General features: G+C 41.0%; 5 protein-coding genes and 2 long non-coding RNA genes across 20 annotated transcripts; 3 read left to right on the top strand and 4 right to left on the bottom strand.

The window, feature by feature from the left end:
* Positions 1 to 36,127: 36,127 nt before the first annotated feature.
* LOC137167627 (uncharacterized) lies at positions 36,128 to 44,486 on the bottom strand. 2 transcript variants are annotated; one of them, XR_010924147.1, is made up of 3 exons: positions 44,436 to 44,486; positions 37,865 to 37,949; positions 36,128 to 37,107 (listed from the first exon to the last, which is right to left on the bottom strand). It is a non-coding gene; the product is annotated as an uncharacterized lncRNA (long non-coding RNA). The 2 variants fall into 2 exon arrangements; XR_010924146.1 differs by lacking the exon at positions 44,436 to 44,486 and adding an exon at positions 44,257 to 44,384.
* A 279-nt stretch (positions 44,487 to 44,765) lies between these two features.
* On the top strand, positions 44,766 to 84,581 carry GLIPR2 (GLI pathogenesis related 2). Of its 3 annotated transcripts, none has more exons than XM_067569813.1 (6): positions 44,766 to 45,133; positions 45,659 to 45,717; positions 66,121 to 66,229; positions 70,564 to 70,667; positions 81,529 to 81,606; positions 82,796 to 84,581. In XM_067569813.1, the coding sequence occupies exons 2-6, from the start codon at positions 45,705 to 45,707 to the stop codon at positions 82,954 to 82,956; spliced, it is 465 nt and encodes a 154-aa protein (XP_067425914.1). In that variant the 5' UTR covers positions 44,766 to 45,133; positions 45,659 to 45,704; the 3' UTR covers positions 82,957 to 84,581. The 3 variants fall into 3 exon arrangements, with proteins under 3 accessions (XP_067425914.1, XP_067425913.1, XP_067425912.1); XM_067569812.1 differs by having other exon boundaries at positions 45,582 to 45,717; XM_067569811.1 differs by lacking the exon at positions 44,766 to 45,133 and having other exon boundaries at positions 45,192 to 45,717.
* A 9,065-nt stretch (positions 84,582 to 93,646) lies between these two features.
* On the top strand, positions 93,647 to 193,422 carry TEX10 (testis expressed 10). 4 transcript variants are annotated; one of them, XM_067569820.1, is made up of 15 exons: positions 93,647 to 93,779; positions 97,030 to 97,216; positions 98,941 to 99,650; positions 108,038 to 108,284; positions 117,645 to 117,757; positions 120,341 to 120,579; positions 122,238 to 122,373; positions 129,642 to 129,817; positions 131,770 to 131,947; positions 144,610 to 144,698; positions 156,190 to 156,323; positions 181,845 to 181,925; positions 185,638 to 185,819; positions 188,927 to 189,137; positions 193,179 to 193,422. In XM_067569820.1, the coding sequence occupies exons 2-15, from the start codon at positions 97,037 to 97,039 to the stop codon at positions 193,290 to 193,292; spliced, it is 2,790 nt and encodes a 929-aa protein (XP_067425921.1). In that variant the 5' UTR covers positions 93,647 to 93,779; positions 97,030 to 97,036; the 3' UTR covers positions 193,293 to 193,422. The 4 variants fall into 4 exon arrangements, with proteins under 4 accessions (XP_067425921.1, XP_067425922.1, XP_067425923.1 ...); XM_067569821.1 differs by lacking the exons at positions 181,845 to 181,925; positions 185,638 to 185,819; positions 188,927 to 189,137; positions 193,179 to 193,422 and adding exons at positions 167,426 to 167,464; positions 167,565 to 167,768; XM_067569822.1 differs by lacking the exons at positions 181,845 to 181,925; positions 185,638 to 185,819; positions 188,927 to 189,137; positions 193,179 to 193,422 and adding an exon at positions 167,565 to 167,768.
* A 1,267-nt stretch (positions 193,423 to 194,689) lies between these two features.
* On the bottom strand, positions 194,690 to 365,530 carry INVS (inversin). 2 transcript variants are annotated; one of them, XM_067569819.1, is made up of 17 exons: positions 365,446 to 365,530; positions 358,417 to 358,556; positions 344,211 to 344,377; positions 292,086 to 292,259; positions 288,596 to 288,763; positions 283,612 to 283,792; positions 268,551 to 268,660; positions 261,370 to 261,541; positions 253,513 to 253,668; positions 252,009 to 252,238; positions 250,390 to 250,496; positions 245,968 to 246,180; positions 220,888 to 221,198; positions 214,108 to 214,912; positions 201,870 to 202,102; positions 200,712 to 200,792; positions 194,690 to 195,436 (listed from the first exon to the last, which is right to left on the bottom strand). In XM_067569819.1, exons 2-17 carry the CDS (start codon positions 358,520 to 358,522, stop codon positions 195,321 to 195,323), a joined length of 3,330 nt encoding a protein of 1,109 aa, XP_067425920.1. In that variant the 5' UTR covers positions 358,523 to 358,556; positions 365,446 to 365,530; the 3' UTR covers positions 194,690 to 195,320. The 2 variants fall into 2 exon arrangements, with proteins under 2 accessions (XP_067425920.1, XP_067425919.1); XM_067569818.1 differs by lacking the exon at positions 365,446 to 365,530 and adding an exon at positions 365,282 to 365,403.
* Positions 365,531 to 365,534: 4 nt separating this feature from the next.
* On the top strand, positions 365,535 to 483,317 carry ERP44 (endoplasmic reticulum protein 44). Of its 2 annotated transcripts, none has more exons than XM_067569824.1 (12): positions 365,535 to 365,775; positions 407,878 to 407,950; positions 412,409 to 412,448; positions 417,294 to 417,409; positions 448,263 to 448,447; positions 448,985 to 449,100; positions 456,729 to 456,786; positions 458,132 to 458,248; positions 461,366 to 461,477; positions 461,968 to 462,109; positions 468,119 to 468,221; positions 482,739 to 483,317. In XM_067569824.1, the coding sequence occupies exons 1-12, from the start codon at positions 365,719 to 365,721 to the stop codon at positions 482,838 to 482,840; spliced, it is 1,221 nt and encodes a 406-aa protein (XP_067425925.1). In that variant the 5' UTR covers positions 365,535 to 365,718; the 3' UTR covers positions 482,841 to 483,317. The 2 variants fall into 2 exon arrangements, with proteins under 2 accessions (XP_067425925.1, XP_067425926.1); XM_067569825.1 differs by lacking the exon at positions 365,535 to 365,775 and adding an exon at positions 406,860 to 406,875.
* On the bottom strand, positions 466,412 to 542,840 carry STX17 (syntaxin 17). 6 transcript variants are annotated; one of them, XR_010924142.1, is made up of 10 exons: positions 542,671 to 542,840; positions 539,410 to 539,516; positions 530,910 to 531,090; positions 523,135 to 523,200; positions 510,790 to 511,021; positions 492,751 to 492,869; positions 492,622 to 492,672; positions 489,154 to 489,240; positions 488,041 to 488,417; positions 466,412 to 466,786 (listed from the first exon to the last, which is right to left on the bottom strand). XR_010924142.1 is itself a non-coding variant. In XM_067569827.1 (9 exons), the coding sequence occupies exons 5-9, from the start codon at positions 510,995 to 510,997 to the stop codon at positions 488,178 to 488,180; spliced, it is 705 nt and encodes a 234-aa protein (XP_067425928.1). In that variant the 5' UTR covers positions 510,998 to 511,021; positions 523,135 to 523,200; positions 530,910 to 531,090; positions 539,410 to 539,516; positions 542,470 to 542,840; the 3' UTR covers positions 486,014 to 488,177. The 6 variants fall into 6 exon arrangements, 4 of the variants coding, with proteins under 4 accessions (XP_067425928.1, XP_067425927.1, XP_067425929.1 ...); XR_010924141.1 differs by lacking the exon at positions 466,412 to 466,786 and adding an exon at positions 485,033 to 485,920; XM_067569827.1 differs by lacking the exon at positions 466,412 to 466,786 and having other exon boundaries at positions 486,014 to 488,417; positions 542,470 to 542,840.
* Positions 542,841 to 543,796: 956 nt separating this feature from the next.
* On the bottom strand, positions 543,797 to 545,357 carry LOC137167646 (uncharacterized). The gene is made up of 2 exons (XR_010924153.1): positions 545,279 to 545,357; positions 543,797 to 545,093 (listed from the first exon to the last, which is right to left on the bottom strand). It is a non-coding gene; the product is annotated as an uncharacterized lncRNA (long non-coding RNA).
* Between the last annotated feature and the right edge of the window lie 31,359 nt (positions 545,358 to 576,716).

The raw sequence follows: 576,716 nt of genomic DNA, 5'->3' as shown, positions 1-576,716 counted from the left end.
CCTGAGAGGGCTCTCTTGGGTTCATGACTCCACTCTCCCTAAACTGCTGCAATATTTTTAACACAGTTGGAAATGTTACACTACCTATATATGCATCTTCCAACTACAGAAGGTTCTGTAGTTTTCCTGTGCAGATGAGGCTGTTAGCACGCCACACTGCAGTCCACATGAATGTCTTGTTAGCATTCTCTGCTCCCCAAAATGGAGAAATTGTGTTCCACTTTACAGAGTCCCCTCTTTTCTGTCTCAAGACCATCTAGGGATTGTCTTCACTGAAGAGTTAACATGGACTTTTAACTTGGGTGTTACCCCTTACCTGATTCCCGTCCACACAGCACAAACCCTCATTCACTTTACATCTGGGCTAGCTAAAGCCTGAGTGCTGCTTATACTTGGGCTCATAACCTGCCCACTTTGCAATGTGGACCCAGGATAAACACTTGAGTGCCGACAGTCCTTCAGTGCCTTTGCACAATTCCCCGTGTGGCCAAGAAGACAGACAAGTTCTCCCACAATTTGCTTGGAAAGAACCAGAGTTGCCCAGCTTACTGCATGCTAAGACCCATGGAATATGACCCCAGAAATCATAGCACCTCACAAAATGAGTACAGCACCAGTCAAGTGGATGCACTCGAATATGGCTTTGCAGTGTGACTGCCCCACAGGCAAGCTAGGACAACCCAGGTGCTCACACATGTGTGCCAACCACTAAGTTAACTCAAAAGTTAGAGGCACTTCAAAATATGTCCCATTAAAGGTTTCTTTCTAGTTTTGAGCATATGGAGCCTGCTCTGTGTCCTGGTAAGCCTGCCTTAGAATCAAACGTAAATTGTCTCCTTTTTAGTTTTTTAAATGAATTTGATGCCAGATTTATAGTCCCAGGGCTTATTCACATGAGGATAAAAAGTGTATTTTTAAAACGCGTTAGTTAACATATTTTAAAACCTCAGTGTAGAGATAGCAATCTGTGTTTTAACAAGTTAGCTGATTCTGTTGTAAACTAGGCTTTCTATAGGGCTCACGAGGCCCAACTAACATGAGTTACAATACAACTTTCCCTGTCTATGTTAGGGTTTTAAAACATGTTAAAATATGTTAGTTATGCATTTGCAACATACCTTTTATCCCAGGGTGGACAAGGCACAGAGACTAAAGATCTCTGTTTATGCCATGGCCTTGAACCCTAGTACATGTAAACATACTGTAATTGCTAAGATGTCTTCTATTTGCAGGATGGGAACAACAACATCGTATTTTTCTTGAGACAAGTAATTAGATATTTTTTCCAAACAAGCCTTGGTCACTCACCACAACATCCTGGACACATCGTACTGTTGTTTATATTTTTACCAAATCCTGGTTTGCAGTGATCCACCTTCTTACCAGTAAGGGAGCCAGAAATATAATGTATCTGGTGGAAGTGAGCTGATTCAGTATTTTGGACTTCAAAGAATTGTTTAATCTTGGTGTACGCCTAGAAGTAAAAACAACAAACCAACAAAAATAAATAAATTATTCAGATTCAAATTGTGAGGCATCTAATGTGGCAGCACAGGAACATAAGCGAGAACAAAATGTCTCCTTACACCTGCACTGGATACCAGCATCCTGGATATCAGCATGGGAGGAGAAGCAGGCTATGCAGAAATGCTGAGTCCTCCCCCCCTTTGCACAGGTGGGTGAGTATGGGCAGAATGCGACAGGGACTGGGCAGAGCCATGGCTCCATACACCTCCACCCACAATGCACAGCCAACATATCTCCAGCAGCTCAATGGGGAACATATGCTGTATCAGGTACAGACCAGCACAATTTTTTTCCTTCCTTGGAGCAGAAGGGGAACCAGGAGGGAAGCTACTTTGGATCAGCACAACACCACATTGCCTCTTATTCTGGGCTCACAGTAAAGCCATAATTGAGCCCAACATTATTGTCACATGGCACTGTAGCAAGGCAGAGTGGCCTCCCTCTGGACTTCAGAGCAAGGAACCACTACACTCCCCCCCGGTGGGCGGTGCCAGACACTCACGCCTGCCCTTCTCGAAGCAGAAGGGTGGGACAGGAAGAAGAAATATAAAAGGCGGGCTCTCCAGCTCAGCTGGGCTGGAGCCGCTGGAGAAGGATGTCACTCCCTCTTCACCGCTGGAGCTCGATCTCAACTGCTACCATGCCAAGGACATGTAGGAGCTACCAGCTGCCTGGGACACTGAGGAGCTGCTGGGGTTGCCACTAGTTATCTACCCTGGGAAGATGGACAATAACCCCAAAATCCAGTTATGCCAGGAAGAGAGTGTAGGAAACAACCCAGGGACACCAGACTTTAATCCAGTTTGGTTGCCAGAGCACAAGTCAGCATGTTTTGGCTGGATCTTGGCCAACCCAGTGGTGAAACCCTCTGCCACAGGTAAGGCCCTGGGCTGGGACCCAGTGGAGTAGAGTGGACCTGGGTCCTCCTACTTCCCCCCCTGATGCCGACCCCACCTCTGGGGTGGCAGTTACCTCACCCTAAGTCAGGAGGCCTGATTACTAGCTCTGCCCTGCTACCTGCTACAGAGCTCCTGAACTGCTTGCTGGCTCTGACCCACTCAGAGGGCCAGAGCCCTAGACTGTTAGCTGACTGTTTGTTGTCTGATGCAGTGACACAGAGTGGCCTCCCCGCCCCCTGAGAGTAAGGGACCACTACAGGCACAAACACAAAAGTTTGCACAGAATCTTTTTAAAAGTATAAGAGTGTCTTAAAGACTATTACAGGAGTAATATCAGATAGCCAGGGGGCAAGGCTTCTGAGACATACGAGGAAATAAGTCATTTCTGAACTAGCTGTCAGACTCCGCAAAAAAGGCTCTTGGAATAAGCAGAAGAAAAGTTCCTTGAGCTATAGACAGGCTATTGTCTGTCTTTTCTGCTTGACATCATTTCCATTCTTCCCAGACTATGGCCCTAGCATTCCTAGTATTCTCATTTGTTGTTTGTGTGTGAACTCAGAACAGGTATGTGGACCAACTGTCAGACTCCTGACTGCATGTAAGCACCCCCTTAAGGGGAAGCATAGGCAGGGAGGAGGGGGTCCTTATTAGTAACAGCAGCATACTGCACATCGCATCACTCATACAGTTTTGAAAAATCTGTTCAATCAGCTGAGAAAGAGAAAAGATGAATGGCTGGTCATATACCCTGAATGCATACTTCATGAATGTAATTGTGTGCCTGTTCCTAGAGGGAAAAAAAATTAATGGGTACACACAGAATGCTGATTACAGCATGCAAAATCAAGCTGACTCTAACTTTGGTTAGACAGCATGTCTCATTCTGAAGGAGCTATAGCTGTACATGACAGTGAATTTCTGCTAGGACCAGTGCACAGCTATCCAAAGATTCAACACACAGTTCCAGATGTATATGGACATGGTCCTGCACCTGTCACACTTGGGAAAGGTGCCAAAATGATAACTCTGATGACTGAAGGCCTCAGGTTATCCAAAAAAATGGGCATCAGCAGTGCTTCAAGTTTTGTTTCTGAGGAACCAGTTCTAGGGTGAGAAGGCAGTTTGATCTCCGTGTCTAACTGATTCTTGGTTTCCCTGTTGATTTTAAACAGGGATGCCAATTAATGCTAATTGTGATTATGGGTGCCACCAAGAATTTTGGTTTGCTAACAAAAAAGTGAGAACAATTTCCCTGCATGTGGGCTGTGTATTTCTCCAGAACTGAGGCACCTAGCAAAGTGTTTGGGGGGGAGGGTTAGGTATGTGATGTTAGAATGAGTAAGTCTATAAAAAAGCACCAAACTATAAAGTGCCATTGTTTCAAACTCTCATGATTACCTAGTAATCTCCAGATTACCTAATAAATGTAATACTGATGCAGCAAGAGTCCTTTTCTAATTATCATAACTTTTCTCATAACTTGAGAAAAAATGTGATCAAGAATCAATGCTTCAAAATATTGTATTTTTATTATTTTCTTATTAAAATAGTTGTACCTTTTTGATATAATTTGTGGAGTTTTCACATTCTGAACTTTTACAGGGCTCTGCAAATGCCAGTGCAAAAGGAAAAACTGCAAATTAACAGAGAAAGAGAATGCAATTTAATATTTTAATTTGAATGTTTTAAATTAATATGTGGGGAAGGCTTAAGTCTAAAAAGGTGACTACAGCAGTGCCCCTCATTTGGTGGAAGGGACTTCGGAGTCAATGTGTTGAATAGATGACAGTACTGTTAAGCCTACTGATGTGTCCGTTCTGGATACCTGATCAATGGCATAATGTTTTGTAAATGTATGCACCAAGGCCCAAGTTGCTGCTCTGCATATATCTACAATTGGTACATTATTGAGGAATGCTGTAGATGTGGACATTGCTCTGGTAGAGTGTGTTTTGACCCTGGGGGGAACTTGTATGTTTTTCTGTTTGTAGCATGAATGGATGCAACTTTATATCCACTTCGATAATCTCTGAGTGGAGAAGGCAGTACCATTAGATCATTCTGTGATGGACACAAAGAGTTTAGAGGATTTCCTGAAGGATTTTGTCCTATCTAGGTAGAAAGCTATTGTGCATCTGATGTCCAATGCATGCAAATCGTATCTTGTGCATTATCATGGGATTTTGGGCAGAACGTGGCTAACTGAATTGGTTGATTTATGTGAAAAGCCGAATTAACATTTTGTAGAAACTTTGGGTGGGGTCTGAGAGTGACTTTGTCCTTGTGGAAAACTGTGTAGAGTGGATCAGCCATGAGCGCCCCACTTTCTCCCACACAACAGGCCAATGTGATGGCCACTAGGAATGATACCTTCATAGACATGTGCGTAAGGGAGCATGTTGCTAAGGGCTCGAATGGGGGCTTGGTGATGATTTGCAGGACTAGGTTTGGATCCCGTAGTATTGTTAGATTGTGTGTCTCAGGTTATACATTTTGGATGCCCGTGATGAAACATTTCACTGTTGGATGTGTGAACAATGTCTCATTGCTGATCTTCTGGTGGAAGGTGGTAATGGCTGCTAGATGGATTTTGACTGAGCTAATCAATAAACCTGGTTTTTTAAAATTCTAGGATGTAGTCCAGTACCACTGAGATCAGTGCGGATACAGTGGTGATGTGTTTATCTTTGCACTACAAGCTGAATCTACACCGTTTCTGAAGGCAAGTTGTCCACATTGTAGGTTTCCTGCTATTTAATAATATGTGCTTAACTTGTTCCGAGTTGAACTTGTTGTCTAGTTCTTCTTGACGGAACCAGTTAGGAACCAGGCTGTTAGGTGAAGTTTCTGTAGATCTGGATGGAGAATCCGCCCATTGTCCGGGGATAGGAGGTCGTTGCAAAGTGGGAGAATGATCGGTATACGTATTGACATCTGGAGTAGGTAAAAGTACTGGGTTTGTCTGGGCCATGTGAGTGCTATTGCTACTACATTTGCCCTGTCTGTGAGTATTTTGTGGATGACTCTGGGTATCATCAGAATGGGTGGGAGTGCATAAAGAAGGTCTACGCTCCAATCGAGGAGAAAAGCATCCCTCATCGATCCCATTCCCAGAAGAAGTGGGGGCATTTGTGATTCTGTACTGTGGTGAAGAGGTCTACGATTGTAGATTTCCCCAGTGTCAAAAAATGTTTTGCAAGGTTGTGTTGTCCAATTTCCACTTGTGGTTTTGACCAAACTGCCTGCTGAGGGTATCTGGTGTGGTATTCTGACTTCCTGGTAGGTAGGCTTATGATATATTGTTGTTGTGAAGGATGCACCAATTCCACAGTTTCAGAGCTTCAGTACATAAGGAGTAGGATCTTGCTCCTCCCTGCCGATTTATATAAAACATGCACACGACATTGTCTGTCATTATTTTTGTCTTGTTTTGTATAAATGGGAGAAAGTGGGAACATGCATTGCTGACTGCTCAAAGCTCTAATAGGTCTATTTGTAACCCTGTTTCAGTTTTTGACTACCGGCCCTAGATCGTATGGTTCTGTGACTGTGCTCCCCAGCCCAGGAGGGACGCATCTGTGATAATCAGAACCAAAGGTGGTTCCTGTGAAAATGGGATCCCTGTCATCATGTTGGTGGGTTGAGAAGTAGGGATTTTTTTACCCTGTTTGGCATCATTAGTATTTTGTTTAGTCCAGGCCTGTGTGGCCTGTAGTTGGTTGATATCCTCTCATGTAGGCAGCGCATGTGTAGGTATGTGTGTTGCACCATGAAGGTAGTGGCTGCTATGTATCCTAGTTATTGTAGGCATGTGTGTGCCGTTAACATTGGGCTGTTTCTTCTGAATGATGTTAGGTTTATTATGATACAAAACCTGGTTTCCAGTAGTGATGCCCTGGCTGTTATTGAGTCGAGGTGTGCTCTGAGGAATTCCAGTTGTTGTACTGGAATCAAAATGGACTTTTGTTTGTTTATCAAGAGTCCTAAGTTTTGAAACAATTATCTTGTTTGTTGCTTAATTTGTAGGGAGAGCACTTGACTGTGTGCCTTTATTAAGCAGTCGCCTAGGTAGGGATATATTATGATCCCTTTCCTGAGTAGGTGTGCTGCCACTACGGCGAGCAACTTTGAAGAAACCCTTGGTGATACAGAAAGGCCAAAGGGTAAGACCTTGTATTGGTAATGGTTGTCTTCCAGTGTGAATCTGAGAAAGTGTCTGTGCACTGGGTAGATAGTCACATGAAAGTAAGCATCTTGGAGGTTGAGGGCTGAAAACCAGTCCTCCTGTTCCAGTGCTGGTATTATAGTAGACAGCATAACTATTCTGAATCTTTGTAGTTTTACGAACTTGTTCAGTCTTCTGAGATCCAAGATGGGACTCCATCCTCCATTTTATTTTTGGGTCAAAAAGTAGTGGGAGTAGAAGCCCCTCCCTCTATGTTGTTAGGAAATGTGTTTTATTGCACCTAGAAGTAACAGATGGTTCACTTCTTGTTGCAGTCAGTGCTCATGAGATGGGTCCCTGAAGAGGGATGGGGAGGGGGGTTGGATAGGTTGGACAAAGATAAAGGGGATGGTATATCCCGATTGTACGATCTCTAAGACCCATTTGTCTGCTGTAATGGCTGACCAATTATGATGGAAGGGTCATAGTCGATGTTCAAATTGGATGGTTCCTGTTGTTGGCACTGGATGGCGAGGAAGGTTATCCAGATCCTCAATCAACACTTCAAAACCTCTGTTTGGAAGATGATGATTACGATGTTGATGGTTGTTGATCGGTCTGTCATCATCTTTGTGGTCTCTGCTTGTTTCTTTGTGAGTCATAGTGTTTTTATGTGAATATTGTTGGTACCTGTATTGTTTTCTCCTCATTGCAGGTATATTGATGCACAGGGTGGCTCTTGAGTCCTTCACAGTATGGAGTACTTGGTTGGTTTTTTCTGCAAAGAATTTAACCTTGTAGAAGGGAAGATCTTCTAGTTTGGACTGTACCTCTTTAGGTAGACCCACAGAGTGAAGCCATGATGCCCAACGCATGACCATTGCCATGGCTGTTGTCCTTGCAGCAGTATCGGCAACATCAAGAGAGGCTTGTACGGCAGTTCTCGTGATCAGTTGACCTTCATTTATTAGAGATCTAAATTGCTCTCTTTTGCTGTCTGGAATGTCATTAATAAATTCCAGAATATTGGTGCAATTGTTTATCATCATAATTTGATAACAATGCCACAGAGTAGGCTACCTGTAGTTGTAACATGGCAGATCAGTATACTTTTCTGCTGAATACATCTAGTCATTTCCATTCCTTGTCCCGAGGCATAGACTTAAATGTGGGCTGCTTGCCCCATTGGTTTGCCACCTCTATAACAAGAGAGTTTGGAGGGGGATGTGTGAAAAAAAACTCCATCCCTTTGGCAGGAATGTAATATTTTTGGTGGGATGGTGGTTGGTGTTTGCCAGATGTTGCTGGCAGGCTCCATTAGTGCTTCATTGATTAGTAGGGCAATTTTTTATGAGGTTATCGTTTGTAGGATCCACAACAACTTGTGGTGGGTTTCAGTAACTTCCTCCAGTGGGACCTCTAAGTTATCAGCCACTCTTTGAGCAGTTCCTGAAACTGCCTGAAGTCATCAGCAGTAGGCGGAGGAGGAATTATGACTTCATCAGGAGAAGAAGAAGAATCATGCACAGGAGATGATGTGTCTTGTTTGACGCTTTCCGCCGTTTCTTCTACGGTTTCTGGGGTTGGTTTAGAAACTGATGGGACAGATCATGTAGAGGATCTGGGTCTGTCCTTGTAGGGGCTGGAAGGTTTACTGTATCCCAATTTGGCCATTGCATGAGATAAGGCATGGGTGGTCCAAACCATCATGGTCCATATCATGGGTGCATGTGCTGTCTGGTGTATGACCTCTGTCTAGATGTTTTAGGGATTGGTTTGGTAGGGGAGGAAGGTTGGGAAGAGAATACCTCTTCCTCTCCCTCTTCACCACTTGAGAACAGAACTGGTGAGAGGGCTTCGTCATGTACAAACTGCACTGGAGAGGTATCTGTGCCAAACTGTGGGGACTGGGTTGAGTATGTTATCATCATATCACCCTGTTGGAAGTGGCATCATTTTCCAGTGTATTTGTGAATCGGTGCTGATGTTGGTGCCGTAAGTGGGATCGGAGCGAGTTCCGCCATCAGTGTTGGTGCTATTGTCGGAAACGGTGCCGTAACCTCCATCGATGCAGTAATTGCCATCGGTGGTGTAACCAAGGTTGGTGTCATTGTCAGCATCAGTGCCATAACTGCCATCAGTGCCATATTCAGTTCGGTAACCACCATTGGTGCCATAACGGAGGTCGGTGTCGTAACAGTGATTGGTGCCAAAGTTACCGTTAAGTAGATTGACGGCAGTTTGAGTTGGGAAATAGGTCACTATGATGTTTGCTTTGGCAGTGCCTTAGTGGTGGAAGCTGTTTTGCTTTTGCCTCTCAACTCAGAACCAGGATGTTGAGCGCCCTTCAGTGCCTTGGCACGAATGGTACCAGAGGAGCCTGATACATCGTAGGTACTTAACCTTGGCACCAATGATGCCATTAGAATAGTGTTTGCTGTTGGGCTCTACGTAGGCAATGTTGAGGCTCTTTTACAAGAAGCCTTTTCAGTATTTTTTTCTGAAGAGTTGTCTTTGCCAGGCTCAGAAGAGGGTCTCAATGACTTTTCCATGAGAATGAGTTTTAAGTCGGAGATCCCTGTCTCTCCTGGGTCTGCCTTTGAGATTTTTGCCGTTGACACATTTTTGGAGTGCATGCCCCTCACCCAGACATCGGATACATTGGGAGTGTCCATCTGATGCTGGGATGGCTCCTCTACAAGTTGTGCAGCTTTTGAATCCTGGTGACTCATGCATGATATGGGGTTCCCTGGAGGGAATGGAAACCTATTATGCACTATAAGAAAAGGAAGAAGAAAATCTTTTTTTTTAAGTAGATGGGGGAGGTAAATAAAATTACTTATTAAAATAAACTATTTCTAAAGGGTATCTAATCAGTTGGACGAGCTAATGTATGAACTGCTGAGGACTCCATCTTGGACTGTGGACAGTTGAGAAGGAATTAAGGGGGTAGGGTCGCGTGCGTACCAAAAGAGGCGCCAGTGGTGCCATGAGACGGGAACCACATGTGTGCAACCTGGACAAGCACTGCTTTCAGAAATCTCTGATCGATGATGCTAGGACACACCAACACCTAGAGTGGAGCACCCACAGGGACATCACTCAAAGAAGAATTCCTCCTTACCACCTCCCCACCTCAGCTACCTGCATGATGAAGCTTTCAATAAATGACTCACTACAAGTACAAATATTTAGAGTCCTGAAAATCTGTGAATATCTTCTTAATATCTGTGAATATCTGCATTCACAGATTCGGATATAGAGTTTTTACTTGGGAACACAGATACAAAAACTTATTTTACAATAAATAGCATATATCATTTGTTTTCTTCTTTGCCATCTATACATAATGCAACATTTCCTCATGTATGTCATTTGAAAGGAACAGAATATTTAATTAATAGAAAAATATATATCTTACCCACAAACTGAAATGTAAGTTTGTGTGTTAGCATTGCCATTGTATCGGTAGATGCATGGCACTGTGTATTCCATTGCCGGATCTCACATTGAAGATCATGGATTAAGTTCTCCAGATTTTCTAATAGTTGTTTTTCAAATGTAGCAACTGCATTGGTTTCACAGGTTCCTGTTTTGAATCCAGATGACAGATGTATACTTTTCCCTGGCTTATGATATACTATAAAAATGAAAATGCTCTCTCAATTTATATAAACTTTCTGTTTTATCTAATCTATTTAATCTCCATCTAATTAGCTATGGATCCATGTAATAAGATCCAGGACTGTCATTCTGTGTGTCACTCTGAAGCCCAGAATGTCTGTTGAGTCACTGTCAGATGATGGAAACAGCTACAAATATGGCTTAGAGCTCTTTTTATTCAAAATATCACACGGTTCAATCATCATGGGAATTTGTGCTCTGTTACTATCCAGGTGTGGCTATATGAAAGAGACTGTGTAGCTAGTGAATTGCTTGGCCCAATTGCCACACTCAGGTAATAGCTTAGGCTTTCAGCTACTAGTTATATATATAGTGCTTGACACCATAGTAGCTGCTTTCGAATATATTTTCTTGTTATATATAATTCATGATAGCTTGTTTTAGTCACAAAGTATTCAATGGGGAAAACGCCCTAGCATTAATGCAATGAAATGTTACTGCTGCAAAAACCAAACACTAAAAAGTCAGTAAATCTTAGAAACTAAAGTTACTCTGGTAATGTACATCCAATCACATTGTATCTATTTTATGATCTACAATGAAAAGAAAGTAATAAATTAAAGTTTTACATTCAGCAAGTGAAACAGGAATAGAAAATATCCACATGAGTAATACAACTGTGTTAACATTGCCTGAGCAAGAGCAACCTTAACTTTTGGAATGTCCTAACTTTTGAGTGCTTGATCCCACAGCGTTAATGCTCAGTATTCACTCTAGGTGGTGAACAATTGGCTTGGAACTTCCTACAATATTGCGGACTGCAGATATAGACTGTCCCAGATGAGATGGAGCAAGGCAATAACAGCATGTGTGTAGCAACTGGGATTTTACAACAAATTATGTTATTTAATTTTATGCAGTAGTTAAGATGGAATGTGATGTGAATCAGTCTAAACCAGACTCTAACAGAAACAGCTTTGCTAGCTCACACATTTGCAGCTGTTCTTTAATTAGAAGTATTAATGTCCCGTTTCATCTTAATAGTAATATTAGTATTTCTTTCATCTTAGAAATTTTGGGGTTTTTTATCCTAGTTTCTCCAAAGACACATCAATAAAAATAAAACTGCAATCTAAATGTACAAATGAGTCATGGACCAAGGCTTTATACATTGTACTATTCTCTTCATATGTCCACCAGGTGGCAATGCAGCATTATTTTAGTTTCCACTTGAGCTGCTTAGAATTTGGAAGCAAAGAGGTTTTATATTCCAACTTTTTTATTCTGTAGATGCATACCAGGAAACACTCAACATCAGCATAATTTAGGATGTAGTTATTTACTATTCTTGCATATCATTTAAAATACCAATCAATATTATGTACCTCCCTTTCAGTTTTGTTATCTTGAACATGAAATTTTTCAGATTCAGCCTAGAAGCTCCACTAGCTCATTACCTCCCTTAACAGATATTTTCCATAGTAACAATGAAACAAACAGTCAGGTCAAGAGATCAAACTTGGAGGGGATGGGGGAGAACTGAGCTTTTACGGAAGCTGATCTGAGACTATGGAATGCCCTTCCAGAGGAAGTCTGAACCATCACAGACCTCCCTGACCTTGGAATAAAAGCATAAAACGCACTTCTTTAGCCTAGCTTTCTTACAACAGCTAAGAAAAGACAGAAGGTGGAAGAGAAGCTCACATACTTCTTAAAAAATTCTAGAAACCTCCTGTAAGTAGGGAGAAATCTAGTCCATCGGTTAGACTCTAAGGACCTCTTTTATTCTTTTTCTAACCAGTTCAGTTTAACCATAACAAGTTCAGATATTTTAGTCAAGCAAATTTTCAAAACATATAAAATAACTGAAATTCCCATCTCCAACTCTCTCTGAAGTTCCCCTCAGATTCTTTTGCTCTCCATAGCACCACTCCAATTTCTGCCCTGTGAATAACCACTCCTCTGTAACTCCCATGCATGTAGGCCTGCTCTACGCTTGCAGCAAAATCCAGTGGCAGTCAACAGGAGATATGCAAGCTACTCTATGTTGCTTGCGTATCTCCCGTCATCTTCCCAAATTCTAATTAGTGCAGTGTTCCACTGTAGAGATATGCTTGTAGAAGATTGTGATTTAGAGATACTCCCTAGCATGGGACAGTGTTGTGTGAATTGGAAGATGTGCCCTAAATCAGATCTAACATGGCTGCTCCCAGCTGCACACCTGGGAATCATTCCTGCCTGTGTTATTAAAGTTCTATTCCTTACTCATTCAATATTATGTTCTTTAATGAACCCTCAAGATCATTACACCCACTACGCTGCGTCAATGGGAAATGCCCTCCTGTCAACGCAGAGTTAATCTTTTTGTGGGGGTGGATTTATTGAGTCAACTTCCAGATCATCTGAGTGGGTCTCCACTTCCACTCAATCAATCCCGAAGAATTGATCCTGTGGCACTGAATGTGCCGCCGTGAGTGAAGACGTAACCTGAGTCAAGTTTCTGAGTCACTAACCACCTTCAGAGGCACCTGGCACCAGTGGCGTACCTAGGCGTACAAAGGGAGCCAGGCTTCTGGGTGCCGGCCTGCAGGGGGGCGTTGGGCCAGCCCTTCATGATGTGTAGGGGGCGGGGGACCAGCCGCCACTCCTCAGAGCCTCCTTCCCCCCACACACATCATAACGCCTGTATCCCCCCACCAGGCTGGATGGTGAGACCACCCTGTCTGAGCCAGCGCTGGGCTGCAGGACTGGAGCGGGAGAGGCGGACGTCTCATGGCAGGTAAGTAGGAGAGAGGAAGCAGCAGAGACAAGCCTGCATTTGCACCCCCCCAGGCCTCATGCCCCCTCCCTCACAGATAAGCAGCCCCTCCGGGCACTGGGGGACGATGCCAGGACCCCTCCTGTCCTGCACGTGGCGGGAGGGCGCGAGACATGAGGGGAGGGTGCAAATGCAGGCTTGGCCCCCAGGCACCAGAGACCCATGATATGCCACTGCCTGGCTCAGGGGATTTCAGGAGCCATGGCAGTTTTTCTGTACCTCACTAGCACTACAGTCAAATCTCACCCTGGTATAGATCTTTTATACTCCAGAGTGTATGATGTACTTCTGTAGCTCCAAAGTGCACAAGATTTGAATGGCTCTGGAACTTCACAGTCAGAAAAGAATTATGCATTGTGAGGTTCATGTAACCAAGAGGGAGTTTCCAGTGATGGATTTATTTGTGACAGGTTTACCTTGCCACTGTTGTAATGTCACTTCACAATTCCTCTTTGTAATCATTTCCTTTTTAAGGTGTACTAGAAAGAATTAACCACATGTATACTGTGTAAGCAGAGGAATAACTATCTCTAGACAAAATTGTATGTTCTTTCTCTAAGCTTTTCATTAAAGGGTACTTGCATACAGTTTAAATGTTAGGTGCTTTCATGGCATTATGCCTTCAGGTTGCTTAAATATTCATGTATTTTAATACCAAACCTGAAACGAATGCTATGGAAAAAACAGTGTTTGAGTAAAAGCATTTCAGAAACAAAAACAATAAAGCTTCTCTTACCATAGACCATGAAACGGATTTCGGTTGTCACGTGTTTATGGTTATGTACATAGATAACATTGCAGATGTAACTTCCAGAGTCGCTTCTATGAATATTATAAATCTCCAGGCTGCCCTCGTCAGTTAAAACAAATCTTTGTGATTCTGGAAATAAAGATTTGCAATAAAATATTTTAAAATAAATAATGATATAAAGTAATGTATGGTTGGATTCTTCATAAATCCTTACTACCATTCTTTTCATCAGCCACCTCACCACACATAGGAAAATAAAACATCTATGCTTGCTCTGTTTTCCAGTGCATCACACAGCCTATGTGTGAAAGTGGTCCAATCCATTTTGCTCAAAACACAAGTGATACTAATAAATAGCTAAGGAGGAAAGGATAAGCAGATGGTGGGATATGTGAAAAAAATTATCTGGAGAACTCTAAATATGATAGCATTTTCTTTACGTTAGGGTCTACTACAGAGAGTCCACTATTTAGTGAATACTAACCAATATAATTAAATGAAATTAGGCCATTATGTTAGATACAAAATAATGATGATAATATTCAACTCTTAGTCTCGGGGTATGTCTATTCTGCAATTATGGGATGCGATCACAGTGTAAGTAGACATACCCAAGTTAGCTTCAGTATAGCTAGCTTGGGTACTGGAACAGTGAAGGTGTGACAGCACATGCTTCAATACAGGTGATCCCCCTGAGTAACTAATCAGGGTTTCAGGCGAGCTTGTGCAGCCCTCACTGAAATGCATGCTGATTGTCAGATTAAAGATAACTCAGGTCTACTAGAGTCTACTAGAGCTGCAATCGATCCCTGTGATTGCAGTATTGACATATCCTTAGAGAAACTTCCATTGACTTCAATGGGTTTTAGATCAGGCCCATATTGCACCTATCATCTGTAGATTTCAAAGTGCTTTACACAGAGGGTGATATTACTGCCATTTTAGCATTAATAGAAACTGAGGCATTTAGAGGGGAAGTGACTTGTCCAAAGTCACACAGTAGGTCAGTGTTAGAGTGGAGCATATAACCCAGGTCTCCTGACTCTCAGTCCACTGCTCCATCCACTGGACTTCAGATGGGATGGAAGAACTCATCTGATAAGTAAGCTCTTAACAGATGAACTCTGAAGTCTCACAAGTCAAGTATAGCTTCAAGTATTGCAGTTTGTTTAAAACATTAAGACATTTAGACAGCAGAGGTAAAAAAGAAAATGAAAAAGCACCTTTTGAAAAAAAAATTCAGACTTTTCCTCCACACAGCAATTTTCCATGGGGAAATGATAAGGACTTGCAGCCTTATTATACCTGAGGAATACATTGAATTTTTTTTTAAACTCCCATTTATCCAAACTACTCTTGTTTGCGTTATAGTTCAGCTCAGTATAACAGTCAAATTAGAAGGTATAAATTAGCTGCAAATATTAAAAGTATAATTACCTTTGGTTATCAATCCTATGGGACCAATCCACTGATATTTTGGATCAATGATTCTCTGCTTTAACAGCTTTTGAGTCAAACACTTAAGAATTAAGTCTTTGGAATTAATGAGAACATACACTGAAACTGAAACAGAAAAAAAGTTAGAATATAATTAGATACAAGAATAGACAGACTGACATCCAAATGAATATAGACAAGGATTGGCCCTGTGGCCCAGTAGTAAAGGAATCACTACTTGATAGGGGCTCTGAGTGTGAAATACTGGTTTTGGTATTGAAGACAACACCAAACCTCCCATTCTTGTTTTGTGTAGGTACAAAACGAGCTTTGGTTTCTAATGCTGTCAGTTTGGCCTGTTTACTTTTTTGATAGAGGTGAATTTCACTTTTAAGAAGACAAAAGACTAGAATTATCACCAAGTCTTAGAGAATAAGCAATGTGAGCGGAAGAGATCAAAACAAAACATCTTAGATTAACAATATCTCTGAAATGTTGGAACTCTGATTAGTATAAAAGAATAATGAGATTTCTCAGAGTTTTTATTGGTTTACCAGTTGATCCTTCTATTCCAAGTATTTGATGAGACATTTGTGAAGCATCTGGAATAGATGTGACTCCACCAGTTTCAGAAAAGGCCTCTGAGTCATGCATTCTCTCTATATTTTCTCGCTTCAAGCGTGCAGCTACTTTCTTTATAAGGCGAGTCTTTCCCAAAAAGCCAGGACTTCCAGCTAGATCAACAGGAAGAAAAAGATGAAGTGCCTATATTTTAAAAAACAGTATTACAAAATGTAAATAAAAATGTAAACAATTACAAATCAAGTATAGGCCATTATGCTCTAAAATACTCATGGATCTGTAACACTGAAACAGCAGAATTTTATATTTGTACTGTATGTTACATTAGATCAAGTTTCATGTTTTCACATTTGTAATTGCTTTCTAGTACTCAAACAAAAATTCAGTCCACTTTAGAGCTTGACGCCAGGAGGTAAGCAAGTAGCATTAGAAATGGATATGTCACTTATTTTTATAGAGCTATAATAGGAAATGACAAACCACAGGAGTAAATGTTTTTCGGTTATATGTAAATATTTGGAAAGTTTCCCATCTCTTATCAGAACATGCATATGAATGAAGTTTGGAGTATGTGGTAACTTTGGTTCTTTAGGTTTTAAGGCTTGAGATTGTGTTCAGCTAACAAGTTGTAAATCGAATCTCGTGTAAATGGCTAATGAGCATACCTGATCCTCAAGGACAATGGCTAGTGTAAACATCCAATGGCTCAGAAAGCCAGATGTCCTCTTAGTGATTCTAATTCCAATGAGAACAGCACATTTGCTTTTAGAATTTCTGTCCGTCTGCCACCTATCTGTAAGGATCCCCCCCTTCTTCCTCCACCCTACCCCTTACCAAGTGTAATCCTAGCAACCTTGATGTAAGTAAAGTGACTAAAAGTGTCTCTGCATGTATGTAACGACCATTTTCACTGTTATTCTCTCCGGATGGAACAATGTCTGTATTTTTAAGTGAATAGATAAAGAATTTAAAACATACTATGTAATCGATAAGAAAGGGTATATAATTGACCACTGTAACACCATGAAGTTGAAATTGATTTATCAGACTTCCCAGTATTGTGAATAAATCCCTTCAGTATTATCTATGCTGCCTGATTCTTGGAAAAAGAATCCTTCGTGCTTTACAAAGTACAGGAGATTGAAAAAAAGGGCGTCTCAGGGCCAAATTTCAAAAAGGAGCATTTTAAAATGTTTCCTCTGCTAAAGTTAAAATTTTAGAAAAATAATTATAGAAAATGAAATATTACAGAAAAATACAACTAGAAAGAGTTAGAATGTAAAATATGAAGATTAAATCCAATGATTTATGTGTGCAATCCAGAGATTCCTATCCTACATGAAGTGCAAAGCTCAACACAACCTCAGCTATGAAGTCACTGCTAACTGAACTGAATTGTTTACTAGAGAGCAATATATACCCTGCTTAGATTTTATACCCTCTAGTGGAATTATAGTTCAACTCTGCCAATGAACAACACTGTTTTTATTCAGCTGGTGCTAATGCTTGCTAACCACAGCAGAGCTATTATATGGTCTCAGTAAAAATCAATTCAGCATAGCTTCTTATTTGTATTAATAGCTCAATCTACTATAGTACAATCGAGAAATCCATTAGTATAAATTAATTCTTCTACAGTACTTTGTATATGTAGTATGGTGGCCCTGTAAAGTTTGCCAGTTGTCTTAGATTATTAAAAAAATGTTCAGTATTCAAGATGTTTCTTAGAATAAGTATTGAGAAATACAAGGAAATACTGCAGACCCTGAGATAACCTAGATAAATAATGAAGGTTACACTAGTGTTTAAGGACCAGCATTGTAAGCTCAGGCCTCTGCAAAGACAAAGCCATGTTGGGAAGGAGGAGGAGGCACTCTCCCCAAGAAACAATGCCTGGAGGCATTATACCTGTGCAAACTATAGTTATTTCTCAACTGTGTCACATGCATTCTTGGTGTGGTTGGACCAGGACATGGGGAGACAAAGATGGCTCTACGCTACTTTTCTACCTCCCCTAATCCTCATGTTTGCAATTCCCTTATATTTAGTACTTTCTGTAAATTTCATTAATATGCTATTTCTCCTAAATCTTACATTGACTTCAGTGGGAGTAGTCTCAGGCCCCTAAAGAAGCCTTAGAGATTTTTCCCCTATTTCAGTATGTTGCTGTTTATCATTAATCTTAATTTATAGTCCTTCAGTCAATTTTTAATCCATATAACATTGATCATATGCTCATTGGTTTGAATTAATATTGAATGTAAGATTTCTTAAGACTCTCTGACACTAACAATGTCATGGGATGGTTCTTAGAAAACCAAAGCCATTCTAAAATTGTTGAATCCTTATGCGCTAGCAGTAATGTATTCTGCTTTTTTTGCTGCCCCTTTCTTATCCCCTCCATATTCATGTTTAGTTATCTTTCTTCTTTTCTAATTACAGCACAAGTGATTTTTTTAACCTCAAATCTTTGAGTACCCTCAAAGTCACATTGGCTGCTTCTTATTTGTCGTATAATTTTTCAGTTATAGTTATTTTTTTTATGTTATTTTTTCCTAATATCATTACAAATTGCCCACCCTTCTTCCACTCTGTTGGATTTTCATACTTCATCTTATCAGACCTAAAAGGAAACCAAATCATTCAGGCTGGGCCAGGAATTTGTCAACTGTGCTCTCTTCTACTCCAAGTAACAGATGCTCGTAATTTTTCCTTCATTTTTCATTTTTTTGTATTTCTTTAGCCAATGTATTTCACTATCAGTTTCTTCATTGTCTAACTGTAGTTTGTTGTACTGTACTGTACAGTGCCGTAAGCATATTTAATATATTCAAATTTCAGGGAAAAATAGAATGCATTAGCTGGACAATGTGAAATGGTTCTGCCTCCAAGAAAAGGCAGGAAGTTGAACTATGAGTTGAACATACTAAAGAATATAGCATTGAAAACCAAATTGTCTTTTGTCTCTCAGTACCCCCTGGCACTGTGGTTGTAAACAGTATAGCTGAGCCAACATCTGGCAAGAAAAAGAAAAGGAAAAAGGAAAAGTAAAGTTATCATGATCCATCTTAGTATGACAAAGAATGTGTAGAATGCTGAGTCTAGAATTAACATCCTCCTAAAATATAGTTATAATTATAAAGTAAATTTTTATACCACTTTTCAGGAGGTGGCCAGAAAATAGAATTCCATCCAAAAACACATTACAAATCTGGAACAAAGGAATAGATCATCTAGGCTGACTAAAAATTAGCCACATAATGTTGTGTAAATCAGATCTAGTACTTAATGCAATTAAATATTTACAGTTACTTAAGGGAACAAATAAATTCCAACATCTCAGCTCCTCTTGATTTCACCAGGTCAATATTTCAGCACTTAAAAGTTCAAGTCTATCAACAGCACCATGTTAATAAAATACACCATCTTCTAGTTTGTGCATAAGGAATCGTTGAAGTTTATATTGGATCATTCTGAATTAAATGAGACTGATGACTTAGTAATGCAATAGTCTAGTACATTTAAACACACTAACATTCACAATACTGAACAAGTAAAATACATAACCTAAATTAAATGTAGTTTTAAAATAGCTTTCTGGTTACAAGAATGTATTCCTGACAGAGCAATTTCCCATGCAAACAGATATTTTCAGTTCCTTACAATAGAGGACAGTGTGCATTCATGATTAAAAAGATAACTCAATTTAACATCTAAAATATTAAGATATTAAGGAACATTTGGCTTATGCTTTCAAACGTCCTGACAATTCCAGTTACAAAAATGCTGTGTGTATCAATGACGGGGAATCCTTGCATTGCTAGATACAACTATTTATATATTTAAAAATACCTAATTTTGATCTTCAAAGTGCTGTACAAACTCCAACAAATACAGTAATTTAATCATCAGCACAGGGGCAACCTGGAGTTCTATGTCGTATGTAAAATGTTCTGTGTAAAATGGTGCAAACAATACAGATTAAAAATAGAGGGGTTTAATAAGAATATGCTATAAGAAAAAAGACAGAATAAATAAAGAATCCTCAGAAATTATGTATTAAAGACAGATCCTTGGAGATTTACAGCCCCTTAGTCTAAGAGGCTATAAAAATTAAGCTTTCTCATATATACTAACAAGGACCCTAGATTCAATCTAATGGTGAATACAGTCATGATATGTATGTCCACCTTTTCCTCATGGTACACCCAAAAGTGAGTCATTCTTGGTTGGTCTCAATAAGCAGGAATACAACCAAAATCAGAGAGCGAGCTCAAACCAATGAAGAAGCTCTAGTTCTCCAATACCATTACTCTTTTTTTTTTTGGCCAATGTAATTTACATCAGTGTAAAAACAGTACAAGTGGTTGGAGACTTGGGCCCTATATTTCCTATTTTTACCAGCCAGAAATCAGAAAACTCCAAATCTTAAAAGCCACCTATCTCTAGATTTGTAAATGTTCAAAGTTTCATGTTCTACCAACATCTATATCATGTGTTCTTTCCCTAAGTATTACTGCCCACTCAGCCCCCTTAAATAGAGTTTTAACTGAATTGTGGACTCCTAGTCGCTATGTTAATTCAAATAACTATAATGGGAACATTTACAGTGTTCCACTGTAGATGATTCTGATTCCACTTGCACCAATATAGATTAAGAGTAACTCTACCGTAGTCAATAGCAGTACTTCATTATAAGTAGGACTTCTGTTTTTGGAGACTTATTCGTTTAATTTTTCAGTGTTTATGTTTTGCAATTTTGAGGATTTTTTTTTTTAAGATGTCAAAAAATCAGGGCGTTTCAGGGCTTTTTCTTTGTATACACTGTAATGAGTAGTCTCTTTGTACTCTGCGGAGTACATTTTGTCCCGATGCAAATTTTAAAATTTTATGACTTCTTTTATAAAAAAGCTAAGTAAAAGATGTAAGCTTTAAGTGATGACGTTTGTGATTTTGCTTAGGTCTTGCAAGAGTGAATTCTACAGTCTGTGGCCAGCTGTCAAGAAATCCCCATTTCCTGAACACAGAAATCTCACCCTTGAGATACAGAGTTTCATTCTTACTGCAAGAAAAAAAAGCTATCAAGGGAAATGACGGCTCTAGGTAGAAAGTGTCCTATAGGTATCTTGTGGCCAGCAAGATATGTTGTTCAAGAATGTTGAAAATAAAGACCAAAGATGAAACCCTGGGTATTTGGCCATTTACTTCAGTGAGTCCTGGATTTTCCCCTAGTCTGTTAAACTAGACCTGATGTTCACTAAGGAGCCAGTGGAATGAGCAATGTAGAGATAAAACACTTCTATTAGCCTACATTGCTGAGGAGGCTGTGACATATATGGCAAGTTCCTGCAATATCCTGGACAAAGCTCACTGAATTAAGTTAAACTTTACTGAATGAAGTTTAAATATTTTAGGTGCTCAGATGCATTAAAAATGTCAATGTTTATGTGTTATTGTGGGTCTGTATGTAACTTCTCGAGGAAACATGATTAATATAAATCTGGAGAAGTGTTATGAGCTTCAGAGAACTCTTTGAAAGAATGTGCTAGATGTGGAATCAGAAAAATATCACTGACAAAATACCTTAGTCTGAAACTCACTGACAGACTGCCTTAGTCTGAAACTGTGATAAAAATGCTAAGTTCAAGTGGAATGTCTTAGCCCTACCATCCACATGCAAATTCGTTAGTCTATGTTGCAGAACTTATCCACCTTTGAAGTCCGAACACAGACATCTCCTGTCAGATAAGTTAGTAAGTGTCTGTGCGTGATCCAAGACTTCCTGGTACCAGAAGACCCATTTAGACAGGCTAGCACCTGGAGCACCCCATGGTGTTCTGTAATCACCTTACTTGTGGGCAATAACCTGTTAATCAAACTCCACTATATGATGTATATGTAAATGAATTTAAATCAAATCTATATAAGTCCTTTGTATCTGGTAGCAAGGCGAAGTGCCAGTGATCAGCACAGAGACGTGCTGCCTGGCTTTCCCTATAGCTATAGCTGTTTGTGTGTGTGACACAAATAAAGCTCTACTCGATCTAACCCTAAAAGAGAAGCTGCGTGATCTTTCTTCCACAACACTGGGCTTCCCTATAGCTGTTTGTGTGTGTGACACAAATAAAGCTCTACTCGATCTAACCCTAAAAGAGAAGCTGCATGATCTTTCTTCCACGACATAGACAAACAATGTCCAGTGGGATTCCTAGGAAAAAACTTGGGAGGTGGGGAAGGCTTCAGACTCATCCTTTTAAAGCAGTGTCCTGAGGAGAAAACCATTGTCTGAGGATCATCATTACATGAGGACCAGATAAGAGGCCCAAACTGGATCAAAGAGTGACTCACAGATTTATGGGAGTGCTGTTATGAACTTGTAACCACAGAAAAACCCTTTGGTGAGGTTTGAAGGACTGTTCGTTCACCAGAGTTCTAGTTGGAGCCGGGTGTGATCTCTGGTAAGCTTATTAGCATGCATGTAGCTTATTTTATTGTTTTCTCTGTAAAGTTTTCACCTTAAGAATAAATGTGCTTGCTTAGAAATTGCTGTGTGGTAACAATGTGTGTAATTACACTGTTTATAGCATCTGAAGAGAAGGCAAAACATGCCTACTATGGAACTCTGTATTGCTGGGGGATTACAGTGTAGTCAGGGAGCTGTGGAGCCTGGAAACATCCTGATCAGCCGTGAGATGTGTGTCTCCATCTACAGGAAGTGGTGGCTGGGAAGCTGGAAGCCTAAAAAGGGTGCCCTTGCTGGACCTCAGAAGGGGAATACAGGTGCAGTTGCCCTGAACTGTGACATAGGCAAGATGTCACATTTTAATTGCAGATTTTTCCAAGGCCAATGCTTTCAAGACAAATACTGCACTGCAATAATCAAGTTTGGAGGTCATCTTCTGAATTAACTGTAGATGTCAGATTTTTTTTTTAATGAATCTGCTGTTGGAAAAGCCAATGTCAGTGAAGTCTGAAGATGTTTCCAGTTTTAAAACTACAGCAGTCTCCTAATTTCTAACTTAAAATTCCAGCTGTCTTTCAAGATTTATAGTCCTTTCCCTATCTGCTTGCTTGAGGATACATGCTTGCAAAGTCTTTAATGCTAATCTTTGCTGTGACTTTAAAATGAAAACCAAATAATTTTAAAGTATTCAAATTATGCTTTAACCAGATTGACAAACTGAAGGTCAATACCAAGCATAGAGGAAAACATTAGAAGCAGCAGCTAATGTTAGTGGAGAATGCAGACAATATATTATGCAATCATCTCTCCATCTGTTTACTTGTGAATGACAGGGATAAATGCATGGACGGTGGGTATAATATGCCAGGGAAAGCCAAACCTCCCCTGCCACAGCTGCCGCCAACCCATCCCTGAACACCTGGGTTGTGGTGACCCCGCATCTTCCCATTCCTGCTCTGCCTCTTCCTCGAGACCCTCATTGCCTGCCACTGCCTAGTTGTTTCTCTCCTCCACTCCACCCTCCCTCATCCACACCACTTGCATCCCTCCTCTCCTCCACTCCCTCCCCCTGCCACATCCCTCCTCACACGATTCCCCCGCCTGCCACATCCCTCACCCAACTTCCATGCAAGACCTCCCCTGCCTGCACTTCCCTCCTCTCATCCACGCTCCACCCTCTCCTGTGAGACCCATTACTTGCCACTTCCCTTCTCACCCGCCGCCTTTGTGAGACCTGCCGCTCGCAGCATCCTCTGGCCGTGAGAGGGCCAAGACAGGGAGAGGTGGAGTCTGGGGCAGAGCAGGGATGGAGTGTGGGCAGGGCCACTGGCAGAAGAGGTGGGACAGGGAGCTAGCCTCCTCCAAGAGAAGCTTCACCCACTAGCCATGGATAAATGATTCCCACATCTTGGTCACTAAGCAAGGATGAAAAGATAAAACAGGAAAACTGGAGAATCACACCTAAAACCCACATCATGTCCCACTCACTATAACTGAAGCACTGTTCACTTTAACCATATTTTTAGTTTGGGGGATTACTAATTTTGTTTAATTGACAGAAAGGGGATAGTTTCAAATATATAACCATGAAATTCTCTAAGCACACTGTAACGGAAAGCATGCTTCTGTAATGTTTTCAGTCAAATAGGTTATCTATATGGTATCATAAAGTATACAATTTTTCACACTATATTTTATTATAAATGTAAATAGCACAATATATGTACATTTCACTGTATGACAAGTAAAATGGGTTGAACATTAATTGCTTTCCTGCCAAACCAAGTTCTGAGTCACAAGATGTGTTGACAGAATACAGAATTACACAAACACTTGACAAAACACAGCAAAGAGAAATGCACATTTCCAAATCAAACGCTTCTCACAGCAGGTGATCTGCTTCCCCATTGTACAAAAATAATGAGATAGGAAGAACCCAAAATATATACTATTTGCCACCTCGTTTTTGAACCATTATTGTACATTTTGAACACACTTCCAAGCTTCTCTCAAGAACCAGGAGGGATAAAAATGTACCTTGAAAAAAAGAAAGCACACTTGCTGAGGGTTTCATACAATAACAACTCAAGGAGCTGAGACTTGAGGACATAAATATCGAGAGACTTGTGATAAAACTGAGAGCTGGCAGCATTGTAGATGGGTCTACAGTAGTTTAACATGTGCAAAAAATTAGCCTGGCAGAAAAGTTTAATGGCTGTTCCATGCAGGAAGGGAGGTTTAATCAAAAATGGATCAGAGCCGAAGAGAAGAACGATGAGTGAAGTCTGGACAAAGTCAGGGTCAGGGGAGCAGAAACAACGGAATGGTGTGGGTGCTGGAAGCGGAAACCATGTATTTGGTTGTTATTACTACTTCAAGCCAGGCGCCTGCTGCATCCCTGACTGGGGTGTAGCAAAGGAGGGAAGCCACACACGTGGTGACAAGAGTTTTGTATGAACCACAAACGAGGGCCAGTGGCCTGGGCACGACGCAGGAGACCGAAGGGCGATGAGCCTGTCTCGGGTGGCCCGCTGGACCCGCATTTGGTGGGCGCCTGACGGAAAACTCCGCCACCCTCCCCGGCCGGCCGGCCGGCAGCCAGGGCACCTGCAGCACCGCGCCTCCCGCCAACCGACTTCAGAACGCAGCGGGCGCAGAGCCGCGGCTCCTGCGCCCAGAGACCAGAGGCGCCGCAGAGGCCGCTGAGGCGAAGGCGCGAGCGGGCGCCGCCGGGCACGAAGGGCGCTTTTGGCGGTTGCTGAGGCTGGGGCCGTTGGAGCGAGAGAGGCGCGCGCGGCCGGCCCCTCGTTGAGGCAATCGTCGGTGACGTATGCGGGGCGCTGGGCGCAGGCGCCGCACAGAGTCTCCTCCCCCTTCCCCTTCCTCTCCCGCGGGCTCCGGAAGCGACGAGGCTGAGCTGGGGCGGGGCGGCCGCAGGACGGGGAGTCCGTCCGTCCGCTCTGGAATTGTGTCTCCGTCCCTTGGCGGCGCCTGGCCCGACCGAGCGAGGCGCGGCTCGAGGCAGCGGCCGGGTTCTCCCGACTGAGGGGGCGCGCTCGCGTGCACTGTGGAGAGGCCCCGCCCCGGCCCCACCTCGCTCACCTGCTCTTCGGGAGGGGCGAAGCGGGGACTCGCCGCCGCCGCCCCCCTCTCCCTCCCGGGCCGTTACTCACCCGCCGCCCCCGGGAGCAGCAGCGCCGCGGCCGCCAGCCAGAGGAAGGCCCAGGGCCGCGGAGGCGCCGTTAGCTCCATGGCGACGCCCGCTCCCTGCCTCGCCGCCAGGTTCAGCCTCGCGCCTCTCCCCGCGCTGTGATAGAATCCCCGGACCCCGGCGGGGGCGGGGGCGGGGCGAGCGGCGGCGGGTTAAGGGGTGCTGAGGAGAAGCAAGACAGGGGCCTTCGCCCGTCTCACAAGAGGTCGTGGCCAAGGCCCTCGTCTCCATAAATAGAGGAAGTAGCAGCCACCTTACCTCAGGGTCTGCCTGCACTGGGGCTATTTGTAGGGCTCTTGTGGCATCCCCCCATCCCAGTGTGATGTGTAATAAAGGGCTTGGGCTAGGTGGCCTTTGCTCCAGCTTGGGGGAAGCTGCACCAGTGTAAGCCCCAACTTATGTTGGTGCAGCACATAGACTTAGGCCTTTACACTAGAAAGGTTTGTTGATGGTAGTTACATTGGTGATCAAAAAGTGCTGTAATTACAACGCTTGAGCCTATCCACGCAGCGTGCTGCCAAAGCACATCCACATTTGGTGCTGTAGCATCGACAGTGAGAGCAGTGACCTGTTGGCAGCTAGCTTACTGTGCAACTCGCCACCTTCTGCTGCTAGGAACTGTAGGAAAGGGGAGAGGAGCGCGATGCAGCATAACTGCTGGTTCAACATCCCATGACACATTGATTTTTGTCTCGTCGTTCATTGTGTTCCTGGCTGCATTTCATGCCCTTTTCAACGCCCCCTGCCCATTTCCTATGTGCCCGCCGTCTCTATCTGAAATGATGGATCCTGCATTGCTCTCCACTGTTGTTGTCAGTGTTCTGAACACATCACGGCTGGTCACAGAGTATATCATGAGCTCCCAATCAGAACAGGAATCTGAGGCGCGTGACCTGCTGTGTGCCATGCAAACAAATTGCACCAGATTACTATTTGCATTCACAGAGCATCTGCACACAGTGCATCGCCGCTTCTGGGCATGTGAGACAAGCACTGAATGGTGGGATCGCATCGTTATGCAGGTCTGGGATGACGAGCAGTGGCTGCAGAACTTTCGAATGCGCAAAGCCACCTTCATGGAACTCTGTGCAGAGCTTGCCCCTGCCCTGCGGCGCAAGGACACCAGAATGAGAGCTGCCCTCTCGGTGGAGAAGCGTGTGGCGATCGCTGTGTGGAAGCTGGCAACTCCAGACTGCTACCGGTTGGTCGCTAATCAGTTTGGAGTTGGGAAGTCCACCGTTGGAGCTGTATTATCACAAGTGTGCAGGGCCATTAATCGCATTCTGTTGCGAAAGACTGTGACTCTGGGCAACATTTGTGAAATAGTGGATGGCTTTGCGACCATGGGATTCCCTAACTGTGGCGGGGCGATAGATGGCACACACATTCCAATTTTGGCCCCAGACCATCTTGCGACGGAGTACATCAATAGCAAAGGGTACTTCTCTATGGTACTGCAAGCGCTTGTGGATCACCGTGGGCGTTTCACTGACATCAACGCAGGTTGGTCAGGGAAGGTGCATGATGCTCGTATCTTCAGGAACACTGGCCTGTACAGGAAGCTACAAGCAGGGACTTTCTTTCCAGACCAAAAGATTCCAATAGGGGATGTTGAGATGCCCATAGTGATCCTGGGAGACCCAGCCTACCCACTAATGCCATGGCTCATGAAGCCTTACACAGGCAACTTGGATAGCAGCAAGGAGCACTTCAATAACAGGCTGAGCAGGTGCCGAATGACTGTTGAATGCGCGTTTGGCAGATTAAAAGCACGCTGGAGGTGCCTTTATGGCAGGCTGGACCTAAATGAGGACAATATTCCCATGGTTATTGCTGCCTGCTGTGTGCTTCATAATTTATGTGAAGCTAAGGGTGAAAAGTTTGCCCCTGGGTGGACTGCAGAAGCGGATCACCTTGCATCTGCATATGAGCAGCCAGATTCTCGGGGTATTAGAGGGGCACAACGGGGGGCCATACGGATCAGGGAGGCATTGAGGGCCTATTTTGAGAATGAGAGCCCATAGGGTGTTTTTGTGAACAATGCTGTGCCATTTTATGACTACTATCCAGCTTGAGCTGTGTATCAGTGGCAGGTGAAAGTACCATGTGCAACACAGAAATAAAGAATGCTTATTTTTCTCAGATCTTGCCTTTATTAAATGTAAAATAGTTCACAACACAAAACAAATAGGGCTGAAGGGGAGGGAGCAGTGTGAGCCAAGACAGTTGGATGTAAGTCCAGCTGTGATTCTCATAGCTGTCTAAAGGAGTGGAGTGTAAGGGGTAGCGAGATGGCGGGGATTTTGGTAGGATTGTGTTTGGGGAATGCAGGAAAAGCACTTCTGTAGTGACTGCCAGGGGGGTGAACACGCATGAACTCTGTTTGTAATTACACGGTTGTCTTTAGCAGCCACATCAGCTCTTCCATGGCCTTGATCATGCACTCATGATCTGCTGTGACCCGCTCCTGGTTGTCTTTCCTTTCCTGTCTCTCCATCTTCTGTCTTTTGGACACTGATTGTCTCCATGCCCCTTTTTCTCTTTTGGCCGCCTCAGGGGACTGAAGAAGTTCCTGGAACATCTCCTTGCTTTTTCAGGGTTGCATCCTTATCAGCTGGAGGCGGTCTGCTGGTGTAGGGGTTTTAGCTGCGAAGGTCACATCTGTGGAAGCACCAGAAACAATAAACAGATGCATTATTATGGGTTCCCTAACACTGTAGATACATTACTGTTAAACACACCTCTTTCTCACTGTCCCCTGGGCAGAATACAGCTCCGTAATCAGCCTGGGAATGGTGAGGTTTGCTGGGGGCGGGGGAAGAGTGGATCATCCAACTGGGTCAGGGTTCTGGGTGGGTGGTTGCTTGGGGCATAAATGCAGGTACATAGGGAAAACATTTCAAATTGTGCCACCGTTCTCCACAGGCGGGAGCCATAGAAGCCAATATCTCGCTCCTGAGAATTAATAGGGATGCTAAGATGCATCTCCTCCATGAGAGCAGCTTCAGACCTGGTCCCTATGCTGCCCACTTGTGTGCCGCTTTGGTCACCACACAAGTGATTGCCAATTGGTGCAGGAAAGCATCTTACAATTGGGGAAGGAACAGAGTCACTCTGCCTTGTAATCTGAGACAGAGAATTGGAGTGTACCTACAGGAAAGTTTCCTAGAGATCTCCCCGGAGGATACCCGTGAAATCTCAGCGTGCGTTAACATGCTTCTTAGCTGCATTGCCTAGCTATGCAAGGGAATAGGAAAGCACATGGAAGTACAGCTACTCTTGTGCATTTCTATCCGTTCAACTACCTCTATGTTTTAGCAAAGCTAAGGACCCTGTACCTCCTGTACACAAGCAGCATCAGCTTACAAACACTTACCAGAGCTCCCCTCTCCTGCATCCTGAATACCACAGCTATAGGCTTGGGCTGGCTGCAACCTTCCGGGGTTGAGAACAGTTCCTGACTCCCAACTGCACTAAACAAACCAGTCCCCGGCTCTGGGTTGTCCTCCAACTCCACCTTCCTGTTGACAATTTCTTCATTGGGGTTCATTCCGGTGGCCCTAGGGTCGCAGAGGTATTCACGCGTGTCTTGGGATGAATGTGGAGTCGCCACTGAAGATGGCTTCCACTGAGGATGGCTTCTTTGTAGAAGCAGCAGCTCTTTGGCGCTGCACCAGAGTGACGATTTGCCTCCCTGGCCTTCTGGTAACTTTGCCACAGCTCCTTGATTTTCACTCAGCACTGCAATGTGTCCCACTCATAGTCCTTCTCTGCCATGACACAAGAAATCTGGCTGAAGGTATCAAAGTTCCTTCAGCTGGAGTGGAGTGGGGACTGCAGGTCGTCTCTCCCCAAAGGCCGATCAGATCCAACAGCTCCAGTGCTCTCCAAATGGGAGAGCGTTTGGTGCGTGGAGCCGCCATGGTCAGCTGGGAAGATGAGATGTGAGCTGTCCACTGACCAAGCAGGAAATGGAATTTCAAAAATTCCTGGGACTTTAAAGGGGGAGGAACAGGTGGCTGCAGAGCAGCAGAATTCAAACTCATGGCCAGAGCGGTCAGGATGGGCATTGTGCGACACTTCTGAAGGCCATTTACTGCAACATAACCAAGCAGCGGTGTCTATGACAGTTTTTCAGTTGAAGTTGGGCAAAAAAAGCTCTGCGCCCCTCATCGAGGTGGTTTTATTTTGTCAAAAAAACAGGGCAGTTTTGTCAGCTGGGTAGTGATTGCAGTGTGTACACCAGCACTGTTTTGTCAAAAAAAGCTGACTTTTTTCAACAAAACAGTCTAGTGTAAACCAGGCTTTAGAGAAATATAGGTCTGGAATGGAAGGGACCTCAAGAAGTCATGGAAGTCCAGCTCCCTGTGCTATGGCAGGACCAATTAAAGCATGCTAAACTATGCTTGATGGATTTGTCTAACCAGAGATCTTCAAGCCGTGGGCGTACCTCCCTGGGGGAGGGAGGGAGGGGAGTGGAGGAACATTCTAGGAGGTATAGTCAGGCCCAGGCCCGCTCCCATGGGAGATGGGAAGGGAGCATCACCCAGCCCTGCTCTGCCCCGAGCTGTGCTTCGGCCACAGCCTCAGTGCTCAGCCCCACCTTGGTACCTGGCTTCAGTGCTTGACCGCAGCCTCGGCTCTGGGCCACGGTGTGGGGCCTTGGGCCCCCCTCTCCCCAGCCACAGAGCCCAGCCTGGCGTCTGGCCTTGATGCTCCCCTTCCCCCCCAGCAACAATAGCGCCTGGCCTTCGGGCCCTGGGACGTGACTTTGGTCTCCCCCTCCCACGGTGCCTGCCATGCCCACCCCCTACCAACCATCAGACCCAGTCTTGGCTCCCAGTCTCGGCGCCCAGTCCCCACCTTGGCTCCCAGCCACTGCGGTCCCGGGGGCTCCCAGAGTCCGTGGGGACAGCCTCGGCCCCAACCACAGCCCCCCAACTATGGCCTGGCTTCCAGCCGCAGCTCCAGCCTGACCGTGGCCCTGCTCCCAGCCCCAGGAAGGCCCAGGAGTCAAAAGTTAGAGGTCCACTGGTCTAACCTGTTCTTAAAAACCTCAAATGATGGGATTCCACAACTTCTTGCAAGCCTATTCCAGAACTTAACTACCCTTATATTTAGAAAGATTTTCCTAATATCTAATCTAAATCACCTTTGCTGCAAATTAAGCCTGTTACTTCTTGTTTTGCCTTCAGTGCACATTGAGAGCAATTGAATATGATCCTTTTTATAATAGCCCTTAACATATTTGATGACTGTGTCAGGTCCCCCTCAATCTTCTTTCCTCAAAACTAAGCAGCCCAGTGTTGTTAACCTTTTCTCATAGGTCAGGTTTTCTAAATCTTTTATCATTTTAGTTGCTCTCCTCTGGATGCTTTCTAATTTGTCCACATCTTTCCTAAAGTGTGATGCCCAGAATTAGACACAGAACTATAGCTGAAGCCTCACCAATAGATTATAATAGGAAATTAGTTCCCGTGTTTTACATACCACACTCCTGTTAATATGCCCCAGAATGATATTAGCCCTTTTTTTTTTTTGCAACTGCATGCATCACCATTGTTGACTCATTCAATTTGTGATGCACTAGAACTACCAGATCCTTTTCAGCAGTACTACCACCTAGCTGATCTGTAGTTATGCATTTGATTTTTCCTTCCTAAGTAAGCAATTTGCACTTATTTTTATTGAATGTCATCTTGTTGAATTCAGACCAATTCTCCAGTTTGTCAAGGTTATTTTGAATTCTAATCCTGTCCTGCAAAGTGTTTGCAACTGCTCTCAGCTTGGTTTCATCTGCAAATTTTATAAGCATACTCTTTACTCTAGTATCCAAGTCATTAATGAAAATTTTGAATAGTACTGGGTCAGGACTAATCCCTGTGAGATCCCATTAGATACACCCTCCCAGTTTAACGGCATAGGTAATCCACCTCGCAGAGATGCAGTAGCTAGGTCGACGGAAGAATTCTTCTGTCAACCTAGCACTGTCTACACCAGGAGTCAGGATGGGATAGCTACATCTCTCAGGGGTGTGGATTTTTCACACCCCAGAGAGATGTAGCTATACCAGTGTAAATTCTTAGTGTAGACCAGGCCTTAGCCTGCTCAGAGGAAGTCTATTCAACACTGGTTAAAACTGACTGCTGATGCCTTGTCTATGGGCTGGTTCACACTGACAGCGCGATTCGGCAGGAGTTACGCAAACTACACAGAATAGTTTGCGTAACTGACGTCGACTGCTCAGCTTCCCTTCTGGGCACTGTTCACGCTGCGCTGAGCCGACGGGAACAGCGTTCCTGTCGATTCAGTGCTACGCTACTTGAGGGGGTGGACTTACTCAGTCGACTTCCTGATCGATTGAGCAGGTTCTCACTGACTGCTCAATCGATCCTGAAAGATCGATCTGGCAGCGGCGATTTTGCCGCCATCAGTGTAAACATAGCCTATATTACTGTTGTTACTACCTATGAGGCTGCTTTGGTGTTAACAATTGCTGAAAGATTTTTCAGGAAAAAAAAGCAACTTTAAACTTTTGTGGGACTCATAGCAACAAAGCAAAAAAAATTTAAATGAATCTTAGGCTGAACCTGGTTTTTAAAATGGGATAAGCAAGGACAACTTTTTTTAGTATTAACTGGGACAAAATGTAGTGATTCATGCTTTATAATGATGATTAGAAAGAGGGATTAAACAGCATATTGAATAAATTGGCAGTCTGCACTAAAATGAGAAATATTTCACTGAGGAAAGAGAAATAATACTAAAGGAAATAAAGAGCATGATCAGGAAATTACACAAATGGGATTACACATAGAAAATGCAAACTAATGCAGCTGGGAGAATGTATGAAACATAGGTATTCAGTGGGCGGAAGACAATAGGAAATTAGCAATGTCAAAAGAGACCTGGGTGAGGTTGTAGAAGATTGCAAACTGGTTTATGGTTTACAGTGCAATAGGGCAGAAAAGAGTCCAGTGCAATTATGGACTTTCTGCATAGACCAGGAAAGTGAGAGTCATGAATCTGGTGAGACTGCACCTGGAATTCTGCATGCTTTGTTCTGGGCATCTGAATAAATAGATCATTTGGAATTCAGGAAAGAGCAAAAAATGTTACCAATATGGAGGGACTGATTTATGAAGAAATATCAACCACAGTTTAAGATTCTCTGATAAAAGTAATAGATTCTAAGGTCAGAAGGGGTTATTGTGATCATCTAGTTAGACCTCCTGCATAACGCAGGCCACAGAATTTCCCCAAAATAATTCCTAGACCATATTTTTAGAAAAACATCCAATCTTGATTTAAAAATTGTCAGTGATGACCTCTGGTAAATTGTTCCAGTGGTTAATTACTCTCATTGTTAAAAATTTATGCTTCCAGTCCGATTTTTTTCTGGCTTCAACTTCCAGCCATTGGATTATGTTATGCCTTTCTCTGATAGATTGAAGAGCCTATTATCAAATATTTGTTTCCCGTATAGGTACTGACAAACTAATCAAGTTACCCCTTATCCTTTTCTTTGTTAAGATAAACAGATTGAAGTTCTAGAGTCTATAACACGTTTTGAATGCTTTATTCATTTTTATGACTCTTCTCTGAACCCTCTCGCAATTAATCAACATCCTTCTTGAATGGACTCCGGAATTGAACACTGTATTCCAGCAGCAGTTGCACCAGAGGTAAAATAACATCTCTAGTGCTACTTGAGATTCCCCTGTTTACGCATACTAGGACCGCATTAACCGTTTTGGTCACATCACACTCTGGGAGCTCATGTTCAGCTGATTATTCACCTCGCCCCCCCAAATCTTTTTCAGAGTCACTGCTTCCTATCCTCTTAAGTATGACCTACATTCTTTGTCCTAGATGATCTAGATTATCCGTTAAATGTGCAAAACAGACATTAATGCCTGACAACATCCATGTGGCAATAAGTAAAGTATTTTTCTCCATTTTACTCATGAGGAAACTATGGGTGTGCCTACACTGCCAAAAAAAACCCTGCATTAGTGAGTCTCAGACCCCAGGCCAACTGACTCAGGCTCTCGGCTCTCATGCTATGGGGCTACAAATAATAGTGTAGATGTTCCCACTCGGGTGGGAGCCCATGGTCTGAAACCCTCCTGGTCACCAGGTTTCTAGTCCAAGCAGGAAAGTATACTGCTATTTTTAGCCCTGTAGCGTAAGCCCAATGAGCGCAGATCAATTGATCCAGGCTCCGAGACTTGCTGCGCAGATCTTTTTTTGCAGTGTCAACATATCCTATAGCACATAGAGGTTAAATGGCTTGTCCAGTAACACAGCAGTTAAATAGAACCTAATTTCCTGGTTCCCAGTTGTGTGTTCTAAATTCTAAACTATGCTTGTCTCATACAACTATGTATAGTTTGACTAAGCAAAGACAAATCCGAGAATATAAATCCAACAATTGAAGGGTGTAAAAACCAAGAACGGAGAGGAATTTATGGTGGGTAGAGGTTGGCTGAAATAGGAATAATTGAATGATAGGGAAAAAGTAGCATGAATAACAGAAAAAATAGCTTCTTGATGATGAGATTGCAGTATAGTAGATAGCGTAATAGTCTTGCTAGAGAAATGGCAAAAAGTCATTACAGACCTTAAATTGTATGGGTTAAAACCCTAACAAAGACACTAGGTTGCCGCTGGGTGTGAGGTGGGGAGTGGGGAAGAGCTAGATGACCTCATAGTTGTTTTCATTGCTAATTTTCATAAATCTGTGACTGTATTTCAAGACAAAAGAAAATGTGTTTGTTTTTGTTCAAGATGATGTCCCTTTCCAACATCAAAGGAGTTGATAATTATCAGTATACTGCACAGTATAAAGGCAAACTCTTGTTGGATCTGTAAAGGTAGATACACTATTTAGAAAATGCCAGCGATGTGTAGTATGCTTTACAAACATAGAAGACAAGGTCCTTAGTGCTAACCGTTCATAACTGAATGCCTATGTATCAAAAAGAAACTGGTTGTTTGAAGGATAGTATAATAAGCCAGTGGGAGACATGAAAACTTTAATATGAGGAATGTGATATGACTCTCCAGTTCAAAATCAGTTTGTACATTGACTTGGCAATTTTTCTAGATTTATTTATATATTCTATGTTCTATATTTATATTCTTATTTTATTACTCAGTATAAATTTCTAGGTTCTTAAAATGGCTCAGCTGCCTTCCAGGGACCCATACCTTCCCTATTCTCTGACCATTTCACTTCCTTTAGCCTAAACTTGAGAGGATCTACCCACTTCCTTCAGTTGCATGCATCTAGAAACTCCACTTTCTCGCTCCTTGACACTGATAGATCACTGGTCTGATCCAGTGCGGCAGTTTCTTTATTCCCTCTTTCTATGCTTTGCCAGTACTGGATCTCCCGTCACCTCTGATTAATCAGTGCACTCCCTTTACCTCAGGGACCTGCACCTGCTGCCTGGAGCTCCATCCTTGATAGTGGTTATCAGAATCCAAGATTTAAATTTGGTATCTGAGCGGGGCCATGGTTGGGGCCGGAGGCTGAGGCTGGGGGCATGGCCAGGAGTGGAGCTGTGGCTGGGGGTGGAACTGGAGCAGAGCTGAGGGCAGAGCTGGACTTGGTGGTGCTCCTTCCCCACCCCATGGGGGCTGGCCTGGGCCCCACCACACCCCTTGAACGTTCCTCCTCGCCTCCCTAAGGGAGTGTGCCCCAAAGTTTGGAGACCTCTGGCTTAACCAGTGTGACTGACCCATCCTGACATTATAAAAGATCAAAAGGAAAGTAACAGTCACCTATAAGCAAGGCCCTTCATTTTCAGTTTTTATTTTGTTTAAAATTTCTTGGGAATTTATCAGTGTCTATTACAAACATTTAAAAAATTGGTGAAAATCAATGCAAAAAATTAACTACACAGTTTTCTGGGTAAATATCAGGATTAAACTGGGGGATGGAAGGACAGAAAAAAAGTAACAAATAGAGAAAAGAAAGAGTATTGAAATTAAAAGCATTTTAATGCTGTGGTTTATTTCATGAACTGTACATTAACAGTGTACACATGTGCATGTGTTTGAGCATATGTGAGTGTTCCAAAATTCAGGTAAAAATCAGTAGAAACCAAATAGAATTCAGAAATTTTTCAGTAAAAACAGAAAACAAACTGCCTTATTACAGATGACAAAATTGGTTCTTCTTTGAGTAGCGTCCCTGTGGTGTTCCACTTCAGGTATGCTCATACCCCTTGCACATTTAATCAGATAGATTTTGTGGTAGTGCTCATTTGGTCCATATATATGTCCTAAACATTCTTGTACCCTACTTTGATGCTCTATTGGGCTGCCTAGGAGAACCACCTTCACTTCCTTCTTGACTGCCTCAGCCTCAGACAGAGTGTTAATGTGCCTTGCTCTTTGAAACTGACAGCTTATTCTAATTATCTTTCTTTATTATATTATTTAGTCACTGGAAGCGGAAGTGGGTACTGTTCCTCCATGGTCTTGAATCCTTTTCGGAGTCCAAGAAGGACTCCTTCGCCCTGCTGAAGACATAATGGTGCCCGCCCTATGCACTGACTTAGGTACCCAATGCAGTGACAGTATTGGAATCCCTGGAGGGTTTCCCCTGATACCAGTGCTTCATTCACATCGATCATAGTCAGCGGTGTCCAAAAGGTGAGCCACTATTTCATCCTGCTTGGCACCAACCCTAACTCTGGTACCGACCCCGGTAACAAGGTCCCAGAATTGGGCCCAACAGAAGAAGTACAGGTGGAGGAAGAAGAGGCAGTCCCTCCCCCACTGCTGGCCTCTTCCTCATCCATCAAGAGCTCTTGAAATGGGTCGCTGCAAGTTTGGTGCTGGAAGTTGAGAGAGTCTACACACAGACTAATTGATATCCTGACTGCAGCAGCTCCGTGGTCTTGCCAGTTAATGAGGCTATAATGGGACCTGTCAAAGCACTATGGCAGACTCTTTTGTGTCTGCTCCCTACCTTAAAAAGGGCAGAGAAAAAGTACTATGTACCAACAATTGGGGTTGTGTACATGTACTCGCCTCCCCCCGGGTTCCTGATGGTGTCAGCTACAGATGAGCAGGATAGGCAGGGTCAGTTAAGCACTACTTCCAAAAATAAAGAGTCTAAGATACTGGACCTGTTAGGATGCAGGTTTATTCGACAGGCAGCCTCCAGTTATGTATCTCTAACCAGCAGGCTTTGCTGGGGAGGTACAATTTTAACCTGGGGGACTCCGTGGCCAAATTTAAGGATTTCCTGCCACAGGAGTTGAAGTAGGAGTTCTTGGCTATCCTGGAGGAAGGCAAAACAATGGCCAGTACCTCCCTCCAGGCCGCTTTGGATGTGGCCAACTCAGCAGCCAGAACGATAGTGTCAGTGGTCAGTATGAGATGTTGTTCATGGCTCCAGTCATTGGGCCTTTCCCCTGAAGTACAGCAGTCTGTCCAGGATCTTCCCTTCAAGGGTACTTCCCTGTTCTCCGAACAGACAGACTTCAAGCTTCTCGACCTCAAAGACTAAAGAGCCATACTTCACTCCCTGGACCTTTACGTGCTCCAGCCACCAGCAAGCATTTTAGGCTGCAACAGCCTTCCAGATTTCCAGTGCCTCCCATGCAGGAGCCCTACAAAAGAAAGGGAAAGGGCTATAAGTGTCAGCCTCTATTTTCTGCCTCAGCTTCCCCGTTGGGCTCACGTAGATACCACATATAGATACCCCAGATACCTCAAGCAGACCTTTTGAAAGTATGCCTGAGGATGCCATACAAGTCTTGACTCTGGATTCATCTTCCCTTTTGTTTTTGGACCGCCAGTCACCCTTCAGCCCAGTGTGGTCTTACATAACATCGGACTGTTGAGTATCCAGCAGCATAACAGATCGTTACACCCTTCAGTTTTCATCCACTCCACTCTCCCGCCCCCCCCGTCCCTCTTCAGGGATCCTTCTCACAAGCAGCTTCTCATCCAGGAGGTACAAGCCCTCTGTATGGATGCTATAGAGGAGGTTCCTCAAGACTTGAGAGGGAAAGGGTTTTACTTCCAATATTCCCTAATCCCAAAGGTCAGAAGGGGTGTACAGCCCATCCTGGACCTGTGTTACCTCAACAAATCTCTCAAGGAACTGAAGTTCCGCATGGTTTCCCTTTGATTCCCTCCCTGGATTCAGGAGACTGGTACGCTGCCCTCGATTTGAAGGACACTTATTTCCATATCTCCATCTTTTGTGGACTCAGGAGATTCCTCAAATTTGTGGAAAGTCAACACCACTACTAATTCCCCACACTTCCCTTCAGTCTGTCAGCAGCCCCACAGGTTTTCATAAAGTGTATGGTGGTGGTAGTAGTCTTCCTCAGACATAGAGGCGTACAAGTCTACCCATACCTCGACGACTGCCTCATCAAAGACCGCTCTCGCTCAAGTCCAGCACAGTATTGGCATAGTACAGGTTACCTTTCAGGTGCTGGGTCTGTTAATAAATGAGCAAAAGTCAACTTTTTTGACTTGACCCGATTCAGAGAATAGAGTTTACCATCACCCAGGCCAAAGTCTACAACTGCCTGTGTTTGCCTCAGACTGTTGGATCACATGATGGCATGTACCTACATAGTGCAGTACACACAGCTATGCCTCAGACCCCTACTGATGTGGCTGAGGTCAGTCTATTCCCCAGGCAAACATCACTTGGATTTAGTACTCACGATTTCGACGACTGTCCTAGCTTCACTGACTTGATGGAAAGACCCAGGTTCCATAATGAAAGGGTACCCTTTGCTGCCCTGTGTCCATCGGTAACCTTGGTTTCGGATGCATTAGACCTGGGGAGCCCATCCCAACAGGCTCAGGGTCTCTGGTCCCAGGAAGAACTCTCCCAGCATATAAATGTCAGGGAACTCAAGGCGATTCACTTGGCTTGACAGGTGTTTCTCCCCCAGATCTCAGGCAAAGTAAAGGCTTGATGGACAACACGGCCTCGATGTTTTACATCAGCGAGCAGGATTTCTATCTTCAGCACTGTGCAAAGAGGCCCTCCAGTTGTGGGACTTCCATGTGAAACATGCCATTGACCTTGAGGTATCATCTCTTGGGAGCCTGGAACACACTGGAGGATTGCCTCAGCAGATATTTTTCCTCTCGCTACAAGTGGTTTTTTTTCCACCCAGGGGTCATCATTGTCATCTTCCAGAAGTGAGGGCCTCCCCAGTTAGACATGCTTGCCACCAGACAAAACAGGAAATGCCATCAGTTCTGTTCACTGCGTGGGCTTAGCAGAGGTTCCCTCTCAGATGCCTCCCTGTTCTCATGCGCAGACTGCCTACTATATGCCTTCCACCAATCCCCTTGTTTCTCAAGGTCCTCCTAGAGATCAAGCGGGACAAGGCAAAGATTATCCTGAAAGGTCCGGCATGGCTATGCCAGTGATTGGTTTGGCATGCTTCTGGCTCTCTTAGTGACAGCTCCACTATCGGTCCTACCCTTTTTGGACTTTATTTCACAAGACCACAGCCAGTTGCTTCACCCGATCCTCGCTTACCTGCACCTGACGGCATGGTTGCTACGTGGCTGAACCCTGAAGAGCAAGCCTGCTCGGAACAGGTTCAACAAATCTTGCTAGGTAGCAGAAAGTCTTCCTCCAGAGCTACCTACTTGGCTAAGTGGAAAAATTTCACTTATTGAGGCTCTGAACAGAATCTCTCTCCATCTTGGTCTACTCTGCAGTCTATCTTGGACTGTCTGTTCACCTAAAGCTTTCAGGTCTGGCTTTCTCATCTATTAAGTTTACTTGACAGCCATCTCGGCCTTCCATCCTCTAGTGCAGGGCAGATCAGTGTTCTCTCACGAGATGACAGTCAGGTTTCTTAAGAGCCTGAAAAGACTATACCCTCAGGTTTGTGACCCAATTCCTCAATGGGTCTTAAACCTGGTCCTATTGAAGCTCATGGGGCTTCCCTTCGAGCCATTAGCATCTTGTTCCATACTGTTTCTCTCTTGGAAGGTCATCTGCCTGGTGGTGATCACTTCAGCCAGAAGGGTCTCCAAGATTAAAGCCCTGACATCAGAACCCCCTTATATGGTGTTCAAGGGCAAGGTCCAGCTGCACCCCCATCCAGCCTTCCTACCAAAGGAATTGCAACACCACCACAACAACCAGGACATTTTTCTTCTGGTTTTCTTCCTGAAACCTCATAAGACCACCGAGGAACATCAGCTCCAAACATTAGATATTAGGCAGTGTGCACACACCTAGCATGGAATGGACCTGAGCAACACATTTTGAAGAACAATGGTTATGAAAAGTTAGTAACTGTTTTCTCCTTTGTTAGGGTTCCAAAAGATTATCAGGACCATGACAGACACAGTTTCTGAGGTGGGACCTTTTCCTCAGTACTGCTTGACTCTCCAACATCTTCAGAGAGTTCTGAGGCTCCCATCTCAATGAAGAATTCTCTACTGATTCAAATGTCACAGTCTAAGGTTCCCCTACTCTTCAGGGGACTCTTCCTGACACTTTTGAGAAGAGGGAGAAGTTACACCAAAGACAAGCCTGTGCCCCTGACCTGGTTTGAGTACCAGTGGATGCCACCCCCAATGGCTTTGGACATCCCCACCAGTGGCCATATTGGGATCCTTGGGCTGTATATCCATAGTAGCTGTCTCATGCCCCTAGTCTTTCTCATGGGGACTATAGGAGGAAACACTCCCCTATTCCAACCATCCTTCCTCCACAACCTCAGACAAAAGAATCTGAGGAGCAGATGGCCAGAGCGGATAAAGAGGCTATTTCTCAAACAAATATTTCTTCATCTTCCCCAAATGAGACAGTTATGCCTCCTCCACTGTTTATGGCTGATGATTTCAGACACTTCCAGAAGTTAATGAAATTCATCATGGATTCCCTACAAATCCCTTTGGAAGAGGTCAGGGAGTCATAGCATAAGCTCCTGGATATTCTTCACTGGACTCCCTCTGCCCAAGTTGCCCTGTCTATTAATGAGGCCCTATTGGATCATGTCAAATCCATCTGGCAGACCCTTGCAATGATACCACCAATGTGTAAATGGGTTGATAAGAAATATTACATCCCAGATAAACATTGAATTTTTGTTTACCCACTGAGCAGTGAATTCTCTGGTTGTGGAGACAATGAACAAGCACAGCAGACAACACCATGCAAAGGCCACATCATATGATAAAAAATCAAAAATGTCTTGATCTGTTTGGCAGAAAGACCTGTTCATCTGTGATTTTTCAATTTAGGATCATGAGCTTTCAAACTCTCATGGCAAAATACAATCATGCAAATTATGCCAAAGTCAGCACCTTTATTGAGCATCTGCTGGCTGATCAGCAGGAGCAGCTTCAGGCTATTAACAAGGGTCAGCTGTTAGCTAGACCATTGTTACCAACCCGGTTGGATGCAGCCAACACTGCTGCTCAATCCATTTCTACAGAGGTGGTCATGTGGAGGGCATTCTGGTGTCAGCTGTCTGGATTCTCAAGGAATGTTCAAAAATATAGTTGAGGACCTTCCCTTTGATGGTCTCAAACTGTTCACTGAATCCACAGATGAATCCAAGTGTACCTTTAAGGATTCCAGAGCCTTACTGAGATCTCTTGAGATTTACACTCCTACAAACAAATGAAAGTTTGGGAGATCCCAAATGAGAGAAAAAATCCTGCACCCGTTTCATTCTCAGGATTCCAGAGACCTTATGAACAGCCCGGGAAGAAATCAAGGTTCCAGAGGAAGAGACTACTGCTTCCTGTGTGTCCACTTCTGAACCCCCATCACAATCTAAGCCTAAATTGACAGGGTGGTCAAGACCTCGGAACAAACCCAGGAAACAAAGCTACATCTACAGCATTCTACCCACCTTCTGCCATTTGGAGACCATCTCTCCCGCCTTCTAGCTGCATGGGAGAGAATCATATCAGACAAATGGATGCTGGGAGTTAAGATCAGGTTATACTATCCATTTTGCCTCCATCTCCTATAATACCCCACTCCAATCCCTCTTCTAGAACCCCTCTCATGAAGACCTCTTGAAGCAAGAAATAGGCTCCCTTATAGGAGCTGTAGAACCAGTTTCAGTTCAGCATCAAGGGAGGGGATTTTACTCCAGCTACTTTCTGGTCTTGAAGAAGTGCAGAGGATGGAGACAGATTGTAGATCTAAGACTCAAACAACTTTGTGAAATCACAAAAATTCAGGGTGGTTTCTTTCATAGCTATAATTTTGTCATTAGAACCAGGGGATTGATTTTCAGTCCTCGACCTTCAGAATGCTTATTTTTCTGTTGTAATTCACCCATCTCACAAAGGGCATTTTTTGGTAATTCATGATAGTTCTCAATATTGAGTACTTTTGTTTGGCCTTTCATCTGCCCCAAGAATGTTCTCAAAAGTATTGACGGTGATCACAGCTTACCTTGGACATCTGGGGGTAATTTTTTTTCCATATCTTGATGACTGGCTGTCCAAGGGCCGATCTTACAATGAGGTTTACTCCCCCATAAAGGCAATGAGATCCCTTTTCTACAAGAGAGGTTTGCAGCTCAAAATTGAGAAATCCACTTTGAGCCTGGTACAAACAATGGAGTTTATAGGAGCTTCCTTAAACAAAATATCAGCCAGGGCTTATTTTTTCTCCAACAGATTCTAGACATTAGCAAATCTCATCTCAAAGTTTCAAATCAGCCCACAGACATCAATAAAAAATTGTCTTCAGTAACTTGGACAGATGACAGCTTGCACCTTTGTGATGCTATATACCAGGCTCCACCTTCGATGTTTCCAGGGCTGGCTCATAACTACTTATATTTCAAACAAACACAGCCTGAACAAGCTGGGTGTCAGTCCCTCGTGAAGTATGAGACTCTAAATTGGTGAAAAGACCCAGACAATGTCTGCATGGGGATTCCATTTGTTCAACCTCCTCCTTCTATCACGATAATGACAGATGCATCCCTAATAGGATGGGGGTGCATTTGGGGACCCACACCACTCATGTTAAATGATCTGCCCAAAAGGCATGACTACACATCAACTTCCTTGAGCTGAGGGCAGTCATGCCTGTATCCATTTTCTGCCTTTAATCAGAAACAGGTCCATAAAGATCCTGATAGACAACATAGCCTGCATGTTTTGTAGCATCCAAAAAGTAGGGATCATATCTCCTTCCCTTTGTGCCAAAGCAGTAAAGCTCAAGAACCGGTGCATAGCTAAATGCATCCTTATTTTGGCAGCTTAATTCCCGGGGATACAAAACAGGATAGCCAACGACTTCAGCAGGCACTTCTCCCAGGACTACCAATGGATGTTAGATTCTCAATCAAATCTTTCTTGCTTGAGGAGTTCCAGAAATAGACCTCTTTGCCACTGTGACCAACAGGAAATGCCAACACTTTTGCTCAAGGGGAGGATTGGGTCCTCTCTCTTTGGGAGATGTCTTCCTTGTTCTATGGCCAAGAAGCCTTCTATATGTATTTTTTCCAATGCATGATTCTGAAAAATGATAAACAAGATCAGGCATGACAAAGCCAGGATCATATAAATAGTTCCAACCCGGCTCAGACATATATGGTATCCTTATCTAATTCACCTAGCCGTTTATTTGACAATCTTCCTTCCCAAGATGCCACTCGGACTCTTCGCCCCAGCCTGAAGATTCTTCGTCTCAAAGCTTGGCTCCTTGATGGTTCTTGAGAATAAAGTCTACTTGTTCTAAGAAGGTACAGTAGGTATTATTGAACAGTAGAAAAGTTTCCACAAGATACACAACTCCACAAGTGGAAAAGGTTCAGCCTTTGGAGTGTCCAGAGAAGTGTTCCACCTGCTCACTCTTTTCTCTCTATCATTTTTGATGATCTCTTAGAGCTAAAAAAAGACAGTATTATTTATGACCTCTCTCAGGGTTCGCCTGATGGCTATAACAGCCTTTCATTCTCCAGTTGAGGGATTCTCAGTTTTCGCTTATCCTAGAACTGTAAAGTTTCTCAGATGATTGGGGAACCTTTTTCCCCCCCAAGATAAGGAACCCACTCCTATCTGGGATTTGAATTTAATACTTATATGCCTTATGGGCCCTCCTTTTGAGCCAATGGCTACTTCTTCCCTCCTTAATTTATCTTGGAAGACTGCCTTAGTGGCTATCACCTGTGCTTGAAAGGTTAGCAAATAGCAGCTCTAACAGCAAACTCTCCATTTACAGTTTTTCTCAAGGACAAAGTTGCATTACATCCACACTCTAATTTTTTGCCTGAGTTTCACATCAGTCAAGTTATCCATCTTCCATTTTTTCCTTCTCAAAGTCATATTAGGCCAGAGAGGAGTCCATTTTATATACTTTGGATGTTAGGAGGGAGTTAACTTTTTATTTGGACAGAACTAAGTCATTTAAAAAAAATCACCCAGATTGTTCATGGTTATTGGGGATAGGTTTAAAAAGATGGCTGTCAACCTATTTACCATTGTGGGCCACATATGCAGCTCTCTGAGTTATGTGGGCCACCTCCACACAATATATATACTACTTGTATGGCCCTGAGGATGTCACATGGGCTGCAGCTGTATGCTGTTTGGGCCACAAGTGAGAACCACTGCTCTAAAAGATTTGGAGATTTTCACCCAGAGATTCTCCAGGTGGATTTCTGATTGATTTTTCAGAGTGTGGGTGCTGTGGCAAACAGCCAGCTTCCCCCTAGCAGGTCTCACCCTTCTGCCCCTTGTAGTGGGCCAGGGAGTTGCCAATTACCCCCATCTCCCCAGGGAGGTACCTTGCTGTGGCTCCCTCCTGCTGGCTGGGGCCAAGGGTTCTCCCCTTCTCTGTTCCTCTGGCTGTAGAGAAGCACCTTCTCCTAACAGGGGGGGGGGGGGGTCTCCACCAGCTGCCCCAAACTTTCTGGCCTCTGCTTCTCTCCACCCTCCCTTAGGGAAGGCAGGGGTTTAAGTATACCTGGAGTCCTTTGGGTCCAGGTGTCTCTAACTGCCCTGCATTACTCTCTCCTCTGCTTGCAGGAGAAGGGGCTTTTAGCATTCTTGGGCTCACACCCTGGCCCTGATATACCCTTTTGTGGCCATCTGGCCTGACTTTACCACAGTGCTCAGCACCATGCCCACTGTTTTTTGCATGAAACTTGGTTTAGACACCTAACTCTAGGACAGGATTCACAGCTGAGAATCACAAACCGAGATAGGTCCCTCCCTCTGACCTAGATTTAGGTGTCTAATTCCTTATCAGGGGAGGAGCTTAGGCCCCTCCTCTTCTCAGCATTTCCTACTTGCTAGTTTAGGAGGCTCCATGCTCAGTTTGCTGGTTTTTATGAATCCTATTCTTAGGTGCTTAATTCTCCCCATGCATTATAAAGGGAGCTTGGATGCCTAACTTGATTCCACTGGGTGGCAGGGCACCTAAAGTTAGGCATTGCAAATCTAAGCCTAAATTCCCTTTGTAGATCTAACCCTTAGTTATTCATCCCTCCTGTGTGTTAATGCATGCACCTCTTCTTATGTTATCATGGTGTAAAAAGGAAAATTTGTGTACACTTAAATATTGATGGCAGAGATTCAAACTGAGTTGAAGAGGGAATCTGAGCCCTGATCCTGAAAAGACTTATGCACATGAGTAGTCTCCATTGAAGTCACCTATATAAGGTAAATAAGGGATATAGATATATAAAAATAAGGTCCTACTTAATTCACAGTATTGTGGACATTCCGGATTCTGCAGTAATAGGCTTCCACTGCAATTTTATTTTAAATTAGCTTACTTTGCACAGTCCAGAATTTTGCATACATTTTGAGATTTGCAACACATTTTTCCTCATTAGTATATTAAATGATCTTGGAGAGTTTTGGGCAGGGCTGTAACTAGGACGGGGTGAGTGGGGCAGCAGCCCAGAACACAAAGCCAGAGGGGGGTGGAAGAATGATGGAGAAAAAAAATGGTGTTTTTTGAGCTTCTTGGTTTCTGTGGAGGATAAATGACCCCCAACCCTAAGCAGGAATCTTGTTAAGAAAAAACGTTGCCTTATGCCTTATAAGGCATGGGCAGGATCTTGATCGGGTTGCACTTTCATTGTGCTGTGACTGCTCACTGCAGCTCTGCAGGCAGTGACTGCAGGCTTGAAGCTCTACAAGGAAATTACAGTCAGCTCAAATTCATCTTATTCTTATAAGAGAAACTCAACAGAAGCAGCTTCAAGTAACAAACAAGAACGTGGTCATGGGAAAGTCAGGTTAGTGATATTTATATGGAGCTTGTTGTGTATACTTTATTTGTGGATTACGTAAACAAACCTCGTATGCTAAAATCCTTTCTTGTGCTTTAAGAAATGCAAAAATGTTAGTGGCTTTATCTTGTATCAGCTGATTGCTTTTATGCTTACAGAAACCCAGGAGACATTTCTTTGTTTTGTGGCAAAGGAATGTTTTCATTAGATTTAAAAAAGTTGCACAGAATTTATAAGATAAAACCAGTTACCATATTACATATGGTGACTTTAATACTTAAGATAGCTTTGCTTTGATGTATGAAGTTAGACTAATATGCAATACTTGAAGAAGGATCTTTATAATTATAAGCACTTGAGTTTTAAAACTGCAGTTGGTGCGTGGCTCTCTAAGTACAACTGAGGTAAATTATGTACAGTCATAAATATGCTTATTGAATAAAGTTAAGTCTTTCTTGTCTAGATGACAGTATTCAGGAAGCTGCTAGGATCAGACTTTGACTACAGTTAAGTAAAATATAGTCTCTGGCTGTGCTGGGTTCGTAGGTTCCACAGCTATGTTTCCTCCTCCCTGTTTTGAGGATGAAATCTCTTTCCCCCTCCTGCTGGCCATAGATTGCTGCATTAGACATTCCACAGCTGGTCTCCTTTGCATGGCTGAAGTCTGTGGATCTGATTCTGATATCTCTTATGCTGCTGTAGTTCAGAACAAATTCCACTGAAGCCCCTGGAAATACACTAGTTTTACACCAATGTATGTGAGATCAGAACTGGGCATAGGCCCATCATGGTGCTTTGTATTAGTTATCAGATTTATGGAGCTGATGGGGAATTGCTTATTATGATAGCTGAGTCTGTTAATGTGGGGAGATGAGTTTTACCTTGTTAATTTTACATCTGTTAGGCAGAAGAATTTGAAAGGGCTCATGCCCCAAAGATATTAAACTATTTCACTGAAACTATGTCAGAGAAGGGGAAGAAGGGCATTATGCAACCTCAAGATTAACACTGTCTACACACACAGTTGACAGGAGCTTGGAACCACACATGGCAGAAGAGGCAGTAAAATACCTTTTAGAAGTGGAACAGAAGTTCCCTCTAATACAGGTGATAACTTGAAAAAAAAATTAGTCCGCCTGAGCATATGCCAGACTTGACCTCAATCATTCTGTTCCCTGGGGGAGGGGACACAGGGAAAGTTACTCCAGCACTAGAACACTTGTAAATCTCTTGTTCACATGGGGATATTGACTGTTCAGAGGAAAAGGGCTAGTGATGCATGAAAAATGGGGGAACTCATTTGCACATCCCCACAACTCACTGTGGTGAAGCTAAATCATTTATTTTTATTCCCATGGCAGGGTAGTAATTCTAGCAGCAGAGAATGGACACCAATAACTGGCATATATAGGGCACAGAAACTAGAACAGAGAACTTTCAGTTCTTAAAAGTGCAGGCCTCTCCCAGTTAAGCTCAAGAAACAGGTTCATTAGCTGTCAGTTGTGGTAGGGCTTTTTGACCTTATCTAAGGCTTGGTACACGCTTACCAGGAAATTCGGCGGCAGTGAACGGGAGTTACGCAGAGTAGTTTGCGTAACTCCCGTTGACTTCCTAACTTCTCTTTAGTGTGCTGTCTCCACTGCGCTGTGCCAACAGGAAATGCATTCCCATCGACGCAGCGCTATGCCTTTAGAGATGGTTTAATTTAATCGACTTCTGGATCAATTGAGCAGATCTTCACTGCCGCTCAATCGATCCGGATAGATCGATCAAATTTGCCACCGTCAGTGTGTACATACCCTAACTGTTTATTGGGAGTTGAATTGGGCCCTTAATCCTTGGAAGGCCATACATCAGGTGCCATATTGTCAAAACTGCTCAGCACCCATAATGGTGGTCAGATTTTCAAGCATCTTATCATGTTGAGTGCTGAAGTCTTTTGAAAATCTGGTCATCGTATAGGGTGAGACAGTTACGAAAACCTGAGCAGGCCTTAATCCATCTAGTAGAGTTCTGCGTCAGATGTTACACAGTTGGCATGTGAGCCTCTTTGGTTCAGCTGTTCCAAGTTTAACTAATCAATTTTTAGGTTGGAGCAACATTTTAATGCTAGTAGAATAAAAAGAACAATCATCAGATAATTCTAACATCGCAGTGTTACACCACTAAAGATTATTTTTAATTGGGCAAAAGTGGTGAAAATCAAAATAGGTGCAATCCAATTATAATTTGATTAAAATCTGTTTTTCTTAGCATAGAAATGGTCCATGTTTGAATACTGGTAATTCTGCGGATGATGAGATTAATCTCTGTAATAAATAATTGATTATGTTTTCCTGACACTTATTATTGAGCATCAGTTATGGTTTTTATTCTGAAATTAAAAACCAGTAAGAGACTAGAAGTTTCAATTTGCCAACCTTGAAAGTTCTCATATGTGTAGTTTTAAATAATCATTATACAATTACATTCCAGAAGTGGATTTTCTTTGGTTATTTAATAGGTAGTACCTCTCCTTTTGAATCAACATTGAGTAAGTGACTGAGCATGCTATCAGCGGTCAGTATGTGTTGCTGGGGGTACTTTCAGATATGATATATATAACTGAGATCTTGACCATCTATCACAAAAGATCTTCCAGACATACAGTAAGAGTAGATATGTTAACCTTGATGCCTTGGTCCTGTTCCCTCTTAGATAGTTACATTCAGTGACTAATTTCTCCATGCAATTTCAATTTAATGTGGTAGTATTCACTTCCTGTCCTATACCAGTCTGTCATCTTTGTTCTTTTAATAATTGTGTGTTCCATACAGAGGTGGCTGCATTTCAGTGATAGGGGAATTGATTTCTAGTATATGTCCTTTATTCACCTTGTAGGGATGTTGTGCAGTTTAGTTAATATTTGTAAAGCTCTTTGAGATCTTTTGGTAAAGATCTTGTACAAATGTAATGTGGTCCACAAATCACACTCCTCATCCCAAACACCAAATCATTCAATTAATGCTGCCTCCTTACCAGGTACAAACTAAATCAATTTATGGGTTCCCTGTAACAAGTCAATGCTAAATAGCCCCTACTTCCTCAACAAATCCATTTGTGCTGTCCCTACACGCACAACCTTCTTGTGAGGAAGGGGCAAGAGTTTTCCACCTGTTCCTCTCCTCAGCCCTTCAGGGGACAGTATTGGCAGGAGGCCCCCATGCAAGCAGAGCTTTCTGTTCCAGGAGCTGAGTAGAGCTGGACAATTTTTTTTTGATGAAATAAATTCACTGAAAAACACATTTTTGAAGGTACCAAAACTGTTTACGAATTCAGTTCAGATTTGGCATATAGTTTGACCTGGCCAAAAAAAAAAAAATGCCCAAAAACAAAAATGTTGAAATGTTTTGAATTGAAATTTCAGAAACAAAATGAAGATTGGACTTGACAGTTTGTTTTGGAAATGTTGATTCAAATTTACATTCGAAATACTCCATTTAAACTCAAATGACTTTTTTTGCTTTTTGTTTTGAGAAAACCAAAATAATTCAGTTTCTGTTAGAAATGAACTGACTTCCCTTCCCCTCTCTCCCCCCCAATTTGGCTATGGAACCAAAAAATCAAGGATTTACTCAGTTTAGTAACAGCCTGGCCAAAGAACCTTACTCCTAACAGCAGTCGCTATGCCACCTCTGCCAAGCACCCTATCTGCAATGCCAGCCAGGTTCCCCCCTACAGAGACAGTTGTGCTCCTCGTGCTCCCTAACAGGGTTGCGGGCACTGGAGCTATCTGTCAGCAGGCTCAAACAGACATCACTGCATCATGTTTGGAAGGTGTTGTTTGAAACTGTAAACACATTTAAAAAATGAAAGCTGAGGTTCTGAAGAAACTGATGCAAAGATTGCTACTTGCTGTAGTTTAGTGGATTTTTCAAGCCCTAGAGTGATATTTCTAAATTCCTGGCCCAGCAGTCAGACTGCCTACTCTCTTGGTAATTTTAGAACATTAAACATGATATCAATACTGCTCTGTCAGGATTAGAACATCCTCGCCCATGAAAATAATCCACGGAGAAACTCCCCAAACTTTTCCTAGGTGTTTCCAAGAAATCATTCCTTTTGGGAGAACAAGTGGGGCAGCCTTTCAAATTCATGAATCTTGAGGATCTGAAAAGAAAAGAATCCCTCGATATTTCTTGGCAGGAAATTACCACATAAGGGACAGGCAATTCTATGCTGTTCCATGGCTGCAGACCCCATCTCAGCAAGATTCCTAATGGCTGAATCGCCTGCAGTTGTGTGGTTGCAGCCAGGCAGGGGCTCTGTAGCATTAACTTCCAATAAGACAGTTCACTTGAATGTCTGTAGGGCCAGCTGGTAATGATGTTTCAGAGAGCAGCTGGTTGCCAGCCCCACCCCTAGGCTCTGAGGAGCTTGATCCTTGCTAAGAATCCATGAATAAACTTCTAAAGGATTCTGGGGAAAGGGTGGAAGAATGTTGCAAAACTGGCACTTCCCTTCTCTTCCTCCCCCTCCCCACTTTCCATGCCCCAAGGGGGGCTTTTTTAATTTGAGTGTTCTCCACACCTGAGCATAGGGGATGGCCTGGGTTCACTAACTGCTCTTTGAAGTAATCTTGTTAATGTGGTATAAAATAACATCACATTAGAAGAGGTTCAATAAGGAGTGACTTGATAGATATTGTATATCATATTACATATATTACATATCCATTTGTAAATATGAAGCGGAATTCAAAATAAAGGAACTGTAACCATGACTATGCACTAAGGAGTATCCTGGGTTGCACGTCCAGTTGAGCCAGTACAAAAAGTAAATAATGAATAAGATCTAGAAAGACTACAAATGATTACAAAAGAAAAACGAATACATTATTTAAATTTGTTTTAAACACAGACACAGCTTTAGAAGCAAATGCCATTTTTCTCTTTCATAAATGTGGGATAAATACAACTTCTGGAAATATAAAAATGCTTTTTATTTCCTTATGTAGAGTGAGCTATATCTTAAAATGAGCTAAAATTCATGTCACTGTTCTGTGAAGCTGTTCTACAAAATATATTTTGAAACTTGTTACAACTGCCTTGTTCTAGTTCTTAAGGAAAGTTTCACAAGTTCACTAGAGACCCCATCTGTTCATTTGCTGAGAAACCTGATGCAGACCAGCTACCAAAATAATAATTCCTTTTCTGTGTTTGTAAGTTTTACAGGGCTAGAGGGGATAGACAGGAGATGATGAATTAGTCTTTGTTGTTAGCAACAAAATGTTCATGTTCAGTAACATTAGGGCAGTTGCAGATCTTAGAAATGTTAAGGCATCTTATTGTCTAAGGCTGTTTCTATACAAGGGATAGACTAGAAAAAAAGTGCTTTTTTTAAAATCAAGCTACTTAACCCAGTTAAAAACACACCTTCTTCTAGTCTATTCCTTGTGTAGAAAGACTAAAATCAAACAAAGGATTATTGATGCTATATTTTAAAAAATCGAATGCAATATTCCTGACTGGCAAACAATGCTTTAGGCCAAAATCTGTCTAGCTGTACATGTAACCCTGTGAAGTCAAAGGAGCTGCATGGTATGTAAGAGAGTGCAGAATCTGGCTCTGCACTCTCTTACACAGTTTTGCACAGCTCTTGCCCTTTAAATATGAGACCCACCAATATTGCAGTAGATTGGGGCATAACTCCAATTCTTCTTGTTTATTGAAGATTAACTGCAGCCCACGCCTGCTCAAAACTGATAAATACTAAGAGCAAACATATCCAAGTAATTTAAAAGAGCAAGACAGACTATACTTATCTGCAGTTCTATCTCAAGGTTCTTCATAAAGTAAAACTGCAAAACATACCCTCTTTGTTGCTTTCTCCTAATCCAAAGGGAAACTGTTGTTTTGTTTTGTTTTTTTTTTTCAACAAGCTAATAAGGCACCATGAAAAAATTTCCTTTATTAGAATTAGGTGAAAGTTATTCATCCAAGAAATTAGTCTTCTGGCAGTGTTGCCACATGGACAGAGCACTGGACTAGGATTTAGACCTGTGTTCTGTTCCTACCTTTGCCACTGGTTTGCTGGGTGACCTTGTGCAGGTCACTTCAACTCTGTGCTTTAGTTTCCCCATCTGTAAAATGGAGGTAATGATATTAATCTCCTTTGTAAATTGTTTTGAGATCTACTGATGAAAAATGCTATATGAAAGTGAGATATTATTATTATTTATTATTATTATTAATACAGTGAGGTAGTTTTTTGCCTTTCCTCATATGGGTTTGACTTGGACATAATCACTATTTCATATACATTGGAGAGTCAGAAGTTGCGGGGGGGGAGGGGATTGTGCTATTTTGTATTTGTGAACATGCAGTTCTAAGAGTGTGCCCACATTCAGGAAGGTCATATTAGTAGAGAGAGCATTAGGTGCAAAAATTGCTGATGGGCTCTTATGCATACAAATACCATCCTGTTGCAGAGATTCAGCCTTTAGGGCTCTATTGTGTTTCTGCTGTGCATGTGTAACTTGTTTCCAAATGTTCTGTGTTATCTGATCCCAGAGTGAGGTAAGTCACATAAGTGCTAGCAGTGGGACTGGAGGAGTATTTCATAGTTCCAATTTCATAGTGCTGCAGAACTCCAGTGATGTGAATGGGCAAGGTAGACTAACCACTCCTTTGAAGATTCATCCCATGGATTTAGAGGATGGCAGTATGGTTCCTTCCCCCTTGAGTTCCCTTTCTCCAGCCTCCTCCCCCAAGGGACGGGCCAGATGTCAGCTAACTGCTCCCCTAGAGAAATATGGAGGTGAGGGAGTGGGCCAAAGGCTACTATTCTCCCCCAAGCTCCCAGAAGATCAAAGGCAAGAAAGGAGCAGGCTGGGTCATTTGTAGGAAGACATTTTGGGCCTGCCTGAGGCCAACACAAAAGTTCTCTAAGGTTCACTGACAATGAACCAGAGTGAGTTTTAGATTTGCATAGAAATCATGTGAGTTTCATCTGGTCTCAGTTTTCAGTGTGAACGGTTCACATAGTTGTGTGTACTGGGCAGATAAATTGTGGTATGATAAGGTACTTTGGCAGATAACCTGTGTCATCACAGCTGTTATGTACTGTGATGGAAGGGTTCATAAACCATTTTATCATTAGAAAAAGTTCTTCAAATTAGGGACTGCTTCTGAATGTGTTTGCACAGTGCTTAGCCCAAATGGGGCCCCAGTCCTGGTTGGAGCCTCTAGGTCCTACTGTCATACAAATAATGAAATAAAGTGGGCCACATCTTAAAAGTGTTGTATAGACATTTTCCCTCCATGTGGCAACTACAACAATTGTCTGTGTTAAAGAAAAGTTAGGAAAGTATTTAGTGCATTTTTAGCTTATTTTAATGTAGTCTAGAAACTGGAAACAAGGAGCAATAACTGTCCATGAGCAAGCAGTAAGACTGTGGTCTAGCTGGTGGCCCACAGGCCAGATCCAGGCCAGGGGACAGTTCCCTCCATCCCTCAAATGTGTCTGCCCCCAACTGCAGACTTGCTGTACAAAATGGCGTCCTCCATGCAGCATGACCTTGCACATACCATATGTTTGAGGTCATGCTGCATGAAAGACTGCATTTTCTATATCAGAACAGCATCCTCCACACAGTGTGACCTTTCATGTACTTTACGTGAGCAGTCATTTTGCATGAAGGATGCCATTTTGTAGAGCAAATATTTCTATATGTGGCCCACAGCAGTGCCCTGTACAACTGCATCCTACACATGACAGTGTAAAGGTTGGATCTCCAAATAACTAAGGTGTATACATGGCATTTCACCTTGGTAATAAGAAACATATATCTTTTCTGTCCTTTAAAAAAGAAACATATGATTTCTATGCTCTGTTAAGTTATAGAAGGTAGGATATGTCCCACATATGACAGAAGCCAGGAGAGATCTTCACCTACTGGAATGGTCATAATCCAAAATATGAACTGACCACCACAGACAACTCTTATATTTAAAATGCCCAAAAGTATATTGGGTGCTTTATAGAACAAATGAAAAGATCATAGTATAACACTGAGGTGTATCATTCTAATAGCCAGTAGTAAAAATATTTTCACAAATTGTATGTCTATTTCTTCGAGTACTATCCTTATCAGTGCTGCGCTATAGGTGTGTCTGCGTCCCTAGGTAGCAGCATTCATTGGGCCCACACGTGCTGTTTCTCCTCATGCTGCAGCACGAGGCTAGTCAGCATGCATGGGCTAATCGTCCTCAGTTCCTTCTCAACCGTCCCTGGCTAGAGACGAAGCTTTAGCTATCCGTTCGTGGAACATTAATCCTTTTATAATTGCTAATTTTTAGCTTCTTTTGAAGCCTCTTTAGTTTCTTTTCTTTGTTCTATTGTTTATTTGGCCATTGCCTTAAAAAAAAAAAGAAGAAGAAAAAGAAAAGAGGAAGAAAAGACTTTGTTCTTTGGTCAACCCTATGGGGTGACCTCCCTGGAAAAGGGTATGCCTGGCTCTCTGGGCTTCAAGAAGTGCCGCACTTGCAGTGAGACAATCCTAGTTATGGACAAGCACTCCCAGTGCATATGCTGCCTCGGCAAGGGCCACACCCACCAAAAGTGTTCCCTCTGCCAGCAGCTCTGGCCAAGATCCTGTAGGACAGAGAACTTTGAAAAAAATTCATCTTCAGGGAGGCGGCTTTCTGACCCCAACCTTCTGGTGGGTGTGAATCTTCCCCTAACCCTTCAACTTCAAAGGATAGAGGATCAAAGAAACGGACCAGGGATTCCTCTTACAAGTCAAAAAAGAAAGCGGGAAGTCCCTTCAGCGAGCCTACAAACAGTCATCATATATCCTCCACTCTTCGTCCTCCTTGAAGATTGCCCTCCCAATCAATGAAGTCATGTTAGATCCCACTAAAATGGCGTGGCAAACCTTGGTGTTGGTAGCCCCAACATGCAAGCATGTGGACAAAAAATATTATGGTCCCCGCAAATGAATCTGAGTTCGTTTTCTCCTACCCGCCACATAGTTCCATCCTGGAGAAGGCCATAAACTCTTGTGGCCAACAATATAATTCCAGGGCAACATCACTTCTAGTCTCCTATGACAGAGACTGGAAGCACATTGACCTCTTTGGTAGGAAGGCGTATTCCTTGGCCAACTTACAATTTCATATTGCCAGTTACCAGGCACTTGCAGCAAAATAAAATTACACAAACTATAATAGACTGAATGACTTTATTGACAAGCTGCAAGAGATCCTTCAAGGCCATCATTTGGGAGGGACAACTGGTGGCAAACATATGGTTGCAGTCAGACGTCAACGCTGCAGACATGGCAGCCAGATCCAACTCCAACGCTGTGGTGATGAGGTGGGTATCAGACCACAATGGAGGATCTCCCCTTTGAGTGTGAAGCTCTTTGCTGAGAAGATAACCAACTTTTCCCTCCATACCTTGAAGTATTCCAGGACAACCGTCAGGTCACTGGGGATCTACACACCAGAGCAAAAGAGATGTTTTAGCCCCTAGTTCCAACACAGACCTTATTTATCTCAATTCCCATCACAGTGCCATTATGAGCCACAAAAGCAAAGGGGAAAATTCCCAAAACATAAGTCATCCAGGCTACAATCTTTGACCCACCCACTGGCCTCCAAGCATCACTTTTGATGGTCAGGATGAGGCACCACAAAACAGCTCCTTACTACTGTGTGCGACCATGCACCCATTTGGCCACCATTTGGCAGCATTCTGCAGTGCTTGGGAATGCATAACATTGAACAGATGGGTCCTAGAGATTCTGTCTGATCTGGGTACTCCATCCACTTCATCTCTCTACCCCCTCCACAACACTCTTCCCCATCCCTCTTCAGGGACCCCTCCCATGAGAGTCTACTATGATAGGAGATGGATCAACTCCTTTAGCTAAGAGCTATAGAACCAGTTTCTCAACATCTATGAAGCAAGGGGTTCTACTTTTGTTACTTCCTAATACCGAAAAAGGAAGGGAGGTTGATGACCCATACTGGACCTCAGAGTTCTCAACAAGTTTGTCAAAGTTCAGTAGTTCAGGATGGTCACTTTATTGATAGTCATGTCATCGCTGGAACAGGGAGACTGGTTTTCAGCCCTCAGCCTACAGGATGCCTACTTTCATATTTCCATATTACCAGCTCACAGATGATTTCTCAGATTTACTCTTGGACGCGACCATTACTAGTACAGAGTGCTCCCATTTGGATTCTTATCAGCCCTGAGAGTATTCTCCAAAGTTCTCTCAGTGGTAGCCACCCATCTACACTTTCAAGGGATGATGATCTATCCTTACCTGGACGATTGTCTCCTCAGAGCCTGATCACTCCCGGAGCTCGTTGAGCCATCGACACCATGATACAGTTGTTTACAGGACTGGACTTTCAGATCAACACCCAGAAGTCGACCCTCACACCAGTACAATGCCTTGGATTCATTAGGGCCGACCTGGACACTCTACAGGCCAAAGCCTTTCTGCCTCAACACAGGATACTCAATACTTACCTGCAGTAGTGATCCATATTTCAGATTTGGTGCACGTCCCAACTAATCTCTCCAACATCAGGAATTCTTCCACATATTCTGGAGTATGCTCTGACCCTTAAAAAATCAGGGCTATCCCTGAACTTTCTCAGGGTCCATCTAGCAGCTATCATAGCCTTTCACCAACCTATAGAGGGGTACTCAGTACTATCACTCTCAACTAGTAAAAGGTTCCTTAAGGGTATAATGAACTTCTTCCCTCAACCTCAACTCCTTACCGGCTCATGAGATCTAAACCTGATACTGAAAGAGCTGAGTAGGCACCCCTTTGAACTCATGACCACCTGTTTGCTAAGGTACCTATCAATGAAAATGGCCTTTCTGATGGCAATCACTTCGGCTAAAAGAATAGGGGAGATAGCAGCTTTGATGAGGCATCCCCCAGACACAGTATTCTTTCCAGACAAGGTTACACTCAAGCCGCATCCAAAATTTATCCCTAAGGTAATCTCCCCCTTTCACATGAATCAGTCAATGCATCTTCCTGTCTTTTACCCCACGCCTCACCAAGACAATAGGGAGGCTATACTACATATCTTAGATGTTAGGAGAGCCCCAGCTTTCTATGTTGGTAGGACAAAGGCCTTCAGAAAGTCGCTAGACTTTTCCTCTCTGTGACGGGAAGATCCCAGGGCTCAGCAGTCTCAATCTAAAGACTTTCTAAGTGGGTCTCGAATTGCATCAGACAGTGCTACCAAATTTGCAATATGACCCCTTGATGACTCAATCTGTACACATTCCACAAGATCCATTTCTGCATCTGTCACCTATTTCCGAGATCTGCAGAGCAGTGACATGGGCGTCAAGCCACACTTCCGCAGAGCACTGTGCAGTCACTGGGGACTCAATCTCTGATGCCATCTTTGGCTCCACAGTGCTCATTTGTAACTGCCCCGACACTGAAGTCCCAGCCCTCCAACAGGGATACTGCTCAGGAGTCACCTATAGGGACTCCTCCCTATAGTGGAGCACCTATAGGGACACTAATCGAAGAAAAAGTAACTCACCTATGGGTGCTCCACAACCCGCCCTCCTCCCCTCTACTTTGGAGTTCTTGTTTATAACTGCAGTAGAGAAGGAGCTGAGGACAGTTAGTCTGCGTGGGTCCAACAGACACTGCAACTGAAGTTCTCCGGTCAGCAGCACAAGGACGCAGACACACCTATAGTGGAGCACCCACAGGGACACGCAGACATCTTGAAGAAACATTGTTACTGCACAAAGTGAGTAACTTCTTCATCATAATCTAGTGATTAAGTCACAGGACTGAGAGTAAGGGACCTGGGTTCTATTTCTGGATCTACCACAGGCTGGCCATGTGATATTGACCAAGCCGTTTCATTTCTCCATCTGTAAAATGAAGTAAATACTTATCTAGCTGACAAGGGTGCTGGAGACCTAGTTAGTGTCTATAAGTGGCTTTGAAATTATTGAATGGAATGTGTAATAGCAACAAAAAGCACTTCAGCAAAAATTACTATAGGCAGAGATCACAATAATTAGGGTTCTCTAGCTCTTTCCATTATAAGACCTGGTTTTCAGGTGCTTATAACTTTAGCCATTTGGGCTGAAACTTTCTGTGATGAATGTTTGCCACAGGTTCAATTTACTGGGAAAGTTTCAACAAAAACAGTTGAGCCATTTCTCAAAATGAGGGTGGGGGAAATATGCTGTTTTGCTAAGGTTAAATTCTGACCATGGAGAAGCTCTAGTGCCTTCATGCTTTGGAGCACTCTGCCATCACCTTGGGGTCAGAGACATGAACTTCGCTTTCCCTGTAAATTCAGCCAAGTTATAAGTTTATGAAAATAGTGTTACATATGCTTAGTAGTGTCTCGTTAGAGATTGGTGGCAAAATTCTCCAATGAGTCAGTAATACCAAATACATGGATTCCATCATCAGCACCAACAATTATTCCAGCACCTCTGTTTGTTTATCTATTTATGGCATGATTTCATAAACTGCTTCCTCATATTCCTTCTAAGCATATGTAACCAATACAAATTATTGAAATCTGTACTCAAAATAAGGTTTAGGTAGCTAGATTATGTAGTGGTCTAGAAAACAATGTTAACACAGAATACAGTGAATGCCTTATGCAATTTATTACTTTTTAATAATATAAATGTTATAGATGTATAATTTATATTCATTCCTTAGGTATAAATATGTATAAAATATTTAATATTTATCATATTAGGGTGCACAGCTATTTAAGAGAAATCTATCTTAAAACTGAAATTTGCTAATGAAGCAATATGCAATTTGTCCATACAAAAATTGTGTTTTAAATCCACATTAATGTGCAATTGCATCCACAAATATTATTATAAATTTATGAAAATGTTTCATGCTAGAGCAACTGGAAATAGGAAAGTCTCCCATTCTGCTGCTCCAGAAAACATAATTGGATCAGTGGCCCTACAAGAAAGTGAAATCAGAAGAGCTAAAAATTATGATTGCTTCATTCTGCCTATATAGGAGATTCACTGGCTCACTCTGCTCTAACAAACAGATGAAATCCAGTGCTAGCTAGTTACAATTTTTCAAGGAAGTTTTTGCTGTGTGGTTGGGCCCTGGAGAGTTTTTGGCATGATAACTCTCAAGGAATTTTGGGGATTCTTAATCAGGCAACAGCTTCCTCTTTTGAGTTAATGGCCTGACCATGTTTTCCACCATCTTAGACTGGCTAAGAAGTTCAGCGATTCCCACTCCTGTTTTCTAAAAGCAGAATGTCTCTGCGTGTGGCCTGTTTGCAATAATTAATAATTCTACACAGCAGTAAACAAAGGGCTTTTGGCAGCCTGTCAATGGCATGGCAAGCATTGTCTTCTACAAATGCAGCAGGTGGTCAGGCCCAGCATAAGCATGACAGCTCATCTATGAAGGAGGCTGGTGAGTGGTTCAGTAGCTATTTTCTTCATTGATACACAAAGGAAATCATATCTCCTTATGCCATGAAAGTCAGAAACTTGGTGTTGTTACTTCTCAGTCTGGGGAGTCTATGCTGATTAGCCTGACTTCTGTTTTTGTTTGTTTGGCAGAAAGCTTTAAATCCTCTCAAGGAGTAGCAAACAAAGCTTCCTGATTCCTTCCACCAAGTGTATCTGAGCTCCCCACACCCCTTGACAGAAGTAGATGATCTTGGGAAGGGCTGTTCTTCCCAAGATCCAGGTTAACAAGTGTTATTTTTTCAGATGTTGTATGCCAAGAGTCTTCAGTGGTTTAGTTAGTAAAAAGCCTTAAATGAGAAAATATATAAACATTGCTATTGATTTAGACAAAAATGGAATTTGCAATTAATATATTTTAAAATGTTTTTAATGCATGCATAAAAATGTAAGAAACACTGTATACAAACAATAACACTTCAAGGGGGTAATTATTATGCATACTCATACCGCATACTTTAAGTGGGGGAAGCCTGCCAAAATGCAGTTATCTGGTAGTGTGACTGCTCACCTTGTTATGTGATATGGCACATATGCAAGACTCTTGCATAGCCAGTGTAATGTGTAGAGAGAGAGAGTGTGATGAGAAGAAATTCTGTCTTAACATCAGTTAACTTTATTAAGAGTTTGAGAGACTTGAGCCTTACTGAAAATGTAGCTCCATGGTCAGAAATCTGGTTTTTTGTTTTTTGTTTGTTTGTTTGTTTGTTTGTTTTAAAAAGGCAAGACTGGAGAAAAAAACAAATGCAAAAATACAGCAAAGAAAATCCTCACCAAAAGGGATCTTCTAGATTGAAATGAGCAGGTCTAACACGGACAAGGAAGTCCAGCATCAAAAAAATGAAAGTGTTCCTGGAAACTGCTTCCCTTCCAGTTTATGTCTAACTATAACCCCAAAATCTCTAGTGTCTTTTGGCAATACTTTCTGTGCTAAACTGAGATACCGTAATAGCAGGTATGTTTTCTTAACTCTTGCCATGTACAGGAAGTTAAGAGGATGTTCCTCCTACTGTATGGGAAGATAAGTTTCTTCTTTGCTCTCCTAATACAGCAGTCTTCCCCCACTCCATACATGACTTTCTGTTTCTTCTGTGTTTCCCATATGTATTGCAATCATTTTTATTTGGAAGGGGAGAGCCTTAACCATGGGAAAACTCAGAGTTCTGAAATGAGGGGAAGGAGGAATTCTATGAGATTAAAATGGAGCAAGAAATATGAAATTTTAACTCCTTTTTGGCATTCAAAAAGGCTTCATAATTAAAATCCATCCTGAGACTTTCATGGCCATGGGCATAGGATAGGTATGGCTATGGATTTTTAACTTCTCTCCCAAATCATAAATCTCCATTATTTCTCCACAGAAGGGCCATTACTCTAGGAGAATAAAATGGTTAAATAAAGATTTACTGTTGTTGGATTTACTTCAGAGTAGGACATTGGCCCCAGTACATTTAATTATATCTGTACTATGTATTATAATATTCCCACTTCTATTTCAGAGTCATAGCTTTACTATGGTAATTTTAAAATGGTAATTTTAAAAATAAAGGTAACTTATAAAATACTTACCATAGGTGAACACAATGTGACAGGTACAAACCAGCGTGGCTTCTATTGAGGCTCTGAAGCACATTTCTAATCCCCTGATTCTGGGTCAGCCACGGACTAAGACAGCTCCTGGCATAATTTAGCAAAACGTAGGGGCTGCTCCTAAATTATGCTCATTGCAGTGACTCCCACAGGGAGCACTGTGTTGGACAGAGTTCAGGTGGACCACCATGCACTCTCCTCCAAGGCACCCCTTCACTGCCCTTTCCCCACGCCCAACTCATCCCATTATTATTTATTATTATCATAGTGCCTTGGAGACTCCATGATGGACCAGTACCCCCATTTTGCTAGGTGCTATACAAACACAGAACAAAAATACAGTCTCTGCCCCAAGGAGCTTACAACTTAAGTATGGCAGCTCTGCACTGCCTGAGTATTAGGACTGCTTTATGGCTGCTGAAATGACACAAAGCAGCCAGAGCTCGGGCAATCAAGAGCCTGGACTGCTGTATTCAGTCCTGATGACCATAGTGTTACCCATACACTAGGGCACCCCATCTTTTCCCAGTCCGTAGGGTTCCAGGCGCAACCCCACCCTTTCCCAGTCCATAAGGCTCCAGGGGAAAGGCATTTACCTTTACCCAATTCACACTCTCGGGCTTAGGGTCACCCATACTCAATTCATAGGGCTCAGGGTGAAGCTAACCCAATTGAATAAAAGTACACACACCCTTTCCCAGTTCATAGGGCTCTGGGTATGTACTGCTATGGATTTGCAGGATCTCTTACCAGTGAGAGAGTCTTACACAGTAATAACCTTAACCTCTATTTATTAACAATTACCAAACATAGTAACATGCTAAGCATACCATGCTATGCTCACCAATCCTGATCAGGCAGGCAGACTTTCCCTGTTGGCCAGAGAAGCTCAGTCTCATCTGGGCTCTGATTGCTGCATGTCATGGTCATGCAGAGGATTCTAACAGCTCTGATCTTGGGCTGTGTCTTGAAGGTAGATTATTCTTCTTCCTTCAGGTGTTTCCTCATTCTTCTTGTTCCCCTTTCCTTCCTGCTGGTATCCCTCTTGGACCTCAGCTTTTATAGTGAAACTTAAGTCTTGCTTAGCTAAACTTTAACTAATCATATTACAAAATCATTCTTTAACTAATCCTAACATATTGCAAAATCATTCTTTAGCCAATCGTGCCCAACCAACTTAATTGATTTAAATATTTCACACCTAGTTATGAAACAATCAAAGAACCAGACAAATTATTCAGATAAACAATTGAGAATTGGGTATCAGAAAGACAAAACAATAAGAAATGTAGATTTTACAACTACAATTATTGAAAAGTGATTCCTTGCCAGACAGAATGCTATTAAACAAGGTTTTCTTTACACCTTTTAAGATGTGTTTTTTTTATCGGGTGGTGATAGGTACTATTAGGATAGTAGCACCTTCTTAACAGGCCAATATTACATTGTATAGATGTAATTTCAGGAATGTGAAGATGTGACTACATACTACTTAGCTTATGGCTGCTGTCTCTCCTAATATGGCTGCCCAAGAACAAGGCCTAAGCTTAGCCAAAAAATCAAGGTCTCAGACCTTACAATATCTCAGGAAGAATAGAGCAGAAATAGAGGGCTTTCAGAGATGTAAATGAAGAGACTTTCATATTAGGAGAGACTGAATAAATTGGCACTGTTTAGTTTAGAGAGAAGGCTAATGGGGCAAAATGGAAGTATTGAAAATAGTAAATTGTATGGAGGAGGTAAATTAGATTGCTCCTATTTACCTTTTCTAATAATCTGAGACTGAGGAGACAGTCAATGAAGTTGAAAGACAGCAGAACTTAATTCTGACAAACGGAAATACTGTTTTACACAACACATCATTAACCTATGGAACTCATTGTTATAAGATAATGCTGAGGCCAAGACCTCAGGATTCAAAAAAGGATTAGATACTTACAGTTACTTTTGATAGGATTATATTTTTTTAATTAGAGGGTATAAAACTTCATGGCATAAAACAATCTTAATTTACTGGGATTAGGGAGTAACTTTATCTATGGGCGTAAGCAACCCTGCTGCACAAAACAGCAAGGCACAAAAGCTGTTTCCAGCTGATAATGAGCCTGGAAATTCCCACTCACTCTCACTTTCCATGTCTGGCTTCTCAGTTAATGGCATATCACTGAAATGGAAAAACTAAAATTCCTTCCAAAGCAAACGAAAAGATTTTTGGCAGCATGGAGTCTCTACTTGCACATCAGAGTGCACAGATCCTGCAAAAAAAAAAAAAGAGAGAGAGAGCAGAAATAGCACATGGCCTTGAGATCATGGTGGATAATTGCTCATTCATACAATTGTTCTATCATAGCTATTTTTGTGGTGGTGGGAAAAGGACAAAGAAAGAGAAACTCTAGAAAAAATTAAGTGATGTTTGCTATGCCTTGAAGAAATTGTTGGTATTGTCAATTGCATCTGATATTTTTTTGAGTGCTTGCTCATGTCGATTCCATTGTAGGTCTGTGCACGTCTCCGTGCACGGTTACCAGAACATTTTTCCCATCAGCAGTACCCATAGGGTCGGCTCCAGCGCCCCCTGGAGTCCCGCGCACATGCCGTGGTATATGAGGCACTGCCAGCCCTACACCCCCTCAGTTCCTTCTTTCTGCCCTTGATGGTTGCTGGAATTGCTCTGCTTGCATCGTAAGTGCTTTACAAACCCTTCAGTAATCTGTTAATGGTTCGTTGTTTTGGTTCTTAGTTATTATTTAGTAGGAAGTATTTAGTAGGAAGTTAGTAGGGATAGTCCCAGCTGGGACTTTGCCCGGGAGCGGGGCATGCCCCAGTTGCCAGGCTTCAAGCCCTATTTCTCCTGTGGGAAACCATTCCTTCTTAGCAACCTCCATGACAGTTGTCTAAAGTGCCTGGGGGAAGCTCATCACAAGGACAAGTGTAAGATCAGTAAGGCTTTCAGGTCACAGACTCAGAAGGAGAGGGAAATCCACCTGAAGGCCTTGCTGATGGAGGCAGCGCTCAGACTGGCCTCAAAAACGACATGTTCTGCCTCGGTGCTGAGTATGGCATCGGCACAAGCGCCCAGTCAGCGCTGGCTCTGCTGTGGCACCAGACTTCTTCCTCACCCTCAAGGAAAAAGCAAAAGAAACAGCATGCAGAGCGGGGCTGCTCTGCCACACCGAAGCCTGAGGAAGCAGGGTCGAGCACAGGACCACGCCAGGAGAAGCTGATGGTGGGTCAACAGGACAAGGGCTCGCTGCCTGAAAGTTCGACCCCATCAAGAGAGCCACCCCCGACTCTGGGGAGTGGGAGGGAACCTCTTCAGTTACCGGCACCATCGACGCCGGAGGCGTTCCAGGTGACAAGGAGTCTGATGGCCCTGGCTTCTCCACCCTCTCCTTAGCCTCCGGCTCTGTCAAAAGAGATTAGATTCCTAAGTACCTTTGTGGATCTGGGACTTAGCTCTTAGGCCTGATAATGGAGAGCAAAGTACACCTGTGTCTACAATACAATATTGGTAGAAACAAAACACCCACTCCACCCCAACAATTTAGAGCTGCATCCAGAGGCTTTACATCATTAGCAGTGAGATAATAATCCCTTTCTACATGCACCTGGAATGTTGAATTTATTTCTGAGTACTACATTACCAGAAAGATATTGATAAACTGAATGGAATTCTGAAAACAGTGTAAAACATTAGTAGGGGGTTGGATGGATTGCATTACAAGGATGGATTAGAAGATCTAAATATGTAAACTGACAGCGACTTTGGGGGCAGAGGAAAAATGCACTGTTATAAACATCTGAAGAGTGTAAACACTAACGAGGGAGAGATGATTTAGGATAGTAGAAGTGGTTATAAGTAAGATTTATTGAGAGGAAATTTAGGAAAACATGAGGTTAATAACCGGAAAAACTTCCCAACCAGGAGGTGAATTAGGCTAGAAATAATCTTACAGGGGAAGTATTGGAAGTCCTGTTGTTTAGGATATTTATATATAGACTTGATGAAATGTAATTAAATGTCCGATAGCGACTAGTCCTGAATCACTGGGGAGATGGAGTTAACATTCTAATAGGACTTGTCCTCTTGTGGAGTAGCAGTAGCATAGCTAAAGTTGAAACTAGCTTCTCAATTAAGGTTTTTATATTTACTGAAACTTCACCTGCCATATATCTTATCCCAAAGTATAATTTTTCTGTGAAGTTTGGAAAAATTCAGCAAAGACATTCTAAATCTATGCTGTCTCAAAATTTCCCTTGTTCATTTTTTGAAAGCTTTCCTGATGGCTTTTTGACTTATCACATCTTTGAAACTCAAATCTCTTCAGACTTCTGTCAGCAAAATGAGTTGGTCGAGTGACACCATATATCACTATCTATTCATCCCTTGTGTGCTGTCTTACAGCCAAAGATTATCAGGGTATAAAAATAAACTTCTTAAAGATTTCGAGAAATAAAATTAAATTTTTACAAGAAACAACAATCCATTCCTATCACGCCTCTCAATATTTGTGGTGAATGTTTCAGTCTTTAACATTAACCATTGAGTTGCATTTTCAATTCTTCATACACTTTTTTTTCCTAGTACTGAGTTATGGGGAGTGGTGGAGGATGGGAGGGAAGTGACCGTATGTATTGTATGCTTCAAAATATTTGCATATTTCTTCACTGTGAAGTACATTCATGTAGCCTTTTGACTATCTGTACAGGGGTTCTTGACATATGTGAAAATGTCTTGTATAAAAAAACTATTTTTATTTATCTTTATATTATAATGCTACTTATGTAGTGTCTTTTCAACAAATTATCTCATTCCAACAAAGTATCTCCAAGGACCTGATTCTCAATTAAAGTAATGCCACTTCACACTGACCTAGCAGTGTAAAAGGACCTTAAAATGGGCATAAATTACACTTACTTTAAGGCCTCTTTACACTGCTAGCATGCTGTAAAAGGACATTATTGTAGATGAGAATAAGGTCTAAAGTATTCTGCAGCCATTAATCAATTAACCCACATAACACACCCTTGAGGTCGTAGGTGCATATTTAAATAAATATAACATACCTTTAAAAATTCTTAGATTGAAAACACTTGCTATACTTCTGACTTCATTTCATCCTGCTTGTAGTTAATTAGGGTGGTCCAGTTCTGTTCTTATTTCACTGAAGAGCACACACAGTGTTCTTTAGATTCATACAGAGTGCTGTATCAGCTTCCCAATATGATATTTTATGTTTTCTTTTCCTGTCTTTAATGAAGGCTATATTTGATAGAACTTTCCAATATTTTGCATTATTTCAGCTTCCAAACAATTTGCTGAAGAGGTCTTAAAAGCCCACAATGACTACAGGAAGAAGCATGATGTCCCCCCACTAAAGCTTTGCAAGAAGTTAAACAGTGGAGCGCAACAGTGAGTTCAACCCTTCCTTCCTTGTAATGAGACTTTTATCATATCTATGGGTTACGTGTACGGCATTCTATTCTATTACCCAGCATCTGGATCTGTCTATGCACACCCCAGAAATATGTGCACTTTGGCATGCAGTGTCCTTTTGTTGAGGTGTTGCCTCCAATGTATGATGCTTCCATAAATGATGCTTTAGTACTAGTGAATCTCTCTTGGTGCTGGCGGTATTCATAGCTTCTAAGGGACCATTATGATCATCTAGTCCAGTGGTTCTTAACCTTTCCAAACTACTGTACCCCTGAAGCCTGAGTCCCACCCCCACGGGGCTGAGGCATGTAACTTAGTTTCATGGCGCCCCTGTGGCTCCAGGCAATTGCCTTTCTTGCCACCCCCAATACCAGCTCTGCACTTGCGACCCCTCTAAACCCCCAGGTTAAGAAACACTGATTAGTCTGACCTCCTGTATAACACAGGCCATAGAGCTTCTCCAAAATAATTCCTAGAGCATATCTTTTAGAAAAATATCCAATCTTGATTTATAAATTGCCAGTAATGAAGAATCCACCATGACCCTTGGTAAAATTATTCCAATGGTCTAACTGTTAAAAATGTTAAAAATAAGGCCTTATTTCCAGTCTGAATTTGTCTAGCTTCAACTTCCAGTCATTGGATTATGTTATACCTTTCTCTGCTAGATTGAAAAGTTCATTATTAAATATTTGTTCCTCATGTAGGTACTAATAGACTGCAATCAAGTTACCCCTTAATCTTCTCTTCTCTTAAGATAAATAGATTTTACTCCATGAGTCTATCACTGTAAGGCATATTTTCTAACCCTTAAATCATTCTTGTAGCTCTTCTCTATATCCTCTCCAGTTTATCAACAGTCTTCTTAAATTGTGGACATCAGAATTGGACACAGTATTCCACCAGTGGTTGCACCAGTGTCAAATACAGAGATATCTCTCTACTTCTATTCTATCTGCAAAAAGTATCTTCCTCTGGAGACGGAATAGTGAAGAGATGCAAATACTTGTATTTGTCTTCTCTCTAAAATGAATAGTCCTGCTCTTTTCAACCTGTCCTACAGGAGCCTCACCATTTATATCATCCTTTTAATTGCCACTTTTGGATTCCTACTTCTATCATATTCTTTTGAGATGCAGTGACCAGGATTTAACCCAATATTTCTGGTGATGGCACACCACTGATGTATATAAATGACCTTAAAATATTCTTACTGTTTTGTAACCCATTCTTTATGCATCCTAAAATTTTGGTATTTTAACTGATGCCTTACATTGTGCAGAATACTTCACTGAGCTGTCCACAACCACCCCATGTCTTCTTTCTGCATGATTACAGTTAATATAGACCCCAGCAATGTTTATGAATAGTTCAAATTATTTTTTCAAATGTGTATTGCTTCGTATTTGTCTCTGTTGAATGTCATCTGTTGGGCTGCCCAGTTGCCTAGTATTATTAAATCTCTCTGGAATTCCTCACAATCTTCTCTGTTCTTGACTATCTTACCACTTAACTTTTCCCAGTATGGTGTGAAATGGAACGAAACCTTTGCTTGACTGATGTTAGTTGCCTGGGTTTACTTGTTTGTTTATTTTAACTTTGAAAGGCACTCAGATACCAATGTAAACAGGAACTCCAAGAACCTAATAACTTTTGTGTCATTGCAGATGTAGGCCCCCTATTCCAGATCATTAATGTATTACACACTAGTCCTACTAGAGCACTTGGGCAACTTTGCTGTGCACCTTCAATCAAACAATTCCCTGACATTAACTGATGCCTCACACTGTGCAGAAGACTTCTCAGACAACTTGGGCATTGGTGGCACCTTGGTCTCTCCTGGTCTCTGCTTGTAGCACACAACAATTTAGTCTCCTGAGGACTGAAATGCTTTGGTTTAAGTAAAAAGTCACTGGGCTCCGTATAGAGGTTGCTGGGTGAAATGCCCTGTGATATATGTGAGGTCAGAGTAGATCAGTGGTTCGCAAACTCGATTGTTTCACATACTATCTTCCTAAAAAATTGATGTTTGAGGTACCACATATAAGTTTCTCCTTTTTGTGCATATTTATGTTAGGCCTTAATAGGCTTACCTTATGTATTTCCAGATTCTATAGAAAAATAAATGTATAAAGAAGTCTAAAATATTTGATTATAATATCTTTTTAAAACATCTCAGGTTTTTACATAGTGCAACAAGAAGAAGCACATTGAAGCAGACATTTATTATTACTGGCCTTTTGTAGTACTCAAATTACAAGAAACAAATATCTCATCCATGATGTATTGATCTGTATTGGTATGTGGCTCTGCCAAATGCAGTGGCTTGACTTTTTAAATTTTTTAATTTAAGTTTAAAGTTCCTGCTAATTCTTATCTAGATTGTCACTGAACACAAGCCAAAGCTCATGTTGCTTTCCTTTTACAAGATGTAAATCAAAAAAACCACAAAATATTTTGAGTAGCTCTCGGAGAAAAAGAAGATTGCCATTAATGAGAAGGGGGCGTGTGTGAAAGGGCAGAGGGGCTCAGGGAGCAGGTTAGAGAGGTGGGGGCAGTGCTTAAAGTGGTCTGAAAAAGGGGAGAGGGGTTCTATCATAACCTGGGAGCAGCAGCTTTGGTGAAACAGTGCTTACAGTGCACCCCTCAGCAACCCAGCTTGATTTTAAATTTCTTTTACTGGGACTTCGATCTTTTGCACCCTCCTTCCTGCCTCCTCCACTCTAAGCACTGGGTGGGAGAGTCTTGGCTGGAAGATGCGGCCTTTAACTGGGCATCAGGCAGGTTCAGCTCCAGGAGGGCTTTTGCTCCTCAGTGACTCTAGCCTCCTCTCCCAAACAGGGCCCCTGGATGTCTGCAGTGCTGGGCAAACTGCACAGCGGTTCTCCATCCTAGGATGAGGTTCCAATTGCAGCCAGCTGGAAGTGCAGTGTGACTCTGCTTAGTCCTTTAGCCCGGCTTTTATTCACTGGACTTGACTGACCCCTATCCCAACCTCCCTGCAGAGACAGGAGGGAATTCCCCATGCATCTCCTGCCTCCCAGCCCTGCAGGGGCTAGGAATCAGCCTTTGTGGGGCACAGAGGGCAGAGGAAGCGCTTGCTCTGCGGCGGTTGCTTATGTGTGTAGTGGGGGCTTCAATCTCATGGCCCCCGGTGACTGTAAGCTTTGTAGCTGCTCTGAACCAGAATGTGTCTTTTCGGATAAGAGGAGCTTTGGTGGCACAATAGGGAACTTTGCGAGTTTGCCACAATAACTTGAGCTGTGCAGCTCAATACAAGTTGAAGACTAGGCCTTCTGATCTGTTTGTATGCAGCGTCGAGCACAGTTGGGGCTTTATCTGCGACTAGGCACTACAATAACATAAATAATAGTAATATAGCAGAAAGCCATCCAGCTATGTGCCTGGTGAGAACAGAGTGCTCCTCTAGACAGCCACAGCACTCAACACACCACCCAATAAAAGTACTGTGCCAGCACAGTTGGCAAGTATTATTCACTTTTATGGCTGAAAGCGGCACGTTTCTTGTTGGGTATTTTTTGGCATCTGCGGTGCCTGAAATGACTGCTCCTTTGAAACTCAAAGGTTTTTTGAGAGTTTTGGGTGTGCCCCTTCCAACAAGCTCCTGCACCATATTCATGTACTACAATGTGGGAACCCCTGGGCTAGATGGTCTAATGGTCCTTCAGTCTTAAACTCTTTGAAATCACCTCTGTCCACATTGAAAATTGACTGTTTTTCCTGCTCATTGTTTTTGGTCTCTTAAACAGTCTCTAATCCATGACTATTACCTCTCATCCCATGATTACTTTGTTCCCTTAATAGCATCTTGTCTGGGTCTTGGGAAAACCCAGAGGAAAAAAAATATTCTAATTTATAACCCATAATGTCACTATTCTGATTTTTGCTATGCAAGTGACTATAAACTATAAGAATTGACACTTCCAGCAGTTTCTGTAGGTTTGTCTTCTCCCTGCACAGAAGTGGTAGTGGCTCCAGACCCTGGATTCTGCAGGATCTATACAGATCTTGATGACATGAGGCTTTGCACCTTATTGCCTCCAAACCCTCTGTGGTAGTGAGTCATGCTGTAATAGAAGTGGGGAGGCCCTAGAGGCAATAAGAAGGCACAAGGCTTCTGGGGTCCCCTCCTCATGCTGCTGAGATCTGTGTTGATTTCAGAGCATCCACTACTTTAGGTGACTGGAAATTCAGTAACAGGATTATAAACCCCCAGTTCAGTGCGATTGCTCTGTGCATGCGACATTAGCTAGTACTGCTCTGTCATTGGTGTATGTTTCCTTTGCTAGGTATGCAGAAGCACTGGCTAGCACAAGGGTCCTCAAACACAGCCCTGAGTCTGCAAATGGAAAATGTGGCGAAAATCTAGCGTGGGCTTCTTATGATCAGCCAGGTAAGCTTTTGGTCTTTGCTCCTGTGTCATAGATATTAAGTAAACAAGTCTTCTTAGGGTATGTACACACTGATGGTGATCTATCCGGATCGATTGAGCAGAAGTGAAGACCTGCTCAATCAATCCACAAGTTGATTTAATAAAAGCACCTCCCCAAAAAGCGTAGCACTACATTGATAGGCATTTGATAGGCTACATTGATAGGCTACATTGATGCGCATTTCTCGTTGGCGCAGCACAGTGGAAACAGTGCACAAAACAGAAGTTACGAAGTTGATGGGAGTTACACAAGCTACTCTGCGTAGTTTGTGTAACTCTTGTTGACTGCTGCCGAATTTCCTGGTAAATGTAGACCAGGCCTTAGTTACTTTGAGCTAGGAATGTAAATACTTTAATCCAAAAGGCCAAATCCTGTCCTGGTTGGTCAGATGGCTCAGAGCAAGGACACTGGTAGACATTTCCTCTGCTCCAGGAGTCCTGCCAGCCTGGGCCTGATTCCATGGGACTGGCTTGGAGACTGTGTAGTGGTGGACACTTAAACTGCTGTGCTGAAAAGAAGATGCACATGCAGCAGCTAGCATGGCCTGCTAATGGTGCATGGGCTGACTTAGTAGCCAAGCCCCAGTCCTAAAGCTCTCCTGAGTGCTAGAGGGGGATTCTGCCTGCTGCTTGCATGGGAAGAGAGAGAAAGAAGCCTCCTACACCTTCTCTATACCCTTTCCCAATTTTGCACCAGCACAACATAGGATAGTCGTTGGCCCAACATTGTCAAGAAGCCTAAGGGTTTGTCTACACTTGAAACGCTACAGTGGCACAGCTGCAGTACAGTGTTATGCTGATGTAGGTTTTCAGTGTAGACCAGTCCTAAGTCAATGCTAATTGCTCCTGCATTCTCCTGTCCAAGTATGGGAACCGCTATATGTAATCACTTCTAGAGACCTTTGTGTGAACACCTTTGTGTTCACTCTTGAATCACCAGTACAAATGCTTTTCTGACCCAGGTGAGTGATGAATTTTATGTAGTTTAGTTTATACATTTGCGAGGAACTGAGCTCTTAGTAAAACCATCTCATATAGGCAGCATGTGATGAGTGTTCAGTAAGAACAATTTTCACTGAGTTCCCATTCATCCCTTCTTGAGTCCCTTATTTTAGTGACTTTAAGGCTTGCTTTCCCCCTGCAGAAAACAGGCAATGCAGTGGGTTAGAACTCTATCCTTCCCAGAGAGCATTTGACTTAGAACAAAAGTGAACGTTAGTTTCATACTGTTACCTTAGACCAGGATTTTCAAAAGAGCCCATGGGAAGTAGAAACCCAAATCCCATGTGACTGGGCCTCTAACTCCCCTAAGCACCTTTGAAAATCCCAGACCCGTCCCTTAATGGATATTCTTTCACAGTGAAAAATCATTACACATTTTGGCTCACTTCGGAACTATTAGCAGGATGTCCTTTGGAACAGCATGAAAGATGCCTTTGGGAAGCATAGTTGTAGGGAGAAGTTTGCACAGTGCCTCTCCCTTGCTAGCTGTACTTTAATTTCTCCTTTTTATTGTTCCACAAATACTTTTAAAAAGTTTTATTATGATGACTTTGTTAAATGACATAGCCAGGGGAAAAAAAAACCTCTCTACGTTATATAATTCTTACTCCTTCATGGAGCAGCATTTTCTTCTACATGCTGTTTCCACAGCTGTTTTGTCTAATCTGTACCAAGAGCATTTTATATAGCTCTATCTAATGTTTTATTTACAGTGTTGCACGACCTGATGAGCAATCTGAGCCATGTCCTCTGCATGTTTCCCAAAATGATTACTTTTGATACAATTCTTTTGAGTCAACTACATTGTCTATAGAGCAGGGCCTTTTTAAGTACTTGTGAGTGAAAGCTAGTTGTATGCAGAAAATTGTTCTCAGCTGTTGGCTTAGGCTATACCCCTGGGGAATTGGTTCTCTTTCCATTTTTTTTCCTTGTATAGTTAGTTCCATCCAGATAATTAATTTGTGTCATACTGAATGAGGCTGGAAACTGGTTGTATTATGGATTCTATTCAAGTAGTTAACAAAGGGAGTCAAAGTCTTCCAATTTCCTTTCCCGATGAAGGAAACATCAATAAACCTCCAGCTTAGCATATAGTCGCTCTAAAAAGAGTTGTTATATTGCTGGATTCTTGGTGTTCAAAAGGAATGCTCGCATATTTGGGTTTCATATATCAGAAAAAAATTTAGGGTTTGAAAATGTAGTGCCCTAATTGTGAGTTGTTAGAATTTCTTCAAATTTCATTATAAAATTTCCAGAGTAAAACAGTCTATGGTTGTTATTTGAAATTTATTTAGCCCTGTGTTCTAACAAATATGAGTCACTCATTTTCTCCCTCTGATCCTGAGGAAGTTGCATGCAGACTTCGTTTTTCTATGTTCAGATGAGTGGTGATATATAATCTCCAGTTACCTAGTGTGTTCTACCCTCTCTTTGGGCTTCTCTGGTACACCACACTCCCTTGGATACCTGCTGGCATGCCAGGTGTCTCATGAACTTGAAGGCAGATCCTAGAGACCCTTAGGACTAAATTCTGACTGCCCCTTATGTGGTGGGAAGTAAGAGAGAGCATCCTGTGGTTCATGAAAGTGCCATAGAGGACTGCAGCCTGTGCACTCTGGGGAGAAAGGGGACTTACTTCACTGTTCTACTCCCCAGGGGGTACCTGGTGTCCTAAAGGGTTGAAAGGAGGCAAGGCCCAGCCTATGAAGCTGGATTAGCGTGCAGAGGGGAGCAAGCTGTGCTCCAATAAAGGAGGGTAGAAGCAGGCATGCCTTGAGACTTCCCAATATGCCTCATGGCATGGATGGCTCCATACCATTCTCAGTGCAGAGTTATACTTTATGGGCTTGATCAATATAAATGGTCTATTTAGGCTGTAGCATCTGATGCATTGCAGCAGCAATCACCATGTGTCTACTAGAAAGAGACCTGTACGAGGGCTGGCAGAAAGGAAAGGTTCAATATTATAAATAAATATTAGTTACAGTAAGCAAATACATGTTTTATTTTTGAGGGGAAACAACTCTACATTTCCTAATTTTCTATGTTTTGTGGAAACCGGTAAATTTTTTTTTTAAGACTTTTTTAAGTGAAATTAGAAAAATATTAAAAGACATTCTAAAATTAGCAGCTTTTTCTCACATCTAGGAGATGTTGAAAACCATCCTAGACTGTTCAGCTCACACTTCAGAGAGGCATGTCAAAATTAGTGTCTAGTAGGAGCCATCAGTCAGATATTGTCAGAAGAGTGGGAACAGATGTGTTTCCTTAGAAAAGTGTACCAGTTTCATATGTGATCCATAGCAGTAAAATCAAGAAGAGTATTTTTAAAAAAGAAAATCTTAGCACTTTGCTCTGCAAATAAGCACAGCAGAAAGGAAGCTCTGGAAGTGATTTTAAAAGAGATCACATCTGTTTGTGCACTGCTTACACCCACCACTTCCGATATGATCTTGGTTGTAACTGTCACCTAGCTAGGCTACATGTGGTTTGTTTGTTTGGCTTCTTCCTTTAAACTAAAACGTACTTCTTAAGAGTATCAGCTCAGACAAATGTTTCCTATTTGTTTTTTTTATTTTTGATTTGTTCTTGGTTTTCTGGTGTTTTTGTTTTGTTTTTTTGGTTGTTTTTTTGTTTTGTTTTTAACAAAAGGTTCATTCAAATGTAAGGTAAAACTGTGGCATTTAATATAAAATTACTTTGCTTAATACAAAATCAGTTCAGGTGGATTAATTAGAAAGGTGGTGGCCAGTTCTCTGTATCAAACTTGGGAAAATTTGTTCTGTTACAATTACCGACTAACTGGAGTTCTGACTCTTCCATTGACAGCCCCTCTCTCAGATCTCTAGCCATCACCTGGCTTGAAGTGGAATTACACAATTCTCCGACTCTCAGGATGGGCTCTGGCTGTAGTCTTCTGTGAATAAACTGTGATTACCTCAGCAGATCTGAACTTATGTCCAGCACCTGCAAATCTGTTCCCTCCGGGAGCTATGATAGTGGTACTCAGTGACCGGACAGGCTTTTTAAAGGAAAGTGTGATATATTAGCACACAAGCATTTAAGAGAAAAATATATCTTAAAAGAACAGTATTGCCAACCTCACAAGATCAAAAATCATAAGTCAGACCCTCTCGAGATCCAAAATCATGAATCATGCCCTCAAACCATGAGATTGGCCCCAAAAATGATTTTTAAAAAAAATCAAATCATCGTTTTTATTCTGTCTTTTGATTTAAGTCCCTTTTATTCCTCTGCCAATGTCTGCAGGATAATTTCAGGTAGAAAAGTCAACCTTTAGTGCAAACAAAAATTCATACCTCTCCAGGCTGCTCAGATGGAAATGCCACTTGCCCTTTCCTCACCCTTAAGACAGAGGAACTGTCATCCATCTCCTATTTTGAATAAGAGAAAATTCCCAAGTTGGCAGCTTTTAATCATGTTGTTATGAAACAGGTAAACAACACCCCAAAATTGCTAGAGTGATGAAAAAATCATGAATAATAATAGATTGCACTTATGTCTAATTTACCAGATATCTAACTATATTCTGTATGGGGATTCTGAGAGGACTAAGCTTCCTATAAACCCCACAAGACCTCTGAGGTCTGACTGGCATAGTTAGTTCCCTTAACTAAAACCATTTCTTTCTCCCAACTCAGAGGGAGAGTTCTTTTAAAAGCTATTTAGTCCTTCTGATCGCCTACCCTTTCTCCAAGACTATCACTTATTAACTGTTTATAGCCCTATGATCTGTTAGTTCTAAGTCTTGGCAAAAGAAGGCTTGCAACTTGTTGGAGACAAGGATGTAAGATCTTTGAAGCTGATAGCTTTGCTCATTGTCTTTCAAGTGTGAGCTGGGGTGTCCTTCTCGGGGGCAATAATCTTCTTCCTGAGGACAGTTCTCCTTTAATTCAAACATTATAGGCACATAACAAATGCCCCATTGCCCCAGTATAAATTAGATTAAGGCATTCATGCAAGAAATTCAAATAACTCGGTATACAGGAACTGTATCTCACTGACCAGGTCACACAGAGGGTTCATAAAATTCTTACCTAGCAGAATTTGTAAAATATTACATGCCTTCAGTTTTTTCTGTCCTGCCTTACTCATTACAGATGAATCAACTAGGAAACCAGATACACAACAGCATAAACTAGGGCAGGGTTATTTATTTGATAAACTTTTCCTTGTATGCAGAGCTGTATCTGTGGCGCCACATAAATTATCATAATTATAACAGTCCTTCTGTAATCAAGAGCCAGTGAAAGTCTCTGGTGAGATGAGCACTTGATCTTTGTACTCATCCTTGCTTTAGTGCCCCAGGAACCCCTATTTTTAGATGATGTACGATACTTTGGGGTGTGGAAAAGCAGTTCAAAATTCAGTTGGTATCCATGAAAGCCACCCAAAATACAGCTAGACACCCGAGGCCTAAGTTTTGCAAATCCCCCAGGACACTCTCAGTTTATTGATCCTGCAAGTTCTTGATTGCTTCTTGAGAGATACAAAGCACCCTCAACTCCCATTTTGAATTCAATCAGTTAGCACCTGTCCGGAAGTAATGATGAACTTGCAGGATTGGCCCCTCATGGAGGAGAGGCAAAATGAAATGGCTGTTGGCCTCCTCAAAGATGCAGAAACAAAAGAACCTGACAGAGACAGAATAGTAAATAAACCTTCCCTTCTCAACAGCTTTTCTCTTCCTCCCCATAATCAACCAAAGAAAATAGGGCCAAATTCATCACTTACTTAAACTCCAAGTCAGCCTTAGAGGCAGGCAAGCAGGGTGGTTGCCCTGGATGCCAACTTTTTTCTCAGCTGGTCTGCTTGTGTGTGCGCGCGTGTCAAAAACATTTTCTGCTCTGGGTGGCAAAACCCCTAGGGCCAGCCTTCCTCCATACACTCCCACAGAGTTCAATGGAACTACATGGAATATAAATCAATGACCAATTTGCTCCATTAAAGACAATCTGCTTTATAGAAAACCACTGAATTCCAACAAACTGAGAGCCTTGTTCTGCTAAGGCTGGGAGTAAACAGATCACAGGACTGTAAACATTAACGAAGCCACTATGCAGTGTTATTAACAAATGATAAAACTCTTAAGACAGAGCTTGCCTGGGTTATCTCTTTTGTTCTAAGGATTTATGTAGTATAGTCAAAGTTTCTTAATTTCATTGTAGAACAAAAAAGGGATTAAAATAGCAGAAGACGATAAGCAGTAAAAACAGCTATTGAAATGTAGCCGTGTTAGTCTGTATACAGAAAAAACAAGAGTTCTGTAGCACTTTAAAGACTAACAAATGTAATTTTTGTAGGCATAAGCTTTCGTGAGACTCAGCTCACTTCGTCAGATGCAGAGGTAGAATGATACAGTAAATAGGAAACATAGATATACAAGTGCATAGAGGACAATGGGGGAGGTGGATGAAAACCGGGTACTTGAGGGCTAATGACAGTCCTTGAGTAGGAGGTGAGAATGGGTGAGCAAAGCAATTACCTCTTGTAATGAGAGAGCCATTCCAAATCTCTGTTTAAACCCAGTTTGAATGTGTCAAGTTTGCAGATCATTTCTAACTCAGCAGTTTCTCTTTGAAGTCTGTTTTTGGAGTTTTTTTGGAGAAGTACAAGCCATCAAAAACACTTTCTCCAATGATCATACGTCACACCTCACAGCTGAACTTTGTGACTTTGTCCTGACCTGCAACTACTTCAGATTTGGAGCCAATCTATACCTCCAAGTCAGTGGCACAGCTATGGGCACCCGCATGGCCCCACAGTATGCCAACATTTTTATGGCTAATCTAGAACAACATTTCCTCAAAACTCGTCCCCTAACACTTCTTCTTTACCTATGCTACATTGATGACATTTTCATCATCTGGACCCACAGGAAAGAGTCCCTCAAAGATTTTCACTAGGATTTTAATCATTTCTATCCCACTATCAACCTCAGCCTGGACCAGTCCACACAAGAAATCCACTTCCTGGACACTACAATAAAAATAAAGGACGGTCACATTAATACCACCCTATACCGAAAACCAACTGACCACAATATGTATCTTCATGCCTCCAGCTTTCACTCTGGACACATTACATGATCCATTGTCTACAGCCAAGCCTTAAGATACAACCGGATTTGCGCCGATCCCTCAGACAGAGACAAACACCTACAGGATCTCTATGAAACATTCCTAAAACTACAATACCCACCTGGAGAAGTAAAGAAACAAATTGACAGAGCCAGATGGGTACCCAGAAGTCACCTACTACAGGACAGACCCAACAAAGAAAACAACAGAACCCCATTGGTCATCACCTATAGTCCCCAACTAAAATCTCTCCAACACATCATTTAAGATCTACAACCTATCCTAGCAGATGATCCGTTTCTCGCTCAGGCAGTGGGCGACAGACCCATCCTAGCTTACAGACAGCCCCCCAACCTGAAGCAAATACTCACCAGCAACTATACACTCTACAAAAAGTCCAACCCAGGAACCTATCCCTGCAACAAACCCCGTTGTCAGCTCTGCCCACACATCAACTCTAGTGACATCATCACACCATAAGGGGCTCATTCACCTGTACATCCACTAATGTTATATGTGCCAGCAGTGCCCCTCTGCAATGTACATTGGCCAAACTGGACTATCACTATGCAAAAGGATAAATGGACACAAATCAGACATAAAAAATAATAACATCCATAAACCAGTGGGAGAACACTTTAACTTCCCAGGGCACACTGTCACTGACCTGAAAGTTGCCATACTTCTCCACAAAAACTCCAAAAACAAGACTTCAAAGAGAAACTGCTGAGTTAGAAATGATCTGCAAACTTGACACATTCAAAGTGGGTTTAAACAGAGATTTGGAATGGCTCTCTCATTACAAAAGGTAATTGCTTTGCTCACCCATTCTCACCTCCTACTCGATGACTGTCATTAGCCCTCAAGTACCCAGCTTTCATCCACCTCCCCCAGTGTCCTCTGTGCACTTGTATATCTATGTTTCCTATTTACTGTATTATTCTACCTCTGCATCTGACGAAGTGAGCTGAGTCTCACGAAAGCTTATGCCTACAAAAATTACATTTGTTAGTCTTTAAAGTGCCACAGAACTCTCGTTGTTTTAGCTATTGAAATGTGGTTCCAGTCAGATAGATCCTAGGATGGAGGTGAAGAGCACAGGTCAAGTGTGTATGCAAAAGTAGCTTAAAGCTCACATTTGCACCTCCCTGATCATGGTCCTGGCTTTGTGGAGGGCCAGTCCTGAAGGCTACTCTAATTTAGGCTATAAGTGGCCTCCGGGAATTTAACTGCAGCCAGAGATTGGTGTATCAGAGGGGTGTCCTTGCCATATCCCCTTTTCCCTAAGCTACTTGCAGTAGGGAAAGGTGCAGGAATCTCTACATCAGCTCTGTCCCACCAGAGGATTACCCTCAAACTGACGTGATCTTTCCTGGTTCGCTTCCATTGGTTTAGATTGAAATGATGTTTTCCATGCGCCTCCAAGCACCTGCACTGCATTGGAGAATCTGATCTAGTGTCTTTAATAATTTATTCAAAAGGTTTAGAAGAACAGCTTTAGTAATTGACTGTATCAGGTAGTTAACAAGAAAATTGGACCACGCAGATATTCTCCAAATGGAGCAAGAGCTGTACAGAAGTAAAACACTGGGCAGGGGAGGAGTTTGACTGCAAAATAGTAAATGTTGAAAAACACACACACAACACAAACTCTACAGCACAGGCACCTTTCTACCACCTTAGCATGAGGAAGTCTTATCTGTGTCTGCTGTGGATCAGCTCCATGACTCCATCAGCCTCTGGCAACAGATATCCCCAGGCCTCACTCTCTTTGTACAGGTTAGCAATAGGGACATACCAACATCAGAGTGCTCCGTGCATCCATCCCTCTGCAGTGCCCAGCCCCTCTTCCACTGAACACTCACAGAGGTCTCAAGTTCCCAAAGGAATATTACACACCAGCTTACTAGTTTCACAGAATCACTGCTTCACTTAACACACAAGCACTTAGCTACATTTATAGTGAGAGCAAGTTTGTTATCAAGGAACAGAGATTCAAATGATAGTAAGAAAGAATACTGGAAACAAATGGTTACATGTAAAACAAAATCACAATATGCTTGCGAGAGCCTATAGCACACAAGACGAATGGCCCTGTCCTTGTACAGGATAGTTTCACTCAAGTCCTTTCCCCAGCCTTTACAACCGGAATGGCTGAGACACTCTTTCATAAGATCAAGCCTGCTGGCAGCTTGTCTTCACAGATTGAAGGATGCCTGTTGTACCTCCATATCCCCAATTTTGCCCAGTTCATTGTCTTTAATTATAAACAGGATAACCCTGGCTGTTTTTTGTTTTTTCCTGCAGCACTCAATCTGTTCGTTAGCATCTGACTCAATATGCAAATAGATTTCCTTTGTAAGATTCACAATGGTCAGCTAAGGAGATAAATGTCTCCCATCTTCTGTCTGGAGCAGTTTGTCCCAGTGTATGCTATCTCTGTGTGAGCTGCCTCTAACCACAAGGCCTTACGAGTATAATTTTCAGTATGCATTCCTAACTGCTTACACATAATCTGCACATACATTTCACAATGATTTGATGACCACTGTGACATAGGCTTTCAGCAAAGACTTTACCTGACCTGTTTTGGTGAACCCAAGGGATCCTTCTAACTCTGTGAACCCCTGTGCCCTCTGTCAGTGGATACCAGCCATCCAGAGAGAGCCCAATAATTTGAACTGCAAACCTTTTCATATTCTTCTTTAGCCAAAGTTCATTGAGACGGGGTAAAATGCCTCACGTTTATCAGGGAAATAGTCTTCCTAGTGAATGCATTATCCTAAAGCTGCTGGTAACTGCTTTATATTGTGACCAACTATGAACAATGTTTTTGATTTATTGCTTTTCTATTTTTTCCAGTTTTCCAATTTTTGGGGGGGTTGGGGGTGGGTAAGTATCAATCTGCCAAGCTTGGATTTTTTTTTTTTTTGGTGGGAATGCGGTAGGGGGGTATCTGCTTTATTTGGTGAATAAATTGGCCAGGTGTAATAAAAATCATACTCCCCTCTGCTATTTGGACCATAGGGAACAAAATAAGACTAGAAATCATCCAGATGTGGAAATGGGGGAGGTGGGGTGTGGGAGCAGTGCCTTTATGGCATCCAGTCCACAAATCCAAGAGCAGAAACCCTTCTATAAAAGACGAGCATTTCATCCTTAGCTTATCCTGTTGTGCATAAATAATACAGGCAGTGGATAATCTTACTGTACATGCCATCAGCCAACAGTATGAGTTAATCTTTCTGAAACCTCGCTTTAGCACTCACCAGTTTTGGTAGGTTTGTGGTTTTTAACTTTTAATTCTTTCTGAAAGTACATCATCCTGTTTAGTGTGTGGCCTTTCACTTCTCTTTCTGCTGCTATTACTCAGAAAGAGTCTAGGGTTTCCTTCTGTTCTCGAAGGCATCTATTAGCACACTATTTCAATCTATTTTATTGCTCTAGCTCCTTTTCTAATGGAATGCTGTATTTGAGTATGTTGGTAAAGGGGGGCAGGGCGAAAAAGCCACTTGTAACAAAGAACGTCCCTTGGTTCAAGAAGTAGCTTAAATTTGTTATTCATTCCATGTTTATATGACTCCATTTAAGTATCAACAGTTCTTGCTGATCTAGTAACGGAAGAATCTTGTGGGCAGGGATGGAGATAAGTCAGTTGCATTTTCCTGAGTTCACTCTATCTGTTGCAATTCCACGACATCATTTCCTTTGTCTTGCAGGAAAGGAAGTAGCTGAAAGATGGTACAGTGAAATAAAAAGTTACAACTTTCAAAACCCAGGGTTTTCTTCTGGAACAGGTGAGTTCAGGCTGGGCACTGTTCCTTCATAGATGCAGCTGTTACTTTAAAAGGTTGTTAGTCTGCTTTTCTTACTATTTTTTAAAAATCAGCATTTTTTTTTTTTTAATTAAAGTAAGTGTGTAAAAGACCAATGTTAGAATTGCTCACAGGAAAATGATAACAACTGGAAGGATAAAAGAAAACTTTTATACCAGTGACTTCCAGGGGAATGAGAAAGTAAACAAAATTTGTGTTAGGAACAAAGTAGATATATTTTTTAAAAATTCTCAGTCTTTCTTCCAACCTTCAGCGTTAAAAGGTGTTGATTTTGAGGACAAATGCACTTTATTTTCCACAAAATATCAAAATTGTGATAATAGAAACCATACAGCTTTTTATTTAAAGATACTGTACTGATGTCTGCCTTGCATTACCACTCCTATCATCTAATCCCATTGAAGTCAATAAGATGTTACCTAGAGTGTAAACTGGGGCCAAACTGGCTCATTAGCTGCTCATTGGCAATTTAGTATCAGATGAACATACCATTGTTCTTGGAATTGGCAGGAAACAATGAGAGAGATTTCAAAACTGTTTTTCATAGGAAAGTTTCACTTATTTCCATCTGTAACTGTGCATACAGTCAGGGAACATCTATCTGGTGGAGTAAGAGCTGAGAGATAGCTACTCTACAACTGTCATAAGAGGCTAGAAAAAAGCCAAGGAAGTCAATGCTAATGCTATTAACTTATGCTGTGCACCATGGAAACATAATCAAAGGGGTCTGAATCTCAATGTAGGTGGGGAACAGTCAGTGGTAGGATAGTTACTTTGTCAGCAATAATGCTGGGAGAGATGGGGCTGGGATCATAGTTGGGCATGTATGGTATGTACTTAAGGCTTTGGATCTGTGGACTTTGTACTTGATGTTAATCAAGGCATGGTTCTTTTCACATATCTTTTTCCACGTGTTTTGGAAGAGAGCAAGGAGAGCAATGAGTGCAATGGAGAACCATATTGGCCGTCTTTCTAAAGACAAAATATTAGATCAGCTGCATTTTCTTTTTCATCTTCTATGCTTGTTATCCTGTCAGAGAAAGAAACTAAGTTAGTTTGGCGTGACTGTTTTTTTTGCTCAATCACTAGAAAGAATTGTTCAGATTTATTGTCCAAAGTTAATGTGTTTATTTGACCTTTTTCCTCTTAGGTCACTTTACAGCAATGGTTTGGAAGAACACAAAGAAGATGGGAGTTGGAAAAGCCTCAGCAAACGATGGCTCTACATTTGTGGTGGCCAGGTACGATCCACCTGGAAATGTAGTAAATCCAGGTTACTATGAAGAAAATGTTCTTCCTCCAAAGAAATAAATTTTAAGATGACAGGTTTTTTGGTTAATGAAAAGTGTAGCTGTGGATCAAAAACATCTTTAAAATTAAATAAAATCAAATGATATTCCATGCTTGATACTAACATTCACGTGTCACTATGGAGGCAGCAGCAACTATGCTGCTTGAGTGAGTCTGTACAGTAAGTCTGTACAGCTTCTGACAGATGTTCTTGTTCTGAACTAATTCATACCAGAAGTACTAAAGCATGGGTATATGCAAACTCCAAGACTTTGATTATGCCAAATATGTAAAGGGCAAGAATTTGTGGATTTTTAATAGTTTGTATGAACCTTGCTTTTTTTAAAGCAAACAAGTTTGTAACTTTATAACCTTTCAACTAAAAATATCACCTTGTAATTATCTATCACTGTATTCCAGTTTTCCTCTACTTTTAAAAGAGACTCTATCTGTACATGTTATTGTTTTAGAACCACCCTAAGACTTATGGGTAAGGGCAGTGGGACCAGACCCATAAATACTTATCAAGAGAAAAATCTTATCGAATGCTATCTAAAGCACAGCAGATGAAATCATACAAATCAATCAACTCTGTAATTAATGTCTGGTATAAAAGTTATCAAATATGTTTGTATTCAATTGGCAGATTTTAAATATTAGTAGCTAAAACAGTTTTCAAATGGAATATATCTCCAATTTGAATCATCCCTTAGATTTTACAGTACTTACGTTGCCATATCATAATGTACATCAAATTGGAGATAGATATTAAGTGAACGTGCCCTGTTTTTCATTACAGAAAAACAAACTGTCCCCCTTTCTTTAGCTTCTTGCACTCTCTGACTCATGTTTGTTGCCAGCGATTTGCCCTTTCAGACCTAATCTAAGGAACTACTAGTTTACTTATCATCAAAATTTGCTAAACTCTCTCTTAAACATCTGTTGCCTGACATATGCCAAGAGATTATACAGGAAGATGCCTGGTGACCTCGTGCTTCCATGCAGCAGGAATAATACTTAGTACTGGGTCCCTGGAAGAAGAACTTCAGTGGAGCATCTTGGATTTTGCATTTTTATTCAATGAACTAATTTTTGCTTCCAAATGAATATCAGATACAGACATCATACCAGAAGATCAATAATGTTCCAGAATCCTATTCTGTTATATCCTAGCAAACTCCTATGGGGTTGCATTGGGTATAAATGAGGAAATACTTTGGTCAAAAAAGAGTTTACTTTGAGTTTGGACTATGCAGTAATAATAAAATAACATTTTCCTATGCAGGATGAATGCGTTGAAACAACGCAAGTCTAATTAATCTCTAAAAACTGGCTGCATGCATTTTTCTCCCCTGTCAAATATAAAAAGGGGATCAAGGTTACCCCAGAGCTATAGGGCTGGGCACTGATCCCCAGACTTATGTTGGGCATGACTATGCTTCATAAGTATTCCTTTTGACTTTAGTGGGATTCTGTAGGTCAGAATCTGGCCACGGAGAGTACCAGTCTGGAAAGGCTTTTCGTTTACAGAGTTTTGATATATTGCAATGTTACAGCTTAGTTACATGTCACTGAGGCACTGTATGTTAGATTTTGTCTGCTGTAACCCAAGAATTTAACACAGAAAATGAAAATCTGAAAATTAAAATAAATATTTTTCATATAAATTACTTCTAGGTAATTGTAGACTAGAGTCGATTACCTCAGTCTGTATTTACTAATCCAGAAGTTTTATTTTCAGTGTGTGTCAGAAGGAAAAATATTGTCATAACTTTTACAATGCAGAGCACAGGAGAAGTAATTTCTTTGATCCAGAAAGGAAGGGGGGGGGGACACCCAACAAGTTGTAAATGGTATAGCAAATAATAAAGATCACTTTGGATCTGATCCTGCAAACTCTTACACATGTGCTTAAGTGTTTGCAAGTTCAGGGACTTTGTTTCCAAGAATTCAGTCTATGAAATGCTGGAACCAAGCAACCCCAAACAGGTTAATACCAACTGTGCAACATGTTGTCATCTCCAGAGGTGAAAATGGAATGTGCCCATGTGTCCTTTTTCTGAGGACTGGTCTAAAAAAGAGCTCCCTCCTGCTACCACCGGAGTGATTTGTTGGGTGGAGATCAGCTGGGAGAAGGATGCCATAGGGATAGAATCGGAGACTTCCCGCTCCTAAAGTGACCTCTTCCATTTATAGAACTGCCCTTTAATCATACACAGTTATTTACAAGTTCAGTTTGATAGTAGAGAGACCCATTTTCAACCCTTCACACACAAAAGAAAAAGCCCGCCATATTCATTGCATATTTATTTCTAGTCTCCTAGCTCCCAAACTGCTTTTCCTCACTACTGCCGCCAGCCACCTTCGAGTTGTCTGTCTTTTTTCCCTGGGCTATGGTCACTTGATTGCAGCAGCTCAGCAGATGGTCCAGCTTTGCTCTTTCAATTAGATTCTTCACTTCTTTGGAGGGCTGCATTTGCCATTGATCAGACTCATGTATATATCTGAGTTCTCTGTCTACCGTAGGCACTCAGTCCCAGCAGCTAAAGCCAAAGCCCCATTGAGAGCAGTGGGAGGTTAGCCTGGTGTGTCAGGAATGGAGGGTTGACCCACGGGGACTCCAGGCACTGTAGCTGCTGCCACTGACGTGGTGATTCCATCACCAGATGGCTCGTCCACGTTCTGCAACGTGGCTGCACGGGCTGACTATCTGGGAGAAGAGAAACCCTTTGGTAGAGAAGGAGAGTTTCTCCCATGCAGCACTCTTTACATGGCTCCCAGAGGGTCACAATGAAACATGAATGGGCAGCCCCAGAAGTCTCTCAAGGAGTTCCCTGCTCAGTCACTTGGCACCCACTAGCAATGGTCTCTGACAGTAGTATTGCAGAGGGGAGTGCAGCATGCCCTCCCTTTTATGACTTCCTGAATGGGAGGGAGCTTGGTCTTGTCCTTTGAGGCCTAGCTGGGAGAGTCAGGGCTCCTGGGTTCTCTGGAAGTGTGTGTGGTCTAGTGTTCGGAGCTGGACTGGTCTCAGTACTGTGCTTCATTCCTGCCTCTGGAAGGGACATTGTGTGTGACATTGCAGCCAGTTACTTTCCATCCCTATACCCCAGCTAACGGGTAATACTGACCCACCTCAGAAGGACTGGCAGGGGTCATTATCGTAATTACTCAAGCTGGAATGAGTTGTGCTCTTGGTAGAGGAGGACCTAGATTCAGCCCCCACAGAATCTGTACGTAGCCATGGTTTTACTCCCCTATCGTTACAGGCAGTTTAGCCCATTCCTGGCCATGCATGGTGCATCTGCTCCTGGCCCTTTCCGACACACTGCTCCATCACGCACAAGGACATGGCTACCCACCAAGGACAATCTCTCAGTTCCATGGGGTGTTCAGCTCTGGGATGGATGGTCAGCACTAGTCAGACCGTAGAAAGACAGGGTGGGGTGTTCTCCGGTGGAAACTTCAATCTCTGCCCCCACCTACACCCACATGCAAAGGGCTTCAAAAGAGGTCCCTGCTCCCAGGGACACAAAGTCTCTCAGCTGAGGCCAGGGTGGGGGGAATTACTGATGGGACTGGATCTAAGAGAACAGGAGATGTTGCCTCTGCTCTAGGGAGATTCCCACTAGAAAAGCAGCTGTTAGTGGGGGTGGGGGCAATACAAGCACTACCCCTCAGCCCTGCAATAGCAGGAATCCAGAATTCTGGGAGCCAAGGGATTGGTGTGTCTTGCTGGAGGGAGCAGATCTGGAGAGCAGAAAAGGGCACTGGAAAAATTGTACAAAAGTCAGTGCCACGTCCAGGTCACAGGCAGCCAGACACACTGGTCTGAGCCAGAGTCCACACTCACAAGACAGAAGTCGAGAGTCAGTTGGGTCGGGATACTGGCAGATCAGAAACAGAAATCAGATGCCACAAGTCGCACCGAGTTAGGATACCAGGAAATCAAGCTGAGGGTGCAGAAGCAGGACCAAGAAGCACATGGTTCAGAACAGGGAGGAGCCAGCTGTGCAGACAGCTGCCTGTTCCAGCTGCTGATTTAAGGAGGGCCAGGTGGCCAATCAGCTGCTCTGGGACTCCACCAATAGAACCTCAGAGGCAGAGCTTCCAGGTGGAGAGCTGGAATGTGGCTGCTCACAGGAACTCTGCAGATCCTGGTTGAAGACCCAGGTGTCATGACAGTGAGTGATCTCTCCCCGCTCTGACTTCCTGCAGGAAACAGTAGCCAAGATGCTGACCACATCCTCTGAGAATAAAATAAGGATGTCATGATGAAAAATAGGTCTCTGTACCAGGGCTGGGAAAAGCTCCCAGCCAGGCTGTGTAGCAGGAGCCCCCTCTTTGTCACACAAGCCCAAGTATCCAGGAGTCAACAGTTCTTACCTCCAGAAGAGGCGTGGGATCTTCCAGCTAAGCCTCAATGAGACCCATGTAGCTTGGTTTGACAAGATGAGATCACCTGTCCCCACTGCATCCTGAACTGGACTGGTGGCAGGATACATCTGTGAGAGGCTGGGACACAGCCTGGAAGACAGATGTGACAGTCAGGCTCCAGGCACCCTGGGGGAACAAGTGAAGGTCTGAAACCCAAAGAATAAGCAATTGAATCAATTTATTCTGTACAGAATTATTGTACTATACAGGTATCTCAAATAAGATCTGTTAGGAAAGCTGACAACACGCTGGTCAAGAATATCATTGTGTGATGTAGGTCGGGGTGGGGTATGATGACTTGTGTCTGTGTGCTGGAAACATACTCCTAAAATACATTTGGGGTTTGACTTGATAAACAAGATGGGCTTAGAGAAAGGAATATGGATTCATCTGTCTGGGTCAATCTTTGTCAGCCATAGACAATGAAAGCATATGGACATATAAGGTAAACAAAGCAACCAAGCTAACAAACAGCAGCTTGGGGAACACAGCGGGGTCAAAGTCTGCACCCTGGGACGCTTTCCTGCTCTGGAAGCACAGCCAATGGACTTTGGGTAATAGAAGGGGAGCAAAAGACATTTGAGTTCTCCATCACATAGGGAATACAAGAAACAGCACCCTTTGATTGTATGACTGTTGGGTCCCCAGGGCTGGAGATGCTGGTAACACGGTGTGAGTAGGAAAACTGCTTAGGCAAAGACTGACTTGCTAAGATTAAGTTTTAGTCACTACAAAGTTTTGTAACCACACCTATCTCTTCCTTAGTATCACTTAAATTTCTGTTCTTTGTTAATATGCTTATTCTTGTTTTATACCCATCTCAGTGCTGTGTGTTCAAGTGAAATGTGAGGCTCTAGCTAACCTAACAGGCTGATATGTGCTCTGTCTCTTTGGAGGCAGCAAACTAATAATTTCATAGAATCCTAGGACTGGAAGGAACCTCAAAACATGATCTAGTCCAGTCCCCTGCACTTATGGCAGGACTAAGCATTATCTAGAACATCCCTGACAGATGTTTCTCTAATCTGTTCTTTAAAATCTCCACTGCCAGAGATTCCACAACCTCCCTAAGGCAAATTATTGTAGTTCTTAACAATCCCTCCCAGTTTGAGTAAGATGGACTGAACACTCCAGGGAGACGTCTCTGCGGAACTGAGGTTCACTGATTGTTTATCTGCAAGGCATGTTTTAGACTGGCAGAGTCTTGAAGAGTTTGCTGGCAAGGAGGAGAGGCTGGCATGTCTGGCAGCTGACACAGCTTGGCAGCAGCAAACCGCTCACCTGCTGAGGCAGTGGGATAACAGTGGCTTATGGCTCTGGGTGTCCTGAGCAGAACCTCACAGAGGGAGGAGTCATTCCTGTTGGCTTCATGCTCATAGTCCCCATAGAAAAATGGCCAAGGGGAGACAGAGTTCAGTTCCCAGCTCTCTCCCAGCTTTGTGGATGAGACCTTGACCGGTCTCAGTTGGAGAAAGGACAACCTCCTGCCCCTTACAATAATCTGTGTCCATGGCAGAGAAGGACTGATTCCCTGAGTTACTTATGAATCTCAGCAGCTTTCTAGAAAGGAGCCAGTGCTCTTCTTTGTGGACTTTCTCCTGGACCTCCCAGGGCTCTGACAGTCTCACTCCCCAACTTGGCCTGGGCTTCTATAGTTAGTTTTCAACAGAATCAGATAGAGCCCTGGCTTAGAATCCCAGCTCTTTCCCTCAGTACCTGAAGGAGGAAGGGCTCCAACATTGCACTGCACTGACTGCCCTAAGCAAGGGAGGCCCAATGGGGTCCCAAGTAGTAGGACACAATGGAAACGTGGTGTGACCCTTCCATGCCTAGGGTAGCCACCTGAAAATGCCAAGGTCAGGGCAGGCTGCAAAAGGAGAGCAGATTCTCCCAGCACTGGTGGGTGACACTGAAGTCAGACTTCCCAACCAGCCACAAACAGTGCTTCTGATTCCCCACACTGGTTATCAAGAAGCCAGTATACAAATACACACAGCCCCCTTTACTGCATTCCAGTCTCCGGCCCCCAATCAGCCCCTAGGTCCAGTAAAGAAACCAGTTATTTAAAACTCTATGCTCTTTACCAAAAAGGTTCCCTCTGACCCCAAAGGGTCAGCCACATTACCAGATCAGTATAAGTTTGGATCTTGCCCAAAATACCATGCTGCCAGCCAATCTTTTAGTAACTAAAACTAAAGGTTTATTATACAAAGAAAGAAACAAACTATAAGAGAAATGTTAAAGGATTAAAGCAATCAGATATATACAACTGATTTGAAAGTCCATATATATCAGGTTTCCAGTAGAATTGTGGAGTTTGCAGGCTTGTATAGTCCCTCTGGTGTACATCCAGTACCTGGATGGGTCTCAGTCCTTTGTTTCACAGCTTCGGTTGCAGATGACTTGATCCAGAGGTAGATAGGTGGCTGAAGGATGAACCCGACTGAAGACAAAATGGATCCAGGGCACTTGCCTTTTATGTCCTCTGGCCTTTGCCATGTTGCTTGTGGAATTTCACAGGAACCAAAATGGAGTCCAGAGTCACATGAGCAAGTCCTGGTGACTCATCCAGTATATCCCTGGCTTCTCGCCCTGGACCCCTTGTACCTGTGAATTTCTTAATAGGCCATCAAGCAGGCTTTTGTTCTGCAGCCATCCTGTCTGGGGTGTGATCCAGACACAGCACAATTTGAAATATAGATATATCGTAGAATCATAGAATATTAGAGTTGGAAGGGACCTCAGAGGTCATCTAGTCCAACCCCCTGCTCAAAGCAGGACTAACCTCAGCTATATCATCCCTGCCAGGGCTTTGTCAAGCCTCAACTTAAAAGCCTCTAAAGATGGAGATTCCACCACCTCCCTAGGTAACCCATTCCAGTGCTTCACCACCCTCCTAGTGAAAAACTTTTTCCTAATGTCCAACCTAGACTTCCCCAACTGCAACTTGAGACCGTTGCTCCTCACTGAACCAGGGAAAGAAGAACTTGACTCAAGCCTATCTCATTCCCTGCTCTGACTCCACCTTCCCAAGGGGAACACGCCTAACCCGCAGCCCCTGCAGCAGCAGATCCTACAGACTGTCAGAGCCAGCCCGCCTGCGCCTGGAGTCTGGTAGCTGGGCTCAGAAGTCACTTATGTCAAATTCAGGGAGGGGGATGGTGAGTCAGAGCAGAGCTGCGCTGCTCCTAATGGCCCTTGCTCTCTCCTGGGACACTCGGGACCCCATCCAGAAGCTGACATGCTGTGAGAGCCCCTCCCCATCCCCAGGGGGTGAGACATTGTGCTCATCCAGGGTGGAATATCTGGTCCATTGATTGCAAAGCTTGAGAAGGGGATTTGCAGCTAGGACCATGCTTATATCTGGTCATTGTCTCTCTAGTGTCGGGGCTGGTCCCATCCTCTCTGAACACCTGATTCATGAACAGCTCACCAGGATGGAGACAGACCCCTCGCCCCTCCATGGCTCTAAAGTCCTTGGTAGGATGAAGGGAGTGACTGCGAGGACAAACCCCCCCAGGAATCTCAGGGCCCGGAGGAGAGAAGGGCTGATTGTCTGGGGTCAATCGTTTTCTCTAGGAAGGAGCCTATGACTCTTCTCTGAGGACCATCACCTGGCTCTCATCAGAGGGGGAGAGAGGGAGGTTCAGACTCTCACTCCCCAGCCAGCCTGGGGCCCTGCAGTTAGTGCTCAACAGAAGAGGAGGGGCCCAAGTAACATTGCATTGCACTGACTGCCCTGACCCAGTGGGATCCTGCTAGGACGACAACTGGAAAATGGATCTTCCAGTCTCTCCTTTCCAGTCCTCCCAGAGTTAAGGTAAAACTGCCCCCGTCTATCCTCATAGGGCTCACCTCCATGATGTAGTGAAGCCAGTCTGTGTCTGAGGACTCTGCCAGCAGGTTCCCCAGCATGGCATCCAAGAAGTCTGCAATGACCTTGTGCAGAGCCTGCAAAGGAAGGGAGAGCCATGGGTCAGAGTTAGGAAACGGGGGCTATACCTGCCACAGCAGGTAAGAGGGGTCTCTGTGAAGCACTGGTGAGACCCCAAACACGTATCCTCGCCTCTCTCATTCACATGCCACTGCAGGTGATTAGCAAGGATTGATGGCAAGATGACAGCTGGCTCTTCAATGCCCTGAGCAGGTCTCTGCGGAGGGCCCCATAGGCAGCAGAGTATGGAAGAGCCCAGCTGCTATGGAAGGAAGGAAGGAAGGAATCCCTGCTGGAGGGGTAACGTAATCACCCCTGGAGGGAAGGATCCAACCCTGCAGCCTGTTCCATCTCTGCCCACCCCTCCCCTATCTCTGTAGCTCCAGCCAATCAAGGGAGAAGGGACCAGAGGCCGCTCCTGCTCCTGGCATGGAGGAGTAGGAGGATGATCTACTTGGAGGTGGTGGGGTGTCCTTCCCCGTGTTTAGGGTGAAGACACCATGCAAGGCAGCTTGCAGGAGGTGCGTCTCCAGCTCTGGCTCCAGGGCAGGTTTCATTGTGCTGGCAAGAGAGAGGAGTCGCTATTAGTCTGTGCAGGGCGGGGGTGAGACTGGCATCAACACGGGTGTGAACGTGCAGGAAAATAGACACAGGCTGGCAAGAATGGAAACTGAGGCACTGAGCCAGAGAATGACAAGGCCAAGGCCTCACACACAGTCAGTGGCAGAGCTGCAATAGGGCCTGTTCCCTGGATCCTGCTGTCCCTCCTGTATTTGACCCCAGGAGCGATTCTCTCGCCAAGGCCATTGTAACCTTAATGGAGTGAACTAACAGCCCAGCCAGGAGGGAGTGAACGTCCGCCAAGTCTGCCAGAGGAGCCCCCTTTGGGAGGTGACCTGGGAGTGGGAGGTGCAGTGACTCCCAGCCCTGGGCCTGAGCAGCACTGGGGTTTGATGGAAAGAAAGGGACAGAATGACTACTGCTGCCACTTGGGGGAAAAATAGGGGCGTGGTGGGGAGAGCAGGGTTAACGTCCCCCCTTCCCATGTAAGGGACCCAGGACAAAGCAGGCCCCACAATACCCCTCGCAGGGACACCTTTGGCCCCCAACAGCTTACAGAGGTACAGGGTAAAACATCAGAGTCTCCTCACCGTGCTACATTCACTTTTTCATAGATTTGTAGACTTTATGGCCAGAAGAGACCATTAGAGCATCTAATCTGACCCGCTGCATCTAACAGGCCTCCGGTATAGAACAATAGCTAGTTTTTGACGAAAGCACATTCCAGGAAATCGTGTAATCTGCATTAGATGACATCAAAAGATGTCAAATCCATCACTTCCCTTGGTACTTTGTTCCTGTGGAGGATCAGCTTCATTGTTAAATATTTGTGCCTTATTCCTAATATGAATTTGTCTGTTTTCACCTTCCAGCCAGTGGGTGTTGTTATGCCTTTCTCTGCTAGATTAAAGAATCCGTTATTGCCCAATGTTTTCTCTCCATGAAAGCACTTAAACACTTCAATAACGCCACCTCTCGGTCTTCTTTTTTATAAACTAATCAGATTAAGCTCTTTCAATAGCTCACTAGAAGGCATTTTTCTCCAGCCCTCAAAACAATTAGCGGCGCTTTGCTGCCTCAGCTCCAATTTTTCAACATCTCTTAAAAACGTGGACATCAAAACTTTAGGCACTATTCCAATGTCTGTCTCACCGATGTTGTATCTGCTACCTACCCTATTGACTACTCTGTTCATAAGTCTAATGATGGCTTTAGCTCTGCTCACGACAGCACTGCACTCGGAGCTCCTGTTGAGCGGCTCTCCCCGTGTAGCCCCTAAATCCTTTTCAGAGTCACTGCTTTCCTCATTACCACTCCCCATTCTGTAGGTGTGGCCTGCTGCATAACTTGGTGGCTAGGTACATGGCCTTGCATTTGGTCACCCTTTGTTAAAACTTGTTTTGTTTGAATGGGTCCACGGGTCCCAGTGATCCAGATCGCTCTGTATGACTGTCCTGTCCTCATCTACATTTACCCCTCTGCCAGTATTTTGTCACCCACCAATGTTATCTGCAGTGATTTCATGTTTCCTTCCAGTTCACTGTTAAAAATTATTTTAGAAATTAGCTCTGGAGAGCCTCTTCAGACCCTGGTACCAAGCATCCGCTCCCCAGCACAGCCAGAAAAGGCCGATGGCATAGGGGCTGTAAACCCAGCAGCAGCAGCAGCACGTCTTTTGCTTAGGGGCTGTGCTGGTATCTATAGACCCGCCCAGACCTAAGGGGGCGGCCGCTCTTTTCTCCCAGCTCCTCTCTATGGTCCTCGCAGGCCCCGCCCCCATCCCGGCCAGCCGCCTACACGCGCCCTTCGGTCACGTCACGTGGGGTGGCAGTTTCCGGGCTGGGTGCGTTATCGTAGCGCTGGAGAGGGAAGAGGTCGCCGCGTGGGTTCGTAAGGTCCTCGTGCCGAAAGGGTGAGCGCGCGTGGCCCCCGCCCCGCCCCGCCGGTCGTTTTCTGAGAACACGGCGGTTTGCCGGAGCCCCGCCCCCTCCCGCCGCGCGCCGCCGGGGTGGTGACACGGCCCCGAGCGCCCTTTGTCTAGCCCCTAAGCTTAGCGCGAGCCCCTGCGCTTCCGGCCGGGGGTCCCGCTCCCACGTCCCGCCCCCCAAGGCAAGGCGAGGCAGGGCGGGGCGGGGCGGGCAGGAAACCCGGGAGCGCTGCGCTGCTCGGAGCCGGGGAGGATTCGGTGCCTCGCTCTGAGGCGGCGCGAATCTGGAGTCGCGTCCCCCTGTTGAGTCGGGCTAGGGACCTACCCCTCCCCCCCCCGCGGGGGCTGGTTTGAATCCCTGCCTCCTCCTGACAGCGACACCCCCCGCCCCCCTCCGGGCGCGTTGCGAGCAGCGGCGTCTCCGCTGGGGCTGCCTGGACCTGACTGAGGCGCCGAGCTTGGAAGCTGCCCTGGGCAGAGACCGCTGCTCTCCGCCCCCGGAGGGCTGGCAAGGTGGGCGCTCAGCCGTGGAGCATCTCTCCCCAGCGCTGGGCAGCACCTGGCTGGCAAAGCGACCAGCAACTTGAGCGTTTAAAAGAGTACCAGTAAAAGCTGCGTGGCGGTAGGACCAGCTGTGTGCCAGTTCCTGAGCTGGGAAGCAGCAGCAGTAGTATCGTCTCTCTCTCTCTCTCTCTAAAACACACACATACACACACACACACTGCAGCGCGCAGGAGATTCCGTTGGATAAACTTCGTCAGATAAGTGGCATATACTTTTCTCAGATTATCTATATAATGCAAAAACCTTTTAACACCCAGTTAAAGGTTGCAATTGGGCAAGTTACAGATTGCTGTGGAAGCTTTTCTTCAGTGCTTTTTAACTTGCAACCTTAATGTTGCATTCAATTGTCTAATTTTCTTTTAAAAGAAGCTGTGGTGGGGATGACCCCTACAAATATGCACTTCCTTGTGGCATAGATACACTTCAGGTAAACTGTGTGTCTATCAACTGGACATGCTTTTAATTACATCCCTTACATGTGCATTTCAAAGAGCACACAGTTTATTGGGGATTCTTTCATGGTGTTCACAAGAACTGCACTCCAGTAGGGTGAGGAGATCCCAAGATGTACTTGAGGACCTGCTCTCCACACACAAATTTAAGGTTTCCCTCCTGCTGGTGAATTCAGTGTACTGCTTCGTCTTGAAATCTGGCTCTTTTAATCTCTCTCCACTCTAAAAAACAAACAAACAAAAAAAAAAAATCCCAAACCTAAAACTTGAGCTTTTTTTAAATTACTATCACATTTGCTATAGTGTGTTTTTGTTTACCAATCTTGTTTATAATTTTGTTGAGGTTGGAGTGTTCTTTTTATTAGTTAATGAGAATTTTTATGTCAGTTTTCACAATCTTGAACACTTTTGTAAGAGAGCAGTACGGGAAGGGGGGAAGTGCTTTGTGAATAAAATTATTTTTAATTTAGGGTTGCAAAGTCTGAATCGTGTGTGTGATCAAACATTCCAAAATCATCTGAGGAGTTGAGGGGGAGTAGAAAGGGTTTGGGTGCCTGGCCATTTGAAAGGAGGGTTCAGGTTAGGAAGCAGCAGAAGGTAAAACAGTTGTTGTCTCCACATTTTGGAAAAACTGCTCATTTAAATAGTTCCTTATGCATGTGAACCTTGTGATACAGTTTAACCTTTTCTTTTCTTTTTTTTGCTGTGTATGTTTAATCTTGCATTTTTATAACTTTATTTTGGAGCATTTTTTTGTCTTTTAATAAAGCACATATTCATTGAAAACTGCCAAGTTCACAGTTTCAAAATTAATCTGTTTCTGAGTTATATTCTTTGTGGGTGTGAGGGAAGATAGCATTTTTCTTCAGTGTAAAATGTATATTTTAACCCCATCCTCCACTCTCCTTCAGAAGTAACTTAATGGATTTTCCTCAAATGTAATCACCTCTGGTATGGAGAGCAAGCATTAATATATTTTATCCTAAAGGATTACTTTTAAAAAATTGTTGGTGATTAAAAACAAGCTGTTTCTAATGAGAAAAAAATTGTATCATAACAGCAATTGCACACAGTGTCTGCTGTATGGTTTGTGATCATATAATGGAAATTATATTGGAATGCATTTATGCATGCCCGGAGACAGGTAAAGATGAGCTGAAAATTAAAAGTTTATAATATCTTAGAAGCAATAGGATACAGATGTTGCCTGTTTAGTTTGGGACCAAAATGTAAAGCCTTTTAACATGAATAGATTATTTTTTATTTAACACAGGATTTTCATTTAAATATTCTATATATTGCTGTGAAACCCATACACAGTATTGAGCTAGTTATTGAAAGTGACAAACAAAAATGTAGCTTCTAGGCCTAGTTACTTCACTGTCCAAAAGAAGTGAAATCTGTCAAGTGAGTTGGATTTAAAATTTTAATTTTTAATTGTTCTATGTGAGTGTGCTATTAACAACACAGGCAAAGGGGATTTAAGAAAGATTTTTCCTAACACTGTGTTTCAACAAAATTTGAAGTACTCATTATTCTTAAAGTTGTAGGCTTTACTTTTTCTTCTGGAATGAAGACATATCATCTGTAAACAGAGTTACAAGTGAAGAATTTTATTATAAGTTTCTATATTTGGTCAGCAATACTTCAGCTTTCTTTAATTAAAAAAAATCCCTTGGACCATGGTTTTTGTTAGTTTAATGGTGAATTTTGTTTGTGTCAAGTTTTCAGATTTTTTACATTTTTTTCCCCCTAGTTACCATTGCTGCAAACTCAACCTGGGGACTGAGAATCCAGCAGCTGTTTTCTTTCCTTTTCACTCATTAAATCAGTAATGAAAATTTGGTAGATTAGATTAGGTCCTCAGTTACACCTATGCAATCTGATTGGCTTCTTTGGGTTAGTAGAAGGGTAGCTGGTTGTGATTTTGTGACTGATGCACAAATGGAATTAGAACTCTGTTGGCTCTGCAGTGCTAACATGAGTAAAAAGTAGTAAGAAATGTGTTTTGTCGGTAAAGTAAAGCAGATATTACTCTGAGGAGCAGTTATATTGCTTAACAAAATGCCCTTCTTTGTAAGTCATTTTTCAGAACTGAGCCATGCTTTAAGAAGCAATAAATTACTCCAGAAGCTGGTTCTTGAGAAGAATAGACATCTTGCCTTAAGTTATTTGATTGCCTGGTGTTTAATTAACATTTTGAACATCTCTCTACACAGTTTCAGAATGACTAAAAAGAGGAAACACCAAGACGATTTCCAAAAGGTGAAGTTAAAAGTTGGAAAAAAGAAGCCTAGACTAGAAAATGCAACTGATACAAACTTCAAAACAAAAGCCATACATCTTCCTGAACAGCTTAAAGAAGATGGAATACTTCCAACAAATAATAGAAAACTTAACATAAAGGTATGGTAAGGTAAAAGTTTCAGCAGTAATAGTAATATATATGGCTCATTTGACAATTTATTATGTTTAAAACAAAAGTTGTGTTTGAACACTGTCCCACTGACCTTGACCAAATGCTGGGCTGTGGAGACTTGTGCAGCTTAGGTAGTGGCTTGAGTCTTAGGATGAACTATTAACCTAAGGCAGAGATTATCAAAAATAGGAGCCTGAAGTTAAATATTGTTTGAGACGCTTAAGTCAAGGCACCTGTTTTTGAAAATATTGGCCTTACGTCATTAGTTTTTCCAGATGCAAAAGTTTTCAGAGAGACTCCTAAAGCCATATTTAACTTTAGGTTCCTGTTTTTGAAAATTTTATTTTCTTAATTTTTCATCTGCTTGCTAAACCCCTCTCTAAGTCTATCTGTCACAGTTTTGAGGCAACTATGCCTATATTCCCCTTCCATGATCTACCAAGGGCATCTGCATTTGGCTCCTGACTCCTCAGCTGTCACCTCTCTTAGGTAGAGAAATCTCTCTCCTTCTTGACAGGGTTTTTTCCAGGCTGCAGTGTTCCCTGCCTACACTGCAATATCCCTAGTAAGCCAGATCACCTAAGCAGGCCAGACTCTGGATGTTGCTGTTTCTTCAAAGGCTACAAACAGCTGTAATTTAAGCAAGTACATTTATTCTTAAGATGAAAGCATTACTGAGAAAACATTAAAAACAATGAAAAAACCTACACACCTGCTAAAAAGCTTACCAGAGGTCATCCCAAGCCTAACCTTGAGTTCTGGTAGGTGTCCTTCGACATCCATAACTAGGTTTTCCCCATGGTTACAAGTTCATAATTGTCTCAGATTCAGAATTAGAACTACTATGAATAGTAGTATAGTCCTTTATATAGTTTAGGCCTGTGGTCTTGGTCTCATGTAACAGGTGATCAACAGACAATGGCCACTCTTTAGGGCATAGCTTCAAAAGATTGGGTTTTTGCATAACTAGAGATTGCTTTGACCATCCCCTAGATAGTCCCCAGGAAAACCAGTTAACACTTTTTGTTCCAAAAATCCATTCTTGTCTGACATCTTGTTCAATATAGTCCTTTGAAGGCATATAGTCCAGCTCTTACAGTTGTCACCTTTCCCCCTTATAGAGGTTGCATACAAGCTGGGCCAGAATAATTAATAAATGATTCATTTAATATATTGGACTCCAAAGATACTTAAACTTTATTCACTAAGTTCTATATATTGCAGGAAATTGTCTTATTTGTCACATCCTCCTCCTTCCCTTAACTCTGTCCCTCCCAATGGAGGAGATGAGGGGGCCACCTTCAAGGAAGTAAGTCTGCTGGGGGTACCTGAAAAGCAGCTGTGCAGTCATAACTGGCATACTCCGGCTCTACTCTTGCAAGTGGATATGAGAGAGTCTTGTTTGCCATTATTAATTCAGGAGACACTCAGATGTTGTTATTATGAAGGTCAGGTAAATACCTAAATGGCAAACCACTGAAATTATTGCATACTTCCTTTAATTAGGAGGGTAGGTGACTTGTTTGCTGTTACGCTCTAAAACAAAACATTTCTGGCTCTGACATTATTAAACTCTTGTTAGAGATGAGACAGTGCATTAAAACAGTTTCTCTACCCATTGAGCATTTTAAGAACAGATTAATACTAGAAAATGGGGTAGTTTAAAGCTTTTGAAGGAATAACTAGGGAATATGTATCTCTCTTCTTGTAGGATCTGCTTTCACAGATGCATCACTATAGTGCCGTGGTTAAGCAAAGTGCACTTCTTGGCCTCAAAGAACTGCTGTCCCAGTATCCATTTATAATTGATGCACACCTTTCAACTATACTAAGTGAGGTGGCGGCTGTGTTTACAGACAAGGACTCTGGTGTCAGAGTAGCAGCAATCCGGCTCCTTCAATTCTTGGCTTCAAAAATACGAGCTGAACAGATTGCTCCATTTTTTCCTTTGGTAAGTGCCCACCTATCCAGTGCCATGACTCACATTAGTGAAGGAATTCAGGAGGATTCTTTGAGAATTTTGGACATCTTGTTGGAAGAGTACCCAGTTCTTCTTACTAATCGCTGTAGTATATTGCTGAAGAATTTTGTAGAGCTTATTTCTCACCAGCAGTTGTCAAAAAACCTGAAAAGTAGAGAGAAAATATCCTGGATGCTGTCTGTTAACCCTAACCGCAGAGTAACTTCACAGCAGTGGAGACTGAATGTACTGGTCAGGTTCAAGAAGTTTCTCCAAGCGTTGGTAGATGGCTCCAGTGGATTAGAAGAAGATGAAGGGATCCAGGAGCAAAAGGAGAACTCCCAGTCCATGAGGAACTCAGTATGTATAAGCTGGAAGGAGCATGCTAGTAATCAGCAACACATCCAGCTATATGAAAATGGTGGGTCCCAACCAAGAATCAATTCATCATTCAGACTGAGGTGAGAGAAATGTTCCTTGTCTGAGAGTTTCATTGAGTCAATTATATGTTTACAACTAAGCTAATATGAAACTGTTGTATGTTGTTGCTACTGAGCCACAGGTGTTCATTTTTGTCCTAGGATTCTAGCAAGATTTATATTAGATTATTTAGTTAGATGGGTTATTTTATCACAACAAATTGATCATGTTATGGAATATGAAAATAATAGAAATACTGAGCAACTGATAACCATAACTATAACCATTATGACTATCTCAGTGCTATTTCCCATTAACTACGAATAAAAGTCATTTACACCACGTGTGACAAATTTTCAGTACAGGCCATCCTTCTAGTACATCTTCCATGCAGACGGAACACCACAGCCTCATTTTTTTTATGATGGAATACTGCATATAAATGGAGAGTGGGAAGGCAAATCCCTTAGTAGTAGTAGAAGTTAAATGTGCTTACTCTCCTGTGTCTGGCATAGAAAGCATCTCATGCTTTAATGATATGTATATTCTAATGTGATGTAGACATTGTAACTTCAGGCCATATGGTCAGCACTTTTTTTAACTGAGGAATTTTGAAGGCTCCAAAAATTAACCTGTCTTGGCTGTAACTTTGAGCTCTTTCCTTGAAAAGTACATTGTATTCTTCTCTCCACCTATAATTTCTTTGGCTAAACCTAATGTCTTTCATACTGTCCATTTTATACATTCTATCTGGCTGCCTCAAGTGTACAACTGTGTAGCTATTTGGTATAATCACAAAAATCACTTATTGTGAAGTCACACACAGAATTGTCAATATGCAAATGCTTTTCATCAATTTACCAATTTTCTAAATAGGTTCACTATTTAAATGTGACTTCTTCAAATATGATTCCTATAACTGACAAAATTTAATGATTAAAGTTGTTAGAAATAATTAAACAGGTTGTTCCGTGGGTGGATGGAGGGGACAGAACCCTTTATTGCCTGCTTGTTTTACCTTGATGCTGTGAGTGAGCAACGAGGATTTTTTTTACAATTTTTTTATTTATAATAGTATGTAATTGTATACGTTTTTAGTAATTTTTTATAGATGTTTATTTGGTTACATTGACATTTATAAAATGAATATTAATAACTACATAATGAATACAATTATACCCGCCCCAGTTTGTTATTTACAGGATTATTGCAAAGCCTAGGCACCTTACTTTGAAATTTACTAATATTTTTAAAAATATACTACATGCAAGAGAGGGAAAGAAAATGCCCTGTTCTTACCAAAGGTCTTGAGGGAGAATAGTTATTTGTTAGTTTTACTTTTTGCGCAAATGACTAGGAAGGGAGGGAAAGAAGAGAGATAAGACTTCAGCTAGAATTCACACTAAGTAACAGAAACAAGGTTTGCTTTTGTCATGACCCCACTTTTTGTAGCTTAGGCCTGATTACTTGTTTAGCTTTTAATTTTTTACTTTTTTTTAAAGAAAGGCCTTAGGCACCCATTCTTCCCGCACATTGGCCGGTGGGGCACTGGTCTAGGAGGCCCTGGCTTTAAACCGCCCAATGCCTTGATCCGCTGGTTATGCTACGGGGAGATGAGGGAGGCGGGTTACTGATTGGACAGTTATGCCTAAAATTACAGGTATGGCTTTTGGATGTAGGTTAGGATGGTGCAAAGTTTTAAACATTCCATAAACATAATTTAAAAAAACAACTAATATGATTAATATTTCTATAACATGAGTAATACGGCCAAGAAGCGAATGAGAGTCTGTTAAGCCTCTTCGAAGTGCACAGGCTACATTAGTTCAAGCACAGTAAGCAGGCAGTTCAGTGGCTAGTTGGAAGGCATTGGTTCCTTGAAGGGCCTGGGCTTCCAAAAGCTGTGTTTTGCATTGCTTAGCCTGGTGTTGTTTTAACAGCAGTGTTAGGTGGTTCCAATTTATTTAAGAAGGTTCAGGTACAGTCTTAGTCCAGTTCATTGGAATTGTTGGGTGTCTTGTTATATTAAGCTATTTTATGGCCGGTATGCGGATATGATAGGTGGAGTTTTTTAGTTGCAGGGAAAAGGTTTCTGGTCCAAACCCCACCCGTTCCACACACCTTTTATTTTTTAGCCTCTGACTATTGAGCACGGCTGATTCCTCCCAGCAGATTTTATTTTCCTGTTGTACCCAGTGCTGAGGGGTTATCGGTTCTATACATTGTAATGGTGGTGGTTTTTGTGACTATTTATTTTATGTGTTGTTTTGTTTTGCCCATATTAGTCTCATTTGTGGATAGTATACCTTTGGCCCAACCAGCAACTGTGTGTTGTTTGCTTTAACTTGCACTTGCCACACCGGCTCGTGGGACCATTCCCATTTGCACCCACCCTTAAAACCTGCTTGCAATATGATGGCAGAGGTCCAATTTTTTTTGTTACTTGAGGGTTGTTTGCCAGGTAGCTTTGAAAGGACAATAGCTTTTTAATTGTTTTGCTGCATTGGTACTCTCTAATTTAGAAGGCCATACCCCCAAACAGGCATTCTGTAAGAGATGTACAAAATGATTTGTTAAAGTTTGCTGAACCTGGTTACAAGCCTTTCCCCATAAAATAGTTTTGACACTTTTTATTAAATTCATTATAAGGCTTTAGGTGAGGTTTTTAAGGGTTAAAATAACTTTTTAGCAGGTGGTTAGTGGAGTTTAGTGCAGATCCCTGCAATATTTCCCCTCTGTGCCCATCTTCAAAAAAGGGAGGAAAGAGGATCCAGGGAACTACAGACCGGTCAGCCTCACTTCAATCCCTGGAAAAATCATGGAGCAGGTCCTTAAGAAATCCATTTTAAGGCACTTGGAAGAGAGGAAGGTGATCAGGAACAGTCAACACGGATTCACCAAGGGAAAGTCATGCCTGACCAACCTGATTGCTTTCTATGATGAGGTGACTGGCTCTGTGGATGTAGGGAAGGCGGTGGATGCGATATACCTTGACTTTAGCAAAGCTTTTGATACTGTCTCTCACAGTATTCTTATCAGCAAGTTAAAGAAGTATGGGTTGGATGAATGGACTACAAAATGGATAGAGAACTGGCTAGAGCATAGGGCTCAAAGAGTAGTGATCAATGGCTCCATGTTTACCTGGCAACCGGTCACAAGCGGAGTGCCCCCCAGGGGTCGGTCCTGGGACCGGTTTTGTTCAACATCTTCATTAATGATCTGGAAGATGGGGTAGATTGCACCCTCAGCAAGTTTGCAGATGACACTAAGCTGTGGGGAGTGGTAGATACCCTGGAAGGTAGGGATAGGATACAGAAGGACCTAAACAAACTGGAGGATTGGGCCAAAAGAAATCTAATGAGGTTCAACAAAGAAAAGTGCAGAGTCCTCCACTTAGGAAGGAAGAATCCCATGCACAGCTATAGACTGGGGACAGACGAGCTAGGCAGTAGTTCTGCAGAAAAGGACCTGGGGGTAACAGTGGATAAAAAGCTGGATATGAGTCAGCAGTGTGCCCTGGTTGCCAAGAAGGCTAATAGCATATTGGGCTGCATTAGGAGGGGCATTGCCAGCAGGACGCGGGAAGTGATTATTCCTCTCTATTTGGCATTGGTGAGGCCGCATTTAGAGTATTGTGTCCAGTTTTGGGCCCCCCACTACAAAAAGGATGTAGACAAGTTGGAGAGAGTCCAGCAGAGGGCAACAAAAATGATTAGGGGGCTGGAGCACAGGACTTATGAGGAGACTAAGGGACCTGGGCTTGTTTAGTCTGCAAAAGAGAAGAATGAGGGGGGATTTGATAGCAGCCTTTAACTACCTGAAAGGGGGTTGCAGGGAGGATGGGGCTAGGCTGTTCTCAGTGGTGGCAGATGACAGAACAAGGAGCAATGGTCTCAAGTTGCAGTGGGGGAGGTCTAGGTTGGACATTAGGAAAATGTTTTTCACTAGGAGGGTGGTGAAGCACTGGAATGGGTTACCTAGGGAGGTGGTGGAATCTCCATCTTTAGAGGTTTTTAAGCTGTGGCTTGACAAAGCCCTCGCTGTGATGATATGGCTGAGGTTCGTCCTGCTTTGAGCAGAGGGTTGGATTAGATGACCTCCTGAGGTCCCTTCCAACTCTAATATTCTATGATTCTGTGTTCTAAGCATTGGACTTGAGCTGTTGAGTTATTTCCTGTAAAGAGTTTCGCACTTCCCACAAATAGTTAACAACATTTTGTAGTTTTTGGAGATTAATCCCTGCTGAGTTATGGGGTATATATGGTACTCAGTTTGGAGGCTTATGAGGTTTTATTTTTATTTCTTTTAAATATAAATAGACTGTACTAGACACAGCAATAATTAACACAGTAATTTTGTCTCGTGTAGGAAAGGTCTCTAGAGAGCAGGAATAGAAATACACGAGCAATTTATTTTTTTTCATAAATGTAAAATCAAATCCATTTCTCATTGTCTAGTCTGTTAATTATGTCAATTTCTTGTTAGTAAGCATACATTTAAAAAAAATTCTTCACTTTTGTAGGAGAGTAAAGAGTTAAAAGCTGGACACGTGATCCGGCCTAAGCTATAGGGAATGGGGTCATGACACAAGCAAACCTTCCCTTATGCCATTTATAATCTGCAGATGGCTTTTCTTTTGTCCTGTGTCTACACTACATTCCCTTTACCCTCTCTCTGCTAGGCTTTCATCATCCTCTTACTGCTCTGATGCCACAGATCAATATTATGTGTATCTTTAGAATCTTTCCTTCTTGAGCCTCATCTAAATATTTTGTTTTGTAAGTATCTGTCTTATTTACTGATTAAACAGTCTACATCCTATTATAATCCTATTATTTGAATGCCTAATAGTGACATAGTACAAAAATGCTTGGTAAATAGTGCTTTTGCAGCTTTTCCATCACTCAGTCCCTTTGTATCCAAGTGTGATGTAATAACTACTTTCTACAAGGTAAACAAGCTGAATAGTTATAGTTACAGTTTTTCCAGGCCACCTTAGCATTAAAATATGTTACAAGCACTACACATAGCAAAGTGGTTAATGATTTCATTGACACAAAACACTCATAGCTCCCATGTTTCTTATAGCTAATCATATCATAGTAGTTAAATGTCAACTTTACCGACTACACTGATCTTTGCACACTGTAGCTTCTGTTGGCAGTGGAAGTTTGTTTACTCCCCTTTTGCCACTGAAATTGCACATATTGGTAGAGCATATTCTGGATCTTACTAGTTTTTCTTTAAATGACATTTATGTTGGACTCCTGCCCAGGAGTTTTCAGCAGCTGAGTACAATATCCCTTTGTGCTTTCATAGTTCACTCCCTCTTACTTTCACAAATGTTGTGCAAAACTCAGGCTATTGAAATAAGTGGATGTATTCAGTTAGTGTTTAGTGGGAAGCTTGAGGAGGTTTCAGGTTTTTCAAGGGTGCATTGATCCATTCAGTGCTTGGTGATGTAGTAATTAAAGCAATTTTCGTCTCCGTAATATAAATAAAATTGTCTGTTGAATTTTTATACAACTATTGCAGGCTAGCCTTTGTAGAGAGTTTGTAAAGCGTTACTTCTCACGAGAAATATCCCAGCCAATTATTGTCATTCTAGCGCAACATAGTTGCACTACTGCACAGTATCCATACCACAACCTTTTCCTACTGTTTGAATAAGGCTCAGGTCCAGAAAATACACAACATGGACCTTAATGTGAAGTTCCTTGCCCTGGGACTTCTGTTGGAGTTCCTCTTGGTTCTGTGTGCTAGGTACTGTCATACTTACCTTGCTTATTGATTAAAGGTGGAATATTGAATTCCACCCACCACTGTTTGACCCTCTTCCTCAGTGTGTCCTTCCCATGGCAGCCAAACATAAGACATTGATTCCGGTGTTGTTAGATGGCACAACTCCTCCATGGAGAAATTCATGCGGTTAATAGTGATGATAAAAGAGGAATTACTGTCTACATTTAAACCACTGCAGCTGCACTGCTGTAGTGCTTCAGTATAGACACTCACTACAGTGAGTTGTTGCTGAAGTTAATGGGTCAATGGAAGATTAATCCAATGGAAGATTAATGGGTCAGTGGAAGATTCCGTTGACCCAGTGCTGTCTACACCAGGAGTTAGGTTGGTATAGAGGTCTCTCAGGGTGTGAATTATTCACACCCCTGAGACATGTAGTTATGCCAATGTAAATTTCTAGCGTAAACCAGCTCTGAGATGCTTACAAAAGATTCATGTATTCTGTGTTGTTATATGGACCCCATTACTAAGTTCTTTAAGATCCCACAACCATTTTGGAAGTGTTCTGGGAATGATAGGTGCTTTTGTAGTTTCGAATGCTCTAGGAAACAAATGCAACATTTTAAGCAACATTCTATAGACATGATTAAATTGTGCAAATGAAAGTGAAGTAACCAGATTTTTCATGTAATCACTGTCACCGCAGTGGTTCACTCTCCTAGTTTACATGCACCCTATGTTTCCCTGTTGCAAAGAAAGGTCCTCTGGTGGTGCCTCTAATGCTTTTGCATATAACATCCCTTAGAAATAAAAGGAAACTGATGTAAATTGTTAATTTGACTATTGTTGATGTAAGCTCTGTGGGAAGTGGCACTTGAAAGTCTGGGTGGGAGATTCCCTCTACGGAAAAGAAATTGGAAAAACCTAAAAAATTATTTTCCTCCTCTATCCTAGGTGGAAAAAATTGTACGCAGGACATTTTGCCTGGAAAAATACAGCATCTATTATGTAACTGGTTGAGGAAAAAAATTTAGACTTGGATTGTATGCCTCTAAACAGGCCACAGTAATGTAATTGCAAGCCCTATTGGATGTTGTATATCTGTACAGGGGTTCTAAAGATTTGACACATGCTAAATTTCCTCCACTTGTCCTCTTTCTTGGCTTCTTTCTCTGTCCGCCTCTCTCTTTGCGTGGGTACTTTTAATTGTTCTTTCTCTTCCGTCACCTTGCCCTTGCTGCTGAGAGGGAGCGTGCACTACTTGTAACCCATTCTCTTCTTTGGTATGGGTTTTGTGTGTCTCACTGCCTCCTCCCCTTCCAAGGGATCATTCCTGGTAATATACATAATGATTTTGGAGCTGTAATGTTATAAATATTTTCAGTTTGCTGTTCCTGTTTGGTGTATGCTATGGGTTGTAGCATAGGCAACCCTTCTAATTAATGTACATGAGATCAGATTTATAATGAGTTGCTTGTCAAGTAGGTTGAAAACCAGACTGATGATGGGATATGGTGTTCTAAATCATAGGCTGTGGGGGCATCATTGCCTTCCAGAGAGTACTCTTTCAGGGGGCAATATTTTTGTTATAGATGAAATATGTTTCTTGTAACATGTTATTGTTAACTGTTTTGAAAATATTTTACTATCCTGGTTCTTGTGAGGTTGCTCTGTTTTAGGAGCTTTGTATTTTAAAATATTTATTGGCCCTCTTTTATGGATATATAACTCTCACTGAATTTTACAGAAGTTGCATGCGTCTGAGGGGAGAATCTGGCCCCTTGTGTAGTGCATATAGATCCTGTAGAATAGAGATGGCAGGTGTTGAGGGCAAAATGCCTTCAAAATTTTCTAGCTCACCTCAGAGGAGATACCGTATTTCCCCATGTATAAGATGCACCTTTTTTCGAAAAATTTGGGGTCTAAAAACTGGGTGCGTCTTATACAATGGTACTTACCGGTGATGTACCGTAATACATTTATTTTCAAATTTCGGGCCCCAAAATTAAGGTGCGTCTTATACATGGGAGCGTCTTATACATGGGGAAATACGGTATGTGGGACATTGTTTTCCTTTTTGAATCTGATATGCTAAAATTATACCATTTCACTTGATAGTTTTATTCTAATGACTTTATTTTCACATTGAGCTGTAGTGGTCAACTGCCCCATATTATTCTCTACAAGAACAAAGTATGTAAAACTGGCTGAAGCAATAAGGGATTCTGAAAGCTTGTTCACACTTCTGTCTGAATTTTTTTTATCTGCTATTCTTGTAAGAAATCCCTAATATTATTATAATTGAAACATTAGATTTTTTCTCTTTTTCAGTTTGTAAACTTTGTGTATTTACAGCACTTTGTTTACAGTCAATTTTATTATTTTCTTTGTGAAAATGAATGTAAATAGGGGGGAACTTCTATTTTATTTTTTACTAAGTGTGATTGTAAAGGCACAAAAATTGGCAGTGGGATTTGAGTGTAGGTGTAGAACTTTAACTTCTAGTTAAAACCGGCAACATCTCATCAAAATGAATTCAGTTTTTAAAGCAAATAGCTTTTAATATAGTAAGTTAAAAAGTAACTATCATTATGTGCTCTTCGGTATTATAAATGCAGTGCAGTGAAGGTGCTTTATTCCCTTTTTAATGTGATGCTCTCTCTGATGTTTTGCTTCTGTGGTTTAGGTCCCTCGTAAACGTGACAGACAGTGTGGAGAAAGGCCTATCCTCTGCTGAAAATTTAAAAGGGTTTATTGAGATAATAATTCCATTACTGATTGAGTGTTGGATAGAAGCGTCTCCTGCACAACTTGTTGCTCCCCTTCTTGGAAATCTTTTGGAACCTGAATCTCAACAGCTTATGCAACAAGTGCTTAGTATCATATACTTGTTGTGGAAACTCACAAAGCAACATGATGAAACACACAAAATGGTAAGAGAAAGGAGTAACATGATCTACTGCTTAAGCACATACGTTAAATTTACTTTGCCTATAAATTGGTGACTGATATAAGTGAGGAAAACAGTTTTTAAAATAATGGAAATAAAAAGTTAGTCCCAAGACTTGAACTTGAATTTATGGAAGTATGACTTTGAACTTTCTCAAATCTTTTAATCTAGAAAAGTAGCTATCAAACTGCAATCTTTGGACCACCATTGATTTTTTTCCTGGCATTCTGCAGGACAAAATTTTTTTAGATCAATTGGATTGTTGGGAAGGTATGTGGTTGTGTGAGAGCATCTTTGGTTCTCCAACTTTTCATTCTGCAGATTACTCTGTAGGATAATGAATCATTTTTCTGAGCTGTGAAAATCTTGAGAAGCTGGAGAGGCTTCATTATAGAAACCAAAGTCTCAGAGAGCCACAAAATAATTTATGGTGTGAGGTCTTTGTTTCTTTCCAGTATTGGCATGGTGATGTCATGACTTTGTGTATGAAAACAATCAAAACTACAACAAAATATTGCAAAGGAATGTTGAAATGTCTTGCCCTCATTATTTGTGCCTCTGTGACTGTTCACCAAAATAACTCCTTTTTTACTTCAGCATGGGATAGGGATGTCACTTTTCCCATTCCCTCTTCCCCTTCCGGCTGCTGGGAGGGATGGAGAAGGATACTTCGGCAATTCCTTTTCTATCATCTCTGTAAGAGAGTACAGATTGATTTGCTGAGCACTCTTTATGCTGCTGTATATTCCAAGCAGCTTGGGGAGGTGTGTATCTTTGATTAGTCCTTTTGCTTCTGAGATCAGGTGGCGTTGAAGTTGCTCTTTTTGAAACCAGGGACTTCAAGAGATGCACAAAATGAGTAATAATGCTATAAAAAGTGTGTGTGTGTAGTATGTGTGTGTGTGTTACCCTCTTCTGTACTTGTCACAGTTCAGGGCAACTGCACCTGTATTCTCCCTCTATGGTCCAGCAAGGGCACCTATTCTCAGGCTACTGGGTCCCCGGCTGTCACCTCTTGGGCAGAGGTACACGTCTCCCATTCCTGTCCTGGGTATTTTCAGGCTTCACAGTTCCCTGCCTAAACTGAATTCCTTAAGCAGGCCTGCTCTGCTTTTCTCCTTGTAAAAGGTGTAATTGCCACAGTGATAAGCTACCACACAGCTCTTTCTAAACAAGTAAGTATTTTCTTAAGAAAAAGCATTGTAGAGAAAACGTATTAGTTTTATTGTTTTTATCTGCACGCATGCAGATAAGCTTGCCAGACATCACCTCAACTCCAGCAAGGGCTCTGGCTTGTGATCAGCCCTTCAAATCCCATCCAGGTGGTGGTGGTTGTTTGTGGTCACAAGTTCGAACTTGTCATTAGCTCAGAACAAGCACACCCATGAATCTGAGAGTCACTGGCTTACCCAGTTTGGGCCTCTGGTATTGTTTTCATGTAGAAGGGATCACCAAACTATTAGTTTCTCCTCAGGGGGCAGCTTTGAAAGGATGGGTCCAAAGGAGAAAATTTGTCTCTTCCCAAATATATCCTAAGAATCCCATTTAATTTTGTCTAGCATGTTATTTCAAAGAGACCTTTGAAGCTCTTATTACTTCCCAAGGCTTACATTAGCCATGTCTCTTTAGAGATGTTACGTACAATCCTACAATAATACATGCTGATTTGTATTTTGAATGCAATGAACTCCTAAAATACTGAAACTGAATTCAGTAAGCAGGATATTGCGGGGAATTCCCATATCTGTCTCAGTACTTAATGTTTTCTTATGTTACATCGTGAGATTTCCCACGCTATGAAAGAAATTGGAGATAAAACCATTATCTTAAGTCACACTTGGCAGTATTGTTGCATATTGCATTATAAGACTCCTTTTAGGGGTTAACTTGTGTTAAATTACATAGGGTTGAAACTAGGCAAAAAAACCTGTTAATTTGAATTAATTTTCTCCTTCTGTAAAATATCATTAATCAGTGTTTTTATTCAGATCATTTTCTGTCTGAACAACTCTCTGAATTGACACAACAATGTTCATGGGATTGATTTTCATTCTTAACTAATACTGTATCTTAGTTAATAAGTGAAGGCTCTAAAAATAAAAGAGCTATGCTGCATTTCTATTTCAGGCACTCAGTCATACTAACTTTCTTATGGTTGCAGGTCCATGGTATTGGCAATTGTATAAAACACTGTTAATGTTATGACCCTTTGTTTTCAAATGTTCAAAACTTTCTTGAAAACTTGCCTTTGGGACAGAAATATTTCAGAATTTGAAGATTACACTTTGTATATTTTAAATCCTTTTAACTCATAGAATCAGAATGGGAAATACCCTTTTTTCTTTACATATTGAACCTATGCAAATGACTAAATTTTGGAAGCTGAAACTTTGCAAGTAAATAGTTCTTGAAAAGTGGTGCTTTTGAGAAATGACATTTTAAAAGGGTGAGAGAAGAATTAGAGCTGTGCTGGAAGATTATTTCTGAACATGCTCATTTGTTATCTGCTAACATTTGTAATGGCAGTGTAATATCTTCCACTTATCCTCTAAAAAGTAACACCTGTATGTCCTGATGGGCAGGTGGGCTCCTCTCAGGCAGCTGCTGCTGGAACAGTTTTCCTGGGCAAAACTGGAGGTGTCTTACCCTACAAAGCAAAATCCTTGAAATAAGTTTTAAAAACCAGGGCACAGAAAAAATCAGAACATGATTTTTGGGTCTTTGTGCCACATTCAGTTCTACATCTGCTGGGTAGGGTCTCTTGTGCTGGGCCTTTCCCAGAGGAGGAGCCCTTTATGAGTCTTTTGTGGCCATCTTGCGCTGGTGCCACCTTTTGTGAAGTGTCTGCAGCACTATCTTATATTTCTTTCAGAGATTAGTCTCAGTGAGTCAACAGTGGAGATAAATAGAATCTTTCCTCATTCACCTCAAAGCTTAATTTGTGCTCTGGATGTCACAAACTGATGCCTGAGAGTGATCCTCACTCTTGTTGTGTGAACTGCTGGGGCGAGGGTCATGTCAAGGACAGGTGTCTGATTTGCTGGGGCTTCAAGATGAGAACTAAGAAGCAGAAGACCATCTCGGATACATCCTCATGGTGGCTCTTCTTCTCCCAGCATTGGCTAGAAGGAGTTTCTCGATCACTCCTTCCAGAAGTGCCCCCCTCCCGTCTTACCTGTGCACATGGTCAGGAGGAGATCCCCCTCACTGGGGCAGTCCTCAAAGAGGCATAAGTGCTTGGAGTGCACTCAACCTCCGCAGCCTAAGAGAAGAATGGCTTTGGCATCATCAGTGCTCGATGTGGGATTCCTCTGCCACAGAAGTTTAGTCATCCTGGTACTGAGGGTAGGTATGCCCATTAGCCCAGCACTACTTGGTACAGCAGCTTAGTGGCTCTTTCTGAGCAGAAACCTTGACTCAGATACCTGTTCCACAATTGTCTAAACAGTTTATTTCCTCAGTGCAGTTGGTGGAGCTGTCACCTCTGCTTATAGCGGGCCAGAGGCTACCTTCAGTACCAACCATTCCAAAGGGCTATGTAGTTGCAAAGGACCTACTGATCCTCTTCTTACCATTCTCACTGATCATGCAGACTGCAAGTGCCCTGCTGGTGCTGTTACACATGGTGCACACGTTGACATCCACTTTGGGATCTATTATGGGGCTGGTGACTTCAGGTCTGGTATTGATCCATTGGTCCCCCTCAATGCCAGCTCTGAGACCAGTAACTGGTAATCCCATCTCCTCAGCACACAGTACTTATAGCGAGGAAGGCTCTGATGTTGCTGCCAGTACTGTAGTCTCATCGTATATCATGGTCCTAACCCCCACCACCTCATACTGCTCCACTCTGGTCTTTGGGGTACTCCTGTTTCTCCTCAGAGTCTGAAGTGGGTTTCTTTAGGAACTGTTCCTGCTCTCATAGGAATTGTGCTGACGAGCAGGTCAAAGGACTGGAGTGCCTGGTCTAGACACAGCCTGCCTCTGGTATTGTACCAGCCTTGTCATTGGCCTGACTGGGTACCTTGGGGATGCCTCCAGTGTCCAGATCCTCATCTCCACTGCATTACAGAAATAGAGCAGAGAAGGGAAGTTGCCCTGCTGGTACCAACAGACCATTTAAAGTCAGTACTGAGCAACTACTGTACTATAGAAACATATTCCTGGGGGGAACGTTTCATCACCTAGTACAGATATGATGCTTGATGTCAACACTGAAGCCCGGGATTGCATGTTGCCCACGTTAGATAGGCCATCTACCTTGGCAGTTGAAGCCCAGCCTCAAGAAGGTCCTACCCTGTCTCCTCTGAACACCTAATCCTGGTCACCAGATGAGGCTCTGGTACCAGAAATGTCTTTTCCAGTGCTGGATGATTTTAAGTCCTACCAAGAGCTCCTGAAAAAGGTGGCTACATCCTTTGGTATACAGATAAAGCTTGTGGAGGAGAATACTCTCAAACTCAGACATTTTATACTCTGGTATGGCAGGGAAGCTGCCTTCTGTAAACCTACCCTTTGGGATGCTGTATTGGGGTTCATAAGTAAACTGCCTGAAGACTCTAGAGGCAAGTTCCAGTCCCTCCTGGTGAAAGGACAGATGGTCTGGTCTGCAGACTTCCCTGGATCAGTTGAAGAAGGAAGAATAGTTACTCAGCTCTCAATTGTTGTTTGAAAAGTATTGCATATGTCCCTTACATGACCCACCCTCCTTCCTCAGTGCATCAGTCTATCAGCTAAGATTCTGGTACAAAGGAACTGAAGGATGATTGAAGTGGCTCTGCCTTTTATGCCCTCAGCTTGGACCGGGATGCCAGCGTGCAGGCACGGTTGCCCCCATCAGTACCACTAAGGAAAACTCTCTGGCACTGGTGCATGAGGCATACTTATACCTAGTGTAATGGGCACACATAACACATCTAGAGAAACAACAGTTAGGAGAAGTGAGTAACTGTATCTTAGTCAGAAATTGCTAGGCAATGAGAAAATTAAGGTTCCAGCAGTAATATTAACTTGGCCCTGGCTGCACATGCCATGGCTTCAATTTGATTATTTTGAAGCATAGAATTCTATCTCTTCCAAAAAATGTTTTTGGATGAGGGGGAATTCCAGAGATTTTTTGATGGATAGTTCTGGTGTCCACATATTTAAAGGGATGCTGAAAAATTGGTGAAGGTGCAGAGAAGATCTACAAAAATAATTCGAGGGCTGGGAAAATTGCCTTCCAGTGAGATGAAAGGAGCTCTAGCTATGTAGTTTATCAAAAAGGAAATTGATGAGATTTTGATTTAGTGTGCAAACACCTTCATGGGGAGAAAATACCAATACAGGGCTCCTTAGGATGGTGGGAAAAGGCATAACAAGAACCAATTGCTGGAAGTTAAAACCAGACGAATTATAAGTAGGTCTGCTGGCACCATCTATTACTAAGGTTGCCCGTCACTTACTCTTAATGCCCTGTTTTCAATTGCTTACAACTTTGCCTCAGTTCTCCTTCTGTAAAAAAGGGATAATACTCTCTCACCTCACAAGGATATTCTGACAATTTCTTTAGTGTTGGTAGAGACTCTGCTATTATTGTGATAAGTACCATAGAAAAGCACATGAAGAAATTAATAATTCTGTTTTCAGAGTAGTGTTTTTACAGTGTGCAATAAATCATGCATAGGACCACACATTGAACAAAAAGAAAATAACATATTAATGGCTGCTCATTAATTGAGTACCATTCATCGTGTGCACTGAAGGAAGCAGAGGCCCTGTGGAAGAGGGTAAATGATCATGTAATTAAAGACTGAATCATAATACATATGCACAAGAGGGTCAAATTAAGGTTGCATAGGTAATATTAATTCCGTTTTTCCTAACTTGAGTGTTTGACTCTGCAATTTAAATATTCTTTTAATGGAATTTTTTGTGTGTAATTTCCAAGGTTTTTTAAAAAAGCAAACTGAAAAAAAAAATCATGTCGGCATCACATTCACACCTCCATGGTTCATCAGCCAGGTTGGAACTTTTTGATCCACCACACAGAACTCTGCCACTGTAGCTAATGGAGAAACTGATAGCAATAGTAGGTTGTTATTCTCAATGTGGACAGGTACTAGATGGGAATGGGGACACCTTGCCAGTGGGTTTCAGATATTTGCTCACAGCAGAGGGATGAGGTGGCACAGTGATCTTGGATTCCATTCCAAGCTCTGGAGGGGAGTGTTCTCTAGTGGGCACAGACTTTTCTGCCCCCTCCCCCTCCCACAACCTGTCCCTCTCACAGTACTGTTATTTCTATTTCCAGTCCCAGGCTCTTTGCTTAGTAAGTCTCTCACTCCTCCAGACTCCACATCTCCTGGCCCAGTCATTTCTAGTCCCCAAAGCCCTGGGCCAGCTAGTCATAATTCCCTCCCCCACTCCCTGATCTGCCTCTTCCCCCCACAACCTCCAGTTGCCACCAGCTCCCAGTCACTATTCCAGGACTTTCCATCCAATCTGTGTCCTCACCTCCTGCAGCATCTTTTCTCTGTCTCTTTGGCCAGCCAGTCCCAGCTCCCTTCCCATAACCTGGCTCCTTGTCAGATCTCTCTTCTCTTCATCACCTCTTTCCATCCCCCATTCGTCCCACTTCCAGTCTCCTGTCCATGAGTTCCAGTCTCCACCATCTCTCCCCCAGGCTCTTTGTCCCCACTGCATTTGAACCAGAGGTATTCCTCCTGTACTTGCTTGGATATCAGCATGGGGTTACTGAGAGTACACAGGAGACAGGCTCCCTGCTCTCATTTCTAATGCCTGGCCCCACCCCAGCCTGGAAAAGTTGTGATCAATAATTACAGGGAAAGTCTGACATTAGTCCCAAAGCCCTGGGCTAGAGGGTGCGTGCTCAGTCATGTGCAGTCTGGTCAGCACTCGGAGGTGTGGAAATGGAATCTTTGGAGATTTAACTGTTGAATTCTATTAAGTCTCTACTGAGCAAGTATGAACTAATGAACTGCAATTTTTCAAAGGTTTATAACAGCCAGATTTGGATTTTCCAGATTTCCACAAAGACAGCAAAAGACACATTCCTGACACACACACCCATCCTCCTCCTCCACGCACCAGATTTTAAGTCCCTCCTCCAAAGCGTGGAGGCACTAAAGCTTTCCAGTTAAAACATTACTAGAAAATTTTAACATTGAAAAACCATGGTATTTGTTCCAGCCTCAGTCTCAGAAATGGCTGAACCATTTCAGCCAAAAATTTTCAAAAAATATTCAGCCTAAAGGGGACACCCAGAATAGAAAATTAAAGGCCAAAATTCTTAAAGTTGGGAAATAAGATTTTATTTGGCAAATAAATAAAATAAGATACTAATTTTTAACTGTGAAAGTGATTAACCACTGAAACAAACTACCAAAGAAAGCGATGGATGCTCCATCTCTTGAAGTCTTCAGATCAAGACTGGATGCAGATGCAAGCTGTTGGGCTCAGTGCAGAGGTTACTGGGAAATTCTGTGACCTGTATTATACCAAAGGTTCCTTCTGACCTTAAAATCTATGAATCTGTGCAAATACTTAAGCCCTATTTCTTCTCCCTATGTTCAAATAAACCCATTTCCTTTCCCTTTCAGTTCACATCTATCTTCCTGCTATATTTTATATCTTCCCAACATTTCTTATATCCCTAGTTATCTGCTTTATGGTAAACGTGGAGGGACTCTGCAGAGGGCAAGCTACGTTCCCTGCAAGGCTGCCCTCTGCTTTCATGCTGGCAACTGTTCCATGTAGCCTGGGTGGACTATGAACTACACAAACAAATAATGGGAAATGTTATGGCAAAGTAAGGGCATGTCTTTATGCGGAAATGCAGTAAAACTAAGATGAATTAACTAAAAATGTGAAACACAATTCACTTTAACTGTACCTTCTGTTCATACCTTTAATTAATTCATCGTGCATGTCATTTGTGTAGCCATGGACTAAGAAAATGTATGGGATCTACTCTGGGTGAAACACTGATACTCATTGTTATTGTCTCATAAGTGATACTCGTTGTCTAGTGAAACATTTGGTTGAGGCAAAAGTCACCATCAGTATTGTGACCCTTCCGCGCTTAGGGCAGCCACCTGAGAATGCCAAGGTCAGGGCAGGCTGTGAAAGAAGAGCAGATTCTCCCAGCACTGGTGGGTGGCACTGAAGCCAGTCTTCTCAACCAGCCACAAACTGTGCTTCTGAATCCCCACACTGGTTGTCAAGAAGCCAATATACAAATACACACAGCCCCCTTTACTGCATTCCAGTCTCCGGCCCCCAATCAGCCCCTAGGTCGAGTAAAGAAACCAGTTATTTAAAACTCTATGCACTTTACCAAAAAGGTTCCCTCTGACCCCAAAGGGTCAGCCACATTACCAGATCAGTATAAGTTTGGATCTTGCCCAAAATACCATGCTGCCAGCCAATCCTTTAGTAACTAAAACTAAAGGTTTATTATACAAAGAAAGAAACCATAAGAGAAATATTAAAGGCTTAAAGCAATCAGATACATACAAATGATTAAAAGTCCATATACATCAGGTTTCTAGAAGAATTGTGGAGTTTGCAGGCTTGTAAAGTTCCTCTGGTATACATCCAGTAATTGGATGGGTCTCAGTCCTTTGTTTCACAGCTTCAGTTCAGTTGTAGATGAGCTGATCCAGAGGTAAGTTGGTGGCTGAAGCTGAATCCTGACTGAAAAGAGAAAATGAATTCCCAGGCCTCCGTCTTATATACCCTCTGGCCCTTGCCGTGCTGTTAGTGGATTTTTACAGGAAACAAAATGGAGTTCAGAGTCACATGAGCGAGTCCCAGTGACTCCTCAGACATACCTTTGGCTCTTCCCTTGCCTCTTGCATCTGTGAATGTCTTAATGGGCCATTAAGCAGGCTATTGTCCTGCTGCCATCAAGTCTGGGGTGTTGCCCAGGCAGCACAATTTGAAATACAGATATCTTAAATATGTCCGTAACTTCCATTACACATCACACATGATCAGAAGTATTATCGTCTTACCTAACGCATTATAACCTTTCTAACAGTACCTGACATGGCATATCTCACATGAATTATTATGATTTTGACATACTGATGTTAAACCATATACTAAATGTCGTGTGTCGTGTCGTGTCGTCCCGTCCCCGTCCTCCCCCCCCCCCCCGAATCCAGCCAGCATGACAAGTATATGTGAAAAATCTTTAAATCAGAAGCTAAAATGTTTTTTTCTCCTTCCTTTGTCACATCCTGTCTTAAGCATTTGTTTTTTGTAAACCATTAAATAATTACATTTCACTTCATTTACAAGCATTGTTTTCTAATGTATTACCTGCTTTCCTTTATAGGAGGCATGGCTTCGAATGAATTACCTGGTTGATTTCAAGCATCACTTCATGCGTCATTTTCCTTATTCTTTACAAGAAACAATCAAGTACAAAAAGAGAGATCCATACAAAAGGTATGAGTAAAACAAGTGTCACTTTACATGTTTTTCTTTCATGAATAAGTGAGAATACATGTATGAATGACACACACAGCCTATTAATCTTTCAGCATAGCAAAAAAAAAAGGGGGGGGGGAACAAATGCTTTGGATGGGTTTTTTTTCTTTACCTTCTTATGGAGAGGTATTTAGATGGTGGTTATGTTGCTCTTAATTGAGACCTTTAAAGAGTCTAGGATAAAATTTCTCATATGTGAAACGGTCTGGATGTTTTTATTATTTCAGAGAAACTAAAATGCAGAATCTTAGAATTAAAAGTATTGCTTTGTATTTATTGGTTCTCAACTTGTGGTCCTCAGGCCATTTGTAGATGGGCTGTGTAGGGGTGTTCTACTGGTGCTAGGCATCCTGTTGCCTGCTATTAAATTGCATTAAAACACAGCTAAAATACATTTCTTTTCTGTGTAGTTGCTATAGGGTGTTGGATGAATGTGAAGGGAAGGGGGAGCTCATCCAAAATCGCTCTATTAATATATGGTCCATGCTACAAGGAAGTTTGAGAATCCCACATTATACAGTGGATCAATACATACATTATATCTTAGTAGTAGTACACACCAGTCCATAGATTTTTGTTTATCTTGGCCCTAAGTGGCTGAGTAATTATATAAGGGAAAGTAAGACACTTTGTCCAGGGCAGGGTGGAGCAGCAGCTATGTCCCTAGCTGTCCCTTGACAGCACAGCTGAGCCAATTTGGTGGAAGAAATAATCTGCTGGGAAGAGCCAATAGCAGATTGCTTCTCCTCCCCACCTCTAGGCAAATACTGAAGGATCTGTGACTTTCTTTGAGGCCATGTGTAATAGCATGCCGTCATCTCAAGAGCGTCCGCTTATACCTGGATGTGGTGTTGCAAGGTGTCCTCATCTCTGATGCCTCCTGTCAGCTACTACTTCTGCTCTGTAATGGACCATATCTGTCAGTGTCTTCTCCTGATTATCTCTGTCTAGGTGTTCTGTGGCCAAGTCACAAAAAAGTGCAATCCTCTTCTAGGGTAAAAAAGATCAATCTACAAGTCTAGATGTCTTCCAACTAATAATTATTCTGTCCCTCTTGGACTGCACTTATTGTAAGTCCCTGCACTCTGGTGCCTCACATTTAAGGAAATACAGAATTAGACCTAAACATTTCAAGCTAATTTGGTCTCAACGTGTGTTAGCATATACCAGAGCTCCATACATATTCTGCTGGTGTAATACGTTGATGGAGTATTAAGATGTCTTTATGAATTACAAGAGAAATGCTATGTCTTTCGGTTGTAGAATGTGTTAAATATATAGTGTGTTACATATACTTTCATGTATGTAGACTTCACTCATTGGTAGACTTACCTTTACATTTAGCAATTTATAGATTTACCAACTAACATTTTAGTAGTGCAATACACTTTTAGTTATAGCACACTGGAAATGGGATTTTTACAATCTCATTATATGTTCCTCTTAACTTTACATGTAGTTATGCAAATTATAAGATACTGTAAGGGGGCATAATTTAGGTATAGTGGAGAGATGCAACTTTCATGAAGTGATAAAGGAATATATGGCATGAGTGATACTGCTGTATCCCTTAACTGTTCATTTCCAGACTTTCACATTTTTAGGTGGTTCTGAGTGAGAGAAATTATTCTGTGGAAATTACAATACATGTTTTGGGTGTTAAATAGATGCCTTTAATATACATGTTCAATCTGAATTATTTCCTATCAAAGACTGGTGTTTACTAATTTCCATTTATTTTAGCTATTTTACTATTAATGTATCACTTTCTAGTTTTATAATGAATATTTAAAGGTTATGTGGCATGGAAAGGATTGTAACATAAAACAAATATTTTAAGATGAACTATTACTAATAAAGATATACAAAAAAGAAGATAGAAGCTATCTCTGATTTAAAAAAAAACCAAACAAACAAACCCGTAGTGAACCTGTATTAAGTTATGTTGATTAACTAATATTAACATTTTCAGGATTTGTTTGGGTCAGATCCTGATTGTCCCTGCCCCATTTCTTTTACATAATTCTCTACCAAAAAAACCAGAAAGTTGGTTTAAACAGCCAACTGGGGATTTTCCTAGTGTAGAGTATTTGCTAGGTAGCATAGAGCTGTTCCCTCCCCCAACAACCTGTATTCCAATGACCTCTGGCATTCAAAAACCCCTAGGAGATTTTACTAGTAGGCATAAATTAAAGCAGCCTTGAAACCTCTAAATTATGTTAGGCCAATAGCCTTGGGAGTCAGGGGATGAACATGGAAAGGTGTTATAACTATACTCCTGCCCTTCCTGGGACTTTTGTATAATCTTGTGGGCAGGGTGGAAGAGTTGGGTGCTTATCACATTTAAAAATCAGTCTTCTTTATTTATGTATCTAACCATAGATTGAGGAGCCTTAGTGAGGCTCTTAGTTTTAAAATTTTTGCTTCATACCTTTAGTGCTTAGAAGAAAGTTTTTCTACATTATAACTTTGATAGTGAAACATTAATACATTAAAAACACATTCATTTTTCATAAGTATCCTTATATATCTTTTACTTAGCACCAAGTACTGTGTGACATCTTCAAACAGCATAGACCATCTTTTATTGAATTTAACCCTGTGTGACATTATGGTTTCACTGGCAAGTGCTTCAACACTTCAAATGGATTCTGACTGGCTGGATATGATAAGAAAGTTTGTGACCGAAACCCTTCAGGATGGTTGCAGGTTGAACTACAAGCAGTTGAACAGATTGCTTGGAGTGACATGGAGACTAATGCAGATACAAGGAAACAAAGGTAAGAGTAGTTAGCATGTAGTTGTCTTCAACAACCAAATATATCCTATGGGCAGGCAATGTTCTGTGTCTCGGATTAACTTTTTCAGTTTAAGGTGGATAGGATACAAAGTTAAGAATTTCTTAAAATGTTTTGTAGTGTGTTCTGCCTACAAAGTAGTTGTATTTCACTGTATTTATCCCCTACTTCACAGGACATTGAGAACTGCTGATTAAATAGTTTTGTAAAATACTTTTAAGTTCTTGGATGAAACGTTCTATAGAAGTGCAAAGTGTTAGGAGAAGTATATTTGTACCCATTTTCTCTTACCTTTAAATAAGAGATAAGGAGGAGGAGGAAGATGAGATCACTTTAATGAATAAGGAAAGTTATTTACAATTATTTCCATGGTTTGTAGATGTGCCTTTGTAATGGTCAGAAGGCTGTTATCCTGCTATAATGACATGGAATGACAAGCTCGCACTGATGAAAGTCTTTGTTAAGTAACACTTTATTTACCAGTGTTACATTAATTTTCTTTCCAAGAGAGGGCACTTCTCTTGCTATCACTTCTAGGTCCAGTGCAGAACTCCTCTCTTTCAGCTGCCTTTTCAGGCTGTTCTGTCTTGAATGTGATACAGGTGAAACATTGCTGGACCCTTATGCTGCTCAGTTTTTTTGGTGGCGAACTTACTCAGGATATGTCAACGCTTAAAAGCTGTGCCGCTGTAGCACTTCTATGTAGACGCTATCCATCTTGACTGGAGGGGTTCTCCCATCGGTATAGGTAATCCACCGCTCTGAGAGGAGGTAGTTAGGTTGATGGAAGAAATCTTTCATCGATTTAGTGCTGTCTACATGGGAGTTAGGTCAGCTTAACTGTGTCTCTGAGTGGTCTGAATTTTTCACCTGCCGAAATAATGTAGTTAAATTGACCTAATTTTCTAGCGTAGACCAGGCCTTAAAGAGTGAAATTAAAAGTGGCAGTTGACAGGCCTTGTCTAGATGGAGCATGTTGTAACAATGTCTGGATTTGATGAACACATGGCTAGGTCTTCTGCATTTGAATGGAAAGGGTGTAATCTGTTGGTCCTGGATAAGGAAGGAAGGAATTAATGGCCAATGCAACTTTTTGAGTGTCTGTTAACAGTAAAGCGACCAATAGTATCCAGAGACTGGCGCCGACTTCACAACTACAGGGCTGATGCCTTGATTAGAGAGTGAGGTGGGAGCTCCTACCGGTTTTTCAAATGCTTTCCCATTCCTAACAGTGTTACTTTCTTATTATTCAAATAGATTGTCTATGGTTTTCAGTATTCATTCATTTTCATTCTTGGGGGTTTTTTTTTTTTGTTTTTTTTTTCATTTTGAAATTCTTGAATACCATACAAGCTTGTATATTATGTGGGTTTCTGGTTGTTTTTTATCTAGCTTTGTAACTTTAATTGTCTAAAGAATTTCACACTGCAAACATTATTTCAAGATTTGTTTATGAAGGCTCATTATTGTACATCCTGCATAAATTGATACCAAAATGGTTTACTCCCAGGATTTGGGTTTTACAGAGAAATGGGTATTTTAAAATATTTTAGTAGCTTCTCAATAGCTATTCTTAATCTAATGAGAAGATAAAAAGCACTTCTAAATTTCACATTTTTAACGGTGTGTTTTCTTTCTAGTGGCAACAGAGACTTTGATAAAAGCGGTATATATACTGTACCAGCAGAGGAATCTCCTCTTTCCTGTTCGTATGTTGCTTTTGAAATTTTTTAGCAGGGTTTATGAAAAAGAAGAGCTGAGCACTCAAAGAATCAGGTAAAGTTTTTTTTTAATTTTTTAATTTCAACATTGCAGATTTAATCCAAAGTGTTGGCTGTCAGCTTCCACAGTGGTATAAATCTTGTGATACAGAACGAAAGCTGATTTGGGGAAAGGTCAGAAGATGTGTCCATGTGTCCCATTCATCACTGTTTCTTCACCACTGCTCAGAATAGTTTTGAAAAATTGGGCTAGCCTGGGTTCCAATATAATTTATTACCTAATTTCTATTTCCAGTAAACTTAAACGTGTATGATTTTAAATGGTTAATTATCCCAATTCACTCCCGAATCAGAGGTTTCTTAGTTACTTTTCCTTTTTAGGCCTTGAAATTCAACAAATGACTACTTTTAAAAGATATTAATGTGTGGCAAAGATGGGCATTTGCAGAAATAGATACACTAGAAAATTAGGTAATTTACATTTAGTTTTGTAAAGAAATTAAATTGAACTATGTATATTGTTGCTGATGTTGCATCTAGGATTTCAGTTCTTTTCCTCTCTTTTTTAGTAGGGGTAAACTATGAGTTCTATGACAATTATCTCTATGTACATCCCATGCTTGGAAATGTGGACACCCATATTGCTTTTGCTTTAGTACCTTCACAGAGGTCTCTGTTATCTCTGAATGTTTGGCCCTGAGTATATAAAAGACAACATCCAGTTTCTTTCCTGAATCTGTGGTTCAGAAATCTTTTTTTTTTAAAAACACGCACATATACATTACACTAGCTGCTAGCAGTGTTGATTAGTATACTTTCGATATCCTACTCCCCAAAAGAATTATTTTTAATGTTCAGCCTTTTATATTATCAGCACTGAGTGGTTCCACCATGCCACTTTAACCATTTCTAACCTGCAGAGTTTTCCAGAGCTGTATTTGGTCTTGTTTAGAAAGTAATGGAACTTTGTACAGATTGTGGGCACTTTGGGGAACGGACTGTCTCTCTTCTTCTTCTTCTTTTTTTGGTAATGAAATGTGTGCATGTAAACTTGCACAGTCAGGCCCTGATCGAGTTCTCCAAGCACTACTGTAATAGAAATAATATATCAATAATAAAAGTTGTAGTGATAACTTGCTCTAGCTCAAGAGTTGCTGAGCACCATGTCTTTAGGGATTCAATCTGTGGGTACTGAAATGGTTGAGTATGGCAGAACATGGGAATTTATAGTCTGTGCCTCATGTAAAGCAAAGATATCAGAAACATGAATGTGCCCTGCTGTTTTTGATGCTTAAGGAAAGGTCACTCCCTGAGAATATGCTGTGTCCCCAATTTACTTACCGTATCCTTCAAGACAAGAATAAATGATCTTGCTTTTACAGAAGGCACTTACACTGATTTTCCAGGTTTTGTCCCTCTAGTTCTGGTTCCTGGCTGATTCCAAAGACACCATCTAAATCCAGGAGGCTCTTTGATCCAAAGTACTTGGAGCCTAAGTCCTCAGGTTTGCAGAGTTCCTCATATTTTGAGACTTTAGGCACCTTATCCAGTGCCTTGAAGATGAGAGAGTAAGGGTGTCAAAAGACTAGTCTGTTGTGTGTTCTAGGAAAGAGACTGCTGCCTCAGTTCCTGAGACCTACAGGCACTGCACTCTTAGTAGCAGAATGCTCCTCAGCTATGGAGAGCAAGGAGAACAAGATTGTTCCTGATGATGCATTTACAATTTCACTTGTTGGTTCAATCCAGCCTCTGATCCTCCATTCAGATAGGAACATGATGCCTCTTCTGCATGAACTTCATCATGATCCTCTCTAAGCAAAGCCATGTGTTTGTAGTAATCCTGACATGCTTTCTCTGGCAAGTATTCTGGTAGCAACAGACTAGAAATTCTGGGGCATCTTCAGGCAAATTGAAAAATGATGTATTATAGAATTAAATATGAAAATATACAATACAGTCAATATGGTATTCTGTGTTATTAAATTAAATTTTATTTATGCTTGCATTTTCAAAATGTTGCAGATTATAATATTGATGATGTATAATTACATTGTTATACTGGTATTTCTATTGGGGACAGTTGAGGATTTAGGCTTTCAAAGAGATGGTTTGAGATTATGGGATTTTCACTTTAGTTGGATGCCTTTGCTCTATATAATGAGATGGATTAGCTAAATGTCTCTGCTATTCCAGGAAATAATTGACAGTTTAAATAGCAAAAGTTTTGTGTCACAGTAAACTGTCCATTGCTATGAGTCGGAGCTTCTTCAAATGATCTCTGCATGTTTCTACTACTGGGATGTGCAGGTAATGCAGCTCTGCTGTCATAGCAGTGTCTGGTGTAGTGCTCTGACTTCCCCTCCTGGCCCTCCTCTTACTGTTACTGAATATTCTGAAGATGAGGCTATGAGAGGGGTTGTGATGCTTCAGCCACCTCGGTTCTTTCCATTGTTGGTTGCAGACAGACTAGAAACCTCCTAGCTTCCTCCAACCAGGAATCTTTGAATCAAGACTCTCACATTGTTAGCTAGCTTTCACTTAGTGTAGGACTAGTCTTTTAAATTTTGTCTTTTAAAAAGTTCTTTATTTAGTTCATTATAGTCTGTTCCCAGGCCCTAGCACTGTCTGCACATCTTAAAGGAAAAAGGCCAGAATTTAAGAGGTGTACATCTTCTCCTACTATGTTCCCAGTTTCAAATGTCCGTGTTCGGTGTTTGTCTTGTGAAAAGTCATTCTTTATTTCACTGAACCATATGCAGCATCTTGACCCAAAGAGCTTGTAAGGAGCATCAAAACTGGCTACGGGCCTGTCTTCTCCAAGAAGCCTTTGCAGCCAAGCACTCTGATTCAGAATCCTTAGGATCCGTGAGTACGGATAGGTCTCCTTCAGGGAGTAAAACGCAGACCCATCCCAAGATTCTGACCCCTGCTACCAGAGTAAAATCCAATATCCTGGTATTAAAGGATTTGCAACCATCAGAGTTGACTGTCTAACAAGATGAGCCCCCCTCAGATTTTGACCTCCATTAGCAGAGCCAGTCTTCAAGAATATAATCCTTTGGATCATACACCTCCAGTTCTGACCAAAGAAATGGCACCAAGTATTGGCCTCTCTGTTAGCAGAACCAGTCTGTGCACTGGGACTCCTCAGATCCTTTAGCCTCTGTTCCAAGACCACCTTCAGAACCCAAACCAAAGACTAAGGGCAATGATGATCTCACCCCCTGCTTCCCTCTCCTCCCCCCCAAAAAAAAATCAGACCCCAAGGTAACAAGTATATAATTTCCAAAAATTGCCAGAAAAAGGTACTGGAAACAGCTTCAGATTCTTTGGCACCATCTGCTTCCAGTTTTCTGGTAGTGGCCCAGGTACATAAACCATATCCTCAATTTGGGATCCATACTTTGATCCAAAATCACTCCTGTTCAGGGATCCTCAGGGCAAAGATATGGGAATTAATAGAAAAATTGATGGGTTGGGTATCCCCTCTGCCCTTTTCCTCACTGAGAGACAGAAAAGGAATAAATCCTCCTGTTACAGGTTTTTTCCCTGAGGTTCTGCTTCCTCCTTCCAGGACATCTACAGGTTTCCCAGGAAGTTTGCTTTACCATTTTCTAGACTACACTTACCAAGGCCAGTACTGTCTCCAATCCAAACTACTTTGGATCTGCATTTGGATCTGGAATCAGATCATGTCTGAGATATACCACCCTGAGTTAGATGGCTCTACTGGCCTTCACCTAACTATTATGATAATGGTGACTAGTCCCATTGTTGTCCCCCCAGAGATGACAGGTAGTTATATTCCTCCATATCATAGGCCTCATGGCTTCAGGCACCTGCCATAACCCCTTATGCTTGCCACAAGATGAGAATGCTTTAGCTGTTGAACTGTCTGCTAATCTTGGACAGCATGTTTTCCAAGATGACAACTCCCAGAGGGATACTCTTATCCCTCAACTGGTTAACTTAATGTCACAGTGTTTTGAAAGGAGTAGCATTCAACACATCAGCTCTATAAACTGCAGTCATCTCAGACACTTCAAACTTGGGATAGGAAGCTCACTTCAACAACCCAACAGTCCATGGTCATTGTAACCCCTTGATTACATCAGTGTGCTAGAATTAAAGAACAATCTGTTGGGCTTATTCCTTTTTCCCTCATGTGAAAGGGAAAGTCATCCAAGTAGTAACAGACAACATGGCAGCAGTATTCTGTGTGAACAAACAGGGAGGAGCCCTTTCCAGTCAACTGCAAAGCAGCAATGGCATTGTGGAAGTGGTGCATCCAGCATCGTATTTATCCCATAGCTGATATTGCGGGCAAAGATCGCAGCCTAGCAGACCAATTGAGGGAGACAGACAAGAATAGCACATACAGTAACTGGAGATTTCAGTAGCAGATGAGAGATTCTCTCGGGGTATCCAGACATACACTTGTTTGCAACCAGACACAATTCAAAATGCCTGAGATTTTGTTTGAGTAGGAGCAGACAACCAGTCATATCAGATGTATTTCTGTTCAGCTGGATAATAGGTCTCCTTTATGCCATTCCTCCATTTCTTTCAGTTCAGAGTCCAGAAAAAATAGACAGGATAAAGCATCAATAACCTTGATTTGCAACAGAATAGGTGAGACATCAGCGGCTTCAAGAGTTTCTTCATCTATCAAAGGGACCACTTGGTTTGTTCCAGTAAAACTTACTCCACTGAATGGTCTGATTTATCACTTGAACATACACTGTCTGCACTTGACAACATGGGCCATCAGACTTTGACAGACTTCAAAAAGTCTTGTTCTCTTGAAATTCAATATATCCTGGTAACTTCCAGAAAACAGTCAAATCACAGTCTTTCTGTGACTTCAAATGGGAAAGATTTTTAATCTAGGACAATAATAACATAGTCCCAGATTCACTCCATACTTGGATATCTACTTCAGATAAAGCTATTGGGACTCTATCTTGTCTGTGAAAGTCCACTTAGCCATTTTGGTGCACTATGCATTAATTGAAAAGACGCTATTCACACATGATACAGTCAAGAGATTCATGAAGGGGTTAGTAAATGTTTATCCTCCAGTTGAAGAGCCAACTCTGACATGGTATATCAACTTAGTACTTACACAGATAGATAGTGAACCCTCACACGTTTTGAATTTATGAGGGAAAGTTCCTTATTTCACCTTTCAGTCAAAACAGCCTTCATTATAACAATCACATCTTCTAGAACAGGCCCCATGGCTGACCTACTGTTTACTGTCACCCACAAGGACAAAGCAGTCTTCCATCTCATCCTAAATTCCTTTCCAAAGTGGTAAGAGTTCCGCCTCAGTCCATTAATTTACTGATATTCTGTAATAAACATTCTAACAAACTTGCATACATCATTTAAAAAAAACATGCATTCATTCTTTCTCTCTTTAGAACCTATGGGGTAGATCTGGAAATGGTGACAGTGTGTCAGATTTGTAGGGTGGATCGGGGTAGATTTTGAAGCACAGTTCTGTGGCCTGGATGTGGTTTTACAGCAAATTCAGAAACTGTAGAATGATCATATACATGTGACTCACCAAATGACTGAATGGGATGGATAGGATCCAGAAGCAGAGGTTTGAGATGCTTCTCATAGATCAGGGGACCTGCTGAGTGAACCTCATGCTTCTACAAAGATGGCGTTGAGTTTGGGCCTGAAATATACATGAGTGATTCAAATAATTCTTTCTAGTGTACATCACCTTATATTTGTTTATAAATCATTTCACCTGCCATTGTGCTGCCCTTTCACGATTTTAGTCCCTCATTCTTTTCCTTTCTTGACTAATCTCAATAATTTTGCCCCTTCACTCCATCATCCCTCTCCTTTTCTCTTCTTATCCACTTGTTCTAACATCTCTTTTGACACATTGCTCTTTGGCAATGATGCCTCACTCTTTGACAGTGTTTTTTATTACCTGAAGAGAGTAGATTTGCAGTAGGTATCTTAACACCTGTAGCTTCCTGGTAGTCCAGCAGACTGTTCCAGTCTGTCCGAATCTTCAGTCTTTTGCATCTGATGTACATAAATATAATTTGTTTTTCCTATTTCTCTTCAAAGTTTTCTTAGCTCTTCTCATTTCCATCTTACTTCTTATATGCCATACTTTGTTCCTTGGGCTGCATTTCAGTTTTCCAGAAGATAATCTGTTTTGCTCAAATAATCTCCTGAATCTTACCATTAAACCATATGTATTGCCTTTTTTCTTTCTGTGATTCACTTGTGGTATACTTAAGTGGCTTCCATCCTGAGTCCTATATTAATTTCCTCTGATTTTAGAGCCTCCCTTAACTAATTTCCCCAATTTATTTTTAAGAATCCCCCTTTTTAAAGTTTGGAATACTACTTGAAACTTTGTTTTTAGATATAGAAAAAAGGAGCTGAGTGCTTTGAGTACCATACTCCCTGTTATACCCTTAGGTCTAAACTTTTGAAGCCAGTCAGAGGCACTCATGCAGCCTCAAACTTCCTTCCACTCTCCAGAAGCATGCTCAGTCTTTGGGAGTGAATCTGTAGAAGCAATATACTTTAAGAACTGTGCTTACTGTTCAGTAACCTGTAATGAACTTTTTATTTTCCTTGGACAGGGAGATACAGGAGATATATATGTAACTGTTTAAATACATTGTTGGAAACATGGATGGACTATGTATTTAGTGGTAATAAAAAATAACAATGCAAGATTAAAACCTTCATGATAAAGTGAAGTGAAGGAAATACATTATTTTATGCAAGTAGCAGATACCACCTCCTCACCCACCCGGGAACCTGCCTGGTGCATAATAAATAAGCTCTGCTCAGGGAAGGGGTGGAGAGCAGTAGTGGGAGCCTCGGGAAGGGAGTGTGTGGAGGAGAGGAGGATATGTATCTATTCTCCCATTTCCCCGGGCCCTTTTAAATTGTCAGGCCCTGGGCAATTGCCTGCCTCCTCCTTCCACCCCCCCCACCCCCCCCGGGTCAGTGGGCTAAAGGATATTGATAGATGGTACATTTAGAACAAACAAAAGGAAATGCTTCTTCACCACCATATAATCATTTTGTGAAATTGACTTCTGAAGGAGGTTGTCAAGTTACATTCTGCAGAAACTGTTTGGGCCATGAGAAAAGTGGCTTGTATGATGATTCACCGTGTACCACCACAATCAAACTCCTAGTTGAAAAATTATAAATAGATACTAAATTACAGTATTATAAGTATTCTGTATTTATTGTAAATATAAATTAGGTTTAAGAATATATGTATTGAAGAGAACATTTTTCCAATGATCTTTTTTCCTCCTCTTTTAGAAGCCGAAGTAAAGTTTTAACTCGTTGGCTGGCTGGCCTTCCTCAGCAGCTTGCTCTGCTTGGCTCAAGAAACCCTGAGCTTTCAAACCAGTTGATTGAGACCATTCATTCTGCTGCATCTCGTTCAAACAAGGAATTGTTACAAAGTTTGCAAGCCACTGCTTCTCGAATTTATGGTAAGACTTATGTTCTAAACACACTTAATTTTGTCTGTCACTTGACAAGAGAGGGATGGTACAGGGAGTGAAAAATCCTGCTGTCTCCTGACTAATGCCAGAGTACACAGACAAAATGATTATTCATACCCTTAAAATAGAAATTTGTGAAGAAAAACATGGCTGCAGCAGTTTTACTTTCCACAACACTGAAAGTTTGATTTGAAGTTATCTTTTTTTAGGCTGGACCTAGCCTGATAGATGAGAACACTTGATTTCTGAATAAACCTGGACTTGGTGATATTCCTTTATTTTATGTTTCTGTGTACTTAGCAGTTGTTTAATGCTTTCAATAAGCATTGTTTCTTCAGGTTCTTAACTGAACCATCAGGGTTGTAAGGGTCACTGCGCGTTCTTAGAAGTGTTGTCTTTTGGATCAGACTCTTATAGAATGGTATTTCTTGCAGGAATGGGGAAGTTAGCCCTTCTGTATTGGCCAAAATCCAGTTTTGATAATTATATTCTGCCTGCCCAGATTTTCCCTGAAATTTCAAGAAATTACATTCTTCCCTGCATCAATTGGATGCAGTAATTTTCTTCTAGCTCCAAAATGTTGTGTACTAAGATTATTAGATCTTTGGGTCAGGGGCCATCTTTTTATTACATTTGTATAGTACATAGCATTATGAGGTCTCCTGATAAGGCTACAAGTTGCTATTACAGTATGGATAAGTAAGTGTTGCTATATTCTGTTAAACAGCTCCTCTGTTCTATCCTAGGCTACATTTTGCTTGTGGATGAAAGGGATTCCTGTGTTTTATATAAAAGTTGGTAAACCGTTTTGAGTTCCACCAGGATGAAAAACCCTGGATAAAGTATTTTTGTTACTGTTGTTTTAATAATAATTTCCCTGTGTATTCCAATATTCTGCAGCATTGGAATTTCCTGCAGAAAGTATTTCTTCTGCAGAACTGCAGTGTTGCCAACTCACGGGTTTTTATCATGAGTCTTGCAATATTTACTGTTTTTTCTTAAAGCCCTAGCTCCTAGAGTCAAGTGATATTGTAAGAATCTGTTTTCATTTTAAAATCAAGTTTGTCCTTCACTGTTGCAGAGAAAAATCTGAAAATGTAACCTAAGTGTATACTACAGAGTCAGAAACCACAAGACATCTAAAAAGAACTCCAAATCTATTATTTTAAAAAATAATCTCAAGATTTTAAAGACAATTTGGGGCTTGACTTGTGATCTTTGAATGCTTGGGGTTTAGTATTACTAGAACTGTGCAGAAGTAACTAAGCTTTCACTTTCTAGAATAATGGTATCCTTATAGTTGGGAAGAAAACCTTCCAAATGTGAATAGTGTTTAAACCACCAGTGCGTTGTTGTTTCCCTGAGTCTGCAGAGAGTCTGGCTCCTTTGTTTATCACTTTTTCTATACGTGTGCTTGAATGGGAACTTTGTATAGTGGATTACACTTATCTGAACAGGGACAGTCTAAAAGGAAGTGGTTACCAAAACCCAAATAGTTTCTGTATGGTTCTTTCTGGCATTTAAGCAACAAAGAAAATTCATATGTATATTTTCTTTAACTGGTGTTTGTAAAGTGCTTTGAAGGTTAAAAGTGTATTTTAAATGTTTGGTATTGTTATTATTAACTTATTACTATTAACTTATTACTGTTAACTTATTATACTTACTACCCCTCAAGTGCCCCAGTGACCCTCTTCATTTTCTTTTCCCTTCCTTGCTTTCTCTGCACTTTTGTCCTTACAGACAAACGTCTTGATTGGTTTGCTCTCACATTTGTTAGGATAATCCCCAGTGACCATCCATTTACCATGAGTCCTAGAATTGAAGGGACAAGTTGGTTTTTGCTAGATTAATCAGTATTCAGTGTCTTACACAACATCGGGGGAAAATCTTTTCATGCAGGATAGTGTTTGATTCATTTTTTATGTATCTTTTTTTAGATCCACTAGATGGCACTCTGGTTCTTCTTCCAGCAGAGTCACAGCAACGTTTACTGCAGCTTGTATACTTTCTACCATGTCTACCAACCACCTTACTTTCTTCTCTAAGTCGCTGCTGCATTATGGGAAGAATGTCTTCAGATCTAGCTGCCACCCTCATTGGGATACTACATGTGAGGTAAAACATCCATCTAATTAATTATGCTTTTGTTTTTTTAATTTAATATGATTTTTTTTAAATATCAAGTTATTTTATGCAGTGAGTAATAATTACATGACTAATTTGTAATTGTTTAAAAACATTGCAGTAATTCAGCGCATAAGATCAGATATCACGTGACCTGCAGAGCCAGAAATGGGAACTTAATGCCCTTGTCAAAATCATGTTCTCAGTTCTTCACTTTGATCAAGTCCCTTCACTGGTTCTCCCTTCTCTCCAGCATCAGTAACAAAATTCTATTCCTTATCTTTGAGGCCATTCCTAATTAAGCTCTCCCTACTTTTCCAGTCTTTTATCTCACTTTGTTGTGATCTGCCCCCTTTGCTCTGCCAGCAATGGTAGCTTCCATTTTCATTTTGTTGCTTTTCCTCTCTGGCACATTAACATGCTGTCTCTTACAGTGAAACTCTCTGTAATCAATCTGTGTAGGCATATCCTACCTATCTTCAAAATCCTTCTTAAGATGCATGGCTACCATGATTGCTGTGGTAAATAGCCTAATAATAATGACTAGATAGCCTATTAATAATTAATCTCTTGTTAATAATTGCTCCTTGCCTTGGAAGATCCTCATAGATCCAGCTTGAAAGTCATTGGATGAAATCATGGGCCCACTAAAGTCGATGGGAATATTAATGGGGCAAGGATTTCGCCCATGATATTTTAAAGTGCATCTTTTTATAAGAAAAGTTATTTATAGGTGTGACAAAGTGGGAATCTTAGGTGTGCCTCAGTTTCCCCTGTATGCTGCATTGTTACCTGGGGTGGAAAAAGACTGTTTGCTTTTAGGGCAGATTAAGAGATATAGGTATGAATGTCGCCTAGCTGTCTGAGCTTTAATGGGTTATTGGAAAAGGACTGGCTGACCCCATATCAGTGGCAAATCTGAGAAGACAATGGCAAACCCAATCACCAGGACATTGACACCTAGCAACCAAGGACTCAGAGAGATGGATTTCCACATCTCTCGGCAGGAAGCTGAGCAAACATTATCTCTCCAGCTGGAGAACAAAGGACTAGGTGTGAGGGAGGGATAAGAGTTGGCTGCTGGAAGGAGCTGGGACTCTCACCTGAGATCCAATGGAGAGACAGACAGACAGCTTGAACCAGGGGGTTCACTACAGCTTGGCTGGGCTCTGGGCTAACTAGAATGATCTATGCTTTAACCTTCAGTTCTCTGTGCTAACCTAAGGACTTTCTATGCTGTGTTCCAGCTGACTAATAAACCCTACAGTTTACCTACACTGTTTGAGAGTCACTGCAAATGCTTGGTGAGGTGTATTAATCCCTGAAGAGTGTACAAGTCTCTACCGACAGTCCCTCTCAGTTGGACTCACTGAACAGAGCTTGCAGTGTGAAGCTGGAGTTCTGGAGCCCCAGATGTTCCGTCACAGGAAGTGGTGAGGCTGTGTGGCCTACCCTAAAGGAAGAGCGGGACCCTTAGGGTCTGGCATACCGAAAGGTTTCTCCAGGAGACTATTCCGAAGTTAGAGATGTAGCACAATCTTTTGGATCTGTAATAGAAGGTATCTTTACATTTTAATTTTTCTCCCTCTACAGTTGGACTCCAGATAAATAAGGTATAGATAGAGGATTGAAAAAGTCATACCATTTTTTAAAACTCTCTAAAACTTAAGAAATAGTTTTCCAGTAAATTGTGTGGTACATAACCCAATGTATAATGGTGGGGTCTGGTATAAAGATTTTATTGGTACTAGTTTGGAATAACCTGCATAACTTGCTCATAGATTCACCCACTAGTGAATAATGCAACCAATGCACAAAATTATACCAATAAAATTTGTGACACACCATGTTATCATGTATTATTACTATAAAATCAAGGTCCTGAGTAGATTGTGGCAAGTTAGAAATAAAATTCTGTGGCAAAGCCCATGGCCATATATTGGAAATTCAGTGGCAGCCTCAATTTCAATATATTCCTTCAAATTTTGAAATAAATGCAAAAACGAATAACTCAATAAGGACAATATTTCTTGTGGTGTTTATTTTGATATTAAATAAAACTTACTTTATGCTGTCTCAGTTTTTCAATGTGCGGCAGATTTTTGTACTAAACGCATAACTGCATTCTGGAAGTTGTCAGGAAGCTGGAGATTTTGGCAGCTGGGTAGGGGACAGTTGGTTCTTTTGGCACCTCAGAAGGCGTGGGAGGTAGTTAAGATTTTTGGCACTCAGGAGACAGTTGAGACTTTTGGCAGTGGGGAAGTAATGCATCTAATATACCCTTCTTCTTTGGAGGCAAGGCAAAAAGTAATTTTGAATTTGTGGGGTTGAGGGCCATAAGGAGCTTTGAACTCCAAGTCTTCCACCCTAGTGATCCTTGACAGTAACCAACTGTCTCACTGCTCTCCACTCTAGTATTTCCCACTTCAAACAGCAATGATGAATAAGAACATTAAATAGGATATTTCTGCTTAAAGGACTAGCAGTGAGCAAATTAACAAAATTGACATTTAAATTGTCGTTACTACATTGGAATCAACATCCCACTGAGGTGACTATGGCTGTGCACATCTTGTTTTTTCAGTCTGTCTGTGGACTCAGGGCCTTGTCTATAACTAGATTTTTTTTTAATTAAAATTTCTGATTGTTGCTATTACCAGTGCAGCTCCATGGGTGGTAGCAGCAGTGAGAAATCTGCTGTAGACATTTTAACCACTATGTTGCATAGAACTACTCAGAATAGACAAGATGGTGGTTAAAACATCAGCATCCAGACTACACCTGCAATCGCACCCATGCTACTCCCAATGGGTAATTTTAAGGAAAAAATTGAATGCTTACTGGCAGAGGCAGCCAGAAAGAAGTTGTTGCATTGGTTTACAGGCAGGCTCCATTAAGATCAGTAGCTTACCAGGAATTGAAAATAATCACACTTATTCATAATGAGAACATGCAAAGTTACAGTAATAGAGATTTAAAACATTTTTTTAGAAGGTATATGAACTCATGTTTTAGAACATAAATCACCCTAAATGGGGGACCTGTGTACATACGAAGTTTAAAGTCATACTTTACCCTTTTACCAGTGTAACTCCCTGGGGGGGACAATGTTTTATTCCAGAATAAGAATGCCTTTTCTCGGTTTAATTTATCACTTTGGAAGCAGTTTAAGCTAAACTTGAAAAAGACACTAATTGCAGAATGAGTGTCCACATGGAGAGTTATACCAGTGTGACAATGGTGATTTAAGTATACCAGTATGATTATATCTGTGTAACTTCTTGCGCAGACTAGCCCTAAGAAACTTGTCCTGTGGGCAGTTTACTCTATAATTGTCTGTTGCAGCGTTTCTGGCACTTTCTTTTGAAGCATCTGGTGTTGTCCGTTCTTGGAAACAGGATGCTATTCTAGGCAAACCATTGCTTTGATCTAGTAGGGCAATTCTTACATTCCCATCTACATTAGGAAAAAATCACTGCTGAAAACTGATATCTGCAACAGTTCTTTCTGAAACCATTTTTTAAAATCATGCAACAGCTAGTGTAGATCGAAACAAGCCATTTTCAACCTTGCTATAGAAAATGTGGCTGATTAAAATGTTCTCGTCCCCACGTATGTTAGCAGTTAAACTTTTTTCAGTACCGGTTCTGAAGAGCCCATTGTTGACTTCTGTTTTCATCAGTGAATCGGTTTCCTAATATGTAGATGGGCCTTTGTATTTGAAAAGTTTTCTTTACAATCAAAAGGGCTAAAAATGTAAGTTTAAAAGAACCAAAACATTAAAACTCAGATTGCTGCACAGTTTGGTAGCAAGAGCTTGGTTCTGCTGCATGTTCTGTAGCCATGAAATTATGGAATACGTGTGTTTTGCCTATTTGAGTTTATATAAATCAATCCCTCCAGATCCTTCAGTACTCTATAAAGGTTGGATTGTCACTAGGTGGCACTGTTTTACTTCCATTTAAATTCTGTTTTGTGGGGGGGGGATACGTTTTTCATGTACAAGTTTCTCTTAGAACAAACCACCTGCTTATCTGACGGACACTTTAAATAGATCCTATTCAGCAGCACCGTTGACTCGTTGGTATATTTGATAATTATTTTTCCTGTCTTAAAAAAGGTCTTCCTTTTAGTTATCCCTACCCAGCAAGCCATGTACCTGTATGTGTGAATATATTTGTCTGTATAGTCCCAGAAACACGCAAGTGTATATTCTCAGACAAACCCTGTATTAAACGGGACTTAATATTGAAAGTAAATATTTTGGATACTTTTTTAGACAGTACAAATTTAAGGTAAGTATCCCCAAAACAAGCATTATAAACCCAGGAAGTTTAGGGTTGTATATATTAGATTTAAAAGAAAATCAAATGTTCTGGTATGCAAATGCACAATTAAAGCACCCAAACAACCTTATCTCAGTTCCACAGTGACACTAGGCAATACATATAAAATTATAATTAATGCACATGATTGTTTGTGATCCACTGTTAATTGGAACTGATTTTTAAAGACATTAGAAAGTTTGTTTTTTTCACTAATGGAGTCACTACAGGAAGTCACCTTGCCTTTCTGGAGTATAGTGGCTGCTAGGTGGCAGAAAGGAAAGCATGAGGAGCAAATGGATAGAGATAGTGGCCACTTTTGCTAAAGGCAGCTTGTGGCCTCAGTCCCATTAAGAACAATGAAAGATGATAGAAAGTTTCTCTATTTCTCTGAAGGAGAACATTATTTGACCTCTGAAGGAAAAACTTTTATTTAAGAAAATTAATCAATAAAATTCCCATTGTTCCTAAAAAATTATTTTCTGAATCTACTGATTGCACCAAATCTACAAGATCCAGTTCTCTGCTAATTTTTGCGTAAATGGACAATGCCAGGACTGAGATCATTTGAGACAAAAAATTGACTGTGTGCTTAAATTCTTACAATTAATTTTGAATAGATTCTTTAACTCCCAAATTAATGGGTTTACTTGTAAATTCTCAGAAAATTAATTTAGTACTCATCAAAGAGCAAGTGCTGTAATTTTGGGGAGAGTATGCTATATCCTTTGGGCATAACAAAGTGCTTGAATACCTGCTCTAAGTTCAAATCTCAACTGAACCTTAACTATGGAGCTGTAACTGGCACCTCCAGCATATGGGTGGGGAGAAATGCTCTCCAGGGATGAAAGAAATGTATTAGGTGAAGCTCTAGTAGTAAAATAAGGCCTAAAGCCATCAACAGTAGAAACTGCTATAGTTAGAGTTGGAATATATTATCCATTGTAACCTCTCTGCCTCCGTTTCATCATCTTTAAAATAGTAATCTTTAAAAAGACAATACTTTTTCTATTTCACATAGGTGCTTTAAGTCTTAATTAGTTAAAATGTTTGAAAAATACTTTGACTCTGTAACACACCTAACTTTCTTAAGGCCTTTTTTGGCAGTCATTGTCCATGGATGACATAGCAGGCAAGTCAGTTTGTATGCAGTCAGATGTTGGAGGAATTTTTTTAAAGTCATTAGTGATTGACAAATCACTTCCGATTATGATTTTCTATTCGTGTTTTTCTGATTAAATGTAGTTCGTAATGTGTTAAGGTTTATATGGCAAAAGGTGTATAACTGGATGTGTATGGAACATAGTAGAATTAACATTGCTGTTGGAACCTTAATGTTTCATTTCTTGACTCTGGGATTTTAACTTTTCAGATTTAGTAAGAGGCAAACTTGCAATCCTGTTTCTTTGCCTGTTTTACTGCGTTTTTTTAAATGCAGTATGTTTAAACAGGTGAATAAGTAATAGAATATCACTGAATATTTTTTTTAAAATAGTTTGAATAATTTTAAACTATGCAACAATGATCCTTCAGTTGTGATCTCCCAAGCTAGTGCCTTTTTTTTACACTTGGGCAGTACTGCTGTGTCATTATGTTATTGCATTTGTTCAGCTGGAGTGAGCAACTCTACATGCTCTGATCAGTTATGTAAACCATTTAAAATGATGCATCTTTAAACCTGAGGAGCTTCTTTCCCCCTTCTTACCATATCCAGAGATACAAATAAGAAAAAGAATAGTTAGCTTAATTATTTAAATAGTACTTTTTATTTTTAAGTTTTTAAACTTTTAAGCATTGGAAACATATATATGCCTGGAGATTAAAGTAAAATAATAATGTTATCTTTTGCTTCAACTTAGCACCATTTGTTTCTCTATTATTTCATTTCAAAATGATCCTAAGGATTTGTAATACAGTTCAGATAAAAACTTGTATTAGAGGAAAATATATCTGCTTTACAATAACTTTACAAGTGGTCTTTGTTAATGATATGACTTGAAAAATTTCTAAAATTGTAAAAGAAACTTTCACTGTACAAATAATGAACTGTGGGAATTAGTGTCATTGTCCTTTAGAGGTGGGAAACACACAACGTCTCTGATGTCCTTAAGCAGTGCCATCTTATTCTTGGTCTCCTTCCTCCCTGCTGGGCTGCACAGTGAGCTGGTGTGACTGTGGCTCCCAAGGAATGAGAAGGATCTCTGTCTGGGCATAAAAATAAAAGCCATCTATAGCTGTCCTTCCTGCCTTCTCTCCACATGGGGCAAAGGTTGAGTTGGCAGTTCCCGAGGCAGTGGAGGCTCCCACAGCTTTTGAGAGCTCTCTTCTCCTTCTTGCTTGTTATCACAGTGCATGGACCTCCTACATATGGTCCATTTTAGTGTCTTTGTAGTCTTTTGGACAGTTAGGGAGGAACTCAACCACTAGCTGGAACATCATGCAGGCACTGGGCATGCTCATTGCTCCATGATATCACTGGGAAACTGGAGTTTTAGAATATAGCCTTTGTGAGGGACATCTTAACAGTTGCTTGCAATAGCAAGCAGACTGTATGACCATAGAGACATAAAGGATCACTGAATATCTGTTGGCTCCACAATCAGAGGTATTTTGGGAATGTACAGAGCCTTAAGTGTCTTGCAAATACCTTCTCTCAGAATAAATTTTACTTGCACTTCTTATTAGATCTTGAGTCTTTGATGCTATAGTCTGAGTTATGCACTTTGAGAGAGTGAAAGCATAGGTAACTAAACAGAGGCTGGACAATGTTTGATTGACAAACAAAATAAATTGTGAGAGAGAGGAGATCTTAACATACTATATTTAAATCCCAAAAGAGAGTAATTCCAATTTGAAGGAAAAGCATGGCTATTTAAAACAAACAAAAAAAAAAAAAAAAAGGACCATTGTTGCTAAAAGTAGCTTTGGTAAAGCAAATTCAAAAACATAAAGGATTTTTATAAAAATTAAGCAGGGAAAGATTTCAAAAGTAGAATTCATAAACCAAGAATTATAGCAAAATTAAGTGAATTTAAAAAACACATTTGACCCCTCTGGCTAACATGACTAATACGAAACAGTTCTCCAGAAAATTATCTTAATTTTCCAGCTCCTGATGTTGTCTGGGTTTCAGCATTAACATCGCTTAGCCCAGAGGCAGTGTGCAGTTCTGTGCACTCGTCACAGTACAAGGACACACAGGATTTTAAAAATAATAAGTTTCATGGTTTCAGATATTTAAATTTGAAATTTCACTATGTTGTAAGTGCGGGGTTCTAACCAAAAGGGGATGGTGGGGGTGTGGTCGCAAGGCTATTGTAGGGTGCTTGCGGTATTGCCACCCTTACTTCTGCGCTGCTGCTTTCAGAGCTGGGTGGCTGGAGGGTAGCTGCTGGCCAGGTGCTCAGCTCTAAAGGCAGCGCTGCCTCCAGCAGCAGTGCAGAAGTAACGGTGGTAATACCATACCATGCCATGCACACTTCTGTGCTGTTGCTAGTAACAGCACTGCCTTCAGAGCTATTTTCTCTCTAATTTGTAGGTTATTTTGAAAGAAATAGGGTAGTTTTTGTATTTTTTAGTTTTTGGAGAGTAAAAGTTTGTCACTAAAAGTAAGATGATGGTGGGAGAGGTGAGGGATTTCAAAGTGCAAATGAAAATTTTGAACTGCTGTATTTCCTGTCAATAAATCTGAGTTGTGGCTGCTTGGAAGAGGGGAAAAAAGTGTGTTCCAGAGTTGAGAACCCCAACCTCCTCCCATTTAAGCAAAGTAATTGTTATCTCAAGCACCTTTTATGTTGCAGCTGTATCACATGGAAAGAGTTGTTTCAGAAATAGCTAAGACCCCAGTAGGGCTCTCTTGGTATGTTAAGGCCAACACCTTAAACTTCACTCAGAAATCACTTGGTAGCTAGTAGAGATCATGGAGCATGAATATAATGGACTCCTTTTGGGATATAGCCACATTCTGCACTAACAGTAGCTTCCCAGTGGTTTTGAGGTGCAGCCTTATGGAGTATATTCCAGTAATCCAATCTGGAGGTTACAAAGGCATGGATAAAAGTAGCAAGATCTGCATCTGAAAGGAAAGGTCACAACCTTTATGCCAAATACAAGTGAGAAAAGATGCTTTTTGACAACTGTTGCCTTGGAAAATCTGTGTGCATGAATAGCAAGAGAATCAGGGAGCTTAAGTTAATAAGATTCAACTCTGATTTTTAATAACAATTGGTCTGTAGAAAAGGTTGCTTAATGATGGCATTACAACATGCTCAATAGAGAGTTCTTATGGAGTTTAGATAAATTTATGGAAATTATAGTGTATGGTTTATCATAGTTAATTTAGGGTTTGGGCTATATGATCGAAGAGGTCCCTCTCATCAACCGTTCTGTAACAGCTAGATTCCTGTCTTTGATAAAACTAATTTATTCAAAAGAGGGAAACTAAAACTTACATTTAAATGTATCTCCTCCCACATCTATTGGAGAGTACAAAAGACATGTTTTAAGAGTTGTTATTCCTAACTTTTAAATTATGACCAGTGTTTAAATATATTTTTAGACGTGCACATGTAGTTTTCAGTTATCTCTGAAAGTATTAATATATTTAACTACAATTTGTGTGTAAGATAGTTTGCTATTTTCACCTGTTTGTGCTATATCTACATTTATTCATTGAAATTGAGGTTTCTCTTTGTACTGAACATTTTAATTCCATTTCCTACTCACCTCCATGAACCTCGAAAAGTAATAGTTTTAACTAGATACTTGGTTCCTATGGAAAGGGAGATCATATTAGTACATAGTTGGTCTTCTATTTCATTTATAGATTCGCTTCATATGGTAGATACTAGTTTAACATAATATTTTGCTATACTAATACTTTGGAATTCTATAGAACCTTTCATCTGAGGCTCTCAAACACTTCCCATACAATTAATTAAACTTCACCTACCTCTGACAAATAGGTCATCTGTTTTACAGATGAGGAAACTGAGGCACAGAGCACTTAAGTGACTTACTTGAAGTCTCTCACTAACTGGAAGACCCAGGGATAGAACCTAAAACTCCTGGCTCCCAGACCATGTTCTAGGCATTTGATAATTACATACAAAAACCTGTTAAAATAACATTATTAATGTTTTAAAGTTTAGCCCTCAAAAGTTAGGAAATGTCAGAACTAAGGTTGTTTGTGCAACTTTAATATGGCCTTGTACATATTCATTATGATAGTCTTTAATTAGATGGTCACATATTATTTTTTCCACAGAAGGCTTGTATTAATTTAGATGGAATAAAGGGGCCCAAAGAGTCAAAAGTATTCGCATAACCCTGTCACTGTCCAATATTAAACAGTTTTAAACAAGATTTAGGATTTGGAGTACAGAGACTTCAGCCTGCTTAGTTCCATGGCAACCACATCATTAAAAATCCCTTTAACCTTTTATTAAGGCTACAGGAAAAGAAAGAAGAAACAGTTAAAGCATTTGAAATGTAAAATATTAAGTAAGACTTTCATATTAACAACATCCCTTTTTCTGAAGAGAGATTTTTAGAAAAAAGCGGCACCCTACCCCTTTATTTGACAGTCTTGCGGATGGTATTAAAGATGGTAATAACTGTCCTTTTTGGGAAAAAGAAGGGCTAGAGCTGTTGTTATAGGTGGTGGTGTTGAAGTCCAATCGTATTTCCTAAGAGAAAAGAATAGCAAAGATAGAACACGCAGCTTCTGTCTCTGGTGTTGACTCTCACTTGCAACCTCACTGTTGGAAAAACACTGGCACAGCACGTTGTCTTATCAGCCACTTTGAGACTGGGAACTGGTGCCAGCATCAGGCTATTTAGGGTATTGCTTTGAGCTGCTTCTTTCTTGTGACAGGCTCACAACAATGTTGCAAAATATACAGCCTTGGCTGGCTAAGCCAGATACTTATTAGACTGAAGGAAAAAAGGAGAGGGAAAGAAAGAAATAGTGATGGGAGGAATTAAGGTAGGGAAGGAAAAGGACACAATGGAGGAGGGTGGGGAGAGAGTCTCAGATCTGAGGTGGTGGTTGGGATTCAGTCAAAGATGGTAGAGATTGTGATGTCATTTGGGTCCCTCTCTGGCCTGGTCGGGTTAGAAAGTCTCTCAGGATCAAGATGACGAACCTGGGGTTCCAGGGTGTGGAATCCATGGTTAATGAAGCTCACTTCGGTAGTCAGTTTTTTCTCTCAAAGGTCTCTTTGTTTAAGGACCCCAAAGGAACTGATGCATGGAATGGTTCAATCCCATATTATTTTATCTATTGATGGCACCCCAAATTTGGTTCACTCATTCCTGGTTTTATAGTGTTCTTGTTTACCAGGCATAATCTTAACACAGTCCTTGTTATAGTAATAGGTCTTTTTGTCTGGACTAATTCAGTCTTTCTCACTTGCTTTTGCACCTCTTTCCATCAGCATTGGTTATAAGTTTTTGTGATGTTTTAGAAACTTGCACTCACTTTTTACAGTCGAGCTCACAACTGAAGTAAAGTTGTAAGGCCATTGATTACAACAGGCCTCCTCCCTCATTCATTGTGTTGGATGGACCTGGTCTTATGACAACTGAGGATTACGTTGTGAAAGAAAAGAAACTGTTGTTTGTAGGACTTCTTCCTCATTTGTTGCTGAAGTAGGAAGTTAGGTAGTGAATATAGCCTTACACAGCATCATGGGCTGGAGAGAAGGAGCAGCCTGAAACTCTGGACTCCATCAGCGCTGATTCTGGCTCCATCGTCGCTCCTCTCAGCATTGATCCTGGCCTTAGTGGTTCAGAGTAGGACAGAACCACATTGGCACTGCCTCTAGAGGTCTATCCTAACTGTCACTGAATACAGTCCTCCCTGTCATTGAATAGATAACTGTCCTCCCTGAAGTCTGCCATTGTCTTCACCAGGAAACACATGAGCTTCCTGTATAGGAAAGGCTACTGATTTTTGGTTTTAACCAGTTAACACCAATAAAACACCTCCACGGGATAAAAAGGGAATTGGTGTTTGTCCAATAAATCTTTCTCCCCTGGACCATCCAGTCACAATTTTCTCTGACTCCTAGTTCCAGACTCTTTGCCTAGCTAGTACTGGCGCTCAGGCCTCCCATACCCCAGGCTCCTTATCCCTGTCTGTGACCCGCAGGTACACTCCTGTCTCCTGTGCATGCGATTTAGGCAATTTCCCTCTCCATGCTACTTGGGCATCAGTAAGGTTTGCATTGAGGCTAAAGGAGAAACCAGCTCCTTGCTCACAGTTTTGGTGCCTGGACCAGCATGGGTTAGAACAGTCCAGAGCTGCAATTATACAGAAATCTTGCTCAGGCCGCTGAAACCCTGGGATGAAGTAAGCTCAGGACAGGCAGAATTATGGGAGAATTAAGCTGCAAAACTTCTAGCAACTCTCTGCTGAATATGTGTGTACTATAATTTTCTCAGAGGCTTATAACTTGGCCAAATTTGGGTGGATTTTCATAGTGGCAGGAAAAATCACATCTCTGACACACAGGCCATGGCTTGTCAAATTTCAAGTCCCTGCTCCAAATCTTGGGGCTGGTAGAGCTTCTCAAAGAAAAGGTCACCAGAAATTAATGTGGGCAGAACAATGTATATTCCCCCAGCCTCATTCTTGGAGATAGCTGAACCATTTTGGCTGAGGCAGACATGCAGCATGGGAAATTTCAACCCAAATAATTGATAGAGTTATAAGCAAGTGAAAACAAGGTCTTATAATAGGAAGTGTTGGGAACCTTAATAGGTGCTGCTATTAGCTCTGCCATTAAAAATGTAACACTTGAGAAACTTCAAAGCAGGTCTGTTTCCCTGTATGTTTATTACTTTATTATATCTGTGTTTAAGATCCTGATCCTGGTCCATGCTAACACTACTATTTAATGGACTCCATTGTTACATAAAAAGAGACATTTTAAAGTTACTGACTATAATGAAAAATATAACTTGGACTTATAAAATAGTGACTTTTTATTTAAAAAAAAAAAAAATTAGTTTTACTTTAAGTGGTATAACAGCAAATGTAAAATAAAGTTCCAGGTAAAATATAATTGGTCCAAGTTATTGTTTCTGGCTACTTTTGTTTTTTCCATAAGTGTTGTATCAATAGTTACGAATATTTACCAACTCAGTAACACAATCCACAGGCCAACATTTTTGTTTTAGTAACAACAGTTGGGAATGAGTATGCTAAAAGTAACGCTTACTAATTTGATTTTTAAATTGATTATATTAATGACCAATTGCCAGAAGTGTATTTTTAATTACAGTGTTTTATAATAGCCCTCCTATTATTTTTGTTTTAAATAGATCTTCCTTTGCCGGATGGAAATGCCAAGTGCAGGACAGTTCAGTGAACGATGTGGACTACTTCAGCTTCTTGTTCTCAACACTTACAGGTAATCCATTTGAATTTTATAAATTGAAATTAAGAAAATGAAATTGGTTATGATAAAGTGCTATTGGATCTCATTTAGAATATCTACTGTATAAAGTAGATTAATGATAAATATTAAGTATGGGTTAAAAATATTTGTACACAGTGGAAAAAAGATCAGAAATTCAGCATTCTGTTGTTATGGGTGAGAAAGCACTTTCATTCTTATTTTCTATCTTTAATGGCTTAGACTTTCACCCTCAGTTACCATTTGGACTGAATATTTTTCATACTTCGTTTCAGGACATAGATGTTTTCTTTTTGAAAACTGGAAGAAAATCTATTCAGCAATGTTTGACTTTTTTGAGCAAGAAAAAAGTTTTATTCCTGCTTTAAGTGAATTGCATAGCTGCTTAATTTTGTTATTAATCAAAATAAATAAGAGCACCAATCTGATTGTGATGATGCCTAGAGCAATATTAAAAACATAAAATCCAAATATAAAGTCAAACACAATATAGTGAGCTGCTGGTGCTCTTTAGACAAACAGAATTATTACCCACCACTAAATACTGATGCAAATAAAAGTCATGTCCCAAGACTTCCCAAACAGAGGAGATGTGCTCTATAGTGTCTGGAAGGTTAAATCTAAGATCTGGCAGACAGAGAAGGGGAGAGGGTTTTTGTGCATGAGTAACGAAGCAGTTTGGATTTCATATTTAGCATGTACGTAGTCCTCAGCAAGAGAAATTATTACTGTGAAATTAGTATACTGTGCATCCTTAATGTCACAAATTATATTTTACACATTTGAAACTGGATGTTGCAATTTCCCTTTTTTTAAATTGCTTCTGCAGATCCCAGGTTCTTTTTTTTCTCCACTTCTGGAGCTGAGCATTATGCCACATGGATTTCAGAACTGTGAAAAGCAGTTAGTCTGGTTTGGGCTTTGAGCCTTGTTGCATGCACTGAAAACAGTACCTATAAAAAGAGGCACAAGCAGCACCTCCCACTTCAATGCCTTCTTTTTTTTCCTGGCCTTATGGAGTCTCTGGTCATGACTCTGCAGATAATGATGAGCTGCATTTTACATTAAAAGCAGGGTTTCAACCTCTTTATATATGAAGAATACAGTGTATCTCTGATAAAATTTTTGCATTTGAGTTACAGATCATGTTTTCTGAAAATTTGGGTTAAAATTAATTTAAAATGGGTTTTCTAAGAAACTTAGCATTCTTCAACACTTTTAAAATCTTGACTAATCTTAATGGAAAACCATGCTTCAGTTTTCTCCTCCTATTCCTGCATTCCTATCCCCATCCTATCTTGCTCATCTCCAGGGCTTCCCATGGCTCCCCACAGTACTGCTTTCTGGTGTCGGGAGCTGAGGGAGACAGTGAGGGGTTGGGGGTAGAGTGGTGTTATGGAGAGGAGCAGAGGGAAATGTGTGTGTGGGTCTGGGAGGGATGAAGGATTGTATTGAGGAGAGATTGGTGCTATCCAAAGAGGGGGACCTAACAGTTGGAGAAGCAGGAAGGAGACTAGTCTGTGAGCGATGATGTCTGCAATTTATTGCTTCCCAAGTGATGTTGCCTGAGTGCACAATGGAGCTGAGGCAGTAGTGGTGTTGTGGGTGGCCTTTCAAGCCCTGATACATTGGCACACAGGGACTGGGCTTCCCATTCCAGCCCCCATCCAGTGCACAGTCCTGGTCTCTCCAACACAGGATTCGCCTGCACATGAGCCTCTTCCGACCCTCCTAACCCCATGTACATCCCTGGCTTCCCTCAACTTACAGTCAGCATTGCTACCGAAGCCTCCATTTTTCCTCAATTGCCCACTTTGATCCCTTTGCAGACTCCTCTTCCCCTTTTCCTCCTGTTCTCCCCATACTCCCTCCACAGCCTCCTCTCACTTGCTACATGCCCTCTACTGCCCAATTTACCTCCAGACTCTGAGGTGACTAATTTTAATATTCATATGTTTTCTTTTAACTCTGACAGTCAAATTCCACAATTTAATATTTATAAATTTACTTGTATCCCCATTTAAAAAAAAAAGTTAAAATTAAAAAAAAATCACCCTAATCCTGTATCCCCCATAACCAACTGCTGCCACACTATCCCTCTCAGCTCTCCGACACCAGAAAGCAGCACCACAGGAACCCATGGGAAAGAGTGGTGGTTCTTTGAGTTCTTGCACATGTCCATTCCACTGTAGGTGTGTGCGTGCCCCAAGCACAGTTGCTCTGGTGCCCCCTGGTGCTGCGTGCTCGTATTGCCAGTATAAAGGGCCCAGCTGACCCCACACCCCCTCAGTTCCTTTTTACAGCCTGTGACAGTCTCTGCAACTGCTCTCCTTGCTAGCAAGTTATTCTCAGTGGTCTTTGTTTTTCTTAATTTCTTCACATTGTGTATAGTTAGTTTAGTTGGTGCGTCTCTGTCAGCAGAGTTTCACCTGCTCTCAGTGCCGAGGCATGCTTAGGTCACCGGATTTAAAGTCCTGTGCCTCCTGCAACAAGGCTGTGCCTTTGAACAACCCGCAGTCGAGTTGCCTAAAGTGCTTGTGTGAGGCTCACATCGGGGCTCGCTGTCAGATCTGCTGAGAGTTTAAACCTCGTATAAAGAAGGATGGGGAAGCCAGATTAAAGTTCCTATTAATGGAAGCGGTACTCAGACATTCCCCTGAGCCAAGCTTTGGTACAGAGTGCTGCTCCTGTTGTGAGGGAGTCCCGGCCCTGTTGGACATCCCCGGTGCTGAGAAAGATTCATAAGAAGCAGCTGGCCGAGAGGGGACGTTCCCCAATTCCAAAGAAGGCCAGGCTTGGGTAGCAGAGTGGAGTGTGATCTAAGTTAGGCCAGTCCTCTGCTTTGGCCCATACGCAGGCACCTTTGAGTCCAGTCCTTGATGAGCCGTTGGCACTGAAGGAACAGCACAGCATCAGCACCATCGCAGTGCTGTCCACTTCAGAGGCATTTGCTGTGGCCAGAGACCTGCTGGCACTTTCAGTACCACCGTTGCTGGCAGTGCAAGAGTCGGTGCTATTGGTGTCGGTGGGCAGGAAGAAACATGTAGCCTCCAGCTGCCATCTGGTTCTATGTACTGTCTAGAGGGGATCCATCCTTGCTGGCCCCAGTGCAAGCCTCTCTCCCCCTGCACCGATCTCCAGCACCAGTAGGAACCGCACCACCATGATTCCTGGAGGAAAGCTTGTCGTCCGATTCGGAAGGTGGGTCGAACTCCTCTCGTCTGAGGAGTTGCCCTCGTTATTCCTCCAGTCATCTCTGCCCTGCTTTGGACCCTGGCACTTGTGCCCCCAAGTGCTTGGTATAGCACCTGGACCTATGCTAATGTGGCCATTTTGGATCCCATGGGGGTTCCCCCTGACGGTAGGGCCCAATTCACAATGCTCTTACTCGATGGCCTCTGAGAGAAGGGTGCCTCTGTCCCATCGAGCAGCACCTGACCCAGACTCCGGTACTGGGCCTGGTACCGACCTGCAGGATCCAGATCTGTGGGATCCCATCGTTGCAGAAGAAGAGGACGAGGGCCCCCGGCTGGTGCAGGCTGCCTCCTCCCTGTATGAGTCAATATCAGGGGGCGCGTCTGCTACTCAAGAGGGTGGCCTCAAACTTTAGGCTTGCAAGTGGAGGTAGTGAAAGAATCTTCCCATAGCCTGGTTGATATCTTGGCCACCGTGAGCCTGTCAAAAATGGCCCTACCTCTCAATGAGGACATTTTGGACCCAGTAAAAGCCCTTTTGCAAATGACTGCCTTCCCTCCACATCGAAAAGAGCCAAGAGGAGGTGCTTTATGCTGGTCCAAGGTTAAGAGTTCCTATACTCACATTCGCCCACCGGAATCCCTGGTGGTATCAGTGGCCAATGAAAGGGAGAGGCAGGACCTACAAGGAGTGACTCCTAATGCAAAAGACACAAGGAACTGGGTCTTTTCAATAGAAAGGTTTATTATACTGGGGGACTACAGCTTAGGATTGCCAACCAGCAGGCATTGCTGAGCAGATACAACTTCAGTGTGTGGGACTCCATGTTGAAGTTCAAAGCCTTGCTTCTCCAAGAGTCCAGGCAGGAGTTCTCCTCGCTGGTGGAGAGGGGAAAGCAATAGTCAGGGCCACTTTGCAGGCAGCCCGGGAAGTGGTGGACTCGGTGGTCAGGTCCATGGCCTCCACAGAGGCGATGCGTAGGAGCTCATACCTATAGTCCTCCGGTTTCCTGACTGAGGTCCAGCAATCCCTTCAGGACATCCCCTTCGAAGGGGTTTGATCTTTTCAGAGCAGACAGATGAGACGCTTCATATGCTGAAGGACTCCAGACCTACCCTCAAGTCCCTGGGACTGTATACCCCAGCTATTTCGAGGAATCATTGCAGACCTCAGTAGCCTGCCTGGTTCTCTGCCCAGCTGTCCCGTCAAGACCTGCAGAGGAAACGGAGCAGGGGTTTTAGGTGCGGCAAGCCACCCCTGTTGATCTCAGTGTCAGCATCTGCCCCGCCCAGATAGCCAGGGGGCACAAAACAGATCTTTTGATGGGACGCCCAAGAACATTATACCAGATCCGGTGTCCCTTATATTTTCAGCCGCACTTCAGCATGGCATGGTCTCATATCACCACAGACCATTGGGTGCTGAACACCATGGAAGTGGTTATATGCTCCAATTTATTTTTATCTTCCTCTCTCCTTCCCGGTCCGTTTTCAGGGACCCCTCTCATGAGCAATTTCTAGTCCAGGAAGTACAAGCCCTCCTCTGAGTGGGAGCTGTGAAAGAGATTCCACAGGATTTAAGAGGGTAGGGGCTTCACTCCCGCTCTTTCTTAATTCTGAAAGCCAAAGGTGGTCTTGGACCTATACTAGACCTGCGCTGATTCAATGGCTACCTCCAGAAACTGAAGTTCCATACAATCTCTCTGGCTTCCATTATCTCCTCTCTGGATCCTGAGACTGATACACTGTCCTCAGTTTAAGAGACTCCTATTTCCCCATTTCAATCTTCAAAGACCACAGAAGGTTCTTCAGGTTTGTTGTGAACCAGACCAACTACCAATTTGTGGTTCTCCCATTTGGTCTGTCGGCAGCCCCATGGGTTTTTACAAAGTGCATGGCGATAGTGGCGGCCTTCCTGAGAAGACAGAGTGGAAGTCTCCTTGTATCTGGACGACTGGCTAGTCAGAGGCTAGTCCAAGGCTCAGGTAGAGTTCAGCATCCATCTCATATAGTCAACTTTCCAGGCCTTGGGCCTGCGAATAAACAAGTAGAAGTCTATCCTCACTCCAGTGCAGAGGATAGAGTTTATCAGAGAAGTGCTCAACTTCATCTAGGCTAAGCCCTGCCCTTCCTCCCAGAAAGCTTGTTTTCACATGATCATGTCACAAATCGTGCACATGAAGGACCACCCTATTATGACAGCCTGTTTTTGTCTGAGACTTTTAGGTCACATGGTGCAGCACTCAAGACTATGCCTCAGGCTCCTTCAGGTTTTGCTGGCCTTAGTCTACTCATGGAACCACCATCATCTAGACTCAGTTCTCAGTCTCTTCCCCGGTTCTAGCCTCCTTCGATTGGTGGCTGGACCATTTGGCAGTTTACTCAGGCATTCCCTTTGCCCTGCTCCAACCTTTGATTTCCATGGCCTCAGACATGTCAGAGCTGGCCTGGGGAGCTCACTTGGGGCCTCTCGGGAATCAAGGCCTGTGGTCCCTGGAAGACCTCTCACTACACATCAATGTCAGAGAGCTCAGGCAGTTTGCCTGGCCTGTCAGGCATTCCTGCCTCACATTACGTGCAGAAGCATGTTCATGCTCACGGACAGCACTGCAGCCATGTTCTACCTCAACAGGCAGGAAGGGTCTCGCTCTTCCCCCCTATGTCAGAAAGCAATTCACTTGTAGGAGTTTTGCAAAGCCCACTCAGTCCACCTTGAGGCTTCTCACTTTCTGGGAGCACAAAAAGAACTGGCAGATCACCTCAGCAAGTCTTTCTCAAATCACCACGACTGGTCCTTCGCTTGGATGTTGGGAGGGATGTTTTCCAGTGATGGAGGACTTCCCAAATAGACCTGTTTGCGACTGGACACAAGTGAAAGTGTCACCAGTTTTGCTCCCTACAAGGCCACAGCCAGGGATTGCTCATGGATGCCTTCCTGTTCCTATGGACAGTGCACCTCCTCTGTGCTTTCCCCATATCCTTCTCGTGCACAAGGTTCTGCTGAAAATGAAGCGAGAGAGGACACTGGTCTCATAGTCCCACCCTCAACCTGTCAGCACTGGTTTGCCACAGTGGTAGACCTTTCTGTAACAACTCCAATGCCGCTCCCTCTACTCATGGACCTGATCTCCCAGAATCACAGTTGGCTGCTCCACCCAAACCTCAGTGCCCCCTCCACCTGATGGCCTGAAAACTCCATGGCTGAATACTACAGAGTTGATCTGCTCAGAGCAGGTCCACTGGGTCCTATAAGATAGCAGGAAGCCCTGTACCAGTGCTACACACCACTCCAAATGGAAGCATTTGGGCTTCCCAGTGTGGAGTCTTGCCCATGCAGTTGTCACTGCAAGCTGTTCTTGAGTATCCATTGCACCTGAAACAGCAAGGTTTAGTGATTTCATTGATTAAGGTTCACCTTGAAGCGATTTCAGCATTCCACCCCCTGGTGAATAACCTATCCATTTTTTCACATAAAATGCCCATTCATTTCCTTGAGGGCCTAGAGAGACTATACCCTCAAATACTAGAACCTATCCCTCCCTGGGACCTAAACCTGGTCTTATCAAAACTTATAGGCCCCTTGTTTGAGCTGCTAGCAATGTGCCCCTTGTGATACATTTCCTGGAAGGTGGCCTCTCTGGTAGCTATTACTTTGGTCAGGAGGGTCTCGGAGGTCTGTGCCCTTACATCAGAACCCTCCTACATGATTTTCTTTAAGGATAAGGTGCAGCTGTGCTGTCACCCTGCCTTCCTGAAGGTCGTTTTGCAGTTTCACAGCAATCAGGCTATCTTCCTGCCAGTTTTCTACCCAAAACCACACACAAACAAGGAGGAGCAATGTCTCCACACTCTGGATGTCAGATGTGCCCTAATGTTCTACAGCGAGAGGACCAAACTGTTCTGGAAATCCACCCAACTCTTCATAGCAATTGCTGAAAGGTCTCCCTATCTCGGCTCAGAGACTTACATCATGAATTACATCGTGCATTCACCCATGTTATGCACAGGCGGGTATTCCACCACCAGCTACCCTAACTCCACAAGAGCACAAGCATCATCAACAACATTCCTGGCTCAGGTCCTTCAGCTACTTGGTCGTCTACTCATTAGTCCATTACTCAACAGGCTAGGGATGATACCAGTTTTGGTCAAGCTTTTTTACAGTCAGTATGTCCATGAATTCCAATCACACCATCCTATGCTATTGCTTGGGAGTCACCTACAGTAGAATGGTCATGTGCAAACACTTGAAGAATAAAAAAAGGTTACAAGCTTTTCAGTTAGTTGTTTTTCGAGATTTGTTGCACATGTCCTTCTGTAACCTTCCCTCCTACCCCTCTTTCACAGTTGGCTGGAAACAAGCAACTGAGGGGCGTGAGGTCGGCCAGGCCCATTAGACTGGTGCTATGAGCATGGGCACCAGGGAGCACCAGAGCTGACCTGACAGGTACCACTGAGGGAAAAATTTCCGATGACTGAGGCACACCCACACCTATGGTAGAATGAACATGTGCATACATCTCAAAGAACAGCAGTTAAGGAAAGATTAGTAACCATTTTTTATGTGTGCTGAGTGGATGGGGATAAGTCACTTCCAAATTTATTATCAGATTTACAAATATACTCCAGCTGCTCTGGTGAAGCAGACAAGTTTTAAAGCCCAGCTTAATTGATTATTATATAGCTTGCATGGACCAGTGAATCTGAACCTAAAAGTTAGTTAAATTATATAAAATTAAGATTGATACTACAGATCTTCAAATCATTTTTATGGTAGTATTTTCTTTAGGTTTCTTGTTTATTATTATTGTATGAAATGTTTAATAATTAAAAAAAAAACTACATTAAGATGGAATTTATATTGAATGTACATATAACTAATTTAAGGAGAAAAAACATTTTAGCTATGTGTTTATACAGACACTGTGACAAGGGAAAATATGGTGGTGGGGGGAATGAATGCCTTTAAAAATAATCTCTTCTGGGACACAAAAACAGTAATACTTGAATCATAATTGCAGGGTGATGGCATGATATCACTATTGAGCAGTGGTAAGTTTGTTTGTCTCAGTTGTACATTTAGATACTTCAGTGTGTTTGGAATTTTCTTAAGGCTACTTTTAACTCTTGATCCTTGTGTCTAATAATTACAACATCCATGTAGTGCTTTTATCATTAATTATTGGTATGTACTCAGAACTTTAATTCTGTATTTATGTAGTTTTTTGTCTGGGAATGTATGTAGTCTTGTAAATGTGCTAGGTGCTTTACAATTGGTAAAACACACAGTAGAAACAAAGAATGAAATGGAATTCCTCCTCTAATGAGCTTTAATGTAAATTCACTAATATATTTAGTACTGGTGATGGACAAGGAGTGGTATATGGAAATTAGGGCTGATAGACAACACTGAACCAATGGGCTTTCTGACTGAGGCAAGGTTAGGACACCTGAGCAAGATTAATTGATGTGATTGCAGAGCCATTGGCCATTATCTTTGAAAACTTGTAGCAAATGGGCGAGGTCCCGGACGATTGGAAAAAGACAAATATAGTGTCCATCTTCTCTTCCCCCCCCCCCCCCCCCCAAAAAAAAAAAAAAAAAAACGAAACATGGGAGGGGGGAAGGAGGAGGATCTGGGACATTACAGACCAGTCAGCCTCACCTCAGTCCCTGGAAGAATCATAGAGCAGGTCCTCAATGGATCCATTTTGAGGCACTTGGAAGAGAGGAACGTGATCAGGAACAGTCATCATGGATTTACCAAGGGCAAGTCATGCATGACCAACCTGATTGCCTTCTACGATGAGATGATGACTAGCTCTGTGGATGTGGCGAAAGCGGTGGACATGATATATCTTGACTTTAGCAAAGCTTTTCACATTGTCTCCCACAGTATTCTTGCCAGCAAGTTAAAGATGGGTTGGATGAATGGACTATAAGGTGGATAGAAAGCTGACTAGATCATAGGACTCAATGGGCACTGATCAATAGATCAGTGTCTGGTTGGCAGCCGGTAACAAGCAGAGTGCCCCAGGGGTCAGTCCTGGGGCCAAGTTTTGTTCAATGTCTTCATTAACGATCTGGAGGATGGAGTGGATTGCACACTCAGCAATTTTGCAGATGAGACTAAACTGGGGAAGTGGTAGATATGATAGAGGGTAGGAATAGATTACAGAGTGACCTAAATAAATTGAAGTATTGGGCCAAAAGAAATCTGATGAGATTCACAAAGGATAAGTGTAGAGTCCTGCGCTTAGGATGGAAGAATCCCTTGCACTGCTAGAGACTGGGGACTAACTGGCTAGGCAGCAGTTCTGCAGAAAAGGACCTGGGGGTTATATAGACGATGTTGGATATGAGTCAACAGTGTGCCAAAAAGTCTAACAGCATGTTGGGCTGCATTAGTAGGAGCATTGCCAGCAGATCGAGGAAGTGATTATTCCCTTCTGTTCGGCTCTGGTGAGGCCACATTTGAAGTATTGTGTCCAGTTTTGGGCCCCCCACTACAGAAAGGATGTGTACAAATTGGAGAGAGTCTAGCTGAGGACAATGAAAATGTTAGGGGACTGGAGCACAAGACTTACGAGGAGAGGCTGAGGGAACTGAGCTTGTTTAGTCTGCCGAAAGGAAGAGTGGGGGGTTTTGATATAGTGGCCTTCAACTACTTGAAGAGGGGTTCCAGGGAGGATGGAGCTAGGCTGTTCTCTGTGGTGGCAGATGACAGAATGAGGAGCAATGATCTCAAGTTGCAGTTGGGGAGGTCTAGGTTAGATATTAGGAAAAGCTTTTTCACTATAGGAGAGTGATGAAGCACAGGAATGGGTTACCTAGGGAGGTTGTAGAATCTCCATCCTTAGAGGTTTTTAAGGTTGGCTTGACAAAGCCCTGGCTGTTATGATTTAGATGGGGTTGGTCCTGCTTTGAGCAGGGGGTTGAGTTAGATGACCTCTGGAGGTCTATTCCAACCATAATATTCTATGATTAATTAGGTAGTTACTCCAAGTGTAGAGGGCAGCCTGCAAGAAGATTTGAAGTTTGTAGTGAGAGAATGAGATACAGATTAGTAAGGAAAGATCCTCAGACTCAACATTGAAGAAAATGAGCTCAGAGATTTACGCAAGATGGAGCTGTGATCCATCTTTAAGACATGAAGAAGCTTGAACTGAGTGCCAAAAGAAGGCAAGCTTTTGCAAAGTTTTAGGAAAGGGGCAGGTCATTGTTGGCACAATGAGAGAGATTATTTTGGTAACAGTATTTAGGAGGAACTGAAGAGAGTTTAAAGCAGTAGTCAGAGAAAAGCAGAAGTGAGAAATAACATGTTAATAGTTTTAATGGATGTGTAAAGAAAAGTAGTTACTTGCAAGCTCTGTCTTCACTGCTAAAATAGGTGTATATCTGGGTAACTAACATGTTTAGCTATCCTGAAGTAAAAACACAGTGAAGGCAAGGAAGACAGGGCCATAAGATACTGTAGAAGGAAAAGTGTCAAAAACTGTTTTGGGCAGATACCTTGTTCTCATACCTCTCTATAAATCATCTAGCAAATAGCATATAAATAATAATGGATGAAAAGATCTTGCTAAATCAAATTAAAATAATAATCAAATTTTAAACATTTTACATATAGATCATGTTACAAAGTTACAGACTATGCTGAGCATTTAATGGAATTTCTCTTGCACTCCTCCTTGATCAATTTTTTTTTTTTTTTTTGTTTCAACACAAACTTATTTGCTGGCTTTTCTTTCCTTTCTCTGCATAAATACTTGAAGTTTGTTTTACACACATACAGAAATTGCCTCTAAAATTTAAAGTAGGGATTCGGCAATATTTAATTTTGCAGTGTTAACAGCCAGTGGCTGCTAGGAGTCTCCAAACTTGGTATCCAGAGAAATATGGTTTCTTTGATTGGAAATTTTGTCCAAAGCACAAAATGGCATAGTATTAATATTATATAAATCTGTACATTGTGAAAAATAGAGGGGTTCCTCAGACATTTTGCTTTTTTACCAGTTACACTCAAAGATTTGAATGGATGTTTCTTAGCTTTTTCCCCTAACTTAAATTTTTAAATTACATTTTAGTTTTTGGACATTTTCCTTTTTGAACTCAGAACTAGTATTTTGTATACTTCTTTCAAAATATCAAGGGAGACCTATTGGAATTGTGGAACAACAACACGTTCTGTGGGCACAATTAAAGGAAATTTTTTCAATGGTGATAATAAAGTAGAACAGCACTTGACTTGCTCTGTGATCCTAACTGTTTCATTCCTCCACTGTCTCTAGGATTCTCAAGAGAGGAGTTGACTAGCCTTCAGAGCATTAGAGGAAAACCTCACATTAGTGAGACGCAGCTTTCACCTGTCCATCTCTACCTGACTGATCTGGACCAATTTTTACACCACTGGGCTGTGACAGAGGTAATACATCAACACTAATTCTAAGTGACAGCCAACAAACTCAGAATTCTGTCTGTCCCTTTTCCTTATCCCTTGATGTCTAAAGTCCTGTCATGAGTTGAAAAGAGCTCAGAATATTACTGTTGTTAAATTGCGAAGACCCTTCTGTAGCTCTCAGGCAGTATTTTGGGAAAGCAACTTTAAAAGGTAAGTATGCAGTAAGAAAACATGTAAAAACATTACTTTTGGGAAGAGGGGATAACAGATTTGGTGGAAAATTCTAAAACACAAATGATAAGTGTTGCTTGTCAAAAGAGAAGACAGTAGTTGTAGAGCAGTAAGTTTGAAAGATATTTTTTGTGAACACATTCAACTGTTAGTTAAATAGCACCCTTATTAAAGTTGAGATTTCACTTGGAAGTAATATTAAGCTGACACTGAGAGTATTTCAGAATAATTTCTTATGCTTATTCACTCAAAGTTTACTGGAATTAGTAGCTTTCCTGTGGCACTGTGAATTCAGTGCATGTCTATAGGATTATATGAATTTGAAATTTGGCTTTATTGCTGGTCCTAGAAGGATCTGAGGCCACCAAATTTTATTTTAAGCTAGTGACCTGTGAACTATGTGTTGTGATTTAACTGTCTCTTATTACATGGCCACCACATAACACAACTTCTTTGTATGATAAGATGTAACTGAAGTCATGTGAGGAAAGGAGAATGGAAACTGAATGTATTTAGCACAACTTAGTGACATGGACACTGCAGTTTTGATCTACCCACACTGAAAAATGAGGCTGGAGTCCTATGACAACAGAAATGCTTCTTGGATAGCTGCTGTAATTCGGAATTTAGAATGGTTTATGTAGTCTTTCAAATAATTGTTTTTAAAGAAAGCAGACATATTAAGACTGTTCTGTTTGCTGTAATCAGACCTACAACATAATTAAACCTACAGTGTAATTCATAAAGTCTTATTGGTGACAGTACTTATAATGGTAAAACACTCACAGTCTAGATCTGTGTTTACGAGTGTTTATATAGAAGTCTGTTCAAGCATGCACATTATTTACATACACACACAAATTTACTAGACTAGAAATATTAATTAGTGGTACTATCTGAAGTTAAGATTTCATAAGTGTTTTGATTAATTTTCCTTTTCTGGGTGCTGACTTCTCCCCTGGTCAGAGAAATGTTTGGATTGCGCCTCTCCCTTAGTATGTATTAGAGTTAGCTGAAACTTGTCCACAAGGGATCTGGAAAATTGATGACATCCCAGATGTACCCTCTTCCCCAGGTATTCTGTCTCCGGTCAGCTAAATAGAGCAGCAGCTCAGCTCTTTTGCCATAATTTTTAATTTCCTGTCTTTAATGGGTATTAGTGAGGAGTCTTCCTCCTTCATTGAAAAATGTAAGGAAAAAAATAGACATAAAGCACAGGAGGCTTGTTCCTGGAATTGGATACTTTTCTGAATGAACTTTAAGGATGACCTTAAAAAGTGCCTGAAAAAGTGATAGGACATACCTCAGTGAAAATCAGCGGAACTAATTCTTCTAACTTTCTTAGGCACTTTTGAACCCCACCCCCACCTGACTTGCCAACTTCCTTTTGCTTTCCCTCCAGAAGCCTGGCAGAGTTGTCAAAGAAAGTGCTCCATCTTCTTTGCAAATGCAAAGTAATGCACATTGGAAAACATAATCCCAACTATACATATAAAATGATGGGGTCTAAATTAGCTGTTACCATTCAAGAAAGAGACATTGGAGTCATTGTGGATAGTTCTCCGAAAACATCCACTCAGTGTGCAGCAGCAGTCAAAAAAGTTAACAGAATGTTGGGAATCATTAGAAAAGGGATAGATAATAAGACAGAATATATCATATTGCTTCTTTATAAATCCATGATATGTCTACATTTTTAATACTGAGTGCAGATCTGGTTGTCCCATCTCAAAAAAAAATGTATTGGAATTGTAAGAAGTATGGGAAAGGGCAACAAAAATTATTAGGGGTATGGAAAAGCTTCCATATGAGGAGAGATTAATAAGACTGGGACTTTTCAGCTGGGAAAAGAGATGACTAAGGGGGAATATGATAGCTGTCTATAAAATCATAATTGGTGTGGAGAAAATGAATAAGGAAGTGTTATTTAGTCCTTATAACACAAGAACTAGAGGTCACCAAATAAAATTAATAGGCAACAGGTTTAAAACAAACAAAAGAGAGTATTTCTTCACATAATGCACAGTTAGCTTCTGGAACACCTTGCCAGAGAATGTTATGAAGGCCAAGACTATAACAGGGTTCAAAAAAGAACTAGATAAGCTCATGGAGGATAGGTCCCTCAATGTCTATTAGCCAAGATGGGCAGAGATTGCTGTTTGCCAGAACCTGGAATGATTGACAGGATGGATGATGATTACCTGTTCAGTTCATCCTTCTGAAGCACTTGGCATTGGCCAGTGACAGGAGACAGGATACTGAGCTAGTTGGATCACTGGTCTGACACAGTATGGCCGTTTTTATGTTCTTATGTTCCAAGAAGTCGACAATCTCAGAAGGCACAGAATAGGAATGCTATCACAGTTGCTTCCAGCCCATGCCCTCACTCAGCAAGGTTGAGATGCTTTTATTGCCGATCGCTTGTTGTGGCCTTTGTATCCCTCATGCTAGTTGAGACATCTCAGCTAGGTCAGGTCAGTTTTCCTCCAGGCCTGGGACCCAGCCAATAGGGCTATCATATTTGGGGGAAGACTGAAATTCTCCCAGGTTCCTGGGCCCAGTCCACCTGTTGACTGAAAGCTCCAAAGTGTTTTTTTCAGGTTCTTAAATAGATAATAGTCCTTTAGGAAGGAGTTGTGTATCCTATCCAACTTACTTCTCCTACAAAGAGGATTTGGACTCAGGAGTGCCCCTCTGCATTTCTTTTCCAATTGCATGTCTGACAAAGACTTGAGGTCCCTTCCAAGGGCTGGTAAACCGTGAAAGGGAGCATTGTCTAGGAAGTGTAAATTATTCCCTGACAGGCACAGAAATCCCCAAATGCCATAAACTCCAAGAAAGGGTGAAAAGACATCCCAGAGTCTCATCCTCTTCCGTCCCCTTCCCCAAAGAAGGGGAACTCTGTATTTCAGGTTATAATTCTGAGTTGGAGAAATGAGAGGTTTTTCTCTACAGACATGTTTGAGAGCTTGTGGGAGAAAGGTAGTGGTCACCATTTGAGTCCAGGCAGATACAAAGGAGAAGCAGGTTAAAGGGCAGCAGAAGATACTTTTCCTCCAAAACCAGGACTGAATTTTCACTCCTCCATCAGGAGAGAATAAGAGAATCCTGATAAGGGAAAATCTTTGAATTGGCATCCATGAAATATTGTATACGGTTTTGGATCCTAAATATTCCTTCTTTATGCTTTCCAAGCTTAGTACAACAATAGTATTTACTGTGGCATTGGATTTCTTTCCCAAAGACTCTGCAGATAGAAAAATTGAGGCATCCTCAAATGGGCATTCAAAACTTCATCTTCAGTCCTCATAGCCTCACTAACAATCATGTTTCACTAGAGCCACAATGTCTTGATTCAGTGACCTGCAAAGCAGCTCATCACAGTTCTGTCTACTGCAGAAGTCAAAGTGAAAGAAAATCTCTCTGGTTCATGAGTCTGTAGTAGATAGATTCATGCATTCTGTATGTTTGGCAGAAAATTTTATAGCAGGAGACCAAGTATAGCTTTTCATCCCAGACAGCAGATAATTAATCCAAACAAGATTAGATAAGAGGATAGAATTCACTCTCTACTACAGCAAAGCTTAAGATAGTCTACAAGAGCAGGCATTTTTTCCATTTGTACACCCCACATAGGTACCAGAGAAGGACTTCTCTTTTTCCAAGGGTAAAGTCTCAGCCTGGAGCACCAGAAGGATTAAGACCAATGATCACAGGGAAATAGACACTCTGTGTTGCAGATGGCTCTCAGCTTTTCTGTGTACTTCCTCCTCCACTTGCACTACTTCCAGAGATGAAAAAGAAGGAAGTGACTATTATATCCTATGGCTAAAATTACCAATGAAATTCTTGGCACGTGTACCTAGTAAAACTGTCACAGAGGTCTCTGCTCTATCTTTCCAGCAGGCAGGATTTCCTATCCCTGGGTCCCCTCCTGGTACAGAATTATGCGAGTCTGAGTTTTGAGCCACGAGCCCTAATTAAGATGGTAGATCCCCATGATGATAGCATGGTTCCTGAGAACAGCATCTAGATGTGAACCAGCAGTTTGACCTTTCTTCCCTACTTGAGATCTCACAATTCCTCCATTGGATGGCATCTGATCTGGCTGTAGTAGTAGTAATCTCAAGAAGTCTCTGAAATATCTCTACTGTTGGCACAAGTCTTATTACCTCCATGAGGACAAGATCATTTTGTGTGCTCCAGTGCCATTCATTACAAAGGTAAACTGTTCATTTCATACATCACAGGAGATCAATCTTCCATCATTCTGCCCAATGTTGCAACAACCAAATGGTATGGTTTGTGATAGATGTCAGAGGAGATAAGATTTATCTCAGGGTTACCAATCAGATTGTTTTTTTCATCTTTGTTTTTGTTTCCATTTGCTCCAAATAGTCTGGGAGCATAATGTATTAAAATCTCGTTCTGTGGGCAAGTTAGTGATAGAAAGGTAAGGGAAAAGTTAATTTGATTTGTAAAAATCTGCAGAATCATAATTTCAATGGTGTCACCCTCTGTGGCGTGGTAGGAGAACTTGCTCCTCCTTCTCCCTCCATCTCCAGGACCTCCAGTTGGAGGAAATTTTGATAATACAATGCTGTTGGAAATGGGTTGAGTTGAGCATCATTGGAAAGCCCACTGTCCCACAAACAGAATAGTACCAACAGGACAAACCTAGAACAATTATGTAGATATATACTCAAGAAAATGATTAAAAAACAACTTTAACACAGGAATGCATTGCTTACATAAAAAATACGTTTGGTAATCCTTGAGATGTTCTATTGGACATGTAGGACTGAAAACATGTTAATCAAAGTCATCATCAGTGTCATCTCCATCTAGGGCACCACTACTACACATGTTGTCACACTGATCCTTGTCCACTTCACACTCGCACATCTCTGTACAAGGCAGGCTGCCTACGAAACGTTTGCAGGGTGGTGAACATCTGGTCTTCACACATGAACATTTGATTAGTTGAAGGATTGATTTGTGAGTGAATGGTATTTCACACATAATTGTGTGACCTCCAAGACCCATCCTTGCCTGATAGGGGAAGGTAGTTTTGGATGTGCTCAATCACTCCCATTCCATTGCTCGATAATTTGCCTTCTTGTTAGCAGATATATATGCACCCCTTGTTGCTAGCAGTTTTTCTGTGTTTGTCTGCTTCTTGGAAAAAAACCACCAAACATATCTCTGCAAGTGTCATAATGTTGGTCTTCAAATGGTAAACTTGGCGTATGAAAACTTCCAGTGTATTTATGACCTCATCAGTAACTGTCTCAGCCATCTGAGCATCTTCAGAGTGAGGAGACAGTCTTTGGAGGCTGAATTAAACACCTTCCAGTAAGATAATTTGGTCTTTCTAGCCAGCCTACTGGTATTGTCACATCCTGAAAAGGCATGGAAACCAGGGGCAATGTGGTGGCTTTCAATGGTCTGAGTGATAGGAACACATCTCTGAGGGATATACAATGATCGTTCCCCAGCAGCAGGCACAAAAACAGAATCTTGCGGTTGCATCTCAGAGAGAGCACTAGAACATCTGTATCTTTTGCACAAAGTCACAGTTTAGTAGCACCTCTCTCTGTGGCATTGATTGCATGCAAGGTAATTTTAGTGTCAGCCTCTTCATGGGAACTATGAAACTCCACTGAACAGCATGAGGTGGCAGCTTCATTACGCCATGTGACAACTAAATTCTTCAAGCAGTCCTTCACAAGCTGGAGCATTTATGCTGCAGGGTATGCAGTTAACTTGTCTTTCGTGCGAGTGTGAGACGGTAGTTTTGTCATTGTGACACTGGAGATATATTCATGGAATCAATTATTTTGAATTGGACAGGTGCAATACCATGGAATCTCCTGTTTCTGGTAATATTTTTAATTAATTTCTCTGCGTACGTCTCAGACATGAGGTGGATAGGTCCAGTATTTTCTCATGAAGTGTTCAGCTGAACCATGGCAGGAGTTAACTGTTTCTGGTTTGCCAAGAGCTTGTACCTCAACTGTGCTATCCATGATTGCTGTGCTGAAAGGCCTCTGCTGACATAAAGTACTGGTCATGTTGTCAGTAGGTTCTAGCGTAGGAAGACCATGCAAGATGTGCATTTGCTTGCTTCTCTTCTTGCATGTATGCATTATTTTAGTGCATTCAAACATTGATCATGGTACCATAGAGTATTTGTATTTTCCCAGAGTCTCACATAGATCAACATCATGCTGAGATCTGGACACAATCAGATGAGCCAAGAATGACCTGTCTGCAGTTGGCTCAGTAATAGTCCCTTTCACCTTCACTCTGACTTTCTTCTTTGAATTTGAGCACAGTTTTAGACTTTTCTTTTTTGTTGGAAACCATAGATTGACAAAGCTTTGGATAATTCTTTGGGTTTTGAAGCCTTCATACAAGTCATGACCTAAAGTATCCATTTGACTGGCATCTAAGAGTGACTGATTCATACAGTTTCTCACCTGTCTAATGTATTGAAACTATGCTTAATGGATGCCTTCACATATTTGGCTTACTGCAGAAGAAGCAGGGGTTCTTCTTAAAATGCATACCATGGAACCTCGCATAAGGTGAGTCTCACCCACAGCTGGAACTTGTCCTGACACCTTCAACTTTTTCCTGATGCTTGACGTACTTCCTCCATAGCCTTGCTAAATTCAGTTTGCAGGTGCACTTCTTAAAGTCTGTAACACCGAGCATTGTGTTTAACCAAGTTCTCTGCAGTGGTATTCTCCAATAATTCAGCTTCTAGTTGGTGCTCTTCATTTCCCCACTGATGCCTAAAAATGATCAAGACCAAAGTGAAAACAGGGATTTTGCAATAAATTAATTGGAATTGTAATGTATATTATGTAACTATGTGCATACCATTTGCAGATGGAATCCAGTAATTTCTGGCTGGATGCTGACATCTTAACTAGTGCCTCATTACAACTCTTTTGGCATAATAAACAAAGCTGCTAATCAATACCACTGAACCACTTCTTTTTTGCCAATGATGGCATATCAATTTGAAGTATTCCTTCTATTTTAAGTAATCTGTAACATTAAAAAAAATAATCAGGTATCATGTTCTGAGCATTAACTGATATCACAGCACTGTCAGTCGAGGGGCACAATTTAGCTTTGTGGTGGCTGCATGTTTGATATGCCTGTGTTAAGGTATAATTTAAAAAATAGATGTGTAAACATTTTCTCAAATATTTACATAATTGTTCTAGATTTGTCATGTTAGGTACCATTGTGTTTCTAGGAGAAAGGACTTTTGAATTATACCCAACTCGACCCATTTCTGACAACATTGTATTATCAACATTTCTACCAAATGGAGAACCTGGGGGTGGGGTGAGGCGAGGCAATGAGTCTCTCCTGCCATTCCATAGAGGGTGAATGATTCTGTAGATTTTTATGCATCAGATGACACCTCCCTTACCTGTCTGTCATTAACTTGCCCATGGATTATATATGTTCCCAGACTGACACTTTTTATCCTCCTTACCTGTTTGGACGTCTTGCTCATACAGTAAAAAGGGGTCTTGTCTTTCTGGTACTAGCTTACAGTGTTGTTCATCCATTTAATACGATCAGAGATACAGACTGTTCATTAGAAATAAACTGAAAAAGAGAAGCTAATGTTTAAATATATACATACCAGAGATTCAGGAGGAGAAACATAGCACATCTAAACAAGGCTCACTTGTATAAAGAAAAAAGATAATTTGGGAGTTGGGTAGTTCAGTTGGAACTGCATTAAGTTGTAACCATTAGCTTTGATTGCATGTGGTCATGAATAATAAGTGGAAGACTGAATAGATGCACTTTCCAAAAGGTAGTTCTTCTAAATGCTTTATAACAAACACATTTTGGGAATTTGTTTTGGTCCCCCTGATTTTTTTAATGTTTCTACATAGAAGGATTAGTAAATACTCCTGGGATGCTAGAACTACAAAGTCATATAAACTTTTTTTTAACGATGTAGTTTTTAATTTAAGAAACAACATACAGAAGTCAATGGTTTTTTAAAAAAAGATGCCATTTTGTATAAATGTTTAGATCTCTCGTACTTGGTCCTGAGAGATTAAATATATATGCTAGAATGTTGGCTCATTTTATTGAGCAACTTGCACTTACTATCACTGCTGCCATTTATTAAAGCCAATTATTTAAGATTGTTCCCTTGCAGCTGAAACAGATGAGACTCCTGAATAAACTGTTGCATCTTAAAGGAAGAACCTCAATTTTCATTTATTTTAACTGGTCATATATAGCGCATGTCAGTAATACTGTTCCACTCCCCTGTAAGTGAATTGACCAGTCAGTGTCAAATGAAATAGCAATAACAGAAATGAGCAGTTTATCACATACACATTGTTGCATTTGTTAATTGTTATTGCTATGAATTTAATGTCTGTGTGGCCTCTGAAAATTTTAAGCAATGCAGTCTGCAACTTTTTAATTCTGCTTAAAATTTGAATTCTAGAGTAGTAGTCTTGTTTGTCCTGTACACAGCACATTCATGACCTGGGGGAAGAAATATACAACAAAGGGTGTAAATTTAGAGGACATAAGTTTGGGGAACCCATCTACTGTCAAAGGTGTGAAGAGAGTGAATTTAGAAAGTGTTGAAGAAAATGGATACACTTATGCAAAAGTATCTTATGCAATGTAATTTAATAGTGGCCTCATCACTTCAGTTTTTTATAAGATGTAATCAGACTAGTCCTTATACTGATCAAGAAAAGTATCCAGGAGATGAAGCTGATAAACTTTTAAAAAGTAATATCCGATAGCTGTTCAGAAACTAAACGTATTGAGGGAGCAAAAAGCAGAAAAAAATGATCATATTATCATAAAAAGGGCTATTGAAACTATAGTGGGACTGTTCACTGTATGAGGCCTAAGATAGTGAGGGCATTGAAGAATCACATACAGTCTAGAAAAGAGTAGCAAGGGTGATAAAAGATGAGGAAATAACATTATTATTTTAAGGAGTGTACCTTTTAGATTTAGATCCTGATTTCTGTGCTTTACCTCATTCCAAATCCTGATTTCAAAATTAAAGTTAAACTTTGGAAAGTGTTCTCACATGGCAGAACACCATCTGACCTGGGTTGTTAGTTGCTGTACCGCAGGCTAATCAGGTGGTCAGTGGCTGAAATTTCCAATGCTGGCTGCTAATCAGCTTGCGAAAAAAAAGGCCCTCATCTGACCAATGGCCATTCAGTGCTATCACAACAGAGTTTGCTTATGTGCCTGCCATAGCCTTGTCAGTATAGTTTTTTTTTAAAAAAAAAAACTTAGTATAAGCTTTCAATTAAGGAATGTGATGAAACGTGAATTGAAAATGTCACTGATGCATGTCAGCTGTTTTGAATTAGAAATAAAAATATATTTTTATTTTAGCCCCTTTAAGAAACAACTTTAACATAAACCTCTCAGTTTTGTGTAAGATACTCAAATTTTAAGTTTACAAATAAAATTAATACTTATACCATAAAAAATTGCAGTGGCTGTGAAAGTGTAAGAAATGAGGAGGAAAATTTGAAATAAGTAGGAGAAGGAGCCTCAAAGAACATGCAACACTCACTCAAAAAATGTACTTAAATATTTTGTATTTGCCCTACTGTTCCCTTTTTGCGGAAAATATAAATGCTTTTTATTTTATTTTATTTTATTTATTTTAAGAACTGTAACGGTTTGGAGCTTATTCATATGTCCCAGGGCATCTGTTATCCTTGAGTCCTTTTAAAATTGGGAGCCTTAGTTGTAAGTCATATTCGTGCTCCTATCATGTGCCCTACTTGAAATTGTATATGTCTTCATGCCTATTAGGCAAGGAGGCAGACAGGAGAGATCCGGGGTCAGGACAGGACCTGGGAGGAAGGTGGGCTGTCTGCATCTGTCATGTGTAAGGCTTGAAACAGTCACCTACAGGGAGCATGAGCCAGCTGTGGGGAAGCCTTGATTATGCAGGGAGGGGAGCCCTAGAAAGAAGAGCTTTAGGGACTGTTAACCCAATGAGTGAAAGGCAAACAGAAGATCCTGAGGGACACTGAGACTCGTTTGGGTTATTTTGGTTTTGAATTTTGTTAATAGGGAGAGCGCTGAGAAAAGAACTAGAACGGTATCATTTGGGGGTGTGATTTCACCTTCTTCCAGGTGGCACATCAGCCATCGAGCGTAAAACACTCTACCTTTACCACCAGAGAGAGTAATTTTAGCCATGCTTGCTAAATATAATGCTTGCTGGATGTAAGCAGCTTTGGATAAAAACTTTTCAGCACCAAAAAGAAAGTAGGTTTATTTTTCTTTTTAGTTTAGTCACATATTTACAACAGACGTTCTCTAACATAGGCCTCGTCTATCGTACAATCAGGCCAGGAGATCTTTCTACGTTTGTCTCCTAACCTATGGTTGGTTACTTAGTTCTAATTTTTAGTATAATGTTTCAGAACCATTCTGAATCCTTAGAAGTACATTGCAATATAGTGTGTAGTGTGTATTTTTTTCCCAGTCATTTGTAACTCTAATCACATCACTGTTTTTCTGGTCTAATATATTGGACTATAAATTCAGCCCCACCATTTTTCCTTCTTATTGCCATTTTAAGTAATATGCTCTTGCAGGCTGTATTCATCCTGTGCCCACTTTTTAATCTTTCAAAAACAACAACAAAAAACATTAAAAAAAAAACAAAAAAAAACCCACCTCTGCTCTGTGGATGCTTTTTCTGGAGGCATTGAATCAGGAATGTTTTTCATATCGGGCCCTATCAGCTTAGCCAAGCCATAAAAATAAAGATCTCTTGATGTAAGCAGCTTCTCCAACAACTCAGAGCGCTTTTAATATTGCCCTGTCAAATCTATTTACTTCAGAGAGAGGAAGCAGCACCTGACAAGAGAGTACACTGTCTGGTAAGCTTTGGCGCTCCGGGGGATGCTGGCTTAGTTTTAGAAGGCAAGCTTCATTGCCTGCCCCATCACCTGAAAATTTCTCATTTTCTTCACTCTGCAGAAACATGATACTGGATAGAGTCCTACTCGGTACACAGTCAACTCACATGGTATATTGGGAATTAAGAGGACTTTAACCTGTCTCCATTTATTTACCAATATCAGATAAGGATGTTACCATAAATTGAAAATAATATGGGTTTAGTGTCTGGAATCTGTGTTACTTATCCTGTTTCATAATAAAATAATTTCTCTCCCTCCCTTATGCTATCCCATGTTCAACTTTAGTGGCCTAAATTCTCTTCTGATGTGACTCCACTTAGTGGACAGTGAAGAATTTGGTGCCCTGTTTTCTCTTCATATTTGTGTAGTCTCTGCATGCTCACATGTGTGTGTCATGGTGGGGAAAGATGTGCATATCTTTATTTCTCCGAAGAGAGAAAACTCTGCAATATAATTAAGATTGAAATAATATGCTGACTTCCAAAAAGGAGTTATGGATACATAATTTTCTTTGAGGGAAGGGAGTGGAGTAAAAGAAAAGGTGAGGGAACTTTTCTTGGATGTTTTGAATAGGTCAAAGGAATTGGAATAACGATGAGCTGCCACAGTTCAAAGGTCTAATGCAGTGGTCCCCAAACTATGGGGCATACCTCCTTAGGGGGGTGCAGAGGAATGTTCAGGGGGTCGCACAGTTGGGCCTCGGGCCAGCCCCCAAAGGGGGTGAGGAGGGAGTGCTACCCAGCCCTGCTCTGGCCCCAGCCCCACCTCCACTCCGGCCCCAGCCCAGCTCTGCCCTCATTCCCTTTCCTTTGCCAGACTAGCTCCACCTCTAGCCCCAGTTCCTCCCTCATCTCCAGTTCTGCCTTCAACCCAAGCTCCTTTGCTGAGCCACTGTGCAAAAATAGAGGTGGGCACGGATAGATTCCATTACTGGTAAAGGGGGGTGTGACAGAAAAAATTGGGGCATCACTGGTCCAATGGGTCACTTGTAAATGGGGAAGGAAATGTTTGGGTTGTGGGGCCTGGGAATGGAGTGAAGAAAAGGAAGGGACAAGAAGAAAATGGGAGGATTCTAAATGATAGGAAATTAATAAAATAGTAATTAGTATAACTCTTTCCTAATTTTAAGTCTTTCACTTATATGTAATAGTTAAAAACTGTGGAAATGTTGAACAAAAGTACACGGTATAATGAGTAAAAATAATGAATAAAATAAAACAAATGTTGATAAATGCAAAAAACATAATCCCAACTATACATATAAAATGATGGGGTCCAAATTAGCTGTTACTAGCTGTTACCAAGGAAGAGATCTTGGAGTCATTGTGAATAGTTCTCTGAAAACATCCACTCAATGTGCAGGGGCAGTCAAAAAAGCTAACAATGTTGGGAATCATTAGGAAAGGGATAGATAATCAGACCAAAAATATTGTATTGCCTGTTTATAAATCCATGGTACGCCCACATCTTGAATGCTGTGAGTTGATCTGATCGCCCTATCTCAAAAAGGATATATTGGAACTGAAAAAGATATTGAAAAGGGTAACAAAAATGATTAGGGATATGGAAAAACTTCCATATAAAGAGAGATTAATAAGACTGGGACTTTTCAGATGGAAATGAGATAATAGGGGGGATATGATAGTGGTCTATAAAATCATGACTAGTGTGAAGAAAGTAAATAAGGAAGTGTTGTTTACTCTTCATAACACAAGAAATAGGGTTCACCAAATGAAATTAATAAGCAGCAGGTTTAAAACAAACAAAAGGAAGTATTTCTTCACACAATTCAGTCAGCCTGTGAAACTCCTTGCCAGAGGATGTTGTAAAGACCAAGACTATAATGGGGTTCAAAAAAGAACTAGATTAGTTAATGAAGGATAGGTCCATCCCATCAATGGCTATTCGCCAGGATAGGCAGGGATTGCTGATGGCTCACTTGATGATAACCTATTCTATTCATTCCCTCTGACATTGGCCACTGTTGGAAGACTGGATACTGGACTAGATGGACCATTGGTCTGACCCAGCATGGACTTTCTTATGTTCTTAAAAAAATGCAACAAACTTGTACTTCCCCATCCCCTTATTTTTTTGAGTATACTGCCTGATCCTACAAACATGCACTTGAGTAACTTTACTTACACAAGTAGTCCCTTTGAAGCCAGTAGGACTAATTCATGAGTAAGTTTGCTCACAGGCAAAAGTGTTTGCAGAATAGGACCCTTAGATTGTATGCTTTTTGAATCAGGAACCAGCATGGCCAGTACTTAGTAATTTTTACCTGCTAAATAAATAAATAAATACAAATGATAAAAGTTAAAAATTCTCCTCCCAGCTTGTCTTTTCATTGTGTCCCTTCTTGCCAGAAGGGCTCAGGAATGAAACTGAGCTCACTTCAGTCTGACCTCTCTCTCTCTCTCTCCTATCTTTGTCTTTGGAGGGTCAGCTTCTCGCCGATGAATTATACAGGATGATAAGATCTGCCAGCATGCCCGTGCTTTGGATAGCAGTTGTGGCAGACAGGTCTTTCACAGGGGAGTAGGGGGAACTTAGGCTGAAAAGCAGTTCATGCAACAGCTTGTCGATAACAAAAGTGCACTTAATCAGCTAGAGCATATTGGCATGCTATTTGTCCCTTTATCCAAGGTCTGAAGGGCAAAATTGGGATAATCGAATTGTACACAGCCAGAATTCTGGGATACAGAATATCAGTACTCAATGGCCAACAGTCTCAATATTGTCAGGATCACCCTGAATTTCTGCCCTCAGTTCTTGGGTCCAGCAACCTACCTGTCTTCTAATGCAGTGTTTCTCAACCTTTTAAGTAGCAAGTACCCCCTAACTTCTGAAAATTTTATTAAGTACCCCAACACTCAATTTTCCATGGGATTTTATATTTACAGACTAATGTGAGCCATCTGTTGGAAGAAGGGCTGAGTATATAAGACTGTGATATGACAGATGTCAGATCTAGTGTGGGTAGGGTTACCACCTTTATACCAGGGGTGCACAACTCAAGTGTGTGCCTGGGTTAGAGATGATGTTGGCCAAAGCTAGGAGGCTTTGAGCAGCATGCCATTGCTGAGGAATATAAAGTGCCACGCCAAATTTTTTGCCATAGATTTGAGAGGAGGAAGGGGTGAGAGAGAGAGAAACAGGAAAAGAGGGTAACTGGTGAAATCTGGGGCTGTCATGGCTGTCAATTTCACTGTTCAGTTAAAGCTGTGAAATTGACAAGTTTTCTGGGCACTGGGCTTTGAGCCAAGGAGAGGGCAGCCACCTGGGCAAGTTGTAGGCGGCTGCCTCCTGGCTGTCAGCCTGGGAGGTGGGTAACTGCCATTCAATCCGAGCTGGGACAGAGGAGGCTTCTGTGCCAGCTGGGACCCAGGGATGTGGGCAGGCAGCTGCTGCCTGTCTTCAACCTGGGGTGCTGGAGGCTGTCCCTTGGCTCAAGCTGGGGTGCGGGTGGCTGTCACCCAGCTGCGAGCCCAGCTCACAAGACGCAGGAGGCTGCCGCCCGCCTCCCCCCAGAAGCTGGGAGCTGCGACTGGGCGGGAAGCAGGCAGCTGCTGCATGCCTTCCCCAGAAGACGGTGGATGTCACCTGCCTCCCAGCTGGGACCAGGCGGAAAGCGGGTGGCTGCAGCCCGGCTTCCCGGGACTGTAGTGGCTGCCGCCTGCCTCCCAGCTGGGAGCTGTGACCGGGTGGGAAGCAGGGGGGCTGCCGCCTGCCTTCTCCAGAAGTCGGCAGCTACCACCTGCCTCCCCTTAACTCTGTTTTTCCCTGGGTATCCCTTGCCTGTGTCTCATGTACCCCCACAGGTTGAGAAACTATGTTCTAGTAGAGAGGTTTCTCCTGTGGTTCTGACCTGCAGGGACCGCTCTTGGAGCTACCTTTCCTGCTCTTCCTTTGTTTTTACTTCCCAGTGTTGGCTTCCTTGCTTTGTGGTAGTGTAGCAAACTAGAAGTGGAAGATAGTTCACCAAGGGGGTGGAGGTATTCGCCAGCTTGCAGCAGCAGTAGAAATTTGAAGTTCGTGAAATTTTAATTATGTGGCTCTCATTAGTAGAGGTAGTCAAACTGCTAGAACGTTGAGCATTGGTTTGAAAATATGCCATTGAATGGCTTTTGTATCCTGCATTGTACTAGTAGTTATTTTCAATATGTAAAAGCATCCTTCTGTATAGTTTCTGCCTAATTTTTTCAAGTGGGCATTTTATCAAAATAAAAAGTAAACTTGCAACAAAATGCTTTTCTTGAATCTTAATTTGGGGCCATTTTAAAATGTATGGATTTTCTTCTGTCCATTCACTTTTATAATATTCTGAAACAGAATTGTTCTGGCTTTGGTCCAAGGACAATCTGTTATGAGTGTGCCAAAAATGTGATAAATGCTAATTAAATGTAAAATAATGATTCAACTGTGACATTTTAGCATAGAAATTAAACACTATGCAAACCCTTGCCTAAGGAAAATAAATTGTAAGAAACTATACTAATTTTTAGTGATGATTAAGTTTTCTTTGATTTTCATTTCCATGTCTAACCAAATTTGAGTTTCACTTTTATAACAGACATTTATTATTGGACAGACATTTCAAACAAGATTTAATTTATATTAATGAAAATAATTGCCATTATTGCTTTAGAAATGTGAAAATAGAGTTCGACATACAGAATGTTTGTTTTTGGTTGAACGTAAAGAGGATTCAAAGAGAATTGGGGAAATAATAATTTGGCCCCACAATCTAGATACCAGTATAGCACTGGTAATTACACATCCTACTATTTAGGACTATGTGATGCTTTTAACTTGCAACTTTGGGTTTTTCCATCATTTGACTGGGAAGAAGTAAATCTGTGGTGGGAGGTGTTTTGCCAATTTGTTGTTCAATGAAGATACCATTCTGAGAGCCCTCTGTCCCTAAGATGGCCCCGGGAGAGAAGATTTGAGATCTCTTATTTTCACCAACTGATTCATTTGGGACCTGCTGGGGTTTGTTTGACAGGTTGACCTTGTTAACTTGCTTGTTAGATCTTTAATAATATGTTGATAGGTTTGGCAGAATTCAGTGGGGTTTTTTTGTTTTGTTTTTTGTTTAAGTAATTTTGACAAATACTATTGTTTACTTTTAAGCATTTTTTTCTATTTTTACAAATTAAATTTTTACAGTGGGGAAAAAGTATAGGGGGCAGACAATATGGGAGATTAGACCATAATTGTTTAATAGTAATAGCTGATGAGATTAAAAAAGTTAAAGCTTTATAACTATTAAAACACAAATTGTCAACATCACATATCAAAATATACAAAGTAAATATCCTGAAATGAAACTGAGTTCCCAAGCAGCATTTTTTCTTTCTTTGCATATCTGTACATTTCAGGTTTTATTGATGGAAATATTTTTCATTGGTTTGTGCATGTATGGTGAAATCAACGTTTACCAACAATAAAAATCTCATCCTTGCAAGCCTAGCTGTTTGACCTTGCATGGGTGTAGCTGGAACAGAAGCTGAGTGATCAGCCAGGCAGCTTCCAAGTAAGAACTTTAACAGAGAATGCTGGGAAAAGAATTGGCCTTTGGTATTTTGGATTACATGTTTCTGCTTCGCGTAAAGGTTGGCTATTAAAACTAGGAAGAGACAGACCTTAGAGACAAGTCACAGACCTTAGAGACATGGGCTCATTATGAGTCTTGTTTATTTTTGTTTGGCTAAAATAAACATGTTCAGAAGGAAGATCTTAAAGATCATGTTGAGAACTTTTATGGGCCAACATAATGAGCAGGTCAAATATCTCTTTATGCCTGTGTGCTTTTCAGTGGATAGTGGTGGCAAAGTGTATAAGGCTACTCTGAACCCACTATAACTATGGCAGGTTCCACAAAGTAGTTTTTAGGGCAAGAAGTAACTAGGTGGCTTTGATTCAATGAGATTAATGTTTTTATTGAATAGGTCCATCACGTGTATATGCTTTATTTGATTAATCTGAGTTGAGCTCTGATTTGGGGGACTTCTTGATACCTCTCTATGCAGTAACAAGAAATTGAGAATCATGATGTAAGTGGGTTCTCAATGGGGAGGTCGGAGAGAACTTCAATAGTATTGTTTAAATAATGGTGGTCTCTTATTGCTTACAATCTTTTGTTCTTAATTGGTGCCCTCTTTCGACCATGAGTGCTTGTAGTGTTTTAATATATCAATTTGTGTTCTAAAAGGACTTTGTTTCTGTTGCAAGGTAATCAGTAGGTTCAGTTGGTTACGCTCCACTCTCTCACGGGCTGGTATCTGAATTTATATTGTGCCTTTCATCTTGAAAGATCCCAAAGCATTTCACCAATTTTTCATTGATTTACAAACTACATATATTGCGATCATGAAATGCAATTATATCTGGCATAAAGTGCAATAATAGTTTAATAGTACACAACCACATTGCAAGATTGGAAATGAAGAATACAATCTCTATTTGATGCTGTGGGGGCAATTTAGATAGGCAGAAGTATCTGAAAAATCAGCTGAGCGAGAATTTAGCCATGATACCAGGATTAACAGCATGTATACATTTGAAAATGCCATGCAATTATATATCACCACAAGTGATAGACCTCAGCACTGTATCCTCCAAAAGACAATGCTTCTAGTAGTATGTAGCCCCAGCAGCATAATAGGGCACTGGTTTATTTTTGATATTGTGCGAGAAATGTTCCCTATTGTATTAACACTGCTTCCTGAAACACTTAGGTGTTCCTTGGATATCTCTCATTCAAGTACTGACCTTATCTAGTCTGATACTGTTCAACTTGCAAGATCTGATGGGATCAGAGTTCTGTAGCAGTAAGTTGAGATAATTTCTGCAGCCCAGCGTCTCCCACAATTCTGATACATATTGGCTATTTCCCTCTTGTCTGCAGTTTCTGGGGGCAATTTAAAGCTGTAGTGCAGCCTGTGCTAGCCATGTCCCCTTCTCTAGCTCACTGCCAGATCTTCTGGCTCCATGGCAGCAGTTCACTGGTAGTGTGCTTTGTTCCCAACTATTTCTTTGCAGCTTTAATCATTTGTTGGGTAGTAGTGAGCCATTTATACTCTGTTTTCCTCCTCCCAAGGATTGGGTAAAAAGCAGTGTGGTGGTCTCAGCCACCTGGATCCAGCACTGCAGCACCTCTTGGCTGGATTCCTTTGTCCCCATTCAAGTATGGCAGAGCTGTCTCACAAACACAGGGCTAAATCACAGTGGTGTTCCCTATATGAGGCAGCTTTCACAGGCTCTTGTCTTCAGAGAACAAATTATGCCCTGCCTATTCTCAGCCAGCTTTAGCCTCACATTGTCAGGGCTGGGGGTTAGGGTCAGATGGGTAGTTTGGTTTCCCCCTAGTTCTCTGAGGAGCCGTGACTCCAGTGCAGAAAAACCCAATTGGGAGACACATTTGGCTACATCTTGGATGGTGGTTTACTCCAAATAAATCCTTTGCTCTTTTAAATTCATAGGCTGTCTCTTGTTTGAGGGAAGATTGGATAAGATCATGACAGACATTGCTTCCAAACCGGAACTGTCCCTTTCCTGTCCACATGGTGCCTCGAGAAGGGACAACAGGCAAAAATACTCCTGTCAATCCTCACAAAAGCGCAAGCGGAAAGAAAGCAGGGTCACTGGGGAAAAGCCTGGAGCCGCAATTGGGTAGCAAAACCAGGGATGATAGCACCACCTGTAAGAGCTCACTATGACAATGAATGAATGTGCCTCAGTACTGATCTGAATCTGAGGCAGAATTTTTCAGTTCTGAAAGGCATGGTCTCTGTCAACCACAGACAAGTGGGTGGCAGAGGTAATGAGTTGTGGCTACTCCCTTGAACCCAGGACCCTACCCCATTCCTTCTTTATCCAGTTCCCCATCTCAAGCAACCTCATCAAACATGAGTTGATACTAAATGAAATTGTGCGTCTCTTTGGAATAGGAGCAATGGAAAGGAAACAGCCAGAAGAAATGTTCTTAGGGCTGTAGGTCGTATTCTTTGTTGTCCAGATGGGTATGTGGGGTGAGGGTCAAGAACTGTCCCTGGACCCTTAATGGCTCAACAAATGGATGAAGAACATAAAATTCCTAATGGAAACCCTAGCCTCAACAGCAGCATTTGTGCCCCACGGGGATTTCCTTGCTTCAGTGGACCTAGCAGATGGGTATCTACACATCTTCAGATGTCCATGCCAGCACTGCCTACTGAGATTTATGTATGGCATGGCCTGCTACCACTACAATATTCTGCCATTTAGTCTTTTGTCAGCCCCCATGGTCTTTATCAAGATGCGGTGGTAGTCATAGCCAACTCTGATATACCTTCATGGATGACAGTTTGTTCAAAATCTATAACCAGCATAGCACCCTGCAGTGCCACAATTTGGACACTGGAATTTTTTCAAGCGCATAGTTGTGTGATATTAACAGCATGTCTACATTAAAAACTGAAGTTGACCTATGTTAAGTTGACTTACAGCCACCGCATTAATTACTGGTGTGTTTCATTCCACACTGTCCTCCTTCTGTCAGTGTTGTGCATCCTCACCAGGAGCGCTTCCACCGACTTAAGAAAGGCAGTGTGAGGAGCTGAGAGCCTGGGCTCTTAGCTTTGCACGCAGCTCCCCACCAGGAGTTGGGTTCCCTGCTCCCCGCCAAGAGCCCGGGTGCTGCCTGCATGGCTCCCTGCTCCTAGCCAGGCTGTCCCGCCACCCTCCAGGTCCCCGTTCCCCACTGGATGCCCAGCCACCCTGAGGCTCCCGGCTTCCCACTCCCCACTGCACTGAAGCTCCTGGCTCCTTGCTGGGAGTACGGCTGTCCCTTTCTCCCTGCTCTCTGTTCCCTGCAGGGAGCCAAGGGCTCAGGGGGCAGCCCAGCTGGGAGACAGGAGTCAGGACCCCAGGGGACTGCCCGGCTTGGAGCAGGGAGCCAGGACCCTGGAGGGCAACTAAGCTCTACCTGGAGCCAGCCACCTGGCTAGAGCCATGAAATTGACAAGAATGACAGCCAACAGCCAATGTAAGTAACCTGCAGTGTGCACATTGCCCTAACTACACCAGCAGACGCTCTATACCTCTTGTGGAGGTGGAGTTGTGATGTCGGTATAGAGGACACTTACATTGGTAGGAGCAAGGCTGTAGTGTGTACATTGACATAGTTAGGTTGACGTAAGCTGCTTTATTATTGTAGTGTAGACTAAGCCTTTTTCCTGGTGCCTTCCACAAGAACAGCTCACTTGAGTGGACATATGCACATATGTGGCAAAAATCTACTCATCACTGGACAGATTCCAAAAAATCTGGAACCTGATATTTTTGTTGGTAAGGAACACAAGGTGTTCAGCTTCTGGGTCCTCTGGTTTCATGTATAGGAATTACTCTTGGGACAAGATGTGTACAGAAGATTCTCCTGAATTTCTGGAACCATTTACTGGAATGTGTATGTGATCAGGTGCTGATACCAAGCCAGGTACTGGTCTCCCTCAGATCATGGGCAGTAGAATGTCTTTTGATGTTCCTTTGGGATCCACAGATGCTCACAACAGATACCCTGAGTCCTAGGTGTACTTTCCATTAAGGTGGTATTTGAGGTTTCATGGAAAGGAACCAGTACATCAACCTCCCAGTGCTCCGACTTGTCAGTCTACGAGGTTCCAGAGCCATCTTAAGGATAACCATATTTTGGTTCACTTGGGCAATGCTACCACTGTGGCATATTTCAGTAACCAAGGGGCAACTTGGAGCTCAACTCTACATGTAGAAGCAGTGGAGATGATAGAATGGGCAGAGAAGAACTTCACTTGCATAAGTGCAGTGAACACAAAGGGAGAACTGAACGAGAAGACAGACTGTCTTAGCAGACATGCAGTCAGGAACTCAGAATGGTGCTTGAATTGGGAAGTCTTCAGCCCGATTTAACAGAAATACTTCCTCCCAGTAGTTGACCTGTTTGCCATCTGCTAGAACAGAAAGCTGCCAAAGTACTTCACTAGGGAAGCAGATCCCAGGTCCCTAGAGATGGATACTCTTTCACAAAGATAGCCACAGGGCTTACTATATACAGTTTCACTTCTTCCATTTCTAGGAAAGGTGATAGGAAAGATGAGGAGAGAGGAAATAAAGATTTCCACACTGGCCAAGGAAACTCTTAATCGCTGGCCTGTGGTTGACTTGCCATTAGAACCTTCATTGTATCTACAAGTGAGGCCAGACCTATTCACCAAGATCACATCCTCCATCTAGACCCACACTGTCTACAATTGACAGCATGGCTATGGAGAGGAAAGCACTTAATCATGCTCTGGCTATCCCCCAGAGTGATTGGGATTGTAATGTTGATGTCTGTCTGAGGTAGAGTAAAAGCCTACTCTGCCATCTGGACAAAGGTTAGCTTGTGATGTCAAGTAAACAAACACCAAGGACCTCGGAAATCCAGATATTCTGGACTTTCTTCAGGATAGTGTGGACAAAGGACTTTGGTCCAGATTTGTAGTGTTGGCCATAAGTCACACCTCATATGCAGGATCCTCAGGTTTCTTGGCAGACAATCTTCAAATACTCAGATTTCCCAGACCAGTTAGACTGGCTAGACTTATGGTCAGACCAGTCTTTCTTTCTTAAATGAAGCTTAGTTCTGGTGCTAAAACTCCTAACCTCACACCTGAACCATTTACATCGGTCACACCCTTCTATCTACCCATAAAAGCCTGTTTCTTGGTTGCTATCACATCTGCTAAATAAGTGTTGGAGTTAGAAGTTTTATCCATGCAGGAACTTTGTGTGCTCCATGATGATAAGGTAGTATTAAGGATCTCAGAATCTTTTTTGTTAAAGATAAACTCCTCTTTCCATGCCTCACAGGAGATCATCCTTCCTTCATTCTGTCCAGAGCCACAGCATCCTACAGAAATGCTGTGATGTAATCTGGATGTTCATAGAACACTAAAGATCTCTATCCAGCCTACCAAATCGATGAGAAGATTGGGCTTCATGTTCATATCCTTTCATCTGAAGAGCCCAGGGCTCTGGTTCTCCAAACTGTCTCTAGTCAGATGAATCATATTATGTGCTGTAGAGGCATTTAAGGTGTCAGGAACAAGTGCACCTGACAGAATCAAAGTATACCCCACAGGGTCTTTGACAACTTGTTAGGGAGAAAGAGCCTGCACTTCCACTGCAGGGATCTGCAGAGCAGCAACATGGTCCTCTATTAATTCCTTCATTAGATGCTACAAAGGGGACTTCCTATCCTCTACAGAGGAATCCTTCAGCAGGAAGGTGCTGCACACACTGATCCAAAAATAGCTTGCCATTTTGGTAGTTAATTCTGATGTGGGGGAGGATTTTCCTTATCTCGTTCTGCTTTTTTAGCCCTTCCTACTTCTGGTTCATTGCTTGCTACTTCCTATGAATATCAGAATTGTGGGAGACGTGGGGCTGCAGAATGGGAATTTTTTTACTCAATAACTTCTTTTTTGCTAGCATCATCTCCCACAATTCTACCATCCCTCTTAGCAAAGGGATAATTTAATGTCTATAGCTACTGATAATGGGTTAGTTAGCCTGTTGTACCTAGTTTAGTGGTTGTCATTAACATTATTAATTGTTGTTATTATTACTTTATTACTAATCATATTCCACAAGTTTTTGCACAGTTTTGGAATGAATCATCTTGGCAGCAAGCTGGAGAAGGGAGTGTGATCAAAAGAATCTCCCCTGCTTTATTAGTTGACATGGTATTGATCTTAATATCTGATATCTGGTTTCATCAAGGACAGATGGAGAAGTCATTTCACTTTCTCATTAATGTTGCATGTTATAGTTAACGAAAGTTGTTTGTTATTTATAGTGCAGAACCACCTAAAACCCCAATTAAAATTTGGACCCCATTGTGCTAGGCCCTGTACAAACACATAGTGAGGGTGGTGTTAAGATAAGGTGGGCCTACAAATTTACCCTAATTGTGAGCTCAATTGTAAAAAGTATGTGAAAGGTTGTAAGATGTCACAATAACCTATAAAAACAAATGTTTGTGGAAAAATGTGTGAAATGGAGACAGACTGAACTAGTCCAAACAGAAAGGTCTACTGATATAATTCAAGGACTGTTTTATGATTGTGCTTGGTAAAAAGAAAAGTGTGGAACCAGAAATTGATTGAACCAAAATGGGTGTGTTGGAAACTAGGCCGAATTGCTGTAAAAATAATGAGGGGAATGGGCTTTTTTGTCCATCATTGTCTTTTGTGGATCCTTAAAGGGAATTTGGGAGAAAAATTGGCTACTAGAGCAAGTTTCACCATCATGGCTGCCACTCCCATCATCAAGGCTCGAGGCCTTAATCCTGATCCTGAGAGATGTCCTGACTAGACTGGGCCAGAATGAGGGACCCCGATGACATTGCCACCTCTGCTGACTCTAGCTGAATCCCAGACACCACCTGGGATTAAACGGGTTTGGACTTTAACATCAGCAACAGTGGTTCCAGCTCATCTCAGCTAACTTCTTCTCTTTTCCCCAAAAGGATAGTTATTACCATCTTTGATACTGCCTAAAACAGTGGCTCTCATCCTTTTCAGACTACTTGTACCCCTTTCAGAAGTCTCATTTGTCTTGCCTACCCCATGTTTCACCTCACTTAAAAACTGCATGCTTACAAAATCATTCATAAAAATATAAAAATGTCACAGCGCATTGTTACTGAAAAATTGCTTACTTTCTCATTTTTACCACATTATTATAAAATAAATAATTGGAACATAAATATTAAACTTACATTTCAGCATATAGTATAAAAAGCAGTATAAACAAATCATGGTCTGTATGAAATTTTAGTTTGTACTGACTTCGTTAGTGCTTTTTAAGTAGCCTGTTGTAAAACTAGGCAAATATGTAGATGAGTTGACGTATCCCCTGAAAGACCTCTCTGTGTCTTCGTACCCCCAGTTGAGAATCTCTAGCCTGAGAAGATTGTCAAACAAGGGTTTTTTCCTTCTAAAAACTCTCCAGGGAAAGGGAATAAGGGATGTTGTTAAAATGAAAGCCTTATTCAGTACTTTATATTTCAAAAGGTTTAACTGTTTTTCCTCCTTTTCTTTATCTTTAATAGAAGATTAAAATGATTTTTAATAATGCATTTGCCATGGTCCTAAGCTGGCTGAGGTCTCTGTATACCAAACCCCGAACCTTGTTTGACACTGATTAATGTTGTACAGTGACTGGGTTAACATGGTTGGCCCATTTATTTAATCTAAATTAGTACAACAGTGGTCCCTCCAAAGAGTTTACTATCTAAATACACAAGACAAAGCATGGGAGAGGAGACAGGCACAGAACGGTAAAGAGACTTGCCCAAGGTCACACAATAGATTGTTGGTAGAGATGGAAATAGAACCCTAGTCTCCTGACTCCCAGTCCAGTCTGCTGTCTATTATACTATATTTCTTGCATTCCAAGAAATTTTTATTTGTACTTGGTGATTTCTGACCTGGGCAGTTTCCTTTATAACATTAGAAGTTCTTTTTCTGAATAAGTAAGAATCCACTCTGCTTTTCTAGGTCTGTGTTTGGTACTTTTGCTAGGCGTTCTTCTAAGGCGTATACAGTAGTACAACTGTGAAGACCGAGTCATCAGATTGACTCTCTTTTTGTTACCTTTGTGTCATTTCTTTAGGCAGCTAATACTGCTCGCTTCTGCCCGGCTGTGTCAGCAGCCAGGTGTTTCAGACAGTTTATAAAGCAAGGTGCCTCTTTCTTGTCACTGCTTTTTTTATGTCCCCTGAGTGTGATATTCTTTTGTAGGGTGGGGAGAGGCAAGATGGGATGTAGCTTTCTGCAATATCCTACTTTTCCCTTGTTGTCCTTCTCCCTTATTTCTTCTTGGTGTGTGTTTCTGTTCTGTTACTGGCTTGTTTAGATTCTTTGGAGAATTGCTTGGAAAGTTTCCCTACTAATGGGGAAAAAGGGGTAGGGCCTGCATGTGCCTTTATAGTCAGATAGATTTTTATTCTTTTTTTGACCTTTTTAATTGAAGTTCTAAAAAGTGAGTGTAAGGAACTTTTTGATAGGATAGGAAAAAGGAGGAAAACAACAGCAAACACATTTGCTGCTGTGTGACTTTGTTTTTAACATTGGCAATGTTCAGTGCTACTTCTATGATTTTTAAAAAGGATCAGCACTTTAAGAGAGATAGCTATTGTGTATCCACATATGCCCATCTATTCATATATTTACACACAGATGTATGTACAATAAATATAGTATTTGCCTGTCAGATATCTGTATTAGAGTTCATAAATATAACTGTTTGTTTTCTTTCATTAAAACAGGTGGTATGTCACAGCTTGTCCACTGTACCTTCACGAAGTCAGTGTTTTGACATCCTCCAGAATGGCATCTGTAAATATCTGGTAAATAACATTTTGTTGTATTTTTTTAAATTTCTGTCCAAAATACAGAATGCACTTTCAAACAGCTTTGTGATATTCTGATTAACTCTTGTACCCAGCTCACCAGTATAGCAGCAGAACTCCAAGGGGTATTTTAAATGAGATTTGAGGCCAACATTTTGAAAGCAACTAGTAGGTTTTGGTTGCCCAACTTAAAGATTTTCAGATGACATGCACTCAGCACTTTCTGAAAATCGGCCCCGTTTTCAAATTGGGCAACCAAAAATGAAATCCTCCAAAATCACCAGTGCCACAAATGGACCCGGTAGAATTCTTTCTGTTCATTGGGACTTTTTGAGGAGGGTGGCTGCAGCTTTAGATATCAAACCAGCAGAGGTACAGGTGAAGTCGTACAGGCTGGTGGATGTTTTGGCCTCAGCGGGACCCTCTAAGGTAGCTCTCCCTATTGATGAGGCTATCTTGGAACCTTTCAGGGTACCATAGCACAGTGGTTCTCAATCAGGGCTATGTGTACCCCTGGAGATATGCAGAGGTCTTCCAGGAGGTACATTGACTCCTCTAGATATTTGCCTAGTTTTACAACATGGAAGACTACATGAAAAGCACTAGCGAAGTCATTACAAACTAAAATTTCATACAGACTGAGTGGTTTATACTGCTCTATATATTATATCAGTGTTTTCTCAATCTGAGCGGTTGCAATTTATTTTATAATTATATAGTAAAAATGAGAAAGTAAGCAATTTTTCAGTAATAGCGTGCTGTGACACTTTTTTGTATTTTTATGTCTGATTTTGTAAGCAAGTAGTTTTTAAGTGAGGTGAAACTTGAGGTACGCAAGACAAATCAGACTCCTGAAAGGAGTACAGTAGCCTGGAAATGTTGAGAACCACTGCTTAGATAGCAGTAAACAAGCTTTTCCCTTTCCAGAGTGCTCATGCCATAATGCACTTGTTAAACCATTATTGACCTCCTTAATTTTCCTATGTACTAAAGCTATATGCTTCTAGTTACTTGAATATTTCCTTACAAATGTCATTCCAGATCCTTGATCAGGTTTGTTGCTCTTTACTGAATCTTCTCCATCATTTTGACAGTTGTACTGGAGTGACCAACACCTGTGCTTTTTGCTCTAGGTGCCTCTACTAAATGTGCTCAATGCTTTATTCTTCTTTGAGTGCTAGTTCTTATCTGTATTCCACTGTGGGTACACATGTGCTTCATGCTCTTGAGGCCAGTGAATTCTTTCAAGTCTGTGAGTCTCCACTTCTGGTCTCCTTGGGCTCCATACTGAGAGTAAAAGGGGTGGACCTGATCTACCACCTCTCCACTTCCTTCTTACCACAACATGGCCTGTAAATATTTAAAGTTATATATTCTTACTTTTTTGTTGCTAGTGTTTTGCTAGTTCCCTGGTTAGTGTTAGTCCAAAATACCAGGGTGGGGGTTCTATCTTCTTTCAAGACAACAGGCCCTTCCCTTAGCTCACTGTGGGTTGATCTGATAGCAATTAGTACATATCACCCACCAACAGATGGTTATTCAGTCTCTTCTCCCTTGCACCCATTTTGGCCCAGCCACCCCTTTGAATGAATGGTATTGTGATCTGCTGCACATGGTTGCAACACCACTAAAATTTGGCTTGGCCACCCCTCCATTCAGCATGATAGAGGGGCAGCTGGGCCAAATTTGAGTTGGACTCCATGCCACAACACTATTATTAGAAGACTTGCCGCTCCTTCCTAGAAAGTTTGATGGGGTGCACACCACCCAGTTGAGAACCTCTGCTCTAGCGCAAGAAGTAGTGATGGGCTTGATGCAGAAATAGGGTGAAATTCTCTGGCTTATGTTACACAGGGGGTCATAAAGGACCCTCTGGCCTTAGAATCTATGAATAACTGTGTTCTATACACATTGTGAGCTAGTTAGAAAGTTAAATTATCCATCAAATGTATTGAACGTAGATATTCAGGTGTATGCAATAAAATAATCTTGGAATCTTCCAAATGCCAAAGACTCAGTCAAGGAATTACATGATCACTCTCCAGATGTAGAAGTGCATGACTGGCTAAAACTGATATATATCTACTGATCTGAAGGAGAATATTTATTTCAGCATAAAGCATTTTTGTACAGAAGTTCCTCAAGCATTATCTATGCAGATCCCCACTCTCGGTAAATGCCTCAATGCACATGAAATTTTCTAGCTAGCAGTGTCTGTGTCCAGACATGCTCTTCCTAACTCCTTATGCCTCTAAACAAGGGTATAAAAAAGGGATGGCCTACCAAGCGTCATTTCCTTTTAACTACAGCACACAGCAAGCAGAAACATACCCCAGTCTGTTGCTCTTCCTTTGACATTTTTTAAAGGAAAATAACTTTATTATGAACTCACCAGGTGTCTTTGTTCTCATTCTTATGATGATTTCAGCAGTTAGTCTATTTAGCAGATTTCCTCTCCTGTCATTTGAGACACTCTACTACTGAAGTTAGCTATATTAAAATTACCCAGAAGTCCTGTTAATGTATCTGGACCGTATCACTTTCTGTTTGGTATAGTGACTACTGTTTTTATCCTAATTGTTGACTTTAACACTATTCTTGGAGGTTAACTCTGTGCTCCATTGTGTTGCAGGACTGGATGCTTTGTGTGATACACTAGAACCTCAAAGATAGGAACACCTCAGGAATGGAGGTTGTTCGTAACTCTGAACAAAGCATGGTACAGTACCCTGCAGTCAGTGTTTTCCAGCTGAGACTGGGAGAGATCTCTGCAAAGGTGGCACTTGGCAGCACTGCCTGGTTTGCAAACAGCTCCCTGCCCTATTCCTATTTCTTGCCTTTGGGCTAAACTGGGGGGAGGGAGGGCTGCCCTGCACCGTTGGCACTACAAGCCCCAGCACTCAGCCGCCTCTCTCCCAAGCTCGCTCTGCTCTGTGCATTGCTCGCCACGCTCCAGAGGCAGCACGTGGCAGGGGGTTGGTGCCAGCCCACTGCCAGCGCCCTTCTCTTCCCTCACCTGCCCCTTGCATTCCCAGAGGTGCTGGCAGGATCCAGGAGTGCAGCCACAGGCAAAGCTTGGGCCTCATCGGCGCACAGGCTGTGGCCATTTAAAACTCCTCCAGAGCGCAGCTTCTCCATTCCAGCTCCAGGCCAGATTTTGGCTGCAATAGCAGTAGCTCCCTATGGCAGCTTCTTTCTCAGCTCTATGTCACCCTCCTGATGGGGTGATGGTGAAAACAGCTTCCCCATCCTGGTGCGGTGGCACGGGGGGGTGAAACAGCACTCTTGGTTTACAGGAAACAGTGCAGACCCCGAACTGTTTCTGCTCTGCATGCCGACCTTTAAGATGCAATACAGACACAGTATAGTCTTTGCTTTTTTTTTTCTTCTTTCCTTCGCTGCTGCCTGATTGCTTACTTCCAGTTTCACAGGGCGTTTGGTTGACCGGTCAGTTCCTAACTCTGGTATTCCTATCTTTGAGGTTCTACTGTATTTAGATTTAAATTAATTCTTTATCTTCAGTTTAACATGGGAGTCACTTCCCAAGGGAAAATGAGGGCAATTTTAAAAAGTTGTTGAATGTATTAATTTGAATGGGAGGATGTGATTTTTGTGATATTATAGAAGAGAAACATTCTACTCTAGCCATGTTTGTGTATCAATAAAAGACTGTTTGTGTAAGATATAATGAACTTGTTTTGTCTCATAGGTTGGACTGGCTGTAATACCTGATAGTACAGCTGGATCTGTTTTGTGTGCCATGAGTAAGCTCCTGGATCAAGCTTGCATCCTTAGTGAAAATCTACACAAGTTTCTAGCCTCTTGCTGTTATAGTCTTCTTTACTTCCTGTTAACTTTAGACAAAGAGGATGCAGAACATGTGCGGAAGAGGTAATGCTTATTTTATAATTAAAGAAATTCTCTGTCATTTACATCTGTTTGAATACTTGTGACTTTTTTCACTTTTTGCTTGGCCCCTTTTCATGCTTATTCTGAAATAATTCTTGGATTTAGGAAAAACCCTCCATATGTAGGGTTAACTGGTATTATAAAAAGTTTCTTCAAAGCTGTTTCTTATTACAGTTGTTGTAGGTTATGTCAGGAAAACAATGTTGTACCTTGGCTCTAGAAAGGCAGGTATTCATACCTTAATCTTTGGATTTAGCTTTTGGCTTCATTAGGAACAGTGAAAGTGACACTTAAAATTCTTGGATTTAGAAAGTCATTGTTCTAAGACACCAGTGCTTTTAATTAGTCTATACTCTTAGCTAACTAGAATATTGAGCTTTAGCAAAGCTTCTCAGACATAGTTTTATGGAATTTGGAAATGAGTCTGACTAAAAAAGGCTAGATATATTTAAACCATGCAAGTATGTTTACCGCTCTAGATGGAATGTATATTTTAAAGAAACAAGGTAGATGAGGTAATATCTTTTATTGGACCAACTTCTTTGGTGAAAGACAAGATTTCAACCTTATACAGAGCTGTTCTTCAAGTCTGGGAAAGGTACTCAGAATGTCACAGCTAAATACAAGGGGGAACAGATTGTTTAGCATAAGTAGTTAATACACATTCAGGGTAAAATGGCCCATTAACACTTCTGCAGTCATAGGACAAAAAAGTGAGGTTAGCAGTTTACAGGTTGTTGTAATAAGCCATAAATCCAGTGTCTTTATAAAATCCATGTTTTTTAGTGTCTAGCAGAGTAATGAATTTAAGCTCCCAGGCTTGTCTTTTGAATGTGTTGTGCAGGTTTCCTCTTAGGATGAGGACTGAGAGGTCAGATAGAGAGTAGTCACTTTGTGAAAAGTGTTCACCCATAGCTGATATGGTGTTTTTGTTTTATCATTTGTGTGAGTTCAGTCAAGAGCATAGCAATTGTCTGGTTTTGGTCACATAGTTGTTAGGGCATTCAGTGCACTGGATGAGGAACACCACATGTCGTGATAGGCATGTGTAGTACCTATAGATCTTGAATGGTGTGCTGTGAGGGCATTGATCATTGTAGCAGTGGAGATATGTCTGTACATTTTGTATCTGTTGTTATAACAGGATTTAGTCCTGCTTTGAGTTTGTATGCCCTGCTTCTCTGGGGAGCTTGCTTCTGATGATGAGGTTGGAGGATTGTTTGAAGCCCAGAATGGGGTTCAGGAAAGATTTCTTTCAGGACGTGCCCCCTATTGAACATGGGTTGTAATTGTTTAATGATACCCTGCATGGGTTCCAGTATAGGATGATAGGGATGTGCGGTCTGAGGGTTTTTTCTCCCTATACTGAAGCAAATTCCCTTGGCATGTTTGGGTGTCCTGTTCCAAGATATGATCTACTTCTCTGGCTGAGTGTCCTTGTTTGGTGAAGGTGGTTTTGAGTATGTTAAGGTGTGTATCCTGGATTCGTTTCCTCATAAGTGATATATGAGTGTCTGGCTGTAAATAACAGATTTCTTGGTGAGTTTGGGGTGGTTACAGGATCTATGAATGTAAGTGTGGTGATCGATGGGTGTCTTGTGTATAGTTGTCTTTAGGGATCTATTGTTGGAGCTGAGTGTGGTGTCCAAGTAGTTGATATGCTGGTGTGGGAGTGTTCTAGGGGGAGTTTAATGGGGATGGGTGGTGGTTGTTGAAGATATAGTAGAATTCCATGAGGGAGTTCAGATTGTCAGTCCAGAGGATGAAAATATTAGGATGTATCTCAGGCATATCACTGGTTTTGTTATGCATTTGTCCAGAAATTCATCCTCAAGGTGGCCCATGAAGAGGTTGGCACATGGGGGAGCAGTCTTCGTACCCATGGGTGTTCTGATGGGTTGGACAAAGTGTTTGTTGTTGAATGTAAAATTGTTATGGGTGAGGTCAAGATGAAATGGATGAAGTTGACTGTTTTTGGGGTGGATATCTAAGGGCTGTCCATTGTCTTGTAGATATTTGAGGCAGGCAGTGATGCTGTCATTGTGAGGGTTGTTGGTGTATTGGGAGGTGACATCCTTGATGGCCAGCATGGTGTTCTGAGAAAGGTTATTAGTATTGCAGATTTTTGGAAGGAAATCAGTTGGAGGAAGCTGGCCCTATGTATGGTGAGTGGTTTTGAGCATCGTTTCTATGAGTTCTGATATTCCTTCAGTAAGAGGGGCATGGCCCAGGTATGCCTGGTTCTGCCTAGGTTCCCTTGTTTGTGTATCTTGGTAAGCATATAAAAGGTCCCTAGTATGGTTTAGTGGGGGATGAGGTTTATCTTGGAGTTGTCTGGGGAAGGATTTGACAATATCTTTAAATTCCTGGGTGAATTGTGGTGTGGGATCATATTTGAATTCTTTGTTGTAAGTGGTGTCAGAGATTTAATGGTTGGCCTCGTTAATGTAGTCTTCACAGTTGTGGATTATTATAGCACCCCATTTGTCTGCTTGTTTGATCCCTATCTGTGTGTGGTTGGGTTTCAGGGACTGTATAGCTGTCCTGTCAGTGATGGAGAGATTGTGGTGGATGTGATGTTAACCACTGTACTATAAAGAGAACAATTGTTCAACTCTTAAATTCTCAAACTAAAACTATTTATATTAATAACTAGGTGCTTCATACAGTTTTTATTTTATGACTGAATCTCCCCTCCCCCAGTTCTTGTGCCTTTTAAACACACACAGTAAAAGTCACTGGGTCTTTATCTCTGTGTAGTTGCGGGGAGGGGTCCAGTTACCACCATAAGTTAACACAAAGGCTAACTTAAATCAGTAAGGTCCAGGACTGGATGTACATTTGTATTCTCCTTTACTTGTTGTGTAACCCTTGTGGAACATTATCATATTTCTCTTAATACTCACTGTTCCCCATGAATTGCCATTTGTGTATAGTTGAAAACAGCCTATCAAATTTATTCATCTTAACTGTGTGGACACCTTTACTTGTGCAGATAAGGATAAGGCATAGGAGCAAACTTTGAATGCACTTCTGTTCTGTGATTGAGATCGTCCCAACTCTGTTAATTGATTATTTCCTCTCCCCAGGGACATGTTATGGGGATCGTGTATTTCAGTGCTAGCTCTCGTACCACGAGTGTTGAGGTTGATGCTGCAAAGTCTTCAAGTGAGCAGGGCCTGTCGGGAAGAACTGCCTGTCATTGGCCAGCTGCTTCGTTTGTTAATGCAACATGGACAGCTCAGGAATCACATGGTGACGAGTGAACTTCTGGTGCAACAGATTGTCAAGGATATTATGGTATGAAACTATTTTTCCCCCAGAAGATTTCAAGAATATCTTATTAAACCTCAGCCAATGTTTGTACACAACACTAATTCAAATCATGTACAAAAAAGGCACCCGCCCATGGAATCCAGATTTTGGTCCATAGCTGCCTTCTTTATGCCTTGGCCGTGCAGACTCTGCTTGGGCATGTAGAGAGCCGTGTAGGGTATATATACAGGCATGTAGGGCATACAGAACAGGGAGGCTATCTGTGTGAACATGCGCTTATCAGTGATGACCCTCACTGGCTGCTGTTGTCATGAGGCATTCTGTGGGACTGCCAGAAACATGCAGTATGCCACTACCAATCAACGTCAGGAAGGCCGCTCCACTGCTGCCGTGCAGCTTTCTCTGGTTAGTCTCTGACCCTCACACCGACGAGGAAGATCAACTTCTAAACTTGTAGCCATAGGGAACAATAGCCATGTAAAGGGGCCCTGGCCACTGGAATCTATTAGTGGCAAAATGCATCTGAGATGATGGGTTATTTTTATCACAGACAACAGCTTGACATAGAAGGGACACACACCAGGGACAATCAATGAGCTCACAATAAAATTATAAAACTTTTGAGATTTGCCAAAGTCCAAAAATAAGGCACCTGATAGTTTGTCACTGAGTTATAGAACAGCATCAGACTGGAACAAACTTTCCTCAAATATGTATAGAAACACCTCGCTAACTGGGAGCGGGTGAGAGAACCCAGCACAAATCAGTGAGGCAACTTGTTACCAGAACAATTTAGGGAAGCCCATTTGATATTACCGAGAGAACTTTATAGTGTATAGGATTACCCCCTAAAAACTACTGGTGTGGTAGTTCACGCTATTGGAATTTCCAAGGAGACAATCCTCCCTTGAAACATACAGCCCTCTGATCAAGATAAAAAACGTAAGCTGTGATACTTCAAAAACAGATACCAAATGTATATAGAAGTGAATGGTTACATCAAGTAGAAAGAGAGAGAAATCAAACATGGCTTGTAACCATATAACATTATATAGAAATAAACATTTAACAGGATATGACTATTAGAAGTTATACAGTACAGAAAATAATACTTAGACTACTAGAACATATATGGTAAAAGAATGTTCTGAAGAATACTATTACTTTAATAAAACAGTATAATACTTGCCTTAATGTTTTATATAAACCATAAACATTTATACTTAAACATCTATCATCCAGCAAGCGGTAGGCCAGGCAGTTGCTGGATGGGTAGAGAGGGAGAATCTCACTCAGACCACAAGCATCCAACTTTATTGACATCACACTCAGGTAACCTTTACTTACACAACCTTTAAATATTCCTCTGTTCGTCAGCGAAGGTCCTTTTGTTCTGTCCAGGGATTGCTAAGAGAGCTACCTCAGGCTCAGACACAGAGCGGGGACTCAGGTAGCCTGGTTGCCTGTATTTCCAGAAGCACCTGTGCAAGATTATTTTAGGCTCAGACACAGAGTGGGGACTCAGCCCGGTTGTCTGTAGGCCCAGAGGCTCCTGTAGCTTCCTAATGGAAGGATTACCCTGGCTTAGACACAGAGCGGGGACTTAGTTAACCCGTTTGTCTAAATCCTAAGGTGCATCTTTGCTTCAGTGATGCTCACCGCTGTTCAGATGTTTTCCAGGATGTCTCGAATCTCCTTTTCTGCTGAGGTCCGTTCTCTTGATCTCCTCAGGTGTTCAGCTCCTCTTCTTCCAAGTGATCTCAGCTCTCTACAAACTGCATGCTGACAGTTGGCTATATATGTAGCTATGTTTCAGTAGGGGAGGGGTGACGTTAGGAGTGAGAACGTCAATGGATAGGGGACAGGCTAGAAGTGAGGAGGGAGTTAGGAGTGAATAGAGAGGGGAGCTGTTTTCTAATTCTAATTCAATGCCAGATTCATGTGCTAATTTTTATCCTAAAGATCCTTTTTCCTAAAACTTATCAGTATTTTAAATACCACACAATGTCCAGACACTGATACCACTTTAATTGTTTAATTAATGACCGCTACTGTTGTAATTTTAAACCCTTCCAAAGCTTTTCTGCAGTCCTTTTCACCTGATTATTCTATCTAGCAGATTAAATAGCTTGAGACAAAAATCTCCAGCTAGTCTGATTTAGCAAATCTTGAAAGAAGGGCATTTTGTGTGGTGTCAGGCTTTCTGCTGGGTTACTGAGGAACTTCGTGTAACCCCAAAGCATAACAACAGTTATAACAGGTGCAGCACCTCCTGCCTCTGCTTTGCTGAGTGGGCTGCAGCCAAGATTTCTCAGCAGTGTTACTGTAGCTTTTTTGGGACAGATGATCTGAAAAACGGGTGTCGTAAATAGGTTACTTCTTTTGATTGGAGTGGGTTGGGAAGTCTTTTAACTTTAAAGCAGCACAGCAAGTGTGGCTTTTTTAGATTTCAGTGGGTGGCTCTTTGAAAAGCCACAGCCTGTGCATTCTCACAGGCCTAGCATGTCCACAGGAGCCAGAAAGGCTCCAGGAGCAGGAAAAGACTCTGACAGCTCCAGGGAGCTGCTGGAACCTTTGTCTGCTACATTCCCACTGTTAGAGCCTTCCCTTAGACATGGGAGACTCTGCTTGGGCATGTAGAGAGCCGTGCAGGGTATATATACAGGCATGTAGGGCATTCTGCTCAGTAACACTTAGGCCATGTCTCACCATTGACAATGCTGTGTACCTATGCTAATTGGGAATGCAGTGTTACTTTACACACTGCCATATATGTAGATGTACCCTAAAAGAGTCTCTGCTATATTCTGTAAAGAGAAAATGACATACTTGGCTCCTGGCATTTAACACTTACTTAAACCTGCTTGGCCAGTGGCTGTGGTGTTACACTTCGTGTAGGCATAACTAAAGCTATGTCTACACTACCACTTGTGTTGGTATAACTTATGTCATTCACAGGTGTGAAAAAAAAACAACCCTAAGTTACACTGACAGAATCACTGGTGTGGACAGCAGCTATGTCAGCGGGAGAACTTCTCCCCCAATATAGCTCTCACCCTTCATTGGGAGTGGCTTAATTAAATCCAAGGGAGAGCACTTTTCTGTTGGCATAAAGAAGCTCCATGAGAGATCTTACAGCGGTACAGCTCCATTGGTACAGCTGAGCTGCTGTGAGCTCTCGAGTTGTAGACATGTCCTAAAATGCTGGAGTATTGTCTACCCTAGAGCTCCCACTGGTTCGGCTGGTGGTAGCCTTGGTGAGACTGTTTTTATAAAACTCCTTACAGTGGACATAGCCACTACTATAGTAGAGTCTTGATCATTTCCACTAATGATTTGGAAATGCATTGTAAATTGCTGAACTGGAAGAAAGCAAACAAACATGATTAATTCAAGAGGGGTAGCCGTGTTAGTCTGTATACAGCAAAAACAACAAGAGTCCCGTAGCACTTTAAAGACTAACAAATTTAGTTTCTGCAGGCATAAGCTTGCGCAACCCACTTGGTCAGATGCAAGAAATAGAAATCAGATAGGGGGTATAGGTATACATCCAAGGGTAAGGCACAACAAGGGGGAGTGTAGGTGTTAGCAATGTCAATTCACACTTATCAGATAAATTCTCACACCCTTCATAGTATCCTAGAAATATTCTGTGGCTTATTTTGTAAAAAGTAATTTAGTCTTAGTGCTCGAATGAAATGATAATACTGTGTCTCTGCTAATGTTTACTGAGAAAAGGGGAAGCCATCATCTGGAGTTAAGGAATTATGGGTTGTATAAATGAACAAGGTTCTTCTATATTTGATTTCTTGTTAGTAATAGAGTTTATGGTTAACTGAAAATATCAGACCAACAAACTGAAGCTTCATGATTAGTACTGTCAGTTTAGTGGGTCACAGTGGGGGGTTTTCAACGTGTTCTAGGGTGACCAGATAGCAAGTGAGAAAAATTGAGACGGGGTGAAAGATAACAGGCTCTTATATAAGAAAAAGTCCTGAATATCAGGATTGTCCCTATAAAATTGGGACATCTGGTCACCCTAACCTGTTCCCTTTTTGCCTCCAGACATTGAAGAGTGGTGAAGTCCAAGAGCAGTGGCTAACAGACCTCCATTACTGTTTCAACATATATCTTGCCACACATCCACAGGGACCTGGTGCCATTAGCACAGTATATTGAAGACATTAAAATTGTACATCTGCTTTAAAGTGTTTACTTCCATTTAATTGTGAATGGAAAATGTTGGAATATGGTTTGTTATAAAAAATTTTTAAGTGGAATTTAAATAAAATCTGTTTTTACAACATTACTTTGGTCTTGAAGCAAGAAAGTAACACGTCAGTGAAAGTGGTTTTAGTAAGACCGTTGACTGCAGGAGAGGATAAATTGAGGACAATCCCAGCTGTTGAAGTGAAAATATTAAATGCTTTGTTTATTGGACTCTTGTATTGACTGCAGTCATTTTCCATTATTTATAATATTACACAATAAAGTCATTTAAATATTTGTTAATATTCCACCTTAAAAAGCATGAGTTGTATTTTTGCATTGTATAACCGTATTTTGGATATTGAATATAAAAATAGAACTGTAGTAAAGAATAAAGTTAAAGTAATAAAATACAATATGCTTAGGACAAAAATAAGAAAAGAACATGTTACATAATTATTTTCTCTTAAGGGCATCACTTCAATGGACATGTTTTTGTCTGCCTTCAGTTTCACTTCAGCAGTCAATGGCAAACCTCCAGCTGACTTCAGTGGGCGAAGATATAAAAATATTTTACAACTATTTCACTAACACACAAATTTACTTTCTTTTGAGGAGCGGGTGAGATGGTGAATATATGCAATACGTGGTGAAATCCTGGTCCCACTGACTTCACCCTAGAAACTTAGCAATTAACACACTCCTCTCTCAATCAGGATTTCCACCAATCCATTAGTATCGAACACTGAGCTTAAACACAATGTTCCTCTTTAGTAAGAATGAGAGTGCACAGGTTGAGCAGATGCATTCATGCCTAGTGAAGGCTATGCTTTCTGCTCTATGTAGATTTTGTGGTACAATTAATGATCCATCTTACTACATTATTTCAAAGCTTTTGGTACTCTGAATTTAGAGTGAAGTGAGTGAGACACAATGACAAAGATTTTTTAAAATAGTTAACCCATTAATATAACTGGCTCAGCACATCTAGCTGCTCACTACAGCAATTTGGAAAAAGTGATTTCAGTCCCACAGACATTCCAATACTTTGGCAATTGCTTTCATCCCAAAAAGACATAAAACTTTGACTTTGATACGTTAAAACAAAAACTTCCAACTTTTTTAAAACTAAAATGAAAAAACTGCCTCTTTCAGCCAAAATGAAGTTGACATTTTCCCATAAAAATTTGTTTTGCTTAATAGCAGCCTCTAAGTATTTACTGAAGGATGTAAACACAAAAGATGGTGAGAAAGTGAGTAGGATATGTTATGGTATATGGGGATGGAAATGAACAACAAATTTTGATATTAAGCGAAAATTCTTAATATTGCTATCTTTTAGATTGTGGAATAATCTCTCAAAGGAAAGGGTGGAAGCCATATTAGTTTAGCACCTTAAATTTTAGAATAAATATCAGGTGGATTGCATCCACAAACTATTTCCTAGATGTGGGCTTTGACTAGGGAATAGTTGGGTTTCTAATCTAGAGGGAGTTTCAAATCTCAAGATTTTTAATCTGGGTGTAGAATTATCCCTTGTTTTGGGCTTTTCACCTAGAGAAAACCACTTACTATATTGTTTTTGTTTTAGCTTTTATAACTCAGAAATGCTTTGGTATGGTTCAACTGCACATATTAAGTATTTTTCAAACTCCATATGTGGCTCAGCATAGGGCTATAATTAACACTTAAAACATATTTACAGATAACACTGATAACTTCAGTAAGAGCCCAACTGCTAATTCTAGCCTACTTAACTTTATACAATTTCCAAATTTCATTGTCTGTAAATTTACTTTTTAATTCTACATTTCATTTGTACATGAAATTAGTTCAACTCCCTGGAAGTTGTCTTTGGCAAACAGCACTGAGATAAACTAGCAAAGGTATTTTCAATTATTGTATTAATATTTTGTATACTTTTTTAAATTACAAGAAGGATTTCATACAACCAAGGAGTGTTCTTTAAGTTGTCCTCAGGTTCCCTATAAACTTTGCTCACTGCTTGGGTCTTTTGTTTTTTGACTTTGCAGCAGTGGTTGGTCTCATGTTATATGAAAAATGTTTCAATTTTCTTTCATTCTCCAGCAGATGAACATACTGCAGGTTGCTTACTGTAAAAACAAAAAATATGAATTAGGTCTATGGGGGTAGTAATAATTTTTTTAAAGAAAAGATGCAGTTAGCCTTCATGTCTGCATAAACCAAATTAATACTTATGTAAATAAGGCTATTTAACAGAATTGTCCAAAGTTTCATCAGCATGCCAGGAAAAAAAGAAAACCCTTCTTGACAACGTAGCCTGAGTGCAGGGTTCTGTTTCTCGCTATCACAGATGCTGGGGAGGTAGGTATGTACATTACTGCACTTTACATAGGTAGCATTTTCAAAAATACTTAAATGACTTAGAACCTACATCTCTTTGACTTACTTTGCTCTAGCTAATTAGTGAAAGGTTTATGGGGCAACAATTGTATCACTGACACCTAAACAGCTGGTATGTTGAATATGCCAAAGAAAGAGCAAGATGTTTTGTTTTGTATGGTTTGTGGGAGCTCAACAATTTACAAATCTTTCCTTTGAAAACAAAACGAACTTCTCCCAATGTGCACGACTTGTAGACGTGCTCAGGTTTGAACTCCCAGAGAGGAATCCAGCTTGACCCCTGCAGAACCTGATTCCAAAGTAGAGAATTCCAAACTCTCCAGACCCTATTGTTTTTCTATCTTATGTACAAATTATCAGTGGCATTTTGTTCTTTGTACTGTCTTGTAGCAGGGAAGTTGTTTACATGTTGCATCATGCAAAGGGTAAAAAAAAAGTGCACAGGTGATAAAAAGACATATCTACAGTCAGTAATTTTAAACAAATACTTCCTGGTTGCAGTTATTTTTCAAACATGGTCTGGGGTGGCAGAGGGAACATTGCTTTTCACTCCCCTTCCCTGTGGACTAAACATACAGCAAGTTCAGTTTTTACATTTTGACATGTTTCCCCCCGCAACACACACACTTCTTGCTGAGCAGCAGCTGTGCTTTGCTGCTGCAGCACACCTGGGCTGGAACCAGCTGCCCCATCTCAATACCTTTTTGTGTCCCCCTCCCAACGTTTTCAGCCAGCGTATGCCACTGAGTACATTCAATTAGTTTCATGCCAATCTCCAGTTGGCAGATATGTCACTATACACTTTTTCACAAGGCACAAGAATGTTAATCCTGGTATTCTTCACCTTCCCAGCTGTACTCTTCTCAGAGAGATGAATCAAACATGAGTCTATTTTGACCTGCTCTAGAAACCTACGTCAAAAATACTGTTTCTGGCATTAGCCACTGACAGCTCTGAACTTTTCCAACAAACAATGTTGTCATGCACAAAAGGAGTCAGATGGAAAACACATCATTGTCTTTAAGACAGGACTAAAGTTCCCTGAGCTCCTATTAGGTGAATGAAAGTAGGTACTGTTCTACATGAACTGGGCAAAGTTCCTATCACTATCCTACTCGTCACCAAGTTATGAAAGGTAAGGTCTACTCAAAGCTGCAAAATAAAGCCTTTCTATTTCATAAAAGATAAGAGCAGGGCGATTTGTTGTTCCTAAATACAAAGAACTAAGCAAAACACAAGTTTTAAAATCTACTGTTGACTCTCTATGCAAACAAAACCTTTCTGACTGATAGCTTTCTAGGCTAGATTCAAAATGGACAGAGGTGTTATAGTGCAAGAAAGAGCCTGCTTGTCTTTTTAGTGAGAGAAACTTATCTACACTTACAATGTAAATCCCAGGACAGTGCTGCTGTAAGGCTCCCTGTGACTTGCGAAAGTTCTGTAAACTAGTTGGAGAACACCAAGAAAAGACAGCATGGGAATGTTTTTAGTTTTCTTTAATCAGTGTCCTAACACCAAATATTTTAAATCAAGGAAACAGCTTTTTAGCAATACATGGTGTAATTTTTGAATCACAGATGGTCTGACTAGAAAGGACCACTTTGGCCATTCAAACTGAGCCCTCCAAGTTTGCAAAACTAATGATTACATCAACTCTGCTACCTTTGTCTTAAGCAGTCTCTGAATACATGCATGATATTGCTTTACCTCTAATTACAAACTGTGCTCATTGTCTCCCTCTTCTCTGGACTATATAGGTTAGCTCCTTTTCTGTCTTCATGTCTTACCCTCCAGTCATGGTGGTATTCTGATTGCAGTTTTATGCATTTAGCACTAATTCATCTAAATCCTTTCTCAACCCTGGAAACCGGAACTGCACACAGGGTTTCATGCATAGAACAGAGATAAGACTTTATTAGTGACACCTAGAAGTATCAGCATGGCTTTCAGTTGGAGATCTATAGCTGTTACCTAATAACACCTAGCTCTTATATAGTATTTTCATCAGTAGTTCTCAAAGTGCTTTACAAAGACAAAGGAGGTTCATATCCCCATTTTACAGATGGGGAAATTGAGGCATGCACAGCTGAAGTGACTTGTCCAAAGGCACCCAGAAGGCCTGAGGCAGTGCCAGGAATAGAATGGAGATTGCTTGATCTTAGTTCAATTTATGTGGCCACATGAATGTCCACCTCCAATGGGCATCCTGTGAGCAGTCTTAGCAGGAAGGCCAAGGACTGAATGAATAGGAATCTGAATTACCTTCTCCCACAGATGCAGGCCTAGCTCTGTGTAAACTACTGTAGAGAACAATTCTATGCTGCCAGGGGGCCTGACCTAATCTAATCTAGTTTTAAAACAGCTGATCTAATACAGCATTAAGATAGACACTGGTGTACATAGGATCTGGTGCCTGTCTTCTGCTACCTAAGTGCAGAACAGCAATCAACTGCCCATCTTAGATTAGTATAGTGCTAGTGGAACAGGGCTGCATCATCTTAAGTTTCATTACAACAAATTGTTGGAACACAGTTTTTCAGGAGTCTCTAACTCCTGAAATCAGGAAAATGGCAAAGGTTATTGGCATTTTTTCTGTTTCTCATATATTTAGTGTTACAGTGTTGGGGGTATAATTCTTCCTTTAATGAGCAGGGTCCCTTAACACTCCTGTTATTCTCTCTGAGTCCCAGATGCCTTTCAGCAGCAGATCTGGTCTAATGGCCACTTATGAGAACTCAGCTGGAAATGCTGAATAGTCCCAATGTAATGTTTGTAGTGGAAAGTGATGAGAGGGCACTAGTCCTTTCTAAAGGACATACCAGTACATAGGGAAAGGGACAGGGGCACTGCCATTTTCCCTCTATCCCTCACCCTGCCCTGCTGCCTTTGAGTGCTGTAGCAAGGCTATTCCCAAATGCAGAAGGCCAAAATAAAAATGAGTTTTAGGGCTCACATTTCAGCCTTTTAAGTACAGTAGAACCTCAGGCTTACGAACAGCTCGGGAACGGAGGTTGTTCATAATTCTGAAATGTTCGTAACTCTGAACATTTTTAAAAAGTTTACAACTGAACATTGACTACAGCTTTGAAACTTTACTATGCAGAAGAAAAATGCTGCTTTTAATCATCAATTTAAATGAAACAGTTTCCTTACCTTGACAAAAAAAATATAAACTTCCCCTTTATTTTTTAGTAGTTTATGTTTAACACAGTACCGTACTGTATTTGCTTTTTTTGGGTCTCTGTGCAGCTCCTGTGCCCTCCATTACCTATCTGGAATAACTCTTGCCCTGCCTGTCTCTGCACAAGTGTAACTGATTAGAACTTAATAAACAATTCTGTAGCTAACTCAAGGAGGAACAGAATCCAGCTCACCCTGTGAGTTTTACTGGCTCTGCAGAAGATGATAGAAGAAAAACTTGTTTTTATCACTGCAATCTGCAGCCAGGAGTGTGAATGCACTCAGCACACAGAGCTAGGAAAGAAGATGATTCAATTTTTACATAGCACAGAACAATGGTGGGAAAGAGTGTGGGAAACGGGTTTTGCATCCCTGCCCATCCTGGCTAATAGCCATTGATGGACCTATCCTCCATGAGCTTATCTAGTTCTTTTTTAAACCCCATTATAGTCTTGGTCTTCACAACATCCTCTTAGAAAGAGTTCCACAGGCTGACTGTGCGTCGTGTGAAGAAAACTTCCTTTTGTTTGTTGTAAACCTGCTGCTTATTAATTTCATTTGGTGACCACTAGTTCTTGAGTTAATCCATCAATTACTCCCCAGCATTGTTGGGAAACAACATCTAAACATAACGTGAGTGTGTTGAGTGTATGGCTTCCTAGCTGGAGACGATTAAGAGCTGGTGCACAAATGTGACAATCAAAAAAGGCCAAGCAGCCAGCACGCACTGCAGTGTCTCTCAAAATGGGCATCCTGACCCAAAAGGGGGTCACAAGACTATTGTAGGGGGGTTGTGAGAGCAGCAGTTGCTGACTGGGCACTCAGCTCTGAAGGCAGCACCGCCACCAGCAGCAGCGCAGAAGTAAGGGTGGTATGGTATTGGGGATTGTCACAGCCTGAAATATTTTCAAATGGGGTCCCAGCAAAAAAAGTTTGAGAACCGCTGAGCCACAGCGAGGGTGTGTAGTAATCAGCTCTTAGTAGCACCGTAGTTGTGCTGTGAGGTAGGATGCTGAAGGCACAGGGCTGCCTTTCAGAGTGCCAGAGAAGTTCACCAATAACTTAGTTACTACTGGAGTGTGACTCAGTAGTCAAAAGAAAGCTTTTTCTTCCTCCTGATTCTTTTCACCCTCATCCCCTGCTACTGTAACTGTCTCCCCACACACTAACACCTCCCCTCAACTATATAACATCAGGAGAATAGGGATTTTAAAATATTCTTCTGTGGCAAGAAGCCAGCCTGGGAGTTGGTTCACAGATATGACATCATCAAAAAGGTCTAACCAGCAAGTCAGAATGTGTCTGGGCAATATGGATAGATGTACGTATCTGTGTCCGTGAGCGCGTGTGCAATTGTACTTGCCTAATTTTTGTTCACAAATTCCCCATATGTGTAGAAATGTGCTACCTATGCATCCATATGGCCATCAGGTAGTTGTGCTGATAAATTAAGTACATGCATTTGTATGCACATATTTATGAACAGATGAGTTGAAATATCTGTCCTTCTCTGTATACTGCCATCAGAGGGATTTTCCTACTCACATTTCTTTGAGCATACCTTGTTATACAAACAAGTTAATATAAAAAAAATGAAAAAATAATACTCGTAAGTCCAAAAGTAGTCACAGAACCCAGCTGTCTGGGTGATAGCTGTCTTGGCACAATAATACATTCGATTGGTTTCCTTTTTTTTTTTTTTCATCATTATTACTGTAATTTTAGATGGCTTGAGTAGGAAAGGAAAATGAGGAAAACAAAACTAAATATAACATTTTAAATTCCAGAAATGCATTCAAAGATTCACTAAGGCCATAACCTTACCTGAGATCATGTGCACATCAGAAAACTTATGCTTTGAAGAATGTCTTGCTGGATGGCATATTTTTCCTTCTTGAGAGTGCCCTTTAAAAAACAAATATGTGCACATTTTTACAAATTCATACACAGGTGGTTATTTATAGGCCATTTCACTGTCAACTGCAGCAAGTCTTAATCTTAGATTATTTTAATGTAAGTGTTTGCGTTTCTCATTAAAAGTCTCATACTGGAATATTGTTCAGATGAGCCATAATAGAATTTCAAGTAATCTTTGGGTAAATTTTGTAGTTTCAACATAAAAAGGAAATATATTTATTTAACCATGTTTTAAATTTTCCATAGTGTTTGGATGAATAATTAGCAGAGTAAACCTGCATCCAGTTCAGTGTTAGAAATTATTTATCTGCTTATTTTTAAAGTACACAAACCCAGCATATCACCTCCCGATCACCACATTCAAATTCAGAATAGTACTCAAGGTAATTTAAAAAAACCCTTTTTCTCTACTATGCTGTTAGATTTATTCATTTGTAGGTCATACATTCAGGCACAGAACTAATGTGCACTATCATAGGAGAATAACCTAAAATATTCCAACAAAATTCAATTGTCTCATTGCAACTAAATGAAATTAAACCTCAGTTACAAAGACACTTCCTTAGCAAGGCAAATTCACATTTTAAAAATAAAAATAAAATAGGAAGACGTTAGGGTTATTTTCAAAAACGAAAGAACAGCCAAGACGTTCTCAGTCCCACATGCCCAATGCAACTGCTCGATCCCTTCCTGCACTACCTATGTGAGCAGGTCTGGTGAAGTAGAAATATGGGGCGATGTCTGTCTGGTTGAGGGACACCTGTTCTGGAGTAATGATATGCGGTGACCCATACTGTTTTAGAAGCAAATCATTTCTAAATCACTGACTTAATTTTTGAACCTTAAAAGTATCTAAACTCTCCCTCCCTCCCCCCCAAACCAAGCTTGGATTTATCTTTGTATTAAAAATGGATTTCTAACTCTGGTGCTATAAAACCCTTAGTAACTTGGGAAGTATTAAATCTATAGCAGATTCCAAAATCTAGGAATACTGTTAGTTATGAAAGCATCAGCAACAGAACATTTACATTCTGAAACTTGAAATTACCACAACAACAGAATTACCGTATATCTGCTTAAGGATGGATTGCTTGCTAGTTTTTATGGCTGAGTTGCTTTTATTTAAAGCTTTTAGGTTTTTACATGAAGACACTGATTTCAGAGGGCTATGGTTCAGCTGTTTCTTCCAAGCGACCTGGATGAAAAAGGCAGCTGTCTCTTGTCTCCATTTGTCTTCATCTTCTTTGCACTGCCGCTCAGCACGAAAAAGCTGGACCAGCTCCTGTCTTAGCTGGTAACTGGAGAGAAGAGAAGAGCACTTGTTTTAGATGACCTGTTTTAACTTCAGTGTTTTACATGCATCAGTTCACACGGTGGATTACATGAGTAACTGGGAAAACAAAATTCCCACTGATGTGATAACTCATTTGGATGAGGAATGTTTGCTTAGCAGACAGAAGACGATCTTGGTTCAAGTCGAGACGTGACCATTAATTTCACATAATTACTAAGGCACAAGGATCATGGATATCAAGTTACTCTGGAATTTTAAGCTATCTGCAGCCAAATAATAATAATTAATATTGTCCTTGCTCTTGGAAATCTTTAATACATTAAGAGCAACAAACAACGTGTGTGTGATGTAATCTATCAATAATACTATCACATTTTCACTGCATTCACAACTTTAGTGGCATAAACTTTTCAGATGCATTTTCCTGCATATTTGCAATTATTAACTCAATATAGGGAAAGATACGGCCAAGTCTATTTCCTCTTCCTACACAGAAACTTGAGAGCTCTAGAGCCTGATTCTTCACTGCCTTGCAGCTTTTGCCGTTATTTATACCAGTGCAACGTGGATGTAAAATGCTACCAAACCAGAACAACAGTATTATGCACCCAGAGTTCTTCATGCTCCTGAAGGACTCTCTCCCTTCCCTGGTTTCTCCAATCTTTAATTCTCCCTAAATATTTCACTTCATCTTTGCTCCCTTTTCTTCCAGTCTCTCCCTGTCTCTCTCCTGGCCCTACCACTGCAGCTGTGATGTGTTACTGACAGTCCACGAACATCATTTCACATCCTCAGGACTTGGTCTGAGTCCTTCCCCTTCATTTGGCTAATAACACCTGCACAGAAGAGCAACACTTTTCCTTGTGTCAAATGTTAGTAGTTTGTGCTGTACTGGCATATCATACTAGAGAATAAACTGACTGGCCCAATCCACTCTAAACTGTCATGCTATGACTCTGCCCCAGGTTAACAGTAACAATCATGAGTGATTAATTACAACTTTGGGGAATAAGCAGATGTCATTGGTGTTTGGTTGATTTTCTGAAGTGAGTCGGTGAAATCAGTCTAGTTTCCACATCTCCATGAATCACTATCACAACTTGAGGTCCATGCTGGAAACCTCCACAGTGAGGACGAGGAAAGATGGGATCTGAAGGGACACAAATCCCCTCATCTGGGCAGTAATGGCCTTTCACCGCTGCCTAGGCTGCACCTGCTCTTTGAAATTTGGTTCCTAGCAATTTTTACAACGAGCTCAAAAATAAAACAAAACTAACCCACCAGAACCAGAAACAAAATCATTACAGGAATTTGCTAGAAGGCACCAGACCAGAAGGGGCATGAGACAGTGGACTGGATGGCTCAAGCGATTGTTAATGAGATCTAGAGCCTTTTGCCTCTACAACAGGTTGTCTATTCAAGATCAGGTGACCAAAAGTTATCAGCAGATGTGCTTTTTCAGCGCCCTATGTGAAATAAGCTGGTGGTCTCAGGTATGCCTATCACAAAAACTACTACCATCCCTACCATGACTGCAAATGCAGCAGAGGCGCTAAGAACTGAATATGCATGAAATCTGAACTACCCTCTTTTCCTCTGTGGGGGTGCCTGCCCATGTCAGATTGGTTCTGTGAATAGAGGACACAAGTTTCTAGGGCTGTTGTTCTGACATTTTTCACAAATTCTGTATTCATTTAATAAAAGCTGAGAGAGATCAGGGCTGATGAAAAGCAAAGGCTAACATTGACATGGGGATTTAACTATTCAAAACACAGCAAAACTATAATAGTTAAATAAAGAAGCAATTAAATAAACATGTTTGTGGATTTGTTGCAGGACTTCTTCCAGAGAAAAAGAAAGTGTTAGTTATGTATGTGTTAAGTAATCCGAGCTTAGTCATAACAGTAGGCCATTATGAGGGAGAGGGGGGGGAAAAAACCCAAACTGTACACTGCTGGATAAATAATGACTGTTTCTAATAATTAGTCTACAAAATGTATGTAAAGACCAATGAAAAAAATGATCGGGTAACTGTTTAATTGTTGAATGGAAACGAACGTTAAACTGTACTCTCTGTTTAACAATTATTCCTGTATTAAGTGCTGCAGGTATTTACAGATACATAAATCAAATGGTCGCATGGACATTATATCCTGTCATTTCCATCAAAGACCTCTGATGTTTGCGGAGAATCTTCTGGTAGTTTTTGGAGACAAGCAAATATTGCAGGGAGTCAAAGGGGAGGGGAACCTATGTAGCTGTGCTTCAGCTTATGTGCAAATATGCCACAAAAATGTGCCTGTCTGGTTCTGAGCCAAAAAAGAAGGGAAGCAGGGGGTTCAAGATTTTTTTTAAAGTGATTGTGCTAACAAAAATTCAAAACTCAGTCAACACACTAGGTGCATATGCAGTGACTCTGAAGTGTGTGTGTAGCAGGAATGAAAATGTTAGCAGTCTATACCCTTAGGTTTGTGGGAACGGAGGCTTTGAGCTTAAGAAAGCTGTTAGTAAAGTTAAAGCTTTGTATGGAAATAACAGACTGAAGTGCTTGATGCCAGCTGGAGACCTACGGTGACAGCAACCAAAAGATTTCTAGCTTTTGTCAACTCACTGAGGGCCCAAGAGAGTGCCACAGGCCTCAATGCACCAGACAAGGGAGCAAGGCGGACATGGGAACTGTAAGCCTCGATGAGCAGGATAAGCAATTAACCTTTGGCAGGCCAGACAACTTAAAAGATACTTTTGGGGACTAAATTTGAGAAGTTTGTGGACTGTGGGAATTGAAACATTTTTCTGGAAAAGGGAAATGTAATGTGCCTCACAGAAACACAAGCTATGAGCATGATGTCAATGCAGAAAGCTGAAGGGATGAGCTTGGTTGTACCTCAAATTATTTTACGTTTTCAATAAATACGGTAAATTGATTGCAAAGCTTGCAGTGAGAGTCAAGTCTATTTAATCTCTTAGTTGAGTGATTAGTGGAGTCACAGAACTCAGGTACATACTGCCACAGAATTTCATTCAAGTACGTTCCCACTTTTCCTGACACTTCAAAGGTACACAGATCTTTTACATAAAGCGGAGAGCTATAGAAATAGAGCGCTAATAACTATGCACCAATAGTTACACAGGGAAAACAGAGTTGCTATTGTTAAAGGAGTAAGCCAGTTCTGAAACTGTAGTCTTATTTTATTATTATTTATTATTTGTATTACCATAGCACCTAGGCGCCTAAAAACATTAGCACTTTATAAAGTAAAATTTGACAGCATTAATGCATTGTTGAACAAAACCCACTGGGAAAGTGAAATGAGCAGGAAGGACACAAATGGAAATGTAAAGTACTGTACCAAGATGTATCATGCAGGAAGTTGAACAGAAAGTGTATTTACCTTTGAAAATAGGTGCTACATAGTAGAATATACAGCTCAGGAGAAGTTGCTAATCAGAATGGCACCGTGGGTGGCCTGTCATTCCTGGTAAGTGGCTTTCTCCCAACTTGGCTGCTCTCTTGGATGAGCTCCAGCATGTCAGCACCAGCAGAGCAACATCAAATTCCATCGAAACTGCTACAGAGCTCCTGAGCTGCTTAATAACCATGGAGGAGCTTAAACTTCGCAGGAACTGGACAGCGTAGAAGCTGTGCATCTCGTTCATTCCTTGCAGAATTTTGAAACTCACTAGCAGGCTCCACAAAGCTTAAAATCTTCGAAACCTATTACCTCTGCAATACTCAATGGAGAGCCAATACACTTCACAGGAGCTGCTATGGAGATTGTAAATATGGCCCCGTGGCGTTTACAAACTCCTCACTACCAGCTATGAAGACTATAAGGTTTGCAGCATGAAGAAACTGCAGAACTAAGCTCTTTTGCAGATCTTCATAGTGGTCAATACAGTGATTATAAGTTTTGCAGTGTGACAGTCTGTATCCCTATGTTCACTTCTTTTCAAGACTATGTTAAATTTCATAGAAAGTATGCCTTCTGACTTATTTGAAAATCACAATTTGCTAATTGTTATTGTCCTGATAAAATGTGTGGCAACACACTGGATGCAAAGTTATAAAATTCTACTGTATGATGTTATTAAACATACTCTAATCCTGAGACAGCAGCCACAAACCAATTCCTCAGAAACAAAAGGCAAATTGATGCCTCAGCCAGGTATCAACAAAAAAAAATAGACCATAACCTGGTTAAGTGGCCATTCTTTGTAAGGAAAAAGGTTGTGACGAGAAATTTACATGTTGGCAGAGAAACAGCTGGAGGTTCCTGTCCCCACAGACTTTCTGTCTCCTGAATCCCAGATGGAATTGATTCTCAAAGAAAAGGAAAAGTATAAAAATGAAGAACATACGCTCCAAATTATTCCTCACTTTCTCTCTACCCATGGCAGCCACAACACCTGAGGAACAAAGAAGCAGTTTAGGACTGAGGGAAGGATCCTGTCTGACTGGATTTCAGTCAGTCAGACTGTTGGAGCATATGGTGAGAAAGACTTTTGCTTTAAATTCACTTAGCTTGTTAAGATAGGTACTAGTTGTGTTTTACCTTTTATTTCTTTATAATCAATTCTAACTTTTATGTCTCATTACTTGTAATCAATTAAAATCTTTTTTTTTTTTTTTTAGTTAATAAACTTGTTTTATTGTTTTATCTAAACCAGTATGTTTGGATTGAAGTTTTTGGGAAACTTCATTTGGGATAACAGGGTTTGTGCATATCATTTTCTATTAATAAAATAACGGACTTTATATGAGCTTGTATAGTCCAGGAGAGGGCTGGGCAGTATACAGATTCACATTTCTCAGGGAAAGTCTGGGACTGGGAATTTGCTGGTGTTGCTCTGCAGTGTAATTCAAGAGCAGATGGCCATAGCACTCAGTATAGCTGGGAGTAATTTACATACTGGAGGTTGTGTGAGAGCAAACTGGGAATGGATGCTCCAAAAACTAAAAGTGTAAATGGCACCCCAGGCTGGAGAATTGAGGGGACACAGTTGTTCAGCAGTCCAGATTGTACCCTGGTTAATGTCACAGTGGCACAAGAGAGTAGAGTATGTGCACAGTTTGCTATTTTGAATGAAGTTTACATTTTAAAGCATTGGTCTAGCGATTTTAAATGAGACTCAAGTGTGTTAGCTGGAGACAGTCAAAGAAGGGTTACAGTTTGTTGTTTTCTCTTTGCATGTTTCGAGAAAGGGAAATAGAAACAGTAAAGCATAAAAATGAGTGACAGTGAAACCACTGCAAAGTTAGAGCTGGCCAGATTGGAGGCAGCAGAAAAAGAGGGTGAATGCCAATATCAGATATGGCAGGCAGAAATGGGACTGAAAGAAAGAGCTGCTGCACTGGAAGCTGAAAAGCAAAAAGAAGAAAAAGAAGAAGCCACCCATAGGAGAACCATGAAGCTGAAACAACAGGAAGTAAGCGAGAGGCTGAGGAGAAGATGGAGAAGAAATACAATCTGGAACTGTTAGAAAAACAGGGAAGTATTCCAGTGTCACCGACGTCTCCCTCCATTCGAAGAACTCACGGCTGGGCCCAGCATACAAAGAGACAGACTGCACTGAGAAGCTCTGTGAAGTTCATAAGATTCCTGAGGACAAGGAAGTCCCCTCACTGATTACAAAACTGTCTAGTAAAGCTTTAAATATATTTAATGAAATGCCAGTTCAGGAACTTTTGATATATTCCAAATTTAAGGAAACTGTTTTACAAAGGTTCCAAATTACTCATGAAGTATATTGGGTGAAATTTAGAAATCTTAAAAGAAGTGCTGGCATGAGTCATAATGAATATGTTTATAAGGTGTGTGACCTAATAAGAAAATGGGTAAAGGGGCTGAAGATTACAACCAATTGCTTGATCTCATTGCTCAAGAATATTTCTTAAGTATATGTACTGATGATGTAAAAATAGTCTGTGGGATAAATCTGTAAAATCAGCAGAGATGGCTACACTGGAAGCCACAGAAGGAGGTGCACAAACCCGGTGGAAATGGGGGATCCTATTCTACTGCTGGAAAAAAGAGGGTAATTGGGGCCTAAGCACTCACTCCGCCGCAGAATCATTCCTCTCCTGGTAATCCTGTGAAGGGGGAGGGACCAAGAAGGTGTTACCAGTTTAACTCCACTGAGCACTTGAGAAATCAATACCCTCATCTGAAAGAAACTAAGCCCTATCCAGTTCATGTTAATGGCCTTTAACCACCTGAAAGGGGGTTCCAGGGAGGACAGGGCTAGGCTGTTCTCGGTGGTGGCAGATGACAGAACAAGGAGCAACGGTCTCAAGTTGCAGGGCGGGAGTTCTAGGTTGGACATTAGGAAAAAGTTTTTCACTAGGAGGGTGGTGAAGCACTGGAATGGATTACCTAGGGAGGTGGTGGAATCTCCATCTTTAGAGGTTTTTAAGCTGAGGCTTGACAAAGCCCTGGCTGGGATGATATAGCTGAAGTTAGTCCTGCTTTGAGCAGGGGGTTAGACTAGATGACCTCCTGAGGTCCCTTCCAACTCTAATATTCTATGATTCTATAACACGGCTGTCATTGACAGAGAAGCCCCAAAGGCACCTACAGTTTAGCTGACGAGTTTTGTGGGGGCTGGCCCTGCAGAGCCAGTTATGGACTTCGTTGAAGTTATCAAGATCAATGACAGGGAGTACATAGGGTGGAGAGACTCCAAGACACAGATTTCTCTGGTTGAGCAGAGCGTGGTCCAGGACACTGACATATTACCTGGCCAAATGGCAGAGCTTATGGTAGTGGGAGGATGTAGGATTTCTGTACCTTTAGCTAAAGTGCATGTGGAGTGGGAAGGTTTAGAAAGTGATGTGACTGTAAGGGTGCTGGACAATATGCCCGCTGAAATGCTTGTTGGGAATGTTCCTGTGGTAACACGGTAACCCAAAGCAAAAGGGAATATTATGCTGGGACCCAGAGGGGTGTGGTAAAGTCCCAGGAACGGCTGAGATAGAGAAGGTTTCTTTGACTCCTCTGCAGCGGAAGGAAGCAGAAAGTTTTGAAGTGTGTGAGAGTGTGGGGGTGGGGAGTGCCAGGAGAGGGCAGAGGCTGACTCCTGCGTGGCAGCGAAAAGCAACATGCCCTCAAGGCCAGGGAGCAGGGGAAACAATCCCTGGAACTGAAGAAGCTGCCAGCGTTCTGCAGTTGAACAAAGGGCAGACCCCACTCTAGAGAGCATAAGGAAGGGTGTCCGAGAGGAAGCCCCAGGAAAGGAAAATAGGCAAGAGGTTTTTTGAAGAAGATGGGAGACTGTATAGGGAGATTCCTGTGGGAAAGAACATAATCCCTGGCAGCCCTACAAATGGTTGTGCCCCTCTAGCACCGTGGGGAACTAATGTTGTTTGCACATGACTGTCCTTTTGCTGGTCACTTGGGGCACAGAGAACCTATGACAGGTTGAAGAAAAATTTCTACTGACTAGGAATACAGAATGAGGTGAGGAGTTATTGCATGTCTTGTGAATTACGTCAAAAAAGGAGAAGGCCTGCAGGACCCCAGAAAATCCCTCTATGCCCCTTGCGTGTAATATAGGAGGTATTTCTAAGAGTAGCAATGGACATTGTGGGCCCTATGCCACGTCCTACCCTCTGAGGAAATAAAATAAAATGTCTTAGTGGTGGATTTGGCTACTAGATATCCTGATGTAATAGCTCTGTCTAGCATTGAAGCAGAAACTGTGGCAAGAGCCTTCTTGTAGCAAAGTTAGCTTTCCCAAGGAGATTTTATCTGCTCTTGGGTCAAATTTTATATCACAGCTATGCAGCAAGCTATGAAAGTTACGTGGGGTGAAACAACTCAAGACTGCCCCATGTCACCCAGAAATCTTGCTGGAAAGGTTCAATGGGACACTAAAATCCATGCTGAGAATGTATGCAAATAAAAGGGTTCAAAATTGGGATGAATTGTTACACCTTTTGCTGTTAACTTACAGAGAGATACTCCAAGAATCAACAGGGTTCTCTCCGTTTGATCTCCTGTATGGAAGGAAAGTGAGGAGACCACTAGATTTCATCAGAGACTCTTGGGAAAGGAATACTGAGGTGAAACAAAGAGCCAGTGACTGAATATGTAGACAGGTTCAGAAAGGAGTTAAAAGACATGGTGGGTATTGTTCAAACTGACCTCAAAGACAATCAATCTAAACAAAAGGTGTGGTATGATAAAAATACTTGTAAACACTCTTTTGTAATGGGAGACTTGTTATTGGTATCAAATCCTGTGAAAAAGTACAAAATGCAAAATTCTTGGGAAGGACCCTTTGAGGTGACAGAAGTGGTAAATGAAGATACATATGATACATAGCAAGTAAATTTAAAACCTATCACAGCAGGGAAGCCATGGTAAACATAATCTGTTATGTAGAAGGAGAAATTGAGGCACACCACTTCATTGATTTGATGGCTGAATGGCAAAATGACTCAACTCTGGAAAGCAATGATGAACATCATCTATGGTCTTGGACCTTAAAAAAGACAATACTGTAAAATTTTGTGTTGATTTTAGAAAATTCTAGGCTGTTACAGTACCCCAGATGGATATCCCATGCCTAGAATTGATGACATTCTGGACATTTTAAGCAAAGCTAAATATCTCAGTTCTTTTTATTTAATTCAAGTTCTTGGCAGATTCCTTTGGATGAGGATGCACAGAAAAAGTCTGCTTTCATCACTGATATAGGACTCTATGAGTTTACAATGTTACTGTTCGGTTTAAGTAATATTGGGGCACTTTCCAGAAGCTGGTTGACCAAGTGTTAAATGGTTTACAGAACTTTGCAGAAGCATGGATGACACTGCAGTGTGTAGCGACACTTGCACTGAACATAAAGAACACTCAGGAATTGTACTATCAAAAGTCAAGGAGGCAAGCCTAACCATAAAAAGTGATAATGTATGTAAAGTTATAAGATTCTACTGTGTGATGTTACTAAGGCATATTCCAAATCTGAGGAAGCAGCCACAAACTAATTCCTCAGAGAAAAAGGCAAACTGATGTCTCAGTCAGGTGTCAACAACAACAACAACAACAACAACAAAAATACAGACTCTCTCCTGCACTTAGCCAGGTGTCAAAAAAACACAAATAGACTACCTCCTGGTTAAGTGGCCATTCTTTGTCAGGAAAAAGGGTGTGAGTGAGAAATTTACATATTGGTAAAGAAACAGCTGGCCGTTCCTGTCCCCACAGACTTTCAGTCTCCTGAATCTCAGGGGGAGATAATTCTCAAAGAAGAGGAAAAGGATGAGAATGAAGAACAGATGCCTCAAGTTATTCCTCTCTTTCTCTCTACCCCAGGCAGCCATAACACCTGGGGAACAAAGAAACAGCTTTGGACTGAGGGAAGGATCCTGTCTGAAAGGATTTCAGCTAATCAGTGGTGAGAGAGACTTTTGCTTTAAATTTACTTAGCTTGTTAATTTAGGTATTAGTTGCATTTTACCTTTTATTTCTTTGTAACCAATTCTGACTTTTATGCCTTATTACTTGTAATAAGCCACCCCAACTCTGTTTAACTTGTGACAGATAACAGGGGCACAGTACACAATGATATTCTTGCAGATCAAGTCTTAAAACATTTCTTGCAAGGAAAAATTGGACTAAAAATTGCTATTACCATTATTGAAGTATTTATGTAATGCATTGTGGGAATTTGGGATCACAGCTCTGACTACCATAATAAGAAATTCTGGGTCATCCATCCTTTGTTATAATAAAAAAACACAGTAACATGTTTTACAAATAAATGAGGAGGAAAGATCTTAGTAGGAGCTACTGCAGAGTCCCTAGAAGAGCTAAGGGCGGACAGCGTAGATAGGATTAGGAAATGAAATGATTCTGTGTCTTACTGTTCACCAGAGAGTGTGAAGGAAACATGCCAGAAACAGTGAAAGTTTCCTGGAAACAGAAAACGACAAATGTATGAACATAAGGGAGACACCAAAAAAAAAAAAAAAAAATTAGCAAAATCAAATAGAGAGGAGCCCCAGGATTAAATAAAAACACCACAAAGCAGGGCTGTAACTTCTCACTGCAATAGGAATATATCCAGAGAAGGTAATGTGACTCCCACATTCCAACAGCAATTAAAAAGATTAACTATGAAATTACAGGCCTATAAATTTAACCTTGCATTGGAAACGGTTTCAGGGGCATTAATAAGAGACAGAACTGCAGCACAGTCTGGTTAGCGTCAGCGTGAATGTTGAAATGGTCATATTTGGTTTTTAGGAATATAGGAATTGCCAGATCAAACCATGGACCATCTGTTCTGGTATCCTGTCTCTAGTAGTGGCTAGTATCAGATGTTTCAGAGAAAGGCGAGACCTCCCCTTATGCTACATCTAGTTAATCATACAATATTACAGGTGAAATATTGCTTTCCAACCTCTACAGGCAATAAGCTTGTTTGCCTTTGTATATTTCTCTTAGTTTGCTTATCTGCAAATTATTCATCTACCAACACTCCTTTAACGCAATCTTGTTCAATTGTCTCTCGTATTCTTGTGGCAGTGAATGTCACGGATAGACTACACAGAATCATAGGCACTGTAGAGATTTCTCTACTGCATCATCCAGTGATGCTGTCTGGTATACTGTGGAAGGGAGAGCAGAGCCAAAGCTCCACCCATTACCCACAAATGGGGGATGTAGAGGTTCTGTAGAACCTCCATGCTGTGAGCAGCAGTACAGTTAGTCAATGCAAAATGGTAAGGGGGTGTTTGTGCATCCTTATTAGTTTGCATGGCTACACAAGTGTGGCCACAATCTGTCCTGGAAGCCTTATTGTACAAAGCAGCATGCTCAGTCATGCTACCAATTCAGGACTGCTCTCTCTCTCTCTCAGTCCTTATCCACCCCTCTGCATGATTAAGCCTAATGGGCAAAATAAATGTCCATCATACTGTAAAGTTGGAATGTATATCTATAAAATTGTTTTATTTAATTTTAAAAGGAAATTAATAGTTTTTAGAGTAAGGTATATAGAGACTTGGAAAGATGAGATTATCAGTATATGTTAGTAATTATAGTTTTCTGTCTTGACCCGAAAAACAAAGAAGAAACATTCCACTCAAAAATTTAGAAAGAAGGAATTACAAAGGTACGATATACGGCATTTGCAGATAACTGGCTTATTCTCTTTCTGTCCATTTTTAGAATTAGAATTTAAATATTAAGAAACTTGAGTATCAACTATTTTATTTCTGAATCTATTATGAATCTCTATTTTTTAGAGTCATTTAGCGACAGAATCTGCCCCAGTTATTCACACTGAATAATACCTTACTTCATGAGTAATATTGGCAGTGACTTGGATTTTTATCAGTACATTTAGCAAGGGTCTTCCACCAGGATCTGATTGGCGTATCCCACCTCATAAGTTCTCTGCACTTGTGAAGATAGGATAGTGTTGTGGGGAGGGCAGGCACTGGTGGACCTCAGTCCTTCCTGTACGCCTCCAATAATTCCTGTTGAATAGAGTTACAGCTATAGTTTCCAGTACTGGCTGCCAAGCACATCTAAGCTGCCAAACACTTTGCTATTTGGTTCCCTATTTTAATAATCAGTAATCAGCATGGAATTGCACATGAGCTGGTAACTTGAGGTAGTAGCAGAGGTGGCAAAAATCTTTGCTAGAAAAATAGTTTAAACTGCTGCATGGGGAGATATTCCATCAGCAGATCCTAAACTTACCCTTGCCTAAATTTGTTTTCTGTGAAGTAATAGCCATGTTTTAAACATAATGTTAATATTTTAACTGGCTATTAAAATACATTACTCTCCTTGCACTCTTTATGAACTGACTTAATGACTCTTGGCCAGTAACACATTTCCACGTATTTAGTGACAGAGAATTAAATCCCTGATTTATCATTAAGTAATGTTATAGGGAAAGGGACAAAATAGAGAAAGCACATTCCCAAAGAACTCTAATTATGTTTCATCTCATTGTATCTCTCTCTCCTATCGGTTGTAACAATCTTCTTACCTTCTCCATGTCCTCTGAATAACAGTAGCAGCATAATTCTTCTTTCGAAATAGCTCTTTTCTTGTTCTTTCCTTTTCTATTATCTGCATCCGGATCTCTAATGGGATAAGTTCAATATTCATACTCTGACATGTGAGATGGGAACATAATCGATCATCTGCATTCTTGGACCCAGTTATATTTATTTTTTCTAAGTTCAGACTGTCAACAAAAATAGTGTGTGCAGTTGGATCACTTGGCACAGGTCTTGTAGTTCCTGCTTTGATAGACAGTAACGGGCAAGTCTTTTTTGCTAATTCGTTATTTGCTGCATTGTTAGTTTGTATTATGGCATGTGAACTGTCACTTCTGATGTTTACAAATCTCATTTTGGCACTTCCAGGTCTGCTGGAGCCAGCTGGGGAACATCTCTCACTGTTTAACTCTTTATTTCTTGCTTTCAACTTGTGCAGTTTGCCTTTTGATAGAGTTTCACACTGCCTTGAATTCCTTGAGTTTCCATCAGTGCAGTTAATATTCTGCAAGTGCCCTGTTGTTGCTTCACAATGGCTTCTGCTGCCAACTATAGATTGACTTTGATCTTCTAATTTCTCCCCAGCACTGGCTGTGTTACAACAAGAGATGTGCTTTTCATTGCCATGTGCAAAGCCTTTTGCTTGTGCAATCTGCTCTTTGTGCTTTTCACCATACCACTCTGTAGCCGCCACAACTTTATGGTTAGCTTCAACTTTGGCTCCATCATTTTCTTTACTACAGTGGAAATGGACACAAGCTGTCTTGCTTTTGGTGTGTTTTCTGGATAATTCTTTTGGGAAATAAATGAAAAATCAATGTTATAATCATTGACACTGCAAAAATGAACTTATTTTTCCAATTCATTTTTTGCATAGTAACCATTAGGAGGCACATTGAGATTTAGAAATATGGAAAAAGAAAGTGAATGGGCAGGAAGAATAAGAGGGGTAAAACACCACGGAATAAAAGGAACCAAACTTCATTTGTTTACCCTATGAAGATTTAACTGATTTCTCTTGTCAACACTAAATTTGAATCAGATACCTAGACTTGCTCGCACTGAGTAGTGTTTCTTCACCTCTTTTGATATGTTGGCCTTCCTTGTGGAAATGGATTCAAAATGAATGGTAATGGAGCATACAATCTTATTTACACACCTGCTTGCTCCACTGAATAAAGCCCAGCAGATACCATCACTCATAGCATGTCTGAGAAATTTTTGATGTAGCCATGCTGTATCCTGTCACACAATGAAAATCCCGCTCTCGCTATACTTAGTGTAATACCCTGCCCCTGATAGCCCAGAGTACTCATTTCTAGATCCCTGCACCAACACCCTAAATTAAACTACAAAAGCCCCAATTTTTCCCCTGCTGTATATTTTCTTTTTCCTACTTCCAGGTCCAGGCTGGGACATCATGTCACATGTGACAATAGCTTCTAAACATTCTGGTGGTAATGGCTTGGAAGTGGGACTGGAGCACAAAATGAATATCCCTCAGATTGTTTGTTTTGGCTGCTATGCAGAATTTGCTTAGTTAGGAGTCCCAAGGGAGAATGGAGAAAAAGCTAGAGCACAGAAGGGAGTCAATACTGCATGCAGACACAGCTAAGGGATAGACAAGATGCATATGTTATTATTGTGTGTTTGATAAAATACAATCACAGTAAAGCCATAGAAAATGCTTAGGTTACAGTCCAGTAAAGCACATAAAAACCCACTGGGCTAAATTCATCCCTGCTGTAACTCCTTTAACTTTAGTGGAGAAGTCTGAGATCTATTGTTTGAACAACAGATTATGGCATATAAATTTTACAGGTAGGAAACAAGGGACTATAATCTCTCAGATTGGGATGATTTGTCTGATGGCTATCTTGGTGTTTGGTCTATACTGAGACTGTTGTTATTCTTATCTGCACAAGATTGCCATGTAGGCAAATAGTCCAATGTGCTCTGGGATGTATAAATATTTTTTTAATTCACTTCTAGGAATGGGGGAGGGAAATTTTTATATTCTTGGAATATACAATTCCAACAAAGTGTGTTCTCCAGTTCATAGCAAGATCAGCATGTGTGCAGCATTTTATGCTAATAAAACTTAATTTACTATGTTTTTCTTCTTTAACAAAAAAAAAGTGGGAAGAAGAGGATTTTCCTAATTTGTGCCTGTACATTTCTCCGCTAATACATTCAAAATGAAAATGGTTCTCTGAATGTAATATGACAGTGACTTAGGGCATTATCCTGCTCCCATTGAAGTCACAAGCAAAACTCCCACCAATATCAACGTAAGCAGGGTCTGAATGAGCTCCCCCATGCTGAGCGAGCTGGGAGGAGGCTTCAGGACCAAACTGTATTTACATCAACACACCCACTCTGCACATGTATCCAGCAGACAGAGCTGTGTTGTCAAAGTGATCGACTTTGGCTGGTGTTGGGTTAGAAATCACTTTACAAATTCATTTCACTTGAATGCAGAGATAATGAAGTGTTGTTATCCCTACTGTATGAGCAAAGGAGAGAACTGTGCTAAGTCTGTCCTGATTGAGCAAGTCACAGTCAGCTGAACTGAACTCATTAAGCAGGGGGATCGATGCCAGTCCCCTGTGAAAAACAGAGGGAGTGGGGTCAAGTGTCCTTGTGGGGAGGTGGGGCTCTGCCTAAGAGCCCCAGACATGGATTAACCTGCCCCCTCCCGGTAAAAGATAGAGCTAATTAAGGCTCTGTTAGGAGTTTTCCGGTTTATTAAACGATCACTAAAGCTGAAATCACTTGTTGTGGGATAGGGCTCCTGCCCAGCTTCAGCGCTGAGGTTCACCCACTAAGAACTGACAATCACTGAGAGTTGAAATCACTGAGAACTGGGAGGAACCTCAAGAGAATGACCAGCAGAGGTCACAGGAGAGAAGCAGATATCGGAGGAGTGGCCAGCGGAGTAGTGACTGGCTGAGCGGCCAATGGAGTAGAGTGGCCAGCAGGGTGGCTGGACAGAGGAGTGAGCAAGGTGGCAGGTGAACTCTGCAGCTGCATCTCTGAACTCTGGGTCTGCACTGACCTGTGAATGGGATGCTGTGAAGGGAAGGGCACATCAAAGGAACTTCTGTTTGCTGGGATTTAAAAATCTGAAGCAAAAGGACACAGTACTCTGGAGTGGGTGTTTTGCTCATGGTTTTATGCTTATGAATCCTGTTTGCGGCATTTTCCCAAGTTAATGGTGGGTTACTTTCCCCTTTTTATTAAACATTTCTTTCCTACATTCACTCTCTGTGCTTGTGAGAGGGGAAGTATTGCCTCTAGAGGTACCCAAGGGTGGTGTGTAATTGTCCCAGGTTACTGGGTGGGAGCTGGAGCCGGTTTTGTGGTGTATTATTGAAAAGAACTCCTAGATACTGAACCTGGCCCTTGTTGCTGCCGACTTTGCCTGGCAGAATATTAGCAGGAATGGGCCAATACAAGGTACAACAGTAGTACATTTCCAGTATTGTCAGGACAATGTCCCTGATTCCCCAACAGGATCATTCCTATCTTGGCAAGGAAAAGTGACAGCCCTTTAAAAATAGCATCCGTCATACTAAAATCTACAAGTGACCTCCTGTTAGCATCATGAGTATAATAGATAGAACTTGTGTTGAAGTTAACCATGACACTACTATGATTAAAAAGAATTTGTGGTAGAACGTTCAGTAATTAGGCAAGTAAAGTGACTAAGAGGAGAAGGAATCGAAAATGGTCAAATTCAAAACAAAACAGCGAGAAACAAAATTATTTTAAAAGGCGCAGACCATATTTGAGAATAAAGGGAGCTTTTTCTGAGTAGGAAAACCCGGAGATGACGACTTCTGAGTACACTATGGCATGTGAAGAGGGGTCTGCATGTGTAAAATTTTCTCTGCTATGGGAACTGAGGACTAAGGCATTTCTGCTGCTGCATATGAGACAGAGTGAAGACTGGAAAGAGGATTGTCTGAGTGAAGAGTAGATGTTGGAGATAGAGCCTTTAACTTTTCTTTTGTTTTAATCTTTATACATTAATAGCAAGTGCGAAAAAGCTACTTATAATTGCTATGCTGGAATTTCTTCCTAAGTGACAGATTCAGTTATTTGTTTTGGACAAAATCCTATGCAAATCCTTTGTAAAAGGCAGATGGCTTTCTGTAGCAAAGCAAGAACTTGATACTTGCGGAAGTCCAAATCCTGCACCTGACTGGAGTTAATGGGATTTTTGCCTGAGTAAAGACTGCAGGGTCTGGACCTTAAGACTAAATCCTGCATTCCCAACTTGGTATTTACTCAGGTAAAACTTTCACTGAGATCTATGAGAGTTTAGCCCAAGTAAGAACTGATTAAGGACTTCAGGATTTGACCTTTATTGCGTCTAGTTCCCAGGCACCCCAACATCTCCAAGCTCATCATCAAAAGCCAGTTCCCCACAGATCAGGACACACCAATTCAAAGTTTCACCAGACCCGGTCAGAACAACAGATACAAAACCTGCAGATATATCTCCCTACAATGATTAATACCCTCTCATAACACCTCTCTCAAGATCCATGGGTCCTGCACATGCCTATTTCAACATGTGGTGTACCTTATTCAGTGCACTAAATGCTCCAATAGCAACTATGTGGGTGAAATCAGACAATCACTATGCTCTCAAATGATCTCATAGAGGAAAATGATAAAAGACAAAAATGCCCTATCACCTGTGGGTGAGGCTCAGGGAAATGTTACAGGAGAGTTTTAGCAAAGGAGGAGTTGAGAGAGGTTGAAAGAAAAGAGTTTTCACACCTCTTCTGTGTTTTTACACTCTTTTTCCTGTTCCCTTTTCTCATTTTTTTCTGCTTCTTTCAAGCTTTTTGCCCCTTTCCTTTTCCCTTCCTTATCCTCACCATCCCTCATTTCCCTCCTATCTCTACCCCACATATTCATTCTGCAATGGAAAACCTAATTTCTGGCAAGTCTTGATTTTTTATTTCTTTATCTTTGTGACCTTAATATTTTAATGTTGTGTTTACAAGAGGAGGTATTTACTACATATGCAGAGAGAAACTTACTTCTGCTGTTTTACATTGCTATTTGTTTATCATTACCCAATTGTGCAGCCCTATCATGCAAACATATGATGAAGGGTATGTCTATATTGATGGCGGCACCGTTGGCATCGCCGGATTGATTCTTCGGGATTGATTGAGCGGCAGTGGAGACCCGTTCAATCGATCCGGAAGTCAATGGCGTTAATCCACTCCCACAAAAAGATTAATGCTGCGTCGATGGGAGGGCAGTTTAGTGAGGGACGCCACGGAGCACCACTCTATGTAGCTTGCATATCTCCTGTTGACTGCCGCTGAATTTCGCCGGCAGTGTATACCAACCCTAAGAGAGAAATCTTTTGTTTGGTTTTGCTATAAGGTCAATTAATTGTACAGTCTGATAGGCCATTTTCCTGCCCCCAAAGTAAAGGAGTTTGGGTGATGACTCAGAAGAAACAGATCCTTAGCCTCCTTTTTCTTTGCTCCATGGTAACAGATTTCCAGTTATCTGAAGAACTCCAGGAGGAGGTGGGGTAATTTTACATTTGAGAAACCAGCAAGAGTTCTTATGGTTTGAGGCTGTTGGAGAGAAGCAGGCTCTTACAACGGCCTCAATTACATCCGTACAATTCTTCTGTCATGTAGCTATGATGCAGATTCAATACATGTCCTATTCTTACAGATCAAGAGGTTATTAAATAGTTTTCCCACTAGTGGTCCAATTACTAATTGAGTTTGGATATATTTTTTTGTTATTTGTTTTTTGGATTGTTAAGTATGCACTGGAAATTCAGATCAAACAAATCTAACATGTGTGTACTTTTAGCTGTCCTCCTCAGTAAATCTTTTCTTAGTATGATGGAAGATTATAACCCTTTTAAGAGGAACTAATCTTGCGGTTTCCCTTGAACGACATTTGCACAGGTATTTGAGAGCAAGGGAAAAGGTGTGTGTGTGGGGGGGGAAATGTTGTGACCCTCAGCACCTCTGGCACAATGGGGGAGGGAGAAGCCACAGTGTGTGTTCTCAGGGAAGCACAAACTCTGCTTCCTCCTATTGCCCCCAGGGTGCAAAGTACCCTAAATGGAATGGTGAAAAGGCCTGGGTATGGCACTGTAGAAGTACCCTGTCACTGGGAGAAACCTGCACATAGTCCTTCTGTGTGCTGGGGACTTTCACCTTGCACATTGTATTTATATATAAAAATAACATTTGAAATTTCCACATTGAAGTTCACCAGAAAACCAGATATTTCAAATAAGTTTTTTCTTAAAGTAAAGCAACACTCTACTTAGTACTAATTGCTTTGGAGGGGAACACACCTATTTACATAAAACAATTTACATTCATTTATATATGATAGAAAATAACTGACAAAAAGAACAGAAGATAAACACAAGTGTTTAAGTGATAAAAGGAGCTTAAAGATAAGTTATTGAAACAGACCCCCTGATAAACTAAGAAGCTCCACAACCAATCACCTGTCTTGAAATATTTTGAATATTAACACATAATAAATGAACATAATCAATGTTTGTAATTGTGACCATGTAAATGGACAGAACTTGCATAATAAAATGATTCATACCCAAATAAGTATCCTGGCTTAAGTGATAAAAGAACAAAGAAGGAGCACAATATGCCAGCTCCCATGATGGAAATGGTCAGACAGCCCATCTACAGAATATCGCTGGACATATAGTGCATAGTCTGGCCAATTCATTGATTACAAACCTTTTTTGTTTTTGTGATCTTCACCCGGCAGTTCTGCAGATTGATATTTCTCCTTTGGTGTCGTTTTGTTTTGAGAAGTTGCAGGTAATCCTCTATTGGTTTTCCCTGCCTGGCTTTGAGAAGTGTTACCACAGAAAAGCCTCTTACTATGCACAAAAATTTGTTTACTAGACAGCTGTGAAGTGCTAGGAGTTCTGTTACTCTTCTCTCTATTTGCAGGATGTGGCTGTACTTGTACCCTACTGAGTACCAGGTTCTGCATTCCCTCCAGCATTTCTGCTTCTTTCCTCTTATTTTCTTCTTCACGTTTCCTGTAATTAAAGTCAATATTATAAATACTAACAAAAACAAAATATTACAGCATGTTTCTAAAAATGATTCCATTATCAGTGGAAACAACATAAATCACAATATGAGCTTGATATTCAATGTTCTTCATGCTTTTATTTTCAGCACTACCCACCAGTGGAACAGGTGCATATGGTGTTGAAGCATCTCTGTCTGACAAAGTGTAACAGCTGAATTTGGTCAGTAGCTGAATTAAGGTAAACTGACATAAATCAGGTTTAGTCTATCTCACAGAGGTTTGAACCACGTTAATAGAATCGATTTGAAAAACATACTTTAGTTAAACCATTGGAATTTTTTATAAAGTCAAGGCCCCAAGAATAAAAACCACAGTCAGAACTGAATCTTTATGTTTTAGTTTTAGTTAAAAAATCTTGAAGTTTACTTGTTTAAAAGTTCCCTTATGAATCATTTACTTGAAAAAATAAATTAATATAAACAGGGCCAAGTCTACACATGAAATGAAATAGTTGAAATACAAATAGAAGTGTCTGTATAAAATTAAGAGATAATTTGAAAATAATTCTTAGAAACCATGCACATTTATCAATGAAACATTCTATTTTATTTTTTGAACTTTTTATTTTTTAATTGTTAACATTAACATACACAAGTTTTGAATACAAATAACAAATCTTATTCATAACCTGTATTTGTTACCTTTAAAAGATTTATTTGTGTTTGGTCAATTTGTGTTTGGTTATTATCTGTCTATTTATTTTGTTCAAATTCCAAAAATGGTAACCATATATTATAAAAACTACTTGATGCTGACGTAAAGTTGTCTGTCCTTTTTTTCCCATGGAAGCGATTTCCCATACTATATTTCTTCATGTCACCAATGCTATTATTAAAATTAGTACTTATTCTGCTGTAGTGCCTAGAAGCCCTGGCCAGGATAAGGCCCCACTGTGCTAGGACCTATACAAACACATCAGACAACATGATTCCCGCCTCAAAAGGTTGAAAATCTAATGTAAAAGGCGGCACCAAGTGAGTGCAACAAACGATAGGAAGGAATGGGCAGAGGGGAGGGAAACAGTCACATGGTTATGTAGTCTATGAATAAGCAAATGTGGATTGCTTGATTCAGTTCAAAGGCTTTTTCTCTTTTATTAAATAATTAATAAATTGAATGAGCTATCGCCAACTGCTGTACAATCTACTCATCATTAGTTGGCTAATTTCTTGTTGCAGCAGAAATGGCTCTGGAGGAGGAATTTGGAGGTGGAGATGGTCACATTCAGTTCAGGTTCAGGGAGGGCATTCTACTTGTAGGTGGCATCATGGAGGAGAGTGCTGACCATTGTGCGAGAAACAGCTGGATGTTTAGGGCTGGCAGAGTGGAGAAGGGAGGGAACATCATGATCAGAGAACATTTTTCAAAAGTACTTCTAACATTTTGCTTCTATGTCATCTGTCTTGTCTATTTAAGTGGGAAGCTCCGCAGGACAGGAACTGTCTCTCTCATTCTCAGTGTATATACAATGACTAACACAATATTGTCTGAATGACAGTGTGGAACCTATAGCCCCCAAATAATAGAAGAGTGGAAGGGAAGGTGAGGACAAGAAGCTGGATTTTGAGGCAGCGTGAAATGGGATGCCAACGTTGGGATTCAAAGAGGGGTTGACAATCAGAGCAACAGACAAGGAGTATGATCCTAGTAGCTGTGTTTTGAATTAATCTTGAAGCAGTGGTTCAAATTAGTCACGTTTGTAGATCAAATCATGTATCTTTCTTATACAAAAATTGATACATATTATACAAATGCAAAATATGTAAAACCAGAGATGTGAATTCAGAAGTTGTGTAAACATATTTTGTCAATAAAATAATGTGTTTGATTTAAAAAATGGAGGCCATGAGTCTGAAAATAAACATCAGGTATGTAGGAAAGATGATTCTGGCCAACATTAATCATAGAATCATAGAATATTAGAGTTGGAAGGGACCTCAGGAGGTCATCTAGTCCAACCTCCTGCTCAAAGCAGGACTAACCTCAGCTATATCATCCCAGCCAGGGCTTTGTCAAGCCTCAGCTTAAAAACCTCTAAAGATGGAGACTCCACCACCTCTCTAGGTATTAAGAAAGGTGTATCTGTTTTATAAAGTTCTGTAACTTCTTTAAAAATAAATACAAGTGGAATTGCACTCCTTTTAAACTCTGAAGGCTTTTCCTTAGAAGTGGAATAAATCCCATAATCTGTGGCAAACATTATCTTACACTTGTTTTTATAAATAGAAAACTAAGCTGTGGTTATAAAAATAGTGACAATTCTTCCTATAAAAATGGACAGGTGGTAAATGTCAGATCATGTAGCCCTCTGATATTTTAATTTGCTTCCAATGCTGTAACATGGTTTGCAGACTGTTGACACATTAGCTCACAGCACAGCGCAAGACAGGTTAGTTATGCAGCATGTCATCATCAGTTTCTGTGATTCATATCAATGCCAGTATGTGTCATTTCAGTGTGATCTGTCAGGGAGAAGCCTTAACTTTATCTGTCACTGCTATCTTAGCATGTATGCTCTGCAGAAGAAGCTGATTGAACCCAGGTGCCTGAAAAGCTGCTAATTGATCTACAAACTGCTCTCCTGGCAGCTTGAGGTACTCCAGCATTCCCTCCGGCTTTGATAAAAGTGGCTGGTTTCAAATAATAATATTGGCATTGCACAGACAATGTCTGGGTGTCTGTCTCATGCACAGTATAGATCTCACTGCCATTACTCTGCCATTTGATCTGATAAATTAGACCTTACTATTCACAGAACAGTCATTTTCCTTTCTTCCAGAGACACAAACAGCCTACTCCCTGAATCCACTATTCAGTCCATAAAAGAAATGACACAGGCAATGTACAATCAACTGAGTAGCTTGAACCTTATCACTCTGAGTTCAAGTCTATCTGTTGACTAGCAGAACAACCCAAAAGGTTGTAACTGCAACATTAGGCTAATTATAAAGTTTTTAAACTGACATTGGACTGGGAAGGTGGGAAAGAAATGAGGGTTTTTTCCTGTAGAGCTGCTTTTTGCCAGTTTTAGGAACTTAACTAGTGAGATAATAAATCCATCGAGTGACTGGGCTACTATGTCAAGTCAGACCACAATTATGCAACAGATCCCTGAATTATGAGAAGAGAACCTCAGAATTATATGGCACTGTACCTCTTACTCTCATGCTCCCTCAGTCCAATCAGGAGAGTTTACCTTGTGGTTTATTTTATTTATTTTGAGATTAAATTCAATTTATATTACACTGTGCCAAAATCTACAACTAGAATGTGCTGTAGAATTTTGTATTGAAAATCCAGAATTGCATTGTAGAAATTGTTGAGGGGAAGCTGGACGTTTTGACTGCTGAACAGAAAACAGTTGGGTCTTTTGGCACCCAAGGAAGGCATAGAAAGTAGTTTGAGGTTTTTGACAACCAAGAGTAAAATTCAGGCTTTGAAATTGGGTAAAAGACACTTCTCCCTTTCCCCTCCCCTCTTTCCAGAGAGGAGAGCAGGTGATTTTTTAAGTTTTGGAGATGGTAGGTGTTGAATTCCTCATTCCACACACCTCGACAATAACGAGTTACCTCACTGAGCCCTGCCCTGATATCTACCACTACCATCCAACAGAGGATTACACTGATATTTATGCTACTTAATGTATCAGAAGTTTGAAATAGTTAATATTTCCATTTAAGCTGTCCTTGCTAGTCTTCACTATTAACAAATCTTTGAGATGAATGAGCAGTTCACACCACTCAAAGCTGTTTTTTCAAGATGTCTGTAGATTCCAGAGGACAATAAGTTTATACTTGGTTCATATATTTGCAAGAAAAAGATGTAAAAGTTTATGAAAACAAAGAATGGATTCTGGAACACAACAAAGTAGCTAATTCTAAAAGATGGATTATTGTTTTCTCTATTTTGGTCCCTTAAATGTAGAGGGGTCTCCCTACAATAAGGAGGGACAGCTGGAAGGAAATGCAGTTTTTAGTTTCAGTTCACATACAAAATGTTAGAGAGTCATTCACTACATTCTTACTCTCACAGAGACATTATACCAAATATTGTGGTCAATTTTTCTTAATCTGAAATAAAATCCATCCAGGTCTACGGTATTAGTAACATAATTATGGATTTTTTTGTTTATCTGAGTGACTTACATTGACAGTAGCCCTTTAACTGAAAGTGGTATTGAAGAGTAACACTAAAATGACAGTATTTCAAAACAAACAGAGGCCCTGACAGACTCTACGAGTTCAAGAGCATTTTTACAAAGTGATTCCAAGCGATCCGCCATCTATGTCTGGAGCTGCAGACTCAAATGGTAACCGCAGTCCAAATATGCCTGAGGCTGCTAGACCATATGGCTGCATGCACACAGGTAGTTCAATATGCCAGACTGCACCACAATGTGTTACGTGGATATGCAATGGGAAGCGCACTGCAACATGCTTTGTCAGTAGGCAATCAGGCCCTGGCAATTTTGCATTGGAGAAAACATTACCCCTGTGGTCAAACGCTTATTTGGGACCCGTAAGCACCCAGCAGATCACCTCAGCAGGAATTTCTCCCCAACTCACGAGTGGTCTCGGAAACCCAGTGCCCTGCGGTTCATCGATGCAGTTTGGGGCATCCCGACGATTAACCTGTCTATCACAAGAGAAAAAAAGAAACGCAAGCTGTTCTGCACCCAAGAAGGTCCTTGGTCCAGTCTCCATGACTGATGCTTTCCATCTGAACTGGGAGTCTGTACTCCTGTATGCCTTTCCTCCAATTCCAATCATTCCACAGGTCATTCTTAGCTGAAATTGGATTGTGCCAAGCTCATTCTTATTGCTCCAGCGTGGCTGAGGCAATGTTGCTTCTCCAATCTCCTCACATTATTGGTTTGGCCTCTGATAGCCCTTCCTTTTCATCCTTACCTCCAGACTCTGCACCAGGGTCTGATTTGCATTCAGTGCTCATCTGTCTGCATCTCATAGTATGGATGTTGCATGGCTAGATGATGAGGAACAAAGTTCAGAGGTGGTCAAATAGGTCTTGCTTAACAATAGGAAGCTCTCCACCAGGGTGGCCTATTTGGCCAAATGGAAGTAATTCTTGGTATGGTCATCAGCCCAGGGAGTTCAACTGATGCTGGCTTGTATCCAGGACATCTTAGAGTACCTGTTGCACCTTCAGTCTTCTGGTCTTGCATTTAGTTCATTGAGAGTCTACCTGACAGCAATTTTGGCATTTCATCCACCTATCTATGCGAAGTCAGAGTTTTCAAACTCCATGGCAGTGAGGTTGTTGAATGGAGTCACTCACCTCTACCCACTGGTTAAAGACCTTAATATTATTTTAGCGGCTCTTATGGACCTATGTTCAAGCCTCTGGTGACTTCTTTCTCCCTTCTGTGTCTTGTGGCGATAAGGTCTGCAAGAAAAGTTTGCAAGTTCAGGCTTTGATGGCAGACCCTCCTTACAACCAATTTTCCAAAGACAAAGTAACCCTGCGGCTACTCCCTAAGTTTTTATCTAAAGTAGTTTCTCAGTTTCACTTGAATCAAATTATATATCTACCAGTGTTCTTCCCGACGCCACATACAACTTCAAAGGAGCAATGTCTTCACACATTGACTATCAGGTGATGTTTAGCATTTATCTGGATAGAACTAAACTTTTTTGTTCCTCAACCTGGTCTGTTTGTTTCATATGTGGAACAAATGAAGGGTCAAATAGTCTCTGCACAGACCATCTCTAAACAGATAACTCCCTTTATCATGACAGCATATGAAGCAGCCCAGGCTCGTCCAGGGTTACAAGCTAGTTCCACCAGAGCTCAGGTGATGTCAACAGCGTTTCTAAATGACATTCCTCTATTGGACATGTGCATACTTTTGCAAACCACTATGCCACTATGGCTGTGTCCAAATCAGATGCAAACTTTGGGAAGGCACTCCTGCAGTCCTTCTTTAAATAGACTCTGAGCCCCACCTCCTGCAAGTACGGCTTGTAAGTCAGCCACATGGAATATACCGCTGCATCTATTCAAAGAAGAAAAAAGAGTTACCTATCTGTAACTGTTGTTCTTCGAGATGTGATACAGAACTGTCTTCCATGACCTGCCCTCTGTCCCTTCTGCATTGGTATCTGTACTTTTGATGTTTGGTGCAAAGGAACTGAGAGGGTTTGGGATGGCGCTGCCCTTATCCAGCCAGGAGAAAGGCTACAGTCACAGGGCGTGAGTGTGGCCCCTGTAGATACTGCTAGGCAAAACTCTTTAGCTAGAGTGTGTGGGGTGTGCACACATCTGCATGAAATTCATGTCTGCACCAGAAGAAGTTACTCATCTTGTGTAGTGACCATGGTTTTTCAAGATATGTCCCACTATGGGTGCTCCCACTGTAGGTGTGCTTGCATACACGCACTGCTGATCAGAGAACTTCAGTAGCAGTATCCGTTAGGTGCACTCATGCACTGTCTTCTTCTCATGCTAAGCCACGACTCTGGTCAGTGCGCACAAGCTAATCTCCCTCAGTTCCTTCTCTATCACACAGTCATTGACAAGAACTCCAAAGTAGAGGGGAGGATGATTGGTTGTGGAGTACCCATAGGGACATACACCTTGAAGAACCATTGTTACCGCATAAGGTAATTTCTTCTTCTTCTTCTTCAAGTAGTGTCTCTATGGGTGCTCCACTGTAGGTGACGCCCAAGCAGTATTCCTTCTGTAGGACTGGGACTTCAGAGTCAGGTCAGTTACAGATGACAGCACTATGGAGCCAAAGATGGCATCAGAGGCAGAGTTCTTAGTGATAGCATAATGTTCTGTGAAAGTGTGGACTGACGCCCATGTCACCACTCTACAGATATCTGAGATAGGGACATTCTTAAAGAAGGCTACGGATGAAAGGATCAATCTTCTGGAGTGTGTATGAATAGTGTCTGGAGGGGTTACATGATGAACTTGGTAACATTGACTAACGCAGTTCGAGACCTACTTGGAGAGTCTTTGGGCTGATATTGCTGAGCCCTTGGATCTTTCAGTGATGGAGAGGAAAAATCTACAGGACTTCCTGAGAAACTTTGTCCTGTTCAGGTAGAAGGCCAGGGCCCTCCTGACATCTAGGGAATGTAATATAGCTTCCCTTTTGTCTTGCTGAGGCTTGGGGTAAAAGGTTGGAAGGTGAATCAGTTGTATCATGTGGAACAGGGAAGTTACTTTAGGAATGAATTTTGGATGTGGCCTGAGAGCGTAACCTTATAACAAGATGATACTGTGTGGGGGGATGTGCCATCAGAGCAGCTATTTCTCCTGTTGTTCTCACTGAGTTAATCACTATCAGGAAGGCTGTTTTCATTGAGAGGTATGTCAGTGAACAGGTGGCCATGGGTTCAAAGGTAGGTGTACTCAGTCTTTTCAGTATCAGGTTTAGGTCGTCCCATATGGGAGTAGAAAGTTGAAGTTGTGGGAAGAGGTTGACTATACTCTTGAGGAATCTTTTATTGGTTGCATGTGACAGCAATGAGTATCCCTTTACTGGTTAGTGGAAAACTGTTATAGCAACTAGGTGGATTCTGAGCGAGCTTAGAGACTGCCCCAATCTCTTTAGGGTCAATGATATGTGGAAGAGTTGCAAATGTCGGGGAGATTTGTTGGGAAGCACACCAAATCTGAAGCCTGGACCATTTTTGCAGGTAAGTATGTTGTGTCAAGGATTTGTTTTACTGTGTAACAGTACCTCTTGTACCTCCTTTGAACAGGAGCTTTCTAGGTGTTGAAACCAAAAAAGAACCATGCCTTGAGGCGGCGAATCCCCAAGTTGGGATGTAGGGTACATCCACTGTTTTGAGAGAGGAGATATGGAGTGACTGGAAGAGGGATCCGTGGGCACATCGCAAGCTCTGACAGGTAAGGATACCAGCTCTATCTCGGCCAAGTAGGACCTTTGACGGAAGGGGAAACAGAAGAAAGGTGTAGAAAAAGTCCCCATCGCAGGGAAGGAGGAGAGCATCGCTCAGGGAGTGCTGTCCAATCCCCGCTATGGAGCAGTAGCGTAGACATTTCTTGTTCAGGTAAATGGCAAACAAGTATGTGGTCAGTGTCTCCCATTGTCTGAATAGATCATGAAGTACTAATGGGTCTAGCACCCATTTCTGGTTGTGGGGAAATTTGTGACTGAGATTGTCCGCTATCGAGTTGTGTGCACCTGGGAAGTAGGCTGTTGACAGTATGATGTCATGGGAGATACATCAGTTCCATAGTCTCATCGCCTCTGCACAGAGGGAAGGTGACCTGTCTCCTTGTCGATTTATGTAGTACATGCAGACTATATTGTCTGTTAGGACTCTCGTGTGTGATTCTTTGATCAGTGGGAAGAAGTAGGCAGAGGCATTCCTGACTGCCCTTAACTCGAGGAGGTTGATGTGAAGTAATATCTCTGTGGGTGACCATTTGCCTTGTGTCATGAGGCTGTTTAGATGTGCACCCCACCCTATAAATGATGCGTTTGTGGGGACAAGTGAAGGGGGGTTTTGAGAAGGGGATCCCTTTGCAAATTTAGCTGTGTCCTTCCTTCAGTCTAAGGGGTTTTTGAATCTGGTGGGTAGTCACGGGTTTGTCTAGTCTAGAGACCAGGTTCATAGGAGGCAATTGTCCAGGTAAGGGTAAATCATATTCCCTTGGGAGCATATATACATGGCCACTACTGAAAGAACCTTGGAAAATACTCTCGGGGCCAATGATAGTCCGAAAGGGAGTACCCTGTCCTGGTAGTGGTCTTGTCCTAGAATGAATTTGAGAAATTGTCTGTGAGTTGGTAGGACTGAAGTATGAATGTAGACATCCTGAAGGTCAAGGGTCAAAAACAAGTGTCCCAGTTCCAATACTGGAATGACAAGAGTGACCATCTTGAATTTTTGAACTTTGAAAAATTTGTTGGGAGTCTCAGGTCTAGTATGGGTCTCCAACCTCCCTTCCTCTTGGGTATTAGGAAATAGCAAGAGTAGAACCCTTTGCCTTGTAGAAGTTAAGATACTGGTTCTATGGCTCCTAACTGGAGAAGACGATCTACCTCTTTTAGTAAACGCCAGTGAAAAGGGTCCCTGAAGAGGGATGGGGAAGGGTGTTGTGGAGGGATAGGGAGGTAAAATGGACAGATTGCCCATTATGAACAATCTCTAGAACCTAACGGTCTGATGTAACACGCTCCCAGGAGCTGCAGAAAACTGCCAACCAGTGGCCAAATAGGTGGGTAGCGATGATCGGCTGTAGCAGCTGGGGGGAGTGGTTTATCAATTCCTCAACCATCATGTCAAAATTGGTGGTCGAACGTAGATGGCTGGGCTGCGGAAGGTTGCGGGCCAGATGGTTTATGCCTCAGAAAATTTATTTTTCTTCCTCTGTGGCTTGTAATAACGTTGAGCTGGGTATTGGGAGGTGCATAGCTTGTACTGGGGCTGTGTACTGAACTTTCTCTTCTGTTCTGGTGTGTAGATGTCCAGCAAATGGCGAGTGGCCCAAGAATCCTTCAGAGTATGAAGGGAGGCATCAGTGAAGAGCTTAGTGCCTTCAAAGGTAATGTCTTCAACACTGGACAGAACCTCCTTCGGGAAGCCTGACAGATGAAGTCAAGATGAATATCGCACCACCACTGCCGTGGAGATGGATCTGGCTGTGCTCAGCTGTGTCAAGGGAAGATTGTAGTGTTGTCTTTGCTACTAATTGTCCTTTCTGACTAATGGCCTTAAATTGGTTGCGAAATGACTCAGGCAGCTGATAAATAAAATTGTCCAGTTTTGAATAATTGACATAGTTGTATTTCACTGAGAGGGCTTGGTAGTTGGCGATTCGAAACTGAAACATGGTCAAGGAATACGCCTTCCCCCTGAATTCTGTCCCCCTGACCGAAATGATTCCAGTCCCTGTCATTGGGAGTGAACCTCATCCCGTGTTGACAGCCATGGGAATTAATGGCGTCCACCATGGTGGAGTTGGGTGGAGGCTGGGAGAAGAGGAACTCAGTCTCTCATGCTGGGACATATTTTTTGTCAGCTTCCAAGTAGGTGTCACTAACACTAGGATCTGCCAGATGGTTTTTACTGGGTCCAGAATGGCCTCCTTAATAGGTAGGGCTATCTTGAGGAAGAGAATGACTGAAATATATCAAGGAGAAGTCAGAAACACCAACCATGTTGGGTGTCCTTGACTTCTTCTAGTGGTATTTGGAGAGTGTCCACCACTCTCTTTGCTAAGTCCTAGAAGAGGTGAAAGTTGTCTGCCAGAGAAAGTGGGAGAAGCATGATGGCCACTTCAGGGGAGGAAGATGATATAGTTCCCAGGGTAACTCCTTCCTCAATACCCCCTTCCCGTTCCGCCATGATTTCTTCCAGAGGTTCGGAAGCTGTGGATGCCACAGCGGAAGGGGGTGCCTCGAGGGTTTTTGGGTGGGGCTAGAAGCTCATGATATGCAGCCAAGGGTCCCAATATGACCACTGCGGTGGGGGTGGCATAGAGGTCAGTGGTGGTGCCCATGGGTGTCCATACCACGACGGTGGTGGTGGGGCCATCTGAGGATATGCTCAAGGACCCCGTTGATATTGGACACCATAAGGAGCCTGTGAGGAGTACTGTGATGTCATCTCCTCAGATTCACTATTCAAGCCCTCACTAGAGAGGGGGGCAGCATGGCAAGGCAATGGGGAAGATTCCTATGCCGAGCGAAGACTCAGTGTAGAGGTCCCAGCATGAAGGAGAGAAGACTGGTACGTCAGCTATATGGAGGTCCCTAGAGTGTTGGAATTCCAGCGGTGCTGACCAACTTGGTGCTGTTGGCAGTGCTGGATGGGGAGGGGAAGATGTAGATCTTGTCCATACTGGTCACTCTGGTGCCAAATGAGGCATTGATGACGGTACCAATGCAAAATCATGTACCGGTAATCCCTTCTTAGAGGAGTGCTTACTCCCGTCCTTGTCCCTTGGTGCCATTGACTTGGTGCCCATGCACATTGAGTCCATGGGCTTGTCAATGGTAACTGCTGCTGAGGACTTCCGTGAGCCATTGATACTGGACAGAGAGGGTCTTGGTGCTGACAGTACCAAGGATACTGAGCGTGCCAGAGAATGTTTGCCGCTATCTCAGGGCTCACTGTGGGGACTTTCTGCTCTCATTTTTGACGATTTGTGAGAGGCGTCAGTGGCTTGTTTCTTCGATCCACAGCCTTTAGATGTTGAGGGCTGTGGGGAAGACTCATTTCTGCCAGGTGATTAGTGGCATGGGTCTGAAGAGCTGCCTTCATGAAGATGATCTTCTGTCTGAGCTCTCTATCCTTACGAGACTGGGGCCTGAGTTGCTGGCAAAGACCACACTTTTGTTGAATGTGACTTTGCCCGATTCAGCGAATGCACTGGGAGTGCTTGTCTGTGACAAGGATCGCCTCTTTTCAAGAGAGGCATTTCTTGAAGCCTGGTGAACCACGCATACCCCATGGGCGGAAGGATTCCCAATGAGAAAAAAGAGTAGGAAAAACTAACTTTAAAAAAAATTTTTTTTAGTAAGAAATAACTAAGAAAAGAGAAAAACCAACTAGAACTACAATTTCGAACTAGGAGGCTAACTAACTATAGAAATGTAAATTGAAAGTAATGATCCTACCGGATTCTAGCCAGGGTAGTTGAGAAGGACCTGAGGGGGGTTAGACCGCGTGCGCTGACTAGCCTCATGGTGCAGCACAAGGAGAGACAGCACATGAATGGGCCTAACAGACACTGTTACTGAAGTCCTCTGATCAGTAGCACTGGGACCCATAGGGACACTACTTGAAGAAGAACAACAGTTACAAGTAACCTATTTTTAGAGAAAAAACCAGAGTCCTGTAACAACTTAAAGACTAACAAATTTCTATGGGCATAAGCTTTTGTGGGCTGCAACCCACTTCATCAGATGCATGAAGTGGGAACCACAGATAGGCGGTATATACTTTTATAGATGACCACAGATAGGAGGTATAAATATTTTTAGAGAGCTTCCTAGAAATGGTTATATAAGATTTTTGCCACAAATATACGTAGTAATGACAGTTTATGGCCTGATCTTATAATCCTTATGTAAATGAGTAGTCTGAACGAAGTCAATGGTACTACTTGTGTGATAAGCACTACGCAATCATATAGGGCCCTGCTGCCCCCTCAGTTCCTTCTTACCGTCCATGACGGTCACTGGAACTTTCTGCTCATCCTTGCATTCACACAAGCATTCCTCTCAGTGGACTTTGGTCTTCCTTTCCTGTATATAGTTAATTATAGTAGTTAGAATTTACAATTTAGTTTTAGTTTAGTAGTTAACAGATTAGAACTCTGCTGACTGGGGTTATCCCTTCGCCAGCCACAGGGAAGCCGGCAGAGTGCGACCTGTGCTAGGCCACTTGGACTTGACAGCTGCCAGCATAATACCGTCAACGCCAGGAAGGGATCCATCAAGTCTGATACCGTTGGACTCTCCACCAAGGGAGAACCATCGGAGTACAGCCCTGGCACTACCATCAATGCCAGAGGCATTTGAGGCAGAAAGGGAGCTACCATTACTCCTTGTACTGCCATCCCCATCAGGTGTGAATGGTAACCAGAGGCGAGATTGGCCATGGCACTGAGGCCACAGGTGCCATCGAAAGGGAAACTGGCAGAGTCCAGCAGTACCAGATTTGCCAGATCCCTTCCTCGCATTGATGGTACTATGCTGGCAGCTGTCAAGTCTGATTGACCTTAAACGCTTACATCACCTGAACCTCGAGTCCCTTTACCTCATGACCTGGAAGCTCTATGGCTGAACTCCTTGGAGCTAGCATGCTCTGATCCAGTTCAAGTTGTTGTTTTTGGGAGCAGAAAGCTGTCCACTCAGGCCATGTATCTGGCACAGTGGAAAAGGTTCTTGATCTGGTCAGTGCAGAAAGGTGTCTTGCCCACACGATCATCAGTACCATGTAGTCTGGACTACTTACTACACCTGAAAATCAAGGACCATCAGTGTCATCGATTACAATGCACCTGGATGTGATTTTGGCTTTTCACCCATGGGAGAACTGCCAGTCTCTCTCTGCAAACTAAATCTGTAGTCATTTTCTCAAGGGGCTGGACAGACAACCTATTTCGCCCTGGGACCTTAACCTGGTATTGTCAAGGCTCACAGGTCCCCCATTTGAGCCCCTGGCAACATGTTCTTTGTTCTATTTGTCCTGGAAGGTGGCCATCACCTCGGCTAGAAGGGTCTCGGAAACTAGGGCCTTTATTTCAGAACATCCATACACGGTCTTCTTTAAGGACAAGGTCCAACTGCACCCTCATCCAGCCTTCTCCCAAAGGTGATGTAACAATTCCATAATAACCGGGACATATTTCTCCCAGTCTTCTACCTGAAGCTGCATGCCAACAGGGAAGAACAGAGACTTCATTCACTAGATGTCAAATGAGCACCTGCCTTCTACATAGAGAGGACTAAATAGTTTTGGAAAACTACCCAGCTTTTCGAAGCAGTGGCAGACAGGATGAAAGGGCTTCCAGTCTCAGCCCAGAGAATTTAATAATGGATCACTTCTGGTGTCTGCCTGTTCTACAACTTGGCAAAATCTCTGCTCTGACCCCGATGGCACATTCCACAAGGATGCAAGCGTCTTCAGCTGCATTCATGGCACAGGTAACCATCCAAGACATCTGTAGAGCGGCAATGTGATCTTTGGTCTACACTTTTGCAACTCACTATGCCATCGACGATGCTGGATTTGGCAGAGCAGTGCTACCGTCTGCTTGTCAATGAATTCCAAACCTTCCTCCTACATCTGCTTGGGAGTTTCCTACATTGGAATGGACATGAGCAAACACTCAAAGAATTCAAAGCAGTTACTAACCTTCCATAACTGTTGTTCTTTGAGATGTGTTGCTCATGTCCATTCCAAACTCCCCATCTACCCCCGTGTCAGAGTTAGCTGGTAAGAAGGAACTGAGGGGGCAGCAGGGCCCTATATACTGGCACTATGAGGGTGCAACTTCAAGGGGCACCAGAGCCGACCCGACAGTTACCATAGATGGAAGAACTTTCCAGCGGTGCTGCTTGGGGCTAGCACACATCTACGTGGGAATGGACATGAGAAACATCTCAAAGAAGAACAGTTAAGGAAGGTTAGTCACCATTTTTTCAAAGGAAATTCTGAGGTATCAGTTTATCCTAATTCAGGTGCTTGGTAAGATGCACTATTTTGGGTACATTTTGTTTTGGCAGATACACTATTTTGGGTACATTTATCTGAAGCTGACTGTAGGATGGACTATGATATAGAAATACAAGTGCTCATGCAGACTGAAAAGATACCAGTCTCTACTGATAATGTTCCGGAATTGATACAAGAAACACAAGAAGATCCTCAAAAGGATTACAGTTAATGTCTGGCTAGAGACAGAGAGATGCTCACCACTAGTTCATCATTACTGATCTGTTCAAAATGAATTAATGTTTGCTGGTAACATATTTAAAATGATTCTGTGCAGCATGAGGAAAGAGATGTTATGTTGCATTCATGAAGATAATCTGAGGAAGGAATTATGCATGAGGACAGCCACTGAAATTCCTTTACCTGTCTGGTCTGACCACAGCCTCAGGAACCAAGAACCAGCTCCACCCCAAGCTTTCGTAATGTCACTGAGAGACTTAAGTGATGGACACAAGCACCTAACTTCCTCCAACACCCTAAGACGCCTCTCAGTCAGGCTTCAGGCGAAAACATGGCATAGAGGCAGCCCTCCTGGGCATGATGGATAGATTAATGATAGCCTTGCACAGGTACCACAATTCCGTTTTCATACTCCTTGAGTCTCAGCAGCATTCATCACTCTTGATCATGAATTGCTGCTGGGCTACATAAAAGGAACTGACAGGAGTGGCTGAAACAGCATAGAATCATAGAATCATAGAATATTAGAGTTGGAAGGGACCTCAGGAGGTCATCTAGTCCAACCTCCTGCTCAAAGCAGGACTAACCTCAGCTATATCATCCCAGCCAGGGCTTTGTCAAGCCTCAGCTTAAAAACCGCTAAGGATGGAGATTCCACCACCTCCCTAGGTAACCCATTTCAGTGCTTCACCACCCTCTTAGTGAAAAACTTTTTCCTAATGTCCAACCTAGACCTCCCACCCTGCAACTTGAGACCGTTGCTCCTTGTTCTGTCATCTGCCATCACCGAGAACAGCCTAGCCCCATCCTCCCTGGAACCCCCTTTCAGGTAGTTAAAAGCCGCTATCAAATCCCCCTCATTCTTCTCTTTTGCAGACTAAACAAGCCCAGTTCCCTCAGCCTCTCCTCATAAGTCCTGTGCTCCAGCCCCCTAATCATTTTTGTTGCCCTCCGCTGGACTCTCTCCAACTTGTCCACATCCTTTTTGTAGTGGGGGGCACAAAACTGGACACAATATTCTAAATGCAGCCTCACCAATGCCGAATAGAGGGGAATAATCACTTCCCGTGACCTGCTGGCAATGTCCCTCCTAATGCAGCCCAATATGCTATTAGCCTTCTTGACAACCAGGGCACACTGCTGACTCATATCCAGCTTTTTATCCACTGTTACCCCCAGGTCCTTTTCTGCAGAGCTGCTGCCCAGCTCGTCGGTCCCCAGTCTATAGCTGTGCATGGGATTCTTCCTTCCTAAGTGGAGGACTCTGCACTTTTCTTTGTTGAACCTCATTAGATTTCTGTACTAGATCTATTCATTTCCATCAGACAGGTCACAGGGCGCTAATGCACGAATGCCTGTATGAGTCTGTATTATCCCCATCCTCTTCATCGCACACAAAGTGATTCAGTGGTAGCAAAACGCCATGGACTCTAATGCCAACAGTTTGCTAGCAACATTTGTCTCTGTGTCTCTTTCTCTTCTGCCATTACCTACATGTCTCAATGATGTAAGAAATAAATGACTGGATGAAGAGTAGCTCAGATAGAGTTTAAAAAATTCAAGAATGAAAGTGCTAAAAAGAAGGGGGAAATTTCTGAGAAACTCTACAACACAGACCTCACCCTCAACTCAAGATATCTGATAACTGATGCTGAAAACTTGGTACAAAACCTCAGGGTCTTCTTGGATCCCTCATTGCTCTTAGACACACTAATTACATCAGTGCCTAGGAATGCTTTTTTACCATATTTGGCTAGCCAGAACACAATGGCATTTGGACGTTCAGGCTTGGGCTGGTACCCGGACTCAAGGGTCCTGCAAAGTGGGAAGGTCTCAGCACTCGGGCTTTAGTCTCGGCCTAAACATCTGCTCTTCAATTAAACAGCCCTGCAGCTCAAGCCCCATGAGCCTGAGTCAGCTGGCATGCATGGGCCAACTATGGGTGTCTAATTACAGTGCAGACATACCTAGAGGGTACATCAACACTGCAAAAGGAGGTGTATTAATTCTTAATTCATTTTACCTAACTGACATTAGCCAACTCGGGTTAAAATAGCAGTAGAGACACAGCAACTTGGCTTTTAACCCAGGTAAGCAGCTCAGGTTCATCCCGAGGCTGCCCTGTAAGTTTTAACATGAGCTGCTAACCTGAGTTAAAAGCTGAATTGCTGTCTCTTCAATGCTATTCTAACCGAAATTAGCGAACACAGATTAGTTTATCCTAGTTAAGAACATACCTTTTTTTTTTTTGGCAGGATAGTCATAGCCTTGGTGAAATGACAGACTTTAGCTAGGAAAGCCACTGTTATGGACTGAGATGTAGGCAGTATGATCTAGTTGTCAGAGCAGGAGTTAGGTCTAGTGGGCAGAACAGCCATCCAGACTGGGGAACGAAACCAAAGGTCAGCACCAGAGTCAACTGCCAATTACCAAATCCAGCAGTCAAGCCACAGTCAGAACCAGGAATCAAGGCCGAGGGTCAGAGCTGAGGTCAGATACCAAATGCCAGAGCCAAGGATGAAGCCAGTGTCAGTATCAGAAGTTGGAGGCTGGGGTCTGATGAGTGAAGATGAGGTGTAAGGGCTGAGACCGGAGGAGAAGCAAGGATCAGGGCATGCAGCAGAAGCATAGTGGGAACAGGAGTGAAGGCTGGGGTGAGGCAAGAGCCAGGAGTGGAACAAGAATCAGGAGGAAGATTGAGTGCAGGAGGCAGGCACAAGAAGGATCCAGTGCAGCCGCAACAGGAAATCACCTTGTTGCTCAGACAAATTTCCTGAGCCTCTGGATTAAATAGTGTGGTTGGACCAATTGGTGGAGCCAGGTGGTCCTCCAATCAGGGATCCCATGGCTGAGGCTACAGTCCTACTAGTTTCTCGGCCCACCAGGTTTCAGCACACATTGGTGATTTATGGTGTTGGTATGTGTGGATCAATCATGTAGCTACTCTTATTTTCAAGGAAGAGTTAATAATAAGTTGCAGTAAGCAATATGCTGTTTAAAGTCTTCATTTTCTTCAATCCCAAATATTTTTGCTAATACCTGTTTTAGAACAGAAAAAGCCAGAGAGCTGACATACTAGACTACAGCTCAGTATTCTGGGAGAGGCAGGTAACCAGCCATAGGTACACATATCTGTAGTGATGTGAACAGTCTATCCCATTGGTATTCATAGAGAACACACAACATTTTTGTTAACGAAGCTTCATGAAGTTGTCAAATAGCTTTGTGCTGGAGGAACTTCCAAGAAGAAATATTAATATGGGTCAGTTGCAGCTTTGAATTTGCAAAGTTATATGGATAACTGATAAGGGAAACATAAGAGCAAATATCTCCACAGTTCATGTATTCCATAAGTTTTTGCATGTGGGTGATTTGGAATTTTTACTTTTTAAGAATTGATTCTTTCCAGAAAGTTCCATTTTGCTGCCATTCAGGGCAGTGGCAAAATTTCCTTTAGCTTCAATGGAAGCTATGTGGAAACTCTGGAATGTGGAAACTGCTGGCTGAGGCTGCTAGTGCAGATGACTACAGTTTCTCTTTTATGTTTCAAACATTTCCCACTGTAGTGAAGCAGTGCAAGGCACAGGAAGAACATGGGACACACTGATCTGGTCGTTATCATTGTCCCCATTCTAAGCTTCAGTGGCCCAAAAGAAAACCAAAACAACTGAACTGTCAGAATTAATTTTGCTTTTCATCTTGTCCTGCTTCTCCTCACTATAAGCTGGAGTTTCTTAGTTATATAGCCTCTTCTTTTTTAGGGTCTTTCCATGCTTGAGATGGTATTTCCTCTGTAAAAGGAGTTTTAACGTTGGCAGTCCTCAGATATTCACGCTCCTTTCCCTTGGCTAATAACAGTACAGCAGATTGTGAAAATAGCTTGGGATGTGGTTGCTGGATCAGTGGGAAAAAACCTGCCGACAGCTGATTTCTTCTTTGGGCTTCCTGACACTTTTGGCTGCATAACACAGCCTGAAAAATAATTCTGATTTAAAATTTCTGTACTTCCCTCTCATTAATTGACGTTGCAGAGTGCCTCAACTACTTGGTTTCCTTACTATATACTTTCAAACTTGGTAATGTCACTTGCCACAGAACGTAAGAGATACTGCCATATTTAGTCTTCCCATTACCTTTTATTCCTTTGTCCTTGTTCAAGACTACCATAATCTACAGATTCATTGTTAGAATCCTTTTTTTCCATTCATTCATATTCTACAACTCTGAACTTTTATCAGATTCTTGTCCTTTTCAATAATTAAGTTTTTTATTCTGGAATTACAAAGCCATAGATTTCATTGTGATCTTCATTTGCTTGTAACATCTCTGACTTCTTCAATTTTTGTTGTCTGCATCTGGCTGTCTGAAGACGCAAGCAGACATCACTGAATTGGTTCATATTTTGAGTAATTTCTTTGCAACTTTAAGAGTTAAAAACTTATATTGTTTTAAATGAAAACCTAGATTCTAGAACACAAGATGACAGACTCTAGAAAAAATAATGGATTTGCTTAGTTGCCAGGAGCCAGCCTCATTTGATCACTGTGGACAGCAATCAATTCTTCAGAAAGGTCTCTGGAACTTACCCTAATAAATTCACTAGTTCTCAATTGACGAGCAAAAAAATCATAACACTAAACAAAAGCCCCAAAATAGAAGGTATTAACCAGACAGTATATCCAGTTAAGACTCTGGCAATTAACGTGTATGATCAGAGCAAATGATCCTATATGCAGCATGATTTTTTAAACTTTGCCATATACAAAGCATGAGACGGGAGAAATAATTTGTTACTATCCCTGTGACAATGACAGTGCTATGTCTCAAAATCCAGTGGCCAAGACCAGGTCTTCTCCTATCATCTAACCACCTAATCATCTGTGCAGTTTTCTATAAGGTATAAAATATCTTTGTTTAACCAACAGGAAATAGGTTTATATAAATGATATGCTTATGCACTCAATCAATTAGTATATCTACAGATGTTATTAGCAGTTGTTATAAAATTTTCAGCACTTTTTAAATGCCATCCGTGTATTTGTCTTCACTTCTTGTAACAGTGAATTATTTACTACAAATTGCCTATACTTTGAGTAAAACACTTCCTATCAGTTTTAACGTAACCATCATTATCTATCCGTATCATTTTTAGGTGAAGTATCAAATTTTTCTTAAACAAACTAACTCAATTTGTGGGATGATTTATATATAACTAAGAAAAATGAATTAAAATTTGGGAAGAGAGTTTTAAATACAGAAGTTGAAGTCTTTTTTTTTTTTTTTGTTCAACCTAAGAAACAGTTCACCACCACTCTGGATCCCCATATGCTGTCTACATTTATTTGGAGAACAGGTTTATCAGATCAGAAGGGTTATTAGCTGACTGTACGTAGCTAAGGGAAACACACTGGCCAAGTTTAACTGTAGAACGCACAGATGGATACACAGAATGGTGACAATATAATGTCCCCTTCAGTTTATGACAGATCATAAAATTACAATTAGATAGAATTTGTTACATGTGGCAACTTGATATGCCTGTATGTTCCAATTGTAGTTCAACTCAATTTAAATAAATATTTTCACCCTACTTGATACACAGACTGTGTTTCCACTATTTTCAACAAATCAGAAACAGTATAATCAATTTTATAACATACATTAAAAACACATAGGAAAACAACACAAACACTCAATATAATGAGGGAATGATGTCTTATGACATTTTGTAGATAAAAGTATCACATATTTTTCAAAACACTAGGGCTATCATAAGTAGGAAAATAACTTCTTTCGATCATATCAGATCTAAGTCACATAGAAAAAAACAGTGTTCCATGTTAAAGAGGAAGCTATTAGATATTCAAGGTATTTTCATCAGAGAAAGCTGCTCTATGTATGGTTCTTCCACTGACTTCAGTAAGTGCTCCATATGTAGAAAGGCTGCAAACTATACCCTGTGACAAGTCATCCCTGAGCCTGAACTGGCAAGTCATCTGAGGTAATTACCTGCGAAGCCTGTGACAGGGCCATGCTAATCAACCAAGCAAGGGACTAATCAGGTGACCCTGAGGCAGGTTATATGGGCTCCTAACGAAAGCAGTCACTCCAGCTCACTGTTGCTACCTTGCTGGGAAAATTCCCAGATGCCTAGAAGTTCTGACAGACTCCCCATTCCTGCTCTTGGCCCTGCCCCAGACTCATCTGGCTCCCCTCCTATCCTGACACACCCTGGGAGTGAAATCCTGGTCCCAATGAAGATAGTGGGAATTTGGTCACTGGTTTTAATAGGGCCAGGATTTCATCCTAGGGGTTTAGTTATCTGACCACTATTATTGGTCCTTATTGGCCATAAATTATTAATAATCAACAAAAGAGTAGAGATCAAATTTTGTCCAAAGAAGACCATATTACCCAATTGTGAAGGGCTACACAACTAATGTACATACAATAAAGCAGATGACAGCTCTCATAATCTATACTATGGAGATAAAACATAGATTACAAGCCCCAGTAACGGATGCTTGTAGGGCGTCAAGCCGTCCCCCCCCCGGTCTGTCTGGGAGGGTGGCCACGCAGACTACAAATGGGGAATTAGCATTTGGGGCAAGAGTCTTGGCCCCTTCTGCCAGTTACAGGTGTCTCCGCAGTCTCTCCTAGGCAAGGCGAGTCAGCAGTCTATAGCTTTGGCCCTTCAGGTAGGGCAAAGAGTCTATGGCCCCTGGCCGGGCAAATGAGCAAGCTACAGCCCTGGCCCTTCAGGCAGGGTGGGTCAGGAAAATAGGCTAGGGCCTCTGAGGCTTTACAGGCTTAGATGAGGTGACCACTCTGGGGGTGGTGTAGAAAGGGGGCGGGGGATTCAAGCCCACCCGACTCCACTGTGTCCCAGCCCAGGTCCTGTCCCAGGTCCCAGAGCAAAGTGCTCTGTCACGGGGTCAATGGGGCACCTGCCACAACTCACTGATGAAGCTGCAGAACACCACACAACCGGACAGCTGTCCAGATCCCCTGGGCTACTTCCTTCCCCCTTTCCCCAGAGTAACTGTGCTTCAGCCATGCCTTTAGTCTCCTCAGGGTAGCGCTCACAGACCCTCAGTGTCAGAGGCAGTCGGTACCTCCTCTAGGTTGTTCCCTGCAGGCAGCTCCTCTGTGTCACAGGCGGGTGGCAGCTCCCCCAAGTCACAGACAGACAGCTCTGGCAGCTCCTCTGGGGCCTGGGCAGTGGGCAGTTTCCCAGAGGGGCTGCCGTCCGGCTGGGGTAGCAGCACCGGTGGAAAGACATCCTTCCCCTCTGGCAGCTCCCTCCAAACTGAGCTAGCTGGGTCAGTTTTTATACTTCCTGTCCTGCCCCTCAACTTCCGGTGAGGTGGGCAGGGTTGTTTCAGTTCTGCCCAGCAGGGGTCAGGTCGTCCCTCCCTGTCCGTCTCCGAAAGAGGCCACACCCCCTAGCTACACAGCCCCATGTTAATTCAGGTGACTTTTCTGCAGAAGTAACAGCACACAAGTCATGCAGCAATATAAGAACTAATGTTAAAAGTCCTCTGTGGGTAACAAAATTTGTATCTGCATCAGATCTGCAAAAATGATCCAGCGGATATTTGCAGATTTGCAGGGCTCTGCTACTGGGTTTCCATCCCAGACTTTTTCAGAGAAGTCTTCTGACTTTGGCAGCAGACATATTCAACAGAGAATAAAGTGAAACAGTTTCCAGACACAGATAGGAAGTTTCAGGAGACAATATCCCCAACTCTCCATGTCTGATGCAGTTCTGAGAATGGTTCTTTTAAGTTCTTGCTGAGATCTGAGGAACCCCACTACAAACATTCCACTAGGGTTAAACATGTTGAAAAAGCTTCTGTGAAAACTTTTTGGCTGAGATTTTCAGAGCCACTTTCAGCTGTACAATTCCCATTACAATTAATGAAAATAAGGCATCCAAATGGCCTGATCGGCTTTGAAAATCTCAGCTTTTCTGTCTCTGTTGCTGATAACACTTCTCGTCTATTAGAGACTGAGGGGTGCTTTGTAGCATTGCTATTATATTTGGTTTTGGTGGTGGCTGGTTACTTGAGGTTGTATGTGAATTGAGGTGTGTATGTGGAAGGGTTAAAAGTTTTGAGATGCATTTTCCTTTCAGGATTTATTTGTCACAGAGAAATGAAAGATAGAAAAATATGTGAATGTTTTGCAGAAAAGCCTTGAGATAGGAACCACATCTTCAAATATGTTTGTACGTCTAGCAAAATGGGGCCCTGGTCCTGATTGGGGTTTCTAGGTGCTGCTGTAATAAATAATAATTCTCTGTACAACAGGATATTACAATTGAAAAGATTCTTCTGTGGGTTGTTTATTATAAAAGAGATTTTAAAGATTTCTTTTGAGAGTGTTAAAGTAGCACAGAACTGAGTAACTTAATTAAGCATAGTCCATCAAATAGGATGTGAAGTATCTGAATGTTAGTCTTTTCTAGCTGGGTTATTGGCAATATTTTAATGCTGGGACAAATGGATAACATACACATCTTATGTAAGTGTTAACATTATCAGGTGTGGATTAGAACTTGATTTGACACTCTTGAATATTGTGGAACTTCAGACTATAAAGAGCTATAAACTCTGTTTTGGTTGCTTGATAGAACAAGTAGCTGAAGTATTTTGATTAAATTCACTTGTTCACTGAAAAGCTATATTCCCAGTATATAGTCTCACCACAATGCTGGCACTTTATCAATTTTGTCACTCATATACATCATGTTGTATGTATGATTATTTGAATTATATAAGTTAATTAGTCTATATGCTTTCTAATCCAATGTCAGTTTTAAACTAGGTCTCTAATTTAAAAAAAAATAGTGTGCAGAAAATCTTTGTACAGTGTACTTTGAAACCTACAACTTTTGCCTTTCTTGGCTGTTAAATCCTTAAAGAATTCAACTAGTTGGTGAAATACAACCTTCCTGTTCTAAAACAAAGTTAGCCAAAGCAAAGTTAGCTATCGATCAAGCTGTGATCTTCTAAATATCTCCCATTTATTTTCTTCATATAATAGCTAATATCTTCCCCCAACTGATGTCAGACTAACTAGAGCATAAATTCTTTTCATGGCCCTGTGGAAATATTTCAGACACCTTTCTATCTTCACTGTAAGAATATCTGCTAAACATTTACTGATGTTTAATTAACAACTTTGTACTCTGCAATATTTTATTTAATTCCTGGATTTTGTCTAGTTCCTGGAAAGCCTGTAACTTTAAATTAGAATTATCAGGGAGGAGGAGGGAAATCACATTTAAAGCAATTTAGAAAGAAAACTGACTTTTCACTTGGTGCAGTTTTGAGAATTTCACTTTTCACTGTGAAAGGCGATCATAGATTATGAGAAAGTTGTGAAATTCTGCTTTTTTTCATTTTAGAGCAGGTTGCAAAGCTTCATAAAATAGACACAGATTAATATTGGCCAGAAGTTAATTTCATACCTACCCAATGTTTGTTTTTAAACATCTAAACCATAGTATCTTTTTAAATACTAGTAAGACACTCCATATTAAAAAAACCAACAATCTAAGGTCTATGCAGAGTAGCTTGCGTAACCCCCGTCGACTTTGTAACTGCCCTTTAGTGCACCGTTTCCGCTGCGCAGCGCTGATGGGAAATGCATTCCCGTTGATGCAGCGCTATGCCTTTTGAGGAGGTGGTTTAATTGAATCGACTTCTGGATCAATTGAGCAGGCCTTCAGTTCTGCTCAATCAATCCAGATAGATCGATCTGATGGCAGCAAATTTGCTGCCATCAGTGTGTACACACCCTGACACAGCTACAACTACACTGCAGGTAACTCCACTGTCATTTTAAAAGGAGAAGAACTGAAAAAACATCTAACAGGATTAATACAGGCAAGTCTTTAGAAACTGATTGGCTGGGAAGTCTCTCTTCACTTCGCAAACCAAGAGAAACAGTGATAAGAGGGGGGTAACACATCATAGGAATAGTGATTCTCAGAAGAAGGGAGGATAGTATCCTCCATGACACAGGCTCTGAGTTATCCATCACTACAGAAATGATAAAGCTTCTAGAGGTATTTGATTATTTAAAAAACCTCTCAAAATACAAATGTATTATATAATGTGACCTATTTATACAACATTTGATAGAACACTAGATTTTCCTTCAAGAGAAGAAAGACTATTTCTAAAAAGATGTAAAAAAAAATAAAATTAATCAAGAGCAAATCATCTGTAAACTATTATCTTCAATAATTTCATTTTTAATAGCTTCATTTTTGCACTTTCCATGTGTCAAACTTACTTGGCAGCAGCATCTTTTCTCAGCTGTTCATGTTTCATTAGAAGATTTTTTCTGTCTTGGAAAGCCTTTCTAACCTTGTATCCTTTGTAGACAGCTTGGATTTTGAAGGCAGCAATGTCCTGTATGGCAGCTATAGACAGAGCACCATGTTCCAACATAAACTGAATCACCTCATGGTGTTCTCCCAGCAAAGCATAATCAAGAGGAGTGTATCTAAAACAAGAAAACATACGAGTGTTATAACAGATTAGATTGCTAGTCACAATGTATATTTTTGGTTTAAAAAATGAAAGGGAAGCTCCACTAATGAGGAAATCTCCTGTAAGGAAAGTATTTAATACATTTTCAGAGAACCACTTTTCTACATTCTGAAGATCTGACAGATTCCATATTTTAACATGTTTCTTTAAAAAGATGATTTGAGATGCACTGTATTCCTAAATTAAATTTATAAGTAAAAAATGCACATGATGTGAGATTAGGTGGCATGTTTGGTTATTTGCACAAGCATTTCGTTTCTGGGAACTTGATTTCAAATTCTGGTTTAGATCATAACAAAAATGAGCTTGGTGGTCCCATTCTACCCTATAACTAGTCAATAATCCACATTATAAGAATACCACATAAATACTGTAATTACATAATTAACAAGGTTTACAGCTTTGACAAAGAGAAGCCAAAACAGAAACAACAGTCATTTTTCAGGACAGGTTTAAGTTTGTTGGCAGAGCTGTGATACAGAAAGATTGACAATACTATGACCAATTATAGCTAGTTGTATTATTTTCACACTTTCAGGCCCATTAATGGTAAATTTTTTTGAAAGGAAGACTAGGAGAGTAAGTCCCATTTTCAAAAGCCACTTCGGAGCCCAAGTGCCACTAGTTTTCAATGGGACCTAAGCAAAGTCACTTAGGGTATGTCTACACTGCAACAAAATACCCACGGTGGGCCCAGATCAGCTGACTCAGGCTAACAAGGCTCGGGTTATGGGGCTATAAAATTGCAGTGTAGATGTTTGGGCTTGGGCTGGAGCCCAGGCACTGGGACCCTCCCTCTCACAGCCCGGCAGACTAAGTCCTAAGAGCCTGAGTCAGCTGACCCAGGCCAATTGCAGGTGTTGTATTGCAGTGTAGACATACCCTAGGCACTTTTGAAAATTATAGTTCAAATTCACTCAAACAGTAAAAGGCAGGAAAATGTACGTAGAACCTGCACTTGTATTAAGTGCCCATGCTAGGAAAAGATATTTACTAAAGGAATATTATCAGCAACATAAAAAAAATGATGCCCATATAATAAATCAAGTTAAACAGCTAGTGTCAATGCATGAGGTAGTAAAATTAAGGCTTTTCTTGATGGTAACCAGCAAGGATGCAATGCAGATAAAGACAGGAAGAACAGACAGACAGCACAATTGGACTTGCCATATGGTGATGGTTTGATGGGAAGATTAGAATGTCTGAACTGAAATGTCAATAGGAATAAAAGGCAATGACAGAGCATGGAGATTTGTATGTCAAGCTATGTTGCTGATAAAACATTAAATGAGACAAAGTATTGAAATAACTCTTGGACAGATACTACTGAAAGGAGCTCACTTGAGAAAAATCAATTTTAAAAGCTTGCCTGCTGTTTTGAATATGTTTAATTAACAGATACAAAAAGATATTAAAGCATATTTTTAGGTTCCTAAAACATGGGAGTCAACAGATGTTACTTACCTGTAACTGGAGAGTCTTTGAGATGTGTGGTCTTTATCTATATTCCACTACCCCTATTCCTTCCCCTCTGCTTTGAATCCTCCTTCTTCATGGTAAGAAAGGAACTGGAGAGCTGTTGGTCCATACTGCCCCATATGTCCTCAGTTCAGAACATAAGGAGAGCAACTGCACAGGCATGGACCAATGGACACTACATGCTAGAAATCTCCAATCTCAGGAGCCCGGTGTGCACTTGTGCCTCGGTGTGGAATATATCGTGACTAGCACTTGAAGAAGGATCCATGATTACATTTGAAAAAGCATTAAGCTTATTTTTACTCTCTTTTCTCCCACTTACCTTTCTCAAAACCTTCTTTGCTCCTGAAATGTCCCATCTCTTGACAGAAAATAGTATTTTGTGGCAGTCTGATGTTATTTCAAAAAGGTATCCTTAAGAGTTTTTTAGGATCATCATATTTCAAAAACGTTTTGGTCTAGAAACACCTATTTGTTTTATTAATTTATCCTCAGTGAGATCTAGTATTTAGGACTGAGGTTTAGAAAACTGGTAGCTAGATTTGGACTTATATTAAAGTTCTAAATATTTTAATCTGGAATTATGAATATTAACTCTTTAAACCAAGTGGTGCAAAAGTAGGTAGCTGCTAAACCTCCCATGAAGAGCACTATTAGAAAAGAGCAAATGGATGCCTCCCCACCATAATGGTTACACCACACAAAATGCCTTAACCTGTGCAAGTGTGTATATTTGAATGTCAGCACATCAAAATCAAACCAGAGTTCTGCACCTTTTAAGGTTCACTCATCCCCAGTTACAATAGAGTTTAGGTGATATGACACACTATTTGACAAATGCAAATACTGTATCACAACCAATGCAAAGTTTAAATATTTAAATACACAAAATTCTGGAAATTCAAAAGTTAAGGCTCCTATAACAAGAATGGAACTCATATTTACAAGAATACTGCTTATATTGCTAAATGTATGTGCAATGTGGCTGAATTACAGTAATGTGGTTGCAGCCTTAACTCTTCAGCTTCTTGAGATTAGTGCATTGATGTTCTTAACTAATTCTATATTAATATCATATTTTAAAACTTGTTTTTCATATCTTTTATAATAGCAAAAGAAATTAACATAGAAAAAGGAATTGAGATGGTGCTGGTGCATTTATTAGATAATGCTATTATAAGCAAGGGCATATCTGAATGTGGGATCTAAGGATCACACACATAAACACAGTGAGGCCAGGAGGGAAATAGAGGTCTTCCCTAGATGCTAATGAAATGGTTATAGGAATAGTAAAGCTCCTTAACTTGAAGTTTTCTGAGCACCATTAGCAGCATTCTTAAAGATAGATAGAACGCTGACCACCCTCCAGTTCTCTGGTAGAATATGTTTTTAATAGTATATATTAAAATAATTAAAATACAGCTGTTTATTTTCATTTTCTATTGAAAACTACCATAGACAGCATTAGAAGAACACAACTGGGAGCTGCTTAATGCTTTCTACTATGGTTTTCAGTAGAAAAATGACAATAAATTGCTCTGCAGGAGATGAAGAGAAGGCTGGGTCAGACTAGGGAACAAAAGACAAATGATGGGGTAAGCAAGGTAATTAAAAAAAATAAGGGAGACAGGATGGAAACCAAAACCCTGCACTAGTGTACATGGGATTTTAAATCATTCTAGTGATTTCTAAAATGTTGATGTACTCAAATTTATTTGGCATGTTGAGCTTTAATTTTTGATGAGGTCATCTTCTTGAAAAGAGGCACCAAAATGTGTAGCTGCGTTGACTACCTGGCACAGTCATGTGATCAATTTAAACTATCACAACCCAAGAATTTTAAATAAAAAACTATTATTTATATCAGTCAGAGACAAAGAAAAAAGTTGCAAATTTAGTCACCTTGTGATTATAGAGGGATTTCTTTTTAGTTGGATCATCAGAATACAGATAATGCCAGGTAATTTGCAATAACTATTTTTAAAATATAATTTTACCTTTCTCCTTTCACCAGATCATGCCCTCACTGAACTGAACAGCAAAACTTCAGTTCACTTCAACAGGAGCAGGATTGGGCCCAATATATATATCTCGTTAGCTTTGTGTAAATGAACAATTCCATCATCCATTAAAGACACAGTACAAGAAAGAAAGAAAGAATTCAATTACAGAAAGTGTATTTTGGGTTTATAAAGTAAGGTTGTACTAAACAAAAGAACCTTGGGTCAAGGTGGAAAAGAAAGACTCATTTCCTATCTCTAATAAGCTGAATAGGGCAAAAATAATTAGTAAATTTACCTTAATTCACTATATTTCTGTTCATTTCACTATTACTGTGCAAAGCACCAACCCTGCAAAGACTTATGAACATGTCTAACTTTATACACTACAAGTAGCCTCATTGGTCTCAGAGAGACTAGTCACAGAGGATAAGATGAAGCATACACAGAATCAGGATCAGGCTCAAAAGTAGAATAGAAATTTAAGATCAGAGTTTGAATGGTCTTATTTGAAAAACTGTCTTCAATAGCATAATTTAACTACTCTCCAGTTCCAAGATTACACTGGTGTTTTTAGACATGTTCAAGCTCATATTTCACAGACAATATTTGAACATGTGACATACAAACAAGAGGCAAGTACGTTTGCTAAATTAGAAGATAATATGTTTAATAAACTTTACCTCTCTTCATGGTTCTCCATGTGATTAGGGAAAGCATCAAAACCCAGCAGCAACTTTATAGCATCAAGGTAGCCATTGTTACACAGCCAATGTAAAGCAGTCCTTCCCTATGAACAATAAACCAAAAACATATGAAGAGATTTATTTGCCACTAACTCTGTATGGCCAAAAGAAAAATAGCATATGGTGTTGTCATTTAAGGCTCAAATGGACATTATGACCAAACAAGTCGCTCCAAAATAAATCTTGCCCATTTAAAAAAAAAAAAAAGAAATAAAGAGTTTAAAAGCAAAAACCACTGAAAAGAGTTTAAAAAAATAGATCAGGGCCAGATCTTCAGCTGTGCAGAATTTATACTTCCTAAAGAATAGCAGAAGGAAATCTGATCCTAAGCCTCCTTTCTGTTCCGTAAATTGTGGGCCAACTGGGGCCAAAACAGCCTTCTGTAATTTATACTGGCCTATGGACTGATATAAATTATGCCAGTGGATGTATTTTTGTAGGACTAGGGATCAGATGGAGCACTATACACTCTGTCCCACTTTGGCAGACCCCCCAACATCCCACCTGCATAAAGGGCATCAGGGCAGGTGGCACAGAGCTTTCTATGCCAGTTCTAAGCCTCACAAGGGTTATCCCATGTCAGGAGAATCCTCAGCTGACCTCTTAGGGCAACTTTCTGGCTGCTTTGAACTACTGATGTAGCAGAAATCAACTGAAGCCAGAACCCAGGATCTGGCCCTCAGGTAAGACTTTGAGCCAATACCTTGGCTGTCAGTGCAGTGAAACATTCAAAGGGCTATTAACACACTGCAGCTCCAAATTTCAGGCCACTGTAAGAAAAATTTCTAGATATGAAAGCTCTGTTGCACTTACTGTGGGATACAAACGTATACCTCATACAGTGAGGTAAAAAAGGTTAACATACTGGAGCAAACTCGCTGCTGGTGTAAACTGGTGCAGTTCTATTGACTTCATTGGAGTTGTGCCAATTTACACCAACAGAGAATTTGTCCTAGAATACAAAATCTATTTTGGCACCAAGTTTCACTTAGTGCCTAAGGGAGGAAGTAAAGGAACATACAAGCAAACTACAATGTTCTTCTTTGACCTTAAGGACTATACACAGACAAATAATTGCTACACTTCTTTCATCAAGTTTGTTGCACTTCACTTGCTCTGTCCTCTCTATCACATATTGGGAAAAACCTGGTGTGGACTATAAAATTACATTCTCTTGTTAAGTATTTAAATAAGAAAACAAACAAGTAAAGAATAAGAAGTTTTAAAAAAGGTAATTTTAAGACATCAGCTATATATGGAAACATCAAAGGACAATATGGAAAATGTGCATCTTCAGTTTATGGTGTATATTAAAATAATAATCTTTGACCAAGCCTTAAAAAAGTGAAACATGAAGAGCAAGTAGTCTCAGGGCTGCTTTTCCTTCCCCTACAATAGCAGAGAACACAGATTGATCGTACTACTGGTGTGAAAAGGCAAGAATTAATGCCACTGTGCTGCAGAAAAGAGAAGGATAAGCAGGAAGGAAAAGATACTTTCAATTTATGGTTGGTCTGACATTATTAACTTAAATGACACAATGAAGAACAACATACCTCTTTATCTTGAATATTTGGATCTGCGTTATTTTCCAGTAACACTACCATGCAGTTAATATAGCCCCCATATGCAGCACACTGCAAGGGAGTTCTACCTGCATAATCCTGCACATTTGGGTTGATTTTATTTTCTATCAAAATTTGACATACATCAGCATTTCCACCCAGAGCTGCCCAGTGAAGGGGAGAATGGCCATCTTGATCAACCAAATCTACTCTTGCTCCCCCTGTAACAGCAAAACAATATTTGAAAATCAGACATAAAACAATCAAAATATTTTTCGCACATAAGAGGAAGGGGAGATTAAGCCTATATCAGCTTGGACACATCAGATAAACTAAAGACCCTGGGTAACATTTTCAAAAGTGCCTAAGTGACTTAGAAGCCCAAGTCTAAATTTTCAAAAGTGACTCTGGGCACTTAGGAGTTTCAATGGGAGTTAGGCATCTAACCTGCTTATGTGCTTTTGAAAATCCCACTAGTCGCCCATCTACATTTTTAGATGCCCAAACACCTTTGAAAATCTTGCCCTTAGGGGAACTTGACTTTCAATGGGATATAGGCTCCTAAGTCATGGTGCTTTTAAAAATTTTACCTCTAGACTCACCACATTATTACGGGTTTTTCAAGTTTTTTTTTTTTTTAATCAAACATGTAAAATTCTTCTACCCAAATCAAAATTTATTTATTTAGTTTGGTTTCCCCAAGACACTCTTACAACAGTTAAAAAATACAATACAAAACCACAAAAAATCCACAAAGTATACCAATCATCGGCACCAACCAAGCCAAAACAATAACTGTCCCTATAATAATACAATTATATGATTCAGTCAGCCCCTGATTACCTTGTATCTACGAACTCATTGCTTTCACAAAGCCAAAGAGAAAAGATGAGTATAGATCAAATGTGATGCATCCATATACATAATGAAATACTGGCAGCTAAAATGATACTACTGTATCTGTGTAATAGAACTATTTTCTTTCATGGTTTCTATTATTTCTAAAATTTTCTAAAAAATAAAACTTTGTTTATAATAAAAAGTCACAGGACAAAACATATTAAAGTAATGATATAAAAAGTTGAAGAACAGCTGTATTTGAAACAGGTAAACCATTAAATGTTCAAAGATGACTATGAACCCATTCTCAACAATGGTAAACAAAATTTAATTTGATCTCATTTACAGGAAAGAGAAAAAAAATACTATATGAGGTTTTAGGAGATTAAAGGGTACTTGAAGAGATTTGTGGGGACAGTGGGTAGAGACAAAGCCTGGTTTTGGGTATATATTTAGTTTTTCTATCTTCTCTGAATGCATTGTAAATCATTTGCATTTACTACTTATTGTTCTATGAAATGCACTCTACGTAAATTTTTCCCTACCAGACTAATTTTGGTCTCTTCTTTTTGCCCAGCAATGCCATTTATTTTACAACCTACCTATAACAGCATTTTAACTCTGTGAATGGATTTGTAAATTTGTGACAGCTGACCTTTAATGAGTGTCTGTATCACTTCTTTGTGTCCCATCTCACAGGCTCGGAAAAGTGGAGTGTGCTTCATTACGTCAGTTGCATCTACCTGTGCATTATGTTCTAACAGCAATTTCACAGTGCTGACATGGCCAGAAAGGGCAGCAGCATGTAATGCTGAAAGAAGAGTTGGAAAAAAAATCACAGTACGATAGGAATTAGACAATGACAATTAGAACTGTCAAAAATAATTATTCATTTCAATAATTTTGGTGGAGAGAACTGCATTCAATTATAAAACTGTGAACTGCTCAAAATATAACAAGTGACTGGAAATCACTACTTCTCCCTTACCACGCAAACAACACAACATGCATGGTATAAAAAGGTGGCAGCTTTGTTACACATTCTTTACTCATGGAAACAAATTCAAAGACTGACACATACTGAATTAATGGAAGGACACTAGCATCTGCCCACCGAACACACTATATGATGCTTCTGCCTCCTCTTTTACTACTTCTGTTACTGAGAGTATGTCTACATTGCTGCAATGGCAGGCATCAATGCAATGGCATCAATCGAGTGGGTCTGTGTAGACCCACTCAGTTGATTGGAGAGTGCTCTCCAGTTGACTCAATTAGTCCACCTCCCTGAAAAGCAAAAGGCAGCGTCGATGGGAAGGCCGCTGCCACCACTGTAGATCAGCCCTTTGTCACCCTCTATAAATGACACTACCTACTGCTACTGCAACAAAAAGAAACAAATTCCTCATTTATTTTTTTTGAGATTTTCCTGCTCACTATGAAATTTTCTTTTAGATATCAAATAAAGTGATCTCTTTTTACACTAACATAAGAGAAATGCTTTTCTACAAAAGATCTTGGAGATATGCTGCAATAGGATCTCTCTTTTGAGGAAAAGGGAGTGGAAAGTGCAGAAGCCAGATGCAACTGGCTCCAGTAGCAGTAATTCTGCATTAGAGGTGTAGTGGAAATTCTTGTGGTACAGAAAGTAAGAGGCAGCTGAAAGCACCTGCTTCCCTCCCGTTCTAGAATTTTCTTTTCTCTGACCATTGCATGTAGTTTTGCAAATTTTAGGGGGAAAATTGAAGCTGGATGGGTAGTGTGAAACAAGTAGGATGATAGCGAGTGATGAAGGATGGTTTCTTTATATGGCAGTGAGGGAATATTTGGATTTCCTAATGTTTGTTAACACTGTAGATATTTGTAAAGTAATTTTTTTTTATATTTGTAAAGTAAATTTTCGGGCTATGTTGAAAGGCATTTTCAAACTTAACTCTTTGGCTAGATCATGCCATTTTGGCACAGTCCTATTCTAGGAGAGAGCAAAAGCAACGCAAGCAAGACACATTTTGTCTCAGTGGCAGGGGGAACAAACAAATTGCTATCTTAAAGATATACAGCTTACTTCTTGCCCACCGTGTAACACACCAGATTCATGGCTCTCTGCTTCTTCCTTCTAGGGGGAAGTAATTTGGGAGTAGTTCCTGTGCTCCTTTGACTGCTTGAACTGCAGTTTTGCCTTCCCTCACATAGGTCATGCTGGGTGTGAAGCTCCTTTACATCCTGCTCTCACTGCAAACCTGCATGTAAGCTAGAGTCTAACCCTTTGTTAACAAAGATTTTCATTTAGGAATATGCTTAACTAATAAAAGGCCATACGTTTCCATCTCCTATGGGGTTTAGCAGGCTGCAAAAGGGACCAGCGAAGGACTTGGGAGACAGGAAGGAGATTCCATCTCCATGGAATGTTCCCACTTGCCCCAGAGACCAGGGAAATCCCTCTGCATGAAAGTCACATGGGATGGGTTCTGCAGACTCCTATCTTTTCACATTTCCACTGTTTTCTTACCCCTGAATCTATGCATTCTTGTAATGGGGCACCTGCCCCTCACTGGCTAGGAAAGGGTTAAGACGGCCCTTGGAAAGGCTGCACAAGAAGTAGCCAATAGGAAGGGACTGCATGGCAGCCAATCAGGGTCCAGGAAGCCAGTGTATAAGGGAGCTGCAGAGTAGACCAAGGAGAGTGCCTTCCAGGAGCTTGAAGGCGAAGGACTGTCAACACCTGAGACAGAGCAGTGGCTGACTGCTGGAACTCAGCAGAGCCAAAGGCCCTGAAGCAAGGGTGGAGATGGTACTGGGGCTGCGGGGAAGTGGCCCAGGGAAATCGATGGAGGAGTTGTGTGGGAGGCTGCCACACATGTAGGGTCCCTGGGCCGGGACCGGGCCTGGGTCTCCTCCACACCCCCAATTGCCATAGGACTGGTGGCAGGACTGCAGTAGCCACTGCGAGAGGTGGCTAGAATGGACTGCAGAATCCCCTAGAAGGGGGAGTAAGCACAAATTGGACCGAGTGCGAGACACCGCAGAGAGGGGGCGTTTGCCTGGCTGAGAGCTGATTCCCCAGATAACAAGCAAGAGGTGCCAAGGCAGACCGTTACAATCCTCCATCTCACTCTAGTTCTGTCCAAAAATTACAGCACAAATACTTCAGCAGGGCCTGAGACAGCAGGAGGATGTTAAGATGTTGCTGGGTTGCAAATGATGTTACTATCATCCATAAACGCATCCCACTAGAGTTATCACCCGGATTTGATTTTGTCAAAATTCAGCTAAGCCAGGTAGTTCTTTATGAACAATCAAGCCACAGAGTGAAGAGATTTCAAAAGATTTGTTGAAATGGAGGACAAATGTTTTGGAGATTTGCTTGAAATATTGATTTTACGTGCTTTGGAGTATTAAATATATATTAAAAACTACCTAACTGTCAGAACAGTAGGACAATAGAACAAACTGCCTAGGGAAGTCATAGAAGCTACTTCACTGGAAGTTTTCAAAAAGAGGCTGGACAGCCATCTGTCTTGAATGGTTTAGATACAACAAATCATGTATTTTGGCAAGGGGTTAGACTAGATGACTCTTGCGGTCCCTTCTAACTCCTTGGTTCTACAATTCTAAACAATCCAAATAGTAAGTTGAACCATGAAGAAAATCGGTCTCAAAAATATACTTTTAGTACATCTTTTCCATACAAATTACTTTTCTGATGACAAATTCTGAGTAACTTAGAATGAGTATATAAATATGCATATTTAGAAATGCCAATTACAATAGATTAAATCAAATGCTTCCCTTACAAATGATCTTTTGATCATTACCTGAGACGTACTTATTTAAAATTTAATTTGTTCGGAGAGTAAAACTAGGTGCTTTAAAAAAAATTGCCAGGTGCCTCTAATTTTCTCAGTTTTTATATGTGTAGTGCCAGACTGATCATTCCTGGGCTGGTACATCAGGGTTAGGAGGTGGAGGATACAGAAATCTTATCCACCCTTTGTACTCCTGTGCCAGGTGCAGCTAGAATCCTATCCCTTGCATTCCTTGAATGTTACTGAAGGAGAGGTTTAGTGCTGTCTGCAACACAAGACACACCAACAAGAACCATTGGTGGGAGATACTGCTTGCAGCACTATGCTACAAGATGTCTCAATGGCCAGTCTTGTATGTGTTCCTCCAGCATACTGAGGCATTGTGCCTGCCTCTGTTTGATGATAGTGAATGATGAAGTGTGGTTTCTTTATATGGCAGTGAGGGAATACCTGGATTTAATAATCTTTAATGTTTGTTAACACTGTAAATATTTGTAAAGCAAATGTAGTGTTGTTTCTAGGGTTCTGTTGAAACACATTTTCTACAGCGTCCCAAAGCCACAGGCGGAGTGCCTATGTGAACAAATGCGGATACTGTGCCCCTGTACATCCACGTATGCAGCAGTGGCTCTAAAAGCGGCAATTGCCTTCACAGAGCATACACACGGTCAGTAAAACAAACCCTAAAGTGTGTAGCCTTAATAACTGAAATCATACATGCATAGTACCAGTGATCCGAATTTTTCCACAGACTATTTATGCATACAGTCAATTTCTTTAAAAATACACTAATGCTTAATTGCCAGGGCTATTGTGGTGGGAAAAAATCATTAGTTATGTACAGGAGCTTCAGTTACACATTGGTGAAAAGAAGCCCAAAGTACTGAGAGCTCCACTAACAATTTGGATGGGTGGCTGAATATACATGGAAATTTGACAAGAATGAAGTCCCTGCTGCTTAGCAATTTTGGATGGGTCTTGATTTCATTTCCTGACCACACAGTAAACTCTAGGTCCTGTTTTCTATATCACACTCCTTATGAAACTGAAGGCAGTAAGCTACTCAATCAGATGACACATGGGGTGTATGTAACAATACAATAGAAAAAGAGCTGCTGTGTCAGCTTGGCCTGGTTCTTCCCCTCCATCACTCATTCTGACGCAGGCATCTTGTTTCCCACTCTGTGCTCAACATTTTCTTGTAAGCCAAATTTTCTGTGATGGAGTCACGGTGACTGAAGAGATTCTTCAGCCAGCTGGTCACAATAGAACCTTTGTTCCACCGACAGTCAGATCCCTCACCATTGTACACAGTCAGTGACGACAGAGCTATAAAGCTGCCCCTACAATGCTGAGCTCTGAGAATAGTAAAATTCCTTTTCCCTGGTGTCATTTTCCTACACAGTAAGAAACGTCTTGATGTTCTATTAAAGCTTTGGTCTGAATGGAAATTTTGCTCTTTATAAATAAATGCAAAAACACTACATTAATGCGATGTTATAGCTGAGCTTTACAGAAGTCAGGAAATACAAACTTGTGGTCCCCACAGCAACAGTATCCCAGTCCCCTTGGGCTTGTGCATGATTTTCTATTACAACTCTACTTTCCCAAAAAACATGGGAAACGTGCAAAGCCTTCTGAAAAATCAAGTCTGAGATAAGGAAGTGATTTTGGGGTGTTGTGTCTGAGTGATCTTCTATTAACTGGAGAACAAATGAACTGAATATGGAAACTCCTACGTTAGAACATATAATTTCAATATGGCCAAATTCAGATTGCTTGGGGACAAGGAAGGAACAGTGGCATAATTTTGAACTTCTTGACTTTTAATGTGTGCAACTCAATTGTAGCTTTGCATTAATGGGTTGGTTTTGGGGAACTTTCTTTTTTTTTTTTTTTGCATTAATGTTTTTGGATTAAAAATTCCTCACCAAAAAACGAACGTTAGAAAATGATCACACATTACTGCAATGTGTTGTGTGACACATAAAGGACTGAAAAACATACCATTTGACTTATCCAAGTACAAAACCCAGGTCTGAATAATCTTAGAAACCCAACATTTGAGATGCTGTGCACTGTCTGTTCTGCAAGTTGTAGGAAACCTTGTTAGTGTGTGGAGCTTTAATAACTGTGGTGACTGCATGGGATTTCTACACTTTTAAAGTCTGAAACATACTCTGTGGCACAGTTTAAAAGACGTCAGGTGACAGCAGTTATAGCAGAGACTGAGAAGAGACTGTACCCAAGAATAAAGTGGTAACGGATGAAGTTTGTAAAGTAAAAGTCATTCACTGAATTAGCGTGATTTTTTTCTTATTACTTTATTTGTTGTTGTTTTCCCCCCCAGTCGAATGAAAGTTACTCTAGTTGAAAGCCATATATTTATTTTTGGGATATCTAAATTTATAAGGAAAACATAGTGTTACGTTCTATTTTATTAATTGGGAAATTGTATTTGATCTTGTAATGAAAGACTATCATAATGCATGAATACATACAGAGTTAAGGTTAATTAAGCTTATGTCTTTTTTCTTCTTCTTAGGGTATATCTTTGCTGCAGAGTTAACCAAGGGCTGATCACCCAAGTTAGCCTAGCCTGAGTATGAAAAGCCACACTTGAATGCATCCATACTGGTGCTGTGTTCACTTGTGTAAAGCACTAGGACTTCTGGGGAGCATATCTCATGGCTCTTAGCGCTGCTGTAAGTTGAGCCGTCCTATCATTCTTTTTCTATCAATTGTCGGAGAATTTCTCTGGGCACACAGGGGGACTCGTGGGAAGGCATGTTTAGCATGGGTCCTCACTGCAAAGTGGGTGGTTACTTATCTGAGTGTAAGCAACACCTGGGCTTTAGCCTATTGTACCCCAAGATGGACCAGCTAGCCTGGGTGTAAAAGTATCACCACACTTGGGTGAGAGGGTTTTTGTGTAGACAAGAGCCAGGTTAGGGGCAACCACCCAAGGAAGAGCCTGAATTAACTTTGCAGTGAAGACATGTCCTATTTGATGGCCTGAGGCTATGACTTAACTTGAGTTAATTCTGCAGTGATCTGCACTAAAGTTAACTGCTCTCAAGTTAGCTTGACTGAGAATGGCCACATAGTGAAATAATACCTGAGCTACACAGAGTGGTTGGCTTATTGCACAGTAACTATATTAACAGCACAGAGAGATTGTGCTAGCAGCTGATGAGCTATTTCAAGCTTTAGCTTACACCTGCTTGATGGACCAGCTAACTCATGTTAAGGGTCTCTATGCGTGGACAGGACTCAAGACAGGGGCAACATGCAAATTATAACTTGAATTAAAGCTGCAATAAAGACAAGAACAAAAGGTTTTTAAAAAGAGGTTTTCCTTTTAGAAATTCAGGACTTCTCTACTCTGACTCTATATATTGACTGGTGAACTAATAAAATAACATCACAAGTATTAAGGAAATAGAATGTGATCAACCATGAAAGAAAGAAATATATTTATTCAAACACTTTAACACTTATTCAATGTAAATACCAGGAAAAAAGTCCTAAGAATTCAATACCCCACACTGTAACTAAAAGAACATTCTAATATACATCTCTAAATCATCCAAGAAGTCCTTCCAACAACAACAACAGACAAAAAGGGTGAAAAATAATCAGAAAAAATCCTGCAAGCCAATCAACCAAAAATCATAGCCAAACCCTTCCCCCATCAAAACATTTTCAGACATAAACCCATTTTCTTCCTTTCCAAGCCATCTTTAAATAACGAAGTTCTGTCTGTAGCATGAATATTAAAAATACCACAGATCTCTACTAAAGAGGGGCGATCTACTACAAGGATACAGGTCCAAAATTCCTCTCCCCTCATACTGTGCATTTTGCTACGCACAGATTGTCTGATTGGCGGTTACCTTTCTCTCCCCCATCTCCTACATGTCACTAGTACATCTGTGTGTACATGTGGATAGTTTGTAAAGCACTTTGGAATCTTTTGAGATGAAAGGTGGCATATAAATGTAATATTGTCATATTATTATTACAAAATGTATGACTTTTCCTATTAAATGAGACTGAGTTCAGATGCTATGAGAACCATAACTTTGAACTTCATTACTTGTGTGTGTGTTTTAATTCTGATCCATTGTGCTACTTTCATTAAGTTTTTTCCATTGACTAAGTGGGAAGTAAAAGACCTGTTGGATTATCACATTTAACCTTTTACAATGGCACAATTTTTAGTACACGAATCCTATTAATATTATATCTATCCTATTTATGGTTTTCATAATTATGACAACTACTTCACTGAGTAGTTTATTATATTGCCTATAAGTTTTCTTCAGCTATTGAGAAATGTTTACTTATATTCAAGCTGAAATGTTTTCATTTTTAGTTTTTAGATAATTATTACTCTTTTTACCCTTCAAAACTATAGAAAGTATCTCCCTTCTCCTAATATTAATGATTATTTAATATTTGCATAGTGTAATACCCCTTTTTCTCAATTATTTTTTAAACAGAAGAACTGTTTTAATCTGCACAGAAAATTCTCCTCTCCCCATACTGAAGACATAGGGAATACTAATGTGTAAAGTTAAGACCATGATTAAATGTTTGCAGGATTGTACCTGAGTGTATAAAATGACTAATGATTGTTTCTAGCATTTTATTTTACCCAGATGCAAGCATTTAATAGTTCTTTACTGTAAAGCAAGCCTTACCTGTGCCAGCATATTTATCTGCCATGTTGATATCAATGTCCAATTTTAAATTCAGCATAGTCCTGATGACATCATCACTGCCTTTCCCAGCTGCCCACATAAAAGACGTTCTTCCCTCAAGGTCTGAGTCATCTTTCACAGAGGGATGTTTCAAAAATACTTCAACTGTTTCCTGTAGGAAAACTTCACTGAATAAAAATGCTATTGAAATGAACATAAAGAGTCTGCAAGAGTCTGCTTAGCCGTTTTTGCTTAAGAAGCAAAACAAGGCTTCATTTTTCCTTTTTAAGGAGATATATATTAAGTTTCGTAACAACATTCCTGGCCTGTAATATCATCACTAATATAGTATCAGAGGATTCTCAGTCCTGATCATTGAGTTATTCTGTTACTATGCCTATTTCTTGTTTAACACCCATGGCTGTGTCACAAGTTATGAATACATTGTTCTTATTCTGATTTCACTTCTTACTTTTCTGTTACCTGAAGCATGATGCATACATCACTAGAATGTACAAGATATAGCAATCACGGTGAGGGAAAGGATGGGAAAACATTACTAAAAATAACCACGTTGACATACAGCAGAGCAATACAAGAAATTTTTTTTTTCAAATTTGGATACAACTTCAAATTAATATAATTTAATTTTTCAAAGTGATTCTATAACAGTTTCACTATATGATAGGTAACATCTTTGGAGACAAAACCACAATTTCTAATAGCCAATAAAATCATCAGATTATTGAATTACTAAAATGTAGTAAATCAGAAAGGTGAGAAAAGTCATTACAGCTGAGCCCAGGCTTTCTATTGTGTAATCAACACACTAGACACATTTTAAATCAAAAGAAAAAACTCCTGCACTTCTTCCTTGGGTGATGGTTTTGTTTTAAACTGTCAATGACATAAGACCTTTCTAATTCAGCTCTAGATTCAATGATTCCATTACAGTTTCTAAAATAGCAAATTATAAGAAAAAGAAACAAAATAGTCTAAACCACAGAGAATCACCCTTCCCACCTTTGGGGCTAGAAACTTTACCTATGGCTCGTTGGCTGGCTTATGTGCTCTGAGCACACAGGGCTCCACCAGCCGAAAGCCAGCAAAGTTATATTGTTCCTAAGGCCAGGTCTACACTACCACTTCCTGGGTATAATTTATGTTGCTCAGGGATGTGAATAAGCCCTGAGGACATAAGTTACACCAACCTAAGTGCTGGCACGGACACCACTATGTTGGTGGGAGACCTTCTGTCTCTCACAGAGATGGATTTACTATGCCGATGGGAAAGCTCTCTCCCGTCGGCATAGAGCGCCTTCACCAGATGTGCTACAGCGGTGCTTCTGCATCAGTGTAGCTGCACCAATATAGTGCTTCTAGTACAGACTAGTCCTAGGTCAAACACAAGTTGTTCAGCTCAACAGAGGAGTGACTGGATGAAATTCACTGGGCTATGATATATAAGATGGTCAGACTAGATGATTGATTGGGCCCCTTCTTGTCTTAAATGCTATGAATTTATTAATCTAACTTGCAGAACAACTAGGCCTATTTCCCAAATAAACCCACTTGTTTACCTGATGCTGGTTCTGAATTAACGTCTGAAGTAAAGGAAGGGATACTAGGGTTTCTTTCAAAGCATCAGCTTGGGAGAAGAAACTATGGACCCAGAAGGGTTCTACCCAGGAACCCTTGGAGGGCCAATGTGAATGTTGGTTATTTGATAGCATGTAAATTTCTCTCTTAATGGGAAGATACATTACACATGGCAAAGAGTAAAATACTTACATTTTTATCTTCTATCACTTTGTCTATGTAAAATGAATTATCAAGTGAAGACTTAGGGAAAAAATAAATGTTACAAAGTATCTCTCAGGAAATAACTCGAGAAAGTTTGCTTTCAGTGAATTTACCAGGCTGTGCCAAGTTCAGGACAGCCAGGGATGGGTCTGTACTGGTGAGTTCATCTTGACTTCCTGAGCTCTACGCACAGTGAGTAAGCTACCTTTTGAGTTCAACCTAAGGTATTCCAGTAGCTCCTGAAACTGGGCAGTAGCTACTGGAGCGGTTGTCTGAAGAGTGAGTTTGTAGCTTGTTAGATGATGAGATGGGCAGCTTGATCCTGGTTCTCTGTAAAGATAACACCAATAGCAACCAAACTCCTTTTTGAAAGGGAACTGTGCTTGCCAAGGGTAAGTCATCTTAGTGCCACCACAGAACAGGGGCAAGCTAGTAGTGAACAGAGTATTGAATGCATGCATCCCTGAATGAGGCTCAAGAGTGATTCCTCTAAGAACATAAGAATGACCATACTGGGTCAGATCAATGGTCCACCAAGCCTAGTATCCTGTCTCCAACAGTGGCCAAAACCAGATGCTTCAGAGGGAATTAACAGATTAGGGCAACTATCAAATGATTCATCCCCTGATCTCTACATCCAGCTTCTAGCAGTTAGAAGCTTAAGACCAAGAGCATGGGGCAGGAACCCTGATCATCTTGGTTAATTCTTTTTTGAACCTACTTATAATTTTGGCTTTCACAACATCCCCTGGAAACAAGTTCCACAGGTTGACTGTATTGTGTGAAGCAGCACTTCCTTTTGTTTGTTTTAAACCATCTGCCTATTAATTTTGTTGGGTGAACCCTGAGTCTTGTGTTATGTGAAGGGGTAAATAACACTTCCTTATTCATTTTCTCCACACCATTCATGATTTTATAGACCTCTATCATATCCCTCATTAGTCATCTGAAAAGTCCCAGGCTTTTTAATCTCTCCTCATACGAAGCTGTTTTAAACCCCTAATAATTTTGTTGCCCTTCTCTGTACCTTTTATAATTCTAATATATCTTTTTTTAGATGAGGCAACCAGAATTCAAGTATTCAAGGTGTGGGCATACCATGGATTTATATAGTGGCAGCATGATATTTTCTATCATATTATCGATCCCTTTCCTAAAGGTTCCTAACATTCTGTTAGCTTTTTTGATTGACACTGCTCATTGCATGGAAGTTTTCAGAGAACTATCCACAAAAACTCCAAGATCTCTTTTGAGTGGCAACAGCTAATTTAGACATCATTTTGTATCTATAGTTGGGATTATGTTTTCCAATGTGTATTACGTTGCATTTATCAACACTGAATTTCACCTGCCATTTTGTTGCCGAGTCACCCAGTTTTGTGGAACTCTTTGTAACTTCACAGTCTATTCTGTACTTAACTGTCGTGAGTAATTTTGTATCACCTGCAAATTTTGCCACTTCACTGTTTACCCCTTTTTCCAGATCATTTATAAATATGTTGAATGGCACTGGTCCCGGTACAGATCCCTGAGGATTTACCTCTCTCCATTCTGAAAACTGACCATTTATTCCTACCTTTTGTTTCTTGTCTTTTAACCAGATTTTTATCTAGGAGAGGACCTTCCCTCTTATGCCAGGACTGCTTACTTTAAGAGCTTTTGGTAAGGGACCTCATCAAAGGCTTTCTGAAAGTCCAAGTATACTACATCCACTGGATCACCCTTGTTCACATGTTTATTGACACCCTCAAAGAATTCTAAAAGATTGGTGAGGCATGATTTTACTTTACAAAAGCCATGTTGACTCTTCCCCACAAATTGTGCTTATTTACATGTCTGGTAATCCTGTTCTTCCCTATAGTTTCAACCAATTTGCCTGGTACTGAAGTTAGGTTTACCAGCCTGTAATTACCAGGATCGCTTCTGGATCCTTTTTTAAAAATTGGCATCACATTAGTTATTCTCCAGTGTTCAAGAACAGAAACTGATTTAAGTGATATATTACATATCAGAATTAGTAGTTTTGAAATTTCGTACGAGTTCCTTCAGAACTCTTGGATGAATACCATCTAGTTGTAATGACTTATTATTGTTTAATTTATTAATTTGTTCCAAAACCTCTTCTACTGACCCCTCAATCTGGAACAGTTCCTCAGATTTATCATCTAAAAAGAATAGCTCAGGGGTGGGAATCTCGCTCACATTCTCTGCAGTGAAGACCAACACAAAGAATTCATTAGCTTCTCTGCAAGGGCCATCTTCCTTGAGTGTTCCTTTAGAACCTTGATCATCCAGTGACCCCACTGACTGTTTGGCAGGATTCCTGCTTTAAGCAAGCTTCCTGCTTAAAAATATTTTTGCTGTTAGTTTTTGTGTCTTTTTCTAGTTGCTCTTCAAATTCTTTTCTGGCCTATCTAATTTATACTTTTAAACTTGACTTGACAGAGTATATGCTCCTTTCTCCTCTGCCTCAGGTATCTATAACATGAGCAAATTAAAAATCAGACTTGTGACTTGAAGGTCATGTCAATATATTATGCTGCATCAGGGATTTTTGAGAGGATAAACTAGAGTAACAATTTTACAGGTAAGGGTGGAGAGGCCGCTGTAGCACATACAAATAGGGCCTACTCAGTATGCAGCTTAGACCTATCCCATTTTTCAAGTAAACATGTAAGGGGAAGAACTAGTTTGCATGGTTTAACAAAGAGATTATAAGTACATAAACAAAAAGTCTATTAAAACTGAAAGAGTAGGGAAGAAACAGAAGTGAAGACTAGGTTCAATCAATACCTTATGTAGGTCACATAAGAGACTGACCACTGAGGCAAAAATGTGAGAGAGGAGCATGGAAGCTTAGGAAGGCCATCACATTTTAAAAATATATTTAAGAGAAGCAAGGAGAAAGGTTAAAAAATGAAGTGAATCAGAGGAGACATTTAACACAACCTGATTCAGCTCCTTCATCATTCCTCATGTGTTATCTTAAAGACATTTATATTAGAGGATGGTGCAGAAATCCAATAAAATGTGTTGAAAATATGGCGAAGAGGATGATATGATAATCACAAGCACTGTTCTTGCAAAACTAAGTAAGTTAAACCCACATAAATCACTGGACCTAGAAAAGAGATCAGCAGATGAGGAAAAATTGCTGGCAACACCATATAATATTTGGGGAAAAAACTGTCTTGACCCAGCTCCTATTTAAACCAATAAATTCCCATAGACTTCAGTGATGCAAGATCAGGCCTACTGATGATAGCTGAAGTGATACAGACCACATTCAGAATGATTTAATATATGGGGTGGGAGAAAATTCCCAGGCTGAGAAGTTATTGATCATATGGGGCTAGATTCTAACTTGGGCTATATGCCCACACTAGGAAACAAGGGCAAGCAGGAATCTATTTGCATTCTGCATGAGCTACCCAAATTCTGGGTCTAGGTACATAATAGAGTAAGTGGGGCTATTCAGTCTCTTACTCCGTTTCCAGAGCAAATAAGAAGGTGGGTTCTAATCCCCACCCTATTTGCTGGCCAGAGTAGCTAAGCCAAAACAGGGATTTGTTGTCAAGAAGATCTAGAAAATATTAAATAATAAAACCCCACAGAAAGAGAGTTTAAATAGAGTAAAAAAAAAGACTTTATATGAGACCTGATTTTTTCTTTTCCAAATTGCTGGGTGTTATCTTAATAATAAAATCAATCCAGAAATAGCAAAGTGCTACAGCATCAGAGCAAGCTATGCTGAAGGAGGAGTCTTCCTAGTGAGTCTTTCTTCACTAGGAAAGGAGGAGTGCATTTAACCTTATGTTAGCCAAAACTTGTTAATTAACATGAGGTAAAAAAGTGTGAGGCTAGCAAGGAAACTTCCCCAATGGCTAATTGGAAAGGAATACAATATCTTTCCTGCCTTACTTTGGAAAGGGGAGGTTATTTGTTTGGATCAAGCAGACATATCACATATGAGCAAATTCCCAAAAAAATTCCTGTGCTGCAGGCAATGGGGGAATCTCAGTCCATCCCATATTCTTCTTCATGTGCAGAGCTATTAAAGGGCTGGCTGGCCGGCCAACCAACCAGCAAGCAGGAGGATGGGTGAGAGAAGGAAGAACAGGATAAAGAGCCAGGATCCAAATATAGATCAACAAGAAAATGGCTACAAATCTCCCAGCTAAATGTAGAAGATGTATTTAATGAAGGCTTTTAGTATTCCTGAGATAAGCCAGCAGTAAGGAAGAGAAATAAAATGAACAATTATTTTGCAAGCATTTATTAATAAGACAGAGTATTAAGTATCAAGATCATCACAATCGCTTACATAAAAAGAAAAATATTCTATTTTCTCCTTAAATGCATCTGACCAAACTAGAAAGCAATAATTTCTCCCAAATAAATTCTTTTAGCAAGAGAGGATGGAGTGTTCTACCTTGCCAAACCGTGCACTCTGTGTAACAGAAGATATGCCTCTTCTGGATGATAGAAATCAATAGAAAAAATTGTGGAAAAATACATAAGTTCCACAGAGCTGTGCTCAGATAATGAGGCTGAACTAAAAACACTTTATCACCGACGAGAGGAAACTTTGATTTTTTTCCCCCTCTTTGATATTTAAGTTGATTTGGTTTGTACTTAGCTGTAATATGTTCACTGATTTCTATATAAAAAAGAAGAAAATATTCTGCTGAACGATGACAATAAGAGTACAAGAGAAACTTACCCTTTTGGTTAGAAATTGCTCAAGTTAGAGCATTGACCTTCCATGTTTGCATCTTCTAGGATATGATGTTAATATGGAGCTACTCCAGGAATAAGAGGGACTGTTCTTTAGCCATGTTTCATAGGCCAAAAGCTACATTTACTATGGCAGATATTAAGATATTAATCAGTTTCTTAAAGCCAAAACTACAGTATTAAAGGCCAGCAGCTATACAAGTGCATGCATACATATATATGGTCCCACTATGGACAGCTTGTGAGCACCTGGTTAAAAATGTAGCCAGAGGTTCAGAAAGAAATGTATTATGAAACATCAGATAATGGATATGCCATTCTTTTTCTGTTGTTGTTTGTTATTACATGCAGTCATCAGGATGCTATGATATAGACTATTGTATTCATGTTTGAAAAAGTTTCAAAATCAATATACCATTTTTAAAATCTATTTTTAATATTAACATTTTAAAATCCATCATCTCTATAACACAATACAGGAAAACTGTGACTAAAGCTTGTGCACACACCTCTGGATTCAGATTACTTCACAAACCATTAGAAATCTGTTCTCAGGGCTACTCTATTTGCCACAATAATTTGAATAATCTATGTTATATTTTAAAATAATTTGCTTTATGTTTCAAATATACCCTACTTACAGCAAAGTTGCTCTGTGCTGCATAATGTAAGGGTGTTGCCCCTTGGCTATCAGATGGGATGGTTCCGAACTTATTTCTTTCTAACAGGAGATGGACAATCTGTGCATGGCCTGAGAAAAGAGCAGAAATTAACAATGAATAACGTATGCAGCTCACCAGTTGATTTGCTCTGAAGTCTTCTTTTCTCTTAAACAAAGGAAAATTAACAAATATTAATAAATACCAGGACATTCAAAGAAAATCATAAGACTTCACATGAGCTTTCTGTTGCAATCATCAAACTTGGCATGCTATTTTTGCCAACGATGCTCTAGTTTCACTCATCCTTCTACCCTCATCTTTTGCAGGCCACCAGGGAACCATGATGGCCTAGAAAGATGAAACTGAGGAAAAGGACATTTAGCATTTATAGCAAAAGACAAAGTCTATTACAGTGTACTATTACACCATCAATAGTACTTTTTGTCCAACAACAGTCTACAATATTGTAATAAGTGAGGATACTTCCACACAAGGTTTTGGAAACTATAACCAAAACCTTGAATGTGACCCAGTTTCAGCTCAAGACATCAAAGTGAGCCATGGTCTTGGGATGATGTATTTTTGGTTGCCTATGTTGCTTAAATCAGCAATTTTATTTCAATGTATAGTGTGTTGCAGGAATTAAGCCTGGAGGTCCTTACTCAGTTTTTATTCAAGCAGAATTGCCATTGAAGATTATGGTAATCTGACTGAGAAAGACATGAAAAAATAACTAAAAACCTCAGGATTTGGCCTCTGGATATCATTTCTTGCAAACATTTGAAAAACTTCTCTAAGCATTCCAATTTCTTCCCCCAAGACTCCAGAATTTCCCTAAGCACCACCATTATTTCAGCTGTATGTTCCAACTCATAAAATGAATTCTATATGAGAAAGTTATTTACCTTATATTTACTGTTCTTTGAGATGTGTGGTCCCTATTTGCATTCCACTATGTATTCCACTGTAAGTACACGCACTCCATGTGCCCAGAGTCAGAGAATTCTTTCAAGCAGTGTCTGTTGGTCTGCGCATGTGCCCTTGCTCGTCTTATGCCTCAAACCAATGGTATAAAAGGTGGAGCAGGCCAACCACCTCTCCAGTTCATTCTCTACTGTAAATCCAAGAATGATTAAAAGCAGAGAGAAAGGAGGGACGGTAGTGGCATATAGATAGGGCACACACATCTCAAAAAAACTCCAGTTGCTATAAGATAAGTAACTTTCTCTTCTTCTAGTGATGGTCCTTATGTGTATTCCACTGTGGGTGAATGACAAGCAGTACTCAAGTAGAATGCCACGACGCAGCTGGCAGAGCTGTTTGAAGGACCACTGATCCATAGGGTGCGTCAGCTGAGGAGTCCAGTATTAAAGCATAATGTCTCATGAATGTGTGGATGGAACTCTATGTAGTTGCCTTGCAAATGTCAAGAAGAGGTACATACTGAAGCGATGCCACTGATGTCACTTGTACTCTTGTAGAATGAGCCATTACCTGTGAGGTGAAAAAGATGTGACAGCTGGTAGCATAGTAGGATACAGCCTGAGATCCATTTAGAGATCCTCAGGGAAGACAGCTTGACCTTGGAGTCATTCTACTATAGCAAAAAACAGTCTAGGTGATTTTCTGATTGGTTTCTTTCTTTGGAGGTAACAGGCCAAGACTTGTCGCACGCAGAGGGAATAAAGTCTCCTTTCCTCCTCAGATTCTTGTAGCTTTGGGGAAAAAACAGGTAAGGGGGTAGACTGGTGTAAGGGGAACTCTGAAAGTACCTTGGGGTAAACTTTGGATGTAGTCCTAATGAGACTTTGTCCTTATGGAATACAGAGTATGGAGGATCTGCCAGTAGGTCTCCAAGCTCATCTACCCTTCTGGCTTCAAGTGATGGCCACATGGAATAAAACTTTCATTAATAGGTGATACATGGAACATGTGGCTAGTGTTTCAAAGGGAAACTTAGTGAATGCTGAAAGTACAAGGTTTAAGTCCCTGTGAGGAGCAGGCTTTCTTACTGTCCGGAAGATTCTGATTAGGCCTTTCAAGAATCTGTTAGTCAATGGGTGAGTGAAAATGGAATAATTAACTGATGGTGAATGGCATGTACTGATTGCTACCAGGTAGACTCATACAGAACTGAGGGAAAGCCCAGTCATTTTGAGAGAAATAAGGGGAATATCTGCTGACTCAGAGATAGATGTTTCAGCTGTACCCATGTGGAAAAATGAGAGAAGGAGATATAAAAATGCCTCACAAGGAAAAATGATAACCTCTTTGCTGTTTGAACTCTCAGAGGGCCAGAGACACTAAACTAAAGCAGAGATCCCCAGGGTCAGCCTGTGTCTACTGTGAAAGACATTATGAACAGAATCTCTGTTGTCTTCAGGAATCATAGATAGTGAATTATTTGTGTATGTTTGCTTGCTTTAACCTGTAAATAACTCATTTCTTTTTCATAGTTAATAAACCTTGAGATAGTTTATTACAAGATTGACTAGAGTTGTTTTCTTTGGTGTAAAATTTAGGATACTTAATCTGGATTTATTGGTCTCTTGGGACAGGAAGCAACCTGAACATTTTGTGATTTTTGGTGTAAGTGACCATTTATCACTGAAGTCCAACTTGGCTGAGTGGCAAGATAGATTGGAGAACCTAAGGGAACTGCATGTGACTCTGTAGTAAGATTGTTATAGTAATCCAGGAGTTCACATTTATTACTGGGTTTGTGAAATTTAATTACAGAACATACCACCAGTTTCGGGTATCTGCCCAGTTTTTGACAGTCATCCCTGAGGTAGACACTCACAATCTTGAGCTACTCCAGACTCGGTAAGTGCATGAAGCAGTGTGTCCCAGAAGGGAAAGACTTTTTCTGACTGGAGCTTAATGGTTGCACATAACCTGGTCTATCAGATAATTCAGAGTGTGAAACCTGTCCCTTGATAGATAAGCTCTTGCCATGACTGAATTCCAGGTTGCCTCTATGAAGTCTATGATCTGTGCTGAAGTAAAGATAAACTTTTCCAAGTTTATACTGACACTTAGAGTGGACAGGAGTTGAAGCATTAAAGAGGTTGACACATAAGCCTCTTGATATGTCTGGGCACCGAGAAGACAGTTGTGGAGATAAGGGAAGACTGTGAAAAAGACGGTTACTAACTTTCTGTATCTGTTGTTCTTCGAGATGTGTTGCTCATGTCCATTCCACGCTAGGTGTGTGTGCATACCACATGCATCGGTGAGGGAGGACTTTTTCCCTCAGTGGTATCCACAGGGCCAGCTCTTGCGCCCTCTACAGTGACGCTCATATGCGCTGGTACATAGGGTGCTGCTGGCCTCCCCTCCCTCTCAGTTCCTTCTTGCTGGAACTCCAGGGATAGGAAGGTGGGTTGTGGAATGTGGAGTGTGGAATGGACATGAGCAACACGTCTCGAAAAAAAACAGTTACAGAAGGTGGACAACTGTCGTTTCTTCTTTGAGTGCTTGCTCATGTCCATTCCACACTAGGTGACTAACTAGCAGCACCTCAGGAAGTGGGCCAGGAGTTCATGGACGTGCCGTTTGCAAGACCGTTCTGTCAAAACTTGCATCTTCTCATGCTGCTGTACAATCGCATAGTGAGATGTGAAGGTATGTACGGAGGACCAAGCTGTGGCCTTACAGATATCCTGTATTGGCAATTGAGTCAGGAAGACCGCTGAGGAGGCCTGAGCTCTCATTGAATGTGCTGTCAAGGAAGCTGGGGCCATAACCGTAGCCTGCTTGTAACATGCACGTATACAGGAGCTGATCCAAAATGAAATTCTTTGAGACGATACCGGTCGGTCTTTCATGTGATTGGGCACTGCCACAAAGAGCTGGGTTGATTTCCTGAAAAGTTTGGTCCTTTCTAGATAAAAGGCCAACACTTGTCTGACGTCAAGTGTGTGTAGGCGTCACTCCTCTTGCGAGCCATGGAGCTTGGGAAAGAATATTGGGAGAAAAATGTCTTGGTTAACATGGAAGTGCTATGCAACCTGAGGCAGGAAAGCCAGATGGGGTCTCAATTGGACCCTATCCTTGTAATATACCATGTAGGGAGGCTCTGAGGGGAGCGCTTTGACCTCGGAGACCCGTCTCACCGATGTAATTGCCACCAGAAACACAATCTTCCAGAATAAGTAAAGGAGAGAGCAGGAGGCCATGGGCTCGAACAGCAGCCCCATCTTGGACCTGCTCGCGGAAAGCAGAGATTACTGCTAAGTACACCTTGAGGGATGACAGTGACAGGCCTTGTTGTTTCAGATCAAGTAAGTAATCCAGGACAGATGGCAATGGCACCCGAGAAGAGGAGAGGTCAAGTTTCTGTGCCCAGGTGGAGAACCACCTCCTTTTTGCCAAATAAGCGGCCTTACTAGAAGGCTTCCTGCTCTCCAGCAGGACCCTCTGAACCTGGGCAGAGCAAGATCGCTCTTCCTGGTTCAACCATGCAGCATCCACGCCGTCAGATGCAGGGAGTTTAGGCCCAGATGCAGTAGCCAACGGTGGTCCTGAGAGATTAAGTCTGGATGGGCTGGGAGCGTCCAGGGAGGGGCCACTGCCAGGCTCATGAGCATGCTGAACCAGTGTTGATGCGGCCATGCTAGTGCGATCATTATAATTTGTGCCTTATCCCTCTTGATCTTTATAAGGAGCCGATGTATCAGAGAAACCGGGGGAAAAAGTGTACAGGAGTCCCCCCATGACCATCGCAGGAGGAAGGCATTAGATAGGGAGTCGCTGTCTTGCCCCCTCAGGGTATAGAACAGTTGGCATTTCTTGTTCCACCTGGTCATGAATAGGTCCACTCAGGGAGTTCCCCACTTCTGGAAGATAGCTCTCACCCTCTCTGGGTGCAGAAACCATTCGTGGTGAGAGAAGAAGGACTTGCTGAGGTGATATTCCAAGGAGTTCCTGGCCCCTGATAGGTGAGCGGCCTCCAGGGTGATCACATTCTCTACACAGAAACTCCATAGGCTGAGTGCCCCTTGGCGCAGAGCTGAAAACCGGGCACCCCCCTGCTTTTTGATGTAGTACATTGCCATTGTGTTGTCCATCAGCACACGTACTACCCTTCCTGCCATCTGAGGAAGGAACACCTCACAAGAGAGGCGGATCGCTCTGAGTTCTCTGATATTTATGTGCAGAGACAGATCCTTTGCAGACCAGAGGCCTTGTGTTCTGCGACAGCCCAGGTGGGCTCCCCAACCTAAGTCTGAGGCATCTGATTCCAAGGTAAGTGAAGGGTGTGGTGCTGTGAATGGGACCCCTTCTGTCTCATTCGCTGGAATTGTCCACTAGGCAGCGAGGTAAGTACCCAGAGCAGAACTGTGAGGATCATGTCTATGTCGTGCCTTGACGGGAAGTAAACTGATGCCAACCAGGTTTGGAGAGGCAGAGCTGGGCATGCTGTACCACATATGTGCATGCTGCCACGTGACCCAGTAGCCTGAGGCACACAGGTGCCGTTGTGAGAGGGTGGGACCCGACCTAGTATATCAGGTCTGACAAGGCCTGAAATCTGGTTCTGGGTAGAAATGCTTTGGCTCTTGTGGAGTCAAGGACTGCTCCGATGAATTCTATTTTCTATACAGGCACTAATACTGACAGTCCCAGATCTCTGCTGGTCGCCTGTAATACCACAATGTCATGCCGGACCTGGGCTTGATGAGCCAATTGTCGAGGTACGGATACATCTGGATTCCTTGACGCCAGAGGTAAGCCATCACCACCACCATACACTTTGTACATACTGTTGTGGAGGTTGAAAGCCCAAAGGGGAGGGCTGCAAACTGATAGTGGCTGCTTCCCACTACAAACTGCAGGAAGTGCCTTTGGCCCTGGAAGATAGAAATATGGAAGCGTACGTCCTTTAGGTTGAGGGCGGCGTACCAGTCTCCTGGATCCAGGGAGGGGATGAGGGAGGCCAGGGACACCATGTGGAACTTCAGTTTCTTGAAGTATTTGTTGAGGCGTCGTAAGACCAGTATGGGTCTCAAGCCTCTCTTGGCTTTTGGAATCAAAGTAACGTGAGTAGAACCCCTTTCCCCTTCAGTGCTGGGGGACTTCCTCCACGGCCCCATCTGCACAAGAGCTTGTACCTCCTGGAAGAGGAGTTTATCATGAGAGGGGTCCCTGAAGAGGGACAGAGAAGGGGGCTGGCAAGGAGGGACAGAAGTAAACTGGAGGGTGTATCCTATTGCAGTGGTACTCTGGACCCACTTGTCCAATGTTACTGCTGACCATGCAGGGAGGAAGGAGGAGAGGCGGTTTGAAAAAATGAACAGGGTTAGATCCTGTTCCGAGACTGCTATGTCGCCCCCTGGTGGACCCTTAAAAGTTGTCAGTTGCCTGATGGGTAGCGGCTTCAAGGACGGGTGGGGGAGCCCGATGGACTCTGCCTTTGACGTTGTCTGTAATTTCTGTTCCTCTTTTTATAGGGCTCACTCACGGAGTGGTTGGGGACCAGTGCTGATGCTGGGGACTGAAGTGCCTCCTGGATGCCTGAGGAGTATAGAGCCCCAGGGAATGTAATGTGGCCCTGGAATCTTTAAGCCCATGCAGCTTGGCATCTCTCTGGTCGGAAAACAGAGCCTTGCCATCAAAGGGGAGGTCTTGGATGGACTGCTGGACCTCGGTCTACAGGTCGATGATTGCAGCCATGATGATCTTCTCATAGAAACCGCTGATTGTTCTGGCTGCTGAATGTGCGGCATCAGAGGCTGCCTGGAGAGAGGCCCTCACTATCGTCTCCCCCTCTTCCAGAATGGCCTAGAATTCTGGCCTTGATTCCTGGGGCAGGGAGTCTGCAAATTTTGACATTGAATGCCAGAAGTTAAAAGCATATCTCCCCAACAACGCCTGTTGGTTTGAAATATGAAGCTGCAGGCATGCCACAGAATAAATCTTACGCCCAAAGAGGTACAATTTCTTTACCTCTTTGTTCTTTGGGGTCGAACTTGACTGTCCCTGTCTGTCACGTTCGTTGGCCACTGACATTACCAATGATCCTGGAGAAGAGTGGGAGTATAAGTATTTGAACCCTTTTGCAGAGACATAAAACTTTTCTCTGCTCATTTGGAAATTGGGGGTAGAGAGGATGGGTTTTGCCACAGGGCCTTTACTAGCCACCTAGAGGGGGCTGCCATTGCCAGGATGTCGATAGCTAGTTGGTTGGGTCTTTCATTTCCTCCACTTCCAGGCCCAGGTTGGCTGCCACCTAGTTGAGGAGCTCCTGGTGTACCCTGAAATCAACCTGTGGCACTCTGCTAGAGGGTCCTGTCATGGCCTCATCCAGTGATGAGGAGGAGGATGCTGGTAGTGGGGGTGGTATGTGGATGCTCCTCTGTGACCTGTACATCTTTTCCTTACAGGGGCATTGGTGTCCCCTCAGTCTGAGTTAGGTTGTCATTTGAATCCAGGGGAGGTTGCGATGTCGTAGCAGAGCAATGCTCTGAGGTCCCCGAGACAGACTGGTGATAGAAACCTGGAACCACAGGAAACCCACACGTGTTCCAAAACTGCCAGGGGACAGACCACTGTGAGGGCAGCCAGGTAACAGGTGGAATGGTGTGAGGAAAGACCGTCATCGCCAATGAGTGGCTATGACTCCCATGGGAAGGACCTTCTTCCAGGTCCGAGTCAGAAGCGGACGACTACGGAGGTGCCTTTCTCGCTTCCAACTCCTTACGGCGCTGCGTGTGGTGCCCTGGCACCGGGGAGTGGTACTGGGGTGCCGGTGAATGGGGCTGAGACTCTCCAGAGAGGCGGTTCTGTGAAGAACTATGTTCTCGATCTCTTGAGCATGACCTCAAAATCGGGGATCGGTGCCAGGTGCTCGATGTCCCGTGCTGGCACTCTGCCGATCGGTGCATGGAGCTAGCAAGTTACCCCCAGAGCTCCACCGGCTACTGCGCCTTGATGATCACGGTGCTCCTAGCAAACAGAGACATCGACAGGTGCTATGGTAATGATGAGCTGTGCGGCAGTATCGGTGACCTAAGCCGGGGCCCCCACCAAGAGTTTTCCCCTTTAACTGCCTCTGGCCGACTGGTCCTATGCAACCTCTTGGCAACTGAGTCTGTCATCCTGGGGGGTGGGCAGCACTAGGAGGGACAGCAAGTCCGTGGCTACCTGGAAAGCCTCAGGCGAGGACAGGATTACCAGGAGCCAGGGTCCACTTCCGTTTTCCAGTGTTGGCAGAGGAGCCTGAGGAGGACTGGGAGCCCTAGGAGGTGAGGTCATCACCACTTCAGATGACAGGGAGGACAAGCGGCCCGTCTCAGCTCATTGTTCACACCCAACCTGCTCCTCTGAGGCGGGGAGCACCCTCTATCACTGTGGGTCTTCCTGTGCCACTTTTTCAGTACCAGCGACGGGGAGCAGTGCTGGGATGAATCCGGTGCCAACACAAATAACGGGGGAGCACTCCTTGTCGAAGCTGCTGTACTTGGTGCCGAGTCTGATCAGTCAGGATTGGACATCAGTCTAAGTGCCGATTTCATCAGAAGGGCCCTTAATCTAATATCACGGTCCTTCTTAGTGCAGGGTCTGAAATTATTACAGATCCTGCACTTTTCTTTTATGCACACCTTACCCAGACACTTGAGACAGCTCTGGTGAGGGTCGCTCACATGCATCGGCTTCTTGCAAGCTTCGCAAGACTTAAAGCCCAGGGAGCAGGGCATGTCCCAACTCCCTGGCTATCCCAGGTAACGGGAACAGGCAGTCCTTAAAACTACTAAAGTCACTTAAACTACTAAAAGTCAATAAAACTGATGAACTTCAAACAAACAGTAGAACTATATACAAAATGTAGGTAGAAAAAACACTGGGAGAGTTGCTTGCCGAGGCAAGGACATTCCAGCACCGTCACAGGTGGTAAGAAGGAACTGAGAGGGGGGGCGGTGGAACCCTATGTACTGGCACATACGAGCGCCACTGCAGAGGGTGCCAGAGCCGGCCCTATGAATACCACTGAAGGAAAAAGTTCTCCGGCACCGGTGCATGTGGCGCGCACGCACACCTAGCGTGGAATGGACATTAACAAGCACGAGAGAAAAGAAGAACCATTCCTTCCTGAAATGAGCTGTTACTCCCAGGAAGTCTTTGGTAAAGAGCTCGGGAGTGGTGGCAAGGCCGAATGGAAGAACCCTGTATGGAAGTGGTCAGAGTCCATCATGAATCAGAGAAATTGCCTATGGGCTGGGTGAATATCCACATGAAAAAATGGATCCTTCATACTGAGAGCTGCAAAGCAAATGTCCTTTTCCAAGGATGTGATTATTGATGCCAATACGACCATGTGAAATTTCACCTTGCGAATAAAGTGGTTGAAATTGAGAATGAGTCTCAAACTGCCCTTCTTTTTGGTATTAGGAAGTACAATGAGTAAAAGCTTTTTACATGGTGTTGGAGTGGTACCTGCTCTTTTGCACCTCACTGGAAAAGAATCTCCCTGAGAATCCCTTCATGAGAATGGTCCCTTAAGGGGGACAGTGCTGGGGGTTTTGGAAGAAGTAGAGAAGTAAACTTGATCATGTAGCCAGACTGAATGATGTCTGATATCCACTTGTCAGTTGTTATAGAATTCCAATTGTGGAAAGAGTGCTACATGATCCCTGAAGGATATGTGGGGATCAGACAGTGATGACATAATTATATGTAACTTTCAAACTCCCATCAAAAATACATTTTCACCAGGGCATGGAACTGAGATGGTACTGTAAACATGGGAGATGCACGGAAATGAAACTTCTGCACCCTTTGTTCGTCACAAAGAGGATCATAAGAACACTGATGATAAAGGGCACATGCGTGGACCCATGGATGCTGCTTGCAAGAATTCTCCAACTTTGGTGCATGGGCACACAGGGGAATACATAGTAGAATACCCACAGGGACCAACATTCGAAGAAGAATCTACAGTTTATCAGATGTTTCTTCCATCTGTAGAGATTTACGTATTAGTAAAAACTTCCTTTTGATTTATATTAGAAAGAGCTTTAAATCCATTATCGCTTCTTTCATACTACCATGTAGATAGTAAAATTTTGAAGCCATCAGACCCATTACTTTCAGCAGCTACAATTGTTTTCAGGGTGTGGAATCTACCTTCACACTATTTCCACCCACACAAACGTATTAATTAAGCCTCACAAAACTCCCGTTAGATAGGTAAATAGTATTATATCCACTTTCCAGTCAGGGAAATGAAGGCATAAGTTCAGTAAAGTTATTGTGTTAAAGGCAAAATGTGTGTCTTATGTTTTTATATGTTTTTTTAAAAAAATACTAAATCCATAGGATCTCACAACTGTTAGATTTTAAAGGGACACTGACAACCCTAAAATTATACTTTTAAAAATACATTATTTCTTTATAGTACACCTATTTCCAATACTTTGTGAGTGAAACCAATAGTCTGTTTTGCTTCTTGGTACTTTTGTGCTGTTGTCTCAAATTACTTTTGAAATTTGTTAGATATTTCTTTCTGTTATCTTTATTTCTGTATATTTTTCACTTCTACTAATGACAACCTTTTTTATACAAACATTGAAAATAATAAAATATAGGCAGAAAAATACTTAGGATGAGATTTTCTCAGCTAGATTTTAAACTCTTTGGGGCAAGGACTGCTGTTTCTATTACATGTTTGTACAATGCCTAGCACATAGGGGCCTTAACCTGGTTGAAGCGTCTAGGCACTTCCACAATATAAATGTTAAATAATTATCAACATGAACACCACCAATGCAGAGAATTTAACCACATCTATTTCATTATTTTAAACTGAAGATTTGTGGCTAAATCCCTGTATTGCTTTGAAAAGCTTGACCTTAATTTAGTTAGTAACACTTTACAATCTTATATCAAAATCTATTTTGCATATAATGGTCTTTCTTAATATTTGTAATTTTTTTTGCTATTTCTGAAAATGGATACAGAGTTATTGACAGTGGTGTCTCACAGTTCACCTACACCATCATGGTACCTTATCAAGGTCATGTAGTGTTCCAGAAGTCTGTGCACTTTTTTCTTTCTACACCCTGCAGATGAGAAAATTCCCCAAAGTAAATGGTATTTCTCTGATGGATGCGGTCAGTTGCAAACCAGATGATTTTTGCTTACAAACGTACTAGACAGGCACAAGTGACCAATGTAGACTTTCTGGGGTGCCAATCCAAGGACACCTACAATTTGTAGCCTAAAATGTCTACTAGTTTTCCTTTAGAAATTTGTGGTTCTATCTGACTTTTCACTTTTCACAATTCTTTTCACTGAATTGTTTATTATACAGTTACGGTAGACCTATATTCTAACTGGAGTTGCAGTACCTCTTGCTCTTTGTTTAACAATTGTAGTTTCCTTTATTGGCACTTCTGTGCCTTCAGCTTCCCAAAGGGTCACGGGAATTAGATCTATTTAAAGTAGGCTGGCAGTGTATGAAGCCTTTCCTTATAATTTGGCACATACTGCTCATTCTTCCCCATAGTGAGAGTGAGAATAGAAACAGTGAGGTCAATTTTTTCTGCTTTTGTGTTTGTGCTGAAATACACGATGTTTTCCTTTATTTAGCCTGTATTTATTTATATTTGTAAGTGTATTTTTAGTTGTTGCTTCAGGAATCTAGTTTTGTAACTTATAAAATAATAAAACTGTACAGAGTTTTAATATACAACTTTATAACCTGGGTCTTGTGTACACTACAAATGTACCATAGAGCCCCATAGCATAGAGTAGATGCAACATAAATTGACAGGAGGAGTTTTTCTATTGGCATGGGAACATCACCACCCTGAATAACATTGGCTGTGCTGACAATCACTCTTCTTGGCATACTTGTGTCTACACTGGGGCTTTGGCGGCATAGTTATGTCAACAAGTGGGTGTGTTTTTTCACACTTCTGACCAACATAGCCATGGTGACAAAATTTTGTAGTGTAGATCTGGCCTTACAGAGAGCATGCGAGTCTCAGATTAGAGATGCTAATGGAATAAGCCTCCTGAACAATCAGTAACAGAAACATAAGAAAGGTAAAAAATCCAATGGTATTTTTTTCCTGGTTGAAGTGAGGGGTTTGGGAGGATAAAGGGAGTAGCATACATGAAAAATATCGCTCACTATCGCATGGAGACATGGGATGCCCACTTGCCCTCATAGAGGTTGACTAGGTCCTATTATTAGCAGAATTTTGCAAAGTTTCATGACAAGAAGTAATGCTTTTTTCACATTAAATGACTGGTATATCAGGGAGGACCAGCGACACCACTGTTTCTTCTGTTTGTTGCGCTCATTCACAAATAAAGCCATTTAGTACATTCACAGTTTCAGAGAACCTGGTACTCATCCACTGAGCACTGCTGCTACTCACAAGTTCCAGAATCAAAACAAATCAGTTCCTTTTTATGCTAAAGTTTTCATCATCATACTTATCACAAATGTAACACTTTGCAATTTCAAGTGAAGTACAAAGTTTAACTTACTAAGCTTTGAAAAACCTTTGTGAGGAAAGAAGAGCCAGCTCTAAAACACATACAATCAGTGATATGCATGATTATCTTCTCAGCTGGTGTAAACTGGCATAACTCCATTGACTTCAATACAGCTATGGTGATTTACACCTGCTGAGGATCTGGCCTATTGGTTCTACTGTTATTTGAGATCCTTAATGCTTCCCTATAGGAGGGTAGGGTGCCAGCTTCTTGTAAATGAGTGGTTCTTAGGCCCTTGCTCAAGAAACAGCCTCTTGATGGTGACAAACCTAACTATTGCTTTGTTTCTACCCTGTCTTTTGGGGGGCAAGGTTATTGAAAAGATGCTGGAGAGGCAACCCTCTGGAATCCATGGACATCTTTCATCCCTCTCAATCAACTTTTCGGCCACGATATAAAACACAGATTGCACTGATCTCATTTGGCTAATTATTTCATCTTAGCAATAGACAAATGTTAGGTGTCCACGCTGAAGCTTTTAGATACCTCAGCAGCCTTTGATCAAGAGGTTTTGTTAACTCAACCACAGACCATAGCAGTAGTGGCTGGTACTTTAATCATTTTGTCCCTTCCTCTTAAAGATCCAGGAGGGTGATGTTTGGTAACTGCTCATCTCGTTCAAGGGTTCTCTTGTACAGTGCTCTTCAGGGTTCTAGTCAGTCACCCCTCCAATTCAATGCTTATGTGGGTCTGCTTGGGGGGAGAGAGAGATTTTAGGGGGCGGTAAACAGATAACATACAGTTCTGTCTCTTTCATACAATCTGGGTGCTGTGATGTCTTTGCAAATTCCTGATTAAAATAGGAACTTAGATGAAGGTGAACAGACGCTCAATCCAGATAAGACTCCAGACAACTGGTGACAGGATCTAGATTTATTTGGCTCCCATTACTTTGACTAACTTACAATCTTTAATATCACGTCTGTGAAGAAGGAAAGGATTATTATCCCCATTTCACAGATGGATAACTTAAGCACAGAGAAACTAAGTGACTTGTCCAAGGTCTTAGAGGAAACTGGAAGTGGAGCAAGGAATTGAACCCAGATTTTCCTAGTACCAGGCTAGTGGCACTAACCAATGGAATATCCTTCCTCCACAGTGCTACTGCTTATAATTGCAGGGGTGCGCACACCCTTAGTCAATTAAGTTCACCATTTAGGGGATATTCTGGATCCCTGATAGCTCCTTGATTTAGTTGCCAGAAAGGTCATGCTCATCTATTTCACATGATGGTTACAAACAACTCTCTCTGATGTTGTTTTGTCACAGTTATCTATTATGCTGCTGTAATTATGTCTCATTTGTACTGCGCTAGTGCTTAGGGACATTAGCAGAGATCAGGGCCCCAATGTGCTAGGCCCTGTACAAACCTAGAATAAGAAACAGTCTCTGCCCTGAAAAGTTTACAATCTAAACAGACAATACAAATAAGAGGTGGAGGGATGGAACATAACATACATGCAGAGTGAAAAATATGATGGTTTTCAAATGTCATGTTGGTTTCACTTATTTGGAGGGGGAGGGGGCGATTTGTTGGGCTGGGATTAGCTAAACAGAAAGAGGGAGATGGGACACCAAAGGGAGAGGGCTAAGAAAAGAGAGGGAGCATGGAAAGAAGATGGAGTGAGGTTGAAGTAAAGAGTCTGTGAGGGAGGGGGTGGGAAAGAGCTGGAGCAAGCAGCCAATCAGCAGAGGAAAACAATGTCCAGAATAAAAACTGTGAAAAGTAGTTACTGATGACATCATCGGTGTCTGAAAGTCCCTCCTTCAGCTGCTTGTCTCTGCTCCTGCTGGCTGCGTGGCTCATCCTACCAATTACTTCCCCAAGACACAAGGCTCCAGATGCCTCCAAAGGTGGTAGTGGTGGGGGCTCTCCCCTAAAAACAGTTCTGCATCTGACTGTGATAAGTGAGAAAGGTAACCCCGTTTGGACCTTGTCTTCCTCCTACTGACCCCTCATGATGTAGCTGTACCTGCTGCAACTGCTTGTCTCTGTTCCTCTGGTCTGAGTCTCTGGGAAACTCCAGATGGGATTATTCTAATGGACTCAACATGGGATTACCCTTGAAGATCATTCTGAAGGTACAGCTGGTGCGGAATGAAGTGGCCCGCTTGCTCCAGTTGTACTAGCTTAGGAATCTTAAAACACAAGTGATCCAAACACTGCAATGGCTCCCTCTAAGCGTTGGGATGTAATTCCAGTTGTTGATATTGATCTTTAAAGTCTTGGTTAGTTTGAGTCCTGAGAAACTGTTTCTCCACATCCCATTTAAATTGAGAATATCTGATATGCTCTCAGTAACTGCTTTTAGATTTGAGTGCATGGTCTGCTGGTATAGGCCATTTTCAGTGGATGACCTCAGACTCTGGAGTTTGTTTCCCAATCAGTCTGTCAACCTGAGTACTATAATTATTCTACAAAGATTAGTTCGCATAGTGCCAGGCAGGAATTTAATAATAATAAGAGATAGGATAAAAAAACAGACAACTGCCCTTAAATAAGTTTTACATTCAGTGTTATTCAATTTACCCAGTAAAGCTGCCCAGTGAAGAGGTGTTCGAAAGAGGTTGTCATAAGATGTTACATTGCAGCCTTCATAAGAAGTCAGGACATCAACCACTGCCACATTCCCATCAGCAACTGCAAAATGAAGGGGAGTTCGTCCTTCGTAGTCCTGCCAGTTCAACAGAGATTCTGTGGGAGCAGCATCCTATTTAACAAAGACATCAGAAACACAAAAATATGTTATATGAGTTCAAACTCATATACTTAATGGATGGTGGAAAATGTCTCACAACAGACAAGGGTTGAAGTGTCAATTATCAGTACAGCAAGAACAGGATGATTTTATAACCAAGCACCTGTACTAAATCTGTAGGAACCTGCAAATATTTTTGCTGATGTTTTTGATATCTAATTCAAGCTTCTCTTGCAGTATTTCATCTTCAATTCACACCATTGGGTTTTGCCCTTGTCATGTACTGTGAACAGACCCGTACACAGGTCCCTAAACGACTAACTCAAGTATTTGTGGAAACCATAATTAGGTCTCCTCACAGTCTCTTTTTCTAGGCTTAACAAGCTGTGTAGATTTTTTTTTCCTCATAAGATACTCCTCTTTACCACAAATTAGTCTTGTTGTCCCCCAGACACTTTCTAAAATATGAAGGTCCATTTTTAAAGATACTATTCAACATGGTATTCCAAAGGAAACCTAAGAGCCTTTAAGTATTCTATTGTTTTTAACCACTGTAGTCCCATAAATACATGAGTTTCTAACTGTCTGAAGTTTGATCATTTAAAAAACTTTTAAAAATGTATCATGGTCAGCCAGTCTGACCAGCTGACAAAGGTTTCATTTGGTACAATAAGCAATATTGGATATTGAATTATGAGGTATGAAGAATTCTAAAAACATTGCTTGTAAAGACTTGACTTGTTTATCAGATTTTCTTAAAAATCTAATGTAAAATGTTTTAAACTACTGAATGAAGTATTGCAGATGTATGGCCTCTAGCTATATACTTCTGGAAAAAAACCAAGGTAGGTGCAATTGAACATTCTCTGCTAGCCATTCAGTATCAGTGCCAGACACAGCCTCTGAGCTGTCAATGTGTCCCATGCTCAACAAAGTGCAGGCCTTAAAATTCCACTTATCTTACAAAAAGGGAGTGCTTTTTTAAAAAAAGCCCGCTGAAATGATGTTATGAGCTGGGGAAAACCTTGTTATGGGTCAAGTTAAAATCTTACTGGGATTGATGGGTGTGAACACACCCTTCAATTAACATAACTGTAGGGATAAATTAATCACCAGTCTACACCTTAGACAAAAGGGTTATGTGAATCTGCCCAAGATTTCTGGATTGCGTGGGCAGAGGGGCTTTGCAGAGTATTGTTTTGGGTGAGAGAAAAAGAGGAGGTAGAGAGAGTGTGTGTAAAAAGGCAGAAAAAAAGAGAACCAGGGAGATAGACAACCAGGCGGAAGGAGCAGCTGAAAACATGCTGTATGACCCTGAAAGAAACCTGGGGAGAGGTTTTTGGGTAAAGGGTGAAGGCTGAACAAAATGTTCTTGGTGCTGTGAGCAAAAGAAGCTGTTACCTGCTATTTTATTTCTTCTGTGTTCAGAGACACAGGACTTTGTCCATTTTTTGTAAATAGGCAAAATTGCATCAAAGAAATACCTAAAATCAATTTCTCCTCTTAACTGGAACAATCTATTTGATTCTGAACATTTGATAAGCTGTTTGGGTTGAAAAGGGATAACAGTAACAAAATAGGAACTTGGTGTTACTCAGTGGAATTCAGCTTGCAGGGTAGGAAATCCCCTACGTCATAGGTGGGATATTAATGCAATGACTTAATTAAAATCTGGGGGCCAAATTCTGCTCTGTTTCACTTCTGAAAATTCAGAGTTTTTACACTGGTGTAACAGAGAAGAATTTTGCCATAACACATTAAGCAAGGATAACTTTTTTATAGTACAATGTGGGCTTTAGACCAGGGGAAATGGGAAATTATCAATTGAAAATACTGTACATAGCTGAATCCTACAATCTGAATGTGAAAGGGAAGCTCCAGTGAAAACTAGAAGACATTCTGATCACTGCATCTAGTAACAAAGACAAATAAGAGCCTGATCCAATTCCCATTAAATCACTGGGAGCCTTTGACTTCCCATTGGCTTCAACGGATATTGGAACAGGTCCTAAATCACCTACGTTTTCAAAATATTGAAAATATTAAATGCAAAAACTAGCAGTGCTTCAATGTTGAGAATGATAGATCAAGAGAAGAAAAGTTTGGAAATTCCAGAGATGTGGTTTATATTGCAATATTTACTCAACCATGTTGCACATCTTGTACATTTTATTGAATAAATTAAATAGTACAAATACATTTGGGATTACATTTAACCATATTTCACAGGGAAAACCTAGGTGAGTTAACACAGCAGTAGAAACCATAACTCTGGAATTTCCTCATTTTTGACTTATGATTTCTAGTAATATTAACTATTAGAATTTAACATTTGATTACTTTGTTTTAAAGCTTAATAGTCCTTTTTTGGATGTAATATTATAAGTAAATATTTAACTACCTATGCTATACTAAGTAATCACTATAAAAAGTTCTCAGTTTCATGCATTAGAAACATTAATTATAGGCTTTTAATTAGTAGATATTAGTTATCTGTGCCTTACTAGAAAAGAATGTAAAAACAAACAAGTAAAAAACCCCAAAAAAAGCAGTATCCAATACTAGTCTGTAAATTATCACTGGATATAGCCACAAAGTAGTTGTTAGGCACAACAGCTGGGTTAAATTTGACAGAGATTCTACCAACAAAGTTTAATCTAATTTAGTACATTAAAAGGAGTTGGAAAATAGAAATATTTCCTATTAACTAAGTACACAATTAGAACATAATGTTTTAATGCCAAACTGTTATAAACTTTAGAAAATAATGGAAGTATGGCTTACAGAGTTCTGCTACATTGCCCAATTGTTTTGACTTTGGCTCATTACAATGAACAAAGGTGGGAAATTTAGTCTCTTCTCTCACTCTGTTATTTTCTAGGTACAGTTGGTTGTCATTATGCTTATTGGATTGTTCAGCAGGTTGAATATATGGCAGAAAGATCAGAAAGTGATCCCACTTTTTGTATGAGAAATATTTTAAAGAGATAGCTCATTCAGAATGACAAAATGCATAGCAATGAATAACTTTTTCAATGAAAGCTTCAAAGTTTATTAGAGAAAAAATGTGTGCACAAACTAATATTATTGGGAACCAGAAGCTCATCATCCTGTCATCTCCAATTTATTCCTGCATTTTGGGAAGCTAAATAGGTCCTCATTTAAACCAGTGCTATCCCACTGTAAATAGATCCTCATTTAAATCAGTGCTATCCCCTTTCACTTTGCTTGCCCAGTGCTTATTGAGGGGTAATCAGTTGGAACTTATTAAGCAGTTGGTTGATGATACACAAAGTAGTACAGAATCTAGCTCATATGCTCAGCTGTGCTGGCTCTAGCAAGAGTAAACAATAGTAAAAACTTACTTTTAGCATTTTTAAACTAGGAAAACCTGGTTCTGAATGCAAACAAGGAACACATCTGTTGACTAAGAAGGAGCCACTTTTGTATAGTTACTTTTCACAGCAGCACCCAACCATGACCCTGATCTTGCACCACTGAAGTCAATAGAATCTTTGCCATTAACTTCAGTGGCAGGATCAGGCACTTCAGGAGACAGTCCATACTATGAAAAAGTTTGAGAATCTCTGTTTTATACAACTCCAACATTTTAAAATATAAAACTTTAAATCTGATTGTTCAACAGCACTCTCTCTACAGTACCAGACTTGGGATGGTTTTAAAAGGACTATTTTAAAGTTATCTTGTATTGTAAATAAACCGCAAAGTACAGAATATATTACAAATATCTTCAAAACCCAAATGCAATATCTGGAACAAAACCACGCTGAATATAATTTTGAAAACGTTATTATTATAAATGTCAGAAAATTACTATTTTATTAGTCTAAAATTTAAAAAGGCTAAATGTAAGATTATGAATGTGCTTTAGCAAATTGGGCTAAATTTCCACACGTGCAGATGAGTTCTCAACTTGCAAGGTCTTCTGAGGATAAAGACTAAGAGCCATTAGAGATAGCTCAGTGGATGTCTGCTTAGTGCAAAAACATCTTAAAGTAGACGACTGCTGTGATAATAAGGGAAAAATGCAATCTTGCCTTTCATACCCTTTCATATCAGTGAAGTTACTGGGGTTCCACAGATTGAAAGTCAAGGCAGAATTAGGACCTAACAATTTTGTATGACTTTGTGTAATCACTATAGTTTCTAACAGAGAGAGAGAGAGAGAGAGAGACTCTGAAACTGAAAAGGTCCAGAGAAGGAAAACATATACGTCAGCGAAGGACTATTTGATCTAGAAAGGTGGATTGCTGGAGGGGACTCTATAATTCTGAATAAACTGATCAAGGGCATGCTGAAAATTGATTAGGCATATCCTTGTACTCTCACCCATAACATAAAAAACTGGATTCACCCAGTGAAATTAAGTGGCAGTCAATCTGGAACCAATGAAAAGAAGCATATGCAACATATAAGGTAGTCTCCTAATGAAATTCACTGTGTAAGAGGTCACTGAGACAAATAATATGCCTGACTATTTAAGAGGGTAGATTTTACAGCCCCCAAAACATTTATAGTTATGTAAATAATCATATCATGCTTTTAGGCCATACATTTACTGTCCTTTGCGGTTCAGAAGGAATTTCTTTCAATCTTCAGCATAACACAGCTGCCTAGGTGCACTGTGAGGTATGTTCTGTTTCTTATAAAACAGTTATTGGACCCAAAGGATTTAGCATTACAAGGACCAGTGGAGTGATCCATCAAATTTTATACTTTCATGAAACTGAAAATATGTATATCAAGAGTACAGGAAAACAGATAGAAAGGATTGATTATAATAGATTTTCTTACCAGAATACATTTGACTGTGTGAATTGCACTTGGATCTTTGTGGTTAGCAGCCCAATGAAGTGGGATTTTGCCTTCAATATCAGGGATTCCAATATTAGAATCATGTTTTATAAGAAGTTTCACGTGCTCTGGGTTATTGTAGTATGCACTCCAGTGCAGAGCAGTTTGCTAGAACACAACATTCACAAATTTTACAAACACATATATTTTAAAAATTAAGTGGATACAGTTTCAAAATTAGTTTTGTGAAAAAAATACTTAGAACATATAAAAAGATATCTTAATACATTCTTGGAATCCATGAATCTATGAAGATAATTTTTCATAAGTTCTAAGTAACCTTTCTTAATGAGCTTTAATCAGGTTATATTTTTAAGAGTGTAGAGATTTACACTATTTACATCACTTTCGCAACATGAACTTTAATGTATCACAGACCTATAATAGGTCTCAGAATAATGTGTACAATATATGAGCCTAATCCTATTCCCATTAATATAATTTTCAATGGGAGTAAGTCTGAGCCCTCTATATCTAAAAAATAGTATTACTGATTACTAAAACTGGGTGCTTGTGTGCTATAAAATACTAAGTACCAGTACTTATCAGCTACAGTTATTACTGCAGTATGGTCATCTACAACACAGAACCTTGGCTGCTGTTATACTTCTATACACAAGAGCAAAACAATAATTAGAAGGATAGTTATATCCTCTTCTTCAACTGCTGACACTAGAAATTATCACAGAATTCTGGTATTAATTGCACCAATGCCATATAGAGGTAACATAACCTTCCTACTCCTACTTAACATTCCCATTCAGCTTTGGGAAATTGGCCCTTTTAAAGCATCAAGTAGATGTATTATTGGTTTGGACTTTTATCTATTTTTACTTCTGTGATCAATTTCTCTTAATCTGTCAAGATGAGGTTTTATATAGAATTCTTCTGTGACAGATGCAACACTTTTTGAATTAAGATATTGTTATTTTTAATTTTTAGAAATTCCAAATGTTTTAGTACTGGCAACATGAGACCTCCAGCAAGTCACTCATATTAAAGTCCTGCATGATAATGCAGCCTTTTACCCTGAATGTTACAGATAGTTGCTTAAAAAGCTGGTCATCCAGTTCTCCAATGAGTTTTGGTGGTCTGTGGCAGAACCTAGTACTCTATTTGAGCTTTATCTGTTAGGGCACTGATCCATTAGCATTCAAGATCATTTGCTTCCAAGTTGCCAATGACTCAGGCTATGTTTACACTGGTGGCGGCAAATTCGCCACTGCCAGATTGATCTTTCATGATCAATTGAGCGGTCAGTGAGACCCACTCAATCGATGAGGGAGTCGACTAAATAAGTCCACCCCCTCAACTAGCGTAGCGCTGAGCTCCGCGCAATGTGAACAGCGCGCAGAAGCAGTCGACGGGAGTTACGCAAACTACTCTGCGTGGTTTGTGTAACTCCCCATCGACTGCCGCCAAATTTCTTGGTAAGTGTGAACAAGCCCTCAGACAGGTAACAGTTTTGTTCACTTTCCCTCATACAAAGGAGTTTTGTTTACTCACTCATGACAAATATAGAGGGTGTATTTTTACTCCTCTTGCTCCTACCCAGGGATTATCTTTATTCCTGCCCTCCAAACACAGGTCTTTTGTTTACTCCCCACTACATGCAGGTTCAGTGTTTAGGAAGTGCAGATGGAATGCTCTATCCACAAACACTCCTAAAATGTACACCTTAAGATAGATTACTCCAGTCTATAGCAGCTGCATAATATCTTTATATATAAATCCATTCTAAGACAATGACCTGAGTAAACAAAACTCTGCCACTTGACTTTCTGTGTGACCTTGAGCAAATCAATCCACTATTGCATTAATTTAGAGGGAGCAAATGGGCCAAAGGTGTTAACATAGCCTAGTCACTGTCCAACATCAAATAGTGTTAAACAAGGTAAGGGGTTCGGTAGACAAAGACCTTAGCCTGCTTTGTATCCTGGCAAACACATCACTAGAAACCATTCTAACATTTTATTAAAGATAAAGGAAGGAAGGAAAAACAATTAAAGCATTTCATTTTAACAACATCCCTTCTTCCCTTTCGCTGGAGACAGTCTTTAGAAGAAAAATAACTTTTTTCGACAGTCCCTTATACAGTATAAAAGATGGTAATAACTGTGTTTTGGGGGAAAAAGAAATTAGTTGAGATGGGCTGGAGCTGTTGTTAAATTCCAATCCCATTTGACCCCGGGGGTGTTTAGGATTCAGTTTGAGCCAGTAGAGGTGGTAATGTCACCTGAGTACCAATCTCCAGCCCAGTGTAGTCAGGCTAACTCTCAGGATCAGGATGAAAAAGGCTTTGGGTCACAGGACCTGGAGGGGGCGGCAACCATGATGGTGAAGCCTGATCAAGTAGACAATTCTTCTCCTCAAAGTCTCTTTCTTTAAGAGCCCACAAATGGAATGTGGAGTGGAATAGCCCATCCTCTCATTATTTTGTCCACCAATTTAGGCCTCGTTTCCAACACACCAATTTTGGTTTACAGATTTCTGTTCCTCATTTTTCTTGTCTACCAAGCAAACAGCCCTTGAGTTATACCAGTAGACCTTTTAGTTTGGATTAAGTCTCTCTCTATCCTTTTCATATCTTTGCCCATCAACATTTGTTATTACAGGTTATTGTGACATCTAATGAAATTTCACTTTTGATAGTTGAGCTCACAATTAAGGTACTTTTGTAGACTCAAACCACTACCTCTTAGCTTCAGCTTTCCCATCAGCATAATGAAAGATGCTTATTCAGGGGTGTTCCTAGGATTAACACACCCAAAAAAATAATAGTTTTGACGTTCGTGAACCCTGATAAATGTCAATTGATTGTTAAAGGTACACATTTTTTTCTTTTGCCCTCCCCCACTTCATGCTGTCACTACAGGGCAGAGTTAAGGTTTCTGCTAATGGAGAATCTTTCAGTTTTGAAGAATACTGTGAGTGGGGAGGAAATGACCATTAATCCTCCCCAAATATTCACATTTAGGTTATGCACAAGATTTCAGTGAGTATTAACCATGTGGAAAGTTTGAAGAGTTTGAAGGTTGTCTGGGTACATTAAATGTGCACTTTCATACCTTAACAGGTTTGGATTTCTTTAAAATTAAACTGAACTGTGAATTCCCTGGGTTTATAATGTGTGGTTTGGGGATAATTACAGTATCTCAGTAATGTAGCTTATTCCAAGTAATTGACATGTATCCAGAACATTAAATCCATTTTTACATAAATACTATCTGGGAATAACAAATATATTTTAATGCTAGATCATTATTGTACCAAGCTTGTTTTGTGGAAGCAAAACAAAGGTTTCGGATACAGAAAACATATCTGCCAATGTAACAGAGATAACAGATGTGTTTCTTCCATATTTATCTGTTTTATTAATTGGAATTGCATTAAAACTGCCACAAGAATTGTCACTAAAGCAGTATCTTACCTTGTTTCTGTCCTGTGTATCCACTTCTCCTGGTGCCATGTATTTTAGCAACAAAGCTAAGCATTTGGGACTCTTGTGCCGGGTAGTTAAATGTAAAGGAGTCATTTCTTCTAAATCCTTTTGCATCCAGTTTGCTCTACGAGCAAGTAAAAGTTTCATGAAGCGATAATTTCCCTGGATAAGAAAAAATTATAACAGTAAGAAACTAGTTCTAGCAACTTAATCAAACCAAAAGATGGTAATATTTAAAGGCATCGTTGTATTATGGGGACAAAGCATTAGCAACCTGCTGTTGATGACCCACAGTACTTGAACCTGCGTGGGCAGAGCCCCCAGGGAACAGACACTTCCATTCTACCACTTAGTGGCATCTGTAACTTAGCCTCTCCATGTGATCCACAAACCACAGCAGGTGTACACTATATGAAGTTCTGTCCAAAAGTTCCAAACTGACAACTGCTTTGGAGGCTCCCAATTGGTCTCTTGACCCCATATAAGCCCACAGAGTGTTCCAGGAAGCATCCAGGCAACAATACAGATTCCCAATGAGCTACGATGACTGACTCTGCTCTCAAATTCCCAGCATCCACTTTGGTTCTGACTTGGATTCTCACTGTCACTCTGGACCCAGAACCCCAACACAAGTTATGACCTCTGGTTTTGACCTCAATCTGGAAATCTGATCTCAAGCAGCTCAAGCCCTGCCCCCTGTCCCAGGACCCTGAAAGTTTGCCTGGTCCAGCCATATCCCTATGCTGAAAGGCCATCCCTGTGGGAACATGTAGGCAGTGGGTCATCTCATGTCTGGCATGTCTCAAAGGGTACTAGAGATGCCTGAATGGTTTGACCATCCACAGAGGAACTCCTTGCATTGACAGCACAAGTGTTGCAACGCTCATTGGAAAGCCAGACCCAATAGGTACAGGCTACCCAGGCACATGAAGAAAATGCTGTGCTGCAGACTCATCTGGTGCAGTACACTCCTGAGAACCAGACCCTGCGTGAGCAGACTGCAAGGCTCCAAGGCAAAAATACTGCACTCCAAAAATATACTGCACCTTTACCCAACCTTCCCCCAACCTGAATGCTTCAACAGATACTGCCAGAAATTCAGAGGGTTTCTTAATCAATGTCAAGTGCAGTTCCTGCTCCACCCCAGTCCTAACCCACTGATCTAGCTAATGTAGGATTTGTAATTAGCCTCTTAAAGGGAGAGGCATTAAATGTCATTTCTTTCAGATAACTTTTGGATATTGAAAGCGATGTCATATGCATGCTGGTTCTGCTCTGTTGTAGTTTAGCTTTTATTATACCCTCAGCTAGAGCTATTGATAACTTGACGATTCACTGTCAGTTTTGGGGCCAAATTCTGGTTGCTCTCACACAGAGGGTAGAGGGTAAGAAGGTGCAGAAATCCTTTTTCTCCTGCTGAGGAAGCAGACAGAATCTTGTGCTTTACACTCAATGAGCCAATGGCCATAAGTAGAAGTGTTAGTGGCACTAAAAGCTCTTAACATCCTAAAGAGACCATGTTGCAGAGTGAGGAAGACACTGGGGGACACGTATGTTTCATCTGTAGAATTGGCAACTCTTGAGTGTATGCTCCAGCACACTTGGAAGCATGTTTCAGGAACAGGTGGCCTCCTGGAAATTCTAGGAATCAGCGGAATTGCCTCAAAACCAATTACTAAAAACTGACTTAAGGCTATCAGGCTTAGGACCCATAGTTCTAGTCTCTGTAGATCCCTTTGGACAAAAGCAATAGAATGGACACCACATCATGGAATGGGGTCAAATATGAAAAAGGAGATGATTTTCAAAGAGAGAGAGAAACAGTAAGAAATGACAAAGAGGTGGAAAATGTGTCAAACTGAAGAAATGACAAACAAATGGAAGAAGGAAAAACAAGAAAAAACAGACAATGTGTGTTAGTGAATTTGGTATCATTTGTGATTTTTTGTATTTCCTTGACAAACATCCTACATCTCTGTAAATGTGTGAGGAATAGATGAGATAACTAGCAATTTAACACTCTTGACACTGTGGATTAATCCTAAAAAAAAGTAGTGGAGCTCTATTTCTCAAGTCACTGAGCATGCTGGTGGAAGACTGGATGTTCCTCCCTCTACCCATCCTAATTTATAATTAAAATGTTTCAGTTTGGAAGAAACGGCAAAAATTCAATTCACAGACCCTCTCAAGAGTCCCATATCTCACTCTGGACATTTAAGTCTGGACTTGGCCAAACACTGGAGAAAAGATTGTAATGTAGGTGAGTGCTGGTACTGGGAGCGGATGAACTAGATGACAAATAAATCTTGTCCCTCTTTCATTTCCACTATACTATTATGTAGATTACAAAGGCTGATTTATGCCTTAAAATTATTTGCATACCAATAAATGTTTATTAGGCAGTAATACACTAATATAGTGATTTTGCTTCGTACTATTTCAGACTAACACTTATTGTAGGTTTTTTTCACTAGCACTTTTATGCATCATTGATTAAATGTGATGTGAAGGGCCACCAACAAGCCTTCAGCATTGCATTATCTCCACAGAGAGGATGCACTGAAGGACTGTTTGATCATGTTGGGGTGCTTATGTATCTCCAGCAGCTCATGGAAAGGATCCCTCCATTGGCAAAGTAAGCCATAAAGGGAGCAGGGTAGAGGTGGGCTGGGGGAGAGACTGTAGAGCCACATTTCATGTGGATCCACAGGCTCCAGTGCCAGTGGCACAGAGAAGCTACAGCTTGTATTCCCATAGGCCATAAGAGTGGCAGAGGGCAGAATGCACATCCTCAACTGCTCTGGACTTTATCTATGTATGTCCTGAACACTTGGGCTTTATGTGAACAGAGTGGATTCACCAAGGCACAAGTAAACCTCTTATGATTATTTTTCCTACTACAATATTTTACTTTAAAATAAAACTAACAAAATATCAGAGAAGATAAACTAAGGATGAGCTCAGACAAATCACTCCTTCCAACTCCTGGAGTTTACTGTCATTGACCCTGGCTTTTCAGTGAAAGCTTACAAAGAAGTTTGCCAAAAATCTCACCACAAAGCTGACAGAAAATGCAAACTGCTTCAAGTGCCAGAGCCAGCAAAGCTACTGAACTCTTACAATATTCACAGCAAGTTCAGTGAATGGTGGTGAGTCATTAGTTTCCATTCTTCTAGTGTGTGTCATGTGAAGCATGAGCTTAGGATTCTGCCCCTTCAATACACAGATATGCATCAGGGCACATTTTGAAATAGACATATGTAACAGTACAATCTTCGGGCAGCTAATAATCCACGTTAACACATCCAACTGACTTTATTCATGATGAATCTGGGAAGAGGACGGTGGTGGGGAAACTCTTATTACTGATGCCATCGTACTTTACAGATAAATAAATGTACAAAGAACTTTCATACTAAATTAAAAAGGAAAAACAACAACAATTATAACAGCCCATGCAGCGCCTGGGAATTAAACTGGGGGGGGAGATAACAGTAACCCCAGGTCTACACTACAGACCTATATATATTGGCGTAACTAAGTCACTTGGGGGTGTGAAAAATTCACACCCCTGAGCAACATAGTTATGCTGACCTAACCCTCCACATAGACAGCGCTATGTTGACAGAACAGCTTCTCTCGTTGACATAGCTACTGCCTCTTGGGGAGGTGGATTAACTACGCTGATGGGAGCTCTCCCGTTGGTGAAATAGTGTCTTCACTAGAGCACTACAGCGGTTCTGTATATGAAGATAAGCCCTAAGTAATGTGAAGAGAACCCTGTTCTTGGGGGAGAATAGTATTTTCCCTTTAGAAAAGGTTATGTAAGTTGTTTTGTTTCACATATCTTACTAGTTACATATTATTCTATGTGCACACAACATGAATTTCTTTCCTTGGTGGACAATTATGGAAGGCTTCACATAAGAAATGTGGGGGTTTCTTTGGAAGGATTTAACCGAGAGGGTGAAAGTTAGAAACTATTACACAGAAAAATAAAGAAAATGCATTATCGTTATTCCCACTCATTGCTCTACAGTCAGCTAATGAAAACACTCCTATTTTACATTATTGTACTTGCTGCCAGACATTTTCCTCACCACTCAGAGACCTACTGTTTATGTTATCCTATGGCATGCTGAGCCACTAACAAATCCCTCTCCCTAGGAAACAAAATCTGTAATAAAAGCCTTCTTTTCAAAGTATGAAAACCTCTACTACTGCCAAGGTTCTGATTCTTCCAAAGTATTTAAGGTTTTGTTGTTTTTTCTAATAATAATAATAAACATGGAGGAAAGACCTGACTTAAATGATTTCTGACTATCTCATAATTAATTTAGATGTGTTACTCTAATTTTTGTTGTTTTGTTTTACTAATGCCATTTGTGGATCTGTATTCCTTACAGTTTTTAGAAAAATCAAACCAATTTTATTAGTGACAAAGAAATAAATTTTCCACCTTTAATTCAAATGACTGCCTAACTCTATTAATAGACAATTTACTGTTGCCAGGTTTAATTTGTGTCTCCTTTGGTGGGAAAAAAGTACATTTAATCTGAAATACAGCTACTGGCATAAATCCTTCCTTTTTTTTTTTTTTTTTTTTAAAAGAAAAATTTGGGTAAGCACTCCTTACATATGTTACAGCACTTTCGAATGATTCTCTGCTTGTTCTTACACGTACAAAATGGATGCTACCAGAAGCTAGAGATTTCTGGGACAAAATTTTGTGTTTTATGAATTGAGAGCTTCAACCTGGTCTAGAGTCTGCAAATTGTGCTATTTGAACCTTTTCAAACTGCTTCTGGAATATGGTAAAAACACTGTGAGAAGAGAGGATTAACTAATGGTGCAGGAAACTTGACTATTTTAGCCAGACTCTGATTCCAATAATTTTTCATCATCTCTAATGCTCAAAGATTCTTTAATGTCCAATAATGGCTACACATTAATTTTTAGCATACAGCGATGAACTAAACTCCATGTGCAAACCATGGCACAGTTTCAGAGAAAGATCTTCCCTTCCAGATCACTCCTCACAGGAAAAGATGTGTGTGTGTGGGGGAACCTCTTATTCAATATCAATGAATCCATAGAAGTTCAGATATCCAAAAAGTCGGAAGAGGAAGCCAAAAAAACCAAGGTTTGCTTGTTAGTCATCTATAGTGGAATGGACACGAGCAAGCACTCAAAGAAGAAAACAAGGTTACTTACCAGTAACTGATGTTCTTTGAGATGTGTTGCTCATGTCCATTACACTATAGGTGTGTTCACACCTCCGTGCACGGTTACCCGGAACTTTTTTCCCCTTAACAGATCCCGTAGGGCCGGCTCCGGCACCCCCTGGAGCCCCACGCACATGCTGCGATATATGAGGTGCAGCCGGCCCTATGCCCCCTCAGTCCCTTCTTTCTGCCAACTCCAGCAGCGGGGACAGGGGGTGGGTTGTGGAATGGACATAAGCAACACATCTCGAAGAACATCAGTTACTGGTAAGTAACGTTTTCTTCTTCAAGTGCTAGCTCATGTCCATTCCATTATAGGTGACTAACAAGCAATACCTTTGGAGGTGGGTCGGAGTTATCGATGAGCAGTCCTCAGCACCGCTCTGCCGAATCCCGCGTCCTCTCTCGCCTGCTGGACGATGGCGTAGTGGGACATGAAGGCACGCACCAACGACCACGTGGCAGCTTTGCAGATGTCTTGAAGGGGCACTCTCTCCACAAAGGCTGTAGATGAAGCTTGAGCTCTGGTTGAGTGCGCTGTAATGGTTCCTGGAAGTGGCACCTTTGCCTGCTCATAGCAGAACTTGATGCATGATGTAATCCACGAGGAGCTGGGTGGAGACAGGTGAGCCTTTCATCTGGTCGGCCACTGCGATGAAGAGCTGCAACGATTTCTGGAACCGCTTTGTGCACTCGATGTAGAAGGCCAGGGCTCATCTCACATCCAGCGAACGTCATCTCCTCTCCTCCTCCGAACCGTGGGGTTTGGGAAAAAACACGGGGAGAAAAATGTCTTGATTACAATGAAATTGGGAAACCACCTTGGGTACGAAGGCCGGATGCGGCCTCAGCTGAACCTTGTCTTTATAGAATACTGTATAAGGGGGCTCCGCAGTCAAGGCCCTCATCTCGGAGACCCTCTTGGCTGAGGTAATGGCCACCAGGAAGACTACCTTCCATGAAAGGATGAGCAGAGGGCATGAAGCTATGGGTTCAAAGGGGGGGTTCTGTGAGTCTTGAGAGGACCAGGTTGAGATGCCAGGGAGGCACTGGGTCACAGACCTGCACATAAAGCCTCTCCACCCCCTTGAGGAACCTGACCGACATGGGACGGGAGAACAGCGATCTCCCCGCTAGCGGCTGATGGAAGGCCAAAATGGCCGCCAGTTGAACCTTCAATGAGGCCAGTGCCAGACCCTGGAGCTTTAGCTGGAAAAGGTACTCTAGGATCACCTGTATAGGCAAGAGGCTGGGCGGAATACCCCGGGACTCCACCCAAGAGGTAAACCACCTCCACTTAGCCCAATACATGACCTGTGTAGAAGGCTTCCTGCTGCTAAGCAGGACTTGCTGGACCTGCACCGAGCAGACTCTCTTTCCCTCCATCAGCCACAGAGCCTCCAGGCCGTGAGGTGCAGGGAGTCCAGGTCCGGGTGCAACAGGTGACTGTGGTCCTGGGATAGAAGGTCGTGTTGCCATGGGAGCTCCAGGAGTGAGGCGATCGAAAGGTCCAGCAGCATGCTGAACCAGTGCTGTCTCAGCCAGGCCGGAGTGATGAGTATAACATTCGCCCTGTCCCTCTTTATTTTCACCAGGACCTTGGGTAGGAGCGGAATGGGTGGAAACGCATACATGAGGGTCCCCGTCCAGTCCATGAGGAATGCATTGGAAATTGACCCAGTCTCATGACCCCGGAGCGAGCAGAACCTCGGACACTTTGTGTTCCAGGCCAACACAAATAGGACCAGTTGGGGAATGCCCCATTTCTGGAAGATCATAGACACCACCTCTGGGTGCAACGACCAGACGTGGCGGGGTAGGAACAAACTGCTGAGGCAATCCGCCTCATCATTCCTCACTCCCGGGAGGTGAGAGGCAGTCAAGTGGAAATCGTGCCTCATAGCAAAGTCCCACAGATGGATAGCTTTCTCGCAGAGGGCCGAGGAGCGTGCTCCCCCCTGCCTGTTTATGTAAAACATGGCTGCGGTGTTGTCCATCAGCACCTGCACCACTCTGTCTGTCAGGAATCAGAGGAACACCTTGCATGCGAGGCAAATGGCCCTCAGCTCCTTCACACTGATGTGCAGGCGCCTCTCCTTCCCCGACCGGAGCCCCTGAGTGCCTAGGTTGGTGCTGATGTGAGCTCCTCATCCTACGTCCGATGTGTCAGAAATTAAGATGATCGATGGGACCAGTTCCCTGAATGGAACACCCTTCATCACTGCCCTGGGAGTTCGCCGCCAGTTTAAGGAAGCTAAGACGGCTTACTTGCGCAACATGCACCAGACTGGGGCTGCTCATCAATGAGCAGAAATCCACACTTACCCCGATGAAGCGTATAGATTTTATTGGGGCCACACTGGACGCTATACCGGCCAGAGCCTTCCTCCCACAGCCTCGGTTCGAGGCAATGGTGACCATTATATCCGATCTCCACAGGTCCCCTACGACGAAGGCCAGACACTGTCTGCGGCTGTTGGGACACATGGCAGCCTCCACGTATGTGGTGAGGCTGGCTTGCCTCAGGCTTAGGCCTCTCTAGGCGTGGTTGGCCTCAGTGTATGCGCCAAACAGACATTCACTGACTAGAGTGGTCATGGTTCCCCCACAGGTGCTGTCATCCCTCAATTGGTGGAGGGACCCGAGGGAAGTGATGAAGGGAGTCCCGTTCAGAGACTTGGCCCCATCAGTGACTCTCATCACAGATGCATCCAATGTGGGATGGGGAGCCCACATCAGTCATGACCTGGGCACCCAAGGGCTATGGTCACCCAAGGAGAGAGCTCTGCACATCAACGTACGCAAGCTCAGAGCAGTCCGGTTGGCCTGCACGGCCTTCCTCATATTCCTGAGGGGCAGGGTGGTCCAGGTCCTCACGGACAATATGGCGGCCATGTTCTATGTGAACAGGCAGGGGGGAGCGTGCTCCTCGGCTCTTTGCCAGTAGGCTATTCGACTCTGGGACTTTGCAGTGAAGCACGATTTTCATTTATCGGCCTCTCACCTCCCCGGTGTGAGGAACGATGAGGTGGACTGCCTCAGCAGGTCGTTTTCACCCCGCCATGACTGGTCACTGCACCAGGATATAGTGACTTCAATTTTCCAAGAGTGGGGTGTTCCCCAACTAGACCTATTCGCGTCGGCCTGGAACAGGAAATGCCCGAGGTTTTGCTCGCTCTGGGGTTGCGAGCCGGGATCCCTGTTTGACGCGTTCCTTATAGACTGGGTGGGAGGTCTGATGTATGCATTTCCCCCCATCCTGCTCCTGCCCCAAGTCCTCCTCAAATCAAGAGGAACAGAGCGGACATCATTCTGATCGCCCCAGCATGGCCGAGGCAGCATTGGTACAGCATGCTGCTCGACCTCTCTATCACTGCGCCGATTCCGCTACCCAGGCGCTACGACTTGCTCTCCCAGGACCAGGGGCGCCTGCTGCACCCGGACCTGGACTCCCTCCACCTGACGGCATGGAGACTCTGTGGCTGATGGAGGGAGAGAGAGCCTGCTCCTTACAGGTCCAACAGGTTCTGCTGGGTAGCAGGAAATCGTCCACACAGGTTACGTACAGGGCCAAGTGGAGGTGGTTTTCCTGTTGGGCGGAGTCTAGGGGCATACAGCCAAGTTTCTCACCTATACAGGCGATCTTGGAATACCTGCTTCACCTTAAGCTTCAGGGCCTAGCTCTGGCTTCCCTGAAGGTGCACCTGGCAGCCATCTCGGCCTTCCACCAGCCGATGGAGGGGCAGTCCCTGTTTTCCCACCCCATGTCAGTTAGGTTCCTTAAGAGGGTGGAGAGGACCTTCCCTCAGGTCCAGGACCCAGTACCGCCCTGGGATCTCAACCTGGTCCTTACCATGTTGATGAGACACCCCTTCGAGCCCATGGCCACATGCTCCCTACTCCTCCTGTCTTGGAAGGTAGCCTTCCTGGTGGCCATTACATCAGCTAGGAGGGTCTCCGAGATAAGGCTTTGACCTCGGAGCCCCCCTACATGGTTTTCTATAAAGATAAGGTTCGGCTGAGGCCCCACCCGGCATTCCTGCCTAAGGTGATGTCTCAGTTCCACTGTAATCAAGATATCTTCCTCCCCGTGTTCTTCCCTGAACCACACAGTTCGGAGGAGGAGTGGAGGTGGCATTTGCTGGATGTCAGACTAGCTTTGGCCCACTACATCGAGCGTACCAAACCCTTCCAGAAGTCATCACAACTGTTTGTGGCAGTGGCGGACCGGATGAAAGGCTCACTGGTCTCCACCCAGCGAATCTCCAACTGGATTACCGCCTGCATCAAAGCCTGTTATGAGCAGGCAGGGGTGCCCCTTCCGGGCGTTGTGAAGGCGCACTCAACCAGAGCCCAGGCCTCATCCGTGGCCTTCCTGGAATGAGTGCCCCTGCAGGACATCTGCAGAGCAGCGACCTGGTCGTTGGTCCACACTTTCACGTCGCAGTACGCCATCGTGGAGCAGGCGAGAGAAGATGCGGGTTTTGGCAGAGCCGTGCTGACAAGAGCAGGTCACCGATAACTCCTACCCACCTCCAAGGTATGGCTAATTAATCACCTATATTGGAATGCATATGAGCAATCACTCGAAGATAGAAAACAAGGTTACTTACCAGTAACTGTTGTTCTTTGAGATGTGTTGCTTTTATCCATTCCAAACCCACCCCCTGTCCCCACTGTCGGAGTAGGCAGAAAGGAGGGACTGGGGACCCACGGGGCCAGCAGCGCCCTTTATACCACGACATGAGCGCGGCACTCCAGGGGGCGCCTAAGCTGGCCCTGCGGGGCTTGCTAGGGAAAAAGTTCCGGGAAACTGTGCACGGGGCGCGCACACACCTATATTGGAATGCATATGAGCAATCACTCGAAGAGAGAATATTTTTTCTCAGCAACCTTTGATGTAGGGGCGACTGAGGAAGGGGTTTGCCACACGGCCTTTACAATCTTAAGGACTTTTTTGTGGACTGGGAGGACCATTCTCGCTGGGGCAGCCGCTGCCAGCACATTAAAGAAGCTATCTTCGCCCTCTTTTAACTCCTTCACCTCCAGCCCCAAGTTGGAGGCCACCCTCTTGAGCAGCTCCTCGTGCACTCTGAAATCCTCCAGTGATGCCGAGCGGTCCCGGGAGACTGCCTCATCAGGTAAGGAGGAAGAAGACTGCCGAGGTGCATCCTGTGGGTGAGCCCCCTCCTGGTGAAGGGTTGCACCCGCTGAGGGTCCCTCCATGGGATCCAATTCCTTGTCCGAGGAGTGGTGTCTATGGACCTTTCCTTGTGCCAGAGGCATGGACTGCACCCGCGATGACAGGATGGATTGGGACCCGGCCCCATCTGGATGCCCCATGGAGCCCAATAAGGCCATTGTTGCAGCCATTGTCCCTGGGGCCAACCCAGGGCTGAGTGTGCCACAGGCTGTTACGCTTTGTGGGGGCATCGGCTCTCCCGACGACTGTCCCCCCCGGGAGACCCGAGTCAGCCTCATAGTTGGAGGCCCTGGACCAGCAGTGCCGTGTATGTCCTCGGTCCCAGGCACCCTTCTGTGCTGGAGACCACCCTCTTGATGCCTCCAACCTGGAGGACGATGAGGACTATGTCCATAGCTGCGAGCGGTGCCAACGAATGGAGGTGCCCTCCAAACAGTTAGAAGTACCATAGCATCATCTCGGTACCGATGATTTCCACTGCTGCTTGCCTTGCAGCCTTGCAGACACCATCGGTGACCGAGGTTGGCGCCTCTCTGAACTCCTCGGTGCCGAGCCGGACTACGGCGACCTGGTTCTGCGTCGTGGACTGTAAGGTGCCGGGTCTTCCTCCAGTGACCGGGTTCCATGCCGTCTCGATGCAGGCAGACACCTCAGTGCCGGGTCCTCTGACGGCGACCAGGTTCTGCGCCATCTTGGTATGGGCAAACTCCTCGGTGCTAAGGATCTGGAATGGGAGCTGTCCGAGCACTGCCTGGCAGACCTCGACCGGTGCCGCTTCCTGGCATGCGCTGCCTCCGGTGCCGGGGATCGATGCTGGCGCTGAGAGGGGGACTCCACGTCCTGTGCTGGAGCAGATCGGCTCGATGACACTGACCTGGAGCGACTACTGGGGGAGCAGCTCTGCTCTACCCTCGGAGACCATCCGGTGGGAGATCTTCCTCCCTGTACCAGGGATCTCTACCGCCATTCAGGGGGACCCAACGCAGGTTTCCCCAGTGACACCGGCTCCTTTTCCCTTGGCGGGGGATTGGGGGTGGCGGAGGTGGCATAGGCAAGGCCAACAAGGCTCTTGCCGCCTTAGAATCATAGAGTTGGAAGGGACCTCAGGAGGTCATCTAGTCCAACCCCCTGCTCAAAGTAGGACTAACCTCAGCTAAATAATCCCAGCGAGTGTTTTGTCAAGCCGCGGCTTAAAAACCTCTAAAGATGGAGATTCCACCACCTCCCTAGGTAACCCATTCCAGTGCTTCACCACCCTCCTAGTGAAAAACTTTTTCCTAATGTCCAACCTAGACCTCCCCCACTGCAACTTGAAACCGTTGCTCCTTGTTCTGTCATCTGCCACCACCGAGAACAGCCTAGCTTCATCCTCCCTGGAACCCCCTTTCAGGTAGTTAAAGGCTGCTATCATATCCCCCCTCATTCTTTTCTTCTGCAAACTAAACAAGCCTAGTTCCCTCAGCCTCTCCTCATAAGTCTTGTGCTCCAGCCCCCTAATCATTTTTGTTGCCCTCCGCTGGACTCTCTCCATCTTGTCCACATCCTTTTTGTAGAGGGGGGCCCAAAACTGGACACAATACTACAAATGTGGCCTCACTTAAAAGCCTCCAGTGTCAAAGGTGTCGGCAGGGGCACTCTCCCACTCCCAGGAGTCGGGGGAGGTTCCCTGACCGGAGATGCAGGCACCGGAGAAGACTTGACGGGGCGTGTCCAGTGCATCTCCGTGCTTGACCCTGCCCGTACTGACAGCGCAGGGAAGTGTCCACACTCCGCACGCTGCTTCTTCCTCTTCGGTGCCGGTGATGTTGCGTGGTGCTGAGTCGAGGGCGGTGCCAGCAGTGCTCTCTGTGCCAAGGTCATGCTCGATGCCGAGGTGGAGCGGGCCAGCTTGGACGCCAGGCGAAGCGCTGTGCTTTCAACCGGATCTCTTGGTCCTTTTGAGTCCTTGGTTTAAAAACCCTGCAGATCTTGCACTTCTCTTTTCTGTGGGCTTCCCCCAAGCATGTAAGGCAGAGGTTGTGGGGAGTCGCTGAGCGGGAAGGCCTTCCCGCAGGAGGCACACAGCTTGAATCACGGTAACCGGGGCATAGCCCGGCCGCTCAAAGTCCCCGCAGGGACTTGCCTTATCTCTAACTACTCTTAACAACTACTTAATTAACTAAAACTTAGAATATCAAACAAGTCCAAACAAGGGGAATAGTACTTGCTGAGAGCAAGGCTAGTTGCAGCAACCGTTACAGGCGGAAAGAAGGAACTGAGGGGGCGTAGGGCTGGCAGCGCCTCATAGACACAGCATGGGCGCGGTGTTCCAGGGGGCGCCGGAGCTGGCCCTATGGGATCTGCTAAGGGGAAAAAAGTTCCGGGTAACTGTGCACGGAGGCATGCACACACCTATAGTGGAATGGACATGAGCAAGCACTCGAAGAAGAACCGTCAGATTGTGAGAGACTATTGATAGTGACAGGATCCAGTTCAGGTCAACTAGAATGCAGTTATCCAGGGTACTAAGATTCCTAAGTATGGCCCCAACTCTACAACATATTGTGCATTAGCAGATCTGTGTGCCCAGATGGATTCAACTGCAGGAACTGGCCCTATAACTCCAGTTAGTGGACTTATTTGAGGAGGTTTGTTATGAATTTCATGGGCAATTACTTGAGGTGATAAATGTAGATTTTTTGTTTAAAAAAAAAAAAAAAAAAAAAAGTGGAGGAGGAAGGAGGAAAAGTGGCCTATGAAAGTTAGAAGTACCTTTGTAACTGATCAGATAAAATCCAGGGAACCAGGCTTGAAAACACTCTAAAACCAGAAACTTAAAAAAAGATATTCTGTGATTTTACAAATCCGTATCTTGTTTATACTTAAAAAGTACATTCACTCACTTTCTCAGTGATAAATCACTTTACAGTGTGAAAGCCTTCAATAAACAAGAAAGGAATGATTTGAAAAGGGCGATATTGCTTGTTTAATTACTTGTGGATTATTATAATTTTGTTTTTCTTTAATACTTTGAATTTTGTTTTTTAACAAACATAGATGGTTAGATTTTGAAAGATTCTGTGCCTAGAATAATAGATATTGAATAACATATCTATCACTAACAGTTTCTCATGAAAGCTCTAGGAAGGATTGTGCTTCCTGAAGCTTCTCAGCGTGCAGGAGGTCGTGGCTGCTATGCCACCCCTTAAGAGGGTGCAGAGCACGTTCCCCTCGGCAGCCAGATATCATGCATGCTCCCTACAGAGCCAGACATGGCCCTGTCCTTATTGTGGAGGTTAGTGATGCTAGCACTGGTATCCAGGAATAGTCCATTGTACTCAGGGAGACAAAAGGACTACAGTTGCAGCTGGTCCATTCTTGGGCCACATCCTTCCCTCTCCCTACCTTTAGCAATGGCTGGCCAAAATCTGGACCATAAATTGTCCATAGATATCTGATCAATAATCCTGACACAGAAGAGAATACAAATGTAAGCTAGAAACACACTGTCTATTCCTTTATCTAACATATAACAATGCTAGAATTTACTTTTAATTTATAGAAATCTGAGTTCAATATTTAATCTAAGACATTTGCTCCCTAATCTTAATCTTCATTTTTCCCTTATCCCATCATTTGAGGTGGGGTCATGCAAGCATCCACCACCATTGCCTGACAAGGGCAGTACTGAGGTCCACCTGCTTATCTTCTTTGATGCAAATCCATCCACTATTTTCTCGGCTTTCCTCAGGGTCTCTTTCCTACCACCTTCTCCTGCCATGCTATCTTCACTAGGTCCTCTTTATTCATCCTATGTAAATGTCTGAACCAGCAAAGTCGTGCTGCCTGGATTTTGTCAGTCACAACACAGACTTTGACTTTCATCCTGTCTCTTTGTGTAACTCTTTTTATAGCATGAAGACCTCTCATCTTGAACACATGTAGGCACTAAACCTGCTGTCTCTTCTGCATGTGAACCCCCTTATGCTTAACAATCTGTCCCCACCTTGTATTTAGCTTGGACTCTCTCGTTTCCTTCTCCAGATCTAAAAAAGAATTCTGTGTACCCTGAAAGTTTGTTCCTTCCACCAACAGAAGTTGGTCCAATAAAAGATATTGCCTCATAATCTTGCCTCCCATTTTTTATCTTCACCTTTATAACATATACCCAGTACAATGAGAGCACATGCAACATTTAAGATAAACAACTTCAGTGGCAATAAAAGATCTTCTCCATAACTAAACACCAGCTCCCATACTCTCATGGGTAAAACCTGAGAAATGGCTTGCACCATGTCGTAAAGATCAACAGATTTGGACTGCCTGACATCTGACAGGGAAGAAAATTCCCAAGTCAAATGTCCACTGAGAACATGCTGCCATTGGTCACCAGGAATTTTTAACTCTAGAGACCGTTAGTTTAAGTACCCCAGTTGATTTCAGCTACCACAGAGGTAGACACGGAAAGAAGTGACCTACCAGATAGCCAGGATCCCAGCCATCAGGCTTTGTAAATAAAAATCAATGCCTTAAATTGTACCAAGAAATGAACAGAAATCCAGTGCAGTTACTGGAAAACATAAGTAATATGCTTCCTGCAGTTAACACTTTCAAGCAGATGGGCAGCCATATTCTGCAACAGCTGTAGTTTCCAAGTGGTCTTCAAAGTAGCTTCATTTAGAACATAGGTTTCGAAAACCTAATCTAGCAGGCAGAAAGAGAATAATTGCTACTACTGCTATAACATAAAAACATGGATCTGAAAGTAAGGGGTTGCAGCGTCCTTACAAGAGATAAAAAGGATACAAGGCATATTTGCTCATAGATGCCATCTGGATGTCCAGGAAGCAGCTGAGGGTCTATAGAGATGTAGGGCAACAATAGGTTCGCTTTAACAGCCCAGGAAAAGGGAAGCCAACACACATTAACCAAATGGCATGTCCCCTTTTAATAAAGCTTCAGGAGGGAGCAATTAAAAACAAACAGTTCATACGTTTCTCTCCTCAAGATCCTAGTTCGGAGCTCCCAAACTTAAAGTCCATAGCACCAAGTCTTGAATATGATCAGGCTGGTCCCTTGGAGCCTGAGAGAAACCATGCTACCAGTGCAGCCTGCATGACTTCTATTTCCCCCTCTCTCACTCAGCTTCTTCTTCATGTTTACACAGTCCATTTCTAAGGCATGGCCTCCTTGATTATGGCTCAGGTTGCTCCAGCTGTAGGCTCCAGACTGTCTCTTAAAGAGGCAATATACTCCTTCCAGAGCCCAAAAGCATCTCCAACTGCATACCTGATGGACAGTAAGGGGAAAAACTCATTCATTAAATGGGATGGGAACCAACCCTGCCTCCTCATCAACATCACTTCAATTTTGACTGGTTTAAACCTCTTTCAGCTTGCTGTCAATCCACTCTCACCCTTCCACAGGCTCTGGGAATGCAAAGATATTGCCCCATCTGAGTCTGAAAAGAATGACAATGAGATGCATTCAATCCAAATTCTGATGTCATTTCTGTTCAAATTGTCTTGCAATCTCCTCCATCAGCCAGAGTGGGATGTCAAAACAGAATTTTGTGAAACCCTGAACAAGGGAACTCCTGGGTGGATAGCAATTAATAAGAATAACATATAGTTCTTATATAGTGCTTTTCATCCTTAGACTCAAACACTTTAGAAAGGAATGTAAGTACCATTATCTCCATTTTACAGATGGGAAGGCGCAGAGAGGTTAAACTGAATTTTACAAGGCCAAATTGTGAATCAGGGGCAGAGTCAGGATTAGAACTCTAGTTGCCTGACTTCCAGTCCACCAGCTAGTGTTCACAGACAAATCAACAGCATCTTGTGATCAGTAGTATCCAAGTTTGTCAATAGATTTAGAAAATTAGCATGGACACTTGGAGCCTTGTTCATTGCTAGGAGGAGATTTTCAACAAACATGATTATTCCAGCCTTCATACTATACGGAAGACTAAAGTATGACTTGGCAGGGGGGTTAGACTAGATGACTCTTGCTATCCCTTTTAGCCCTCTGGTTCTATGAAGACCTGAGGCTGAGTTGTAATAATTTATGAATACTGTATGTGACCTGGTTATTCAGATAAGTACTGTACAACTAGACTGGGGTACTGGAATGCTTAATATATGCATACATTAATTGATTTCAACAGCAGAGCTGCTAGGGAACTAACAAAAAGGCAAAACAATGTCTCTAGATAAGTAAACACGACACAGATAATTAAGAAACACAGAAGAAACTAGTTAGGTATGAAGATGCTAAATCTTTGGCTCCAGCCCAATTTCATTCCTGCCTTTTGCAAAGGCTGGGAATGGACAGATCCAAAGGACTTGAAACAGTTAAGAAGTGACTCTCTGGAGCCAGGGTTCCCAAACCTTTTAATACTGTGACTTTCTTACAGATATTTTAAGACTTGATGACTTGACTTTTAAGACTTACAAACAAATACCTTTTCTTTTTTTTTTTTTTTTTACACATTGACTCAGGGCTAGAGTCAAGATGGGCACCAGAGTTTGGATGGTTTTTCAATTTTATTCAACTACATATACTTTGTTCAATTATATAACCTGATACAATCTGTTTCTAAAATTATAGTTTGAAAAATATGGATTTTTGTTGTGTTAGGCCACAGCCTAAGACAGAGAGAAGAATAGGCCTCTTTCAAACTGCATAGCCGCACAATATTTGGCTGATTCTCTGATAGTGCTAGACCTAAGTCATCTTCCAAAGTTTAAACAATTTTTATGTTTAGTTTTTCACAGAAATTGTTGCTAAAACCCCAGATTCTCGGAGATAACTGGAAATGAATGAAAGCAGCACTTTCATAGCTTCATCTTTCAGCTCTTCATACATTTCTCTAACAGAAATTCAGAATTCCTGGTTTGTTAGATTTAAAAGTTTAGTCTTCAGTATGTGATCATTTGAAAATTTGAAGAGATTTGATTGAGCTGAGATACTTAAGATTGGAATTGGTCAACTGTTACCAAGAACGGGTGTCAAATTCAAGAGGTATCTGAAGAGTCACACACAACTCCAATAAAATATTCATCAAAGTGGGAATAAAATCCAGACAATGAGGTAATATTTAGTCTTTAAAAGTATTTTGATCACTTTCATCCTTTTTCTTCTTTAGAAGTCTGATAACTCCCTTTTCAGTGTGGCATCTCCACAGACAAGGTTTCTCCATGAATCCCCCGTTTTCTCCTTCATACCTAGTATATCTGTATTCCTAAATTCAGTGCATTCAATTTACGAAACATGTCTTCGAGATAAGCTAATACAGTCAAGAAGTCCACATTGCAAGGTTAATGTACAAGGTTTATTTTCCCAAAGAGGAAAATTTTGATTTTGTCACAAAATTCAAATATGTTTTGTAACATCCACGTGACAACCAACTGAATCCACAGTGAAATAAACTGAGTGGGGTCAGAGCCCATCTCTTCGCACAGCACACTAGAACAACTTATGTTTGCTACTCAGGATTTTATAAAATTAACAATTTTAAAAACTATGTTGAGGGCCTCATGTACTTCAGATTGCAACTTCTTTGATGCTACATCTTTGTGATAAAACATGCAATATGCCCATACTGCTGCTGGTGCCCCTTTTTTAACTTGTGCTGTAAACCACACTCTTCTTTCCAATCGGAGCTGCTGTCCCATCAGTGCACAGCCACACATGACCTAATTAAGACCTTCGTCCACTATGAATTTATCGAGGATCTTGAGTATTTCACCACCAGATGTTCAGTTTGGAAGTTCTTTGCAAAATAAAAGTACTTCAACTATTGTATCTGCTTTGACAAATCTCACATAACACAGAAGATGAGTTAGGTTGACTACGTCTGTGGATTCCTCAGGCTGCAGTGAAAGATATTGACTCTTTTTAACTTGTTCAGTCAATTGGTCCTGGATGTTTTCTGCAAGATCATCAATACATCGATGGATGGTATTTGACATAGGAATGATTTTCAGTGCTGTGGGTGTTTATTCCCCAGTCATAATTCTACACATGTATATTACTACTGGAAGTAGAAGGGTCTTTCCAATGGTGTGTGCTTGTTTGCATTTTGCAAAGCTACAACATAAGGTGCTTCTAAGGCTTTTTGAGGAACAGCTGTTTCTTTAGACGTGATGCTTGTTTATGAATTCTGGGTGCTTGGTTTCTAAATATCTCTTACTTTTTTGTTTAACTACTTTCAGACAAATGTTTGCTATGTGTAGACTTAGCAGTTGGTAAAAATGGTTTCACTGTAAAGACAAAAACACACGTCTCTCCCTCAGTCCCTCTTCCCGCTAGTGCTGGTGGTGGTGCTGCACAGCTAGCCCTGTCACTAGCACTGGGAACGTCTCCTTGCCCACTGCTCTAATAGGGGGCTTTCAGCCAAGAAACTTCCTACCAAATGCTTCCCCCAGAAGGAAGTCTGTCTGCTGCAGGAGCAGAAGGCAGACAGAGGCTTCCAATCCCATCAACAGCTGCTGTAATATAAGGCACCGGCCCCTAGATAAGATGCAGATGATTTTTAAACCTAGTTTAGTAGTCTCTTAATTAGAAAAAACAGGCTTATCTATTAAATTTTTTTCCCTAAACACTCATGGCTCCCCCATGAGCTCAGTTTGGGAAGCATTGCTCTGCACAGAGTATGTGTGTGCATGTGGGGGAGGTAGTTGTGAGGGGCTGTCTCCAAGGAACAGGCAGACACACACAGACCCAGCAGAACCAGTGTCCAAGGTAGTTTGGCCTTTCTAAGCTTCAACGGATGGTAAGCCTTCGGAAGACAGGCAAATATATATCCTTTTATTGTTTTTCTTATGCATTGCGATGGTCCTACTGTTAAGCTTAAACAATACCTTATTTTGAAAAAGCTGTCTGTCCCTATATTAACCACTGGTCCCATGTCCCAAAGGGAAGATTTGCATGTGCCAAATCCAGTCTGACCTGCTGAGCAATTATACTTGGTACACAAGGGGACGATAGCCTGAGACCTGGTCTAAGAGTGGGAGAAACATGGGATTTTCAAAGCAAGAAGCCTAAGTCTTGAGAGGGTGCAATCAGAGATCAGCGAGGTGCCAAAGGCATATCTAGCCCTGTAACTGTGAAAGAGGAGATCTAGGAAACCAGAGAACTCCAGATGACACTATAGTTATTAATATATTTATTGGGATTTTAAAAAATGAACCAATAATTAAAAATAGATAAATATTATTTGTTACTAAGTTTCCTCACCACAATCGTCTCACTACTCTTTTACAAAAAGGGAAATATTGAAGAGTTCAATAACTCCTTTTGCTTTAAAGGAATATGATGAAATTCATTTATTTTACTCTTTTATCAATAGAACATTCTGAAATATGATAGCATTTCAGTTTACCACAAACAAAAAAGAAGTTAAAACAGGGTTGACTATTTAACATTTTTTCTTCTCTTTTATTTAGCTCTGGTCTGTGGAAAAAAATTCACACGCTTATCAGATTTCCTCAAGAGGGCACTCTCCTCCAAATCTCCAAATATTTTTTCAAAGTCTGGAAAAATTCCCAAGCAAAGTAAATCACTGCAGCAATTTTTAAACGTAGAGATTAGACATTAACTTTTGAACCATAACACTTCAAAAATAATAAATTCATATTGAGTTATAGTTGAGATTTAATAGTCGCTTATATCTGATAAGCTAAATTGTGCATATGCATTAGTAGTGATTCCTCAGATCTCTAAAACTAGAATAAACCTGTAAATTAATAAATACTAAAAAAATGTTATCAGTGTTCACAGAGACTCAGATAAAAGGTAATATTATATGAATTACATGAATGGCACCTTGATCTTAGATTAAGAAATAAAACATAAAAGAATATATCAATTATTTCACATTACAATAGTATCCTTTCCAAAGAGATTAACCTAGACTCTATGCCAAAAGAGTTGTTTTAAAACAACTATTCACTATCAGATTATTTCTAGGAGAATTTGAATTCTTTGATTCTTGCCACTCCATCAGTTTGTTAAGGCTCTGAAAGGTATACATTCATATGACTTGCCTTTATGTATTACAGTGTAGTCCGAATGCTTATCTTCATATGCTGAGGTTAATATAATTGAGTCTGCTCTGCTTTTAACTCTTGAATTCTACTATTGAACATTTTTAGAAGTTTGCATCCAAAAAATAAGAAGTAATGAGAAGAAGGTTATGTTTTGACCCACAGAACTGCATGGCCATTTTGCACCTACATTCAATATATGAAATTTCTTATGAATGAAACTGATTATGCACCTCTTTTAATTGAGACTTTTCTTCTACATTTTCTCTGACTATATCTCCTTGTAGAAGAAGCTTGCTCCCAATTAATCAATCATGACTAAGAATGACACAGAGCAGATGGCAGATTTTGCTCCACCTATAAGTATCAGTTTCAGCTGCTGTTTAGGAAGCAAGCTAAATCACTGACAAAAAATAGAACAGTCATTGCTGGTATCCTTTATTTCTCATTCGTTTATGTTTTGATACAGCATTGTCCAAAATACATTAAATGTAATATTTACAACAGCACATAAGATACAAGCATCAGAACTAGTATTCTAATGTTTATATGAATAGCTAATTGCTAGAAATCTGAGAACAGTTCTTCAAAATAAAGTAGCAATATAAAAATATAAACAAAATTAAAAACAAGAAGGTTTTAGAGTGGCAGATTAGTTAAGGCTGCTTCTGTTTTCTTAAATGAGTTATTTGCAAATAAGGTTGTGATGCTGGTTTGATTTCTAACACATTAAAACCCTTTTTAGACGTTGCTAAGGGTATACTTTACCTGGTTAAGAAATTTTTTTAAATTCTAGGGTTTGTATTATATACAGGCTGAATTACACCACCCTTACATACATTGAGTAGTACCATACTCCCCAAAAATCAGTGGAACTACTCTGGAAGTAAGGTACTACTCAAAATGAGTAAGGTATCACAATAAGTTCTCTCTCTGTGGTAAAACTATATTTGCGGACAAGAAACTTCATTAACGTAGAGTAAGCATTGCCCAGTGGCATCACCAGCTCTTTCAGACCTGTACTGTACTCAGATTACATTTCCCCAAAATAAAAAATCCCCTGTGACAAAGGTAGATTGTAGCAACATGCCTACATTTCATTTTCAGATATCTGTCAAGGGTTGGGTTTGAATCTACAGTGCCTAGTGTAGCTCAGGTTTAAACAGGCAGTGAATATGCCTTTGAGCCACTAACATTCTGTGATTAGTGGCTGGCTAGCAGCCCTCTTGGCTACTTTGTCTACATATGCGGGCTGTAATCTGTTTGGCTCATAAGAATTAGATTCGAGCCTATCTGTAGAGCGTAACTCTTTGTTGAGTAATGTTTTCAATTTTGCTTCCTCAATGGGGTAGTGGGTTCACTGCACAAGCTGGAGTAAATGTTGAACTAATCAGAGCCATGGTTTGATCCTCACGTGTGCGCAAAAAACATTGGAAGAATGTCACCTCTAAGAAATGTTCTTTCCTGGGGGTAGAAGGGCTGAACTTCAGGAAAATCTTGTGCAAATGACCCCAAATTTGACCTCAGTGAGGCAGCAAATTTCAAGGAGATGTGAGAAAGCAAGTGGATTTTAGAGCACTTACAGGAGTCATTAAACAGCCTTTAAACAGGAAGCGTATCCCAATCTTAACTATAGTGGAATTGGTGCTCTACTATAATACCATACGACAAATACCTTTAACACAAAGAATGGTTTTCTTAACCAGACAAAGTCAGCTCATTGCAACATCTAGAAAAGGTTTTTATTGCTTAAAAAATCAAATTGGAATCAGAATTTATATCTCAAAATTCCCAAAGTCAGAACTCGTTGACACACACTATGTACAACACTATTCATTTAGTATTGGTCTGTAAATCTTGTATAGTATAAAAATAATCTGTGTATCTCAGCATTAACAAAAAATTGTAATATTTAAACTGCTTTTTTAATAGTTAAAATTAATCCTTTTGCAAAGATTCCTTGTTACTGTTCAGTAATATCTGAAAAAGTACTAAAACAAAAGGGTACATCAACCACGCTATTTTGGTGTATTTAACACTAGAAGTGAATATTCATCTCCCAGGCTGCAAAGAAAACACTAAAGCAAAAAGAAATTCATGCGTCTCCATTATACACAGCAAAACTAAAACAGACCGCACAGACACACCAATTTTTTTCTGGGGTGATTGTAAGCTACAACTGATACACTGGGGGAGAATCAGAAACTGAAGAAAACTAAAAGACTTATCTCAGCTCCCAGTGCTGTAGGCACCATTAATTCATGCTGCAGTGTTTGTTCTATGCTAACTATGTTCTAAAGTATGGAAATCTGAAATATTAACAATTACTGAAAAACAACTATTTCCCTTCTCTCTGTCTCCCCAAGTGTCTAGGAGTTTATGAGAGCTAAATTTGATTTGCATCTGTATCCCAAGTAAAATTGCTACATAATGTTTAAGGATATTGTGAATAAAACTGATATGTGAGTTAACTGTTTGACTGAATAATAATAATGTTGCCTTTACACTATTAAATACAATTAAGTTAACTGGTGGGTGTGTTAAAGAAAATCTTCAAAAATACATTTTTTTTTTTACATTTGGTGTTGCACTATATCATTAGTCCACTGAAGTTCAGCACTGCAATAAATCTTTGGGTGCTATTTTTTCCTTCCAAATTGATAAAGGTGATGCCATACTCTTCATTTAAAGTAAACTGCTGCCTGGCAAATTTAAATATCTGATGTATTGCTAATCCTCTCAACTCAGCCATGGCAGCAGCATCACTAATCTTGACATCATATCTAAATCTTACAAAGTACCCTTTTAGCAGCTCCACTAGAAGCATCTTAGTCTCTAAGCTAAAACGCTCAGCCCAAAGAGAGAGGCCCAGATAACTGAATAGCAGTTTTATTTGCCAGCTTTCAAGTTTAAGATGTTCATCCATCTGGCAAGGCATCTAAGGCAATACATCAGCCGAGAACAACTCTCTATGACTTTAGACCAATTCTGGCTATCAAACATGGTTTGACTGAAAGCAAAGCAGCATCTTTAGCTGCTCTGTGGCTGAACTCCTAAAATATTTCTCTCCAATGCCTCTTGCAACCTTGGCTTCAATATCTTGGTTTCCATAGGAATAGACAGCTATCAAGTGGCATATGGTCAAAGGGTACAACAGAGAGGAAAACTGACCAACACTGTAAAATCAAAAGGAAAAACTGTTTCCCAAGATGTTTTTTAGAAAAAGGAAAGAAGTCCCTGTATCTTCAGCATTGGAGTCCATTTATCTACAACCACAATTTGCGTATGCTTTCTCTGCATAGTGGTAGAAGCAGCTCAAAGTTCTGTTGTCTAAATATATCAAGAAAAATTAACTGCTTCCATATAAAAAACACTGCAAGGATGAGAATGCAATTAGCATTCTAGTTTCCAGCTGATCTCTTCTACTGTTATTGATTTGTTTTCCTACACTGTTCTTTAAAGCCATTCAGGCAGAAGTCCCCAAAATATCTAATCTCTCAAGAATTAGAGACAGAAGCTGAAATACAACCCATTCATATTTATGGGATCTCTGTCCACTGCTTTATGCAGAATGAAGATTAAGTTATTCCAAATAACATTTTAGTGATTTGAGAGATTTGTCACATAGTACTGAATCAGTGAAAAAAATTAATATCACAAAGTAAAATCTTCCTTGAATTATTTTCTTAAATCTTAGATGTTCCAAGGGTGAAAGTTATAAAACTATTTCCCTGAACTAGAACAGTCTTTACAAAAAAAGTACAATATAAGTACTTCCAGGCACGCACAGCTTATTTTTTCATTCCTACTAGCCACATGGTTTTAGTGGATGTTTATAAACGTGTAATGTTTACTTCTTAATTTGTGGTAATGATATCTGAAATGTAATGAGTAATGGTTGAGCTATATGTAATTGTTTTCATTATAGCATATTCGTGTTTGCAGAAAGAAAGAGGATTGCTTCAAAGAACTCAAGACCAGATGAGAATGTGAAACAGAATAAGGCCCCATATATTTCTACTAAATCCAACTTCAAATATTCCCTGTGAGTTGGGGGGGGAGGGAGCGAGAAGAGGAAAACATGAAAGTTACCTGATGAATTTACACATTTTTCTTCAAATAAATTATTTGGGAATGCATTTTTCATTTCTTCACCAGCTCTGCAGACCTATCTTTATAAAACAAGGCAAAGGAGACTCGTCTTTATATAAGCATATGTTAAGACATAAGTAAAAACAGCTATACCTCATAGCTCCCAAAAGGGTGGTGGTCTTGAACAGAGGTGGTTTAAATATTGGTTTAAAAAATGAAGTTCCATTACCAGTAAAGGGCCTGATTCTCAATAACTTTGCATGCCTACCAAATACAATACAATTACAAAATGTAACCTATTTTGCAAATGGATGCCTGGATGTAATGCTTAATTCTGAATATGCAAGTAGCTAGACTGGCATGCAATACCACACAGCCAGATGTGCATATATACACGTCTACAAAGTTACTTAAAATCAGGCCCTACAAGTCAAAAAAATAAAAAAATTGAAATTCAAAGATCAGACAGCAGAGGAGACACCAGGATAGTTACACAGAAATGCAAGGGACCTCCATCTGACAGCAGAACCTGTAGCAGCACGGTGGGGCACTATGGACACAATTGGGGGTGGGAGGAAAAATCTATTGAATCATCAACCTTACTTCCTGCAATATACAGATTTTCCTTAGAGATTTCACATACCAATATTGACCTCACCTATTCTAGTTTAATTTCAGAGATTTTAGGGAAACACAAAACAAATTGGGAGGGCTGCTAAGAAGTAATCACCAGAACATGGAATCCCTCAACATATGGTTATATAGAGAAATCTTTTCAAACTATAAACTTATATTTTTAAAAAGGAGTGGAAACATGACGACATTCAGATTTCTAGTAAACAGTATTGTTCTCCAATATTATTCTCTTTATATATAGGTTTCATTTTACCCTTTCTGCGTGTACACACAAAATTTGTTTAAACATTTTTAATGCACTGTGAGCTATGTTTGAAATCCCCCCACCAAAAAAAATAATCCAAATTATTTTAGCCAGCCTAACTGAAGGATCTTCTACTCTTCTAAGTCCTTATTTGCAATCCTTACTCTGCAAGTAGCCCCACTGAGATCATCACTATTCAGTATAAATGAAGATGGCAAGAGCATGCCTTACTGGTTTGGGTTTTTTTTAATTATGTTGGGGCTACTAACAAAGCAAGGTACTACTGAATGAAAGTAAGGGTGGCAGAATTGACTGCTTCGAAATTCCTCTGTGAAGGGTCTTGGGATTCCTGCATGTAATGTGTAAAAGGGGCCATGGATCTGCCACTGCTTGTAAAATGAGGCCACTTCATAAGTAGAGTTGTCTCTAAGAAGACCCCCTTTTTTTTTTTTTTTTTGGGTAAATGTTCTTCATGATGATTCAGCTGGTCGGAGCCGGGAGAGTCTGACAGGAATAGTCAGGGCAGCCCATATGGTAATTTACCTTTGGCAACAATTATTGACAAACTTGAGGTTTAGTCATATGCATTGAACTACCTTGTAGATATATAATGGAGGGATTTTAGACTGCAATTGGGTCAGAAAACCCTTAAGTATTAGGGAAAATGAAACAAAGCCCAAGTAAGTTATTTAAAGCCCTAGAACTTCTAAAGATTGCTGGATTTCTTACCTCTTAAATTATGGAGAATAAGAAGTTGAAAATTTTATACTTTTTAAGTCTTTCAAAACATGTTCTACATTATCAAGATAGAGAAAAAAGGGTTATCTTAGGATGCATGTGGATGTTTTCAAATTTCCATTATAACACCTGGATGGCAGGGTCATTGGTCACTTTCAGTCACTTATTTTTAATCACATGTGAAAAAATAGTTTCTTCAAAGATTCCAAAAAAATAGTATTGCATTAACAATTTCAAAATTGACTCGTATTGAAAAAGATTACCATTAGACAGAAAAGGACTAGCTGTTCATTATTCTGAAAAGGTAGATTAATCTAAGTCGTAGAAATGTTAACCCAAACTGCCAGTTTCTTGGAACCAACAAAATTTACTTACATAATTTATTTATAAATCAAGTTTGACTCAAGTATAATTCACCTAACTCTCTTCAATCACCAATTTAACCAACTGTTTACAGACAGATGGAGAGACAAATGACAAATTAGTGCTCCCAAAGTTTGTGGCACAGCCATAAAAACTGAATTTATTTTTCAAATACCCTTTATAGTCATAGCCTTGCAAGCTGAAGACATCCTATCTGGTTTACTATTGATTCAAATGACAACCCTGAGCATCAGATTAAGAAAGTGTCAGACACCCAACAGAAGAATCTTTGACAATACAGCAGAAAGGTGTCCTGTTTCAAAATGATTTATTACTCTTACAGTGTTTACTGAAGCATTTATGGAAACATTGTATAACAAGCTAATTTATTTCAAATTGCAATTATAATGCCAACAACTAATGATAGGTGGTAAAAACAAACAAATACCCATTCTTTCTTATTAACCGAAAACTAAAATACCAGTCACCTTCATTAAAAAGCATATGAAACTGGGTAACTAAAGTTGTAGCAGCCATCTTGTTTTTCATTGTCACTGTGGAAACCCATTCATACACAGAAAGGGTTTCTAGGTATCCAAAACAGTACCTTTTCTTGTAGCACCAAAAGCCAACAGCAAGTCCAGCTCTGGAGTGTTTCCAAAAGGACAAGCAAATGGAGGTATTTTTTGTCTGTAGAGCCCTTTAAAAAAATATAATCTAGGCTGAAGATGTCAAAAATCTGGAGCAAGGATGAGTAAATCTCTTGTACACCATGTACAGTGATAAACATGCTGAGGGAGCAGTGAAAGAATGGAACAAGATTAAATCTATTCAGATATGAGTAATTATGTTATCCAAATACAGTACCATGTTCAAAGGGCATCACACTTTTAGGGCAAAACCCATTATTTCCAAAGCCAAATATAACTAGAGAATTGTTTAAAAACCAAAAAAATAAACCAAAATGAAGTGGGGAGGTGAGGAGACTTTCTGATAACTTCACACAACATGGGGCTAGTGTATGAAAGTCAGGATATTTTAATCAACATACAAAGGCCAACTTTTGGCAGTGACACTAACCATGGATAGTATGAAAGTGTTCTCTAAAAAGGCTTAAAAACAGTGTTGATACCTGCATAAGAGGTCACTTTTATTAGGCAACCTTTTGTTTTAAATGACAGTCCTAATGTCTCCCTGATTTTACACAGTTCTGTTCTGCCTTTATTACAAAACAATCTCTGTTGTTAAGCAACTTGTCTTTTGGTTTTTTTTAGTCCCTTGAGTGGTCATTTAAGACAGGTTTCACTGTACATTATTTAAGGACCTTTATAAATGACTTTTTCACCTTGTCTCTTGCATGTCAACTAACCCTTCTTAAAAACAGCACTGAATTTATTTGATGACATTAGGTAAATTTATTATTGATAAGGAGAACAAAAATGCCCAAAATGGAGCCAAGAGTTTTAGCAGTGGAAATAATGAAGAATAGGTTAACAGAGCTGGTGATCTAAAGAAGCATCAGAACTTGGAAAGACACCAGATATGGGCACATAGCCATAGTTATTCCTGACCACATTATATTAGGATGATCAAGTTATTGACTGCCTATAGGACATACAAGACATCACTTTGCACAAGACTTCCTTTAATAACAAAAGGAGATGATGTTTCTTATGGCTTAAAAAAAATTTTTTTTAAAGTCTCCCAGTAAGAAATGGTTTGAATTTAGATGTGAAGTAATTAGAAAGCTAAGTGAGTGTCCTTTTATGTGAGTCTTAACTTTTTACTTGGCTTCTAATGTGCACAGATGAATCCAGAAATTTAGATCCAATTAGGCCAGATTTGCAGAATCAAAACTAGAGCTGAGGTTGCAAGCTAAGGTATTGGGGAAAATAGTGGAGTCATCAATGGTTATAGAGAAATGAGGAGACAGAACTGGAGTATGAGAAAAATTAATTTCAGTTTTGTAAAGACTGGATTTAAAATGGCAGTGAAGCATACCAAAGAAAATGTCTGAGAAACAAATGGGAAAAGCAAGACTGAACAGAGGAATATAGATCAGATTTGAGAGAGGTTGTCAGCATGAAGGTGATAGTTGAAACCCCAGCAATGGACTTCAATTGGAACAAAACAGGTCCTCTGTCACTTCAGTCACTGAAGGGTGATGCCAGATACTCCCTTTGAGAATGCTGCCTCTACAACATTCATACTACATGCTGACCAACAATTTCTTAACTGAAATTAGGGATCTACTTTTAGAACATTTCCAGAGAATGACCAGTGAGCCCTATTCTATTTGTTTAATGGCTATGCCATTAAGAGGTGTAGAATAGAGAGTGGTTGCATTGATATTAACAACCACCAGATTTTTTAATTCCAAAACAGCAACAAAATTCTGCCTCCAGAGAGCACTGCCACAAAACCATGAAGCCACAATGAAATGAAAAATGTTCACCTCTCCACCTCTTATTAAAAAAGATTTTTAAATAGAAAAATATAATAGAACACTAGAAAAATATTAAAATTAAACAAAAACATTATTTTGCCTCACTTCTGAACATTTGGATTGTTTATTCTTCATATCTACTGGATCTACATTGCTCAAATACGTTTCTACGCCCCCCACCTTTGAAGTGTAAATACAATCAGCCTGAAAAACACTGGAAAACAGAAAATTATGGGCAAGGAGGGAACTCACATTCTGAGCTTCAAAAGCAATTTGAAGACATGAGTTGATGTACATGACTGACTATAATTTTCGCTTTAAAAAGCCTCTGACTCCAAGGTCAATAGGAGCCGAGGCTACTCAGCACTTCGCAGGAAGTGGTCAGTTATACGCAGGATTAATTAGGCCCAGTATCATAATTCTCAGAAGTAACTTTTTACATAATCACACTAACATGTCAAATTACTTGAAAGCAGTTGTATATTGAGAAGTAAATGAAGTAAGAGATGCACATGAGAAAAGCACTGTTTTAATAACTTCGTTAAACATTTAAAATGCATTCTGTTACTTACTCTATTGAGGAAAATACTAGCAATGTAAGCCTTTTGAGGCATTCTGCTGAACAAATTATTCATTTACTAATATAATAATGCCTCATTCATTGAGTTTATATCCTTTGGGACAAAAAAACATTTTCTTCAAGGAATAGCCAGACAGCCAAGGAGCAAAAAGCACAATAATTCAGCTGCCAAAACTGTCCATACAATGCAACAATTAATATATAGTATGTATTCCACTTAACACAGCATAAAATCATTAACTGACACTTAGAAGGAATGTGTAGCATGACTGCCAAATTTCCACAACAATAACATATTAAATTAATAAACTATTTCATTTCTTTGTAATTCCTGCTAGAGATTTTCCTCTTTGCTGGCTATTTACCTTCACTACGTCAAAATCCATCACATTTATATCCCCCATCTGAGTAATAAAGTTACTTTTATTCAAGACATAAAGAACCAGCCTGAATTGTTATTACACTGACAACACTGTTTCACAAAAAATAACATTCAAAGTTACACAGGTTCATTAACTGCAGGGATGTATAATTAAACAAGAAGAGGTTAAAGCACACATTAGCCTATTCTACTTTTCTATCTATTACTTTTTAAAAGCTTTCATATGACTTCCTCTGAGTCTCTGAAAGCTAACCATCCCTCCCTCCTCTCTTTCAGTAAGGCTGACATTTGACAGCTTCACATAGCTGACAGGGTTACCCAGCAGCCCACCCTCCCTATTCTCAATCCAATTAGACCTCTAATCCTCCAGATGAAAGGCCCAACTACTCACGTTCCTCATGACAACGACAGCTATTGATTATTTGTCACTACAGCTAACACCTTCTCTGTCGAGGCCACTCTGACAGAAGCAAACCTACCAAATTAGACAGCACTTTATCTGCCCTGGAGGCCAAATGGCACAACAAGTAAAGGCTAATAAATGGTATAAAAATGAACAAATCATAACATTATGACAGGTTGATCGTTGCCAGAAGCTTCACAGCTCAAGCTTGATGCTCTGTTAGACCTGCTCCTTCTCTTCTCTCCTCCACTCCTGCTCCAACTTTGACTGCATTAAAGGCCAGAACAATTAAGGCATTTGACCAGCAAAGATAAGCCAGGATAGAAAGTATCATCAAGGGACACAAATGTCAATAGCAGACTACCGTTTGTCAATACAAACATTCTGGAGATGCAAATGCTTATGTCTCTGCTCTCCACTAGGCTGCACTGATTCACTTCATAAAGAATTCTTCTCAAACGCAACAGAAACTCTGCAAAAATTAACCCTCAAAAGCCACACACCAAGACAGGAAATGTGTCAAGAGCAGGATTTATAACATTAAAAAGGGGGGTCCTGGAAGTTCCACGTAAAACAGAGATAATAAAAACTTTAAAAATAAGGCTGTATAATAGGGCAAAAGTCTTCCTTTCACTTTGATGGAGTTACATCAGGGAGGAATTTGTTTCTTTGATTTTTTATTATTATTAGAATGTAAACTCTCAAATTATTAGCTATTCAAGGCAAGAACTGTTTTCATAAGGGATTGCTCAGCACTTAGTAAAATGGTGCATCAATAGTCTGGCCACTATCTAATACAAACAACAAATAAATAATAATAGCATTTGTTATTTGTATTATAATAGCACCTAATAGCTTCAGTCAGGATCAAGGCTTCATTCTGCTGGACAAGAGAACACACATGGAAAAGGAGGCAGGGAGAGAGGATGAAGGTAACAGTACTAAGGTCATGAAACTCTGTACAAAATTCAATGGTCCCAAATCACGTTAAAGGTGCTTTTCTTTTAATAAATAAATTAATAATACGGCTGTCCATGTCTGCCATTCAAGCTAGCTATTATTAGTTGGCTGATTTCTTATGCATGTAATAGAAGTGTGGCTTGAGAAATAACTTTTATGCTTTTGAAATTATTTATAGACCAAAAAGGAAAAATAATGAATCATAAGTTCATTTAGTAACTACAGTATATGGATTTTAGTTAACCGTTTTTGGAAAATCAACAATTTAAATGAGAGAATGTTTTTATCATGTTGCACCTGTATTCCACGATGTATTTGCAAGAACGAAAAGATACAATTTGATATTAATAAAAAACAAATCTATCCCCTAGCTAATTACCATTATGTATTCAATGAGAAATATATTTTAACATGCAGTAGATCCATATCTTATTTGTCCACAAATTGGTTTAACTTTATTTATTCACACTAAAAGTAATGGGTAACTTGGCGGATGGGTATGAAGGAACACATTCATTAACTGACCTATTTCACAAAAATATGTTAATAAGTTGCAAAAATAAAAATTCGGATTAAAAGGTTAATATTTCTAATATATTATCGTCTTAAAAATTAATCAGTATTAAAATAAAAAGTTTGGTAAACAAAGATTCCTCATGAATGATACTGTATCAAGAAAGAGAATGGTATGGTAGGTCACACAGATGCCATACTAATGGGCTCATTAAAAATATGAGAGATGGAAAATTTCAATTTTTTAGGAAGAAAGCTAACTCCAAAATAAGATTTTGTTTTTAAAATGTACAAACCAAGTATAAGAAGTTATTAAAAACTGACTAGCAGATGAATGTTTTGAATTCAGAAAAAATGTCATTGTAAAAATGATCCACTTCAGAAATATTATACTTACCATAATTTCTCTTTTTTTTGGATATAATAATTTAACTCGTTTTATTATAAACATTAATACAAATATATCTTGATTTAAATATTGTTCTGCTCTTTTCAAAGAGTATTTCAACATTAGAATAGATGGGGCTTGATCAAATTCACACATCATAAAACTATGTGGGTTTAAAGAGACTTCTAGTGACTGATTTAGTCCAACTCCGTGCACCAGGGAAAATTAACAAAACTATTTCTGAACTGTTCCCAACAGATGACTGTCAAGTCTAGCCTTGAAAATATTTGATAACAATGACACCACAGTATCATCTGGGTCATAATTTGTTTTTTAATCCTCAATTCACTCCCCTGGGATTGAGATAAGGCCCTTGGCATGTCCAGTGTCCTTGACTGTTTAAATAACAATGTTTTTTGCTAATATTTAAACTAAAAGTCTTCATCTGTTCTCCTTAACTACTGAACCTCAGTCCCCTCGACAACATCCCTTTATTTGCAGATAGTTACCGCATACCTAAAGTTCAGATTTTGTTACAGTTTCATTTCAGTAAAAGTCACGGACAAGTCACAGGCAATGAACAAAAATTCATGGACGCTATGACCTGCCCATGACTTTTATTAAAAATAATGAAGGGGGGAGGGAGGGAGGCTGACTGAAACCTGAGGGGATGGGGATGAGACCCCAAGCCCCAACGCAGCTCGGTGGATGGTGTCCAGCATCTGCCGCCCACGGCACCTCAGTGCTCTGGGGTCCTCCCATTGCCTGCAGTGGCTCGGCGCTCCACAGCCAGCAGCTGGGAGTTGTGGGGCCTCCCCACCACCCGGAGCAGCTGAGAGCTGTGGGACCCCTGCCCGCTGACAGCTCCTGCCCCGTTGCCCAGGGGCTGAGGCGGAAAATGTCACGGAGATCTCTGGAAGTACTTCCGTAACCTCCATGACAGCCTTATCCTTACACATACTCCTTCACTGTTTTCTCTAAACTGTCTGAACATGCCCAGTTATTTTAAAAATTTCTCACACATTTTTCCAAACCTTTTTATCGTTTTTGGAGATTTTTTTGTCTATTTTAAATATGGTGCCAAAAACTGAATTCAGTATTCTATCTAAGGCCTAGCCAGTTGCCACATAGAGTGGAACAACTGTCACTCATGTTTCATGTACAGTATCAATAAAATAAAATCCAGTAGGATACCCTTTTGTGTTGCACTATTGACTTAATCAGTTGTTCCTCTTCTATCACCCTGGAACTTTCTCTGATCTAAGAGATACAAATTGCCTTATGCATCTGGAGGTCCCACCAACATCAGCCCAGCAGAGGACTGGTGTACAGCAGGAACAGAGATGTGCAGTGGACTTGGCCCATTGTTCCCATCCAAACAGATACATTCCCCCTTCTGTGCTTATTACTGTTGCAGCACAATTCCCAGCATGGCCACCCCTTGTCCCCCCACCCGCTCGGTGCTAACAGTAAAACCGTGACCTGACCTCATTAGGCTGCATCTGTTGTTGTCAGCATTTAGTTGTTATGCTGCTACCCCTCCCCCCCCCATGAGAAAACCACCTACGCACCCCAGTGCCTATGTTGTTCACAAATGTCTTTGTTGCCCACCAATAACGGGCTATGTATCCAGTGCCATACCCGCTCCACCCAAGGCCACATGTATTGTCATAGTCTGGCACGTACTAGTGTATATCCCTCCTCCAATCCAAAGCTACTAAACTTGTGACGCATTCTCTAGTACATAAAGGGGTACGCCCCATGCCCAAATTGAGAGAGCGTCTGCCAGCCTCATCACCTGGTCCGCCCCGCCTCTCCCGCTCCCGTACTCTGAGCGCGAACCGTGTAAGCCGGCCCGAGACTACGTTTCCGTACCAAACGATATGCTGCGACTCCTTCCCCTCCCAGTGGTGAGATATAGAAATCAACCCTTTTTCGTCTTTTTCTCAGCTTGTTTCATATAATAATCTTTTTAACTAAATATTAATTTGTGTAACCCCATATCCCTTAATAAAATTTGTTGCATTATCTAACGGACTCATTATTGACTCTGGGGGATCATTAACCTGTCGGAACAATTACTAAGCAACTTTTCAGCCCCAGACCCCCAGGAAGCAAGAATTAAGGAACAGACATGGGTTCAAAAAATAATTAGAAAAAATGAAAATGGAAAACGATTAAAAGAAAATTAAAAAGCAACTAATGAGGATCCCTACGCTGCATCCCACTAAAGTCAAAGAGACTGTCATGGAGGTAAATTTATATATGAACCTAAGTATTTTCCAGATTGGAAAACTTAAGAGACCAGACAGACAAAGTGTGGGAAAGGAACAGAATATACTAACCAAGTGCCCAGGGTTATGATAAGCATATATTTTATTAGTTCTATTTTGAATTAAGTTTATGTATACATAAAAAAAACTATCCACCACTGCCCTTTTACCTAGCTATTCTGAGACTCTATTCCTGCCTTAGGATCTGCTAGCATGGACCCCTACAGGTGTGAAATCCCATCAACCTTAACTGGACTCTGGACAAGGATGACTCATGAGTAAAGTTACATACATAGGCAGTTGCAGGATTGAGCCCTTAGATTATAAAATGTTAAACTAGGACCATGCTCCTACGTTTGTACACTGTCTCACACATTTTGGATGCTGCCACATTCCCACAAACAATAATGTACATGGGATAGATATGTTATTCCAGGTTTTCAGAGTCCATAAATCTTCCACTGAGTGATTACCTACAATTTTAATAGAGTAGGCTACCCAAACTGAATAAGATCAGAGAGGTCCACACTCCTCAAAACTATTTCACTTTGTTTAACAGCATAAGAAATTACTGCATTTTCCTCTCTTTGAAATGATTTCACACTAGATTGTAGTGCATCCTCATGCATGAAGATCAACCACACTCTAAGATTCTGTTGTTGTACACATGCCATAATCCATCTATGTATTTCTACCACACTATTTAGCATGATATGTGAATGCCTATTACAGATCTAGGGCTCTTTGAGTAAATCTACACTGCAATAAAAAAACCTGCAGCACAGCTGTAGCTGGCTAAAGTCAGATGATTCAGGCTCACAGGGCTTGGGCTGTGGGAATATAAAATTGCAAAGTAGACATTCAGACTTTGGCTTGGGCCCAGACTCTGGGGACCCTCCCCCATCGTGAGATCCCAGACCCTGGACTCCAGCCTGAGCCCAAATGTCTACACTGCTATTTTATAGCTCCACAACTCGAGCCCCACAAGCTAGGGTCAGCAGTGGGTGTTTTATTGCAGTGTAGACATATCCTCTAAGGCCCTGATCTTGCACAGACTCATGCACTTGAACTCAATGGAACTAGTCACAGTAAAGCCAAGCATGTGTGTAAATCTGTGCAGGATTAGGGTCTAAATCAAGATTTAACTCCACTATTCTGTGGAATCACACTCAGTTAAAACCAGTGTGAGATCAAAATCAACCCCCCAATATATATGTTGTATGACTGAAGTCTGACTTAAAACAATATAAATTCAGGCAACTGCCTTCTATAGTCCTCCTCTGGGCTCTACTTCCAGGAACCTGCCTGAATTTTAATTTACAGTAGAACCTCACATTTACGAACACCAGAGTTACCAACTGACCAGTCAACCACACACTTTATTTGGAACCAGAAGCACACAATCAGGCAGCCGCAGAGGGAAAAAAAACCCCAAACCCCCCAAATATGGTACAGTACTGTGTTAAATGTAAACTACTAAAAAATAAAGAGAAAGCAGCATTTTTCTTCTGCATAATAGTGTTTCAAAACTATATTAAGTTAATGTTCAGTTGTAAACTTTAGAAAGAACCACCATAATGTTTTGTTCAGAGTTACAAACAACCTCCATTCCCGAAGTGTTTGTAACTCTGAGGTTCTATTGTATTTGACTAGGGTCTGAACTCATTAAATTTAGGCCAATTCCCTGCAATATATCCCCTAAATATATAACTGGGGGTCTGACAATCTGACTATCTGATGTTCTTGTTAAACTTCACAATTTAGATTATGTTATATACTGAAGAAAACCACAAAGAAAGAACAGGGTCTTCTATATTTAAATTGCAGCATCTGAACGAGGTATTTTAGCAAGAGCAGTATAGCAGCAGATATCATTATACTTCCATAAAGAAAATTCATTACTCCACATAGATCACATTACCAACGAGCTACAGCCAGATAAGAAGGGGCAACTTTAGGAACTGCAGCACTGCCACCTCATTATTGGACTCCTCTCAATCATGCAGTTCTACTTAAAAGCCCCAGAAGAGTGCTGCAAACAAATATACAACCAATTTCCTGTTCCTTCCAGTTAAATTTGGTAATCAGAGACAGTGAAACACTTGTTAGAGGCAGAAGCTGGGAAGCAAGTTCTGCACTCAGAGGAGGATGCTAGTATTGCAGAATCTCAAGAAGAGAGTTTATCTGAAAACAAGTCATTTGTTGCTGATCAGAAGCTTCCACAGAGGCTATGAATACGAGTGAAATAGAAGAGCAGCAGGAGGGTGCTGCTGATGTGAAAGAATGTAAACTAGAAGTCTATGGCCAAGAGAATGACCACCACCATGATGGGCAACACAGAGACAAACAGCCTCTTTTTCTACAATACCTATGTAGAAGGAATTCACACTACTGTACATCTTATTTCACACCAGCTCAAATACAAAGTACACACACCATCTGAAACAGTCGGATGTATGTTGAAGCTGGCTGTTTCTGAACGATGAGTCCACATAAAATGAGTAAATTTAACTTCTACTGCCTGGAAAATGTATTAAAAGTGAACCATTGCTGGTCTTGCAATGCACTGCTGAAATCAATGTTCTTTCTACCATAGGACTATTGTGGAATTTGTAGAAAGCGTTTTGATATGCATAGGAAGCTGGGTTTCCATTGGCTTGTATGTTTCTGTTATGCAGCACTGTAACCATTTTGCTGTAGCTGGCTTGGAGTCCTTTCTCCTCCCTCTAGGGTCTTCCACCTGGGATGGAATGTGACAAATCAGGACATAGACTTTCTTGAACTGCTGAATATATGAAATAGTGTTTTGACTGATTTCCTAATATCTAGACTATGACTTTCCATCTATTTTCATGATATAGATTCAGACATAAGGGTAAAAGCTCAGAGGACTTTTTTTTTTTTTTAAACTAAACACACACAACCGTTCAAATGATAGGGCCCCTACTTCCAATCTTCTGTGAGCTGCATGAGGGGTTATAGCTCCAGGAAAGATACGTTGGAAAGAAAACAGAAATTTCTCTGAGAAGCTCAAATGGTCTTCCTGTAAAAGCTTGTAATATTGAATTACTTCCTTCATGATGTCATAGAGCAGAATAATAACCCTGTTTTGGCTTTAGGACTGCCTTCATAACTACTCAGTAAGTGAGCCTTAGCAGGATTGACGGACATTCTCAGGAGAAAAAGTATTTCAGCCTTTGACTTTTCATCTATGTGATTTTCTTCCTGTTCTAGTCTGACATAAACCAACTTTTTTCTTCACCTGCATGTTTACAGGTTTACTTGTGTGTTCATACCTTTTGCTGATGTAGCAATTTTAGATACAGATTTAGTATATGTTGTCTGGTTTATTTCCATGGGAAGCCCATAAACATTTATTTTCAAGGCCCTGTGTGGGACTCCAAAGTACAAAACCAGGAAAGTTTTTATTTGACTAAATCTGGCTCTTAAATTTTTCTTAAAATGCCCCCTAATTTTTCACACCATCTATCATATTATTTTCTTTGTTTAGAAAACGTTAAAATGAAAAAAAACCTTAGAACATGAAAAGTAACCTTAATTTTAAATAGAAACCTGGATGTAATGTTATTTGTGAAGAATTGTATGTTAATTAAAAACCATCATAACCTGTGGTGTATAGCTAACAAAATACATTTTCCAGGTAAGGTTGGTATTACATTTCTGAAACCAAAGTTAATATCCTCCTGAGAGTTATAAATCCCAACGTATTATTTTAAGTGCATCATATTAGCATCCAAACTATTGAATTTTTTCCCACCTACCCTTGCTAGCAAAGAGGGCTATGCTTGGGAATTCATAGAGATAGTTACTTCCCTGGAACAAACAGACTGCTGATAACTAGGCATCCTTTGTGAGAAAATCTGGAAGAAGTATGGCTGATTGCTTTCTTGGTTTAAAATGGAATTATTTAATGAGAAGTAAAAACCATAAAGACACGTTCCTGCATAACCAGATTAACCTTTTATTCACAAATACCCCTTCTTAGCTGTTTAAGCAAGCAGCAATTTGTAACTAGAAGTGAGTTTCTGCCAGAATATCCACAACTGACAAGGAAAGCAGATAGTTAAAACTTCAGACCTGAGACTCTGGCAGTTGTGATTCTGTCAGATCTAAGGAGCTAAACAGTGTTGGGCCAGGTCAGTTACTAGATGGGAAACATCAGAAAGCCCAGGTGACTAAAGAAAAAGCTGCAGTGGACTTCAAATACCTGCCTCAGTCAGTACTGAAACAAAGACCCATCTTGGTGTTAGGGGGCGCTGTGCTGCTTTCAGACAAGATACAAAACAGCCATTACAGATTACAATGTCCACAGTTCAGAAAGCTAGCGAATTACATATGGATAGCTATGCACATGAAAAGGACACTGAGCTTAATAAGAACTCAATAAAAGAAACTAAAAACCAAGTTTAAATTAAAATGATGTTCTTGGAACTTTTTTATTTCTGATCATTTGTAAATGCACTATCCTATAATAGATGCTGGAATGTATTCCTTAAACAGTTACTTTTAAGAATATTTTTCTCCATTCTTTTTCCTGTTTGACTTTACTGGAAAAGCCTTGTTATGACACTTTTCACACAGATGTATACATGTTTTTGATTTCCCAAATTTTTTATGTCAGGATTTAATTAAATGATATTTAAAATTCGTAAATAAAGTGTTTTAATAAACAAAAATAAGGTCACTTGTGGTCAATCAGAGTTCCTATGATGCTTTTTACACTAACTTGCTCAGAGTCCAGATTTCAGCAGTTAGATTCTTCCTACTTACATTTTCAAAGGGAGTTAGGCACCTAACACACATAAGTGCTGTCGAAAAGCCCATCAGTCATCTATTTGCATCTTTAGGTGACTAAATACCTTTGTAAATACCTTTGTAAATACCTTTGTAAATCCAACCCCAAATATTTTTCAGGTAATGAACATTTTAAAACACCAATTTTTCATATGTGCTTTAGAACTTTTCTATTTCCTTTTAAATTAATTTTAAGGAGACATTTGTCAAGGATGTGCCAATTAAGGACCCCATACTCCAATGGAGAAGCAGATTGTACTTGTTAGCTCTGCAAGTCTATAACCTCTTGTTTAAGGAATTATGTTAATGGTAAATTATCTGTGATTTAAATATAAACACACACACGCACATACAATGTCATTTCACTTTGCTCACATAATATTATGAACCCCATTAAGTTACACTGATGGTTTTATTCCATCATAACTTCATTGCTATGGATTTTATTTGACAATGTAAATACTAGCCTGATTCAAAACCCACTGAAGTCAACTGAAATATTCTCATTGACTGCAACGGGCTTTGGATAAGGTTCTAACATGACCACAATAACCAACAAACATGAAAAGTAACTTACTTTTTTATAATTTTTTTCATAACAGTATTTATTGAAGATGCTCAGTAGCCATTTTTCAATCAAGTTCTGTTATTTTGAAAGATCCTTTTTGAATGACAGAAAGGCCTGCTGCATTTTAGGGCTAATGGCATCCAAACATTTTCCATCATTACATTACAGGCTTAGCAATAAAGTATCTGTAACCAAGTAAATGTTTCCATTCTCCATTCAAACTTTGGAACTGAAACACAGATTTCCATATTTAAATCATTATTTGCATGCACACACACAAAAAACTGTGTCCTTGTTTATCTTGAATACTAAATTTCAGCTCATTGCCTTTAGAAATATTTAACCACCAAAAAGGATTATAGGGGAAAGATAGTTCTCCCTGACAGTTAAACTGCTGGCTTATTAAATGTTATTGGAACACCTGTGAAATGTAAAAATTCTTAAAGAATAGGGAAATTTGGGTGAATCAGATTTGTTTCCCATTCTACCCATTTACCTACAGTCAGATTGAAACCATGTCCATTACGCACGTTTCCCAAACAAAAGTAAAACCCCAATCAATCAGCATTTCTAATGACATTTCAGGAAAATGCTATGATGAAAAACATTTTAGGAAGTAGCAGTTTTCCAGAAATGACATTTCAATATAGTACAGCTGTTTGTGTTGCCAAGTGAAAAGGGCCAACGCTAGCTTTATGTGGACCATTGGCAGACAATGATGTACTATCTTCTCACTATTTTTCACCTATCACTCCAGACAAGTTTTGGGGTTGCAGGAGTGAGAAGAAGGTAGAGCTTGAGGAAGCAGCAGGTCTTTGAGAGTACACAGAGGAACTACAGGATTGTACAGGACCCATAACAAGTACTCTCTCCCCTACTGTCCTTCCTCTCATTCTTTGATCCTGTTCCAGACCACTGTCATTCCTGTTCCCACTTTTCTGTGTAGTATCCTACTCTCCCTAGAAAAAGGAGCATTTGTAATACAGAAGAATACTGAGAGTCAGGAAATCTGCCTGGGTTCTATCCTCAACTCTGCTCTTGGTTCAGTGTGCGTCCTTGGACAGATCACAATCTCATGTGCCCCCCGTTTCTACATCTGCTCTATGGAGATAATAATACTGCACTGTAACTAACCCTGGTTTTGTAAAGCAGTTTGGAATCTTCAGATGAAAAGTGCAAAATTATTATTATAACCATAATGATCATTTTAGGACAAATGCCTTTGTACTAGATCCCTGGGCATTGTCACTACACCCATTCCACCATGCACAATGCAAGCAATGCATAATTGTATTGAGACTTGGGAAGACAACACAGGTCTAATTCTGCTGCTGCTGTTGTCAATGCTAAAGCTTCAAACTGATTTCAAAAGAAGCAAGAATTAAGCCAGTTCTAACCAAGCACCTTTGGAAAGCCTGTTAGATATGCTTCCTTCAACAATGAGAGGGGCATAAACTTCCTACCTATTCCTCAAAATATTTCATTCTGATTCATGAGTCTACCCAGTCCAACCCTAGTTGAGCTTAAGTCAATTGTTTGCCAAACAGACAGACAGGAAAGACAGTCAACAAAGGAGCAACAGCAAAGGATGAGAGATTAGTACCTTAACAATGCCGATGATCTCTCTAATGTATAATAATATCTAGCAGCCCAATATGGACATTTTCCAACCAGTGGAACAAGGCAAAAATCCACCTGCAGTATCCCAGAAATAAGGCTTATGATTGTTGATGCACCTATCTCCACCACCTTCCATGACTAAACCCTCCCACTGAAGACTGGTTCCAACCATACTTGCCATGGATCTCAATTTAGGTACTAGCACCAGCTAATCAACTGTATCAAAGGCTACTGACAAATCTAAGGTGTATTGTGGCCAGATCTAGTGATCAGATCCAGTGTTCGCTCTGAATCAAGACTGTAAAATAACAGAAAATCCAATCTAATCCAGATGAGATTGGAGGTATTTAGCCTCCACTTTTAAAATTACCTTTCCCTGAAAGGGAAGTTTACAGAATGTATGATGATTTTTTCCCCTTCTTTGAAGATTTTTTCTTTTTAATTCCTTCACAGCTAATACCAGGTCCTCAAATCCTGAGATGACAGTTTCAAGGTCTAGCAATCTGATCTCCAACCGTTGTGCACATAAGACTTCTTTTGTTCCACTGTGGTCTGATACATGCATGGCATTTACTCTCCGATGCCCAAAATAATTTATGTGAGTCTCAGCTTCTTCTGATTCCATCTCAGATATTCCCAGGATCAGGACTGAGACATGGAAGAAGCAGTTGCCGCAGAACTCTCACCTTTAGGCCTAAACTGTTGTGGCTTGTAAAAACAGTTTCTCTGAAAAATGCATTTCCCCTTTGACATTGTACTGATCCAGCTTTTCCCCCCAAACAGACAGGTTACCAGGTGGATGGCTGCTAGTGGGAAAATGAACACTGAAAACAACACTTAGGAGGACTGTGAAAGATATCCTAAGTTACTTTTATCTGACTTCAAACATGGCATGCCTAACACACCTTTTTTTTTTTTTTAAATCGTATCTCTGGAGAGAGTCCATAGCTGCCAAGATACCTTCTTCCAAAACAGAGTTTTACTTTCAATTAGAAGAATTTAATTCTCCTCAAGAGATTTGAAAACATAACCATCCTGCCCAATCAAGCCTGAGCTTCAGAAGAGACAAATAGGAAAGGTATGTTAAAAAAATCCAAAAATATTTTCTTTAATTTTTTTTAAAGGCCTTAAAATTCCTTTATACTTTCAACCGGTGCTGCAGTATAATTCTGAAATATCCCAACAATGAAATTATAACATTCACAGGCCAGTTTCTACCTGGTGGACTGCAAAAAGCTTATATATATATATATATATATATATATATATATATATATATAATAGTTAACATAATACCAAGATTGCCTTTGACTGTTATGTAACAAGTTATTTGTGCAGCAAAAGCTATCTATGTACTCAAGTGTCTCAAATAAGGCACCCAAAATTTGGGGCACTAAAATTCACCAGTCACTTTTGAAAATCTAGTCCCTTATTTTTAGGAAAATGTTTTCATTTTCTACAGTGATGGATCAATATTCTAAGTTCTTAAGAAAAATGTTGGGGGAATAAAACTACCAAGGTAAATGATAGAGAGGTTTTTTATTAGACAGTCTCCATGTAAATAAAATTAATTATTGTCAGGTCATAGGTTGATGGAAAATTTTCCAGAGTCCATTGCATATCAAATAAATATAAAGAAAGTCTATTTGGCGGTAAATAAGACACAAAGTATTGGGGGTAATTCCCCACCACAGGTACAGTGTAGGGGTAACATAAGGGGTCTTGCTCTCCACCATCCCAATTCACACATCCAAGTCCTGGGTTAGGCTGTGTGTGAGAGAATAACCAGAGCACTCAGCACTGTGAAGATTCTGAGAGGCACTGCAGCCCACAGTCAGCCCAAGACAGACTGGAGTAAATCAAAACTCCCGAGGCCACTCTAATTTATGCCCATGACTGTTTCAATCCCCACAGCCCAAAGTTCAGGCATCACAAAGGTGGCATAAAGTTATCTTTGCCCATCTTCTCTTGATCTGAGACTTTTGAGCTGTATCTCTCAGGAATTTAAACACAGAATCTGGTCCCTACAGTAGGCCACATCCCACCCATTGCCCAGGTGCCCAGCACAACTGATGTAAACCAAAGAGGCTCAGATAACGTTCTCCTTCACTTGTCAGGGATTTAAATGGAAATTCTTTACCTGAACTTTTTTGGATCATAAGCGCCCTAGCAGGGTGTTAGACAGAAGCCAGTCTACCAAACAAGAAAACAAAATGGAAATTTGACAAGAGGTGTGTGATGGAGAGTACTGTGCTCAGATGCCCCCTACTAGAGGCCTCGTGGTCCTACCACACCCCGCCCCAGGAAAGAGCGGTAGAGGTGAATCTTCCAGACTGTCTAGAGTGGCAGTGGGGAAGCAGCCAATCAGAGAGAGGCTTCAGGGAGCAGCCAATCAGAGTCCAGCAGGCTTATATAAAAGTAACTGCTGGAGCGAGCAGGATCAGTTGCTCCCAGGGACCAGGGGAGCAAGGAAGGTGCTCTTGGCTGACTGCAGGGACTCAGGAAAGATTTCAGCCCTTGGGTAAGGGTGAAGGAAAAGATACTAAGATACTGGGGCTGTGGGGATGTAGCCCAGGGAACAGTAGCAGCAGCAACAGAGTAAAAAGGAATGCAGCAGGTGGCTGCTATTTTTAGGATCCCTGGGTTGTGACCTGAAGTACTGGAGGGGCCATGAGGGAAGAGGCTTAGGCCCTGAAGAAGGGATTTACATAGACCCAGGGAAGTAGCTGAAGACCTAGAAAGAGGGGTCAGTATTTGGTGGACTTTTTGATACAACCCCCACAAGGCGACTGAACTGTAAAGAGTGACTCAGCTGGGGCAAAAGGTGAAGAATCTCCAGGAAAGAAGCCCTGAGTGCACTGCTCCATCCCAGGGCAGGGACAATTTAAGAAAGGCCCAGGAATAGACCAACCGATGGTACTGTGACAGGCACTGCTGGACTTGTAGTGTGGAAAAGATTTGTTTTGTTCACATACAAACTGTGTGTGACTTGGCTGGAGGGCTGAGTTGCTAAAGATCCACCTGACAAAGGTGGTAGCCGGCGGGAGGTACTGCGAGCAACGCAAAGTTTTAAAAGATCAGGTGCATGCATATATTTGATAGAGGGTGCTCACAAGAGGTGAGTAGGTCCTGCTACAAGGTTAGACAGCAGGGATAAGTAAAGTTAAGAATCTATTCATTCTATAGTAAATAAGACATAAGCCTCTAAATTTAACTTTTTACAATACATTGGCATAGCAAAAACAGGGGGAAGAATAAGGTTTGTCAAAGCAGAAGACCTTTTTTTTCCCCAGGTACACTCCTCCTTACAGAGAACCCAAGCCTTGGGAATAACACTCATAGATGAACTGATTCTAACCAATCCAACAATTAGGAATGAAGAAAATGTCAGCCAACTGTCTCTACTTCTTCAGGACTAACAACCAATTTTAGTTTTGCCTGTTTTCTAATTTGTCCATCTTCATGAATAGATTTCTCATTTTCATAAAATCACAGCAGCTACAGTATCTTCCAATTCTTATGCATATGTTTACAAATTTGCTACCCTATTTTCAAATTATAGCACAGAGCCAACAACAGTCTCTTACCTCTTCAGTTTTAGTGAGAGAATCCTGTATTGTATCCAGTTGTTGATGCATTAAATCTATGCCATGGATCATTGCCGTTTTCAGCTCCTGCAAACAAGCTCTGGGGATGTAGAGCTGCTGGAGCCAAGGCAGAAACTGCAGCAGTGCTGACATCCTTAGCACTGGGCGGCCAGGCTCTGAAAAAGTTCTCTTTTCCAAAAGATAGCATTCTCCCCCAGGCATCTTTTGGGCATTTATAAAATTCCAGGCAATGTTCTAAATCTCACTTCTCCCTCACCCCCAGATCATCAGGCTTTAATGTGATGCCCATATCTAATGAATGTACAGCCTCTCAATGAAATATTTTAATGCTTCTTAGGTTAAGAGATAAAATAGATCAAGGATAACAACAGCAAAACAGCACTAATGAAGAAGGAAAGAAGAAAAATTTGAAACTGGTCAACTGCAGCAAAATGAACAAACTTCATTTTGATAAAGCTATCTTGGTTCCTAATCCCCACTATAAAATGTTATCTTTGACCAGATTTTCCTGAAATTGTGTTTTCTTCTAGTTTTTGTTCCCTATTATTGTGTGTAAGACCATAACAAAAACTAGAGGAGCATGTGCATGTACAAGAGGGGTTATTGAGAGAGGAAGGGGAAGCTGTTTCTGCATGACAGCTAAGAGCCCCTTGTTATGCCCAAACCTTTGGCAAGTGCTGGAGATAAAGGTCAGGTCCACACTGTACTCCTGGTCTTGGCTCCAATGGAAAGCCCTGGGCCAGACTATACCTGCTGCTGCTCCTCTACAGTCTGGACCTTGACTATACCTTGACTAAGAAATTTGGACCTTGTCAAAAAATAATTGATTACCCTGATGTAAGGGCTCAGGGAGTGAAGGGCTCCCGTTGCTCCATGGTTTTGTGCCGGGGTCCTGGGGAAAGCAGACATCCTCCTGGTTCAAACTCATTAACAGCAGTGCTGCTGTTAATGTGTATCACTGTAAAAACCCACTTGCAGGACTTGGGGAATGGTGCACATAAGCATTCCCTTCAGGGCAGCAGATGACCTCTTATTCAAAGTCAAAATATTTTGTGCCCTTCCCCCAAAAACACTTACATTTACTATAAAAGCAAGAGTAAATCTTTATTGTTGCTAACAATGATAAACCTATACAACTTATCAGTGTATTTTGAGAGATTATCAAAGAATAATTGACCTTAAAGGGTAAGGATATGAGGTAGGAAGGGGAGAGAAGAAGCAAGATTTTCTTTGCTTTAGATTGTAATAAAATGTTCAATGCCTTGTGACATCCCTGCATCCCCCGGGGTCACACTCAGCCCACGAGTTGAAAAACACCATGCTTTAGCAACTGATAAAAAAAAAAACCCAGTGAGATTGACTACACAGATGTGCTGTTTGTAGGAATAAAATTGTAACCCTGTAGATTAATTCATAGCTTTGTTCGTAGATTAATTCATAGCTTTGTTCATTCATACCCTTATTTGTGTCAACCTCTATATGGTATTATTACTAAAGTTGTTTCCAACCCTTCATACCCAGAATGTATAATCACCATCTCACAATTCTGTCTGTAATATTTGAACTCCTCTCAGCCATACTCCATACTGTAAATGTAAAACCCCATTTTGACCAAATTTATTCCATCTTGTACAAAACTTTCTCTAAACCTTTAGATGAATAGGTAACTTTATTTGAACAAGGTATGAATGGAGGGTGTATGTACGTGTGAACCAGACCCAAACTGCCAGCTTGTCCTGATGAAGTGTGGAGTTCACCCTAATGGCTGAAGAGTGCCAACACATCCCTAAAAAGCAAAAGAAGAATCCACCCCAGAAAACAAAAGAAAAACTTAATCAAGACACCAAGAACAAGCTGAAAGTCACTTCTACTATTGTCTGGCAATCAACGGTCACAGAGAAGTGACGTGACACAGCCGAAGTCAAAAACCTATAAAAAAACTGGGTGAGACTACAAGGCTTTGGGAGAGAGTAACGTTCTGCACATCATCAAAGAAGAGCATTGGTGCGCGCCCAACAAAGACCCCGCTCTCCTCGTGCCCAGCTTCCCTGTCCAGGTAGCTGCCACGAGCCACGAACTCCAGCAACAGACCCAAGCTATGACCTCAAGCCACGATCAGGACTGGTAGCTATATAACTACAGAACGTTTCCTGGTGTGTTTGGGCGCGCGCGTGTGGGTGTGCATAGGCTTAAGATAGTTTCTGACAATAAATGCGGCATGCTGCCTTTTCCCCTTGAAACAGTCCTGAGTGCTTCATTTTGCACAACACTGTTGAATGCAGAAAGTAAACAAACTGAAAACAACTCAATTATTTTTTATTATTTGTATTACAGTAGTGCCCAGAAGCCTCAATCAAGTTTGGGATCCCCATTGCATGTTGGATATTAACACATAGTCCCTGCCCCCAAAAGATTACAAATAATGTTTTCTCCACTTTCCTTCAGTTTTAGTCATTTTAACTGTTCCTAGTAACACTAGTGGGGAGAAATTAATAAAAAATTAGAATTTCAAAATGATCTCTCTTTAAAATGACTAGACACTTTCATGTAGCAATAAACATATCTTTGGAAATGACTGGGTAGACTTAAAGCAATTTTATTACACAAGTAGTAAACACAGTAGAAGCATGCCTTCCTGTATTTTAATGCACTCATAGATGACAAGCCTTTTCAAACTCTTTAGCTTTGTTTTATACTTATTGTTTTATACTACTGTGTCCTATCAATCTGACATTTCCCACTGAATTAGCTAAATGCAGTATTATGTTGTTTTACATGCTTTTAATACAAATAATGTAGAAAACTGAAAGCTATCAAAATAAAGTGTCAGGCATGGGGGAAACTCTGACTATTAAAGAGCATTTTAATTCTTATAAAAATGTTTTAAGTGAGTTTATCCTCAATTTAACTAGATTTACATGCTAACAACCTTCATTTTATGACATACTTAATTTTGAAATATGATCGTTTAATCAAGGCCTTTGAAAACTGAGCACAAAGCAGGTAGTAAGGTTTTCAGATTTCCTAACCAAGAAATGCATTACTATCAATTTGACATGTATTGTACATGTATTCATCTACAAAATTACATTTGCATATACCTTATAAAAGACGTGTAGATACATTACGTGAGCATTTTAAATAAAGTGAATCTCTTTTTTAGTCTGCTTATATGAAATATATTAGGAAGACACACAGATTCTTTACCTCTAAAAATGATTTGAGAGTTACTTGATGTCAAACTTTTATGATCTTGTTTTTATTAAATATTTTATATGGAAAAATCTCACTTTCAATATTAAAAACAAATCAAGTGTTAGTTTTGCTGTAAAAGTGCAAAGACTGCTGCTGTATAAAGTCTAGCTCTTAAAGCCAAGGACCAATATGCTCACCATTAGAATTTTAAGGTGAATTCTAACTGAGTGACAAAAATTAGTAAAACTGTCTCCTATCTTTCTCTCCCTCTCTGCCCCTACCACCAGAGGCAGAGAGGACCGGAAGTTTAGGGGCATGAGTGCTGTGACATTAGGATCTTAATTCTAAAACAGGTATTTGTGTTTTTGCTATGCTTTAATCGCAGAGTGAGAGATGAGGATTGTTCTCTTTTTCTGGAGTACACTGCAGTAGGAGTGAGATTTTAATTGCAAATTAATTGGCCAAAGACAAGAAATCAGCTGGGAAATCTGGTTCTTCCCACAGTGCCAAGGTATTTTGGCAGATCTGAAATACAGTATAAGGATGACAGATATCAGGAGTAATCTTCACCCTTTCTCAATATGATTATACCTTTTACTCCCATCCAGTTTCCACATATTCCCTGACAGATTTTATTTTCTTTCAAAGGTTCTCCTGCATTCATCTTACTCTTATAAAATCATGCTACTGACTACTACTGACAATTGAATTTGAACTTGTGTATTCCCAGCATATAAAGTAGCAATTGAGCCTCTAATGAATGAGCCTGTAAAATTTTGGGAATATGAGAGACAGATGGAAGTTTTAGTATATAAATTATACAGGAGGCACCCTGAACTTTGTATGTTAGGAGGCTTTAAAGGCTTATTTGTGGTAGGCAAATAACTGTGCACAGTAGGACTATAACCAAGTCACACATAGCATTTTTTAAAACATAAATCGCTGTATTACATGCCCTGAATATGATACATTTGGAGAGTTACAGTCACGTGTCCCTCTGCTGAAAAATAAGAATGATAAGACGTGTCCAGAGGGACTTACAAATTTAGGAACCAATTCAGTCACCCTTTTTCACATTAAATAGCATCTTACTCCACTGAAATTAACAGAACTACTTGTGGAGAAAGATACTACACTTAAGGTCAACAAGGATATCAGAACTGGGTTCTTACTGACAGCAGTGGTAGCAGATGTACTGCAGCAAAGTTTGATAAAGGCTAACTAAAGTTTCTCATTATTCTCTCTCAGCATTTTCCGTATATGCTGTAATTTTGTTATATGCATAAGTGACAGAGAAACATTTTAAGGCTTACATTCAACGAAGGAGGAATGCAAAATATTACATACATGCAATCTTCATCTGATATAATGAAATTTATAATGAACAACAACTGAAGAAACTAATAAGTAGTCTTAGTAAAGATGGCTGAGAACTTTGTGTGAAGTTGAAGATAATTCTATATAAGATTAAATCTCAATTGAAATGAAAAATGTTCTTGTTTATAGAATTCTTAAAATATAAATGATCTGAAATACTTAATAAAACTAGGTTTTTAATGTATGAAAAGTTTGCTTGTAGCAAAACTAGTCATTTGTCTGCCAATTACACATTCAAAATAAAAAAGAATGGATTACACTGGTGATTCAATGTAGTATCTTAAAGCAATATACAAATCTATGCAAAGAACAGTCTCTCAAGTCATATATAACTGTATGTGTACAGAATGTGTGCCTTGGGAGCAGTGGGTCAACTAGTTTCCTAGAAAAGAGTAGTACTATATTTGAAACCAGTTGTGGGTAGAACTCTGGTCACACTGAAGAGGTGGTCACTTATTAAAGGTAATCTAACATAGTAAAACATTTCAGGATATCTTTATATGGTTGCTTACGGCATAAGACATGTAAGATTATCTTTCAGGACAACATTTATCAAGTAAAAACTTTCACTGTATGTTGTGTGTAGCTGAAGGAACTTCAGTGTGCATTAACATTACTTTTAGAAGAAACAAATAGAACTACAGAAAACCATCTTACACAGTATGTGCTTTTCAGCATTTCCCAGTGAAACCTGTAAGTAATTTGACTCAGCTAATAAACAGTTATGTCCTAATAGGATCTACTAACGGACACAATATGTCCATTGATTGTCCCATTGACTTCAATGGGAATCTGACTGGGCAATGGGGTCCACTCTAGCAGATCCTAACCAGTTGTGCATGAATAACTTTGTTAAATTGAAACATTTCTCTTTTCAAACCAAGCACAGACTAATTCTCAGTAAGGATTCTGACCATGAAATATTTCACGATTCAAACTTCAGCCCATTTTATGATAGCCACTTCTAAAAAAAAATGTACATATTTATCCACAAAATTAAATATTTTGGAAAATTATGAACAAGTGAAAAGAAAGTACAGTAGTATAAATTAAATGGTTTAACCATTTCAGACACTATCAAGTTAACACGGCTGAGTTAACATGGTTGAACAGACCTTAACTTTTGAATAATTAAACTCTCAATCCTAACTATAATATATTAAAAAATTAAATGAAAAAATCATTAATTCCAATATACAATTGCCATGATCTGTCCTCATTGCAACTCCTTTAAAACAGAGCTGTCCTGTCCTGACTGGCTCTGTAGCTCTTCTCCACCAACTATGCCTCTTCATACCCTTTTGCCATGCAGCCACTTCCCTGTAACAACCTACAATTCCTCTCCAAACCTAGTTAGTGCAGAAGCACTTGCTACCTACATGCTGGCTAGCCAGCTGACTCTCACCTTCCTCTCATCCACCTGTTTGGTTCCCCATTACTTTGGATACTCCTTCCAAACCTAAATACTCTTCATTGCTTCCCTCATGACTAAATTATATTTATTGTTGCCACCCTCTGCCGGATATACCATAAATCAGAGGTCCCGAAAAGGTGGAGCGCACCCCCTTGGGGGTATGGAGGAATGTTTGGCAGGGTGAAACAGGGCCCAGGCCAGCCCCCACAGGGGGGAAGGAAGGGGGAGCACCACCCAGCCCCGCTCTGCTCTGAGCTCTGCTCCGGCCCTGTCCCCGAGCCGCAGCTCCAGTCTCCAATCCCAGTCCTGGCCCTCAGCCCGGCCCCTAGCCTGGCCATGAATACTGACTGTGGCCTCAGTCTGCTCCTGGGGCCTCCCAGCCGCTACCACTCCCACTCCCAGGGCCTCCTGGGCACCACAACCCCAGCCCCAGTTGGGGGAAATGAGGGGACGTGGACAGGGGTAAGGATGGGCATGAGATGAAAAAGTCTGGGGACCACTGCCATAAATAAACAAGAAACAAACTGATACAGCTGAAGAAGGTACAACAGATATGTAATGAATTTCCCAATAGAGTACCTACATTTCCCCTCATCTTTTAAGGAATTCTCAGACTTGCCACTGGCACTGATAATTATTTAAGGCACGGTCCTGCATCCATTCAAGTCAATGGCAATACTCCAACATATATCACTGACTAGGATCAAGCCTAGAGTCAGAACTTTGTTGAACCGGCTACTCTGAAATGGACAAGAATTTCTTTCCCTAGAAGGGAAGAGCAAAGGGCCACTAGACTAGTGGTAAAATGGCAAATGAAGTAAACTGTATATTTAAAACACTAAAAATATAGCGAGAGAATAAAGAGATTAACTGTCGCACAAATCAAATGACTAGAAACATTTTCCAAAACACTAATATTTATAGCATGATGGCCTAGAGAACAGGTATCATTTACTTAAGTTTAAGAAACTCTTAAATAACTAATGCCAGTGGCAACATTAGCTGAGCATTAGGTATTAGAGCATTTTTATTTAATTACCTTTTGTGCAGCAAGGTGGAGAGCAGTTCTCTGGCTACGATCAGCTTTATTAATACCTGCTCCTGCCTTTAGCAAGGCCTCAGCACAATCGATCCTGTCAGCCAACACACAGTACATAAGTGGAGTCCTCCCAAACTGGTCGTCTTTATCTTTCAGCTCAGGGTTTCCTATAATTATATAAAAGATGATTACTAAAGTTTGTCTTACTAAAGCTTAATTAAATGTAAAATGATTCTATGGATTTGAGAAAGCATGGAATCTCTATGGACAAAACAAACTTATTACTAAAGTTATTGCTTCAACTGTAAATGTTTTAATAGCTAAAAGAAGAGACATGAAACTTGAATGAGGTATTCAAAATTCTGAAGGATACAGTACAAGCAGATCAATCGCTACTTATTACCCTGTCCCATAATAATGAACAAAAGGAGTAAGTTAATGAAACTTGATCTTAATGTCAATATTATCATCTATTTCACTGCTCCTCATTTTAGCATAAACAATCAGCTAACATGCTTATCTATCTCTTTTGGATGCAAATACTGGCACAGGATCAGTGAGTCAACTGGTTGTGGCCAAGACTTGCTGGGATGGAAAACTTGAAGTTTAAGCCTGTCTAAAAAATTCAGATCACTTCCTTTCCCACCCACAATTGGGAGGGAATGAAGATGCATCCCCTACACAGTGTGAAAAGCCTTAACTGCTTCCTGAGTGTCAAAAACAGAAACCAACCCCCACTTTCCTGGGTATCAAATGCCCCAAGTATCCTTTACTAAGCTGTCTAAATTGAGCTCCCACCTGACACCTTCTACAATGCAGTTATGTATCATCAGTATAAAAATCTGCAACACATTAGAAACAGAACATTTGGGAGCAGGATAAAATAAATCATATTTAAAATAAAAATAAACTCCTAAGGAATACTATACTGATTACATCATTCGTTTCATAACTCCCCCTGAGCCCAGAGCAACAACTCATTGAAAGTTAATATGGCCATGCAGGGGATTCCTTCCTCCCCCTAATCATTTGTGCAGCTGCCTGGAAGAAAAACATAACTAGCCCATAACACATATTCAGTCATTCTTCTTTCAGTTTGCCGCATCCCTGGACTGTCAATCCCAAACATTCAAAAAACATGAATTGTCCCCCCTTCCTCCCCCAACAGAATTAGCTTTAAAACCATGATATATTTCTATAAAATAATAAATTTTCAGTTTTTTATTTGTCCTCTAGTTTTGAGACTTTAAGATTCACATTTTCAAGTTTTCTCTGCAATCATGAGGGCTAGAAATTTTTTTTTTTTAAATGAAAGCTAAGATTCTAATGCACCTTAAAGACTAACAAATTTCTGCGGGTATAAGCTTTCATGGGCTGCAACCCACTTCGTCAGATGCATGAAGTAGAAATCACAGATAGGAGGCATATATATATACATCCAAGAGTAAGAAACATAACAATGGGGAGGGCAAGTGCTAACAAAGTCAATTCAGTTAGGGTAGATGAGGCCTATTCACAACCATTGAATACAAGGTGAGAATGTGTGAACAGTGACAATTACTTCTTGTAATGAGATAACCATTTCAAGTCCCTATTCAGACCCAGTCTGATTGTGTCAAGTTTGCATACGAGTCCCAGCTCTGCAGTTTCTCACTGAAGTCCGTTTTTGAATTTTTTTTTGTTGAAGTATGGCAACTTTCAAGTTAGCTACAGAGTGATCTGGGAGATAAAGGGGCTCTCCTACTGGCTTATGGATGTTACCATTTTTATGTCTGATTTGTGTCCAGATTCTAATGTAATCACATGAAACCAGGAGCTGGGGCTTTAAGAAAAGAATTAAATTGCAACAACTGGCCACAATGCTTCTAGTCTTCATATTTTACAATCTGTCTTGTCAATGCTATTAGACTGACTTGACTATTGGGTACACTGGCAAGGTCCAACAAGGCGGTCCTGACATGCTTCTGGACATAAGTACATAGAGTCTTGATGGCATTTTGAAACGCTCTATGGGAAAGAGCAGGTATATTGCAGAGTGCCTGTAAACCCATCCACATACTTTCCACCCCACAGATTTTTGTACAAGTCGTGGACCAACCTCTCCAGGTCTCTTCTTAACTACATAAAGGACATGGGTTTTTCCCCCATTATGTCTTCAAGCAAGGAATATCCACATGGCTGCCTTAGGGACAACATTTCCCAGTCAATCTGGCTCTTCCAAATATATGATCAAGAGATGCTGGTTGGAACCACAAATCATGAGCTTGATCCCTCAACCTCTGAAAGGAGGGGAATTTCAGCCCACCCTGCTTATGGAATTCTACCCTTGGATCCTAAAACCATGGTCAGCAACATGGGCTTCTTTCTGAGCCCAATCCAGCTTCCTCAAGACCACTTCCTCCCCTCTCACCGGCCCCACCACCTGTCCACCTAGGTATTTTTTAAGAGGCAAACCTGGAATGGAGTGCTAGGAAAATTCCCCTCACAAATCTTAAACAACCTACACACCTAGTACGTATATAAAAATTAAGCCTCTTTTTGAATCCCCCGCTGCTTTCCCTTCAGGACAACCAAGAACAATGTCTGACTTTGGACATGCATCATTCAGTACCATACCAAAAAATACTACTTCTTGCTCCATTTAGTCCACTGCCTCACCCTTGTGCTCTGTCCATATGCTCTCCAGTGGGATGCTTTATCACCTGCTGAGAACATGTGATTTGATATGAACTAGACAGAGTTATTAACATAGACTCTGAGTAATGGTGAGTAACTAAAGTACTTCATAATTAACTCCTGGGATCTACCTTGTTTGTGATAGAAAAGAGACAACAAAATGCAATTCCATCTGTTGAGGAATTACCTCCTGTAGTTCTCTGTCATCTCTATTCTTGAGCACTGTCAGAGTTTCCAGTAAGTCTGAGAGCCTCTTGATTAGAGCTGGGGAATTAACTGATTTTTCAGTCCACTGGCAGTTTAAAAAAAAGGGGATGAGGAGATTTGGTTCAGTCCAAACTAAAAAGAGGTTACTTACCTGATACAATAATTGGAATTCTTCAGGATGTTGTATCTCTATGGGTGTGCCACATAAGGCTGTGGAGATCTTTGTCAGCAGCAGCCACACATGCACCCTATACAGTCTTGTGCTCCAGTAAGAGGTTATATAGAAAGCGATGGACCCACTGTCACTCCAGTTCCTTCTCAACCAGGAAGCCCAGAGACAAGGACTCCAAAGGAGAGGTGATGGGAGGCAGGGAGCGGAGCATCCATGCAGACAAAACAGCTACTCCAGCTACTCTGCAAGGTAAGTAACTTCTCCTTCGAGTTATTGTCCCTATGGGTGCTTCATACAAGATTCCCAAACATTACCTCAATTACAGAGGAGGATTCTGTACAGAAGGTAGATTCAGTACAGAGCATAGAACAGCTTCACCACATCAGCCCTAGTCCATGCATGGTGAACTGCTGGGAAAACATGTGCACAGAGGTGGAAATGAAGTCCTGGAAATGGATGCCCCAACCCAGCATGAAAGCACCTGTGGTGGTGATCTTTGTGGTAGATGGATGTGAAAACAGAACTCCCATACAGACTTTTTGAGGATCCCTCCATGAGTTTAGGAAGCAGAGAACCCTCTAATGTATTGCCACCAGTTTGAGCTTGCTGGGAGTGTAGAAGACCTGAGCCAGGCTTAGAGACACTGAAAATGTAGCCTTACAAGTAGTTTTACTGATGTACAGGCTCCCATGTGCCCCAGACATAGGAAATCAGCCTTTGCTGTTGTTTGAGGACTCTGCAGTCCTTTCTATGAGGTCCTGAAAGGCCTTGAAGTCATCTGAGTTGGATGGAGAAGGTGGACATAACTGCCTCATCAACTGAGGAGGAGGATTTATTAGAAGGTGGAGTCTCCTCTATGCCTCACTCCTGTTCTTCTGGAGGTTCAGCCTGAGGAAGAGGGTCCCAAGGCTCAGCGGCTGCCAGTTTTGAGTTTGGCTTACATGACAGTACCCAGAAGAACTGTTAGTTGTAGGGTACCCAATGATTCCAAAAAGCCCACTGTTTTGGAGCATAAGAGAAAAGGATAGGACCCCAGGGATGCTCCTCTCAGGCCTGACAAGTCAGTCGTCTACTAAGGATCACATGCTTGGGATGTACCCTAAGGGAGGGAGGCTGGAACAGGAAGGTGGTGGAATCCTTGACAGACACATCAGAGTCTGAAGAAGTGTCCTCTCCTGTATCTATTGGAGAAGTTACACATGTTGGTACCAAACGCCAAATAGGGAGTGATAACTGCATTGGTATCGGGAGAAGAGTCTTCATGAGATGGTATGGCAGCACTGGAAGACAGGCCAGATCCAGAGGAAAACTCTTTCACTACCCCTCTGCAGAGGGGATTTGGGTTCTGCCAGGACATGAAGATCCTCATAGGAGAGGAATCTAGGTAGTGCCAGTGAGTTTGGGTACTGTTTCTTGGAAGTAACAGTGATGAGCAGTACAGGGGGTGGTACTGACGGGCGATATGTGTGCTCCTTGCCATGACTCGATGAGGACTGTACTGAGGATGATGTCTTTGAGGAGTCCTTGATTTTAGAAGGCTCCAATTCCAGTACCGCTGCAGGTGCTGTCTGAGGTTGCTTGGTCTCAATACTGGAAGTCTTTTTGCATGACACCAGAGTTTTGGTACCAGAGGAAATACCTGTACTGTACTGGAATATAAAGTCTTCTTGTTCCCTGGCTTTAAAGGTGATTTTCCCCTTCTCTTGAGCACTCTCTCTGGAGAATGGGGGTCTCTGGTGTGGGTTTCTCTCCAGCTCTCCTGTCTGGGAGACTCAAATTCAAATCCCTGATCCAATGATTATTCATATATAGCTGATCAGCCTCAATAGGGAAGACTGAGCTACACCCACAGCAGAATATCCCATAGCCCAGTGATTAAGGCAGTCTCCTGCATTAGAAACCAGAGATCTAATCTCTGCTCCATATGAGACAGGAACTGAACAGTGTCTCCCACAGCCCAGGTGAGTGCCTTAACACTTAAGGATAACAGGAGGGCTGAGACCTCGGGAAAACAGTTTGACTAAGTTTTTCATCAGGGAAGGGGCTTGGACAGTGGAAAATCCCCAAACACAGAACAAAGAAACCAAGGTGCTGATGATAGCCTTTAAAACCACAAAGGCTTGGTAGGCAGAGACGCACAGGATATATTAGTCAGGAGAAAGGTGCATGCTTTCACAGTGGGGGAAGTACCACCCCATTTTATAAATGGCACCTAAGTTAAAGAAAAAAATTGGCCGAAACTATTTGGCAAATTTGTGCCATCATCAAAAATAGTTTCAGGTTGCCCCAAACTGCACTTTTTCAGCAAATAAACTGTTCATCCAAAATATTTTGTCCAGCTCTACTCCTGATCAAACTGCTTCGGGAAATGGCCAAGCTAGCCATTTATCAGTTCAAAAAGCTGAAATTGGCAGGGAAGGTCTCTTCAACTAAGCAGCTAAGTTTAATATAAACAACTTAAAGATTTTTTTTGTAATGTTGAGTCTGTCTGTAACCTATCCTAGACATCTAACTATAATCTTGCTGCACCAGCCTAGTATAATGTTGATGACTACCCACGATGCCCACAAACAAGTCACCCTTGGCTTTGTTTCATCCACCTCTGAAATAAGAGGGCTGCTGCACAAAACACTGCTTCCTGATTTTGGCTGGATTGGAATCATTATAATTATTGTCTTTTGTGTGGTATGTCAGCCAATAGCATGAAGTACAAATGCACAAAAATAATTAATTACAATAGAGCCTTGCTAATTTATACTAATGACTGAGAGAACTCTAGCAAATTACAGAATTCTGAAAATTTGACTAAGCAGACAATACAGAAGCAAGAATAATGCGCCATAAAAAGTACTTTAGTCCTTTAATTTTAAAAGTGTAGTTCAGTTTTAAAAATATGAGATTTTGTAATATACCAATAAATATCCTACATGATTTTTTTTTGCAAAAAGAAATTAAGTCAAAATAACAAGACATCACTGTAACACTTTGCTTTAAGGGGTACATTTTTAGCCTCTGGCCTATACTTGTGCACGTGAAATTCTTCATTGTGTGGGTGAGAATTCTGCCCTGAATCTTTATTGTGAAGTGCAGAGAAACTGATCTTTTGTGTACATATTTATTTGTTTAGATATAAATAATTATGAGACACCTATATAGGAGTTCTAGGTGACCTAACACTTAATTTTACAGCATAATACATCTAGCAGCATGAAAAGAGGTTATTAGCAAGGTTTTATTATAAATTATTTTAAAAGTTAGGGTTAGTGCTATACATAGTCAAAGAGTTTTCGGTTGTTTTTTTAAATTAAGCCTTAGTTATACACATAGCTGCTATTTGATAAAGAAAATAAACTAGAATTTAACAGTTACCATCAGCATTAGGTACATACAGTACACAGATTTTAAAAAGTAATGTATTCTAATTGTTTTAGGTGATACATTTACCAATTTTAAGGGAAGCCATCAAATCATATATATGTTCTTTAATGTGCAATAGTAAAGTAAATTAGAATGCCATCTTATTTTCTTTATGGTTTCTAGGCCTACGTGTCTTCATTGCTGCTCAAGGTGATAAGACTGGACTATTCAGTAGCAGTATTAGAAAGCAACAAGTAGATTGTCACTTGTTCACCTAATTATTTTATATGGTCGTTAATATGGAACTTCATTCAGGATGTAATAATTATGCTAATGATAAACAAATGGAAACCAAAACTGATGGTGCAGTTCCTCCTTGACTTTTAAAAGCTTTTCTTAAGTTCTCACTTCACAGTTTTACACAAATTTAATCACAGACTGGATGAAGTTTGTAAAATGATATTCCTCTCTCAAATACAAAAAGTCTGTGAAATGACAACATCCTCTTCACTAATATTTTAGCTAACAAACTACAAATGCTTTTCTAAACAGGCTTTTCTTAAAATTCTTGAAAATACTGGAACTTACACAATCCTTATATTTAAACAAAACCACCACACATGGGTTAGTCTCACATAGACATCTTATAATTAAAAACCTATTCTGAGAAATGGAAAAAAATATCCATTTTGATATTCTGTGATGTACGTTAATTAATACTACAGGCAAAATCCTGGCCCCACTGACTTCAGTGGAACCAGCATAACACCAACAGTTTTTAAACTCTCAGGAGTCAGGAAATTCAAAAAAGTCACAGTTCTCATAATATTAAGAACATAAGAACGGCCATATTGAGTCAGACCAATATTCCATCTAGCCCAGTATCCTGTTTTCCAACAGTGGCCAATGCCAAGTGTTTCAGAGAAAACGAACATAACAGGTAACCATCAAGTGATCCATCCTAGTTGTCCATTCCCAACTTGTGGCAAACAGAGGCTAGGGACACTTCAGAGCACGGTTTTGCATTCCTGCCCATCCTGGCTAATAGCCATTGATGGACCTATCCTCCATGAGTTTATCTGGTTCTTTTTTAAACTCTGTTATAGCTTTGTCCTTCACAACATCTTCTGACAAAGAGTTCCACAGGTTGACTGGGCATTGTATAAAGCAATACTTCCTTTTGTTTGTTTCAAACATGCTGCCTATTGATTTAAATTGGTGACCCCTAGTTCTTGTGTTATGAGAAGTAGTAAATAACACTTCCTTATTTACTTTCTCCACACCAGTCATGATTTTATAAACCTCTATCACATCCCCTCTTAGCTGTCTCTTTTCCAAGGTGAGAAGTCCCAGTCTTATTAATCTCTTCTCATATGGAAGCTTTTCCATACCCCTAATCATTTTCATTGCTCTTTTCTATACCTTTTCCAATTCCAATATATCTTTTTTGAGATGGGGCAACCAGATCTGCACACAGTATTCAAGATGTGGGCGTACCATGGATTTATATAGAGGCAATATGCTATTTTCTGTCTTATTATATATCTATCCCTTTCCTAATGATTCCCAACATTCTGATAGCTTTTTTGACTGCCGCTGCCCATTGAGTGGATGTTTTCAGAGAACTATCCAAGCTCTCTTTCTTGAGTGGTAACAGCTAATTTAGACCCCATCGTTTTATATGTATAGTTGGGATTATGTATTCCAACGTGCATTACTTTGCATTTATCAACATTGAATTTCATCTGCCATTTTGTTGCCCAGTTACCTAGTTTTGTGAGGTCCAATCTTGTAAGTAAACAGCACCAGTGACCCTTCAAAATGACCAAAGTCACATTCAACTGTCATTCTGCACCTGCTGAGTCTATAACTGAAGTGCTCTTTGGTGCTGTCAATGTGGTCAGTGTACAGTTTCATGAGCCATGGGAACAAGGGGTAGGCTGGATCTCCCAGGATCACTTCTAGCATTTCAACATTTTCAATAGTAATCCGCTGGTCGGGAACGAAAGTCCCTGCTTGTAGCTTTCTGAACATTCCTGCGTTCTTAAAGATGCGAATGTCAAGCACCTTCCCTGACCAGCCCACATTGATGTCGGTAAAGCATCTCCAGTGATCCATCAGCACTTGCATTACCACAGAAAAGTAGCCCTTTCTGTTGATGTACTCTGTGGCAAGGTGCTCTGGTGCTAAATAGGGATATGCATCCCATCTATTGCCCCACTGCAGTTTGGGAACCCCACTGCCACAAAATCATCCAGTATTTCCTGTACATTGCCGAGAGTCACAGTCCCATGAAGCAGGAAGTGATTAATGGCCCTGCACACTTGCATGACTATGGCCTCTCCAGTGGATTTCCCGACTCCAAATTGACCAGTAGCAATCTGTTGTAAGTTTCCACAGTGCACTTGCTTTTCAACTATCAGTGCGACTTTCATTTTGGCGTCCCAGTGATGGAGGGCTGCAGCAAGTTCAGCAAAGAGATCCAGACACGTGGCCTTGCGCATCCAAACGTTCTGCAATCACTGCTCGTCATCCCAAAACTGTATGACAATGTGATTCCCCCCTCCACAACTCAGGGCTCCGCCATCCCCAGTTGCTTCATGACCACCACCAGCAACCTTGATTTTTTTCTATGTCACACAGCAATCTAGACTCCAAGGAATCGTCAGGTTCCCCACAGCTTCTCTTGCAGCTATACAAATGCTGTAGCATCATGTGCCCTATGCTTGCAACACTCAAGGTAATAGTGCAAAGCTGTGCAGGCTCCATGCTTCTGTCAGATGGCAGTCAGTGAGGAGGGATGCACAGGTTTGTGGGGTTTTGAAAAGAAGGGCAAAATATTACAGGATGCCAATGAAATTACAGAATGGCGAATACTGCATTATGTGAAGTGACCCCATGCTCCTAATCACCCTTGCGCGACTTGTTTTGGACCCATCAACCATAACAAAACCTTCCCAAAACAACCTGCACTGGATGGTGGAGAGTTGCACAGTGGGATACCTACCCATGGTACACTGCACTCTGCATCAATACAATTGCTCCTGGTGAGGATGTGCACCGCCAACACTACGAGCCAAGCGTGCACACGCACAAGCGATGTAGTAACTGTGGCAGCTGTATGCTGACGTAACATAGGTTGACATAATTTTGTAGTGTAGACATGGCCTGAGATATCCTGACTGGAATTTCCCTAACTCAATAACCATGAATCACCATGTCAAGAGAGAAAGAAAAAAAAAAGTAAAAGGTATTTTAAAAAACAGGCTTGGAACTGAGGTTTGTCATTCAGAAACTGAGACACAATCTCTAGGCAGGAGGCTGTCCATGAACGCTGCATCCCCCTTATTGCTAGGGGGCATACTGGTAAACTGTTCAAAGGCAACAGGTAACTTTATTAGAATAAGGTATTTTATCCAATATGGAAGTGTAAAGCCTGAGGTTGCACCTTTATGTTTATTTTCTGTGTAACCTGTATGCGTTTGCTTTCCCTTACCCTTTCATCTTTGAATCTGTGATTTTTCTACTAAATAAACTTTTTGTTTATTTTTACTCCAAACAGTGTACAAACTGTGGAGCCTGTGTGCCAAAGAGAACTAATAAGTGGGGGCTGGTTCCACGCTTTTGGGGGTGATGAACCAGAGGGAAATGGTCAGTCTCTGGTAGTTAAGAAATTGGGGAAGAAGGATTTCAGGGGACTTGGGAAGGGCTGTTGGTGTCACTATGCAAGAAGTAAATAGGTTGGTGGAAGCCAGGGTGAGACCTTGTGCTTGTGGGCAAGCTACTGGTGTCAGGGAATTGAACCACAGATGCACCACATAAAGACCTCCAACATTACAAAACATGTGGTGACAGAACTCCTTACCAGTCTGGGTGATCCCCAAAACGTCACAGTGGCATAGTCATTGCAGGAGTTGAACCCCAACATAAGCAAACTGAGGATGACACTCCAAATACTTGCTTAATAGACCTTAATGGATTCAAAAGTAAGGGAGCAAAGTACAAGCTTACAGTTTGCTATTTTTTCTGTTTTTTTATTTCAACTGAAGGAAACAGAACAACAGAGTATAAGATGAATAAAGCAGCAGAAAAGGCAGGCTGAGGAAAGAAACATATATGAAGCTCACCAAGAAGTAGTGAGAAGAGTTGTGTGCACAGAGAAGTCGGTCAACTGCTGATCAGAAGAAATTGGAGGTAGTGGCTATGCTGCACTCATACACTATGAGGAGACCAAGCAGATAGTTCCCCAGATGATACAGCAGAAGTAACAGCGATGGTGAGAGGTCCAGAGCTGTGCACGGTGGAGTAGAAAATCTGCTCATGGAGGAGAGATGATGGAGCTGGAAGCAAAGAGTCAGAATGAGGAGGCAGAACTGGAGCAAAAGGTTGATGACCAGGACAAATGTGGCAGCTTGAACAGGAGAAGAGGGTCAAGTCAGACACATGGGACTGAAGAAAACAAACATAAGGGTATGCCTGATCAGGGCTAGCAGACAAACAGATGGACCCCATCAGTCTACCTGTAGCCTGAGTCATTATAGACACCAAATGTTGTTCTGAGATTCTGACTGTGGGCACGTGAGAAGTTATTTTTCTTGATATGTTATTTTCTGGAATGATTTAACAGGGTGAAACCCCAAGGCTTAGGTACAAGCCTGCCAGTGGCCAGACTCAGTGGTTAGGATAGCAATCTCACTGTATACTCTCACCAGGGAAACTTAGTCAATGCTAAGTGTGTCCACGACACAATTAAAAGGTGCTCTGGGACAGAATCTGCTGGAGCAGTGAGTCACCGGTACAGCTTAGAAATGCGGTGGGCCAGAACTTCACTGGGAGCAGGGAAAGCTGGTGGGTGCCGTGAGACACTGGTTCAGCTAAGAAATGCTGTTCGCTGGATTGTTCAGCAGCTGCATAAATTAATACAATGTTAAATGCAACAAAAAAAAAAAGTTTAAGTTCCTATGGCAACCTCCACTTTGCTACCTTGTATGTTGACTTTACAACAGAGTCTTTCTTTACATTGGTACTTAACAAATATCTAGAAAATATGCTATGTGCCGCACAAGATACAGAAGAGACGGCACCATACTCGAAGGATTTTACGGTTTGGTTTATGATCACATAACACTGGGCAACATGAAATAGTAGTCAACAACATACAATACAAAACAACAACATTTTCTATGTTGTGCTATACATAATTTAGTTCTGATGACAAGTATATGTCCCACAATAAGATAGGCAGGGAAGGGGTTAAACGTCCACAGGTTTGAAGGATTGCTGTTCCCCAGAAAAGATGCTCACCCTAACTCCTGGATCCAGAGTTCTTCACATGCACTCATTAGTACAGAGGGACCAAATAGAAAGATGCAGAGGGCTAAGAAGGATCCCTAAAAGAAAGAGGAAGTTCTGTTTTTTCCAGCCTGCCACACTGTTGCTGTGATAAGTTGGTGCAAAGCTGGCTGGGTTAGTGGAATGTCGTCAAAAGATCTCGAACAGTCTAGGAACATGTCTTGCCTCAGCAATGCTGCCAGGTGCACTGGTGTGGTCACACAAGCATACTACAAATTGCTTCAGGCATCTATCAATGGTTTCAGTAGTTCCTGATGATAAGCCAAGAAATACTGTTGTGATGCCAAGCCAGGCATTCCAGTTTTGCCAGGCAGTTGGTTGCTTTTTTTTGCCTGTACCAGCAAATGCAGAGTCTGTCATATCCTGTTAACGCATGAAAAAGTAGGAGAGCTTTTACCTTCTCTTTGCCAAATATTGCAGCAACTTTGGAAGCTGAAAAGAACCTTTAGTTTTTCTTCCCATCCATAAGGAATCCAGAGTAACATTATCTGGCTCATACACAACGGTCCCTGAAAGAATTACTGTTTCTTTGTCTACAGCCCTGATCAATATTATGTGGTGTTTCTGACAAGTTGCATCAGGAACACACAGCAAATATTTGTATCATGCTTCTTCAAATGAACACAGTGCAAGGTTAGTTTAGTGCTACTTTGTGTTGGGAAGAAGAGCATAGTTTCACCAACACTGGTGCATAATTTCTTGCTGCAAACTTTTTTAATGGCAATTACCCAGAAATTTGACATGTTCAGTCTTGTTTTGACTAACCCACAGAAACCTTTTCCAGTTTACTTGCAGAGAACTTGATGAAAGTAGGTACTTATGAACACTAGCGTATCTAGGATTCTGAATGGGAGCAAATGTACAGCAAAAAAATTGCAATCATGTACCTCAAACTCTTATTTTTAAAAGTCAGAAAATCCAAAATCCACACAGCCCAATAGAGGATCTTCACTTCAAACAGTAGATTGGTGGTGGTTCCCTCAAACTTTTTCTATGCTAGAAAGTAGAACCATTTATGAATATGGTTTTAAGTGATCTGAGTGGAGCCTGTAAATAGGATCCACTCTCAATAGTAGCTTAATTCATTCATCGTTTTCCTTTCTTTTTGCTCTCACCATTAGGTCATTGGTTATCATTAGGTCATTGTAGTTAGTTAAAAGGGCATCATTTGCTTTTTTGACTCTGGAGACGTAACAATCTAGACGACAACATAAACATGAGCATGAATAGATGTATTGAGCCAGTAAATATTTTTAACAAAAATTGAGTTATTTATATCTCCAACTAAACAGCTAGTCTAACAAGTGTTACTACTAAATGTAAAGGTGTATTGTACATGATAGTTAACATAAATACAATCTAAATTCCTTGGTATTTCAAAGGTTCTTATCCTCACTGAGGCCCAAGAGCTTTATTCTCAGAGGTGCTGAACAAATGGAACTCCAAAGGTCTCAGCAGCAGTTGCAATTAATCAGCACCTCTGAGAATTGAGCCCTTAACCCACAACATCAATTACATTTCAAAATTTAAATGAGTCAGTTTCCAAAGTAATTTAAAAAGTGACAAACTGCAGACTGCATGCCCTTAGTCAGAAAGGGAGTGTAAAATCTTAGGGCTTGTCTACACTGGCACTTATGCCAGCAAAACCTTTGTCACTGAGGGGTGTGGAAAAAAACACCCTGCTGAGCGACATAAATTTTGGCGGCATAAGCACTAGTGTAGCCGTGTTATGTCAGTGAGAGAGAGCCCTCCCGCCGACATAATAAAACCACCTAAACGAGGAGTGGTAACTATGTTGGCAGGAGAGTTCTCCCGCCAACACAGTGCTGTCTACATTTTTCACACCTCTTGATGACAAAAATTTTGTTGGCATAGTCACCAGTGTAGACAATCCCTTAGTCCCATTAAACTCAATGGGATCAGAATCTTGCCCGGTGTCTTCATCTGTGTTTGGAAACCATCTAGAACACTTTGGTGCTACCAAAATCTAAATAAAAAAACAGGGTTTTTGTTTATTTTTCTAAAATTCTGTGTAGTAATAAAATATTCCTTCTCCATATGTTCAGGTGACTCAAGCAGTTGGAGAGAACTTAATTAAACTTTCCAGAAAATCAGTCAACTTCGGCAAGTATAATCACATGAAATTTCACCCCAAAGCGGAATTTGGTCAAAACATTAAATTCCCCCAAACAGGAATTTTAAACCAATTTGCATCCTTGATCACATTACAGTTATTTAATCACAATGATAAATTTTCTACTTAGTATTTTTATAATTTAATTATATCAGATAGTAATACCTGTAAAAATACGAAGTCCTATTTTTATTACAAGCATACTTCCATTTAAGATCATAACAAGGACAATTATATTGGAGATTAAATACAGCAAAAACTGCCAATTTTAGATAGCTAAGACATACATCTATAAAGAGAACACTTACCTGCTATTAGCTTTTGGAGGGCACCCTTATCTCCATTAATAGCAGAGGCATGAACTTGAGATGCTAATGAGGAACCATTGAATAGCCAGTTCTCTGAAACATTCATACTCTTCCCAGGTATTGTCTGTCACAGGCTGGATCTGCATCAACAACATATTTAGTAAGAATGATATATTTTTGTACAAATCAAAGTGTAATGCAATTTTAACCATGTAATGTAAAGAAGACTAATATAATGCTAAAGTGGTTACATTGTGCTGTAAAAACAGAAGAGTTCTGCTTACTTTATAGGTTAACAAAAAGCTCTAACTCAGGCTCAACTAGACAAGCCATAAGTTAAGAGAGATATTTGTAATAGTCTTGTTGCCTGAAAAACAAACACCAATTAAGAATCTTAGTTGAATTCTTCAAAAAGCACAGAATATATATAGAATAGCATTGAACAGAATATATTTCTGAATTTTATTTTATTTTATTGTATCTGCTTGATTCACTAGCAGAAGCCAGGCACCAACCATCCTTCTCCAATTCTTAACATTTGGCACAGATAGTGAACATAAGAGAGAATTTTAACTTGAACTAATATGGTTAAGATTAAGTCTACACTTAAAACTTACAGCAGCTGCTGTAAGAGTACTTGTGTAGCCACGTTATGTCAACGGGAGAGAGCTCTCCAGCTGACATAAGAAAACCACTTAAAATGAGCGGCCATAGCTATGTCAGTTGAACAGCATCTCCCACCCACATAGCACTGTCTGCACAAGCGCTTATGCTGGCAAAACTTATGTGGCTCAGGGGTGTGTTTTTTTACACCCCTGAGCGACAAAAGTTTTGCCAGCATAAGTGCTAGTGTAAACAAGGTCTTAGTAATAAAGCTCCATTTACCAAAGGATCTCAGGGTTCTATAAAAGTGATATTATTCTATAAAAGTGATATTATTTTACAGCTCAGGAATCTCAGATAAAGAAAAAGTTACCACCTGCCAAACGTCACACAGTCAGTAACAGAATTGGATATTTAACCTACATTCCCAGACCTGTGCAGTAATTACTATAGTGCACTACCTTCATACTACACAAGGGTGAGTAGGATACTGGATATTTTTAATTAAAATAGAAAGTAACCCCAACCAGTTGCATATTAGTCAATTATCCTTATACAAAAGACTATATTCTCAAGTTCTCCCAAGAATTTGTTCTTAATATTGTGTTTTCATTTCCCATATGACAACATTAAAGAATCGAGTGAATATACTCTAAATTACGGCCATATGTCATACTTTATTTATGAGTATATGGTCTGATGGAAATTGTCATGAGGTCATTTTATCACAGCTCCTCATTACTAGGGGAAAAGGACAACTTCTGTTCACCCTCCACATTGGAGTTCCAATCTCAATCTCTATGCCAAGGCAACAGTTTAGTCAACAGTTTTAAACAGTGACAATTCCTGGATTTTTTAAAAGACTAATCAGAAGCCTTCAGACAGGCTGAATAAAAAAAGTAAACAGTCTCCAAATCTCTCCCTACTCCAAAAGGTGGAAAAAAGTTTGTAAACCCCCTTCAGGAGGGGAATAACAGTTTTTAAGTCCCATCTTATTGTAAGAAAGCAACAGCATTGCCGATTCTTGAATTTAATGATACTTGGTGTTTTTCTTAAAGCTCCAGCTCTTGGAGTCATCCTATTTAATAAAAATATCAGCTTTTGCTTTTCCAAAAAGAGAAGCAAGTTTCTAGCCTTTGTGGTTGAAAAGAAAAGCTTGAAAATGTGTCCTGATTCTATCTAAAAGGTCCAACATTCAGGAGGCAAACTAAAAGAACCCAAAATATATTTTTAAAAAATTTCATGATTTCTAAGCTAATATCACAATTTTGGGGGGCCTGACTCATGATTTTTGAATGCTTGGGATTGGCAATACTGAAGCAGTCTTTAAATTCCCTTTTGCTATGAAATGAAAAGAATAACAGTCTGTAAACAGTACACAAAGGAGGCTCTTCCCTGTGTAGCAACTTGGCTATTGATCCATGCCCAGCAGTGGTATTCCTCTGTAATAACAGCTCCTCAGCTAATGCTAAGCTCTGTCACTTAACTTTTGCCTGCCCAGTCCCTTGGCTTGCTACCTCAGTTACACTCCTGACTTCCTACATATTACATCCTGTGTCATATATTTAGGCCAAAATGTAATAATATAAACTAAGTTGACCTGCAGCTGTTGAGTTTTTGCCTGACAAAGAAACTGAGACTTAGACATTATACACCCACTCTAGGGAAAAGGAAAATAAATACACAACCTGGGTAATGAGGAGAGAAGAGATTACTATCTCCTTTAAAAACGATGGAGATGCAACATCTGCCTTAGAGAGGGATATATAATCCACTTCAACCTTGGACACTGGATAGGACTTCTGAAAATGTTGTTTGTTTTCTGATTTTTGAAATTTGATCCCATTCACATTTGATGATGTACTCCAGGATGCTACTCAGAGGGTGACCAATTTCCTTCTTTGAGTTAGTGGGGAATTATCTGCTCTTTTATATATTTTTCCTTGCCATTTCCCCTCTTGCTTCTATGAAAAAAGCTCCAATATACCTTTTCCAATGTATCTTTCACAACAATCCCCCAAAAGGCCACAAAAAAATAAAAGACCTAACACAATTAGAGCTTCCTTTACCTGCGGTAGGGAAAAAAAATCTATGACGTCCACTGGGGAGCTTGCTATGCCAATCTAATAAACTGGGTGGTGCTCATATACCACAGTGATAAGCTCTAGTACACAGTTGCAAGACACATAGATAATGTTCTTTAATGCATTGTAAAACTCCAGGGGAAATAGTATCTCCTAAATTTCTACAACTGTCTCCCCCACAATTCTTCTTTTTCTATGAAGAAGGAATTTAATGAAGAATATCTGCTTCTTTTGAGATTCCAGTGTTCTTTCCTTGAAGGTCTGTGCTTTTCACTGAGTTTTCTGAGGAAGAAGAATCAACTAAAAGCCTTCTTCCAGGTTAATTTTTTTCTCCCATCTTAGCACTGGGTCTATGCCTTCTTATATGTACCTTTAATTACAGTGAGGATAAGGAGATATGGGATATTTCTAATTCAGATTATCATAAATTCTTTAACTGGGACACTGTCAACTTGAGACAACTACTTGAAAGTATTTCAGTACCTGACCTCATGTTCCCATGCCAATTCTTGTTGAGTTCACTTATTTCCCTCTCTCCTAAAGTTGCATGAAAGACCCTCAGAGATTAAGGGAACTACCTAACAAGGGTCAACTGTGTGTGAAACAGATCTGACCATTGCTGGAACATCTGGTAGCAGTTTTGGTTCCCCACCTGTAAGTTTCTTACTGTCTTCCCTTCCGCTTTGTCTCCTGCTTGGCAAATCCAGGCTCTACTCACCTGTAGGAGGTTTTTACTTCATTTTTGAGGTTTGGTTGGTCTGCTGAAAAGTAGGTTTGACTACCCCACCAATAATGAATGCAGATACTGGAGTCTTGCCTACAATATGGCTCCTACTGGGGCTAAAAATGGTTTAGCTTACCCAGTGGTAGTACTGTCAAGAATTTCTTTATAAATTCCTTAGTATAGACAGGATCTTAAAGTCACCAGATGAGCAAAAAATAAAATACAATAAATTTAAAAAAATACAAGGAGCTGGCACATATGAGCAGAACAAGCAACTTATAGTGAGAATTATGTAGAGGGAGGTATACAAGTGTAAGTAGGAACTGAATGAGCTCTCTCCGGACATCTAGTGATGAACTTGGGGAAGAGACTTCAGAAGCAGACATTATTTGCATGAACACACCTACTCTCTAGGCATTCTGCAGACAGAGCTGCTTTTCCAAAGTGATCAATTTTGGCCGGTTTTGGATTACAGTTCACTTTAGTTGAATGCAGGGATAATTAAATGTTGTTATCCTTAGTGTATGAATAAAGAGCAGCAGAACTATACTTAGTATGCCCTGACTGAGGGGGTCACCCTCATTTGCTAAGCAGGCAATGTAAGAATGCCAAATATCAGTGAAAATGACAAGGGATAGGAGTAGAGACAGGTGTTTCTACTTGATGGTGTGGACTCTGCCACATAGTCAGATACCACTTGATTCTCCCCTCTCTGATGTTGAAAGACAGAGCTGACTGGGCTCAGTCGAGAATCCTTGGTTCTCTTCAGTGATTACTAGAACTGAAATCATGGAAGAGCATGTCTGGGAGCAATGGTTTAGACCTGGTGCAAGATCATTGTTGTAGTGAAAGACAACGAAGAGACAGCAACACAGTGGTTCCGCACTAAACAGCAAAATCACTAAGAACTGAGCTACGCAATGGAACCTCAGAACACATAACTGCAGAAGTAGCAGTGAGCAGCAAGTAGTAGCAGCAGGCAAGTGATGGCAGCTGAACCCATGCAAACACACCTCTGAACTCTAGGTCTGCAATGACCAAGGTCAACTAACTGTGAAGAGGGTGCAGCAGAGGGAAAGGGGAAGGTGGGAAACTGTGGCAAAGGAAACTGCCCAGCGTACTTTGGGATGGGTGTTTGCTTATGGCTACCTGCTTTTGAATTGTGGCTGTGATATTTTCCCAAATTAACGGTTTTCTCAAGATGTGCTTGCAAACTGTACTGATCCAAGACCCGTAAAGTGTAACCCTTCTACCAGATGGAGTTGGCAGAAAGAAAGGCTAGGTTCAATAATTATGGGGTCCTTTTAACAACAGAACTGGCTTGAGCCCATACCCAATAATCTGAGAAAACTAACAACTACCCCGAGGTACCCCAATGGGCAATAATTCCCTACTCCCAAGCATTGAGTCTGTGTATAACAAAAGAAAACTTTTATTAAAATGGGAAGGGAACCCAGTGTTAATTAATCCTCTGCACTCCACTCACAGTTGGTTGACCTTGGGCAGCAAAGGCCCAAATTTCAGAGATACAGTCAAATGGGTTCACCTCCCATCCCTGAAAGGGGGTGAGTGGGGTGGGGTGGGCATCAAGCAATGTCTTTACTGCTGTCACTCCCTCTGCAACTGGCTTACGAAACAAACTACAGGCTCCTTTTATGAAAGAAGTCATTTTTGGAATTATTTTCAGTACAAATTAATCATACGTTACATGTTTCTAATCATCTAAGTATTACATAATTATCATCTCTGTATCAAATGGGTTATTACACTGAAAGCTTTTATTAACAAATACAATTCCTACTTGTTTTAAATGTCCTGAAAACTTGAATCCTGCAGTTAGGAACAGTAATTTACCTTATGAATTTTGTGATCCCAGGATGCTGGCAAAATTAAATTTTATTATGACAATAAAAATATGGATCATTACTTGGACATCAACAGGACTTAAAATATGTGAGATTTCATACTAAATTGTGATTCTTGCTCACATACACAAGGTTGAAGTGATATCATATTCCCACATTGGCAAGATACCAACTTGTTAAATTTTAAGACAATAACAAAGCTGTTGTGCCAAATTTTGATTGATATATAACACTTTGCATGTATAACTGCATATTTCATTGAAAGATATCAAAGTACTCTAAAAATATGAATGTATTAAGTAGCTATTACACTAATTTTATAGATAAAAAAACTGAGAAAGATGTTAGGGTTGAATGTGTCAGATTGAAAACCAAAAGTTCAGCACATAAATCCAAATTTAAGCCAAATATGATTTGAATATAGGTTTTGGTGTCTAAATTTGGACACCCATATCTACAAAATTTGGGCAAAGTGATTTGGCCTATGTCAAACATGCAATCTGTGACAGACTCAGAAATAGACTACAGGTCTCAACTGTAAGCCTGTGCTTCATTCACAGGACAATGAGCACCACACAGCACACTTAACTAAAGTTGATCTGCAAATGAGCTTATGTCCTATTTTGCTTCTTCATGCTTGTTTTTACATTAGAAATACAAAAAATGCAGTTCAAATTAGGGCTGCTGAAAGGTTTTTAAATGTTCCATTCATTTTTTTTTAACCATTTTGTTGCTATTGTCTGAGCTCCCTCCAGTTTACTGACATCTAAACATCTTTTGGCACCCAGCTATTTATTACAGTATTAGCCACCCAATGAATGCTTATATTAATTGAACAAGTACCTTCATTACACACCACTGAACAAGGAATTACTTTCCTGGCTATGGCCTGAACTAATGAAAATCCCTTTTGTTGATGCTGGCACTGACAATGAGTATGTATTTCTTTTTTTTTTTTTTTTGGAACGGAGGCGCACAGTCGCTATAGCGACTGGCACAATTAAAATGAATAAACAGCCACACTATTTTTCATTAGAAAATCTCTAGTCGAGCTTAAGAAACAGAACACAATACAGGCAGACTGAACCGTCCTGAACGCTGCGCGGGTCAGTCACTGGGGACCCTGAGCACGGGCACCACACGGACAGCCGAGGGGATGGGAGGACGGGACAGAGCGTGCGAGGCGACACGGGGGGTGGGAGCAGAGGGACGGGAGGGGCCGGGTCCATGGGCCGGGGGGACCCGGCTAGCTCGTGACTCGTTTCTCCTCGTGGGATTGGGACGTTTTGAAAACAAAATCTTTCCAGAGACGGTGAAGTTTTCAGGCTTCACCAACGAGCCACTCGGAGGGGACCGGAGCTCCCCGCGCTGCCGCCCTACCGGGGCGGCCCCGCTCTGGACCCAGATCCGGACCCAGGTCCCAGAGCCAGAGCCGCCCGGGGGCAGGGCAGGGCAGGGCGGGGCCTCAGCGCCCACAGCGGCGGCCACTGACACGCGTGTCCCGCCGGGCAGGGCTGAGGGGCACCGCGCGCCCTGCCCGGCAAGGAGGCTCCGTCTAGCCAGGCCCGGCACCGCCAGCCGCTACTCACCTGCGCCCCCGCCCCGCCGCAACCACCGCGGGGCCCCTCCCCGAGTCCCGGCACTGCTGCGAGGGGGGGAAGGGCGGCCGGAGGCCCTGTTAGGGCCGCCCCAGTGCATTGTGGGAGTCGGCACCCGCCGCTCAGCTCAGCCCGCGGGAGCGGAGCTCGCCTACCTTTCCCAGAAGGCAACGGGCTGCGCGTAGCGAGCTGCATGCCGGGAAAGGGTGTTCTGCGCGCCTGGCGGGCAGGACTCCAATTCCCGGCGTGCCCCCGCGCCGCGCGGGAACCCGGAAGTGTGTGGCGTCGGGGGGCGGGCACTGCAGGGCGCTCAGTGGAACTTGTCCGGGGTGTTTCCTGGAGACGGGGGAAGTGAGGAGCCGGAGGAGCCGCCGCGGAGAGTGGGAGCCGCATCACTTCACCCCCGCCCCTAGAGTGACTGATCTACCATGAGACCCGCCATCTTCCTGCCCCCGCCTGACCCCGGCTGCGTCCTCCTAATCTTGGTGAGTGACCGACCGGCCCCCCGGCGATGCGCCTCCCGCCGCCCCCTGGGAGCCCCGCTCTGCCCCGCTCTCACCGGCCTGGCGCGGCGTCTGCTCCCGCTCCCGCAGGGGCTACTGGCTCCCAGCAGGCAGAAGACAGTGTCCTGGCTGGGCTGGGCGCCGAGGAGGTGGGGGTGCGGGGGGTACGGGGCTGGGAACCAAGGGAGAGGGCTGGGAGCTGAGGGCGGGGTGCGGCACATGGGGGGGGGGAGCTGAGGGGGTGGCAGGTGTCCCGGCTAATGTAGGTGTCCCGGCTAGTGACTAGGTTCCCCCTAGTGAATCCTGGGGTTCCCTCCCCACTTCCTCGTGTAGTTTCAGGCCGGCCTTTCCCCGGCCGCCTAGGAGTGGGGGGCGGGTGTCACTGGGCGGAAGGGCCCCGGCTGGCTGATGCGGGCTCGGTGTGTTGGGGCGGATACCGGATACCCTGCCCGGAGCCCTTCCTCATTGGGGCGAGCTGTGATGCTGCCCTCGCCCCGTGACACCCTCCCCCCCATTGAAACTCCTTCCCCGAGCCCGGGGTGACGGGGGTGACACTGGCTCTCGTCCCCTCGCTGGTGCGGGTGGGAGGCTTGCATTGCATTGCAGGCACCTGCTCTGGCTTGCAGTGCAGGACAGGCAGCGCCGCCGCCGCATGCTGCCCGGGCACGGGGGGGGCTTAGCGGTGGCTCGGGAGCAGCTCCCCGGTTGGCGGACTTCTCTGTTGTGGCTCAGTCTGATAGGCTGCGAACCCGGAACGAGTGGGTCACGCCGGCTCCAGGGCGGGGCAGAGCTTCGGGAGGCGACTGGGGAGTTCACCCCGGGCAGCAGAGTCCTCTTTCCGGGTAGCGTTGCTTACCGGGTGCTGCACCCGCTTCCCAAACAACCGTGAGGGTCACAGCAGAGCTCAAAAGATCCAGTGGAAGCAATTTGGAGGGTGCGAAGGGATGAATTAAACATTTCCCTGATCTGAGTAATAAAGAAACGAATCTAACGGGGGGAGGGGGCGGCTGCAGTCTTTTCCTTTGTAATAATCGGAGATGTCGGTGGCACTAGAAAAGAGCTCTGAAAAATTGCTTTGTGTTGACAGTTTGCCTTCAGAGCCTCATTGTCTGTCAGGTGTTTTTGAAATCATACACTTATTAGAATCCTTGTTGCTGTGTTAAAACAATAGATTTTCTAGTGGAACAAATGTATATACTTCTAGCATTTCACTCAATTTGACAGTGAATTTGTTTCACTTTCTCTTTCTCATGAGCATATGGGAGCCTTAATGTTTGCAACTGAAGGATCTCATTCTGTCAAGTCAGTTTTTGAAGTGTCTGTCTTTGGGTACAACATTGCAACATTTTTTCAAATTAATATCTCATTTACACAAGATTAAATTGCCTTCTCCCTATGTATAGGTTTGCACACTCCGCTTTATATGATCATTGATACAGCAATTATGTAGCAATATGTTTTTAGTATATAGCTCAACTTACTTGTTAGCTCATTTGTTAGTTTCCACTCTGCTTCTAGAATGATTATCAAGGCTGGGCCACATTCTGTTCATTTTATTGCCTGAGTAATTCATTTAGATACATGGGACTTATGTAAGTAAAATTAATAGTATTGGGGCCAACCTACTAGCTTGTTTAACTGCTCTGTTTTAAACTTTTAGTTCAAAGGAAGGCTGGCTAGAAAAGGAAGGAGTTAATTGAAGTATAGGGTAAGGTAAAAGGGCAAACCTGTCGAAAGGGAGGAGAAAATGGCATGGGGAAAAAGAAGGGTATGACAGATGAATGGGGAATGCAAATAGTCATACAGCTTTAAAGTTAATAAATGCTTCATTTATTAATGTATTATGAGGGTACAAATGGGCATAAATTAATGCACATATTTACATAAATTTATGAATTAGTTGGAGCCCTTTGATTTCTGGCAGTTTACCAGTATGACTTGTTATATTTTATGCTACTCAAGCAGCTACATTTTGAGCCTGCCTAACCTAACTAATAATGCTCCTCTAATTTAGTGTTACATCTGAAAGTTTAGACTTGGGGATATACAAATTATGTCATGTACACCAACTGTAACCTGTATTCCTTTTGCATAAGTAACATATACTATTGTATATGCTGATAAATTTCTCTTAGTGTACAAATGCAATATAACTACATTCTAGTTGCTGTGGGAATAGTTGTGACTTCCCTGAGCTTTTTGTTTCAAATAAATAATGCCTGCAAACCTTGATGCCTTTTTTAAAACTTAGTGGAACATATAGTATTTGTGCATGAGACATTTGCTCTTTTGTGTCCAGTATTCTGTTATTTCATAGATTGTAAGGCCAGAAGAGACCACTGAGATCATTTAGTCTGACCTCCTATATAATACACACCATAGAACCTGCCCAAAATTATTCCTAGAGCATATCTTTTAGAAAAAGATCCAGTCTTGATTTAAAAATTGTCAGTGATGCAATTTTCATTTGCTAGATGGCCTATATTTTTAGAAGGAACAGAACTGTTTGTTTGAAAGCAGAACTTCGAATATTGCAATGTATAAATAACTACATCATTAAAACACTCAGTACTGTGCACAGTACAACCACCAAGTAAAATAGCTTTTATTTTAATCTATCCTCTAATGCTGTGTCGTTAAACTGTATGACTGATTTTTTCAAGGAAGAAATCTTAATACAAATTGTGCTCTTTCAACTGGGAGGGAAGGGGTAGAAGGGGAATCATAGACTATTAGAGTTGGAAGGGACCTCAAGAGGTCATCTAGTCCAACCCCTACTCAAAGCAGGACTAACCTCAGCTAAACCATTCCAGGCAGGGCTTTGTCAAGCTGCAGCTTAAAAACCTAAAGATGGAGATTCCACCACCTCCCTGGGTAACCCATTCCAGTGCTTCACCACCCTCCTTGTGAAAAAGATTTTTCCTAATATCCAGCCTAGACCTCCCCCCCACTGCAACTTGAGACCATTGCTCCTTGTTCTGTCATCTACTACCATTGAGAACAGCCTAGCTCCATCCTCCTTGGAACCCCCTTTCAGGTAGTTAAAGGCTGCTATCAAATCCCCCCTCATTCTTCTCTTTTGCAGACTAAACAAGCCTAGTTCTCTCAGCCTCTCCTCCTAAGTCTTGTGCTCCAGCCCTCTAATCATTTTGTTGCCCTCCGCTGGACTCTGTCCAACCTGTCCACATCCTTTTTGTAGTGGGGGGCCCAAAACTGGACACAATACTCTAAATGTGGCCTCACCAATGCCGAATAGAAGGGAATAATCACTTCCCGCAATCTGCTGGCAGTGCTCCTACTAATGCAGCCCAGTATGCTATTAGCCTTCTTGACAACCAGGGCACTCTGCTGACTCATATCCAGCTTTTTATCCACTGTTACCCCCAGGTCCTTTTCTGCAGAACTGCTGCCTAGCTCGTCAGTCCCAGTCTATAGCTGTGCATGGGATTCTTCCTTCCTAAGTGGAGGACTCTGCACTTTTCTTTGTTGAACCTCATTAGATTTCTTTTGGCCCAGTCCTCCAGTTTGTTTAGGTCCTTCTGTATCCTATCCCTACCTTCCAGGGTATCTACCACTCCCCCCAGCTTAGTGTCATCCGCAAACTTGCTGAGGGTGCAATCTACCCCATCTTCCAGATCATTAATGAAGATGTTGAACAAAGCCGGCCCCAGGACCGACCCCTGGGGCACTCCGCTTGTGACCGGTTGCCAGCTAGACATGGAGCCATTAATCACTACCCGTTGAGCCCGATGATCTAGCCAGTTCTCTATCCATTTTATAGTCCATTCATCCAACCCATACTTCTTTAACTTGCTGATAAGAATACTGTGGTTGACTAACAAAATCTTTGCTAAAGTCAAGGTATCTCACGTCCACTGCTTTCCCCACATCCACAGAGCCAGTCACCTCTTCATAGAAGGCAATCAGGTTGGTCAGGCATAACTTGCCCTTGTTGAATCCATGTTGACTGTTCCTAATCACCTTCTTCTCTTCCAAGTGCCTTAAAATGGATTCCTTGAGGACCTGTTCCATGATTTTTCTAGAGACTGAGGTGAGGCTGACTGGTTTGTAGTTCCCTGGATCCTCTTTCTTCCCTTTCTTGAAGATGGGCACTATATTTGCTTTTTTCCAATCATCAGGGACCTCCCCCAGTTGGCACGAGCTTTCAAAGAAAATAGCCAATGACTCTGAAATCACATCAGCCAACTCCCTTAGCATTGCATCTGGCCTCATGGACTTGTGTATGTCCAATCTTTCTAAATAGTCCTGAACCTGTTCCTTCAGCACTGAGGGATGTTCACCTCCTCTCCGTTCTGTGCTGCCCAGTGCAGTAGTCTGGGAGTTGACCTTGTCTGTGAAGACAGAGGCAAAAAAGGCATTGAGTACCTCAGCTTTCTCCACATCTTCTGTCACTAGGTTGCCTCCCCCATTCTGTAAGAGGCCCACACTTTCCCTAATCTTCTTCTTGTTGGTAACATACCTATAGAAACCCTTCTTGTTCCCCTTCACATCCCTTGCTAGCTGCAACTCCAGTTGCACTTTGGCCATCCTAATTTCATTCCTGCATGTTCGAGCAGTATTTTTATAATCCTCCCTAGCCATCTGACCAAGCTTCCACTTCTTGTAAGCTTCTTGATCCCTTGTGATGCACTGTAGCTTTTCAGAGAGTAGCATTACTGACACTTGGGTCCTTGAAGTCTCATGTATAGCAAATTTGTTTTACATAAACCTAAAAGCATGTTAACGTGTTTAGATAGTCATGTTGAATAAGATATCTGAGCTAGCTTTGCTTTCCATCCAGGATTCATAAATCCACACACGGGATACCCTCTGACTTGGAAAAAGCTGAATTAACCCTATCTAAGGCCTTGTCTAACCCAGAAGTTGCACCAGTTTAACTTAAATTGAGTTTGTCTGTTTTAGTTAAATCTGTGCAAAACCCAGTGCGGACACTTTTATTTTGGTGTAAGTGGCTTACTTTGGTTTAGTTTAAATCCATATAAGCCTGGCTTACTACCATTTAAGGCCACTGTCCTGGTAACACTTATGTTTGTGCGTAACTTTAAACTTGAAAGTAATCCCATTTAAGCCTTTGAAGTCTTAAAGCACAGTGTGTGTGTAAAGGTTTGTGGATTGGAGCCTAAACTGGTAACTCCTTTTTTTAACATGGCCATTTGTATAGATATTGAAAATTCATAATGTTGCACTGTTCATTTTCTAATGATGTTTTTTCCACATATCTATCTATCTTTGCTTTAGAAAACTGTCAAAAATTAATCTAACTTCAGTGTTTTTGTAAAGTGCCAAGATACAAAGTGTCCCTGCCCTGAAGAATTTACTTTAAATAATCTATAATGCACTGTAAGCTCCTAAAGAGAGGGACTGTCGTTTTGTTCTATTTGTATAGCGCCTAGCACAATGCGATCCTGTCCCAGGACAAAGCTGCCCAAGTGTTACAGTAATACAAATAAAAAAAATAATTTATAACACTGAATAGAAATGTTAATAATAAGAACTCCGTGCCTTTTGGTATATGAAATACAGAATTTGAGCACACTTCATCTCAGCCTCTCACTGTGAATTAGTTCACTATATTTCAAAGGGTTGGTATCCAAAAATACTCTGCATTTAAATGAAAACCCCACCATGCTACAGAGACTTTGGTTAAATTATTGTAAGTGTTTTACTGTCCATATCAATGTCCAGATATATACAATTTCATAACTCTGTATGGCAGCATGTAACTTGCTGCTTATACGAAGAGTTCAAATACTGTATTTTTATTACAATGATGCAATAGCTTTAGTTGCTAATATATGAGCATTGTACACCTATGGTTATTGGAAGCCTTACATAATACCAAAAATTAAGCTTTTATTGTTTCAAGAACTCCGTAGAAATTGAGAAATACAAGGTTGAAGAACAATGCATATAATTTAAAAGAAAGTTTTGTTCTTTAGTTATTAGTGCAGTCTACATGTATGCAGAATTCATGCAAATAGCCTTATTTTTGTACATCGATGCTTCAAAAAAATTAATAAGTAATGAGAACAAAAACTTCCATATATTTTAGCTGTAAATATCTTTCTAAATAGGTCAGCTACTGCAACTTTTCATGTATGTGATTAAAAAGTAACTTGGTGTGGGAGGGACACAGAACAAAGTAATATCCCAGATTTCATATCAAACTTGGTCATGTGTTGAAAGAGGTCACTGCTGTTACCTATCTGGGTAAGGTTACTCCCCATCATACCTCTTAATAGGCACAGATTATTATTATAATGTAGGGTATAGCAATATCCCCACAGAAATAGATTTCTGAAGTGTGTCTGCTTAATGACACGTCATGAAAAGAAAATCAGTCAAACTTTAAATCTTTCAGATAAAATAGTAACATTTTCACATATTGTTTTTTTCATGGCTTCAGCTGTTAAAATATGCTAACCAAACTCTTTTTGTGTGTGGAAAAACATGTCCTTTATTGTTCATATCCACTATTTCCAGGATTCTGTACACAGCAACCTTTTTGGATTGGCTTTTGTGTTGGTGTACAAGACCCTTTTTATGTATATAATTTTAATAGCTTCCAAAAGGTGCTTGATGCTGCACAGACATGTAGAACATATGATGATCTCCCCGGGGAAAAAGGACAAGGTAAGTAAGTGGAAATTAATCTCGGCCATGAAAGGCACATGGCTTTTTAGTTGCCTTTGCTATGTATTTTGTACGTTATAAAAACTTATTAACTTATTTTGAGATCTTTGAGGGGCCACTCGAGGTGAAAGTGGAGAAAAAGGGGAATGTGGGAGTAAGAGAGGAGAATAGATAAAAGTAGGGAGAAACTGAGCAAATAAAAATAATTTCTTGTATAAAATATCTGACAGCTTTTAAAAATGTATTTTTCCTGTGTTTCTCTGAGAACTTGCTGATTCTTAAAGCTCAGCTCATTTTCTCAGTAGCTAATAGTTTTCATTTTTAGATGGGTATTATAGATTAGAACATTGACATCAAATCATACAATTAGCAAGTGACACTGACTGTACAGTCTTACCTTAGGCCTGTGCGCTCCTCCCTCTAAGTTAATACAAGTTACTAATATCAGATACTATTCTTTGCTGATATTGGTTCTCTGATTTTTAAGTTCATCTTCTGCAGAGGAGCTTGAAGTGTGTTGTTTACCTACCGAAGCAATTCTAGATGTTGAGGATAATGGCTAAGGATAAGATTATGTTACGGAGGTCATAGAAGTCACGGATTCCATGACTTTCATACCTCCATGACATTTTCTACTTAAGGGCTGCAGGGCCAGAGCTGTGAGCCGGCAGGGGCCCTGGAGCTTTGAGCTGTGAGTGGTCGGGGTCCCTGCAGCTCTGTCACCATGGGTGGAAAGAGACCCAAAGCTTTGAGCTGCTGACCCTAGAACTCCCAGCCACCACAGGAGGCCTGCGGCTCCCGGCTGTTGTGGGCGGTGGGGTGCCCTGGAGCATGGAGTCGCTGTGGACAGTAGGGGACGCAGAGCTCTGAGCTGCCAGCCCTGGAGCTGCCACCTGCCACAGGGAACCTCACAGCTCTGAGCTGTTACAGGCGACCAGGGAACTGTGAGCTGCCAGGGCTGCATCAGGGGCCCCAGGGCTATCAGCCACAGTGGTGGCAAGTGCAGAACCCCCTGTCTCCTCCTGCAGCAGAGCTCAGGCTCTCATCCCTCCCACCCGGCTTCAGTCATCCCCTGTCATTCCCCATCCCGTTATTTTTATTACAAGTCACAGGCTTTCATGAATTTTTGTTTATTGTCCACGACCTGTCTATGACTTTTACTAAAAATAACTAACAAAATCTTAACCTTAATAATGGCTTAGAACATGCATTGGACAGTGAACTACCAAAGAGTTTCTGGTTCAATTTTAAATTGAAAAAGATCTTTGATTGAGTTTGAGGTTTTTAACTCCTGTAGGCCTGATGTCATAAATCAGTCTGCAGTAGAGTGCCCCCTTTAGGCTCTGTGGGGAGTGCATGCACATGGGTCCAGTTACTCCATCTTCACCACAACAGGTGCTGCAGAGCGTCCTTTTATCCAGCTGGTGCTCACCTTCCGTCTGGGGCCTCTTGACTGTGTCAACCTCTGTCTGTGTCCCCGACGATGTCAACAAATAGCCTGTAGTCAGCAAAAGGGGTAAACAAAAGAAAAGGTAAAATAGCAACCTCCAGGATATGGGACTCTCTTTCTTCAGCGGGATCCTGGGAGAATCAGTGTCCACTTCAGAGTTCACTGGGCTCCAGTGCAGTGGCAGGGCAGTGACTCTGTAGGCTGTCAGTCCTCTCTCCAGGGTTGGAGAAGCTTATCAGCCTGTTCCCTTCCCAGGATTGCCTCCATCTGAGTGCAGTTCCCTCTTCTTAACTCCTCCAGTCCTGGCATGATTTGCAGGTGTGGCAGGGCAGGGCCATTTAAGCATCTCCTTAACCCTTTCCTTGCTAGTGCAGGGTTTATATACCCTGTCACACCTGGGAATGTCAGGTTTTCAGATTCCATCTAACAAATAAAGCTAGAATATACCTAGAGAGGTGGTGGAATCTCCATCTTTAGAGGTTTTTAAGCTGAGGCTTGACAAAGCCCTGGCTGGGATGATATAGCTGAGGTTAGTCCTGCTTTGAGCAGGGGGTTGGACTAGATGACCTCCTAAGGTCCCTTCCAACTCTAATATTCTATGATTCTATGATTCTAATATTAATTTTAGAATGCAGAAATAAACTTTAGAAATACACTTAGAAAATCCTTTCAATTTGGCACCAAGTTCTGTTCCCATAGCCTAGAAGTAAGAATATGTTGAATGATGCATTTCATTTTGCTATAATGATTCAAAACAAACGAGCAGTAAGTTGCCTGATGTTGATTTCTCTGCGAGTTTGAATATAACAATCTTAAATGGCTTTTTGGAATGATCTAGTGCAAAGATACTTCTTTCATGTAAGAGAAATTATAAATTTGAAAACAATTTTACATTAGTGAATCCTCTTTAAAAAACAAATTTTTGAAACAGTATTGGAGAAAGTTTGTAGGATTTTAATTATAGGTTTCACGTGGGCCACTGAAACATGATTATATTGACTTAAAATGTTGTTGTCGTTCTTTGACTGACCCTCATATTTGATAGAAATGAAGATTAGGGTGAATAAAAGGCCAGCCTTGGGGCACATCTATACTACGGCAGCTATTAGCCAGGATGGGCAGGAATGCAAAACCATGCTCTGAAGGGTCCCTAGCTTCTGATTGCCAGAAGCTGGGAGTGGACAATGGGTCGGGTCACTTGATGATTGCCTGTTCTGTTCTTTCCCTCTGACGCATCTGGCATTGGCCACTGTCGGAGGACAGGATACTGGGCTAGATGGACCATTGGTCTGACCCAGTATGACCATTCTTATGTTCTTATTATCAACAGGAGATAGTCCACCTGGGGCAACAGCAACTTCCAGAGTTCGCCAATACAGAGCATTCCAAAATTGAGCTAGGAGCCCTGAAAATTTATGAGAATGACACACATGTTTATTAGTATTTGCTTTCTGTTTTTTTAACCTTTAGGATTCACATTTTCAGCTCCCCCCGCACCTCCCTTCCCAACCAGGACGACTAGAAACTTTTTAAAAATGAAAGTTGAGATTCTCTGTCACATGATTCCAGATGCTAAGACTGTTAACAAACAAACAAACAAACAAAAAAAACAACAACAAAAAATCAAACATCATGAAATTGACAAAAAAGAAAAAAGGCAAGAGTTGCCAACTCTGCCCAAGCACATAGGACTGGGGGAGGGGAAGAATACTTTCCTGCCCTTCCTGTCTCCTTAATCTGCAGCAACTAGGAATAGCAAGCAGAGTAGCAAGAATGCTGTGGGTCACAAGGAGCACTGGATGTGTCCCTCTTGTGGAGAGGGAGGGTAAATAAATCTATTGCAGGCCAGATCTTCTCACCAAAATGGGGAATAAAAAATAAGACAGGAATGTTAGATCCTGCACTGCCTCTCTTCCACTACTTGAGAGTGGGGTGGGTTGTGGCTGTAATTTTAAGTTTGAATTTCCTGGCTTTCAGTTATCTTTATTTTAAACTGAAATATCCTTTGAAGGACTTTCCTATGAAGATATAGATATATTCAACCTTAACAAAAAAAATTTTGCTGGATATGTGGGGTCTGTTTGTTTGTTTTTTTGTTTTCTGGTCATTGCTATACGGTACTATTTCAAGCCAAGCAGCATAAGTCTGGTAAAATCAAGTTATACTCTTGGTGTTGGGAAACCACCTACAAACTATCAGGGACTAGCTGTTGTAACATACTGTTTCATGCCACTCTTTTTTTTGAGGAATGCTACTACTGAGGAATGGATTGACCATGAAAGCTAAGAGACATTCATACTGTTCCAATTTAAAATACTTATGTGTAAAACTCCCCACAGAGGTACTATTTTTCTATTTCCCGGATGAACCCGCTGAATTTGCAGACTTCAGTTGGTAGTGAATGTGACCCACTCTGGTACCTGTCTGGTGATTCAACCAGTGGAGATCAGTGGATTCTACACCTTGCTTCAATAGCTGGGAAAGCCATATTTAATATTATATCATGTTGGGCCTCTTGACAGTTAAGACACACAAAGGGTCATGGTATTTTTCAGGTGACGTCCTGGCCCCACTGAAGTAAATGGAAAAACTCCCGCTGACTTCAGTGGGGCCAGGATTTCATCCATAATATCCATCAAAAGTTTTGTAGATGTGTAATCTTAGTAGCTGACTGTATCTCAGGGAATTAGGTCTGCATAGTGATGTCAGTGGAGGGTTTAGAGAGTCTCCTGCCCTTCTCCCTTCCCAGGAAGAGGCAGCTGTGCTTCTGTATTCATGTATTCTTTCCTTTTTGTTTTGTTTTTTTCCTTTCTGCTTCCCTCCTCTCTTCACATTAATTAGCTATGGTGGGAAATATTGTCAAAGAGATGTATCTTTGGTCTTGTAACATCCTCTGAAAGTGGTCAGAATCTGCATTAGTCAGAAGTCCTCTTGGAGCTTGTTTAATTGCAGAATGCTATGTACTTGTCTCCAGCTCTCACAAGATTTGACCTGGGTTTTGTGGGCTGTGTTGTCCTGAAGACCAAAGCTGTCTTGGTGGATTGTAGATGGAATTGATGAGTCCTGTCCCGGTTTTAAAAATTTAATCTGCAGTGGAAGTGAATTAGAGCACAGACGTAATGTGCTTATGGCAACCTGTCTCACTGAGGAGGCAGGCTGCTGTATTTCACATGAGCTGAAATTTCCACATTCCTGACACCTTAAGCCCCAAATACAGGGAGTTCCAGTAATCCGATCTGGAGGTGACAAATTCATAGATCACTGTGGTCAGTTCGGGGAGGAAGATATGAGACTTCCTAGCAAGCTGGTGGTGGAAGCAAGCATTTTTATCACTGATGCTACCTCGTCTTCTAGGCTAAGGCCATGTCTACGCTACAGAGTTAAGTTGACTCAAGTTACATCAACAGTCATAAGCTGCTTTAATTACATTGGTTGCATACATCCACACAATGCTCTTTGTGTTGGTGCAGCACATCCACAATCATTGCTCTTGCATCGACTGAGAGAGATTGCATCATGGGTAGCTATTGCACTGTGCAACTCACCACCTCTGCTGTTGGGAGCTCTGGGAATGGATTGTGGTGCATCATAGAGGTGTGCTTGCTGTCCCATGATGCAGTTCTTTCCGTCCCATCATTCCATGGGCTTCCAATTTTGTTTTGTGCCATTTTTCAACAGTCTTTGTAAACTGTGCATCCACCATTTCTGCCTGAAATCATAGATCATGAACTGCTCGCCAGTTTGATGTTGAGCGTTATAGGTGGTTGTTCCTGCAGTATTTCATGAGCTGCTGAACAGAGAGTGATTTGGTGGTGCCTGTCCTGCTGTGTGCCATGGAAAGAAATAATTCAAGATTGCTGCTGGCATCCATGGAGCAGCTGAACACGATGGACCATCAGTACTGGGCTTGGGAAACAAGCACTGAGTGGTGGGACTGCATTGTGATCTATGTGTGGGATGATGAGCAGTGGCTGCAGAACTTTTGGATGCACAAATCCACTGTTGTACTTGGTGTGTGTTGGTCACCGATGTTTATCAGTTTAGGCTGCGTGTATGTGTCCCTGTGTAGATGCTGTCCCAGGTCTGATCAGGAAACTGAGATGGCTCTCATGATTGAATGAATCGACACGACCATGGATTAGCTGAGCAACGAAGGCACCCAGGCCAGGTTTATTACATGTGGCACAATGAGAAGTGACTTACAGAGTATCTCTGGGTCAGTTTCACATAGGCAGCGTTACAATGGCCACAGCCCAATGGCGGGACTTTCCATTATCCCCTAGACCAGACGCCAGTATTTCCTCTGACACTCTCTTTTATACATTGTTACATATATTTGTTCTGCCCGCTTTGACGTAGGTAGTTGCCACCCTCTTGACGCAGTCTAATACCACCTTTTTCTGTTGATTGGCTGATTTGGACAAAACAACTCCATGTATCACATTTTGTCATTTCTATCCATAAAAGTGTCATTTTAGAAAGTTAATATCTTGGTACCTCCTATACCTGCTACATATTTTAGTAATATTTTGACAATCTTGCAGTATCAGCACTTTCCTGTGCCAATTTCAGTTAACTTGAGTGACCCCTTATACTTCTGTTCACTCGGCTTTTTCCATTTAGGCCTTAGCCTGTTTTACAGGCCTTAAGCTCTCACTTCTTACTACATCCACCTTCTTGGAGCTGTGTGTGGAGCTCGCCCCAGCCCTGCAGCGGTTCAAAGACACCAGAATGAGAGCTACTTTCACGGTAGAAAAGCGAGTGGTGATTGCTGCGTGGAAACTGGCAACTCCAGACTGCTTCTAGTCAGACATGAATCAATTTGGAGTTGAAAAGTCCACCATAGGGGTTGTAGTGGTGCAAGTGTGCAGAACCATTAATCGCCTGCTGCTACAAAGTACTATGACGCTTGGTAATGTGCAGGAAATAATTGATGACTTTGAGGCAATGGGCTTCCCTAACTGTGGCGGGGCAATAGACTCAACAGGTGCAGAATGACAGTTGAATGTGCCTTTGGCAGATTAAGAGGTCGCTGGCGCTGTCCTTCTAGTAGGATAGACCTCCATAAGGAAAATATTCCGATGGTCATTGCAGCCTGCTGTATTGTGCATAATGTTTGTTACGCGAAGGGGGAAAAGTTTCCCCTGGGTGGAGCACTGAGATTGATGGGCTGGTTGTTGCTTTTGAGCAGCCAGATACCAGGACAATTAGAGGGGCACAGTAGGTGGCAATTCGAATCAGGGAGGCTTTGAAGAAGCATTTTGACAATGATTCCCAATAATTTGTATTTGCCTGGCCAAATGCATCACATATTTGCTTGCCGCCTTGAATGACCCCATGAATGCTTCATGAGCAGTTGTACTGAGCAAATGTTCCTGCCGATTGCCTGCCACTCTGTTTGAATGTTAGCACTAACTAGCGTGTGTATGACACAAATAAAGACTCATTTTATTTCAGACTAATATTTAATAACAGGACAAAACACACATTTTTGGTCAAACAGGGGACCTGGGAATGAGGAACTCTCTCTCATTTACAGCTCTCACAGCTGTGTGTAACTCCAGCTTTCATTGTGAAACCAGTCCCTAGGCGTGGAGTGCATAGGGTACATTGGGGGACCCAGAACACTCAAGGAATGTGGTGGGGAAGTTTGGGGAGGGCATGGAACAGAATTCTATATTGGCTACAGGGGGAGTTGTGCACGGATGTGCTCAGACTGCAGCCTAGTGAGGGACTTGCGCATATCTGTCTGGCTCTTCAGTAGCTTTATCATCTGCTCCTATCCATCTATCATCCACTCCTGCCCTTGTCTCCTTTCCAGGCTATCCATCCTGAGTTTTTCATTAATTGTCTCCTTCCTCGCTCTTGTTTCTCTGTCTGCTGTATCTGTTGATTGCAGCTTTTTGCAAAACATATCCTCCCAACTCCTCCTGGTTTGCCACCTTGTTTGATGGAGGTGCTCCACTGGTGTGGAAGAGTGGGTCCTTACAGGCACATCTGCAGGCACCAAAGAAACAATGAAGAGAGACAAGTATCATGAGTGCACTTACAGCCGTGAATCACAAAAGTTACACATACCTCTTTCTCACTGTCCCTTGGCTAGCACATAACTCGGCATGAGTCCCAAATACGGTGAGTTTGCCGAGGGTGGGGGGGAATTGGCAAGAAGGGACAAAGGGTCTGGTTTGCAAAGAAGATTACTACAAACACCTACGGAGACTATTCTGAATATTCGTACCGTTTTCCACAGACTAGGATAATCAAACCCAATATCTCACTCCTAAGGGTAACCCAGGATGCAAGGGTACATCTCCCACATTCATGTGACTTCATACTGGCTCCATATGCGGCTTGCCTGTGCGCCACTCTGGTCCCTGCAGAAATAATTGCTGTGAGGCCTGGCAATATTTCCTGTGGGTGGGGGCAAGGAGAAACAAGGCAGCTCTGCCAAGGAATCTTTGGCAGAAGATTACAGAATACCTATAGGAAAGCTTTTCCTAGAGATCTCTGTGGAGGATTCCCGGGACATCCCAGTGTACATTAACAACTTTTCTGCACAGCCCCCAATGCGTAGCTGTACAGACTCTGTTAATTTCTCTCCTTTATCCCTCCTCTGCAATATAACAAAGTACATGATACCTCAATCTCTTATCCCTCTGGGTTGTCAAAGCAAAATGAACGCTTCCTGGATCTACCTTCTCCTGCTTCATGCATGCTGGATCTGGAGTGCTGAGACTGGCTAGACTACTCTGGGGTCAAAAAGAGGTCCTGACTCTCTGTACAACCAGATGAGCCTGTCATGTGCTCCACATCGTCCTCCAGCTCCATTTCTTCATCCACCACTTCGTCCTTGGGTTTGAGTCCACTGGCCCCTGCTTCCAGTCCCCCCTGCAGTATCCACAGGGCTCTTGGGGGTGGAGGTGGGGTCACCACCAAAGATGGCATGCCGCTCCTTTTAGAAGCGGCATGTCATCGGCTCCGCACCAGAGCGACGGTTGGCCTTCTTTGCCTTGTGGTACGCCTGCCTCAGCTCCTTGATCTTAGCACAACTCTGCTACATTTCCCTTTCATGCCTCCTTCTCCTGCATGCCACTAGCAATCAGCCTGTAGGTATCAAAGTTCCTCTGGCTGGAGCAAAGTTGCAACTGCACAGCCTCTTCTCCCCACAGATCCCACAGCTCAGGCAGGAGCGTGTCTGCTGCAGAAAGCCAGCATGATCAGCTGGGAAGATGCTGCGTGAATTGTGCACACCAAGCAAACAGGAAGAAGAATTTCAAAAATTCCTGGGCCTTTAAATGGAGGAGGAGCACATACCTGTATACCTTCTGGGCAGCACAGTTAAAACTGCTGACCAGAGTTGTCAGGCTGGTCATTGTGGGTCATCTCCTGGAGACCAGTTAGGGTGACATAACCAAATGCAGTGTCTACACTGATGCTGCGTTGCTCTAAGTACATCACAAAACACTCTATGCCTCTTGTCGAGGTGGATTTATTATGTAAAGTTCCAGAAGGGTAGCTGTGTTAGTCTGTATACAGCAAAAACAACGAGAGTCCTGTAGCACCTTAAAGACTAACAAATTTCTGCAGGCATAAGCTTTCGTGAGCTGCGACCCACTTCGTCAGATGCATGAAATGCAAATCACAGATAGGAGGTATGTATATACGTCCAAGGGTAAGAAACAACAATGGGGAGGGCAAGTAGTAACAAAGTCCATTCAGTTAGAGTAGATGAGGCCTATTCACAACCATTGATTAGGAGGTGAGAATGTGTGAACAGTGACAATTACTTCTTGTAATGAGAGAACCATTCCAAGTCCCTATTCAGACCCAGTCTGATTGTGTCAAGTTTGCATATGAGTTCCAGCTCTACAGTTTCTCACTGAAGTCTGTTTTTGAAGTTTTTTTGTAGATGTATGGCAACTTTCAAGTCAGCTATAATGTGTCCTGGGAGATTGAAGTGCTCTTCTACTGGTTTATGGATGTTACCATTTTTTATGTCTGATTTGTGTCCATTTATTTTTTGCATAGTGACAGTCCGGTTTGGCCAATGTACATGGCAGAGGGGCATTGCTGGCACATGATGGCATATATTACATCAGTAGATGTGCAGGTGAATGAGCTCCTTATGGTGTGGCTGATGTGGTTCGGATCTGTGATGGTGTCATTAGAGTCGATATGTAGGCAGAGCTGGCAACGGGATTTGTTGCAGGGATAGGTTCCTGGGTTAGTGTTCTTGTTGTATGGTGTACGGTTGCTGGTGAGTATTTGCTTCAGGTTGGGGGGCTGTCGGTAAGCTAGGATAGGCTTGCCTCCCACGGCTTGAGCAAGTGAGGGATCATCTGCTAGGATAGGTTGTAGATCCTTAATGATGTGTTGGAGAGATTTTAGCTGGGGGCTGTAGGTGATGGCCAGTGGTGGTCTATTGTTTTCTTTGTTGGGTCTGTCCTACAATAGGTGACTTCTTGGTACTCGTCTGGCTCTGTCAATTTGTTTCTTCACCTCCCCAGGTGCGTATTGTAGTTTTAAGAATGTTTTATGAAGATCCTGTAGGTGTTTGTCTCTGTCTGAGGGATCGGCGCAAATCCGGTTGTATCTTAGGGCTTGGCTGTAGACAATGGATCGTGTAATGTGTCCAGGGTGGAAACTGGAGGCATGAAGATATGTATTGCGGTCAGTTGGTTTTCGGTATAAGGGGTATTAAGGTGACCATCCTTTATTTGTATTGTAGTGTCCAGGAAGTGGATTTCTTGTGTGGACTGGTCCAGGCTGAGGTTGATGGTGGGGTGGAAATTATTAAAATCCTGGTGGAATTCTTCAAAGGACTCTTTCCCATGGGTCCAGATGATGAAAATGTCATCTATGTAGCATAGGTAAAGAAGAGGTGCTTGGGGACGAGTTTCAAGGAAGCGGTGTTCTAGATCAGCCATAAAAATGTTGGCATGTTGTGGGGCCATGCGGTTGACCATAGCTGTGCCACTGACTTGAAAGTATAGATTGTCTCCAAATCTGAAGTAGTTGTTTCTTACCTTTGGATGTGTATATATATACCTGCTATCTGTGATTTCCATTTCATGCATCTGACGAAGTGGGTTACAGCCCACGAAAGCTTATGCCTGCAGAAATTTGTTAGTCTTTAAGGTGCTACAGGACTCTTGTTGTTTTTGCTTTATTATGTGAGCATATCAGGGGAGTTACATTGGCAGGAGAAGCATTTTAGTGTGTACGCCTCCACTGCTTAGTTGACAAAAGTCTGTGTAATATAGACAAGGCCTAAGAGCTGAGTCAGACATGAACTTGTGTCATCACACAACTTTGACACATCAGGGGTTGTGGGGAGGCTGGACCAGATGCCCTTGTAAAGGGAAAGACAGTAATCCAGCCAGTGCTTCAGTGTCTTGTCTTTTTTGCTTAGCATCGCTTTAGTCATGCTTGGCTTGAGATTGTGTGTTTGCATCTGTGGAAAAAGAGATCTGCAACTGTGTTGGCAAATTATTGGCAGTTGAGTGCTTGGCATGTTGCTACTTCTCCAAGTGGTCTCACGTAGCTATCCGACAGGAAGAGGAATGGATTTCATTCCTTGGGGACTCTGCAGGCAAAGATTTCGAGGGAAGAGGAAATTATTCTCTGGGTACTATTTAAAAGGAATGACTAACCATTGTAGTGCTGTGCCATCTACTCCAGCTATGTCATGTAATCAGATCAGCAGTACATCGTGACCAGCTGTGTCAAAAGCTGCAGAGAGAGAGTCTGATTGATATATGCAAATTTGTGATCCTATAAGGATTGTTTTTCTACTTTCTATATTAATTGTGCTGTTACTGCTTCAATTTTGCATTTAACTGTTTTTAAGCTAACTATTAAACTCCCCTTTCTTAAATCTTGGTGAAAATTCTTTCTCTTTTTTTTTTTTTTTTTTTTTGGCTGATGTCTAAAATGAAATTCTCTTAAAACATTTTTATACATAAAGCTTTTTGAGTCAATTCACTTGGGATTTCAGACCCAATGAGTGAAAGACAAATTGGTTACTTTTCAAAGGTAATTAAGACAGTATGTGGTGCTCAGGGTAGCAGTAAGGGGTTCTTTTTTACTAATGATCCATTAATTAGTGAAGGCAGCTCAGCAAGTGTGTGGGTTTCTCAGGGATTACCTCTGATTGACATTTAAAGCTGGTTTAGTTAAAACAGTATAATTAAGATGGGATAGGATTTTTTTCATTTTAAAGGTTTTGGGCTGCCAAATGACAGCAATGTTTGTTAAAATCATACAAATATTTACATATGTAATCCTGTTTAATTTTTAGCTACTTCATATTCTATATTCAAGATTTTAACCTAAAACAATACACTGGCCTATTTATCTTGTAACAACTCTCTCTGGCTGCAGTGTTTAACAGAAACTAATCCTATCATTCTTAAATTGATAATTCAAAGAACAAGTCCCCAAATACTGAGAAATATGTATTAAACATATGAAAAACTCTTCTGGTTTGACAATCTTAGGTTTTCAGTTCCATTAGTGTGTGTGTGTGTTTGTGTGTGTATATAATATATATTAGCTTTCATATGGAGCAAACATTAGGACTTAAATTAGAAGAGATTTTTGTAATAAACCTTTTCTCTTCTCAGTTATTCATAACTTCATGAAAAATGTCCTTTTAGGCTGTAACTTTGTATGCATAGTCTCATCCCAAAGCCGAATCTTCCTTTGAAAGTCCAAGCTAAACTACTTTAGGTATATGGTTAGGGAGCATTGCAAACTTATTTATTGTAAACTTAAGTTCATTTTTTCCCACTTAAGAAAAATGTGGGCATCTTTTTTACTCCCAAATAACTCAAATAGCCAAATGCTAATTTTAAGGATTATGGTCCCATCCAAATTTGGATAGGAGGGTATATATTTAAGTATTAATCTTTTAAAATTTTGTGCATGACTACTATGTATGTCTGTATGATAAGTACTACTATAGCATCTACATTGCAACTCAACAGTGGGGTTTATTCCTTCAGTCTCCAGGGACTCCCTTAGTGCGTTGAACCATATGTTGGATTCTTTGGTGTTAGAAGAGTTCTTTACTTAGCCTGTCTACTCCACAGTGGCCACTGCCAATGGTACATACCGCGTGTAAGCTGTGGTACAATGGTACACACCGTGTGTACAGTTGTGGGTGCTGCTGGCCACTCCCTCTAATTGCATTAAAAAACAATCCTGAAATATGTCCTGGTATATGTGTATATGGCTCTTAATTGTAGGGTTGTGGGTTGTACAGTATCGCCAGCACTTGTCCTTTCGGTCATCTATCAATTATAATGGGATCAAACTCATTTTGCAATGGTTTTGTTGCCCCTTTTTGACCTGAGCAGCTAGTCACAGTTTGGGGCCTTGAGGATGTTCCATTTGGAAATAGATATTGATGGAGTCTGGTATTTTCTTTGATGCAATCTTGTTTATTTACATGGAAAATCCTTGCAAAGTCCTGCTTCTCCAAACACAGGAGGAACTGTGAATGAATGGAGAAGTTTCGTAGCTTATGGCCCCTGTTCTCTTTAGCCAACAACAAACCCAAAGCTACGCTCTCACTTTTCCTGGATCATGTGCTCACAGACTGTTTGGCTTTCTGCCAGATTTCTACTGCATTAATAGCTCAAAGTCACTTCAAAATTAGCCAAATCTGTTTATTGGGCTAGTAGCCTAAAAGTAGACCAATCCATTTATTGAAACAAATAATCAAGTCATCTCTTGATCTTCTTTTACTCCTCCCAATCTCTCTCTCTCTCTCTCCCCCTCCCCACTTTCTGTGTTCTTCTCCCTATCCCTCCCTTGCTCCACCCCCAAAATAAATTACACTCTTCAAATCTCTCTGCCTACTCAGTCCAAACTGCTGGCCAGGTTCAAACCTCCCTTCTGCCTTAGGGCTTGTCTACACTCGCGGTTATACTGGCAAAACTTGTCACTCTGGAGTATGGGACACCACGCCACCAGCGATATAAATTTTGCTGGCATAAGCGCAAGGGTAGCTCTCCCGCTGACATAATAAAACCCCCTAAACAAGCAGCAGCCGCTAGATCGGCAGAGAGCGTCTCCCACTGAAAGCGCTGTCCACACTTGTGCTTATGTCGACAAAACATATATCACTCGGGGTGGTTTTTTTCACACCTCCAGAGCAACAAAGTTTTGCTGGCATAACCGCAAGTGTAGACAAGCCCTAAAGTGGGGCGTTTCTAAATAACTCATCCTGATGGTTACATTAATTGAAGGGTCTCTTCCCACCCAATCTCAAAGATTGGTGATCCAAGCAGTCACCGGTATCTCTCAGTATAACAGTATATAGGTTGCTCAGAGACATCTGTTATCTGTATGTTCTAGATGAACATGGAGAATTTCTATGAAGCCTGGGGTATCTCACTAGTATTAGAAGCGTTATTACAGTAAAATTTCTAGCTTATAGTAATGGCTTGGTGAATAGGATCAAAATGTGTGTGTATATCATACATGGAGGGTATATGTTGTGGTCTATGGCCTTTAAATTGGATGAAGGTCTGCTCTCTACCCTCAATTAGATGAGTGTATTCAGTGAAAGTAGAATAGTGGATTCAAGCCCATATGCAGGGTTTTCTCTATGGTAGTGGGGAGCTGTTGGATAGTTGTAAATTAAATGGGAGCTGAGGATAAAAGGACAGACTAAAGTAGAACTCTTGCTTCTAGTCTGCACATACACACCTTTGTATGTAAATATTGGAGTTTGTATGTCTTTAATTTGCTTGAAAGCAAGGCCTACCTAGAACTAAACATAGATAACTCAACAAATCAAATAGTAGCATTTCTGTATCCTTACACTAACCCTAGCTGACATGGGAAGAGAGCTGCAACGAAAGCCGTAGGCAGTGGCAGCACTAACAAAACAATAACATTTTGATATCGAAGACTGAGGTTGCATTCTACACACGTGCATTCTCTAGCAGTTACAGTATCATCTTCTGTCCTCTTTGGGAAAAGGGATGGAGGGGAAGGGATGTGCCCCCAACTGTTACATGTTACATGCCAGCCCACTACTCTGCTTTAGTTTAGTTTTATATAGTGCCATTCTTCTTAAAGCATTCCAACTTTGACGTTTCACTGGTAGTGTGAGCTATACCTTTTCATCTGTTCCTGAAGTGCAGCCACTTCTAGGATAAAACAGCAGTTGTCTGATAGTACACAGCACTCCTATACATTCTTGCCCTTTAAAACACGGTTAATAAATGGGGATCTGTTTGCTCAGTTTTCAAGATGAAATCCACGCTATTAAGTGTGCTGAATAGTAATAGTTTCATAAAAAGGGTAAAGACAGACATCTTTTGTCTCTCTTGTCCTGTATCATTTTATGGTTTTTTCTGCTGCTTTCACTTCCCAAGTGTGTATTTTTATAAAAGACACCACTTACAGGCTTCTAGATGGTTTTTGTAATAATTACAGAAATAAAATAAGAAACTGTCAAAAAGCCAACACGTATTAACCTTAACAGAATTTCCCACCCTTCATAGATCTTGGTTTATATGAGACTTCTCCATCAGAGTTGGTCTCCAGTTAGAGCTAACACCTTAAACTTAATTCTGAAATCAAAGTGCAAATAATGGGGCACAGGAGCAATGTCCTCTTGCAGAGGTGTAGCTCCACATGGAGCACACTATAGCAATCCAATCTTGAGATGACAAAAGCATGGCTTGCAGTCTGTGTCTGAAAGAAACTGCCACTGTCTCCTAGCCAGATTCAGATGTGGGAGGAAAGCATTTCTGATCCTGACTGCTATGTGATTGTCCAACAGGAGCTATGGTTCCAACAATACCTTCAGATTATGAACATGAGTCATAGATGGGAGGGAGGAATCCACCCTCAGTTATGGAGAGGAAGATATTTTCTCTAACTTTTAGTATAAAGATCTTTATGTTACCTGTAAGAAATTCCTTCTGGTGAGGTGAGTTATCTGAAATATTCATTTTGATCACCTCTTTTCTCTCAGAGGTTAAAACTAGTACATCTACTTTATGTTTGAGTTAGATTAATGTAATTTTTTTTCACAAAATATTCATGTTTTCATTCAAGTTGATTCCTAAATGCTAAAGCGATTCTCATTCTGTTAACTCCTGAGAAATCCTTGACTTAGCCAAGGGATGGAACCTCTTAATACTAGGGCATCTGACTTTTATTTATTTCAGATTGAAAAAAAATTTTTGGATTAAAAGAGGGAATAGACAGAATTTACCTAGATTGTATGTTGTGGTAGGAACCTCTGTATTTAACTTTTCATTCTGTCGCCTGTTTTCCTCAGTCCATCGCTTTAAATCTTTCACTTTTCAGGCTGAAATTTCCCAGACTTATCGTTGCCCAAAGGAAAAAATCTACCTTTTTGTGGTATTAGTAAAATTAGTTCAGCCATTTTGGAACATGAGACAGGAGAGGGTGTATTTTATATGAAATCTCTTTGATCTTTATTAAACAGGTATAGCAGGGTTGGGCATTTCATCAATCTAGAAATGATTGGTTAATTGACCAGTCAAAAATGGTCAAATATTTTAAAGCACCAAGTTATTAGAACAGTAACAAAGAATAAGCCTTTATGGTTTCCAGTAGACTTAGCTTTGGATACTCATGCCTAATTACAAAAAAGAGTTACTTAACTGAGTTATTTTAACACAGAGAAATGCAAAAAATAATTAATTGGAGTTCTAAAAAATGAAAGAATTACCTTTGTTTTTTTAAAAAAAAAAAAGTTAGGTTAGCATTCAAATGTGAACATTATTCAGGACTAAAGTGACAAAAGAAAAAACCGAAATTAAACAGAAATAAAACAATCATAGCAAATATAAAAGAAGAAAAGACATTTTAAAATGCACATATACTAGTCAGGCAGCAGACCAACTCTTCAAGCATCTTGCTTTTTACAGACCTCTTTTTCTTTATCAGTTTCAACTGCTTCATCTATTTCTCTTTCTTCATCGTCATCATCATCACCACATTAATCAGTATTCCTTTCTTCTCCTTTACCTAGCGAATAACGAATCAATTCTTCATCTGCCATTTTCATCTCTAATCTTGAATTTTGATACACGGTCACCAGCTTTTTAGCAGGGGAGGTCTGCAGTCTATTTCTGATTTTTGCTTGTATGATTTGCTTTATGGTTGAACGGACTGCTTCTTGCTTTAAATTTACTACCTATCCTAATTGTCCACACATCCTTTAAAATTTGCAACAGCCAGGCTGAATCGAATTCATCATCAGAAAGATCTTGGCCTGGAAGTATGGATCAAAAAGATAGGCATCCTTATGTCCTGGAGGGACCACTTGATATTTCTGTGATATTTGTCCATTATCTTTTTATTTTTTCACTTTTATGAGTAGACTGTATTCAATATTCTCACAATTATTTCTCTTAATGTTCAGGAATTTGGTCTTGGCATCAGACAGCGTACAGCTATCATTTTCCAAATAAACTCAGCTACAGGTTAAAACAGTGAAATTACTTTTAGTTTTGCATCCAAAAGACATAGTTATAAAAAATGTCATTGTGGATTACTCGGGGGCAACACTTAGTCACCCTTTCTTCAACAGCAGCTGATGGAAGAGTCTTCTTGCATATTTAAAGATCTTGAAAACATTTAATAGAAGATGCCTATTGAGTACTGTAAGGCTTGCTCAGTGTGGATAAAATTGAGTGTTGTACTAAGTGACTCTGAAAAATGGCTGCTGGTGCTTGTTTGTTTTTTAAAAACTTGATAATGCTTTTCACTTTGGACACATGTAATAAAGCTATCAGATGTTCAACATCAATAGTGAAAAGCTGAATCGTATGGGCAACACATCCATAACACAAAAAGTGGATACTCATCAACTTAGCCCAAACAGCTTTCATATTAGCCCATGTTGGTCACAACCTAAATAACCTTCTGTGCCCCAATTCACTGGTTAATTTTAAAATGGTCAACAATATATTGCTCAGTTGTGCACTGGAATTAGTAAAACACTGGCTGTGGAGTTGTTACAATTAAGTTGATGACATTTTCTTTGATGGATGGATCAGTATTCACAGACACTAGAGAGACATGAGAAGCTTGTGTAAGGAGAACACCAACTCTTTTTCACATCACCTGCTTTGGCATTCCAAAGACTTCCTGCAAGCCGTTTCCTATTTGGTACTGTTAACCTGATTTTTAGAGGGCTGATTTATTATAGGCTTGTCAATGATCTGATGAGAAGATACTCAGGTTCTTGTTCCAAAATCAGGTTACAGAATTAGAGAATGTAAAGAGTTCAATAACTTGTAAGGACCTTCAGGGTGTGCGGTAAGGACATTCACACTGAGAACAACGCCAGGCTTTAGAGATTTTTATTAAAATAAAGGAAAAAGTTATCAAAGCTCCAAACCACAGAATCAAGAAAAAATAACATAATTCTAGGGGTACATGTGGTAACATTCCTTACAAAGCTACTTAACTAGCATACTCTCACTCTTCCTTGGTGACCTGATAAGAGACAAAAGACTGGCATTCCAGTGATCCAGGTTCCTCAATGCCGAGATGGTGGAGAGAAGGGTTGATGTGGAGTAGCTAAGTTATTCTGAAAAAACTAAACTGATAACTGATAGCTAAAACAAAGAGGAACTAAAGTTCTAAAAAGTTCAAAAAGTAAAAGGCTGTCTCCACATGGTGGTTTGCCTTCTTATAGGGTCTTGATACTATCCTGAATATTCATGTCAGTACCCAACCTTCCATGCCCCAATCTCATTTCCTCACCCATGTAAATCTTACTTTATAGGCTAGCCAATTTATATATATTAATAGCATATCCATACATATTAATACCAATTATCTCACTCTCCCATTACCTTTGGCCTAGACCGTTACATCCATATTCTTGTAGTGTACCTTGTAGTTATCGGTATGTCCCAAATTCTTGTAAACACATTCAGTTCCCCAAAGTCTAAAAGGGTAACCCTTAGGCCATTTATCTATGCCAAAGGTTACAAGCACTCATGCTAACTTGCTCTAGCTAATCCTACAGGATACAGGCCTGTAGGTTCCTCACTAAAATTATTCAATACAATATGGGTTTGGAGGAACACTTCCTCCTGCCAGTGACCCTGGGGCTGGAGGAGCACTGTCAGCTCCAGCCCTGGGACCGGAGGAGCTATCCCCCATCCTCTCGCTGTAATGAACTCCAGCTATACCGAACAAATGGCTTGGATCTCAGGGGTTTGTTATAGCAAGGGTGTACTGTACTTTGTAAATTGGGCACATTTTATGAAAACGTTCCAACATGTAAGGATTTTAGACTATATGAAATGTTGTATTAGTGACATAAATACCTCTAGCAAACATATGGCCAACATAATTTTCTGGTCATGGGACATTTTGTCCAGAACCTAATACCGATTTGATGAATGTCTGAAGACTTTCCAAGAGTACGAATTTTGGTTGCTAAAGCAGATAGAGTTGCAAAATTCTTATTAGAAGATGAAGAAATGGAGTTAACTTCACTTTCATTGTCGCTCATATTGCTATCTTCATCTATGCTTTTTGTTGATGAATCTGAAGACAAAGTAGAAGGAAAATGCACAGCAGAAAACAAATTTTGATGCAGACTAGTTTTCCCTTTCTTGGCGTTTGACTGCAGTAATCTGTTCTTGACAATAACTGGATATACACCGCACGAATTTAACGTGTTTTTCCATTCTATCTACATATGTCACATATTCAGAAGAACAAAACTTGCATTTAGCTTTAACAGTTTTCCTCTGTTCATGTCTGGTAAAAACATTTATTTACAAGTCATTTTGATTTTTCCTAACTGCATAATTTATTATGTTCCCATTATTAATATCTCACTACTTATGGAATGCTATCTCGGTTATGAAGTATCTCTTGTATTTCAATCAACCAGTATCCATTCAGTTCTTCTCTAACTGGTGCTGTTCCAGAAGATTCCAGCTAATCAAAATGTTTTTGGGCATGCTGTCCCCCTTCTTTGCAGGACCCTTACAAACTCCCAGATCACATGAAGGGGGAGGAGGGTAGGTGACAAACACAATAGACTCATAAGTAGCAGCAGAAGAAGAAACAGAAGAGGCAGCAAGGGACCTCTACAGAGATGTGATGTGTCACACACCTCTCATTAGGATAGAACTTGCATATTATCAGCAAGGTTTGGCTGGGGATATGTGTATGTGGGGGGGGAGGGTAGTTATGAAAGGGATGTTTTTGAGAAGGGAGGGCATTTAATGGGCATTTAATGCAGAGTTGCTTTTTTAGGGTGGAGGACGTGTTGCAGGGGTTAATAGCTGTGATACTCTTGTTTAAGGGAGTGGCATATTGGCTTCTCTCCCTCCCCCACTCCCATTTGCTTTAATTCCTAGGTGTTTTTGTAGTCAGTGTAGATTGCAAGCTTTTCGGGATGGACCAAGTATTCATCTCCCACGCAGACTGAATGAGGGGGCATCTGGTAACAGCACAACTGTTCAAGTGAATCACCAGCTGTGTTGTCATCTGTGCTGCAGGAGACTGCAGTACTAAGGGTGTCACTCCTCCAGAAAAGCTGTGTCTTCATGCAACTAGAGCACACTCAACATCCATAGTATTTGTGGGTAATGCCATGATTATGGACATTTGCAGAGCAGCAACATAGTCCTCATTCCCTAACTTTGCTAGATGTTATGCAATTACTGCTTCATCAAGGGAAGATACTAACATAGGAAAAGCAGTTCTGCAGTCCCTCTTCTGATGAGACTCCTGGTCTCACCTCCATTGGAAACTGTCTGGGAGTCTTCTAGTGTAATGGACATATGCAATCACTGAAAGAAAGAATGTTGACCTATGTAACTTGTTCTTTGAGGTGTGTTGTGTATATCCATTACGTGACCCATCTTCCTTTCCTGTGCATTGGATTCTCTCATCTAAGGGTCTGGTATGAAGGAGCTGAAGGTGTGGCTCTGCCTTTTAGCCCCTTTGCTAGGAGCACGAGGGCACCAGGTTGAAGGCATGTCCATCTGTACCGATAGAAAACCGTGTGACACTGGTGCACACACACAGTGTAACGGACATATGCAACACCTCTTGAAGATGAACAGGAACGAGAGTAGCCATTCTTTTTTGAAAACTCAGAGTACATTTATTAGTTGATCCCAAGCATTATAATTGCATTACAGAATTCATAACTAGAGTCAATAATCACCCAAATTTAAGCTTCGTACACATGACAAACTAGTTCTCAAAAGCATCGCACCACTATGAATGATGGTTAAAATAGTCTTTTAAGACCTCCCTCAGCCATATAGCTCCATGGCTGATTCTTTGTATCTGGCTGTTCAAATGTAGAAGACAGCTGGTCCGCCTTACCTCTCCCCCCTGCCAATAGCCTTTCCTCCTTTGCCTTACAGATATCATGGATTACACAACATTTCTTGGTGAAATGCTGGTAACTAATAAAGTACTGCGAAGATGTCTCATAAGGCATTCAGCTAGATGGCAGTGCAAAGCACACTGGGCTACCTACCCCTGGTACACTGCATTTTCCATTGATGCAACCACTCGTGGGTACGTGCAGCACCGACACAAGCAGCCAAGTGTGCATGCACCTGAATGATATACAAAAGTCAGTGGCAATACGCCAATGAAACTTGCCTTGACCGAACTTTGGAGCGTAGATAAGGTCTTAGTGTGGGAAGGGGAATAAACTGAGGCCAGGTCTACACACAAAAAATTAAGTCCACTTAGCTATATCACTGAGGGCTGTGAAAAATTTCACTCCCTGTATGACATAGTGAAGTTGACTTAGACCGCTGTGTAGAAGTGGCTAGTTTGACTGAAGAATTCTTCCCTTGACCTAGCTACCACTTTTTGGAGAAGTAAATTCCCTACATCAACAGAAAAAGCTTTCTATCAATGTATGAAGCATCTACACTACAGTGGCACAACTGCAGCGCTGGAATGATTGTACTGAACACATATCAGAAGTAAATAGTCCAACATAGGTTATATGTTAGAGAAACTTAAGGTAGAGAATACCAGAGTGGGAAGCTGTAAAGAAATCATTCTAAGAGTTGTACTTCTTTTAAGACAAAGGGGAGAGTCAGCTTCTGCTTTTAGACTCTTAACCCTATTGATTAGATTAAAAGAGAGGTATTTTTTCTTAACTTTCCTGTCAAGTATTGTAGTAATTCTTGTTATCCTTATAAATTGATGTAATTACTTACTGTAGTAATTGGTGAGTCAGATATATTGAACCACTGATCTACTGTTTTATTTGAAAGTGTATCCTTAATTTGATCATTGCATTGTGTTATATATGATTAGTTTAGGGAAATTAGAAGTAAATTAGTTAGTGACATATTTACTTAGCTTCATGTTTGCTTGCTTATTCTTTTAATAAATCCATTAGAGCACACTAGACAGGTTCCTCTCTCAAAACTTACATTGCAGGAAAACAACCTATTTAAAGATAAAAGGTAGCTTCTGGACTCATATTTAGTTTGATTAAAATCCTATGGCCACTACAGAAGTTTGGATGTATAAAATGAAAACTAGAATATGTAGAGTAATCCTTTCAGGAATTTGGAAGCTACAGAAAATAGACATCCATAGATACTTATCAGTTAAGAACATAAGAATGTCCGTATGGGTCAGACCAGTAGTCCATCCAGCCCTGTATCCGGTCTTCCAACAGTGGCCAGTGCCAAGTGCTTCACAGGGAATGAATAGAACAGATAATCATCAAGTGATCCATCCCATTGGTCATTCCCAGCCTCTGGCAAACAGCAATCCCTGCCTATCCTGGCTAATAGCCATTGATGGACCTATCCTCCATGAACTTATCTAGTTCTTTTTTTGAACTCCATTATAGTGTTAGCCTTCACAACATCCTTTGGCAAGGAGTTCCACAGGTTGACTGTGTGTTGTATGAAGAAATACTTCCTTCTGTTCGCTTTAAACCTGCTGCCTACTAATTTCATTTGGTGACCTACTTGTGTTATGAGAAGGAGTAAATAACACTTCTTAATTTACTTTCTCCACACCAATCATGATTTTATAGACCTCTATCATATCCCCCTTTGTCTCTTTTCAAAGCTGAAAAGTGCCAGTCTTCATAATCTCTCCTCCTATGAAAGCTTTTCCATACCCCCTAATAATTTTTGTTGCTTTTTTCTATACCTTTTCCAATTCCAATATTTCTTTTTTGAGATGGGGTGAACAGATCTGCACACAGCATTCAAGATGTGGCCGTACCATGGATTTATAAAGAGGCAATGCTATATTTTCTGTATTATCTCTCTCTTTCCTAATGGTTCCCAACATTCTGTTAGCTGTTTTGACTGCCGCTGCACATTGAGTGGATGTTTTCAGAAAGTACTTGATTTGAACACCAGATTGGTGGGATGTAATCCAGTCTCTGTTCCTCTTTGAAATTAAAAGGGTGATGACTTCGGAATTAAATTTAAAAATCCAGTTCATTAATTTCTTTTCCTGAAAGAGATGGTTATGGCTACATTATCAAATACCGAAGCGAGAAAGCAAAAGTTGAGGCCTGGCTTCACTAATACATGTATATAACTAATCTCCTTCATACAGCGAACGTCAATGGAAAGTGACAAGCCATTTTTTCTATAGTCCATTAATTCTAGAGACAGTAGTTCTTGACTCTTCTTTAGATGTTATTTAATAACAAACCACCTACCCTTTTTTTTTTTTTTTTTTTTTTTTTTTGGTGAGTCTAAAGTCGGATTTGTGTGGATCCAAATGAATAATAAACAAAATAAATTTCAAGTACAAGTTAAAAAAAATGTTATTGCATTTTAGAAGGCATTCCAGTAGAACTGACCTCACCTTGTTTTTCTGAAGAAAGATATTTTTAAAATGTAGTAGTAAGTAAAAATGTATAGCTGTACTTTGTTCTAGCTAAAGAAAAACCTCATGACAATCTAGTTATAACTACCAAAACAAAATCCAGAAGATTGAAATAATTAATTAGGAAATATTTCTAGAAGGGTGGATGAAACTGGATTAACTCACTGTTTAATGAATCAAAGGAAAAGTGTAGTACGCTATAGTAATGGAGGCCATTTAGATATCTAGATAGCTTTTTTCATGATTTTCTTCCTGTCACATATATCAGTCATGATAACAATCCAATTCTTTTCCCTCTGTGTAAGATCACTTGCCATATCTAGTTCTAGACACTAAAGGATAAGAGTTGCTATGGTTTGGGATGCAGAATCAATATAATCTGGAATTTAATAAATACTGATTATTTGAAATATTGACTTGATTTTGGAGTTCTCAATGTGTTTTCCAGCAAAGAGTTCTCTTTGATAAGTGACTTTAAGTCGGGATAGTTCTTCTGAAGTTTTTTTGTTTCTTTGAGCTAAGAACGTATGTGGGTCTAACGGTTGCTCATTACTGAAAAGTTTTAGCTAAAGATGACAGCTTCTCAAAATGACTCCCCTTTCTTCCTTATTGGTGAGACAAATTTTTGTAGGGATCAAGATAGTCTTTTCCAAATAGCTTTCTGGGTTTTGTTTTGCGTAAGTTGGTATTTTGGAGGGCTAAATGAGACTGTTGTTCCTGCAACTAGAAAAAGTCTGAGCCCCATCTGGTTCCTTTTTTTGTTTTTGTTTTTAATTCCACCACTGTTCTGGTTACTTCTGTAAGGTGGAGCAGACATGTTCTTTTTCTGCCTGTTAGGGGGAGCAGGTGGCTTGTTTTGCACTGCATTTGGCAAAGGTTTTCAGGCACTCCAGTTGGACCTGCATCTGTGTCAGACTCTGCCCACAAGACTTCATTTAAAAAAAAAAACAACATTAAACTGTTTGAATTTAGTAATCAAAATTAAAAAAACAAATTTAAAAATGAAAAGCGATCCTTATTTAACATATCGCTCTATTTGTATAGTGACTCCAGTGCAACAGTTACAGAACAATTTAGCCCAAATAGATATGTCAGCTCTCACAATAATTAGGAAATATAAGGCTAGAAATACCAGGTTTAAATAAGAAAACAAAATACAAATAATCTAAATTAATTTGTGTTGGCAGTTGTCCTAAATTAATGATTGTAACTATTGTAGATGGGTTTTTTTTAGTAGCTGTGTTTATATTGTTGTATATCTATAACTGGTATACAAAAATATGAATAGTAAAAAAAAAAACTTATTTTCAGATTGTTGTAGTTATTAGAAATTGCTGTTACATTTTTTTCAGTAAAAACCTTTAAAAGTGATTTTTCCTGTAGGCCTATGAACAAATCAAATCATAAAGACACCTTGATAGTACAAAAAAATCGCCAATAGTGCTAATAGTAGTTGTGGTTACTCATCAAATAAAGACTGGCAGTATTCAATAAATCTTAATTATGAAAATGTTCAGCAACATTCTTGGGTGTTTCTATACCAATTAAGGGTTAAAGTGTCCTCACTGAAAGGTGAGTTGCATCCCTTGTTCTTTCTCCACCATTCCATGTTCAGTGTTTTCTGTTTTGTCTTTGCACTTTGTGGCTCATTATAAAGCTTCTGGGAATACTACCAGTAAAATATTCTTGATTGATGGTTCTGAAGCCAAACTTCATGGGCTCTTATGATGCCTGTCAGTTTCATGCTACTTTCCCCTGGGATTGCTCACAACTTGCATCCACTTGCAAACAGGCTACAAACCCTTGTGCTTCCTGTTGCCTGCCAGGTTAATGCAAATCTCAAAGCAGCAGAAGATTAGCACTGTGCAGAAAGGAAAATGTACCTGCAGACTGAAAGTCAGCCACAGAATCCTGTGGGGTTAGGGCTTCAGGTAGTAGCTCCAATATGTCAATCTGGATTAGAAATGGGGTAGAACTGTTTATTAAGCACAAAAATAATTTCCTGGTAGAGAGGAGAGGCAGTTGACCATGTGCCTTTAGCAGAAAGAAAGGCAAATGAAAGATTTAGTAAGAATAAACTGAGCTATTACTGTTAGCTCCCTTGCAGATGCAATGCTAATTAGAAACCATGATGCTCCAGGGAATAATAGATTACTTGTATCCTCAAGACAATTTACATTGGAAGTGAAGACCTCTATTTCATGATGTGATTTTTAAAAAGAAAAGAAAATGAAAACCTGAAATACAACAGGTTTAGTCTAGTGCTTGCTTTTTAAGACTGTCATACGCTCATTTAAACCACTTCAGTATTTTTCCAAGGAAGTAACTAAAATAAGAAATATAGGAACTAATGCCCATTCGGCCTATCCAGGTCTGCCTCTTCTGTTCAGTTAGAAATTAGTATGTGCAAATATTAATTAATAGAGTAAAATGTGGGGGAAAGATTCACTTAATAATCAGAGAATAAAGTAAAGTAGTAATAACACAGAACTCATTGATTTAGACATGCAATGTGGGTGTTGAGTAACAACGCTGAAACCTGAGGATGATAAAGATGTGGTGTTGGGTTGGAACAGACAAACTCTTGTGCTTCAGGGCATAAATTAAACCCTAAATGACACGGGTGGGAGAAATTTTTTTTTCTACTATGAGCATTATTCTCTAACTGCCCACTACAGGGTTTTTTTTTTTTTGTCTTCCTCTGAAGCATCTTTCAGAGATGGAATCCTGGACTATATGGAACATGGTCTAATCCAGTGTGGCAAGTCCTTTATTAAGATTAGCCAATTTTAATGTAAGTCTTTTTCCTTTGTATTTACCCTAAGGTTCCACTTGTACCAGTTACAGCCAAGTCAGCAAATCTGTTACAATTTATAGTATACATTGGGCATGTTCAAAGCTTTAGCCTATATTGGAATATGAGCAAAGTACCATTGATGCTACAACTTGATACAGTTGACGTGAATATAATTGTAATGTAAATGTGCCCTAACTTCCTGTTCCTTTTGCCAGTGCTTGGCTTGCTCTTCCACTGGAACTTTAAGAGGAGAAACTCCCATCAAATGGTATGTAGGAACTGTTAATAAGAAGCCCGGATAACTACATGTTCCGCCTAAGTGTGTGTTTATCTCAAGATCAGTCCATTTTTAAGTTATACATTTATAAAAAGTCTCCTTTTCATGGTGAGAAGTGTTCACCCCCATTCTCTTCTATAGATCAAGAATGGGGGAACAGATCTCACTGAGACTTTCCACCAAAAATTACATTAGGGCTGAAACAAAGTATTAAGTTCAGCTACAAAGGAGAATGTTTTAGAAAGCTATGAGGTTACAAATAGACCCAATAAAACTCTAAGATAGCCCTTGCTTAGTAGTAAATACTTATAATAGCCATTTATTTGGTAAAGTTCTTGGAGACTATTGAGAATATATTCCCTGAAATTGTGTTGGTGAAAAGTTTTTTGTAATGGATTCACCGGCAGTTGAGTTAATTTGTTCCTGTAGGAAGTTTGATTTTCAATGCTGGTCTGTGTATTATACTACTGTAAGATTAAATAACTGTCAGGATACATAGTGGTCTTATAGGTGTATCTTTATTATTACTTAATCTAAATAAATATTTAAAAATACACAACTTTCCTATAACTAAAATATTTTTCTTCTGACTCCTTTTGTTTAGCAATATGCTTTTATAAGCATATATAAAATGTCTGTTTTTAAACAAAAATGCAGTTGACATTCAGAAATGATTTCAGCAAAAGAATCTTGTTTTCTGCCCAAGGGTGACATTCATAGACTTCACTAGAAGCCAAGATAAAATTTGTCATAATAGTGGAGCTTCTTAGCAATTTAAATAAGGAAAACTATCTCCCTTCATGTTGAATATTAATAGTAATTAAAAATAACTTCTTTCATCTCATGGGACAGCAGGATTATTGGGTCAAAAGCGGATATTTTCTTGCCTTGGGCAGTTTATATATTAAAAACCACTGAACTGAACGTAAACCTTGCATATTGATTGGCGTAATGTTTCATATGCGAAGATAGACACTTCTTTTTTTTACATTTAGCCTTATTGATCACATCCATCCATTGTAAAGGTTTTGGCATCCTCAGCTATTATTTTGTCAATATGTTGATTTATCACAAATTTTTATAAAGGTATATATTGGACTTCATTTTTTTATACTTTAAGTGAGAAATGGAATATTTCAGTAGCTTCAGACTAATGGAGTTTTTGGGAAAGATGTAGTTCGTTGTTTCAAATATTCATACATTAATGTTAACAAAAAAGAAAAATTGAGTATGTAGTGCCACTCTGTCTTCACCTGCAATATCTGAAGACTCTGTTTTTGGGCTTTGTTTCGATAGAGACAGCTAGTTGTACCAAATCTTAATGCAATAATAGACTTAGAGGAAGCTACCAAACATTTTACTTTTGCTTTAAGGCTCCTCTCTTTGAAAGGTTTGCCTCAGGTGGCTGTATTGGGAAATGCTATCTTATATTTTGTTTCTTTGGATTGGAGTTTAGGCAGTCACTTGAAGGCTTATCTTGGTCAGTGAACCCTGTACTTGATTTTTCAGCTAAGTACACACACTTGGTGATAAGGTGTATTTTACAAATATAAAAATAAAACTTAGGTAATTCCTGCCCCATTTAAGGTAAGCATATGTATTAAACACCATGATAATGTAAAACTAATATTTTGACTCTGAAGCCTGGTTACCATAATTAAAATGCAGGTGATAAAATTTGTTCTCAAAAGTTGTGGCCACTGCTGTAGTAACTCTTTGTTAGAGACAGATTTGTGGCTTTAAAATATTAGAATCTTTCAAGTTTGTGTGTTGGGGATCTGATATACTAAAACTGCAATGCAGGTGGAGAGTCGCACGGAAGCTTGTCACAAAGGTTCTTCTGCAGAAGTGTTTGCCTCTACAGAGCTGCATTGTACAGCTTAGATCAGAGGTTCTCAAACTGGGGGATGCATGGACTGTATCCTGGGGAGATGTAAGAAGCTTTGGGAGGGATGGAATTTACTATGGATGTTTTACCAAAGCAGTGAATAAATAGCAAAGCTGATTCCTCCAAATATATCAGGTCCTCAAATGGTGATGTGCATTTTTCTCTAGATGGCACTGTGCATTTTGTTGGATTTCTGTTAAGCTTGCTTAGCATTATACAAAGTCAGTGCCATTTGTACATTAATCCATTTGCTATGATGTGGTATGCGCATTTAATTGTAAGCATGGACCACAATCGCAGTTTTGCTTTTATTGCAATGGATGGTTGGCTCATTCGTGCAACAGAAGGAAAAACAAAAAAGCTGAAGCTGATTCAAGTGAAGCGTCGCTACTACATATGTCGGTATAGGTACTTGTGTGTCAGGAGGGCTGGTAGCGTAAACTACTACAGACACAAAGAACGGGAGCATGATCAAATACGTTTTAGAAACAGTGTCTTAGAAAGTCCCACTTTCTGGAGGTTTTTCCTTAGGTTTTCCTGGATTTTTCCAGCAGTGATTCTCTCCTTTCTTTATCATCCTTGTAACTCTAACTTCTCCTTTTCAGCTTCCAAAATTATAGCAACTGGGGCTAGTTCAGCTGTCCCCAATTAATCTTCAGCTTATCCAACAAAACCAGAGAAACATGGTAATATCTGACGATATCAATGGTGATCCCTCAGAGTTCAAGGATGATTATCTTCCAATAAAATGATAGCCAGTTATTGCTGGTAGATCTGCAAGTGACTACTGAGACCTATCCAGGATCCACAGACCTTGTCATAGCTGTGGCAGACATTTCCCAATGGAAGGGGAGGATCTGGATTGTTAAATCGGGCTGTGGCATATTCTTTCCTCCTTTCCCATTTCTCTGTTTCCTGTTGTCTCTGTTGGATCTCAAAATACTGGTATCCTTGTCACAAAGTCCTCTTTCATTTTGGTCAAGGACTTGGGTTTCCCATCAGTTTATGTCAATATTGCACTTCTTCATGTTGGCTTTGAGGGTGTTTTTTATGTGCTTTTTTTGCCCACCCTTTGACAGTTGGCCATGGTTCAGTTGTGAGAACATGACCTGCTTCAGGAGTCAGCTTTCTGGCATTCGAAGAACATGACAAGCCCAACGGAGTTGGTGGTGAATGACCATAGCTTCAGTGCTGGAGGTTTTGGCTTGGGACAAAACACTGATGTTGGTGCATCAGTCATCCCACCTGATTGGAATATCTTTTGGAGGTACTGTTGATGGTATCTTTCAAGAACCTTGAGGTGTCTACTGTATGTGACCCAGGTTTTGGCACAGTACAAAAGAGCAGGAATAACAATGGCCTGGTACATGAGAAGCTTGGTTTGATTCTTGATCTTACAATCTTCGAAGACTCGTTTTCTCGTGTCCAAAAGCTGCACTAGTGCATTGAAGGCGGTGTTGAATTTCCTCGTCATTGTCAGCTTTCTGTGACAGATACTGCCAAGGTAAAGGAAGTGCTCGACCTTCTTCAGGGTCTCTTTATTACTCTGAATTACAGGAGCAGAATCCTGGTGATTTGGAGCCTGTTGGTGAAGTAATTTAGTTTTCTTGATAAGTTTCAGGCCAAGTTGGTTGTAGGCCTCAGAGAAAGTGTCAATTATTTTTTGAAGATCTTCGTTCAAGTGGGTGTATAGGGCACAGTCATCTGCATATTGGAGTTCAGTAACTGATTTAGTGATAGTCTTTGACTTGGATCAAAGGTGATTGAGGTTGAAAAGCTTGCCGTCCATTCTCAGTTGGATGTCAAATCTGGAGAGGAGCTTGTCAGCAATGAGAAGGAGGATAACAGCAAGGAAAATGGAGAAAAGAGTTGGAGTGATGACACGGCCTTGCTTGACTCCTGTCTTGACTCGGAAGGGTTCCATTTCAGATCCATTGCTGACGACCGTCACAGACATGTTGTTGTGGAGGAGTTGGGAGGACAGCAACACATTTGGTGGGCATCCAAATTTAAGGAGAATTCTCCATAAAGCCTCATGATTGATGGAGTCAAATGCTTTCATGGGGTTGATGAAGGCCATGTGCAGAGGTCAATATTGCTTGTGGCACTTTTCCTGAAATTGGCAGGCAGTAAAGATTTTGCTGATGGTATCTTGAGATGATCAGAATCTGCATTGCGATTTTGGGAGGATTTCTTCAGCCAAAGGGAGCATCCAGTTGAGGAGAAATCTGGCAAGAATCTTTGTGGAGATGGATAACAGGACAATTCCTGGCTAGTTTCTACAATCCAATTTGTCACCTTTCTTGAAGATGGTCATGATCATAGTATCCTTAAATTCAGCTGGGATTCCTTCTGAATTCCAAATCTTGAGGACTAAGGCATGAAGCAGGTAAGCCAGTTCTTCTCCCCATCCTTGGAAGACTTCGGCAGGGATTCCATCAGGTCCAGATGCCTTATTGTGTCTCATCTCTTCAATGGCTTTCTGTACCTCAACAAATCTCTGTCGGGTTCTGAGATTATCCTTGATAGGATGTTGAGGAATTAATTAAAAAAATACTTTCGTCAACATTGAAATCATGATTCAGGAGGTCTTTGAAATATTCCTTCGATTGCACATTGATTGATTTGTTGTCCCTGAGGAGGTTGGCTCCATCCCTGGATCTAAAGGGGATTAGCTGTTGGGTATTGGATCCGTAGAGGGCTTTGGTGGCATTGAAGAATCTGTGTATGTCATGGGTGTCGGGCGAGTTGTCAGATCTCCTTCGCTTTTTTCCTCCTACCACTTGTTCTTCATTGTGCAGGTTTTCCTTCAAACTTCAGCCTTAAGTTGATAGGGGACATATTGCTTCTGCTTGGAATTGATGTCATTCTGCCAAGCACAGAAGGCCTTATGCTTACGCTCGATCAGGTCTTGGATTTCCTGATTGTTCTATCAAACCAGTTTTGGTGTTCCGTGGTTGAGAAACCCAGCATTCGCTCATATGCAGCATGGACAGCTGATTTGAGTGCTCTCTAGCAATTTTCAGGGCTCTCCATCTTGGTTTTGGTATTCATCAGTTTCTTTTTAAGGCACTGCTGTAAAAGGTCACATTAGACTCTCAGTGTTGATCTTCTGTCTGGCTGATTTCTTCCACATTTGTCGTTTTGGTGCAAGTTTGGTGGAAATTATGTAGCGAGTAAGGCAATGGTCTGTCCAATAATCATTATCACCAGTCATTGCTTTGGTGATGCAAACATCTTCACAAGCACAGATAGTGACATAGTTGATCAGATGCCTGTGCTTCGATCGTGGGTGTTTCCATGATGTCTTTTGGCAGAACATGGTGTTCGTGATAATTAGGTCACGTTCTGCACATTTGGTCAGGAGAAGAATTCCACTGGAATTGGTCTTGCCCACTTCTTCCTTTCCGATTGTACTATTCCAAGCTCTGAGTCACTTTCAACTCTTGCATTAAAATTGCCAAGTAGTATGAGCTTGGGGTGGCACAGATAATTTGGTCAAGGTTGGCCTAGAATCCTTATATTTGATTTCATCATCAGCGTCCAGGGTTGGAGCGTATGCACTGATGAATGTTGCATACTGGTTCCTGACAAGTTTAAGAAGGAGGGTCATGAGTTGTAATCATTGATGCCAACTGGTAATTCTGAGAGTTGGTTGATTATTTCATTTTTGATAGCAAAATCAATGCCATAAATTCGTTGTTCATAGTCACATGCTCCTTTTCAGAAAAAAGTGTAACCTCCACCTTGTTCCTTGAGCTGTCCTCCTCCTGCAGTGCAGCAATGTCGATGTCATGTCTCCTGAGTTCTGTGGCCATGGTTGCAGTTCTTCGCTCTTACTTTTCAGGTTATCCATCAGGGTTTGAACATGCCAGGTTCCAAATTCATTGTTTGGTTTTGACTGTAGTAGGGTGATCCATCTGGACGTGGTTATCCAGTCTGGGGGAGGAGAGGTAAACTATGTTTAGAGCACCTTTTCTAGTCCCTTTCCCATGTGGGGTGAGCAGAGTGGATCCTCAAAAGGGCTGCTCAGTCGCAGTTGCCGAGTTGCAATCCTGCCTCTGTCCAAATGCAAAAATGACCATCTGACAGCCGCTGCTTGCATGTCGGTCTGTGACTAGGAGCTTCTGGTCATCACTGTCCTGTTCCCGTCACCACTCACCAATCGCCATAGGACTTACATGAATATGGAAGATGCTTGTGCATGAATTCTTTTAATGTGAAGACACTGTTTACACCAGTGTCCACTCAGTGCTTGACAAGACGAGGATTATAATCCAGTGACAAGGAGACCAAAATGATTGGGGATCTTCATCCTTCTGCAGCCTTCACCTGCCTTCACAGCCATTGAGAGAAATTGTCTCTTCATCCGCCTGCTCTGCCGTTGAGGACTTGAGAGGATGAATTGGATCACTGTTCATCTGAATCTTCACCTTCAATCTTGCTGCCTTGGGTGACCTTGGCAGGAGTGCGAGACTCCAGATTGCATCACTCTCAGGATCATGGGGACAGTCAAGCCACCCCACCACATCAAGGTTGCAATCCACTGGGGCAGATCTGACAATATCACTGTGGTTGCACATGTCTTACAAAAGTGGAGTAAAGATAAAGAAGATATCTGGAAGTGATCTTGTTTTAAAGAATGAACATCACCTTGTCTTGCTGAGAGCAGTCCGCATAAGTGACATCTTAAATGTAAATGTGCACTGGCGAAGACTTTACAAATAGGAGAGTAGTCCCAGAACCCAGCAGTCTTCAGGGAAATAATTTCAGACACACAGATCTTTGGGACTTCACAATTCTACAGTAAGGGTAAATCTAATCTGTGCAGGAAACAGAACTTTTTCTGGAGTCAGGTTGAGTCTGTGGAATAAACTCCCCCAGGAGTTAAGGACCATCGCTAACCTCATCACCTTCCCTCCAAATGCAAGATGCATTTCATTAACCTTGCTTTCTCTAGCATAAATATATAGCAATGTGTATATTTTTTAAAACCCAAACTGAATCTCTGCCAAAATAAGACACTCCAGTGCACGCATTTCTCTCCCTGAGAAGAGAACATATGTGAAAGATGTATAGTCATGTTGCTTAATGCGCAACTGGAATACCCTCAGATACCATGGTGATGAGCGCGGTATAAGAGCCTATATAGACTACAATAGAATTCCAAGACTTCAATAGTCTATGTATATGAGAGAGAGAGACTGAAAAACAGCTACAGTAGATGCACTGTCTCAGTAATAGAAACCTTGCTTTCTATAAGCTTTCCCCTAGATACCACTGTTCTTTGGAAAATCAAAAAGGACAAGGCTTGAGTGATACAGATAATGCCTTACTGTTGCATGTTACCATGGTCCAAGCTGATTACATCCAAGTGGACATTCCAATGTGTCGAACATCTAGGGGAGACCTGTCGCTTGAATTATGTTGGCACTGGAATCTAGAAATCTTAAAATCAGTGTCATAGGTGCTGAATGGGATTGCTAATAAAAGCTGGATAATACCAGTATGGGAAAATAGATACCTTACTAACATCCCTTCACATACCACTTGAAAGGTATACAAAGATTTGGGACTGTAAGTTTCATCTATGCAACAAATACAATCATTACATGTAGTGTTCCTTTGAGCCAAAATAAACTCAATTTCTACCCCAGTAAAGGCAGTTTGCTTCTATTTTGTTTTTCTTCTCCATGTTTCCTCAGGTTTTCTGTCCATCTCTTCCCATAAGATGTTTTGTCTTCACTAACACAAAGATATGTGTCTCATTTTTTTTTTAACGGCAAGATAATTATGCCTCAATAGTTTCATCTCACTGTAAAATCCTAAATGAAGACAAGGCACTTGTACAGTTAAGTATGAGCTAACTAGGTGAGGTCAGCAATCTCACACCCCTTCTCCTGCCCCATTGTTGACCTCGTCTAAAACTACAGTGTCTTGTCTCCACTGTGTTTTTACAGTGGGATAGCTAACGAGTGTTAGTTATCCTGTGGCAAAATTTCTTCTTTTTTGTCAGTGAAGATTTAGCTGTAATGTGTTTGTTCTTCTACTCCATCTTCCCTTCTGTGATTGCTGATTTCTCCTTTAGGAATGGCCTATGCAGGAGACCATTCAGCCCCTGGGTCTCTGCATGAAAAGTGAAATTGGTAAGCTTATGTGTTTTCTTCACACAGCTGCAAGTGAAACTGTCTAGCTCCCGTACATTTTCCTTTGGTGCTTTTGCATTCTCTACTTTCCAGATTCCCCTGCACCCCTTTGGAATCTTAATCTTTACAGAGAGGAGAATGGAAGGCAATGTAAGACCCAAAACCTCATCCATAACGGATTATATCTTCTCTGGCTTTAAATGTTTTTCCTACATTTAACTGCTAATCGCACTATTAGACTCTTTTTTTTGTTTTGTTTTGTTTTGTAAAGTTAAGTAAATGTGGATAGAACTTGGTATTGCCATAGTAATTACATTGAGTCCAACATATGTAACTTAATTTTGTAATTGAAGCATCCAGCTGCCATGGTGATAGGTTCTATAAACATTTAATACAATTGAATTCCATTACATTCAAGGACTACAGAGATGTGAGGAGCTATAGAAAATGAGGATATGAAAACATAGGTACTATAATTACAATTACAATTTATAAAAACAAACGAAACCTCTTAGCTTAACTCCTAGGTGAGACTAAATACTGTATTCCTAATTCTTTCTCTGTGGAGTAAGACAGTTGCATTGCTAATATGTGGCTTTCATTTCATTGGTAGGAGTAAATGGATTGGTCTTCTGTTTTTGTTTTTTTTTTAAAATAATAATCTCTGAATAGAGATTTTTTTTCTTCAAGGCATAGAAATTACCTGTAATATTTATTAAACATATTTAGAACTGAAAGAATAGGGAGAAAAAATAAATAGATTATAACCAGGTAATACTTTAACTTCATGAGGGATTTATACTCGTGCATATAATATATATTACATATATATAATGTTTACTTACAAATTTGTAGTGGCCTTTTTCTGAAATTACTTGAAATTTTGTTGTTATATATTGTCATTTTTAACCTATAATATTTGAAATCTTTGAGATGTAATATTTCTCAATGTTGAAACACTATAAATCTTAAATACAGATTTAAAACCTGTTTTCTTTACAGGTATCTTGGCTTTTGAATCCAGCAAGAAGTGAAATAACAAGTCTAGATAGTGGAAATATAGATGACATTTTAAGTAAGTACTTTGAAACTTCTTGTCTTTGCATGTTGTCTTTGCAATTGTTCTTTATTTGTGTGTAAAACATGGGCTATTGTCAGATTTAATGTTTGGATAGTGCTTTGAAAATTGCTATGTTAAGTATTAGACTTTTTATAAGTGTCTTTGCCAAAAATTGATTCTCTGAACTGAAGGGTAACTTTGAAAATTATCTTGCTGTAATTTAAATTAGGATCTTAATTGGCTAAGAAAAAACTGGATGTCTGAAATGAATACATTATTAGAGAAAGTGGGATGATTTTACACAACAAAAATCTGTCAATAAAATGTTCGAGAGAGATCATCAATTAGCTGAAAACTGCTGATAGATCCTAGTTGTCTTCCTTGGATAAATTATGCTTTTATTCTTGTAAGTGATACCCAGACACCACAGTGATTCACCCAATTGAAATACACAGGCAAACCAACAAAACAGTTACTGCTGTCTTATTGTGTTTGCTTTATGCAGTCAGATGTATATTCCTTGCCTGAAAATTCTACATCTAGAACAAAATAAATACCCAGTTTGCCTAGAGGTAAACTTTGCCTGTGCTTTGCCTGACTGAATTTCTCTGTACACTTCAAATAGGTAAAGGAAAGTGACTTTTTAATACTATAAATTAGAGCTGTAAAATAAAAAGGTTGTATGCTACTGCAGGATTATTTCATGCAGTAACTGTATGATTGTGAATTGGCCAGTCTAGTTTTAAATGTCTTAAGTGATAATCTGGCAATGGAAATGGTGGAATCCCTTTTCCAAGGACATTCGTCATTTTCCCCTAATATGCAGTTTAAATTGTCCTTTTCTTAGTTTCAACATATTACCTTTCACAATAAGTACTTCATACTTCTTTGTGCCACCTTCAATTCCTATGTTTTCTGTGAATGTTCTTTAGCCTCTTTAACAAACTCCTCACAGATAATTAGAGAAAATCTTAAATAAGGCCACTTTCCTCTGCAGTATCCCATAGACTTTTTGCTCAATTGAATATGAAGATAGCCGTAATGGAAAACAAGTGGTGTCACAGAAACAGAATCCAATTCTGATTGGAGCCTATTGAGAATGCTAATCTCATACACAGGCGTGCTTCAATGAACCAGGGTTCTGATTAAACCTATCCAGTACATTGCTGTCTCCTGTACATTTCACCCAATTGCATATGTTGGCAGAGTTCAAAGTCCCATTGTATATTCTCCATCCCTTGTGAATTTAGAGACTCAGATCCCCATTAATGAACCAGGCAGAACTACTCTTAGGTTAGATACCAGTAGGAGAAAATGCAGGGGACTCATTCCAGTCCCAGTTCTATCCAAGGAATAGGTATCATACACAGCATCCAATAGCTAGAACACATGGGGTCTTGGAGCAGTGTTAGATAGCAGATTTGTAGATAACAGATTTGTTCTACTTTTGGTAGTCAAAGTGTCTGATGTAGTTTACATAAACTAGGAAGAACATTATCATCTTACCCCAGAGAAAACTAACTTCTCCTGTCTTGAGTAAAGCAAAGTTTCCTATCTCGATGTGTACTGCCTGCCAAAGGGAGGATAAACAGCAAGACTTACATAGCAAAAATTGAATTAAGCAAAGTGAAACCTGCACCTAGAAATTCCCTCACCCCTTATAAATTATTTTGGTGGACTGATGATTGACCTCTTTGCCTCTAGAAACAGCAGTAAAGTGCACTGTGATCTCTCCATATGTCAGGATCCAGTATATGAAGTAGGCAGTATCGCTGCTATATGTCTTCCCACCTCTTCCACTACTCCAAAGGACAGTAGAAAGGATATGAAGGAGAAATCATAACTATTTCTTTCTGGCTGAAGAGGTTATGGCTTTTAGATCTGATTAATCTAGGATTGGACTTTCCATTGTCTGTCTCACAAAAGAGGTCTGCTGTTGCAAAAATCAGTCCTCTATCTGGGGCCAGGCAGGTTCAAAATGGAAGTGATTACCGCTATCTTGGATCCTAAAAAGCCAACAAATAGAACTTACTCTACTGACTTGTGCAAAGTCCATAGTTCAACTACTATGTTAAATAAATGAAACATAGCCTTGGGTTCCTTCAGGAGCGCCTTCTTGTGCATATATGAGTGTCTGAGCAAAACGATTAAGTCTCTGTAGTATAATGTTACCAGCACGTTCAAGAAAAGGAAGTTTTGTACAAATTCCAACAATAAGTACTTCCTTAGAGCAGCAATTCTCATTCCAGCCCTGCGAGGAACTGGGAAGGATGTGGAGGAGAAGAGGAGGCTAGGATTGATTGGGCAAGGAGATTGGAAATAGGAGGGAGGAGCAGGAGGTTGGGAGCAGAGATTGGGAGCCAGGCACAGATAGGCTCACAGAGATAAGATGAGGAGCTGGGAGGGGGACCTGGCTGGCCAAGGGGGACTTGGACTGGGAGTATGTGTGTGGTGTGGAGAGAGACAGTGGGAGCTGGGGAGAGGACACCAGAAGTGGGAGTGTGTGTGTTTGGGGGAGATACTGCAAGTGGGGAGGGGAGACTGGTATTCGGGAGTCTAGGACTGTCTGGATAAGAAGACTGGGATGAGGAGCCATTGGTGGGAAGAGACAGAACTGGGCCAGCGACAGACTGGAGGGGACAGGATAGAAGAGGTAACACTTGTGGGGAACAGACAGAATAATCTGTGCCCACTAGAGCACACTCCCTGCAGAGCCTGAAATGGAGATTCCTGAATCTCAGGTATATGTGAAACCTGCTGGCAAAGTATTTAAACCCCCTCTAGTGTTGATCCACACAGAGGATGACAACTTGCTATTGCTGTCATTTATTCCAGTAGCTTCAATAGCAGAGGTCTGTGTGGTGGGTCAAAAGGCACTAACCCTGCTGATGAACCATATGAATGTCAGTATGATGCCACATGATGGACTTTGTTTTTCTTTAGTTTATTTTTTAAAAACCTAGAAGATTACACACATAGCTATTTTGAAAGAACATGTAGGTTTTAAAGCTAAGTGCTTAGGAAATTCCAGAATAAAGATTACCTGTGCAATTTTAATTCAGCTCCCTTGAGCCATATGCATTATGATAGTCTTTAATTAAATTAATATATTTTTTACACAGCACCCTACCTTCTTCATTGCACAGAATGGATCATATGCTGGAAATGAATCAGGTTTATGTAATGAGGCTTTTGTCTGTAGAACCCCTGCATCATTTTTATACCTTCCAACTTCTGCATGCTGAATGAGAATGGGGTTGCAGGAAGAGAAAGGAAGGTAACTTGGTTAAGGCAGTTGAATGCTGCCCTGCACAATTGGATTCTGTCCCTGCCTTAACCACAGAGTTCCTATGTGATGCTGGAGAAATCACTTAAACCACACGTTTCACGGGATCACTAATCATGTGTTCCTCTTTTCTGTGTGCCTGACTTGAGGCACTGGGGTCTGATTTGCAGAAGAGATGAGCACACTCAGCTGCAACTGAAGCAAGTGGGAGCTGTGTTTTGGACAATATAAAGTTCCATATAATGCAAAATACCATGAAAAATCAGATCCTAGGCATCTCAAACTGGGCACCCAAAATTAATGGTTACTTTTGACCTTAATCTGTCTCTGCCCCTATCCTGTCTGTAAAGTGGGGATATCACCCCTTCACTTCACAGGGGAGTTAGATACTATAGTTACAAGCACAACAGAAAAACTAAATTAGGAAATTAATCATACTGACGTCAGAGCAGGATTTGAATATTGTGAAGTAAACAGAGAACAATGAGGAGAAAATAAAATATTGAATGGCTGCTCACTAAGAGAGCATCATCCATCCTGTGCACTGAATGAGGCAGGGGGCTTGTGGAAAAAAGGTAAATGTTCATGTAATTAAAGACTGTATCATAATGCACACACAGAATGGGACCAAATTAAGATGTCACAGGCAACCTTAATTCTGGCATTTCCTAAACTTTTTGAGTGCTCAACTTTGCTGTCTAAGTGTTGAATGTTCGTGTGTGTGTGTGTGTGTGTGTGTGTGTGTGTGTGTGTGTGTGTGTGTGTGTGTGTGTGTGTGTGTAATTTAACATCCCTCATATGTACTATATCCTCTGGTTTGGAGCAACCTGATAGTAGTTTCAGAAACCTCTCTCTCTCTTTCACAGATGCCAAATGTCATTTATTTGTTGTTTATTTTTTGTATCATAACGCAAAGAACTTCACTCTTATTGTAGCTTGTTGACGTTGTAAATACACTTGACGTAATAGCACCCCTTCCCTTTCTCTTTCTTCCTATACAGACTGTACCCATTTATAGCAATATTTCAGTTTACTCATCCTACTCACTAAATTTGTAACTAGTAGACTGTAATCTCGAAACACTTGTTCTTGTGTTTATACATACTCTGACCCAGGTAGTCTCTGATTTAAGTGCTGTAACAAATGTTTGCATCACATGACATTGTTTTGTGTTTTTTTTTTTCCAGACAATGCAGATGTTGCTTTAGTTAATTTTTATGCTGATTGGTAAGTGTCAAAAGCTTTTCTATATCATGTTAAAAATCTCTGCATGTTGGAAATTGTCCTGTTTATATCGTAACAAGTCTTACCATTCCAATCAAAGATGCAATACTTGTCATTTTTCAAACCAGTTCTAATTGATTTTCATATAAAAATATTTGACGTGTACAGTATAGTCTCTTCATCATGCTATCTGCCAGGAAAAAAACTTAGTCTAATGATAATAAATGGTAGTAAGTACTTAATCAGTATTGCCATAACTTCTGCATAAAGTTGTTCTGCAAGGGGGAACATCCTCTTAATTTTTTAAGCTCTTTTCTAATGAATGATGGTCTGAAAGATTTTATTTCTCTTTCTCACCCTCTTCCTCCCAACAAAAACAAGGCAGGGGAGCGTTGCATTAGAAAATGAAGTCTTGTCTACTCTGGAAGATTATCAGAGTAGAAAATTAGTGAGAATATGACATCACATGACTGAAATTTAAACAGTTGAGAAGGGATGGCATTTTTGGTCAGATTGGTTAAAACTTTGTGAAACACTTATTTAAAGTGAATCTATTTGGTATTTTTCCAATTGACTAATTGCAAGAAAATTTAGTTTTTGATAGAGCTCTCTTAAATACTGCATGCTGATTTTTTTTTTAAATCTCTTTAAACAATAAAATTAAAAGGGGTTTTCTGCTGCATTCTTGATACTTGTGAAGAGTTTTTCAGCAATCGAGAAATTGACACTATTCAGGGAAAATAGTGAAACCAACAACTTAGAGTCGGTACATTGTTTTCTGAAATTTTCTGAGACCAGCTGTCTCTTTAGCTCCAGTGATTAATATTTATTTAAGGAAGAAGATATCTGTGTTAAACTCGAAACATCCTTGCTCCTTTAGTTAAGGTTTAAGATCTACCAATATGTATCCTGAGAAAGCAGTGGTCTTCCAGGAAGATTAGACTTGACATTCCTAAGGTAAAAACCAAGCAGAAGAGACAAAATAGCCAAGTTTCTGCATTCCTCCACATATATTTCAGAAGAAAGCAAAAGCAGTGCAAAGGAGTTTTTTAAAAATCCTTTTCAGATTTTACTTACTGATAATTCATTCAAGTGTTCTCAAGTGATTAAAATTGTATTTGAAATTGATCTGAAAATATAAGCTCCCATCTTTTCTCTCTCTATATATATATGTTGTCAATAAAGATAAAATACTTCATCTCTCTTCAGGACTTGTTCAATTTCTGTGTTTAGACTAGTTTAAATCAATTTAAAAAATCAATTTAGTTAAACCAGTAGAAACACCTATGTCTATCCTACAGAGCCTATATGGTGGCATAGCTATTTCAGCATGGTCCCCTAATATTGGCACAGCCTCCAGTGACAAGGAACTTTTTCTGTCTGAGTCAGAGCACCACCTCGCTGAAGAACATGAGCTCATAGACTTTAAGATCGGAAGGGACCATTGTGATCATCTAGTCTGACCTGCACATTGCAGGCCACAGAACCTCACCCGCTCCTGAAATAGACCCCTAACCTCTGGCTAAGTTACTGAAGTCCTCAAATCATGGTTTAAAGACTCCAAGTTACAGAGAATTCACCATTTACCCTAGTTTAAATCTACAAGTGACCTGTGCTGCAGAGGAAGGCAATAAACCCCTGGGGTCTCTGCCAATCTGACCCCAGAGAAAATTCCTTTCTAACCTCAAACATGGCGATCAATTAGACTCTGAGCATGTGTTCAAGACCCACCAAGCAGATACCTGGGAAATAATTCTCTGCAGTAACTCAGAGCTCTCCTGTCTAGTGTCCTGTCTCCAGCAGTTGGGGATTTTTGTTACTGGCAGTTGCTGATGGGCAACAGGCCATCATAGGCAGTCCCATCATACCATCATCCCCTCCATAAATTTATCAAGCTCTGTATTGAAGTCAGCTAGGTTTTTTGCCCCACTGCTCCCCTTGGAAGGCTGTTCCTGTTCTTCACTCCTCTGATGGTTAGAAACCTTCCTCTAATTTCAAGCCTAAACTTGTTGATGACCAGTTTACATCCATTTGTTCTTGTGTTCACATTGGTGCTTAACTTAAATAACTCCTGGTATTTACCCCTCTGATGTACTTAGAGAGAGCAATCATATCTCCCCATAGCCTTCTTTTGGTTAGGCTAAATAAGCCAAGCTCTTTGAGCCTCCTCTCATGGGACAGGTTTTCCATTCCTCGGGTCATCGTAGTAGCCCTTCTCTGCACTTGTTCCAGTTTGACAGAGGCCCTCTTCCATTGACATAGTTGCATCTACACTGGAGCATTTTTGGCATAACTGTGTTGTTCAGGGATATGGCTTTTTCACACTTTTGACCAACGTAACTATGTCAACATAACTTAAGTGTAGACCAAGCCTCATATCAGTTAAACACTTGTTATACTGGTTTAGCACGTGCTTGTAAATTTGCTGCCACAAACTAAACCAATATAAGCTGCATTTATACCTATGATGGTGTTCACACAGAGACTTGCACTGGCTTAAATAAATTGATTAAAAATTTCACCTTTTGTTAAATAGATGTAACTTTGTATGTAGACCAGGACTTAGTTCTATATTGAATAAAAATATTATACTATGTTATAGGGGTTTGGTCTCTCTTTGATTGGTACAGCTGTTGAACCAGGGTAGTAGGCAACCAAGTTGTCCCAATAATAATGCTGTCTATTTTCAAAGCACTGTGCAAATATCAACTAATTAATTAATCTACAAAACCCTCCTGTGAGGTACTTTAATATCCTTATTTTACAAATAGATAAAGTGAGATAAATTAAGTGACTCCCATTGACTATTATCCAAATCTATAATATAATATAAGAGCCCTTTCCCCAGTGCTACAGAATTCCTGTCTTGGCATAGAATGGTAGTCCTGAATCCAAGGGTTTGTCTACACTTGAAAGTTGTAAATTAAAGTGTAGTATCTGTTCCTAGGTAACTCCGTGTGGATATTCAGGTGTAATTCCATGTGTAGACAAGCCCTAAGGGAGGGTGTAACACAAACTTGCGTTAAAAAGCTGGCAGTGAGGAATGTAGAAAAATCACACCCCTAACCAACATAGCTATACCTGCAAAAAACCCTAGCACAGAAACAATTATACCAACACAAAAGTCCTTTTGCTGGTATAGTTTATTCCATTCAGAGCACTGGTTTAAGAAGCTATAGTAGCAAAAGAATCTTTCCAGGAAAGCTGCATCTCCACTGGGGCGTGGAGTTGCCAGTATAGCAATTTACATATCATTACTGGCAAACCCTTTTAAGTGTAGACAGGGCCTCAATCTGTTTTATTTTTGGTGTTAGTTTGCAAGTAGACAAACCCTTAAGATTTCATTTTAAAATAAGTGTTTCTAATCCTAAGAGTCGTAAATATGTGAACAGCACAAACCAATGAACTGTTGCTGTAAACAATAGCTCTAGGAGGTTGAACTGCCTTGTTCATCTGAATGTGATGTTAACTCTGAAAAATATGATATTCACTTAAGGTTAACATTTCAGTATTTCACATTTTATTGTTTTAATAGAAATGTTCACTAATGTACTAATCTGAAACAAGTTCCTCAGTTTTCGTATCCAGCTGCCTCTGGGAGCTTCTACAATGCAGATATACTTCTTCAATACAAAATTCTGCAGCATGACGAAAACAGAAAAGGTGGAGACAGTAGAAGATAAACTAAATTTAGGGTCAAAATAAGTAATGAGTTTATTGTAGTTACTGTGGTGATCATTTTAATCTTTAATATAATGAAAACATCCTCCAAAGAGCCAAGGCTTTTAGAGCCTCTTTCCATCACATCCATCCCTTTTTCCCGAAGCAGGAGGGAGGCTCTCTACCTGAGACGTCACTTGAAAATCTGACATCGTTGCAAGAAGGGAACCATGGGATTCCCTATCTGTGTGCATGTTACCATGCCATTATCTTCAGTTTGAGAGTTTAAATTCAGCCATCTAAGACGATAGGTATAATGAACAATACTATTTTCCTGAGAATATGATGGCACTGTTTTATATGAGCGTGACCATTTTAGCTGCAGAATACTTGAGTCATGACCAACCCAAATAACCTTTTTGTTAATTCTACTTGGGGTAATACAATATATGAGAAGGAATCTTTGACTTTCTGAATAGAATTTACTTTCTGTTGACTTAAATAGATTGACAGTGTTCTTTAAACTGGATAAAAGAGCTTGGCATCTCTCAAATTTTTATCCATTTAGTGTTTGTTTGTCAGCTGAAGTTTACAGCTGTCTTTTGTGAATGGTGTCATTCAGTCATTTGCTGGAATAATCACAAGTACATATTCCATTTACTAACATTTAATGTTTGGAGTTTTTCCTCCTTGTCTAGGTGGAAATGTTACTGTGACTTCCATGCGACTTACCGAGTCCCACACAAATACATACTTTCATTTGGCACAAAGCCACCATATGCACATGCTAAAATACAGGAGAGCTCCTCTTTTATGAGCTTTAAATGGGAATTAAGGAATTCATAAAATTGAAAAGATAATAAAATTGAACATCTCAGAATTACAGCAGGAACAATGCATAAATTGCAATACAGTGCACTACATCACTTTCTTGTGCTTTCAACTACTGCAAAGCAATTTCTAGTGCTTTGAAGACACTGGAAAGTGAAGGGATGTCAACTTGTTCTTTGACATCACTTTTGTTATGTGATATTTTTTTTCCCACCAGGAAAAATGGTTTGTATAACTGTTCATTCAGAAGATTGGTGTTCATAAAATTGAGGAGAATCACAATTTCTCACTGATTCACCAGTAAGAATAAAATATTTGAAAGTTATTAATGTATTTGCTGTCTTTGACTGCCAACAGGTGTCGCTTCAGCCAGATGCTGCATCCTATCTTTGAGGAAGCTTCCAATGTCATTAAGGAAGAATATCCAGATAAGAATCAAGTCGTGTTTGCCAGAGTAGACTGTGATCAGCACTGTAAGTAACTCAAAGTAAATCCTGATTTAACTCTGTTGTTTTATTTTAAAATGTCTATTAAGGAAAGGGGTTTTTGGAACATCTTGCAGATAAATAAAGCCTACTTATTTTCCAATCTGATGTATTGGCAAAACTATTAAAGAGCAGTTAGGGTGTAGTGAGGCCACCATTGTAACTTAGATAGCCCTGGGTAAGCTGATTGAACAAAAGCAACCTGTTCCTGTGCAGCCAAGAATTCCTATCATGATACATTCCCACCACCCCACCTATGCAGGGGCTTGGGGTGGGGCTGTGTAAACTGTTCTGCACAAAATCTATGAGCCCTAGCAGAATAGAGTCCCTCCCTTTTTAATCGTGAAAAATGGCTCCACTGTTGGTGTTGCCATCAACAAGTGGTTGTCTTGTTTTTGAAAATAAGGAAAGATGAGATGGTTTTATTCCAATAGTAAATAGCAAACCAGGAAGCTGAATTAAAAGCAGTAATGGGTGAAATGTAAGGAATGTCTGTTGTTCTAGTGAAAGACAAATGGGCAACCATGGAATTCTGTTTCTTTTGTATTGCAAAATAACAGCCATTTTTTCTGTGCAATATTCTGCTGCCTCTTGGAGGATCAGCAATTTAGGGTTTGGCCTTGTTGGAGACCACAAAAAGATTTAAATGACTTCTGGATGGAAGTTTTGCCTCACAGGGTGTCAGAATCTTTGTGATGTCCTCAACTTTAAAAGATCTGTGACACTCTATTTCCCTAATGGACAGCTTTGAAGTATTCAGCTGGCTTCATGCATCAGGGTGTAGGGGATCTGTTGCAGCACTGCAGTAAAAGTCAGAGCATAGACCATTCTTGATGGACAAATTAAATTAGGCATGCAATAGCTGAAATCTCTCATTTCTCTGAGCAGCCACCCTCCTGTGATTTTTTTTTTTTTTTTTAATTAATTAATTCCTGTGCAGAATTTGCTACAGCTGCCTGTAGCATTTCCAGGACAGCAGCAGAATGTAATTCTCCAGCGTATTTCATGGAGTATGTCTTTATCTTGGCTAATTTGTTACTTCAAATAATCACACCACTGCTGATTCAGGAAGAACATTTTCCTGCTAAACTTATGCTAGCTGAAAAAGTCTTTCTAAAATCCTAGAACTTAGAGAATGAAGAATGTATTTTAGGTTTTCACCCCATGCCCTGTTGACAGATGGTCCTCTCTTGCCATCTCCGTTCACACTTGCCTCTGTCTCTGTCCTACCATTCTCATTGCTCTCTTCTGGCATTTCCCCATAAAACACTAAATATCATTCTACATTGTGTTATAGTGCATGCCTGGCAGTCATAAGTAAGAGTAGAATACAAAGTGTTGAGATTTATTATCAGTACTAGTCTCTGGAAAACAAAATTTACAGGTAAAATTCATTTAGTAATTCCCTTGAAGCGGTGTATGGTTTAAAAAAAATACCTGACAGACACACAGTCTGTTCTGGAATTTTCCTAAAGGCTTATTCTCTCTCTCTGCATTATATTTCTATTCTGCTAAATGTTTAAGTGTAAGCTCAGTCATTTGATTAACCTGTTTATCAGAAACTTGTTTACTTCATTGTGCTTGCTTCCAGTGGCATAGCTATGGGTGGGCGTTTGAAAGCATTTTAAAAGCAGGCCCACCCAATCAGATTTTAAGCAATTTATCCCGCATTTTTATCAGCCTCTGTTTTGCTTGTGACACAAAGCTTGTGCACACCCATGTCAACCACAGGCCCTGCCAAAAAATCAGTTCTGGCTATGGCTCTGCTTGCTTCATATCAGAGTAACAGTGGCTCATTGTCACTTTGAAAAGTTACATTAATATTATCTCAGAAAATGTTTCTGAACTAGTCACACCAACTTATTTATAAAAGTAAATCGATTTTTTTCTTTTTGAATTAATATTCTGATTACTGAGCAAAGAAGATCCTAAAACTCACTAAACTTTGGAACATTATTAAACAATCTGGCTGGCAGATTTTGGTTTGTGTTTTGTTTTTGGGTTGTTTTGTTTTGTTTTGTTTTTTGTTATATAGCTTTATAGGATTTTGGATGTTACATTTATTTTCAACATATGGAAAACTCTGAAGGCTGAAGCTCATCCTGCCTATAGCTAAGGTTACAGTAACACTTCATATAAGCCTCTACTTAAATGCATTTTAAATGTTAGGACTGAAATTTTTCTGTGCTTATACTCTTTGCCTCAAGTTGAAACTTTAAAAAAGTTTTAACAGAAATTGTTGAGCCATTTTCAAGAACAATATTGAGTAAAAGTAGATAAGTTTTATTAACTTTTCAACTGCTTTTTGAACGTTTGCATCTCCATATTTTGAAGTAGAGGCTTGAAATTTAACAAGAAAATATAGTTTAGGGGTTAAAAGTGCCTTTTGCTGTCCCGAAAAAATGTACCCAGTTTTAGCAGAGTTGTAAGCCTCTGAAAGTTGCCATTTGCACACATTCAGTAGACCTTGTTTGAGGCTTGTTGCTTAATTTCTGAACATGCTAACTACATTAAGCATTCTTCTAGCCTCTACTGAGCCTGCTGCATGGTAGACACGGGGCTACGGGGAGCTCTGTGGTGATGGTCCCACAGCAGCAGTGCTGTCCTTTTAGGCCTAAGAGAGGTTGGACTGGGTTTGGAGCTAGGAGGATTTTATGAGTTTGTGTCAGCTCTCCCAAAGGCTAGTGTTAGTTCCATGCTCTTCCAAGCATATTATTGAGCCACGGTCTAATGCCCCTCGTTTAGGAGGTGCACAGATCATTTCTCACCCTTTTACAGATTGTGCAAGATCACCTCTGGCAGAGCTAGAAATAGAACCCTGATCTCTAACATGGCGGACCTAAGCAGTGCTTGAATGGGGAGGGCTTACTTCTTTTAGGAGCTACCTCATTGCTGTCTTATGGCCCCCCCTACTGTTTAAATTTAAGCAAGCCACTTGACATTCAGGGCCCCACTACTTTTGAGTACTAGACCTAAGTCTCATCCACTAAGCAGCACTGCTTTTCCAAATGACTGTGGCAAATTTATGTCTGTCTGTGCTGTCTGTAGTCTTAAGAGCACACTGAGCTCCAGAATCAGGAGTGAAGCCCAGAGTTCCTGATTTCCAAGATTCCTCTGCTGTCTAGTAAATAGTTGTATAAGTCACTGGCAAAGTGTGCCTTGTGTGAGGAACTTCAATTCTGGCATTTTCTAACACTTGAGTGCTTTATTTGGCAACCTTTTACTAGCTTAAAATTATGTCATTAGTATGTATGTAATAGTGTATTTAATGTGTATTATTGTATTAAAGGAATTACTCCAATACCCAACTAAACATTTTATGAGCTAAAACACTGTGGCAGCCATAATATAACTTTCTTACTATTATAGGTTTGTTTTTCTACCCTAATGGTTATCTTTGTTGTGTGTATTTTTAATATATAACCTCTCTAGTATAAGAAGTCATAGGCCAGTACTGTATATTTTTGATTAGATGAACTGTTTCTGTTTATATATTTGTATTGCATGATTTTAGAATCTGTAGCACTGTTAGTACAGGAATATTGTTGTAGAATTGTATAAATTGTTTGCATTGCAAATTACCTGTTTCCTTTTGAAATCAAATCTCTCTAGGGAGCCTACATAGCTGCTCTGAGACCACTCTAAACATCATTCAGTAGGGTCAACCTGGCAGAGATACCTTTCATTTGATGCACTGTTATTTAGGCACACTGCAGTCCTAGCATCTCAGACCAGCCTCTGAGGCAAAGCAAATTAAAGAGAATTATTGATGTTCTGCAAAATGTTTGATGTTTGATGACAAAACCGTCATTCTGTCTGACCTCACAGCCAATATAAGGATGTTCTGCTGGAGACTGATATTTATAGTCCTGATGTGATTAAAAACAAATTCTAAACTTTTTAATGCGGTATTAAAACTTTGTATATATTACATTTAAAACCAATTCATGCGTAGTGTAAAAATATTAAGTTAGAAAAGACTGAACATACACATTTTTTCAAGATTACACTAAAGACTAATTCCCATTTAGTGCCTAAACTGGTACTCTGACCTCAGTTACCAAAATCACCACCTTAACAATCTTATAAATAGCCAGTGTCCCCTGTTTCCCTGCAGCTGAATTCTCCCAGTTTCTAGCTGCCATCTGCTTGGAAATTCAGGTAATGTTCACCTTTAAATTTGACCACCTGTCTTCTAATTTAATACTTAGAAAATGTCATGTTGGTCATGAACTATCTATGGGTTCATCAAAACTCGGTGGATATTGATTTTTTTTAAAACTTTTTTGCTGGGCAGCCATACAGTAATAAAGCCATGTTGCTGTTTTTCATGATGATGAATATTTACATCATGTTGTCCATCCTGTATATTCTGTTGTTGCAAGTGGATGGGTATTGCAATATATAAACATTCAGAGGATGTCAATTTTAATCTAATGAAAGTTAGGAAGATGCCTTCCAGAAGTGATTGCTGCTGGAATTCTTGCACCTTCCTCTGAAGCATTTTGTACTTGCCATTGTCAAAGAGAAGGTACTGGTGGTAGATGGATCTCTGTGATAGTTCCCTGGTTACGGTGTGTTAAATATTTGTCTTCAAGTAGATACTTAGTTTTTGCCATTAGTGTGGTTTGCTTTGTAAGTGAAAATAAGGATCACATGATGGTCTGACATAGGGTTGAATCAGCACAAGTTTTCTATCTTCCACTTGCAATTTGGATTTTTAATTTTTTCTCAAGCTAACAGAAAATGGAAAGAATGTAAGTGGAATCAATTCAGTCAGAGAGCAAAATAGAAAGAGAAGAAGGAAAGCAATAGCATGTGTCTCAGATATGGAAATGCTACAGAGGCAAACTGGAGTCTCTTTTACTAATGTCTCTAGTAAATAAGTTTAAAGTCCTTCTGCCACTGGAACTCCTGCTTGCTTGCTCATAGCAAGTCTGGATTTAAAGTTAACGCTATTCAGATAATATCTGTATAGCGCTCTCCCCCCTTTTTCAATGTTTTGAACCAGAATTTCTGAAAGAGTTTAGTTCTGTCACAATGGTATCAGTTTTTTAAACATCCATTCTACATAATCTGGCTTCACCAGGCAATACAATGAGGTTTCAGGAAACAAATTAAATGGATAATGCTCTGACTCAGATTAAATTTGGGATCCCCCTTGGGTATGAGCTTGGGGTGAGGATAAAAAGCACCACCTTTATTTTAAAAAAGCTAAATTAAAACCTGGTTCTGGGTGCCTGAACATATCTCACCCTTCCTGCCAGACATGTCAACAAGGAAGGCAGCAGCAACCTATGGAGAAGGTGAATGAACATCCATCTTGCAAGTGATTCATATGGTATGTCCATGATCCTTGCTAGTACCACGTCCCTTATTTATAGTAATTTTAACTGGCAAGTATGGTGGAATATCACTTTGAGGAAATACTTCATAAAAGGATGAGTGAAATGACTCTTGTATAGAAGAGCAGCAGGCAGTAATGGCTGATGGGTGAACATTAACTATGGGAAAAATAGGATTCTTCTTCAAGTAGATCCAGTCATGTCTTCTACTTAGACGTGTATGCGTCCAACGCACCAGAGCCAGACTTTATCTAATAGTACCTGTAGGGGCAGTGCTCATGATCTGCAGTCATTACCCTACCTCTGGCCATATAAGGGTGGCGCTGCCCCCATCCTCTCAGTTCCTCTTCACTGCCCATGCCTAGAGTCGGAGGTCTGTGTGCTATTTTCACCTTGTGCTTTTCTGTCTCCGTTCTGGGATATTTTTCTTGTATATTGTAGTTATAATATCTTGGGTTAAGTTTAGTGTTAGAATAGCTGGCTGCCGTATGTCATGCCCTTACTAAGGTTCAAGCATTGTATGTCATGTTTGGGAGTCATCGGGCCATCCTCAACAGTGATCCTGACACAAGGTGCTGCTTGTATCTCAGTGAAGGATACATCAAAGAGCAGTGTTCAATCTGCAAGTTGTTCACAAATAGGACTCAGGTGGTGAATGACTTGTAGCTGAAATAGCACCTGCTGGAGCAAGCCATAAGGCCTGCTTTGTTACCAAGTCTCTCGTCTGATTGGAGCTCACCTTCAGAGCCAGCAAGTGATGCTGCTCTGCTCTTGGGCCTCCAGTATTTTCCCAAAGCAGAAGAGGGGTCATTCTCCCTCCTCCGGTACGGCAAGGAATAGGTCCCATAAAACAAATCAGGACCATTCCAGGGTTCTGGGAGACTCCAAATTGTCACCCCTTGGATACATTGGGCTGACTTCCTCCTCCGATCCTGGACTCCTCACAGTGGTGGATGGTTGATGTTTTCAAACCCCATGGCAATGAAGTTCTTGAAAGGCGTCACTCATCTCCATCTGCTGGTTAAAGAGCCAATTCCTTTGTGGGATCTTAATACGGTTTTAGTGACTCTTATGGGACCTCCATTCAGCTTCGGACAACTTCTTTCTCCCTTCTGTGTCAGAAAACTACCTTCCTTGTTGCAATAACATTTGCAAGGAGAGTGGGTGAGTTGTAGGCTTTGATGGTGGAGCCCCCTTACATGCATGTGGCCGAACCGTAAGTTTTTTATCCAGCGTGGTTTCCCAGTTGCACCTGAACCAATCAATATATTTATCTGTGTTCTTCCATAAGCCTCATTCAACCCCAGAGGAACAACATCTTCACACATTGGATGTCAGGTGATGTTTAGCTTTTTATCTACATGGGACCAAACCTTTCCGCTCCTCATCTCGCTTGTTTGTTTCATGTGCAGTCCAAATGAAGGGTCAAGTGGTCTCTTCACAGATGATCTCCAGGATGCATACCAAGTAGCCCCAGCTACACCATCTCAAAGGGGTCAAGCCCATTCCACGAGAGCCCAAGCAATGTCAATAGCATTTCTAAGTGACATTCCTATATTGGACATTTGCAGGGCTGCCACTTGGTCCTCTGTGCATACTTTTGCAACCCACTATGTCATTACTGCTCCAGATCAGATACAAAGTTTGGAGAGGCAATCCTGCAGTCCTTGTTTATATAGACTTCAAACCTCACCTCTTAAAAGTACTGCTTGTGAGTCACCTAACTAGAATACACAGTTGCATCTACTTGAAGAACAACAGTTACATGTAAGTAACTGTTTTTTCTTCTTCTTCGAAATGTAATGCAAACCTGTATTTCGTAACCCACCCACTGTTCCCTCTGCATTGGAGTCTGTACTTCTGACATTCACTGTGAAGGAACTGAAGTGGTCACTAAGTCTTTGGGGAAGAGGAAGAATACAGGTGTGCACCTCCTATGTCACTGTCTATGAAATATGTGGTAGTTTGGGTCTCTGCTAGCTCTTGAACAGATATGTGAGCAATATAATCTTTCTTTTTTGTGGGGGACAAAAGTCTCTGGAGGACCCCACCAGGAAAAATGGGAATTTACCATTGACTCCTTTAGAAACTATTTTGGTTCATCTTGACTTCTGCAACTATAATCTTCCAGAAAATTCTCCATGCCAGCTGTGAGAAGAGCTGACGGAAATGCTTTGTTCTGAATGCATCAATGCATACAGACACTGCCTTCCAACAGAGGAAAGGCACTAAGACATTGCAGCCGAGTTGTCCATCAGGATTTGAATGCTTTACCTGGGAGCCAGGTTTATGGTGTCTAAATATTTTTTTTATTGGGAATCTGACTTTTCCGTTTTGTAAGGGACCATTAAGTGCAAAATGACACCCTCGTCCCTTCTCAGCAGAATGCTTCTGTTACTTCCATGAGAGATGGGAAGGACTGAGTAAAGGGTATTTCCCTAGAACATTGTAGTAGGAGGCCACTTCGTTAGTGTGTCCTAGGGTGATTGAAGAAAACTGTGCGCCATTATGTAGTAATGTGAATTTGGCCACTGCAGAAGGTGGCTCATCCGTAATTTCACAAAGGGGTTAAATTAAACATTTTTTTTAAATTTAAAAACATTTAGAATCTGTTAGACCTAAGATGCTTAGGAAATATCTGAGCAAATATATTGGCTGAACTCCCTACCATGAAGGTATGTTACAAGTATGGTCCTGAGCAAGAATGGTTTCAGTCTTCCTTGAGTCGAAGATGGAGAAGACAAGTTTGTAAGTACGGCTATACATGTTGCTATAGGAAACAAAGAGAAACAGCCACCAATGCTAGACACTTAATAAAGAAGCGGACCATCTTGTGTTGGATATAGCTGCTGCTCAGCTTGTGTGTGAGGGGCTTTCTTAGAGATTGCCTTATTAAAATATGTAAGTGTGCATCTCAAAAGCCGTATGTTCCAAGCCAATCCTGCTGACTTGATTTGCCAACCATATGCCATATGGAGTTTGATACTTGTGATAACTTTATTCTGAAGATCCAAAACTGGGTAAAGCCTTTCCCTTTTTCCTCCCTGGTTTTCGGTTTAATAACAAGTAAAAATGTCTCCTTTTGGAGGACTTTGAAACCTGTTATTTGCTCTTTACTGCAACTTGGAGGCAACTTTTTTCCCTTCAGCAGTTTCTGAGGAGAAGAATCTATAGAAAAGATTGGGGAAAGATGTGAAGAAGAAACTGAATTGAATTTGAGAACATAACCTCTTCTGCAGTCTCTAAGATCTGTATTTGTGGAATTTCATTCTGCTAGAAAACAGGATGGGCAGTTTGCAAAAGAATGGAAAAGACTGAATTTGAGAAAAGTGCCATAACTGTTGATTTGCAGTACAAAAAGCAGGCAAAGGAATTGTGTGTCAATGGGAGCTTGTCTTTTATGTCGCTTTTATATCACTGATCCATACTAGAATGTGACTATTAGTACAACTGCTAATAGAAAGTTGAAGCGTTCCTTCTTATGAGGGCTGATTAGAGGTGTAAAATCTTCAATGTCGTATTGCAGCTTTTCTTAATTAAGGTCTATTAAGTGCTTTAAACCTACAAAGCACTATATAAGTGTAAATATTAAACTGCAAAGATCACTTTGCGTAGCTTGTGTAACTCCCGTTGACTGCTTTGCTTCTCTTCTGCGCGCCATCTTCACTGCACTGTGCCAATGGGAACCATGTTCCTATCGACTCAGCGCTACGCCACTTAAGGGGGTGGATTAATAGCGTCGACTTCTGGATCGATTGAGTAGGTTTTCACTGACCGCTCAATCGATACAGATAGGTTGATCTGACGGCGGTGACTTTGCCGCCGTCAGCATAGATGTACCCTGACAAATTCACAGCTTCAGAAGACAAATCCTTTACTCTTTTGTTGACCTCTCTTTGGAGACCTGATGCATTGCAAATACTTCCTAATGAGTTACAGGTGAAAAAGGTGGATGGATTGCACTTTCATGTTTTGGCTTCTTGATTAAACTCTTGTCTTCCCTTCAGGAGAAAGATATATATCTTGAAAGGACACTACTTCACAAGTGGAAATAATAGCATGATTTTACAAGCAGTAACTGGACCACATGCATGACAAAAATGCAACTTGAAGAGTAAGTCTTCTTTTCCATTTGGTTAACTGTGATAATATCTCTTTCCTCATGCCATTCTAAAATGCTGCAATCAAGAAACAAGTTCCTTTACATACAGGAGAGTTGCTGGCAGGGCATTCTCGAAGAGTGGTCCTTGACTTTGGAATTCACACACTTGGTTCAGCAGATGTCAGGCATGTTAACCTTAGAGGCATGCTGCAAAGCCATCTTTTTTTCCTCCAGGTTGGAGGGTGGCCTGAAGGCTGGAGAGGTTTTGATTTAGTTTATTCTCCATTATATTTGCTGCTGTGTAGTTGTGTATCAAGATGGGATGAGCAATCTTTTATATTCTTACTTGACTTGAACATATTTTAACTTGCATGATGGGTTCCTATAAGACTTACCAGTCTCTAAATACATAAATTATAACCGTGCTTTAAAAGGGCTAAGCAATGCTATCTCATAATATTCCATAACTGATGATGGATTTAGAAATGATTTGAGGCCTCAGCATAATGCATGGCTCAAATTATTGAACTGATTAGAAAATCTGTGTTCTTGTGAAGCTTTCAAAAATGGTTTTAATGATATTTTAGAAATGTGAGGTGATAGCCATTCATTAAATCATGAGCATAATTTGTCCATGTATAAAGTGTCGTTTGTCATTTTAAAGAAAATCTGAAGTGCTGGCTGGAATGTGAGGTTTTTTGTTTGTTTTTTCTCCATTGGTTACTTCTACCTGCATCAAGTGCCAGTATAGAATCTTCTCGATCGGAAAATGAGCAGTGAGAATGCCTGCGAATATTTTAAAATTTAATTTAGGATTTACTATAACAAATTTGATCTATGAATGAATTCAAACAATATAAAATGCAAATACATGCTGTATTTTCAATTTTATAAGGAGTATATTTTTGTAGTAGCTCTGCTTGTGTTGGCTCTGCCTGTATCAAATGCCAAGGTTTAATGAAACATTTAAGATGTACTCTATTTGACTTCTGAATAAGTGCAAACAATTTTTCATGTACTTGCATTTTATATTCTGTAAAAGATAGTTTTCAAATATATATTTGTGTAGTACAGTCTTCTGCATGTGTTAGCTTTCCCTTCATCAAATACCAGTATTGTTGGAATCTCAATGCAATTTATAAAGAGTGTAAGTTCTGACTTATGACTGAATTCAAATACTACTTCCTGAAAATATGCTTTAATTATAATTTTTATGTGAATTTAGTGCTCAACAAACATTCTGTGCTGACAATCCTGTGGACATGAATCTGCATCTGTCAGACATGCAGACACAGACAGTGGCATGGAGATACAGGCGTGCGTATGCCCCCATATTGTTTCAGCAGTGTGGCTCAATCTTGATTTGCAAGGACTACAACCTCTAGAGATAAGTTTTTCATCTGAAGCAAAAAGGAAGTTCTAATTATGGCAATGTGTTTTTGTAGACATCTTTTCATTGAGGGACTGGACTGTGACCACCAAAATGCCATCAGACAGTAATAGCCTTTGAACATTACACACCTACATTAGATTGAAACCAGTGACCTAGTTGTGAAAGGTTCTTTATCCTGCTATTAACCATATCAGGAGCCCTCTAGTCCACACTTCATCTATTTGCTGATAGACTGTTAAAAGTAATTTTTATTCTTTAAAAGAAATTGACTATTTATTACCTGCTAAAACTGAAAGCATTTAAAAATAATGTTTTACAGACTTCTTTGGGAAACTTGCTCTAAATCTGCACCTCCTCCTCCCCCACACTTAGCAGAATTAAGATAATAGAATATTCTAGCTCTAATTAGAAATGCAATGTTTGCTTTAATACAGTATCCGGGGATATTCAGGAAATGGTTTATTTCTGTTAAGTCTTCTGTGAGCTGGACCTTTTGCTAGGTAAATTTGGTGGGTTGAACCTATTACTGACAGGAATTTTAACATGTCCCTTCCCACCTGCCCTTCAGCGGGCAGTAGCACTGTGGCTAATAGCCTCACCAGTTACAGCCCAGTTTCAAATCTTCCACTTTAAAAGAAGGTAAAGAACATCATATTGGAGAAGTTCAAGTTCTCACTCTGACTTCACAGGTCTCTTCAGTTGCTAGTTTCAGTTAAGTACTTAGTACAAAGATGATACTGTTGTCCTTGTCTGACATTCTGCATTCAACTGGCAACATGAGTGATTCTGTTAGCTCTTTCAGTAGTGTTTAAAACCACTGATCATCGGGTTTTGCTGAGTTGCCTGTGGAGTTTTCTGGGAGTGGAGGCAATGGTCCATCATTGGATTTGTTGCTACCTCGGCAATTCCAAAAGCTGTTAATAAGTACCTTTTTGTACCTGAGAGCACTTGTGGATTAAATGCCATTAGGCTTAATCTGGTCTTCCCTTGCACACCCCATCAGTGTTGGGCTTGCTGCTGTGAGATATGTTTTGTCCTGCAGTTCCACCAATATGCAGATAACAACTAGATCAAAATCATCTTGTAAAATGACAAGACTGCATGTTTTGGTGCTCTTTTGAGCCTGACAGAGGTAGATATGTGACTGAGAGCAAACCATCTTTAGTCTCAATCCAGATGAGAAGGGTGACAATTCATCTGATGGGGCAAAGATGTAGAGATGGCTGAGTTTAGTATGCCTTTTTAGTGGTGTATTCGTTCTTTCAAGTATGATTCACAGCTTTGCTTATTTTGGATTCATTAGTTTTCCTGGATATCCAGGTACAGCTGTGGCAGCTTTTTTTTCTTCTTCCATCTATGCCTGATCCAGAGGCTGCGGTCCCCCTTTCTGCAGAGCTTGCCACCCTGACCAATGTCCTTTTAACCTTAGAGCACACTGCATTGATCCAGTTTTATGTGGATAGACCCTTGAAAAGTACTAAAACTTTGGCTAGTAGAAAATGCAGCAGCTGGTGTCTCGGGTGGAGTAAACACTTAGGAATTTATTACAGCATTGTTCCATCCTTTGCACTGCCTACTCATTGGCGTCTAGTGTACTTATGATCTCTAAAGAGTTAAGTGCTCTAGGACCCAGTGATCTGAGGGATTCTTTTTCTGATTACCACAGTTAGCTGAACTGCTCTTGCTCCCTTTATCTGGGGTAAAATAATTTCAAACTGTCGAAAGAGCTTTATTTGTGGAGACCACTTGTTCCTGGAACCTACTCATTCTGGAAGTCTCAAGATGACTTGCTTGCTTTAGATTGCAGTATAAGACATTTCTGTTAATCCAGCTGTTTAGTGGGCCCTTAAACTGATTTAATACAGGAATGAGTAGCACAGGAACCAAAATGATATGCAGGGAATCAGCCGAAGTTACTGTTTTTGATCTGGTTCTGGTTATTCCAGAGCTATCATTTCTGGTTATCGAGTAGTTCCTAGCAGTGAGTCCAAAAATATCTGATACTACTTTAGAAAAGAAGAAATAGGATCAGATTATATTCACAAAGAAAACCAAAGTAGTAATTATGAATTAAATATCCCAGCTAGAATAGAGAAAAGTCAGGCACAGTTACACCAGGGCTGATGAGCAGATCATCATGAATGAATAATTTTTTTAGAAGAGAAACTTGCAAAGTCTTTTGGTGGATTCTTAATTTATAAACTAGGAGATAAAACAAGTTTTGCATTTTTATAGATTGTTTCATCTGAGGATATGAGTCAGTTTACAAAGGTGGGTATTATTCCAATTTTATCAATGAGGAAACTGAACTGCAAAATGGTTAATTGTAATGCTATGGTCCTTCCTGAATGCCTTTCCGACACACTTTTGGGGAGTGGGAACAGTGTTCTGATACTTCTGCTCATTTTACCCGCCTCCCTGAGCATATAGTGAGGGGACCCAGTGCCAGTTCTTGCACCCAATTCCATACCAGGTGGACCCTTTCCCCCACTGGCTACAGAGTGTCCTCTGAACCAACAGGTGCTGGTGCCAGGCCCTTGAGGGAGGGCGACGCTCAGCGGTGGGTCAGTGCAAAGGGAGCTGGAGATGCTGCAGCTGGAACCGACCAGGGGAACTTGAGGACTGTAGCTGCCTGGAGCCTAGGGTGGAGATGAGCCAAGCAATATTGAGAGCTGGGCAGTGGGGCTGCCCAGATAGTGCAGCACCTCTGCTGAGCACAGGTGGGGGAGGCAGGGATGGAATAGGCTCTGCAGGGAGTCATCCCCTGGCCCTTCCCCAGTGCCTCAGCTGCCCCTATCTTCCTCCTGATTCCTCCCACTACCCCTCAGCTCCTTCTGCTTCCTTCAGCTTGCTCTTGAGGTCTCCAGTATCCCCCCCCAGTATGCACCTCATCGCAAAACCATTCAGGCATTCCAGTACTTCTTTGTTTAGGACTCAACACTAGTTAATTGCATCCCTATCAGTAGAGGAAATTTCTAGCAGTACTGGAAAGGTACTAAAAAGTTGCTAAGTTTTGTGGCTGTTTACTAAACAGTCTTGAAATTTCAAATAAATTAAAGTCCAACTTGCCTTCATAAGTAATTAATAAGTACAGACAAACTGACAAAATATTCAGAATAGTCACAAATTCCTTCATCAAGTGTCTGAATGATGAGTAAACTGCCACAGCAGGTAAAGCTCCAAAGAAACAAAAGCTTGATCTGTAATGAATTCCTAGGTCGTTCTTTAAGTTAAAAAATGAAGCTCTCCAGTACAATAGGTAATGATTTATTTTTTGTTGATGAGCTAACACAACTCATCATGAAGATTAAAGTGGTGATATCAATGTCATAAACTTGTGGGTAAAAGAAATATATTAATTACGCTAAGAATTATGGCCACCTGTGGTAAATGATGGATGTGAAACAGGTTCATCTACATTTATTTCTCTTCTATGATCAGAAAATTGGAAAGTCAGCAAAATAACAAAAACAAAACCCTCTTTTGGGCACTATTACATAATTACGAAATTGCAGCAATGATACCACATCAGTGATTAATAATCCTCGAAGTATTTTCTTCTCTCATCACTACTTTTGCTATATCTACTCAGCTGAGAGTTACCTCTACTCTCTCTCAAATCAAACTACAGAATTCTGGAAATGGATTTGATTGATTGCCTAAGTGATAGTTAACAGTTTAAAATCATTATTGAAATGTCTATGTAAGAAAAACTAGACTACCATCCGTCAGCTTAGCATCTGGTATTCTCTATTTGGGGGATGGACTACATCCTGCCACTTAAGGGGAATGGATCCTATGACCTGTGTGTCTGTCTAGAACTATTAGGATCCTAAAAATTTCAAAGGCTGTTTCTGCTAATGATGACAATGTATATTTATTATGCAAGCAGTGGAAAACAGTATCTCTTTGAACACCGATCCCATCAATGAAAAGAACATCTATAAATGGAACAGGCAACAGTTTACCTCCAACAAGATAAATTTATTTGAGGGGAAATACTCCTTGTGTCCTATTATGGGAACTGCTAAGGCTCCCATACCCACCAGTACTGAGATCATGGCACCAGTTCAGAAAACCATGCTAAGTACTGAGGAGCTGTCTAGTAAACCACTTAAAGCAGACCCAGAATCTGTGCCTTCAAAATACAAGGACTACAAAGCCAAGTTGAAATTATTGTCAGTTCCACATTCAGTAGCCATCTGTGAAGGACACACTGATCACACGTCTATACAGTCTCCCATACCACCTGGCATATTGACTCCTGAGGTTCCCTATGCAGAGTCCCCAGTACTGGCCAGTTTCCTATCCCATGTGGACCTTCAGTTCCTGAATTTCTATTACTAAGGGACACTGAAAGTCATTCGCTGCCGGTAACATCTCACCTCCTGGAGCCTACTTACAGTGTGCTACCATCTTTGGTGGTATCTTGCTGTCCGGTACTGACACAATTATCAGCACCTCACAAATTCTTTGAGGATACAGAGACAATTCCCTGCCAGTACCTATATGATGTTCTCCAGTACCATCACACCAATACTATCGACCTCCGGTACTAATGCAATTACAGAACCTCTCTTGGGGTCCATTACCGACACCATTTGCCCCTCTAATAAACATGGGGTGGCTCATTTGATTCTGATCTATACAAGGTTCCTCCACCTTCCAATCTCCCTTCCTTGAAGTATACCCAGAAGAGAAAACTCCCAATAGTAGATACACCTGGCAACCTTGGCAAGGACAGCCAGGGGGGTCCTATCCCTTTCCTTTATTCCCATAATGGGCTTATTGGAACCTGTGGGCCCCTTATGGTGACCAATTCTACTGGGTCCCATCTCATAAAAAGGCACATCAGGAGCAGCAACTTTTGGCCTTGGATCACAGCAGGATATTACAGAGGAACAAGAGCTAGCTGAGGAAGAACAAACACCACCTTCCACAAATTCTCCTCACCAGATGAGATGGTCATACATCCCTCACCATCTTATACTAACTATTTCCAGGCCTTTCAAGACCTTATGAAACATATAGCAGAGACCTTCTATGTTCTGTTAGAGGCGATACAGGAACCCCAACTTTCCTTGTTTGACATTGTTTATATATCTCCTCAGGGTAAAATTGCCTTGTCCATCAAAGATGCTCTGCTGACCCCAACACACTCTGTGGCAAACTCCCAGCTAGTATGCCTCCTGTATATAAATGGGATGACAAAAATATGAAATCCCACCCAAAGTCTTGGAATATTTTTTCTCCTATCCTGCACCCAACTCCCTGTAGAGGCAGTTAATGAACAAAACAGGCATCAGTTCTTCTCAATGCCATCCAACAAAGAGCTGAAAAGAATGGACCTTGTGGGCTACAAAAGCTGCTCCTCAGCCTCACTGCAGTTCAGAGTAGCCAATTACCAAGCCCTGACAGCAAAATACGATTTTACCAACTATTCTAAGTTTTTCATCTGTTGTTGAACACCTGGCACAGGGCAGAAAAAAACAATTTCAGCCCCTCATAACAAAAGACCAGGCAATCACCAAGGCATGTGTCAGACATTTCTCAATGCCACTCACACAGCTGAAGGATCGGGATATTGTAGAGGAAGATCTGGATGACCTTGTAAACTGGAGTAAAGGAAGTAGGATGAAATTTAATAGTGGAAAGTGCAAAGTCATGCATTTAGGGACTAATAAGAATTTTTGCTATAAGCTGGGGATGCATCAGTTGGAAGTGACAGAGGAGGAGAAGGACCTGGGCCTATTTATTGATCACAGGATGACTGAGTCGCCATTGTGATGTGGCTGTTAATAAAGCTTAATGCAGTCCTAGGATGCATCAGACGAGGTATTTCCAGTAGAGATAGGGAGGTATTAGTGCCATTATACAAGGCGCTGGTGAGTCCTCATCTGGAATACTGTGTGCAGTTCTGGTCCCCCATGTTTAAGAAAGATGAATTCAAACTGGAACAGGTGCAGAGAAGGGCTACTAGGATGATCCGTGAAATGAAAACCTGCCTTATGAGAGGAGACTCGAAGAGCTTGGCTTTTTTAGCCTAACCAAAGGCTAAGGGGTGATATGATTACTCTCTATAAATACATCAGAGGGATAAATACAAGGGAGGGAGAGGAATTATTTAAGTTCAGCGCCAATGTGGAGACAAGAACTAATGGATATAAACTGGATGGGAGGGTGGGTGAGGTTCTGTGGCCTGCATTGTGCAGAAGGTCAGACTAGATGATCATATTGGTCCCTTCTGACCTTAGAGTCTATGAACTGCACATTCCATGAGCACAGCACTATTACTGTTCCAAGTTTCTTGGCTGCAATCCTCTGGCCTGCCTCACAAGATGCAAAACACCGTCAAGGACCTTCCCTTCACGGGGCCCAAGTTTTTCAGTGAAGCCATGGACATGTCCCTTCATTCTCTTAAAAACTCCCAAGCAACAGATGATCTCTGGACAGCTAAATACCTGCAGCAAAGAGAAAGTATAGTAGATCACAAACAGTTCAATAGTCTTGCCCAGCCAACTACATGTTTATGAGAACAGTGAAGCCTCCCAGGAAGAATCCCAGGTTCGCTTAAAGGACCAATCCTCTACAGTAACCTCCCAGTCGGTAACATCTTCAAGCAGCTGTTTTAACCCATTGGTCAAGGGTCATGAACTTTCTCCTGTTCTGTATCTTACATTGCACATATTCTCCCCTCTACCATTAGGGGGATCATGTTTCCCATTTTCTATTGTCCTAGGAGCTCATCATCTCAGAGAGGTGAGTCCTGGATTTGACTTCTACAGGACTCCATCCAGTTCAGCTTCTTTCCATCCTGCCACATTCCACCCCCTCCCTCTTCAGATACCTTTTTCATGAGGGTCTTTTGAGGCAAGAGGTACAATCCCTCCTAACACTGAGAACAATGGAACTTGCTCCACTGGCCTTTGTTGTAAAAGGTTGTGTTCCCAGTACTTCCTGGGCCCAAATTAAAATGGGGAGGTGGAGACCAATTCTGGACCCAAGGACATTGAACATTTTTGTCCACTTTCAACAATTCAAAATGGTACCCATAGCAGCAATAATTCCCTCTCTGGATCCAGGAGCTGGGTTTGTCTTCCTTGACCTTCAGTAGATTTATTTCCATATCACTATGCATTCGTTACACAGTTGCTTCCTATGTGTTGTGATGAGCAGAGACCATTACCATCCTACCCTTTGGCCGCTTCACTCTTCAGTAAAATCCTCTCTGCCACCACAGCCCATCTTCGCCAGATGGGAATAATTCTCTTTCCCATGATTAGCTCCTGAAAGGTCACTCATTTCTCAAAGTACACAGAGCCTTAAGCTCTATCTCTGTTCCAGTCATTGGGTCTCTGCCTCAATGTGGAAAAGTCTACTCTCACACCCACACAACAAACAGACTTCTTTGGGGCCACTCTGGACTCCTCAACCACCAGAGCATACTTGCCCTGGAACAGATTTGCCACTATGTCCAGCCTGGTCTTGACAATACCAGTGCTCGCAAACCACAGCAAGATCTTGACTGCAACTTCTGGGCCACATGGCAACCTGTATGTTTGTGACACCCTTAGCAAGACTACACTCCCAGTGTCTTCAAGCCTGGCTGAAAACCATCTACATGCCTAACAAGCACAGTCTACCCAAGCATGTTATCTGTAGCCTATAGGGTTCTTGATTTTCTAAACTGCTGGAAGGATCCACAAAAACTGTGTGGCAGTTCTGTTCTTGCAGCCTCCTCCCCCATGGATGATCACTACAATCACATCACTTATGGGTGGAAGTGCACACTTCAAAAACCTCACAGCTCAGGGCAAATGGATCCCTGAGGAAGTGATTCTTCAGATCAACATATTAGAGTTCAGAGTGGTTCATTATGTTTGCATGCACTTCCTACCCCATGTAAAGGGCTACCTGAGCAGAATAATGCTGAACAACAGAGCAGCAATTGTCAAGGAGTAGCAAGATCCTGATCCTTATGAGCTAAATCCATAAAATTGTGGAATTGGTGCTTATTACAACACATACAGATCTCAGCAGTTTAAAAAAAAAAAGAGAGAGACTTCAGAACACAGTAGTGGACTCCATCAACAGGCCTTTCAGCATTATGTACAATTGGGAACTGAACAACAATGTATTCTGAGAGATATGTCTTCAGAGAGAGATCTCTTTAGAACACCATCCAATGAGAAGAGCAGACAGTTCTGTCCAAAGGGAAGACACAGTCATAACTCGACGGGAGATGCCCTAGTCATTCCTTGGCCTTGTGTATTGCAAATTAAAACAAGAAAAGTTAGTAGTTCTCCTCATAGCATTGTCATGGCCAAGACTGGTGTGGTTCCCAGAGTTTGTTTGCACTTCTCTGCAACTGCCTCTTTGTCTTCTCTTGACAGCAAGTCTCCTCACCCAGGGGTGGGGAGCCATCACCCACCCAAAACCTCTTGGTGCTTCATCTCATGGTGTGGCTACTGGCTCTCTGATATAGGACAAGACTGCTTCCCAGAGATACAGACAGTTCTGCTTCATAGTAGAAAACCCACATCAAGGAAAACTTACTTCCAGTAGTGGAAACATTTCCAGACTTGATGTAGTCACCAGTCTATACCTCTTCTTGAGTCTCATCTAAAACGTGTTCTTGAGTTCCTGTTCAGTTTAAAAACCGCAAGATTATTGCTGATTTACATTAAAGTTCACCTAGCTGACATTGCAGGTTTTCACTCCACCATCACAGGGTTTCCAGTCTTCACCTGCCCAGTCACTATAAGGTTTATCAAGGGCCTGTTCAATCTCTTTCTTTCTGTCAAGGAACCATCTCCACCATAGAACCTCAACTTAGTCTTGGGTGTTCTGAGGAAATTCCCATTTGAGCCTATCTTCCTTCATCTATACTTTGACACTGTTCCTCATAACCATCACTTGGCTGGGAGGGTAAAGGAGGGCAGCCTGGAGATACGCTACCTACTATTCTAACCTTTCTTCCTACCTAAGGTTTTTTCAGAATTCCACATTAATCAGGAGATTCAGCTGCTGGTGTTTCATCCTAAACCTAGCTCTTTGAGAGAAGAAATGAGCCTCCATACATTGGACGTAAGAAGAGCACTCACCTTTTACCCAGGACTAAACTCTTCAGGGTTTTACCCAGTCATTTCATCTTAATTGCAGAACGAATGAAAGGACATCTGGTTTCCACCCAAAGACTGTCCAAATGGGTTGCAGGATGCATCTTAACCTGTTAAAAGCCATGGGGTTCTCTTCCTCCCCCCCCCCCCCCCCCCCCCCCCCCATAAAGTATTGCTCATTCCCCCAGGGCTCAATCTACTCTGTAGCCACACTTAAAAACATACCTATCTCAGCCATCTGCAGGACAGTCACACGATCTTTGGTGCACACTTGTTTCCAGCATTACATGCTCATACCTGCTTCAACTGACACAGGTTTCAGTGATGTTGTTCTACAGCTTGTACTGAATCTGCCTCCTCGGCATCCTACTCCGTAAATGAGGTACTACTTCTGAAACGCCTGATGTGAAGCACGCATACAACACTACTCAAAAAAGAGGGAAAGGTTACTTATTTTGTATAGTAACTGGACTTCAAGACCTATGTCCCTGAGGTGCTCCACTTTGGGCCCTCTTTCCCTTTTGCTTCAGTGTCTTTTGTTGGACTTTCATGGTTGTGAAAGGATCAGGAATAGTGACAGGTCTGCCCCCTCCCTATATACACCTTTGTCCTGGAGCATATGGATGGTTGGGGCACAGACCTGTGGAGACTGCTGACACAGTTGGTGATCAGGAGTGTACAATCACGCCCATATCTTGATGTGGAGCACCCATGGGGATTCACATCTTGAAGAACTCCAGTTACTGTAAAAGGTAAGTAACCTCTCCATCTTTATCCACCACTGAAGTGCTGCCACTTCTAGAGTGGGGTGCTACGGATGTTTAACATCGTACGGCTACCATGCACTACAGCCTAATACAGGACGAGATTAATGTGGCTACAAATTGTAACTGTTAGGCAGAATAGAATTATTTAAATTTGAGTTTGGTCAGAACACGGATGTGTGGACATCATTATGTAACTGTGACACTGACAGAAATAATTCTTTATAAGTCTGTTCAGTATAAATGGTTCCTTGTTTGTGCTAAAATCAGTTATAAACAAGCCAAGTAGATTTCTGATTTATAAAATTGTGAGTTGTTGTATTTGTGATTCATGAAGTTACAGTTGTAAATAAGTAAACTTAAGAGAGACAAGGTGAGTGAGGTAATATCTTTTATTGACCAATTTCTATTGGTGAAAGACACAAGTTTTTGAGCTTATGCTGAGCTCTTCTGCAGGTCTGGGAAAGGTACTTAGGGGTCTCATAGTTAAGCTCAAAAGCATGTCTCATTCACCAGCAGAAGTTGGTCCAATAAAAGATATCACTTCACTCACCTTGTCTCTCTAGCATCCTGGGCCAACATGGCTACAATAACACAGCAAACTTAGAGAGATCCATGCTGAATTTCTGGAGCACAGCCGGAGGGATCTGTTTCCATTTTTGCATGCTGTTGCAATCTATAGAAGGATCTTAACATTTTTCAAAAAAGAACCTAAATATTTGTCCTTCTAGAGGGAAAAATACTAGGATAGCAGCAGTGGTAATTTTTAAACAGTAGTAAACCTATCATTGCTCTTTTACTCACTTGCAATAAGAAATTGTCATAAAGTATTTGAGATCCTTAGGAAGTGAGGTATAAATTTATCTTGGGCCATATCTAAGGAGCACAGGCTGTTTGTGTGCTGGATCAGTTCCCCAGCATCTGCTAGTGGGTCCCAAAGAGACAAAATCACAGCTGCTGACTGAGATACAAGGGAAAGTAGCTGGAAGAGAGTGGTGAAAGATTCTGTGCAAGCCATCTTCAAAAGAGGCTTCTATGGTGGGGTAATCCTCTTATAGCCAGTTATGCTAAGTCTTTAACACAGTGCCAGCAAATTGTAGCCAAAGCAGGTTCACTGCTTTTGATAATCTTGCCTTTTCTTTTTATGGGTATTCTGCAGTGTATAGAAAGTGTTCTTCCAATATCTAAAACTGAACAACCTATTCATTAGCATTAAACTTATTGTGAATGCATAAGTCTTTCTAAATATCTAAATAGAATATGGTCAAGAACATTCATTTTAAAATAACTCTTAAAAGTGATTTGGTATGTTCAGAAGAATCACGTTAGAAATTAATACAAAACACCAAGTCATACAGGCATTACTCAAGCATATGCCAGCCATCTGTTGAGAAAAAGGTGGTATTTGGATTCATGATCATTACACAGGTTCTGTAATCCATGCAATGAAATGCTATAGCTATACTTTGCATTCTGTATTTGGGGGAGAAAAGTGTTACAAGAGATTTTTTTAAAATTAAACATAAGTTTTTTTAACTAATAAAAAATACTAGAACTTCAGATTCTAATTGCTATGCAGGTGTTTCAGTGCTTATTCTGACTAACTGACTTTTTACATGATTTATATTCTGGAAATAACATTGTTTAAAAAAAGCTGTAAAAGTTGGATACAATAGTAGAGCCCATGTGAAAAAAAAAATCTGTTAAAGGAATAAATCTATTAAATCAGTACATTTTCCATGTGCTAAATGAAAATAATATAACAATGCCTGCTAGTGCTGCTGTTAAATCTGTCAGCCTTTTCATTAAAAACGTATGTTTTCAAGCTTTATACCTCAATCAAAAAAAAAATTCTAATCTGGAAGATGGCATACTGAGTATAAGTCTTGGAACAATGGTTACATTTTGTGAAAACATATTTACTTTGTTCACTAATATGAATAATGCATTTGAATCTGTGGCTACGGCTACACTGATGGCGGCAAAGTCGCCCCCGTCAGATCGATTTCTCTGGATCGACTGAGAAGTCAGTGAAGACCCGCTCAATCGATCCAGAAATCAACGTACTAAGACCACCTTCACAAGTGGCGTAGCGCTGCGTCGACGGGAACACAGTTCCCGTCAGCGCAGTACAGTGAAGACGGCATGCAGAAGAGAAGCAAAGAAGTCGACGTGAGTTACGCAAGTATTTTGCGTAGCTTGCGTAACTCCCGTCAACTGCCCGTCGACTCGGAGGTAAGTATAGACAGAGTCTGTGATTCTGTCTCATGGATTATTCAGATTGCTGTCAGCTCCATCAAGCAGCTGAAACTTTCCAGCTTTTGTAATGGGAAGGTAAGAGTTTGAGCCAGAGGATTAACTTGGTGACCTGTGGTTACACTAAAGAATGAGATCTCCTTCCACCATATTTTAATAGTTCTCAGACATACATGGGTAGAGATAGGGTACCAGCTAGAACTTCAGCTTCTAGGATGTACATGAAGGTAGAAAAATTCTTCCACAGTAGCAAGATTTAGTAATTTGAGAATTGGGGTACCTTTTTTCCTGATTTCTCAGTGTGGTTTAGTCTACATTTTTTTTCCCCTCCATTCCCCGAGTCTGTTAGGGGTGTTTAAAACCAAACAAAAATCTCTAGAGAAGGGATAAGTCTTGGTTGACATAAAACAGTGTTATGACCTGGCAATATTAGTCAACACCAGCTGCTTCAGAGAATAATCTGTTATGATAGAGATGGCTTATCAGTGACCACCCTGCTGTTTTATGTTCCATGAATATATCTGTACTGAATTACCCCTTCCCTAGAGCTGTATGCTCAATGGTAGCTTCCAGTCTTCTTAATTCAGCAATTTATATGACTCTAGATGTGCTAAGATCTGGAGGGGAACAGTAATGCTCCAGATCTTAAAGGAAAAGGCTGAAAACATGTATAATGCCTGCTTACCTGCTAGATATGATAAGATTTCAAGGGATCATTCCAGGTGAAATGGCCTGTTAACACCTTTCCAGTCATAGGAGAGAAAGGGGAGGGGGACGCTCTCGGGGTGGGGATAGTGGATTAAGTGGGTTATAAACACTGTTGTAATAAACCACAAATCCAGTGCCTCTATTCAGTCCATGATTTTTAGTGTCTAGCAAAGTTATGAATTTAAGCTCCCAGACCCATCTTTTGAAGGTGTTTGGCAGATTTCCTTTGTGGATGAGGACTGAGAGGTCAGATATAGAATGGTCACTTTTGAAAAGTTTTCACCCACAGGTGATTGTGATGTTTTTGTCTTTTATCATTTTCCTTTGTGAGTTCATTCAAGAGCGTAGTGATTGTCTGGTTTCAACCATGTAGTTGTTGTTGGAGCATTTAATGCACTGGATGAGGTACACTACATGCTGTGATTAGGCATATGCAGGACCCATGGATCTGGAACGGTGTACAGAGGATATTTTCATCATCATCAATGGCCATCATGTCAGTTTTGGGCATTACCAAATTTGGTCTTTTTTCTATCATGTGGTTTACCTTTTGGTATTTTTGTAGAAAAGGTAAATTTGAAGCCAGCCTTAATTTCTTTCACAAGGAAAAATTGTCCTTCCACTTGTTGCTTCTTTTGTCCTATACTCTCTTGCAGCTTGGAAAGATGATTACGTTTTTATAGATGTTCAGGGAGGTAAAGTATAGAATTAAAGTTTGAGGAAGTCTAGCTGTTATGGTAAGAAAGGGAGATGAGATAATTAAATCTCTCATAATCTAAAATAAGTCACAAGCATAAGTTAGTGCAAAGGGGAATAGTCTACAATATAATACCTTATAATCAATGTGTTTCCATAGTTTTCTGCATGAGAATATTGTGAGTGACTTAGTTCTGGTTCTCTTCCTATGGTAATTTGTTTAAGAAGCCTGATAGGATGAAGAAATGGGTATGTTCTCTGTTTTATCTGACCTTGGATGTGCTATTGGCTCTCTTTAAAACTCTTCTGGGAGTTTCAGATCAGTTTAATGCCAAAGCCTAGGGTGTTTATCAGTGTGGAATGTTCTACTACAGAAGTTGGTTAGGTCATACATCAGTTCTGTCTTGATTTCATCCTTACTTAATTAACCTGAAATGTGGTGGTAATGAGTGAGATTCTCCTCCCTTCTTCCTAAAATTGTTAAATTGCAGTTTGATTGGGAAATGGTCTTTCCTTTCTGTTGCCCTTGTCCTTAAAAACAGAGGTTGTGACTCGTATAAATGTCAGTACATCTGACTTAAAAACACAGATATTTGGAAGTATAGTTTTTCTATTTGTATTTGCTAGAAAAATCTAGTAGTGGGGGTGGCCTCAAGAGGTCACGCTTTTTTTTTTTTTTTTTTTTTTTTTTTTTTTTTTTTTAAAGATAATTTAGGATTATATTGGATAAGAGTACATCTTTCCAGGTTATGAAATTGGCTCTGTTTTAGAGTTGTTTTTGTAAGAGTTCTGATGACCTCTTTGGCAATGAAGGCTGGAGAGTTTCTTCAAATCCTAGACCAGGTAGTTATCAAAGCTATTTTATGTATGTTTACCATCATGTTGCTAGTCAAAATGAGCTAGCTGTTGCTTCTGATATCTCCTCTTAGGTGAATGTTGCATTAATCAATCTTGCACACTGTAAGGCTCTTTTATGTCCTCCTCCCACCCCTCACATGTGAATATAGGCAGGGTGGGGAGGAGTTGTGGTAAATTAGTGCATTGTAATTAGGGGGTAATTTAAGTTTTGTTAAGGATGCCTAGAGCAATGGATAAAGTGCCTTTTTTAGCACTTCAATAAATCTAAACAAGTGGTAACACCTTGATTTTTGAAGTCCTCTTCTAGGGTGACATAAGAGTGCATTCAAAGATTGACAACATTTTACCTGGTAATTTGATTTTTCCAAATCCTTTTTCACCATCCAAAATGCTTTCCACTTAGCCCCTTCTGGTGGAAACTGATGTTTGTTGTTATTTGTTAGTTAGTTAGTCAGTCAGTCATGACAGTACCCAGAGGGCCACATCAAGATCAGGGTCCAATGAGCGAGGCAGTGTACAAGCACACATGAAGTCATTGTCCCTATACAAAGAGTTTACAATAAACAACTTGTTTTAGAAACAGGAAAGTGCTGTCTGACTCAAAATATATGTGCGTGTTTGTCTGTATCTTAATCCCTTTTTTCTCAGAAACAAATCTAGTTATCTCTTGAATTCATTTATACTACTTGCTTCAATTATGTTAATCCAGTAATTTACTCTTTGTATGTGTATTCCTTATTTATTCAATTTCCAAATTTCAAAGCCTTTATCAGTGGGAAAATGTATTTCTGTTCACTTAATCACTTTCATACCTTTTAATACCTCTGCTGGTCATTTTTTATTCCTGTTCTTAATTGCCTTAAAATATATTTTATTACCAAATAATAGTTTCTTTGCAGCTTTCCCAAAGTCTGTGGATAGTTATGAAAGAGAGACTCATGCTTCTGCTTTAGAACTACTGGTTCCCTGTTTTTAGTATAAAACTCCTGCTAAACTTATCTTCTATTTTTTCTTATTACTCCACTAAGAGACAACTCACTTTCCACTTAAAAAATATATCTCATGATAAAGTATATCCAGACATAAATGTCATTAATTCTCACATTTCAAGGCAACTATTTCTAGTGATGGTGTGGGCTGACCATACTATCTGCAGAGACTTGCTGGCATGGATCTAAATGTACATTTAGCCACCTTCTTTTTCCTGTCATATGTTACTTTCCCATGTTTCATACCATTCCCTTTTCGCTCTCACTTGCTTTCTTTTCTCTCCTTCTCTCTTCTTTGCTTACCTCCCAGTCTCTCTATCCCCATTATTAAACCGCCTTTCCCTCCATTCCACTTCAAAATGTACATTAAAATTGTAATTCATAATGAATTTTAATGTCTTATTAGTTACCAATCTGGTTAAAAATTAAATCAGGCTATGTCTACACTGCCGGCAGCAGCGCTGGCAGTGCAGGATCGATTTTTGCGGGTTCGATTGAGCAGCAGTAAAGACTTGCTCAGTTGAACCCGGAAGTCAACTCTGTAAATCCACCCTGGCAAGTAGTGTAGCACTGTGTCAATGGGAGGGCATTTCCCGTTGGCGCAGCACAGTGGAGATGCCGCAGTAAGTAGATGTTAGGAAGTTGACGGGAGATACGCAAGTTACTGCTAAAATCCGCCGCCAGTGTAGACCAGATCCCAGAGTAGAAGCCACATGTTATCAAGCATTAATAAACTACTTCATTAGACTTTATCTAAAAAGACAAAATAAATATTTCTAACATAACTTGTTTCCATTGAGATTATGCATTTCCTATGGGTCTGCACAAACTTTCCATATTTGGCAGAAAGTAAATTTTGTTACATGTTTACATATTAGTGAAGTTTTAAATATCTATAATTACTATTTTAAGAAGAGGTGGCATTCTCAATGCAATAGGTATCAAACTGTTAGAGAACCAAGAAATAAATAATAGTTTTAGCTGTTCAGTGTTTTCCAATCTCTGACTCTACAGAAATTGGCCCTGAGGCATACCAGGGTTCTGTCCTCATGAAAAGAAGACCGAGGCATAATAAGAATCACTAGTTCCACATATCTCTTCAGGGATGAAGTCTTTATCCTTCACCCTCAGGGCTGATCCAAGATTTTGGAATGAACTCTCTCAAGAACTAAGGACATCAAGAAATAAGGACAGTCACAAACCTGCCCACATTCTGCTCCAAGTGCAATCTGAGTTTCTTCAATTGTGTCTTCTGTAATTTAAACACACAGCAACATGTACATTTTTTTTAAAAAACCCACAAAGCACTACCAAAATAAAACACTATATGCACAGTTATCCCCTGGGGGAGAGGAAGGTGGAAGACACACCACACGTTAGAACACATTAGATGTTAATCGTCACTTAATGCACTACTGGAAGGCATTCTGATACTATGATGATGAGAGTCACATAAGAACCTATATAGGGCTCTTTAAAGTGTTGGTGATTCCAATGGCTATTCTCCAGCATAGCTGGACTAATATTATTTGCAGTTCTTATTTGTTCCAAGAAATAATGTTAGTCCACTTATGTTGGAGAACAACCATTTGCAAATGGTTTTAGATTATAATCAGATTTCAGAATCTCTCAATGTAGGGAAATATATTTCCATACAACTTAAAATAGAAACACTGCTATTTTTACAACAAATCACTTTAAATTTGCTGTCTCTTTCCTAAATAAGTTTCTTTCTCAATTCTCAGATTTTCTCCAGTGAAAAGTTAATGCCATTCACTATACAAAAATTTGAGGACGTGTTATTGAAACCAGCAAAGCAGAAATTTTAATACAAGAATAACAAAATAAGCATGAATGAATTAGATTAGCATCTGATAAATTAGATTGTGATAGTGAAATAGGTATCAGCAGAGAATATTTGAACTTCTCTATATCTGAGAAGTTGCTACTTTGTTTTTTTGCCCATGCTGTTCACTAAAAATGGCCTCCACTGTAGGTTACAAAGTCTCCTGCCCATGGGCAATTGAAATTCCAGTTTTATTTTCTTAAGTTAGACAGTTTTAATATAGATCAGTATGGAAGGTTTTCATTTATTATACATGTACTCTCTTATGTAGGATTTAAGTCCCTATCAAGGTTTGTTAGCACATATCTCATTGACTTTAGTGGGACTAGATATGGATACAGGGATCCATGCTAGAGGTCGGAACGTAGGATCAGGGCCTATATTATAGCAGAACAAGAGCTCTTCTGTAGTTAAGATTAAGACTAGCTTTTGAATTGTCTGGTTTTAAACAAAGAGAAGTTACATACAATCCTGGACTACAATAATACATAACCTTTGTAATTAATACAATGGACTCCAAAGATGCTTAGTTAAATAAGTCTGTCCATTGTCCCGCCCCCCCTTCACCCATCCAAGGATATTGAAGGAAATTGCCATATCTATGAGAAAGGGTTTGGGTCGGCAGGGAAGGATGAAGGTATTATGCAGAGGGGGATAAATGGGAATAAGTGGTAGGGAAGGGAAGAAGAGTTAGGGGCTCTGGTAAAGGAGTGTGGGTAGTATTAGGGAGAGGGGAGAAGACAGGAGGGATAGCAAAGGAAGTTAAGGAGGAGAACCTGTCAGTCCTGAATTCTCCCCTTCCATGTGTGTTCTGGGATCTGGGAGACCCTGCTTCTCTTGGGGTTTCTGAGCCTCTCTCCTGGCCTCTTCATGCGAGCTGGGATCTGGGGTTGAGGGAATGAAGGTAACACACACGTAAACATTTGAAATCCAGAAAATGAATAATTGATACACATCACCTCAATTTCCCATCTGTAAAATGGGGCTAATGCTGTAAAGTTCTTTGAGATCTACTGTGGAAAAGCATGATATAAAAGCGACATCTTTTGATTATTACCTAGTCACAGTAGCATTTCAACTGTAAAACTTAGAAGAGAACTACCACTGTCTAAATGCCCACTAATATCTACTAACAAACATTTATCTTTCTGTTTAAAAAACTAGGACTTTAAATGGCAAAAAGCTTTGTTAACTCAAAGTTAAGGTTGCCTGGTGATAGCTTGTGCCCTTCCAGAATGTCGAGTTCAGCAAAACTCAGATGTCTGAAAACCAGGAAAGACTGTTAAGTTAAACACCCACATAACTTTAATTCTCTGCCCTCTTTAAATAATACCCCAATGCACCCATAACACACACATTCCCATGCTGCCTTTTCACTATAATGGATTGGTGCTACCTATACTAGCCCTAAACTCAAACACTGAGCCTACTCCCCCAACAAAACAGCACACCTGTAAAATTTAACAATCATTTAATAGCCGTTTACAACCCTTTCACACTTGTACACAGGATGCCATGTGCACCTATACTTCCCCCTGCTCATCATTAAATCCACAGACTGCTCTCCTCTATCACCTCACTACTGACAGTATACATGGCAAGAAGACCCTAGCGCTGTGCTACCGACTCAACCTACATAATTTTATATTGAATTGATGCAGATCAAAACCTCTCTGATACCCATGTACCTCTTTAATAAGACACACTGAGTGGACTCAGACCCAGGTCTCCTCATAACACAATCACAGCTCTTTCAAGCTTCTTCAACTTATTCTACCAAAATTCAGTACAACTACACCTTACACCATATATGCTACTGGAGTGCATGCGGATAATTCCCAGTGCCCGTTGCCAGTTCCATGGGCAAGAGCTATGGTTGTGTGGCTCTTTACCTTAACTTTGTATTTCCTGGTTTTCAGAAGTTTAATTTTTGCAGAACTCAACGTTGTGGAAGGGCACAAGCTATCACTGGGCAACCTTAACTCTGAGTTAACAAAGTTTTTTTATCATTTAATAGTTTAAAAAAAAAAAAAAAAAGTATTGAAACTGTTGCTCCATATTTTTTTTATCATATTTGGCAGATAGAAAATTTTACATTTATTTTCTAAATGTATTTGTATATGGCTTCAAATCCTGTAACCTTCTAAAAGTACACAAATTAATACCAGTTCACCGATCACCAGGCTGTGTACTTTCTTATATCATCATATGAAGATTTATGAAAACACATGAAATTTTAACCTGTATTAGGTTAGTGTATATTCCTGGCTCTAGCTTTGAGGTCTAGCATTGTTTAGGTCTAGATCTTGGTTACATCTTATTGAACTTACTTCTCACATGAATTAGATTGAGTTACTTGGCAAGCTTTTAAATTTTATTTGTTTGTTATTGCTTGTTATATCCTGTTTTAATATTAATTTAATTTTCTTTTAAAAAGCCCTCCACGATGTGCACATGAAGGGTGCTAAATAAGTGTAAGTGATTGATTGAATCTAGTTTTAGAATTATGCCCGAATTTGGTCATTATGATTTCATACGGTCATCAACATATGCAAGAAATAGCATTTCTTGAATATAAACACCATAGCTACTCTCCATTTCTCTTTTCTGCAGTGCTTTTCATTTTGCTCTTGTTTAAGATGGAGGAAGCAGGACTAATTGTCCAGTGCCCCGTCTTTGTTAGTGTGTGTGAGTGTGTATAAGGATTAATAAATGGTACATTTCCATATCTATACCATTATTTTTTCTGTTAATTTCTTTATTAGCGGATATAGCTCAAAGATACAGGATAAGCAAATATCCAACCTTAAAACTCTTCCGGAATGGGATGATGATGAAGAGAGAGTATAGGGGTCAGAGATCGGTGACAGCAATAGCAGATTATATCAGGCAACAGAAAAGCAATCCTATTCGAGAAGTTAATGACTTGGAAGAAATTAAATCTCTTGACGTAAGTCTCTTGATTGGTGTTTTATTAAATATGTGGATTTTAGAGTTTTTTATTTTGAGACAAGTGAATCATGTAGTATCTAATGTGGAGTATTTATATTTTTCTCAATATTTACCATTCAAAAAAATTATATAATTAGCTTTCATATATTACCAATGAAAAACAGATAACTATTTCTAGTATTTCAAAATATTGGAATTAACTTGTAAGTTTTTTTTAATTGCATTTTGTTAACATTTTATCGAATATGTAATTTTTTTCATTTATGTGTCATCTTGGAAACAGGACAAGAAGCATTTTATATTCCTTCACTTGAAAGAGTAGTTAGTAACATTTCTAGTCTAAATTTTTAAAACCTACATATTTGTATGGTCATACCTCATTTGGAGATAGATGGACAACAGCTTTGCCTGTGCCTCTGATTGTGGGATAAATGAAAAGCATTTCTGGGTTTAACACAATTTGCGGGGAAGAATAATAATAGCCTTTAGTGACTGAAATTAAATAAAAGTCATAAATACATACTTTGTTTTACAGCGCAGTAAAAGAAATATCATTGGATATTTTGAGCAAAAGGACGCCAACAACTATAGAACTTTTGAAAAAGTAGCAAATATTTTGCACGATGATTGTGTCTTCCTTTCTGCATTTGGGTAAGTTTTTTTTTTTTTTTTTTTTTAAATGTATCAACTGTGTGACTGATACTGAAGTTTTTACGCTAACAAACTTCAGAGTCCTGCTTAAGAGAGAGAATTTTTGATAATGAAGTAAAAGATGAATGAATTAGCATCTAAAAGCAAATCCTTATACTGAAAGTGACCTAGAAGACAAAACAAAAAATACATCTTGCCAGATAGTTCTCAGTATCCTTTGTTTTTATAGTGAAATCTCATTTTGTTGGCATTATGCCTCCTCTTTATTATTCTTGCACTAGTCGGTTTGGCAGTTTTCTCTGCACAGAAAGAAATAGGGAGGCCATTAGCAGTGTCAGAAATTTAAATTTTAAAACTGCTGATATGCAGAATCGTTTGTAGCAACCTGAATGTTTTTGTAACTTTCACATTCATTTAATCAACACTTTGTAACACTCTCTTATAAATACTCTGTTTTCTTAAAATTCCATTGCTCTTCATAATAATTGCTGTAAGAAAATTCAGTAGCTAGTTACATCTGTGCCAGTGAAAACCTAGCTGCCTAAAATCTTTTCATCTGTAAATTCCACCATTAGCTGTGGAATTCCAAAATCCCAGGTTTTTGGGAACATCAGACATAACATTCTCCAGTGGCCTTGTAACTCTTTATCCATGTTAGTATACTTGCTTGTAGCTACAAATGAAAATACACAAGGTGTGGGCCAAAATCTTTCATATAGTCATATTGTTGATTTTTAACCTGTGAAATAGTAACAGATATCTCTCCTCTGCTAACAAACAAGATGGATAAGAAAGAAGAAAGTTATAGATTGAACCATATAGGAAAGGTCTTTGCAAAGAGGAGGAACAAACACCAGAGACAAATATGTCGGTTAATAGAAGTGAAACTACAATGGGAGAGAGTCTGTAGCTGCAGAGGTAAAATGGGAGGGTTCTATCATCCACAGTGTTGAAAGTTTCACAGAATCCAAATGGAATCCGAAAAAGCTATCTGGGGGGGATCGATCACATTTTAGTACTGTACTAGAAAGATATTGATATATTGTAGGAAATTCAAGGAAGAGCCCTATGATTTTGGAAATGTAGGAATTGATTTTACAATTTGAGGTAAGATTTAGAAACTAAATGTATACAGTCCATGATTCTGATTGTTTTAATCATGAGTGGGAAAGAGAGAAAAATACTCTAGCTGCATAAAAGGTGATGTATAATAGGAGTGGGATGTTACAAGCTAGTGCACTGTAGATTCACACCCTAGCTTGCCATGCAGTAACAGCCTGTATAGACAAGCCCTTAATCATTTTCCCCCTCAACCAGATTTAATTTGCATAGCATCTTTTATATCCAGTCAGCTCTGCAGTCATCCATAGTGTTCCAGATAAAACAAAGAGGAGACAGGACACTTGAATTTGAGGCACTAAAAGAGAATAAAACCTTGTTTATTCATCAAAAAGAAGAAAAATCATGGCACAAAATGAAACTTGTTTCCGTTTTTCTCTGTTGATTACTTTTTAAAAGGGGTATCTTTTGCCATTAGGGCTATTTTTCTATAAAAAGCACCACACAGTTGTTTGATTTTAATTGTGCTGAACTAAGTAGTGGTGATTACATACACATGATCAGTAATTAAAGTGGAAGGAGACAGAAGAGGACCTTGACAAAAGAAATGAGTCCCACAACAGATTGTACTCCAGAACTTTGTTTTATTTTGAGTGCTTGTCCATTCCATGTTAGGTGTGTGCGTGCTGCATGCACCATCGCCAGAGAATTTTCCCTCAGTGCAGGTGTTGGGCCAACTCTAGTGCTCTCTGATGCTGCACACTTGTGTGCCATTATAAGGGGTCCAGCCGACCCCGCACCTTCTGTTCCTTCTTTCCGCTCATGACGGTTGCGGGAACACCTTCCCTTGCTTCAGCACAGTGGTTTTTCCTGTTGTTCTCTCGCTTATTTAGCTCAGTTTTAATTTCCAGTAGTAGTGTACATAGTGTAGATATTTTTAGTGTATCTAGTTAATCCCCCTCTCTTAGTTTAGAAGGGCTCCTTTCACTCATGGAGTTGGGTATGCCACAGTTCAAACCCTGTGCCTCTGTGGCAAGCCTATGCCAATGTCTGGGAGAAGCTCACATATGAGAGCATTGCCAGATCTGCTGCGATGTCAAGCCTTGTTCAAAAAGGACATGGAGGCCAGACTAAGGGCTATCCTAATGGAAGCCACTCTTAGACCGGTGTCAGAGCCAAGCTGGTTGGACTCGGCACTGAGCAATTTGGCTTTGGTGTGAAGCGTCTCTCCAGCACTGTGTGGTCCTCGGCACAGTTCCCCCTCTCTCGTGCCAAGAAAGAAACATAAGAAACAGTGGCCAAAGAGGGGACACTCCCCAATACTGAGGAAGGACAAATAAGAGAACTGCCGTGGAGTGTGACCTGCATCGGGCCACTCCTCCATCCTGTTCCCCTAGTGGCACCATCGACTCCGCTCTGCTCACAGGTGCCGTTGGGTCCAGGATTATCCACCGACACTGGGGGGACATCATGGCGCCAGCAGGATTGCTGTGTCTCGAACCGCAGAGTCCTTTGCAGAGGCCAGATGACACTCCTGGTTCCGCCGACCTCGATGGGACAACTAATGGCTCCAACAAGCATGTCGAGCAGAAAGGAGCATGTTGCCCCAAGCTCATACCCGGCGCTGGCCCTCCAGTACCGACCAGAGGAAAAACGGCCCTTCTGTTGTCAGCGAAGACTTCCCTGCTCCACCACCAATCCCCAGACCCTCAGCCACTCCCCCATTCTGTCCTCCAGGACTTGTCTTCGGAGGAGGAGCCCTGCATACAGCCAAGGGGCTACCACCAATACCTATCCTACATTCCACCGGATCTCGGTGCAGATCGCTCCCCTGGCACCTGGCCCAGATGACAGTGGCTGATGCTGGTCCAGTGGCCATTTTGAAATCCATGGGACTTTCCCCTGGGACTGCCATCCAGCTGTTCATACTCAGTGGTGTCCAAGGGAATGGTTCCTCCATTGCACCATCCTGCACCCGACCCAGACTCCAGTACAGAGCTTGGTACCGACATGCAAAACTAAGGCCTGGGTGATGTAGTCAAGGCTGAAGAAGGCCCACCACCAGTACAGGCCTCTTCCTCCTCCCCAGGTGAAGCTGTTTTGGGACCAAGCTGCTCTCACCAGGAGCTATTGAAAAGGGTGGCTTCTAAACAGGGCTAGAGGTGGAGGTTCTTAAAGGATCCTCACATGGCCTCATTGACATTTTGGCACAGCAGCCCCATCAAAGGTGGCCCTCCCCTCAACAAGGCTGTTATGAGTCCGGCCAGGTCCTTGTGTTAGACCCCATCCTCTCTGCCTCCCACCTCAAAGAGGGCAGAGAAAAAGTACTATGTGCCTACCAAGTTATATGGATACCTGTACTCCTTCCCTCCTCTTGGGTCCTTTGTGGTCACACTGGCCAATGAGAGGGACAGGCAGGAACAGTTAGACGTGCTCCCCAAACAAAAGGACTTAAAGAAGCTAGACCTGTTTGGCAGAAAGATTTATTCAATGAGTGAGTTACAGTTTTTTATTGCCAACCAACAAGTCTTGCCTAGGAAGTGTGATTACAACATTTGGGACTCCTTGGCAAAATTCAAAGACTTGCAGCCACAGGACTGCAGGCAAGCATTTTTCACCCTGATGGAGGAAGGGAAGGGAACCAGGCCATTTCGTAAAACCATGCAGCTCTTCGTGGCAGTAGCAGACAGGATGAAAGGCATACCGGTTTCAGCCCAGAGAATTTCATCCTGGATCACCTCCTGTATTGGCACATGCTATGAGCAGGCAGGTATCCCACTTACTGCCATCTTGACCATCCATTTGACGAGCGCTCAAGCTTCATCAGTGGCATTTCTGGCCCAGGTCCCAATCCAAGAGATTTGGAGAGCAGTGATCTGGTCGTCGATACATACCTTCTCCTCCCACTATACCATCACCCAGCAGGCAAGAGATGATGCCGAGGTTAGAGGAGCAGTGTTGCAATCTGCACGTTTATGAACTACGAGCCCACCTCCTAAGGAACTGCTTGGGATTCACCTAATATGGAATGGACATAAGCAAGCACTCGAAGAATTAAAAACCGTTACTAACCTTTCCATAATTGTTCTTCAAGATGTGTTGCTCATATCCATTCCATGACCCACCCTCCTTCACCTCTGTTGGAGTTAGCCCACTAGAAGAAACTGAGAGGGTACATGGCTCTTATGCCGATGCAGGAGCATGAGGGTGCTAGAGCTGGCCCGATGAATACCACTGAAGGAAAATCTCTGGCAATGGTGCACACACACGCCTAATGTGGAATAGACACGAGCAACACATCTCGAAGAGCAACAATTACAGAAAGATTAGTAACCATTTTTTTCTTACCTATAGGTGTATGAGCTGAGTACACTGAGATATTTCTACTTCCACACCTACCTTTGAGTCTTATACAATGAAAGCCAAGTTTGTACATTTGAGGTTACATCAGTGTAGTTCCTGTGTTAAGGGGAGGGTTTCTTTGTCACATTGTGGTTGTAGTATCTTTTGTTTTTTCAGTTATATATGCCCAAAACAAAATGGGAAAAAATAAAGAGGCAGGCAAGTATGTTAGAAAACTTTCTATTCATATGTATGTAATTACGCATTGCTGCAGAGTGGTCTTCTGTGCCTGGAGTACAATAAATATATTTAAGTATATATTTCATTATCAAAGTCACAGCTAAGGTAGGAAGATAGAAATAGATGCAAGTATTTGGAGGGCAGAAACACTAAGAAACAAAAGAAATCATTTTTAGAATTATACAAGAGGGGTAATTAGATTAAATGAAGCAAAGAAAAATGTGGGTGGTTAAAGATTATCCTTTGGGCAATATATGGGGATTTGTACCTTATCATATCACAGTTGCAAAAATGCAACTACATGGGATCCATTAGCTTTTCTTAGGTCAGCTAGTAAGTAAGTTGTATATAACTAATGGTGAGACTATTGTCACAATCCTGACGGGAACCAGATGTAAGATAGCAGTATACTGGGAAAGATGGACTAGAGTTCACTTGTGTTTATCAGTCTTTGACAGGCTTTTTATTGGAAAAACTGAACTATATTAAATAGTAACAGGAAAAGAAATATTAAGGTATTTGGTTTTGCTCCCTGTGGAATATACAGATTAAATCAATAAACCACAAACACTAGATTCTTTCTTCTGGTTAAATTTAGATATTAGGTCTCTACCTTCCTAATATGAGTTATGCTTAATTAGGGGCCTGATCTAATGCCCGTTGAAGTCGATGAAAGAACTCTCAATCAGGGTCTTGAGTTAGTATTTGTTACAGTTTTGTTAAGTGATTTTTTTTGCTGTCCATTACCTGCCTTTGTACCATGTTAGTCTCATAACTCTCTCAATGACTTACAACAGGGACACATTAACTCTTCATATGCAAACTAAGAATTTCCAGGATGTTCTATGGCAGTTGGCTCAAGGAGGCCAAAAACTATGAGAAAGGATGGGGAGATACTTTGAAGATAAAAATAAAACTGGGGAGGGGGAGAGAAATATCAGGTATCAAGTCTGATACGCATTAGATACTGGAGCTAAACAGGTGACTGTTACAGGGTCGGTTGAAGAGCAAGATTGAGCTGGGTGGAGTGATAAGGAGCATTTATTTGGTTACAGCTTCTACTCCACTCGTTCCCCTTTGCCTCGCGACCAACAAAGTGAGCCCTGAGTTCACTACTTTACAATTTTTTATATAAAATAATATGTAAATACACACACTTCTACAACGCCCCATAAAATCCCTATTTGGTGATATAAATGGTTATAAAATGATATTAATGGCTATGGGAGGCATATAATTATACCCACCCCTGTTTGTTATTTCCCACGAAGCTTGCGTAGCATATACATTTATTTTAACAGCAGGAATAACCATGAAGTCCCTTAACAAACTAGCAACAAGGGAAGAACTAGAGGAAAAGATCCCAAGCCTTCCCTAACAGACAAGCTGCTTGGGAAAGAAGAGATAACACCGTTTTACCACATTCTTTGTGTAGGTGGTGAGGGGAGGATTGGGGCGGGAACATAGCCTGCCTGCATTACAATCCCGTTACCATGGTGCCTATTGGGCAGGTTTGCCCTGTTCTGTACACCGCTAGAAAGTTGCTCTGATATGCTCCCTCCTTCTCTAACTTGAAGGCTAAAAAGTTGCTGTGGTTTGCACATGATTATTGTTTGTGTAGAATATGGCCTTTTTAGCCCAAGTCAGGGGTCTCACGGAGGACAATTCATGTCCAAAGCCTGGGCCCAATTCCCAGCCCCCCAGGAAGCGCTGACATCCTTTGTCCCCACACCCACAGTGACGATACAAAAACAGGAGTTATTCTGGAAGGCCTATCCATATATATTGCATTCTTGGTGTGCATGCACTCGAGATTGGAATCTCTTTAACCAGTAGTGTCTTTTAGGATGCTGCATGCACCTCGAGTGTCCTCATGCTCCTGCTCACTTCCTTCTTGGCACCTGTGGCTGCAAGACAGAGCTCCAAACTGTCTGCATCTTGATGGACTTTTACAAAGACTTTTGTGGCTATTTGTACACATTAGCATTCAAATAGTTTGCCTGTTGGAAAGTTTTGACAGTTTTACCAATCTTATTCTTTTTTTTTTTTTTTAACCTTTTGACAGGAAGTTCTTCTTGATATTGGGGTTCAGGAATGCCTGATCCTAAATTGCCTGGCTTTAAATATTGCCCCTCTTGCGAGGTGACAATGCACATTAATGACATCTTTTTTGTCTTGGAGGGTCAAACCCTTGACAAATGATCTGAATGCAAATCCTTTTCAAAACAGACTTCAAAAGCAAGCAACCTTTTGTTAGATTGCGCCATGATTCCTGCCTCTCATCTAGACAGGATAGACTTCTCCTTCTTTCTCTGAACTAGCTCTGTTCAGTCCAGAAGTGCATCTGTGATCTGTGGATCCACTAGCTCCTGAGCTTCATCTTCAAAGAGTGTTCAAGCTCTGGACTTGATTGGAACTGAAAAAAACAGATCTTAGGAGAAGGAGCATCCCTTTTCTGGGAAGAGCAAGGGTAGATCCCTTGTGCCTCACTTGCACTGTGAAGCTTCCCACATACTCCAAAACCTGTTTATCTTAATTCCACATCCTCCTCTCCCTACTCCCTCTCACCCAATTCTAGTTGATCTCTCTAGTCCAGTAGTTTTCAATATTTTTTCAACTGCAGACCCCCAAAAAATTTTTGAGTGGAGATGCAGGACCCCTTGCAAATCTTAGACTTAGTCTGCAGCCCCCAGTGGTCCACAGACTCCAGGTTGAAAACCACTATTCTATGGTAACAACAAGCTTTCGTGGACCCCTTAGACATAGTGGGTCCGCAGACCACAGGCTGAAAACCACTGCTTTAGTCCCAATATATACCTTAATTGGAAGATGAGTTTCTCAGTGCTCAAATATGGTAAGGATGGGTACCTAAAAAAAGACATGGCTGAAATTGCTATCATATCAAGTGGATTATTGCTTTATCTAAGCCATTTTATATTTATCTATCATCAGCACTAAAGCATATTTCTTCACTGCTTGTATTATAGACCTATTTCAAAACCAGAGAGATTTAGTGGGGACAACATAATCTATAAGCCACCAGGGGTAAGTTTAACTACTTACTTTGCTTGTTTTCATTATGTGCATTGAATGTGGTCTTATGGAAGTTTAGCTAATTTAGTATGTTGGTGCTTCTCAATTTTTAAATTATTTTATAGCTGAACATTTTAGCTAGAAAAAGAAATATATGAACATGGGCAGTAGTGGTTCTGAGTTTGGGAGGTTAAGAGGTCTTAGTCTAACAATTAAAAAAATTAAGCATTCACATCTAAGGTTATTATTTCAAATGTATAACTTTCCTGAAATGAGATTTTTTTCCAGAAAAGTGATGCATTTGTCAGGTGTCCCACTTCTGTTTCTTTTGTCCTGAGGAAATTTTTATTCGCCTATGTTGCCAACTTCTCTGCCTGTGTACCTTATTTAGTAGATTTTGTTTTTCTTAAAACAGGTGATGTTTACCACACCTCCCCTCACTTTCTCTTGCACCTGATATTAGATGACTGATCTACAGGTGTCTGCTGTTCTGTTATCTGAAGAAAACATTCTCTTAAAGTTAATTATATAATCACAGAAGTTACCAAGCAGTCATTCATAATAAATGTGTATCATTTTTAATTTGCAAAAAATCCACCATAAAAAGAAATGCTCAGTTTTTTCTTTATAAATCCCAAAGCAAACCTTAGCAAAGGCTCCTTATTTTAAGCTTAGACAGTCAAAGTGACAAATAGAATTAAAGTCTCTTTTGAATTGGGGCCTATCATCACTCCCTCAGCTTTCATAGTTTGCATCCTTGACACTAACTACAAGTAACTACAGTAGAAGTTATACAGTCTTCTTCAGAGTCAAATACCAAGAATATACAAAGAAATCCTGCCACAATTTAACCATGTCTCTCTGGCAATATAAGTTTAATCAGCCCCGAAATTCCAGTTTCTAGCCATCCTTTTAATTTTTCAGTGTTTTCATAAACACCATCCTTAATGAACCGAACATCTGTGTGCAGCTGAAATCTTGCAGTCCTTCATAGACCGTTTTTTTATCATCCATCCTACGAAAGTCTAAAATAAAACTTAATTAGAAGAAATTAATCATCCCTTTTTGGGAGATGCAAAATTGAATTATCAGATTTTTATTTTAACTTTTATTTGCGAACTGGAGTTGGATGTATAAAATATTGTATATATCTATTTGCTTAATGTTCTTTAAATCCAAAGTCTGGGGATTGCATATGTAATAAATTTGTCTAAATGCAACTCTTCATTGCAGTCCTGTCCTACAACCATATATGTACTTTACTGCCACTTCCATGTCGTGTACTTGGTCTCCATTTAGGTAACATAGTGTTTACTATTTTCAAATAAGAATAATCAAACCATTTTTTTAAAAACAGGAAAATGCACCAGATATGGTATACTTAGGTTCTATGACCAATTTTGATTTGACTTATGCATGGACGCAAGATAAATGTGTGCCTCTTGTTCGTGAAATTACATTTGAGAATGGAGAGGTAAGGATTTCTTGTTTCTTCCACCTTTCTGCTTTTTTTCATTTAACCACCAATCTGCTCTTTCAAACACAAACTCTGTCTCTCTAGAACTCAGTTACGCCCTATCAGTCACTTTTCCTGCATTTATACCTTTTGCATAAAATACTTGCACTTCAGTTTTCTGTTTACTTTGTTTCTCGGTTTTTAGTAAAACAAGTGCGAATTGGAGGCAGGTTAAGTGGGTGGTTAGTATACTAGCTGGGTATAGGAGATTATAGTTGAGGGTATGTGGCTCATTTTGGAAGTGTCAGAAGACCTGTAATGTGGGTATAAAGTTGTCTGAAATATAGGTGTAGGTATAGTGCTGCGAGCTTGGTGTATCACTTAACTTTTTTGTGCTTCTGTTTACCCATCTTAAATAGATACAAAATCTTTTTCATAGAGGTGTTGAAACTTAATTTTGAAGTGCTGTAAAATCCTTATGTGAAAGGCATTATATGTATGCATTGTATTCATGATAATTATATTGTGAGCTTGAAAAATTTTCCTATTAGCCAGGGTGAAAAATGCAGTGGGCATGTTGCCACAAGTAATTTAAAGGAATAAAACTGTTGTGCACTGTAATTAGTTATAAAATGTTGTCAATCAACTTTCCATTTAATAAATTATATAAAATATAACTTAATAGGGTTGGCAGTAAAAAATTAACTGAATATATTTACCAAGCTCCACAATCATTAATCTAATAAATATTTGCTGAATAGCATTTGACTAGCTATAGGGCTGGCTAAATGCCACAAAAATATGAATCAAAGTATTCTATGAATACCTGTAAAATGTATTAATATTTGCTGAGCCTTATTCAACCAACACTACTTGCTGTGTCTGTCTTGCTTTTGTTTGACCTACCGTCCCTTTCTATTTTCCACCACATTTCTTTCTTTAATAAATCAAGATGTATATTTTCCTGGATTGTTTTTAATATTCATTTCCTCATCTCCTCCTTTCTGTTTCCTCTACAACAGTTTCTTTTTTCCTTCTTTTATTGTATTCTCTGCCTCCTCCTATTTTCTCTCCTTTATTTATTTCCGCCCCCAAATTATAATTTACATGTAAGTATATATACACAAGAAAATAAAATATATTGAACTTGCTAATTAGCTACACTCAAACAGCACATTTAAACTACAGCACCTGTTAAAAACTGCAATGCTGTTCTAACATATTGCAATGTGTTGTCCACATGATTATGTATAAACTGAAGAATTGTCCTATATTCTCCTTTGTGGGGCTTTTTAGCTTTCTTTCACTACATGGGATATCCTTAGCAGTTTTGACTCTGCTCAAATTATTCTTTTTCCATAACGGGAAGGATAGAGAAAAAATTATTTTGTGTGATAGACCATGCTAAGCATAATCTTTTAGTCAGCATTTAGACTTTTTTCAGCAGAAACTTCTGTTAAAAAACACAATTTTTAATTCTTCATTTGCATTTCAACATGTAAAAGATGCCAGGTATTTAGCATTTTAGAACGGCATGATGGATTTTTAGTGTACTTTTCCCACAGTGAAATCAGATTCTGACCCTTAGAAACCAAGGTTCATCATTGTAAGTTTGTATCAAGTTTCTGTCCCAATTTTTCTAGTTGCTCTTGTGATCATCCACTTCTGTTTACTTAGACAGATACTTACAATCCCAAGTCATTCCAAAATGACATTTTGCTTAGCAACATTTGTTTAAAAACTCAGTGCTGCCAGTAGCCAAACAATTTCAAACATGCCAGAATTCTGATACTTCTGCCTGCTTGTAATTTTATAGTAGTTAGACATTTAGTATATAGGGACTTATTTTTTTAGAGCAAGAGTATGAAGCACTGTCAATTTTTAAAGCAGTATTTCTTCAGCTTGCCAGCAAGGTCATAAAATATGATGTAGGTAAAAAGATATTTCAACATTAAAACATTAGAAATTAATTTTAAATTGAACTCAATCTTGGTCAATTAAATTTCTTTCTCTGGTTCCCTTTGTTTAAAGTGCTTTTAATGTCAGATGAGTACAGTGTGCATACTAGCCACACAACTGGGAATTCAGAGCAGGGTTATTCATTGTGACATTAGACAACATACAATGGTTGGACTTCAAAAAGTTTCTTCCATTTTGAAACACTCTGCCAGTCTGAGAGATTCTCTGTACTTAAAATGGAGAAATACCACTGAGTCCAGTAATCTCTCTCAAATTAGAAGAAATTAAATGTGATCACAAGTTAACCAATCTGTTGAGAAAGCAGTTAAATATGTAAAGTACAAACACTTAGAAGTCACAGGAAGCACCTCCAAGAAGGTCTGAACTGTTGTGATACGGTATAAGTAATTTTTCAGATAAGTGAATCCCAGGCTATTTTGAGTTCTAAGATCACCAATAGACTGAAGTAACTGAAAGTTGATTACTAGTCAATTTAGATCAGTGGTACCCAAACTGGGGCGTGCACCCCTGCAGCGGGGCACTGAAGAACATTCAGGAGGGTGTGGCGGGGCCCAGGCCAGCACCCAAGTGATGGGTAGGGGGAGTGCCACCCAGCCCTGCTCTGCCCCCAGGTCCATCCCAGCTTGGTCCCCAGTTCTGCTTCCGGCCCCAGCTCCGCTCTACTCCGACCCCAGCTCTGCCCCCAGCTCAAGATTCTCTGCTGAGCCAACTGTGCATTAATGGAGGTGGGGAGTGTGGACGGATCCCATTACTGGTAAGGGGGGTTCGACAGGAAAAGTTTGGGCACCACTGATGTAGATAGTGAAGAATGGTTGGTATTGACTAGTAAGGTTGCAAAATAAATGAGATACTGGGTTGTGTGTTTTTTGTTTTGCAAGGTTGGGGCTGTAGTTACTTTATTTTAAAATAAGTCTGATGACAGCAACTTCATGCAAGCCATCATAAGTCTTATGTACCTGGTTGCAAATTGTACTGCAGTTTAGTTAAATCTCATTTATTCTTTTGCATTATGTCTGCCTCATAATTGACTATCTTATTCAGTCAGCTGGCTGTACTGTAGAGGTCCTACCTGACTAGAAAAATCACTAGAATTGCATAAGTATATGTTTGGAAGAAGTCAGGTGTGTTTCTCATGTGATATCTTTCTTTCTGCAGGAATTGACAGAAGAAGGCCTTCCTTTTCTTATACTTTTCCACATGAAAGATGATTTGGAGAGTTTAGAAAAATTCCAGCAGGAAGTGGCACGACAATTAATAAGTGAAAAAGGTCACTAATCATTATTGCCTTGTCCTGTCACTTTGTAGGCATACTAACATTTTTATTCAGTCAAATTCTGAAAATTGCATAAATAGTCAGAGCAGCTCTCTAATTTTTAAGCTCTTTAGTGCAAGGGACCATGTTTTCTTCCAGAGTGCTTAGCACAAAGAGGTCCTGAACTTCTTGGCTCCTCTGGGCACTACTGAAATAGAAATATAAACTAGTTACAATGAACAGAAATGCTTATTTTATATATGGGATTCATGCAGTTGAGTTTGAGACATATAAACGTAAAATTTTTAATCTATATTATATTACAGCCAAAACAATTTCTTAGAAAATGTTTATTGTTTTAATGTGTTTGCTCATTTAAATTCATTCCTTCATCAATGTTTGTTATTGTAATGTACATAATGCCTTAGCTTTTATTTACCAAAACCTTAAAATTTTCACATTCAAATATCTAATGTAAATTTTGTTCTGTATTCTCATTGTTAAGGTACAATAAATTTTCTGCATGCTGATTGTGATAAGTTCAGACACCCACTCCTCCATATTCAGAAGACTCCAGCAGACTGTCCTGTTATTGCTATTGACAGTTTTAGGCACATGTATGTCTTTCCAGACTTCAGTGACTTAGCGTAAGTAAATGCTTCCTTTCTTTTGCAAATCATGTCTTTTTGTGGGGGAGGAGCAAAGAAATACATTTGTTTAAACATTGTAAATAATATGACATGACAGGAAGAAGGTAAAATATTTTATTAGCTTAGTTTGGGGGAGTATGATCCATGATGAGATCTTCAGCAGATGTAAATCATTGCACTAGATTGATTTCAATGGAGCTATCCTGATAGACATTAGCTCATAATTTCCATCTGGCCCCAAGTCTTTAAATGCTGCTGTTCTTGATTTTGTTTCAATTTCTAGTTCCTCTATGATCCTTCATGTTTCTTAGCACCACGGTGCCTTTAGTGCCAAGACAGAAACATCAGTTTACTTAGGAAAGTGAATAACAAATTTAACTGCTATATTATACAATAAATATGTATAAAATATTCAGTGATAAGAATCCTCCAGTCTGTCACCACCTGTTTTTCTCTTCTGCAACTCTGACATTCCTGAACTGCTCTGAAAGTTGTGAACCATTGGTAGGGAAGCCTTTCTTACATGGGTTCCCACCAGATATTCTGCCTTCAAAGTCAGTGGAATATGGCTGATTGTTGGGATAATATCTACCTAAGATATATAAAATAGATGGAATATCAGTTTAATCACTCCTCTGAAGTTTTTTCAAAATAGTGGTATTTCTAACTAAATGGTTTGGGATCTATTTGAGAGACAATGTCTCTCTCTGTGCCACACTGCCACAACAGTGGTCAGCAAAGATGCTTGTGCTGTATCCCCCTCAGCTGAACAGAGAGAGGTGGCTAGTACTAGAGCATCCTCCATGAGGGGCCCACTTCTGCCCATGGTCCAAAATAGTCAGGGATTAGTGACCAGTTACCAAATGTGCAGTACTGAATGGCACACTGGTACAAACTCTTCTAAAGGGAGCTGATGTTTGATGAGCTGGTTTTCTAGAGTTTTGGCACCATAGGGCAGACTCTCAGCTGATTATAAATTATCATAGCTCCATTGGCTGCAACAGAGCTATGCCAATTTAAATCAAAGGATTTGTCCTGATAATTTTAATGTCAGAGAGCAAAGGAAGAAGAGAGAATAAGAAGTGAGGATATGATTATCTTCTGTTTGTATTTAACCTGGCCAAAAATCCAGCACTTCTTGAGAATTGTATTCAATGTAACATTTCAAAAGTAAATGGAAATATTGAAGTCTTGTTACTTGATGACATGTCTTGTGCCATCACGTCACAGTGATCATGTTGCCAAGGGTGATGACTGGATAGTCAGGGTTCGATTTTACTAATGTGCATGCACACAGCTGTGTGCATCTGATTTAGATGTGCAGTTGCTATGTTTGTGCAAATTATGTATTTATGCATGCAAATGATGTGATTTGGGTAAGCAGTCACAGTAATACTGTGTTTATACACTTGTTTGTTTCCCATTGTACCTATTCAAGCTTGAACATCCACTCCATGCCTTCTTGGAAAGATTATGTTGTGTGTCTGTTCTGGTACCAGACAAATGTAACCCAAATTTAAAAAGCAATTCTAAAACTGTTTTTGTTGCATTTAGTATTGCATTCTTTTAGTAATATTTTGTGCAGAGTAGCATGTTCACAGCACATGCAATTGATTTTTGCAATATGCATTAGAGTAATAATAGTGTTAATGTAATCATAGCTGTACTAGCTTATGTACCTAATTATTAGCTATAGCTGTGTTGTGGACTTGTAGTTCACCTAAACCTAACTATTGTTTGTCTTTTCAAACACATCTTCCTTTCACTCCTCTGATTCATAGTCTGTATCTGGATAGTAAAAGCTACTACTTGTGCCAACAAGCAGTAAGGGTAATGCATTTGTCAGATATAAATGAGAGAAATTGGCAGGTTCATAAACTGTCCCATAGGATCAAGCTGAACTTCAACGACATATTAGGCATGTCAGAAATGACCTTGGGAACAGTGATATGGCTCCTAGTTCATCATCTTTAGTTAAAATCTTAAAGCGTCTCAGCAATTTAAAGAGCTCAGCTATTCTGTTGGAGGGGGTCTTATTTTGGAGAGCAGCTGCTTCAACGACAAAATGGAAAACTGCCCTTGCCTTTATAGTAATGGCACCCAGCCACATCAAATTCTGCCTTCAGGTTTTGTAATGATAGTGAGAGTTGTTTAACATTCACCCTAGCTTTTCAAACAGAAAGTGAGTTGTAAGAAGAGGTTGAACCGCAGACCTGATTCTAAAAGGGCACCAGGCTCGCAGAGGTAGAAGTGAAATGGGAATTGAACAATTTCCAGCCAGCTATGCTAATTGGAAACACGCAAAATTTCGATAAAAATTTGAAAACCGTGTGTACAAAATTCTTCATCAAAGCTTTTTTCCATTTTTAAACCAGCTCTAGGAATTAGTTGCTGACAATCGTTTCCCTCTATGTGTCTCCTACAGTCAAGCAGTCTGTGTTATACAGTGGGAGAGAGAACCAAAAAAAAACCCAAACCCAAAATCTAAACCCCAAATATTTACAATGTTTTAGAAAACACAAAATGTGAGATGAAAGGAGCCATACTTTACTGGCCATGTCATATCAGTGTGCACACTCCTTGGCCACTTCACCACTTTGAGGGGAGGGAAGTCCCTCTGTGCCTTGCAGTGCATGTAGAGGATGCACCTTTTGCACAGGAAAGTACACCAAGTCCCTTCTTGCTTCAAACAACTATTTCAGCAGAAACAAAATCTTTTTCTTCTGTATAGAGGGAGGGGAGAAACAGGAAAGCTCCTAATAATAGAAAGCTTTCACAAGCAAAGGACTTGCCCTGACAGAAGGCCAGGGCACAGTTAGGTCCAATGCTGGAAGGCCCAGTTGAGGTTCCACCATTCCCATCAGCTTCCAGAACTGGACTAGAATGAAGATGCCTTCCCACTCCTTCAGGGACACACAAGCACACATCTCTCCCACTCACATGGATTAGGGAAAGAAAATCAGGGCAGAACAACTTCCAGGAGCAAGAGCTTTCTCCTGGCAGTAGCCACCTTCACAGCCCTCTGGATACAAGTAGTATAGAATCATAGAATATTAGAGTTGGAAGGGACCTCAGGAGGTCATCTAGTCCAACCCCCTGCTCAAAGCAGGACTAACCTCAGCTATATCATCCCAGCCAGGGCTTTGTCAAGCCTCAGCTTAAAAACCTCTAAAGATGGAGATTCCACCACCTCCCTAGGTAACCCATTCCAGTGCTTCGCCATCCTTCTACTGAAAAACTTTTTCCTAATGTCCAACCTAGACCTCCCCAACTGCAACTTGAGACCGTTGCTCCTTATTCTGTCATCTGCCACCACCGAGAACCGCCTAGCCCCATCCTCCCTGGAACCTCCTTTCAGGTAGTTAAAGGCTGCTATCAAATCCCCCCTCATTCTTCTCTTTTGCAGACTAAACAAGCCCAGTTTCCTTAGCCTCTCCTCATAAGTCCTGTGCTCCAGCCCCTAATCATTTTTGTTGCCCTCCGCTGGACTCTCTCCAACTTGTCTACATCCTTTTTGTAGTGGGGGGCCCAAAACTGGACACAATACTCTAAATGCAGCCTTACCAATGCCGAATAGAGGGGAATAATCACTTCCTGCGACCTGCTGGCAATGCTCCTACTAATGCAGCCCAATATGCTATTAGCCTTCTTGACAACCAGGGCACACTGCTGACTCATATCCAGCTTTTTATCCACTGTTACCCCCAGGTCCTTTTCTGCAGAACTGCTGCCTAGCTCATCGGTCCCCAGTCTGTAGCTGTGCATGGGATTCTTCCTTCCTAAGTGGAGGACTCTGCACTTTTCTTTGTTGAACCTCATTAGATTTCTTTTGGCCCAATCCTCCAGTTTGTTTAGGTCCTTCTGTATCCTATCCCTACCTTCCAGGGTATCTACCACTCCCCCCAGCTTAGTGTCATCCGCAAACTTGCTGAGGGTGCAATCTACCCCATCTTCCAGATCATTAATGAAGGTGTTGAACAAAACCGGCCCCAGGACCAACCCCTGGGGCACTCTGCTTGTGACCGGCTGCCAGCTAGACATGGAGCCATTGATCACTACTCTTTGAGCCCTATGCTCTAGCCAGTTCTCTATCCATTTTATAGTCCATTCATCCAACCCATACTTCCTTAGCTTGTTGATAAGAATACTGTGAAAGACAGTATCAAAAGCTTTGCTAAAGTCAAGGTATATCATATCCACCGCCTTCCCCACATCCACAGAGCCAGTCACCTCATCATAGAAAGCAATCAGGTTGGTCAGGCATGACTTTCCCTTGGTGAATCCATGTTGACTGTTCCTGATCACCTTCCTCTCTTCCAAATGCCTTAAAATGGATTCCTTGAGGACCTGCTCCATGATTTTTCCAGGGATTGAAGTGAGGCTGACCGGTCTGTAGTTCCCTGGATCCTTTTTCCTCCCTTTTTTGAAGATGGGCACTATATTTGCTTTTTTCCAGTCCTCAGGGACCTCCCCCTGGTGCCACGAGCTTTCAAAGATAATAGCCAATGGCTCTGAAATCACATCAGCCAACTCCCTCAGCACCCTCGGTCCCCATGGACTTGTGTATGTCCAATCCTTCTAAATAGTCTTGGACCTGTTCCTTCAGCACTGCAGGATGTTTGCCTCCTTCCCATTCTGTGCCACCCAGTGAAGCAGTCTGGGAGCTGATCTTGTCTGTGAAGACAGAGGCAAAAAAGGCATTGAGTACCTCAGCTTTCTCCGCATCCTTTGTCACTAGGTTACCTCCCTCATTCTCTAAGGGGCCCACATTTTCCCTAATCTTCCTCTTGTTGGCAACATACCTGTAGAAACCCTTCTTGTTCCCCTTCATGTTCCTTGCTAGCTGCAACTCCAATTGGCCTTCCTGATTTCATTCCTGCATTTCAGTTTGAACTCTGGATCGAGTTTCCTCTGCTTGACTGGCCGTCCATTCCAACCTCCTCTCACCGCTTCCCTCACAGCACTTGTGCTACCAGCCTCACTTTCCTTATCTTCTGTTCTCACCATCCATTCATCCTGTCTTCCTTGTTCCTGTCCTCCCTTCACTGTCCTGTCTCTTCTTGGTGTTCTTACTGTTTCCTTTCAACTCATGCATTCTGCCTTCCCCTTCCCTATAGTATATTATGGGAGCTGCCCCACTTCAGCTCTCCTAATGTATTAACTATAACAAACAATCAGTCTGATAGCATTTAGCACAGTGGGCCCCTGATCCTGGATGGGGTCTCAGTACCACTGCAATATTAATAATTTCCTGTTACGGATACTGTTGTAATAGTACCTAGCCCTTATACAGTACTTTTCGTCTATAGATCTCAAATCATTTTGCAAGGGATATGGAATACTGTGAACTACAAGTCTGACCATTCATAAATTGTCTATTGTATAACATACATGCTGCTCACATCATAGGGTTTGATCTAATCTTCAGCACTTATGAGATCAGCATTTTAAGCATTGTTGCACATACGACCTGTCATATGTAGAACTGTATGAATGTAGAATGTAGAATTTGCTGTGGTGACTGTAGGTGATCTCAGATTAAATTTAAATTGATATCCCCTCGGTGTTCATCTCTGGTGTATACACAATTATTCTGGCACTGGAGAACCTTTCAAAGACATTTTGTCAATATTGCTGCCTGACAATCATTTGTATTTGTAAAATGTGCATTTGGAACCTGCTATTCTCTTCTGCCTTCTGGTTACTGGGGAACTGAAGTAAGTATACAATGAAGTTATTGGCTAGGACAACTCTGTGGGAATTATTGAAGGGAAGAAATACTGCTGTGCCCTCAGGAGATAGTGGAGAAGAAAAAAGAAATTGGTAGGATAGTTTAAAACAGCCTACCATCCCTTTGACTTTCTATCATAAATTAATCATTTAAAGTGAACGTACTGTATCTGATGGACAGGAGAAATGTGGGCCATTCTAAACAATATATTTTACTTTTCTGTTTAAGAATGTGTGCTTGACTTTATCATATGTTCATGAGGGGGTTTGTTTCAGAATTCCAGGTAAACTCAAACAATTTGTACTAGATTTGCATTCTGGAAAATTGCACAGAGAATTTCATCATGGCCCAGATCCGACTGATGTAGCACCTGGTCAGGTAAGACTTACAGCAATTTATGCATTTGTATCTGGCTGCTTGGGTAAACCATTTATTCTTTTTCAGCATGAAAACAGTGCTTTTACATTAGCTTGGTCTGTAAGAAGAGAAATATGTTTATGGAGCATATAGTATGTGGCCACATTTACCTAGCAGCATTTTAAAACTATAGAAGCCAGCACTGATAAATCTTAGAAAACACTTAAATTGAGAAAAATCCCACATTTTTGTGTTTTTAACTGAACAAGAAAAAAATTCAAAATGTTTATTTCATCATATGGAAACCCTTCATTTTTTAATACTGCTAGTTTGTCACCTAAGTTAGTTAAACTTTTCTGTGACTTGGAACATTCTGAATGGAGCTGACATTGTTCTGCTGGTTTGGATGTAATCCATTCATTTAAACAAGTCACTGATTGAAAATAGTATGGCCTTAAATAAAAAACATTGTTTATGACTCTTACCAATATTGCATGAAGTTGTAAGGAATCCATTTTTACTTTGTCTGAATTCCATGTGTATTTTCTTTTAGAATAGTAGTAATATAGTTATGATACCACCCTATACGCAAATGATGAACACCCCACACAATGGAACGTGGAGGAGAGGATAAAATAAGACAATTACCACCAAGTAAATGTGACTCCCTCTTAGAATATTTAGCAATTAGACTTTCTTAGTCTTTTGTATGTTACTACTGTTCCAAATAAATCAGTCTCCACAAAATAGGGGAAAGACACAATCTAGATTACGAGCTCTTTGAGACAAGATGTCATTGTACTGGTGTGTCTGTGCAGCATGTAGCAAAATAGGGCTATGATTCCTGATTGGTGACTCTAGTTGCTTCTGCAATACAAATGCAAAATAAAAAAGATAAATGTCTAGTCTAATGCTAGTGATGAACTATATGGAGATCTACAAAAATACATACGGAAAACTGAACCGGACTTGAAAGAAATAACAAAATACTATAAATAGCAGCACATAAGTATATATAGAAATATCTACTTAAAATGACATTAAATTGATAACAATATCCCTAAACTTTCACTTTCATTTTATCCCATGAGAACTGGAGCTGTCTCCCCAGCAGTCAAACCTTCTGCTTGAATTACTAATCATTCTTTCATATAGGGAAAATGGACCACTTCAGCAAAGCACTCAGTTCTTCAGTCCACTCACTGGGTGGACCTGGGACAAACTCTGCTTCTACTCCAAATAAAGCCTATACCTGACTTATCTTTGCCCTAAGGAAAGTTTCAGGAATGTGCTTCTGATGAACTTACTCAGCAACTGGCACAAGCATAATATTCTTTGTCCAAGTGCCTATTAAAACTCATTAATATTTTGCATCAGAGGATCTCAACACACTTCACAAGCATTAATTAATTAACCCTCAAAACACTCTTGTGAGATCCAGAAATATTAAGACACAGAGTAGCTAAGTGACTTGCCCACATTTGAAAGAAAGTGCTGTATCGATGTGGCAGAGTTGAGAAGAAAACCCAAATCTCTTGACACACAGACCGATGCTTTAGTCATGAGACAGTCGTTCCCCTTCTATCTAATTCGCTGGACTTGGTATTTTTTAATCTGTTAGGGCTTTCACTGCTGATTTTTTCTGGTCTTTCTACATCTCCAGTTGTTCTTAGCAAACTGATATTTTTGAACGTGAGTTTTCATGCAACTGTGCCAATGTGTGTGGCTCACGTGTCCAATTGTAGAGCTCAATTCTCCAGTTCACCTGAGCTCAGCACACCTCAGTGGTGGTTACACTTGCCTTCCACCTCTGGCAATCCTGGGGCAGGAATGCTGGCCTACAGTAGGGAATCATCAGCTGCCTTTTTAAGGCAGCTTTAAAGTAATTTTTGTGACACAAAGTGACCTATACAAGACTGAGGCTCATGTCCCAGATGCTCAGCTGAAACAAATGATTGGCTCATTCAAGGCTTTTCCCTTCGAATCCTTTCAGGCCATTTTAGGATGAGGTTTACAGAAAGCAGTGGGTGGGAGGGAAGGCGAGAGCTTTCAGGCATTTAACACAGGACTTTGAAGGCTTACAGGGACACATGCAATGAGAGATCACAGATCAGATTGTTGCACTGAACACTGAAGTACATGCCAGTTCCATACTTGAGAGGAGACTTTTAGGGAACACCTGGGCCCTGCAGGTATAGGAAGTGATTGTTCTTCAGGTGTGCTAAACCAGCATGGTGTCAAGGGAGTACTGTGCTATTGAAGATGCCATATTTCAGAGGGAGTCAAATGCAGGTCCTGGCCACTTGTCATTAGATACCATGGAACTTTGTGAAAGTTGAGTTGATGGTCCTGCTTCCCTGCCCAAAATCTAAATCAAGTATGGTAAGTGTTTCTGCCAGATGCAATATATTTTGAAAAGAGGTCTTCATTGTATCTCTAAGGCTGTCCAAAGATGCACATTCTAGGCATCTTTTGGCTGGTTTTTTATTTCACGAGTTGATTCTGCATCTGGGAGCCAGGCTAGAAGATATGTTTGTGCAGAGTCATTGGATGGAAGTCCATTTTAATAAAGGTCGATCCAGTATATCTTTTAAACATTACTTCCCAGAAGAATGCGTTTGGTATAGGTGACTGGCATCAATCATTTTTGTGTTCATTACTGGAAATATATATATTTGGAGGGAAATATCTAACTCCATAGATTCTGAAATGTTAACGCCAGAAAGAACCATTTTGACTACCTAAACTGAACTCCTACATAACACAGGCCATAGAATATCACTAAGTGATTCTGCATCCAGCCCAATAACTTGTGGTTGAACTAGAACATGTCTTTTAGAAAGACATCTGTTTTTGAAGGAGGCCTAGTCTACAATGGAAAATTAATTTGGTTCAACTACGTCGCTCAGATATGAAAAATCTACACGTCTTAAGCTGCCTTCTGTCGACAAAACAATGGAAGTATACATACTGCAATGTTTCTCCCGCTGATTTAAGTCACCTGTTCAGCTGACATCATAAAATGACTTCGACGAGAGGCGTAGAGCTTTTTGTGACGTAGTTAGAGCGATACATTGTCAGTATAGACACCGCATTGCTTACGTCACCGTAACTGGCCTCCAGGAGGTATCCCACAATGCCCACCATGACTGCTCTCGACACTGTTTTAAACTCTACATAGCCATGCACCCCTCCTTTATTTAAGCCCCAGGAAGTTTTGAACTTGCTCTTCCTGTTTGCTTGGGGTGGAGAGCAGCTCCATGCAGCAAACGGGCTCCTGCTGGGAGCGGGTGGATCTCCTTGGTGGGGAGAGGAGACTGTGGGTCTGTGAGGAGGCAGGGAGAAAATCACGAGGAGCTCCCTATACTTCCCCTTTGCCCATTCTGTGTATTTTCCGAGGCCGCAGCAGTACCCAAGGGACTCCACCCCAGAGGGATCAAACACAGTGACTGCTGCCCATAAACACGGTCCTATGAAATGAGAACACAGAATCAAAACATTAATGCAGAATCCTGCTCTCCCTAGCACTTAATACAGCAGTGGCAGGCAGGCAGGGCAGACTGCATGACTGAGCTCCATGCAGCTGCATTTAAAGAGACAGTGTACAGAGACACTCACTCACTCAGGCACACGCTCTCTCACACACTTCCCCCTCCCCCACCTACACACACTTCTGTGGATTTCTTGTGTTACTGTTCAGCAGTGTCAATTTGGTCACATTACCGAATGCTACTTTAAAAAGTGATTTAAAATGTTGTACTTTTTGGGTGCACACAGCAATCATTACAAGGTTCATAGCATGGTGCAAACAAATAGTGCCAGGCTCAGCACACAACAACACACATTATAGCAGTTTTAAAATGCTCCTTCAAGGCCACCCTCAGCAGAATAAACCACCCCAATCCCCATTCAGCTCATCTTATAGCTTTGTGTTCATAATGCACAGCACAATACTGAAGAACAGTGTAGGATCCATGCTTTCTGACAGAGCTGCCTGGTTCCCAGGTTACCAGGACTGTTGCAAAGCAGTTGGAAACCTCGTAGCATGCCCATGGAATGATGGAATGGAGAAACCTGCATCATGTGATGCTGAACCTGCTCCCATGAGACAAAGCAAACCCTCCAGAAAACACACAGAATCATAGAATTGGAAGGGACCTCAGGAGGTCATCTAATCCAACCCCCTGCTCAAAGCAGGACTAACCTCAGCTAAATAATCCCAGCGAGGGTTTTGTCAAGCGGCATCTTAAAAATCTCTAAAGTTGGAGATTCCACCACCTCTCTAGGTAACCCATTTCAGTGCTTCACCACCCTCCTAGTGAAAAAGTTTTTCCTAATGTCCAACCTAGATCTCCCCCACTGCAATTTGAGACCGTTGCTCCTTGTTCTGTCATCTGCCACCACTGAGAAGAGCCTAGCTCCATCCTCCCTGGAACCCCCTTTCAGGTAGTTAAAGGCTGCTATCAAATCTCCTCTCATTCTTCTCTTTGCAGACTAAACAAGCCTAGTTCCTCAGCCTCTCCTCCTAAGTCTTGTGCTCCAGCCCCCTAATCATTTTTGTTGCCCTCTGCTGGACTCTCTCTAACTTGTCCACATCCTTTTTGTAGTGGGGGGCCCAAAACTAGACACAATACTCCAAATGCGGGCTCACCAATGCCGAATAGAGGAGAATAATCACTTCCCGTGATCTGCTGGCAATGCTCCTACTAATGCAGCCCAATATGCTATTAGCCTTCTTGGCAACCAGGGCACACTTCTGACTCATATCTAGCTTCTTATCCATTGTAACCCCCAGGTCCTTTTCTGCAGAACTGCTGCCTAGCCTGTTGGTCCCCAGTCTGTAGCTCTGTGTGGGATTCTTCTACCCAAAGTGCAGGACTCTGCACTTGTCCTTGTTGAACCTCATCAGATTTCTTTTGGCCCAATCCTCCAGTTTGTTTAGGTCCTTCTGTATCCTATCCCTACCTTCCAGGGCATCTACTGCTCCCCCTAGCTTAGTGTCATCTGCAAACTTGCTGAGGGTGCATTCTACCCCATCCTCCAAATCATTAATGAAGATGTTGAACAAAACTGGCCCCAGCACCAACTCTTGGGGCACTCCGCTTGTGACTGGCTGCCAGCTAGACATGGAGCCATTGATCACTACTCTTTGAGCCCTATGCTCTAGCCAGTTCTCTATCCATTTTATAGTCTATTCATCCAACCCATACTTCTTTAACTTGTGGATAAGAATACTGTGAGAGACCGTATCAAAAGCTTTGCTAAAGCCAAGGTATATCACATCCACCGCTTTCCCCACATCCACAGAGTCAGTCACCTCTTCATAGAAGGCAATCAGGTTGGTCAGGCATGACTTTCCCTTGGTGAATCCATGTTGACTGTTCCTGATCACCTTCCTCTCTTCCAAGTGCCTTAAAATGGATTCCTTAAGGACCTGCTCCATGATTTTTCCAGGGATTGAGGTGAGGCTGACCGGTCTGTAGTTCCCTGGATCCTCTTTCCTCCCTTTTTTGAAGATGGGCACTGTATTTGCTTTTTTCCAGTCCTCAGGGACCTCCCCCAATTACCACGAGCTTTCAAAGATAATAGCCAATGGCTCTGAAATCACATCAGCCAACTCCCTCAGCACCCTCGAGTGCATTGCATCTGGCCCCATGGACTTGTGTATGTCCAATCTTTCTAAATAGTCTTGGACCTGTTCCTTCAGCACTGCGGGATGTTCACCTCCTTCCTATTCTGTGCCGTCCAGTGCAGTAGTCTGGGAGATGACCTTGTCTGTAAAGACAGAGGCAAAAAAGGCATTGAGTACCTCAGCTTACACCCTACATGCAGTTGCACAATCGATTAGCTACTGATGGTGCACTGTTCTCTGTCGAGGCAAGAGCTGCCATTGTGGATGCACTCCGCTGACGCAAGGAGCATAGTGTGGACATGCAGCAGCAGTTTAATTACAGCTGTGGTTGTACGTCGATGTAACTTCAGTCAACTTAACTCTGTCGTGTAGACATGGCCTTATTCTTCTTCAAGTGATTGCACATGTCCATTCCACTTAACTGGGCATGCACACACTTGCACTAGCATTGGAGATTTTTCACTCAGCCGTTCCCATCAGGATAACGCATGTGCCGTCTGCTGACTCATGCTGCTGCAGGATGGCATAAAAGGAAGAGCTGCCTCCAGCCCCCCCCTCAGTTCCATTTTACTGTCTGTTGTAGCATTCTACCTTGCTACTGCGTTTGCCTCTTTCTTAGTATTTTTAATGTATGTAGTTGGTACTTGTTAATAGCTGATGGTCACTATCTTAGTGTCGTTTTTTTCCCCCTACTAGTAGTATATTACATTTCCTTTTCAATTTTGGGCACCGGTGCCAGGGCTTGCAAACTTTACAATGCATGCAAGAAGACAGGTCCGATCAGCAACCTGCACTCTAGGGGCTTGAAGTGCCTAGAAAAAGGTCACAGCAGAGACAGATGCCAAATCTACATAGAACTTAGCCCAGAAATAAAACAGACAGGGAAGTACCTTCTTATGGAGGCAGCCCTTTGCCCACCCTCAGAGACTTCCTATTCGAGGCAGGCACCACACACATCTGCTTTGGTCAGGAGTAACTCCCCCTGTCAAGGCAGTATCCACCAGTCTCCTTTTCTGAGCCAAAGAAGCAGGACCAGAGGGCAGCATTCAGAGACCATTGTCCAGGAGATCAAGGTCCCCAGCACTGAAATTCAGCTATCGCGTTGGGAAGGAGAATGGCATGCACACGGTGCCAAGGCTCTCTGGTGCAGATCCCCCCTCAAGAGGGGCCATCGACTCCATTGCCATTATAATGTTGCCATTGAGATCGACCTTTAAGTGAGCACCATCCTGTTCATCATCTTTGGCTCAACAATAGCAGCAACAGACTCTCCTGATGCTGTCAACACCTGAGGCATATACCTGCTGAGTCTCTTAGTGCTGGCTTCACTGGCAGTCCAAGAGACCTCTCTCCCGGTACTGACGGACATTCCTATGGATTTGCTGGCTACTACAGTTCAGTGCCCAGTATCGCTGCTACCTCCAGACAATCTGGTACCCATTCGTACAGTGCCATCAAGAGGGAAAGCCACCTTATGATTTCCCTGATGCCATCCTCTCTGGACTCCCATCAGAGCTCCCTGGGACTAAGAGAGACCGCACCTCCCTGGTTGGATAACACAAGTTTGTTGTCCAAGGAGGACATGGGATCTTGTGTGTCGCAGTCACATTACATAAGCCATTGCTCTTCTTCAAGAGGCTTTAACCTCTGGTATCTAGTGGAGCCTTCCTGTTGGGAAGGGAAGTTTCAGTTGAAGTTGAGCTCCAGTGCTATATCAAGGCCGTACTGGAACCCATGTGGGTTTCCTCCTGCTTCCAGATTTTCTCTGCACCCTCTGCCTTCTATGTCCTCTAATAGATTTTGTAAACCTGCACAGCAAGAGCTACAAGAAGTTGCTCCCAGTACCATGCCTGGTACCAAACATGAGCACTCTGCTTCAGTAAATCCCCCTTTGGAGGAATTGGGAGATGCTCCACCTCATTTTTACACCAGTGATGGTCCTCACTTGGGGGGAGAGTGGCCTAGTGATCAGGGTTTAGACCCTTTGACATGCAGGCAGAGGGATTTGATGGAGGAGCCCAGGCCCTCTCACTCCATCAGACTCTAGTACAGGGCCCTATGAGGGCAACACAAGGTTCTGACTCCTACGAGCACCGTAAGGCTGCCTTCCCTGGGACACTTCCTACCACCCACTATTGTCCAAAGTTCACAGTCTGTAATAGGACAGTGTGAAGGAAGTCGGCTCACTGCTTGGCACCTCTTCATGGTCAGGCATGGCATAGCAGTTCTCTCCCTCATGGGGCAACAGCTGCCTCCTCTTACGCCTTGGCCCTCCAGCCAGGCTGGTTCCAAGTCTCTCCCCTCAGGGGTAGTCCTCTAAACAAAACATGGGAATCAAAAAATAAACTGGGTTAGCAGTTGGGAGGGGAAATGCCTCCCTCACAGGGTCTATCAGAAATAGGTCCTCTCTTCCCTCAGGGATGGACCTTCAAACAGTTGCTCAGAGAGAGCTATCCTGCCTTGCCTCAGGAGCTGCAAGGTAGGTAAAGGTTCTTTCTTTTCCCTGGCCTGCCCATTAAATGGGCTGTTCTGCTCCCTTTTAACTCCCCTCCAGTTTGTGCATCCCTGCCTATCTTGCAGGTGTGGTGGGGCAGGGCTGGCTTAGCCCAGAGCAGCTCCTTAAAGTGTAGGGTTTGTATCCCCATCACATCTTTCCATCCCCAGGGTCTTTGGTCTCAGCTGCTAATGAAAGAGAACACCAGAGTCACCAGGCATCTACCCCAAAATCAAAAGATATAAAGAAGCTTGATCTTTTTGGCAGGAAAGCTTATTCAATAGCTGGACTACAACTCCAGATTTCTATTCAGCAGGCATTGGTGGGGTGTTACGATTTCTGCCGCTGGGACAATGTTTTAACATTTGCAGATAAGTTACCAGAGAAGGCCAGGCAAAGGGGTTCTCATAGTAGTGGACAAAGGAAAGTTGGTAGCTAGGACCTTGCTTTGGGTTGCATTGGATGCTGTGGATTCTATTGCCAAACCCATGGTACTGGCCATTACAATGCACAGATGTTCATGGCTCCAGTTATGGGGTCTTTCTCAGGAGGTCCAACAGACAATTCATGATCTTCCTTTTGAGGGACTAAGGTTTTTTTATAGCAGACCAAAGATTAGGAAGCTTATCTTAAAGATTCTCTAGGGCTATGCTCAAGTCTTCGAGTATTCACAGTCTCCTCCCAAAGAAGCAGTTCTATCCACAACAGTATCACCATTATCATTCTTGTATGCCTCAGCACCAGAACCAATCCTAGAAGGAAAGGGAAAAGTTGCAGGAGGAGACCACCTCTTCCTTTCTTTTCATCCACAGTGAAATCATCCAGACAGCTTGGAAGTAAGTAGCCAGTTTGATATTTTTGTTGAGAGTAGCTTACCAGTTTGCAGCATCATTTTCTCCTGCCCCTGTTTTTCCCAACAAGCTATCCCATTTCCCAAGTTCTTGGCACCATCTCACTGCTGACCAGTGGGTCTTAAGCATGGTGGAGCTGGGATACACCCTTCAATTTTATCTCTACCCCCAACCCTTTTCTGAGACCACTTTAATGAGGAAGTTCTTCTTTGGGAGATGCAATCTCTCTTATTGGAAGCCATAGAGGAATTTCCTCCTTTTTACAGAGGAAATGGGTTTCATTCTCATAACTACCTAATTCTAAAAGCAAAAGGAGGTCTCAGACCCATACTAGAATTGCTAAAGCTGGACAAGCACATAAAGAAAATAGTTTCACATAGTCACTCTGACTTTCATTATCCCATCTCTGGATCCTGTTGGCTGGTATGCTGCCCTCGACTTAAAGGATGCGTATTTCCATGTGGCAATACATGAAAGTCACAGGAAATTCCTCAGACTTACAGATCAACTAATTTTACTATCAGTTTGCAGTTCTCCCATTCGAGCTGTCTGCTTTTGTTTTTACAAAGTGCCAGGCAGTAGTGGCTTTATTCCTAAGGAAATCAGGAGTTCAGGTGTTTCAATAGCTGGATGACTAGTTGGTGAGAGACCATTCCAAGAGGCAGATGATATCCAGTGTGGCCAAGATCCAGTCCACCTTCAGTGTGCTGGGATTGCTGATCGAAGAACAATCAATCCTCTCACTTGTTCAGAAAATAGAGTTTATAGGAGCAATCTTGGATTGCACAGAAGCCAGGGCGTTGCTCCAGACATTTCATTAGACCTGAAGGACCATCCTACGACAACACCACAGAATTTCCTCAGACTTCTGGGGCACATGGCTTCATGTACATATGTGGTTTGGCATCACTTCCACATCAATCAGGCAATTTACTTACAAACTTTCTTCCCCAAGTCTCATGCTCATCAGGATGAGGAGAGACTCCACAAATTGGAAGTTAGGAGAGCATTAGTGTTTTACCTGGGCACGACTAAACTGTTTAGATCATCCTCGCAACTGTTCATGGTGGTTGCAGCCAGCATGAAGGGCCTTCTGGTCTCATCTCAACAAATCTTGTTGTGCATTTCCTTCTGTATATGTTTGTGCTATGACACAGCCAATGTAATTCCACCAAGCAGGGTGCTAGCACCATTAGTGCGATCACATGCAGCCTATGTGGCCTTTCTCTCTCAAGTGCTTATTCTGGATATTTGTAGAGCTGCAGCTTTGTCGTTGGTACATCTCTCAACATTTTAGTAATGATGCCAAATTTGGGTATGTAGTCCTTCCATCATTAGTCAGGTAGACTTTGATCCTGCCTCAGGATTGAACTGCTATGTGAGTCACCTGAAATGGAATGGACGTGTACAACACTTACTGAACACGTTAGTAAGCATTCTTTTTTTTCCAATTTGAAATATTCTGACTTCAACTTCCAGCCACTGGATCCTGTCATGCCTTTATCTGTTAGATTGAAGAGCCATCTAGTATCAGACATCTTCTGATGCTGGAATTTATAGCCACCTAATTTAGGCATGTATCTGGGTCTCTTATTGTTGTCATATCTGAACACCTTCCTTGCATCCCAAACACAATAATGTCTGTCTACAGTTAATAAAGCAAAACACTTTTTAAGAAGAAAAATAGAGAATATCTCCTTATTATAAGATGCTGGAGTCATTTTCTGCCTCTTTCATTTTTATTCATTGTGGAAATCTGAACTCTTTAATGCCATTTCCATTCTTGTAAATTTATTTTGAGATAAAATCTGAAGTTTATTTTTGATAGCTCATCGCTACTTTTATCCTCATATCATGTTAGGACACATTATTTCTCCACTTTACTGAAGTCAGTGGACCTTAAAATTCCACATGCAGAAGTGTAAGGACGTCTGATAAGTAATCTGCATCCTTTAATCAAGGTGACTTATGAAAGAAGGCATCTAAAACATCTTTTTAATACTGCAAAAATGCTCCAGTACATAGTCTGATGCCTGAAATTCCAGCTTCCAATGGGATTATAAGCATTTCTAGGTTTAGAGTTATTTTGCTCTCAAAGAGAGAAGTTGTTTAATAGCTGCACAAATGCCCTGAATGTGCTGTGATTTTTTTACTACTGAAGCAGGGCTCTTGAGAGGAAATTTTGATAGATCAGCGTTTTTTTCCTTTGATGGACTTGCTCATTGTAGTATGTACTTCCTGTTTGTAAAGTTGGGATTAATGACTATTACAGCATTAAAGCAAGGTTAGTAATTAGTAAATGAGATCTATTACTCTTTCACTCCTCAATCCTATGTCCTGTGGTCGCTTGCCATTAGTATTTTGATTAGAGTGGAAGAATCTGTACTTGAAAAGTCAAACGTGGAAGTATACAGATGAAAGGGTTGGTGCTAAAACTGTTACCGAGCTATATGAGATTATGTACAGAATGCAGATTCAAGACACAATCCTGTATTTTATCATTTAAAATACAAATCCAGCCTGTGTATATTTGTGTATAAGCCAACCATTTTTGGCTGATTTTAAGATGTTTGCTTATACACAAGTCAGTCCACCTGGGACACTCAACTCCCCAGGCAGGAGAAGAAAATAGTAGCAGTTAAGCATGTGGCTTGCTTCATAGCTCTATGTTGTTTATTAATAAACTGCCTAATGGTTTGGCATACTCGATGGAGCTTGCTTCTGCAGCTCCCCAGTCGCCGTTGCAACTTACCAGGTGCTGCCTGCTCTACTCTTCTATGAACCACTCCGCTATACAGAGATGTATAGGTAGATGTAAACTGAGTCAGTTTATAAGTAAGTGTACATACATATGTACATACACTTATGTATAGAAAGTATTTTTTGCACACATTATCACAATGCAATGTTGTTGAGAAATCAAGACTCAGAAGTTAGTTTCTCCAGAAAAGTTAATTAGGGGTATGTCTTCACGGCCGCGCCGGCAGGCATTGATGCAGCAGCATCGACTGAGCAGGTCTATGTAGATCCCCCCCTCAGTCAATCAGAGAGCACTCTCTGGTCAACTGAATGAATTTACCTCCCCGAAAGGGGTAAGGCTGCAGCGAGAGGAGGGCGTCTCCCGTCAATGCACCACCATGAAGATGCCGCACTATGTGAATGTAAGTAGGTTGATGGGAGATACACAAACTACATTGTGTAGCTTGCGTATCTATCTCCCGTCGCCAGTGTAGACCAGCCTTGGGTCATGCTGCCCTTCCTATATGTTCCCACACAAAATTAGTTCATTTAGAAAAAAAGTTATTCAAATATGTCTGCAGTCTGTGCAATCACTGAAAACCAAGGAAGCCACCAGTAAAGGCAACATTAGAATAGAGGGGAAGAGAGTTTGCTGTGGAGGGGAGGAGTCTTAGTGGGTGGGTGGGTGCTATGGTGTCTGGTTAGGGAGGCCTGGGAGCCGAGGTTGGTTTGGATGTTGTTTGATGATTAGTAATTTCCAGGATTTTTAGTGAGTGTCTTGACATTTGAGCAAATGTAAGACAACAGAGATTTACGTGTGGACATCACACAGGTTTTTTAGATATTTATCTGTATTGGTATCTGGGAGACATGAAGAGAACAGGGTTGGGGCATTGGGGGCTGTAGAGGGGAGTATTGTGGAGAGTTGGGCAGTGAGGGGGAAATGGGGTTGGAGCATGAGGGGAAGAAGCAAGGCTCTATGGGGATGGGTATGACAAGCAAGCTTGGCTGGGGAACAGAGCTCCTGAATCCTACTGTGTATCTGTGCACAGCCAACCCCACTGCCTAGAACAGCTACATACGGTCATTGCCTCCCTGTCATCTTCCTTTCCCATCCCATGAAAATAGAGAGAGAGAGCAGGGGTGGCCAAAATTACTGACCCCCTGAAACACCCCTTCCTGCTTGGCAGAATATTCTAGCCTCACCAGCCTGTTGCAGGGCAGGAGCACCGAGCACCCCACCCCAGTCTGTTGGCCGAGAATGGGGGCGTTCTGCAAGCCGCACTTTAACTGTAAAAGAGCCGCATGCGGCTCACGAGCTAGTTTGGCCACCCCAATACATAATATGTAAATGTGTGCAACTGGTATATATTATATAACACTTCTTACAGCACCGTGCTATCATGTGTGTGTATATGAGACAAATGCTGGGCTTGCCACGAGGTGTTCATTTGTCCTTCTCCACGTACATCTGGCCTTTGAATTTTCTGTAGAATTATGTTTGGTTTCTTTGTATATATTTTTAATGAAAACCTTTTGAAGTTGGTTTGAAATTTGTCAATGACAGTCTGACTTACCAGCAGACAGAAGAGTCTCTAGTAGATTTGGCGCAGTCAGTGGTTAAAACTGTTTTCAGGAGTAAAGGTCACTTTTGTCATCTGTCATAACTGAAAACTTAACACAGCAGCAGGTAGCCAACACACGGACTCTAATTATGCTTTTCTTTTGCCTAAAGAAAGATGGGTTTAGGTGTAGCTCCTGATAGAAGAGGTTTGGTTGATCAGAGGAGTGCAGCTGCAGATGGATAAAATTTTGTCCATTATTGCTGCATTTCTGTAACATGGATCTGAAGACCATCTCCCTTACTCAACCCTCCATCCCACTTAAACATTAATAAAAAGTTCCTAGGAAATTAATACGCATACAACTTGGTTCAGAACTTAGCCATGTACTACACGTGCTGTACACCTGAGACAGAACCAAAGAAATAAAGAGTTAAGCCACCCACCCGTACATACTTTCTACTCCTACGCAAAGATACACAAGTTGCTATTACTACAACTACAGTACATGTACCCACTTATCCATACTATAGAACAAACCTTCAGGTATCTTCCTCCCCATTTTGGAGACAAGGTAACTGAGGATCTGAGTATGCACAATATCTGGTACCCCCTGGAAATAGAATATGGGTCACCAGTGTGATGGGATCAAGTCTCATTCACTTAGCCACACCACCTCCAACTAGGCCAAATCTATGGACTCTTTGTAAAATGGGACTATTCCAACATAAGTACCTCTGCAGAGTCCTGACAAACTAATTACATGATAACGTGCTGTTTGCTTTACCGGATGGTCTTGAGGTTAAGGTATTAGTCTTCTGCTTCCCCACAGGAAAATAACCATACAATTCAGTGATGCACATGTATATTGATGTTTGAGGTCAGAGTTAAGGTTTTGCATTTAGTGTGCTGGTGAGGAATGTGGTATCAGTATTGTTACTGTACACAATGGAGGTGATTGGGCCTTAGGAGGATCAGAATCTTTCTAGGCTGATGTTTGGTGGTTAAGATGTGTTAAAGGAGGAAATAACTGGGTATTTCCTTGATGTTAAGGATCTGTGTGGATGGGCCTTCCCCTTTCAGCAACCTTAAATTGTTTTTTTTAAACCAGGTTATGCCTCTGAGAATATAAAAGAAAGGACATTCATTCCAGCCATCACGAAACTTAGTGTTATTTCTTTTAAGATTATTGCTTTTATGAGAAATGAGACTAAAGACTATCTTTACTTAATAAAAACATACTTCTGTGTTCTTTTTCAGCCAATTCAAGATTTAGCAAGCAGTCCACCAGAGAGTTCGTTCCAGAAGCTAGCACCCAGTGAACATAGGTACACCTTATTGAGGGAAAAAGATGAACTTTAAAAACTTGAAATAATCTTGCAAGCCTTTCAGACAGCAGCATTGACTTCTGTGTGGTGGAAATAGTAACCCTATATTTTCATAATTCTGTGTATTTTTATTTGGGATAAACCGAAAAAATTCTCCCCAGGCTTGTAAATACATTTGTTTGGTGGGTCATTCTGTACAGCATCTTTCAAAAGTTATGTTCTTAATGCTATAGATAAAATATCAGAGACCCATCTAGACTTTTGATTTAACTCTATTCTGTAAAACTTTTATAATCCAAATGAAGGTATCCTTGCCAGAGACATGCTGTTAACTTGCACTATTCCATTAAATAGGACTTTTGGGTTGTTTTCTGTGTAATCTAGTAACATGTGCTTTTCTTTTCTTCTCCATGTAAATAGTTATACTGGTACTCATTTCTTTGTCACATTCTTCTCATCAAAAGGGTATATTCTGGATAATTGGAGGGGAATAAATTAAAGTTTTACAGAATCTTGTGTGGTGTTTTACTGTATGTGTGAAACTTGCCTGAGTAAACCAGCATGACGGTTAAAAGAAATTGTGGGAAAATGAAAATGATTAATGATACGTCTATATTGCACTTCTCTGATGACCCTGAGCCCTTAATGTGGTTACATATAAAAAGCTAAGTTAAAAGAACATATTAAGGTTGCAAAATCAAGCACTCAAAAGTTAAGAAATGCCAGGATTAAGGTTGCCCATGCATTATGATACAGTCTCAAATTACATGCTCGCATACTACTTTTCTGCCAAGCTCTGCCTCATTCGTGGCACAGGATTGATGCTGTTACTTCCTAAGGCCAGGCAGTTTCTGGTTGATTTATGCCTGGAAGCATGAGGCTTTAATTTTATCCTAATTAATATAACAGTGAATGTTTTCTTTAGCAACAGATACCTATTTTAAATCCGGCTAAGCTCTTGGGCTCAGTAGCAGCCAGTTCCACAGGGAACCATGCATTGTGGAAGAGGGCAAAAAGTGTTCCCTTTTATCAGTCCTAAAGTGAGTTGCCTATCAGGTTTCTTGAATGTTCCTTTATTAGAGGGGCTAAATAGGAGCTGCCAATTTACCAGTTCTGTACTATTTTAATGCCTTTTTTCTTCTCTACACAACCCTACTCTTTTCAATACCTCCTCAAATGGAAGGCTATTATCTAATCATTTTCATTGTCAGTGGCTGATCCCCTTCCATGTCTGCTATATTTTTTTTTGAGATGGGTCACCCAAACGTAACACACTATCCTAGCTAAAAGGCATCCTAAGGTATCCTGTTGATTTAAATGGCATTTTAATATTTTTGTTTATATCAGTTGTGCAGCTTAATTTTCTGTCTGTTGCCTAGTTCCACTTTGGCTAAACCTCTCTGGAGTAAGTTCTGCTTCCCCCAAAACTCACCAAGGATGCCCTGCCTAATAAATTAAAACCTCTCCTCTTTATACCATCTTCTCAAACATCTTGGGAACCTCCAAAGTTACTCTGTGGAGCAGACCCTGTATTTCTCCAGTGCACTTCAGAGAACACTTACCCTAGCAGCCCTCACCCTAATGTTCTTCCTAAGAATCTAAATGTAACTTTCAGGCCCTTCCCCACCTTCCTATCAGTTCCAACATGTAGCATGAATTGCAAGCTCTTGCCTACTGCTAACTTTTGAGAGATCCTTCTCTCCTCGTAATGAAGTCATCCAATGGTTCTAATAAAATCCTCTGTCCCAGAGACTGTCGTCTTCTTTGGTGTTTCCATTTCTTGCAGTGATCGCCTCAGTGTGTGAGAAATAATACAGCTGGTCAGGGAGCAGATCCTATATGGTCTAAGGGGGGCGTTCCAGTATGTTTGGTTCTGTTGCTGTGCTACTGGCTGTGAGCTGCCCTATTGAGCTATGAGGCACATGAGTGACCTGCACTAAGTACAAGCACATTACTTCAGTACATGGTAACCACCTAGTCCTACGTTCTCTGTGCCATAAATAGAGTAGCCCATGACCTCATTAATCTCTTGGGTAATTTTTTTAACCTCTGTTGGTTATACTGTCACTGTTACTCTTTAGTATTTGACTGGAAAGCATCAAGCACATTGTGGGTGCTACCAAAAACAAAAAAAGATGGAGCCTGCCTTCAGGAAAGCCTAACCCAAGTACAGCCAGACAGAGGTTAAGGAGAAAGGGAAATAAATTACTGTGCACATCAGTTACATTTTCTATAGGCAACAATGCAGAAGTTGGTTGTCTGTGAAGACTTTAACATGAAGAAAGTGGCTCAGGTAACATGCACAGACGCCACTATAGAAGGCACCACATAGGAGATGCTAGGTATGCACACTTCTGAATTTCAAAATTAATGTATAGCATAAATATAGATCACATTGCAGTAAGCTTCTACACAGATGCAAAATCTTATGAAAAACACTTCAGGCACTTTCAATCTACCATTACATTTAAGTTGTTTAGATACTTTCCTCAGGTGAGGACAATAGCATAGGACACTTTCCTAATTCAACAAAAGGTTGTTTTGAATATTTAATACATGGAATATTGTTTTGAATTATTAAAATTACTTGAAAAAAGTAGATGCTACAGAGAAAATACAGAATGCCATTCTAAAGAAAAATACATTCTCTTCAGAAAATTAAGGCAAAAACCTTATTTAATCTGGCAAAAAAAGTGCCTGGCTTGGATTCCAGATATTGCTTGGGTCCATAGAAAAAATCAAATGTTAATTTGGCTACTGGAGGGAGCCCATATTTTTCCTTCTATGCAAATAAACTCCCTTGCTCCCTCCCCCCAAATAGCTGTTTATAATCCCACTAGTGTTGCAGGTTTAACAGTGTGTTAAATTCTGCATACCTTCAAAACGTAATGAAAAGGCAGAATTTGTTTACTGCATTTTGCTGTTTCTAAAATATGAATAATTTTGGCTACAAATGTCTCCATACAGTGAGAATCACTTAAGCTGAGTTTGTATGCAATAGTTCAGTTAACAGTTTGGTGCAAAAAGACTACAGTTTTACAGCTACAGATTGTTATGGCACTATCACAGCTTCCTCAAGTTTTCATCCCCTGTAAAATAGTATGTAGTGTTCCCCTAGGAAGGAAGGAAAGTAAATGTGTCCAATGAAAGTCCTACAATGAACAATAGCTTCTATAAAAAACATTAAATTGGAAAAGCTTAAAGGTAAAGACTATCAGATATAGAAGGAAACAGCCTAGTGTAACAGTTATTAATTCCATCAGCAGTGTTTACCGCCACTGTTGAGGAATTTAAAGAAAGTATTTCTTAAGTGTTGTGAGCAAATAAGCTAGGTAACTCCGGAGGTTCTTTCCACGCCATCTGATTCTGTAGAGGCAGGCACTTCAGCTTATACTATGCATTTTTGTCAATTTACATTTTAGTGATTACTTGTGACAACTGTTCATTGCGTCCCTGAGCCTAAGTCTTATTTAACATAGACAGCATGATCTGAACATCTCCAGTGTGGTTTCAAATTTTTATTTTCCATATCATTAAGAAATGTATGTAATTAAGAAAGAAATACCCCACACAGGAAACTTGTGCTCAAACTCTTTAGGCACCAGATCCCACCCTTAGCAGACATTATTTTCACAGACCATGCCAAATCATCGCTTGCAGTGGAGCTCCATTTTTGTTGTCGTTAAATATGATGCAATGGCACTTCCCTGCTGGGCTATGGAGCACTGAACAACGTTGTGTAATAAAACTCCATTTAAGTAACTTTTAGAGGTTTATCTGGACAGACACCCAGGTCTCAGGAAGATGAGACCACTTATGATTTTAAAAAAGCAATTGCATAGCTTGTGTTATCCCACAAGGCAGGGACAACAGTGCTGGAACTTCCCCGGGAACGGCAGGCAGGGATTGCCACAGTTGAGTAGCCGGTGCTGTGTGAAATTAAGAACTTGTTAAAAGTCCTATATTTAAAGATGGGAGGTAGAGAGAAGGAAGAGGGCTCCAAGTGAAAATCAAGCAAGTGGGATAAATGCACAGCAGACTTCCAAGGGAAGCCAGCATAAGCTAGGAAAAAAGCTAACTATATCCATGCCAGCAACTGAGAGCAAGAATGCGATAGAGAACATCAGCAAACCGTGAGTCGTCCTAGAGGAATGCTGGGCTGAGCTAGAAATCTAAGAAGAAAGAATAAAGCCTGGCAGAAGTAGGTCAGTAGAGCAGCAGAAGTAGCACAAGTGGAAGGAAACTGAGGTAAGAACTAAATAGCTGTGTGACTGGAGAGAGCAAGAAGCACACCTGGCCAGCCCATACATAACCATTAGGTGAATCCACCAGATCTGAACTGCATCAAAATGATTGATGCTGTAATCAGATTAGCTAATGGTGCCACCACTTTACAAGTTATTGGTGAGTTAACCAGGACTGCCAGCTTCACCGTCCTTTGTGTTCCAGGTGAGATAGTTGTAGGCACGGGGTGTAATCCCATAAAGCAGCTTTCAAAGACAGGTTGGGACTAGAACAGTTAAATAATGCTACCTCTTCTAGCATAAGCAATCGCCCTAGGACTATTTCTTTTTGCCTGTGTGAAGAGGAAGAGAAAGACCTGTATTTACAGCTGAAGTTTGAAGAGGACGGGTTAAAAAAAATTGATAAAATGACTTTTCTTTAAAAAGAGCAGAGTGAATATAGCGCTCTAGAAAGAGAGGGATCAGCACCACTACTTTGAGTTGAGTTTGATAATGCAAGCTGGTGCTGGGTTCATTTAAGCTTTCCCCACAGCTGAAACAGTGCAATTTAACCTTAATCCTCAACCCCCATTGCCGCTCTGTGCCTCTCTGAAGGAGAGCAGAGAGAGTCACACCAGACTGTATGATGGCTTGGGTATACAAACAAATGAAAAGTAAAATCAGGTAATTTTTAACAATTGACCAGAACCAAAATTTGAAGTTTAAAAGAGAGATAGATGCTAGTGTACTAATCTTTGAAATCACTTAATAAAAGTGCTCCTAACCTTACGGTCCCCTCAATTTTTCTGGTAAGAATTGCCCTAAAGTCCTTCAAATAGTTTTGAACACTCAACTAAACCCACTCCAGTATCATCATACAAAATAAGGGGTGAATTTGGCACGCAACCCATTATTCATTAGAGCTGCAACCATAACTCTCCCTATTTCTTTATGATGAAAACGTATTCCTTATGGCTTTCAAAATTACAGGACTGACAGTACTTATCTCACCTCTCAGTTCACCTCTCCCAAACAGCAACACGGTTGTCAAAATTCAGGACACAGACTTGTGTTCCAAGTGAAGATTGCATATCTGTCGTAATCACTGGGAATATTAATTTCAGTCCTAGTCATACTGAAACCTTACTTCAGCTGGATTTTTTGTCACTTTGGCTAGGGAGGTCTGGACAGCTGGCAGAGAGCTCCTCAACCATTTTCTGTTTTCTTCTTTGTATCAATTTTCCACCTGTGAAGCCCAATACCCCACCACCAAGTGCAGCTGCAATTCCTGCCACTTTGAAGCCTGCGAGGAGACCAATAGGACCCCCCACCACTCCACCGATGAGTGCACCTGCCACGGGCAGAGCTGCCAGCTTATATTTTGCAGCCTGTAAAAAAAAAAAAAAAAAAAAAAAAAAATCTGTTTAGAAAACACACCTGTGGTGATGTGCATTTTCCCCTCATTATTCTTGGCAATACACCTCTAATTCTCAGTGCATAAATAAACCTTACAAATTAGATTTTTTTTAAATATACTACTCCAAAGGTAAGAGAGAGTGTGCCTTAACTGCTTCAAACTTGAGTTGTCCCATGTATGTGGTTGGAAAATAAATCATTTTAACTGTTATTAGCTGATTTTATTTGCAAAATAGAATCCACTGTCTGGCCACCAATTAAAACAAACGTAGTAATTGTGATATGCCCAGAAACTTTTCAGTAATATGCCAGAAGCTATATTTGTGGGTTATTACCAACTATTAGTGATATAAATGAGGTCTAGTGTCACAACAGTATGTGTCCCAGCTATTCTTTCATTTCACGCTCATTTGACTCTTCTGAGCCAATCATTTAACACTCTGCCTGGTTTTGCAGGTATTCCATTGAAGGCAGCAGCAGAACAGCCTTATAGTGAAGCTTTAGACCCCAGAAATTCTTTCCTGGCAGATTGGATATAACAGAACATTACAAGAGATTGATTTTTTTTCACTACCTATGTGTCATTTCTTCCTTATTTCCTTAATTGCTGGTTCCCTCAGCATTAAAGACGGCAGATCAATTGGGTTAATAGAGAAGATTGCTGGGAGGCAGAGTACCATTGATTCACCAGCGGGAGTAGATCCCTACCTTCCCCAAGTTTTTGGTTCCCTCTTCAACATTCACAGCAGCACTGTTGACATGGTCTTCAATCCTGTCAATCTTCTCCTGCTGAGACTAGATGCAGAGGAATTATGAGTGAGGTTACCTGCTGGGAAGCAGCAGTAAGCCAATACACACCATTTTAATGCCTGTAATCAGGGCCCCACAGCAGCTTTCATCTGCTACACACTGTAGCCATGCAGCCTTAATAGCAGTTCATTAATAGCATCTGAAAAACCAAGCTGAAACAACACAACTACTTACAAAAAGGAATTTAACTATTAGGCAATAAAATAGAGTGGTATTATACAAAGTATTGATACAGTTAAAGAAAGAGCGTACTAAAATGTACTCTTATTTCATCTATCGTTATATGAATGGATGAACTTGCATCTCAGGGGAAAAAATAATCCAAAAGGCTTTACGCTTCATCCTGAGTTTCATACTCAAAACAACCCCTTTGCTAATATGAGAAGTTACAAGGCAGGCACACATTGTATCACGTACAAAACGTCACTGGTTGATTAAAGAAGTCCAAAAAGCCATGTTTTACCTATGAAACTATATTACATTAACTTAACTCTACAGATCCAATCTCCTGACAATGCTGAAAATGTATTTAATGTCCATCCTACGCTTCATGCTTGTCTGACTTATGCAAAAATGCTCTGCTTCCCCCACACTCAGTCACTCTCTTCCTGCAAGCCTCCTTGAGCTTTAGGTGAGCAGCCATCCTCAGCTGCTAGCGGGAAATGAGATACTTCTCCCCATCATGTTCAACACCACCAGTACCCTATCACAGACGTCTTCTGTCACAAAAAACAATAGGATTTCCAGCATACAATTTAAAAGACAGCTTATTCTGAAGAGAGATCTTAAATTCAGAACATTTTAATCTTTCTAGTTCAATGGTTGAGGGCAGTTCTGTCAGAGGTGGTGTAATGAATGTCTTTGGCAAAAACAACTATGCCTTTCCAGCCTCTTTAGTACTAGACATCACAGAACTGCATTTTTCTTAATTATAGTTTAACTGAACAGCACGTCCAGGAATGGGTAGATTCTTACAGCATATGACATCATTATACACATGGCTTATTATGTGAATTGATGGTTTTGTGATTAAGAAGTGGGAATGAGGTGCTGCGTTTATAGTCCATGCTCTGCCATAGACTTCTTGAGACCTTGGGAAACTTCTGTGCCTCGGTTTCCCTGTTGAAAGGAATAGCGAGAATACCTTCTCTTCTCTCAAGGGTATTGTGAGTCTTCAGGCATCATAAAGTGCTTTGAGACCCTTGGATGGAACACATAATACAACAGCAAGGTATTGTCAATATGTGTTTCATTCTACAGCAGTATCTCAGCCCCACACATGCAGGGTTCATACTTCTCTGCCACTTTTAATAGAAGAGCAACCGCAATCCTGAGAAGATGATATTCTGTCTCCACCACTTCCTGCTCTCTCTCTCACCCACCTTGTGTCTCTTTCTTTGACTGCTTCCCCAGAAAATATCATCACAGCATCACTATATGGCTCAAGACCTGGTTTAGAAATAATGGTTACATTCTAAGTATCTGAAAATCCTGTAGGGCTCAATCCCCCAAGGTGCTAAGCCCACTAACGCCACTGAAGTCAATGTATGAGGGTCAGGCCCATATTGTGCATGATTTTCCACTTAAAAAGCCCTCCAGTGTATTGAGATGTGCACCCAGTAGCGATAGTTTTAATCACAGACCACTGACTAGGGTGCTGTGTTTCTGTGTTTGGAGAGCACTCAAACAGTGTTTCCACTGAAGTGTTTTTACACATACAGCCAGATGGAAAGAGATACTATTAACCATGTGTTACTGACTGAACCTATACTTAACCTAACTTGTTATAAGACACTCTTAAACCAATTTAAGTGTCCTCATAAGGAAGTTGAACCAATTTAACCAAAGCAATTTCTAAACCCACGTCAGCTAAATCAGTGCAATTTGTGTGTATACAAGACCCCAACCTATCATGAGGCAGGTGGGAGACAGAATAGATGGCACATTTGTGTGCATACATAGTTTCTTTCTTCTCTTCTACAAGATGTTGTGGTGGAATGTGGGTGACACTTCACATCCTTCACTGAAGTCCTAACTGAGTAGTCAAAAACACAGATCCTGTTTAGTGGAGTCTCTCTTGTTCTCACCACAACCAGAAATGCCAAGAACAGGTGGAAGCCCAATAAGAAAATTTTTATAACTCCTGCTCTAACATTCGCTTTAATGGTTAGTGTGCTGCATCCCCATCAGTGTCTTCTGTTTTGACAAAAATCAAGGACTATGGAGCAGCTAACTGTAGTTTGTTTGTTTTTGAAGTAAGAGGAATCTAAGTACAAAGAAAAATTGTCTAGACAGGATCAGAATCAACAGGGCTCAATGGTCAAGACACATGCAGCAAGAAAGCTGTTGATACACAGAGAGAATACCATTAGTGTCTGTTATTCCTCAGTAAGCTTCACAGACCTCCTCATGGTGAGGCAATTAACCATCGTAAGCCAGTGTTATTGAATGCTCCTAATTGCTGCAACATGATGCTTGAAAACCAAGAGTGAAGAGGGGACTTGCCTTAAAACTCACTCCTAGAGAATTTAATGTTAATCTTTATCCTGAAAACCTCATGAGGACTTGCAATACAGTAATGTAGTGTAACATGACAACATTCTTAAATGGTCACTGTCAAGATAGATAGTGGATAGTAAAGCAAATTCATTACTCATGTTAATAGCTTAGATAACTAAAGGCAATTTAGCTCTATAAACTAGCACGTTCCTGCACTTCACTGAACAAAGTGGAAGTTTTATCTATTGGCCTGATTCTCATGCTACTAAATTTTTCTTTTTCTTCTTCTTCAAAGGTTATTCTTAAATCTAGATTTCTCACAAAGGAGAGTCTGACTTCAGTGGGAGTCTGGACGTAAAAGGAATGCTGAACCAAGCCCTAGACTTTGGGGCCAGTTTTGTATTGTTATTGTCCCCACACACCTATATGTTATTGACATGCATAAGGATGTGCATGCGTATGCATACATATTATTTAAGACTGCAGGAAAGCCAGGCTTGGAAATGGGAGTTCTCTACAGGATATATCCACAGAAGAGATACAGCACAGGTACCAACAGTGCAGTCTTCCCTCACAGCCTTGCAATCCTGCTTAGAAAGGACCATTCTATGGCTCCATTCAGTCACTGTCATTTTCCTGAAGCTACTCCCAAGGGCAAAATGTGGTACGGACTTCTGTGCCCTAATAAGTGGGCTAACACAATAAATTTCACATTAAGCTGCTAAATAGCTATTAAATAGTACCAACTTAGTCTGACCTCAGAAGTCTGAAACAAAAGTCTCCACTATCTCTTTACCAATTCTTTGAGCCACCCAGTCCCCCAGCATTTGTACTATTCTTTATCTAGAGTTTTAGATTAATACTTACATTGACTAGTAAAGAGAAGTCAGTCACCAGTTGGCTGAGTTGAATCAAGTCCTACAAATAAAAAATGATTTCTTATATATCTGCTTAATAAAAAGAAAGTTAAATGGTAATAAGGGAGCTCCAATGTACCTCTTCTAAAGTATCCCATGATTCAGCAGCATTTTCATCCTGAGGAATTTCAGGGAGAGGGGAGTACATCTGGATAAAACTCTGGGAAGTGTCCACAGCTTCCGTGTTATAAAAAGTCTCTGAGTGAAAACATGACAATATTTCTAAATGCATGCATTCAACTAGAAAACAGGCTGCATAAAATTATTTTTCTTCCATATCTTAATATTGCTTGAGTATAACATGACAATTGACCCAATTCAAGCCAGACAATAGCCCTGAAAAGTTTATACAAGCAAAGTTGCACTCCTAATATAACAAATCTTATTTTAAAAATTATTATTTCTCCCCAGAAATATTATTCATTTCTTAGAACAGAGACGCTCCCCAGATTTGTTCTGAAAACAATGATCAAATTATACTGCTTAATTCAGGTTTGATTAATTTTGTATGGATTGAGTATTTTAAAATTTAGCAAAAGAATCTAAGGCCTGGGATAAGCACATATATGATAGATATAAACAAATAATTAATTAAATCAGAGAGATGGTTCACAAAGTTATGATTAATTGCACCACCAATTTGATTTCCAGTACATTCTCTGAGCCAGCAGGAACTGGGAAAGGATAGCTGTAGCAGAAAAGCAATAAAACCCTGCTAATGCTAAGAAGAGAGTGGAAAAGTATTACTAAAACCCTCTGACCAAGTAGATAACAGCACCATAATCATAACAAGGGCTTTTAAAAGGTTAAAAGTACAAAGTGGGATCCTCAAATACATGAAGGGATTGCCCTTCCCTTCTTCTCCCCATATACACACACACACACAAAAGGAACACAGATGTGAGGGAGAGGGAAACATGGGATGGTATTGCAAGGAAAAGTAATCTACCAGAACCTTTGTAAGTGTTACAATGGAAACTGAATAGAATATACTTACAAAACCTTCATAACAAGTTCAGGTTTTATTCAAAGCAATGGTAATAGTGAATTCTAGTTCTTTTATTCGCTTTACTAATTTTAAGTTTTTACTCTTTTCTCAATTCCACACTAAGTCTTTTATATAACATAACTGTGGAAATAAAACTAAATTAATGCTTAGTTTTAGGAAGAGGCATGGCCTAGTGATCTGAGCACAAGGCAAGGAGGCAGCTAGGAAGCAGGCTGGGATCCAACACTGACTACCTCTGTGGCCATGGACAGTTGCTTAGGGCCCAATTTAGTTCCCACTGCCTTTAATTGGAGTTGAGAGTGATCAGCTCTTCTGAAAAAAATCAAGCCATTTAACCTTTTGGTTTTAGTTTCCCTGTCTGTAAAACAAGGATACTACTACTTAGTCTATTAAGTATTCTTAGGCTTGGTCTACACTTACTTCCGCAATTCAGAAGCACTCGACGGGAGTTACGTAAAGTACACAAGGAACTTGTGTGACTCCCGTCAACTTCTGAGCTTCTCTTCTGCACGCCGTCTTCACTGCACTGTGCCGATGGGAACCGCGTTCCCGTCAACACAGCGCTACACCACTTGCGGGGATGGATTAATAATGTCGACTTCTGAATCAACTGACCAGGTCTTCACTGAACATTCAATTGATCCAGATAAGTCGATCTGACGGTGACAACTTTGCCGCCGTCAGTGTAGACATAGCCTTAGTCTATTAAACCATGAAGCTATGCTAATCACACAGCTTGTGTAGCATGTCTGCAGTGGTGCACTGTACAGCAGAAGAATTCCTGTGGTGTAATAAGTTTCAACAAATACAAGTCAAATAATAAATACACGCTACCTGGATCTATAAGATGACTGGCTCTGTCATATTATCTGCTTCTAACACCTATGCAGTAATATCAAAACATGTTGGGAGAGGGGAAGTGTCAATTTTAAACCCTAAATTTCTTGCTTTTATACATTTAAAGAGAAATATCCACAATTAAATGAAGTTGGAGGCAGTTTATTTACATTCTGATTAATATGCATATTGCTCTGGAAGCCTTAATGTGCTCTCTCTTCCTTCCACATGTTAAGAAACAGTTCGATACAGCAGCCTTATTGATTACACGCATTTACAATTTAGAATGTAAGCTCTTTGGGGCATGGATTGCCATTTACTAGTTCGCAGAGCGCCTACTATCATGAGGTTCTGACTTGGTTGAAGCTACTAGGTACTACAATAATAGAAGGTTAAATAATAACACAAAGCCACACAAGAGTGAATAAAAATTGGTTTTTGTAAAAAAACTAAAAATCAGATCTGTTATTTAAATTAGATTTTTGCTGATTCTCTGTTTTTTATTTAAATGATTTATAAACAATAAACCTATTTCAAATTTAATTTTACATTATGACAATCTAAATGTACCATCCACTAAATCTATTAAAATAATTTAAATAAAAGATAGTATTTTGTATCAATGAGCCTACCTCAAATTTTAATGAGTTAAAGGGTGCTGCTTTTTTAATTACCTACAGAATCAGGAGGGAACCATCTTAACTTTTGATGTCAACTCAAGATTTATAAATATGCCACAATGGCATGTGCTGCATTAAGTATCTATATTATTTTCAATCTTTACAATGGAGCAAATGTTATTTATGTTTTTCCAAATGTGCATGCCCTTTCAGTTTCTGTTGTGCAGAAAAGCTTTTACCTCAATTACTTTTGGTTTCAATTTAGGTAGCAGGTGCAAATAGAAAATTATCTTCCTTTGGACTAGTTCATTCAAAGCTAAGAAAGAGATAGGGAGTTGAAAAAGCAGGAAGGCTTATTTTTCTCTTCCAATTTACGAATAAAACCAGATGGGAGATGATGAGATCTACTAATTCTAACAACCTGAAGGACATGGGGCCAGATTTTCAAAGATATTTAGGTACCTAAAGATGCAGCTTAGTCTAGTTGGATTTTCAAAACCTAAACAGATTAGGCACCTGACTCCCATTGTTTTCAAGGCCCACTGATTTAATTGGTAGTTAGGGGCCTAGTGGGATTTTTGAAAGTGTGTGAAGAGATCAGGTGCCTATCTGCTCTTTAGGCACCCAAATACATTTGAAAATCTGGCCTATGGTGACCAGAAACAATCTGTCAATTCATCAACTACAGTTCAAACTTCCTTTAATAAATCAGATAGTTTTAAATTCAAAACATGTTTTGATAAGAAAAAAGTAACCTTATGTATCCCACACCTTTAATATAGTTTTATTTAACCCATAAAAACAATTTTAAAATGCTGTTTTTGTACATTTTAATTGGATTCCAATTTCCATCCAAATGCAGCTTGACATGAATCCTGAATAAAAAATTATTACTTGGTATATAAGAAATATGTAATTCAACATTTTCTAACATAAAAAATATAAAAATTAAAAATCTGAATAGATGTACGGCAAACTATATAATTGCTTAAATAAATGTGTGTAGATATGGTGTGTCCTCCCAGTTTGCAAAAAGTACCAAATTGTGTGTAAAGGCTATATGTGGTTGCAAATCAGCATGTTTTAATGGTTACCAACCAATAAGAATGAACCTTTCATTAGGAAAATAACTAAAAAGTACAAATCCAAAACAAGATCACAATCAATTATTTAAATTAAGATTTTTGCTTGCTGATTTAAATCAATCCATTCTCAAGGCAACCATCAATGAAATAGGAATCTTTGACAGATGGTCTTATATTTTTGGTGCCCTTCTTAAAAACTATCATACACACTGTACTGGGGGGAAAATATGGTTCAAAATAGTGCAAATCTTGGGCCTAACAACCTTGACAAAGTTTAAAAGTTTGCCTAACAGCAAACAGTGCAGTTAAGGTTACATTCTCTGTGATTCAGATATTAATGTTACTTAAATATACTTTTGTTGCTTGTACTAGGCTTGATCCCAAGAAGAGCTCTGTGAAGCTCAAAAACTTGTCATGTCCACCAACAGAAGTTGGTGCCGTAAGAGATATAACCTTACCCACCTTGTCTCTCTCACCCAGGCTTATCAGAATTCTATTTTTATATGTAATTTCAACAGATAAATATCAGTGGTTATTGTTAAGCCTTTCTTTCTATTTTTTTCAATTTAAATTTTCACAGTTACAGGAAATGGGGGGCAGACAATTATTTAATGATACTAGTTGTTGAGATTCAAAAAGTTGAAGCTTTATCACTGTTAAAATACAAATTGTTATCATCACATGGCAAAATATATATGTAAATATCCTTAAAACTATTTCTCAAACTATTTTTCTTACTTTACATATCTGTAAATTTTGATTATCCATATAAATGGAATATCTCCATCAGCACTGTCTGAAGAAGTATTTCCTGATGTTTGTTTTATACCTGCTCCCTATTAATTTCACTGGGTGACTCCGGTTCATGTGTTATGTGAAGGGGTAAATAACACTTCCTTATTCACTTTCACCAGACTATTCATGATTTTACACACCTCTACCATAACCCTCCTCAGTCATCTCTCTTCCAAACTGAACAATCCTATTCTCTTATCTCTCCTCATTCAGAAGCTGTCCCATACCCATCATTAATGGGCAATACATTCTGGAAGAAGCAGAAGAATTCAATATGTCAAATAGATGTTGAGCTTTTTCTTCAATTACTGGGGGCTCTATTTTGAGGATCTCTGCTATGCAAGAAAACTGCTCCTAAAAGGCTATAAAATCATCAGGAGCTGGCACAGGAGACAAGACAGCATCATCAGGAGAAAACGATGACAGATTGGTAGAAGAAGATGAATGGTCTTGTTCAGGAGGCTCAAGACCTACCTGTTCCCCATATGCGAGCTGTTCTGACTCCTCCCTCTTTGCAGTTGAGGGTTGAGGGTTAATACAAAAGGCCAATGTTCTGTGTTTTTTGATTGGTAGGAGAGAGATCAGATCCTGAATGCTTTAGTTAGATGAAGTTCCCAAGTATATTCAATAGGGCTAAGGAGGAACACTGTAGGCATAACGTTGATTTTGGTACAGATGACAAGGCCATTGCTAGGCCAGTGGTGGATGAGTTGGGGCTCTGAAGTGTGTCCCCCCAGTTTGTAGTGATACTTTCACTTGATCTTTATGAATGAAGAAGAGAAGATTTTTTGCTGGAAGGTGGAAAGAAAATATGTCCCAGTAATGGAGAAGACGAGTAGACTTTCTCCAAAAGTTGGTGCTGATATTTGTAGTGACTTCGGTAGTGTGAGGACAGAGATGCGTACTGGTACCAACCTTGGTATCACTTGTGCAGAGGGCAGCGTTAGAGACATAACTACTTCCTCAACGTTAGATCAGCCAGCATGTTAACATTTGTACTGTCAGTGCCAATGTCGATGCCTGTGTTGGCACCAGCAGTTGGTGGTCTCCAACACTGACAGCTATAGGCATGGAAGGTGTCTTATATCTCTTCAGTATTAACCTTGAAGCTTGTGCCAGCATCACCTGCCCCTGATACATCAGCAGTTTTAGTGCTCAGTTCCCAGGAGGAGAGTGAGTATTTAAACTTCTCCTTGAAGGAAGAAAGAGATGGTGCTAGGAGTCATGTCTACCTTATTTTGTCTTCAAGGTGGAAGCTGGCACCAAGGTGGTTTTCAAAGATCACAGACCCTTGACTGACAGTGGCACATATTTTGTTGGTACCAACCCTCAGTGTTTTGTATCAGCTAACAGGAGCACTGGCTGACTGGGACTTGAAGGTGAGTCCCATGCTTCAGAGTCTAATATTTCCTTCAGTGATTTCTCAAGGTATAACTTCAACTAATGATCAGGGTCAAAAAGGAACATCACACTGAGTAACAGGATGGACATGGCTATCACTAAGACAAAAAAGGCAGCAGCTATAGCCATCTATAAGTGGAATGAGTCTGTCATAGGACAGTCAGGGTTTGAAACCTGAGGGTTTTGAATGCACCATTTTAAATTAAAATACTGGCACAAAGCACTGAGAAATTTAAAAAAAAAATTTTTTTTTTTGCAAAAAAAGAATAAAAAGAAGGGTGGGGGGAATAATTTATTGGGAATTAACCCTAGCTAACTAACCAGAAGTCACAAGAAGAAAATTCCTCTAACGAGTAGGGGTTGAATTCTGCTTGCCATGGGTGGTAAGAAGGAACCTAAGGATGCTTGAGGCTATTCTACACTTTATGTTCTCAGGGTGGGAGCAGAGGGCTAAGAGGACTTTGGTAAAAGCCCTTGGGGTAAAGATGCAATACTGGTAATGGTCTCTGCCCATCACAAAATTAGAAAACAACCATGTGAGGGGTGCAAGATAATATGGAAGTAAGTGTCTTTGAGGTCATGGAAGACAAACCAATCTCCCAGGTCAAGGGAGGGAATTATCACTGTTGGATTACCATTCTGAACCATTGAGAGTGGACAAAAGTGTTCCGTGTCCTGAGTTCCAGAATTGGTCTCCACCCTCCGTTTTTCTTCAGGACCAGGAAGTACCAGGAATGGAAACCCTTTTCCAACAAAGTGCAGTGGAACAGGTTCAATCATCCTGACTGTTAGGAGGATTGTACCTTCTGCCTCAAAAGACCCTCATTAGATGGGTCGATGAAGTAGGATAGAGAGGTGGGCAGAAAGGAGGTGAACTGGATGGTGTAACCAGCAGAAGTCACTTCCAGGATCCACCTGCCCAAGGTGATGAGCTCCCTGGAACGTAGGAAATGGGAGAGATGATTCCGATGAGCGGAGATGTGATAATGTGCAGGGTAAGATACGAGTGGGAAAGAGTTCATAATCCTCAACCAAAGGGTCTTACCAGCTATTTTGAGGATGTCGCTAGCCAGGAGGTCATTGTAGAAGATGTTCTTTTTTTAAATGAGCTTCTTCCTGGGGTGCTTGGTTGTTCTCATGGACTCATATGGACTGACAAGACTGTTGAGCCATTTGCGATGTACTGTAGTTTCTCATTGCCACAGATGCATAGATGCTCAGAGATTGTAGTGTCATCTGGGAGTTTTTAAAAGAATGAAGGGACCCATCTGTGGCATCACTAAACAACTTGGGTCCCTTGAAGGGAAGGTCCTTGACGGTATTTTGTACCTTTTAGGGTAGACCAGAGGACTGCAGCCCAGAAGCTCTATGAATGACTACAGCTGTAGCCATGGAACATGCAGCCATCCTGGCAGCATCAGGTGAGGCCTGAAAGGATGCCCTGGTGATTGTCTGGCCTTCTGTTATGAGAGCTTGAAATTGTTCTCTCTGGTCCTGTGGCAGATGTTCAATAAAAGAAGAAAACTTGGAATAGTTGCTAACATCATATTCTGCCATCAGGGCTTGGTAATTGGCTACTCTGAACTCCCCTGAGGCCAAGGAGTAGTTCTTGCAGCCCAGAAGGTCTAGTCTTTTTAGCTCTTTGTCAGACGGTGTTGAGCAGAACTGATGTTACCTATTTCACTTGTTAATAGTCTCAACAACCAGGGAGTTGGGTCCAGGGTGGGAGAAAAAAAAATACTCCAAGCCTTTGTGTACGATGTAGTATTTTTTGTCAACCCATTTAGGACATATGTGGTGTAGAAGCTGTAGAGTGCCACACAAAATGTGTGGAGGCCAGCAAAGCATCATTGATGGGCAAGGCAACTTTGCCCTGAGAAGATGTATGAAGGATATCCAGCAGGAGATGTTGGGATTCCTGTATCTCCTCCACTGGAACAGGCAAGGTCTCCACTATATGTTTCATAAGGTCTTGAAAGGCCTTGAAATCTTCAGCATAAGATGTGGGGAAGGCATGACTGCCTCATCTGGTGAACAGGAGGATTTGTGGGAAGGTGCTGTTTCTTCTTCATCTGGCTCTTGCTCCTCTGAAAAATCCTGCTGTGGGGCAGCACCAAAAGGCAGTGGTTGTTGCTCCTGGCATACCTTCTTATGAGATGGGACCCTGTAGAACTGGTCAACATAAGGGGCCTATGGATTCCAACAAGCCCTCTGTGGTGGGCAAAAGGGAAGGGGTAGGACTTCACAGCTGTCCTTGTCAGGTGTATCTCCTGCTAGGTATACTTCCTCCTCAGGGTGTACTTCAAGAGAGGAAGGTTGAAAGGTGGAAAAACCTTGTATAGACACCTCGGAATCGGATGAGATGTCATCCCCCATGTTTATTGGAGGGGCAAGTGGTGCCGTGACCAGTGGTTGAATTGGTACCAAGACCCGAAAGGAGTCCTGTAATTGCATCAGTACCGAGGTTGATAACTGGATAGTTGGTGAGATGGTAGTAGAGGATGTTGTATCAGTACTAGCTGGAAATGTCTCTTTGTGCCCTCAAGATGTTCGTGAGGGGCTGGTGACTGTATTGGTACTAAAGGACGAATCACTGCTGAAGATGATCGTATCGGAGGTCTCCTGAGACGCAGACGGAGGGGATGACTCTCTCTTTCTCTTATCCCATTCTGGAGAAGGTGCTCTTTCCTTCTTTGAAGTTCTAGATAATTCTGAAGGGCTCCAGGGTCTTTGCTTATCATCACAGTAGAGAGAGTCACCAGGGCTCTCTGTGAATCTGCAGGTCTCAGGAGCACTCCATTAGCAGGAGTTTAGACTGTCTTCCCTCAATTTCTTAGATCTGCTTTTAAAACCTGGGCAGATCTTACATTTGGATGGGACATGAGACTCTCCCAAGCAGCAGAGACAGCTTGAATGCCCATCACTGCGGGGGAAAGACCCGTGGCAAGTCTGGCAAGATTTGAAGCCTGGGATCTGGGCATAACCTGTACTGAAGGCCATAACAAAATAAAATAAAAGAGAGGCCCAAACTGGGCAAAAAGCACAAACTGTGCTTTTAAAAAAAAACCAAAACACTACTAAGAAAATTGCACCCTCAGCAAGTTTGCAGATGACACTAAACAGGGGGAGTGGTAGATACGCAGGAGGGTAGGGACAGGATACAGAATGACCTAGACAAATTGGAACGTTGGGCCAAAAAAGTCTGATGAGATTCAACAAGGACAAGTGCAGAGTCCTGCACTTAGGATGGAAGAATCCCATGCATTGCTACAGACTGGGAACCGACTGGCTAGGCATCAGTTCTGCAGAAAAGGACCTGGGGGTTACAGTGAACAAGAAGTTGGATATGAGTCAACAGTATGCCTTTATTGCCAAGAAGGTTTACGGCATATTGGGCTGCATTAGCAGGAGCATTGCCAGTAGATTGAAGGAAGTGATTATTCCGCTCTATTCAGCACCGGTGAAGCCACATTTGGAGTACTGTGTCCAGTTTTGGGGCCCCCGCTACAGAAAGGATGTGGACAAATTGGAGAGAGTCCAGAGAAGGGCAACAAATTTATTAGAGGGCTGGAGCACATGACTTGAGGCTGAGGGAACTAGGCTTGTGTAATCTGCAGAAGAGAAGAATATGGGGGGGATGCGATAGCAGGCTTTAACTACCTGAAAGGGGGTTCCAGGGAGGATGGAGCTAGGCTCAGTGGTAGTAGATGACAGAACAAGGAACAATGGTCTCAAGTTGCAGTGGGGGAGGCTAGGTTGGATGTTAGGAAAAACTTTTTCACTAGGAGTGTGGTGAAGCACTGGAATGGGTTACCTAGGGAGGTGCTGGAATCTCCATCCTTAGAGATTTTTAAGGCCTGGCTTGACAAAGCCCTGGCTGGGATGATTTAGTTGGGGTTGGTCCTGCTTTGAGCAGGGGATTGGACTAGATGACCTCCTGAGGTCCCTTCCAACCTAATCTTCTATGATTCTATGAAAAGAAAAGATTAAGCAAGAGAGGCAACAAGCTGCGTAGCTAGCTAACAGACACTATGATGCTCCATATCAAATCACAGGCAGTGGAGAAGGAGCTGCAGAGGCAGTGGATCCACCCCTCTCCCTATCTACCATCATTCCACAGCACAAGTGTGTCTGGTATACAGGAGCAGACCATGCTGACGAAAATCTCCAATCAGAGTGCACAGGCATGCACACATTCTGACAGGGAGCACCCACAGAGACAGTAATCAAAGAAGAACTGGATTCTAACCCTGCCTGTACCACAGAGTTCCTATGTGATGCTAAGGAAGTCACTTAAACCAAAATTTTCATGGTGCTTGAATTGAGACCCCAGGGTCTGATTTGCAGAGGTGCTGAGCACTTACAGCTGCAGTGGCAGTCAGTGGGAACCGTGCTGTGCAACACTAAGTGCTCTGAAACATCAGGTCTTGTGTCCCCCAAATTGGACAACCAAAATTAGTTGATACTTTTTACCTTAATCACTCTGCGTCTCAGTTCCCTCTGTGAAAAGTGGGGATAATAGCAACCCCTTATCTCACAGATGTGTTGTGAAAATACATTAATCGATGTTTGTGAAGCATTCAGATACTATAGTGATGAGTGAACATGTTTTACACCTTTTCCAAACCTTCAAAATTTTGTTTCAAAATCAAGTTTCTTTCATCAACAGAGGGGCACGTTCCTTAGGCCTTGTCTACACTACAAAGCTAGATCAATGTAAGTCACCTAGCATCAACCTATATGTGCATGTGTCTACACTCAAATTTGTCTCCCACCATATAAGCACTCCATTACAGCAACACAGTGACCACCTTGCTGAATGGCACTGAGCCATGGTCATTGTACTGTGGTCGACACAGTGTGAGTATAGACACTGCACTACTTATGTTGACCCTAATGGTCCTCCGGGCAGCTGTCCCACAATGCCCGACAGTGATTGCTCTAGTCACAGTTGTGAACTTCACTGCCCAGGGGTCCTGGAGGCCAGAAACCAACCCCCCTTTAAAAAAATCCTGTATTTTTTTAAATGCCTTTTCCTGATTGACCAGATTGGTGAGCACATGTAGTAGCTCACCCTTGTCGTGTGCAATTGCCCAACCAACCATGCTGCCTACATACTTTAGACATGCTACTGCCTGGAGCAGACAAGAGGTATTGGATCTCATGGGCCTTTGGGGTAGGAGAGGCTATGGAGGCACAGCTAGACAAGACGTAGAAGCATGAATATCTATGAAAAAAAACCACGCAGGGGATGCAGGCAAAGGGGTATGACAGGGATCAAGCAGCAGTGTCCCATGAAAGCGAGGGAACTGCAGCAGGCATACCACAAGGCCTGGGAGGCCAACAGCTGATCTGATCTGATGCTGAACTGAAGGCCTTCATGCCATACTTGGCAGAGACCCCAACAACACCCTGCAGACCACCATGGATACCTCAGTGGAGCCCAAAAAAAGAACCCTGCTGTGAACAGCCAAGAGGAAAAGGAGGAGGGGAAAGCGGCGGGCAGGTCCAACTATGCCGGGAGACAGGATCATTTCGAGACTCCACTGCAGTCTACTCAGTCCCACCAGCCAAGCACAAACAAGCCCAATCCAGGGGAAGGAAGCTCGGATAAGTGCACGCATGCATGCATGCATTCTCCCTTAAAATGTTTAAATGTGAAGATGACACCAAGTCCAACCTCAAAGTTAACAAGACAAAGGTATCAACTTTGTATTGTTCTACCTATATGAGAAGAGGCAGAAAAACAACATACAGAGATAGAGTTATCTGCTTAACATTCCCCTTTAGGGTTAGGTGGGGAGAGCCAAGTGAAACACTTTATTTATGTCTATAGGGATGTCCCTGGTATCTCCTGAGAGATCGTGATGAAACTTTCATAGGAGGTATCTGCAACCTTCTCCCAAAGGTTTCCAGGGACGACTGCCTTATTTCTTCCTCTACTTTCCAAGCCACATCACAATTACTTTGACAGGCACCCACAATGCCCTGCATATTAGCTAGAGTGAGAGTCCTGTATAGCAGAACACAATTAATGCCCCGACACACTTGGATGATACCAGCCTCCATTATGGTTTTTCCAACTCCAAGATGATTTCCCACTGACTGGTAGCAATCCAGCTTTGCAAGCTTCCTCAGTGCAATCCCCACTTGCTTCTCAACTGTTAATGCAACCTTCATTCTGGTGTCCATGGGCGAGCATGGCATAAAGATCCAGGAATGGGGCCTTTCGCACCTGAAAGTACTGCAGCCACTTCTGGTCATCCCAAACCTGCATTATGATGCAATACCACCAGTCAGTTGCTCATTTCTCGGGCCCAGAAGCAGTGCTTTACTTTCTGCAGCTGCTCTGTAAATGCCACCAGCAACATGGTCTTTCACTATCTCCCTTAGCAATATGTCCTCAAAGAAACCATCATGTGCCCCGTTGTTGCAGTACTTCCTGCAGCTCTGCAAATACTGGAAGCAGGGTGGATAAAAATCAATTATTTTTCTAAAAAAATTTTTTAAAAAACAATCAGATTTTTATTACTTAAATTGGATTTTTTTTTAAATCATCAATAAAATACTAAATTTCTCTCTCATTTAAAAAATAACATTTACAATTAAATCTCATCACAAACATGCTAAACCTACACTTACAGTCTCATAAAATTGAATTAATGGCTCTAGTCTGTCCAGCCTAACTACCAGCTCTTGCTTCTTGAAAGTTCCAGGCTTTCAGTTTCTGTTTCCGTTTCTCAGCAGATTAAAATCATATGTGCAAAGAAAAACACAGGCTGGATAGGATTGTTGTTGTTCTGTGCGTATATGGTGGTGGAGCTGGGCCAAGCAAAGCAGAGGAGTTAGTTAAGACACTGTCTTAAAGATATAGAGACAAAGAACGGAGGCAGAGTAGAAAGGAACAGTGGAATGGACTGGAAAGAAAAAGGGAAGACATTATACAGTACACACACAGCTTCCTATATTCCCCCACACTTTTGCCACAGAAAAACTGTCATGGCTTCTGGGCGTACGAGAGACCCTATCTGGGAATATTTTGAAGAAATTCCATCCCTGGTTAAAAAAGGAAAGCGTGTCAAGTGTAAGCAGTGCAAGAGGCAGATGCAGGGCCTAGCTGCAAGAATGAATCATCATAATGAAAACTGCTTATTGGGAGAAAATGATGTGGATGAAGATGTGGAAGAACAATGTGGATCAACTGGTTAGTAACTTAAATAATTCACTTTGCAACGCATCATTCTTCAAGACTCTCTCTATGCCTTTTAGTATAAATGTGATTTTACAAGTACATTCCCAAGCTGTTTGCTATGTTGGATGTTGCTAGAAAAAAAGTTTAGCTTAGGTAATTCTTATGGCTTGTTTAATTAGTTAACTAGGTTTAGAATCTATCACCCAAGTATACGGTACAAAAAACTGCAGTAAGAGAAATCTAGAGTTGCTAGTTGCCATTGAGTGTCATTTTCTTATTTTATATTACATAATACATGCCCCTTACATTGGAACATCATGGCCACAGACCATTATGGTGATGCCATAAATCTATTCTCTATTTTACTTCAGCATAACTCAGCTTTCTCAAGGGAAGCCCATCCTATACTTGTTTTCTCAAAAATCAGAAGTGCCAGTGAGTTCTATGGAGCTTTCTCCAAAATTAAGTGCATTCTAAGTGCAGTCAGTCTTAGCTTTTTTGGTAATTTGGCATCAGATCTGCATCTTTGCTGAAAAAATGTAAATGATTAGCTGAATAATAGAGTGAGAAGAACTGAGAAGAACGACTATTCAAAATCATGTTTGAATTTTGTTTCAGGATCCCATTTAAGCACAAGAGACTTTGACTGTGACTGTCTATCTGCAACAACTTCAGTGTCATCCGTTGGTACTGTTAGCAACAGTGCTGCAACCAAACGTATTTCAGACAACAAAGTATCAGTAGCAAGCACAAGATTTCAATCATCCAGTTAAACCACCACCATGGATGGGTTTGTAGTAAGGACCAGCAAATACCAACAAGACACCATAGATGGAGAAGATTGCTCGGTTCATTTATGCCACAAATTCTCCTTTTCGCATTGTTAACAATAAACACTTCATTGACATGGTTGAGTCCTTACGACCAGGCTACACTCCAGCTGGTAGAGCAGACATTGGTGGAAGGTTGCTAGATACAGTGTATGAGAAGGAACTTGAACAGTGTGCAAGAAATACTGAGGGGAAATTTGCCAGTTTAAGCCTTGATGGGTGAAGCAATGTACACAATGATCCAGTAACATGTGCCACAGAAGACAACAGAAGATGGGGTTCCATATCTTTCAGAAACAATAGATACATCGGGAAATGCCCACACAACAGAATATTTAAAAGAAGTGGCAGTGAAAGCTGTAATCAGCTGTGAACAAAAATTCAACTGTCACGTGCACAGTTTTGTCACAGACAATGCTGCAAACGTGGCAAAGATGAGAAGATACTTAGAAGAAGAAACAGAAGGATGCTCCTTAACAACATATGGCTGCAGTGCCCATTCAATGCATCTTTTAGCTAAAGACTTAAGTATGTCTTCACCAGGAATAAAAGAAAATGTTGCTGAAGTCGCAAAATACTTCCATAACAACCATTTTGCTTCAGCTTCACTGAAGAGAGTAGGAGGATTCAAACTAATTCTCCCTCAAGATGTTCGATGTAATTCCGTGGTTGATTGTTTTGAACAATTTATTAAGAACTGGTCTATTCTCATAAAACTTTGTGAAGGAAACGGTGATAAAATAGATGGAAGTATCTCACCCAAAGTATCTAACATTGGATTAAAGAGGAATGTAGAGCATATGCTCAGTATACTGAAGCCTATATCCATAGCCTTAAACAAACTTCAGAGAAATTGTTGTTGCATTGCTGATGCTGTTGAAATTTGGAAGGCACTTCAAGAGACATTGAAGAAAGAAATACCTCACCAAAAAGTTAAACTGCAGGCAATAAAGAAGCGAATGGATCAAGCACTAACTCCACCTCATTTTCTTGTGAACATTCTCGACCCCAGATATAAAGGTAGATGCCTAACTGCTGAAGAAGATGCTGCTGCCATGGCATGGGCATCTCAAAAATCATTCCTCAGTTATGCCAGTCAGAATAAATTTCAGGGCTGGAGTGGAACCATTTAAACAGTACATGCTCACTGATGTTTTGAACAAAGTCACTCCTCTGAATTGGTGGAAATCATTAGCCAGGCACCTAGAAACAGGGTTCCTTCAGTTGCTAAGCCAACTTTTCACAGCAGTCGTTTCCTCTGCAGGCACAGAGAGACTATTTTCATTGTTTGGTATTATTCACTCAAAGCTAAGAAATTAACTGGGAGTTGAAAAAGCAGGAGAACTCGTATTTCTGTTTCAGTCTATGTATAAAACTGACGGTGGGAGCGGGGAAGATGAGAGCTAGTTGTAGAAGTTTTAAGGACAGCGTATGTTTAGTATTGTGATGACTTGTCTGTTAGAGTTAATAAAATCTGAAAACTATGCACACACGTTATATACTAACTGGTCACTTTACACTGACATAACTTGCGTTGACCAAAGTTTGTAGAGTCGACATGGCCTTACCCAGCATGACATATGTTAAACTTGTCAAATTAAAACATTTATCAGTAATTCAAGCATAAAGAAGTTTCCTAAGCAGAACTGTTGACAGAGGAAAAGCCTCTTACATACAATGGCCTCTAAACTGGCCTGCCCCCAACAACCTCCTCCATGCTGACCTATTCCGTACTAGATTAGGATGTCTCCCTTGGTGTTGTCCCACCACTGGGTTTAAGAGACATAAAGAGCCTTTCATGACTTCTCCACATTAAAGAGAATTTCACACCTCTTAGGAAGACTCCGTTGTTGTATTCTAATTTTCTGATAACTTAAATGACTAAAGGTTTTGGGGTTTTTTTGTTTGTTTTTAATTTCCCTCCTAACTTCAAAAACAAAAGAAAAAAAGAGAGTGGAGGAGGATGAAACACCCATGGGCTGAAACTACAAATGAGAAATTTACATTCATATTTTAGGAAATTCTAACCCAGTTGTAATAGAGCTTAGAATGGAAATGCTTTCTCAACATTAACTGCAACATCTCCTCAGAACTGCAGTTACAAAAAACACCTCTGCATACTTTACAAAGTACCTTCGCACTTCATTACACACAAGATAAAAATCTAGTTCTCTGAAAAATTCTATATGCTGGTTAAAAAGATTTTAGTAATTTTAAAAGTGGAGTCTCATCTTTTGTTAATATTTGCTTAAAATGGAATTAAATTCAGCTCCTATTGGACTAGAGATGGGGAACGGTGGAAAGGGAAAGGCTGTATCACTTCTTTGACATGCCTCCTAAATGGACTATTTGAATTTGTAAACTCTTCATTTCTCTGCCAGATTGGAAGCAACATGCTAAAAAGAAGTGGGGTGTAAGGAAGTTTCTTTGATTGAGTAAGATCAGCAGTTAAGATCTGCTTTCAGATCTGCAGCCTCAAAGCACAAAAGAACAGGCAATGTGATATTACAGCTGCCCTCTAAATTCAAAGAGCTGCTTTAATATTCAGGCAAACTTTTAAAAAAATCCTGTATAATTATACTGAGTTGTCTGTGTGCCTGTATATTTCACTTTACATGAGGTGAACTACTTCTGCATTCCTGAGCTGACTTGTAAGAGAGTGTGTCATTCACAATAATATTTTTCTATGGCTATGCCTGTCATCCCAAAATTTCTGATCAGTTTCTTGATTTTTAAAGTGCAGTTGTGCTCAATTACCCTTTAAAAAAAAACAAAAAAAAACTGACAATCATTCAGATCAAGATATTAACTCTGTTTTTAAAAAAGGCATTTTAAATTTTAGCATATATTTTTGTCTTCTTTTCTTGGTTGTGAAAAGACTTTTCCTCTCGCTGATGACATTACACACAATTTTCCTTGCATTTCTCTATGAAGGAACTTCTATGACAACAAGGAGGTAGAACAAGATACTATGAAGATTACCACTTTATAAATACAACAGTCAGATTAAATAGAATACTTTCCTATCAAGAAATTCTATGAGGTCACTGATCAACAAAAATATGCTTTTTAATTTAAAATATGTGAGCAGAATATTTTAAACAATATCAATCTTCATATTTTTCTGTATGAAGATTTGTTGATTTAACTCTAATATCAGTTCTTCTCAACAGCAATTCAGATGTGAGCAGCAGCAGCAGCAGAGAACTGCAGTTTTGGCTTCAAGTGTAAAGGCGGGTGGGACAAAATGAGGGTGAAAAGAGACAAGAAGGTGCTCATAGAGGAAGGAAGGAAGAGTGAGAAAAGCAAGTAAGTGAAAGATATAGTTTGCATGAAAGTAGAGGGATCAGAGAAGAGCAGTAGCAACCACACCCATTCTTGGATGACCCATAAGGTAGTAAGTATAATGAGTTTTCAAAACCTCATATAAGGATCCTGTACTTTTACTGCTTCACTGCCAATTATGAAGACATATTTCTGTGTAAGTGGACACTTTATACTCAACCTGCTCCTCCTAACTGAGGCTTTGGGTGATGACACAACCCAATCTTTCTGATATCAGAATTGTTGTCATCTTGATGTCAGAGAAAATGAATTAAGTAAAAATGTACTAAGTGGTTACCATCACAGATGGTGGAAAAAAGAAACATAACTACAGTATCCCCAAGATTGCTAATACAATTTAGTGTTCTTGTTACTTAATGACATTTATTAGGCTGATTAAAGCATTTATTAACTTCATAAATTGTGCAGTAGCATATGCTATCTGTTTAAATGCATATACAGTAGAACCTCAGAGTTATGAACACCAGTTACAAACTGATCAATCAACCACACACCTCATTTGGAACCAGAAACACGCTATCAGGCAGCAGCAGAGACCAAGGGGGAAAAAAGCAAATACAGTACAATGTTAAATGTAAACTACTATAAAAATAAAGAGAAAGTTTAAAAAATGATTTGACAAGGTAAGGAAACTTTCTTTGCTTGTTTCATTTACATTAAGATGGTTAAGAGCAGCATTTTTCTTCTGCATATTAAAGTTTCAAAGTCAATGTTCAGTTGTAAACTTTTGAAAGAACAAGATTAATGTTTTGTTCCGAGTTACAAATATTTCAGAGATATGAACAACCTCCATTCCCGTGGTGATTGTAACTCTGAGGTTCTACTGCAGTGAGAAAACTGGTATACAAAATTTATGTTAAAATTCACCTCTTTTAAGATAGGAATAATTTTTCACTAAGCTGAAGACTCATCTATTTATTTCCAGAAAAACCTGGAAATACACTATCCTAAAACAAATATAAAAATATTACATTAGAGTATAGAGAAAAATGAAATTCCACTACCTCCTCCAACAGTAGCAGATCTGATTAGAGGAGACTTTAGAGAGGTGTCCTTCTGTTCATTAAACTGTCTTTTAAGTTCTTCTGCAGATTCTGAATGGAGTTGTAGAAATTCATTTATGGCCAATGAAGCTTCCTCTTCAACTGGACTTATCATTCTTTGAAGAATCTGGATATCTTCCACTCGGATCCGCAAACAAAGTTTCTCCATCTCTCGGATATTGGCTCGCAGTTGCTGCAATAGTTTTAAAAGTTTATTGGTAACTGTGTGACACACTGCTATTCCTACACACCTCTTTCACAGGGGGGTGCAAGTATTACCTTAATTACAGTTATTTTAATTTTTAAATAACCACAAAAAATGACACTTCAATGTTTTATTTAAGTTGAGAAAAATAAAAAGTCAAAAAAGGTCATGTTCTTCAATAACCAAATGCTTTCCTTTTATTCTAGATAAAATGAAAATTTACTAAACAAAAATCTGTTGTGCCTAGGAGATAACTGGCATAGTTTGCACAAGTAAGAACTCATCTACAACGAGTATGTTCACAAAATGCAATAAGAAAAATGTTCTTTCTCCACTGTTTTGTTCTTTCCTGTTTTATCTGTCCACAGGTCTATTCCAACAGTACTTCATTTCCCATGTCTGCGACAACTGGTACCTAGGAGTTCTTTCACTGGAATCAGTGCAACCCGCCAGATACCCAGCAGTTCAGCGCAGTTGGCAGTTCTGCACCACTCACCCATTCTAATAAACTGGCCATACATAGGGGAGTAGCCACTGACATTTGGCACCTAAGTAGCCAACTATAGCTCTGCTTACAGATGTCATATCTAAGGCCTTCTGTACACTATGATTTTTCCTCCATTACAGCCATCAATGTAGCTGCACAAGTGCAACCCTTAACGCAGACAGGCAAAGCTGATATTTGCACCAGTTGCTCTTACCCCTCCTTGAAACCAGATTCACCCCTGTATATTTATTCACCTGTGTTGTTGTGCCTCACAGAGGCTGCGGTGTTCAAGTTCTTGCCACCATGTCGGCAATAGCAGAGAAATGCACTGATCACCAAAGGGAAAAACGATCGCAAAATTTCCCATGTTTATCAAACAGACTGATCTAAACATCACAAAAGCTAATCAGACCTGCAGGAGCAAACTCAACCACAGCTAAACCACCTGTCACAAATGCAAGGGGAGTTGTCCATAAAACAAACTCTCCATGAAGATGTGGTCAACACTATGAATGTGTTTCAGAACCCATCCCTAGTGGATGTAACAAACTGGACTGCTAGGACACCAGATATTTTCAGCAACCGTTTTGCAAAGCAGTCACTGTATTCTATACTTACGCAGGAATTAAAAGGTAGCTGAGGGCTGCTCTAGTTTATATAGACTCGTTATGATAATCCTACATAAACATAAGAGCCAAAAATCAGTGTAGCACAGTACTGACATAATCACAACCCTTTCAGCCTCAGACATGCCCCCACTGCAGTTTAGACACAGAGCTGCTCTCCAGACCAGCACATCTCTCCCCTGCTATATCAGATACTGGTGAATAGCATTTTACATACACTTTGCATAGATGTCAGTGTCTACAGAGGGCACAAGTCAGCGAGAACTAAGCTTTAACGTGCGTAAGACTATTTGAAATTTCAAGACTTCTAATGCACTATGGATTCAGAGCCTGATGTTGATCTAATTTGTTAAAGACTTACTTGAACTCTAAGAGATCTGAATAATCATATGACTGTGCATAGTTATTTCTTGTTAAGCATGTTAATGTATTATAATTAAAGGTTGAGGTTTTACCACAGGATCACAGAAGTCACAGAACCTGTGATTTTATTGATTTTGTCCCTAGAGTGTCACAGACCTCTGCTTGGTGATCCCTGGGGGGAGAGAGAAGGGAGGAAAAAGAATGTTCCTCAAAGCATATTTGAATTCTAAGCTGATGTACTGTGCTGTCTTGGTTTCTTTGTTCGAGCTTTCTTTTGTTGTGTGTACTACCCTCCCTCACTTCCTTTCACACAAAAATTTCAGACTGACGTGTGGAAGGGTGTTGAAACGGTAGGTTTGTTTTCTTTTTGTTATTGTTTTTCAATTGATTTTGGTTGATTAAGAGGAAACTGAGTGCTGTCAGACAAAATTGTGTGTCCAAGATAAAAATACTTTGCATTTATATAGAATATTTTAATCCAAGGAACTACAAGTGTGAAGAGGAGCTATATCCATTTTACTGATTGGGAAACAAAGGTACAAATAGGTTAAATGCCCATAGTCACATGTCGACATGACGAGTCACTGGCAGATTAGGAATAAAATATCAAGCATCCTGCTTCAACATCTCAATGACACTACATCATAATTGCAGCTGCATTGCTATTTCTGGGAAACATCTGAGTCAGCTAGCAACAACACTCATTCTACAAACATTTTTGATCCCAAGAATTAAACATTTTGTTGGTGATAGAACAGAGACAATTAGGGCTAAATTATTGCACCACATGTGTGGATGCATCAGAGGAGAGGAGGGGGAAAGCTAGCATTGCCACAGAACTAGTGGCCTGGTTGGGGATGACTGTGCTAGGAAGAGTGTAGGCTACATCTGCTGAGCAGATATAGCAAGGGACATCATTTTCCATACACCTCCAGGCCTTTCAAAGGCATAATACTACTAACAACTTCTCACTGCTGCTTGGGTAAAGACATACCTCCCTCTTCTCCCCAATGCAGCTCACACTCATAAGAACGATAACTGAACTCAATTTTTTAGGAGATGTGGCAGTCACAAACCACTGTCTGTACACGCACACATTACAAATACTGATAATCTGCAGTGTATTCCACCTGAAAAGCTATATGTATTTTTAAGCGTGCAAAGAGAATCTGGTGCCTGCTCATGGAAATGTTTTCCCTAACATGACAGCAGGGTTAATGAAAGCTCTACTGCACCTGTGTTCCTTGTGGAGTCAGGCTGAGGCAAAGGAATAATGCAGCAGAAGGCCTAGAAACAGGATTAGATGTTTGTATATCTTCTTTAACTAAGCAAAGTCTTTCAGAATCACTCATTTAAATGAAGAAGTGGGGACTCCATCAATCAGGCTCAGCTCCACAAAGATACTTAGGTGCCAAAACCCCAGACTTGGGTACCTACATCTCAGTTTTAGGCTCCTTTGTGATTCAAAATTCCCACCAAACCCTGCAGTTGCAAAACTCACTCAGTACCTACGTTTTCAAGGTAAAAGTTTTCACCTCTGAGCATGTACATTATTGCCTACCTCTAGGCATCTGGAGGCCTAAACCCACTAGTTAAGGCACCCACCTGGGAGGTGGGAAACCCTGGATACAGCCCCTCTGCTCCAAACACTCTTTCATTATCTATCTACAACAGAACATCTTCAAAAGTTTGGTTTTTTGGTTTTGTGGTTTTTGTGAGGCTTTTTGAACAAAACATTCCCTAGGCTTTTAAAAACTAAGAATGCTTGACTGATTTTTACTAAAAACTAACATAAGAAATTTATAGTACAAATTATATTATTTGTTGATTTAGGACAGAATTTTCATGCAAGCATAAAAAATGCTGCAATATAAAAATAATCATATGATATTCTAAGCATGTATAAATCATTCTTCACTGGACAGCATACCATTTGTTTTGAGTATTATTCTTAGAGTGGAATGAGGGAAACAATAGTTTGGGAGGAGTGGTTTTAAGGGGAGAGTTTTCTTCATTAATGCAAGAGAGTTAGAAGAGGCAACATTGCTTGCCTGGAAAAAGTAGGGGGTAAAGGTTGTTTGTTTTAATTACAGATCCTGGATGCAATTAAAGATTTTTTTAAAAATAAGTGAAGAAATCCCATATGATAAAAATCTAACTAGATACAAAGGAAATGAATCCACCCTCCATAAACACTCTACAAATTGAGGGGAAGGACATTGTAAAAGGCATATTAAGCAGCTAAAGAGAGCGGAGAACTATTGATTCATAAAAATCAATTGTCAAATTAATCAAGACTATACTATACTGTACATTTAAATTAATAGTATTACCAGAGAATCCAGGACTGCAATATTTAAAGTTAATCCCACATATAAACATTGATTACCAATAAAGGAAATATGGAAGACACAAAGAAAGGAGTTATAAGATACTGAATTGAAACAGAAGTCTGATATAAAAATATTCCCCCATAAATTTTTAATTTAAATCGAACAAGCTAGACTATTCTTCATACCATTTCACTTTAATTCTTGTTTTTAAACAGCCAAAAAGTGATTATCATAATCACAATCCAGAAAATAAACTTCTCCTTTTTCAAAACATTTTGAATTTGGCAAGAAACAAAACAGCAATATCTAAGCATAAATCAGTAATTACTTCTTCTGTTGAGTTTACATCAGTCTAGCTAAAGAACAGTATGAAATGAGCATGAAATTTACATGGATAAATTCTATCACACTGCTTTTTTTCCAGGACAAAAACCATTATCCTGTCTTTGTTCTCAAATGAGACAGAAAACTATAATCCAAGAGAAAATCCTTTGTAGTAGCCTAGAAGGAACAACAAAAAAAATGCATAAATGATGTTGGGCATGGCTAATATTTTTTTCCAAAAAATTTTCTGAATGGCCAGTAAACCACCTGAATAGGAAGTCCCCTCAGCCCCTTGACAAATTAGGTAACTTTTGCTCAGGGCTTGTATTGGGGTAGTACACAGCACACACCTTCATCTACAAAATTTGCCTTCCAGAATCTAAACTAATTTTTAAAAAGTCTTCAGCTCTCACTACTGTGAAAAAACATTCAAAACAAGAACCAAGGGCCTGGTCTACCCTTAGGGATTTCAGCCATTGGTGGCCAACCACCAGTGTAGCTGCACCTGTACAGCTGGGCAAAGCTACTGGAAGCCATAATTTGCACTGGTGCATTTTACCCTGCTTGAAACAAAAGTAAAATGTATCACTGTGCTAGGAGTCTGCACCATTACAACTATACTGATGGCTTGTCACCAACAGCTGTAACTGAAGCAAATTCCCAGTACAGATAAGGCCTGAATATAAGCAATACAGTGATGGCTGCCTGAGTTTGCAAAGAGCCTAACATAACAGCTCCAAAAGATATAAGCCACCCTGTTTCAAAGAGTTGTTAACTCAGATGCTCATTGATGATAAATATAAATGTCACTGTTAACTATTTTATTGTTGAACAAAGCTTGTAAACAAGGAGATGGAAGATCACAGGAAAATCTGCATAATCTACTGTCAGTGACATTACATCCTACTGCTACAAATGGGTGGAAAAGAACCACCATTTTTCCCCCTCCAATCAAGAAGTCAAGCCCAAGCTGCCTAGGCAAGGCATCTGAACTCCAGCAAGGGAAGCCAAACCCAAAGAACACACCAAAATGCAGCACAGTGTTCATGATCATATTTGAATATCTGCAAAATCTATTGTGAGTTGCTTCCCATTATGGTGGTGTTAAATGGGCTGATCTTAGTTTGTGGGTGGAGATTAGAACCATACCATTGCTTTACCCTTCCTCTCACAAATTTAATTCTATTTTTTTAAGAAACCTATATCTGGGGATGTGGAAGCATCGTCTCCTTTATCCAACCTCCTGTAAGTGTTTTGAAGTTGTGAAGCTAAGTTTGTAAGACCTGGAATTCTCTTTATAATATCTGGATCTTGATTTGTCAGTTTTCCCAAAGAATTTAACTATATAATAAAATAGCAATATTACTTAGCTCTTATATAGTACTTTCATTCTTAATCTCAAAGCACATTACCAGGGTGAGTAATCTGCATTATTCCCATTGGACAGATACAGAAACTGAGGCACAGAGACAGAGTTTTAGCCTAAAATTTCAGAAATGTCTACAAATGTTGGGTGCCAAAGTTAAAATGTCTAAGATCTCATTTTCATACGTATTGGCCACCTGCAATTCCTACTGACTCCACCAACACAACACAATAAGAAAAGTGTACAATTCTAAATGTAACAGTGTAGACTGGGACTATGTCCCTTTCCAAATCTTTACAGCACATTTAATAAATATATTTCCATCACAGGAAAAAAAAAAAAAGCAGGGGGTGGGGGAGGAGGAAACAAAGTTAAGTCAGAAAAGGGGATAAATTGGATGTGATGATAGTGAATGATGAGAGGTAATGTGTCAAAAAGGAAATGGCTGAATCCTTCCATTGTTCATTTCCAGACTTTCTAACATTTAGGGTGAGGGAGTTTTGCAGCTATATGTTTTCTCTATAGGAAGTGTAATACTGTTTTGCAGCATTAGCTGAATTTCAATGAAAAACTTTCATCCTTACCTCTCTTTTAACAAAGTTTTTGTCTGTGAATTTCCCTGTTGTTTTACAGAGCATCAAACATTTTAAATTGGATTTACATGTAATTTGCAAAAAAAAAATTCTCTCGATGTACAGTATTTACAAGTTATATCTAAGGTTATTAAAACTAAAAGAAGTTTTCAAAACAATATATTTTTTCAGTTGTGCATCTGATAGCACTTTGTGTATAGTCAGTTTCACTGTTTCTCCTTCCCTTTAAAACATCAACAGAGGATTAGGAAAATATCTATACAAATTATTTAAATTTCAGGACATGCTATTGAAAGCATGCCCTATCAGAAACTGGAATCTTTGGAATCAGTTTTTAACATTCAAGTTCATGCAGCTAAATCCACTCTATAACAAAGGGCAGACAGAAAATGTTAGTCTTCTGGTTTGTTCTTAGTGTAAAATTAAGATTTTTAGCAAGTGGTAGACAGTAGGCACCCAAACAAAAAGGCTTCAACTGAAACAATGTAAAAAGCAATCATTTTCTTGATTATTATAAAGGGCATGATACAGTATATAGTTTTAGCAAAGCTAAGATACATAAAAGACTCATGGAGAGCCTTAAAAATTGTAAGAGAAATTTTAAAATCCATCCGGGATTCTCCAAGAGTAGGAATTGTCAAATTTCAGTGAAACAGGTGCCATCCTAGAGCCAGCATAATTCATTTTATCTTAAATTGCAAAACCCCAGAGAACATATAATTCAGACTTTTCCACAAAAGCTTAACATACCAGAAACAATATGACAACTGTATAATAGGGTCATATACTGACCTGACCTGATCTTGGCAAGAAGGAAAACTAACCTGACGAATACTGAATTAACTACTTCACATGCTGATTTAGTGAGAATTCAGCAAACAAGGAGTTACAGTACTCAAGCCTAGATGTTATTAGGATGTGAGTCAGAACCTCCTTTTCTTTTTATAGTAAATGGCATATTCTGACAAGGTAAAAGGAAAATTTAGAAACATTATTTTAATGTGTTCCAGCATAAAACCATCTTGAAGTCTAGTGCTAAAGAAACATGACCAGATTTTGCAAATTTTAATGTTACCTTCATTGAGGTAAACAGAAGACACACAGCTTAACAGTCACTGTGGCCTGAGGAGAAGCATTTCAATTTTATTCTTATTTAATATTTTTATTTCTTAGACAGCCACAAATCCATTGCCAATAGGCAGAATCATGTTCTCTATATGCAGTAGGGTATTCTCAAAAAAGAGGAAATAGATCTAAGTGTCACATGCATAACAGTGATATAGCAGACCATACTAATTGAAAATACCACCTAAAGCAAGCATATAAAAATCAAGGAACATGCAATCCAGAATGAAGCTTTGGGAAATATCCAAAAGGGTCAACATGCTATCCCCATAGCTATGCTACCTAATCCTGCTATAAGAAACATTACTGCAAAAAGAAACAAAAGAAGTGTGATCAGAAGAGAGATAACTCTTCCCACAGGAGCTATGCTTAATAACCAGCAGTAAGGTGAGACACATTTTTAATCACTCTTTTCAGTATGTCCCAAATCCTGCACATACTTTGTCACCTGCATCATTTTAATCACGAGTAGTTCCATTGACTTAAATGCAAATTAAGCAGAGCACACATTCCTTTGTTTACAACAGACGTTTGCCAGCTTCTGTTTGGGCAGGGCTGTGGGAACATGTGTTACTACCACCATACATGGGATTTTTATAACTTCACATGCAATTGTGGGAGTTCGCAACACTACTAACTGACTTCAAGCTGATGTGACTTACATATTAAAGAAGGTGGGAAAAGGTTTAAATTACACCAGATGACACTAATCTCAGAACCTAGCCTTAAATCACTAAAGATACAGTGAACCATTAAGATGATGATGGGATTTTGAAGTCAAAGGGAGTTTTGTTGTTGGCAACAATGGGATAAAGAAAAGACAACATTGAGTACTCTTGAAAATCCCACCCTCTAAACATACAAGAATTTTTTTAAAATTACACAGTTACTTCTCATTGTATCAAAAGTGTTAAGGACAAAAAATGTGTAATATATATTGCAAAATAAAGTTTCCGCAGGGTAAATCATGCCCCACAGGTGTACCTGTATAACCTAATTGAAGAATAACGTGAACTCCATTTGAAGACAAAGGCATTGCATAAGTGAAACAAAGGGCATAATTTGTCCTATAGAATCTTTATTACTGTTGAAGATATGAGAGTTGAGCCCTACCAATTTCAGGGCCATGAAAAACATGTCATTGAGCTTGAAACTGGCCCTTCCCCATGAAATCTGATCTCCCTCGTGCTGCTGGGAGCGCCCCAGTCAAGGGCTCCTAGCTGCTAGTCCTGGCTGGGCTGGCACACTCCAAGCAGCACAGGGGAAATCAGACTCACTTCCCTGAGCTGGGCTCTGAAGGCAGAACAGAAGTGAGGGTGGCAATCCTGCCATCCCCATACAACAGGTTTGCAACACCCCTACAACCTCATTTTGTGTCAGGACCCCCGCAATTACAACAGCCTGAAATTTCAGATGAAAAAATCGAAATAATTAAATTGACCCATTTTCAAATCCTAAGGCCATGAAATTGACTAGACTGGACCATGAATTTGGTAGGGCCCTACATATGACAAAGAGCCCAGTTTCAGTTTGCAGGGCTGACAGCTAGAAAAAAACCCAACCCTTTATTTGTAAAGTGAATGCACCTGAGCTGGAAGTCATGAGAGAAAAAGCATTAAACAAAAATGTGCATGTTACTTTTCAGATTAGACTTGCATTTTAAGGACAGCATATCCCAGAACCATTTGGTATATTATTCAGAATCGCTTCTCTCTTTTGCATACGTTCACTAAGCAGGACTTTCCTGTTGTGCAAGTCTAGGCTGGAAATGGACTGGAGCCAGACAGGGCATCCTTGGCAATTTTTCCTTTTTATTCAACAATTTACATCCTCTATGATAGCGGTAATATAATGTTTTACCTCCAACTGGGAGCATAGTCAAATAACTCATTCATTTATCAGTTGTAATAACATCTCGCTGGGCTGTTATATTGTTTCTTTTTGAGTCCTCTTAAAGCTTGTGATAGCTTTGTGTTGCACTGAACACATCTGGGACAAAATCCTCAGCAAAATTTACCAAGTTATTACACATGTGTTGCCCCTGTAGCTGTACTGAGTGCCTAGGATATGTGGCACAGGTTGGCTGACCCTTAAGGGTAGTTGGGCTCAGCCTCATCTGTGCCAGATTAGTTACCATTCCCCATTTGTCCTCCCCTGCCCCACCCAGAGCTGGACTTGATCAGTTGGGTGATTTCTTTAAAAGGGCTGAGAACTCAGTATGAAGAGTGTGGAACCACAGGAAGTTGGGTAGGTTTCTGTGGAAGGCCCTGACTGAGCATCTGCAGGAGACTGAGGGGACTCTAGGGAAAGAGCCTGGAGGTGAGGGCCTGACAGTTAACCCAAAACAGATCAGAAACTGAGCCAGGAGTGGGTTGATGAGAACCCCAAGTGGGAAGAAAGTACTTTGTGTTGGTTGGGACTTTTGTTTGTACTTGTTACCCCGAAAGGGGACCGAACTCAAAGCGATCCAGCCAGAGGGCTGAGCCCCATGAATCTCTGGAAGAGACAAAAACTCAAATGAAGCAAAGCTATGGCAGTGGGTACACAGTGCCACACTCAACCAGCAGGGAGCACTACAGGGCAGCCATGCCCTGTGACAGCATATTAGAAAGGGAGAAAAAAACCTATCAAAACTCTTTCAAAAACTGACAACACTGTTGCACGAGGTACCTTCTTAATGTTGTGAAAGGAATGGCATCATTTTCTGCAAAATAATATTTCCCAAAATTATTCACCATTGGTGACATATTCTTTTAAATGTTTTTTTAATATCTCGTTTGGTTTATCAGGAGTAAGAGATATACTATACTTCTAGTATACTTTTGTCCAGCTTCTAAAGTACAATAAAAGTAATTATTCTGTGTAAACTGAAAATTCAGAAAAATGGCTAATTATGCGCACATGGATTAAATGTAGAGTGGCTGTGCATATATTTGTCTAAAACCTGTGGCGGATGCCTTGGGTCAATATTGACTTAGGGATTCCTAATGTATTTTTACAACATCTAATTTTGAGAGCAAAGTGTGTGCTGCAGAGAACATTTGGTATCACAATAATTAATCTGATTTCTTTGCAAACAAACAGAACACAAGTCCGTTGGTAAACATTTAAACAGCTTACAGCAAACACATTCTACATGTCATATAATTTATTATCAAGTACTCCAGACTCCTAACTATTTAATTAAAACAAAGACCTACTCTATTCTTTGCTTGCATGGATCCAGATACTTATTCTGAGCTGTTAGTATCACACTGTATATTATTTTAATGCATAACTTATCCTTTCATCATCAAAATGTGAAGCATAAAAGAATTAAATAAAGCTAACCCAATGTTCTTATTTTTTTAAGTGAAAATGGTACCCCTTCTGCTCAGCCCAAACATTAAAGTCACAGAAACAGTATAAAAAAAACTTCTCTGTATTAGATATTATGGTAGACATCATCTTGCTAAAACTGTAACAGAGTGATACTGATAATATTAGAACTCCATGTAAAGCCTTATCTACTGTGACTGTTCAACGGTTTATGAACAGTGTACTGAAGCACCATTTTAACTCATTTGTGGCAAAATAGGTGTCCACTTAGCAGGAGCCTCGGTTACGATATTGTTCTAACTGTTGTTCTAAGGGTCTGATTCTGCAGCTACCTTCAGAAGAAACTTTGGAGTATACAAAGAAGCAAGCGTATGTTATTTCACCTTCAAACATCAGAAACATGACGTAGAAAACATCATAATGCCAAACTCAAACCTCTCAAAATCTGGAAACATGGAATAAAACTAAATTTGTATATATATTACCTCTCGCATCTATACCCACAGACAATCATAAACCTCCCATCACTTGGAAACTAAACTTATTCAGCAGTGGACTCAAGATTACACCCACACAACCTTAATTCTGCCCTTTGTTTGATGCCACTGTTCCTTTGGAATTCATTTTTATTTCTGACTATTTGTGGATTTCAAACTCCTTTTATTTCCCATAAGGAACCATAACCCATTGTAGTATTAGAAAAGACATGTTATAGTTCTTAATTCTATCTATCTATAATTGTCTTTTCTATCAATGAGGCTCCTTGGCTACGGGTTATTAACTATGTGGATGCTGCTCTCTGGTGTATATAGTACTTTGTATTGTTATTTTATCTAGGAGATGTGGGTTTTTTTTAAACTTTTATGACACTCCACGTAGGGCAGAGTTAAGGTTGACTGGTCATGAAGTTAACTGACCTCCACACAGGCACAGGTGTCCATGCTAATGAATCACACTGCATGATCAGGCCCTTTGACACCTATGCAAGCAAAACGGGTATTTTTGCATCTAAGAACAGGTCTGAACATCAAATGTGGATGTTCTATTTAGGTCTATTTATCTTGGAAAACTGAACCCATGTCTGTTCCATTATAATAATTACTATGTTCTAATTACATTTATAACATAAGATGATAACCCAGTGTTTAAACTCTGCAACACACAGAACTTCATTAATAATTTTTCAGGTGCCAAGAGTCACACTTAACTGCAGATCTCCATGCATACACACAGTATTTAAAAATAAAAAATTAGGGCACACAACCACACAATTTACTTGCATTTTTACCTCGTTAGATGAGTTAGAAAATTTTTGTGGTCTGAGTTTGCTGGCAATAAACACTCTAGATGATCACCTTTGTTCTCTTTCTACATTTACAAGGAGAGAAAGCCTATGGCTACATTTGCCACTCAGGCCACATTTCGGGTACCCCTACTTTAAAGTAAAACAGTAACAGATGTCTATAAAATACTAATCCCTATCAAAATCCCTCCCCATTCCATTTAGCACCAGGTAAAAAGCCATTTAATCCCATTAATTTCACATAGCCACTTTTATATCCTTACCTGAACAGTACGTCCTGCATTGATGTGCTCTTTGTGTAATTTGTCCCACAGTCTGCAACTCTGATACTACACAAAGAAAAAAAAACTCTGTATAATTGCTAGAAAAGAAACTTCAGCACTCAATCATTTAAAAATTTCTGTAGTTTACAGTAATAAAGGGGCCAAACTCTTCCCGCAAAGCCAGGGAAGCAAATGGACCTCATCAGGGATTAATTTGGTCCAGTATATTTTCACTCATCTTAACATAACCCGGACACATTGTATTAGTTCTCAAGAACAAATAGACTTAATAGAGTTCTGGTAATGTTACAGCATATTTCCATTAATGGACAGCAGAGAGATGACAGGAAGAAGGACTGAAGAACAGAGAGGGAAGAACTGTACCAGTCATACCTGATATGAAATAACAAGCTACCAGATGTTATTTATAAAGAGAATCATGTTCCCCTCAAGAGACTGTTCCCTACATTTAATTTTAATACTTTAAAACAGTTAAAAACATGGGCCCTGATCCTGAAAAGACAATCATGTGAGCAGATGCCAGCACCTGCTGACTTCAGTGGGGGCCATCCATGCAGCACTCTTTACAGGACTGGGGCCACAGCAATTATTCAAATGATAAATACCTCAAATTGCAAAATCATCACATATAAAGCTTTTAATCAGTTAAATAAATTAATCCCTGCTACTGCCAATTCATAAAAAGATACCATAGACACACACAGACCACAAAAGCAAATCTTTTAACAAAAAAGCATTTTACCAGTGAGCAGTACAAACTGAGATTCTTGGTACACACACAATTAAAACGTCAAATAATGTATTAAATAAAACAAAGAAGAAAAAATACATGATCATATATTAACGTTATTTGTATTCATTTAATGATAGAGCAAAACTACTTTGCACAGTTTTTAATAAAACATATGAATTGTCATTTAGCGTAATATTAATTATTTCACTCTCTTCATAAATCGTACTTAATAACATATTTATCTACCCTCTATCTTTTAGTTGTGTTATTTTTAATTGTGGAAACCAGATCAACTTATAATATTTCAAAGTCCAGAGTCTCCTAACTGATGTATAAGGAAACAGTAATTACTCCTCATTTTTAGAGAAAATGTTAGGGAGAAAAGGTCCTTCATACTAAGATTTTGCATAGTGTTAAGAAAAAAAATAGTAGTTTGAGGTCAATTAGATTAAGTCAGAAGGACAATTTTAAAAAAATATATATTAGCAACACCCGCATAACTTGTTATGCCAATACAATCATTGTGATTGTTCTTTAACAAAAATTGAAGAAGGGACTGAACCAAAACTCTAAATTTTGCAGCTTACACCATCTATTAAATAATGATCAAGCTCTCCTACATTATATTTTCTGGGGGGAAAAAATCTATTCAACTGATTATAACATAATGTAATATGCAACATCAATTCAATATCATTAAATCATGAAAAAACTGTTCTCCAAATTTACACGATCACAGAATTTTTTCAAAAAGCATTTATTGCTCCTTATAATTCTCATAAGAAGTGCTCAGACTCCTTACTCTGCGTTACACACTCAGAGAGATATTATAGCATGCAGTATAGCAGCAAAGATGCTAGTGATGTCCCCAAAGGTACTTTGAAAGAACCCAGGTGGTTAAGGTGCCCAGAATAGTGAGCCTGATGTGGAGCGAAAGTATCTGGCCCCTGCACGTTGCCCTCTCTAGCTCACCCTCAGCTCATTACATAGGAGTCTATTCCTGAATTATCTGGTCCTCAATGAGGTCAACATCAAGTTGGATCATCCACCTTATACAGAGAATATTGGCATCACCTCTTTCTCTGAAAGAAAGGAAGACTAGCAGTTTTCCTTCACATGCCTCAACCAATAGGACATTCAGATGGTTTTTATGCTGTAACCAGCAGCTGGTTCAGCCTCCACCTTGAAATACAACCAATGATTACACCTCTCTAAGACCCTCCTGTCTCCCTTCTGTCCTGTCCTGTCCCATGCTCTTTTAAAAATTCCACTTAACTATGCTCCAGATCTGCTCTCTGGGAGTGTGGTACTGGCAACTGCACCTCATTGTTTAGCTTCCAGACAGGAAGTGTGAGGGAGGTGCACTGCAGAAGACCATATTCTGTTATACAGAGGCAGCTGGAACTGTGTCACTGCATAAAGAGGAACTTTTTTGAGCACATTGGGCCCAGGACACTTACTGAACACCACAGAGAGCACTCACCCTCCAGAACAGTCAGTAACTTGGGCAGAATTAACATGCTGTCCTGAAAATCTCCTGTGACACTAAACATACCCTGAGCCCCATTTGGAGCATGCAGCAAGCAACTTCTGCCTACAAAAACTTTTGAAAATTCCACCATAAGTTACTTGCTAAAGGTCACACAAAAAGTCTTTGGCTGAATGAGAACCCAGATCCCCTAATTTCCTATCCTGTGCCCTTGCCACAAAAGCATCCTTCCTCTACATGTACACATTGCATCATACTCTTCAGCTTCTCCTAGAACTCTCACTACAGCTTTGCTGATCTACCTAAGACTGTCACAAATTTTGATATTTGTAAGGGTTCTGTATGAAATATTCATGTTAAATATTACATCCAATACATGTTTTAGGGTAAGACAGCTTCATATTCAAGCAGTGTGTTTTAGAAAATAAGAGTGACCTTCAAGAAAGTCTTTCTATTCCTTGTCAGGCTGAGCACTATTTCTTGGAAAGTGCCTTCAAACTCACCTATTGGTTTAGATTCTCAGAACCTCTCATATAAGAATTCAAAATAAGATTCTAACAGGTGGTCTCAAGGTCAAATTTCATTATACATTGATTTTATATTTTCTTCAAACAAGTGATTTAGTAGATTAATTGTCTGGATTATCTCTGGAACCTAAGGTTTAAATCAATATTCATGAAATGAGGTTAGTGACATTGGCTTCATCATAAGTAAATAATGTTGCTGCTCTGAGCAATTTGGCATAATTAATGATTTTTGCTTAAAAGTAACCCACAAAAAAAAAATTAGACTAGATTCTACAGAGTTATCCTTTTTCCCCGCAAGGGGTTTTGGGTTTACATGGTTAAAATGTAATTCGGCAAGAAGTATTTTATAGGAAACAGTTTAGTTGTTGGTACTGACAGTTTACAAAACTGCTGGCACTAAAATGTATTTCAGTCAAAAATTATAGAGATATATAAAAATTAAGTGATTAAAGAGCTATTGTAGCTAATGTACTAGTGTTCTGATTGTCTAGAACATATTTGAAATCCTATTAACTCAAAGTTCCCATCTACAGTAAGAACCTCTGAATGTTTAAAATTCTTCAAAGCCTTAGAAATCTTTTCTTAAATGGAAGGGCAAAGTTTAACATTCTTAAGGTATGGCTGTACACTGAAAAACAAAACTTGTAAAAATGACTCAGGACTTTTGAAAATCAGGTAATTTATTGAAATGCCCATTTAGGGACTAAAGTTAGGCACTCTTTTTTTTTTTTTTTAAATGTTGGTCTAGATTTTGTATATATTGCTATATTTTTCTGTCAATGCCCAAAAATTTTCCCATTCTTCCAGTGTTATTCAGAGTCCCCAAAATATGTTTTGAACATATTTTTTGTATTTAGTTTTTGTTAAATTAATTAAATCAGTAATTGCATTAAAACAAAGATTAACAAATTTGGTAATACTGGGAGCTTCTGACATAAAGTACTATATCCCGTTAGTTAAAGTTGCTGTATTCAGAGTTCTGTAAATGGAAATGACCCAATGTCATGAATGAAGGTACGGTAAAAACCTTCTCCTTGTTTTTTACATTAGAAACTTTTGGTTTTGTTGACATTATAGAACGTTAGCAAGTTCAACTGACGCAACAGTCAAAACACTGGAAAGTCACCAGATCCTTGTCTAGACTAGGGCTCCCACCAATGCAGCTTTAACAGGTGCTAATATCTGTGGTGATTTTTTGCTAAACTTCCCATGCTGACAAACTAGTGGAATTATAACATTTCAACACTAGAGAATGAAAGATGAGCACTTGACAGAGGAAAGGATTTTTAGTCAGTGTTTAAAACTCTGCTTTGGTTTGTTTTTTGTTAAGAAGGAATAGAGTTTTCTAAGAGTGTGTTTGGGGTGAGGAATTGGTCTCTGGTCTACCCAGTGGAATTTGTGCAATTCAATCATTTCAGGGGGTTCACTTTCTATGATTGTGACATTTTATGGTCTGATAATTAACAAGACCTACCAAAACAAAAATCTATAATTTCAGCTATGGACTTTGCACAGTATGTGAAGCGACTCAACCAATAAGTCTGAAAACAGGAAGACAAACTTGTTCTAAATATTGCTTTTAGTATAAGAAACTATGAAGGTGATGTGACTGGAATGAAAGGTATAGTCACCACCTGAAAAATAAAATTTGTGTTAAAAACTGGTTTAAAGAATTTTCTCTTGCGTAGTCACATTTAATTGATATCATTTAACAATTTGCACACTACTGTTCTGTACCTGAAAAGCAGTAAGAAATACTATCACTAATAATTTTTCAAACTGCGTAAGATTTTTAAATTCAAAACTTAAATTTTCAAACCATAGATAAAGGAGACGGATGTTTCTATGTGGTCACAGAAGCCTGTCAGAGAAACAATGTGGGGTTGTGCTGAGTGTAATTAAGCTGTTGCTAAGCATGCGTTTCCCTGACAATGATCTTAGACAGAATTCTGGTCATAGCTGTCTGCTTTGTACACAATAAAAGTTAAATCAGCAGTGACCTACAGACCCATTTTAGCTTGGAGGATATATATTATATGCATGTTTTCACCAATCACAGAAAAATAGCTTTTTAAAAGTAATTCATATGTGAAAGAATCAAGATGGGGAGAGAAAGAGGAAGGGGGAAATAAAACAAAATAGACTGAAAATAATTGGCAAAAGCCTGTCACGATACTATTCTGAATTTCTATTTCGCTCAATGGGCACAAGTACTAACGGCACAACGCGTTGAACAATCTACAGGCAGGGAAATGTCATTCTCAACCAACCAGTCTTCCTATTTCAAGAATGAGGATGTAGTGAAGCAATTTAACTACATTAATAAATTAAATTATCTAATTCCTTCAGGAACTTTACAAATGCATTTTGGAGGTGTCACTAACAAAGAGAGACACTGGAAAAAAGTGTGTTGTTCTGGCAATTAAGTTTATAAATAGTGGAAAGGCCAACAGTCCAAGTCACTTCCCTATTAAAAATGATAACGCTACATCTAATGGATGGCTCTTATTTTGCATTGTGAGTTTCAAGATTCTATTAAACAAATAGCCTGTAGAACAGTAGTAGGGATCATTTTGTCTAATCCTTAAAAAAAGCAAACTCCATGGATGAATATACTGGTTCTCATCGCTTTGCACTGCTTAAACCTGAATATAAAGCGTTGTGCTAAGTGGTTGGCCATTTGTTTGAAGCCTGTTATAAATATGTTTATAAACCATAAATAAGTGAGGTTTTTCCAACACTGACATGGTATGGACAATAGCTATAGGCTGACACATGTTCTATATACTTTTGTGAAGTAATACTTTTTCCCAATTTATTGCATCTAAGAAAATACAAAAAAGCATACAAAAATAGCAGTTAAAACTCTTTAGCTACATTTTAACTTTAGACTAATGCCTAATATGCAAGCCACAAATATTCTCTTTAAATCTATTAGCAAGAGAAAGGAAATGGTGAAACTTAAGCTTTAGTTCTGCTTTATTCTATTTAATAGGTGGTCTGTTTTCCACCCTTGGCTTTTATTACAAGCTAAAGTCTCTTTAATCTATATATTTCTTTCAAATGGGAGGCAATGCTTTTTGTTTGTTTGTTTTGATATGTGTTGGGTGATTCTTCTATTGAAAAAATCCTCTTCTAACTAAGCTTCCTCCCAATGGAAAGTTATATCAATCTTCTTTCACATGCTGCACTATACATTATGCCATCACTGAAACACAGCTCACCAACAGCTTTAGAAGAGTTACAGCACCCCCTGTAACCTCCAAATTTATCAATGGACACCAGATATTCCTTTTTTATGACTTCTCCTTTCCTCCATTCAATTTATTATACAGGGAGCTGGTAGCACCACATAAGTTAAGGTTACCCAAAGCTTTACATTATAAGACCCTATTTTCAATTCCTTATAACTAAGTATACGATTTAGTCATGGAGGTCACAGATTCTTTGACTTTACCGGACCTCTGTGACTTCTTTGGCTTCAACTATCCAGCAGCTGCGAGCTGGAGCCAGGGCTGTACCCCCTTCCCCCTGGCAGTGGGGTTTGGGCTGTCAGTCCCCCCCTCCCCATGGGGCTCCAGCTGTAATTCCTCCCCCCATTAGTTTTAGTAAAAGTCACACCTCCCCTGAATTTTTGTTTATTTCCCGTGACCTGTTCATAACTTTTACTAAAAATAACCCATGATAAAACCTTAACCTTACTTATAACCTTACTTATAACTTTGCCAGATTAACTGTTTGGACTATAATATTCTATGCCTTTCCATGGACCATATTGGTTTATGCTCTATAGGCCCATAACATTTTCTTCCAAACTCGTCATCCTTTCTCAAGCTGATTAAACAAATTTAGGCTCCAATTCTACAAAGGTTTACACACATACTTTACTTTATGTACCAAGAGCAGCTATGGTGAAGTCAATAGGGCTGCTCATTATGCATAAAGTTAAGCATGTGTATAAATCTTTGTAGGATTGGGGACCTTGATTTGCATTGCTTTGAGATCTAGTGTCAGATATAGTTTCTTCCATTAAATACATTATTTTTCAATCTTCTCAGTTTCTGTATGAATGTCAACAGTATTATGTTCCTTACACCCCTTACTTCCCAAGTCATACACCATCTATTTTTCTCCACCCATTTCAATATTAACTGTATTACTTACTTTAGTAAATCTCCTCTGCAATTACTTTAAAACCATTGCATCTCTTATGGTAGTTCTCAGAGTACACTCAGGTATTTAAATTATTGGTTTATTTTTCTCAAAGCCCTAAAAGAGGAATAATCAATTTTGTTGAAGTGGCTTTCCAGTTCTACAATCATATGTCAATAATGGAATGGAAAACTTACAATCGGGTATTAAGATTCAGATAGTTTTTAGTAACCAGTCATTAATGATTTTTCTATTCACTTTAAGGAACAACTAAATAATGGTTAAAACAATGAGAGTCCTGTAGCACCTTAAAGTAAATAATGGTTATTTCTTCCACCTCAGTTTGTAAAACTCTGTACAGAAAAGCAGATACAAATGGTGACATTTGTACATGAATTCTTCAGAAGAGTTGACAGCAATTAGTTATCCTGAATATGCTTTTGCATTTTAATTACTAATAACCTAACAAATCCCAAGTTCCTTACACAGTTTTTACTTTGTAAAAAATCTTCCACTGAAACAAAGGAGAGTTTTGCCTAAATAAGGATCGAGTTAAAACGAATAACATCAAGATTTATCCTATAACTAATAATAAGAAGTCAACACACACAAACACAAAACAGTTTTTCTGAATGTGTGGATATATCCATCTCTAGATAAACCTTTTATGACTGACATGTTTGCATAGTAGATGAATAAAAGAGCCACTAAATGACACTATGAAATAAACAACAGCCAAGTTTTTAGTCAAAGCAGCTTAATGTCTACATTTGGCTGAAATCAGTATAAAGTTTTTCAGTGTAACTACTTCTATACATTAATAAGAGCTGTATTAGTAAGATGAAAAACTAACCTTCTTAATATTAATTTGGTGCTTTCTCAACCTTTCCAGATCTGTTGGAATTGCCACTTTGATGAATTTCTGGATGGCGGGTTCAAGACGACGAATCTTAACTTTTCTTCCTCTTTGGACATCCTAAAAATATCTTTCAAGTCAGAACTTGACCAATAAGCCTTTATTCATATAGAATCCTCTAAAAAGAAAAAGAAGTTTAGGCTTAAGCAAGATATATTATTACTTGCTCTGAACACAGTTTAACTATATTAACCTTTTAAAAACAAAAAAAGTGTCAATATTTCACATAATGCCCCCCCCAACCAAAAAAAAAAACAACAACAACAAAACAAAACACCATCCTTGATATGAATTAATCATTCAAAACCCGGATGATTCATTAGCTGAAACTAATGCCAGTGCTCACAAACAAATTAAAAACTTTATTCTTGGAGAATATTTTCAATGGACAATGTTTTTAAACTGACAACAAAATAGCTAAATGATTAAGGCATATGTTTAAGTGCTTTGATGAACATAAGGCATATGTTTAAGCACAAAGTTAAAATAGCGAGTAAGTATTTTGCAGACTTGGAGCACAAACTTTGCAATTTTAAATTCTCTAAGCTTTGTACGTATTTGTAAAACTTAATACATGCTAGAAAAAACACCAATACAAAATTGAGGTTGAAAGTTCACGCACACACACACACACGCACCAGGAAATTCTGAGTGAAGGTTCCGACAGCAACTGTACTCTACCTTCTTGCAAAAATGATTAAATCCCCAATTCTACAAAGACTAAATATATTGTGTAAGTTTTTACAGGAGTGGAGGTTAAGTAACCTGAACTCTATACTCTGCATCTTTGTTTAAACTATACTTTGGGGGCTTTTTCTGTTCCCTTAGATGAAGACATGTAAATTTTATACTGCTGCATATACACATACGCATGTGCCCAAACACACAGCATGTGACTGAGTAATGAAAAAAATTCCATCATATACTGTGGATGCACGAGAGACAAGAAAAACAATGTGAGATTTTGACATTCAAAATGTCCCTTTATTCATGTAGTGTTAGCACTGTATTAATACAGTTTATTGAAATATGATTTTCTTTGCTTTACTTTCCTTACAAAAAATACAAAGAAACTATACTATACTATACTAGAAAGTTTTGCCAACATAGCTATGTCCATAAAAGGACTAGTGTTGACACAGTTATATTAGTGTAATAGTGCTTCTACACTAGGAGAGTTTTGCAGGTATAGTGAAACTATAGTGATATAGTTAAACTGGCTCAACCCTGCTAGTGTAGAGTAAGCCTAGGATTGTAAACTTCTTGTAGAGTAGAGAAAAGCCTGGTGGCCTCGCACTTTCTGCCCAATCCTGTGGGGAAGGAGAAAACATTTTCTGGAGGGGAAAAGAGTTTAAATCAAATTTTAATACCATCACCCTCTGACTTCTCAATGCTAAGTTACAAATAATTTTCATTTACGAAGAAAATATTACCAAAGAATGTGTTTTTCTCTGAACAAAGAATCATGTGGACAAGCAGATTTTTTTAAAAACAGTACTATAAGTTTCGAGCACATCAGTTTTGGAGGATTCTCTTCAATGATTTAAATTCAGCATTACCACTGATTCACCTTTTTCTGTTTCACCCTCCAAAGAAAGTAATTTTAGTTAATCCATTTTGCAACTGTTTATGAATCACCCCACTCCAAAATGCAGAGGGATAGACTAGATGATCTTTTAGATGCCCTTTCCCATTCCAACAAATTCTGCACTATATGTACAACTCCTCAAACAAGTATGCATCAAGAGCCATCAAATTTTTCAGAATTTAAAATTAAAGTTTAATATTCCTATATATCTATTCTTCTGAGACCTAGAAGATTCTACTATTACTGATGTTCAGAGAGGGTCAAGTGATTTTTTTTAAAAGGGTATCAGTCCTTTTATTATACCATTTTATTGGATAACATTGCATTAGAGAAGTCCTTAATTAACAATTATTATGAAGGCACCAGTCACAACTCCCCAGTCCAGATTGAGTTCCATTTTGCATTTAAAAGCAGGAATTCAACTTTTTTGTTATGAATAAAAAATACAGTGCATCATGCCCAAAATTCACAACACATTCTCTGTGTATAGAATTAATTTTCTGACAGTTTACACGTAAATCCATTTATGAGTTTTAGTTAAAATTAATTACAAACTAGTTACTTTAAGAAAGTTAGCTCTACGTTAATTCAGGACAAAGAAAAGACTATCTTAATAACACAATAACCTACCATACAGTAAAAATTAATTGAAATCTACTGCACAGGCTGTATTTGAACAAATTAGGTTGTAATTAAGTTAAGTTAGTAACACTGTAGTGTCTCTAATTGTTATTGCAAGCTAGGATGCTATTCCCAAGGGAATTCTGCGCCAAAAATTAAAAATTCTGCACACAGTATTTTAAAATTCTGCAAATTTTATTTGTCAATAACTAAATGTGGAAACTCCTGCGCAGCGGTGGGGAGCACAGACCACTGCATGGAGGTGGAAGATCAGTCTGCAGTCCCCCTCCTCCCCAAGACAGGTTCTCCTCGGTGAGGCTGCACCTGACCCGGACACAGTGCAAGGGCCGGGCCTGCTCCAGAAACACTCAGGACCCTGCCCCTCTGTGCCAGGTGCACCAGTTGTGGGCAGACAGACTCAGCCCAGCAGGATCCAAGTGTGCAAGGGCTCGGGGGGGGGGGGGGAGAATCCAGGTGGGGGGTGAGGGGGTTCTGTGTGGGGCAAAAAAAGTGCAAGCGACTCAGTGGGGGGTGCAGGAGGGATCTGGATGTACAGGGCTTGTTGAGGGGTTTAGGAGCAGGGGAAATGGGACTCTGCAGGGGAATCCAGGTGAAGGTGGCTGGATTCAGCAGGGGCGTCTGGAGGGATGGGGCTCGGTGGAGGGGTTCAAGTGTTGCAGGGGGTGGGGGAACTCAGTGGGGCAGGGATCTGGGTGCAGCTGGCTGGGGCTCAGTGAGGTGGGGGTATACGTGTGGGCGGCTTGTCGGGATGGTCGAGATGCACAGGAGGTGGGGCTCGTCAGGGTGGGTGTTCAAGTGCGGCTGGCTCAGCGGGAGTGGTCTGGGTGCAGAGGTGGGGGTCCAGATGCAGGGGTGGCTCAGCGGGGGAGTTAGACGCAGGCTGGTATGGCTCAGTGGGGTGTGGGTCCAGGTGCGGTGGGCGCTGTGGGGAGCACGGGTATGGGGAGGCTCGGATGCACAGATGTTGGGCAAATGGGGGAGCAGCTCTCTGTACAGTGACACCTTCCCCTGTGGCTCAGAAGCAATGGGAGCAGGAAGCTGGAGTGGGGAGGGTGTGGAGCCATGGGGCTGGGGAGAGCCAGGTGTGGGGGGGGGGGGTGATGGCAGGGGGATACAAGTGTGGGGGGGGCTTGGCAGGTTGGGGGTTTGTGTGCAGGGGACTCAGTTGTAGGGCTCTGGGTGCAGGGGGTAGGGCTCGGCAGGGGGGTCTGGATATAGGAAGGTTGGGAGGATGGGGTGTGTTTCTGACCAAGCGCTGGCCAGGGCATCCGCACCCCCACCATGATTTCTCTCTCCTCCTCCGGCTTCTCCAGATGCCCTAAAGAACGTGCCAGCCCTGCTGGAGAGGGGCGCATGACCACTTCTGTGGCCTCCCGTTGCTTCCCCATCAGAAAATCATTTTTCTGCAGGGAAGAAAAGAAATCTTGGGGAGGGGGAAGGAGGAGGAGGAGGAGGGAAGAGGATAAGGAGGGGCATGAATTCTGACCATGAGCAGTGGCACAGAATTCCCTCAGGACTAATACACACCAGTCAGGTCAACAGTTCAGGTAATTTAACTGGGGCCATTATGACAGCAGAGCTAACTTACTTCTCCAAGTTAATGTGAACACAGCAATTGTATTGGTTTCAATAAGTCAGTGATATGAGAGATACTGGACCCATCATCATTTCTCAACAGCAAATTAATTGGCCAAACTGTCACTCACTGCTCCTTAAAGGTTCCACAGCTTCATAGTAGCTTAAACAAGCATTTGTAAAGCCCCTGCCCCTCCTCCCCCCGCTCCCCAGTACTGCACACTGAGGCTGCAATGTCAGGGAGAACTGAGACAGGAATGCAAAGAGAGCCCTTAAAATGCAGAGGCTTCTCTCTCCCGGGCCCTTCCTTCATATACATCCTGATCCAAAGCCTATTAAATTCAACAGGAGTCCTTTCCTTTGATTTCACTGGTCTTTGGATCAGCCCCTTCGTATCAGGCCCTGTCTACACTTACCCGTGAGATTCGGCGGCAGTTGATGGGAGTGACGCAAAATACGCAAAAAATTTGCATCAATCCTGTCGACTGCTGAGCTTCTCTTCTGTTCTCCATCTGCACTGTGCTGCGCCAATAGGAACAACGCAGAGCTATGCTACTTGTGTAGCTGGTCTTAGTACATCGATTTCTGGTTCAACTGACCGGATTTGCACTGACCGCTCAGTCGATCCAGAGAAATCGATCTGACGGCAGCGAATTTGCCGCCGTCATTGTAGCCGTAGCCTCAGTCTTACTAGCACAGCCCTCTGAACCAGTAAGTCAACTGCAAATTAAGAACCAGATTCACCAATACGCTTCAGCTGCTATGAACTGCTCTGGTGATACAAAGCCACTGTAAGGCCAGTAAAATGGGTTGTGTGTTCTGTCTGTTTCACTAGTGACTCTGTCCTTAAAAGGTTTTTTAAAAATATCTAACATTGACACCACATATCTTCAAACCATTAGAAATATCACGACAGCATTCTTTTTTAGGTTTCTTAGCTGGGGGGTGTGGCACGCGGAAGGATATTCCAAGCCCCTCCCCCCACTCCAAAAAACCTATTAAAATGGAGTAGACACACCAGGAGACAAAAAGAATACAGAAAAACCCTAATGCAATTTTAAAAGCCAGTTTAATCTAGTCTTTTACCACAAACACCAAAATACCTTAATCATAATAGCATGGTTATTTAATTACATCATTACAGGACAGAGTTAAGGTTGTTTACATGTCCTAACGTGTTTGGATTTCTTTTAAGTGTTACCGTGACTCTGAATTTCCTGGGTTTATAATGCTTGGTTTTTGGATAATTAAGACCATCCCTATAATTTTTTCTTACCCTTACATTACAGATATGTACTCTCAACCCTAATGCCAAGTTAATGTTTTGTGTGTCTTGGATAAGGATTATAGTCAGGGACCATAGAAATCTGCAGTATTTTTCAGCATGTCTCCATCAAATCAACTGCCCAGAGTTGTGTGTTCTGTCAGGGAGAACGGGTCACTCATTCTCTCTGCCCTTTTCTGAATCATACTAGCCCTGAAGAGGGAAAGCAGGCTGTCACAAGCAGCACCAAATTCTGAAGCTCTCTGTTATTTCTACCACCAAAAAATCGCAGAGCACTATAAACCCTACTTATGCTGTGATTCTCTAGAGTAAATCAAGGTTGAGCAAACAAACAAACAAACAAACCACCACCCTATTTTAGTGATTAAATATCAGGATCTGCATTTGTTAAACACATTGACACCAATTTCCTTGCCAGGAGGTTATCTTTTTACAAGTTTATTCTAAATTCTTAGGAAACAATTCAACTCTCTTATAAGCGGGTACAAATCCAATAACATCAATGAAAATGCATCCACTTATCCAGAAATGACAAGGTGCACGTGGCAAACTTCCAGTCAACTACATCATACAAAAAATGATACAGGAGTGCATTCAAAATACATTGAAGCAGAATTACCAAAATACAGGGTAGTGGAAAAAACTCTAAGTACAGATTTCTTCATGGTGTCCACACTTAGTTCTGGTTTGGTGCAATTATTGATTCAGACTCATAAGTGACATAAGAGAGAGGATTCCTGAGCACAGATTTTTTTTGTTTTTGTCAGAGCAATTCCCAACCAAAAAGCTGCCATGGAAATCTATTGCGCTCTTTCACAGAAAATTATTCCCCTCTTCAGTAGCCCCACACTGGCCAAAACTAGGGAAGCAAACTTAACACAAAGGGACAACATTAACTTAAAAACCACGCTCTGTATGAAAAAGCTTCACTTATTACTGTTACAAGTAATACTTAAGCAAGAAATAACAGGGGTGGGGGGATTCTCTTTTCAATTTGTTTACTCTGCACATTTGAAAGCATTTTGCATATAGTCAGTATCAATATGTACAATTAGTCAATTTCCCCTCATTTATGGAGGTCTTACATAGCAACAGAGCTAGAGGAGTTGTCAGTCTAATGCTTATTCCCACTGAAGTAAATATGAGGAGTATAGAACTCAGAATTTTTGAATATCTGGCCACTTCTTTACATGCCTAAAAATAGATTTTAGGAATTTAAGTTTAGGTACCTATTTCTGAAAATCCTGGCAATAAATATTTTCTCTCCATGAAGTTTAGTGTGAATAATACCTTTTTAAATCTGTTTAGTTTTTCTGACTTTCAGGATATAAATAACTTACAGAATACTACTTATTTACTTGTTTAGACCAACTGCTTTTTTTGAACTGATGCAAGAATATCAAGACACACCATTCTCAATATCAAAAGCATATAAATAGTTCTGAGAATATAACAAAGGCTCCATGTATTCTATACAGGGAAGCTAAAACAGAAAAATATGAAAGAAAAAAATAATTAAAGAAGTCCATCTTTCAGCATAGGAAATCATGTCCCACTCTGCATCATGACTCAAGGAACTCTCCAACTAGTTATTTATTAATTTTATCAGTTTTAATTAACATTTTTATAAATGTTTGGAACACAGAGTAAAAAAACAACAACACACACGTATAAGTGTAGGATTGTTTAACTGACAGATAAAAACAATAGAATTATGTATTTTAGGTTTCCACTAATTTTAAACACTTACATAATCTCTGTAAATGCATGGTTAAAGTCCAAGAGAAAAAGACTATTTTTGGAGGCAATATTTATTGGTCAATTAGCAGCATTATTAGAGAGTAGTCAAATCAGATGTACATTGAAGACGCTGTCCATTCCTAGTAAGTTAGAAAGGGACCAACTTCTGAAATCTAGCTCTGATAACTTGAATTGAAATCTGGAAAATATGTTCCAGGTCTCAAAGATTTATTCACAAATGAACTCACAGATTTATACTTTTTGAAATATATTCACATTTGTTTGCAGTGCATACAGAACTGGGGTTTGATCATGAGTACTTAAGAAAATGTGTCTTATTATGATAATGATTCTTTTAGAAGTCAGTTGGTCTACATATATTTATTATGCTTAATGTTATATAAGAATCTATATGAATTTAAGAGTCTGTATACAATATCATCCACTCTAATGCAAATATTTTAATGGTCTGAGGGCCTGAACCTGTAAAGAGGAAGATCAGCTAATTACTCCTACAGAAAGCCTTAGCAAAGACATAAACTTGGTCATAACCCTTTTCAAGATCATCACATGACTAGACAAGTAGTTTATTTTTCTTTTTTGCCTTATTTTTTCTTCTCGTGTTTCTTTTAAGGCCTTGATACAAGAGACGAATGATGATTTCGATATATATATACTGGACATCAATGGAGTTCATTTGCACATTTTCTCTCATTGAAAAATATTAATTGAAACAAGATTGAAATATCATTAGCCAATTAATCTGTATTAAAATAAAATACACATTGCTTCATATACTCACTGTCATAAATTGTATCATTAGCATCCAGTAACAATTATCTCAAAGTTTTTAGGAAAAAAATGCAAGCCATATTGCGTCCATCTTCCACTTCACATGTGGTTTGCCAATGTTTCCCATTCATCTGAATACTGCCTTTACTGTAACCTTCACGTCTCCAATGTCCAACAGCCTAGCCGAAGAATCCCCGAAGAACAAGCGGGATACCAGCCTAAGTGCAGTTGTTCTGACTAAGATTTGGCCCTAGTAATGCACACATCAAGGCCAAATTCCAAAGGAAATTTAAGACCAGCACAGCCTTTGTAGACCTCTCATCAGCCTACGGCATGGTCTGGATTAAAGGCTTGACGCTGAAGCTTGCAAGGATCATCCCCTGCTGCAAAACACTATGTCTGCTCTGGATGATGCTGAGCAATAGGCAGTTTGTGTGTCCACTTGGTCAACGAAGTCAGTTCATCCTGCTTCCTAAACAATGGACTGCCAGAAGGCTCAGTACTCCTGGCAATGCTTTTCAATGTTTACACGAGCAATATACCTCCAATGAAGTAATGCAAATTTGCATATGTGGATGATCTTCCCCTGGTAACGCAAGCCTCCAGGGTGTTTAGGTTTCAAGGGGGACTTCATGTCACTGAAGGTGAACGGGGACCTAAACACCATGAAGGAATATTTCTGGAAATGGAGGCTCAAGCCAAATCCTCACAAAACAACAGTCAATGCATTCCATCTAGATAACAGGAATGCTAAGTGCACCCTGAAAGTGACCTTCTGCAGCAACATTGTGTGACATGACTCCACTCTGACCTACCTCAGAGAGAAGCTGGATCGCACGCTAATCTTCCACAAGCATCTGAAGAAGGAAGCTGCCAAGATGAAGACAAGAGTCACCCTGGTCCAGAAACTGGCAAGCACAAGCTGGGGAGCAAAAGCATCAGTGTTATGGACATCAGTGATGGCCCTTGTGTACTCTGTAACTGAGTCCTGTGCACCGGTATGGACCAGAAATAGCCATACTCAGCTTGTTGATGTCCAACAAAACACTGCAATACGGTGCATCCCTGGAACCCTCAAATCAACCCCAACACTTCAGCTGTCAGTACTGTCGCACATTGCTCTCCAACCCATTTGCCGCAATGCCACAACCCTTCAGGAATTCCAGAGGATAGTGGAAAACAAACATCTTCCCATCTACCAGGACCTTAAAAACATCCCTCACCACCACTTGAAGTCACATAAGCCCTTTTTGGATCCATGCATATACAATACAATACCATACAACTTCAACCTTCATGAAGTTTGAAAAGCCGAATGGAGTTCATAAGAAGTTACAAATAAACACCTCATAAAAGACCTGACACAGAAGATCCCTGGCTTTGACTTCCCACGAAGCTCATGGGCAACCCTAAACCGCATCCGCACAAACCATGGCAGATGCAGATACTTGCTGCACAAATGGAAAGTTAAAGACTCTTCTGCATGCGTCTGTGGTCACCCAGAACAGACTATGGAACATGTAATAACTCAATGCCTGATTCACAAATACAAAGGAGGCATTGCAACAATACACTCTGCCGCCCCAAACACAATTATCTGGCTTACCCATAGAAATGTAAAATTATAGTTTCAGAGGGGTAGCCGTGTTAGGCTGTATACAGCAAAAACAATGAGAATCCTGTAGCACCTTAAAGACTAACAAATTTCTGCGGGCATAAGCTTTCATGGGCTGCAACCCACTTTGTCAGTTGCAGCCCACGAAAGCTTATGCCCGCAGAAATTTGTTAGTCTTTAAGGTGCTACAGGATTCTCATTGTTTTTAAAATTATAGTTGTTGCTCTACATTTACATCAGCCATACAAAGAAGAAGACGACGACGACGACTGTAACTTTATTGTTCTGGAACTCCACAGATGAAGAATTACAGAACATAATATGTTATTCATTAATAAGTTTGCTTAGCAGATAATTGAAGTTTACTGTAGTAGTGCTATAAAGGTAGTGCTTTATAAGACATTGCAGTATAGGTGAAATTTAAAAGATTAAAACTGTCAGATCAAATATGACATTTTTAGAAGTCATTTTAACTTATTGTTACTGAAAATGTAAAACGGAAATCTGTTTTCAAATCAAGCGCATCTTCTGCTAAGGTACAGTCTCTTCATGGAGAGCTCTCTCAGCTCCTATTGATTGAGTCACAGTAGAAGTTGAGGGCACTAGGAATTTTACAGGATTGGGCTCCAATTCTTCTCATTTTTGTAATTGTTAATTCTATTCTAAACTTTGTGCAAATTGAGGCAGTTTATCTGTAATGCACATTTTGGTGATGGCTGCTAATATGCACCTACGAAGTTTCATGCTCACGTACTTTTGCAGAAGCCTATCTGCACTCCTTTCCACTCTGACAAGGAAGTTACAGTGCTCTATATTTTTATGCTGTATATTCACATGTATATCTTATCAACTGTATTATGTCACTTATTTACTAAGTCCTATTTTTATTTAGTTTTATAGGGCCATATTTTTGAAGTGGCCTCAAACCATCCTAAATTTGCATCAACAATCAAATTAAAATACTGTTTACATGTTACTAATAGTGTTGTTATACAGCAATGCTAGAATACAACCCATGTCACATAACAGTATCTTCCTCAAAGAGGGACAGGACCAAAAATTTTAACCAGGTGTCCACGTTACAACTTCAAACTGAGCCTGTAACCAGTTAGTGGCATGAAGGCTAAACATGAGATCATATTCTCTGTTGGTATAACTCCATTCAGCTATGACAGCAAAGAAGTTGGCCGTGGGTCGTTTCCACTTACCACACAGCTAAAACTCATTAAGTGTGACAGCTAACAGTGTTTCATCCCTTACAGCAACCTAGATTGGTATCTTCTTGTAATCCAACATTTTAAAAGTGGGGGCATGAGAAATTAATAAATTAAGAGGTGAAGACCTTTAACACCACATGCCAAGGCTTTGAAGGGACACAACTGGTTTAGTTTTTCTGAAGGAGGGGTCAGCTTCTAAAAGTTGAGGAAACACTACTGTAACCCACTCATGGCATTGGGCAGGGCTCCTATTTCTTTGGGTATGTCTTCATTCACAGCGGCACTGTAGGCGCCGCCAGACTGATTCTTCGGGATCAATTGAGCAGCAATGGAGACCCGCTCAATCGATCTGGAATTCGACAACATTAATCCACCCCCGCAAAACGATTAATGCTGCATCAACGGGAGGGCATTTCCCGTCGGAGCACGTGAAGTCACCGAATCTCGCCACCAGTCTAGACCAGGCCTTTGTAAGTGCCTTAGCCCATCCTTCAGCTCTACTCTCTGGGTGACAGCACAGTTCAGAACGCATTGCTCCTCGGCTGCTGTATGTCCTTCAAGCACTAGGATTATTCCCTACTGAGGCACTATGGGGTAGCTGCCCAGACTTTCCCAGAATACACAGATACAAACACAGGCAGGTGGCAGGGTAGAAGTGGACCCCCCGGTATGGTTGTGATGCTGGAAATGTTTCAGACACAAACTGAACTGCATGACTGGAACCCAAGGGGATGACTTTGCCTCTAATTCCTCTCAAAAATCACTGCTGCCGTGTGGACAAGCTGCAGAGACACGGATGAGGCCGTGCCCTAGATAGCCAGGGTAAGTCACTACCTCAGCAGCCTCCTACCCCCAAGTCCCTGGTACACAGGCGCCATTGGGGAAGAAACTAGGGGCTGCTGCAGCAAGTTCTTAGAACAGGACAGGAAGGCGGAAATGTCTCTCCTCCCCCGCCCCCTTCACTGCCCCTCACTGCCCCGCCACCACGCGTGTCCCCCACCCCCCCGGCTTCCCCGCCACAGCACATAAAGCCCCCACGTCACCTGCCACCTCCTGGGGCCGGCGGCGGGGCCAGTCGCTCCACGGGGCCGCAGCCGCAGCCGAGCGGACCCAGGCGGAGTCGCGGCTCCGGCCCACAGGCCTCGCGGGACGGGGCCGCCCGGGGCAGAAACGAAACCGAAACCGGGCCGCGGAGGGGAAAGGAGTCGGGGGCGGGCACCGACCGACCGGCCGGCCGAGCTCACCTCGCAGCCGGGCAGGAGGCGCCGCCGCTAGGGGACCCGAGCGCAGGGGGCCGGGGCCGCGGAAAGAAACGAAGAGGAGCCGAGGCAGAGAGCGCCCGGCCGCCCCCGCCTCCTCACCACGTGCCCGGTGTTTCCAAACCCAGGAGGAGCCGGGAGGAGATCAGCAACCCGCCCCCCCCCCCCACACACACACACACACACACCACATACATACCACACCACACCCACAGCCCGCGAGCGCGCCGGGCCAGCCCCACACACAGCGAGGCACTGCCCGCCGGGCTCCTGCCAGCACCCAGCGCTTGGACCTGCTCGGTGTCTCTTTTCCTATCCTGAACATGGGAGAGGCTGGGCCCAATTCAGTTGTCATAATCTCGCCCCCTTGCAGTGGAGATTACGGCTCAGTCAGCATTTTTTTCTAGTTAAAATGTGCCCCGTTGTGCAAGATTAGGGGGTTTAAACTTTTTATTGATCTAAATGTTCACAGTTGGGGGAAACTAGGGGGAGGGGCCAGTCTAATTGTTTAATGACACTGAGGTTCCAAAAGTTAAAGTTTTATAACTGTTAAAAAGCGAGGTCTTAACCTCCCATGTCAAAATATACCAAGTAAACAGGCCTTAAAGCAAACTCTAATAAATTCCCAACCAGCGTTTTTCTTACTTTGCCTAGCGGTACATTGCTGTTATCAATGGAAATATTTTTTAATTGATTTGTGGATGTACTGCAAAATTGACATTTACCAATAAAAAATCTAATATTTCCAAGCCTATATCTGGGACCACAAACAAACCAAAGGAACTTTAGGGCCCCAAATCTGCACCCTTTATGCATGTGCTTGACTTTACTGGATGGATAGTCCCTACAGGATGGGGGCCCTCATTGGAGTACTACAGAGTTACCTTTCCTGTGATACTTTTAGCTTAAATTTCTTACTCTTCATGCATTCTTACCTATAACATTATGTAGATTTTATATATCTATTCATAAAATCTCACACCGACACATCACTTTATTTTTACAAATCACTTGACTACAATGATTCATAAAAATAAGTTGATGCATAATGTGAGATATTTAGTCTTGTGTGGATACAAAAATGTGGATCTGCATCCAGTCCGCATCTGTGAGCATCAACATCTATGCAACCAGCAATTCGCACTCCCTGCATTATATCTACCTGCATCAGCATGGCTCAGCAGCCCCAGGCCACCAATCAGCTGTTTAGCAAAGCCCCCCACCACCACTGCCACTGATCAGCTATTGCGTGGCCAGCTGATTGGCAGCCAGCCAGGACTCCACCAAACAGCTGATCGGGCTGCCTGGGGGGGGATTGGAGAGGAAGAAGGCCCAGTTGCCTGGGGGTTAGGGGCAGCAGAGGTAAAAGGGGCTGGGCTGGGCTGGGCTGCCAGTGGAGAAAAGTGAAGGAGAGGGATGAGGAGAGCGGAAGGTGGGTTCTCCACTGGGGTACTTCTGGGGCTGGGCTAAGGGGGGGCTCTGTTCTCAGCTGCCTGGGGGGAGGGTACTGCCTATAGGGAAGGCTAGGGTTGAGGAGACCCAGGTGCTCTCCTCAAGCCTGGGGTTGGGGGACAGAGTGCAGGGCCTATCAATGGCTCACTGGGGGAGAGAGGGGCCAGGCCCAGGTACACAAGGCCCGTCAATGGCTCAGCGTGCTCCAATTCATGCTCTTCAGCACATCAATATTTTAAACATTCTAACACACAGAAAACATCAACCTCCACCCTCCCCCTGCCAGTCCAGGCTGCTTGTCTCCAGGTCCCATTTTTTGTACTTCACAGCTGGCAACCCTATGCTTCACCTACACATGCACATTGGGCTTTGATTTTTTGCTTTAAAACTTAATGGAACAAAAAGAGGTTTTCTAGTGGAACAAGTAGCACATAAGGTAACAAACAGATACAGATTATTTTTACTTCATATATAGAATCCCAACCTTTTGACCCCAAGGCTTGCTGCTGTTGCTGGCCGGTCAGCAGCTGGAGCAATTGGGTCTGCTGCTGCAGCTGGTCCATGACCCCTTTTCAACAGTTTGTCCAAATACATCTTTACCTCACTTCCATTCTTTTCTAGGTTGCTAACATTCCCACCACTTTGTAGTGAGCGTCACTTGGTGGGGCAGCTGGGCTAGGGGTCAGGCCACAGCCAAACAGTCTGAGTCTTGGGATGGGCTCTTCCAGGCAGTCTGGGAGGCCTGGCAGCCAAGTCACATTTTGTTGCCCCAACCGGAGTCCTTGGGGATCTCTCAGGCAGTCAGGGAAGGAGTGGAGGGTAGGGGGATCTGGGCCCTCCCTCTCCACTGGGTCCCGTCCAGTGTAGAGGCTATTTTTGGATTTTAGCCATCTTGTTTCTGTACCTTGTTGTTTGCCCTCCATTTTGTGTCCCCTTCTTCTCCACCGTTTGGCACCCTTTGTGGGCAGAGGCAGAAAGAGTTACAAAACAGTTAGGTCAGATGGTGTAGTTCTGCCCAGCAACAACTGGGGTACTTAAAGACAGAGCACATAGCATTCTGTGCTATCCATCACAGTGGTAGTCATATGCTTGCTGGTGCTGCTCCTGCCTTCATGTTCCTGAAGAAGAAAGAAGATTCTACCTGTGACATTTCTGGCATTCTTTGTTCGTGTCTCCGTTCCTGTTGGTCCCGATCCGGTTCCTGAATGTCCAGTGGTCATTCCTGACTCCTAGAGATGATGATGTACCTGTTTAAGAATAAGATTTGTTGAAGTTACCCACCCTTGAATTGATTTGGGATCCTGCCTTTATGCCTTGTTTGTAAAGTTAACTTCCAAACTGTTTTGTTAATAATAAATAATCTGTGTTTACTTCATACACAGTGGCTGACTTATCCTTTCATCTGGTAAGGTATAGGGGTCACTATCGTGATAGATACAGAGAAGGGAGTGGAACCTAGGAAGGTGGGGTACTTGCTAATAAAGATTTACCTGCCAAACAAGCCCATTTAGTGGAGGGGTGTGCCGCGGATCCCTTTGCTAATAGGCTTGCTGGACAAATTTATCCAACACCAGGGCCCATGGGGAGAAAGGGTGGCTCAGTCCCTTCTGGCTGCCACTTCAGATCAGTCTTCCCTGGGCCACTTCCTGCCTTCCCTATGTTTCCTTCAATTTGGGATGTAGCCCCAGCCTTCTGCTTGAAGAGTTTTAGTAGTTCAGAGCCTCAGCTGAGGGATCGTGGGGTGCTTTCCCGATCACTCTCAGAGTCTAGTTGTTCCCCTTGGACTCAAAATATCAGAATTCGCTGTATTTCTGGAAATGGTATGGGCCTGCCCCCACCACAGCTGGTGGGACCTCACATACATGGTTTGTGCAAGTTCATACCATACAGGGGATGCCATTTGTAAGAGTGCTCTCCTTCCCCATCTCTGTATCCTTGATTCATGTTTTTCTCTGCCTCCAGCCAATGGCTCCCCCACATTGCACACCCAGCTACTCACTGTGCATGTGCCACACACCCATCACCTATTGGCCACTGGCGCCATCAGGTACTGCCCCCAAAACATCCTATTGGACATGCGCCTAAGTTCCACCTTGCCTTGCAGCCATTGGCCAGGGCTGTTGCAAAGCACCACCTCTTCCCTATTTCCATTAGTCAATGTTCCTTCTCCACCTGGTTCTTCAAAAGAACCCATTAGACCAGATGCTTTTTTCTTTGGTGACCATGAGTGTTCTCCATGGCCAGTTTCTGTGCTGTTACCTGTCAATCAAGGCAATTGCCTGTCATGATTGGATGACACTGTGGATGTGGACTGAACAGCTGGAAGTGAACTTTGCATGCTCTTCCAAATGGCATCACCCATCCGATACCGGATACAAAGCTGTGTCTGGTTTAATCTCAGTACCAGATAGGGGACAAACCCTAGAAAAGCTGAACGAGTGGCCTGCCTACTGCTGAGTCAGGGAGAAAGGGGACAGGAGGTGCAAGGGTGGGGTCAGACCCACAGTCTCCTGGCTGAGTCTTACTCTCGGTCACAGTCCTTCCTCTGTAGAGCACTCTGCCTTCTCGCAGCAATCTCTCCTTCACTCTTTCCCATGCCAGATTGCCAGAGCTCCCTTTTAAGCAGGTCCTCTATAGTGCACATGCCCAGGAGCTGCTGAGGAATAGGTCCTTCTTGTCCAGGACTGTTACACCACTCCTTTAACTTTTTGTGTGGTCTGTAAACCCCATCACAATCCCCTTGTTATTTTAATAAGTCTCTGTATAAAAATTTAAAGTACTTTTGAATTTATTAATAATTAGATTCCTTCAATTATATTTATATAAACCATTGCGTAAACTAGCTCTATTGTGTTTTACTCCTCAGGAGTGAGAAAGTACATCAGAAATCGACCAGCACTAGTGGTATCATCCTTGGCAGCACTCATTCCTGGTTCTGCTTCCTCTATGTGGTTGAAGAGATGTTCAGCAACTGTTACTAATTATATTGGGAGTAGAAGCTCTGCTAGAAGAAGACAGAAAAGCTCTTCAACTGAGAAAAATTAAAGCTTCCATTTCTAAAAATAATCAAGAGATTCCAATTCTTCCATCATCAACATAAGAGCTTTTCTAAAGTGAACTCCATGGCACCAAAAGCATTTATGCTTAAAGTATCACCTAACTCATGCAAAGAACAATATAATTAGGCTGTTCTAACTAACAAATTACAAGATGGGGTACTGGTGGTTGTCTGTTATAAACCACCAACTGAGACAAGGGAACAGGATGAGCTGCTCCTTAAACATCTATCTATAAAGTGTAGAAGGAAAATTGTGTTATGATGGAAGATTTCAATCTTGAGGACATATACTGGAGATCTAGTGACACTAGAAATTTCAGAAAATTATAGATAACTTTCTAACAGAAAAGTATTGCAAGCATCTTGGAGTAATTCTATATTAGACCTCATTCTGACTGCAAAATATGGTTGGTTACATAGGTTCAAGTAGTCACTACCTAATTTAATTTTTTGTGTGTGAACTCAATATAGTCCTGATCAGTAATGTAAATACTTGGTGCTTTAAAATACCCAATTTCTCGAAGTTGGAAGAAAAATCATGAGCAAAACTGAGTGGTAGGAAAATTTTAAACATACAAATGTGAATTATCATTGGGATTTATTTAGCAATGCTTTATTAGATGGCCCCCAAAACCTACAATTCCACAATCACATAAGAAGGCCTCTTTGATTTAAAAACCATCCTGGTTAAGTGGGAAAGTGAAAATAGCAATTAAAATAATATACAAGAAATGGAAAAATGGGTATGTCGATAGCAATGAATACAAATTAGCAGTTAGGACATGCAGACAATTGATAAGGGAAGCTAAAGATCTAAAAGAAAACGTCTATGACCAGTAAGGTTAAGGAAAATAATAAGAAATCCTTTAAATTAGGGCTGTCAATTAATTGCAGTTAACTCAAGCGATTAATTCAAAACTAATTAATTCAATTTAAAAAATTAATCTCGATTAATTGCAATTTTAATCGCACTGTTAAACAATAGTAGAATACAAATTTAAATTTATTATAAATATTTTTGGATGTTTTTCTAAATTTTCAAAGATATTGATTTCAATTACAACACAGAATACAAAGTATGCAGTGCTCACTTTATATTATTATTTTTATTACAAACATTGCACTGTAAAAAAACAAAAGAGTTACAGTAGAACCTCAGAATTACAAACACCAGAGTTACGAACTGAAAAGTCAACCACACTCCTCATTTGAATCTGGAAGTATGCAATCAGGCAGCAGCAGAGACCTAAAAAAGCCCAAAACCAAACACAGTACAGTACTGTTAAACATCAACTACTGGGAAAAAAAGGAGGAAAACAGTATTTTTCTTCTGCATAGTAAAGTTTCAAAGCTGTACTAAGTCAATGTTCAGCTGTAAACCTTTGAAAGAACCACCATAACATTTTGTTCCAAGTTATGAACAACCTCTATTCCCGAGGTGTTCGTAACTCTGAGGTTCTACTGTAGTATTTTCCAATTCACTTCATATAAGTACTATAGTGCAATCTCTTTATCATGAAAGTGCAACTTTCAAATGTAGATTTTTTTGGTTTTGTTACACAACTGCACTTAAACACAAAACAATGTAAAACTTTAGAGCCTACAAGTTCACTCAGTCCTACTTCTTGTTCAGCCAATTGCTAAGACAAATAAGTTTGTTTACATTTACGGGAGATATTTATGGGAGATAATGCTGTCCGCTACTTATTTATGACGTCACCTGAACGTGAGAAAAGGATTTTGTATGGCACTGTTGTAGCTGGCGTTGCCAAGTATTTAGGTGCCAGGTATGCTAAGCATTCGTATGCACCTTCATACTTCGGCCACCATTCCAGAGGACATGCTTTCATGCTAAATTGCACTTTCATGATAAAAAGATTGGACTACAGTACTTGTATGAGGTGAACTGAAAAATACTATTTCTTTTTTTTATCTTTTTTACAGTGCAAATATTTGTAACAAAAAATAATAATATAAAGTGAGCACTGTACACTTGGTATTCTGTGTTGTAATTGAAATCAATATCTTTGAAAATGTAGAAAACATTCAAATATTTAAATAAATGATATTCTATTATTGTTTAACAGTTTGATTAAAACTACAATTAATCGTGATTTTTTTAATCTTGTGATTGTGATTAATTTTTTAATCATTTGACAGCCCTACTTTAAATATATCAAGAACAAAATTAAATCCTAACAATGGCAGAAGTCTGTTTCTAGATAAGGACAATAGAGTTGTCAATCTGCTGAAAAGGCAGAAGTATTCAATAAATATTTGGTTTGGAAAGAAGTAGGATATGTTCATATCTTACAATGATAATGAAATACTTCCTATTTTAACAGTAACTGGGGAGGATATTACACTGTTAAAGTTAAACATTTTCAAGTTAGTAGGACCAGATAACTTACACCAAAGAGGATTAAATAATTTGCCAAGGAGTTCTCTGAACTATTAATGTTGATTTTTAACAATTCTTGGAACACTGGAGAAGTTCCAGAGGACTGGAGTAAAGCTTATTTTGTGCCAGTATTTCAAAAGGGTAATCAGGATATCACAGGTAACTACAGGTCAGTCAGCCTGACATTATTCCTGAGCAAAATCATGATAAGACTAATATAGGATACAATCAGTAAAGAATTAAAAGCTATGTGACAGGTTGCATTCAACTCTCATGAGTGCCTCCTGTTTTCTGGGTGTGGCACTGCAATTTTTTTTCTCCTGGTTCCCTCTATAGGGTGTTGACTTCATCAGGTGGGTCTTCAGTGGCTCAGTCCCCTGGCTAAGTCACACAGTCCACAATGGGTGAATAAACCCCTTCCAGGGTAGCAAAGTTCAACAAATGGTTGGGCCTTTCCAGGGCCTTCTGCCCTGTCTTTGGGCCTGTTTAAACTCCAGCCCCTTTCTAGGACTTTTAAAGAAGCCTTTTCGCCTTCTCAGGGCTTAGGCCACTTCCCAAGTGGCTGGTGGCAGGACCTGGGCCCATCTACTACTCCGAGTCCCAACCGAGGGAGCCTGTGAACAGCAGTCATGTACTGGTCCATTTAACCAGCAATTAGCTGCTTCTTCCCACTTGGCCCCATCACCTTCACCTCTTACCTTAGGGTTACAGACCTTGGGTTCTCTCTGTCTTATCCCTGCTTGAGCAGGATCTTTCCCAGGCCTCCTTGTCTAGAGAGTTTCTCAGTCTTCCAGCCCTTCCTCACCTTTCTGGTCCCAGCTAGCAACTGACCTGCTCGCACCCTGCAGCTCCTTTTATCGAAGCCTGCTGTGCTGTGATTAGCTGCTTCCTTGCAGCCTTTTTATGCAGGCCTGGAGGAACCATCTTCACTGTCCTTTCCTGCGGTGGGGTGTGGTAGGACCACGAGGCTTCTAATAGCAGGGCCTCAAAGGGCCAGCTATACCTTATCACAGGATAGTAGCAAAATAATACCAAATCAACATGTTTTTATGGAAAATAGGGTGGTTTTTAAAATAAGATTACAAGTTTGATTGATAAAGGTAACTGTATTGACATAATATACTAAGACACAGGAAGTAACTGTCCCATTCTACTCGGCCCTGGTGAGGCCACAGCAGGAGTACTGTGTTTAGTAAAGAGGTGGACAAATTGTAGAGCGTCCAGAGAAGAGCAACAATAATGATAAAAGGTTTAGAAAACCTGACCTATGAGGAAAGATTAAAAAGGCTGGGCATATTTAGTTTAGAGACCACAAGACTGAGGAAGACCTGACAACAGTGTTCAAATATGTTAAGGTCTGGCAATCAGTTGTTCTCATGTCCACTGAAGGTCAGACAAGTTGTAATGGGCATAATCTGCAGCAAGGGAGATTTAGGTTAAATATTAGGAAAAACTTTCAAATTCTAAGGGTAGTTAAATTCTGGAATAGGCTTCCAAGAGAGGTTGTGGAATCTCCATCACTGGAGGTTTTTAAGGACAGGCTGGATAAACACCTATCAGGGGTACTCTAGGTTTACTTGGCCCTGCCATAGTGCATGGGGCTGGACTTGATGACTTCTCAAGATCCCTTCCAGCCCTATATTTCTAGGATTCTATGACTTAAGAATAATGGTAGATAACCAAATGGACATGAGCTCTTACAGCAATGCTGTGTAGATGAAAGGGTGAACATGGTCCTTGGATGCATAAGTAGGGGAATATCGAGTACAAGTGGAGAGGTGATATTACCTCTGCATACAGACTGTTACTGGAATATTGTGTCCTGTTCTATTGTCCACACTTCAAAATGGTGTTGATAAATTGGAAAGAGTTCAGAAAAGAGCTACAAGCATGATTTAAAGTCTCAAAAACATGCTGTATAATGAGAAACTTAGAAAGTGCAATTGTTTAGTTTATCCAACAGAGATGACTTGGTCCTGGTATACAAGTACCTACACAGGGAAGAGATTTCTGATAGTAGATGGCTCTTTAATCTAGCAGAAAAAGACATAATAAGATCCAGCGTTTGGAAGCTGAAACTAGCAGATGCACGCTAGAAATACGGCACCATTTTTTAACAGTGAGGATAACCATGGAAACAACTTTTCTGAGGATGTGGTGGATTCTTCATCATTTGAAGATTGGAAGTGTTTCTAAAAAGACATTCTATAGCTCAAATAGATGTCATGGGCCTGACTGGGCAAGCTTCTGTGGCCCATGTTATGTAGGAGGTCAGACTACATGATATACATGACTACATGTTATAATGGTCCCTTCCGGCCTTAAAATTTATGAATCTAGCATAAGACTGAACACCCAGAAGGCTAGCTACCTAGCTAGCAGGAAAAGAGGGAGAGGGATCCAAAGTTTGCAACAATGATAGAAAAGTTGCAACAGCCACTGTACCATAGACAGCAAGGGGTTTTTGTGAGTGCTGACAGGCAAATTTGAAGATCATTTGAAGTATTTTAGAGCAAGCTCATATATTTCATACCCGACTTATTCAACTTTTCTACCACTGATAAGGGAGATGATATAAAAAATTATCTCAAAGAGCTCCAAAGGGTGTCACCTACCTCTAGGTGGTCACATTTTCCTGGATCCAATGTGAAGAGCTGTCACTCGTGGTAAGGCCATGTAAGGAACAAGAGTTCCACCTTCAGGTTTGGGAAGAAACTACCACTGAAAGCAAAAGATAGAGCAGACAAGTTCTAAAGATGGAGATAGGGTTGCACTTGCTGAATGAAGCCTACTTGTTGCTGACAGATCTAGACTTGTGATAGATGTCCATAACCATTATTTGAATGGTCTCTTAGAGGTCTGACAGCTTTGCGTGGTCATGAAGGTTACAAGGGAAACTGGTCTGGGCCATCACTGAAACTTGTATAAAAAATCCCAAATCTCCTGGAAAGTGATAAAAACTATTCTATTTCTAATACGTCCACAGGAGGAAGAGCACAGGAGTTACTTTTGCATACATAAGCATTCATAGTTTTCAGACACAGTCCAGATGCACAGTTCATTAAATTTGGTTGTTGTCGGTCATGTCATTGCTCAGTCTGATTCTCAGTAGAATTTTCTTCAATATGCAGGCTGTCAGATAACTCATTTTGGGTTCAGTGTTTCAGCAAGTTTGTTGCTCATAGGATAAAGAACTTCCTCCTATGACTGTAGTTCTTCCAGTGGAACATTTAAAATTTCTGTTAAGCATTTAGCTGCAAGATTGTTACTAGCTTTACTAATTTCATAACTGGCAGAATCTGTATGGCAAAACCAGATAATAACGCTTTCATTGTACAATCAAGAACAATCATTACTCTGTTACTTTGACCATCACTCCCTTTCACAGCCTTTCAGATATACAGCATGATTTGCAATGTCATCTCATCTTACATTTCTGGAAAATCAATCTCATTCAATAATTCAGGAGTGATGTGTGTTTTGTGGATGGTTTGGGCAGCACTTTTTGTAGCTACTTTCTTGACCTGGGCAAGATATTTGTTGCAAGGCTTCTTTATTGATTTACATGCCACCAATACAACTCATGTTATATATTTTCATGGCAGGGTGAAATTCTGATACTGTGCCTCTTTTTTAAATGTAGAACATTTCAAAGTCTGTTCAAACACAACAGTCCTTCCAATTGCAAACTCCAAAGAAGTAGGAATTAATCAAGACCCATCTCTCTTCTCCAACATCATTCACCCCCACTTGGTCTGAAGAGGAGATATGGGATTCTGTGAACTAATGATCAATAGTCAATGGATAATATTAGATTTATTTTTGTATGGATCGGAGTTAGTTACCAGTATCTACTACTCTAGGTTTCAGATGTGAGGTCACTGTCCCACAGACTTACATATTTAACTTTGCATTCATTGATTACATTAGTTTTGGTGTGATCCTCTTGTGTGGACACTCTTAGAAAGGTTTAAGAGTGCCTTATTTAGGTTTTTTTATTATATTAATTTAACTTAAGTTGGTATCAGCTTGAGTTTAAGAGATTCCATTAAGGGCCATTGTATCAATTTAACTAAACTGGTACAACTTCTGTGTTTAGATAAGGCCTTAGAAATTCTGGGTGAAATCCTAGCAGCATTGTCAATGGCAACATTTCCATTATCTTCAGTAGGGCCAGGTTTTCACCTTTTGTCTATCCCTCTAGGTTTACTGAAATAAGAAAAAACTAAAACTGTAGCAAAGGGAAAGGGTGTAGCAATCAACCACCTTTGAACAAACAACATTCATTTTTGCAAATCATTCATTACTTTTTTCTGTAAGCTTTCATATTGCATGACATTTCAGCCTTGAGAGAGGGATTCAGCATGCCTTTCAATTGCAAGCACAGTAAGGCATTTAAAAATCACAGCATCCCTTTGTAAGTCAGATGATATAAGAATGTTCTCAAAACTGTTCTCTTAATTTTTCCTGATTAGATAGAAAGATAATTCTAAAGCTACATTTCATTGACGTACAGGCATCATCTTAAGCAACTGCCCATTCAGTAAAAGATTCTTAACTGAACTTCAATAACTTAAAAATTAAGAAACGTCTTACACCATAGAGCTGGAGAACTTATATCAATTTTTTTTTTAGTCATTTTCACTGACTAGATGCTGGAACCCCTCCTGGTAATAGACTCTTATAGTCTGTCTGCTTTTGCCATCCTCCTACCCTCTTCTGGGAAAATCAAAACAGTGGGAAAATCCTCAGCTCAGGGTAACAGGTTCCTCCTCCTTGCAGTTGAGGTGAATAAAAGTGAAACTCTTTTGACTGGCTAGTTTGGATGATGGAACATTTCTTTGGGTTTGCTGTGACCCATCCGTGCCCAGCGTAGCAACCTGAAAATGCCCAGGTCAGGGCAGGCTGTAAAAAGAGAGCACATTCTCCCAGCACTGGTGAGTGACACTGAAGTCAGACTTCCCAACTAGCCACAAACAGTGCTTCTGATTCCCCACACTGGTTATCAAGAAGTCAAAATAAAAATATACACAGCCCCCTTCACTGCATTTCAGTCTCCGGCTCCCAGTCAGCCACTAGGTCCAGTAAAGAGACCAGTTATTTAAAACTCTATGCTCTTTACCAGAAAGGTTTCTCCTGACCCCAAAGAGTCAGCCACATTACCAGATCAATATAAGTTTGGATCTTACCCAAAACACCACGCTGCCAGCCAATCCTTTAGTAACTAAAACGAAAGATTTATTATACAAAGAAAGAAACAAACTATAAGAGATATGTTAAAGGATTAAAGCAATCAGATACATACAAATAACTGGAAAGTCCATATATATCAAGTTTCTAGTAGAATTGTGGAGTTTGCAAGCTTGTATGGTCCCTCTGGTATACATCCAGTACCTGGATGGGTCTCAGTCCTTTGTTTCACAGCTTCAGGTCAGTTGCAGAAGAGTTGATCCAGAGGTAGGCTGAAGACTGAGGACAGACTGAAGACAAAATGGATGTGGTGCAGCTGCCTTTTATGTCCTTTGGCCTTTGCCATGCTGCTTATGGAAATTTACAGGAATAAGATGGAGTCCAGAGTCACATGAGTAAGTCCTGGTGACTCATCAGGTATATCCCTGGCTTTTCCCCTGGGCCCGTTGTACCTGTGAATTTCCTTAAATGGGCCATTAAGCAAGCTAGTGCTGCAGCCATCCTGTCTGGGGTATCACCCAGAAACACAATATAATATGAAATACAGATAAAACATATCCATAACTTTCATTACACACATAACACATGGACATAAACATTATCATCTTACTTAGCACATTATAGCCTTTCTAACGGTACCTGACATGGCATATCTCACATGAATTACTATGATTCTGATGTATTGATGTTAAAAAATATAATAAATGCCCCCTTCCCCCCAATCCAGCCAGCATCACATTTGCTATCACGGACTTCTTCTTCTTCTTCTTTCAGTTATTCAGTTAAGGAGTAGAAACACCATGCGAGTTAGGTGACTAATCATAATACCATGAGTAGAGAATAATCTTAATGAACACTTAGTGAAAATTGTCAGGATCCTGACAACGGCAGTCAGTACTAATGGTCAGAGTAGGGTCAAACTTGAGGCTGAGAGTAGCAGAAGAGTTTGTAGGCAAGTTCCAGATGGGGATCAATATCAAGTATCACAGTCCAGGTTGGGTTTCAGAGTCCGAGGTCCACATCAAGCCAAGGTCAAAGCCAAGAGTTCAAGAGCAGGAATGGTTAGGGTAACTACAAAGGACCTACGCTGTTACCTGAACACTCTGGGGAATGCCCCTTGGGTTGATACAGAGCAGGGAGCCATGAGGCTACTGTTTGTCAGACCCCTTGGAACAGGACTTCCCAGGGTCTGTGTATGCAGTGGGTTATGGGTAGCAAAGCATAAGTTGGTTACTACTATTGAATAGCCGCATAGCGGTATTTGACACCTATTAACCCTCCAGACCTGGGCTTGAGACCCATTGGGCCTTACAAAAACGGCATAGCATTAACTGACTGTACAATTAAAAATAGAGAACTGTTTCCAAATGATCAATTGTGAACGATTTGAGAACAATTGAAGTCTTACTGTTCATTATTGGATAATGTATTCATAATGAATAAGTTGATCAGCAGTCGCTCAAACAGGAGTGCTAGCAGAATGCAGATTAATACAAGAAGATCCTTAATGCTGTTGCTCTATTCCAATAATTTCTGTTCCATCATCTCCTATTTTGTAAGAGCAAGAGTTATCAAAAATTACAGTTAAAGTTGCTGTTCTTAACCAAATTTATAACAAAGTGACACAGTTATTTTCATGAGCTACACAGATGCCAAATTCTCCTCCACTAGGGCTCACTTTCGAAGCTGAAGATAAACCCAACTTTTTCTGGTTTGGACCTGATTTCCTTACAGTCTCCCCTGTTGCCATCCCACCTCCCCATTCTAGAGTGGTCATCCCCACCCAAAATCATGCAAAAACAAAACCTGGGAATTTCAACCTCCTGATCCCTTTGCTGACTTTGAGCTTGAAACCAGGTCCTTCAAATCTCAAACAAGTTTATTTCTCATGTTCAGAACAAAGATTGGCCTCTTTTCTTATATTCATCTGATGCTGGAGGATACTTTATGGCTAATATATCCCTTTTGTATTTATTTATCTAAATCATACATATTAGAGACTTTACTGCTCTGGTTGAAGCCAGCAGGAGCTTTTGGCATTGGAATTAAATTAAATTGGAATGGGATCAGGTTCATTGTCATGAAGCTGCAAAAATCCTTCCTGTGTCCATTCTAGAATTGCAAATTAATTAGTCTTGAGCAGAAACACTTTTCTTCAATAATTTATTAAAAAATGAAAAGGTTCAGGCAAATGCAAATAGTCAAATAAACATTTAACCAACAAACTTGCAAAACCACAAGCCCCTAAGGATGAGGCCTACTTCTAAGCAAAGTGTATCTCATGAGTGTTAGGCCCAGTGAAAGCAAGTAGGCATCCATTCTGTGTTGAAATGCCATTCCCTACCAATGCAAAAAACACATTATAATCTTGATTCATTATTATGTAATCCTTCTGCCAGGTGCTAATGGCAGTCATAAGGACAGGGTTCAAAATATCAAGGAGTTCCTGTTGGAAAATAACTGAAACAGTGGCTCGAGCCTTCACCCAGAGCCTTACCTATATTTCAGCTCTGGAAAAAATAAAATAAACTCTTCCTGGTCACCCTTACGATTCTATTCCAGTTGCAAGCTCTCCTGAGTCAATTTTGGAATATGGAACTTTTATTGAAAGAAGGAATTTTTTACTGAAAGGAAATACAGTTTAAAAAAAATGGACAACTCAGTATTTATATATGTAAAAGCAAAGAAACCAAACAACACATTAGAAGTTTATTCAGTTGCCACCAATCTCAATAAATGTCCAACACCTGGAAGTCCAACAGCCTGACCACCACAACTCCACTCACCTGAAATGCCAGGCACAATTTGAGTCAATTACAAGTCCAGAACACACAGTGGAGATGTAGCCACCTTTAACTAACAGACATTGGTGGGAAAGGTGGCCAACATAAGACCTGGCCACCTTGCCCATCTCTTTGAGTTAGCTTACCCAAACACTGGGTGGGTCATAGCCCCATGAAATTTGCTCAGTTCTGTGACAGAATATACTCCTGTGTTCACACCCTACACTCTCCTGGAATAATCTTTGTACAAGGCATGTCTTGTGAGGTATCATTTGAAATCATAATTTGCTGATCAGTAATAGTGTGGTAAAATGTGTGTAGCAGCTTTATGCATAAATTCCCTATGTATAATGTTAAAAACACATGTTCAGACTCACATAGCACCAAATTGGTCAAACAGACCTGTCTTGAACAAAGGATTTCATGCTTTTTGTGACAGGGTGTACAAGCCCCGCACTGGTCCGGCTAGGGTTAATGTCACTCTGTAGGCCGAAGAGGCTATGCCCCCTGGCTCTACTGGGCATGCTTCACCTACAGCCTCCATACAGAAGAGAGCATTCCAGCTCAGTTGGGGTGGACTACTGAGGAGAGAGGATGTACCTTGTAGGGCCTGCAGTGGCCAGAGCCCCAGACCATGCTGGCTGAGAGCACTGCAACCCAGGCGGATGCCGCAGGGCCCAAAGAAGGTCCACAGGGAACAGAGCCACCAGGAGCTGCAGCAGCTGATGACCCCAGAGACCTGGGAGAGCTCTGGACTTTGCCACCAGGGAAAGGAGTAGGAAGTATCCCAGGACACTTAAACTTTGCTAGAGTAGGAGAACACAGTCAGTGTGTTTTGGGAGGATCCCTGCTGACTCAGTGATGAGCACCCCCACCACTACCAGGGCCCTGAGCTGAGGTCCGAGAAGCAGGGAGGGCCTATGCCCGCTACCCCGGGTGCCACACACCCCTAGGTGATGCCTCACTCCCCCAATGTACTAGTAGGCCACAATACCCACACAGAGAAAGGCTGCTCTACTAACCCCTGCCCTTGGGCCCCCTCACCCTGACTGAAAGGCTGCTCAAGTAACTCTGCAAGAGCAGCCGCATTGACTCTGGCCAATAGACCAGACTACCCTGAAATGCAGGGTGGGAAGTTGGACTTGACTATGGGTTGACAAGCCCTGCGACGCTTGTCTTCATTTGCATTTAAATAGTAAACAGAGCTATGAAGTAGAAAGGGAGAAGAGAAAAAACAAAGGAAGTTCACACAGGTGAAAAACCCAGCAGGGAACATCCTCTTTGTTGCCTTATTCTCAGCTGGAAATGCTTTCCAGGAGGGAGACTAAAACTATAAAAAGGAGGGGCAAAAAACCCAAGACCTCCCTCTCTTTCTCCTCGCCCATCTCATTTTTCACATCTGAGAAGACAAAGGAAACAGCCATTGGACTCTGGGGGAGGGGTCCTGACCTGAAAGTTTGATCAGTAATGCTGTTGGAAGCACGTGGTGAGAAACTCTGTTTTGAATCTTACATAGTTTGTTAAGCTAGGCACTAGAAAACATTTTCTCTCTATTTTCTTGTAACCATTTCTTACTTTTATGCCTCATTGCTCGTACTCAGTTAAAATTTCTCTTTTTGTAATTAATAAACTTGTTTTATTATTTTATCTAATCCAATGTGTTTAAGCTAAAGTGTCTTGGTAACTCTATTTAGGGTAACAAGCTAGTGTATACTATTCCCTTAAAGCAGTGTTTCTCAATTGGGGTTCCACGGGAACACTGTTAGGGTTCTGCGAGAAAGTGACATTGCGCCGCCGAGAGCAGCTGCTCTCTGCGCCGCCAAGAAAGGGAAGATGTCCCGGATTTTTCGGTGGAGGGTATCGAGTATGAGTGTAATTTCCCCGCGGAGCCTAAAGGGTTCCGTGGGGAAATTTAATTGAGAAATGCTGCCTTAAAGGAATAATTGACTTAATATATATGGACTGTCCAGGAGTGGGCTGGGCAGTACAGGACATACATTTCTGGGGAGAAATCTGGGACTGGGAGTGTGTTGGGGTCACCCTGCAAAAGTAACCAAGGCTGGTAAAAGTCAGAGCGTAACTCAAGTGTGGCTGGCAGGCTGTGGTTACACACAGATCCTCAGGGTTTGCATGCTGGAAAGCTGTTTGTAAGTAGCCCAGATGGGAGCTGCTTCAGCAAGGCACTGTAAGGCACCCAAGGTTCCAGGGCAGGGTTGGCACAGCCCCCACTGGTCTGGATTGTATCCCAGTATGTCACAAGCTCACCTTTGCTGGCTGGTCATGCAGTCTGCTCAACTCTCTGCCAGTCAAGTCAAGCAGACTGCTCTGCCACCACCAGTCTGGGGTCCACTCGAGATGAGTCTACTCAGCTCTGCTGCTTGCTCAGTCAAAGAGTTTGCTCAGCAGTCCATTCCACTGATCTAGCCAGGAATTACATTCCATGCCACAAGTCTTGTCAAGGAGTTGAGTCTGGTCCATTCCACTGTCCCCTGTCCTGAGTCCACAAATTCCTTCCTCAGGCTGCAGGATAGTCTGTTACAGAACCAAGCAGACACAGAACCCCTGCTTCTTAGATTCAGCCATCTCACACAGGAGAGAGATTTTTCTCCTGTTCTTCAGGGCCCAAGCGTCACTATCCCACTAAGATCCAATTCTGGTAGAGTTAGGGTGACCCTTCACTCAGGGCATATTGATAATTTCTATGCCATTTTTTGGAGTGCTGTCAAGGTAATTGTTGTGTATGTAAACAAAGTCAACCAAAACCACCAACCCTGTTAGATGAAATTGTGGGTAAATCATTATGGAAGTGAAGTTGACAGAGCTGCCTTTTCCCATTCTCACCAACAGACCACTCCAGAGAGCGCCATCGCTTAGGCCTTTTAACCATGAGGTGTACAATTGCACTGCTCCAGTTTCATTCCAATAACTCCAGTGTTTTCAATGGAGTTACGCCAGTGAGAAACTGGAATAAATCAATGGTGAATCAGGCCCTATGTTAAATCACAGCTCAATATCCATTATAATCAAGCACCCATCATTTCCAATAACTTGCAGTTTGTTTATAAACTTGTGTTTGTTTATAAAGTGAACAAATGTAACTGAAACATAACCTTAATTAAAAATCATTATAAATATACTTTCTCAAAACAGAGCAATCCTTGGTTTCACAGATACTATGCTGTCATGGTCCTTAGCATTATTTCTATCTTGTAAATTTTTCTGAATCTTTCAAGTTTTTCATTCATGGAGACCATTGTGACCTGGGTCCTTTTATTAATATCTACTTGGCTTTTCTTGAACAGATCAAATACCGGCTGGCGTAAGTCAGATCCCCACTTCCGAATGGCACAAAATGAAAATCTGGTCACTAACAAACTCCTTTAATATCGCCACTTGTAGATGGTAGAATACATTTAGATTCTAAGAGGGGATAGTGGCATAGAATAAATACTATTTGTGACACTGGATGGAATGTGAATGACCAGTCATAATATTATTGCTATCGATATTGCAAAATTACAATAATTTGTACAAGATATGCCATGTCAGGTACCAATTAAAAGGTTATTATTCACTAAGACTGAGAACACATTTATTTGTATGTATCAGTGTTAAATTGAGTTCTAAATTTGTAAAATGTATGATATCTGTATCCAAACACTTGTTTCTGGGTGATACCCCAGTCAGGATGGCAGCAGCACTAAGCCTGCTTAATGGCTCATCAAAGGAACTCAAAGATAGTGAAAGAACCCAAGGGCTACACCTTATGAGTCATCAGGGTATGCAAGAACATGCCTAGGGATACGGGACTCTAAGGCTTTTCCATGGTATGGCTGTGTGGCTTGGGGCAAGCCACATGGTGAAGGGACATAAAAGGCAGCTGCACCATCCCCATCTTGTCTTCATTCCTGCTTCTTACCTCTGGAACAATTCATCTGCAACTGAAGCTGTGAAACAAAGGACTGAGACACATCCAGGTACTGAATGTACACCAGAGGGACTGTACAAGTCTGCAAACTCACAGTTCTACTAAGAATCTGATACATATGGATATTACAGTCATTTGTATGTATCTGATTGCGTTGACCATTTAACATTTCTCTTATCATTTGTTTCTTTCCTTTTATAATAAATCTTTACTTTAGTTTAGTTACGAAAGAGTTGGCTGGCAACACTGTATTTTGGGTAAGATCCAAACTTATGTTGGTCTGGTAATGTGGCTGACCCTATGGGGATCAGGAGAACATTTCTGGTAAAGGGAATAGAGTTTTAACAACTTATCTCTTTACTGAGCATTGTTGCTAATTGGGAGCCAGAGACTGAAATGCAGTAAAGGGGGCTGTGTAATTTTTTTGTTTTAGCTTCTTGATAAAAGCGCTGTTTGTAACTTGGTGGGGAATTTAACTGCAGTGTTAGCCAGCAGTTTGGGGAGAATCTGCTTTCCTTTTGCAGCCTGGCCTGACCTTGTCATTTTCAGGTGGGCCACCCTAGCACGGACGGGTCACACTATTCACTTTTAAATGAGGCACAAGTTCATATTTCAGACTTATCTCTTTCTCTCCTGCTTCGTGCTTGTATGGGAGAGGTGATGCCCACCACTGAAGGAGAGGAAGCATGGTCCGGTAGCTAGGATGTTAGCCTGAGATGCGAGAGACCTGGGGCACATCACTTAGTTTCTCTCTCTCAGTTCTTCCCCTGTAAAATAAGCATGATAGTACTTCAGTACCTCACATGGTATTGCGCATGGATTAAAGATTGTGAGCTGCTCAGATACTATGGAAATGGGGGGTTCGACAATAAGGACAATAGGCCTCCAGAAAGTGTTATATTCCACAATCAGACGTGGCATTTTTAAATGATATTTTATTTATTTCTAGTATGATAGCAGTAGTGCAAAGCACAGCATTGTCAAGTTTTATCTCTGAGAAAGATTTGGTGGTCTCCTCTGGCTTTGAACTCCTTTCTGGTCTACACTAGAAAATTAGGCTAATCCACCTACATCACTTAGGGGTGTGAAAAATCCACATCCTGAGCAATGTTGTTAAAATGACCTAAATCCCCATGTAGAAAGTGCTAGGTTGACAAAATAATTCTTCTATCAACCTAGCTACTGCCTCATGGGAAGGTGGGTTACCTATGGTAACAGGAGAAAACCTCCCATCAGTGTAGCTAGTGTCCACACTGAAGCACTACAGCAACACAGCTGCGGTAGCATTTTAAGTGTAGACAAGCCCTATGATTCTAAAGCCTCTTTTAGTTTAAAATGTAATTGAAAGTTTGATACTCTTGACAAGTACTTTGGGGGTACATGTTCAGCATGCTATGTGGAGAGTTTGCCACACAAGCCCCATTACTGCTAATATTAGTATTAATTCCCTGCACATCAGACTGCATATTTACTTCATTGGCAAAGTGTTTAAATTAGCAATTTAAATATTAATTTCTCATTGTTGTAATCAACTGCCATATATAGGAATATCTGTAAAATGTTTGAAAAAGGACATTTTGGAATTAAAAAACATGTTTTAGTGCTGTTCAAAAACATCATTGTAAGATATTTTGAACCTGAGCCTAAAATTTCAATTTATTTCTTCAGAAAAGATATGAAAAAACCCTACCAAGGGCTTGTTCTAGTTGTCCCCAAAGAAATAATACATTGGATAAAAGGTTTGTGGCACCAGTTTTGTGCATCAGGAGGCAGTGAACACACTAGCTCAGGGTATTGGGGTGTACCAACCCTGCATGGAGTTGCTCTAGGCACTGACAGACACATCCCCTTTCTGCTGGGCTCACTGACGGTGGAGGGAGAGTTCAAAAGGTAGCAAGTGACTCAGCTTTGTCTGGGCTGACCGATCAGGAGAGCAGTTGGGTGCTACAGACTCCTGCGGAGAAGCCACGGGGGTTCCAAGTGGCTGGGAGTTAGCATCACAGTCAAGCCACTGCAAGTCTTTCAACTGTGGGGGCCGAGGCCCGTGTGACAAGTCACTGCAGAGAGGGGAGGACACTCTGGAGTGTGGCCTAAGAGGATTCCAAGGGCTACTCTAAGACAGACCTGTGGCAGAGACGGAAGAATAGAAGCAGGGGTAGGAAGTGACCCAGGGAACAGGTATAAAGGTGCCCGTCCCTAGGCCACATATTGGGACTATTATTTTGAAAGGCTCTGAGTTGGAACCCCATGGAGCAAGTTGGGCCTGGGTTCTCCTATCCCCCGCCACTGACTCTTGCTGTTGGGCAACACGTCCGCTGGCTCTAACTGCTAGGCAAGGTGGTCGTGGACTCCTGCCAGTTGACAACCTTGCTGCTGCTTCTAGCCACTAGACAAAGTGGCCACAGATGCTTGTGCTGGAGTGACATTGTTACTGGCTCTAGTCGCTAGGCAAGGTAACCACAGACTCTCACCCCTGGGTGACATACTCTGGAGTATTGCCACTAGGCAATACTGCCAGCCTTGGACACAAAACCCCCAACTATGTCACAGAGAATGAGTGAATGTACTAGCTCTGTGCATGGATGCAGTGGGATAGTGTACTAGTTTTGTGAGTGAGTGGCACACTCTCTGCTTTGTCTCCCTGCTAGCTAACCACACCAACAATCCTTCAGTCTTATACTCCTACTCCTCTCCTGAATTGATACCAATTAAGTAAAAGGCCCCTAATGTAAGCGTGCCATGGTTTGGCAATTAATGCACCTTTCAGCCTACCTGATTGTGTTCCTATTTCCAGCCACCCTGGCTGCTTCCTGCTTTCGCTGTCCTGTGGGCTCTCTCTAACTCAAAGTAATGGAGGTTATAAATGCAGAGCAACTTCTTCAAATATCTGGTCCTCTAAGAAATTGGGGCAATGTCTCCTCTGGAACTGACTGCAAGACTCACTGCTCCAACCCTCTTTATAGTGCCTGCCTTTTTGTAAGTAGATGCTTCTTTATCTTTGTTAAGAGTTTCTGCTGAGGGTAATTCTTAATTCAGTTCTTCCCCTAGGCTCTTGTGATTGCTCCATTTGCCCCACTACTAAACTCATGCCCTGCTTGGCTGTGTTTTCTGCTCCTGCGTCTGGCCTTGGTCAGCATTAACCTACATGTTTTCTCCCACTGTGGTTTGTAATGGAGATGGTGGGAGGTAGCAGCCATCACACACCATGATAACACAGCTCATCACCATAGTGCTCAGGAGTTCCAGTCATGGACCACATTGTGCTAGGTGCTGTACAAACACTGAACACAAATACAGTTCCTGTCCTAAAGAGTTTACAATCTAAGTATAAGACAAGAGACAACACAAACATAGAGACAGACTGACCTGGGCATACAAAGAAACACTGTGACAAGATTTCTGTTGGAGCTATTCTGCCACAAGTCTCTAGAGACTTCCTGAGTCTCCAGAGACTGTATGGTTTTGGGGAGCTAACACAGTGACCCCAAAGAACAGAAAAGGGTAAACTCCGCAAGGCTCCTACTCAGGAACAACCCACACATGAGACAATGGCAATGTTGCCAACTCAAAATCCTGAGTAACCATTTTGTTGGGTCTGGAGCTAGTCTCAGATAAGGCCAGAAGCACCAACCCTCTCCCGAATGTCAGCCCTGCAGGGGGAGCAGGGAGGGAGGAACCGCCTCTGACTGGCTGCCTTACCGACTTGCTTGTGGAAATGGGAGATTTGTCCCACTGTAGTAGGGGGATTTCTCTACGTACATAGTACCCCAGCTGAAATAAGTGATGAAAGGATCTAAATCCCCACCCTGATTCACTTCACCCCAGTATCTGACCACCTTGACTTTCCCTCCCATCTCCATATGAACGGGACTCACACCACACAGGGAGGACTAAGCCTTAGGGGTTCTTAGGTGTTTACTTCAGTCTCTCCACGGGCAGCAAGACAGGCTGACTCAGAGAGAGAGAGAGAGAGAGAGAGACTCAATGTAGGGAACCTAAGCAGAATGCCCTTCCCCGATTCAGGGAGTGATAAACCTTAGAGGAAAAGTTATATATGCATACAATCTGTTTTACTGTTTTTAAGATCTGTTTTTCTCTGCAGTGTTTTTGTTATTAATAAATAGTACTTTGGTTTAAGAAAGCTGTTTGGTCCCTGCTTACCATTATCATTGTCCTGGAGGGAACAGAACTGCAAGGTCTGGACATTAGTCAGACCTGCTGAGGTTATCAGACTTAGCACCAGGGAACTGCAACCCAGCGCCTGGTCTAAGCATGGGAGAATTGTGTGAATCCACTCAGAGCCGGCTGATGGCCTGAGGTCTGAAACCTGAAGAAGGGTGATCTCGAAGAGATCAAGAGGGTTTAGAGGTGTAGTTTGTCTGGTTGTAGTGACAATTATTAGTAGTAATACAAGGATGGGACTGAATTGTGTGGCTAAGATCAGATATAGCTATAGATTTTTGAGAAACAAACCAGTGATTTGCCATTCTCCCTCTCCCTAACTTCTTACATGGCCACATCCCCAAGGCAAATGGTCACTTGCAAGCAGTTGCTCCAGGCATGGGACTCCATAATGCAAATTAGTTCCTACTGTTTACTCAGTAAAGTCAAAGGAGAGAAATGGTTGATAAAGTCATCTTTCATTTAGAAAATGCTGTCAGTTTATCTGTTGGGTATCACTATAGGGGAGCATCTGAAGTGTCAAGAGATGTTGCTCAAAGGGTGGGCAATAGTACATAGCCAACTAATGGACAAGGGAAGGGGAACAATAGGTCTCCCACATTAACTACTCGCAAATCAACTAAAATGGGGACTTCACAAACTCAGGAATTTTTTAAGTCAGTTTTCATTCAGTAAATGGGATATATTGTGCCTGAGTTTCTACTGCCTTGCACTTTGCATAGTCACTCAGACTTGTGTAGAGTGGATGTAAGACCACTAACACTCTTACTTGATTGTGTGTGTGTTGCACTGCAATTGAGAGAGTCTGAGTCTGAGTCATCCATCCCCACCCCTCCACCCCACTAGCAAACAGCAGTATATGATATGAAGAGCACAGTAAGACACAATCCATTCCCTCTTGAATTACAAACATCTGTTCTGACAACATTCAGTACAGTAAAAATATGCAGGCAAAGACCCTTGTCTGCAGAAAGGGTTAATGAAGCCTCTGGTACTCTGATGATATCTTTGTTCCATCAATCATGCTCTACCATCATTGACTGCTAATAGGCTATCTGCAGCCCAATCTCATTTCAGATACACTGTATGGACTACAAGGGATGGGACAGTCATTGAACACACTGGTTAATCATTGTTCTGTGTGCACAGAAGGAGGGGAAATTTTCAACACCTGATATTCAAATTGCCCTTATACACAGCTGCATATGACTTCACCCTCGAGCTTTTAGTTTGTAAATACTATTAGCATATGCACAACCACACAACTTAAACGGGGACTTTTAGAAACTAAGTATATTACGCAAGTGTTCTTGTAGCTGTGTTGGTCCCAGGATATTAGAGAGACAAGGTGGGTGAGGTAATATCTCTTATTGGATCCACTTCTGTTGGTGAGAGAGAAGTCTTAGATCTTACAAGCTCTGTGTCAGTTTGAAAGCTTGTCTCTTTCACCAGTAGCAGTGGGTCCAATAAAATATATTACCTAACCCACATTGTCTCTCATATTCAGCAAGACAGAATGGCACCAGAAGCTAGGGCAGGGGCTGAAAGTGGAGCAAGGGGCAGGGTCCAAAAGAGGATGCTGAGAATGACAGACAGAAAAAAGAAAAACAAGTTGTACAGATACAGAAGTTGATGTGATTACCCAGGTGTTTATTGCACATCATGATGAGCTATAAAGGTGCCAAGTCCCAGAGTGTCTCCAGGGCCCACAAGCACATGCTATAAAGGCAGCACCTTAGAAAGATGACCAGAGTTGGGAGCTATGACAGCCAGGCTTAGGACCTAAGGAAAAATAGAGGGACCTGTGCAAAAGATCCAAGGATAATATTAATTAGATAATTTCACACAGGTGTCATGGCACAGGTGGATCCTGCAGAGGGATTTAAAGCAGGAGAAGGTGCATGAATGGGGTGGGGTCCTGAGGAAAAACAGTATGTAGCTGTGTAATTAAAGACTGTCATAATGCTCACACACAAAGGAACTGAATTAAGGTTGCACAGATCATTTTAATGTGGACATCTCCAAACTTTTGAGTGCTTCACTTTTTTTGTATATTATGTATCTGTGTAAAATCAAATAATTGGAATTGATAGGTTAATAGAACTAACTCTAGATATATGTATAGCCTTGGAAAGAAGAAATATTTCTAGATTATCTTAATTTATCACGAGAAACAGACATTTTTAATGTAGCAACTCTGGTAATATGGTGTAGATAGTTTTACCCTAATCTAAGTACATTTAAGGTGAGCAGTTCATTTACATACCAAATAACAGTGTGCCTGAGTGGATGGATGAAAAATATGAAACTCTGAGGTTAAATGGAAAAGGATAAAATGTGTTAAATGTGCACACACCCTGTACCTACTAATAGTCTAATACATTTGGAATAGAAAGTCACTGTTTAAAAGTATTTTGCTGCATATGATAGCAATCAGGTTTTTTTTTAAATTATGATTTTTTTTTTTTAAAAGTCCTACATTTAACACATCAATACGAATAGGTTTTATAACGTGAAATCACAAAGCAAATAATTTCCTGACCCATTTCTCTGTTGTGGCCCCTGTGGTAGGGGAAGTGTGAAGATGCACAGCCCAAATAGAAGCTTCCAGAGGTATGGGGCCTGAAACAGGCTGACTTCTCTGAAGGCCAACAGGACCACATGGCAGAATAGGTCTGGCTACATGCTTTAACAGGGGGCAGCATATGATCCCTCTGTAGTCAGGTGTCAGGCATTCCTTCCCTGCAGGGTCAGAGGGAGGCCACATTGCCTCACTAGTCACTGTCTCTTGACAGGGGGAATTAGTCAATAGGCCATTAGGGGAGCTGTGGCCCTCAGGCAGGGCAGAGCAGCTATGCAGTCCAGCACCTCTAACCCTCAGGCAGGGCAGGGCAGGGCAGGCACACACAGTCTATGGCCCCTAGCCCTCAGGCAGGGTGGGACAAAGCAAGCAGTTTATGGCCACTGAGATTTGAGCCCCTCTTTAGTCTAAGGCTCAGGTAGGGGGTAGCTGCCACTCCAGTATGGGGGGATATGGGCCCACTCAACTCCACTGCATCCTAGCCCAGGGCCCTATCAGTGGGAGAGTGCTCCATCACTGAGTCACTGGGGGATCCTACCATAACGCACTGACTAGGTCACAGACCCGCACAGCCGAATTGCAGTCAGCTGCCGCTGGGCTACTTCCTACCCTCTACCCAGGTTGTACCTGGGTCCACAAGGTGTCCTCAGTTATACCAGGGCAGGTGGCCAGTGGCAGTCCTGGCGGTTCCCCTGTAGGCACAGACTCCTCAGCAGACAGGGTACCTCTGGGCACATTGGTGAACACAGAAGCCTGGAGCAAGCCTAATGCATCTATCTCCCTCACTGTCTCAGCCCCAAGTGAGCTGAAGGCTGTGTTTTTTCTACTTCCTGTCCCGCCCACCCACTTCTGGTGGGAGGGGTGAAGTTGGTCTAGCTCCGCCCACTTGGGTAGGGAGGGTGGTGCCTCTCCCTCTGGCTCAGAGGGAGGCCACACTGCCTTACTACACTGTTATGTTGAATTCCTTTTAATTACTTATATTCAGAGATAGATATCAGCACAGGAACACAGAGAGATGCAACACAGGGAGCGTCTTTATTGAACTAACACTAAAACCAGCCAGGACTGGCTGAGTTATCCCCTAATAGTCTAACTCTATTGCTATGGCAACAAGCTAAGCTCTGTTGCTACAGCAACATAGGCAATTAGGCAAGACACAAAATACACAACATACACCCTCCTGTGTAAAGAAAGGTCATGGCCACCCCTCCAGCCCTCTTTGGGATGGAGCCAACTCAGACGGGCAGCATCACAAAGATCTGAAGACAGGCTACAAAGACAGTCTTTAGCAGCAATACTCACACCCAACAGATAACTCTAGTTGCAGCAGTTTATTTATTAAAAATTATTCAATAACAAAACAATGGCTAGAAACCATGGAGCAAAATAAAGGCTGATTATAACACAGTACTGGGCAAACATGTACAGGCCTCAGCCTGCTGGGCTGCTCTCACACGGGCTGAGGATGCCTGCTCTGGGTCACTGCTCTGTGCAGCGCTGTGCCTTGCTCGACCTCTGTCCCCAGCAGCCGGGCCTGGCGGAGAGTGGAGGAGGTGAGCCACTGCTACCTCCCTGCTGGGCTGTCTCTCAGGCAGCCGCCGCATTGCACAGAGGAAGCAACCTGGGGCATGAGAAGCGGACTGCTCTCTGCCTAGGCCCAGCTGTGAAGGAGAGCAGCCGTGAGTCAGAAACGTGCCGGGGGGGGAGGTGCAGTGGGAGAAGGACTGGACAGAGCACCGCCTCCCGTAGGTAACTGGTGAGGCAGGGAGAGTACAGTGGCCCTGGGCTGGGTGCAAGATGGGGATTTGCTGGGGAAGGTGCTGAGAGCAGGTTCCCTGGCCTTTGCTCAGCCAGAGGTAGGGGCATTGCCCAGGCCCCGCGCTTCCCCTGCTGAGGTGTTCATGAGCTGTGGGGAGACACAGATGCAGAGAGTCTCCCTGGGCCTGGACAGGCCACAGCCGGGCCCAGAGGCACATACTCCCTGCTCCTGTGGCCCCAGCCCCCCAGGAGTAGTGGGATTGGTTGCCCCAGCCCAAGGAGGTGGGGCTGGAAGTTCCTCCCAGTAGCCACATGTGGGGTGGTCACGTGTCCCCCCCTTTACATTGTGCTCTCCCAGTATCAGGAAGCACAAGTTGTCTATGGATGTCATTTAAAATGACATGTATATGGCACCATAATGTAACATGCACCCATTTGAAAACAGGGTAAACTGAATTGGTTCAAATCACAGTTTGCAAAAGTGCAACAAATCTACACTAGGAGTTTCCACTGGTGCTAGTAGCAGCATACACACAGCCAGAGACACACTGCTATTACCTTTCAGTGCCTGGAGACCCAGGTTACACACATTTTGGGCACACCATAGGCTAGGTAATTGTCTCTGGTGAAGATCAGAAAGGAAAGACTGTGAATATACGTGTGTTCTCCAAAAGAATGTGAATGTCCTGTTGAACTTCTACAATGGTGATGCAGATGTTATGAATTGTTTATTTTTCACAAATGTGCATTGTGTAAGCAGCAGCAGGAAGGTGCAAGTTGGTTCTGGTAAGATTTTATTGATAGTTTGTCTAGCTAATAGCTTGGTTAAAAAGGTTATTTTAAGAAGTATTTTCAGTGCTGTGTAAAATGCTTTATTTGCTTGTTTGTATTAAATATGAATAGTTGTATTCTAAGCAATGGTGTGTCATTTCGCTTTTTGACAGTGACTGGTAGCTATTTGGAAAACCTAAATTTGGGATTGAAATGCAGTGCCGTGGGTTTAACTCTGAAAGGGAGAATTTAGGCTTGTGTGCTATCAGAGATAGGCTGAGATGTAGGAAGGGAAGTTTGATAGTAATTGTACATATCCCAGTCACGCTGCACATGGAAGGGGTTTTGTGGACTTCTGGAGCTGGAGAAAGGTGGGTGAAGTGGGAGAGTGTCCCCTGCTCTGAGCATCAATTTCCATGCAAAAGTAAGGACAGAAGCAAATACAACTGTAGGCTATATTATCTCCTATTGGTTCCTTTGCACAGCTAGCATTTATAATCCACTGTAGGACCCAGGCAGTGGCAGTATGGCTTCAGTAGAGGTTGCATTGCCAAGGAGAGGGGATGAGTAGTGCAGTCCATGTGCCTGTCGACAGGTGTTAGCAGCATGGGGGGCCCTTCTCTGTGGATACTTGAGATCTAGTGTTGGGAGTGATTGTGGTCTCTAACCTGGGCCCCGCACCTGAGAGCCCTTCCCAACTGAGGAGACAGTGCCAGGCGAGCTCCATAATCAGAGCTTACTGAGCTTTCCTTCTCCCCTTTGCCTCATGCAGGTGTTTGTTTGTTTTTTAATACAAGGGGGCAGTTTGGCCCCCTGTTGTTAATAATTGGACATAACCCATAAAAGTACAGACATTTAAAAAAAAAATGAATTATGGGCCAGACTTTGCAGCTTTGTTCGTGCTGAGAGAGACTTACTCCCACAAATAGCCCTTCTGGGTTCAGGGAGACTGCTCAATGGTCCTATTTTTGTAAAGAATGTTTCATATTGATATAAATCCAGTGAGGAGAAATCAACCTTTTTGGGACATCGTGCCCATGACAAGTGGCATGAACTTATTTTAGTTCTTTTACATTTAGTTTACATGAGTCCGTTTTGATAGAAACTATGGAATAAGATACATGTAAATCACATTGGAAGGAATCCCTTGCCAGACATACTCAGGGTGCAGAGTTACAGTGCCTGATCATGTAAAAAAGCCAAGATTTTTACCATATGCTTTAAAGCAGTGTAATTTAGACTCCTTTATAAAATCCCACTGCACCCTCTCTGGAAGGCAAAATCATCTGATTGAATGCTAATCGGATTGCTCCATATTGCTACAAAAACTATATAGTGTGTATATTAGCATTCTTGTGTTTTGTGTGTAAAATGCATGGAACTTTCAAAATGAGAACAAAAAGAAAAGAGACTATGAAAATAAATTCAAGATGCTGTTCATTTAAATAGCTTTTCGAGAGAACAACAAATAATTGTTCTGGGAATTTTTGTTATGCAATTTAATGCATCCTTCTGATATTAGGTATATGAAACATATATCCTTGTGCATCTTAGATTTCACTGTAACTGGTGCCAGACCCAGGTAAAAAAGCCATCTCATTTAAATTTGAGTCTCCTTGCATTTTCCTGTCTGTGTGTGGACTTGCACTTTGTACTATGCACTTGGTACTGTGTATGTCTGGAATAAATGATTCCTGGAAAAGGTGCAGGGGAGAGAAAAAATACACACACTATTAGCTGGCCCTCAAATCCAAAATATAATAAGAATGGCCAAAGTAGAGTGCCAAAGATAAAATTCAAGCTAGGCCTCTGATATCCATGCATGTTCCTTCCCACCAAGAGTAGACCTACCCCCAAACACACATACAAGCATTTAATAGTTGAAATGAAACTAAATAGATATTTGATGGTTCAGGAAAAATGGTCATTGGATAGCAGAGCCTTTCGTCTTTAGGTTGCTGGTTTAAATTCAAGTTGATCAGCAGTAACTGTAAGCCAAATTCAAAAGTGATGTGAAAGAGGTTCATGCCGAATCGGTAAGTGGGTGTGAATATAAAAGGGTATGTCTACACTGAGCTGGGAGCAATTCTCCTAGAGACTTTTGCTAGAAGGGCTTGAGCTAGCATGTGAAAAATAGCCATGTAGACATTCCAGCTTCTGCTGGAGTTCAGGTTCTCAGGACTAGTGGGTAGGGTGGGTGTGACAGCCCATGCTCCAGCCTGAGCCGGAATGTGCACATTGCTATTATTAGTGCACTAGCTTGAGCCTCACTAGAGTGAGTCTGTGATGTTTGAAACAAAACCTTCTAGTTGAAAACTTTAAAAGCCAAGTGAATTTAAATCAGTGCACATACCTTGCTGTGTTTAACTTAATCTGGGAAGAGTGTTGGGATATTCTGTCATGAGGAATAATGCAATTTTATCATGGTGCAGGGCTGTCTGAATAGTTTTATTACTTTTGAGAGTGGGTCAAAAAATGCAAAAAAAAAATAGTGGTGAAAAATAAATGTCAAGATTGTTTCCATTTCACTGTGTATGTCTGTATTGCAATCAAGAGGTGTGACTGCAGCTCAAACAGACATACCCAAATTAGCTTTAATCCAACTGCAGCAGTGCACACTTCAGCACGGGCTGTACAAGCCCACCCAGAACCTGGGGTAATTACCTGTGGGGCTAGCCTACACAGAAGTGCATACTGCCATGGCTTCTCTGCTCTGGTCCCTGAACTAACAAGATTAAAATTAGCTCATGTATGTCTATGCGAGCTGTAATCTCACCCCGTGATTACTATAGATATATCCTACAAATGGCAAAATTTGTTACTCAAAATTTTTACTGAGCGATTGAATTTTCTTGCTTACTGAAAACCAGGTAAAAATTATAACTATTTTGATAATTATGAAAAAATATTTTTAAAACTTAGTTTTTCATGCATTTTTGTGTTTTTGAAGATAAGCCACTTTATATTTCAACCAGTTCTAAAACTTCTATTTCCTTGTCTTTATTTCTTGTAATATAAATTTGAAGTTTGTATTTTTCATCATGTGGCTCAAAATCTCTGCAATGATAGAGATACCTGGAGTAAATACCTTTTATCTTCTTGGCTGGCTCTGGAAAATCCTTAATACATTTCTTTGACAAAATAGAATAGTCTGAGTCACTCTGAGTGAAATTTCCAAACGGTCCCGGAACACATTTGCAACTCACAAGTTTATGCACAAGTGCTTAGACATTTAATTTTGCATGTCTCAGAACCTGGCTTTTTTAGTTAATGCAAAAGACACACAAGGATTAAGGAATTATCTGTGATGTGCTGCCACAATTTGCACAATTGACCGTCTCAGAAATTTCTGCCTAAGTGATGCATGTGACATTCCACGTATAAAATACACTCTCACCTTTCAAAAAAATTTAATCAATTCCATACCCTTTCTCCAGCCTTCCAAAATATATATAAATTCTTTACTTCTGGTTAATTCATAATCCATCAATGCCATACTTTAAAAAAATTATCTCAGTTGTAAATAAATTGTACAGTCAAAATCAAAATGTTACATATTTGTGATAAATATGGACTATAAGTACATGCAGTGCTGTCGTCTCTTTTTCATGGAAATATAAGACTACAAAACCAGTTTGTAGGCTGGTGGCATGGTCCAGTCGGGTCGTCGCGACCCTTCCTCAGGTCCAGGCTCTGAGTTAGGGGAGTAAGCGGTGCCGATTACAAGTCTTTAGCCCTGGTCCCCGGCGGGACAGGCTTCCCTCACAGTTTGTAGCCCTCTGGCCCTCATGTAGGGCAGGGCTGATAAGGAATCTATTGCCCCCGGCCCTCAGGCGGGGCGGGGCAGACAAAGCAATCTATAGCCCCCAGCCTTCCAACAGGCAGGCTAGCAAGCAGTCTTGTGCCCCCGGCCCTCAAGCAGAGCGGGGCTGATAAGCTTCGTATCCTCTGGCAGACGGGTGGTTAAACTCGACTGCGTCCCAGCCCAGGGCCCTATCAGTGGCACAGTGGTTTGCCACTGAGTCAGCGGGGCTCCAGCCGCAATACGCTGACTGGTTTAGCCACAGCCTCAGCCAAACTATGTTCGGCTATCCCTGGGCTACTTCCTCCCATCTTGTATCTGGATACCTGCAGCCAGGGGTCTTCCTCCAAGTTGCTGGGGTAGACGGCGAGCGGGAGTCCCATGAGTCCCTCACCATCACCAGGTCCAGAAACTCCTCATGGTCATCAGCAGAGGGCAGCTCCTCCAGGTCACAGGGTCCCAGTGGGTCCTCCAGTATACCGGGCTCAGGTGAGGTCCCCGGCATCCAGTGGGTCCCCGGCATCAGGCAGCTCCTCCAGGTCAGGGCCAGCCTCAGAGGGTTGCTCCCATTCAGTGGCCTCGGGCAGCTCTTCCCAGTCACTCAGGCCTGGCAGCCTGGACAGGCCTTGGAGGCTCCGGTTGGTGGGGCGGTTGTTCTGCAGGGCCTGGGTCAAGCCCAGACCACAGCCTCAGGAAAGATACATCTGTCTCCAGCAGCAGCTTCCCCATGATTGAGGTGCTAGGCCGGCCTTTTATACTGTCCTCTCCTGTCCTGGCTCCGCCCCTTTTCCCCTGGGGTATTCAGCCTTCAGGGCCTTGTTCTGCCCAGCAGGGGGGTTGCAGCTTGTCCCCAGGCTCCAAGGAAGGCCACAGCGCTTTGCTACACAGCTCAAATCATATATATTTTCAATACTAAAGAAAAGTTAGTCTTTTTCTTTCTTTCTTTCTTTCTTTCTTTCTTAGGACCAAGGTCTACTTACCTTCAAACTTCTCTTTGCAGTCTAAAAAATGACACACACACACATATAAGAAATATAATTTTACTAAGTAGATTTCCATAGTATATATCTCTCTATATATAACATTTGGGCATCTAATTATTCAATATACATTTTAGCAGTAATTATAGGAAAAGTATACATTATTATTATCATGCATTGAATTTTTAATCTAATTTCTTTCCTAAGAGGCAGCATTTTGTATCCCAAGCAAAGGATAGCCAAGAGATATCTGCTTTTGTGGCACATACTTCTCCACTATAAATGGATTGTGTGACACTCCCATATTGAGTTTTTAAAATTTGGTTTCTCTGCATTATGTTTCTTACATATGTTGGACGTAATGCAGTAATCAAATCAACTCTGAGGTTTATGTGATCCATGAATGCACTGACAGGTATTTTTATTTTTATCATATTTAATTTTCTTTCTCCATCACTAAGCAACTTTTGCTGTTCCTGTTGTGAATCCAACTTGGCCCTTCACTCTACAGAGAAGCTTGAATGTATCTAAGATTTCTTGAAATGGGCAGGTCTCCCCGAGCTGCTCTTGGGTGCAGGTCTTCCACATGTGATGGTAAAAGTAGTGGGGGAGCATAGGTCCAGGATGGGACTGCACTGGCCAACACCAGCAAAGAGAGAGGTGAGCTACAGTAGATGCAGGACTCCCATTCAGTAAAGTAGTAGTTTGGCTCTTTCTCCTTTTCATGGGTTGATGGAGTAGCTGGCAGGGTGGGGAATGTATGTGTTGCCTGTATAACAGCTGCCTTGGTAATAGCAATAGTGGTTACAGAGTGACCTAGACAAATTGGAGGATAGGGCCAAAAAAAATCTGATGAGGTCAAACAAGGACAAGTGCAGAGTCCTGCACTTAGGACGGAAGAATCCTATGCACTGCTACAGACTGGGGAACGACTGGCTAGGCAGCAGTTCTGCAGAAAGGAACCTGTGGGTTACAGTGGACAAGAAGCTGGATATGAGTCAGCAGTCTTCCCTGGTTGCCAAGAAGGCTAACGGCATATTGGGCTGCATTAGTAGGAGCATTGCCAGCAGATCAAGGGAAGTGATTATTCCCTTCTATTTGGCACTGATGAGGCCACATTTGGTGTACTGTGTCCAGTTTTAGGC

This window comes from Emydura macquarii, unplaced genomic scaffold, assembly GCF_026122565.2.
Source record: "Emydura macquarii macquarii isolate MOO-44397 ecotype Brisbane River unplaced genomic scaffold, CSIRO-AGI_Emac_v2 contig_2948, whole genome shotgun sequence".
NCBI classification, from domain to species: Eukaryota; Metazoa; Chordata; order Testudines; family Chelidae; genus Emydura; species Emydura macquarii.
This window is presented reverse-complemented; position numbering and strand designations above follow the sequence as displayed.

Coding starts and splice junctions, on each gene's coding strand:
- ERP44 (XM_067569824.1), top strand. CDS start 365,719: ATGAGACCCGCCATCTTCCTGCCCCCGCCTGACCCCGGCTGCGTCCTC. Junction 407,951..412,408: donor AAATATAGATGACATTTTAA/GTAAGTACTTTG, acceptor TTTTTTTTCCAG/ACAATGCAGATGTTGCTTTA. Junction 417,410..448,262: donor AGTAGACTGTGATCAGCACT/GTAAGTAACTCA, acceptor TTTCTTTATTAG/CGGATATAGCTCAAAGATAC.
- GLIPR2 (XM_067569813.1), top strand. Junction 70,668..81,528: donor GGCTTCTTATGATCAGCCAG/GTAAGCTTTTGG, acceptor TTTGTCTTGCAG/GAAAGGAAGTAGCTGAAAGA. Junction 81,607..82,795: donor AGGGTTTTCTTCTGGAACAG/GTGAGTTCAGGC, acceptor TTTTCCTCTTAG/GTCACTTTACAGCAATGGTT.
- INVS (XM_067569819.1), bottom strand. CDS start 358,522: ATGAATGTTTCAGAGAACTGGCTATTCAATGGTTCCTCATTAGCATCT. Junction 283,793..288,595: donor ACACAGTCAAATGTATTCTG/GTAAGAAAATCT, acceptor TTTGTTAAATAG/GATGCTGCTCCCACAGAATC. Junction 246,181..250,389: donor ATGGAGAACCATGAAGAGAG/GTAAAGTTTATT, acceptor TTCTTGTTTTAG/ATACACTCCTCTTGATTATG.
- TEX10 (XM_067569820.1), top strand. CDS start 97,037: ATGACTAAAAAGAGGAAACACCAAGACGATTTCCAAAAGGTGAAGTTA. Junction 99,651..108,037: donor AATTCATCATTCAGACTGAG/GTGAGAGAAATG, acceptor TCTGTGGTTTAG/GTCCCTCGTAAACGTGACAG. Junction 120,580..122,237: donor GCAGATACAAGGAAACAAAG/GTAAGAGTAGTT, acceptor TTTTCTTTCTAG/TGGCAACAGAGACTTTGATA.
- STX17 (XM_067569827.1), bottom strand. CDS start 510,997: ATGGAGAAACTTTGTTTGCGGATCCGAGTGGAAGATATCCAGATTCTT. Junction 492,673..492,750: donor CATGGGATACTTTAGAAGAG/GTACATTGGAGC, acceptor TTTTATTTGTAG/GACTTGATTCAACTCAGCCA. Junction 489,241..492,621: donor ACTTCTCTTTACTAGTCAAT/GTAAGTATTAAT, acceptor CTCTGCATCTAG/TCTCAGCAGGAGAAGATTGA.